Source organism: Episyrphus balteatus, chromosome 1, assembly GCF_945859705.1.
Source record: "Episyrphus balteatus chromosome 1, idEpiBalt1.1, whole genome shotgun sequence".
Lineage (NCBI taxonomy): Eukaryota > Metazoa > Arthropoda > Insecta > Diptera > Syrphidae > Episyrphus > Episyrphus balteatus.
This window is the reverse complement of record NC_079134.1, coordinates 19,148,078-19,724,793: the sequence shown is the minus strand read 5'-3', so window position 1 is coordinate 19,724,793 and position 576,716 is coordinate 19,148,078. Positions and strand designations below refer to the sequence as shown.

The following is a 576,716-nucleotide window of genomic DNA, read 5'->3' as shown; positions in this document are numbered from 1 at the left end:
ATATCTGTTTAAATTATTAAAAATAGTTTTATTGTTTTAAAAATAAATTTTTATCACAAAAATAATAATCGCTCTTGTTCACAAAGGAAAGATCTTCCCTAACTTTTGAAAGATATAAATGTTTATTTTTTTTTTTTTTTTCAGTGTAACTTTAACAAAATCTTATCCTTTAGAGCTAAATTAATAAAGTTGCCTATTCCTGTTTCTTGGAGAAAAAAAGAAATAGCAAAATTCAAAAATAAATTTCGTACGCCCCCGAATATGTGTGGTCTGTGACATTAAAAGATGACAAAATCTTTAAAACCTGTGTCCGACAATCACCATTAGTCGACAATATGTAAATCAACTTTACCTTTTGATGGGATAACATTTTCACAAAGTTTCCTTGCTCCATTTTTTTTTTTTTTTTTTTATTTTTGTTTGTTTATTTGCTCTATTTCTCAATTTACATAGGTAATATTTTGATGTTCTCATCGCGTTGTTCCTCCTTCTTAAAAAGAGCCTCTGGCAATAACGCAACTTACCATGGTCTTCTTAGTCGTCATCGTGTTAGCATTAGCACAACACAACGCTGACGGGGACGGTGGCAATAAATAAGAGCACAGTCGAAAAGATAAGATCATTTTCTTCATATTAATAACTAAAAACCAACATTTTTCAAAATGAAGACCAAAGAAACCGTGAACAGAAAAAAAAAAATAAACACACACAAAAGAGTTAAGGCCAGCCATGCAAAGCAGCTATCTTATGCTATTGGCTGACTTTTGGCGATGGCCCAAAGCCATAACATCAACGCAGCGCAGCAGTTTGGCGGCGGCTGGTATAGTAAGCCGCAGGAGCTGAGGGCAGCAAAGTGCAACGCAACTGCTTACGATGATACGATGAAGGCTCTCTTATCGCTGAACTTCAGCAAATGAATTCCATGATAAGTATATATGAAAATGGCGATTGCAACAGGGGTAACTAATAGGATTCTGTTCCGCTGGGCAAAACAGCTAACACGAAGAAGAAGACGACGACAACGACGACGACGATGACTACGACCCAGAAGGATTCATTAGTGTCGTGAGATGTAAATATTGCATGCCACCTTGGTGACTATCAGTAGGATGGCTTTTGCATTCGCACAATTATGGCACATTAAATTTTTAAAATGTTTTTAATTTAATGTGCTTCATAGTTTTGGCTACGAAATGAATAATGAGACATATTGAGTTGGAGAGGGATTAAATGAAAGTCATAATTAATTGACTTTTAAAAGTTTCAGAATTTATAACTGAACAAAGTAAGAAGCTTCTGATTCAACTGATTTATCAATACCAGTAGTTTACACTCTCATAAGGACTCAATCATAATAAAAAGTTTTTTTAGTAATTAATAACATTAGCCCAGAAATTGTCAATATTAATCAGTATAGTGTTGATTTCCTGTCTACAAGAATACTTCCATTCAATAGTAAATGCATTCTTATAACCGCCAACCATTTGCGTATCCGTTAATTGAATTACAGAAGCCGTATACAGAGAACCAAAGTTTATTAAACCCTGATATAAAAAAAAAGCTGAAAGCTATAACTAAAACCTGAAACCAGAAGGACCAGCCTTAATAGATTATGATTTGTTGATATATAAGATTGCAGAAGTTAAGTCAGAAAATAAGTACTGTCTGAAGAACTTATTCTGGATAAACCGGTGAGCTTAAGCCAGCCTTAGACCCAGGTACACATTGTCAATAATCCAAAACTGGAATTTTTGCATGTTTCTGTTCCTTAGCAATTTGGACCAGTGTAATTAAGTGAAACGAAAAGGAAACGACTGACTATGGATAAAACGGCATCAATTGCACTTCCATTTCTTTTAATACGAAAAATATGACTTTATTTTTGTTCAAAATGGTGATCAGAATATTAGTTAAACAAATTTTTTTTAACGGATGACTGTTTTCTCAACAAAAAAAAAATAGAAAAAAATGTATCCCAAGAGTTGATTAAATATTAGCTTTTTTGCATTCAGTGCATTTTTTATTCCAGAGTTCAACGTTTTCGTTTACCAAATTCACATGTGAATGAATTCTATAAAATATAGTTTTCTACAATGATCGAATCACTTCACTACATAGATAGTCAAAAATTTTCAAAGCTGTTGCACTTTGTCTTAAAAAAAAATTAAATGCAAAACGTAAAAAAAAATATTTTATTTTAAGTTTAAAGCTCTGGTAAAAAAAAAAACTAGAGTTGGCCAACTTTTATAAAAATATGCGTGTCTTTAAGGAATTTCAAAACAGCAATACCCCAAAAGGCTTTAACATCTACAGGTCCAATTTCCCTTTAAATAAAATGCACTGCTGCTTAAATGTTTGAAACCTTTTATATACAAAATTGATAAAAGTAGAAGAGAAAAAAAAGAAACATAAAATTCGTTCTACAAAGTTAAAAAACACCATCTTAAGTGATTTATAGCTCAAAACAAGTATGCAATTTGATTTCTCTCGTAACATTCGATCCTAAAAAAAATTATAATTTAAAAAAATAAAGTTATGGAATTTCATTTTGTAGGAATTAGAAATGAGCACTTTAAACCAAAATGTCAAATAAATTGAATGCTTTTTTTTAAATTGATTAAAAACAAAAAAAAACTATTTATTTTTAAATCCAAAAAATTATTTTTAAAAAATCTTGATTCTAAAGTTACATAAAAAATTTTTGCAATAAAATAGGCGGCTAGGGAAGAAGTTTAATTGAAGTTTAATGAACGGTTCTATAAGAGGTCGAGTTTAATGATTTTCGAAAAAAAATCGTTTCTTCAAATTCAAAAGCTAGCCCATTAAAAAAAATACCCTACGTTTTTCAAAAAAAATTCTTTGTGTCGTTTTTTTATAAAATTAAACCTTTTCAAAATGGGTACATGGGAGGATTACTTATATTTGGTTCGAAGAAATTTACATCAAAATCCCTCTTGAGAGCCATCAAAAAACGCTACATATCCTGGTAAACCTAGTAAATGTTGTGCCTGATTTCCCGAATACGAGATCTTGATTCTTGAATACTTTTTTGTACTGTCCCAGGAATCGCTATCAGTGTTCATTGCCTTATTATTTATCCTACAATTATTCTTAAATTTTAGAAAGTGGTTAGTAAAATGTTTTTAAAAACATCAGCATGCAACTATGTATATATGTATCTGTCTGTGGTGTTCAGTATAAATATGATATCTCCCGAATTATGAATTTTTGATTAATTAGTGAAAAAATATGCAAAATAAATCAATTAATGACTTTTGTTGGATGTAATTATAATGTTTCTACAAAACACAAGAGATTATCAGAATTCGGAAAATTTTCGAGGAGATTTTGACATTTTGATAATTTTGGTTTTCTGATGAAAACAATCACCAACCCATAGAGAAGTCAATTTTGAAGCTTCACGGGATTATCAATTTAAAGTAGTTAATTTCCAAAGTCATATGTTGAATAGAAAAGCCTGTATCAAGGTAATAAGGCCTAATTAAAGGTAAAATTGACATAGAGTTGAAACCGTTCATAGTTTAAATATATAACACATGACACCATCTACTGTAACAAACTCAAAGTGAAAATATTTTCGAAAATTTGTCAATAGGCCTTAATGTACTATTGTAGGGTAATAAGGCCTAGTATCTTGAATCTTAATATGAGTAGGTATGTAATAGACATTAGTGTTGTTGAAAATTTTTAAAATAACGTCAGTACGTTCGAAATATAAGTCGTTCGAAATAACAACAAAGAATTTTCGGAACACACTTTGCAAAAAAATATTGGTATATTCATTCAATTTTCTATTTACGAAAAGTACGCGCCATTCTCTCCCTAAGTCCGTACCCTTCTGTATAATATTCAACAAAGTCTATGAATTCTAGTTCTCGCAGCTTTAAGATTTACAACCCACACGTAATTTATTAAAAATAAATATATCTCTAAAAATGGAAAATTCCTCAGTGCTTTGTGCACGACACGAAATGCCGCCAAATGATCGCGCTCACAGCTTGGGCTTCTCCTATCACTGTTAAGTAGGCATAGGAGACCTCAAGACATCATGAAGAGGTACCTACAAAAAAAAAAAAAAAAGTTATAAAGAGCAAACAGTCTGCCGACTAGGATAACACTCCAATTAACACAATGATGAAGAATTATGCTCGCCCGCAGAATTAAAGCAACAGATTCATCTCATTTTCCTTGCAGGAGGCTGGCTGTTCTATACCCGGACATCATCCTCCCCCCGTTTACCGTAGCCGTTGTCCGTCGCGTCGTTTGCCTCCCACTTAGATGAACGGGCTAGATCATATTTACATGGGCCCAAAGGATGGCGCTGTTCTATCTCACAAGTGTGCGAGCGGGTTCCTCTGTGCTCCCATATATACACTTATACATTAGATTTTGAGGAGCAGCAGCAAAAGTTGGAGCAGCGGCAGCCTCATGCTACTCAGATCGATGACTATTTGGCCGCCAAGGCTCGCGTATAAGGCCACGTACCACATTTGTTGGGTGCTATCGCAGAATTCATAAATCAAGTGACTAATTAATGGCAGGTAAGTTTTCTAGGTTCCATCGGTGGCGGCCGGCGTTGTGTGGTGGCGGCGGTGGCGTTGGACAATTTCTTCATCACCAAGCCAAAACCACGAGACTTATATACAAAAGACAAGGAAGGAAACATCGTAGAATCACCAGCAGCATCCAGAATCAGGCTTCGATGGCGACCGGCGGCGGCTACAGCGGCTAGTGGCGGCAAGTATAAGTTGTGATGGTCAAATAGACATGGAAAATATTTTTTATTGCTCCAAATCTGTTGCCAATGGACAACGAAGACAACGCGATGAAGATGATGATGAAGACGACGACACGACGTTCGTCTATTTTGTTGTACGAAAACAAAAAACAGAAAAAAAAGAAGACAGACGATGGAGTGGAAAAGATATTAACGTGTGGCTTAATGGGGCCCGTGTTGGTGTGTGATCTTATGAATCAACAATTGGACAGTAATTAATTTCTAGAATAACTTGAGGCCATATTCCCCTATGAATTGTTGTAAGGATCCTTACCTCAAGATCTATGAAATTTATTCTAGGGGATTGTCTCGATGAAATATTGAATGCTTTTTAGCAAATTGTATATTGATAAGGAACTGCATCGTTCTCGTTCAGGAAATTAGAAAAAAAAATGCACTGATCAATTATGGCTTTCTATTACTGGGTGTGGTCTCTAGGTTAGTCTTGGATGCCATTTTACTATGGAAATAGAATTCGTGGGGGTGTACATTTCGCTCTCAATTCTCTTATAACTTATTATGGTATCCCAGTAATGTTTCGCTAAATAGTTGATACTTACATTCATAGGTTCTCAAACTTATTTAGTCTGTGAGTAATCGCTAGAGGGACATAAATCTGCCCCCCATCGTGTCCCCGTCTCCTAATGATGTAGCGGTTTCCACTGCATATGGAATGCAATCTTTTTCTTTTCGAAGGAAACATTACGTTTCGCATAAAATTAAGCTTTTTGTGCCAACCTTGCAGAGTTACGGATACAATATTTGAACGGTACAGTCGTAGCTTCATCTTAACAAAATTTAAACCAAATTGATACAACTGCCAAAGTGATTATAAAAGTAATTTTAACGTAGTTCTTATTTTCAGTACAACTGGTACCTACATATTTTCAAAAATGAGGGGTTTTTCTTAATGCATTTTATTGCAACCTTTAACAGATATAACATATATCAACAAAATTAGTAAAGTCGTGTTATTAATGTATTTATATATATATATATATATTTTTCTATTTTTCATGATTTTTTAAAGCTCGTGATTTTAACGTAATTTAATATTGAAAACTTTGACTTCTATTGTTATTTTGTTAAATGCAAGTTTTTTGTAAAAAAAAAAATGGGATTTTCCGGGTTTAATCATTGATCAGTCGGTAGTCGGGATTAAAAAAAAAAAAACGGTATTTTAGAAGACAGGATTAGAAACATTTTATTCGGAGTTTTCGAAAAACGGGATTCAGATACATATGCTCCCGATTTTAAGGGTGATATATTTTAGTTCTTGAAAAATCTCTACTTTTTCTACTTGCTTCTGAGAAATATTTATTTGAGACCATTACTGATTCCGAGGCTGATCATCTTTGCTTTTTTCAAAAAGAATTTTAGCCCCAAAATTTCTGCTTTTTGCTTAAGTTAATTTCAGAATTTTTGAACCAAAATAAATGTTACAATTTGGGTCAAGTGACTTGTTTTGAAAATATTTATAAAATGATCAAGCTGTTCTATTTTTTCGACATTCATCAAAAGACAGAAAAGATCCGAAAAGTACAAGTTTTTTTGTTTCATGACAAAAAAAAACTCGCCCCAACTTGTTCTAAAATCTGTCATTTTATGTTTCATGAATTGTTTCAGCACAGAAAAGTTCAAGTTTTTCATTTATTTTAGTAAAAAAAATCATTTCAAGAAACGATTTTGTATTAAAAATTTTGCAACTGATATAGACAAATGTCAATCTTGTTAAATACGAAGTTGAACTTTTCTGTTCTTTTTTGTTCTGACAGTATTTACAAACTTGTGCTGCTCTGATCTGTTCTGTCTTAGATTTTTTCATTAAACATACCTATTTACAATTTGTAAATATATGTATGAGTCAAAATGCCAAAACTGTTAGTTTTTAACAATAATTTTAAGTTTTAAACTGAGCCATTATCTAAAAACCTTTCAAAATTATTTTTAGGGCTCCACAATTTTTGCATTTTTATGGAAAATTTATTTAAATTTAAATAATATATTTTGATTAAATTACGCAGGTCGAAAAAAATAAAAAAAATTTTGTGCTTGGGTTTAATTTGCAAACAATAGATAATCACCCTTTCCCCTCCTAAGATTTGCTTTTGTAGTTTTATGAGCTATAGTGCAAGAACCGTGCAAAAAAACTGTTAAGGTATAAAATGTAGATAATTTAAAGCTCTACATTTTTGCTTAAGCACTTTATTCGACTTAAGTTATAAGAAAAAAATTATGATGAATACAAGGGTTCTTTGCTCCGAAAACCCCTGTTTTGTTGAGATCAAACTGTACTGTACTTTTTTGAAAACTGCAATGCCTGGACAAGTTTTAAAAATAATAAACCAGAGTCACGCAATACAAATTTGTTTCGTCTTGTTGTTCTGAAACAAAAGTAAGAAATTGAGTTCATACGAAACTTGGAACTGTTAATTAATTTGCAGAAAAATGGCTTATGAAATAAAAAATATTTTTATTAATTAATTGTCTCTTATTGTGTGGCAATGTTTTAGTCAAAGAATCGTAAAAAACAAAAATCAATTATGGACAGAGAAAGCAAAATACTGTTGCAAAGTAGTTATTTTTCGAAATTTCACAAGAACTGCATATTTAATCGAAAACCGTAAGGATTTGAGATGAACAAGTTACCAATTTCTGAGAGATCTAAAGTTGGCCTATCAGCACATTCCGTTTGATCCATTGCATATGCATCAGGGTGTCTAAAAATTAGACACCCTGATGCATATGCAACAAAATAATAAAAATACTATGCAAACAAATCAATTTAATTTTTCAATAAATAAAGAATTTCAATAAAAACTAGTTTGGCTACTGTTTGGATACAGTTATTTTTGTAAGCAGTCATTTTTGTATGATAAAAATACCCTCGGAATGAAGTACTTTTACCATAAATATTGAAAATAGAAAGTATCATATAATGCCTCAAGCTCCCATCGGACAAAAATTCGAACAAAACGAAAATTTAGATTTAATTTTTCTTTATTCTTCTTAAATTTCCTGTTTTTATAATTTTTTTTGAATATGAAAACAGTATTAAAATGAAGAAAACAAAACAAAAATCAGCCAAATCGGTTAAAACGTTCTCGAGTTTTTGCCAAAATTACGCACGATAATTTTTGTAAAAGACCGATTTACTTGAACACTGGAAATTGCTCTGCTGACTTCAAAAGCAAATTAAAAAAAAAAAAAAAAATGTTTTCCAGATAAGAATCCATATATCTATCATAATTTCATAGTCACAACCCAAGCACAAATTTCGTATTGACCTGTGTTATATATTAATTAATCGTATGAAAAATACAATACAATTGGACCCATTTCAGAACAATACAAATGAAGTTTTCAGTACAATCAAAAAATGTCATTTTCCATCCCTGATCTGGATGTTTTAAATTAGATATCTGAGTCCATTTTGAAATAGCACTTCGAAAGTCTTCTCCAAATCGATGAGTAGTAGGTGAAGAGCTGAACGACATTCAACGCACTGCTCAATTCAATCCTCAGGGTGTTGATGTTATCAAATCAATGATATCATTGGCGCTGCCTGTTATAATAACGTGGGAGTGCTGCCAAGTCAAAGCCTCTGAATCGATTTTCTAATTTATCACCCGTTACACCTTATCCTAAAAGATATTGACGTTAGAAGACAGATTAACAAAATGTAATTTTAAAACTTCTTGTTACCTAATTAAGTAAATAGTATATAAAACATAAAATTAAGCAACTGTGTCACACCCGTTACAATGGAAATACCCTTAAGCAAAGAGTGAATACTTGTGTTGTATTTTCATTTTGTTTTCTTTTATTTTTTTGTTTAAGTTTATTAAAAGGAATTTTAAAATATAGTTTGTAGTTATAACTGATAATACATCAATTGCATAACCGTTATTCCGGTAACGCTAGCACCATAACATAATCTGAAAAATATTTCATTTTATATTTTAAGACAAAAAATAAGAAACAGTTATGGTCCAAACACCCTTTCCGGTAATGCTTTAAGCAACATGCATTTTAAACAAAAGACCTGATCAGCAAACTTGATTATTTTTTTTATGCATTTCATTGAATTATTGTATTTTTATTAAATATTTTATTTAATATTAATATTACTATAATACTTTAAACATATTTCTACAATTAATAATTTCCTGTAATAAATTCCAAGTATTGGTTAACCTGTCAGATTCATAAAACAATCATTTCTGTCTATAAATTCTAACTAGAACACAGTGTTGAAGTTTAAGTTTCAACAAACTTCTGTCAATAACAGTCGCTAAAGCAAAATCAATTAAAAAACTTTCCCTTCCAATCATTTTACGCAGCAAGAGTGTTGCTCCTAAAACCCACCCATTACTCATACAGTTAGATGATGAAAAGCCAGACTCGATAACTTGTTGCTGCTTGACTTCCCACAAACGTGTGTGTTCTGAAAAAAATCCACATAACAAAGTAGTGCCCTAGGGCGACAAGACCGTCCTTGCCAGCGCTTTCCACATAAAAAAAAAACGTTCTACTTAAAATTTTATTTATTTTTTAACCAAAAAAAAAAAACACACCAACCACCTCTCACTCACCTTCAACCGTCTGATATAATATACAGTCAGTCTATCATCATCCCCTTGAAAATAAATTTTTAATTTCTTTTTCCAATTTGCTATTCGTGGGGGTGAATAAACAGACACGACCGCCAGGGACAGGGACACCCTCCAAAGACACATCCACTTTGGTTAGAGTCGTCCTATAAAGCCTCGCACAGATGACGACGACAACCGATGTTAACTGTGACGGGTGGTGGCGGTAGTGTCGCCTGCGGGTACTCAGGTGTTTTTGTTAAACCAAATTATAATTTCAAATAAATTTATCGTTTGTTTGTCGATTAAATGCGGGGGCGTTAACTTCTTGTTATATTTTATGCATTTGACAGTTGTTCGTTTCGAGGTAAATAACTTTTCAATATTTAATTTTTTTTTTTCATTCGCTGTTCAAAAAAAGAGAAAAGTTGAAGGCTGGATGTGCAAACTTTTATATAAATAATTTAATAAGAAAAAAATATCAAGCATTTTTGTCATCACCTTCTCACGAATTCAGAATATAAAAACTCATTTTGGAAACGCTTGCTACGACGGATGCGAGAAATATTCCTCAAAATATGCCTTTTCGAATTCTTAAGTATAGAAGGTATCCCCTTTGGAGCAAAAGGGTGACCGCTCTGCCTCTTGATCGTCGCACCACATCGACAACATCCTGTATGCGCATCTTCTTCACTCTCAATCGCGATCACATAAATAACATCGGCCGGCAAAAATATCATTGCGATCATAAATATTATTCTGCGTTATTCCGTTTATCGCACCTTTTGGTGGCATTTGGTCGAAGATCTCCTTCAGCGGCACCATATTCAATAAAAAAAAAAAATATACACACCGCACACCTTCGTGCGAAACAATAACACAAAACCAATAACAACAACAAAGACAAGAACATCAAATAGGTATGACCATCATAAAAGGTGTCTTCCACCAGAGACGCTCTGTCTGCGGATGCTGACAATTTTTTTTTTTGTTGAACTTTTGAAATCGAGGGCAAGTATTGGGTTCGATGAAAAATTTTGGGTTTTAGAGCCGTTTGCTGAATTTTAAGTTAAACATAAATCCTTATGTGACAGTTTATGCAGAGGAATAAGTAGAGAATAAGTGTTTATGTTCAACATAAATTATTTTAGTTTCGATTCAGCAAATGGCCCTTAATAAATTAGTTCAATTTAACTAAGGTTTTTGTTTCGATGATTGAAAACTTTAAAATAAAAACTGAAAATGAAAATCAGAACCAGTATTTTTTTAATACCCTTACTACTTACATCAGAAATGACAAAAAAAATATTATACAACATTTAGGTGAACTAAGTAAAAAAAACTTTTTTTGAATTAGCCGTCTTTTATTATTAATGAAGAAAGCAAGCGTATTTCTCGAGGTTAACCACCAAGCCCAGGATTTAAGTTTTCTTTTAATTTTCTTTTTATTTCAATGACTGAGCCTCCATGAACAGAAAAATTATTTAACTCGAGATGAGAATTATCTTCCGCCTTCCATCGGCTCTTAAGAATAAAGAATAATTGAAAGATTCTAAGAAATTTTCCCAGTTTGGACATCCAAGTAATTTAACAATTTGTGCGTCACTGTGGCGTATGCGTAACTTTTTTCAGTAAAGTTTGTGTTTTTATAAGTCGTGTTTTATTGGTTACTCAGTATAATTTTGCACTCGAAACAAAAACAAATTTTTGCTAAGGATTGTTTTCGAGACTTAGGTACCTATACATTTTTGACCCTTCAAAAATAAGGATTTTAGTAGAGTAACTAAAGCAAATTATTAGGGAACCCGGCTGAACAGCTCTTTAAAGTCTATAGATTAAAAATTGCCGGTGTTGCCGTATTGTTTTTTAAAATTAAAATTAAATTTTTTTTAACAAAACCATTTTTTTTTTTTGCTTAAATTTCATAAAACAAATGATAGCAAAAGATTCTCTAGGTAATTTAAGGAAAATATATAAAAGGCAGTAAGGGACAATCTTCCATCGTTTAAGCGATAAATGCAATTTTCTAACATTCTGACCTCAAACACAAAAAAAATTATTTTGAAAACAACGGCAACACCTACAATATTTTAAAATACATTTTTAAAAAGCCAGAAGCTCATTCTTATCTCTTAAATTTAAATCCACTACATTAAATCAAGACTTTTTGAAAAAATGGTCCTCAAACTCAGAATTAAAAAAAAAAATGTTATTAGAAAAATTTAAAATGACTTTTTTCCAAAATTTTTCTAATAAAATATGAATTTATTTAAAAAAAATTTTTGGCCATAAATGTTATCAGTTGAATTTCGAAGCAAAAAAGGTAAAATATATCACACTTTTGAAAAAAAAAAAAAATGAAAAATTACTTCAATTTCAATGGTTTTTTTTTTCATTAAAACTGAATTTTTGCATTGAAATAATTAATTTTCTCAAAGACTGTGGTAAATAGGAACTTTAAATTTTTGCTATTGAACTTTCAACAGTAAGGGTTATTAAATGAATAAAAAATAATTTTATGTTTAGATGTTGAACTTTAAAAAAAAATAAGTTACCTACATTTTTTTTCAAAACTTTTATTAAAAAAAGTTCTTCGAAAATGAAATACTTTTTAATTTTTTTCCTAAACCGTAATACACATTGACATTTCCTTTTATAATTTGAAATCATAATAAATGCGGCCAAAAAAAATTTGAAAATAAATGCATTTTATATTACGACCAAGTTTAAAAAACGACATGTTAAAATTTTTTCAATCATTTTTTTTTTTTTTCAAAAATCTGAGTTCAATTACCATTCTTTCAAAAGCCGTTCATTCAATTAACTTAATTTTAATTTTACATATAGGACTAAGCTTCTAGCTTTTAAAAAATGTTTATTTGAATATTGTAGGTGTTGCCGTTGTGTTCAAATATTTTTTTTTGTGTTTGAAGTCAATTAATAAGAAAATTGCATCTATCGCTTGAACTATGGAAGATTGTCCCTCACTCCCATATTTTTTCTTTTTCCTTGAATTTCCTAGACAATCTTTTGGCATCAGTTAATTTATGAAATTTAAGAAAAATTTTTGAAAAAAATAATAAAACACGGCTGCAATAATTCGTAAAAAATATCGATCTCGAGATAACAATTAGGTATGGCATTACGATGATAGAGAATAGAAAAAGTGGGTTCCGCTATTCTATCTGTATATATCTTAATACAGCCTAATTTAGAGGAGGTAGTTATGAGTTTTATAAGATTTAGTAGAGGCGAAATTTCAATTTTATTTTTGGACCAAAACTAACGGTACCTACCTACTTGCCATATGACGAAAATGAAAAGGCTTGTTTTTTCTAAAAACGGCTCTAACGATATTGATTTAAAAAGAATAGTGTATACTGTGGCATATAAGGTCCTACTTTTTATACAAAATAAATATTTTATGGACCGTTATTAACGGTACTTGTCATAGAACCGCCTTCTTCATATCTGACTTTCTCGTAATTCACTTATACGATTTCAACGAAAATTATTGTGCAAAAACGGTTAAGTAGCTAAAAAATTAAGGAAAATAGAAGCCATTTAGTTTACATGGTTTGCATTTTTTCTAATTTAATTAGTGAATTTACTTAAAATTAGAACAATAATTTCTTCATAATGGCATATATCTACCAATTTTTTTTTTTTTTTTTTCAAAAATGTTCCAAAATTTGTATATAAAATTATTTCTTTATAAAACAGCTCCAACAATTTTTAGAAATGTTTTGTTATATAAGAAATCAAATGTCATAATTTATTTGTAGATTAAAACAATTTAAAGAGTGTTTCCTTGTTTTAATTTAGTGATTAAATTTAATTAAAAAATTATTCTTCTATGAAGTTTATAAAAAGCTTTAACATTCGGGAGCGTATCGGAATCCCGCTTTTTTAAAATCCCGTTTTTCGAAAAACCCGAAAAAAAAGTTTAAAAATCCCGTTTACTAAAATACCGCTTTTTTAAATCCCGTTTTCTGAAATCCCGCATTTTAAAATCCCGCCAAATCCCGAAAATACCTATTTTTTTTACAAAATACATGCTTAATTCACAAATAAAAAAATCATGAGAAATAGACAAAAAATTAGTAAAATTGATTTTTTGCGTTGTAAAGCCCACACAATATGTGCCTTCAACACATTATGAAAACGGTATTTCTTTTATAAAAACATAAAATGATTAAAGCCTTAAATTGAGTTCACAAGTAAAAGAAATTTCATTTATTTAAATATCAAAATTGTTGAAATGCATCCAAATATAAGTTGAAATACCTATATTTAAATGAAATTTCTTTTGATTATGTAGTGTGTACCTAATTTAAGGTGTTGTAATCATTTTATGTTATTATTAATCTATGGGATTATCACGATTTGATTGTTCTTCTGAAACTTTAAAGTAAATATTAGTTTGTTAATTGATTTCTTTTTAGTATCACATTCCTTACTTTATCTTATTTTTTTATATATTATATCTTTTGTTAAAGGTTTTAATGAAATGCGTTTAGAACAATCTCTCATTTTTTAATTTGTTTTAGTATCCCGATTTTGCAAGCAAAACTAGTTGTTTTATTTTAAAAAATCGCGCGATTTTTTAAAATAAAACAACTAGTTTTGCTTGCAAAATCGGGATAGTAAAAAACGGGATTATAAAAATCGGGATTTTAAAAAGCGGGATAATAAAAAACGGGATTTTAAAAGCGGGATTTAAAAAAAACGGGAATATAAAAAGCGGGATATTGAACCCAACCCTTAACATTCTTACACTCGTGCATTTTATTTTACTTTTCTTGGTATAAAGACTATCAACATTTGAAGAGTTAAAGGACCGTTATTTTTTAACCAAAAAAATTGAGTCAGAAAACCAGAAACGAATTTCGATCAGATTGTCATTTTATGTGGTTTGGAAATAAAGTATTTCCATAATTCGTTTTATTTACAAAACAGTTATTTTTGGTATTACCTGATCCAAATTTTGTATAGGTAAGTCATTCCATTATAAGTAGCTCTTGCATATACCACTGACTCTGTTGCATACCTTCAAGATCTTACAAGAATTTAAGCTAAGAACCCTAAAAAAAAATGCGGGAGGCCTTTTGACATATTTAAAAAATGAAACACAATATTTAAAGGTAAAAGGAAATATAAGATTAGCACTAAAAAAAAAACTAAACTGAAGTCTTATGCAATCTATTGTGGGTTGCATCTTAAAAACAGTATACGTTCCACAAACTTGTAGCTAATCAAATTTCACATAAAATCTTTTTTTTTTTTTTATTTTTTTTTATCTATGCATTGCTGGGCACGATTTTTGACAAGTTTCACTGACATTTTGAGACGTTCATGTACATTAGTCAATTTCTTCAATTAATTTCTAAACTTACCTTCTACAATAAAAAAAGCATTTGCCACCTCTTCAAGAGAGTTGGAAAAGTGCCTAAAACTATGCCTAAACTAAAAATATTTTGTAATTAAAAAAAAAAATGTTTTTGAAAAATAAAAATGTCTGTATAGAAAATAAAATCAATGCAAAATTTTTTTTCTTACAATTTTAACTATTATATTATTTAAAATAGCTAATGTAGGTATGGTCAAATTTCCAAATTTGTTAGAAATTCGAGGAATATTAAAATAAATTGCACGACCGGGGTCGCACGTACTTGCTCTTATGCTTAAAGTAACTATAATGTTAAAGCGTTTTATTCAAGAAATTTAAAATTTGATATTTTGAAGAAATTTCATAAGTAGTATAAAAAAATTAAATCTGTTTTTATAATTAATAAAACTCCATTTTAAATTATCTTAAAAAAAAAAAACAAATATGCCATTTTATTTCTTGTATAAAAAGGTATTTTTAGAAAAAAAATTTCGAAAATTGTAGGAGCCGTTTTTTAAAAAAATAATTTTTTATGTATAAAAATTTTTTAACATTTTTCAAAAAAAAAGTTGGTATGCCATTTTGAAGAAATAATTAATTTACACATAAAAACTAAATTTCAAAATTTTTCATTGATCCGTTTTCAAAAAATTGATTTTTCAAAAAAAAATTTTGAAATATTTTTTAAAAATCCAAAAATGCGTTTTTTGAAAATTTTCTAAATCCTTAATATTATCTTTACTTACACACTTTTGTATAAAAATTTTCATTTAAATCGGGTAAATGTTGTACGAGATATTCAGAAACGAAAAAAACCGTTCTATGACAGGTACCGTTAATAACGGTACAAAAAATATTTTTTTTATTTAAAAAGTTGGCTCTTATGTGTAGTACTACACACAAAAATTTTAATCAAAATCGTTAGAGCCGTTTTTGAAAAAAATTAACTTTTCTATTTAAGTTACCGTTAGTTTTGGTCATAAAAAAAAATTTCAATTTCCCCTCTAGGGAATCACCAAAAACTGATAACTACCAAGTTTGAAGAAAATCACTTCACTCGTTAAGGCTGCAGCTCCAGATAGAGACAGACAGACAGACAGACAGACAGACAGACAGACAGACAGACAGACAGAATTGCCGGACCCACTTTTTTGGCATTCTCTATCATCGTAATGTCATGTAAAATTGTTATCTCGAGTTCGATTTTTTTTACGAATCCTAAACTTGCCCTATAGTACCTATATCGCAAGTAAAAATATTTAATGAACACATTTTGAATTAATTTTTTTTTTTTTTTTCAATACAGGAAATTTTTAGTAAGAAGAAGAAAACGTAAGCCAGAATTTGTTTTTGTTTTATGGACTTTATGAAATAAATTCAATTTGATGTTTTGTTTGACCTGTAGTCCAAAATAATGCGTTTCGCTGTAAAATATATAAGTGTTGGTAAGCATCAACTACAATATTACATTACAACTGTTGTGCCAGGGCGAAACGCATTATTTTGGACTACAGGAAATTTTTAGTTGCAATAAGAATTTTTTTTAATGCAAATTTTTTTTTTATTTGCAATAAATATTTTTTCACAAATTTGTAATGGGAAACAAATGCATTAAAAATAAAGTGATTTTTTACAACCCTGGTTTATTCAAAAAAAATTCAAAATTTCGGACCTTCGAAAAAAGCAATATCAATTTTCAGCAAATCTATGCGACACTTTGGTGTGGCTTAACACCTTTTTTCCTCACCTTCAACATAACACCTGAATCACACTTCTGAAACAAAAGGTCCCAACAGAGAATTTCTGAGATACATTTATGTAAGTAGGTAAGTATACCTACAATCGATGTGTGCCCTTCAAAAATTTATGAAACACCAAAAGGCCGCAATATTCTGGTAGCTGATGTTCTTGCTACCCGCCGTGATGCCCGTGTGCCGCTCACTGGCCTGCCCATAACGGAAAGATGATGATGATCATCATCAATGCGTCCAAAAATGGCCAAAACGTTCAAGAGTTAGTAAAAATTCCTATGCAAAGTGCGCAAAAGTAAGGATAATGCATCCGTCTACGTCCGAAAGGACTCAGAAGGAAACTTGAGAGTTAGCAAAAAACAAAAAAGATGAAAAATATTGAATAAATGAATAAATTTTGGAACTGTTTTTTTTTTTTCCTGGTAGCTGGATCGAGTTCCTAGAGATGCTGTTTGGGTTTTTTTAATGTTTGCCAAGGTGTAGAAATATGATTGCTGGTATGCTGCCAGTCGGTCGGTGGTGGAGATGCCACTCGTAGAAGCATCGTGTTCAACATGAGATAGTGTAACAAGCCACAAACGATAGATCCTATCGTGATGCGCGCAATTTTATATTCATTTATTCGTGTGATTGTTCTCGTTTTGTTCGCGTTTGTGTGTGTGAGAGTGTATGTTTATCTGAGATTTGACTTGACTTTTTCTTCTCGAGAGGTGACAGATTCTTAACTTGTCCCTTTGAGTTTCTTAGGTCTTAAAGTCATACCGTTTGGCACATTCAATTGTCATGCCAGTGATGAGTGTTCGCACTATGTTTCACATATCTATTGTATGGATCTAGTATCTGGAAGTGAAGTCATGTTGTCTTACAAAATATTCTGTGTTGAGAGTGGAAAATGAATAGTTTTTGTTGTAGGTAAATTGGTTGTTCATGGTTGTAACCAAGGTAAGTATATACTGATTTAGAGCAAATTTCTTGAAAACATTCAAAATAATTCAATTTAATTTCCGTAACATATAGACCTTCAGTTTCTATAGCTGATGCTACTGCAATATAGTTTTTTTTTAAATTTTGACGGTAAAAATAAAAGCTGTAATTTCGATTTTAGTTTCTATAATGCTTATAGGGGACGAAATATGATACTGAAGGTAAAATAGTTATTAAAAAAAAAACAATTGTTGCACTCGTGAAACTTGGCAAAAAGCTTTCTTTTGAAATAAGAACCAAAGATAAAAAGAGTACCTATACAAAATATGGGAAAGGAGGGAAGGGGAGGGGTGTTAAAGAAAATCAGTTCAAAAAGACCAAAAAATGTAGATTTTGAAAGTCCATATTATATCCAATTTTATCTGCATTCAATTTTTGTGGCCATCAAGTTCAAAGATAAGGTATCTTCTTTTATCCTTTGAATTTCTAATATCTATAATCGCTTCAAGCTTAAAAAAAAAAAACTATTTATTAAAAACCTCACTTTTTTTTCTTTATTTATTTTTTTTTTTTTTGAATTTTTGAAAAGATGCATATCGATAGGTATTTAAATTTTCTATACAAAAAATTATTCAACAAAAATTTTCAAATTCGGCTCAATTTTGCAAGTTATACAAAAAAACTCAAAAAGTACACACCATCTTTTAACCATTCAGATACGTACAAATACGATAGAAAGAAGTTACTAAGGGAAAACACACTAAACTCCAGTCTTGTCTTTATTTGGAGCAAAGGAGATGGCACATTTTTGGGCCCAGTGTGTTCACTAACGAAATTGGTGCCAAATGAAAGGTGACGATAAGCACATTACATGGGTAAAATATTTTCAAATTCGTTAGTGGGGTTTTGGAGATATTTGAGTTTGAAGTTTCGGATTTCACAATCAAGATTTCAGCTATTTTTTTGAACAATTAATCGTAGAATGCGTAATAACTAATGTACAAAATTAATATTCGTATCAAATGAAAGGTATTTCTCTTGTCTATAAATCTGTATCAAAAATCTTTTTCTATGTTAAAAAAAATAATACATATTAAGTATTTACTTCTCAAAAGGTGATTTTTTTAAGCGAGGCCTTTGACACATCGAAATATCAAAATATTGAGTGTTGACATGTACTTTTTTTTCAATTTTAACATAGCTTAATGTGTTACCTTTAATTCTATATATGAAACAGTTCTATAAATCATACAAAAACCTTATAATAAGCCAAATACACAAAAACGCGCTGAAATATGCCTATTAAATAATAAGAATAGAAGCTATAGTTCAGTCAATGGGGAAAAATCCGAAAAAAGTTATGACGTCAGCTAAGTTTGAATGCAGTATTGAAGAGGGGTTTATCCCAAGTACAAATCTCAGTTTGCGTATTGTTTGGTCTTGTTGGGCGTCCGCCATTTTGAAAAACGCATTGGTCTCAATATCTCGAGAACGACTGATCGGACAGAAAACTTGGAAGTACTTTTTAGATTGAAAATATATTAATCTTTCTTTTTCTAGTACATCATTTTTTTCTAGGAGTAATAATTTCAGAGTTACAGTACCGGAAATTGTACGTTTTTTGATATTTTAAATGTTTTAAACAACCCTTAGAGTTAAGTGCGAAATTACTGAAAATGAGATACTTTGCGGTTCTCTTACTCTGAAAGTATAACTCCCAGTTCTGCAATCAAATTGTATTCTTATCGTAAATAATATTTTTATTTCAAATCAAACGAATGAAAATTCAAATATATCTGAGTACCTACCTAAACATCAAATTTTCAGCTAATTATTTTAATTTTGGAAAAAATGCATGTTCACCGGCATTAAAGTTGAAAATAGCGTAATTGAAAATATGATTGCTTTGAGTACAGTAAAGGCGGCATAAATGGACCATGCGTCTAATATGGACCACCAGATTTTCTCCATACACACAAATGCAATTGAGGTGATAATCGTTTACATTTATGCTCTCAGCTAGAATCTGTGTAATTTTACGCGTCAATACGTAATGCGAAAAAAAGGAAAATCGAGTGTAGTATTATTTTTTGTAAGTGTTTTTATTGGATTGGGGTCAAAATGCTGCATAGGTTAAAATTCTTTTTTCAAAATTCTGCTTTTCATAATTCTGTTTTACAAAATTCTGCAAAAAATTTAAAAATGGTTTGGAAAATGTTTAAAATCGCGCGCTTTTAAACATTTTCCAAACCATTTTTAAATTTTTTGCAGAATTTTGTAAAATTATCTCTTTGCTGCATATTTGATTACTTACTCAATTTGTCAGGTCTTTTTTTTATGTTCATTGTTTGTTTGATAAATCAATAAATTCAAAAATATTAGAAATTTATTAATTTAACAAATAAAAGTGAATGTTCGAAAAATTGATTAAGAAAGGAATATTTTGCATCTTTCTTTTTAGTTTCCAATTGTTTTCAACGGTTTATAGATGTGAATTATAAGAAAGTCAGTCTATGCATTATAACAAATGTTTTAGACAGTTACATAAAAATATTAAGGAAAGTAGTAAAGTTGAATTACTATTAATGAGATGTAAGCGCATATATGCTTTAAAAAAAAAAAAAAAAAAAACAGAATTAACAGAATTTTTTTGTTCAAAAATTTCAGAATTTTGAAAAGCAGAATTTTAAAAAGCAGCATTTTGAAAGACAGAATAGAAAAAAAGCAGAATTTTGAAAAAAAAACAGAATTCTGAAGCCAGAATTTTGACCCGATCCCGTTTTTATTTTTTTCGGCAACATGCCATTATATCAATTAAGCAAATTCTTGTTTTAAATAATAAAAGTGAACATGTTATTTGAAGTAAAACAGTTCTTCTTAGCATTACCGCTTTTTTTTTAAGGGGTAATAACACCTTGTAAACCACGAATTCGAGCGTCATTTTCATCACCGTATTAAACAAAGAAGAAATATTATTTTCTTTTGGTGTTTGTTTAGTTTAATTAAGTATATTAATAGGTAACAGAATAGGCTAATGTTAAATTTTTTAATGATGTGAAATTTTTTAAATGGCGGTGTAGTTCAGGATGATAGTAAAATCCTGTGCTCCCATCAGGCGAACAACTTACTCCTACAGTTTTTAACCGATTGGGCTGAAATTTTGTGTGAAGCTTAAAAATACTATTTTCTAGTGAAGTACGTAGGATTTTTTTGAAATATTAATTTTTAAAGAAATGGCATTAGTTTGAAAAAATTATTTCATTCCAAAAACAAAATTCGTTGAAAAAAAGACCATAAAATTGTTAAATTTTAATATTTCAAAAAAATCCTACGTACTTCTAGAGAATAGTATTTTTAAGCTCCACACAAAATTTCAGCCCAATCGGTTAAAAACTGTAGGAGTTAGTTGGTCGCCCGATGGGAGCACAGGATTTTACTATCATCCTGAACTACACCGCCATTTAAAAAAATTTCACATCATTAAAAAAATTAACATTAGCCTATTCTGTTACCTATTAATATACTTAATTAAACTAAACAAACACCAAAAGAAAATAATAGCTATTTCTTCTTTGTTTTATACGCTGATGAATATGACGCTCGATTTCATGGTTTACAAGGTGTTATTACCCCTTAATTTTTGTTTTTTTATTTTATTTTATTACCATGGGCTTTTTGGATTATGTTATGGGATTTATGGATTATATTAGTTCAATTATTGTTCCTATCTTCGTGACCTTTTTAAGATTAAATAAATTTCTTCAAAGCACGCTATATCATCAAACTAAGACCTATATCCTGCTTAGGAGAAATTTATTTATATTAGTTCATATTACCACAGTTATATTAAAAAACCTATATTCTGTTTTACTTCACGAAATCAGTTTTAAAACAAAAGAAAATATCCGAAATGGAAGACTTAGGATCCGAAGACTATGAAAAGAGCAATTGAGATGGTTAGGTCCATATATTGTGGCTTTTTAAAAGCAAAAACCACGTTCATAAGATTATTCAAAATTGAAAACCCCACTACTGGAAGTTTAGTTTAGTTTAAGTTAGTTTTTCCAACTTCCTTTGAGGCAATACCTAGGTGGTCTAATTTTTTGTTTTTAACGTTTTTGAGTTTCTTCAATATTTTTTTTTTTTTCTATAAAGTTTTTTATAAATAGAATTTTTTTTTGCGTTGTTAATATTATTCATAAGAATGAACTATTCTTTTGTTTTGAATAAATATCTATGATAAAACCTCAAATTTACTGGTGGCAAAAATATGATTGGTGGTCCTTACTCTACTTTTAGAGTGTTATTATTTTTAAATTTTTTACTCAAAAACTCATAATTTGTTCTAATTTTTTTTGAAGTGGTGATGGTGGTGCAAAAATTTGTATATATTAGGGGATAGGTGCTAACAGTGAGACAGTGCGAACAGTGAGACAAATAATTTTTCCCTTTTCTGAAAGTAAGCACAGTAACGCTAGTTTGGGTCCTTATTTCCTTATTTCCCCTTGTGTTTGCTTTAATTTTGTTCCGAATAATTTTAAGCTGTCCATTTTCCTACACCAGAAAAATCAAACAAAATCCGATGGAAGTAGTTTTTGGATTGTTATGAAAAGAGTTAATCAGGAAAATGGACAGAACTTTTCTTACATACACCGAAAAAAAAAAATTGATAATAACAGCTATCAAATTAACATTTTTCAGTGACAAAAGTCGTCCAACAATTAAAATATCAATTTTGATATTTTATCATATCATTTTGACATTTCTTAATTTCAGGTGGGATAGTGAAAATTTCACTTTGACAATTAAAATATCAATGTTTACTAGATTTTACGTTTTAGTTTATTATAATGAAACCTATTTCTTTTCTTTTCATTTTTATTATTTTTATTATTTTAAGAATTTTCTTTCTTTTTTCAAAACATTACTGAAAGGAAATATTCTTTACAAAATAATGGTGATATTATTTTTTCTATTATAGGTGATATAATTGTTTTGTTATTTTATCCCAAACTATGTGAAGTAAAATCTTAGTGCCGATCAAATTTTCTCAGTAAATCATACATTTACTTTGAAAAAACACAAAGCGCCTTTAAATTAGTACACATCAAGAATTTTTTATTTAATATTTTTCAATAATTTGGAATGAGAAATTGATATGAAAAAATGATAATAAAATATCAAAAAAAATTTCCAAAATGTGACATTAAATATCATATTGTTTTAACATTTTAAATATCATAAAACACATTTTATAGAGCATTTTTGGCTGATATTTAAAAAATGTTAAATTGATATTGGTTTTTTTTTCGGTGCATAACATTTATGTGTTCTTTCATAAAAAAAAATAATATAGTTACTTAAAATTCTTTGTCGTTTTTTGTAATTTTATATTTTTTCCGAGAAATGACAAAAAGCAAATAGTGAGACATAGATGAAAAGAAATCTATGAATTGGAATTTGGAAATGATTTCAGTATGATTTTGTAGTGTTTTTTCTTTTGTTTATTTTTCCTATTTAATGTAACTTTTTCGAAGAAATGGGTTAAAGTAATATAGTTTAATAAATAAACTACTAGTTACTTGTTTATTTGACGTTTTCGTCTTCGCCTCAGCCTGTCTCAATGATCGCACCCCTTGCAAACAGTGATACGTTTTGACTTTTTCTACATTTTTATATAATGTGATGCTCTCACTCATCCTATAATTATATCTATTTTTGCAAAATTAAGATAAAATATATCTTAACATATCAATGTTTGGTTAAGATAGCTTGGAAACTTTCTGAAAAATAAAAATTTGAAAAAAGTGTCTCACTGTCCGCACCTTTCCCCTACATTATTTTTTTACATTTATTGAAAGTTAATACTTTGAATGCATTAGGTACATTACTATATGCAATACAAGATTTATTGAAATTTAACATTTTTGTAATAAAAAGCAAGGATGATCTGTTAATAATAACTTTAAATTAATTTATATGATATTTGTTTCTTAAATTATTAAAGGTTTTATTTTTACTTTAACAAAACAATACTTAAAATGTTTATTCTTCATACTTATAAAAAACGGTGATTTTATTGTCTCTATTTATATGTTTCGCACACTGTGCCAAATTTTGTAGACAATTCATACATTTTACTTCGAAAAAAAAACACAAAGATACAAGTTTAGATTTTTTATTTTAATTTTTTTTATCAAAAAAATGCATTCTTTTTAAACAAAAGATTTGTACTTTTTTCATCAAACGATGACCCTGAAGCCATACATTTTATTTCTATTTTGAAATGGCTTCAATTTTCGTTTCGTTTTTAATTCAAAAATATTTAAAACTAATATAAAATTCATTAAAAAACTGTGTTATAAAATCGAAGTATGTCAAGAATTTCAAGAATTATATTGGTATTTGTTTTCAATATTGTATAATAAATTTTCTAAAAGGTTCACTTATCTAGATATACTATTTTACGTAAAAAACTCTAGCGACATCGGAATCAACAACTTCGATCTCTCAGTTTATTGTAGATAAAGGTAACCTCAACTTCAATATATTTTCCCACCCTCTTACTTACATATTTAAATATTCTTCTCGACTCATACTAAGAAAAACTCTCAAGCAATTAATTGCTACCATAACATTTTAAAAAAACTCAAATCTCATGCGATTTATATCATGAAAAGAGGTGTGGCTTAATTCACCCAACTCAGCGAAAAAATTTCCCCTTCATTCTTCGAACTATTAAGTTGATTGTGTTATACCTATTCTCCCTCTCATTCAATTCTCTATCAGTCATTCTACCATATTTTGTGGAAATCAACTCAATTTCTTTCATGCAACAAATTCGTTGAGAGTTGAGTGTTTTTGGTTGGAGATGATATTATGAGAGAAAAAACTCGCAATCTGAGTGTTAAAATTTTATATCATAACGAAGGAGTGTAAACAAATGTGTAGTTCGAAAAAGGTTGATTGAGTTTCGGATATGAACTTTTTTGCTTGAAATAGGTATTTATATTTCAATCAAATTGTCTCCTAAAATAAACTAAATTCTGTATGGGAAATGAGAATGGGGCTTATCATATTGGCATTACGGATGCAAAGTTGTCAACTTATCATTTCAAATTTAAGTTTGTTTTTTTTTTCAGTTCTAGACTAGACCTCTCTATCACACTGCATTCATTTGTATATAAATATTTTGGCTGAAGACCTTTTAGAAGTAGGATGTTGAATTGAACCACTCTACCAGCTGGCAGCTTTACATGGTTGCAAGACTAACGAGGTAAATACATAAGCTTCAAAACACTTGATAAAGAATTTTTTCTTTCCCCTAAAACTTACCCCAAATTGACAAATTTCTATCACTTCGCCCTTGATATCCAAAAGGAAAAAGAAAATTTATTAATTTATTTACGTCGGTTTTGGTGGCAGTAATAAATTTTCTACCCAGGGCGTTGCAGTTGTCCGGCAGTGAGACGGCAGGATAATGGTGGCGTCTCTCATAAATGAAACAATATAAAACATCTATTCTTGTATCTTTGTATCTTTCTGCTGTTTATATAAATAAATGTCTGCTAATTAAGAAACTAGACGCACAATTTTCAATGCACATAAATGCGGCCAAACAACAAAATAAAAAAACCACCCTCGCTCCTTCCACGTCCACGCGTCCACCCACTACACCCACCACATCAGTTTTCCGGTCTCTACGATGTCGTCTATATCGTCGTATAACTGACAAAAACCACCATCATTCTATACTTTTTGGGCAAAACAAAATGAGCAAAAGGGTATCCTTGGCATCTATATAGACATAGAGCCATTAATTTAAGGGAATAGACGACATTTTATTTATAACTCGTCTCTCTTGTCTTGATGGTTTTTGTGTATTAAGGGGTGAATTTTTAATTATTATATTTTCTTTTCTTGTATACTTTTTTTTTTGTTTTTGTTGGTAGACTTACCTACATCTAGAAGAGGATCTTCATCAAAGTAAAATGTTTTGTTGTTATTTGAGGAAAAAAAAAGATATTTATATGCTTTTTGCTATTTGATATAACAATAAGCTATTCTACCCACGAACATTTAAGACAAGTTGGAAAAGATACACAAACTCAAGCAAATACAATGAAAGAATATACAGCATCTCTGTGTCTATTTTGTAGCAGATGAGTTTTTTTTTTTGTTCTTTTAAAAGTAGGAATTATTTGGAAAGTAGATAAATGTTTCATTTTAAAAGGGTCAGCAAGTGGGAGGGTGTAATTTTTTTTGGAGTCAAGAGTTGGATAAGTAATTAACTATAGACATCTACATTTTTTTTTTCTTTTAAGGAAATATTTTTTTTTTTATTTTGTAGTTTTAAAAGATCTGTAAATAGTAATACAAAAACGAACAAAAATCATATAGTCTAAAAGCATTGCATGAGTGCATTATTATAAACACTTTATGGAGAGGTCCAATTTTTCAATACATAAATGTTGTCTCGATTTTGAAATTTGTCTACCTTGAAAACATCCGATCAGCTCGTTGCAAAGTAAGACGAATGTGCGAACAAAATATTATTCACAACTTCTGGTGTTATTAAAATCACTACTATTTGCATGAAACCTTATTTCTACATTGTTCAATATGACTTAAACTTGAAAATAGATACGAAAGCAGGAACCACGTTTAAACAAAAGAGCTGAGCAACAAACTTTAATTTCTTAATTTCATTTCATTTTTTGTTTTATTTAAAAATTAATTGATTGTGTTACAAAAGTATAAATGAATTGTTTATTCCAGAAACAGCATAAGTGCATTTTTCCAAAAAAAAATTTTTTTTTTGAGATTTCTCATTTATGTATAGTTATACATCTTCTGGAAAAAAATTAAGTATGTCAGGCCCCCCAAAATACGAAAACTGAAAGAAAATGGTTCAAAATATATGGAAATATTTCACCCGGAGACAACATTTTTGACTGCTAAATACATGACTTTTTACCAGTTTTAAGTTATTTTGGCAGCAATCTTGACACGCACACCCTTTTGTTATACATCAATAAAAAGGCAAGGAATTACTCTATCTATATCTGTCAAATTTATTAAAATTGAACTCAGGGTTCAAAAGTTATAGCTAGATTTCTCGCGGTGGTAGCGTTTTTAACTGTTGAATATATGAAATTTTACCAGTTTTTAATTATTTTGGCAGCCATCATGACACGCAAGCTTAAAAATTATACATAAATGAAGAGGTAAAGATTTATCTCTATCTCTATCTACTGCTATTTTATTTATTAAAATCAGAAGCAGGGTTCAAAAGCTATAGATAGATGAAAACAAAAGTTTTACCAACAAAAATTCGTTTATTTTAGAAACGACATAAGTCCAGCGACTTTAAAGGCTTAAAAACCCGCTAAGACTTGAAGAAAGGTTTATATTTTTAAGGTTTTTAAATGCGTCTTCAGCTAGATTATAACCCGTCATACTCTAAATTTGAAGTGTTGTTGAGTTTTAACATAAAAAACAGTTTTTTGTTGCTCCTGAAAAGTTAGTGCTCATGGACTTATGCTGTTTCTGAAATAAACGATTCAAATGAGCTTTTTCTTATTAAAAAAAATACAACATAAAAATCTAATAGATAAATATAATATGTTAAGTAATTGAAAATTCAAATTCTACGAGTAATCGAAGAACCAAAGATTTTCCAAAATCAAATATTTAACGATTTCAGAGTCGGTTCAATTTATTGAATTATGTAATTCACTTTTGAATTTAAGTTAAAAAAAACTCATATACGTTAATCACTGAATGCAAAAAACCTTATTTGCTATTTTTGAACTAAGCAACTGTTGAGTTTTTATAGAACCGTTCAGTAATCTAAATTTTTTTTACTTCTAATCCAATTATGGTCAACTGAGTTGAACCTAAAAAACAAAAATCATAAATGGAGCAAATACTTATGCTCAAGATTAATATAAGTATTTTTAATTTATGATGAGGGTCTATTAAATTCTGTTTATTATTCTCGTAGAAAAGTTGATCTGGAAATTATAAAATGATAATTTTTATTTAGGCGCTCGAGCGAAAAAACTGTCCTCGAAAATAACTCTACCTTCCAATTTTTAAATTTTTGGAAATTTTGGAAAGTTATAATATAAAAAGTTATAAAACTTAAAAAATAAAAAAAAACACAAATTGCGTAAAATGTGAGGCCATTGATAAAAAAAATATAAAGTTTATAGGTACAATTTCCCTGCAGCTGATTTTTTTTCTGAACTTAAAAAGTTTATAAAAACGGGTTTGAACAAAAAAATTTTTTTTAACTAATTTCTTACACTTTTAAAAATGGCTGCGAAAACACTGCTTGGTAGTGTTCTGTGTCCATGACTTTATTTTTCTGTTCGCTATAAACAACTATTTTGAAAAATATTCATTATCTTATTTTTTATTCTATACAGGGTGTACAAAAGTCAATGTCGAAGCGAAAACGGGTGATAGGAAAGGTTTTGTCATTAAAAAGAATACAAACAACAAAAATCGTAGCTATGTTTTTTTTGAGTTTAGGCATTCAAAAAAAAAATTTAAAAAATTGCCACTCTGTGGCTGTGATCCCGTGATTACAAATCTTATTTTTTTGTATGGAACCTTGAATAATCTTGCATCAATTTTATCACTATAGGTTAAAAAAAAACACTTTTTGAAATATTGTTCAAAACAAACAATTGACTCGCCATTCTAAAGTAAATGTTAAACCTATGAACAAAATTAAAAAAAAAAAAAAAACAATCTACTGGTTTTATAAACTAGTTTTTAATAATTTCCAATGCAATTTTATTTTCAAATACATATTTCAAAATCTTACAATGATGTAGTTATTTTAAGACGTCTTAGGCCGCCAGAGCTTTTGCTTTTCTAAAATTAATAAATAGCTGACCCCATATTATTATTGATCCTAAAAATAAATTCCCGAATCCCAATTTTTTTAATTCTTTATCATCATAATGTTATGTTTGATTCTTATCTTAACTTAAAATGTTTGCATTTGCATTTTGAATGCATTACCTTTCATATTTTTGTCATTCCGTAAAAACAAAAAAAAAAAAAAATTTGTCTTTTCAATAAATAATGGGCATAATAGTTTAAAGTTTATAAAACCTTAATTTTATTTTGAAAAATTTTATTTTTTAAAATAATTTAATCATTTTTATGTTAACATGTTAAATAACTGTGAATAAATCAGAAAAACTTAATTACTTTTTTTTTCTTTTTGAAAAAAAAAAAATCCCAAGGCAATGCAAATTTTCAATTAATTTTTGTAAAAGACTGACCTTTTATGACCGGAAGAGGGTTATACATAATTGGATTCGCATCCGGTGTTGGAGTTTACGCTAAAATGCATTCAAAAAGCGTCAACAGAAAATTTTATATATGAAAAACTGTCAGTGCTTGTATCGCCAAAGGAATGGATTACCCTTTCCGCGCCATGTTCTGTACACATTCATATACGTACTCATACTCAGTGCGCCACAAAGGGTCCCTACAAAAAGGATATATATTTTTCTGATTAAATCCCATTTTGAATTTGTCCCTGTTCCCCCCCTGTGAATGGCAATGATGCAAATGTAATCTCATACTATCTTCACTTTTCCATCTGCTGTACCTCTCTACGGTGCGGTATTTTTTTTTTTATATTTCATTTTGGATAAACCTTTACGTTTGATTTACAAAAAAAATGTCAAGTGACCAATTTCACCTCAATTTCAATTCTGATTATACCATAAAGGATGTGTGGCAACGGCTTCAACTCATATATAAATGCCTTTCACTTTGTATACACCTTTATACCCACAGCTTTATTTACTGATGCAAAATTATTTATGAGGCTTGAACCGTTTTTTTTTTATTTTTGTATTCATACAAAAAATTTAAAAAAAAATTTAAAAAAAATGGTAGGTACTTAAAATTCTGACCATATAAATGCCAAATTAGATTCATTTGATATCTAGCTAACACATAATTTTAGTTGTTAGATATTGTGATGGTGGGAACTTTCAAATCGTGCGAATGGTGGCGTTGAATTGAAATTTTTTGTTAAATTATGGGTTTTTTTCGTTTATGTCGGATGATGTAGGAGGAGGTAATGGTGATCCACTTTGAAGTTTTCATTTTTTTGAAATTTAATCATTTTGGAAGAACGCAATGGGAATTTTAATTTTGCAAACCCCATTTAACTGGATAAGGAGTACTTTAAGCTTCTGTAAATATTTTTGAAAGGTCTACATAAATCTCAAATACAGATAAGAAAATAAGTTAGTGTGTGTTCATAATATATAATTATGGAGCATAATATGTATCGTGCTCTATTTAGTTGACATTGTTGATTAATAGCAAAACAGGTGCTTGCGAATAAAATTATAATAAGTTAACTGAAGTTGTCAAATAAAAATTTAACGATGAACTACAAAAGTTACAACTATAAAAACGTTATACACGTTTCCCACATTAAAGGTAAATTTTTATCATTTATGTTAAAGATTTCTAATCTACTTATTTTGGATGTAAATTGAAAATAACAACAAAATTATCAATCAAATCAAAGGCGCTCTTATTTTTTGTCCTAAATATTTTAAAGAATAAAGGCGCCCCCCAATTTTGGATTGATCTTCGATCATAGCTGGTAATATGGAGATGGAGTGTGTTTTTTTATTTTTTTCAGATATGGAATAGAATAGACCGACGAACCAAACTGTAATGAATAAAAAAACAAAACTGGACCGAAAAGAATAGATATCAATCAGCTCAGCTGTACTGTGATATTTATGTGTCAAAACAAAATTTTTGAATTCAAGAAGAGGATTTTTATTCTGAATAGCGTTCTGTCTATCATATTCGTGGGAATAAAAGACTTTCAGAAGGCTTCTGAATGATTCCGGACGCTTCCGCAGAGCCAATTGAAAACGACATTAAATAATTTAACGTCAAACTAATTCTCCTAGTGAAAAAAAACAAAAACATTTTTTTTTTTTTTTGATTTTTCACCAAACAGAATTGAGTGGAAGCGATTCAAACTTTTTTATTGGATTTCAGAATGAGTGAATCATTGAGTGATTCCATTCGAAAACGACATTTATGTAGTTGAAAAAGATTTTGAAAAATATTTTTCAAATAAACCCAGCTGTACAACAAAAAAGTCAGAGATAAAGGTAAACTGCATTAACAAGTATGTTTTTTTCGTGATTTTAAAAAGTTGTTTTAAAATGATTTTTTTTTAGAGGCGCCACTTGCAATCTTGCCCAGGGGCCCCGGTAGTGCTTAAACCGGCACTGGTGAGATCAAACCATCTGGGTCCCAATAGGTAGGTATACGAGTAGAAATCAATATTTTCAAAACATTAATTTAAATTGTATTCCAAAATGGACTTGGATACTATCATGTTTGTGAACATATCAGAAAACATGTGTTCATGTAGTTATGAAACAAAAACATGGAAGTGGGAAATTTTGAGGTTAGAATTTATTTACTAATCAACTTCGTTTTATGATCAAAATTTAGTGCTCAAAAAATTTGCTATAGCTTTTCTTACACAGGAGTGCGGATTTAAGTGGTGACAACCGTTTTCAAAACTTGGGTCAGGGTGTCGAGATATAAGTAAAAATAAATAATATTGAAAATTTCGAATATTTTTCGGAGTTTTTAGCAGTTTTGGACTGAGTCCATTGTGTTCTAACGAAAAAAGAACTCACTCGAAGAATCAACGGAAGCGTCGCTAGTTCCACATAGGACGAACTACTTGATGAAATACTTGTAGGAAGTAATTGAACCGACCGACCTTCTCGAAACGACATACCCGATTTCAAATAAAATTTTTGTACAAATTTTAGTAGCAAAAATCATTTTTGCATTTAAAAAGAAGTTAAAATTTCAATATTGTAGAGTATTGGAATATATCTTTGTTGACTCAACCGATTGATACTCATTGATTTTACTATGCGAAGTTATATGGATTTAAAATATTCAAAAATCTTCCAACTACTTTAAAAAGTCAGTCCTTTTAAATACATTTGTTCTAAATAAAAGTTTTATTCAATAACCTATGATTAAACACACAAAAAAACACAGTAACCCGTTGTTGTTTTTTTTACAAAGCTCTTCAAAGATTTTAGATTGAATTTTTCCATAAAACAATAAAAAACGGTACCAGATATATGAATTGAACATGTATAGTGAACCCTATAGTGTTTTTACATTTAATTGCTACCTGCAATACACTATATTAGTTTTGAAAACCATTCAAATGATGATTGAAAATAAAATAAAATAAATTAAAATAAAAAAAAAAAAAACATTAAAACTACTTTCAAACTTTATCACTTCCAAACTTTTTCAAAAGTCATTTCCGGTATTACCTTCACTCCCTCGCGCTTGCACATATGTGCTCTACTCTATGCTCCAATGCCGTAACAAAAACACTAAACAAATTTGCTGTCAATTGGTAACATTTACATTCATTCATATAGCTTAGGATGCAAAACCATTTTATTTGACAACTTTGTGTATCTGTGCCAAAAAATTGCATACAAAATATACAAATACACACCACTCATCCGAATAAAATAAATACCAGCAATATTGAAATTCCTTTTCTTTTTTCTTTTTTTTTGTTGTTACTGATTCATTCATTTCTATCACCTCACTCTAGCTTCCCCCCAACTTATCCCCTTGTATCTCTACAAATCGGCTGCCTAAGCATACAATAACAAATGCAAGCAGTTTCCTGAATTGCAATAAAAATTTGAATGCAAAAAAAAAAAGAAAACTGAAACTACAAAAATCCTTACAGAAAAATACAAAATTGAAAAAGGAAAATCCAAAAATATCAAAACCCTGTCTACACTGGGTTCGGGAAATTGGAATGGGAATGGCGGTAGTTCCGTACCTATTCCGTTTTTTTAACTGGAGAATCCAGTTCCGCATAGAGTTTTTTTTTGTATCCTTTTTTTTTTCTTTTTTATATATTTGAACATTTTTAGCAGATGCATTCATGGGGATTTCTGAGTGGCTGTGGAAACTACTAGCTGGATGCATGACTGCATATCACATGCGGAGCGGATTTTGAATTTTGCAATTTATTTGCAAACATCGTTCGTATCAAATTGAATATGTTCATTCGGGGAGTTGATTTTCATCTGTCAATTTGAGAATGACAGTTGTGTTTCGTTGTTTCATGTTTTTCTGTATGTTTGTACCTTACACATATATTTTTTCAGTTTTTTGTATTATTCGATGAATTTTTATGTTTTCTTTCTTTTACTGCAATCAATTCTTATTTTTGCATCATGAATTCGACAAAAATTACGTCTACTTGGATGCATGCATATTGAAACGGAAACGGAAAGGGCTGACGGAACAGATACCTATGCATGATTTAAACAAACAAACAACAAAAAAAATTGTATATATGCTCGTTAAGTTGACAAATGAAATGCACTTTAGGCCCGGAAACAGAGTTTATTGTTTTATGTCGTTATGTCGTTTCAAATGAAATGGAAAATAATTAATATGACTAAGGCACATTTCCGGGATTGATAGTGAAAAGTTCGGAAATTGCTTTCATTTGTTGGAGTATTTTTTTTTTTTTTTGTTAATAAAATTCAAATATGATGAAAATTTATCATTGCATGGAAAATGTCTTCTTAAAGTAAAGCTCTTTGTCGATGGAAACAGAGTTTTGGTATAGAAAATAAAAACCAATTTATCACTTAATCTGATTCAATATCAATAATAATTTTTTTCTTATTCACATTTTTTTTTTCATTCAAATTAAATAACGAACTATTTCAAGGAACTAAATAACGAGAGAAAAATAATTTAAAATTCCATCACGCACTTAGAAAATAATTCAAGTTTTCTGGTCAACTCTTTTGTTTTATACTGGTACAAAATAATAAAATATTTTTGAAGTGAAAACTTCTTTAGTATCGTAGTGATTTGAAACAAGATGAAACGAAAACACGACACGAACATTCAACTTGTTATAACTTTTTTGTTTTATTAGATAGATGAATGAAATTTGTACTGTAGAAAGGTAATTAAATAAACTATAAATGTACTATTAGATAGATGAATGAAATTTGTACTGTAGAAAGGTAATTAAATAAACTATAAATGTACAAAATTTCAATTAATTTCATATTCAAAATTCTGAGATAACGGTAAAAAGATATTCTTTTTCTAAAAACGTCATATCTTTTGATCTAGTGCACATACAAATTTGATTTAACTTTAATACGCATGCTGATAAAATAACCTTTTATTTGATATATCACACATATTGGTACGTGGTCTACAAGGTACGCAATCTTAAATTGAAAAAAAAACTGAAAAATACCTCAAAACACCAGTGGAGATCTGTTGCCGATGACCAGCCACCAGTGTAGGAAGTACCGTAATCTTAGTCTGGAAATTCGACATGGTTGACTCTAAAAAATTCTAACTTATCTTGTAGGCATCTTTGAAATGCGATTGATACGTTATATAAAAGGTGAAACAATAAGCTTTCACTTGGTATACAATTTTTTATAGGTTGTCAAACAAAAAATTAATAGCATGAGAACATAAAAAAAAAATATTTTTTTTTGCTTTTTTTGATGAAATTTCATCGAGTTTAAAAAATTCTAGCTCTTTTTGTAGATGTCTCATAGCCCTGATCGATATATATATTTTGAGCTAACACAATAAGCTTTCATATGGTATAAAATTTTTTATAGGTTGTTAGGGAAAAAATGCATAGCGTGAGAAGATAAAAATATGTGTTTTTTCGCTTTTTTTTATGAAAATGATTGTTTTCAATAACAATAAAAAGTATGTTTATACTTTTTGCGCATTGTAAAAATTTTTGTATGGCTTTATTCTTTAGGAAAATTGTGTAAGCTTTTTAATGGTTTAATTTTTTTTTTTTCTAAAAAAAAATGATTTTTTAAGGTTTCATTTCTACCACTTGTCCATTGCGCACATTATTTTTCTTTCTTTTAACTGAAACATAAATATTTTTTCTTTTAGAGACTGTATAAATTGTTTTCTCTTTCTGTAATTATTATTTGATAAAAAATTAAGTAGCATGCATAGTTTAGATATCCAAAAAAATAAACCATTCAAAAAGATATTTTTGTTTTTGTTTAATAAATTTATTTAATTTATGTTATTTAGGTATGTCATTTATTAAATATATTTAATTTATTTAATTTATTTAATTAATTTAATTTATTTAATTTAGTTAATTTATTTAACTTACTTAATTTATTTGTTTAACTTATTTGATAAATAAGAAAAAAAACAAAGAAATTCAGCCAAACTAAATCTTTAAAAAAAATGCTACCGCAATTAACTCCTCTTCGGGGTTCGGTGTTAATAACCAACGATATAGAAAAACCACATCCATTATTGTTTGGTACTTTTTTTTTTTTGCCTACACCAATTTTGCATGCTCACCGAACCTGAAAGCCAATTCAACAGTAAAATTTATCGATTCAAACCCAAAACAAAAAAAAAGTTAAAAATCAAGATAATAGCTCCTCTGTGCTTTTGGTTCAAAAACTCATAACAGTAAAATTTATCGATTCAAACCCAAAACAAAAAAAAAGTTAAAAATCAAGATAATAGCTCCTCTGTGCTTTTGGTTCAAAAACTCATAACAAACTCATAACAAGCCTTCCGCAAAAAGACTTTTAGTCAAATATTGAAAAGCCAAAAACAAGTCAAGCTGAAAGCCCAAAAAACCAAGTCATCTAAGATAGTCTCATGTTTTAAGTATTTCAGCACACAAACACCATACCACAAATACCAACAACAATAAAAACACCGAACAATTGTCGGATCAGGATAAAATATATAAAGGCATACAGTGGGGCAACAAAAATCCTTGAAGCAACTTAAATACCGGAAACAATTAATTCCACTTGAATTAACATATACACAGATAGTAGCAGGATAGGTACATTCAGCTCAGGAGCCCATAGTCAGGAGGCAATTAAATTTTCTGTCTAAAATTACTTATTATACACGCAAGACATGACTTTCATCGCCTGTGTTAGTATGTGTGTGTGTTTGTATATCTCGAATGGACTGAGAGATACTGACAGACAGACAGATCCGCACCCCACACAAATTTTCCAATTCTCTAAAAGTGTGGTGTGGTATAACCTAAAAGCCTCAAGTTCTTCACATTTACGTAAAGAAAATTATTGCCAGCTAAGGACGTGTTCTTAAAGTGTTTAGTGTAAACCCTTTTCATTATGAAAATTTTGATACCCCCCTCATTCTACTATCAAAAGCATAAAGTTAATTTATTTACGGGCAAGCAAATCAAACTCAAGCCTCATTCACCCACACTTACTTGAAAGAACATCATGTAAACAATTGACTTTCTCAGGTATCCAATAACAAAAACAACAACAACAACAAAAATAACTACTATCCAAGCCCATAACACGAAAGGACATAATCATCGATACAGTTTTGCATACTTAAACAACAAAGGTATATCGTATTGAGTTTAGAGACGGAGAGAGGGTGGATATCCTCGAAACCCATTTATCTACACGGACTTGAATGAAGCATACAAGAGGCGAATTAAGGGCAAAGATTAGACTACGCGTGCCGACTTTTAGGCGTAACAAATTGCCGCCGCCGACCTGGGTACCGCAGTAATTATCGGCACTACGATATGGAACCGCGTCGCGTTCCGCCACCATCATCATAGCATATTACCGCACTGGCCGACCACAAGGATAATATGAGTTCGAGTTGTATAAGTTAGTCTGCCTCTGCCACCAATATTATTATCCAAACCCTTTTATATTTTCAGCTTTAATTTGAAACTTAAGTAGGTTATGTGGAAACAGAAGTTATACCTTTGTTGGTTTTGAAGTATACTTTGGTTAATTTTTATAACTTTCATAATAATTGACACGGAAAGGTGAGATGGGGTATGAGTTCCGTGCAAATTGGTGCCAACACGGCTATATACCAAGAGGGTCTTATTACTCAAAAGTTGGTTTGGTTTTATTAAAATTCAAATTTCGATTAAGGGAACGCAATAACCTACGAGTATGAGCTATTCATTTTACTTTCATTCACACGAACATATTTTTTAGTACCCATTGTTAGAAATTATTTAAAAGTTTTGGAACACAAAAAAAAATCTATCACTCCTTTTTTAAAGGAACATAAACGAAAACATTAAAAAGAAGATTTATAAGGATTGGATTCAGGGTATGAGTAATTCTTGGCACTTCTTTTTCCTCTCTGTGACATGTGATTAACACTATTTATGAACTTTTTCAATATTTTTTTATGGATAACTCAAGGCATTTATTGAAATTCGGGAAAATAAATGATATTATTGACATTATGAAATAATTTTTTTGTGGTAAAAAAAATAACAAAATGGCGGCTCTGCAGTTCAAAGTTGACGCCTTGAGTTTGCGCCGTGCAATGCCCAGGTCCAGGAAATTATTTATAATCAAAAGAGAATTTGTTTTCCATTAAAATATATTAGTAAGCATTGTATGATCCTAAATTTATTAAAAACAAGTGAAAAATAAAAATTATAGACAAGAAAAAAAGAAAAAACACCATGTTGTTCAATAAACAAATTATTAAAAATAACGTTTTTTGTTTTTATTATATTAAACTTTTAGGTTCATGCAATGGCCAATAATTTAACGAGTAATATGCTTTTTATTTCAGGTCGATAGCTTTATTAGTTTTCGTGTTACGTTGCACGGCGCGACTATTGGCTCACTAGTGTGGGCTCCATAAATCAATTATGGACTTATACAACCCACCCAAGTGGGTCAAAAGTTTACACAAAATTCCTCTGGACTTTTGGCCCATCGATTAAAAATGTATAACCAATTAGGAAAGCAGATTGCGGCTCTCCAAAACATTTATAAAATAAAGTGATCAAATTTCTTTTAAATTCGAGTGAATTTTAGAAAATTACTTCAATAAGTATTCAAAACCTGAACAATCGTCAATTTTCGAAAGTTTCTTCATTAAATGTTCAATTGGTGTCATGAAATTAGGCCAAGTGAAATAAGACCAACTTTCAAAATTGGTTTTACTTCAATTTTCAACATTTATACAATTATTCAAAAGCTTTTTAAAACATTTAAATAAACATTGAATACATTAAATGAAAAAAATCCCGTTTTGGCAATTGTATGATAATACCGCACACCAAAGATGTTTATGTTATAACTCGGTAAACGCGAAGCGGAAAAAAATTTTTGTGTTTTTATAATGCAAAATTTGAATTATTATGGTAGCTATGTTTTTTTAAACATGTTATATCTTTTTTCATAGAGCAATTCCAATTTTATCCTAAACTTAATAATAATAATAGAAGATGCTCTCAGAGGAGTGTACGTTCAGGCAGGCGCGGATTTAGAAATTGGGTTTCAGGGGGGTCACAGGATTCACAAAACTTATAATGTCCAAATAAACAAAATGGTGAAATGCACAAAATATCTTTATTGAAATTTATTGAATTTATTGAAGCGCGAAATTGATATTTTTAATACTTTTGTTTTAATGTTTTAAACATGTAGAACGAGCTAAATTTTAACTAACATACAAAATTATATCCAAAATCTTTAATGAATTAATTTCGACATGGTCGGATTATGATTTTATATACAAAAAAGTAATCTAAAGAACACAAGCTGTTTTCGTATGAAAAATTATCATAAAATTATCGTCCATTAACCGACTTTACAGAAAATTTTCTAACAATTTTCCAAAAAAATTGTTGTTTTTTTTAAGAAAGTGTAAAACTGCTTTAAATACAAAGTTTCAAAAACAATGATTGGTTCGTTTTTAATAGGTAAATTGATTTAAAAAGAGGTTGTCTGTAAAGCCGGTTTACGGACGATGATTTTACGTGATAACGTCGTCAGAAAACATGTTCAAAATGAGTCAATTAAAGCGTTTACTTTTTTCAAACAATCATAATTTACAGGAAAAAGCTAAAAAAAAAATACCTTTTTTATTTTCTCATTATATTAATTTTTTTTATTTTAAAAGCTTACAAAAAAAATTATGAAATTTAAAAGCCAAGTATTTCTTCTTAAGAATAAAACCATTTTTAAATTCTTACAATGCTCAAAAAATATAAAAATAATTTATTGAAAACAATCATTTTCATCAAAAAAAGCAAAAAAACATGAATTTTTATCTTCTCATGTCAATAATTAAATTTTTTTCCGTAACAACATATAAAAAATGTTATACTATCTGAAAGCTTATTGTCTTAGCTCAAAATATATATATCGATCAGGTCTATGAGACATCTACAAAAAGAGCTAGAAGTTTTTGTACTCGATCAAATTTCATTAAAAAAAAGCAAAAAAAAAAACATTCTCAGGCTATGGAATCAATTTTTTTATTTGACAACCTATAAAAAGTTGTATACCATGTGAAAGCTTATTATTTCACCTTTCATACGACGTATCAATCTCATTTCAAAGATGCCTACAAGAGAAGTAAGAATTTTTTAAAGTCAACCATGTCTAATTTCCAGACTGAGATTACGGTACTTCCACACTGGTGGCTGTTCGGGGGGCAACAGATCTCCACTGGTGCTTTGAGGTTTTTCTCAAGTTTCTTGATTTAACATTGTGTAGCTTGCAGTTAGTCTATCGTTATGTGTGATATACCAAATGAAAGGTAATTGTATAATAAAAGTTTAATAAAATTTCTATATGCTTTTGGTCAAAAGTTATAACCTGTTGAATTCTAAAATTTTATTTTACCGTTATCTCAAAATTGTGTTTCCAAAAATGATTGAAACTTCGCACACATATAGTCGTAGTCATGGTCTATCATTACTCCATATACTTTATTCCTGTATCTATTAAAGAAAAAAAGATAAAAATAAAAAACGATGAAAATCGATTAAAAACGGTCAAAAAATGTGTTTTTTAGAAACTTGTTTCTTCCGTTATTCAGTCAAAACTCACTAAACGATTCTAAATTCTTGCACATGTATGCATAAAAGTTTGAGATTTTTTGAACGCTCAAAAAAAAAAGCTTAAAAATCAAAAACTAACCAAAAATACCCCTAAAAAACAAACTGTTTTTCAAAAATCTAATTTCAAAACGCAGAGTGTTAGAAAAAAATTCGTATCAGACGCCTACTTTTTTTTTCCTCGTCTTTCACCTGGCACCTTTAGAATTGTCAAAAAAAATTTCCTTTACCCAAAATCATCATTTTGTCATAGCCCTAACACGTGTACAACATTCAAACAAAACTTTATAGCTTAGTTTCAAAATTTTTTAGAATTATTTCTTAAATGCAGTTATTCTTAAATTAATCTCATCTATCTATAGGAAAAAATTAATTCTCTACGACTTCGTGTTTAGATTTTAGCCCAAATTTCATCTTTCCGTTTTACCCCTGTTTACCCTATTAAATGACGGAATTTTTAAAAATCCTTCATTCGAATTAAGCTTTAGGATATTAACATTCAAATAAGCTATAGAAGATTTTTGTACCTCTAATAGTTTATTTTTAATTTTGAATTGAAATTTTTTGCCGCACTGCGAAAGTGCGAGAGTGTAACGTTAGAAAATGGCGTCACTTTTGTGTGGTGGCTGCCATGGTTCATCGATTTATAAGACGTTATCACGTAAAAAAAAAAATTAAATATTTATTTAAAGAATCCAAAGATTATTAAAAAAAAAATTGTTTTTAGTTTTACCGTTAAGTTGGCTAAAAATAATATTTTTTTAGTTTTCATTGAAATCAGTTAAGTCGTTTACGCGAAAATCAGAAATCAATAAAACGTTTCTATTGTGATGTTTTTAGAGATTTTCTATAGACAGTTGCTGGATATTTTTCCTTATTTTGAATATTTTTAACATAGCAACAAAATCCAAAAACGAAACTTTTTGTCCAAAAATCTATTAATTAAAGAATTTTTAAAAGTTCGCTTTTTGCCATTACAAAGAAAATTGTATTCAAAACTTACAAATACTTGTTTTATAGACCAAATTACAATTGGTACATAAATAAAAAGAAACCGTTTCGCAAGCGAAGGACATTATTATTTTGTATTTATTATTATTATCCTTACCGATTATACGAAGTCGTTTCATGCATGTTTTTGGTGCCAGTGAATATTTTCATTTCTCATATAATGTTGTGGAGTGAAGGATACCTACATTCTGTTGTGAAACAATCAATTTGATCGACATGTCGTCAATCAGACAATTGATTAAAATTTTATTATTTTTTCCCTTTTTCAAAGGGATTCGACATCGAAACATTTGTTGCAGATGGAATGTGTATATTTATAGATACACATCGTTGCATATAAAAATACAAAACAAAAAAAAAAAAACGACTTAAAATTTGATTGGTTTTTAATTAACGGAAAATTCCAATAAAAGTTTTATATAAAATTGGGAAAAGACTGCATTAATGCATGTATATTTTATTTTTTTGTTTTTATATTTTTATTTGATTTTTTCAAGTCACAGAGATTTAATTAAAATTGAATTTTTATTTGTTCATTTTTATTTTTTTTTACTTTTATTTTTTTTATTGAATCAGAATGTAAAATAATATTGTTTAATCAAAATATATGCATTTTTGTGATGGATTTTTTTTGGTTTGGTTGGTTTTTTTATGAATTTTCAGTATGAATGAACTTGCAGCTTTCCTTATTGTAGAGATTTATTTTAATCAAATAATGAAAAAAGTAATATTAATTGAATTTCGATGAATTGCAAAAAAAAACAAACAAAAATCGGAAGGAAAACCATTTATCAAAATTTATGGCAATTTAATATCAAATGCACACAAGTTTCATTCTGCTAACATTTCTTATGTAGGACGACATAAAATCATCATTATGACAACTTAATAATGGGTTCGTTTATTTGAGGCATGTGGACAATTTTCCACATGATATATCAAATTATCGAAAGTGAAGGGATGAGACACAAATCATAATGCCATGTACCATCATATCAAGGGGTACATGAGTGTGTTAAAATCAGAATGCATGTCGTGTATGACATGTACTGGATTATAATCTGAGAATAGACATATGCTCAAAATGAAGGGATGATTTTTTTGTTTATTTTTTGTTCTTCGAAAGAAGAATTGAAAATACCAGCTAGAGCACTCTATCAAAACAATGTTTTCATTTCGTTAGTTTTTTTTTAATTTAACTTATGTAAAAAAATTTCAATGATGTTTTCATGTAAATTTTTCCAGTTCAGTGACAAAGAAAAAGGGACTCATTCTTTTTTATATTGTTCTCGCTATAGAGTCTTTCAGATTTTTTTTTAATTTTTATATTAAAAACATAATTTTCAGAAAATTCTAAAAAAGTACAAAAATAATTTTGTTTAATTTATTCGGTTTTGTTTATTACAAAAGGAGAATCGCCAAAAAAATTACCATAGATTAAAATAATACACACAGCCCGTAACACTTCGATAGCCTCATCCATAGTTCTCTTAAAGAGGTTTTTTTCCACAGATCTGGTCCTACAATTTTGTCTTTCTGTCAGGCTGTATCTATCTTGAACGGCAGCCTAAGCTACTGAAGAGATTTTTGACAATTTTGGTAGTTTTATGGCTTTCGTGAGATTACCTGGAACCCGAGTTTGACTAAAATTTTTGTGTGTAAAATAAATTAACGACTTACCTACATTTTAATAATAAAAAAAAATGTAATTCTTATTAACTGTATGTACCTACCAAGTACCGTTTTCTTGATTTCTGACTTTCTCGTAAACGAGTAAACTGATATCAAAGAAAATTATTGTAAAAAAAACTTTTTAGCGAAAAATACTTTAAAAAACACATGTTAGAAATTCAAGTTTTTGAAGTTATACTTCTTATGGGAGGGTGGGTATGAAAATTTACTTTTTGACAAGAATGTCAAAGGGATTATGACGCGATCACCCTGGGTAGCAGGGCTGTCGTTTCACCTTTAGAGTAGGCAGTACTTTAGTATTTAAAAATGCAGTACGCCGCAGTACGGCAAACATAAAACACACAACACGTTGCAAGTTACATGTTTCATGTGGCAAGTTGCATGTGGCAAGTCGTATGTGGCAAGTTGCATGTGGCAAGTTGTATGTGGCAAGTTGCGTGTGGCAAGTTGCATGTGGCAAGTTGCGTGTGGCAAGTTGCATGTGGTAATTTCCATGTGGCAAGTTGCCAGGGTTGCAAAAAGCTCACATTTCAGCTCAGCTCAAATTTGAGCTAGGTACCATAGCTTAGTTCATTTGAGCTGAGCTGAAAGTGAGCGCCCCAACTTCCAACGCCTATATCTCGGAATTTTGAAGAAAATGAAAAAAATTTTTTTGATGCCAAAAGGTAGCGAGGACTCTAACCTACATTTGGGTACAACTCCCATCCCTGTAGGTGCATTCGTTCTCAAACCAGGTGAACTTAAAGGTAAAAAAAAAGTTAAGCCCGATTCTGAAAAAATAGGTATGATGTGGCGGTTTAACATGGAAGGCGATTTTTTAAAAATCTGACAATGTGCAAAGCGTAGGCCCATGACACAAGCTATCATTTGGCATCACTCCCAAAAATTGCTCTCAAGCGGTTTAGCTCCCAGGAGCGTTCAAAGATTCGGGGATTTTTCGAAAAAATATTTTACCCCAACTTTCAAACGCGATTTTCTCGGAATTTTGAAAAAAAATCGAAAAACCGGATTATACCACTACCGGCTAGCTGAGAATATAAGCTTTCATATGGCACCACTCCCCTGTCTCTAGATCAAAGCGTTCCAACGCCTATATCGCGGAATTTTGAAGAAAATGAAAATAAAATTTTTTGATGCCAAAAGGTAGCGAGGACTCTAACCTACATTTGGGTACAACTCCCATCCCTGTAGGTGCATTCGTTCTCAAACCGGGTGAACTTAAAGGTAAAAAAAAAGTTAAGCCCGATTCTGAAAAAATAGGTATGATGTGGCGGTTTAACATGGAAGGCGATTTTTTAAAAATCTGACAATGTGCAAAGCGTAGGCCCATGACACAAGCTATCATTTGGCATCACTCCCAAAAATTGCTCTCAAGCGGTTTAGCTCCCAGGAGCGTTCAAAGATTCGGGGATTTTTCGAAAAAATATTTTACCCCAACTTTCAAACGCGATTTTCTCGGAATTTTGAAAAAAAATCGAAAAACCGGATTATACCACTATCGGGTAGCTGAGAATATAAGCTTTCATATGCCACCACTCCCCTGTCTCTAGATGAAAGAAAGCGTTCCAACGCCTATATCGCAGAATTTTGAAGAAAATGAAAATAAAATTTTTGATGCCAAAAGGTAGCGGGGACTCTAACCTACATTTGGGTACAACTCCCATCCCTGTACGAGTACGCGTTCTCAAACCGGGAGAACTTAAAAGTAAAAAAAAATAGGCACGATTCTGAAAAAAAAGGCATGATGTGGCGGTTTAACATGGAAGGCGATTTTTTAAAAATCTGACAATGTGCAAAGCGTAGGCCCATGACACAAGCTATCATTTGGCATCACTCCCAAAAATTGCTCTCAAGCGGTTTAGCTTCCAGGAGCGTTCAAAGATTTTCGGGGATTTTTCGAAAAAAAAAAATTTACCCAAACTTTCAAACGCGATTTTCTCGGAATTTTGAAAAAAGTCGAAAAACCGGATTGTACCTTTATTTTTTTTATGATAAAAAAAAGAAATATTTTACTAAAAAAATAAAAATATATTTACTATTAAAAAAACCAAGAGAAAAGATCACGAAAAATTATCTGTTTTATTTATAAAAATAGCTATCCATGTGTTAAAATAATCCCATTAATAACTAGCACCAAACATCTTAAGCTATGGTGTTTTATAAAAGTTTAAAATATCTTTATATTTCATTATACTTTCCAAATAAAAATCAATGTATCCTCTCACCCATCACAGCTCAGCTCAACCATCAGCTCAGCTCAAATGAGCTGAGCTATGGTACATAGCTCAAAAGTGAACTAGCTCAAAATTTGAGCTGAGCTGTGAGCTGAGCTCAGCTCACTTTTGAGCTTTGTTGCAACCCTGCAAGTTCCATATTGCTACTACTAGTGCTGAAGCACACACAATTCTCATAAAATTACCATATCGCACATTTTATGCGCAGTTCATTTACTTTCGTTAAGTATATACCGTGCGTTCTGAACCGCACAACATGAGTAAATTTCACAGAATAAATTGAAAACTACATGGACGCAAGGAGGATGAAAGAATTAATTTATTGTTCACTTGATAAAAATGTAGAAAAACGAAGTGTGGATTAATTAATTTAATAATAGATATTAAAAATATCAAATGAAATTCATTTAAATATACTGAATGAGAAGTATAACTTCAGTCGCGTGTACATGTGTGTACACACACTCTTTTTTTTTTTTGAAACAACAATTTATTTAAAAGGCACCAATCAATTTTTTTGAAACTTTGTTTTTATATCGCACCTCCGGTGGTACAACGACGTAAGTGCAAAAATGTTGATTCTTCAGAAAACTCGATTAAACATTTTGAAAACGTTTGAAAACAATGTAACGGTCCAAAGACATTTCTGCCCCCTGGATACAAATAGAACATTTTCAATTGGGTCTTTGTTTCATTGGAAGGAAATACCTTTTCTTGAAACTATGGCATACTTAACTCAGAAAATTCAAAATTTGCACTTACGTCGTTGTTCCACCGGGGCACAGTGTGGTAATTCGCCAATCTGACTGGACAAAATAGAAAAAAAAAAGTTTAGCCACATGATTTTAAATCATGAGCAGAGCTTCTCAATACAATGGGTAACTGTAATTCATGTTTGGTTTTTTTGTTTTCATCTCGGATTATCGTAAGCTAAGCTTGAAAGTTGGTTCTTGTCAACAGTTGGATGGAGATAATACAAAGTATTCTATTTTTCGCTTGAGTTTGGTTGACGACTAAAAACGCTGTGGTAGTTTTTTTGTTGTAATTGTTTTTTTTAATTGTTAATCTACATTTGGGGGTAAGGTATTATAATTTTTATTTATTAATTACCATTGCAACTATTTAAAAAAAAATAAATTCTGTATGAAGGCTAGGAAGTGCAAAAAAAAATGTCTTTGTTTTTCAAATAGAGGTAAAGTTAATTTTTCCGCATTTTTCCGGTCTGAAATTAATTAATTAGTGTTTGGTGGAGTGTTGTCATTAAGATTAGCTAGTTACATGTCTCGCGTTTTCTCGACCGCTATACAACTTTTTTCACTTTTCAAAATGAAGTCAAGATTTTCAAAAAAACAAATTTTCGAAAAATGTGTCAAAACTGCCAAATAAGATCGAAAAGACAGTTTTTTTGATCTTTTAATGAGCAGGTATCATTTTTGGAACATTTTTGACAATAAATAAAAATTAAAAACATATATAAAAGTTTTGTGCTTCAAGTTAAGCGAAAAAAGACAAAAAAGGTGGAAGACACTTTGGACCACTCTTTAAACATGAATTTCATTTTGCTTGACCAATATTATGTGATAACTACATAAACAAAAACAGTAGATAGTGAAACAAAAGTAGAAAAGAATTTTTAAAAACTAAAAAAACGGAAAAAAAATAACAAACGGAAGGTTAAAAGTCTCCTAAGTGCACCTATCCATTAGAAAATAGTTAAAATCATTAGAATCGCTCTCCGCAAAATTTAAAAAGCATATTCCAATAATACCGGAAAGGATTTATAGAAATGTTCTTTGAGTGAAGGATCAAAATGTATAAAAGATTAAGTTCTGATCCTCTGGAACCACTAGACCACTGGAATTTTCAATCTAATGAGGCATTATCATTGATGAATGATGCTTTTCTGTCGGAACATCTTAAACAAGTTCAATGCAAAAAGCAAGCAAGTGTAAAAGGCCAGAAATAGGGTCACGAAGAAATTTAGAGAATTATTAGCTTGAAAAACATCGAAGGTAATATAAACACAGCTGTTTTTAATAGGCCCTTATGTTTCAAGTTTGCATCGCACAAAAAGGAGTTACTTTTTTAAATTATCTGCAGATATTTTTAAAGGTGATGCCATTTTTTATGATTGTGAAGCATATTTAATTAAAATCATTGCTAACATTTTAATTTAAAGCATGATATTGAGAAAATAAATCATGTATGTCACCTGGCAAAAACGTGTGTATTTCTTAATAAAACCTAATTATTCTGCCTCTCTTTTTTCGTGAATAGCAATAGAGTTTTTATTTATTGAGATTTTTCAAGCGTTTTTTTAAATAATTAAGTATATCCAATCATAGAATATGTTTACGGAAACATAATCAAAAATGCATTTTCTTCATCACTATTTTGACCCACTTTTTGCAGAAATTATAGATTTCTTTTTAAAAAATCTTTCTTTTTTATAGAATTTTATCTATTCACATTCATTTGTTTAAAACTGTTTAGAAAAAAAGTCGATTAAACGCGAGTTATTAATTTTGTCCAGCTAGATTCGTGATTGGCCACACTGTGCGGGGGTGCGATATGTCGTATAATATTTTCTTTTTATTGGCAAATCGATGTTTTTTTAAATATTATTTTTTTTTTTTTGAAAAAAAACGGCCTAAATGATTTTCAATATTTTTTTCTTAAACATTTTTTGTTATACGGGAAATTTAATGGTATACTTAATTAAGAGGTCAAAACCCATTGAAAAACTGCTGTGTTTATTTTAAAATCAAATTTTCTAGTATTTTTTTTACGATTTTTTTTTATTGAATTTCTTATAAATTAAATTAAAAATATTCTTTCATGAATTATAATATAAATATTTTCAAAATTCTTAGTAATTCTTACATAAGAGCGAATACTCTTGCAACCCAGTCGTGAATTTTAGTTGTTTTCTTCCTTCAATTTTTTTTTAGCAAGTGTTAATTGGCAGAATCATAATATTTTTGCTTCCCTACGTTATAATGATATAAGCTATTTAGGTACTAGTTTTTAGTTTTGTACTTTAGCAAACAAATTTTGAAATAAGTTTTCAATGTTTGGGAGTTTAATAATTTCTGGCAAGCATTTCGCTTCACCTATGCTTTGTATTTTCATAATACTTGTATGAACTTTTTTGGCTTCAACCGATTTACGTCGTCACAGTTCGTTTTTAAATTAACTTACAAAATAAAGTTATTTATGTTTATGACTCTGGCAATACTTTCCTGCTGCATCGATGTATTTTCTAAAATTTATAATCTGGTTTGGTATAAACTTAAATGACAAGCCTTGGATTTATTACTCTGGCAACCCTATGCTTTGACCTGAACTTCTGCCAATTCTTTTTTCTTGTTTACAAATGAAATGATAGGTAATACTAACTTTTACATTTTTATTGTATCAGAATATTTTGGTATGCTTTTCCTGATTTCGATGACTAATGCAGCCCTTAATGTTTTAATAAATTAAATTAATTTGTATCTTAAATAAATTCCCAGGGTCGATAATTTTTGAAACCAAAAAAAATCATAGTAGAATGAAACCCATTGGAAAAGGAGGTGAATATGATAAAAATGAAAGGAAAAATAAATTACGGGCGAGCCGAGTTAGGGAAGTGGGTGGGTAGTTTTTAATAGTAAAAAATGGTATATCTGGATTTCCGGCAAAACTACAAGTCCTATGGAAAAAGTTGTATAGTATTGCAAAGTTGTAGGTAATAAAAAGATCTAAAACTTTTGTGTTAACAATTTTTTCACATAACCTCAAAATTTATATGATTTTTTGTTTTTTTTTTTTTATTTTAATCTTAAAAAAAAATTTTTTTTGTCTACGAAATTTATTGAAAACTTACCTTATTATGTTCCAAATACACTGTAATTTTTTTGATTTAAAATATTTATTTTTTTCACCTCATTTTGACTTTATATCAAAAAAACACCCTAGTTTCAAATCGAAAATTTACGTTTCAAAATATCAGCTTTTTTCAAACAAAAAGGATTTGTTCTTTGAAATCACAACTTTCTGATGGTTTACAGTAGTAAGCTATAGTACATGTGAAAAATGAAAAAAGCTTGAATTCGAAAATTTTTTATCATTATTTAAAATTTTGGCCTATTTAATAAAATTTACACTTATAATACACGTAACCGGTTGTAGGTTCGAAACTGGTCTATTATGAAAAATTAGTAAAACGGCTTTAAAAACTTTCATTTTTTATTTTTATTTTTATTTTTTAGCAGTCCAGACAATTGTAAAAAAGAACACGAAAGATCTCATATAATTAATATTTTGTATGTTATTCATTCTTAAAGTCTCGTAATTAATTTGCAACAACTTATACTGCAGTGAAAAGTGAAACTGTTTCCCACCTTCCACGGGTAATAACTTAACAAAAAAGTTAATTTCTTTTCTCACAAAAAATTGCAATTGGTTCTCACATTTGAGTGAAACTAACTTTAAGAGAAAAAGGTGAAATTATTTCCCACGTTAAGGTAGTTCTTGTGAAATTATTTCCCTGTTCCTAGTGGAGCATATTCAATGGCCATATTTCGGTGGGATTTCAATTCATAAAACCGATTTTTTAAATTTGTCATTATTTCATGTAGAAGAAATATTTCTGTAGAAATAAGTAGTCACACTTCACCCCAAACCACATTTTACAAATAAATTTGGTTATAGAAATAAATAGCTTTTAAGGTAATTGTTTTTTAACGAATTTTTATCATTACTTCCGTTTTTTTTTTTCACCTCTAAATGTCAAAACAAAAAATCAATCCTGTCACAAAAAGGTAAATCGAACATACCCCAAACAAAAAAAAAAAACACTTTAATTGAACATCAGCACAATTACTTATTTATTAGCTCCCTTCCTTCCTATACTCCCCTACTTAACATTTTCTATTTGTAGATTTTTGTATTATTTCTATCAAATTCATTGGCATTATTCTGTAAATCAATCCACGTTTCCGTCGAAAAATTAGCAGAAAAAAAATTACCTCAAAGGTTATATCTTTATCAGAATAACATAGAAGGTTGGGGCTCTGCTGGGCCCTCTCGCGCATAGAAATCACTAAGACATTCCCGCAGAAGGACAATAATAAGCTTTTTTTTGTTTATTCCGTCAATTCTTATTAAGAACTAAGCACAATTGATTGATTTATTTTTGCAATTATAATCGTTGATCCGGGAATCCCCTACCCGCTTACTCCTCACGGGAGTCAAGTCTAGCGTCCCGAATAAAAAATTAAACCCACGTTACAAGGAAAAGAAAAAAAAAGAAACTTTGCTCCCCAAAAAAAAGCAATAGACGATTTATACAAAATTCCATGATGATCCCCGTGCGAGAGCAGCGTGAGGCTTAATAAGGCGAATAATGTTTCACGTTGCTATATGCAAAATTAGGGATGAAACACCAACAAACAAAGCCATGAAACAATCCACCGACCGACCGACACCGACATAGACACAAATGTCCTTTATTGTGAGACGTGAGTCAAAGGGCAATTTCTGAGGGAAAATAAGAAAGATAGGGGAGGGGTGGGTAAAAAGTATCTTCTAGATAATTTATGTCCATTTCACTATTGATTTAATGCGTTTACAAAATACTTAGCAATGTTCTCTGGCTTCTTATTACATTTTCCTCATTTTTTTTTTCCTTAAATAAAACTCCAAGGGTCTCTAACTTGAATAGAAAGTAAGAAAACACCTTCTCTAACCCTCCAACACCCTTAACATAGAACAGCCACTTCAGGTTAATTTTGGATTCTATTTTTGCTTTTTTCCCAATTATTTTGTTTCTTTTATTTTTATTTTTACATAAAATATCCAAAAATCGTCAACTTGAGGGATTCAGGATGTCCTGTTCGATGGTAAAATAGCCAGTAGATCTCTCCAAGAGTCCGTCTATTGGTGGTGGTAAGGTACAAAGGGTGTTTTGAGAAGTGTAATTGTAATTTCATGGATTTGAAAAGGTCACAGATGTCGTTTTTCGTTTTTGGTTTTTACTCACTTTGTTCGTCGTTGATTTCCCCATCAGCAAATAATTGAACATCAAGTATAAATGTAATGGATGATTGGTCAAGTGCGATGAACGAGCTGGAAGTTAAATACTTGACTGAGACCAATGTACCACCCCACTGAATTATTAGTGAAAATGTATTTTTTTCGAAGAGTTTTGTTCAAATTTTAGTTGATTAGATTCTTTGTCATCAATGGAATAAGTTTTGGAAAAAAAGAAAATGTGAATAATTGCTGTTCTTGGAAGAATTTATTTCACACCCCAAAACGAAAGGAAATCTTGAATACACTGTGAGCTGTCAAGAAATAAGATAATGTATGGGTCAAATGGGAGCTATTAAATTTGGCCCAGAACAAATAGCTTTTTGACCGGTTCGAGTATACGTTCTTGTCAAAAATTTTTAGCTTTTAATAAAACTAAGCAAGAAGAAGCTATTGAAAAGGGGTTAGAGAATCGGCTCAATATCATAACTCTTATTTTTCGCACTCGTGAAATTCACCTTTCCGCCGCCATCTTGGATTTTAGTTTTTATCAAATATCTCGACTTCTATTCATCCTAGGTAAAAGTTCGAAACACAAAAACCGTAGACAAGTAATCTTTGAGTCTGTTATATTAAAAATAAAAGAAACGCTACAATCATTTTTTTTTTTTAACCCGACGCCAGGACTTTTCAAGAAGGTTTGTCCATTGAAGAGTTTTAAGAGAAATAATGTCGTTGGTCGAAAAAGACGTACGTTGAAAATATGAATTCTTTCTAGTTTGTGTACATTCTTTTTGAATAGTACTAACTTTTTAAAAACAGCAATTTTCCAACCTCCGTATTGAATACCTCCTCCTTTTTGGATGTCGGTAAAAAAAAAAAAAAGAGTGTGTGTACACATGTACACGCGACTGAAGTTATACTTCTCATTCAGTATATGTAAATGAATTTCATTTGATATTTTTAATTTCTATTATGAAGTAATTAATCCACACTTGGTTTTTTTACATTTTTATCAAGTGAACAATAAATTAATTCTTTCATCCTCCTTGCGTCCATGTAATTTTCAATTTATTCTGTGTAATTTACTCATGTTGTGGGGTTCAGACCGTACGGTATATGGTTAACGAAAGTAAATGAATTGCGCATAAAATGTGCAATATGGTAATTTTATGAGAATTGTGTGTGCTTCAGCACTAGTAGTAGCAATATGGAACTGGCAGGGTTGCTACAAAGCTCAAAAGTTAGCTGAGCTCAGTTCACAACCCAGCTCAAATTTTGAGCTAGCTCACTTTTGAGCTATGTACCATAGCTCAGCTCATTTGAGCTGAGCTGAAAGTGAGCTGAGCTGATGGTTGAGCTGAGCTGTTGGGTAAGCTGAGCTGTCGGTGAGCTGAGCTGTTGGGTGAGCTAAGGTAAAGTGCGCTGAGCTGAGCTGTGATGGGTGAGAGGATACATTGATTTTTATTTGGAAAATATAATGAAATATGAAGATATTTTAAACTTTTATAAAACACCATAGCTTGATGTTTGGTTCTAGTTATTAATGGAATTATTTTAACACAGGGATATTTTTATAAATAAAACAGATAATTTTTCGTGATCTTTTTTCTTGGTTTTTTAATAGTAAATGTATTTCTATTTTTTTAGTAAAATATTTCTTTTTTTATCATAAAAAAAAAATTCCGGTACAATCCGATTTTTCGACTTTTTTCAAAATTCCGTTTGAAAGTTGGGGTACATTTTTTTTTTTCGAAAAATCCCCGAATCTTTGAACGCTCCTGGAAGCTCAACCGCTTGAGAGCAATTTTTGGGAGTGATGCCAAATGATAGCTTGTGTCATGGGCCTACGCTTTGCACATTGTCAGATTTTTAAAAAATCGCCTTCCATGTTAAACCGCCACATCATGCCTATTTTTTCAGAATCGTGCCTATTTTTTTTTTACTTTTAAGTTCTCCCGGTTTGAGAACGCGTGGACCTACAGGGATAAGGGTTGTACCCAAATGTAGGTTAGAGTCCCCGCTACCTTTTGGCATCAAAAATTTTATTTTCATTTTCTTCAAAATTCCGCGATATAGGCGTTGGAAGTTGGGGGCGCGAAAAAACTTCTGGGAGCTGAACGCTTTGATCTAGAGACAGGGAAGTGGTGCCATATGAAAGCTTATATTCTCAGGTACCCAATAGTGATATAATCTGGTTTTTCGATTTTTTCAAAAACCCGAGAAAATCGCCTTTGAAAGTTGGGGTAAAATTTTTTTTCGAAAAATCCCCGAATCTTTGAACGCTCCTAGAAGCTAAACTGCTTGAGAGCAATTTTTGGGAGTGATGCCAAATGATAGCTTGTGTCATGGGCCTACAATTTGCACATTGTCAGATTTTTAAAAAATCGCCTTCCATGTTAAACCGCCACATCATGCCTATTTTTTCAGAATCGTGCCTATTTTTTTTTTTACTTTTAAGTTCTCCCGGTTTGAGAACGCGTGGACCTACAGGGATGGGAGTTGTACCCAAATGTAGGTTAGAGTCCCCGCTACCTTTTGGCATCAAAATTTTTTTTTTCATTTTTTTCAAAACTCCGCGATATAGGCGTTCGAACGCTTTGATCTAGAAACAGGGGAGTGGTGCCATATGAAAGCTTATATTCTCAGCTACCCGATAGTGGTATAATCCGGTTTTTCGATTTTTTTCAAAAACCCGAGAAAATCGCCTTTGAAAGTTGGGGTAAAATTTTTTTTCGAAAAATCCCCGAATCTTTGAACGCTCCTAGAAGCTAAACCGCTTGAGAGCAATTTTTGGGAGTGATGCCAAATGATAGCTTGTGTCATGGGCCTACGCTTTGCATATTGTCAGATTTTTAAAAAATCGCCTTCCATGTTAAACCGCCACATCATGCCTATTTTTTCAGAATCGTTTCTATTTTTTTTTTTACTTTTAAGTTCTCCCGGTTTGAGAACGCGTGCACCTACAGGGATGGGAGTTGTACCCAAATGTAGGTTAGAGTCCCCGCTACCTTTTGGCATCAAAAATTTTATTTTCATTTTCTTCAAAATTCCGCGATATAGGCGTTGGAAGTTGGGGGCGCGAAAAAACTTCTGGGAGCTGAACGCTTTGATCTAGAGACAGGGAAGTGGTGCCATATGAAAGCTTATATTCTCAGCTACCCAATAGTGATATAATCTGGTTTTTCGATTTTTTTCAAAAACCCGAGAAAATCGCCTTTGAAAGTTGGGGTAAAATTTTTTTTCGAAAAATCCCCGAATCTTTGAACGCTCCTAGAAGCTAAACTGCTTGAGAGCAATTTTTGGGAGTGATGCCAAATGATAGCTTGTGTCATGGGCCTACAATTTGCACATTGTCAGATTTTTAAAAAATCGCCTTCCATGTTAAACCGCCACATCATGCCTATTTTTTCAGAATCGTGCCTATTTTTTTTTTTACTTTTAAGTTCTCCCGGTTTGAGAACGCGTGGACCTACAGGGATGGGAGTTGTACCCAAAGGTAGGTTAGAGTCCCCGCTACCTTTTGGCATCAAAAATTTTTTTTTTCATTTTTTTCAAAACTCCGCGATATAGGCGTTCGAACGCTTTGATCTAGAAACAGGGGAGTGGTGCCATATGAAAGCTTATATTCTCAGCTACCCGATAGTGGTATAATCCGGTTTTTCGATTTTTTTCAAAAACCCGAGAAAATCGCCTTTGAAAGTTGGGGTAAAATTTTTTTTCGAAAAATCCCCGAATCTTTGAACGCTCCTAGAAGCTAAACCGCTTGAGAGCAATTTTTGGGAGTGATGCCAAATGATAGCTTGTGTCATGGGCCTACGCTTTGCACATTGTCAGATTTTTAAAAAATCGCCTTCCATGTTAAACCGCCACATCATGCCTATTTTTTCAGAATCGTGCCTATTTTTTTTTTTACTTTTAAGTTCTCCCGGTTTGAGAACGCGTGGACCTACAGGGATAAGGGTTGTACCCAAATGTAGGTTGGAGTCCCCGCTACCTTTTGGCATCAAAAATTTTTTTTTCATTTTCTTCAAAATTCCGAGATATAGGCGTTGGAAGTTGGGGGCGCTCACTTTCAGCTCAGCTCACTTTCAGCTCAGCTCAAATGAGCTGAGCTATGGTACCTAGCTCAAAAGTGAGCTAGCTCAAATTTGAGCTGAGCTGAAATGTGAGCTTTTTGCAACCCTGGCAACTTGCCACATGGAAATTACCACATGCAACTTGTCACATGCAACTTGCCACATACAACTTGCCACACGCAACTTGCCACATACAACTTGCCACATGCAACTTGCCACATGCAACTTGCCACATGCAACTTGCCACATGCAACTTGCCACATACAACTTGCCACATGCAACTTGCCACATGAAACATGTAACTTGCAACGTGTTGTGTGTTTTATGTTTGCCGTACTGCGGCGTACTGCATTTTTAAATACTAAAGTACTGACTACTCTAAAGGTGAAACGACAGCCCTGCTACCCAGGGTGATCGCGTCATAATCCCTTTGACATTCTTGTCAAAAAGTAAATTTTCATACTCACCCTCCCATAAGAAGTATAACTTCAAAAATCGCTTTGCATGTTAAACCGCCACATCATGCCTATTTTTTCAGAATCGGGCTTAACTTTTTTTTTACCTTTAAGTTCTCCTGGTTTGAGAACGCGTGTACCTACAGGGATGGAAGTTGTACCCAAATGTAGGTTAGAGTCCCCGCTACCTTTTGGCATCAAAAAAATTTTTTACTTTTTTTTTTAAATTCCGAGATATAGGCGTTGGAAGGCTTTGATCTAGAGACAGGGGAGTGGTGCCATATGAAAGCTTATATTCTCAGCTACCCGAAAGTGGTATAATCCGGTTTTTCGATTTTTTTCAAAATTCCGAGAAAATCGTGTTTGAAAGTTGGGGTAAATTTTTTTTTCGAAAAATCCCCGAATCTTTGAACGCTCCTGGAAGCTAAGCCGCTTGAGAGCAATTTTTGGGAGTGATGCCAAATGATAGCTTGTGTCATGGGCCTACGCTTTGCACATTGTCAGATTTTTAAAAAATCGCTTTGCATGTTAAACCGCCACATCATGCCTATTTTTTCAGAATCGGGCTTAACTTTTTTTTTACCTTTAAGTTCTCCTGGTTTGAGAACGCGTGTACCTACAGGGATGGAAGTTGTACCCAAATGTAGGTTAGAGTCCCCGCTACCTTTTGGCATCAAAAAAATTTTTTTCATTTTTTTTCAAAATTCCGAGATATAGGCGTTGGAAGTTGGGGCGCTCACTTTCAGCTCAGCTCACTTTCAGCTCAGCTCAAATGAGCTAAGCTATGGTACCAAGCTCAAATTTGAGCTGAGCTGTGAGCTGAGCTGAAATGTTAGCTTTTTGCAACCCTGGCAACTTGCCACATGTAACTTGCCACATGCAACTTGCCACACGCAACTTGCCACATGCAACTTGCCACACGCAACTTGCCACATGCAACTTGCCACATGCAACTTGCCACATGAAACATGTAACTTGCTACGTGTTGTGTGTTTTATGTTTGCCGTACTGTGGCGTACTGCATTTTTAAATACTAAAGTACTGCGTACTCTAAAGGTGAAACGACAGCCCTGCTACCCAGGGTGATCGCGTCATAATCCCTTTGACATTCTTGTCAAAAAGTAAATTTTCATACCCACCCTCCCATAAGAAGTATAACTTCAAAAATCTTGTTTATCCATCTATGAGCTAGATAATAAAATATTTCTAGATGACCCAAGTGGGGCATTTCCAAATGACCCATGTGGGGCATTTCCAAATGACCCATGTGGGGCATTTCCAAATGACCCATGTGGGGCATTTCCAAATGACCCACGTGGGGGCATTTCCAAATGCCCCATGTGGGGCATTTCAAATGACCCACGTGGGGCATTTCCAAATGACCCACGTGGGGCATTTCCAAATGACCCACGTGGGGCATTTCCAAATGACCCACGTGGGGCATTTCCAAATGACCCACGTGGGGCATATCCAAATGACCCACGTGGGGCATATCCAAATGCCAAATGTGGGGCATTTCTAGATGACCCACGTGGGGCATTTCTAGATGACCCACGTGGGGCATTTCCAAATGACCCACTTGGGGCATTTCAAATGACCCACATGGGGCATTTCCAAATGACCCACGTGGGGCATTTCCAAATGACCCACGTGGGGCATTTCAAATGACCCACTTGGGGCATTTCCAAATGACCCACGTGGGGCATTTCCAAATGCCCCATGTGGGGCATTTCTAGATGACCCACGTGGGGCATTTCCAAATGCCCCATGTGGGGCATTTCTAGATGACCCACGTGGGGCATTTCAAATGACCCACGTGGGGCATTTCCAAATGACCCACGTGGGGCATTTAGAAATGCCCCATGTGGGGCATTTCTAGATGACCCACGTGGGGCATTTCCAAATGCCCCATGTGGGGCATTTCAAATGACCCACTTGGGGCATTTCCAAATGACCCACGTGGGGCATTTCCAAATGACCCACGTGGGGCATTTAGAAATGCCCCATGTGGGGCATTTCTAGATGACCCACGTGGGGCATTTCCAAATGACCCACGTGGGGCATTTCAAATGACCCACTTGGGGCATTTCCAAATGACCCACGTGGGGCATTTCCAAATGCCCCATGTGGGGCATTTCTAGATGACCCACGTGGGGCATTTCCAAATGCCCCATGTGGGGCATTTCTAGATGACCCACGTGGGGCATTTCAAATGACCCACGTGGGGCATTTCAAATGACCCACGTGGGGCATTTCCAAATGACCCACTTGGGGCATTTCAAATGACCCACATGGGGCATTTCCAAATGACCCACGTGGGGCATTTCCAAATGACCCACGTGGGGCATTTCAAATGACCCACTTGGGGCATTTCCAAATGACCCACGTGGGGCATTTCCAAATGCCCCATGTGGGGCATTTCTAGATGACCCACGTGGGGCATTTCCAAATGCCCCATGTGGGGCATTTCTAGATGACCCACGTGGGGCATTTCAAATGACCCACGTGGGGCATTTCCAAATGACCCACGTGGGGCATTTAGAAATGCCCCACATGGGTCATTTGAAATGCCCCACGTGGGTCATTTGGAAATGCCCCACGTGGGTCATTTAAAATGCCACACGTGGGTCATTTGAAATGCCCCACGTGGGTCATTTGGAAATGCCCCACGTGGGTCATCTAGAAATGCCCCACATGGGGCATTTGAAAATGCCCCACGTGGTTTGGAAATGCCCCACGTGGGTCATTTGGAAATGCCCCACGTGGGTCATTTGGAAATGCCTCAAGTGGGTCATTTGAAATGCCATACGTGGGTCATTTGGAAATGCCCCACGTGGGTCATCTAGAAATGCCCCACGTGGGTCATTTGAAATGCCCCACATGGGGCATTTGGAAATGCCCCACGTGGGTCATTTGAAATGCCCCACGTGGGTCATCTAGAAATGCCCCACATGGGGCATTTGGATATGTCCCAGGTGGGTCATTTGGAAATGCCCCACGTGGGTCATTTGGAAATGCCCCACGTGGGTCATTTGAAATGCCCCACGTGGGTCATCTAGAAATGCCCCACATAGGGCATTTGGAAATGCCCCACGTGGGTCATTTGGAAATGCCCCACGTGGGTCATCTAGAAATTACCCACATGGGGCATTTGGAAATGCTCCCCGTGGGTCATTTGGAAATGCCCCACGTGGGTCATTTGAAATGCCCCACATGGGGCATTCCAACTGCCCCATGTGGGGCATTTCTAGATGACCCACGTGGGGCATTTCCAAATGACCCACGTGGGGCATTTCCAAATGCCCCATGTGCGGCATTTCTAGATGACCCACATGGTTCATTTCAAATGACCCACGTTTGGCATTTCCAAATGCTCCATGTGGGGCATTTCTAGATGACCCACGTGGGGCATTTCAAATGACCCACGTGGGGCATTTCCAAACGACCCACTTGGGGTATTTCCAAATGCCCCACGTGGGTCATTTTTTAAACAAAACCAATACCTTCTCTATAGATCAGGTTTCCCAAGGGGAAACGAAAAACCTAAAACAATAATAATCTTGGGAAATGAAACAATCCCCGAGCCGATTTTAAAAATCATTATTATTACTGAACAACCTAATATCTTCCACCATCAATTTTAACCACCCTTCTCTCTTGTTGTGTAAACATAAACAGTTATAAAGAATTTGATTGAAAATGTAACACGAAAGGTATAAAAAATGAAAACATAAATATAAACAGCAGCCCCGCCCCGGGGTGCTTGCAACCCCAAAGCGGTGTAAATTTTAAACCATAATTTGTTTAAAACACTTTCGCATTGGCACTAGCGTGCTTGTGCCTACTCACCCTTTTCTATTTTTCTCGAACTAAATCGAGAAAAATATAAGGGAAGGCATATTTTTTTTGTATTCCTGAGCAAGGGCAGGTTGACACAATCACCAGGGGAATAAAAACGGACGGCCGAAGCCAACGGGGGCTGTACATCAGACACAATTCTCGCGATAGCACAATTTTATCTCAATTTTGAACTTCAAAAATATTGTATTCTCTTGAAACCTGAAAAAGGTTTGAATATAAGCACCACAGAATGGACTCGGGGATTTATTTAAAAAATTGTCACCGCGCCAATGATCTTACACAGGGTGACAGTTTAAAAAATGTTTGTTTATTCAGCAGCCAGCCGTTTGGTTGAGATTTTTTTTTGTTTTTCTTCTGTCGACTTTTGTTGTAGGGTTTTTTTTTTTAATTTATTATGGAAATGAAATGGTAACATGACAATAATATGCGTTACAAAAATATACAATCTTCTTGAAATAACGAATTGAGATTTTGAAGAGTAAACAAAAAAAAAAAACACCCATCCGGATGAAGGTGCAGAAATCCCACTCATCATAGATTAAATACAAAAAAAAACTCCGTCGATGAGGAGGGTTGTAAAAACATAGAAATAAAAAGAAGACTTCATATAACTTTAGCAAATAAATAAAATAATAATGAAAAACAAGTGGCATCTGTCAAAAAGAGACAATAAAGTGTGAAATTGTTCTTTACAAAAGGACCTTCGAGAGTTTTGTCAGAAAAAAAAAAAGAGAAAACAAAAAAATATTTGCTTTTTCGGTAGGGTGTTCCCTTTTTAGCACTGATTTATGTGCGTCTACTTAGTTATCATACTTCACATATTCCCTAAGGAAAAACGTCCAAAATCTGAATTGACTGTTTAAAAAATGTTTGTTTGTTACAAGAGCGCACTTATGATTTTTGCAAACAATAAGCCATTATCTGTTTTGAGTACTTTTGAATTGAAGTGATTCACTTACCTAAATTTGAAGCCGATTGAATAAATCAGTCAACTGGATCATATACATAACAATTATACTCCATGAATGTATTATTTTTAGTTATTTTATGTTAAAAAAAAACCAAAAATAAAACAAAAGAGCTGAGAAGGAAACTTGAAATGGTATTTTTTTAAATTTTGATATAATAGAATGTTAGATACATATGTGTAACTTAAATCTAAAAAAATATCAAATATATACATAATATAATATAAAAATCATTAAGATAGTGATATACTCGTATAAGCTAGGCAGGTTAAAAAAATATACATTCATTTAACTTGAGGAAGCAATATAAAGTTCCATTTAAGAGGATCTGATATAAAAACCTTTCGATGTGTTATTCAACAGAAATAATTACCGTTAAGAAAAAATTTGCAAATTGTATAAAAAAAAGAATTCACAACAAAAATTAATACACAAGACGATGATATGTATTAAATGTAGCGAATGCTTAACACAACTAAAATAATTATTGTAATGTAGGTATGAACTTTTTCCACTCACACATTTTGAGAATATCAAAAATACTTTATTATTGAAGGGTTGAGAATGAGAAGGGGTTAAGTGACATTTTTGAAATTTTGCATTTCCAGCGGATAAAGGTGTCAAACGCTAACTTTAATTTTGGGGTTTTAAGTTTCACTGTCATTAGTTTCGAAGTTAGTTTAATTTTTTTTTTTTTTTTTTCTAGAAAGTAATAAGTACAAAATTTAAACAACTATTGTTTAAAACTCGAAATATGTCACTTAACCCCTTTTCATTCTCAAGGCTTCAGTTTTTAATTTTCTAGAAATACCATTTACTACTGAAATTATATAGCCGTTATTTAAAATTAAATTTAAAAGAAAATTAAAACAAAGCAAATCTTTATCTAATGAACATAGTTGCGAAGTGAAGCATTTATGTAGGGGAAGTGGGGGCAAGAATGCCCACTTAGTGTTTGACTGTCTTAAAAACTAATAAAAAACATCTTTTAAATAGAATAAAGTTTTTATTCATTAAATTTAATGTTTTTTGCAGAAACTCTCATTATTATAAAAAAAAATAAAAAATACTGAACAAAAGATAATACGTTTTGAAAAAACATCAAAAAAAAAACCTTCTTGCCCCCACATGGGGGTAAGACCGCCCTATCAAATGTTGTTGGTAGAAAGACCGTTTCTATTGTTTTAAATAAAGCCTACATATTTGTAATAATAACACAATTATGGTATATTTTCATTAGTTCTCACTCCAGCACAAGCTTTTTGGTGCCATTTGGTACACATTTTGCACTTAATCTAACAATACTTTAGATTGGATCAAGAAAACTGTTGTAGATAACAGGTACAAATACAATCTGCAAAGTCCTCTTCATCGGAATCATCAATTACAGTATTGTTTGGCGCCTGCTGCTTAGCTTTTTGGAAGATTTAACGGTGAACTTCTTTTTTCACTTTATTTAAGCTACCAGAGCTTCCAATTTCGCCCATGGGCGGTCTTGCCATAGTCATATCATATTTGATGTTCTGTATTATTATTTTTTTAATTTATCTTTTTGATTCCTTCTTTCGCAGAAAATAGTTTTTAATATTCACTTATATTATAAAAAAAAGGAAAAGTTAAAAATTTTAATTATTTGAACGATAACAATTTGATGAAAAATCACAAAATTTACCGTAACTCCTCGGGGTCTTAACGGAAATTGCTAAATCTTACAGACGTGATCGATCGTACCAAAGGGCACCTATTTTATATTGCAAGTGTTGCCAATTTTACTTTTTTTCATACAGCATAGTACGAAAACCGTCTTGCCCCCATGGGCGGTGTTGCCCCCACTTCCCCTATAGTTATACTTTTTACAGCGCTTCATGATTTTTTTTGACATCTTAAGTTAGGCTTTTATCTTATCTTTATATTTTAAAATAGGGTTTATGAATTTTTTTCTTTGAGCGTTCACAGTTCCTATATGAGAATAAATTACGATCTAAATACCAAATATTTTTTATCCCAAAACCAAAATTTTCAAAAATGTTTGGTTAATTTTTCATAAAAAATTTTTTTTTTGAATAATGATCATTGTTTTAAGAAAGGCTATTTATTAAGATTTCAATTTGTTTTTTGTTTACTTTTTTTTAGATATTTTTCAGTGTAATATCAGTCATCAAAAAAACCATACTTTTGAATCAATACTTCAACAACGGATCACTTAACAGAAACTTGAAGAATACATTTACATACATTTTCTAGAAAGAAGAAAAGAAAAAGAGACTAATCTCTCAAAAAACACCTTATATTTTGTTTTTCTAAAAATTTTTTGTTATACATACATATGTACATACTTTCTTTGGAGGTTAAAGCCATTTAAATATATATTTTGCAATAATTTTAAAACAAATTCTACCTACCTATATTATTTTTTTTAGTTTTTTTTTCAATTTCCTTAAAATAAATTAAAAATAAATTTAAAAATATCCTTCTAAAAACAAAACAGCTGAGTAGAAAACTTGATAAAGTACAGATCGTAAAATCTTCACTTAAATTTTGGTATGAATTTTTCATCGTGTTATGTTTGTTGAGAACTTTAAATTTAAATCAATATATTTTTTCAAATTTTGTTTCTAACGGATTTTAGTCCAATTCGGAATTCTTCAGATTATTTTTTTAGTATTTTGACGTCGTTACATCACCGTTAAATTTTGCAAAACTTCTTATGCAATCTTAAAACGCTTTATTTTATCGTCTTAAGTATATTTACTTTCTTTTCAAAAAAAATATTCTTCTCAATGATATTGGAAATAGAAATTTTTCATATCTCAAAATCTTAGCGGTCAACATAACTAATAGTTTCTTAAAGCAAATTCCTGTTTGCGGTTCTGATTGGATTAAAAAAGCAACATGTTGGGAAAAAATATATATTTCGGTTTAAACATCAAAAAGAATTTCATTGAAAATTAGTTTTTGAGACTTTAACGTTCTGCATTTCACTTTTTGCACATTCACTTGCCGAAAGAGAAATTAAGTGTTCTGCATTTTTTCACTGATTTAGATTTTCTGATCGAATTCAATTCACTTTGTTTCTGTTTCTTTTAAATTCTGCTTTTTTCCATTAAAATTGGAGACAGTAGTTTGAAACATGCTGTCGAGAGCAGTAAAATGCTACATTACCACTTTCTGTACCGCAGCACAGCGCTTCACTCTCGATCAAAGATAAAATAAAAAACAGAGACAAATTTTTCGTACATTTACCCTCTTAATAATTTCACTGTGCAAGTCGAAATTCTTGACAGGCGCGCGAATAACTGTTTCGCCATATTTCGGACCCTAGAAATCCACTGGCATCATTAGTTTTTCGATTTATCGGTACGACTTCGAACAAAATTTTTTTTTAAGTTTTTTCAATTATTTTGAGAGCTTCCCACTGTTTTTAGTCATTTTTCAACCAAAAACAATATTTATATTGCTAATAATTCTGCTCAAACGTTATTTGCTACCAGTAGAAAGACTTTATAAACAATTGAACAATTTATTTGAAATTTTAGTGATTTTTTTTTTAAATTGAAAAAAAAATTGAAATTTTTTACATTGTTTATCGTTTTTTTCGCTGTTTTTGTTCTCTTTGCACAAATACATTGAATGTTTTCCATTAAAAATTAATTTAACTGTTAATTTAGTGTTGGTTAAACTTCAACAGTCTATCGATAGCATCGATAACAACAAAAAAATCGAGTATATCGATACTTCACAAAACTATCGATAGTTTAATACTTCCAAATTATTTTACCACAAGGCTACCGATATTATCGATAGTTTTTTCTTAAAACTATCTATAATGGAAACTATCGATATCTATCAAACACTATGTTAATTCGTTGTTTACATCCAATGTCAAACGAAAACTCTTATAACTTTTAAATTGAAATATTTTTCATACGTACCAAAAAGTTTTAAAACCACTCGTACAATTTCTCATAAAAAAAATAGCTTTGAAATTAATTAAACACAATTTGAACAACAAGTTAAGTTTTCGTTTGACATTGGATGTAAACAACGAATTAACATAGTGTTTGTTAGATATCGATAGTTTCCATTATCGATAGTTTTAAGAAAAAACTAAAGATAATATCGGTAGCCTTGTGCTTTGTATATAAAATCTATAGTACTATCATGAAAAAAAACAGCGCCACCAAAAAAGTAAGCTAGCGAACGAACTAAAAAATATGTCAAATTTCAAACAGAAATGTATATCTCATCTCCTTACTCCCATTATTAATTCGATCTAAGCGCCCTCGCGACCAGTCAGGTAACGAACAAACTAAAAAATTGCACTTCATGATAGTACTATAGATTTTATATACAAAGGCCTTGTGGTAAAATAGTTTGAAAGTATTGAAACTATCGATAGTTTTGTGAAGTATTGATATACTCGATATTTTTTTTTGTTATCGATGCTATCGATAGACTGTCGAAGTTTAACCAACACTAAATTAACAGTTAAATTAATTTTTAATGGAAAACATGCAATGTATTTGTGCAAAAGAGAACAAAAACAGCGAAAAAAACGATAAACAATGTAAACAATTTCGATTTTTTTCAATTTTTTTCAAAAAAAATCACTAAGCTTTCAAATAAATTGTTCAAAATTGTTTATAATGTCTTTCTACTGGTAGCAAATAACGTTTGAGCAAAATTATTAGCAATATAAAAATTGTTTTTGGTTGAAAAATGACTAAAAACAGTGGAAAATTCTCAAAATAATTGAAAAAACTTTCAAAAAAAATTTTGTTCGAAGTCGTACCGACAAATCGAAAAACTAATGACGCCAATCGATTTCTCGGGTCCGAAATAGGGCGAAACAGTTAATCGCGCACCTGTCTCAGAAAATTTTTTCAAAAAACTTGCACAGTGTTTTTGTAAAATTTTCCAGCCCCCTCCATTTTTTTTTTTTTTTTTTTTTTTGATAAGCCACTGACTACAGTCGTATGAAGTCAAGAAATCCTGTTCAAAAGCTCCAACGAAGTCTTAAAGGTCCCAACTTTTAGCCTCTTAAACTTTTTCGCGCATAGCCAAACGAAAAAAATCATTTTATCTTTTCCTCAAAAGATAAGTAGACTAAAATAATGAATAATTTTATCAAATTCAATTTTCAATACCTGTTCAAAAAATATATGAACGCAACAAAAATGTTATCTCAATGAAATAAAAAAATAAAAAGTTAAAAAAGTTCTCCTTTCATCCTTGGTCAAGCAAGCAACCCATCGTAATTGGAAGCCATTCGATTGTTACAGATGTTGCCCGGCTTAACATACAATGTTACTCTCAAAGAGAAGGTATACATACGTAGGCCAAAAAATCTCCAATCCTCCAAAAGCCTCCAACAAGCATTAATGAAGCTTGGATGCTATAAGAAGAGTAGAATGTATATATGTATGTTCTGTTGCTCCTGCCTATCGCACAGTTGTTTATGTCCACACCACACGGTGCGGTCTCCATAGCTCGAAGTCCGAAGCATATACACTTACACACATTCCGCATGCGTTTCCCTTTCCATCGAGAGCAAAGCCCAGCAACAACGAGGATAGCCTCTGGTTCTGTTTTTGTGATGCTGTTTCTGGGTATGAAATCGCACGATGCAATTATGCCGGTGAGACAATTTATGACATACAATGGTCGGAGATCTTGTTTTATATATCACACATCTCTCGCTCTCGCTCTCCTTCACTCGTTCGATTATATATGCGCTTATGAAAATCATAAACTTCATGTGACATCCGAGCAACGAATATGCATTTCAATAACATACGATAAAAGCCTTATAAATCACCTAAAAGGTTCCCCCGATGGATGATGATGATGATGATGAGGATGGTGATGGTCACGCTTTGGAACCTCCTTGAAAGTGTTGCGATTGCGAAGCGTTGTGTGGTTGTACCCAGGGCAGAATCAAAAAAAAATATAAAAAGGATTCCCGACGGTATCGGTCCGTTGGTGGTGTGCTTCCAAACGATGGTTAGTGGCTATGGCTGTGGGCTGACTTTGTTGCCAAATGCTAATTTGTTTCAAGTAGGTAAACAAACAATCTTAAACAGACATTCAAAGGTTTGGCAGCTTCTGCATATTCCGACAAAAAAAAAGATCCTAAATGGAGGCTTGAAGTCAGAGTGTGTTAAGGAGGTTACTGTTAGAACTTTTTATGAGAATAAATCGAGTGTGATTTGATGACAAGCTGAAAATAGCATTAAAGATTCCTTATCAAGAATTTTTTGGACTTTATCTTAGGATCGGCAAACGTATTTTACTCTTTAAGACCTATTTCTTACTTTAAACTATCGAAGAACTAAAAACACGTTTTTCTTAATACAAAATATTCTTTCTGAGATTCTGAGACATCGTTTACCATCACGACACACTTTGATAATAATGATATGTCCTCAGGCTCAAAAAAAAAGAGAAAAAATGTATTGCTTTAGATTTGGACTACGACCAATCTCATGATCATCATCAAACCGCAAAAACCAAAGAAATTCGCCTGAAACCATCACACATTCAAAATTAATTGCAACTTATGTGTCAGAGAAGCTATACACAATTATTATTATGGGGCACAATGCACATCCAGAGAAGTAGGGATCTTCTCGAAGAAATGTCATAACTAATTGCCATGTTGGATTTTAAATTTTGAAATTTTCTGACACATGGAAGATGGCAGCAATTTGCATCCGGTGTTCTTTCTCTTATGATGATGATGATAATGATCAAAGTTTGATATGGGTATAGGGTGACTATAGTTGAGGCATAGGATGATGTGATGCGGTAAGAAGCTGTAATCATTTAATTTCATTCATCGAATCAAAAGAGTCTAGACAAAATCTGTCTAAAAACTAAAACTTGATTTTTGTTTTGTTGGTAGTTTTATAAATTTGCAGATATTCAACAAAAGTGTGCATTAATTTTTAATATTTTTATTGACAGATTAAGGACAGAATGGTTTTATTATTAAGATAATTGCAGATATTTACATCATTGGTCGTCGTCATTAAAATTATATATGTTTAATGTATATACCTAATTATCTGTGGTTGAAAAAGAGTTTTAAGGAATTTTGTGTGAATTCAAATTCAGTCAAGTTCATACAAACGCAATACTATTTGCTGAAGGCAATTTTTGTCTTTTTTTTACAATTATTCTTCAGCTCGCAGGGTTTGAAGAAAACAGTGCAGGGAAATAAGTTCCTGGGAACGAAGACCACTGAAGAACGTGGTTCTCAGTGACAATGTTCTCTATATTCAAGGGCGGATCCAGGGGGGGCACGGAGGGCACGCGGGGCACGGGGGGCACGTAAACACAAATTTTTTCCGATTAAAAAAAACTGAATTTTCTAAGTGTTTTTGAAGTTATACTTCTTATGGGAGGGTGAGTATGAAAATTTACTTTTTGACAAGAATGTCAAAGGGATTATGACGCGATCACCCTGGGTAGCAGGGCTGTCGTTTCACCTTTACAGTAGGCAGTACTTTAGTATTTAAAAATACAGTACGCCGCAGTACGGCAAACATAAAACACACAACACGTTGCAAGTTACATGTTTCATGTGGCAAGTTGTATGTGGCAAGTTGCATGTGGCAAGTTGCATGTGGCAAGTTGTATGTGGCAAGTTGCTTGTGGCAAGTTGCATGTGGCAAGCTGCATGTGGCAAGTTGCGTGTGGCAAGTTGTATGTGGCAAGTTGCGTGTGGTAAGTTGCATGTGGCAAGTTGCATGTGGGAAGTTGCATGTGACAAGTTGCATGTGGTAATTTCCATGTGGCAAGTTGCCAGGGTTGCAAAAAGCTCACATTTCAGCTCAGCTCACAGCTCAGCTCAAATTTGAGCTAGCTCACTTTTGAGCTAGGTACCATAGCTCAGCTCATTTGAGCTGAGCTGAAAGTGAGCTGAGCTGAAATTGAGCGCCCCAACTTCCAACGCCTATATCTCGGAATTTTGAAGAAAATGAAAAAAAAAATTGTTGATGCCAAAAGGTAGCGGGGACTCTAACCTACATTTGGGTACAACTCTCATCCCTGTAGGTCCACGCGTTCTCAAACCGGGAGAACTTAAAAGTAAAAAAAAAAGTAGGCACGATTCTGAAAAAATAGGCATGATGTGGCGGTTTAACATGGAAGGCGATTTTTTAAAAATCTGACAATGTGCAAATTGTAGGCCCATGACACAAGCTATCATTTGGCATCACTCCCAAAAATTGCTCTCAAGCGGTTAAGCTTCAAGGAGCGTTCAAAGATTCGGGGATTTTTCGAAAAAAAATTTTACCCCAACTTTCAAAGACGATTTTCTCGGAATTTTGAAAAAAGTCGAAAAACCGGATTGTATCGGAATTTTTTTGTATGATAAAAAAAGATATATTTTAGTAAAAAAGTAGAAATATATTTACTATTAAAAAAACCAAGAAAAAAGATCATGTGTTAAAATAATTCCATTAATAACTAGAACCAAACATCTTAAGCTATGGTGTTTATGAAAGTTTAAAATATCTTCATATTTCATTATACTTTCCAAATAAAAATCAATGTATCCTCTCACCCATCACAGCTCAGCTCAGCTCACTTTACCTTAGCTCACCCAATAGCTCAGCTCAACCATCAGCTTAGCTCACTTTCAGCTCAGCTCAAATGAGCTGAGCTATGGTACATACCTCAAAAGTGAGCTAGCTCATAATTTGAGCTGAGCTAGCTGTGAGCTGAGCTCAGCTAACTTTTGCGCTTTGTAGCAACCCTGCAAGTTCCATATTGCTACTACTAGTGCTGAAGCACACACAATTCTCAAAAAATTACCATAGGTATCGTACATTTTATGCGCAATTCATTTACTTTCGTTAAACCGTACGTTCTGAACCGCACAACATGAGTAAATTTCACAGAATAAATTGAAAACTACATAGACGCAAGGATGATGAAAGAATTAATTTATTGTTCACTTGATAAAAATGTAAAAAAACTAAGTGTGGATTAATTACTTCATAATAGAAATTAAAAATATCAAATGAAATTCATTTACATATACTGAATGAGAAGTATAACTTCAGTCGCGTGTACATGTGTACACACACTCTTTTTTTTTTTTCACTTCAAAGTGATTTTGGTGAAAAATTTTGATATGGACATCGACAATCAAGGTATGAATGGTATTCTTAAAAAAAATTTAATTGTATTATATGCAACTCTATTTTTTCGTTGTTTTTTTGTTACATTAGTGTTTTTAAAATAGCGGAACACGCCACAACATTGCATAACCTATATATTATTTAACTGCTGGATATGTAGATCTTGCATTTCAAGAGTTTGCCCAAGTTTGCACCCCCGAAAATAAAGACCCCTTGAAAAAAAGTATGTTTCAGTTTTTTTTTTTTTTTTATTCTTTGGAACTTTAAAATTTATTAGAATGTAGTATTTGACTAAAAACTACCAGGTCATTAAATAATGGTATAAATATGTACATAATATTGCAAAGTTTTATACAAAATCAATTAAAAAACGAAACATTTTTTTTCCTAAAATTCATCTTTAAAACTCAATTTCTCAAAAACTATTTAATGAAACAACTTGAGTCAAAAAATAAAATAAAGAATAAATTACTAACTTTAAGAAAAGTTATAACACAGGATTGTACGTGCATTTTATGATTTTTAATATTTTTTTTCTCCTGGCTAATCGGGAGGTAAGTGGGTAAGCACTTAAGTGACTGTACCAAGAAAATGAAAATTTTTCCTTCCGAATTACTTTTTTGTCATTTGGTACCTATTTGATGTAGATAAAATGTGACCAAATATTTTTGGCCAGGTTTTAGACCAAAATACCGCACTGTGCGTCGTTAAAATGCGCTGCTTGTCAGTCAGGTATGATACTTCACTTTATTTCTAACTGTTATTGCTAATTTTTTGGCAATCCGTCCCTTGTTTGGGAGTTGTTTATCAAAACTATCTATATCTCGACAACGAAGCGAGATATCGAAAAATTTTATTTAATCTTTTTGTCTTATATTATCATGAGGAGTCTAAGAAAGTAATTTAGGATTCACAAAAACCTGATTTACGATTTTTGAAAATATAGAAAATACGTTTTTGGCCTATAAATCTGAACAAAAAAAAAAAAAAATATTGTATGGGGGCCGCAGCTATTCACAAAAACCCTTAACTGATTCTGATAAATAGAATATTGAGCGAGGTCCTAAGCACCATTTCGCGAAAGATACATGCGGATACATTTTTAAAACGCTGGACGAAGTCAGAACAAATAATTGAAATAAAGGGCCTAAGGTCTTGAAACAAAATTAAATTTTCTTCCATTTTAAGACTTAACAACTCATTTTTTTTTTTGTGGTAACATCATAATAGAATACCAAAAAATAATAAAAAAAAAAATGTTTGTCCAGCTTGCTTTGATAAATAATAAAATACACAACTATTAGTTTCACTCAAAAAAATCAACTAACTTTAAATATATTTTTTGCTTATTTTAAACTTATGTTCATGACACTGCAGAACGCCGCATGCAGTTTTAATTTTTGTTTCTTTGTTAACATTTCATTGTATGGAATTTAACCTTTCATTATACATCAAAATATTTATATTCGGAAAACTTCGAATTTTAATAAAGTTCCACTAGATACTAGATATGTAAAATTGCACACTGTGCGCCGTGTGCGCATATTAAGTTCAGGTTTGCGAACTAAGCCTGGATGCGGATCGTGTTAAGATGCACATTGACATAGTTGAAACTGCCTTCGAAGACGAATTCACACCCAAATAAGTGCTTTTGACGTAAATGCCCGCAGTAAATGTCATAGTTGCTAAGTTTGCACTTTCTTAGGTGGCAATTATATCTGACTTGTAGCAGTTGAGGGACTCCGCTAATTATTACACTTGGTCTATTAAGTAACCTAACATTTCACGTACAGATCCAGAATTCGTTATCCTTTGCAGAGCTTGCAGAGTTCAGTAAATCCGTCCGTATCCCAGTCATTTCAAAACTTTATCGTACTTCTAGTCGGATGGTATGCTCGACCCTCGTTGGCAGTAGTCTGTCAACTAACTGTAGTTTAAGGCTTGTTGTTCAATTGTTGATGAAAATTAGTCCTCTCTTCATCATTTTCTTGGATTTTGTTCCCACCATCCATTGAAACGATGTCCCCTTGTCTTAGTCCCATAGTGGGACTTAGTTCCCGGGAACTTTTTTCATGTACCAATTTTGTATAGCTCCTACTAACTTTAAGACAGTATCTTGTTTTATTTGACAAATATTCTCTGTGGTTGAAACCAGATATTCATTAAGGTTTATCCATCAAGCTCCATCTTGCTTCAAGAAATTCTATTTAAAAGTATTAGTTTATTAGTTTTACTAAACGAAAAAAAGTTAAACCTAAATAGGATCAGGATATACTCTTCACCTTTGGTAGTTATTAGACCCTAAGTTACCGAGAGGGTTATCTTATGTTGGGTTCCTTATTATTCTTTTTATTAATGAATTCCTATGATTTGTAAATTTAGGTGACTCTTTATTTTACGCACATATACATTTTATGTTATTTGGTTATTGATTTTAATTTTGTCCGCTCCAAGATTTGCATTTACTTTAATTGGCCTTAAATTTTTTTGAACTCTAAAGTTTAAGTCTTTTGTTCACAAAAATCTTTTTTAAGATCTAATATTTCATCGTTTCAAATTTCAAAATATTTTGCATGATTTTTTGCAAACATCATTAAGCTTATCGTTTACTTAAAAAATAAAACTCTACACACATGCAGGATATCCGCTTACAAAATGCCTTAACCCCCGCATATACATACATAATACCTATAGGTACAACATATCCTGTGCAAAAAAGAACACCAACCAATATGCCTCTGAATGTCGCCTGTGTGAACACTTGCAATCTTCCCATTACTCGCTCTCGCTCACAAAATCACATTACACTTAATCCCTTAATAACTCTTTTCCATATAATAATTTCACCCTCGTTTTAATATTTTTCCCTTAATTTTTTTTTGTCATTGGCATGGCTTAGCTGCCTCCCAACATAAGAGGGTGGAATTTTTACCATAGCAATGTGTCTGTCAGGCGTTTGCCTTTTACACCTTCTTCATTCCAGGAAGAAAAAAAAATTAAAATATCCTGCTGCCAGGGTTAATAAGGCAAAAGCACTGCAAACGCAAAAGAGTGTCATATCGCACTAATCCTCTGCATAGGTTAAGGATCTCAGATTTTTCAACAACAACAACAAAATTTAAAAAGAGAGGGTGTTAAAGGACAAGGACTTTTTGTTCATTTTAATAATTTCAGCAATTTCATGGGTTTTATATGTTAATTTCATTAAAAAGACATTTTTGCATATTTTTGGGAGAGTTTAAGAGTTTATATGCTTTGCATTCTGCTTGCAGATGTTTTTTTTTTTTCAGTTGAAAGGCGTTTCTGTAGCAATATGGAATTTTTTGATGGGGGGGAATTAAAATTCATCACTTGATGGGGTAGAACAAATGCGACTACCCCTGCGGGAGAGAAGATCAAAAGATTTTATGGATTAGAAAAAAAAGTAATTGGCTTTTTATGTTTTATTTTAATTTTATTGCTTAAATGGTTTTTAGTGTCATGAAATTTCTATTTAATCAAATATTTCCCGATGAAAAGGAGAGATTTTTAATAAAACAAAATGCATCTATAAAATAGAACAAAATATCTATCACGCATTTATCAAAATTAAAAATTCCTACTTCACAATTTTAACTTATCTCACAATCTACTATTGTTTGTCTCGAGTATAATATCAGCTATAAAATGTTATGTTGAAAGATTTTCTTTATAAGTACCGCCACGCTGCTGCTGCAACTTGAATGACTTGACAAAGTGTATATAAAACTTCAGCACCCGATCCATCATAAGGATGCCATAAGATGACAACAATGATGATGACAAAATTTACATAATGAATTGAACGTTTAAGGGCACTTGAACGCTTGATGGAAGCTCTTCACAACTTTCCAAAAGTACCATCAACTTAAAAGGGGTTGAATTTAACAGAACCATGCTACTACCAGCAGCATGATGAATTATATTCAAATTTTATGCCATCTTGATATAAAGTATTGGTATATTTATCTAGTCAGATTTATGCAGTAAGAAAAAACGAGATTTGTATTAAATCAAAAAAGATGGATAGGAGAGAATGTGGAATCCAATAAGTTTTAGCTACTTCATATATTATAACTAAAAAAATTAAATGATTTCATCCTGAAAGAAGAAAATATAAGATGAAATAATAAGTTATAAAATACTTTACATTTTATTTTTACAAATGCTCATGTTTTTCAAAAATATGCCTATAGACTTTGGTAAAAAAAAACAGGTCTTACTTTTGAAATAAATAATATTTTTTTAATCATTAATAACGGTACCGTTCATAGAACCGTTTTCTTGGTTTCTTTTTGGAGTGAATAAATGCATCTAGAATTTTGTCTCAAATATTTCTTTGGCCGATAGTGGTTCTAAAAATTTGTGCAGCAAAGATCGTTCAAATGTTTTATTTTTGTTCATATTTTTTGTTTTATTTATGTAAATTTCTTCAAATGCATCTAATAATTTAGGTTTATTTACTTGTTTTAACAAACGAACAGCTAAAACACGATTGTTATTGATCATATGGTCGGCAGGAGTGGACTCGTTTTTTTTTTTATAAAAAATTGATTTGTAGTGTTCTGACCATCTTGTCTTGACTGATCTTCTTGTCTGACCAATGTATACCTTATCACAATTTTGACAAATAACCGAATATATCCCTGATTTTTCAATGGTTTCTGTTTTATCTTTAACTGTTCCTAAAAGATTTTTTACTTTATTCCTTGTTGTATTTGAAGATAATATAATAAAATACGGTAGCAAAACGAATTTAAAGCTGCAAATTTAGTTTGTTTAGGGTGATATGAATTTGATGTAATGCATCTATCAGAGCTTGTGGATTTGCGATAAATATCGAATTCAACATGATTTTCATTTCTTTTTACCATAATATCTAAAAATGGTAAACAAAAGTCAATTTCTTTTTCAAATGTAAATTTTATAATTCCCGGCATTACGTTATTTAAGAAATTAAGAAAAATTTGTAGTTTGTCTCTATGAACTATTATGTAAGTGTCATCTACATATCTTACCCATAATATTGGAAAGTCTGAAAAATTGTTTTTGACATTTGTTTCAAAATTGGCCATGAAACAATTAGCAGCAAAAGCAGCAAGAGGGTTTCCCATTGCTAAACCACTTATTTGTTCATAGACATTATTATTAAATTGTATATAATTCCACTCCTGCCGACCGTATGATCAATAACAACCATGTTTTAGCTGGGTTTCGTTTGTTAAAACAACTAAATAAACCTAAATTATTAGATGCATTTGAAGAAATTTACATAAATAAAACAAAAAATATTAACAAAAATAAAACATTTGAACGATCTTTGCTGCACAAATTTTTAGAACCACTTTCGGCCAAAGAAATATTTGAGACAAAATTCTAGATGCATTTATTCACTTTAACTTTATTATATATTTCGTTTATAACCGTTAAAAATTATTATTGAGAAAAAAATTTTTGAAAAAATTTATGTTTAGATTTTATTGACAAAATTATTTAAATAATTTTTTTTAATTTGTTATACAATCTGAAGATGAGAATTGCTATTCTCGAAAACGTTAATTGTTGAAAATAAAACTTTGTACGACTATAAGAAGTGTACCTTTCTGTCTTTAATATTTAAACTCATACAGTTCCTGAACGTATTTTATACGTGTAATTAATTTTTAATACGCATGCTGATAATATTACCTTTCATATAATATATCACACATAACGGTACGTGCTCTACAAGTTATATAATCTTTAATTGAAAAACTTGAAAAATACCTCAAAACACCTGTGAAGATTTGTTGCCGATGACCAGCCAGCAGTAGAGGAAGTACCGTAATCTCAGTTTGAAATTTCGACATGGTTGGCTTTAAAAAATTCTTACTTTTTTTGTAGGCATGGTAGAAATATGATTGAAGCGTCATATAAAAGGTGGAATAATAATGATATAAAATTTATTATAGGTTGTCTTTTAAAAAATGTATTTAATGGCTTTAGAAGAGAAAAGAGATTGATTGTTTTGATTTTTTTATGAAAACTAAATTGTTTTAAAAAATTCTAGCTCTTTTTGTAGATGTTGTATAGACATGGTCGATATAAATATTTTGAGCTGAAACAATAAGCTTTCAGATGGTATAAAATTTATTGTAGGTTGTCATTTATAAAAAAATATGATGCAATAAAAAATAAAATGCACGACTGGGGCCGCACGTACTTGCTCTTATGATAAAAGTAGCTTTTATGTCAAAGATTTAAAAAAAAAATATTTTGAATTAGTTAAAATTTGATTTTTTTAAGGAATTTCATAAGAAATGCAAAAATACGAAATTATTTTTTTTTTTAGTTTTTCTTACGCCATATTTTTGTTACTCGTGTTTTTTTGACAAAAACAAAAAACGCAATTAGCTACATATATTAAAATCACTTAAAGCATTATGTATGTCAAATTTAGTCTAGAAAATTGTAATAACTCATTAACGGTGTACGGGAAGAGCCGACATCAAAGATTAAAAAAAATGTAAAGTCATATTTCCATTATCCGTATTTTTTGAGAAAAACTAAAAATGCAGTTACGTTAGATTTACGTATAACATTACTTGTGTAAAATTAAATCGAAATCGTTAGAGTCATTTACGAGAAAATTGCAATAACTCCATTAAGATGTACGGGAAGAGCCGACATCCGCGATTTAAAAAAGAGTTAATATCATATTTTCACTATCCGCATTTTTTGAGAAAAACTAAAAACGCAGTTATGTTAGAACTGCAAACAGCATTACGTATGTTAAATTTAATCAAAATCGTTAAAGCCGTTTTCGAGAAAGTTGCAATAACTCCAAAACTTTGTATGGGAGGTATACGTTTAAAGCGAGATATTAAAAAACAAAAACAAACCAACCTTGGAAATTACAAAAAAATCATCTGTACCAAATTTCAAGAAAATCCCTCAACCCGTTTAGGCTGCAGCTTCATGTACAGCTTTTTTTGACGACGCACCGACGCACAGACCGAAGGACGTCATGACGAAAAACACTTTTTCGGACTTCTCCATCATCGTAATGTTAGTTTTGATTAAAACCTCGAATTTTTTTTTACACGAAACCAATACTTGCCCTATTGAGCAAGTAAAAATCATATTTTTTCGATTTTTTTAAAATGATTTTTAAGGTTTCACTTCAACCACGTGTGAATTGCACACATGATTTTTACTTGCGATATAGGTACTATAGGGCAAGTTTAGGATTCGTAAAAAAAATCGAACTCGAGATAACAATTTTACATGACATTACGATGATGGAGAATGCCAAAAAAGTGGGTCCGGCAATTCTGTCTGTCTGTCTGCACCCTAAACGAGTGAAGTGATTTTCTTCAAACTTGGTAGTTAGCAGTTTTTGGTGATTCCCTAGAGGGGAAATTGAAATTTTTTTTTTATGACCAAAACTAACGGTACCTGCCATATAACGGAAATAGAAAAGTTAATTTTTTTCAAAAACGGCTCTAACGATTTTGATTAAAATTTTTGTGTTTAGTACTACACATAAGAGCCAACTTTTTAAATAAAAAAAATATTTCTTGTACCGTTATTAACGGTACCTATCATAGAACGGTTTTTTTCGTTTCTGAATATCTCGTACAACATTAACCTGATTTAAATGAAAATTTTTATACAAAAGTGTGTAAGTAAAGATAATATTAAAATTTTAGAAAATTTTAAAAAAACACATTTTTGGATTTTTAAAAAATATTTCAAATTTTTTTTTTGAAAAATCAATTTTTTGAAAACGGATCAATGAAAAATTTTGAAATTTAGTTTTTATGTGTAAATTAACTATTTCTTCAAAATGGCATACCAACTTTTTTTTTTGAAAAATGCTAAAAATTTTTATATATAAAAATTTATTTTTTTTAAAAACGGCTCCTACAATTTTCGAAAATTTTTTTCTAAAAATACCTTTTTATACAAGAAATAAAATGGAATATTTGTTTTTTTTTTAAGATAATTTAAAACGGAGTTTAATTAATTATAAAAACAGATTTAATTTTTTTATACTACTTATGAAATTTCTTCAAAATATCAAATTTTAAATTTCTTGAATAAATAGCTTTAACATTATAGTTACTTTAAGCATAAGAGCAAGTACGTGCGACCCCAGTCGTGCAATTTATTTTTTTTTTCGTTCAAGTTACCCTAATTTAAAAATTAAGAACAAAATTCAAAAACATCAATTTTGAATTTCTTTTATAAATCGAAATTTTTGTTAATTTTGATAAATAATAATTTTTTTTAACTGATTTATAAATTTGAGTGAAATTTTGTTGTGGATTAAAAATGTTATTTTTTTTAATTTTTCAAAAATCAAAAAATTCTTTGTAATTCAAGCAATAAAATGACATGCTCAGTTTGAAGATTAAAACCATTGTAAAAGTTGTTTTCGGTATTTTAAAAACAAATTTTAATACTCTTTTACATTTCTTATAAAATAAATGATAAAATTAAATTAAAATTTTCGTCAAACAAATACATAAATATTAAGAAATAATATTTCTTAATATGTCGGGAGCAGCGGCCATATTGATATCGTTTTTATCTAATGACTCCAGTTTTACTAATTTTATTAACTTTAACAAAAATGACAAAGAACAGGGGGGTCATTCCGTAATTTTGAAAACGATAATCGAATCGATGATAATCGTTTAAAGTTTGAGAATCTTTAAAGCTATTTTAAGTCAATTCTGATTCAATATTTCCTAAATAGTTTATATAAATAAAAGTTTTCTTATCCTCAGAAGTCGTATTAGTCTAGGTGATTTAGTAGTTGCCTCTTACTCGGGTGTATGAGGTTCGATTCCAGATAGTGAAATTGTTTTTTTTTTTTTATTTTCTCAATAATCGTCAATAAATAAACGATAGCTAAATAGGTCTCGTTTTTTGGAGAATTTATTCGTTTTTGGATGCAATATTTGATTTTTTAAAAGTGGTTATTAATTTATTCCAATCACCGATTGATTTGCAAACTCCATAAACAAAAAAAAAATTAATGATTAATTTCTACAAATAACCATGATGTTAGAGTAAATTATTTTAATATGTGTAACATATGTATGTAAGTTTTGACTTTTGGGTCATTAAAAAAATTCATATTGATCCAAAATTAGTGCGTTTAACGTCGAAAAATTTTGCTATAGCTGGATCAATATGAATTTTTTTAATGACCCAAAAGTCAAAACTTACATACATATGTTACACATATTAAAATAATTTACTCTAACATCATGGTTATTTGTAGAAATTAATCATTAATTTTTTTTTTTGTTTATGGAGTTTGCAAATCAATCGGTGATTGGAATAAATTAATAACCACTTTTAAAAAATCAAATATTGCATCCAAAAACGAATAAATTCTCCAAAAAACGAGACCTATTTAGCTATCGTTTATTTATTGACGATTATTGAGAAAATAAAAAAAAAAAAACAATTTCACTATCTGGAATCGAACCTCATACACCCGAGTAAGAGGCAACTACTAAATCACCTAGACTAATACGACTTCTGAGGATAAGAAAACTTTTATTTATATAAACTATTTAGGAAATATTGAATCAGAATTGACTTAAAATAGCTTTAAAGATTCTCAAACTGTAAAACGATTATCATCGATTCGATTATCGTTTTCAAAATTACGGAATGACCCCCCTGTTCTTTGTCATTTTTGTTAAAGTTAATAAAATTAGTAAAACTGGAGTCATTAGATAAAAACGATATCAATATGGCCGCTGCTCCCGACATATTAAGAAATATTACGGAATGACCCCCCAGGCTTATTTACAATAAAATTATCTAAAAAAATGTATGCAAATGAATTTCGTGAGTTGACTAAATTCAATTTTATAGTTAGTCAAAGTCTGAGTTTGTTTGGGTAGTTCTTGAAGACTGAATTTTCTAATGTATCTATAAAATGAGTCCTCAATCGTTATTGTAACCATCATATTATAGAAACAATCTAAGGTCAAAGTTGAAAGCGAAATTTAAGTAGTCATTTTTATTCAAAAGTAAAGCAACTTAAATTTTCAGCTGTAAACTTTTATAATCAAAATTTAATGAGTAGCCATGTCAAAGATTCCAAAAATTAAACAAATTAGTTTAATTTCACAATCACATTTTCAACCGTCGACAACATTAACCGCTCTCAATTCCATAGAATTCTATATGTAATAAAATGATTGTTAAGTTAAATTAGTATTTCAATTTAATGAATTTATTGAAAAACAATAAAATAGAACCCTGTTGCGAATTTTTATAATGAAGATTGATACAGAGCTATTGTACACTCTCGTGTCTCCTGTGTATTACAATATTACAACACAACTGCTGATTTACATAAGTCATCAGTTGGAATTGAAGGTTGATTGGAATTTTTAAAATATGCAGTCATTGTCTTTTCTTTTAGCCTTATTACTCTACCAATCTATCTTTATAATTGGTAATGAAAACTAAATATGTATTCCCTTAAATTAACAATGTTAATTTGAAGATTAAATAAAAAAAAAAAAGATTAATTCTCCTGTCACAAAGAGTCACGTTTAAATGGGATTATTAAATTCGGGTTACCTTTGAATAATCGAATTAATTTTATCCCCCAAAATACAAAGAAGCAATGTTCGCCTTTGTCTAAGTTAGATTAGAGACATGTCTGGAAGAAATAAATCACCTTCAATTTTCAAAAAAAGTCAAAGTCTATTTTTTTGGTTTTTTTTTCAAACTCCACCACTACCTACCACTTTTATAGTTTTTTTCTGGTTTTTCAGGTCCACCGGTAATAATTTATTTTTTCTTCCTCTTTTTTTCTGTTTTTTGATAAAAAAAAAGGATGCATCCAAATTGTCATCATTTTTAATAGCAAAGAGCACGTGTTCTTTGTCAACAAATATACATCTGCGAGGGTGTGAATTGGAAGAGATGCTAATCGCTATGAGATATGAAAATGATAAACGCATGACGCATGCACTCTGTGTAAACATTGGAACACCCAATATAGCGCACACGCGTCTTGTTGTCTCCTTGTCATCGTTGTAGGGTTAAATTGGGTTAAATATGAAATTAAAGACGTGTGGCGGGGTGGGCATATTAGATACCAAAAACAGAAACAAGGGAATATGGATGAATTATCATGTTCTAGGATTTAACACGGGAAAGATCAGATCACGACAAGGAGTCAAACGTCAGTTGAAAGATGAAGGTCGATAGTTGTAAACAAAAATGATAATTTGAGATTTAGATATGATAGGGTTATACCTTGGAAAACATTTTGTTCTTTATATTTATAAATCATAAGAAGAGGATTACAATATGATATAATCAGAAAAAAAAGTGGGAAGCCTTAGGCTGCATGTCTACTACTGGGAGGTGTAAATGCAAAGAAGTGAAATAAGAAGGGATAATTTTTCTTTAAAACAATTATAAACAAAAAATTTTAAGATAAGTCCACTATAATTGACGCAATATTTTTTTGTTAAAAAAAAAAACTTTTTTTCAACTAAATTAAAGACTAAATTAAAGATGTTTTTGACGTGATAACGTCTTATAAATCGATGAACCATGGCAGCCACCACAAAAAAGTGACGCCACACTCTCGCACTTTCGCAGTGCGGCAAAAAATTTAAATTCAAAATTAAAAATAAACTATTAGAGATATAAAAATCTCCTAAAGCTTATTTGAAAAAAAAAATTCCGTCATTTAATAGGGTAAACAGGGGTAAAACGGAAAGATGAAATTTGGGCTAAAATCTAAACGCGTAGTCGTAGAGAGTTGATTCTTTTTGTTATAGATAGAAGAGACTAATTGAAGGATAACTGCATTTAAAAAAAAAATTCTAAAAAAATTCTGGAACTCCGCTATAACGTTTTGTTTGAACGTTGATCAGGTGTTGTGGGTATGACAAAATGTTGATTATGGGTAGGGGAAATTTTTTTTGACAATTCTAAAGGTGCCAGGTGAAAGATGAAGGAAAAAAAAAATAGGCGTCTCATACGGATTTTTTTCCAACACTCTGCGTTTCGAAATACGATTTTTTGAAAAATACCTACTTTTTTAGAGGTATTTTTGGGTAGTTTTTGATTATTAGCTTTTTTTTTTTTGGAGCGTTCAAAAAATCTCAAGTTATATGGGACATGTACAACGACGTAAGTTCTAAGATGTTCTTCCTCAAACAATGACGGTAGGTATAGGCATATTAAAACGGAAGTGGCTAAATAAGTATTTGTCTTGTAGTTCTTTGTTTTATTGAAATGAAATATTTCACGATTCGATTTTCTAAGCAATGAGTGCGTTTAATAGGTATGTTAAATACTCTGAAAGTCCTCAAAAAAGAGTCAGCTGTGGAACCAATCAATTAATTCCGTTTTCCATGTATTCTTAAGTTCCTATAAAATGCAAGTTTTCCTAGGGTTTTTCTTAAATGTTACATAATTTCATAATAGAAAGGTCCTGATCTTTAAAATTTAATTATTTAATTTTTATTAATATTTATTTTTGGCTGCTCGTTCAATTACAAAACTGTTTTATACATAGGTACCTTCTAAAAAATAAACTTTTTTTAGGAAAAGATTAATGTATAAAGTATCCAACAAATTTTACATTCTAATTTTGAACCGCATCGGTCCATACCTACGTTTGGACTCTATAAATAAGCCATTATAAACAGAAAGAACTGCCAGACCCACTTCTTTTTTACTTGCTCTATAGGGCAAGTAGGTATTGGTTTCGTGTCGAAAAAAAAATTTGAGGTTTTAATCAAAACCAACATTACGATGATGGAGAATTCCAAAAAAGTGGGTCTTGCAATTCCGTCCGTGCGTCTGTGCGTCTATGCGTCCATCTGTACACATTTCTACAACCTAAACGGGTGGACGGATTTTCTTCAAATTTGGTACAGATGATTTTTATGGAATTCTGAAAGTTGTTTTTTTTTGTTTTTGAAGTGAAAACTTCTTTAGTATCGTATTGATTTGAAAAAAGATGAAACGAAAAGACACGACTTCAACTTGTTATAACTTTTTTGTTTTAATAGATAGATGAATGAAATTTGTACTGTAGATAGGTAATTAAATAAATTATAATTGTACAAAATTTCAATTAATTTCATTATTAAAATTCGGAGATAACGGTAAAAAGATGTTCTTTTCCACCACACGTTATATCTTTTGATCTAGAGCACATACAAATTTGATTTAACTTTAATCCGCATGCTGATAACATAACCTTTTATTTGATATATCACACCAAACGTTACGTGCTCTATAAGTTACACAATCTTAAATTGAAAAAGATTTAAAAATACCTCAAAACACTTGTGGAGATCTGTTGGCGATGACCAGCTACCAGTGTAGGAAGTACCGTAATCTCAGTGTGGATATTCGACATGGTTGACTTTTCGATATATATATTTTGAGCTAAGACAACAAGCTTTCAGATGATATAAAATTTATATAGGTTGTCATATAAAAAACATGGATTTGAAGGTGATAGAATAAAAATAGGTAGGTAGATTTTTCCTATTTTATTTTTTTTTTTTTTTGCAAGAAAAATGATTTTTTAAGGTTTTACTTCTACCACGTGTTAATTGCACACATGATTTTTTTTTTTTAATCTCTCTTAGAAACCCGACTAACAATTTTGCTTCTGTAAAGCTTTATACATGCTCCTTTTGCTTCTATAAAGCTTTATAGAAGCGAAATTGTTAGTTGGGAAGTGTACCTCCCATACACATTTTTCAATTCAAACCAAATAACTCGAAAACGGCTCTAACGATTTTGATTAAACTTTGCAGAAGTAATATTCAAAGAAATTGCAATAAAACTGCATTTTTATTTTTTTTTTTTAAGTCAATTAAAAAAATGCTTTTTTTCATTTTTTAACAAAATGTTTGCATAAATAAATCTTAAAATCTACAAGTAAACTAACATACAAGTGCTTTGAACTGCAAGAGCAAGTACGTGCAACCCCAGTCGTGCATTTTGTTTGCATTCTCTATCATCGTTATGTCATGTTTTTTAGTCTGATTTTTTTTTTAACATATGAGTTAATTTTGATTGTAATTGTAATACCTATCATTCGAAATTAAAACGGATTTTGAAAAAAGAATGCTAAAAATGCAAAAAAGTATTACGACTTTAATTCCTTAGGGGCCCTATCCACGTAACAGGTCTGAGGACTTATGTAAGTAAACTTGTATTACAAAAATTAACTAGTGTTTTTGGTTTTTGGCCCATAATTATACCAATATCAGATAGAGGTCAAAAATATTGAACACATTCGGAAACAACGTTCAAAATTTTACTACAAAAAAGGGAGTTGATTCAATTTCTCTTTAATACCGCCTTTTATGATTTTTTTTTTTTTTTTTTTGAAAATTCAACTTAGAGCCATAGGGAATGAATTGGGAACAAACACAACTTTTAAGTAATACAATTTAAAGAAAAAAAACTCACTTAACATCATGTGGAAAGTGGGCAATCTCTCATATTAATTCATGCATTTTGGAATCACTTTGGAATTAAAAAAAAAAAAAACAAATGTTTTAAAAATCACACTTACCTAAGAATAACCTACAAATTTTAAATCAACATAAACCAACAACTTTATCCAATGCATTCATTGATCAATCCTCATGCAAGCAAACAAATAAACAAACAACATATAATTGCATGTTCTAATACAGATTAAAATCAACAACGCCTCTTTGCTTTATTGTAATGAAATCATATTTCAACCATATCATTATTTTCACTTATCCCTGGTAATTACATACATGAAGAAGGTATTTAAACTAATGATGATAACCAGTGAAAGTCTTTCAAAATGGTTTATAGTCACTTTCTTCATTTTGATAATAATAATAAAATTTAGTATATGATTAAATTTCAACTTATTACAAAATATAATAAATAATAATAATAATAAATTCTCAACAATAATATTGTCAGTCGATTTTACTGATTTTAATAAAAAATATTTTACATCATTAAAATATAAATAAATAAATAAATATTTTTTTAATAAATTAATTAAATTAATACTTTTTTTTTTAATCTTTGGTCTTTTTAGCCGTCTTTTTTTGTTTGTTTGATAATATTTTCATGTTGTATATAGGTACTTATAAATTAACTTAGTCTATAAAGTCTTTGATTAGTGATACTCGTAATAATATCTGTATGGGTCAACTCCCGCAGGAGCAGTCGCAGTATTAGTAGGTTTCGCCATTGGTCGAACTACATATCCGTTTCGCCTTAAGATGGAAAGAAAGAAATACAGGCATTTTAAAGGTTTTAACTTTGAAAGGTTTTAAGAACTTACCGATTATGTTCTCCGGCATGAACTTGGAAGCTAGTCTCTTCCTGATGATCGTGCGAGAAGAGTTTCTTCAGAGCAATTATACTAGCAATTGTCAAGGCAACCTTACTTATGACCAAGGCTTTGATGGCGATCGCAGCAAGAGCCTTTAGTCCAATAGGCCCAGCAATTCCCATTGCAGTTAACAGGGCAGCAATAACGTACTTAACATGCCCACCACCCTTTTTGGAATGATTTTTCTCTTTATGACCTCGACCTTGACTCATATCCATCTTCATAACGTGTGTTCTCAGAAACTGATCAGTCTTCTCCAAAAGTGATCTATCGAGTTCTGATAAACTATTTAGCGTTCTTGCATCGGCCAGTCCCATTATACTCTCCTTATCAGTAGAATTTGTTTTTTCCAGCACCAATCCTTCGACAATCTGTATTGAATTCTGTTCCAAAGCTCTTGTAAGCGCAACAAGTGCCTTCTCCTTCAGACATGCCACAAAATCGTTCTTATCCTGACAATCTCCATAAACCTTCCGAACCACCATAAACTCCGGTCCCAACCAACTGTCACCTCGAAAAGTCTCTGTAGCAGCTTCACTTAAAGCAGCTACGACTACTGCCACTACCAGAAGCTCAAAAATCAATCGCAGTTGCATTGCGGCTGATTTGCGGCGATTTATAGCTAGTGTCAATATTCCAAAATCCAAATATCTAAATCCGAACGTGTCCGCTGGTGATCGTCTACTAGTGATCTTAAACCGATATGATAGCACTTTTATAAATACGAAAATTCAATGCTCTGCTTAATCTGATGCCATGCTCTGGCACTTCAACGGAGAAGAGGAGAAGATCGCACTAACTGACTGAATCATTGGTTTGGAAAGAAGTAGCGTGCCATAGGCGGATCCATATGAGAATAGATCTGAAGCAGTAGCATTTTATTCAAAAACTCTCCAAAGAAATAATGCTTTCTTCACAGACAATCTTCTGACATATTTATAATTACTTTTTGCTATAGCATAAAAATTTACATTTTTTCAACTTTTGTTTTTCAAAACTGTAGCAGTTAGTAACCTCGGTTTAGAAGTTGTATTTTGATAGTTTTGCAAAAAGATCCGGGTGTGCAAGTGTGCATTGAATCTTGGTGTTGTTGTGGTGGAGAAATCATATCTCTGATCTTGATGCTAGATCAGTAGACTTAAGAATCTAAACTAGAACTTGAATAAAATTATAGCAAACCATTTGCTTTTTGGGTGCAATTTATTTTGTGAGCTAGAATCTGTGCGAACTTGACCGTGACCATAAATAGCCTACTCTTTTTAGTTCTAAGCTTATTATGAGATTGCTTCTAGAATACCTTTGGACTGGAGGTATTCTTGTTGGGTATTTTTTATTTGAAAAAGAGATGCGTGATGTTAAATGGTTTTACTGCACCATAAGTGTTATAGCTTTGCACATTTAGTGCAGTGGGTGAAATTGAATTGATTGTTGGTTTATTAATTGCTCTTATAATTGATATTGTTTTTTTAGACTTTCATTTCTTTTTTGCGAGGAATAATTGAAAAGTTGCGTTGTTGGTAGGTAAGGTAGTTTAGTATTTTTTTGTCGTCTGATGATGTCTGGGAGAGAAAATATATGAGCATGCAAAAATGATACAGTGATGGTTAATTAATGTGACAGAAACATGCATATTTTCGAAAGTGAGTTTGCTATTGACAGTTGGTTGGTAGAGACACGACTGAGGCTGAGATGCTTAGTCGGTGACGCTTTTTAATTGCAGTAATGAAATCTACGGAATATTCGTCAGACAATTAGAGAGTTCTTTTATATGATTTTCTTGCATTTAGTTTTATCTTCATTGAGTAGGTAGACAATGTTGTCTGATCTTAGTAGGTATAGGTACCTACAGCCAGTCAAGGCCAAATTGTGAATTCGTAAATATTTTGACAAATTTGAATAACAAAGTTCTATACCTTACAATTCTTTGCACAAACCTACATCATGACCATGGATATAGAAAGCTTCTACGAGCTCCTTATAAAACCTTTAAGCCACACTTTCAGAGTGAGTTCAGATACTGTTGGCTTGAAAATCATCCCAATCCACTGACAGGAAGTATAATCAGCAGCCCAAGACATCCCGACCTTCGCTAACATCGGATTCTATGTTGCTCTGAATCAGCATAGTACCGTTGCTACAAGCCTCGTAACTAGGGGTGTGCCAGAGAGCGATTTTTAAAGCGCAGTGATAGCAGTGAGCCAGCATATAAAAAAACAGGGATTAATAGCTGCTATTTAAACACTCTTTAAAAAGTCAGTTAAAGCCGCAAATTCTTCTTTAAATTTCTGCCTGATTTGAAATATGATTAAAAATAGGTATGGAATAAAAAAAAAACAAAAAGTAAGTAACTATTTTCGAATTTTTTAATAAGAAACAACTCCTTGAATCCCTGCACTGAAACATAGGTAATTCAAATCGAACTTCTCTTGTGTTTCATAATCATAGTAAACTTATATCCACATCTTTGGTTTTTTCATCAAAGGTATCAAATTTTAAAGAGCCTAGAATATTTTTTGAAAAAGAGCGTGAAATTACAAAGAACAGAGAGCAGTGAGATCTTTAAGAAAAACAAACATTTTTACTGATCTCCGTGTTCACTTGATCGCTTCATTGTAAAGTAAAAAAGAACACAGCAAATTAGATTGGCTTGATTTTTTTAGGCGCAAATAAAAAAAAAGACTGGACTAGATAACCTAGAACAAGGATGGTGAACCAATGGCACGCGTGCCATTGGTGGAACGCCATAAAATATTTCCGGCACGCCATCAATTAAGTAATTCAATTGCCATTTGAGCGACATTCAATGATTTTTCCAGTAAAATTTTTCTTGAGATTTTGTAAAACTGTTAAAATCTCTTCTTCTCAGAAGAAGATACTCACGTTCTGAAGAACGGATTAAAGGCGACTGGGCACTTTTGTATGGGACGTGGCCCATTGGTGTAACACATTGAGACATACATCAAATGAAAGGTCTCGATGGGTGTACTATTTTTTGGTATGGGCACAAGTCTGTATCTCGTGCAGGGAAAGTGCAGTGATGCATTTTATGTCTAAAAATGTATGTAATAAAATTCAGAAAAGTATACATTTTGACTAGACACTCGATTAAATTGTTTCAAAAACATTACATAACTGTGTTGGAAGTTCAATTGGGCTATTCCATCACCAGTTTTCACCCATGACTTAATGCATTTTTCGGTTTTTTTTAACACTTTTGTATGGGACGTGGCTCATTGGTGTAACACATTGAGACACACATTAGATGAAAGATCTCAATGAGCGTGTTATTTTTTTGTATGGACAAAAGACTATCTCGTGCAGGGAAAGTGCAGTGGTGCATTTTATGATCAAAAATAAATGTAACACATTGCGACTTACATCAAAAAAAAGGTACTGATGAGCGCATTATGCCTTTGAATGGATACAAAACTTTCTCGTGGAAGGTGGAGTGTTGCATTTTATGTTCAAAAATGTATTAGGTACAGCTTATTTTACATTTTTGTGTTTTTAGAACAAAAAAAGGTATGGTTTGGAGTTTAAATTCACTCCAACATTTTATTAGTAATATAGCTTAAAGTTTGATTTGCATTTTTGAAAAATTAGTCACAACCATCGTATATTTAAATTACTTTCAAACCAACAAGGTAGTTTCGCACACGACTTCAAAGTACAGAAAATCATATACTAACTCAAACATTTTTTGGTATTGCATTTCATAAATCCATAAAAACCGATAAATGCATTTTTTTTTTTTGAAAATTAGAGCAGTTGATGGATTAGTCCAACAAAACAAAGTTATTATAATGTTTTTGAATCAAGTCAATCGAGCATCTAGTCAAAATGAGCCACGTCCCATACAAAAGTGTTTTAAAAACCGAAAAATGCATTGCGTCATGGGTGAAAACTGGTGATGGAATAGCCCAATTGATCTCCCAACACAGTTATGTAATTTTTTTGAACCAAGTTAATCGAGTGTCTAGTCAAATTGTATACTTTTCTGAATTTTATTACATACATTTTTAGACATAAAATGCATCACTGCACTTTCCCTGCACGAGACACAGACTTTTGGCCATATAAAAAAATAATCCTGAACTTTGCAGACAATTTGTCTGCTGAGGTTTGGACAGCCACCAAAGTCGCAAAACTCGTCTGATTTTGAAAAATTAAACGCCATTCGCTTCGTTAAATAAAAATCTAGGGGTGATATTTTTTAGTTTTTTTTATCTGTCTTAACAACAAAGTTATGGCCAAAAACACACAAAAAACACAACAAAATTAATTTAAAAATTTTTGGACTCTCGTCACCACTGTAATAATGGACCCATTTTCATAAAATAAACGCCATTCGCTTCGAATGGCCATAACTTTTTTGTTAAGACACATATAAAAAAACTAAAAAATATCACCCCTAGATTTTTATTTAACGAAGCGAATGCCGTTTAATTTTTCAAAATCAGGCGAGTTTTGCGACTTTGGTGGCTGTCCAAACATCAGCAGACAAATTGTCTGCAAAGTTCAGGATCATAAATTGAAATTGATTTTTTCAGGCTGAGGACTGAGCAATGAGCAGCAATATTGAAGAACAATCGCAATTGCTTAAAAAAGGGGCTCTTATAATTTAAAAACCAATTTTTATGTATTTTTTTCGATTTCTCATTAAATTAATACCTACTGAAATTAAATAACAATTTTTTTGATGAATATTTACATAAAAAACATTAACCTTTAAAACAACTTTTATAATAACAGCAAGTTCTTGCAACCCAGTCGTTCATTTTATTTTAATCAAAATCCTAGGAGCCGTCTTTAAGAAAATCAAACTTTTCCAATATTGGTAAATTACCCCTTTATTCCAAATAAATTATTTCAAAAAAACCGCTTTTTATGTTCTAAGAAACAGCTAGTACCATGTTTGCAGTGGATCAACCCATATTTTAGGTTATAGCTACTTCTGAGGATTATACTTTTATTAGTTGTTCCTAGTTTTTTTGTTATTTGGGTTGCTTAAATCGACTTACCTTAGGCATTTTTCCTCAGGATTACAAGTGTTTTTTTTTTTTGCATTTCACAACAGGTAAATTTTTATTTTAACTCTTAAAATTACCTCCACACATTCTCTATGTTCGCTTCCATTTAATTGATTTAAACTACAAAATTCTTCCACCCTGTCAAATCCAGTAAATAAATTTGACCACTAAATAAACTCATAACTAAATTATTTGCCAACATTTAATATCTTATTACCGCATTGTTATAGGTTTTCAAAAAACACAATAATTTTTCAAAAAATCTTCATAAACTGTATTTTAATTTTGTTTACCTCCAATAAATTATCTAAAATTCTTATTAAAACCGTAAAAATACTGCAAATTACTACCACAAAATGTTTCATTCTTATTAATTCGTGTGGTTTCAAAGCAAACCAACAAAATTTTTTAATAAAAACACACAATTTTTCCTCCTCATACTACACCCGTGACTAGATGGAGTAGAATAATTTTTCCTCCATACGTTTTAATATACAAAACAAATCATAAAATTTTCTTAAACTATACACGAGTATATTTACAGAAAGAAATAATAAAAAACCAATCTGTTTATTGCTCGTTTCGAATTATTATGAGGCATTTTTGATAATCATATTTTCTAGAATGTGTTTTCTTAGAGTAAACAAAAAATGTAAACTTTTACGAGTTCATTGGTGTGTTATTTGTTTGTACAACAGCTGTAGATGGTGTTTTTTCTAGTATTGAATGGGTTGTTACCTAATTATTGTACTAGACTGTCTGCAAATGGATAAACAGAATAATTTAAGATTTTATTTTTTGAAAATTATGGTAAGAAAATTCAATGAAAAATATTTTTTTTTTAATATTTTATGTGAAAACGCATAAATTCATCAACGCATAAAATCATAGTTTGTTGATGGAAAAGTATTGAGGTGTTTGTATAAATATTTTTTTAAAGATTTTTGTACTAGATTTTTTTTGTAGAGTACTCTTTTTTTTTAAATAGAACCAAATTTACTTTCAGTACAAAACAAAATCAATTTTTGTTTCATTATATTTTTGCCAAAAATTGTCTCCCCAATGCAATTTACGTTTGTCTATCTGTCAAACAAATCGACAGCTCTGCAAAAAGATTCGTAATCTGATTGTCAAGGTTCGATAGTCCTGGATATGTGTTCAAGAAGGTACATTTATCTATCTGCGATGTAGCTACAATGTCATGTCTTTTAGATATTAAATTTGATAAGAACCATCAGAGCATCAACCTCGCCATCGCATCAGTATTATTGATGAGATTGATGTGTGTTCAATGATGATGATGATTTGGTGTGGTGTAGTGTTCCCTCTCCTGCAAAAAAGAAAGAAAAATCAAATCTTAAACACACACATAGCAAACACAATGTTATCCTTGTTGAACAATTCAACTAAATGGAATGATGGTTGTATGCTCAAGAGGGCGGATATAATTGTACATTATTTGCACTCATAGAGATAAAAGAAGAATGAGTATCTTCTTCCTGGTCCTGGTTTCTATATATTCCTTGATGTCATTCATCTGTCATACCATGCATAGAACGTAAACGTATATTTGTTATTTTCGCTAGAATAGATAACAAATAGTGGAGAGAGGCGAAGTTATCATGTGAATGATCATCTTATGTTCAGATTTTGGTCACTTTATTGGAAAATTGTTAATTCATTTCAGTCTTTTGAACATATGATGAAGCCAAAGTGTTTTTTTGTTTTATTGTAATGAAAAAAGGGGACTTGCTGTACGGCATTAATAAAATCATTGATTAAGATATTGATAAACTGATATTTCAATCTAATTATATTTTTTTTTAACTTTGAAATCGATTATGTATTTCAAAAACTATTTATTATAATATATTGATTTAAAAATTAAAATTAAATGTCCAATTTTGCCTTTCAGAAATGGTATCTTTTATTACTGTAAGTGTTGCCGTTGTTTTTTAATATTTTCTTTTTATTTTGATAATTTTTTTTAGAAAATTGCTCCGCCCACCTAAACGGGGGGAGATAGACCCCCTCCCAAAGAAAAAAATGTTTGCATTTAGCTCCTTTACAAAAACCCGTTATGAAATCCTGGCGCCCAAGTTATCCTACTGCGTGCCGAAACAAAATTTTTGTTCTATACCTAAAAGTTCGAATTTCTGTATCTGGGTTGAAATCGAAAATTTTTTTTTTTTCTAAGCCAATTTTAAACTGATTTTCATTAAAAATACCACGTTTGATTTGGAAATAAATATTATTTTAGAATAAATTTTTAAAACAGCATGCTGTTGTGAAAATATTTACTTTAATTTGATGTCGAAGTTGGATAAATGACGAAAAAATGGACTTTTTGAACTTTGACAGCTTATAAATTCTAGGTGGTTTAACCGAGTTACATGTTTTATACATTGTTGAAAACGTATATTTATCTCCTATTAGAAACTGTAAAAAAATCGAAAATGGGTAAAAATTTTACGAAGCTAGATTTTTTTAAATGGGTGAAGGTAAAAAAAAAACCGTTTTTTGCCCCTAACTCCAGATTTTGGGGGTGTTAGGAACTTTTTAAATACCGTTTCGTAATCAGTGCGACTAGCTCTACAAAACGTGATAGGTCTCCGCCCGCGTATATTTTAAAACCTCATTTTTGTAACACCGTCTCAAGTAGCACAAAAGTCTAAAATACACCAAAATATTTGGAGTATTTTTTGCACTTTCGTGATATACATTTTGAATATAAAAAATATACCATTTTCTTGTATATAATAAGCTCCGCTGGTTAAAAAATTAAACCGATTTTCGGTATATAAAAAGAGCTAGTCGTATAAAAAATAAACTGGTTTTTGGTGAAAAATTATTCCTTTGAAATTGAAAAATACACAATAAATTTATGGATAAAATACACCATTTAAATTATTCTGATTTATAGTTTGAACCAAAGTTTATTTTTTTATCTTGCCATAAGAAACTAATGATTAAATATGAATTTGAGTGCCTAATTTAAGAACGAAACACATTCTGTCTACTGATTTTAAATACTGCCCCGTCTAAAAATCGAGCGCCTCAAAAATTTCAATGAATTAATAATTTTTTTTTTTCGATTTTAAAAATCAGTTTTTCAAAAATAATAATTTTTTTGTTGTTTTTACATTTTCTTAGAAGCGTTCTCTTATCTTATATATAAAAATGAGTTCGTTAAGTGTGTGTGGCCGATAAACTCGAGTTTGGCTGGTCCGATTTTGGTAATTTTTTTTTTTGTTTGAAAGGTATTAATATGTAGATGGTTTGTATCAAAAAAAATAATACCTTTTCTTCCATCTTTACATTGCTGTTAATTTGTACGAGTGAAGAAACACTCTCGATTTCTTAAAATTCTAACTTAGCTTAATTTGTTAATAAATTAATTAAGACAGGCTTCAAAATAATTATTAATTATTATCGTTTAAATCCTGACTTTAGCATTATTGTTAAGATAACATTACTCAGGATCAGCAAAAGCGTCGTCATTTAATCCACATTTGCAATACACACATTCTGATCCTCGGTCTTATTTTTACAAAAAATATTGGAACAATGTTCGTGTTTAAATAAAAAAGTATAGTGGAAATGGGGTTCAAGACCGCCTATGGGGTCTGCCAGACGTCCCGATTAACAAAATGTCCCGATATTGTCCCGACATTCTGTTTTTTAATCTGTCTTTGTTTGAAATCGTTCGGCAAGAAAAAAATGTGACTGCGTAATGAATCACTATTGATGTGCAGCAATTTCAATTGATTTCGAACAATCATATTCATCAAACATTTTGATCTTTTTTTTAAACCGCTAAAACAGAAATACAATGTTGAAATGTCAATGAAAAGTAAGTTTTTGAAACCTCAGATATAACACATTCATAATGGCTTTACCCTTGAAATTGATTAAAATGATTTTTGTTCTCTCTCGAAAACATTTAGCTGAGGTGACATTTTCTTCCTAAAAACATTTGCTACGTGTTGTTTCCCTTTTGGTGAAAATATATTACCACTTTTATTATTACACGTGTATAAATGAATAGTAAAACTACCGGCCCAAATTTACAAACATGTTTTTGAGATATTTTGTGGCGTCTTGATGTTTGTAAGCACTATAACTTTCGTTAGAGTTCAGACAATTGAAATCTGGTAAATGCCAAAAGCTTAGCATTTCCAAAATGAAAAACTTCCAGCTTTAGATAAAAAGCTGTTAGCCTTAATTTATTCACACTCCATTATATTTTAAGTCCGCATTAAAAATTAGAAAACTGTCAAAACAGGGAATTTTTACCATCCGAAAAAATGTATTAAATAAGTTTGTTTGGTGTCCCGATTTGTCCCGACTTTTAAAACCTGTTGTCCCGACATTAATATTATTTTATCTGGCGGCCCTAGGGCAAGACCATTTTTGTACTACGTTGTATGAAAAAAAGTAAAATTGGCAACACTTGCAATGTAAAATACGTAGTATAATCGAACACGTCTGTAAGTTTAACCAAGCTCAGTTGAGGCGCCGAAGAATTATGGTAAATTTTGTGATTTTTCATCAAATTGTTCATGTGTCATGTCAGTTGTATTTTTAACAGTGAAAAAATAAAATTTTTAACTTTTTCTTAAATAGTAAAAACGTTAACGAATGATCGTAATCGTATGCTGTAATTCGACCCCAGTACATCAGATATGATATGACTGGGGCAAGACTGCCCATGAGCGCAATTGTTAACATATTTTCACACAGGTTAAATTTTTTTTATAAATGAATCATTATTTTCAAAACATAATAAGTCCATGATTTAAAATTTTGCAGGAGAAGAAAAAAACGTTCTATTTTCTTTTGATGTGTGTAGCAAAATTTATAAAAAATATATTTTGTAGAACTTTTGCCTAGGTACAAAATACCGTTTCGTTTTTAATTTTTGGAGCGATAGTTCAAAAGATAAAAAAAAAAACGCTTTTGGACTTATCATACTTTGAAAATATACGGATGTGAAATTACTTTTAAAATGGGTACACAATTTTGCTTTCATCTCCAGTCTATCACAAAATAGTATTTGAGATTAAAAAATAATGTATAATGTTCGGAGTGCTTCTTTAACTTTAAAGAAGCTTTAAACTTAAGATTTTCAGCCAGTAGCTTAATATAGCATTTACACATAAAAAGCTGTTGTTTATTTTCAAAAGATGATAAGTCCGGGACTTATCCTGTTTTTGATACTAAAAAAATATTTCGCTTACCTGTAAGATCGGATATAGATGGAGTAGATACTACATTATTTTGAAGATAGACGTGGTTATCCCTAGAGTAACAATTTAGTCAAAAAAAAAACGAATTTTGAAAATAAATGATTCAAATGCACTCAGCGAAGCGGGTGGGGTTAGCTAGTTATTATATAAACGAATCCAGAAAAACTAAGAATGCGGGATAATAAGGTCGATATAGTACTATATATAGTAAAATAATTAATCACTGTCTTCATTATTTAAATGGCGGCCATGGAAAAATATGGCATCTCCCACTTTTGCAGTCTGGTGAATTTTATGTCCACAGGGTGTACTTTCTACACCAAAGAGAGCGTACAAAATATACCGTTTCGGTTGATTTGAGAATCGAATAATTTTAAGCATCATTAATGGTGTATTATAAAAACAATTGAATATCGGCGTATTTTTTGCACGGAATCTCAAAAGAAATGTTGAAATTTTGCACAGAAAAGATGATGGTATAATTTTTATACCATCGTTTTTGATAAATACACCATTTTATTCAAATTTCTCAATTTTACACCAAAATTAATGAATTTACACCAATTTATACACCAGTGTGCTACTTGAGGTGTTATTAAAAATCTTAGAAAGTACAAAATTTTGTATACAAATAATAGTTGTAAGTAATTTTTTTTTTTTTTAATTAGCGGAAAACCAAATCCTACTTTGCTTCAATAAGTAATTTTTAGCAATTAGTCAAAATCATCATCAGAAACATATGAAAATATCACGGCATTTAAATAGGTCATTTTCTTTGATGTACACTTTACAGCGGTGTCAAAAAAAATTATCTTAGAAACTGTAACTAATAAAACTGTAAACAATACATGCCTTGAAACGTTATATGAGAGCTTTGCGTTAAAATTAATAAAAAGCAAGACTGATGGGTCACACAAACTTGACCTTATTTTAAAAGTTGCTTAAAATACTAAAGCTTTATAAAAAAAATTATTAATAAATATTTTTAATTTGATTTTTTTTTAGAAATTTATTTAAAATTTGAAACTAATGTTAAATTTGTTTTTAAAATAACAAAAACATCTTTTTAAGTAATTTTGACTTCCAAACGAAGTATGCCATAAAATTTCTTGTATAAGATAGAATTTTTAGAATACCTAGTTTTTTTTTTTTTTTTCAATCGTTAGAGCGTTTTTTTTAAGAAATAATATTAAAATAATTTTTCAAAATACACAAGGAATTAGTAGGTATGCCAATAAAAATATTAAATGACATAATTATAAAAACAAAGCCTCAAATAAAAGTCAACAATCGGTTTTCAAAAAATGATTGTTTAAAAACAAATGAACTATTTGGCAATAGTGGCCAAAAAGGACAACATTTAAAAATACTACAAATACAGCGATATACATTTATGTATCAGAAATAAGTATTTTTATAATGAACAATAAAATAATCTATTTTAACTTTTTTTTAGCAAACACAAGTTTTAAAATTTTAAAGATTTTCAAAACATTCACTAAAAACCAAATTTTGGTGTCAAAGAAAGGTATTTTTGAATGAAAATTTTTTTTTTTCTTAGCTCTCAAGATGGCGTCCAAAAAAGTCCATTTTCAAAAACACAAAAAACCAAATATTGGTCTCATATGAGACGCATTTTTTCATACATAAATGTTTTTCTGATAAATTGGCATAGTAATACAAATTGAATAATAAAACAAAATACTTTAAAATTAATATTGAACATGTATTATAACGCAGATGATGTCTAATGAACGATTTTTAAGTAAAAATATAATACATATATAAAAAAAAAACTTTTAACACATTTATTTTTTTTAATTTTTTCTTCATTTGAAATATATTCAATAGAAAAATAATTAAAAAAAAAAGTACGTATACGCCCCAGTGAATGTATATTATTATTATTATTATTATTTTGGATTTGTTTGTTTCGTAAACCACACTACTAGCCTTTAACAAGGAAAAAAAGTCGACACCAGTTTTGGTAAAGTTATGTTGTCAAACATTGAAGTCTACATTTTCGACAATTTTCTGTTCATAAGTTTTGCCAAGAAAATCGCTCGAACCTATTTGCTCAATGTTTTGAAAGTGACTACATGAAATCCACCTTTATAAAGATAGTTAATATAAAAGAATTTCTATCAGTTTTGTTGGTGTTACATACTTTGCTTTTGAAACTATTGCTTGTTTTTTAAAGAGTAAAATAATGAAATCGTAAACTTAAATTGCATTATTTATTTGTCATGTCAAACTGGTCCTCTTATAAAAATAAAAACCACCACCACCCCTATATCATAACCCTATTATACAATTACACGCCTCAAATCATTTCAATTCTTTTCTTTACTTTGTGCTTCAAAAACTACAAGTCTCCTCCCATACCTTCAAAAAACCTTCTTTACATCTACCTTTACGCCAAAACCTTGTGTTTAAAATCAAATAGATATAATATCTAACCACATCTGAGTTTTTCTTTTTGTGCTTCTTTATATAACATCTCTTCGTTGGTCCCCTATATGTTTTTTTTTTTTTTTAGTATAAGTTTCCTTCATCATCAAAGTTAAAAGACCCCAAAAGAAGATTAAAAATGCTGGGCCTTCTGGCAGTGTTTCATAGCTTTTCTTTACAGGGATATATATGAAATTTACCGTCGTCGTTTCGTATAGTTATAGAAAGGTACCAAACCCACTCTTAACAATTTCTTCGTTAAGGAAATTGAAAATCCAAAAATTTTTAGAGAGCATTCTCAAAACTTCTTCCATTGCTTCCATATACACAAAATGCTCTATACACACCTGTCTATTGCTGCCATTTTTGCTGTTGGAAAAGAAGTTTTTCATCAAATTGCTATATGTACCTCTACCATCATCCCACAAAGCATATCAAGCTCTATTCTGTAATGCCCCATCATGATGATGCATCCAACTTAAATTTCTCCATGTCTCCCAACAGTCGAGAGCCCATCCATAATCACATAAATACCACACACAGCTAGAAGATATTTTTCCTTATCCAGCACTTATACCCTCTTACAGCTCCTCTTAACAGCGGCGAGGGCAAGTCGAGCCGAGCGTTGTGAAAGAAGATATGCTAGAGAGCGTCATCGACAATAAAACTAGATAAGAGGGCAAAAATTTCCTAGAACCTGGAAGCCGAACACAAACTTTAAAATCCGTTTGTTGATTCCTTTGACCACGTTCCTTTGGTTTTGCTCTTTAGAGTTGAGTTCAACTGTGAGGTTTGGGGATGCCCTCTTTTGGTATACGTCTATGACCATTTCAGGCATCTTTGGTATAGTTTCCCCAATTTATAGTTCCATCCATACCCAGTTCGGTCTTCTTCACCCCCATTGCTGCTTTTTTTTTTTTTTGTGTTGTGCCTTTTCTTTCGAATACCCATGGTTTGATGGAGGCCATCCTCATCCATATGAGTTTTCAGGTATACTTCTGGGCATTAGCCTCAACCTCAATGGGGATATGAAGGTAACATTTTTCGTGCACAATGAGGGTGCATTGGAATCTTTTAAGTCTAAAAAGAACTTAGCTTCAAGAGTTTTCCCATTCTAGTTCACTTTTTTTGTAGGTATATCCTTTTGTGTGTGTGTATTTTCACATATTTAACCTAAAAACTATATATTTATATTTATAGGTAGAGGTCGTTAGGGTAGGGTTAGATTGGAACATTATAAACCCTCCCATTCTATACATAACTTTGGTCTATACACATATTGGCAATGGGTGCCTGGCTTTGAGAGCGGAGCAGAAGAAGGACGAGGGGACCACGTCGACGACGACGAGCAACGTACAGAAAAATCATCTCCAAAAGATGGCGGAGATAGAAAATTCTTATCAGGATTTTCATTTTGAATTATCCACAAAATGCTTTTCAGAACTTTTTACCCATTCCTGAGAGCAGCCGACCATCCCACTTTTTCCACCCACGCTATCTTTTCAGCTTTCAGAATAGTCTGATGTGGAAGAGCCAAGCTAAGCCAAACCATGTGTATGCAAGAGTTCACGTTTTCATGATGCCAGGGTCTTATAGTTATACTCATAACACAAAAGAAGAAAATTTATCAAAAAGAAAGAAGAAGAAAGGAATCCCTTGGAAGCAGAAGAGCATATCTCGACAAAAAAAAAGGATAAGGGTGAGGCGATGATGCGCTCCAACCATCCCAAATGATTGTGATAGGTGGATGGGTGGAATTCTTCATGGCCGCAACTTCTAATTTCGAAAAATATAGACATGTGGTTTTGACTGAGGATCTCTAGTGCACTCGTCTGGTTTAATTTATATTGAATTGGAAATTTCGCCTCAAGGTATAGGTAAGTTATAGTCATGCGATATAGGTAAAAGGTTGCTTTGGCACAAGGCTATATCATACCCCTGTATGGGAAAGAACTTTGATTTTCTTTGTTTTTTTTTTTTTTTTAATCTCAAAACCATTTAATGAATGTAATTTGATTTATATTTTTTTGAAGAAAAGAGAAAAGTTTCCAGATGAAATATTTCTTAGATTTTTTTTTCATTAAAAAGAAAAATTCACCACCCAATATCGCCATTTTATTATTTTCAAGATAGATAATAGAAAAACTCCATCTTTTCTCTTTTTCATTCACGTGAATGCGCAGAAAGTTATGAAACATAAAAGTTATGAAATATTATTCAATTGGGGGATGAAGAAAAAGGCACCCTTAAGATTGTATCAAAATGAAAATGATATTCTATGGTTAGGTTAACATAAGTCCCACCCACTTTTGAATTATTAAATTATTAATTAAAGATTTTTGTGAACTTAATAATTTTGTTTAAAAAATTTTGCTTAATTTTTATAAATTAATTGATACCAACAGATTTTCTAGAAAATTAATTAAAATAAAATGCACGACTGGGTCGCTCGAACTTTCTCTTAGAGTTAAAGTTGCTTAAATTTTTAAGACTTTTTATATAGAAATTTGGAAAAAAAATAAAATTCGTTTTAAAAAAAAAAAATAAAATAAAATCTGAAATTAAATTGCCCTCCAAAACAAGTATGCAGTTTTGATTGATAAATTAAGAGGCATTTTTAGAAAAAAAATTTTCAAAATCGTTTGAGCCGTTTTTTAAAAAAAATAATTTTTTATAAATAATTTTTTGGAAAAAAAGTTTTAAAATAAAATTGGTATGCCATTCTGTAGAAATCACTAATCAACATCTAAAAACAAAATTTCAAAAAAATTCAATGTCCCGTTTTCGAAAATTTGATTTTTCAAAAAAAAATTTTCAATTTTTTTTTAAAAATCCAAAAATTATTTTTTTCAAAATTTTATTTTTGGCTTGTATTAAAATTTTATAAATGCCTCTTCACAAAAAGTTTTGTTAAAATCGAATAAGCAGTTTCGGAGATAATCGGATTTAAAAAAAAAACCGTTCTATGGCATATACCGTTAATAATGATTTAAAAAAAAAAAAGTTTTTCATTGAAAGATAGACCTTAGCTTAAAATTAATATTTGAATTTTTTAAACAAAATCGTTAGAGCCGTTTTCGAGATATTTCAATTTTACTAAAATCGGTATATGACAAGTACCGTTATTTTTGGTCCAAAAAAATTAATTCCAAAAACCCCTCTGGAGAGTCGCCAAATAACGCTACATACCAAGTTGTCTACCATCGTAATGTCATGGAAAAATGTTATCTCAACTTTTTTTTTGTACGAATGCATAACTTGATATATAGTACCTATATCGCAAGTAAAAAATATGTAGGAGTGAGAGATTGTCTTCAATCGTTTAAGCGATAGATGCAATTTTCTCAAAAACTGACTTATACCTATTTTTAAAATAAAAAATTATATAAATGAATTAAAGTAAATTGAATGAAAAGTTTTTAAAAAACTGGTTCCCAAACTCAGAACTAAAAAAAAAATTATTGAAAAAATTTTAGCATGTCGTTTTGTTAAACATTTTCGTAATAAAGTATTCATTTATTTCTCAAATTTTGTTACGAAAATTTTTTTAATAAAATTTTTTTTTCAAAATTCATTTTTTCAAAAGCTCTTGAATAAATTAAGTGGATTAAAATTTAACAGACAGAAATGAGCTTCAAGCTTTTAAAAAATGTGTTTTTAAATATTTAAGTAGTTTCTGTTGTGTTCAAAATATTTTTTTTTGTGCAGATGATATTAAAATAGAGAATTTTTTGGTATAATTTAATTTATGAAATTTAAGCAAAAAAAAATGGTTTTGTTAAAAAATATTGCAAATACCGTTAATAAAGGTCTTATTTGTAATCTGTGTAACCAAAGTATGTTACACCAATCAGTATGTAAAATTTTACTCAGTTTGAAAATGTAAATTCTTGTAATTTTCTGTTATAATTCAAATTCAAATTGTTTTTCATTTAGTTTTTCTAAAGTGCTGTGATGTATGTTTTTATTTTTTATTTTAACTTTTATTTATTAAATGTCAATAATTTATATTTTTATTTTAGAAAATTCAAAAGTTTTTAATTATTAATTATCTGTCAACTTATAAATGTAACAAAATAATATTTTCATGTAAGTTTAAACAATTTTTGTAATAGTGTAAAAAGTTTTAAATGTAATATATAACAGATTTAATAAAAAAAACCCCTGAAGAAGTCGAGAAATTACGACGAAACGTAGGGAGAAAGTATGAAATAAAGATTTTTATTTGCATATAAAAGGAAGTGACCAAAAAAGCCCGATTCAACATAAACAGTAAATTCTTAAGGTTATAAACAAAAATGTTTGAACGAAGAGTCGACAAAGCTCATAGTTTTTATTTAAAAAAAGAAAAACCCATCGTTTAATAAAATCATTGTTTTTAATCCATTTTATTGAAACTTCTTACTTATTTTTTTTTCGAGAAAATTGTAATATCTCGAATGCATTAAATGGGAGGTACATGTTCTGAAGGAGATATTAATTTTTGAGGAAAATGTTATTTTTTAAAACCTATTTACTTTATTTAATTTAAGATATGATAACTTTCTGGAACTTGAACGAGCATATTTGATACATTTATTTGTATGGAATAAATAATAAAGAACTTGCCATAACAACTTTACTTTGTGACTCATAAATTCCAATAAAGATTTAAATATCCCTTTTTGTATATTCAAATGTTTTCTTAAGGAATAACCATTATGTAGGTATGGTTTTTATCACAAATAATCCTTTTAAGAATCTTTATTTAACATAACAAATTCATCTTACATACACTCAGGTACGAAAAGTCTTCTTTTTCATATCGGTTCCTAGTAGACCGAGACTTATAATACATAGATATAATTGAACAAACTCTTTGAGAGAATAATTTTACTTGGTTTGCATTTTAAAGTCTTGCTTATACACTTCTAGATATTCTTTGTTCAGAAATGTTTTTTTATATCATACACATGTATGTACTACCTACATCCCTTAACTATTTAAAAGTAATATTTAAAGAGGACAACAGTTTGTCTGGACTCTCATTTATTATTCTTTGTAATCTAGTAGATGATAGCTGTGAATGTTTTCTTTCAACTAAAATGTGTCTGTGGGTTAAATGTCAGCATCGGATGGGTATTAGTTTAGTAAGATAAAAAAAAAGAACTTTTAAGGATAACGAGTAAACTCACATTTGTAGAATATTTAAAATTATAAAATTTTATAAATTTACGGCCGTATTCTGCTATTCGATTCAAGTTTTAAATAAAAAGCGTTCAAATGGGGGTTAAAATTAAACTTAAATATTTTTTTTTTCTTTAAAATTTCTAAAACAGACGGAAACAACGTTTGGCTTTCGAAATTAACCGTTTTTTCAAAACCATGTTAACGTGGTAAAGGAAGAAAATCTTTCGATTCACGTGAATCGAATAGCAGAATACGGGTGTTAGTAAAAGTCTAATAAAATTAGTGTTTTTATGCTACGAAAACAAAAACTTTTAAAAAGTATTTAATTTAACATTGCATTCATTTAAAAAAAAAAAGAAGAAAATCAGGATTTTCCATCCGGAAAATCTATATCCAAATTTAAATATTTTTTTTTTTAGACCTAAAGAAGATTAACCAGACAATAAAATTTTGTTGGCTTCATTTTCCTGTCGAACATATAATTTCGGTAGAAAAAAAATTATTGCAAATTTCGGTAAAGGTATAAAGACTATATTTTTATTCTTTTGCTTAACCAGGAAATCCCTTTTTTCCGTATATTTATTCGCTTTGCTAGACGACAATAGCATTTTTCGACTGAAATATAACAATTAGGGGTGCAGCATTCAATGTTTTCGATATAAAGTCTGAAGTGGCAGAGTGTAAATTGAGACCATTGTCTGTTGCAGATTGATTTTTTTCTTTTATTTATCTTGTGCGGATGATGGAGAGGGATGAGACTACCCCACTCCAATAGAAAACTGAAAATATTTCCGCATCTGAAAGATGAAAAGTATACATTAGCTGGCAACTCAAAAAAATATATCAAAAGATAAAGAAGCAAAAGGGTGTCGGATAGCACATCATCATCATTTGATGGTGAATATATCCTTTCTAATTTTTCCGGACCCCTCCTGTGCAAACAACAAGTGAATATCTGGCAATTTGTCGCTCGAAATAAAAAGCAAGAAAGGTGGCATATGGGTAGCAAACAATACCAGCAATTTTTCGATTGCCTTGAAATAGATACCTATACCGAGAGATATACTCCTTGGTAAATGAATGCTGAATTCAGTAGGTGGAAGTTGGGTGAAAAGAATGAAAAATAATACCGAAGAAGGACAAAGGACAACTAAATCATTTTTTCGGATGACTTGCCGCCAAGCTCATCCTCATCTTTTATATGTACTAACCAATACAAAAGATAAAGGAAATCTTCTTCCCTTTTTCTGTCACTGGCAATGCCATCCATATTCACGCTTAACTTTGTTTCACTTCTTTATTGTTTATGGGGTTAAAGTCGCTTTTGTGTATCGTTGTAACATTTTAATGCCATTATGGTTAAATTTTGGCATAAAATCTGTGGGTGTGTCTCGGCTGTCGGATGTTGTTGCGCTGGCTGGTGCGTTAATTATCCTTTATTGAGTAGCGCGATAGTATGAGTAGGTTATTATGACAAATTGATTCTCTGGTCATGTAGCTCTCTGTGTATGGTGTCTGTTGTGAATGAAGATTTGCAGTTGATCATTAATTTAATTAACTTAAAAGGGGAAAGCATTTTCGGATTATAGTTTGGTATCAATTTGTCAAAATTTCTTTGGACGACATCTGTTTTTATTAAGGTTGTTGGCTGGTCAAGATAAAAGTTGAAAGTACCAATCGTACCAAAAGTTGAAGTAACCAAAGTTAAACCCATCCATGGTGTGTGTTTAGAGAAATCAAAGTGTCAACATTAATAGAACAATTATAATAATATTTTTATGCCGAAACAATATTCCAAACGAAAATGGCTCAAGTACGTTCGAACCATCTTTATTCCTAGCACATTGTTCTATATATTTAGTTCATTATAAAATCAATAAGATGTTTCGCAGAGAAAACTATTTCACGGAATTTTGATTCTTCTTTTTGACATCAGTTGCTTTCGCATGGAGAAGAAGCATGCAGGAAAATGTACATAGCTTTTAAGCTCAAAGATTGTTATATTTTCGGCAAAAACTTCCATTGAAGGTTTGTTCAATTCCACTTCGATAAAGAAAATACGGTGCCAGAAAATAACGCTGAATTCATTAATTCGGCTTTATTTCGCTATACGAAAGTGAAATAACCCCGAATTTTGACGTTCGGCTTAATGTTTTTGTTTTTGAAACACTTCAGATGTCTATGAATACACCGAAAAAAAACCAATATCAATTTAACATTTTTTAAACATCAAATTAATATTTTTTAAATATCAGCCAAAAATGCTCTATAAAATGTGCTTTATGATATTTAAAATGTTAAAACAACATTTTTATTAACAGGATGATATTTAAATGTCACATTTTGGAATTTTTTTTATTTTATATATATATATGATATTTTATTATCATTTTTTCATATCAATTTCTCATTCCAAATTATTGAAAATTATTAAATAAAAAATTCTTAATGTGTACTAATTTAAAGGCGCTTTGTACTTTTTCGAAGTAAAATGTATGATTTACTGAGAAAATTTGATCGGCACTAAGATTTTACTCACATAGTTTGGGAGAAAATAACAAAACAATTTTATCACCTGTAATAGAAAAAATAATATCACCATTATTTTGTAAAAAAAATTCCCTTTCAGTAATGTTTTGAAAAAAGAAAGAAAATTCATAAAATAATAAAAATAATAAAAATGAAAAGGAAAGAAATAGGTTTCATTATAATAAACTAAAACGTAAAATCTAGTCAACATTGATATTTTAATTGTCAAAGTAAAATTTTCACTATGTCAAAATGATATTTTAATTGTCAAAGTGAAATTTTCACTATCCCACCTGAAATTAAAAATTGTCAAAATGATATGATAAAATATCAAAATTGAAATTTTAATTGTTGGACGAATTTTGTCACTGAAAAATGTTAATTTGATAGCTGTTATTATCAATTTTTGTTTTCGGTGTATTCGCATTCCAATGGAAACTAATAATTTCACCAAAAGTGAATTACATGGGGGTGCAAGGGGAATCATGACGTACTATACTCGCTTCACCGTTAATAGGCATAAGGACATTACACCAAAAAATCGTTTTTGAAATTTATATGTCCCATTTGATACATAAGAACCAAATCGAATCTTGAAACTTATGAACCAAAAGGCAAACCGACGAATTTATGAATAACAGAGTTATGAATAACAGAGTTATGCGTAACACAGTTATGCGCGTCAAATTTATGAAAAACTGAAGTTATGAAAAACCAGAGCTATGAACACCAAAGCTATGAAACGTAGTTTTTGGGTTGCAACCATTGCAACCGTGGATTTTTTATAATTTTTTTCCAAACTAAGTAATTTTTTTAGAAAATTGCCCCTCTCGTATAAACAGCGGGAGGGAATAGAAACCCGGTCCTATATAATTTTTTTCTTGTCTTGACTCAACCTACACGCTCTAGCTTTTTGGTACATTCCTCCCGTCTATCATTCGTCTCAAACGTTGCCAACCCAAAAATCCACGTTTTATAGCTTTTGTGTTCATAGCTCTGTTTTTTTAAAAATTTCGGTTTTTCATAATTTCGGTTTTTCATAAATTCGGTCTTTCATAACTTCGGTCTACCAAAATTTCGTTTTTTTATAACTTCGTTTTTTTCATAACTTTGGCGGGCATAACTCTGGTGGTGCATAACTCTGGTATTCATAACTCCGTTACTATTTTCTGATTGACTTTATTTTATAGGAAAATAATTATGGATTTCGGAAAAGGAATCAAAAACTTGTTATTTAAGTACATATAAGAAATATTTCCTCAGCACCACTCAGTAGGTGAAAATTGAACTACTTTGTCTGTAACTTATGTATGTAACTTTAGATTTTCGTAAATTTGAAAACAGAAACCTTTAGAATTCAAGTTTAAGAGAGTGTGATTAAATAAAACCTAAAAATCGCGAGATCTTTGGATGGGAAATCCGCTCAGTTTTGTAGGTATGTATAAAAATGACTTTTCCATTTTAATTGGGAAATTTCATAATTTGACTTTGTATTTCTTATTTTTAAATGGCGACTTTAAATTTGATGGAATGTGAATAAAATGGGCCTACTAAAGTAAATGAATATTGGGAGGAACATAAGATCTCACATTTTTATTTGGAACTAATGCCTCAGTGGAAGGGACATTAATGTTCCTTAGTGAATCTGGCCCTTATGTATATACCTTTAAAATTAAAACAAAATGATACCTTTCAAATTAAAACAAAATGGTATTATTTCCCTGAGTGTTACTTCTTACATTTGGATTTATTTCTCAATTGCGACCCGAAGTTATTTCATTTTAATAAAGAGCAATAAGGCTTAATGTGGAAATTCTGATGAAAAAAAGAAATTTTTACTCTTGAAAAAAAAAAGAGAAACAGTTTACCCATTTTTCCTTAAATCAGAAAAAAAAATATACAATAATCAAACGCAAAAAGTGGGAAGTGATAATTAAACCCGCCACATAAAAGTTTTTAGAACTCAAATTCATATTGAAAGGTTCTTCTTCGTTGGCCCTATTTCTGTTTCATATCCGCCTCGTCATACATCCCTGGACTGGACTTCCTTCTCCATCATCAGGTTAAATCATCATTATCCATATATAAAATCTCCTCATTCACATAAAACGTTCAGTGTTTTCCAAACAACAATCTAATAAATGACCAACACAAAATCTATATAACTAAAACGAACACTCCTTTCATCAATTCACCTTTTCCATTCCAACAAATATGTACAATTGTACATATATCGAACATCATCCTCTCAAGCAAACAGGTGGCGTAACAGTTATATGGAAGGATATACTTGTACATATGTATGTGTGTCCAATGTTCATTTAAAAGGATCACAGGGTGACTATAATAATGGTGGGGTTTGGTGGCTATACCTAATATGGAATATAAAAATACATAGTTGTACAAAACACTGTTAAACGAGATAAATAAGAAAATGAAGGAAAATTAACAACAAAAAGCTCGTAAATTTATTTTCTAGAAAAGTTTATTGCCATCGCCGTAAAATATATTTACACTCGAGCGCATTTGAAGAAATAAATACAGGAAAGAAAATTCAGAGCTGGAATGAATATCTTTAGTGCCTGAATGGGTATCCATTTGGGAGAGTACTTGGGCCAATTTTGTTTCAGTGAAAAATTTTTCTTCAGAATTTCCGGAAAGTTTAGTAACGAACAATTTGCTTTTAAGCCAATATCTGCCTATTAATGCTTCAAATGGTAAGTTGATTGAATCAAGAAAATGTCAAAGCGAAAAAAAATTAACATCAAAGTGTTTCGACTGCGTAAATCCACTAAAAGAAATGATTTGAAGTCGTTAATTTGGTTTTTTTGAACACAAAATTTCATCTGTACTGTACCCTCATAACATCTAAGCTATTTATCCTAATTTGAAAAAAAGAAGCATCTTACTTGTGCGCTGGTTATAGCTTATCCTTTTAGGTGGTGCCTCCTACTGGCAAAAGCCATGAACTAAATAAAGTAATGTGGCTCCGGAGTCCGGAGTCCTTGAATCCCATGAAATTTAGTCGCCCTTTTTGAAGGGCTCCTGTTTCTCTTCTTCCGTGCTTTATCCAACTCTGGCTATCATATAATGTTGCTATCCTTGCTATTTTTTTTTTTTTTTTTGCTTTTTTTTTTTGGTTGTGCTGACCAAACGAGGTAGATGGATATGAGCTTATATATGAAAAATCATTTATTTGCTAGACATTTTGTTCTCATTCGATATACATAGTAAAAGCAAAATTGTTGCTGCCATCATCAGAAAAAGCAGAAAATAAAAAAAAAAAAATATAAAAATAATCGAGGAAAGAAGTTTTTTTGGAATGAGATTAGGAGGTAGGGGTAAATGAGTTTTCCAGAATAAGAACGGAAACAAAACCTGGGTGTTTCTTTTTGCAACCCACAGCCACTACAGTTATATAGGAAAATCGTTTAGTAAATGAAATGGTTAAAAATCGCCTTCATATAAACATATACGAGTATAGTAACTGGCTATAAAATTAAGGGTTGGGTGTGACTTGTATCGTGATAAATTGTACTTTACTGCATTTGAAGTTTAGATTTGTTTTTCACAACTTTTATATTTTTAGATATACCTTTAGACTCTTACATAGTCCATAGTCATAGTCATGGTTTATTTCTATAGTTATTATGATGATGATGATGTAAGATTGTAAAAGGATAATAAATATTCGTTTACATCAGTTTTGGTAGTATAACCTACTCGTAAATCATTAAAAATCGATTGGATTTAGAAAATTTAATCCTATATGTTCTACTTTTACAACAGAATGTTGATTATTCTTGTATTAATGTAAATTTCAAAATTACTTACATGATGGCATTTAATTGCCAGGTCACACGTTCCTTATTAAAATTGTAAAGAGGATTTAGGAGCATTTATAGTGTACATAAGTAGAAGATTACGTGTCATGTTTCCAAGGAAGATCAGACAAGTTGAAATAAAAACTGTGAAACGTGTCTGGGATTTATATATTCTAAATCAGGGATGAAACATGATATTATAGCAACAATGAAAATGTGCTATTGACAATTGTGTTTTAAATTGGCAGGATGCATATAAATCGTTAAAATAGCAATTATAAATTAGAAGGAGGAAATGGAATCAAATTAAATCAATGTTCGATTTATTTAACGAAATCGAAATAAAGTCCGGTTTTGTCGGAGATAAATACTCGATACTTGATCTTATCTTGATCCAGGCCGATTTTCAAGAGACAAATTCACACATAACCTGGTCTATTATTTAAAGTAAAAGAGCATCGGAAATTAGGCAGTTAAGAAATTTAAGGAAACTACATTTTCCGTTGCACATAGGAGTATTTTCATCAAAAACCTGGCCATAATTATTTTTCGTGGTTTTTATTATTATTTCTGTTTAAAACGAGTATTCCTACAAGAAAATACAATATAAACCAAGTTTTTGTTATTTTAATTTTTCTTCAAAAATTTGACATTATTTTTCTCAAATTTTTTTCATCATCCCTAATACGCAATTCTCAGTTTCTTTTCTCTCTTCCCTAACCTTAGTTAAGATCACCCAAATTAAAATACACTAATAACACGGTGCGACACTGAAAATACACCCGAGAAATAACATAGTGCAGGCTGTTCGTATGGTCGAATAATGCATAAAAATATTTTTGTTATATTTTTGGAACCCTCCATTTTTTTTTTATTTACAAAAAACCATTTTTACAGACCTTGCGATGTAATCTATCAATATTTCAGTCATTTTTCTAACAACTCTCAATATGTTATATGTTTTTGGAAAGAAGATTTCCAGACCTTTTGAATGATGTATATAAGTCTATTGTTTAAACAAATTAAGTGTAGGTTTTTATCCCACAAATCTTGAAAAAGTGATTTTTTTCCCAATTTTTTCAACTTTACCCAATTTTTTTGGCAAAATAAAACAAACAAAAAAATAAAGTAAGGTTATATTCTGAAAGAATATACATTTAGGCACAAACTGGCGTGTTTTTTTATTGAATTTGACCAAAACTGCGGAATCTATGCTATTTTTTCGTAAATGGAAAATGTGGCTTTTCATGATGTGAATTGCAAGGTGCACAATAGGGTGTTCGTTATTTTAAAATAATAAGAATTTCTATGCTCCTAGGATCTTATATGGTTGAAAATAAACTAAAAAAAATATTCCCCAAGTTTCAAGTCTCTAACTTAATTCTAACCCGTGCCGCCAAGCGGTTGAAGTTTCTTATGGGAATAACATGGGGTTTCTTGGACCTTGTTCGATCAATTTTAAATTCCAGCCAAACCATTTGTTTAAAAAATTTAAAACTTTACAGACTCAAGTTTAATAAGTGTAGCTATCATGTGAAAATTTTTCAGATTTTTAATTGTTATAATTTTAGAGATTTAGCTTGGTAAAAAAAGTCATTTTTTCAGACTTTTTCAAAAATCGCTTTTTACACGTTTAATGCCAAAAATTTAAAAAACATTAATTTTTATTCACAAATAAGCATAGCATGTATATTTAAAATGCAAATTCAATTCATAGTTATATAAAAAATTATTTGTGTATTCATTCTCAAGTCACATCGATATTCAAAAAACGTGTTCCCGATTTAAGAAAAAGTACTGTAGTAAATAAATAAAAAACTAGTTAATTATATAACTTTGAATTAAATATAAGTTTTAAATATACATACTACGTTTATTTGTGAATAAAAATGTATGTTTTTTAATTTTTTGACATTAAACGTGTAAAAAGCGATTTTTGAAAAAGTCTGAAAAAATGACTTTTTTTACCAAGCTAAATCTCTAAAATTATAACAATTAAAAATCTGAAAAATTTTCACATGATAGCTTCACTTATTAAACTTGAGTCTGTAAAGTTTTAAATTTTTTGAACAAATGGTTTGGCTGGAATTTAAAATTGATCGAACAAGGTCCAAGAAACCCCATGTTATTCCCATAAGAAACTTCAACCGCTTGGCGGCACGGGTTAGAATTAAGTTAGAGACTTGAAACTTGGGGAATATTTTTTTTAGTTTATTTTTAACCATATAAGATCCTAGGAGCATAGAAATTCTTATTATTTTAAAATAACGAACACCCTATTGTGCACCTTGCAATTCACATCATGAAAAGCCACATTTTCCATTTACGAAAAAATAGCATAGATTCCGCAGTTTTGGTCAAATTCAATAAAAAAATACGCCAGTTTGTGCCTAAATGTATATTCTTTCAGAATTTAACCTTACTTTATTTTTTTGTTTGTTTTATTTTGCCAAAAAAATTGGGTAAAGTTGAAAAAATTGGGAAAAAAATCACTTTTTCAAGATTAGTGGGATAAAAACCTACACTTAATTTGTTTAAACAATAGACTTATATACATCATTCAAAAGGTCTGGAAATCTTCTTTCCAAAAACATATAACATATTGAGAGTTGTTAGAAAAATGACTGAAATATTGATAGATTACATCGCAAGGTCTGTAAAAATGGTTTTTTGTAAATAAAAAAAAAATGGAGGGTTCCAAAAATATAACAAAAATATTTTTATGCATTATTCGACCATACGAACAGCCTACACTATGTTATTTCTCGGGTGTATTTTTTTTTTTTTATTTTGTAGCACAGTGTAACATAAGTAAATTTAATTTAAAAATAAAAAAACGTTGCATAGAGTAAGGAGTATTTTCTATCGGAAAGTGAAAAACTAATTGACCCTCGATTCTCTAAAGAGCACCTAAGAGCACCAAATGTTTGTTGCATTGTGTTAAAGAATATAAAAACTAACTCATAAGTTTCAATTCATCGCAGAATAACGGGGTATACTAAAACAAAATCATTAAAGTTCAAATAATAACTTATCAAAAATATCAAGTTTTTAGATACTAGTTCTAAGCCCGCAATAAAATAGAAAAAACCATCTAACATTTTCAAAACTTTATTAATATCGTTAATAAATAACTAAAGAAGGATTCTCCATTTAAATTTTTTTAGATTTCTATCACAAAGAAAAGAATAGAATAACACTTACCAAAATACTTCGCATTCAAATAAAAATGAGGTAGATTTAACAGTTAACTTTGAACTCATTTTTTAACAAGACACGATCGAAAAACAAAAAAATGAGTGCAGCATATTGACACATGTTTATTTTACACCCACTTTGCCAAACTTTTTGGTATCAATTTTGATTTTCAGAAAATCGAATTATGACCAGGTTTTTACTGCAAATACTCCTATGTGCGTTGGTTCTTAAGTTTCTAGGCTTAACTGCAATAGATTTTTTAGGCAGTGATTGATAACAGAAAATTAACAAAAACAAAGTAAACAATTTGAATGATTTAAAACAATTCATTCAACTAAAAAGCAATTCTATTTTCAAATTCTAGACACTCATAAGAACTATTTTGATAAGATACCGCATGGGGCAAGTACGTGCGACACCGTCATCGTGTGTTTCATTATTTTTTTAAATACTCTAATATACATATAAGTAGTTTTGAGATATTGAACCCCTTTGGATTTAACCCAAAAGGGAATTTGTAGGAGTTATTTGCAAAAAAAATAGAAGTTACATGAACTTTATTTTAATCGGATTCACTGGTTAACTCTTTCCCACAATTTTTTGTTTCTAACATATACCGAGTTATTTGATTAAGGGCACCTACTTCTGTCAAAACCAAAAAACAAATAATACAAAACTTGTTAGTTTCGGTAAAGCTTCTATCAATTCATTAACCGAAGCTTATCCGAAATTCAAGCTTTCTTCGGTTAAGTTTCTTTAAAAGTATTTAAACAACTTATTAGAAGTTGTAAAACAAATATTTCTATAAGCAATTAAATTCTGAAGTAAGCTTTATACAACTTCTATAAAAGCTATTACCTGTAAGATCTCATTTTACCGAAGCTGTTGTGTTAGTTTGGTAGTGTTGCATATTATTGAGCCTACTTTAAAGTAACAAACTAAACATTGATAACTATAAATACAAAACTGCATTTAAAATGGCAGTAACAAAACTGTGCAAATTTATACCTTCATTCCAATCGTTTACTTAGATTCTTTAGCCTCCTTTTTGCAATTTTAAATTTTCAACAAAGAATATGCTAACACCCCTATATATGTATGTATGTATAATGTAGGTATAGTGAAAAGTTAAATCTTTTTTTGAATTTTTAATAAATTGTATCATAACATGCAAACATTCATCCTCTATCCACAATACCAATCTGGAAACCATTGTCAAATAAAAAATTTCAAAAAAACACTTGAACACATAAAGGACATGCTAACCAAAAAAAAAATCAAATCGAAAGAAAAAGCCTTTATCTTTTCTTTATACAAACTCATGACAGGCAAGATATAGGTAAAAAGGATAAAAACCAAAAAAAAAAAAAAACAAACAAAACAACAAAAAAAATTGACAGAAAATTCCCTTTCAAAAGCAATAACAATAAAAATAAGAAACAAATAAATATAAACGAAACAATTTTCCACCATATTGAATTCGATAAATCCTCGCCCACCTCCAAGGATATACAATATAACAACTATCTATCTATTTATATCTACAATAGCTGACATAGCTTGCGAGTCAAATGGGAACTCCCCATCACATACAATATCGCATGCAGCCTCGATAGAAACAGAAAAAAAAAACATAAATATGTTTCATATCAACATTTTGTATTAAACCGTCATCCCTCTGGATGCCATTATCCATTTTGTCAGTGAAACGGCAAAACGGGGGGACGAAGACACCCACCCAGTCATAGCAAAGAATCTATCGTAGTTGAAAATCGTAATTTTTCGATAGCAACCAGGATAACACCACAATATTCAACACATACAAAAACAATCAACTAACACAAAAGGAGGGTATCTGAAATCATCCACAACAATATTGCCACCATACCGCCCGGAGCTGCCACGCTATCGAAGACGCAGGCGTTAATATCACATCAAAATCTAGGAAAATATAAGAGGCCACCCATAAGCACACTGCTGCTGCTCTGCTCATCCCCATCATGTTGTTTGTTTGTTCGTTTGTTTGTTTGCTTTGTATTTCTTCATAGTTTTATTATAGAAGATAGCGGAAAAAATTGCACCATAATCCGAGCAGAAAGGAACACAGGAAAACTACTAAAAATCCTGCAAAGGAAACAAAACAAAAAAAACCTACATAAGCTCCTTTTACCCCCATCATCATCATCAGAACTCCGTCTTCCATATTTCCTAGGTGTATTTTCGCTTCATCTCACAATCATCCCTTCTCCAAGTTTTTTTTTTATTACAAATAAAAAAAATACAAAAAAAATATAACAAATAAAATAAAAACATATTCTCGCACACATACTCAAGCACCCTGTTACGAGTGAGAGTACCCCAAAGCACAAACAATATCAATTTAGATAACGAAAACAAAATATGTATGAAAAACAAAAAAAAAAATATAAAAATAAACGAAAGAAAAGCACCCCACTGGGGTGGTTGTGGAGTGAAGGAAGGGGGATGGATATGTTGGATAACAGAATGGACGAAAAAAAAAAATCGTTTTCGCCAGACCATACGCCAAGCCACCCAATAGCGTGCGGATCAAATCCATAAAGCTTAAATAGGGGTTGACAGGGATGCAATAAAATAAAATTTGATATCAAAATTTACGACAAGCAATATCACCCGCACGCCATTCGCATACGAAAGAATTATTTACCCCCCCAACACAGCACAGCACCCAGCATATTATACTCCTATAGCATCCCTATAATACTGACACCCAGCTTTGGAGTTGTTGTTCGCTCACGTTTTGTTTGCTTGTCGATATTTGTAATGAAGGAATAAAATGAATGATCGCCAGATAAATGCAGAAAAATGTTCACAAGAATATTGGACCATGGTGCTTTTGGTTCGGAGTATTGTTAGAGGGTGTTTATTTTATTATATATTTTTATTGGTTTTTTTTTTTTTGATGAAATGCTTTTAACTGACACACCATTTTTATTTAATTAAAAATAGAAAAGAAAGTATGGTTTTGACCAAACGTGATAATGAAGAGAAGTTCAATTTAGAACAATTTAAAAAAAATTAGAATTGCTTACCTAATACTCTGTGGTGCTTTTTTGTTCAGGCTGAAGTAGATACGTTTCTTCATATTTCAGGATTTTCTCGAAGGAAACGCATTAAAATTCTGGTTGTGTAAAAGAACTGTCAATTTTATTATATAAAAAAATCATGACATACTAACATTTAGTACCTAATAAGCCCACTTTCCCAAAAGAACAGATTAAAATAGGGCAATTAAAAATAGAACCACGTATCGTGAAAGAACAAAAAAAAATCAGCTCATAGGAATACCATAATAAATTAATGATCAAAAAACAAAGTATGCAATCTGATTTCTTGTATAAAAATAAATTTTTAGAAAAAAAAATGTTCAAAATCGTTTGAGCCGTTTTTTTAAAAAATAAAAATAAATTTCTTAACATTTTTCAAAAAAAAGTTGGTATTTCATTTTGGAAAAAATAATTAAGTCCCATTTGCTCATACTAGTCATAAATTCTAATCTTAATTAGGTCGAACATAGCTCTAATGTTTTACTTAGTTTATTCTATGTCTCTAAAAAATATTTATGTTCAACCTAGCAACGATTTACTTTCATGCGAGATTTTTGAGCAATTTACCGGGAATAATTCAACAAATTTATTATTTTGGCAATTTTTATTGCAGAAAAAAACGTGTTAAATATTGAAATTGGCAATAAAAGTGTGTTTAATTTAGTTAAACAAATTTTCATTTGACAGAATTTGTTTTCCAAATATTTTTGTTTGTCAAAAAATAATGTGACAAATATAAAAACAAAAAGTGATCAGTGTTTCAAAAATGTATGTTGTAAATTTTACCATCTGTAGATGGTTAATGCTAATGAATGTGAGTAAATTTATATTAAATTGATAATTTATTTCCTTTTTTACCACGTACGTCAATTTTTGAAGTCGCGTTCTTTCTTTTTTGGTCAATAAAATACTTTAAGAATAACATAAAATCCTTAAGTTCTACTATTTCTTCCCCCTAAGTTATGTTAAATTTAGAGGAATTTATGACACCATTTGAAACCGCAAACCGCTATGTATAACTTAAGGGTTTATGTTTCACATAAATATTTAAGACTTGTTTTAGCAAATGGGCCTAAATAATACTTAAAAACAAAATTTCAAAATATTTCACTAACCCGTTTTCAAAAAATTGATTTTTCAAAAAAAATAAATAGAAATATTTTATAAAAATCCAAAAATGTGTTTTTTGAAAGTTTTCTAAAATTTTAATATTACATTTACTTAGAGCCGTTTTTGAAAAAAAAAATACTTTTTTATTTCCGTTATATGGCAAATACCGTTAGTTTTGGTCCTACAAAAGATTTCAATCTCTCTTCTAGTTTTGATTGTAGCTCGGGGTAAATACAGAACAGACAGACACACAGACAGACCAACCTTTTTGGCATTCTCCATCATCGTAATGACATGTCTGATTGTTATCTCGAGTTCCATTTTTTTTTTGCGAATCCTATACTATACTACTATATACCTATAGGTACTACTATATCGCAAATAAAATATTGGTTGTCACACCTTAAAATCAGACCAAACTAAAATGCTCTAAGTTTTGTACGTCTTGTACCAATAATACCAATGATGCTCTAACCCCCAGCCGAGAAAAGGTACTTATTTTTTTAAATTTTGACCGACCACTACATAATATTAGTTACAAGTATAAAAAATAGTCCATAAAAGTCAAAATTTTTTTTATTTGTAAAAGTATTTGAAAAAAAAGTTACGCATACGCCACAGTGACTTATAGTAATATTTGAAAATTGGTACGGCTGTATCAAAACATGAAACCAAAAGGTATGTATATTATAAACTTGAAAAGCTTTCTTATCATTGCAGAAATTGCTTTTGTTGTATAAACGTTACCATTGTAAATTTTTGCGGTGTTTAAAAATAGGTGCATAGATTAAAGTTACTCCCATTCAATGTTTTTGATTAAATAATATTATTTTTTTTTACTTTTTTTACATATATTCACTATTAATTTAATATTTAATATATTTATTTAAATTATTTTGCAATTGGTAGAACAAGTAAAAATGAATGCATTTAAAAAAATATTCGAGACAAGATATGTAGACAATGTCTACTAGACATTGATATTCCTTATAAGAAAACCTACAGATGTCGGATTTATTGAAATAATGATAAATGCGTTTCAAATAATCAAGAGAGCTCATAGAAACTTCTGAAATAGTTATTTAATGGAACTATTTCTTATTACAGCCAATAACATTTACTAGCGATGTTTTATTTCATTCAAATGCTATGTTTAACACTTTTCTAAGTAAAATTGGTAAAAGCATAAGAATCTTCATCGAAATGTTATGAGATATTCAGATGAAATAAAAAAAAAACAGCAGAAAATATTTGCTCATTAATGTCATATAAAACCTAGTATAACCGAGCAAGACCCGAAAATACTTTCTTTACTGGGTCCTCAGATGCTCCGTTTTACTCTTTCTAGAAAAAAATAAAAAGGAGGAGGATAGCATCGCATCGTAGATAGACTTATACGCTATATGGAATACTCAAAGCATTAGCCTTATCCTTTTGCTTTTCATATAATAAGCACAAAAATGCCGATGATAGCAGCGAATATAAAAATTCATGCGCTGAAATCCTTGTAACCATTTATTTGCAAGATATCCTTGTGCTGAGAGATAATCCTCCCACATACAATATACGAAATAACGAATATAACGAATGCCATCAGTTTCGCAGAAAAACCGAAATCCCTATAAGAAAGAAAGTGTTTTTATTATTACTTTTTTTCTTTCTTGTTTTTTTTTTTTTTTTTTCTTACATATGCGTGCAATATAAAATCATATCTTTGTCTGAGCTGTATGAGCCAAAGCAGGACGAGGCAGAAGTTGAAGGGAAAAAAATGGCAGCTTAAGAGGACAACAAATGTGGAAAATGTTGTGCTATAGGCTCTCTTTTTTTTGTAACACTCGTTCGTATATTTTGGCTTGTAATAAAAATGAAATTGGATCAACATTCATGCATTTAAGCTCATATCAGCATATTGAGCAGATTGTATGGTCGGGTTTTGGGTCGTCGTTGGCTGTTGGGTGGTGTTTGTACTGTGCTAGGCCGTTTTCAGGGCCGAAAAGAACACAGACATTTTTTTTTTGCAGAAGAAAAACCTCTCCCATACTTCTTGAAGTCATCGTGAATACAGGATTGCCTTTTATTTTATGGAGGCGTTTGAGTGCCAACGAAGAACATAGCGCGTTTTCAACTCCCTCACATCCAGGATCGTTGGATACTCATTACTTTCAAGAAGAGCCAGGGTGCTTCTTTTGTGTTGCGAAGATAGAGGAAGAGAAGGTATAAAAACCAAGCCCCAATCAGCATCAGGATTTATGGAACAAAGAATTTGGGTGTGACACACAGCATCCGGACGATAAAAAAGGATAACTGGATTTTTTTCCTTTATAAAAGAAGGATGTGTCTGGATGATGGAAGTTATGATCACAAGAAATTTTTATTTCACATGAATTGTGTTGAGAATATGCGTACGCTGATATTAATTACATTTTGCTAACTGAGAATAAATTGAATGAATGTGAATATTTTTTTTACTCAAATCCATTTTAAACACAGCTTTTGAATTTTTTGGACAAATATTTTTATTGAAAATGATCAATGCTTTAAGTTAATGTATTAAACAAAAGAGCTGATGCACGAACCTGGCATTTTCTTAAGCGAAAAAGTCGATCTATTTGTTAAAAATTATTAATAACAAGTCTTTTATAAGTTTTTAATACGTAGTTTTGATTTTATGAGGTTTGGAATTTTGCAAAGTTGGACCCAAAAAGACGCATATTTAACGAATTATGGTCATTCTTCCGAACTATAGCATAATTTTTTGAAGGTGAATTTTTTTTAATGGTCCCAATTGTATCCAGTGCGAAAAGAGGATTGAATAGCGGAGTCAGTGGTGTTGCTGGCACTATTGAGACTTGTATAATTTTATCTTGGCGCCCTTTTTTCAAGAACTGAACATTGTTATCTTTTTTAATAAACTTACGATACTTTGTCTAATAAGAAAGTATAACCTACTAGCTAAATCTATAAGAATCATGGGTTTTAGCTGTAAGGGCCTGAATGTGATAAAATCGCAATTTTACCACTTTTAACCCGTTTTTAATGTACATACATTATGTAATAATGTCGTATTTTTCTTGCAACATGCAACATGCAACATGCAACATGCAACATGTAACATTTAACATGCAACATGCAACATGAAACATGCAACACGCAACATGTAACATGCAACATGCAACATGCAACATGCAACATGCAACATGCAACATGCAACATGCAACATGCAACATGTAACATTTAACATGCAACATGCAACATGAAACATGCAACACGCAACATGTAACATGCAACATGCAACATGCAACATGCAACATGCAACATGCAACATGCAACATGCAACATGCAACATGCAACATGCAACATGCAACATGTAACATGTAACATGCAACATGCAACATGCAACATACAACATGCAACATGCAATATGCAACATGCAACATGCAACCTGCAACATGCAACATGCAACATGCAACATGCAACATGTAACATGCAAAATGCATTATGCAACATACAACATGCAACATGCAACATGCAATATGCAACATGCAACATGCAACATGCAACATGCAACCTGCAACATGCAACATGCAACATGCAACCTGCAACATGCAACATGCAACATGCAACATGCAACATGCAACATGCAACATGCAACATGCAACAACGACACAAAGCGACACAAAGCGACACAAAGCGACACAACGCGACACAAAGCGACACAAAGCGACACAAAGCGACACAACGCGACACAAAGCGACACGAAGCGACACAAAGCGACACAAAGCGACACAACGCGACACAAAGCGTCACAAAGCGACACAAAGCGACACAACGCGACACAAAGCGACACAACGCGACACAAAGCGACACAAAGCGACACAAAGCGACACAACGCGACACAAAGCGACACAACGCGACACAACGCGACAGAAAGCGTCACAAAGCGACACAAAGCGTCACAAAGCGACACAACGCGACACAACGCGACACAACGCGACACAACGCGACACAAAGCGACACAAAGCGACACAAAGCGACACAAAGCGACACAAAGCGACACAAAGCGACACAAAGCGACACAACGCGACACAAAGCGACACAAAGCGACACAAAGCGACACAAAGCGACACAACGCGACACAAAGCGACACAACGCGACACAAAGCGACACAAAGCGACACAAAGCGACACAACGCGACACAACGCGACACAAAGCGACACAACGCGACACAAAGCGACACAAAGCGACACAACGCGACACAACGCGACACAAAGCGTCACAAAGCGTCACAAAGCGACACGCGACACAACGCGACACAAAGCGACACAAAGCGACACAAAGCGACACAAAGCGACACAAAGCGACACAACGCGACACAAAGCGTCACAAAGCGACACAAAGCGACACAAAGCGACACAACGCGACACAAAGCGACACAAAGCGACACGAAGCATGTAACATGTTACATGTTGCATACATGTTACATGTTACATCTATTTATCGCGTTGTGTCGCTTTGTGATGCTTTGTGTCGCGTTGTGTCGCGTTGTGTCGCTTTTTGTCGCTTTGTGTCGCTTTGTGTCGCTTTGTGTCGCGTTGTGTCGCTTTGTGTCGCTTTGTGTCGCGTTGTGTCGCGTTGTGTCGCTTTGTGTCGCTTTGTGTCGCGTTGTGTCGCTTTGTGTCGCGTTGTGTCGCGTTGTGTCGCTTTGTGTCGCTTTGTGTCGCTTTGTGTCGCTTTGTGTCGCTTTGTGTCGCTTTGTGTCGCTTTGTGTCGCGTTGTGTCGCTTTGTGTCGCTTTGTGTCGCTTTGTGTCGCTTTGTGTCGCTTTGTGTCGCTTTGTGTCGCTTTGTGTCGCTTTGTGTCGCGTTGTGTCGCTTTGTGTCGCGTTGTGTCGCTTTGTGTCGCTTTGTGTCGCGTTGTGTCGCTTTGTGTCGCTTTGTGTCGCTTTGTGTCGCTTTGCGTCGCTTTGTGTCGCTTTGTGTCGCTTTGTGTCGCTTTGTGTCGCTTTGTGTCGCGTTGTGTCGCTTTGTGTCGCTTTGTGTCGCTTTGTGTCGCTTTGTGTCGCGTTGTGTCGCTTTGTGTCGCTTTGTGTCGCTTTGTGTCGCTTTGTGTCGCTTTGTGTCGCTTTGTGTCGCGTTGTGTCGCGTTGTGTCGCTTTGTGTCGCTTTGTGTCGCTTTGTGTCGCTTTGTGTCGCTTTGTGTCGCGTTGTGTCGCTTTGTGTCGCTTTGTGTCGCGTTGTGTCGCGTTGTGTCGCTTTGTGTCGCTTTGTGTCGCGTTGTGTCGCTTTGTGTCGCGTTGTGTCGCGTTGTGTCGCTTTGTGTCGCTTTGTGTCGCTTTGTGTCGCTTTGTGTCGCTTTGTGTCGCTTTGTGTCGCGTTGTGTCGCTTTGTGTCGCTTTGTGTCGCTTTGTGTCGCGTTGTGTCGCTTTGTGTCGCTTTGTGTCGCGTTGTGTCGCTTTGTGTCGCGTTGTGTCGCGTTGTGTCGCTTTGTGTCGCTTTGTGTCGCTTTGTGTCGCGTTGTGTCGCGTTGTGTCGCTTTGTGTCGCTTTGTGTCGCTTTGTGTCGCTTTGTGTCGCTTTGTGTCGCTTTGTGTCGCTTTGTGTCGCGTTGTGTCGCTTTGTGTCGCGTTGTGTCGCGTTGTGTCGCTTTGTGTCGCTTTGTGTCGCTTTGTGTCGCTTTGTGTCGCTTTGTGTCGCTTTGTGTCGCGTTGTGTCGCTTTGTGATGCTTTGTGTCGCGTTGTGTCGCGTTGTGTCACTTTTTGTCGCTTTGTGTCGCTTTGTGTCGCTTTGTGTCGCGTTGTGTCGCTTTGTGTCGCTTTGTGTCGCGTTGTGTCGCGTTGTGTCGCTTTGTGTCGCTTTGTGTCGCGTTGTGTCGCTTTGTGTCGCGTTGTGTCGCGTTGTGTCGCTTTGTGTCGCTTTGTGTCGCTTTGTGTCGCTTTGTGTCGCTTTGTGTCGCTTTGTGTCGCGTTGTGTCGCTTTGTGTCGCTTTGTGTCGCTTTGTGTCGCTTTGTGTCGCTTTGTGTCGCTTTGTGTCGCTTTGTGTCGCGTTGTGTCGCTTTGTGTCGCGTTGTGTCGCTTTGTGTCGCTTTGTGTCGCGTTGTGTCACTTTGTGTCGCTTTGTGTCGCTTTGTGTCGCGTTGTGTCGCTTTGTGTCGCTTTGTGTCGCTTTGTGTCGCTTTGTGTCGCTTTGTGTCGCTTTGTGTCGCTTTGTGTCGCGTTGTGTCGCTTTGTGTCGCTTTGTGTCGCTTTGTGTCGCTTTGTGTCGCGTTGTGTCGCTTTGTGTCGCTTTGTGTCGCTTTGTGTCGCTTTGTGTCGCTTTGTGTCGCGTTGTGTCGCGTTGTGTCGCTTTGTGTCGCTTTGTGTCGCTTTGTGTCGCGTTGTGTCGCTTTGTGTCGCTTTGTGTCGCTTTGTGTCGCTTTGTGTCGCTTTGTGTCGCTTTGTGTCGCGTTGTGTCGCTTTGTGTCGCTTTGTGTCGCTTTGTGTCGCTTTGTGTCGCGTTGTGTCGCGTTGTGTCGCTTTGTGTCGCTTTGTGTCGCTTTGTGTCGCGTTGTGTCGCTTTGTGTCGCTTTGTGTCGCTTTGTGTCGCTTTGTGTCGCTTTGTGTCGCTTTGTGTCGCTTTGTGTCGCGTTGTGTCGCTTTGTGTCGCTTTGTGTCGCTTTGTGTCGCTTTGTGTCGCTTTGTGTCGCGTTGTGTCGCGTTGTGTCGCTTTGTGTCGCTTTGTGTCGCTTTGTGTCGCGTTGTGTCGCTTTGTGTCGCTTTGTGTCGCGTTGTGTCGCGTTGTGTCGCTTTGTGTCGCTTTGTGTCGCTTTGTGTCGCGTTGTGTCGCTTTGTGTCGCTTTGTGTCGCTTTGTGTCGCGTTGTGTCGCTTTGTGTCGCTTTGTGTCGCTTTGTGTCGCTTTGTGTCGCTTTGTGTCGCGTTGTGTCGCTTTGTGTCGCTTTGTGTCGCTTTGTGTCGCTTTGTGTCGCTTTGTGTCGCTTTGTGTCGCGTTGTGTCGCGTTGTGTCGCTTTGTGTCGCTTTGTGTCGCGTTGTGTCGCTTTGTGTCGCGTTGTGTCGCGTTGTGTCGCTTTGTGTCGCTTTGTGTCGCTTTGTGTCGCGTTGTGTCGCTTTGTGTCGCTTTGTGTCGCTTTGTGTCGCGTTGTGTCGCGTTGTGTCGCTTTGTGTCGCTTTGTGTCGCTTTGTGTCGCTTTGTGTCGCGTTGTGTCGCGTTGTGTCGCGTTGTGTCGCTTTGTGTCGCTTTGTGTCGCTTTGTGTCGCTTTGTGTCGCATCGTGTCGCGTCGTGTCGCGTTGTGTCGCTTTGTGTCGCTTTGTGTCGCGTTGTGTCGCTTTGTGTCGCTTTGTGTCGCTTTGTGTCGCTTTGTGTCGCTTTGTGTCGCGTTGTGTCGCTTTGTGTCGCTTTGTGTCGCTTTGTGTCGCTTTGTGTCGCTTTGTGTCGCGTTGTGTCGCGTTGTGTCGCTTTGTGTCGCTTTGTGTCGCGTTGTGTCGCTTTGTGTCGCGTTGTGTCGCGTTGTGTCGCTTTGTGTCGCTTTGTGTCGCTTTGTGTCGCGTTGTGTCGCTTTGTGTCGCTTTGTGTCGCTTTGTGTCGCGTTGTGTCGCGTTGTGTCGCTTTGTGTCGCTTTGTGTCGCTTTGTGTCGCTTTGTGTCGCTTTGTGTCGCGTTGTGTCGCGTTGTGTCGCGTTGTGTCGCTTTGTGTCGCTTTGTGTCGCTTTGTGTCGCTTTGTGTCGCATCGTGTCGCGTCGTGTCGCGTTGTGTCGCGTTGTGTCGCGACATGCAACATGCAACATGCAACATGCAACCTGCAACCTGCAACATGCAACATGCAACATGCAACATGCAACATGCAACATGCAACATGCAACATGCAACATGCAACATGCAACATGCAACATGCAACCTGCAACATGCAACATGCAACATGCAACATGCAACATGCAACATGCAACATGCAACATGCAACATGCAACATGCAACATGCAACATGCAACATGCAATATGCAACATGTAACATTTAACATGCCAAATGCAACATTTAACATGCAACATACAACATGCAACATGTTACGCGTCGTGTCAATACGATCAATTACCGATTGCAGGAGCTGGTTGCCGATGTTAACTCGTCGACGACCTCTGACGAACTGAATAATATGGGTGTGATGTGGCCCTATTTATAGCAAAATCCTTTCATAAAAATAATAAGATATTAAATTATATTTTGTTTGTGTTTATATTTTTTTTGTTTTTTTGTAATACTCCGCTTCTGGGTGTGGTTTTTTAGTTATTTCTTCGCGTCGTATTGAACCGTCTCGCGTCGTATCTCGGCTGACCGCGCAACTGCCCGTTTGTTAATGATATTTCATGTTTAAGCGTATTTTTTAAATTTTAAAGAGAAAATTTGACATTATGTGCATTAAAAATGGGTTAAAAGTGGTAAGATTGCGATTGTATCGCCTTCAGGCCTTTATATCTATAACCCATCATCGGCGTCGGGTGCTCCAGACATAGTAAGAAAAATTTGCAAGTCAGTTTTCAGGCGTTATCAAAGAAAAAGGGATTAATTCAGAGTTAATTACTTCATGATATCCTCAAACGCTCAAACAACTCTGAATGTTTAAAAAATAATAAACTAAACTAAACCGAGGGGAAAGGCCCCCTCTCCCGTATGATTTTTGATTGTCTCATCTAGTAGCTCTAGCTTTTTGGCACATTCCTCCTGAACCATCCATGTTTATTTATTTTAAAAGTAAAAAAAAAATTAAATGATTGCCATTTTATAAAAAGAAAACCATTACGGATCTGTTGTTTTAAAAACATACAACATCAAAGTGGTGTTTTGGAATTAATTTATTATTTTTTTTTTTTTTATTTTATAAATTTTCTTTACATTTTATATTTATTTAGATTAAAATTTTATATTTATCAATAATATTCAACCAAAACAAAGAATAAGAAAAAAAAATAAAAGTAAAAATAAGACAGTTTACAATTATATAGAATATCTGCAAATAATATTTAATTATTATTACGCTAAAAACACAACAAAGAAAATAAAGAAGAATATCAGAACGCCAAATATTTTAATCATCAACCAACGATTCTTCGACACAGATTGGAAATATTTGAGAATTTCTCCATGAGCTGCTTCAATATTGAGCTCAGCATCTTGGACATTTGTATCGATTCGTTCAACGATTTCTTCTTGTTCTTTCACCATGTGTGCCAGCTGTTGGAATATACCACCCAACTCAACAATTGTACTTTCAATATTTTGCATAGTTTCAGCTCGTTGTTGGACGTAATTATCAGATTCATCGTACAGCATCATTTGCTGTTGTGCTTGTATTTGATTCGAATGCCCAGATGGACCGGCTAGTAGTGGACGATTCTCATCGGCAGACATATCAATGCTGATTTGATTCTCTTCGCTAAGGAGTAGGCTTCCTTGTTTGGCTGCGGCAGCTGACATTCGGCTTGTCATTGGTCCTTGACTGAATTGGTCGCGTCGGGTCTTTTGTTGTTTTAGATTCTCAGTTCGCACTTCGAGAATCTGCTTGAAATCGGTACTCATGCTGGCCAACTTGGATTGTAATGCGAGTACCATATTTGAGGAATGTGATACCAAATGCTTGCCATTGGTGGTACGACGTTGGTCTTTTGAAATGTCCTGCAGGCGTGCTATTTGCTGGTTAAGTGCATTTAGATCACCTTTAATGATGTATGTTAGTTCTTGGATTTCCTGGGGTCTGTCATCGAAGAGACTTTTCTTCTTTGCCACTGAAAATAAAAACAAAAATGAATCAGTTAGTTAGAATGAGATAAACATCAAGTTAATTAAAATAGTATTTTTGGGGTTACATTAAGTATCAAAAATTGTTAAGGAATGAAAAATATGGTTCCAAGGTATTTATGTACTCTACTCGATCCAATTCAATTTCAATTTTTAAAATATTCTTTTAAATCTTTTTTATAAAAAAAGTAACAAATACACCATAGTGACATTTTAAATATTAAAACTATTATACTTTTAAAATTATTTATATATTCATTCGGAATTTTACATGCTAACATTTTTCACCAATTTTTATTATCATAGTAGTTTTTTACAGCTTGATGTAGTTTTATTTTTAAATTGAACAATATGTTTAACTCTGGGAGCTGTTAGGGTCAATTTAATTTTTATTTTGTTAAATTTTGCTAGTAAGTTAATAATCAATATTACAAGTCTGGAAGTTTTCAAATACATCATAACCGCATCATTGAAATTGAAATTTCTTATCACACTACACAAGTAAGGAAATAGATGCACTAAATGGTAAAACATAATTGAAGAAAAGGACGAATTTTCTGCGAAACCCTCATAAGCAGGGATAGGATGTTGTGGAATTTGCCTTTTTTTCTTGCTTTATCGTACGACATTATAGATTAAAAACAAACACGTTTCACGTCCTCCTCGTGCCAAATATATGTATTTTATTTTGCCTTTTTTTTTGGCTTTTCTTTCGTTATTGCCTTTTTTTGCCTTTTCTCTTGTTATTGCCTTTTTTGCCTTTTCCTATGTTTTTTATCTGTTTAGCGTCTTTAAAGTAATGCCTACACACAAAACACTCAAATATACAAACAAATAGCAAACTTACTCAATATATTACAAACTCAATGTATCTATATTAAGGATTCACTAATTACCCCACACTAACGAATTCGAGTGAAAAGATCTACCTACAGTCTAGTCATTATATGGAAATGCAAATGAACCGAGAAAGCTCGACCATTTAAAATTTTTTTTTTTTAATCAAGAAAATACGATTGGAGAAGTTCTCCAGATTTTGGACAAAATCGAGAGAGATTTGGAAGCCGGGAAAGGGTAGTCGCAAAAGATGTTGTTGAGAAGTAGGTACAAATTAGTTTTTTTTTGGCAAATAAGGGACTCGAGAGAGTTGAACAAATAAATTGAGAAATGAATGGGGACACAAATCTAGAGCTCCCGGCGAATATTGCAGTGCAAAAAGGTTTCAGGAGACCGCTACTACGCACAATATCGAATCGCTGGGATTTTTTTTTATTTGGTTGAAACTGTGGTAAACTCTATTTTACCCTAGAACCTAGATACTCAAACGGAGAATAGAAGAATCGAATATGGAATTTCTCTTATTCAGAAATTCTCAATAAGAATGAAATTTATCTAGTTGGAACTTGTGTGTGTTGCAATTTCCTCATTGGCGACAGTTAGTTGATTTTTTTTTTAATCTTTACTGTCTCAAAATTTTGGACTGGAAGAAAACTCTTTTCAATACTATGAAGTTCCACAAAAATAAGGAAAACCCACGCATAACCAGGCCTATTGCTTCAGAGAAGCAGAGGAAATGTGCCAGTATAAGAAATTGAAAGAAATTAAATTTTTCGTTGGCTTCTAGGTGTTCAGACTTAACGGCGTCTGATTTTTTTGCGTTAATTGAGAATAGGAGCTTATGAGCATTGTTTAAATAACAATTTTCTAATATAGCAACATTCATTAGCCACCCTGTAAAAAAGTACAAAATATTTTTCTTGAACTTGACTTTTATCACTTTTCTCGTAAAATTAAAGTCAATAAAGAATGTTTAATTTTAAGAATTGTTAAACTACAAAAGCAAACACTTGCAGACGTATTTCTTGTTTATTTGTTTTCAATCCCACAGTAGTAACTTAAAAACAACAACATAAAGCTTCAATGCATAGACTTGATGATCCCTCAAATAATTCTGTTAGAACTTATTATTAAAAACAGCTTTATTAATGAAATACTTAGAAATACACGAACTGTACAAATATTGAGCTATGAAACTATTGATGTTTATCAAAAATATTAAAAACAACAAAAATAAGAATAATCTTTTTAGTGAACTCGTGGTTCTATACTGTTTACAAGAAATTTTTAATAGAAATAAGTATCTAGTCTATGAAAAATAGGTTAAATTCTAACGAAACAACTGTTAGATGAATATTATTCATATAATATTTTTATTTACTGTTTATTACTTTTAAAACATTTGGAAACAATCTAGGACACATTTGCTAATAAGAAAATTTTTGGCTAGTAAACAAACAATTAATTTCTTTCATAAAAAAAACTTTCATAAGGAACTTGGCAGCCAGGAAATTCATTTCGCAAACGATAGCTGATCGTTATTGCTCAATTTTTTCCATGATTCATTAAATTGGTAAAATATCAATCAAAGAATTAATATGATGGCACAATGGTGAAATGTAGAAGAGTTCAATATTACCTAACTGTTAATTTTCATTAAATGACCGCTGAGCCCAATGAACTTCAAAATTCAAATTTTAAGGAAGGACCAAGCACTTTTTGCTTTATGGCAAGGAGCTCACCATGAGCTTCAATCCCCGATTCCAAATACATGAAATCAATACGTTCTCAATCTTTTTTTGTGATGGACCTGCCTCAGGTTTTTTTCACAGCCCAAAGACGAGCTAATCCTTTTATTGATTTATGCCAAATCCAATTAGAAAAAATCTCTTAATTCATCACCTGAATTGCGTCCCGAAATTTATAAAAGCCAAACCAATATACTCTTATTTGAAAAATATTCACGGATGTAAAACTAAAAAATGTATTTCAGGAATTCTATTTATACCTACCTATTTTTCATTTCTAAATTGAATTTCTTATATTTTTTTCAAGCATTGAAATAAATTTTTGAATTATGTTAAACCTTAATTCCAAATTTTCGAAAGCTAGCGAAAATCAGGTAGTTTTGAGAAACTGCAAATGTACATATTTACTTTTATTTTAAAATCTTTTTTTTTTCAAGTTGGAAGAATATCAACGAAAATAAATTATTGAAAATTCACTACTATTTTCAACTTCAATCAGGGTTTAGTACCTTGAACAAATAAATTCTGTAATTAATAGCGACATTAACTCAATACTTTCCGAAAAAATTGAGGTAAATAACTTTGACAGTTTTAAATTAGGGTCTACTCGTTTCTGCTCAAGAAGAGATGTCTTTCAGCTCATTTAAGAAAACTTTAAAAGCTGTTGGTAGTTCAATACTTTCATAATTAAATATCAAGCTCTTTTTTTCTTTTGACTTCATAAGTGCCTTTTTTGCCTTTTATTTGATTATTATTTGCCTTTTTTAATATTTTAGGTTACAACAATTCTTTCCCTGGTTATTTTATATTTTTTTCTTAACTCGTCCGTTGTCTTGAAATCTGAATTTCAAGGTTTAGTTCTCATCGAAGTACATGATTTATACACTTCAACGACAATAATAATCATCGTCCTGGACTATTTTTGCCACAAAAAGTATTTTCTAAGCTTTTTTCCTATCTACATATAAATAATAATTTATATGATGGTTTCTTTAATAACTATAAACAGAGCTATACCTTAAAAGTTAAAAGTAAAACTAATTAACACTTGCTTCAAAAATATTCCTGGAAGTGAAATCAGAAAATATATGTCGCTATAAAATGAAGCATAAACTAAAGACAAATTTATTGAAAATTTTACCAAATTTCAACACAAGTTTTATTTCAAAATATGTTTTGTGACTGCTTAAATTTGGAACACCTCGACCCATTGGTAATAATTGAACCGAAATTTAATTTATGATTTTGTCTTCTAGATGTCAAATCTTTTAATTATAGTGCCAAATGTGGAAAAATTTGTAACTTCAAACATTAACTAAACATGTTAAGAATAAGAATTTAACTAAACATGTTTTGAGACAAAACTTGTTTTGAAATTCGTCAAGTGAATAATGTTTGAAAATCAATTCAGATTATTAAAAAGGCAAAAAGTTAACTATAACCGAAGTCGTTAATGAAAGAAAATCCCTTACTGAATATTGTAAAGCATGGAATACACGGTACAATTATCGTACCGATTATCGTACAAAATTTGAATCGCATTCGATAATTGTATCGTATGTGTGCACCAAAGTATCCGCTGTACCCATATCGCACGGTCGAATGCTGATGATGGAAAACAAGAGGTAGTATGCGATTGATTAGATGAGGGTTGTACCGTGTGTGCGCTTTTAATTCACCTATGATTCAGTTTTTGAGATTACATAAAATTTGTTTAACTAACATCCAAATAATGGATAAAAATGAGAAAATTTATTTGAGACAGTGAAATCGTAAGTAAATCGCATGGTTTTTGGGGTTTTTTTTCGATATTGTTAACGATATCGGTACTTCTCAAGTCGAGTACGATAATTGTATCGTGTATCCCATGCTTAAGACACAAGGTTGTGCTATTTGTACCTTTCCTAAAAACCGAAAACCATGACACCAAAGAATAGTTCTCTATAATATTCAACCTTTGAGCATAGAAGTTCATATTTTCATTATTTGAAATCTAGCGTTAAATGGAAAAGAAATACAAATCAAATACAAATTCAATATTTAAATGTTCTTTTATACTTACAAAGTGTCAATTTCTCCAACTTGGCATAAGTACTGGCAATATTCTTGCCAACCAACTTAGCCACCATCATAAACTCTGAATGACTTTGAATTTGTCGGGCTTTGCGTGGATCCTTCACACTAACTGCCCGCGATATATTACGACTTTGCAGCGAGCGTATCGCATTGGCAAATTCGTTCGTTCGATCTCGTGCTGCCATAACTATAATTTTATCTTTATCAAATGGTTCGTCCAACGAATCTCCTGACTCGCCTTCAAATTGATTCAATTGTTGTCCCTGATTTGGTTGTGCTGTTGTGGAACCAAAATAATACAAACTATTGCTCTGATCAGAAACAATTGCCGAAGTTAATGGAGTTTGTATTAATGCCCTAAGGGCATTTCCCGATGTAATTTGAATGCGATTGGAAAAGTTACGAAAATTCCAACCTTTTGAATATTTTTTATTATCATCCGATTCTTGGAGTTGCAAATCTAATTGGGTGTCAACAACGACAGACGATGGAATAGTTTGGGTTACTGTGCCGCTTAAACTTTCGTCTGCTGCGTCAGTGTAATGTCCTGAATGTAAGCGACGTCTAGTTTGCATTTCATAATCCACCAAAGGGAAATTAAAATATTAATTTTCGATTAAATTAATTGTTTTAATATGCATCAATTAAATTATTTTGGTTTTCAATAGTTTTTTTTTATGCAAAAAAGTGTTCTTTTTCTTTTTTCAATTGTTTTTTTTTTTTTCACAAGTGACTCAGCTATGGTCGTCGTCGTTTGTCTACGTCCTTGAAAATTTTTTTTTTCCTCTTTGCTTTTTTATTTTTGTTTTTCATTCACAAGAAAAAGGAAGTTATATATTGTTTTTATTTATGTTTTGTTTTCTGATGATGTTAAATTATATTTGAAAATTGTTTAACACTTTCAAATCAAATTTATTAGTTGATTTTCTGAGAAATTTTTAAATTAAAAATAAAAAATAAAAAGAAAAACACCCTTAGCACAAAGTGAAATTGCATGACAGATGATACGTGGTGTTTGTCAAAAGTGACATTAGCAAATTTTAGTTGAAGCATGAAGATGTAGGTGGCGAAGATGTGAGTAGAGAGAAAACAGCTGGAAAAATGTAATAGAATATGCTAATGGTTTCCACGATGCAGCTTTGTCTGCTTCTACACGAAGACGTAAAGTTCAAGATGCACATAAGAGCAAGAGAGAAAGAAAGTTCGAAAAAAAGGGATATAAGATTTTCTACCCTGTGAGGTTCTGGTCGAAAATTTTTAGACTCATTTTGACGTTTCTCTTTGATCTTGTTCTTTTTTTTTTGCTGTTTTGCTTTATTTGATTTCGTCGGTCGCAGAGTTCGCTTCGTCCGATGTATGTATATAATTCCTTTCACCAGTAGATGTCCTCACAAATTTTGAATTTAAGATTTTGGTTTGTACATGAACTTGAATAGCTCAAATAGCTCACTCCAGACACCCACCTTTCAATAAATATGTACAGAAATAAAAAAAAAAGGTTCGTGTTTTGAATTTATTATATTATTTTTTTATGAATTTATTTCCTACTGAGCACTTAAATTGTTTTTAATTGTTTTGAGCTCAACTCCACAGTTGAATGTGTTGGTGCCATTTAAAATGCACAGGAAAACTACCACATATAAGCACTGTGGAGTTTTTCCTCTCATTGCAGCTTGTAGGGTGGAAGAGAAAAACCAACCGAAGTCGCGTCTCTAGGTATTCCTTCCTCTATGATAGATAAGAAGAGGGGCGTTCACGATCTATTGTAAAAAAAATGACTTAGGCCGTGGCTACACAGTCTTCTTCTTCTCCATTATCGACGATAGTCATGATCTCGGATGGGGTCACAACTCTCCCACTCTACTGCTTCACACTACGGCTCCACATGTGGGGTTCGCCGGGTTGACCTCAGGAAACGTCGGCAGGCTTCTCGATTTTGAATTGTTCCATGTCTAAGGCCAACTGAATGCAGTTGTCGTTGCATTTGTCTTCTCCATGAGTTCTTAGGCCTGCCTCTTCTTCGCGATTGCGTTGGAACGTCTTATGCGATCGCCTTTTGAACTGGGTTCTCAGGGTTTCTTCTTTGTACATGACAGTACCAGCTTAAACGGTCATGCTGTATTTTATCCAAGACGGTATTTTTGACGTGAAGACTTCCTCGGATTTTCTTGCTTCTTATTCGATCAAGCTTTGTTACTCCTGCTGTCATACGAAGCATCTTCATCTCTGCTGCTGTCAGTTTACTCTCATACGTTTTGTACATTGTCCAACATTGTGAACCGTATGTAAGTGCTGGGCGAACAACTGCAGTATAGAGCTTTCCTTTTAGTTTAGGGGGCATTTTTCGGTCACAGAAGATGGCAGAGTTTTCGCGCCACTTCATCCACCCTACACTTATTCGGTGGTTGATGTCGTCATCACAAGAAGCTTGGTTGTTGATCATAGATCCAAGGTATTTGAACTTTTCGCACTTGGGAAGTATTGTGCCATTCAGGTAAATGTCCGGAATAGGGCCGTCTGGGTCAGAAAATGGACAGCAGAGATATTCTGTCTTTTTCGCGCTTATCCGGTACCCACTTCCCTCCAGAACATCCACCCATACATCAAGTGCTCGTTGCAGGGATGTTGGATCTTCACTTATGATGGCGCCATCATCAGCAAAGAATAACTGACTCACTTTCGGATCCGTCACTTTTTCTTCAAGCAGAAAGTCAAGGACGGTAATAAAGAGCAAAGGACTCAGGACGCTTCCCTGGTGCACACCGACTTTAATTGGGAACTCTTCGGTGACTCCTGCGGGGCATTTTACCTTCGTTTTTACTTCCTCGTACATGTCCTTGATCATCCGCACGTAGATTTCCGGAACCCCTCGCTGTCTCAGGGACACCCATATCAGATCTCGTGGTTGTCTATCGAATGCCTTTTCGAAATCAACCAGCACAATATGCAAATCCTTCGAGGAATCACGGTGTTTTTCCATTCGGATTCTTAAACTCTGTATGGCATCTGTGGTTGATTTACCCGAGACAAACCCGCACTGGTCATCAGACAGCCGTATTATTTTTCGTAGTCGGCCGTCCAAAATCCGCTCAACGATCTTCATGGTGTGTGACATCAGCTTAATCGATCGGTAGTTATCACAGTTTCGTGTGTCCCCCTTTCCTTTGTAGATTGGGAGAAGGAAACTTTCTCTCCACTGATTTGGCATTTGGTCACCGCTAATGAGTTTGGAGATGAGAATCGTGAGCCATTTACACCCAATGTCTCCCATCTTCTTCCAGAACTCAGAGGGTATTTCGTCTGGACCAATCGCCTTTCCTTTCTTGGAGTTTTTCACCGCCACGCTAACTTCTTCGACTGTAAGGTCGGGTACTTCTTCTAAATTAGGTTCGGCTGTTGGAAAGTAAATCCTGGGAAATTGCTCATTTAGGAGTTCGTCACAATACTGTCGCCACCTGTGGAGAATTTTGTCGTCATTCACAAGTAGTAGGCCTTGAGCATCGTTAATGAACTTTGGTGAACGTATTTCCTGAGCATTCTTTCTCCTTTGAGCGGCAATTTTGAAGATAGCTGCACCCTTGTTCATCTTGGCATGTCGCAGTTCCTGGAGAGCCTGGTTTGCATCAGCAGCTGGATCAGATATTTCCCCAAGCTCGCGATACATGCTTTCCGTACTCTCTGCCTTATGCTGGGCGCATTTCTTCTTTGCTTCCTTCTTGTAGCGCTTGTAGTCCACTTCGAGTCGTGCTTTTTCATCTCTATTATGAGAGGGGCATTTGGACCAAGCTTGGAAAGCGGTCTTTTTCCTTGATATCACTGCTTTGACTTCATCGCTCCACCACCATGTTTCTTTTTCCCGTTGGTAGTTTCCTTTAGATGTTCCTAGCAGTGACCTCGCCTTCACCAAGCAAGTTCTTTGCAGAGAGTCCCACATATTTTGTACTCTGCACTCTTCGTTTTGTAATCTGCTGGTGGTTTCGCACAGATAATTTCTCATAACAGAGATGAATGCATCGCCTTTTTCCTTCTCCAGGTTGTACCACTTGATACCTCCGGTAGCCTCTCTTTGTTTGTTTGCCGCCTTCGTCTCCATAAAAAATTCTGTCAGTAGGAGACGGTGTTGCTGGGCGATCGCTTCTCCTAATATCACTTTGCAGTCTTTCACTAGCGGCTTCATGAAACTAGATACCAGATGGTAGTCGATCTGTGTTTCATTTCCACCGCTGCTATAAGTGATAAGGTGTCGGCTTTGTTTAATGAACATGGTATTCAACACTATAAGACCATGTGACCTGCACATGCTTAGAATTTCTTCGCCAGGAGGGTTTCTAGCTCCGAATCCAAGGCCACCATGGCAGTCCTCATAGTCTTCGTTGCCGTTCCCTACATGTCCATTTAAATCTCCACCCACAAACAAAAGCTCTTCCTTTGGGATGTCTTTAATGAGGTTGTGGAAGTCTAGCCAGAATGCATCTTTTTCCACCTGCTCACATCCAATTTGGGGAGCATATGCACTGACTATATTCCACACCTTTCCTTCCATCACCAGTTTAAGAGACATCAATCGGTCACTGGACTTCGAAATGGCCAAAACGCTTCCAAGAAGCTTTTCCGCAAGGATGACACCGATTCCGTTTCTACCTTGTTCTGTTCCGTAGTAGAACATCTTGTATTGTTTTGTCTTGACGTCTAAGAAACAGGCTCTGTTTCCAGTGTTTCGCCACTTGGTTTCTTGGACGCACAAGATGTCCACTCGCCTCCTCTTCATCATCTCTTCTAATTCACAGCTTCGGCCGTTCATACTACCCACGTTCCAACTCGCGACTCTCAATTTTCTTCTAACCTCGTGCATTACTTTGCCGTGGCTACACAGTGTTGTGTCCAATTACGTTCCAATTAACATTTTCTAGGAACAAACGTCAACAAAAGGAAAATCCTGACCCCTCTTGCCTACAACTTGGTGAGTAGAATGAAAAATCACCGTGTAGCCCGGCACTTAAGTAATTACGTATGTGTGAGGGATATTCAATGGACGTAGTATCCACAATGGATTGTAGATCAGTAGCCTCATTCCTTTGAAGATGGTAGTAAATCAAGCACTTTCCTAGCAATTTTCTAAGCAATAAACTCAATAGTCCACATGTAAATTCAAATTTTCCATCAATAAAAAAAATCTACTACAAGTACCTCACGAGTTCATTTTGAATGCCGCTACTGTTAAAAAACTAAACTGTCACTTTTTATTACTGACACAAGTGACGTTTCACATTCACCCATCACCTGAAAAAAAAAAATTTCTCACAAAAATTTATTACTGCCGCCTGAATTGAAGTAAAAAATTTTCACTTCGACTTCGCGATTTAGTTATTAATTAAATTAAGTTTATAATCAATAAAACTTAAGTTAAAAAATGACTTTATATCATTTTGGTAATTGTATAGCATTAGTTTATGTGCCATATTATATGACTTATAAATATTCTGGATTGTAAGTGAAGAGAATCATTTTTTTTTTCAACTTTAACCCTCATGTTTTCCTTCCCAAGAATTTAATTAAAATAAAAATATAATTTAGGTCAGAATATGGAGCCTTTTGGAAATGCATTCAAGCTGGTGGAATATACATTTTCACACAACTTTGTAAAATGTTGGTTTTAGCAACATTCTTTGATTCGGAAACTCTCACTTCCACTGGAGACTTCGTTTTTCTTTCTGTAAGATCATTATTAAGTCTTTTTAGGAGTGTTATAGACATCTTTTTTTCCAAATCCTAGGAACTCCTTCGTTGTAGTGTAGATATCGCTGATTTGCTTGGTTTTGCAGTGATTCTCTCGAGAATCCCTGGAAAAGGTCATAGCAAACTTATAACTGCCGGTTTGGGATGGGCTGCAGCCGAAGTCATCCTTTCACGTGGTCTTATGTTGTGGGTTGGAGCTCGAGGAGCTGAATTCAGTTGGCAATACATTCAAAAATGTTTAGAATCAAACGTTCTATTGGTAAGATTTTCATAACCCCATCAAAATCTTATCTACTTTATCTTGCTATTAATCTTTTAGATTCAACACATTTCTACAGCCACTTTAATCTGGCTATTCACTCGTCATGATTTGAACAAAAAACTTAAGCCTTTGGTAACATTTTTGTTGGTTGCAACTGTCTTCAAGGGTGTCTGGCTGGAAGGACTATTAAGTGTTCTTGCTTTGGGCATTTGGACAACGATAGCATTTAAGGCATTGACCGCAGCTGGAATCGGTTTCATTACCTTGCACATTTATACAGGTCTTGCCCAACAGATAGGCATTTAAAAAAAGAAATGAAATTCTTTATTTAATTAATTTTTTTAGAATTTAATTAACAAAATAAATTAACAGAAAAAAACACTTTTTGTAATTTTAAAATTCACTCACTCACAACAGGATTGATTTATTTTTTTGATTGTTTCTGGACCCATTTTGATTGATTCAATTGAATTTGTTTCATCTTTTACTATTTCGATGTAGTTTTGACCAGCAAGATCTGTGGAGGAGGAAATATTTTTTTTTAATTGGATGCAATCTTATTTAGAAAACTTCTTACCTAATAAAGTATGAAATGCTAAAGCTGCATTTATACGACTTGCACCGGTGATAATTGATTTCATATTAACAATGTTATCTTCTGATAACCAAGCAAATAGAAGTTTGGTCATAATTCCTTCTTTTCCCCATTCAGATCTAGAACAAGTTTTCAATTTAATTGGTAGTTTAAAAAAATCTTATAAGTCACAGTATACATTTTTTTTTTTTCAGGAGTTATTAAAAATTGCTTCATTCACAAAAATTTGAATTTTAAATAATTTTGTGAGCTAAATAAAGTAGGTATGTAAGTGGTTATGGATGAAACATTTTTTTTAGACTCCTGCAAAAATGATTCTGTGATATATGAGGTTTTTGAGATGACTGATTCAATCGTTTTTAGATTTTATTTGTTCAACTTTATAGTTTGAATTTTTGTTTAGTTTACCTTTGAGTTTCAGCTTCCAATGGGAAATTGAAGGAAATATCAAATGGATTGATCTGGGAAATAAAACAATACAATAATTACACAAAACACTTAGCTTAGGCTTTAAGATGTTTAAGATCCAAACTAACCATTTATTTATAGAAGTTAAAAATCGTCATATGTTATGCAATCGTAAAAAATAAAATCTTTTAAGTCTGTTAAGTACAAAGTGCTAATAAAAAAGCCAAAAATAAAAATTTAGAAGCCATGTTAGTAATTCAAAAGTTCAATACAGTTTTTTTTTTCTAATAAGGTTCATAACTATTATTTCGACTCTTTATTTTATAGAAATGTCATAAACAAATACAATTCCAGTAATTGTAATTTGACGGTAACGACTTATCTATCTATTTTTTAAAGTTTAAACAAAAGTGGACAATGTGGCGTATGTAGAACATTTCTTTTACACCTTTTGTCGGCTTAGCAAAATGTATCTTTCAAAATTAATTACCTTGCGTCACAATAGACAGTTTTGACTTTTTTGGTTGCAAAAATCATAACACTTAAAAGAATATCGTTACAATTTGCTCCCTAAATGGAGTTTCAAAATGTGCAGATGATAAAAAACTATTTATTTAAAATGATAGATATAATTTGTGTTTCGCTTTGCATATGTTAAAGTTTGGCTTTCAGATTAACGACAGATTGTTTTAAATATTATTTGAATAAAATTGTAGCTCCAAGCTTTAGTTAATTCAACGAATTTATGAGTTATGAAAACAAATGATGTCACCACTTTTGCATAAACGAGCCACTGTGTATCAGAAATTTTGTCTACAAATCAAACTTTTACCCTCAAAATTATTTTTGAGGACTATCCCTCTTTCAGGAAGTATTAAAAGTATCATTGTAAAAAAGATTTGCATTTCATCTGAGCCTTTTTAAAAAAACAATAAAAAAAAATCTAAAATATTTTAGAAAAAACACACTTAAATACAAACTTGCTTAAATATGTATTATTTAGAATACAAAAACATAAATAGAAGTTGTAAAATATATAATACATAAAAACATACCTCATCTAATGAACAGTTTAATGTTAAACCAATTTTCTGAGACTCATAATGGTTATCAGCATTTAATTCAACTTGAAAACTATTTGGTGGAAGTTCTTCTTCAACCAGAATATTATTGTTAGCATCATTAATAACGGTACTATTATTATTATTATTATCATCAATAATGATCTTGTTGTTTTCATCTGATCGCAATGACTGCTTCAATTTTTCAACATTAGTTTCATTTTCACGCTTTTGTCTTCTTCTTGATTCACCATACGTTTCTTTTATTTTAAACAAATTTTTGAACTCATCATAAGCATCATCTAGAATTTCTTCAACAATAAGCCTTCGATTATAATCATGATTTTGCTGCAATCGAAGTTTCACATTTTTATTGAAACGTGTGAGCAATTTATCACTTTGAAATCTTTAAACAAAAATTATTATTATTAGTTTTGAAGGTCTGTAGTATACTAGAAAGGAACTTGCCTTGGGCTTATGATTCGTTTATTTAATACTATTGGAATCCTTGGTTTTTTAGTTGAAGCTATATGTTCTCCCTTATCCTTAAATTTAAAACAAGCTTTACTAGATTGTTACATAAGAAAATATTTACATTCAAAACATACAATGTCAAAACAATATTTTAAAATATCATCCAAATCTGGCTTTGGAATTTGGGTAAAGGTGTCAATAACAATTTCTGACCGCTTTCGTTTTTTCCCTGAGAAAACGGTATTTCTAGTATTCTCATTCGAAATAGAAAAACTAGAAATGGGCGAGTCAATTCTACTGATATTGTCCACAACATTGTCTTCATCAGTTCTGCTGATATATTCTTGTAACATATCAGGTAAGGGAGTATCATTTGAATCCTTAAATTAAAATGAGTAAAAATTTAAAACAATTGGAGGTTATTTGAATTTAAGTTACCTCAAATCCATAAAAATCGGTTTGATTGTTTGATGTTTCGTAGTTTGATGGTTGATTTTTTGAGGAGGCATCTACGCGTGTTGATTCAAAATCAATTTGTGTAATGTCACTAAATTAACAAAAAAAAAAATGAATTTATTTTATAAAATTTTAATCCAAGTATTACTTGTCATTGAAATCAATAGTGTTCTTCTCAGATTCTTGATTTGTTTGGTTTATGGATTCGCTGAAAATAAATAGATATTGAAATTAAGAAAATGCAATCATTTAATTTCACTTCTGTGTTTAAAACCTACAGATCAACTTCAGACATCGTATCATTTTGACTTGACGGAACATAGCGAACATCATCTATTGATTCATTTGTAACTAATCAAAGTAGCAGAAGAGTTTATATTATTAATTTTTATTCTTTTCTTACTAAAAAAAACTTACACCGTGATCTTTTGAGCGATGAACACTCAGGTGTATAAGACATCTAAATGAAAATATTTGTTTAAGTAAATTTATTATATGTATGTACTATTTTTGTAGGTTTACCTTCCGTTTCTGACTGCAAGATCTTCTTAGACTATCTGTAAACATAAATCAAAGAAACAGATAAAATGGTGTTTAACTCCATGAATTTTACTAAATACGCTTTAAAAACGTTGCAAAGTCATTTCTTAAAGTTTTTTTGAAATGGACCCAAAATTTAAGCCTGTATAGTAGATTGTCCCGTAATTTTTATGAAAGAGGTATCATAAGTTGTGTATTTACGAGCTGACTGTTTACTATTATAGTACAACTTAATTGATTTCAATGAAATTTTTTGTACAAAAATCATTTAATAATAATTTTTAAATTAAGAAAAAATTTTTTAAAAAATTTGTTTTGAAGTTTCATAATTTTTTTATGAAAAATCAATTTTTCCCCAACGAAGGACACATTTTTTTAAAACTTTGTTTTTGTCATAAAATATTGTTTCAAAATAAACGGAGTCCGAAAAAAGTGGGACATTTTTTAAAGGAGGCATAGAGTTATCTGTTGTAGACAAGAAATATGTAACAATTAGGTAATACGCGAAAGACCTACAAGATACTATAGATAGACCCAAATACTATTGGGAAACTTAAAAGTGCGTAAAACCAAATACCCCATTATATCAAGTTAATTCTATTAGTCCTTATCCAAAAAAAATCATTTGACGAAGAGTGTTTTTAACGGTTTTTGTTAGAAGAAATATTATTTTTCAACGTAATTTTAGGAATCCAATTAAAATAAAATAAATTTACCATCTAATCCCGATAAAAGAAAACTTCTTTCATCTTGTGATGCATCTCCAAATGTGTCTTCATCTTCTGGCATTGGCTCATCCCAACTAACATGTTTTATTGTTATTTGTTTAATTTGAATACATGTTGATGTATTTTGTTTCCTATTGATATTGTGACCCTGCATTAAAAGAAAAATATAAAACTATTAACAATTTCTATTGTTTTAAATTTTCTTAAAAATATTTCTAACCACTTGATTGGGAAATTGAAATTTATCTTCAGTGTAATTGTTAAATATTTCCGATTCTATTAAAAGACTTGAAATATCCAAATCATCACATGATGTTAAACGAATTCTCTTGCTGTTTGAATTGTCAGGATTAGGAACTGCCGAGCTATATACAAGATTCAAATACATTATTAAATGTTTACAAGTTCGTATTTCCATCACTAGTGGAGTAACTAAATCAAATTATTAGCGAACCCGGCCGAACATCTCTGATTTTGGTGATTTTTTTTTTTCAAACGTTGGTAATTAAAAGTAATTTTACCTCTATAGGTTAAAAATTGCTTATGTCGCTGTAATGTTTTTTTAAAATTAAAATCTTTTTTACAAAACCAGTTTTTTTTTTTGCTTAAATTACATAAATTAAATGATACCAAAAGATTCTCTAGGTTATCTAAGGAATAAAAATACATAGGATTAAGGGACCTTCCATCGTTTAAGCGATAAATGCAATTTTCTCACAAACTAACTTTAAACACAAAACAAAATATTTTGAACACAACGGCAAAACCATTAATATTTAAAAATATTATAAAATTTAGCAAGCTAGAAGCTTATTCATATCTGTTAAATTCAAATCCACTAAATTTAATTAAGAGTTTTTGTAAAATGGTCCTCAGACTCATAATTTTGAAAAAAATGTTATTAAAAAAATTTTTAATGACTTTTTTACAAACTTTTCTTTTTTTTTATTTTTGGCCATAAATATTTATTAGTTGAATTCTGAAGAGGAAAAGGTGATATTATATTACAGTTTAAAAAAAAAAACTACTATATTTTTTTAACAAAAACTGAATTTTTGTGTTGAAATAATTGATTTTCTCTAAGACTTTGACAAATAAGACCTTCAAACTTTCACTATTTAACCTTTTACAATATGGACTGTTGAATGAAGCAAAAATAACTTTATATTGAAATGTTAACTTCGGAAAAAAAAAGCAACTTTTTTTCAAAAACTTCTATTAAAAAAAGTTCTTCGAAAATTAAATACTTTTTAATTTTTTTCATAAACTGAAATACATAGTACATATTGACATTTCATTTAATGAATTCAAATAACAATTAATATGGCCAACAAAAAAGTTATAAAAACAACATGTTAACATTCTTTCGATATATTTTTTTTTTTTTTTTCAAAATTCTGAGTTTGAGGACCAGTTTTTCAAAAACGCTACATTTAATTAACTTAGTTTTTTATTTTACAAATAGGAATAAATTCCTAACTTTTTAAAAAAGTATATTTAAATATTGTAAGTGTTGCCGTTAATTTGTGAGAAAATTGCATCTATCGCTTAATCGATGGAAGATTGTCCCCATATATTTTGTTGTCTTAATTCCTAGACAATCTTTTGGTATCAATTAATTTATGAAATTTGAGCAACATTTTTGAAGACAAAATTTTTTGTTCCTAAAAATCTTCAATTAAATTTAAAAAACACTGTTCAACAAAGTTTTTGCCACAAGAACCAAAATATACTTTTCTAAAGGTTTTTGATTTGCTGAACTCGAATCCGCAATCAGAAAAATTCTATTGGCCTCTATTCTTGAAATATTACCGTTATAAAATGCAAAAAACAGGTTTTTTTTTATAACGGTTATATTTCAAGAACGGAAGCTAATAGAATTTTTCTGATTGCGGATTCGAGTTTAGCGACCCAAAAACCTCTAGAAACGTATATTTTGGTTCTTGTGGCAAAAATTTATGACCAGGAACTTAAACTTTAGATTAAATTTAGTTTCTCTTTGGCATACTAAAGAGATATCGGGAAAATTTAAACAGTTTTTCAAAGAAGAATATCTTAGCATTTTATAACGGTAATATCTCAAAAAGGGAGGCCAATCAAATTTTCCTGACTTTAGATTCGAGTTCAGCACATCAAAAACCTTTAGAAAAGTATATCTTGGCTCTTGTGGCAAAAAAAAGTTCAATTTTGTTGGCCAGTGAAATCAATCAATCAATCAAAAATAAACAGCGGCAATTTTTAACCTATTGAGGTTAAAGTATTTTTAATTACTGATGTTTGAAAAAAAAGATCATCAAAATCGGAGCTGTTCAGCCGGGTTCCCTAATATTGTTATTTTTTGAGCTTAAGTTAAAGCACAACCCTTCGGGTCACAAAAAAAAAAATTAGGAGAGTTTTTCTCACTTACCTATGCCTTTTGCGGGAGTATTGCTTCAATACAAATGTATTGAAACAGACAAAGTTCAAAGTGACATCTAGAAAAAAAAAAAGATTCAAATAGATTAAGTAAAAAGATGGTAATGTAATTTATTTACCATACAAATGTTGTACTTGTTCAGCATAAATATGAATTGTTCCAAAGCATAATCTATACAAAATTCGAAATGAAATTTTATCTTCTTTCGTTTTGACCGATTTTATCATTTCTTCACTACAAACAAAATTTTAACAGAGCCGATTGTTTATTATAAAACACTTAACCTTACCATACTTTTGTAACATCTACTGAATATATATTATGACGCTGGAAATTTGAACGAAGAGCTTTGGGATTTGTTCCTGCAAGCCAACTCATTGCAAATCTGCCACCGTCTTTCAGTGAAATCAAATTCATGTCAATGGCCATTTTAATAGTTTCTGGGTAGTTTGATTTTGTTCGGTATGGAAAGTCTCTTTATATTAAATTGAGAATAAAATTTATTGATTATGATATTTCATACCTTAAAATTTGATAAAAGTTGAAATTTTTGTCAAATAAAAAAAATAATAAAATTCTTATTAGGATGTAAGTAAAATGTGTAACTGTTTCAGAAAGAACTAAACATAAATGTATGGATGTATTCAGTTTTGCTTACCATATCCGGAAAGAATGTAAAACATTGTTTGTGATGAAGATGGCGCTTGAAACTGTTAGAGGGAACCGGAAACAGATATAAGTGTCAGTTAAATTTAAAAATAACTTTGTGACTGTTGATGCTACTAAATGCAAATGTTGATGTTTAAATTGCATCTTAGTTTCAGAATTTTGAAATATAAAGGTGATAAAAATAGTTTCTTATTCTCAAAAAGAAATGCACCAGAAGTTTTTTTTTCGCACCGATGTTATTGGTAACAATAGTTAACTTTTATCGTTCCTAAATAAAAAAAAGTTACAAAGTTGGGTTTTCGTAATGCAGTTCGTCGTCGGCCTGTGCCTATGTTAAGAGTTCTTTTTTGTTGTTTTTCTAACAACTTAGTTTGGGTAAGAAATATTCTCGGAAACGGCACTTACGATTTCGGTTTAATTTCTTTCACGCAATATTGACAAAAATTATATAATTCGTAAAGAACTCAACCAATTTTTTTAAATATTTTTGAACGTATAGTTTTTATCTTCTTTTTTAGAACAAAATTTAATGTTTAAAAGAACACATGGGGAGCTTTTCAAAAGTGAACAACTTTTCTATCGGAACTCACAATAGGGGAAAAGTGTAATTTAATTTTTCCGGTAGAAACTTGTTCAAATTACATTGGTCGGCAACGAAAATAGAGCTTGAACTATACCATACTTTTCTATAGGATTTTTATGTGCTGATTCTAAATCCGAAGTCAAAAAATTACTGGCAAGTCACAATTTTGAAATATTTGAGTATTAACAGGTCAAAAACGCGTATTTTAGGACTTTTGGCGTCGAATTACATCACCGTTTAATTTTTTATTGCCAAACTACTTATGCAATTTCAAAATCCCAGTTTTCCACTACTGATTTGGATTAAAAAAAACGTAAAATAATACGGAATATATAATTTAGACCAAACATGAAAAGCATTTAATTTAAAACTAGTTTTTGAGGAGTACCGTTAGTTTTGGTCCTAAAAAAAATATCTTTGAAATTATTTTTTGGAGTTTAATTTTTTTAACAACATTTATTTGTTCGTTTCTTTTCTTTTTTTCATTGTAGATGAAACCAAATGACTTATCTTTTTAAGCTTGAACCCTTTGGTTTATATATATTTAAATAATTGTTTTGAAATAATTTAAAGCTGAAAATTAACGCAAACATGCTAAACAAAAATCATAATTTTTTTGTTTTGATATTCTATAACTTACCTCAAAAATCACATAAAATCACTCTCCCGCCAATCACATTTTTCAGGATCAAACCGGCATGCAAGGCAAGATACCTCCAATATAAAATTAGTGACATACATATGCAATATGATTTTAATAATCTTTATTAATATAAAGCAAAGTTTGTTTGTCTCTAATTTACTTCCTTTTTTTTTTTAATACAGAAACATACATAAGACTCGTACTTCAAAACACTCAACTAAAACCAAAATTTACAATTCCGAACAACACAAATTCAAAACAAATGAATTTATTTTTTACAGCTACTTTAACAGAGCAATTTGATAAAAATTTGCTCTCTCGTTTAGCACATAAAAGGGTAAATATTTATGCAATCATCTTCTACAGTCAAGGTCAAGTATTATAAAATACCTAACACAATTTTCTGTTTACTTTCTTCTTATACATTTGTTCTAACACTGCTATCAGAATCAGAATACCAACTGAAGTGTTATGTATTGACAACATGGAAAGAAATTCCCGAAGAACAGTTAAGTCCCTATATATTTTTTTACTTTTTGATCACATTAAGTTTGAATTTTGCTTGTAATTGTTAGTAGATTTCTAAATTTAAATAACCAAGTGATAAAACTTGCGACATATTCCATCCTGCACAATGAGGTTAAAACATTCATCTTTCACTTCGTAATTGAATTTGTGAATTACATGGCACAGAACATCCACCTTCCCCCGATATCGATGCATTTAAATCAATTAAATAATTCATCATAAAATCAGAATTAAAATTGACAATGAACATGAACAATGAACTGATTAGACCTTTCTGAGTTGCATTCGAAATTTTTATTCCGCTTGCAATTTTAAAATTTTTTTTGTTATGTCGTCCCCAGGAAAGTTTTTCCACAGATATTAATTTTGTTCGCCAGGAATGGAACTAAAATTAAAGTGAAAAGTGAGGAATTTTCGAAAGTGAACATCTTTTCGTCCGGAGCTCATATTAGGGAAATGCATTTAAATTTAATTTTTCGAATTAGTTTTTTCTCAGCTTCACAAGATTTATAAGCTCTCAAATTCTTCACGTTACATCGGTAAAATAAAAAGCTATACATTTAAATTGGAATTTTTTTTCATGTGGAAACAAAAAAAACTATAATTTTTTTACATTTTGTCTGAAAAATAGTTGAGAATAAAAATTCATCAACAACTTTTCGCCCGAAGTTCACAAACAGTGAAATATCCCTTCAATTTCAATAAAATAAACCTATGAACCTGGCATGAAATAAAACGAGAGAACTAAATGAAAACATATCTATATAGATTCTTATTTATAATCTATATTCATACGTTGTTCATTTTATTATTTTAATTTTTTTTTATTAATTTAATTTTGCATTGTAGTTCTTTTAAAACCTTGGGTCATACAATCATCATTATTGAATTTTTTTATTACGTTTTTTTAATGTTTTTTGTTTTGTTTTTATTTCATAATAATAATAACTGTAATAATAGTTCCTTAAAGCCTAAAATGTTATTACTTAAAAATCTCATGTTTCATTTGATTTTTAATAATTCTAAATTTTTTTTTTTTTGTTTCTTTTATTTTGTTGTTGTTGTTCTACTTCACATTATGTTGTCTGTTTGTTTGTTTTTTTAATTTTACTTTATTATTTTGTAAAAATGGGAAATTTTAAATTTATTTATGTATTACATGTATCATGCATTTTATTTTTTTGAATATCATTGTATTCCATGTTCGTTTCTATAATCTTGTTTTGTTTCCTATTTTCTTTTTGTTTTTTGTTTTTTTTTATTTATTTATTATTTCTGGTTTTATTTGCAATTAATATAAATCCTAATATATATTCATATACATGTTTTATTTTGAATAATTTTAAATTATAAGTCTAATTTCCATGAAGATAAAATCTACAAATACAATAAAACTAGAATAACTTTTCTTTCTTTTTCTTTCTTCTTCTTCAAACTGTAGGTATTTAAATGTTTAAACTTTTTAAATATAGGTATGTATGTATATAATATATAAATTAAAAGATCATTGCGACGTTCTTTGCACAGATTTCTGCTCGTTTTCTTGCCAAGCAGACAAAATGGATCACATAAATGAAAAAAAAAAATCATTAGTGTTTATGACGAAAAGATATATGTAAAACAATGGTATAAAATAAAAAACGATTTATTGAAATTTATTGTTTATATTGTTCTCTTTCATTATTATAATATAATGTCGTCTATGTAATGGTTAAACATTTTATAATTTAATTCTCTTATAGTCATTTTTTATTGAATTTTTTCTTTAAATTAAAAAAAGCTCGTTTGATATGATTGTAATCGAGCAACAAAAGAAAATTAATTTAAAAGCAAAAAAATGTTAAAAAACGGAAAGTTTTGAAATTTTAAACATTGTTTGTAGCACCGGTTATTACTTCATATATTTATCACGACTTTTAATTGTATTATAGTTCTTTGATAAGTTCACTCTGTTTTTTAGTTAGCTTTACCGTTCGCGTACACTAAAACCGAATTATCGGCCGACATCGGGTCGGAACTACTCGGACGACTTTCTCGGACGATAGTCTGCATACACTGCTTCCGATCTAGGACAGCGCTGCCGGTCTGTAGTCTGACTTTGTGAAACTTGAAGTGCATATAATAATTGTTTTTAATGGAATATTTTGAAGAAATTTATATTTTTCAAAGTTTATACCGCCAATTTTTGCAAAGAAAAGGCTTTTAGCAATATCTCTGTATAAATCAATCCGACAACGGACGAAAAATCCAAACAAGTTCGGATTATGCCGGTTGATCGGTTATTATCGGGCGTCATCGTACGTCAACGTACGATGTCGCTTTCAGTGGTGTACGCACTCTCTTTTCTTTCTATGTGCTTGGTTCTATCGGCCGAGTTCGGCCGACAATGCCCGAACATACTTCGGCCGATGACGGATTTGGTGTACGCGAGCCGTTAGACTCTAGCATAGTTGTTAGGATCAAATTCAATTTATACACATGGCCCAACTTTTCCAAAATATGTATTGTATAATTTACATTTCCTTCCATACACATTTAAACATGGTCAACTTGGTTTGCATTTTTTGGGTTAAATACGTGGTAGATAGTAGGGCTTCGTTGAAAACAATTTAAGTTGTGGTTCTTGCAGAGCTCCTAACTCTAGGCAACACATTTTAAACTGAATAAATACTCGGTTTCATCACGAATTCCATTCGTCTAGTAGATTTCGAATACAAATTCCGATAAAAACAATCACAGAATTCGGTCATAATGGGAAATTTCATACAAATTGTCTTTAAGGACTTCATAGAAAACCTACCGTACAAAGAAACATTTGTGATATTAAAAGAAATTTAACTAAATTCAAAATGTCTAAACGAATGTTTCGCAAGGATAAACTCCCAAAAGTTTACAGTTGAATTTCCAGTCCCAGTTCATTTTAATCTTTTTTACTTCGGATGGAGCAAACACTTCTTCTAGATGTTTAAATAAAGATAATAGCTCTTTAAATAACTTGTTTGTTTTCTAAGGAATTTAATATCATTGATTTCTATTCAAATAACCTTATGAAATACAACTATTCTATAAAATGAAGCAATTTGTGGAATTACATTTACATTGGCTCCGCCATATCACACGAATAGACAAAAAGCTCCAGCCAAGTATTTCTGAACTCCAGCCATAGCTTCAAAGAGCAAGGTTCCAGAAATCGAGTGACATTGTTTAATGATTAATTTATCATTTTTTTTTTTTTATTTAAACTTCGAAAATAAATGGATGCAATATCGATAAAATAAAATTGTTTCCATTTCGAGTTTAAATGGAAATGAAAAAACTAACTGACGACTTCTGCTTTAAAAACCAAAAACCAAACCATACCGAATGTAAGAGCACTTAAGACCCGAGGCATGAGCTCGCATGAGCTACACACAGTGTATATTTTTATTTTCCATCATTCGTGTAAAAATCCACGTTGAATTACACAAAAATAGTTTTAAAATACATAGTTTTTCTTTAATCGTCACTTTGTTTATCGATCTAACTATTAAGTGAACATTAAAATAAGTCTCCCACCCCGTTTTACACACGGCTTACGGTTCAAAGCGTATGGCATATGCTTAACGAAAGTTGAACGAACCACGCGTAGCCTATAACCCTGTATGGCACATGCCATTTTGACATAAGCCAATGCGAGCTTATACCTATTATAGTTTAGCCTCTAGTCTGGACTTCTATCCTCAGGATAATCACAGGTCTCCTCACGGGCCACTGTAAGCATTTTGGGCCTACTAAATAGTGCAACATGTAAATTCTGCAATGAACAGGAAGAAACACCAGACATTCTAGGCAGTCGCAATGCACTAATACACCATAGATTCAAACACCTGGGTAACTAGGCCGAACAGGTATGAAAATACCCCAAATACTCATGTCTTCCATAACCAATATGGAACAAAAATTGCGCTTAACCTCAAAACCTATTTTACCTACTTAGTTTAGATAGATGCTACAGCGAGTTCGTCAGCTCTTAAGTTTTCCAAAATTTACCAATCAATAATGTAATGATTATTTTGCATTCTAATATGTTGGACCATAACAATGTTTTTGCGTCTACTACTATGTGGTGTGCACAGTTGATAATCTTGAGTACTTTTTCAAAAGTCGATAATTTTAAATGTTTTGTGATAAATTCATACAAGTCCTTGCAAACATTTTTATTTTAACTAACGGATACCGAACGATGCAACAAACAAACTAAAATATAGACAGCTTGACATCGAAATGGGACTTGGACTAACACTACATTGCAACATGGAAGAGGTAAGTGTTTTTTTTTATGTTGATGTTGTTATGGTTTTTGTTTTTTCTTTGTTAAATTAATTAAATACACCCTTTTAATTACATTGAACGTTTTTTTATTTGTTTATGAATTTCTAAATATTGCTTTATTCAAGGCTTGATTTGAAAACTATGCACTTAAAAAATTATTACGCATAGTTGTTGTTGTTAATTAATACAGTCATTAACTTACTTCCATATATTTAAAAATGTTTTCTTTTTTGTCAAAATTTTGGAGTCTGTCCTCTTGTCTAAAAAAAATTGTATTTCAAAAAAATTAACCAGTTCTCAGTCAATAAAAATATAAAAAACAATTTTGTTTTGAGATTCTCTTGGGAAAAAATATTCAAAAATTATATTGTTTTCATATTTTAATAAAAAAAATTTTGCTTGCTTATGAAAAATAGTAAAACAAAAATTTTTTTAAAAAAAGCAAAAAACTTGTTCAAGCCCAGCAAAAAAGATATTTATGTATATTTTTTCTATGATTTTGTTTTATATTTAAAAGCAAAAAGAATTGTTTCGATTACATGCATATCAAAAAATTCGCGCCTTTCTTCTTTATCTCTCTTTTATTACTTCTTCCACTAGTATTACTACTTTTAAATGATCTCGCATGTGATTCCAAATGCTGTGCAACTACTTCTTTTTGTTTACCATCTATATAATTAATTAAATTTTCCATCATAATTTTTTTATTTTATTTAATTTTTTTTTATTGATTTTTTTTTGTTGTTGTTTTTTTTTTTTGTTTTTTACATATTATTACTTTTTAATTTGTATATAATTTAATATGATTTTAATTGTTTTTTTTTTTATCATTATTTTAATATATAGATGCTTTTGTTATATCTAAAAAATAACTAATTAATTTGCTTTTCCTTTTCTTTTCATCTGATGGGGATTTTTTTTTTTTTTTTCATAACATAGTTTATAGTATAATTAATATTTATATATATAATATGTATAATTGTAAAAATGAAAATGCTTCCTAGACGAATACCTTTGCTAGGCCATCCGCTCCTGCGCTCGCTATATACGGTTTTGTGGCATGGAAGGCCACGTCAAATATACTTTCGTCGAATTTCTTGCGGTGCGCTGTGATCTCTTGCACACATGTCTTGTTGTCCAAATTCCACAGGCGTATCGAACAGTCATGTGATCCGGATAATAGATACAATCCGTGTGAATCAATGGCCAAACTTGTGACCGGCTCCAAATGAGCAACCATCGAATGCACCAAAGTGCCGGTAGTGTTGTCCCAGAAACGAATGTGACGATCTTCGTGTGCGGTTATTGTGATCGGAAGCGTCGGATGGCTAACAACTTTGTTAATAAATTTACCCGTATTGCCAGACATTTCGGTGGCAGCCTCTAGTTTTATAATTTGCTTGCCCGTCTCTGTGTCATAGATGATACAATGAGCACTTTGATAGGCTACCACAATGTGACCAGCCTCATTGCGAACGAAGTCCACAGAGCTAGGGATACCTTCGGCTTCGGATGCGTATGTCTTTAGTAGTGGCTCTTTGGCCTTTGGTGACCAAAGTTTCACCGTACTATCCGCTGAGCACGATACAATATTACCTTGGTGGGTGGTTAGACCCCATACAGCATCTGTGTGGCCATCAAGAGTTGCCGCATGCACTTGTGGATCATAGCAATCATATGGATCGATACTCGAACTTGGCAGTTTCCAGCATTCAATTTTGCCATCTAGACCACCTGAATAGCATGTGTCACCGTTAGCCGACATTGCCAGGCACAAGACGGGGCCGGTGTGAGCGCGAAAAGTGTACAGCGGTTCGACGTCGAGACTAGCAGACTTTTTGGCTTGTACAGTTTTCTGCAGGTTCCACAGCTTTAGAGTATGATCTTCAGAGGCGGTAATCAAAACTGGTTCTTCGGGATGGAAAATCAACGCACGTACTCCATCGAAATGTGATCGAAGGGTGTATTTGGCATTCCAGGTTTTCCGATAAGCACTGTCTTTCGCATTTGCCACGTCATAATTACTCTCAGCCTCGTTATTAACTGTGAGTTGTGCCAATTCACCAAGGCCCAGCGAAGCGTCCACTTCTTCATCTCCGGAGATAAGATTGCGTCGTGTAGAGTCAGTATTGGAGTATCCTTTAAACAAAACAAAAAATAATACACACACACAGAGAGGATAATGAAAATGGTAAAATAAAATTATGAATTTTTTTTTGTTTCTAAAGGGGATTTGATTATACGTAATTTAAAAATATTTTAAATGAAAAAACATTCTATATAGGAGGGATTGTCATTCAATTATGCATGCACTAAAATTTTTAATTTTTTTTTTTTGTAAAGATAGGTAAAGTAAAAAGAGTTTCTAATAATTTTTTTTTTCTGGGGGGGTTTTAAACTTATTTATCTACTAAATACTTATTGCATGTTTTGTTCTAGGTTTTTTTTTTTTAACTTTTATATTTTTTTAAGCACCTTCAGTTAATAGATTTATATCATTCAGAATCTGCTCCCCAACCTCGGCATCAATATCTTTAAAAATGAAAAAAATTAGAGAAAAACTAAATTAAATAAAAATTAAAAATAGAACCGAAAAAATTAAACCAAAGCAAAATATAAAATGCGATATATTACATTTCTTTTAAACTAACAAAATTATAAAACAAAAAAGTTAAATAAAAGCCGAAAGATTAAACCAATTCGATGATATTTTAGCATCTATATTATTTTTTTTATATTTTTTAGTTAGATGCATATTTTTTCCGTTTCAAGCGATGCACTAAAGAAACTTCAGCAAACTAAAATTAAAAAAATATTATAATTGTATTTCATTGTTATTTCATGTAAAAACAACACGTAAAATTAATACAACAATTTGGAATTACTACATGTCCAAAAGTTTGGAACTTGTGACTTAGAAAATCTGTAAACCAATCAAAGTTAATTGTCTTATTTGTCACAATTTTATTTAAATCAGAGGTTTGTTAATTAAATTAAAAACGCTAAGTCTCCAATTGTGCAAAACAAGAGGATAATATAGCGAACCGGAAGACAGCGTTTTTTCCTTGGGAGTAAGAAAATTTTAAATTAATTATGTGAGCGTTAAGTGATTAAAACTGCAACAAAAGGTCTAACGTTAGATAAATATTCAAGAGACAGAAACTGACAAAATTTTATCTTGTATTGTCTGTCTGTCTGCGTTTTTTCTGCATTTTTTTTTTTTTCTAAGAATTGAAATGTTGTTTCTTAAAATATTTCTGGAGCAAAAATAGTAACTTTTGAGCTAATGTACAGCGCGATTAAAAAATAAATTTTCAAACGAATGTTAGTCAATATCACATAAATAAGGTAATCCATCCATCTAACAAATATGCCAGACTGAACTCTCATCCGACACTGTAAATGTTCAATTTTTATCTCACATGTGTAAATTTTTATCTACACACCTTTATACTAACAAAAAATTTACCCATTGTTGTGTATGTTCTTCCAAAATAAGGATAATATTAATAACCATTATTAGCACCCCCAAAATCTGGGCTAAGGCCCAAGAAACGGATTTTTGGATTTCCATCCATTGCTAGAAAATTAAGCTTCGTCCAACAATTTCAAAATTTTCAATATCAATTTAAAGCATATGTTCTAAAAACAACATGCTGTTATAAAAATACATTATAAATTTAGAAATGCAAAACGATTTTAGATAGGTAGTACAATAAGCCAAAAAATTCATTTAAACGAAGTAAAAAAAATACGCGTATTATACTCCAGCAAAAAAAAAATCTCAGAGTATAAGAGTAATTAAAAACTCAACGTGGCAGTTTTCTAGATTTATTTTTTGTTTCTATCGTATTTTCTTCAGCACCTTAATAGGGGTGCCTATATCTACTCATTTTTTGACTTTGCAATTTGTTTCTGTTTTCCGTAAAAAAGCTAGTCAGTTGTAGAAACAACACAGTTTATATTGCAAGCAATCACTATTTCAAAGAACTTGAAATAAAAATCGAAGTTCAGAATTTGGTTTTTTTTTTAATCAACGGTTTACGGAATAATTTTGAAATTATTGATACATTTTTTTAAACAAAATTCTTCAAAGGGATTTAATCTGTGAGCACACAATCGTATGTACCTGGATGGAAAAAAAATTAAACTTTTCGTAATGTCATTTCAACCATTCTGCTTATATATAAATAATTTATAAAATAGAGAAAAAAAATCATAATAATCAAGATTTTTTCATGATTCAAAATATGAAAGGTCATTTTAAACACTTAAAAATAGTGCAATAATAATAAGCAAAAATAAAAAAAAGTGCACGTATAAAAGCTGCTATAAGTGTTAAGGCCTTTCGCATAAAAAGATTTTTTTTATTATGGGAAATGGCTGAAAAAAAGCTAGCATTTCTAATAAGCAACATCTCTAATAGCTCAGTAACCATTTGTTTAAAAGAAAAGGTTTTTCAAGAATTGTTTTTCTTAATCGATTTATTTTTATTATTAAAGGCTTAAAGTTAAAATTAAAAAAAAATCTTACTGAAGTCAATTTAATCATTCAAGAGAAAGTCAAAACAAAACTGTGCTAGGCCAAAAATTTAACTAACGAGAAGTCGTTTTCAAAACAAAATTAGTTTTCAAATGTTTAGTATCTAATTTAAGTACCGTTATTTTTGGTATTTATATTCATAAAAACCCTTGTTGAGTCTATAGAAGCAGTAGATACCAGGTTTGAAAGGAAACTAGTTAATCCTTTTGCGATGTAGGTAGACATAATTGTTTGAATTTTTGTATAGCTTGATTTAAAAATCATTTTCTTTGACGCAATTCATTGCGAAACACTGAAATCAAGCAAACCCAAAATAATTGTGTGGGAAACTTATTTGAATGGGAAAAAATATTCTAAGATTAAAGCGTATTTAAAATCAAGTCTTTAAATGAGGCTTCCACTTTTTGAAAAAAATATTCTTCATTGCCAACAAAGTTCATCAACAATAATCAAATAAAATAAAAAATATCCATTTACTTTAAAAATTGTTAAATCTTAATCTTTGGGACAAAACTGTCACAGAATCTATTCTTAATCTTATTTTCTATTCGATTTTTCTATAAATTTGTGTACAATCTCCAACGGGGAAACTTTATTTGATTCTATCACCGATTTCAGTTTCCTATTTAAATAATGCAAAATCTAACAAAATATAATTCTTATGATGGTAACAGCGATATCTTAGGAATCTGTACGAAGTTTAAGTAAAGGAGCAAAACCTTATGCAAATCAATAAGATTTTAAATTGCTATACACAAAAAAAAAAACTGTTCATGATAAGTAAACCAAACCTTACCCAATCCCATTCGCAATAAATAACCATTATTTAATTAGAGTGCCTTAAATACTCGTGATCGAATATAAAATCTAATAGATTGATCATGCCTCTTCTTGAGTGCCTCAATATAAAGTGGTCCCCCAATAAAAGGAGAAGTTATTTTCTTTGTTGTTTGTCGGACAACAGTCAATTGAATTGTTGGTTATAAAAGAATACAATTGAACTGCATTTCGAAATAATGCTCTAACAACAGCAGTTGATTTTTTAAGGCACTTAAATTTATTTAAAGAAGATAAAATTAAATACAAAAAAGAGAGAGACACATACAAGAAAAAAGAAATAAAACTAAAATAAGAAAGAAAAAAGCGCAAGGAAGTGATGGAAAGAATAATAAAACATGATACAGTTTAAAAGAGTGTAGTGTAATCGAGTGGAAGAAGCACAAAAGCAAAGCATTTTACTGTTTTCTTGTTTTTTTTTTATTTTTATTTTCTTACTTTAGATGTCGTGAGTTTATTTTCACTTAATTTGCAACATTATATTTGTCTGTTTTGTTTATTTGTTTATTTTTATTATTTATAAGAGGAAAAATAAAAATGCTGAGTGTTTGTTGGTCGTGTGTTAGTTAATTAATTAATACTTGATTATTAATTTGATATTTCTTTAGTACATTGCTACAGCAGAATAGAATTTGTTTGATACAATTATTTCTTAATTTTTTTTTTTTTTTTGGTAAATAAAATAAATAATTTATACATTTAGCAATTTTTTTGTTTTATTTTAATTTTGCCAAAAAATAAATCTTTAAATAGTTTAAAAGATAAGCATTGTATAATATGTATATTTTTGAAAATATAAGAAGAAGAAGATTCAATTTTGAATGCAAGCTTTACCTTCAGTCTTTATCATGTCCTTGCCCTTGTTTCGTTTTGTGGTCTTTACATCGGATTCATCATTATCGACGGCCATCATCTCGAGGTCATCATTTATTTCATCATCATCGGACATTTCTGTTTGGGCCAAGAACTCAAAGTTAGCCATGACGGCGGCTTCGGTCTCTAGCATCATGGCATCGTTCATTTGTTGTGCTTTTTTGGCGGGTGTACGTCGACCTGAAATATTAAAAATATCTATCGAATTTTGAATAAACCGTTATAATACAACTGTTTTTGATTTGTTTTATATGATATGTGTGGATATTACCTTCAGACTCAGAGGCGCGTTTGTTATTTTCATTCCCATTTATATTGGGGCTAACATTTTCCTCTTGTTCGGAATTATTATTTAGGCCTAATAGTGAACGGACACGATTCGAACGGACATCGATAATGTTGTCTGTGTAGCCGATCTCTTGCAAATATTGTCGCAACATTTGACGGCCCTGTCGCCATGTTGTATTTGAGACCGAACTGTATGGTACCTCAGAGTCGGGTGCGACTTCGTTGCCAATGCCCGTCTCATCGGTTGGCGGTTTCAGTTCGTTCATTAACTGGGGCGGATCAGTGCCATATTTAAGACGATGAAATTTAACACGTTCTTGCCTTAGAGCGTATTCCAGCATTTTAATTCGACGTATTAAATCGGATTTAAGACTCTCGAGGCCTTTCCGCTCACCAAGTAGCATTGATATACGAGCCTGGAAAATAAAGAAAGATAAGATTTAAAAAAAAAAACTATTTTAAGGCAAACATTTTTTTACATTTCAGAATAAAGTCTAAATATTTTGAAACCCACAAACAAATACAGCGCCCTGTGCTAAGTTAAATTTTTCAAGAGATTAATAATAGGAACTTGTCAAATTTATAAAGCAACCACTGATCTTAAACTTAGAAAAAAGAAGGTTTTCTGTTAAAATAAAACTATTTAGATCTACAAGAAGAACTATTATGATGCCATCAAGCGGGCCTAGTCCGGGATAGAATCGGCTAACTTGATAGGCTAGTATTGATAGTAAAAAGAAGACGATTTTGCTAAATAATTTGTTTTTTGACTATCAACTATCGACCATCGCGTTAGCCGATTTCACTCCTGATTCCGTGAATAAGTGAATTAAAAATATTTTGATTTCTTAACTCACTAAAGTGCTTCTTGTTCTATGAAAAATAAACCAAATACCCCAAGTGCAAGTGGTCTCACAACGGAAAAACTATTATTTTAAGGGTACCATTTTAAGGACCATTTCTTTTTGGATACCTTGTATAAGTGTAAAAATCGAAATAATTAACAGATTATCTTAAGAACCAAATTGGTTTAGTTATGCCGGTTCTAACAGTATACAAAATAGTTAATACTTTCTAATAACCGAAACTAATTTCAAAGAAGTTCCCAATATCATATCACTGGAATTGAATTTGGCGTGAAAAAACTCTAAAAACAAAAACCAGATAACTGATTCGTCCTTTCTCACCTACTGACTTTACTGAAAATCCCTACCAATAATACTCTAATAAAATTGGCAAGCTGTTTAAGAGACATCCACTATTGTCAGCTTTCAAAAATATTTTCCACCCATACAACTGCTATATCTTGCATTTTTTAAAGCAGAATTGATTTTTCCCAACTCTAACTCTTGAGGCATTCCAATTTATACAACAAATATTTACATTGCAACCGTTAAATTTTTTATCATCTTGTTAGTGTTTTAATGAAAAAATCAAATCTGCCTTTCTAAACAAAACTTAATAAAACAAAAAATTTTAACCTTTTTTCGAAACTCAATGAATTTCATTGCTCAATAAACACCGCGCCAGTCATTAATTAAATATGTTTGTCTTCCGTGCCTCCTTTCTATCCTCCCAAGCAATAAAACAATATTACAGTTTGAACAAAACAAAACAAATAAAATAAATAACCTCGAATTGAGTGAGAGCAAAGAGGGTATTTGGTTCAGATTTATTGCGCCCTAAATTTTAGTTTTCTCTCGCACAATTCTACTAAATTAACAAGTTTTCTATTTTTATTGCTAACTTTGCAAATAATTCAATTTTTTCTAAGTCAACTTTTTCAACTCCAAACGAAAAAAAAAAACAATTGAGGAAGAAAAAAAAAAAAACTATACGTAAAACTCATGATATTATCTGTTAAGAGAGAAAACAAAAGTTTATGAAGCATCATTGAAAAAAGATTCTCCTCGAAGAAGAAGAATATCCAATTTCCCAATACCTATTCTTTTTGTTTCTTTATTTTTTTCTTCTTCTTTGTATTATTTGATTTTTCGATCGATATTCCTCCCAAAACCTCAACCCAACTCTTAGCATCACACACCACTAACCTTTTAGTTCAGTGAACTCACAACCAAAAAAAAAAATAAATAATAATTAAATCGAATACAATGGTTTCAGTTACAAAACAAAAGAAACAAATAAAACAAAACTTTCTATTCAAGTTTAGTAGTGCAAGACCGTGTGCTAACTACTAACTGCGAACTGCTAAGTTAAAGTTGGTTTTTATTGCGTGAAATCTATTCCGAGTTCCTTTCCAAAGCACTATACACATCGAAAACGATGGTAATGATGATGGTGGTGATGATTATTATATACGCATTATGCGAATTGCATAGCCAACAATTTTATTGTTCGAAATTCTCTTACACTTTGTGATTCTTGCGGAAACCAATAAAATCAATAAGTTGGAGTGTTTCTATTCATTCACACACTCCAATTGATGATGGGCGAAAGCATAGTTAAGTTAGGGTAAAATTGTCACAATGTGCGAATTCAAAAAGAAAATTATCCTAGGTCAAATCAATATTATTTGCAACAATGATCAAGGTAATGGTTGATGTTTAACGGAAATGGAAGTTTTCAAGACTTTCCCATTCACTTAATGTACCCACAATTTATATTTTAAAGTACTTTAAAATTATACACTTGAGAGAAAGATTGAGTACAATCTTATAATGTAATGGATAGAAGGTGGATACAATTTTATTTATGTGTCTTAACGATACTATGTCGGAAATAAAAAAGGACTAACGCTTCGATAATATTTAATACTTTTGTGAAACTTTTTTTTATTATTTTAAAAGTTTCTTTTTTGCAACGTGACTTGAACTTTATAATAAATGTTGAATGAGAAGATTGGTATAGACGTAGGTACACTTTCTTTTTCCTGGAAGATTGAATTTTGTAATTAAAAATCTAATCAGTTTTATATTTAGTAGTGCAGAGGCATTTCTAGTCATTCCGAATTAATCGAGTTACTCTAACTTAGATATTGTTTTGAAATAGGTTTTTTTTTCTTGGTATAAAACTAACAAAATTAACACCTCCTGTGGTTGGGCGAAGTTATTAAACAAATTTAAATCAAGAGACATACTATTCAAGCTTTTTAGGTTTTTTTTTGTGAGACATTTTGGGTTTAAGGCTGAAGTTTAGTTATTAAACAATTTTTTTTTTTATTTATCTTCTGAAATCTAAAATAATATTGAATACTATGCGGTGTTGTTTTACGCATACTTTTTTGTCATATTTTGAAAAATCTTTAATTTTAAACCATTGTATAAAAAAACATAGAATTAAATAACTTTTCAAATTTCAATTCCAAACGAAGTATGCCTTCGCCGACAAAATTTAAGCAAGGTGAAAATTTTAACCTGAATTTAAACGCAATTGACACATGTCCCTAAGATGAATTTAAAACGAACTATATCGGTAATTTAAAAAAAAAAAAATAAAAAAGAAGCATTTGTTTACCATTTTTTTTTTTTTATAAACCCGCAGTTTAACTGGCAAATGCACAACTTAGGCACACGTGTGCGAAAATGACTGAAGCCTGCGTTTCAGAACTCAGTGTAAAGCAACTGCAGAGCGACTGAATTCTACAAGTGCTCGATCCCTACTCAAAATACATTCACGGCTGTTCTAATATTCGTTCGAATTTGAAAACGGAAACGAAAATTGAATCCGTACGGATTGAAAACGGTAGTTCTGATTTCTATTCCACTTTTTTTTATGGAGAATATTGTTTTCCGGTAACATATTGCTACCATATTGAAAACAGCAAAGATTTGCCGGATTGTAGATCCGTTTATTTTTCAAAACACCTATGAATCCGCCAAATGTGTTCGAATACGGAATTCGGAACAGCTAAAATGCGAAACAGTTAGAAAATAGAATTCGAATGGAAATCAGAACAGCCGTGATTGACATAATTCGCGTACACAATATATGGCTCCATCATATATTTTTTGATAAGGTTAAAAAGTTTTATATACACACCACAAATTTAATAAAAAAAAAAAAACAAAGCCGAATTTATATTTTCAGTTCTTAAAACCAACAAAATGAGAGTTTACACGTTAGTTGTTTGATTCAATAAAATACAAAATAATATTTTAGGACCAATTGTACGTCGCAAAGGTACTAACAAAAAGTTCTTTAATTGCTTTTTATTTTTCAGCTATATGAAACAAGTATTTAGGCGCCAAAATCACGTCATTTTATTATAAAAAAGTCTGAAAATTTAGATTATAATATGAGATTATAATGTTGTGTATCATGCGAAAAGTTATTTATTAGAGCTGGACTACGAAATTTACAAAAGACTTTATTATACTGAAAGTAGACCATTTGTCACTTCCGAAATTGCCATTCCAAACCCATTTAAAGTATATGTATGTATATGCATACATTTATACATACGAGCATTCTTAATTAATTTCTTCAAAAGTAACGAAGATAATAAATTACATACATTCCTTGTGGACATTCAACTCGTCCACGAGTTACAATTTTAACAGCCTCTCTATGGCATATTAATTAATTCCCAAGTAAGATGATATGAGAAACAGAAAGACCAGTCAGTTTAAGTGCACTCAATCAAAATGATCTCCCAAACTGGCCACCCACTGCCCTAATTAAGCAACGAAAAACGTTTTATTTTCTTAATCAGAAGTGCTTCCCGTTTGCATGCCTCTTTTAGCAACAAAACTGAATCGTTTATTATATTTACTGCGATTGCGCAACACCTTTCATTATTTTATTATTATAAAATTCTTCAAACTTATAGAAAGAGGATGCAAGAGGGTGCAAGAGTTTGTAAGGCATGTGTGCAAGCAAATACGTGTCTTTATGCCTTGTTCCCCCTAATGTCTGCCTTTTGCCATGGAATATAATTGTTGATTCGTCTTCCGTCATATCGCTTTGATTTTTTTTTATTATTATTATAATTGCCATGCACTCCCACTTTTTTTCAATCAGACTGAGGCATGCTATTGTGTTTTTTTTTTTTTTGTTTTGTTTGTTATTGTTGTTGTAGTTTAATTTTTACTCTTTGTCTTTATGCAAAAATATTTATTCTCGATTTTAACTTTATTATTTGGATTTTTGTTCCCTTGACCAATAAATAATAAATAATTTTCAGATACATTTATTTTTTCTTTCTTCTGTTTTAATTGAGTGCAAATGAAATGTTGGTCTAACCAAATGAAGACCAACACGAACAATAATTCGTTATGGAAAATTTGAAGAAGAAAAATTATTGAAAAATATTTTCAGTTAAGAAATTTATTTGTTTACATTGAAACTTATGGAATTAATGTTATGTTTATAAGTATGAAATAATTTATATTTATTTTTCCATGTACTTTTGTTATGTTTTATTAAAAAAATTAGATAGCAAAACTTTGCATTTTGTATGATAATTAATTTATGTGTCAGTTTACACCCTGTATTCCTCTTGTTTTTGCAAATTTGTAGGAAACGATATCTCTATAAATTTGAAAATACGGAAAAAATAGGTCATTATCAATTTATTATGGCATTTATTAGTTTCTTTTAAAAGGGTTAAGTCCAGATAATATCAAAAAAGAAAATTAATAATTAAGCGAAATCTTTGCATCTTTTTATTTCCATGGATGTAACGTGGGACCACAAATTTACAAACAACAGTCAGATCAATAGAATGGAAAAAGGAGATCAACATAGATATCAAACGGTCACATTTTATGAAAATAGATTTTGTTTTCAACACGCACCTATTTACATATTAGGTAGAAATGATAAATGATTTTTCTGTAATATTTGAATAAAATCGGTTCAACCTATACGCAAATAATCAAAGTATAACTTAATTTCCGAAAAATCGCCAACGCTATTCGTATTTTTGTAGGAAAACTAAAAATGAAGTTTTGTTGGAATCACTTAAAACATTAAGTACTCCAAAATCATCAAAATCGTTAGAGCCGTTTTCGAGAAAATTGCAATAACTAGAAAATTCTACATGGGAAGTACACGATCTAAGCGAGATATTAAAAAACAAAACCGAACGTTGGAAATTACAAAATTGTATTTGTACCAAACTTAAACCAAATTCGTAAACGGGTTTATGCTTTACAATTTAGATCAATGTACAGTGGACGCACAGATGAACAGACCGACCGGCGAACGGTATGACGAAAACTTGCTTTGAATTTTTTTTTTTTTCATACTAACCCTAATGAAAGACTGATATAGTGACAACTCAGTAGTAAGTAAGAATAATTGCTCTTTGGTAGTTTTTTCAGTCCTTAAGCGGCACAGGTAAAACTTTATAGGATTATCAGGAATCGGTTAGCTTTGGGAGACCAAGTTGTACCGACAGTAAAGGCTCTCTAATAGAAATCGTTAAAAATTGTTGGCTCAATAAAATATTCAGAACAGGAATCGATTTTTAGACCAAATGAGCGGTAAACGTGAAACCAATATGAAAACATTTTATCCGTTTAACAGAAAAACTCTAGTCAATTGGTTGGAGTTTTAAATTATCTACCTTTTTGATTTCTTGAGGCTACTCCCTGCTGGAGTCTTGATCTTCATCGTTTTTTAGCACCTTTATGGAATGTTATCAACAGATGTTTATCATTACTTCTGTATTCTCTATCTCTGAAGGCTTCAGAGCAGGTAAGAAATCCTATATACCTTATACTACAGACTAAATTATCAAGACTAGAATAAATGAGATGATACAGATTTGAATTTGAATTTTAGGACTAGTATGGGTACAAGCGTAAGACCATGTGAAGAAATCGGATGTGCATGTGTAGTTTAATTTTAAGTTTATACTTGCATCTATGAGCATTTGATACTTTAACTACATCGTAGAAAAGTTGCTTTGAAGTTCATTATTATATTATGCATCATTTAATGCAATTATACAATAACCACAACAACTTCGGGAAAACTCGTCAACTATTTCAAAGATAGGTAAGTATACATACTTTGCTAATACAGACTTTATAAACTTATTAAGTATGTACTTTGTTGTATTAATTATAAAAGCTATCAATAAACTGTCTTTAGGTAAATAAAAAAGAAACAAATAATTGAAATTCAATTAAACTCTCTACCACACATATTTAGAAATTCTTGCAATACCGTCACGTCACTATTATTATGTGTATAATGTATATACTCATCATCATCATTATTAAAGCATATTTTCTTGCCGTCATCGAACAAATTAATATATTGCCATAGTTTATGTTTGATACGTCTTCGTCGCCGTCGGCGTCGTTGGTCGTCATAGTCGGTCGTCATCGTATAGCTTCCACCCCCAAAGCCTTCTCTCATAGTCGTATGCCTAGTCATAGTTTAAAATTCAAAGAAAATTCTTTAGAATTTCTTCGTGTTTAACTTATATATTTTTTTTTTATTATTATTATTTTATTTATAAAACCTCTTCGGATGACGCATCCTTTTAACGAGCCCATTGTGTTAGGTTTATCGATCTTTTTTTTTTTTTTTGAAGAAATTATGTAAATTTTCCGGTGCGGTTTGAAAATGGCAAAACACAAGTTAAATCTAAGGGGAAAGAGGAGAAAGGAAAAAAAACGAGATAGAAAGATATGAGATGTTTTGCAGTCCCCTGTGACAAAGCACACAGAGGTAAACAACTTTTTGACAGAAAAAAAAAAGAAATTATTAGGCAGAAACGCGTGGGTTGTTTGGCACCAAGGCTATATACACAAATGGTTGCTCATTTGCTTTGAATTTGCTTTGAATGAGGATGTGAGGAAGTACGTATACGTGTATGTTTGTTTTCCTTTTTTTTCCGGTAGATGATTGTATGGTTTTTGGTTTTTGCTTTAGTATATTAACAGGTGTATATAAAAATTACAAAAAAGAAATATACTTTAAAAAGGTGTGAATTTGTATTTTTTGTTAAAATAACAATGGAAGACGACTACAGCGGTTACATAAGACAAAAGGTGAAAATTGTGAAAAATTCGTTATTGAGTCAATTAGGTATATTTTGACACCACAATTTGAATGATGGTAAAGTGATTTACAGCAATTCTGAGCTCAACAGTTTAAAATGACGCATCCTTAGGTACAGTCTGTTTTTGTTTGCAAAGCCATTTGCAGTAGGAGTTCTAAAAACTCCCTCTACTTTCAGTTTGGTTTTTATACATATATTTAATTTTTTAATCTACTCCTAGTTTAAGAACAGCTGGGAACATTTTATTTTCTCTTTATGATTCTATGTATTAGTTTAGGCAATAAGTAATTACATATTTTTTATTAAAATTTGTTAAAAGTTGTTTTCATTTATTCCTATTTTAAACTCTTCTGTAATAGGAAACTAAATTTTATGTTCGGAACCAACTTCTATAAATTTCGTTTATATAATTTGATTTTAAGTATATGTTAAATCAAAATAAATAAATATTCATATTTCATAAAAAATGCACTCCACTGCCCCAAATACAACCCACATCATGCAGCCGCCAGATGTTGGAGCTTTTAACCCTTTCGAGCCGAGCGTTACTCTCATGTAACATATATTTAAAAATTCATAAAAAAAATATTCCATCAAATAATTTTTTAGGATTCGACTTTTTTTGGTGGTCATAGACAGTGTATGTAACTTACATGTAACATGAGAGTAACACATTAGTTTTGCTATTTATTATTTTGGAAAATATTTCTTAGTTGGAATGTGTTAGACACGATAATACTGAAAAAAAGTTTTAATATTGATATTCATAGTTTGGGTTCGGATGGGTTAAGGGGCTCAAGAGTGACTACCGAGCTTTGAGGGAATATACCAGTTTAAAAGGCAACGAACTTTGAAAAATAGGTGACAAAAACAAACTTCTGCGGGTACTACTTTTTCATAGGCATCCATGTCCACATGAATTATATCCGACTCGGAATGTATATTTTGTTTGCCAAAAAACCAGGCATGATACAGAACTGCCAAAAAAATGTTCCTTGTTTCTTGTGAAAAAACTTTTGCCGAATATATGCCTGATAACGTCGCCTTGGAAACACAAGAACGTATATCTACATTTTGCTATTCCGGGGCAAGTTTTTTTTGAAGATTTTTTTTATATTTTATAAACTTCTTTAGTTTGATAAAAATATTGCAATGGATAGGCCAAATATTTCCCAAAAATCATACCATTAAAATTTGTGGGTGCAGTTATTACATTTTTTCTAAAACTAAATACCCATGATTTTACAAAATGTAGTTACGTTCTTCTGGTGACAATAAATGACTGCTATCAGACGGTGAGAAAAATTTTTTTCTTGCAATCTAAAAATTTTGTATTAGAAGTTTCAGAAAGGAAATCATTTTTAAAAATGAGAAAGAGAGTTGTTTCACCAGGTTTGAAACATTTCTTATGCAGCGAAGAAGAGACTCATCTAATCCAATAGCACATTTTCGAAATAAGAGCTTGATACCGAAATGCAACAATCTTATTTTCTCCAAAACGATGAAACGATTTGTTCCACTGTTCAATAAGATTAACTATATCAGATCACCAGTGGACCTATTGCTACGAAATCCGTACTACCGATCATTAAGAAGCTTGCGTTTCTCGAGATATTGATAACATCGGCGCACAAAAAAAAGTGACATGTACAACGAACTAGACCCACCTAGGGTTATGTATTTCGATGCGCAAAATGAAACCGAGGTCCGTCGTGTCGCTTCAGGTCCTGGTTTTGAGTAAAGTGCAAAATACCACAAAAAAAACTAAACTGGAAATTTTTTGGTGATATTTATTTAAACAAATGAACCTTCCAAGTCGTCAACAAAACCAGACAAAAATAGCCTAATCTAGAAGTAAAAACTATGCTAGCCAACGAAACAGCTTATACATATCGTCAATGCTATGCCAATGTGCTTTGAGTATATTTTTACCGATTTTTATAGCGTGTCACTGTACAATATGCCAAAGGCAAGCTTTTTTTTCCAATATCATTCAACATTTCTTTAAATAACTGATCTATATGCAATCAGTTATTAAGACAGGTTTAGAGGAAATAACTCTGGTTGAAAAAGGAGCTACAAAAAACGTTTGACAGCGGATTCGGAGCGATCCAGAGTGCCCTAGAGCTCACAACGAACAAACCTAATGTCGTATTCTTTCGGTTGAAAACACTTTGTTTCAAAATTTATTAAATCAGTTTTCTTTATTCCGTACTTGTTTGCAATGCAAAAAAAAGTGTGATATACCCTTGTTTTCAAGAAATTTCACTAAACATGGTTCCCCATGGTGTTCAAACTGAATTACCAATTAAATTCATGTACCTACAACACACAATCAATTGAGGACAAAGTCATTAATCTTAATCATACACATTTATATATGTATCAAAAACGTGTTTTCCTTGCTCATCTATTTACATTTCCCATCCAATGCCAAACTCTCTAACTAAACCAGCAAATCATCTTGAAAGTATTGACCAAAAGTAAACTCTATTGCGCGCGCGAGAGAGCAAACACAAATTTGCTAGTGGGACGTAAACTTGTTCCTGTTTCCATCTACAGAACCAAATTGCCATTGGTGTGTCTGTGATTTTTAAACAAGTTCTGCAAGAAATCACCACACTACTAAATTCAACTACCAACCAACAAAAATCCTACTACAATGATAAATCTTTCTATAATGTTGAGTTGCAAATATTAACACTTAATAGATAAAAAATATATTAAAAAAATAAAATAAAAAACTCACCTGTAACTCAGCTCTATCGACATCCCATTGCGATCTCTCCAACTCGAAACGCGCCCACTCATGCTCTATGAAATGCAGTATTCCCGGTATCGTATACTGCGGGGTGGTTTGTTGGTTATTTTGGCCGCCGCCACCGTTGCCGTCGTCACCTGTTCCACCGCCAACAACAACTCCACCACCGGCGCCTGTACCCGGTTTATTATTAATACCAGTTGTTGCTCCTGAATTAGTTCCCATTTGCAAGGTTGCCCGATAAGATCGGTGATCGATTATTGATGCCACAAGTTTCGACTGCGATTGAAACGATTTTGATGCTGCTGGTAAACTTCAGTTGCTTTAATTATAGCTTTGCTGTTGCTGATGATGACGATGAAGATAATATGAAGATCGTGATGAAGATGAAAAGTTGGTTAATTTTGTTGAAGTTTTTTTTGTTTTTGTTTTTATTTGAATTTTATTTTCTCAAAAATGTAAGTGAAATATTTAGCACTTATAGAAAAAGACGATTTCGGAACACATAGAACATAGAATACAATCAATTTTATTCACCACTTATGCGATGTACATAAATCTATTGTAGTAATTTATATGTTGCTGTTAGTTTTGCTATGAAAACTGTATTTACTGCAAGAGTATTATAATGCCTGGAATTATTAATTATGTTTTTAAATATATTTATAAAGTTTAAAATATATAAAATAAATAAAATTGTATTATTTTTGTGTGGTTTTTATCTTTTTTAATGAAAAAAAACGGCAGATATAAAAGGGTTTTGGAGTAATTTTATCAAAATAAAATTGCAATACCTAGTTATTGCTCCAAACGGTTATTTAATAAGTTATTATAGTTATTGTTATACTACATACTACTATATTATACCCGAACCTATAATTTTATTAATCTTAATAAGCATTGCGTGCACTGAAAACAGAATATCGGCCGATTTTGAATCAAAGTCTTTCAAAAGTTAGTCTCGTACTTTCTTCGTATGCATACACTTTTTGCGTTCTCGAACCATTCCAATGAACGCAATTTATTAATTTTTCATCAAATACATTTGAAGTAACAACCAAACGGATGTGAGATCCAATAGCATTTGGAATTGTCGTTTGATCGGTAATTATCTGACGTCATAACGAAGGAGTTTTTAATGACTAGTTTATTATTTCTGACAGAAACGTGTTAAAGCTTAGTTTTTAAACAGCCTCACGTTAGATTAACTTGTACATTGCCAGCCATCTACTTGGCCCTCAACGGTTATTTAACACATTTAATTTTGATTCACGATGCCGTCAATTCTATTTGACCAACCAATTTTAGTCGCTGGTCAAAGAATTATTGCGTTTTTTTGGGTAAATTCAAATTTTTTGGTAGTGATTAGCCATCACTGCTTTTTTGCGATGCTGATCGTTGCTCAGCTGATTACGATGCGATGCTGATTGACAAAAAGTTTTAAGTTTAAAAATAATTTTTGCTTAATGATGTACGTGATACTAATAAAAACTATTTGTTGTAATTAAAATCTGGACCCACACATTTTATCTTCTCCAGTCCTTTCCTCCACAATATTGACTTCGATTTTCTTCCTGCAATCAATCCACCTTCATATTTTAATATGGTTTCTATTAGTAGTTTAATTAGTGCGCTGGTAAAATATTCCCTGAATTTCATCAAATTATCAAGAAAATTCTTGATGCTTTTTTGTTTGATATTTGCGCATCAGTTTATCCAACTTTGCAAATAATGAACGACTGATGTTTTAAGTGATGCTAATTATTTGCGTTTATGAACCTGCTACAGGAATGATCGCAAATCGCAGTGATGCGTTTGTGAATTTACACTTTTTTTTTAATCAAAGCATCTCAACTAAAAGTGGTTTGAATAATAATAATCACCCACTCAAACCACTGTTTTTGCACGGTAACTCAAAAATCATGATTTTTTTTTTGAAAACAAAGTAGAAAAATCATTACATCTTGTTTGATAGTTTTCAACAAAAAAAAAATCATGACATGTCCGTAGATGATGTGAAAATACCGAAAACTTCGGATCTTTCGCACACCAAAACATGTTGTTGTAATTTTAGTTTAGTTTTGTGCCATGTAAAAAAAAAAACTACAATGCAATAAAATTAAATCCGCAGATTGGTTCCGCTCACTGAAGTATTTAAAGATATTCGATACCTTTGGTTGTAATTTTCTAATGTACACCAGCTGACATAAAACCATCTGTCCTTCATCAATCCAGTTATTGAGATAGGTACTCGATTATCCTATGATATACGGAAAAACAGCTGACCGATATTCTCAAAGGGGTTTGACAGCAATTTCAACTTATCTGAATTTGATCGTCTACAAACAAATTATATACAGCACAAACTCAATTTACGCAAATATGTAATTAATAGAAATTCGGGCAGTTGCAATAACCGAGGTTGTTGCACTCACTGAGTTATATTGTTTTTAATACAAATTATAGTTGAAATTGTTTTTTTTTTTATAGATAACGACAATTTTATGAAAAAACTTTAGTAAAACCAAAAGAAACAATTATCTTTGAACATATTTTTTTTATTAAATACGAAAACAAAATGTTCGAAATTTATAAAAAACACACCATGAATAAACACAAGAAATTGCACAAAAATAGTTCTTTTAGAAAACATTAAAAAATATGTTGAAATAAGATACCTCAAATCATAGCATAACCACAAAAAACAGTCAAAACACGTTTTTTCGCAAATTCTATTTTTATTCTGATAGAACATTTTTGACTCCGGATTCGAGTTCAGCACATTGGTAATGAGTTCCATAGTGACGTAGTGAAAGTAAGACGATTGTGCAACTATTTAGGTTCACGAGAATACAACATAATAATATGATTTAAAGATTATCAAAACTCAAGCTCATTAAGCTCATCCATATAACAGAATGGGTAGTAGAAGCAACAATCAACATCTTCGCACTCAACGAGGTTGTTCTGAAATATTCCAAACAGAAAAGAACAGCTTTTTGCTGTTCATTGAAAGTTTCGAAAAGAATTTTCTGTTGTTGCTTTTGAGCCATAACAAGTTAGAACAGATTTGTGAGAACTGTCCAAAATGAGTTTGTTGTTGTTTTAAGTCAATAATAATGTATACCTAATATGTAAATATGAATTACTCTGTACATATTTATAAAAAAAATCTCGATAAAGTTACTACTATTACTGTTTTAAGTTTTGACGTTTTTTTGGAAACTGTTCTGTCCTGTCCTGTCCTGTTCGGATCTAACTTTTTCCTTGTTGCACAAAATTAATAGGTATTTCAATAACCATTTAAAGGCATTAAAGAAAAACATGCATTATGTCTGTACCTAACATCACCGAAAATGATTTACATATCGTCGGCGTAAAGCAAAATTGTTCATAGTAGTACATAGGATTTCTTATGGACTTAGAACAATTTTGTTTAAATCATCTTCAGTTTTAGCACAAAGTACTGTCGAAACATATTTATTTCATTTTGTACGCATCATAGATATGACCTACCTTATATACCTGCCTATTCAAAGATTTGGATCTGAATAAGTCATTTTCTGATAATTAAAAATGGCAAACAAATGGCATTTTTAAAACTGTAATCATAATAAAATACCTACCTCATCTCAAGTCATTGTTAAAGCAACAATCACCACATCATAAATGTATAAATTGTTAAACATGTGGATAGCATTTGACATTTTGTTTCAATCAATGTCGATATACGTACTCCTATAACTGATGTAACTAGATGACAATTTAGACAAGCAACTGATAACAATACGAGTAAGTACCTCTTCATACATTATTTATGCAAGTTTTCTAAAATACTGACAAGTACATTTATGTATGTATCATGTTGCTACATCTGGTCAGCACATGAACAAGCATGAACTTGTTTAAAAAAAAATTCTAGACTGACCTTGACTAACAACACTAGTAAGCTTAATGCCTATCCAATTAGTATTAGTTTAAGCTGGATTAAAGATTTTACATATATTATCATTCACACACAACGCCCCATTACCTTATTTAAAGAAAGAAAAAAAAAATAAACCCACTTAACTTTAATGGGTTCATTTTCTTCTTACAACTAAGTACCTACTATCTACTCAAAAATAGTATCATTATCAAAATGATAGTTAAGTAAAATTAAAAAAAAAATCATTGTTTGTCATCGTTTTAAAACAAAATACCTAATTAGTGTCTGTGGGAGATAGATCACTTTAAATTAACAAATAAAAACATATTTTACTTTTGTTAATTAAACATAAAATAGTTTGTTCAGTTTTCTTTTGAGAACACACACACCGTAAACTCAATCCATGGTGACATTTCCTCTAAATACACATCACAAATCGATAAAACTGATTTCATCTTTCTACCACATACGGTTTTGCGAATAAAAAAATATTCAAATGTATTCTCAATTCAACTCATATGAAATCTTCAATTTATATACGCAATTTATTTAATTTACAAATTGAAATTTATGTGTAATTATAATTCAAATGAAATAGTTTTTTTTTTTTTTCAATCTCCCAAATTCAATAAGAATACGCGTGAAATGAAGAAGAAAAAAACACATCTCTTGTCATTAATTTGAAAAAATGCAGGCACCAATCCCATTGTGAGAGCAAAAGAGACAAGAATTTTATAAAAAAAAAATAATTGAAAAAAAAAAAACAAAACAAATGCTCTCTTTGATAATATATCTCTCTCACTCTATCATATACAAAATCAAACCATGGTTTCAAACTCTCCAAAATGGTGACAACAAAAAAAAAAAAGAACAGAGAAACACCAAATTCTTAACGAAACACTATCGCCATCACACAAATTCGCTTTTACACCGCACCAATACAACTGTGCAAGGACCAAAAATTTCGTTCCTTTCAGAAAAAATCAATCAATTTCCTTCGTCGTGCAACTTTTTCGTTTTTTTTTTCTTTTCTTTCTTTTTTTTCAATTTTTTGTATTCTTCTTGAATTTGATTAAAAGAATGAAAATTTAGGAAAATGTTGCCACTTTTTTTAGAACACTAAATAAAAAAGACAAGGAAAACCACACAAAAAATTACACAATTTTTTTATTTCTACAAAAAATAAAGTTTTAATTTTCATGTTTTTTTTTCATTTGGAAGACGCCTTTATACAGACTTTCGAAAAAGTATTGTTTTTTTTTCGAAATGGATTTTTTGGGTTAATATAAATCACGCATACTTATGTTAAAAAAAAAACAGAGGTTCCGGTCAATATTTTGAAGATCTCTTCTTTTTTTCTTTCTTTTCTATTCATTCAATTACGGCGACGGATTTTTTTAATACATGAGAAGAAAAATATGGGGTGGATTCTATTCTTTTCTTGGATTATTTTGCACTCACATTCAATTTGAATTTAATACCAAATTTTATTTAGTTACACAATCTTTTTTAATTTTAATTAAAGTGATGGACAAACAAATATATTGTGTATTTTATTTTAATGGGACATTACTTCTTTTTGACTGAAAATGAAAACTTTCTATCCGTTCGAATGTTAAAAACTCGCCTTTGTCACACGAAGAGAAAAATTTAACGAAGGTATTCTTTTTTTTTCGAATTTGCTGGATTCAACTACACGACGACGATGGATGGATGATGATGGTGGACTGTGTGTGTGTGAAGAGTGTAGACATATGATATGGCTTTGTGTGCGTGTGCGTAAAATGGCGAAAATTTAACGAAAGACAGGGATGGCTTTAAGTGGAGAATTTTGTTTTAAAAATGTGATTTTTATTAGCACTTTTTATAAGTTTTATATTTTTATCAGCAGCAAAAATGCAGTTCTGAAAACAAGACTGCAAGACTGTTTTAATTTGAAATTGGTAAACTACACATGAGTAGTAGATGCTAACTAACTAAGCCTCGTAAGATCGAGATAAATTTTAGCTCCCATACAAATTATTCGGCTAAAATTTTTCGATAATTTTTATGGGAGCTAAAATTTAGCATGATCTGCGTACCAGGCTTTATCAATGAAAAAAGTTGATCAATTCAGGGTTAAACAAAAACTATGTCACTTTGTTGTATCCTCATTTAAGTCTGAATGATTAAAAAAAATAGAGGAATGGTTAATGTCTCATACATTCACTTATCAAAAAGTCCAGCCACGTAAAAACAAAAAATAAAGAGGTTTCTTAGAAAAAAGTAGTGTTGGTTTTTTGTTAATTTTTTTAATAAATGACAAGGTATTTTTGGTTTCTGTTTTTGTTTAAAAACAAATAGGAGCATCGAAGTTTAAAAACTTAATTAGTACCTAATTTCATAAAATTTGGAAAAAAATCGGTTTGAAATTTTTTTTTCAAAATTTTGATTTTGAAAATTATTTTTTCAAAAACTATGCCATAAAATGTCTTTATTTAAAATTTTTATAAAAGATGAGCTTCTTTAATTTACAAGTAGCGTTATTTTAGGTGTAACCGTTGATTTTTAATAATTTTTTTTCCCAATTAAGTTAGACGAGGGGAAATAGACCTCCCATACGATTGTGTTCTTGTCTTGACTTACTCCTGAATCACCTTGTATAAGGAGCAGCTAAACTGCGCTCTCATCCTTGGAGTCATAAATTGGCATGGATCTCCTAGCGAAGTAATTCACAAACGGATATAATGCATTTTTGCAAATTAAAACTTTATATAGATTTTTTTTGATACTCTGCCATGTTCCATGAGTCTGAAAACTTACATATGTAGGTTTACAAGCTGAAACGGACCAAGTCAAAAAAATAAAAATATATTGCAAAAATCTGCTAAGTTTGACTCTACTAACGTATTTCATTTGTTTGATCCAAAAGTGTTTCGATTCAAATTTTCATTTGCTCGAAAAAAATATTTCCCATAAGATTCAATGGAAAAGTATTTACTCTAACTCGTTATATCTCCGAATTCACTTTTTAAGACTTGAATATCAAACCACTAGAAAAGTTATAAGCATTTCAAACCTATTTTGAGAGTTTTTTTTTTTTGTTAGTTTGAATCATTTGAAAATTCTCGAACAAAATCTTGAATTGGGTTAACGAAATCTAATATTATGAGTTTAATTGTTCAAATTTTCAAGATTATTGTCTTCAGTCTCAGATAAAATGACATCATCATATATTTAAAATATTATTATATAAAAATAATATATATGTAATACAATTTGAATGATGCAATAACAGTACCAATATTGCAATATCTTAATTTCTTTATGCAATATAGCGAAACTTCCATATTTAAAGTTTTTTCTGATGAATATCTAGTTCTTTCAAAATGCCCATTCTTCTTTGGTTGGTTTGTAAATTTATTTAATACCTTCACCATGTTTAAAGTTTAATTCCGAGCCAGCGGTGACATTCTGTATCGCATAAGCGAACAAACGTTTTCGCGTGTGCGAAGGATTTGCTTCAGGCCATGAAACGCGAAAACGTTCGCTTATGTGATACAGGATGTGACCCCAGATATTTCAACAAAAAACCTCGAAACGAAAAAATATATTCCTTATCCTTTAACTGATGGGGTGAAATTTACTGACGTATCTAAAGTTGTGGGTCCCAGGTGTTTTTAAATGATAAAACAAATTACAAAATTGAATTTTTTTATCAATTTTGTTATAAAACTTTCAAATACATATTAGGCGTGTTTTTTCTACAACTCAGTAGCTACTCATTTTTTTATTTTATTCGAAAAACAATAAAAACAAATACTTACTTGTGTAATTTTTATTATTGTTTTGCGAATAAAATCAAAAATGAGTAGCAACTGAGTAATAGAAAAAACACGCCTATTATAACATTTTCCAAGCCAGTTTGAAAAAAAAAAAATATGGAAAAATTAGTTTTCAAAATAAAATCTTGTAAATAGTGTTACTCTCTTTAAACTGGCAATTTGCTTGAAATTTTTAGTTTCAACGAATTCCATCGTAGTTTTATCCTAAGACACAAATGGAATTTGCAATTATAAGACCAATAAACTAATCGGCTTTATCAAGAATTCCAATCGTATCGGAAAGCTACGATTTCCGAAAAAAACAATCACAAAATCCGATCGTAACTTAGGAAATCACACACCAAGCAAATTCCTGAATACAATCACGGAATCTGTTCGTAATGGAAAATTTGCTAAGTGTGTGATTTCCAGGGCTGCCAGAAATCATGATTAAGCATGATTTTCATGTTTTTTGAACTAAAATCATGTTTTAATGTTTTCGTGCCCAAAATCATGTTTTTTTTAATCCAAGAGAAAAATCTTTATAATCTTTTTGAAAACCAACAATCTTTTTCACTAGATAAACTGTTATTTGTAATGGGGGTTATCATGAATAAAATTTCCCTCGAAATGTTTCCCATGTTTTAAATATGGGAGCGAAAATGATCATAAAAAGTTTCCCTCGGAATTTATTGGTATCGGCAATCAATTTTCCAGGGGAATTTAGACATCATTTCTTACGATTTTTTGCTCCCTGGAAATAAATTCCGAGGGAGATTCAGGATCGCACAAAAAATTCCGAGGGAAAAAAATATTCCGAGGGAAACAAAATTCCCCTCGAGATTCACGATAGGGCCCAATAAGTCATTCAATACCTACATGAAGTATGTATATATGAAATTAACCTTAAATGAGTACAAATTTTTTTTATATTTTTTTAAATTTCGAAATGGCAGCACTGGTGATTTCTTAAGCAGACAAAAAAAAATTATTCTATAACCAAAAAGCATCATTGTCTACCTAGCGTCAGTGTTGCCATTAAAATATTTTTAAAAATCTGCAGACACAATAAAAAAAAAACTGCAATGCAGATTTCTTAAAATTTGGGAGACACGATTTGAAAAAAATTCCGAACAAGTGTCAGCTAAAATTAGTCGAGACTAATTTTTCTCGCTGAAATTGTTAAATTTGTATCAAAAGCTTCTTCCCTGGAACAATGGAAGTGTTTATAAATAATTATATCGTTAGGCTTTTTCCTCTATAAAATCAAAATCATACTGAGTTTTGTTACAATTTGAATTTTAGAAAATGAAATCAAGAAGTCAAGAAGGAAAAATATAGAACGTTATGAACAAATTCCAGCTGATTTGAAAACTAAAGTTAAATAATTATACCATTTTACTGGATTTTTTGAAATGAAATCTATTTTTGTTATTGAAACGTTAAGTTTCAGTTGCAGATAAAATCTGCACTGCAGATTTATGGTTCTGAAAAGTCTGGGAATGTGTTGAAAATCTGCAAAATGCACTATTGGCAACACTGCCTAGCGTACCATTTATTGTTAAATTCAACCTAGGTAAATAGAATGTAAAGCGACATTATTTTAGTTAAGAAATTAAAAATGATTAATGTAATTAACACAAATGCTAATAACTTTTTTTCGTCAACATTTTTATTAATTGTAAAAAATAATTATTTTATACATTTAATTAAATTTTATAAATAAACTTTAGTTATTTTTTGTTCGATTAGTTTACATATTAAGAGCTTCTTTCAGCAACTAGGCACGTTAACATTTTTTTTTTTTTTTTTTTGTTTTTACTGAGACAATTATTTATTAATTATTTTTGTTTGCTTTTCTTTTTAACTAAATATTAACGTTTTGAAAGTGTATACAGAAATTATTATTATATTTATAGAGAAGTTTAACACTAAAGATATGGAAAAGTAAAGAACATTAAAAATTATTCACAAGAACTCCTCGCACCAGTCATTCAGACAATGGTAGCAATCTGACGCTTGCTTCGAACTCGCATTACAAACATCCTTCATCCATTCCTTGAAGAGTTCTTCATCTTTCTTGAGAATCAAATATTGCCCTAGAACAGTGTATGCCTGAAATAAAAAATGAACATTTCAGTATGATTGGCAACACTAGAAAATGTTTCGTGCGGGAGAGACTCCAACACGATGTCAATTTTTGTGTTCTGGAATTCGAATGTTGGTCACGCTTTGCATATTTACAAATACATCACACAATTGAATTGAAGGTTTTTTTTTCTAATTGAGATATAGCTTTAAATAGAATAGAATTTCATTTAAATACCTTATCGAAACCAGCTTCAGTGAGTCGTCCTCCTAATGTTTCTCCAACGCCGGCCAATTCCATCACAGATTTGTCACCCATTGGTTCAGCAACGAAATTTCTATATTTTTGCGATGTTCGTGACATTTTTTGTGAATGTTTTTTTTATTTTTTATTTAATTGGAATGTTTAATTTGTTAGAAAATATTTATACAGTCCGGAAGAAACAATAATTAAGTTTTTTTTAGAAACAGATATGGACAATGACGCACTCGTACGGCAACAATGGACGTTTTATTTGAAATGTTTTATTTTAGTGGAGAGTTTCGTTAAATATATAAAAAAAAATTGTCTTGGAGAAAATAAAATATTGTGCTGTAGTTTCAAGTGTCCGATGCGAGGTGGCGCAAAGAAAAGGGTGACCATGTTTTTTTTAATATTAAAAAAAAAAAAATTTGTTCAGATATTTTTTAAATTTCAACAAAAACAAAACATGAAATAAATTTAAAATATGAGAAGTCAAGAACATGAGCAGATGAAAAAAGAAAAACATTATTATTTATCAATATCCCGATATAAAGCAGGGGTCGAACTACGGAATACGTTCGTTAACGTTTTGACTATTGCTCTCTCTATTTTATCAGAGCAAAATGATAGAGACATAAAGCGTCAATACGTTAACGAACGTATGCGGTACCCTACTAACAATTTTGCTTCTATAATGCTTTACAGAAGCAACTATTGCATCTGTAAAGCTTTATAGAACCAAAATTGTTTGTCGGGTAGTCAGGGTTCCCAGGTTTTCAAAACAAAAATCCCCTTTTTTTAACACCAAAACGTTTTTGTTTCCCCTTTTTCGTAAAAAAAATCCCCTTTTTTTGTGAAGAAAAAAATGCAAGTATTTAAAAACTTTTTTAAAAAATATTAATTTTGTACCTATTTAATTTAATCTTAAAAAAATACTTTATAATTTAGGTACATATAAATCTTATTTTGAGGAAAAATCCTACCGTAAATCCGAGATTTAGCTAAGTAGATTTAAAATAAATCTCGAGATTTGTTCTAAATCTACTTAGCTAAATCTCGGATTTACGGTAGGTGGAAACATACAGTATAAGGCAGGCTTCTTCAACCACGATATGTGTCGTAACAGTTTATTAGTCTTTTTTGGGGCTGCCGTCGCACAGTGTGCAATTTTGCCAATCTAGCGGTACTTAATTCTAATTCCAAGTAAACTTAATTTTTTTGATGCAAACCAGCTTAATTTGGTTAAGTATTGTATTTCTACAAGGGTTTTATTGATTTTCAAAATTATATATCTAACTATATGTCCAATATGTGGTATACGAGTACAAAATGTACCACAATGGGTGGGGAAGAGCCGACATCGAGCAAACGATTTTGGGAGTTGGTTCTTAAACTGTCTCTATTTCGAAAACGAAGCAAAATATCGAAAAATTTTATTTAATCTTTTTGTCTTATTTTGCCAACAAGAATCTAAAAAAGTCATTTTCAATTTGTAAAAATGTGATTTACGATTTTTCAAAAGATCAAAAAATTGGTTTTTGGCCTATGTACCTGAACAAAAAAAAAAAAATTAATGGTTTCGCACACCAGACGCAAGAAAAGTAAATGAATTCTAATACAGAATACATCAACGGAGATTTTAAGCCCAAAAACAGGACGGATACACGAGGATACATTTTTAAAACGCTTTACAAAGTTAAACAACACAAAAAAAAGACACTCTTTAGGTCTTCACACAAATGATTTTTTATTTTTTTTATTTTTTAGTGCACAAAAAAATTTACTTACCTTAAATATTTCTTAAATGTTACTTAAAATAAAAAAAATAAATTTAATTTAAACAACTATTATTTTACTTAACCACGCTGTTATCAAAGTGACACAAGAAAAGCAATGAGCTTTAAGTTTTTTTTCTCTTGAACCAAGCTAATGTTTGTGATTCTGTGGAACGGTAAATTTGATTATTTTCTTGCTGTTTTTTTTTTTGCCATTCTATTGCCTGAGGTTTTACCTTTCATATGATACCAATTTTGTTGTATATGGGAGACATATATTTTTCATTAAAGTACAGCTAGATTGCGAAAATTGCACACTGTGCGTCGCGCAGCAGGCTCAAATCTGTTTGATATACTCAAAAAAAATTAAATGTAATTAATGTAATATGTATTAAGTATTTTGAGGAGTGAATACAAAATTAAAGCACCCTATTCTTTAATAGAGCTGAGGAATTCAAAATCCACTTAGCGTGGAATACGATAGGTTATTTCGAAATTGAGTTTTATTTAAATAGATTCCATTGTTCAAAGATTGTGTTTAATGTTTTTGTAAGCTAAGATTTTTCCCCTTTTAGATATTTTTTCCCCTTTTTTGTCCCCGTCCCCTATTTTATCCCTTTCGTTTAAAAAAATCGGCAAAAATGGTGATTTTCCCCTCAACCTGGTAGTTCGACCGCAGGATTTCCAATTTATGATTTCGCTTCTATAAAGCGCTACTGTAAAGCCTTAAGGCTATATTCTATAATTATAGAATCAACATTTGTAGTTGGGTTACGGGTTGTTTTTTAATTATGGGCTAATCTAGATGCAAATCCAGATGAATAATAAAACAGGAGTCGATCTACGGCATACGTTCGTTAACGTAATTCTCCCTCTATTTAATCAGAAGAAAATGATAGAGACATAAAGCGTCAATACGTAAACGTACGTTTGCCATAGTTCAACCCCAGGTATATTATTTTTTTAAGCCTATCACGCAGCTGAAGCGAAACGAAATTTTCCATACAAACAGTTCAATAACAAAATCTTGAACGAAATTGAATTTGTTTTTTTTTTTTGTGCTGTAAAACTTATTTTTTGATGTTTTTTCTTGAATTTTTTGATTTTTTATTTTTATTTTTATTTTTTTTACTTTGCTATAATACCCGATGGTATATTTTCAATAACATGTTGGCTGTTGACTTTGGAGACTTCAAAATTTTCCGTTTCGCTTTAGCTGCGTACTAGGCTTTATTCAAAATGTAATCCCTACTAACAATTTTGCTTCTGAATTTTGTACTCAAAGTGCTATTCGCACCAATAAAACTGCAGTTATACTACCCGTAGTAAAATTAACAGCAAACGCTGATATAATTCTTCTAAGAATCTTCTCTGGAGTTTCTAATAGTGCCCTTATAGGTGCGATGAAAAATTCTCTGTTGACATTGTGTAACCTTTTCTGGAGTTCTTAATAGTGTCACGCACTATAATGATCTTGACAAGTGCTTATAGTGTCACACAATAATAATGTTAGTTGGGAAGTGTTTGCTTTTTATTCACTGAAAATTCTCAAGTGCGTTATTTTAAATTTTTATTTTGTGTTAAATATAAAAGAATATAATAAAAACAGTTGAAATTTGTGTAAATTTTAAAGTACATATTTCTCTTTTGCCAGCCTAGCTCCTCGGCTCGAATAAACTTGGTTTATAAAAATAAGTTAACATTAAAAAAATTCAATATAAATTCAACACAATTTCATTTATTTTTATTTTCTTCTATTTCTCCTCCCTCGTTTATCGTATTGAAAAGCACCATAAGTACATATTCTGATGAAGCCTCATGGAAGCGAACACCACTTTCGGCTATTGACGAGAATATTTACAGGATTTTTACATTGTACTTCTTTGGGGTTTAATAGGAGTGAAATAAGGTCGCCTTTTTTTATTTTTATGAGTTTTCTCTACGAGTTTTACAGATGTGAAATTAATCATGACGAGATAGAAGAAAAATTGTTAGTTGAGATAGAGTCCAAAAATTTATTTATATTTTAAAACGAGTAGAATATTACAGTAGGTATAATGGCCACATGATTATGACCGATGAAAATTTTCAAAAATTTGTCACTAGTTCTTTAACTAGAACGCTACAAACTAATTTAATTTAGTTTTTCTGTACAGTACAGTATTATTACGGTTGTATAAAACATTATGCCACTACTAATTTTTTTTTTAAAGAGGCAAAGTCAAAAAAATTGATGACGATAGATTAGACCACCAATTTTCAATATTTCGTGTGTTTTCCTTTTGTTGCTAAAATGCCTTTATTCTTTCGGGAACTCTGTTTTTTTTTCTAAATGAGTTGTTGTTCCGTGTTTGTATTGATTCAGCCACTCAATTTGTGAAAATTTTCATCGGTCATAATCATGTGGCCACCTACTGTATATAATGAATAGTATGCGAATAGAACTCCCATACAGATTACCCTCCAAAATTCAGCCGTGCGAGTAAAGTGTACTCTTTTTTCGGACCGGTACTTATTCCTCTTTTTGCCAATCGTGCAACTCTAAATTGTTCAAAGAGACTCTTGTCGAATTTCTCGTAGCACTCGCTTAACTCAAAAACTTGTGGTTCAAACTTATGATCATTATCGTTATCAAAATAAGCAGGAATTGCTTTAATAAAATACAATATGAAAAGATACCAAGTAATTTTGAGAAAAAAAAACTACACAAGTTTTAAATATTGCACTTAAATTGTCTACATTTTATATGTTTATATATTTTTACTATAAATTAAATTTAAATATCCCAAATATCCCCCAATGCAAAATCTCGCATTGCATTAGTTTTAAGATAATAAATTCCACGAGCTTCACGAGGGACTCTATCTCCCATAAGTATACTATCTCCCGTACAATTGTTATTTTTAATAGCATCAATTGTTGAACAGGGTTTAGCGAAAAATCCTTTTTCGGTGTTAATGGACTCTGCAAAGTACTCATAAGATCGACCATGACTGCATCCAGCTGTATGAATTATTATTTATTTTAAGATCTCTTGATCACTCAAAGCGAAAGAATTAGCACACTTACTTATAACTTGAAACAGTTGACCACAACCCGGTTGAGGAGGATCACCACCATTAGGATAGAAATCAACAAAACCAATTGGTTCTTTATAACCAAGAACTCCGGCACAACTATGAATAACATCAACGAATTCTGCATCTGTACGATCCAAATGATGTTCCGGGCCAATGCAGTTCTCAAAAGCAGGACGTGCAGGATCAAGTCCTTGAAGCAGATTTAAAGAAAATATTGTATAAAGAATGAAAAACTTAACCAACCTGTGATTCTGCCAACTCTGTGACGAGAATATGATCCAGCATAGCCCATTATATGAGCTCCGAGACTATGGCCAAGTAAATGAATCCTACTTGGATCCGCATCTTTTTCTTCCACTAATAAATTTATTAGCTTTGCTATAGCTCTTCCAACTTGTACAGTGTATCTTGCTGGTTCCAAATAATAAATACTATCAGCTTGATCCCTCCAGTTAATAGCTGATGATTGAGAAAACAATTCAAAAGAAGAATCTTGAGCTGTTTCAAAGCTTTTAACCTACCAAAGATATTGTAGCTCCCTTTTCGCCTGTATCCGTTCTTTATAGATTGAATAGAATTACTTTGTGAGCTTGATTTCCATCCGTGTACCAGAATCTTAGTTTCTAGCTCAGGATTGAATTTCTTAGCCATTTCCGTCCAGCTATCTCGTTTTCGTCGAATAAAGGTTTCAGTGGCTACCCAAAATTGTCCAATTATCGGTTTATCTTCTTCACTTTAAGTGTAAGACGAGAATCTTATGAAATAAGTTGAAGAAAAACCTTTTCTTAAGTACCTTGGATAAAGTTCAAATGTAACGGTTTTGCTTGAATCAGTATTTCGACTTGGCATGGGAGGCTCGACTAAATATGCGATTTCTGGAACTCCATCTCCATTTGGCATATAAATCCAGTCTGTGCCATAATTTTCTTCGGTAAGCTCGATGTCTTGAGAAAATACAGATCCTAAAAAAAAGCAAGACGTAATCTTCTTGACGAAATATCGATTCAAACTTTCTAGGAATTAACATACCACCGATTAGAAAGATTAACCAATAAAAATCGATACAGAACACCATTTTAAAATAACACCCGAGCTGTGTCTTTTCTAAACTGAGTCTAAGAAAGGAATTTAAATTTCTAACCAATTTATATATTTCTACTTTCAGTTTCAAGAACTTTTCCTTATCAAACCCCAAAACTACCCCTCAAAGCTTTTGAGCTATTTGAACCTTCTTAGACTGTTATTCTCTCTATAATGATACAACTTTTAGTACTGGAAAGGCCTTGTACATTTTCGACATGTCAACCTCATTTTAATTGCCCTTAACTAAAGTTTGTGATTTTGTCAGACTTTATCGTAGTTTCTTTTCAAGCAGACAATTAAATCGGTTGTATGGTGAGTGATATTGGCGTAGGTACATTAGAATTCTTAATTTATTTTCGCCCATGCACGCGCTTATCAGAGCTAAGCAATTAATTAAGGAGGGCTATGTGCAAACGGTTGCAGATAGAAGTTTGAATTATTTAAGCTTGAGACTATACAAATCGTTTTATTGCTGCACCATTGAATTCTATATCTGAAAGGGTGTATGTTGGAATAGTAAGTTTAAATAAGATACTGAACCATATTTATGTATAGTATAGTCAAATTTTGAACCCAGATCTTAAACTGGAGACTAAAATTATTACCAGCTTTAGACAAACAGAATTGTTTAAGAATTGCGAATGGGTTAAAATGTCTATAAATAAGATATCTAGGTCCCGGCTTTTCATAGGAACGACAAAGTTCTTTGTATATACATGTGGAGTACCTAACTATAAGCTTAGAAAAGAAAATCATTGCATAAAAACTCTTACACTTTATGTATTTTTTTGATTAAATCAAGTAGGTAATAAGGAAGAAATATTTAAATCTACATTAAAATGTAACAAATTGGGATCAGAGATCATTGCGATGGTCACCACAATTGCATACTATCTCGAATACTCTGTAAACGTTGGCAAAAGATTTTTTTCATTTCCCAATTAAAATATTTTCTTTAACGATTGCATTTTTATGGGATGCAAACGATTTTTCCATTAGCAAAAATATTTAATTAGAATTATAATGGCTTGTTTTTAATACAACGTTAAATTTTGTATGTTTCATAATTCATAATTTTTTTTTGCCTACAATAAGTTAGGTATATTTAATTCTTTGGAGTCATCGACTTAGTACGTGTCAATATTTCAGCTTTTAAAATTAGAGAAACAAAGGGGAATGGTTGCTTTGGACGTATGGTTGTCATAAATGAAATTTATATCAAATGAAATAAATATATCTCAGGACAAACTTTTACTATGAATTTTTTGATGTATTGCATTAAGAATGTATGATATTATTGTAATATTATTTGTTTTATTGAATCTTCCAATCCGTGAAAGAAAAATTGCAATATTCATTTATATATAAAATATAATACATTGTCTTTTTCCTTGAGTCTGAAGAACTCAATCTTGGAAATCAACTCATAAAATTAGCTTTAAAACAACTATTTCTAATCAACAACTGAAAAAAAGTAATAAAAAAGACTCAATATATGTATCGAGTCTAATTAACCTCTTGACTAAGTTTAAAATGCGTTAAATAACTAAGTAACATTTTCATGTTAAAGGACATTGTAATTGTATAAAGTCCGTATATTCAGAAAAAAAAAACACAATAATAAAAATAATTTATATGTATTTATTTGTATTACCTTAAATAAAAATATCGCCAATTACAATTCAATTTCGTCTACATCACCCACAGCTGTTCGTTCGTTGAAGACGCATATTTTCTCCCCATTCTGCTGCCTTGTTTTGTATTGCTTTTATTTTTTCTAAATGCAACTATAATACTTACAGTGTTTTCTCTTCAAAAATTTTTTTTTTTAAATCAAGATTACGTACTTTTTTTTCCAAAAACCTAAACTTTGAACTGTAATCAGCAGCCTCTTCCGCCTTAGATATACCGACATAAAACTTCACAGCTTTATAATAATATAGATAAGTGGAACAAATTCAGCGGGTGGCCCGACCGAATATGGAGAAAATTGTTTTTTTGGTTCACCCTAATCTATTTGTAGTATTAAAAGTTGGTCACTGTGGTGTATGCGTAACATTTTTTTTTTTTAAATTTCAATATAAGGGTTTTTTATACCTACTGAATTTGAAGGGTAAATTATGTACTTAGTAAAAAAGCTTTAAATTTCACTACAAACTGCAGGAAATCAATACAGTTGCCTTATTACAGAGCGAGTAGAAAAGAAAAACAAAAGCCTTTCCAGGCAAAATTTTACCTTTTACCTACAATTTTTTGTTCTCTCTGCAGAGTACTAATTCTTGGGGAAGTTATTGTAAAAAAAAAAACGAGTCTTTAAACATTTAATTTTTTATATTTCTAAACAAAAATCAATAAAATTGTTAATCTTACAAAATTGGCAAGCATTTTAAGTAACAAATTCTATAACTAACTTTGATAATACTTAAAATTAGTTTCTCCTTTTATCAGCTGGGATAATATACAATAGTTAAAAAAAAAATAATTTATATAAAAAAACGCTTATCAATATATTAATTCATTGTCAATTTAAAGCACAAAAAAAAAACTTAAAATTGTTCATGGAATCACATCTGTTCTTCGAACTATTTCTTCCGTTCTCGCTCCATTACCATTCATTAATATATCTTCTGGTCTAGGTTCAATTTCAAAATGCAAATAACCATCCACATCGTCTAGCTCTTTCGAATTAAATTTAGCTATTAAGGTTCCTCTTCCAGAATATGGTGGAGTAAATTTGAATGTCGACGCTGCTGTTCCTCCAACTGGTATTTCAGCAATCTAAAAACAAATTTCAAACCATATAGTTTTGAACAACTATAAAGGAATTTTTTTTTATTTACCTTGAATCTTAAAGATTTATCAATTCCTGGTCCCTCAATATAGAACATTCCCTTCTTCAATGGAATAGGCAGAGGATTGGTCAATCGAACAATAACATCCACTGCTTCTTTGGCTATAACTTTACCCTGGAATGTGAACTTAATATCTGGCTTACGTACACGAAAATCGTCCTGAGCAAAGTATTCCCATTCGGTTCCCTTAACTAATCCTGAGCAGGAAATATTGAAAGCAGCCTGTAAACAACAAAAAGTTTTAAAAATCTGAATTTAAGGAAAAACCAATAAAAATTACTTCTGGAAGAAGTTTTCCATAATATTCATCAAAGTTAACTTCCATTCTGACAAACTCCGACGTGTCAGGCTTAAGTTCCACCTCAAAACCAATAGATTTTACTTCGGCATTATTGATTCCTGTATAAAGTACTGTATCAGCATTAAGGTGACCCGCAGCAACGTGTTCCTTTTCCTTCGATTTATTCGTAATCTTTACAACAACTGTGAAGTTTTCTCCTATTTTTATGTCATCCTTAAGCTGCATGTCGAATTCTACATCATTGAAACTATCATTCAAATAGTACCGACTAAATGCATGACGAGATTGTTTCAAGGCCTTCACCATAGTATTGCGTTCCTCCTCGGTTTTTTCTTCAAACTTATACGTACTGGTGATGTCTTCCCGAGTCCATTTTCCCACAGCCTTCGTACTGATTAACTGACCAATTGAAAGAGTGTCTTTTCGGATCAATTTAATGGGTTGGAAAGGTCCATTGTAACGCCAATAGACCTTATCAGCGTTAACTTCTGAAAACAAAAATCCACAATCATAGGGTCTTAAAATTTCTCCCTGTTTAACAGCTGCCACTGAAGCTGGTCCACATCTATACATGTCATCAGAGGATTCCTGGGGAGTGGCATCAACAGCTTGCCAGCCTCCATACGAACCAGCACCTAAATCAGGACGTTCCATCCAAACTTCGTTCCACACGTGATAATTCCAAATAGAGTCCGATGTTTCTTCTTCCATTTTTCTATTGTTTTGATCAATGAAAATATCTACCGTCAAAGAGCCTTGAGTATCATGAGCAGATGAGTAGTTCGTAACAATACGCGATGGAATACCCAATGAACGGGCTATTGTTGTTAGAACTCCTGAGAAATTCCAACATTGTGCAAATTTGACTGGTTTTTGAGTTTTATAGAATTGTTGAAGTATTTCCACTGATCCAATCCATTTGGTTGGAGCAGTACCGCCTGAGAAATCTTCCGTCCAATTGCCCAGCATGACTCCATCATCATCGACCGAATTTACAGCAGCTGATAGAGCTCTTGCTACCCGAACGGGATCTCCTCGATGTGCAGCTGGAACTTTTCCAACTGTTCCAATCAGTTTTATCGAACATTCCAAAATGTACCGTTCGAATTGACCGATCTTCCAGACTGATGGTCGCATTCGATTGTAAGAACCTCTCCAAATAAGAGTTGTATCATTCAAAAGGTACTCTTTCCGTTCATCTCGGTTATCCAAGAAGACTTGATCATCTCGACAATAAGGATTGAATAGGATATAAATTGGAGTCTGAATAGCATGTGATCGGGATGATCCTCCAATGAGTTTAGTATCGATGTCTAATTTCCATTGTGTTACTGGGCATGTAACAGCGGGCTTGATGAGAACTGACATGTTATTTCCATTGACATAATCAATTACAACACCCCATTCAAACATATCTCCCAGAGTCTTATTATCTTTCGAAGGTGCAATGCCAATTAGCGTTCCATGTCCAGGACTAGGTTTTTTATCATCGAAAACCGTAAACATAAAACTAATGGCATCTTTATTTTCATCATAAGGACGATTAAGTGATATATTTAGTCGAAATGGTTCTCCTCGACGAACAATCAAATATTCATGGGATGAGACATACCGATTTGTATGATGGTCATTTGAATTTTGATCGAAACACATGTCGACATTAAGTACACCCAAGACATCTTCACCGGGCGTATCTATAAATAAAATTATCGATAAATGATTAATAATAGTATTTTTTATTAAATGAGTCAATATCAATCACAAAAGCGCTGTAATTTTTATCAATCAACAGGCTGCTTGCATTTGCATAAACAGCAAAAATTGTAACAAACGTTTTGTTTTAATATGCAAATTGAAACGGACAAAAGTGATATATTGTTATTAAAACATCATTGAGGGAATTTTAAAGTAGGCAGAGGTACAAGTACACTATTGGCAATGATTGGCTGGGGGTGATCTCATAGTGTTACAATTGAAATTGATTGTTAATTTTCGAACTCAAATATTTCGAAGATTTTTTTTCTCTATTCAATAAAGATTCCTATATGGTAGTGGTTATTTGTTATTTTCCAAATCAATATGTACCTACAAATGTTTTCTCTTGTACACAAGATGAATGCATATTTTTGGTTTTAACGTAAACAAATAAATTTATGAAAAAAAATCAAGAGGTGTGGAATCCACAATTTTAAAATATTTTGTTTACTTAAATATTGAAATTTTGCGATGAGTATGCTATATCTATATATTCATTCCTAATTTTCATTATAAATGACCCTTTGATTACAAAGCTTGTACGTAAACATCCAATTATACATTGAAAGGAAATTACTAGATGTTATAGGTCAACAAAAGGGGTTAATGTTCCTATCAATAATAAATATAATGAAAAGTTATAAGTCTCAAGAACCACCATTGTAGGTGTGATGTTATTCCTTATTTCTTGAGGATGTGAACTTGATGGGAACCAAAGACTCCGAGGCGACCAAACTCTTGTACATTAAGGTGGAGCGTCAATGTATGAAGAATTTTAAAATTTATTTATTCGTAATGGGATAGCAACGAAAGAGTAACTTGTAACTGAAATGTGCAAATTACTTTGAATCGCCCGCCGCACCGGCAAAAATTTTCTTTAGACCAAGGAGTTTTAAGACATTTTTTTATGAAATATTTGCTCATTTTTTCTTTCGATGTAGGTAGGTATTTCGCAAAATCGAACTAGAGATAAAAATTGGACATGAAGATAATGGAAAATGCGAAAAAAGTATGAAGTGGTTTGCTTCAAAATTGGTATTTAAGCGTGATTTCTTAGGAAATTGAATTTTTTGTGGGACCAAAATTATTGCCATGTACAATGTACCTACATAAACAAAATGAAAAAGTTTTTTTTTTCAATTTTTTATAGTAGGTACTAGGTGTTTTCTTTTTTAAATAACTTTTAAATCATTTTTAACTTTACATTTCTTATAAAGTTAAAGATGAAATTAAATCCAAATTATTCTATTATGAATGCTATAAGAAGCTTCAAAAAGCTCTGAGAAACTTTTACCATGCTATTTGTACCAAAAAAAAAATGAAAAATAACGATAGTTACCAATTATATTTTATCAATTTAAAAAAAACAAAAACATTAATTTTTCTTTATTTCACTGCGATTTTTATATATAAAATCATATGCAATTTTTGAATTGAAATCTATCTTCTGATGATTTTGATTGTGAGAAAATCTTAACCAATTTATGTTAGTAAAAAATTTTAAAAGTTGTTTTAAAACGTATCTATTAATTGATTTATTTCTGTTTAGAAAAAGAGCATTTAACATGTCTTAAAATAAAAGAAAACATAATTAGTGAATGATATAAATTTAAATTTTGGGCTAAATGATCTTTCACAAGTTAATGCAATTAATAAAACACTAGTTCATTATATGCCCAATGTTTCTAACGAATTAGTGTATAATGACTGAATTGGTTAATTTTTTTTTTTTTTCTAAAAAGGAAGTATTTCTTTTTCAAAACTTTTTTGTTAGATCTTTGCTATATAATTACTTTTAAATATCATACCAATTTTATATTCCTGGTCTCAATTATTAAAAATTCATATAAAGAGTAAATAATATTACTTGAAAATTTATTAGATATGAACTTTTTCTTTCAACATTTTGTGGATTTCAAAAATAAAAAAAATTTGTTGGCTTTTTGCTCGTAGCTTATGCACAATAAACGAACAATAAGTTAATAAACAATTTATGCGTTTTTTTAAATTTTCGAGAATTTCTCATCGTTGGCGGGAAAACTTTAGCTGTATAACTTCTGCTTAACACGAATCTGAAGTTTAAACCAGAGACCAGAAATAACAGTCAACCTTTATTTTCAATTGGTTTCTCTCTGAGAGTAACCACATTACTTTAAATAGTTTCGGTTAAAATTTGAGATTTATTTTTAAAAATCAAAAATAAAGGTTATGAATTGAGATTAATTTTTTATTTTATTAAATATCTCTCAATGATTGAGATTTTTACAAAAAAAATAAATGGAAAAGGTCAACCTTTAACCGTTTTCGCTGAAAATAAATCAAAAATGGTGAATTAAAAGGAAAATTTAGAATATTATGTCCAAAATGTCTTTATTTTGCAAAAATAAATATGAAAAGGATGTTTTTTTTTTAGTTTACGTATTAAGTTCAACTAATAAAATACTCTCAAAGTTCTTTGACCCAAGGTTGTATCTCTTTTCGCTTTAAATAAAATGTCAAGATGAAAATGTCGTTTCCACGGTTATTTGAGTCGCTGGGACGACAAGCACAACCAATGCAATTTCGAGTATTTCAGGAGACCGATATTCTAATTGATACATTTGCAGATGAGATTTATTTTTTTCTCCCACCGATAAATCCCACTGGTTGACCCAAACATAAAAAAATACAAAATAAAGGTTTCTCTCAGACCTTGACCAAAATTTTTCTTTTTTAAAATAAAGGCTATATTATGACCTTTATTGAAAATAGCAACAAATAAGATTTATTAAAGAACTTTTCAAAAGGTTGAGATTTATTTCTGATCTTTGGTTTAAACACATCAACATTTCCCCTTAAAAACAACTTTCGTTACAATAATTTTTTTACTTGACAAAAATGTATACCAATTCCTTTTAATGAAAAACCGTTGACTGACATTTTTTTGCCAACATAAACAAATAGTGATGTCATTTTTAACAGAACAAACAAAAACATTGGAGAAATATTAATTAGATACGTATTTTTTAAAATTTATCATCTCATCACAAAAAAATATCGAATACAAAATTAATTGCACATTTCCTTTACTTAGTTCTTTTTGGCATTTTTCCCATTTGGATTATTAAGTTTTTTTCTTGACACTAAGGTCTTCAATTGGAATATAATCATCAAAAGAATGATAGCATAATTTTGAGATATACTCCCACAATGAATTTTCAAATATTGTTTTCTTATGTTAGAAACGCGCAACTAGAAATACAAAGTTTAAAAACAATAGATCTGTCATATAAATGTTCATTTAGCTCAAGAAAAATACGATCATGTTTATGTATGTACTTCTAAGTTTGATCAGAATGAATGTGCCAATTTCAACTTCGTGAGTAGTAAATTCTTAAGGGGATTTTTATTATTTTAGGGATTATAAAAGATTTATTTTTCTATATTGATGGTAAAAAAATACACAATCTGAAAAAATATAACAAATCAAGTTTAACAGGTGCAACTGTTGGTCTTGCAAAATGTGGAAACATTTTTAAAAATAACTACTAATAGAATAAATGTTAAAACAATATAAAGCAGTAAAAAAGTAATTTAAATATCTAACAGTATAAAATGCAAATTAAAAGAAAGAAATCATATTTTCGGGGTTTTAATTTTTTTCAAATGTTAATTTATTTGTATTAACAATATTTTTTAAATAACTATACCAGTCTTTGAAGACTTTTACTTTTTTCAAGCCATACAGTTCGTCATTGAATTAATTAAATTTTTGGTGGGTTTATTGAAATGGCTTAAGTTCTTACTTAATATTAGTTAGTAATCGTGAATCCTTAGGTTTTTCAAATTTCCATAGCTCTGACTAACGCGACTTTAAGAATTTATGAAGAAAACAATTACTATAATTTTTTAATTGGAAAATTTAAAGAAATTCCGCTATTCCCAAAAATTATTGTTCATAACATTTTTCGCAGAATTGTTCTTAACCCTGATTTTTCAATCATCAGTAAGACTATCAAACGCATAATATCAATAAAGATGGAAGGTGGAATGTACTCAATAAAGAACTGAAAATTTGGTAAGGCCAATCATTTGAGATATCTGGAAATATTAGTTATTTGTTATAAATTTAATCAAAATTTAATCTTCCAACAATTCTAGATCCATAACCTTGAACAAACCTCGCTTTGAATAATCGATTTGATTCAGTTCTTAATATTTTAAGGGTGCTGGGTAAAATTCTTTCGTGATTCTTTCGTCATGATTTGCCTGATTCTTGAGCTGACCACAGAATCAACTGTTTTTTGTCGAATTGCTACAAAAAATTGTCTTTTAAAGCTGGAGTCACCGGTGGGTAATAAATTTTATTTGTTTGTTTATCGTTCGTAAACTTCTCCATTGCGAAACGGTCTTTAATGAAAATTTTTACATTTACAGATTTGTCACCAACTAAAGGGTGTGTTCAAAGTTTTCAGGTCCCAGAAGGTAAACTTTTTACAAAAGTTTAACACTGTGAAGTCCAATAAACAACTCGGGGGGAGGCTTATCAAATTTTGAAGGTTTGACATATCGGCATTAAAAAATGCAATAAATTCCTGAAAATCTGAATTTAGGGACACAAAAAGTTTTCTGGGACAAAAAAATTTTGTTGGAACTTTAGCTTTTGCATACATTCTAGCTCCATCGATTTTAAAGATTTTTTTAAAGAACACATTTAGACCTTTTTAACAATTGACAAAATATAAAGTTTGGATAAGAAACGGCTAACGTGAGTTAGATGCAATCAATTAAATCTGTAGCTCTACAAAGTGATAGAATTGCTAAAATAGCATTTCTAGTTGAAATGCTATACAAAAGCGTTGATCATTGTAAATAACATTAAGATCATCTTTGCTAATATTGAATTACAATTTAAACACCAGATCAATGAGTCTTACAGTTGTGCACTTGCAAATAAAACGATCCCACACTGTGGCATAACCAAATGACACTTTTACCAACAAAATGTTATTTTTTGCGATAACCTTGAAATTCTATCTGACCCTAATCTCTATGCATGAAATTGGGAATTATAAAAAAAAAGTAAAATTATCAAACAAATTACTGTCGTTAGATCTAAAAATAATAATTTATTCAACTGTGAATATTTATTAAATTATTCCAAAAACCAGGTATAGAATCTTTCCAAATGAAACAATAGACAAAACTTGCTCAGACATTAAATATACCTGCTTTGAAATATTCGTGAAATAACAATCCTTTTCAAGCCCAACCCTTCATCCCAAATCAAAATAATAGATCATAGAGAACATACTCTTCAACATAACAAAAAATCATCGCCATAAAAATCACTTTATGGTGAGTAAGATTCACTTTCGGTTTCAAGGTAAAATTATGTTGCGCATACGCCCTACGTCACATCCAAAACAAAAATCAAAAATCCGACAAAAAAAAGTATAAACAATAATAATGAAAACTGGTTCGCAGTGGATGGATGATGTGTATTTATTGCCAAAAATGTGACAAGCACCTTGATAAAGAGGATTAATTTATTTGTTAAAACTTGTAGTTTCCTCAATTTTATTATTATGTCATTTACGGAAATATCGCCCACTTTGCCGGGTTGTCGTTCAGTGGACCATGTTTAGAGTGGTTATTTAAATATGTGATTAAATGCAAGCAAGTTAAGGCAGTCAATCAATATGTTCAGAAAAAAAAAATAACAAGTAATAAATTGATAATTACAATTAGGAGCATGCCATCGGTGTATGAAAGGTCTTGGCGCTGGGCGCCATCTATTTGCCCAGGCGGGTATATAATCGGCAAACCAGTAAGATCCCATATTCTATAAATTCTTTCAGATAGTTTCCGAAAGATGATATCACAAATTTAAAAAAAAATAGCACAAAATCACAGAATCTACGGCAAAATTATTCAAAATTATTTCTTTTAATAGTTTTTTTTTTTTTGCTAAAAAAACTTATATCTTTTAAAACAAATATTTGTTTTTGTTCTTCTCACAACTTAAAGATTCAAATTAAAAAATAAAATACAAAATATCGAAGAGCACTGCTGGCTCTTTGGGGCACTAGCACTATACCGCGGACAAACAAAGACTGACTAAAATTATTGTATATCTGATCGAACTGAGATGAAATTATATTTTTTTCAGTAAAATATTATTCTTTTTTTCTCCAGTTGAGATTCGAGGAACGCGCAGATAGTTTAACATTTAAATGATCGATTAGATGCTTTTACTCATATGCACTGAAATCAGCGTAATGAATGAAAATAGTTAAAAGTAATAAATAATTTAAAAATGATCTTCCCGCACTATTAGATACTTTCGTTCACTAATCGTCAGCAGCACAACGGCAACAACCCTTTTTGAATAGTTTAAACGTGCATTTGATCGAGAAAGTGTCATTTGCCAATTTCAAGGGTAACCTATTGCATTGTGAATTAGTGGGGGTACATAAACAATCTACATACACGGATTCATTCATTGCGGCGCGCGTGGTTGGTTTTGTAAAGCATGAGATCATTACTGATTGTGGGTCTGCATAGAGCAGGCGTCTATTGATTTCCGGATTAGAGCGCCAGACAGTGCCGAATTTAATGATTAAAATTACCTAGCTGGTGGTTAGTGAATCATAATGCATTGGGGATGTTCAAATTAGGTCTTGTGAATAAGAAAAGGTAGTAACTAACAATAGTTAGTCATGTCTAGTAAAAAGGTAGACAGTTTAGTATGGACTTTGTTCATGCAATGCAGGAAGCACGTCATAGAAACAGAAAAGTCGTGAGTATTTTTTTTTTTTAATCAGGAGAATAAATAAATAAATACTAGAAATTACTAATTTTGAATATATAAAACCACAATTTTTACAAGCGATGTGTTTTCCAAATTTGTGGAGGCGAAAAATTTAATTTCTAAGCCCATTCTGAATTCAAACAATATCAAGTTAGACTTTTCTTTTATTTTAATGTTCCTATCTCTAGTCACTCCTGGACCGCATACTACATAAAAATAACACATAATTATCTCAAAAATATTCTTTTTGTCATAATGAGATAGAAAAAAGAAAGACACTGTAATGTCTGTAATTGATATAATTTTTTTCGACACCATTCTGATTATGTTAAGTCTTTTTAGATCAAATATTGTCTTAAAAAATCAATACAACATATTCCACATTTATCCTACATTAATTGTTTATTATGAGCCATTCAAGTTTAAAATTAGAAAACAAAAAAGTACACATACGCCACAGTGACCGAATGCGATAATATAGTTAGTCTAGTCACCTAAGACAAAAAAAAATCAGATAAGGATGTTATAAGGCTTGATACCAAAGAATAAAACCTGTCGCAGCTTCGCAAGACCTGTGCTACCCACATGGTGCGTATAAAAAACAGCGAATTGTTCGAAGTTATATAAACCAATTAATTTTTGAAAAGTGGATTTTTTTGAAGAAATCACTAGGCATCAAAAACAGCAATAATTCATATTGTGAATGTATTTTTCATTGATTTTTATAAAAATTATGACATATTGCCGTTCGAAGCTCATATTGTGAAGGTATTTTTCATTAGCATCGTAAAATGTACTTCAACTTATATGGTAAAAAATTAACAAATCATGATTAAGTCGTGTCAGTTGATTTTAATAAAAATACTACTTTCTTTCATCAAGTTATTTGAAGAGTATATCTTGAGTTAAATATCTTAAGTTCTATTAATTGCATCGCTAAATTGAAGTCCTCCGTCTTAGGAAAAATGGAAGAGTTCTTATTCGAATGTGAAATAGTGTTAATTTAGCCTAGCTGTTTAACCTCCCAAAAACCATATACATAAGTATTGTCAAAATTTTGAATTCGATATCACTATACATTTACATTGTTGTAAAACTGCGTCCATAACTTACATTTTGTTTATAACTCCTCTTATAAAATTTGCTGTACATTTTTGATCTAAAAATGTAACAATCCGAAAAAAATTGCTTTTGAAAATTTTGTAATTCATTTATATTCCTCAGAACTTAGACAAAAGAAAATTTTTTGAAACAGGACCAGTCGCTTGAATTAAAAGCAAAAGAAAAATATGGGAAATAAATGTATACACAATTGAAATAATCATGCCTATTATCCCCAAAATCCAAATTATTAATCACTGATCTCTCATATTTTTTAGGTCGTTGCCATATCTGAATTTCTAGTAAACGACCGATTTCAACAAAAATTGTTGAACAAAAATTATTTAGTACCCTTAATAGCTGTGTTTTTTTTTTTTGGCATTACTATCCGTATCCACAGTTGGCTTTTACATGCATTACAAAAACAACACGCCGCTGCCTATAGTAATAGAAGCTAAGTCAAGCTGCGGATAGAATTTTGATGAAGTGTATAAGTTTTAATTTTCCTCTGTCTTGGTGAGTGCATATGAATTTTTGTTCTGTGTTGGGAAATCCTACTGCGAAAAGCTTTGCCAAAAAAACACGCCTAATGTTAAAGTTAAGAAAAATTTTCAAAACAATTATTTTTAGATTTAAGAAAAATTGAATTAAAAAAAAAAAATCGAAAACGGACTAGTTAATTTTTTTAAACCTGTTTTTTTATTTCAAATAACATATTCTGGGTGATTCAAGAGGAATGAGTTAATTTTTTCATAAAACAGCTTTGTTTAAAAACAAGATAAATGAAGAAGTTTTTAGCTTCACAAACAAGTATAGCACGTTATTGTAGGTATAACCGATAGTTTTTTTTCCAAATTAAGTCAATTTTTTTAAAAGAAAATTTCTCATTCTGGCTAAACAGGGGATAATAAGCCCCCCCCTCTTCCGATTTTTTCTTTTCTCCAATTCAGAGATGTTTATGGACTTGATCTTTCACTATTAAATAAAATCTGTTTGCTCAAAATTTGTTGCATTATTTTAAGCTCCATTAAGTTTTTTTTTCTGAAAATAAAATGGCGCCCAACAGATAAACTTAATTTTTTTAAACAAAAACCCAATTTTGATTTTAAGTGCTATGACACCCATAATCCGGCACTGAAATCAGCAACTATTTTTGCACTTCAATCGACCCGGCTGCTGTCGGTCAATCACTTAATCAGTGATCTGCTGCAACATTTCAATTGACATTAACATCCCTCATTGAGTCATGAGTAATGAATGTGTAGTAAGAAAAACGGAAGAAGATGAGACCTCTCTGTTTTATGATTCAAACCTATTTCGGAAAGTACACACTACACAGTTTTAAACTGAAGAGTCTTTATTCATCAATTATGATGTCATAAGTAAATCACTGGCGCTTAAGTAGGGTGTTGTAATTTTTTTTTTTTTTCAAGAAAATGCGTACAAGGAGAATACGGAGTGATGTGATATGAATGATTAATAAAAAAGGGAACCTAAAATAGATTTATGTATGTTCATGAAGTGTTTTTTTTTAATTTGAATTTATCTAACACGGTAAAGTAGATTAATGGGTGAAATGGTATCTTATTGCGTTGTTGGTGGTTGTAAAGTATTTTATAGCTAAATGCTAGATAAAATCCAAAGTGTTTTTTTTTTACCAAGAATTCAAATTGGCAAAGAATTTTCATTTAGATGAAAACAACAAACTATTTCACATTTTTTAATCTTTTAATAACTAATGTCGTATTACGATATACAAACAAATGTTTGTGTTTTAATCAACGATCGCATCAAATCTCTTCCCACCATAAACTTAAGGCATTTCCAGAAATGGAACATAGATTTTGCTTTCAAAACAACAAATACACATCAATATTTATGTGGGTGTTGCAGTGGGAAGAATGCATCTATTTTATTTAGTTAAAAATATATCATGGAGTGTTTTGAATTTTTTATGGAATAGAACTTTTGTTTACTTTGTCTATAAGCTTTACCTATTTCATCTTTTTATTTATCTTATTTATTATCTGTTAATAATTACAAATCAATCCAATGGATGTCAATAAATCTGACAGAATTGTTCAAGTGTTTGATATTTTTCGATATTTGAACACTCGCTTAAATGTTATGCAAAAAATTATTCCACAATTTTATGACAGACATAACCAGGATGGCCTGTCTGTCATACAAAAAAATGTGCAATAAAAATCATGAGAAATTGTTAAAATTTCCTTTTAAAAATTATTTGTAACACATCGATTGCGTTTAAACGCATTCCAGAAAATTTGTATTCCATATTACTCAAAACCGATCACTCCAAGTTATGTATAGGAACATAGTAATTGAATTGACATTGAAGTTTAAACTCAAAGCTTATGATTACACTGGTCAACAAAATTAAACTTTTTTTTTGTTACAGAAACCAAGGTATACTTTTCTATAGGATTTTGGTGTGCTGATCTCAAATCCGAAGTCAAAAAAATTCTATCACATCACGTTTTTGAGAAAATCCCGTTAAAAAATCGAAAACGCCGCTTTTTACCAGTTTTCGAGATTATTTCTTAGCTTTTGGTTATTTGTTTTAAATAAATTTGTAACGGTTTCTAATAGAACTAAATCTTGTCTTTCTAAATCCGTTTAAATCTTTTAAAAATCTCTTATCTTCTTTGAGAAATCTGAAATTGAAATCAACGTGTTTGGTATATCTCATATTTATTTGCTTTTAATAGTAAATCTCGAAATGTTCTTTGGCAATCGCCTTCAAATTTTGACACAACGTTTTATTTACATTCCAGTAAGTTCTTATTTTGTTTTTAACAAGAAAAAAAATTATATTTTTCTCACTAGTAATTATTTAGTATAAGTATCTGACACGGTCACGCTTTGATGTATCTCACTGCGATTCACCACCTTTGAAAATATAAAAACTTGCAAGATTCTAAATGGAACGTTGTGTCAAAATTTGAAGGCAATTGGCAAAGAACATTTCGAGATTTACTATTAAAAGCAAATAAATATGAGATATACCAAACACGTTGATTTCAATTTCAGATTTCTCAAAGAAGATAAAAGATTTTTAAAAGATTTAAACGGATTTAGAAAGACAAGATTTAGTTCTATTAGAAACCGTTACAAATTTATTTAAAACAAATAACCAAAAGCTAAGAAATAATCTCGAAAACTGGTAAAAAAGCGGCATTTTCGATTTTCTAACGGGATTATCTCAAAAACGTGATGTGGTAGAATTGTTCTGACTTCGGATTCGAGCTCAGCACCCAAAAAACCTATAGAAAAGTATATCTTGGTGTCTGTAACAAAAACCTTGTTGACCAGTGTTATTGAAACTCTCAACAATCATTGTGCAAATTGGAATATCTACATACAGACGTTCGTTACGGCAAAACGATCATAATGCAATTTATTAAGTCATTATGAGGTGTGTAGTGTGTTTTTGTTGTGAGGTGTAACGAGCTTGTCAATATAAGATAATATGACGTTTGCAGAATTTTTAATTATGATAGAGTTGTTATTGTTAATTTATAATGATCTTACATGTAGTTTTAGAGATCTTCAAGGATCAATTTTTCTTATAATTTAGTCTAGCCATTTATATAGAATCTATAGTACTCTCATAGCAATCAAAAAGCGCCCGCAAAACAGTAAGCTAACGAACGAACAAAAAATCGGTAAAATTTAAAACAGAAACATTTGAATTGTATAGAAAATTTTATCAAACGTCATAGTTAAGGTTTAAACTGTTATGGAAAGACGTTTACATTTTATTACGCCATGAGAAAGCTATTTAAAGTTTTTAAGAAATTAAGCTAAAACTTAAAAAATAAAATGAAATTTGTTTTTAAGATTACAAAAACATCTCTCTAGGAACGGATCATTGATCCGTTATCAAGTTTTAAAGTTATTAAAAAAGAAAAAATAAACAATTCGTTGAAATGGGTTTCATTGTTTATGAGAAAGTCAGCCATGAAAAGAACGGTTCTATCGAAGATACCGTTAATAACGGTCCCAATTTTCATCAAAAGTAGGAACATGGAACATACTCGTACAGGTATTTTTTTTATTCAAAATCGCTTAAGTTGTTTTTGAAAAAAGTCTTCCATTTTGTCATATCGTCGCGCTTCTGCGTGAACCACGTATTTACACAGAAAATTTTGTTCTTAAAAGAAATATAAATTTTTCTTGAAATTAAAAATATGAATTGAACAAAAGGAAATCAAGCTATGTTTAAGACATATTGATTGAGTTTTTTCTAAGCTTAAACCCTTTTATCTATTCTTTCTGTAAGTTTTAGAGCAATGTTTAAGAGAAAAAACAAATCTTTCAAGCAGAAACGGGACGATATGGTACTTTTAATTTTGCTCCTAAACAAAATTTAAATTCTTTTTTCAAATTGAAGTAAATCACTTGAGTGGTTTAATCTGAAGCTCAAGATAGAGATAGACAGAATTTACAGAACTCTAAACTTGCGCTTTAGTAGGTTCCTATATCGCAAGTAAAACCAAAAACGTTGTATATTATAGAATTACTTTGAGCATTTATTGACGAAATATGTACTAAACAGGCAATACTGTAAGATCTGAAAACCGCATTTAGCTCATTGCTGTTTTTAGTTTATTATTTATCAAATTATGTTTTCTTAGCAGGTGTGATAAACTATTAATTTATTCACCAACTATTGCAGTTTAAAATTTTTTACACAAATAATATAGGTATGCCCAAACGACAATGTACTACTTTTGTCCATATAAAGCTATTAAGTAATTTTATTTAGGTGAATTGTGTAGATATGCGATGGGTGACGCTATGAATACCTAAACGTTTTCACTTTTTAATCAGAAATTCGCGCAATTACTAGTAGAGAGTTTGTCATGCATACTTCTATAAAACCTTTTTGTTCAAATATGGTTATTCGCCGGTCTTAATTTTAAACTACACAATCTTAAATTTAAGATCGTCTTTCATTTTTTTTTATTTATTCGCATAATAAACATTCAGGATGCATCTCTCTACTAAGCTAGTTTTTATTTATTACTAATCTTCAAAAACGTGACATGGGTGGAGCTGTATCTAATTTAATGTGTCGTGGTGACATTAAAAAACAAAAATAAAATGATCATAGTTTTTTTTTCGTTAATTAATTTTAAATAAATTAAAAAAAATGCAAATTCAAAGCTGATAATGTTTTTTCCTAATTTAACAATCTACATTTTGTTGAAACAGAATATAAATACCTAAATAAAAAAAATTAAATTAATTTTCTATAGAACGTGCTTTTGGGCAGCAAAATCTATTTATCATACTTGAGCTGAATACATTTCGAATTTAATATTCAAATTTGGCGTTTGAACGAACTGCATCGTTAAAATGTATATGTATTAAAAAAAAAATGCATGACTGAGGCGTATTAGGCGAATGTATGGACTAGTATAACAAAACAAATACATAGTGTAGGACGCACTTTTTTTTAAGATTCACACAAGGACTTAATAAGGGTATTAGGGTGTATTAAGTTGCACTAAATGAACATATATATTATGAACTAAGTAAAATTCCAAAATTTCAATAAAGAAGTTTTCCCATATAAAAACGACCAACCTTAAGGGTATTCATGGAACATGCGTATACATTACCACATCGCAAAATGGAAAAGTTTACATGGTTTACGCTCATTAATTCAACTTGCTTAAATGTGGTAAATTCTTTTTATTTTGAGAAAAACCGGTGTGGTAAATCTCATTCAAAATATCTGGCCAAAATTATAAAATCAAGAGACATAATTTTATCAAAGCAGACCACCTGACTAATGTTCTGAATTTTTAGGTGCTCTTATTTTTGTTCAGAACTCAATATCTAACGTTTATGACATATGACCAATCAAAATCTTTTAAAATTCAGAACTTAAGTTCAGGTCGTCTAAACGTTAAAAATCTTCTTAACTACGGCATTTAGATGGTAAATTTAACCACACAATTCTGTGCAGTTTTTCCATAAAAAATTTTGACAGCTCATTTAACACATTAACCATTTCACCCCGTTTACCACATTTAAGAGGGTTCAAGAAAGCTCCTAATAATTTTTTTGAGAAACAGAAAGTGGATACCCAGGTGAGAAATCCAAACTAGGGAATGTTATTCCAACTACATATTAACCTTCCCCCATTCATAACGATTTGTTTCGAAATATCAAGGAAATGATTAAATTCTCTTTAACATACATAAAGCTAAAATATAAAAGTACATAACTGGCCTGGTATTTTTCTGGATGTCAAATGCACAGCGAACACCTTTTATGAGCTTTATTTTCTCAGTTGCAGAGAACCTCAAAAATTATTTATTATTTATTATTATCATTTTAATTCAATTAGAAAGTTACTATATAAATTATAGAGAGCCCATTAGCTTTAATTTTTTGTTGCAGTAAAAAAAAAATGTATCAGTTTTCAAAGCTTTAACTTAAAGGGTCACTGTGACGTATGTGGAACATTTTTTTTGACAAATTTCAGCTGGTTATAGAAATTTGTACAAATGATGAAACTAGTAGATCTTTTTGGCGCATTCTTTAAAAATTTCAATATACACTTGAATATACGAAAGGGTGGTGAGTGGGAATTCTATTTACATACATAATCGATAACCGCTTTAGGCGTAACACTCTAAAGAGTAGCGAAATAGAAAAAATTTGTTCTCTCCAGTTGATTCTAACTAAGTAAAAAAAATAATTTTGTACCAATATCAGCACATAATCATAAAGTACCACCATTGTTCTTAATTACACAGATTATACGAGCAGAAATAGTTGATCGTAATTGATTAGCCATTGAGTAGGTATATTGATTTGAGTAAAAACTGCACTATCATATTAATAGCAAAAACACACATCTTTATGAGTGAAGCTAATTATTTAATTATATCTTAAAATAGAGAGATAATGAATTTTTAACCATTAGAAAATAATAATTAATTCTTACCAACAAAATTGCGTTCAAGATTCTGTGAGGTCACACTCACACGTTCTAATGGAACTTCGGGTTGATGCTTAAGTGACCATGATTTCCTCTGACAGCAGATCGAAGGAAGCTTCTCTGGAGCACACGATAACTTATTTCCCATTATCTAAATTTATCCTTTAAATTATGTAGCTTTTCGCAAGACTCACAAAATTGTTTACATTCTTACAAATAAAGTAACATCTATTTGTATTCTCACCACTTATAACCTAATCAAAAATTAAAACCGCGCACAAATATGTTTATATTTATCTATGGAGAACTGGTTATTATGTACCTACAACACTTTGAAGAGCCAGCTGTTTACCAACAAAAACTTTTCATACAACGATATGTAAACAACAATTTATTTATTTTAAAACATTGCGTCATATTAACATGACCATTGAATATTTAAATTTATCGGCAACTTTTTACTTTGAAATCTCATTATTTGTATACAACCTAAGCGTCAAAGATTGTAACATTACATTGGGTCAACAGGTCTTTATCAACTTGTTTAAGATACTAAAAAGATAAACCCTTAAATTAAGGGTGCAAACAAGTCTCGGGTTAGAACAACTTTAAAATCAGTCAACCATTCGAATTAACGGTACGTAACTGACTAAATAATATATCGAGTATCGGTTGTCATCAACTCTGTTTAATGTAAAAAGATAAGTGAGGAGACAAGTAGCAGCCAATAATGGTGAACCAAGATTTCATTAAGAATGTGGTTTGAATAATTTGAACAAGTTCATTCTATGATATGCCCTTTAGAACTCAATTTAAAAAAATCATGTAAAATGGTTAAAAACCGATCAATTGAGATATGGCATATTAAATGTATTTTGGACCAGATATGTATACGAATCTACGCATATTTGAATTCTGAATTATGGACATTTATTTGTTGGCCTATCAATTAACTCGAGGTGAGAAGTTGGTGATATATGTATGTATGTATGTATCTTTAATTTGTTTTAATCGAAAGCGTTTTAAAAGTGAAATTATTCATTGTCATTTGTGTCAGGGAACTGGAAATATTGAAAGGATTTACTCCTAAATTAATATATAGATAGGTAATAGGTTTGAAAAAAGCATTTCAAATTAAAATAAAAGCTCGACAATATGCTTAAGTTTTCCAAACTTGTAAAGGTAACAGTAACAGATTCATGAAACAAATCATAATTTGTTTCATGTTTTTAATTATTTTTCACAATCACAAACCGCGCACAATATAAGAAGCATTGATAATGAGAAGGAATTAGGTAACATTTTAGATAAATTTCATGTTTTCCAGCGGGTAAAGGGATACGACTTTAGTTTTGACGTTACATGCCTTTCATTTAGTGTGATTAGTTTAGAAGTTATCTTTATGCCTTTTTTCTCAATCTATCTCATTTTCATACAAAAAGTTATAACCGAAAACTTTAAACGAAAATTACTCAAAACTTAAAATTTGTCACTTAACCTTTTCTCATTCTCGACGCTTCAAATTTGAAACCGTCAACAATCTATCACACGGCGAACTTGCTGGAATAAGAAGTAATCTTTAGAGTTTTTGAATAATTTCTGTTGATATCTCATCATTATCTTATTTAATTTTTTATAAAGTAAATCATATTTTTGTATTGACAATTGAAAGATAAAAGCATCTAGTGGATTTGATAGAGCTGTTGTTTTCGTGAGTTTTATGGTGCCAATATTTATTTTGAAGATATCAGATAAGACAATCAGCTGATGAGAAGCATGAGAACCCAACAACGACATCCCGAACCCAGATACCTTAGTGCTTTGGATATTCTGGATGAACACATAATCCCAACCGACAACGAGGAAGTAGTTTACTTTTACGCCGATACGCAATCGGCCTACTACCGCGGCTAAATGCCATACCACCCAACCCACCATTATCAATACCACAACTGGACAACCGGGACGGAACACCCCGAGGATAACCTAGTCAGCAGACTTGTAAAATTAAGCCTATTCATGTACTATATTTATATATATTTTATCTTTTATCCATTGTATAAGGTTAGGCCCCATATGTGCCAACAAATTTTATATCAATCAATGTATCTTATTAGAAATAAGTTAAGCTTAAGTCAATTGTATATAGTATGTTCAATAAAACAAAATTGAAATTGAAAATTGAATTGAATATCAGATAAGATATACCTATTTTAAATATATTTAAATATCAAAGCGAAACGAAAATTAAAATTTTTTCGTTTCGGTTAAGGTAATCAGTAATCACCTCAATTATATTTAGACCTCAAAATCATTAAACAGAGAGCTGAGAGAAAATATTGATGATAAATTAGAGGAAGACGGTTCGCAGAGTTAACCATTATACATTTGTCAATGGGTGCTCTTATACTTAAAAATTTACCAGCAACCAGAGAGTGCATAGTGCATACATCAAAAGCTAGGCAATATTCCAATTTCTATACTTCAAAGAGATGCGATTGAGATATATAATTATATTTTTGCAATACTCTATTCAGTATTGAACAAATTGTATGAAGTAATTTACTATTTTTGTTCATTATCATATTGGGAATCAATTGAAATAAATTGTTCCTTGCCAACTAGAACAAAATATATCTGTGCCCATATGCATATATTGTTTAGTTTTACAACAGAGAACAGATAGACTCAATATAATTTTCTGTGTTAAATTATAAATAATGCATGCTTCATTGTACGTATTAATTTTGTAAGAAGCAAAAGAAATGTAATTTATTGTGAATTATGACAATTCCTTGCAGAAAAAGTACCAACTGAATCAGAGCAATGATTAATAATTTTTACACATGAAAATTATGTTGACATTATCACTTTTACTAAGAAACTTATTCGGAATCAAGTTTTGACCTAAAAAAAAATAAAGAAAAGAGTGGATGTTACAATCAGTGTAAACATTAAAAATTGCAATTGTCTTAGGGTTCTTTCTTTTTTGCTTATCTGTCTCTTTTGTAAAATTACCCAAAACTCGAGTTATTTTACCATGAACCTCAAGCCGTTGGAGATAATATTAACATTACTTGACATTGTTCTTTAGTACGACTGGTTCACACTTACTTCGCCTTCGATGTCTTTTGCGCGATTTTAAAAACGCTTATCTCACATTAAATCGAACCACTGAACTGAAAAATATTTAAAACAATTTTTTTTGTATATAAATTTTAACTTTTTATTTATATCCTATAAGATATGAGTATAATGTTTTACAATGATTTTTAGTTTCTAGTAAAATGTTTATGTTTCAGTTACAAATTGACGGATATTTTTATCTTTTTTTGCGTGCGTGTACAAAACATAACATTTACAAAAAAAAAAAAAATTAAAAAAAATATTTTTAAACTGGTCCATACTAATTGTTGCAACATTGCAATAAATTTGTAACAGAATTGAGTATATTAGAAAAAATAACATTGAAATAATATTCGAGTTTCATTAATTTGTTCTCAGTCAAATGCATTTAAAAGCAAAACTTAAAGTAGATGAAAATACCCCCAAAATATATATCCATAGCATGTATATATAATAATAAAAACAGTGTTTATGTAAATAATGACCTACATATAAATACTATGTTCCCGTAAGCATTCAATAGACAAAGTGCACACATGTCAGATAGAAAAAATAAATACATAACTTTAAACTAAACACCAAAAATATATAGAAAAAAGAATAGTTTATATAGTTTCAGTTTGTGGATCTAACAAGTGAATGGCCTTCATCAGTGGCGGACTATTGTTTATATTTATCCCCTTTTTGGACATGTCTGTAAGGCGATCGGTTATTAGTTTTTGATCACGCCCTCGTTGCCACCTGAAAATATAAAAAAAAAAAAACAGAAATCAAATTACTAGTGTTACTTACTAGTCATCTGCACTTTAAGTGCTTTAAATAAAATAAAATTTATTTTTTTTTTTTGGAGCTGAAAAAAAATTACGCATACGTCCTAGTGACCGCTTAAATTTAAAATTGAAAAAAAAAACTATCGATGATTGAAGAATGAAGCCACATGTTTGCAATATCTATTTTATTGCAGATTTTTTCAAAAACTGAGTTGAGAACCCATGTTTTAAATATTTTTAAATGAGATTTTTTTTCGTGGCAAGAGATCAATGGAAAAGTAAAATTTTAAACTTAATTCCTGTGTGTCCTGTGTGTCCAATGTGTCCTTTTAATAAAAGATATAAAAACCACACATGAAAGAAGCATATATGAAATGTAAGTAAACTTAAGCGAGCTGGAAAGAATATCGCAATGGCTACTCATGCAAGTTAGGCTGCCATGTACCAGCATGAACTAGGGTGCCTCTATCTTTAATATTGATGCTCAAAGTTTGACAGTGTTCAAGGCCAACTTCTTGTGGATGACGACAAAATTCTTTTCAAGTGGTGCCAGTATTTTGAGACACTTTAAGTTTCCAAAAATAAACATTCAAACAGCGAAAACTTAATTAAAAAAAGTTACTGACATCATAGTCAAAGGAGTTATTTAGGGTGGTGGTAAACAACTCTAAACAAATTAAAGCCACTAGTCCACACGAGATACTCCTTGAGCTCAGGAAAAATATGGCTTTCAGCTATAGGTATCTTACTTTTCTTTCTTTAACTAATTTGGAATTTCTCTTAGGCCCTAGAACCTAGATGGAATTCCTTTAAGAGTCATTACATATTAAGAAAATGAATCTTTGTTACTAACTATAACAGGCAAACCCACGCTCTTTCCGAGAAAATGTCCCATCAAGTGTTTTGATTGTGATTTGTGTTGATTTGGATTTGTGTTATATTTTATTTCTTTCTTAAAAATAATCTGTCTCAATAACAGCATTCTAAAGGAAACATTCGCTTTTCCAATTTTACTATTCATTCTTCCTGGAAAAAGTCTGGTCAGAACCCGTTAGGAGAACCTATGTTCACAAATTCCCTTCAAGAGAAACTCTATGGAGTAGTTTGTGGTATTCCTAATATGGGAAATACCTTATGTTCCCAGCAAGTAATCTGGAGAGAATTCTAGTCGGAACCCACAAGAAGAACCTATGTCCAAAGTGCTTCTAGAAGAATAAATCAATGGAGTAGTTTGTGTGATCCTAATGAAAACCTTATGTCCACAATATACAACCTCGAGACGGTAGCTTGGTTCTTAAGTCTCTGATCTTAACTAGCTACTTATATTTTACTAAGAACCAAAAATTCACGATAAAGGCTCGAAGAAGAGCTATCTTATTCCGGGTCTCTCTTGCCTCTATACTCAAGATTGGTACCCACACTTGACATTATAAGACTGACCCTTTTGTCACAATTTTTCTTTCACGTATGATGCCCAAAGTAAGACTTACTGTAAACTGAATAAATTTAAAAGTAAAAATTGTATGTTAATAAAATGTTTTTTTTTTTTTGTCATTGAAGTCGGTGATGTCTGTTGTTGATATAGTTACCAAAAACTAAACGTACATCATAAAACACACTTTATAATATAATTATATGCTCTTTCTTTTCTTCTATTTATTTTTTATAAAAAACTAAATTGTGACGCTTCCTCGCATGTTTAAGCTTATTAATGTTCTGATATTCAACCACTCAGTTTTAATTCTTTTTATCAGTTAATTTTTGGTTATTCAAGAATTTTTTGGCTTAAGAAGCTCCGAAATGTGTTCTCTATTCACGATAGTCCAAGAACATAGTTTTTATTGAGGAAAAACGTGGACAACTTTTCGCCTAAAATCCACGGTGAAGTATTTATTATTCGGGTGGAATCGCAAAACTCAAATGAACTCTCGCCGATGAAAAGCACATTAATTCGTAATTGTTATTGAACGCTCGGACTTAAAGATCCAGTATGAAGACTTGTCTTCGAAGTGTTCTTTAATCGCTTATAAACATTTTTTGCTATCTTTTTTTGCTAATTTTTTTTAAATGGAAAACAACGTTTCACATACGCCACAGTGACCGTTTAAGTTAAAAATTTACTAAATAATGAAACAAACTGACCTTTGGCCTCTGATTTTTGAAATGATAAATCTGAAATTTTAACTCATGGGGCGCCAAGTATAATCATGCCTCAAAATTGTTTTTAGAAGTTTACATGATTGTAATATTTTGCCACCGCTGGCATAGTAACATTTGATATCATGGAATCACAGATTACCAAACAATAAGAGAAGTGTCGAAGTTTAAATACATTGTCACAACATCATTTGCTTATCTTATCGTTCAAAAATAGAAAAAAAAAACACACACAAATAAATGATAAGTCAATTCTTTCTAATCACAAACTTTCATACAAACACATTCCAAGACGCAAATTAATAGACGCAAACTAACCAAAAAACTATTCATAGGTAGTAAATCTAATTAAAAAAAGAAAGTAAATAAATTCCATGTAACAAGACAAATCAAGTGGAGGTGTGTGCTGCATGTATTGTTTTAATAAATAAAAATAAATAAAGAAAAAAACCTACCTAAGCAAAAAATTGGAAAAATTAAGTTTAGTTAGCATTCCAAAGTGGCTAGCTAAACAAATGTTCTTATTTTTGCTGGTCAATAAAACAGAAACAAAAAAATACCTAAAACAAATAATTACATGCGTCATTGAAATGTTAAAAATTTAAAAATACAAAATCGACATATGAACAAGAATATGACCTTGTTTTTTGCGATTGAATGTTTTCCACCAGGCTATTCTAGTGTCTAGTCATTATAGATATATTGTTTTCTATTCAAAAAGATGATTCTAGAAAACTTCACGCTGGGTGGCTCCCAAAGCTTTTTATAACCAAAAACAATTTAATATATTAATTTCTTGTGCATTAAATAGATCATGATTCATTGAACAAAATATAAATTAAAATAAAATGAATAAAACAAGAATTTACACTCACCATAAATGGGAACAAGTTTGTAAAAGTGGTATATAAAGAGGCAGCAAATCTGTATCACATAGCGTTTCATAGCGTCTCAATGCCAACTCAGCCCAACGATCTGCCGATGGATGTGGTACAGGCGATGTAGTACAAGCCGCAACCAGCCGACAAAGTATCAACAACACAGGCTTAGAACGATCCATAAATATCTTGTTCAACAAGCGAAAACAATTCTCTAGCAATGGAATAGCCGATTCATTTCGACGTTCATCTAACAATTGACAAGCTTTTCTCAATTCAATATCTTGTAGGAAATGCAAAAAATGTGGAGACTCCCGAAGGACAGCCTTCGAGACAATATGATCTAGAAATACTTCAAAGGCTGCACTTCGTTCGGCAATTAAGTCGGGCGAAAAGTTGCCCATCAATACTTTCTTGGGAAAGTATATAGAATTGAAAGCAGTTGGATGTGCTTTCTTCAAATTCGTGTATAGCTTTAGAAAGTCTGTATAACGTCTTTCAATTGTAGCTGGATTCGGATCAATTACCGATGAATCCTGACGCACTGACAAATCATAAACAACAAATCGTTTAATGTTTGGATTCTCAGTTTTTGGTGGCATAATACGGGCATAGGGAATTTCGAAACGAAGTATGGTTGAACCATCATTTGGAAGCATTCGTTGGGTTGTTGGCCTTTGCCATAGTTCTGGAATAACAACCACACAAGTTATGTAATAAAATAAAATACTACAATTCAAAAAAAGTTAACCTTTTTCTTTGATACGTTCTGATTCTTTTATGGCCAAAGAACCAGTTTCAATACCATCTGTAGATGGTGTGTCCAAGTCATCTAAATCATCTGTGGTACCTGTGATACCACTACCAATAACATCTCCACCAGTAGCTGAAGATCTTCTTGCCATTGCAGCACGCACTTTGAAAAAAAAGTTAACAAAAACGTTTTTAGAAGAAAGAAAAGGAAATCTTGGAAAACACCTTGCGAATCAAAAACTACATTAACAAAGCAAATTACTATTACTTTCAAGTTTCAAATTATAATTATTTATTGTTCTCTGTTCTTCTAATTTTTGATTGAACAAAAAAAACTTTGAAGAAAGAAGGGGAACAAAGATTATTTTTGTTGTTGATGCAATTTAACGAAATAAAATACCCACATAAAACCAAAAAAAAAATATATATGAAGAGGAAGTGGAAACACCAACACTAATTAAAATTGACAGATGGATTAATCCTATCCTATAATTATAGGAAATATATGTCATAATTTTTTTTATATTTTCTTTTGTGCTAATGTTCTCTTTTGGAATGAACGTATTCAGGGGAAAAGAAAGTTTTTATTTATTTTTATTATTTTTTTTTATATCAATTAAAAAAAATGCATTTGAAATTTAAATAAATAAATATTTATTATATAAATACGGTTTTTTTCATTTGCAATAACTTTTTTTAATGCAAAAAATTTTTAGTTGCAATAAAAATTTTTTTCTATGCAAATATTTTTCAGTTGCAATAAATATTTTTTTCAAGAGAATTTTTTTTTAATTTGCAATAATTTTTTTTTTTTTATTTGTAAAGGCTTAACTACACTGGCTCAAAAAGTGAAAAAGTACAAAATTGAAAATTTTTAAACGCATTTTTGTAAAGTTTTTCGGCCTGGAAAATTAAAACAAATGATGCAGAAAGCTTATTTTATGGTCTAAAAAACAATTTGCATACTCTTGTGCACAAAACAATTGCGGTAGCCAGAAAAAAAATATTTTCACTTATGTACTTTTTCAAAAAGTGGTGTACGTAGTCAAGCCTTAATGGAAAGCAAATGCATAAATAAAAAAATGATTTTTTACAACCCTGAGCCCAATTGAGATACAAGTTAGCCCGACAAACAATTTTGGTTCTATAAAGCCTTACAGATGCAATTGTTGCTTCTGTAAAGCATTATAGAAGCAAAATTGTTAGTAGGGAGGTTTGTTCAAAATTTCAAATTAATTTTTTCTGTAATTTGACTTTAGAAGTGAGATATTTGGCGAAATAACTCATTTACCCTCCAGTGTGGCCAAGCCTTTACTCAAACCATTTTTTTATATAACTTCAAAAATATTGAGAAAAATTCAAAAATACGGTTTTCTGGTTTTTATTTTTAACTTTTACAAAAATGGGTGGATATTAACAAAACCTGGGGTCACGGAGGCACACAATTACGATCCTACGTTAACGTTTTGATTATTTCTGTCTTTATTTAATCAGTAGAAAAGGATAGGGACACAGCAATTCGTAATTCGACCCCAGTGCGAGAGTCTTCATGTAAATCCACACATTATGAAAATTGAATTCATCATTTTTCATGTGTATTCAAACAGAGCTAAAATTCTTTCACCCACGCTTTGTTATGACATTCGTTTATCAGTTATTGTTCCTCTTCCTCTTGCGCTAGCTGCATCATCATAAAAAAGAAAACTTGTCGTTCCGCGAAACCGACGAATTATTTTTGTGAAGTGAAAATAACTTTGAAAATTTTCCGTAAAAAATGATGCAACGAATTACATTGTTGCCCAAAAGGCTTAACAATTTTGAAACTATAAAAAATATAAATCGATTGGGAATGGTAAATGTAAATGGCATTCGCTATGCATCAAATGCACCAAAAGGTAACATATTATAATGTGAGGTTATTATGATGAAAATACACTTAACTAATATGCAACACACAAAAAATTTTAAAAATAAATTTTAGAATTAAAGAAAGAAAAAGAAGATAAACCATTTATTCAACCGGAAAGAAGACCCTTGTATTTGGATGCACAAGCTACAACTCCAATGGTTTGTTAAATGATATAAATATCATAAAAGATTGTTTTTAAGAGCAAATGAATGAATATTTAGGATCCCCGTGTTTTGGATGCAATGCTACCCTACCTGACCCATCAATATGGCAATCCACATTCTCGTAATCATTATTATGGTTGGGAATCTGAGAAAGCTGTAGAAATTGCACGCGAACAGATTGCCAATCTAATTGGAGCCGATCCCAGAGAAATTATATTCACTTCAGGTGCAACTGAGTCGAATAACATCGCTATTAAGGGTGTTGCAAGGTTGGTACAGTTTTCCGGTGACTAATACAATGCATAACATTTATAAAATTACATTTTTACAGATTTTATGGTGAAAAGAAAAATCATGTAATCACAACACAAACAGAACACAAGTGTGTATTGGATTCATGTCGTGCTTTGGAAGCCGAAGGATTCAACGTAACCTATTTGCCGGTCAAAACAAATGGAATCATCGACCTGAAAGACCTTGAAGAGGCAATTACCCCACAGACAGCTTTGGTATCTATTATGACTGTACACAATGAAATTGGTAAGACAAATCTTATTGAACTTTTACAATATTTCCTTTATCAATTGTTTTCAAGGCTAGTTACTCAAAAATATTTTAATATTAAAACTACGCATTAAAAAAAAAAAATTGTTTCACTCATAAAACATGGCAAAAAGTTTGCTTTTGGGATAAGAGCCAAGGATCAAAAAAGTCTATAAGAAAAAATTGGATGGAAGGATGTTTTTTCGCAGAGACAGTAAAATCTGTAATTGGTTCCGAAAACCCAATGATTCCCAATCCAATGTAAAACGTCTAAGAACTTGGGCATAAACGTTCAATTTGTCATCAAAATCAAAAATAAAATGAATCATTGACTTTTTGGGACCAATTACAGATTTTAATGTCTCTTCGAAAAAAAAACACCCTTTCACCTATGTTTTTTGTCAGAAAACTTTTTATTCTTGCTTTCGATCCCAAACTCAACGTTTTTACCAAATTTCATTAGGGTGGCCCATCATTTTTGTTTTCTCTCAGCACTATTTTAACCATGATATTCTTATAGACACTTTAGATTCTTGTTTCTAATCTCAAAAGTAACATAATTGCTAAATTTCAATACGGCACCACTTTTATTACTTGCTTTTTCCAATATACCCACATTTTCTCTACAACTACAAAAAAAATTGTATAGACTTATTTTATTTGTAATTCCTATAGAAAATACAACATTTTTAATAAATTTTATACCATCGATCTTATCGGATTTATGGCAGATTTTCCTTATTTCCCAAAAAACACCTTTTCACCTAAAATATTTTTATAGACTACTTAGATTCTTGGTTTCTGTTATAAATGAAACATTTGTACCAATTTTCATTCGTGTAACAATTTTGTCCCAGTTTTTGTGTTACTAATTCCGAATCTCATTTCTTAAAAAAAAAACACCCTTTCACTCAAGATAATTTTATAGACTCTGTTGATTCTTAGTTCTTATAACAAAAATAAAGTTTTCACCAAGTTTAAAAAATTAACAAAATGTATGTCAGCTGTTATGACACCTTTCTCACCCACAGCCCAACCCATCAAAAAAACACCCTTTCACCAAAAAATATTTTTAAGAACTTTATGAATCCTTTGTCCCTGCTTTATATAAAACCTTCATCCCGAATTTCATCAGTGTAGCATGTTTTGCACATGGGATTCGGTTATATTTTACCTGTTGAAGTCAAGAAACAAGCACCCTTATTTTTAATCGGCTATAACTTTTCTTAGAGAAATCGTTTTGTCATTAAAAAGATTCAGTATCAAAAAATACCTTTAAAACATATGCCACATGATGATATTCCACAAACAATTTTGTTCACTTTATTTTTGACCTTCATCCCCTCCCTCATGTCCGCAAAAAAAAACACCCTTCCTTGGTTCTTATCCCAAAAGCAAACTTTTTGCCAAGTTTCATGAGTGTAACAATAGCCCCCTCAATCAATTGATTATAATATTCAATAAATTTAATTTTTGTATAGAGCCGGTAAATGATTAGGTATCTAAAATGTATTACATGAGCGAAACGCTTTGGAGTTGAGGTCACTTGAACTTTAAAATTGAACTAAATTCAAAACTATGTTTTTCAATAGCTTAGAACAATTAACGTAGTTTTTAAGTATTATGTTAAAGTATTATTCACATTAGGCTTTACCGAATTGAAATAAATAAATAAATTAATTAATTATATTTCCACAGGTGTTCGACAACCCCTCACAGATATCAGTTCAATTTGCAAGGCCAACAAAATTCTATTCCACACAGATGCCGCTCAAGCTGTTGGCAAAATTCCCATTGATGTCCACAAAGAAAACATAAACTTAATGTCGATTTCGGGCCATAAAATTTATGGTCCCAAAGGAATCGGTGCATTGTATGTGGGTAGAAAGCCACGTGTACGTCTTGTACCAATTCAAAGTGGTGGCGGACAAGAGCGTGGCTTGAGAAGTGGAACTGTACCAGCACCCTTAGCTGTTGGCATGGGAGCTGCATGTGAAATTGCAAGGCAAGAAATGCAACATGACACGAAATGGGTTGAATTTTTATCCAAGAGATTATTTGATAAAATAATGCAAGGTTTGCCACATGTCATTCGAAATGGTGATCCTGAACACACATATCCAGGATGTTTGAATTTATCATTTGCCTATGTTGAGGGTGAATCTTTGTTGATGGCTCTGAAAGATGTTGCATTGTCAAGTGGATCAGCGTGTACATCGGCTTCATTGGAACCGTCATATGTACTGAGAGCAATTGGAACAGATGATGATTTGGCGCATAGTTCAATAAGGTGAGAATCTTTTAAACGAGACAAGATATTTTTGACCGAAATAATTGAAGAGTTCAAGGGAAAAATAGATCATTCTTTTATTTTTTGGAAAGAATAAAATTGATTTTCAAAAAGTAGGTACATCATTAGACATCATAACAAGACCTTATCATTACATTAATTTGAATAAGAAGTGCACTTAAGCACCTTACGTTTTACGTTTCATTTACGTAGTAGGTATTTTTTTTTATTTTTTTTTTTTAAGTAAATAAATGAAAGCTCGTTCACATAGGTTATGATCCACATTCCTAAATAATTAAAAATGTACGTTATTTTTAGTTTCGTGGTTTGAGTCCTGAAGAAGAATTTGGATTTTCACTTTTTAGAAAATTAATAATGAAAAATATGTATTTGAAGCCACTTGCACTTTTTATTCATGGTCATGGTTGATTTCGCGAAATTGTGTAATTATAAAACTACTTGTTGACGTGAGTTTGGCGCTAGTCCAACTTTTGACAGGTACGTAATAGAATTCCTAACATTACAATTATTTTTCTTGGCATGAAAATTTTTATTCCGAAAAAGGTGAAGACTATAAAATCTAAATAGAAGTCATGGCTTTTAATAGTCCAATCAGTCGCGACTCCAAGTTGGGTCGCCAGGCCATTTGAAATGGATATTATATTCTCTTATATATTGGCTTAGCGCGTCCTCACGAGGTGATGACGATGCTTTATACTTTTATTAGCATTTAATATATTTTTTCAAATATATTGGGTCTCAGTATCAGTTTGGATCGCCAGTTAAAAAAGGTTAGGAATTACTGATTTATCTATCTATGGTAGAAATTTTAGTGATGTAGTTTTTCGATTTTCGAAATTCTTGAATGAAATTCTTGTATTCTAAGTATTACAAATCACATTTCAGAAATGTTTTGTCTTTTTTAAACCATATGTTCAATCCTTTCGTCTAAATAATATAAACCAATTGCACTAACATCTTTATGTTCCAAGTTCATTCAATTAATTTAAGTATATTTTTTTGGTGGATGAGAAATTTCAGACCACAGGGCACAACGATATAGTTCTTATGCACTGTGTTTTTTTCTTTCTTTTTCTTTTCGAGGAAGTTGCCCTTAATCCTTCGGATTCAAATCAAATCGTTAAGATTATTGGGGAACAGATCTATCAATGAGTCCAAGTATGATTGTTCGTACGCCATAGCCACCCACTGGTTTTCTTTATTTGGTTCTTGTGGTTCGTCCTCATAGAGAAAGAAAACGTGGTTAGAAAAAGTTCAGGCGATTAAAGATTGTTTACGTCAAATTTTACTGCAATATCTGATCTTTGTTCTGGTCTGATGCCATAGATATTCGTATTCGAAGAAACAAAGGAAAAACCAATGAAAATTATTATTTTAATTGAATTCGTATTCGAAGTATAATTAAATTAAAGAAGTTAGCTTCTGGGATCCTTCGGGCATCTAGGATATTGGAAAAATTAATAAATTGTGGAAATCGAGTGCTTGTTATGATAATATTTCGCCTTCCTGCGATGTCAATGAGACTGAGACCTTTACCCGAGGTGTTTCGGTTAGCCATCGAAACAGTCTTTCTTTTCTTGGATACTTCTTGGGTAAATATAATTTTGATGTCGCTGTTCGGGCACCCATAATGCGCCTTCTCGAGAAAGCTCTAGAATGCTCCACCATTTGAACCATTTTTTTTCTCTTCAGTAATTGTAATTTGGTAATACCATACGATTACAGATACAATTTTCTCTCTTTCTTTCAAATCAGGGTTTTTACGCTTTCTAATAGCCTTATATAAGTATTCCTCTTCGTGCTCTATGAAAAAGCGAACGATCAGAAACCTTTAACCGTTTTTCTGACAATTTTATTTTAAGATAGATGGCTTATAACTTCCTGAGCGGCAAATGAAGAGCCAGATTCTATTAAAAGGTTAAAGCGCTCTTTATATATGTACCTGGGCCTTGAATATGTAAGGGAAGTCCATATAATTTGTTCATGAAGTTGTATGATTTATGATTCTAGCGAAATTGATATCACAACAGCGTCGAGTTAAAGGAGGAAGAAGTGAAGCTACTGTTGCTTTCTTGAATGAATTCTTCAATTAAAATCACTTTTTCTGACTGCAATTACATAGTAGCGACTTCCTACTTCCACTTCGACCTTTTGAAAATAGGTGGCCCTTCTGATATAAGATTCGTCGAAAGTTACTCATAATTTTTTTTCTTAAATCCAACATAAAAATCTCTTATTTTCAGATTTTAGCAATTTCTTAACGATTTTCCTTCTAATTGTTTTTTTTTTCTTCTGTTTCCAGATTCGGTATTGGAAGGTTTACAACACTTGAGGAAATAGACTACACGGCCGAAAAATGCATAAATCAAGTGAAGAAATTACGTGAAATGTCACCACTCTGGGAAATGGTACAAGAAGGCATTGACTTGAAGTCAATTGTATGGGCTCAGCACTAAATTTGTTACACTCTTTAGTTCCTTTCCATTTTTATTACGAATCATACACACTAAATGCTCCACCACAAAAAAAAAAAAAGAAGATTAAAAGACAATAGTCAACAGAAAAAAAAACAAAAAGAATGAATGAATGAACCATTTAATTGACAAAACGATATAACGAATGGCTTCGAATAACAGAATGTTTTGATTACTGTGTATTTTCTTTTTTTTATTATTTTTATTTGCCTTATAATTCTTTGTTTTTATTTTTTTTATTATTATTATTATAATCTACCGCTAGACACAGAATATATATATATATAAAATATACCCATGTAGCATATTAGTTTATTTGTTAAGTTATCTTCTCAAGAATAAAAAAAGAAAATCAATACAAAAAAATTAATAATTTATTTTTCTGCTTTTTATTTTATGTTTAAGTGTAAGTCATGGTGAGAAACAAAAACAAAGGAATCCCGCTCAATATAGGGACGGATAGATATAAAAAAAATATTATAAATAAATAAACCGTCCTCAAATCGATGAAAAAAAGAAATAAAGAAAAATTCAAAAAAGTCGATTAGGGTTGAAAAATTAAGTGTGACATGGACATAATAAACTAGCAAATGCAATTGCCATCATCTTCCGGTGGCTCATCGGGATGGTCAATTTTGAATCCATGCTGTTCCAGAGCTTGAAGTTCCATTTTTGAGCGATTCGCATCAACAAGGATATTCGATATGTCACGAAACATTTCCTCAACACCTTCGCCCGTCTTGCAGGACGTCTTGTATGTGGCACTAATAAGACTGTGACATTGTTCACAGAATGCCTCCATTTCGGCATCACTCACTTGCGGCTCTCGACCCTCCAGGTCGGACTTATTGCCGCAAATGAAAATTTTGGCATTCTCGGCATATGTGACAATGTCTAACAGGTGTTGCGACAATGAATGGAATGAGGATGCATTATCTAAAGCAAATACTAGGATAGCACCTTCAGCAAATTTATAGTAACTGGATGTGACAGAGGCGACACGTTCCATTCCTCCGGTATCCCAGAGTTGAAGCTGCGCCATTTGGAGAATGGACAACATTGTTGATGTTAAATAATTGACTTCTTTAGAAAAACAAAAAGAAAATAGTTTTATACTCACTCTAATGGTTTTGTCATCGACAGTATATTCTTTGTCCATGTGATCCAGGCCGAGAGTAGATTTACGATCTGTTTCGGTGACAAAACTATTGTTGGTAAATCGACGAAACAAGGAACTTTTGCCGACACCATATTCACCACAAAGAATAACTTTTTGTTCGGGTATGCGAACTTTGGCCATATTTAATTGTAGCGGTAGATTAATGGTGTCACCTTGTTTTTTTTTTTTTGCTTTGTAAGTTAATTAATTAAGTACAATTATTGTTTTGCTAATTTGTTCGTTTTTATTGTAGAGGAGTACAAACGACCGTACATAGGCCAGGCCATAAACAAAAAATACCAAGACTGGAAAATTTCGTACGTCTTTCCCCCCAAAACCCTTTTGTGGACAGTGCTGTCTGTGAATATATGTGAAAGCCACCACGTTGATAAATGACGTTAACACGCACACATTTATAGATTCACGACATTCACCACACATTTGACACGAACACAACGATAGGTTCACGACATTCACCACACCGCGCAGCTTGTAGGCAAACGTCAGTTGACCGCCGAGTTTCCAGTCTTGGTATTTTTTGTTTATGGGCCAGGCTAGTAGGAAGGAATAGAAAATATAACAAGCGATTTAAGAAATTATATTTGAACAAAAGCAAGACAACAAAATGCAGAAAGTAAAAAATAAAAGAAAACGTCAAAAAAAGTATCAGCTGTTTGCCTGTAAATCGATTAGGTTTGTTTGATTCGAAAATAAAAAAATTAAGGTTTCAACAAAAAAATTAAAAAAATTGCTTCTTTGCAGTTTTCGTTCGCTTCATCAAAATTGTAATGTTTAAGTTTCGTATGTTTCCATACTTGCTGTTTGGCTGCTATTTTATAACGTCAATTTCATTTTAATCTTTGAACAACAACAACATCTTGAAGGTGCTACCACCAAGTGTTTATGGCTAGAGTTACAGTACTGTTTCAATGCCAATCCGATCATCAGACTCCTTAATTCCATTTGTGTGTGGTGCTTAGTATAGTAATTTTAATTTGAAACACTTTTTCCGTCACACTACTTGTAATAAGTTTGTGAAAAAGAGTATAACAAAATGTTTTTTTCATTTTTGTAAGTTTCGCTTCAGCAGCGCTGGTGAAACCAAAAGAAATTTCCATACAAAATTTCGCTAACGAAATCCTGAACGGAAAATTTCGTTTTTCAGTACGCAGCTCTAGCGAAAATTTTGGAGAGTTTTCCTGTGTCCTGTGCATTTTACTTGACTCCAAAGCAGTATTGAAGGTTTTTTCACTTTTAATTTATTTATTTCTTGCTTTAAAAATGATTTTCTGTTGATTTTTCTTGATTTTAAACTAATTTTGACTAGGCTTTACTACGGATTTCACAAGATAAAAGTTGCTGATCCACGGATTAAATATTTGTACAACTGGCCCTAACAGCCCTATTCTGGCAAACCTCACAAGTCACTAAAACCTCACAAGGTGATAATAACTCGATTTTATGAGGATTTTTCTCACAAACTTCTTTCTAGCAAAAGTCCAACTTGTAAGTTGTGATCTCCTTCAGAGCAGATCATAAATTCGAAAGTTTTTATGATGCGAAAGCCTCACAAAATCAAATTCAGTTCACCTTGTGAGTTTCATGTGACTTGTGAGGTTATCAGAATAGAGCTATAAGTGTAGGTATTTAAATAAAAACTTAGCAAATTTATTTGAAAAAAAAACTAAACATTCGTTTTCCAAAACAAGTACCTATGCAACTTCTTTTCTTTTATTAAGAAGCATTTTTAGAAAAAAAAAAAAATAAAATAAAATCGTTAGAGCCCTTTTTTTTGAAAAAAAAAAAAAAAATTGCTATGCCGTTTTGTAGAAATTAATAAATAACACCTAAAACCAAAATTTCAAAAAAATTTGATTTTTCAAAAATAATTTAAATTTTTTTTTACATCCAAAAATTAGTCTTTTCAAAATTTTATTTTTGGCTTACATTAAAATTATATAAATGATTTTTTACAGAAAAAAAAATCGTTTAAATCGAATTAGTAGTTTCGGAGAAAATTGGTTTAAAAAACGGTTCTATGGCAATGGCAGGTACCGTTAATAATGATTTTCTAAAAAATATTTTTTCATTTAAAGATAGACCTTGTCTTATAAATAGCTCGGTTATTTATTATTATTAAATATTTAATGGAAATTTTAAATTACATTTAAGAAAATATATTCTTGAATATATTTTTAAATTTAATTTAAAGTTTTTTAAATATTTATGTTTATAAATGTTTAATAGGAAAATAAAAAGTTATTATTAATCAGCCCTATTCTGCTATTCGATTCCCGTGAATCGAAATATTTCATGGCTTTGTTACGTCAAACTGGCTTTGAAAAGCATCTAACTTTTGATATCAAAGCGTTGTGTCCGTCAGTCTTAGCAATTCTAAAGAAAAAAAAGTTGCTTAAATTTAATTTTATCCCCCATTTAAAGGCTTCTTATTTTAGACTTTCACGTGAATCGAATAGCAGAATTGGCCCGAATTTGAAGACTCATCTTTATCCCCAAAGATATAAAACTTTTCAAAGAAAAGCCTGAAAACCTCATGCAAAAAACTTAATTGAAATTAACAAATAATAGTGTTTTGAGTGGTTTAAATTGCTTTTTGCTTATAATTTGAATTAAATAAACAATTTCATAATTTATATTTGAATACACCTGACTGAGAAATGTCAACGCTAACTTTGAAGCCAAAACTTTTGCACTACGTGTCGCAGGGGAAATTTTAACTAGTTTTAGATTTTAAATTCAGACATTTTTGCTTTCAAAAAACTTGTATGCATTTAGCCTTCAGTTATGAGTTGACACCAATCTCATGGCTGCACGCCTTTGACCCAAGATATATTTGTCTCACTAATCTACTTTGTGGGAAAAATATCCAATTTTTGGAGTGATTTATTTCAAGAAGTTTTGGGACCTTCAAATTGTATTTAAATTAAAATTGTACCTTATTCGTTCCGTAATACGTAATAGAACCTTAGTTCTTCTGTATTGCGATTGTCTCCCCTAAAATATCTTCTGCTCTTTAAAACTGTGATTTTTGAAACCGAACAAAATTGTAAAAGATTGCACATCATTTCGAATTAGAATATGGGAAATTGAACAAGTCCTTTTTGTAACTTAAAAATTTTTAATATGTACTTAATTAAAAATTGGCTAAATAAATATCAACATCTTAAATTAAATGCCTAGCTAAAAAATAAATAAAAAAAAAAGTATTTATAATGCATTTTTGTACACCTTACTGTTTTTTTTTTTTTTGTTATATTAGTAAAAGTAAAAGTAATAGTAATGAATGAGCAAATATAGTTAGTTGTTAATACGGAATGATCAACGCTCTCTATGTGACATAAGCAAATTCTTTTTTTTTTTTTCAACAAAATAATTAACTAGAAAAAGAAAAATAAATACTAACTACAACAGCAACCACAAAAAATCCGCCAACTCCATAGAGAATAGCCTTCTCCCTCAACACTCGCATCATCATCGAATTTAAAATACGCGAAGATCTACCCAAATCGGCATTAGTCTCCCTTAATCTAGATCTAGCATTTTGTAGTGTTTCCCGTTGATGATGTAAATCCTGCAACACTTGTGTGCTGAGCTCTTCAGTTTCCACAGCAATGCGATAACCTTCAACTAAACGATTGCCAGTTCTTTCGATACGTTCCGAGTTTTCAAGTAAACGTTGCTTCTGATCATCGCGAATTGATATATCATCAAAATCATCGGTAATCTCTAGAGAGGAATGATTTCGGGATTGCTCTTTGATATTTTTGTATTCATTTTGAAGACGCTTCAGTTCGACTTGGTAGCAATTGAGTTTGCTATTAAAACCAGGTCGAACAGATGGATTCAAGTCTCTTATTTCTAAACCAATTTGTTCTAACTAAAAAAAGGCAAGTAGATCTTTATAATTGTATTTTTATATATAAATTAAATTAAAACGCATTACCAATTCAGAAGCTTCGGTTAGACTTCCATCGATTTTTGCGCAAAGTTCACGTCTTTCAGCTAAAAAAATGAAAAGTATGTTTCCAATTTGTTTCTAGTTTGTAGATAGAATTTGTAGTTTTATACTTACCTCCACTAAATACATTTAATCGGCCAATTAATGCAGTTATTTCTGCAATTAATGCAGCATATTGTTGTTCGTAGTGATCGATTAAAGTCATTTTTGGAATTTTTTTTTCTTACAAGATATCAATAAAAATTATTTATTTAAAGTAAATTTGTCCAGCTGTGTTGTTTTCTTTTCGTTTTTTGCTTTGATTTGACGTTTTATGTTTTTAAGTTTTGCTTTAAAATTTAATTCGTCGGTAGAGTAGGTTGCATTTCCGTTTAATGGTGGGGTTACATCTTAAACAAAGTTGATAGAAAAAAAAAGTTTTTAAGGCCGAGTCTAAACTTACAAAAAATTATTTTTTGAAGTTATAGCCTGAGGTCGAATTATGGCATACGATTACGATCATAAGCCTGGTACGCTGCTTGCGCTAAATTTTAGCTCCCATACAAATTATCGAAAAATTTTAGCCGAGCTAAAATGAGTTCCATACAAATTATCGATAACTTGTATGGGAATTTTATCTTGGCTAAAATTTAGCGCGAGCAGCGTACCAGGCTATAATAGGTGTGTTTTTTTGTTTATCTATATAGATTTTGTGCAAAAAAACGACATCGAGATTTTTGAAATCAAAACAATTTACGTGTTAAAAACAACAAAAACTTTATCTGTATAGATTTTTGAAAAATCCAGATAATTATCCAGATTTTACTTTCTCTCGATAAAAACAGTAGTGCCAAGGTACTTTATTTGTTGTGTTCATACAAAAATATCTGAAAATATTAACAAAAAAAAAAGCGGAGAAAAAGAGGTTTGAAAAAAACTCTCATAGAAAAAAATAATTAAAAACTTGTTTGACATGGTTGCATTGAAATGTTAATATCTCGAGATATACGCAATGCACTTTTCAGATAAAAGTCTTAAATGGATCCTTATAAGATTGTTGAACAGATATGTATAAAAAGTTACCAAAGTTTTTTCGAAAAATTAGAAATAAAAATAAAAAAGTTTTCACATTTGATTTTTAAAAAATCGAAAAAAAATTCAATATGGCTACCTTCAAACGCTTATAACACAAGAACGACGCAACTAATGTTAATGGTCATGGTCTTAAAATGTAGCTAAGAATATACAGATAATTTTTGGTTTTTTGTGAAAAAACAATTTTTTTGAATCCAACATGGATGCCATGGCCATATGAAAATTTTTGTTTGCATCCAACATGGATGTAATGGCCTTCCCACTTCGGAGTTAGAATAAAAAAAAAAACAAAAGCAACATTTTTGACAGACAGCTGCCAAAGTATATGTACAGTGGTGCCAAATGTTTACAGGGATTTCAAAAATCCCGATGTCGTTTTTTTGCACAAAATCTATATAGATAAACAAAAAAACACACCTAATGTTAACGTTTTGACTATTGCTGCCTCTATTCAATCAAAAGAAAATGATAGAGACATAAGTATTCGATCACTGTTTTCACTAGAGTCATTTGGGCTATAGTGAAAACAGGCTATCATTATTTCTTTGGGGAAGACTAGTACGCAGATCGCGCTAAAATTTATCTTTCATACAAATTTCTTCCAAACATACATTTTAGTGAGGATTTTAAGCCAGAAAGTACGCAGTTCATGCGCTAAATTCGAATTATAATCTACTACTTTTGCAAAAAGTCTCCACTCGCTCTTGAAATAATGCTTGGCACATTCTTTTACAGATAAATTTTGACATTTGTGGTCATTGTTGTTGCTGCAAAAAAAAATATGAAGCAACAAAAAACCTTTGAACATTTAGAAGAAGAGGAACAAAATAAAATAAGGTAGTAAAAAAAGCACGTATTCTGTCGGAAACTTACTAGAGCCCAATGTGATAATTTCGCAAATGAGATGATTTTACACAAAAAAACTGCATCGGGATATTTGAAATCCATGCAAATTTTTGCCACCACTTTACATGCACTTCAGCAGCTTTTGTTTTACTCCGTAGTGGTTGAACATTACATCCATGATGGATGAAAAAAAATTTTTCACAAAAACCATTTGTATGACCATGGCATCAATGTTGGATTCATTTATTTTTTTTTATAAAAAACCAAAAATCATTTGTATATTCTTAGCTACATTTCAAAACCATAACCATAAAGATTAGTTGCAGTGTTCTTATGTTATAAGCGTTTGAAGGTAGCCATATTGATTTTTTTTTAAATTTTTTTAAATCACGTAGGTAACTTCTTTATTTTTGGTAACTTTGGTAATTTTATATTATTTATATTCGTTCAACAATCTTATCAGAATTCATTTGATACTTTTGTCTGAAAAGTGCATTTTTGCTGGGTTATGACTACCTTAAAGGTTCTCCCAAACCAACGACGGTGGACGGCAAACATGCTGTTCAATATAAGGCCAACGTGTCGATTTTTGCACTGCGGTGAAGCTTTTTAGCATAAGTCGACCAGTGTGAACTTAAGTTGCAGGTAACTATAGTGACAATTCCCATAAAATAATATATATATTTTTCGGCTAAAATCAACTCGTGAAAAGTTGGCATAAGTTACAAAAAACTGATGCTTAACCAATGATGACCGACGATTAAAAACTTCCAACACCGTTTTTGTAGAAAAAAATATTTTATGCAAAAATCAACAATTGTTTGATAATTTTTTAAGAAATTGCAAACTGATAAAAGAAAAGAATAAAAATAAAAATCAGTGTGCATACTGCCTAATTAATCTAAATGTACACTCTACATAAATACACAAAACAAAATGTCAATTTTTGACATTCTTCTTTTTTCGAGCGGCCATCTTTACCCTGCCGCACTGCCTTATCAACTTCCTTTCCAGTTTATTTCTTGAAGGTATGTGTACCTAAAATTTGTTTTCCCCCAAAAAAATCTAAATCCATCCATTAAATATGATTAAAATTATATGCAAATTACAATTGAAAATAAAACTTAATATATTATGTGATATATTTGTGTGAAACTTATAAAAATTCTTTGTGTTTTTCTCTTCAAAAATATAGTTGCCGATAAAATGGTTCAGCGATTGACTTTGAGAAGACGTCTGTCTTACAACACAAAATCCAACAGGAGGCGAATGTAAGTTGAAATTGAATTTATAATAAATTGGTTATTGCCAATTTGAATATATATTAAAACAAAAAACAAGTGGAGTTGTGAGTGTTCAGTGGTTATTGAAAAAAATGCATAGAATTCTCAAGAATCTTGGCGCAACATCAAAAGTGTTTTGACAGTTGGCTGAGTCGCATTTGTTTAATATTCTTCAATGAAAATATTCAAAAGCCAACTCTTCTCCGTTTGTTTAAAATAAACTACGTGTGAGCAAGATTCTTAAACAAAAACTCGTTTCTTTCCAATTTCAGTGTTCGTACTCCAGGCGGTCGCTTGGTCTACCAATATGTCAAGAAGAACAAGACTGTGCCAAAGTGCGGTCAATGCAAGGAGAAACTAAAGGGTATCCGACCAACCCGCCCATGTGAACGTTCCCGCTTGTCAAAGCGTCAAAAGACCGTCCGTCGTACATACGGTGGTGTCCTTTGTCATGGATGTTTACGCGAGCGTATCGTCCGTGCCTTCCTTATTGAGGAACAAAAGATTGTCAAGGCCCTCAAGAGCCAGAAGGATTCTGTTAAGCCTGTGAAGGTTGTCAGAGCTGCACCAGTTGCAGCAGCTCCACAAAAGAAGCCAGCACAGAAGTCAGCTTCAAAGTCTAAGAAATAAGAAGTGTATACCCTTTTAAAAAAAAATCAACAATAAATTTTTATTAGAAAAGATACATTTTTAAATTTTTATCAATTTTTTATTTAACGCACAAATGATATACAAGATTGATTCTCGGTGTCATGTGAGCATATCAACTGAAACTTGAAGAATTTAATGAAAGCTGCAGAAATTGGAAATGTAAGCAGACGACAGGTAAGTTGGAAATCAACCAAATTATATAAAAAGCTTTGGACTCTTGATTCTGTTTCAAAAATGGTTGAGTTTACAAGATAAAGGCTTTAATTTTTTAGCAGCCGAAAAAAAAATAGCTTTAATATTGTCGACATTTAAATTTTGTTTATGATTACGATTTCATATTCATATATTCATACCAAATCTTCTGATAAGGTTGAATACTGGATTCTGTAACATTTGAATGTTGACTCGATTATAACTTACGAAAGCAATCAAAACAAAAATGTAATAGACTTAAAACTTATCAAATTCCTTAAAATGAATAGAAGTTGGAGATTTTCAGCAACACTCATCATAAAAGAAATCTTGCTTTTTCACCATCAAATTGCCTAGCGTGAATTTTAAAGGTTATTTCACTTTTGTTAAAATTAACCACTATAACTGCGTAAACTTATGCTTGCGATACACCGCAATGCAAGAACTAGGTAACTGACCTTGACTTCATAAAAGTATATTTACAGCAGCACTACAAAATAGAACTGATAATATTGGCTTGATTAAGTGTTATTTCTGGCTCATTTAGTACTTTTTTTTTAAACGAACACCAATAGTTCCAGATACTAGTTGGATGAATTTTCTAAATTATATTTTGCAGCACTGTTTAAATTTACATTTATGACCTCGAGGGATTTTTTTGTAGCAATGTTTTTTTTTTTTAAACTTTGTCCGTACACGTTTATATTTCAATATAAAACAATTTTTGAAACAGCAAGATATGTAGTATATACCTTGCTGTTTCAAAAAAGGAATAGCATGTTACCTAGTTTTGTTTTGCGGTCACAGAAATCGATGATGTTGAGCAAAAGGGGCTGAGAGCACGATTGTGAGAGTCAGTAAAAGAATGTGTCCTTTGTTTAGATTGTTGCTGCTCTATAAGAGATCATAGCTTTGAGAATTTTTGTGACTCACAAGTTGTGACTATGGGGGACACGCGGGTTGTAAATCTAATACTATCGATGAATTGTCAGATTGACCCATTTTGCGCAACAACAATGAGTATTATGGCGACCTTGACCTGTCGGACATACAATTTGATTGATGAAAAATATTTAAATGTGAAAAACGACATTTTGATGAAAATGGCACCTGAAGAATCAGACACTTTTCATAGTTAAAAAATAATTTTACCTCGTCCGCTGTATGATTTGAATATTTTTTTTACCTAGTTCTCTAACGACTTATCTTAAGGTTTTTATAAGGAAGAATTCTTAGTTAAAAAAGACAGTAAAAGTTTTTTCGTGATAAAAGTTACAAGGTGTAAAAAAATTAATTCTAGGAATTTTTCGAATGGGAGCCATTCTCCCGAACACATTTAATATTTTTTCCAACATTCTTAAAACTTTATTTAATTAACTTGATTTTTAATTAAAATGAAAAAACACAGTAAAAATATTTTTTTTCCTGCTTCTAGTAAAATTTTGAAAAAAAATATTGGCTCCTACCAGAGAAAAACGGGCCACTAATCCTACAATTTGTTCAGTGTTTTTTTTTTGTAATTTTAGCCTTAAAAGGCTAGTGTACAATAATTATGATGGGGATTACAAAGATAAACTTAATAGTCCAGACACAAATATGTTTAACCGAATAACGCTGAAATAAATACAATGAAAGTACAGATGTTTGGCCTTATTACGAATTCCATACGTATCGGAAATTTTCTACGATTCGTGAAAAGACATCACAAAATCCGATCATAGTGACGATTTGTATGAAATTTTCCGTTACGAACGGCTGCCGTGATTGTTTTTTTCGGGAATCGTAGCAAATTTCCGATACGAATAGAAATCGTGATGAGGCCGGTTATTTCTTCTTTTTCTTGTTCAATTTGGTTTTATCCAGTCATTTGTAAATGTCGCTAAAAATACAAGATTATTTATGACTGGATCCGAATTTTGCTACAATATTATGTAAGTAAGAAATAAGAACCAATTCAAGAAAAGACCTATAGCCCACAAACCCTAGTATAATTAATTATGTAAGTAAGTGTATTACTACCTTAAAGTCGACTTTCTGGGTAACGAGGTATTTTATCTATAGTGGCGACATAATAAACAAATAGTACTCAAGAATTTTTATTTGACATTAGTTTGATCTATGTCGTAAATGAGCCCATTGAGCAAAATAAAAAAACTCATTCGCTTACTGGAAGGAAGCATTTATGAGGCAGCTGAACTTTTTCTAAAATTACGATAAAATAATGAAGAACAGTTCTTGATATCCCTATTTTAATTAATTGATCCGTCTGTAAATTCACTGGGTTAGCCTCAGAAAGCGGAGGCAAGGCTCCCTGGCTTGCATCACTCCATATCCGCGGGCAATACAAAAAAAAACATACAATTATTTAATTATTTATCATTTGAAGGCAGTTGGGATAACTTTGCCGAAGATATTGTTATAGGACTAGGTGACGATGGACCAGAAATGTCCAGTTTATATGATAGCAATTCATAACTTTCATTCTTTTCACATCTTTTCATTTGTATAATTGGGTAGTAAATATCTTATTTTTATTTTTAAATTATTTTGGAGTCGTCACCATAGAAATCATATTAATAAACAAATTCAGATTTGTATATATATATACATTATGTATATGTTAAGAAAAAAAATTTCTCTGTAAACCAACAAATAAAAAACTTTTGTCTATCCTTAGCAATCATTTGTTGTTGCTAACCGTGTAAAATTTTACCAAGCTAAGTACTGAGTTACCAATAAAACACGGCTTATAAGTGCTACTTCTCATACAACCATTTTTGCCGATTTTTTGAGTTTTTTTCTAATACACTTGAAACTCACAATAAAATAAAATAAAATGCACAATTGAGCCGCACGAACTTGCTCAAGTTGCTAAGTTTTTAAGTCTGAATACAATTGTCTCTGCAGCATTACTCATAATCTTTGGGGTGCTCGCGACCTTAGGATAAGAAGGTTCTATCTGCACTCGTATCACTTTAGAGAAAACGAAGATGTAATATTTAATCGTGTATAACTTTTCAACCAAAACTTGATTCTAAACATGTTCTTCAATTTTTACATTATATTGTTTCATGGATTTTGTTGCATTAATTCAATAAAAACTATAAAGAATAGTTAATTAATAATTTATAATTAAAAAAATCGATAGAACTTTGTTGCTCAACGATAAGGTACATAAACGTAGGACAAGAAGGTTCTAATTACCAGATAGAACTTTGTGTCACGGTAAGGAATTTAGTTTTTCAGATAGAACTTTGTTTGTTTAGGGAATTAACCAAATAATACTTTTCCAAAGGTTTTTGGTGTGCTGAACTCGAATCAGAATTCAGAAACATTCTATCAGCTCCCGGTTTTAAATATTACCGTTAGAAAATGCAAAAACACATGTTTCTGAATTTATGCTGCAATGTGAGAGAATTTTTTTCAATAGTTTTTGTGAGGGTTTGGATAAGAATTGCTTTTCTGCTTTAAAAATCTGTTTAAATCTTCGCGATGTCTTTTTTATAATCCGAGATATTTTAATTTGAAGTTACTGCAGTTTGAAATAACGTTATTGATAAAATAAGCCAAAACTCACGTACTTAAACTTAAGATATCTTGGAAAATAAAATTGATATCGGAAAGATTTAAACCGATTTTAAAATTAAAAAAAAAACAGTTCTTATAAGTAGAAACCGTTAAAAATTATGTTGACAAAAGGTACCTCACCTCATAGCATAACCTCAAAAACAGCCAAAACACGTTTTTTTTTGCAAATTCTAACGGCAATATTTCAAGAACTAAGACCGAGAGAATATTTCTGACTTTATATTCGAGTTAGGCACACCAAAAACTATTGGAAAAGTATAAGTTTGGTTTATTCAGAATAAAAATAGTCAAACTTTGTTGACCAGAGCTATCAGCCAAAAAACGTGTTTTTGCATTTCCTAATGGCAATATTTCAAAAACTAGAGCTGATAGAATATTTCTGACCCCGTATTCGAGTTCAACACACCAAAAATCCTTGGAAAAGTATTGTATAGTTTATTCATCCAAAACCTTGTGTGCAGTGTTATAAAAGAAAAAAACAGAAAGTATGAAGTTTCATGTACATAAGTAAAAATTAAATAAGTTCACAGCATTTTTTAACAATTGATATTGAATTCACAGCACTTATTTCATATATTTAGGAATGTAGGTATTGCACTGGTATTGTAATACCAGTAATTCCAAGGAGTACTAGGTTCTAATGATGATATGTTTAAATATTCATTCACAGCAATAAGGTTCTATCTACGACGTAAAATTCAACAAGGTTCTATCTACGAAATATTTTTTGTTTTTTAGGGCAAAAGGTTCTATCTGGCAATTAGAACTTTGTGAACTTAAATTCATATTCAGTGTTTGTAGATAGAACCTTGTTAGCTTCAATTTCATGAGTTATTTCATAAACGGAAAGAGATAGCCAAATTTGGATAGCGGCAATCGAAAGAGCGTAGCCTTTTTAGTGTAATGCAATATATAACTCAATTTTGGAAAAAATGTCAGTTAGAACCTTGTTGTCCTAAGGTCGCGTGCTCTTTTTGTATCTGGAAAAACCATTTCCGCTTCATTGTGAACAGATTTTGTTGTTCGAGTTTTTCATACCTAATAAAAGTAATAAGAAGCTGAACAAAAGAAACCAATCAAATAAATGAACATGCTACAAATTATATTTAAATTTATCAAAAAGTTATAATAATGCTCTTATTTTATATACAAACTAGAAAATATTTTGTACAAAATCACACTAGATTTTTCATTAAATTAGTCTACAATTTCAAATGACGTTCGAGCAAATCTGCCCATTCCGTATCTCCAATACAACCAATTCCGTGTGTTGAATTAGGTGCCATTTGCATGGCCACTTCCACATCACATTCGTTTTTTGTAAATGTTTCCGAATATTCTTTGCATTGTTTATAGAAGTTCTTGAGCATTATTTCATGAACCATGTGATCATAGAGTTTCAAAAGGAACGCTGCCTTTTTAGAAAGTACATCCAAATGAGTTTTTGGCAGAGGTCTATCGTAGATTTTTACTTGTAACTCATCGTCTCCTTGAAAATAATTGATGGGAATGTTTAGATAATTGGCAACACACTCATCAAATTCAGTCAAAGCTTTTTGCTTTGAAATAAGGCAATGAGCTACAAATATATCAAATATTCCCTCCAATTGTACATTGTGTTTGTATTGGAGGTTGTCAGCTATTTTATTTGAATTGTAAACGGCTTTTTTAGGCGATCTCGCTTGGAGGATATTTTTCAAATCTTTGAAAATCCCGCCAAGCGAAATAAGGTCAAAAATGTAAATATTTTGACACGTTGTCAATGCCAACAGGGAGGTACGATTATGGCGCCCAAAATTCGATGGCTCAATATGCAAGCCAATTGTACTTTGTTGTTTGAGATTTGTAATTGCTTTGTGATATCTCTGATCAACTTGAAAAATGTAAATCGACGAAGAGACAATCGATTGTATACGATCAAGTTCATCACAGGTAATTGGAACTAGATAATCCGATTTTGGTCGATCATTTTCTTGATCTGAACTTGAAGTCAAAGACTCAGCGGCATCAGCGTCTTCGTCTTTGCAGCATTTAATTGACTTGATTAATGGCCTTGGGATGCATTGGGCTGATGTAAAAACATAGCCACTATTAAACTCTCTTACATTTGATAGTTCAATTAAACGTTTATCTTTTGAGATAAGTGTTAAATCACCGACTAGAATTTCATCTTCAAGTTCTACAATTAGTTTTTGGCCAATTTCACAGTTATCTAGGTCCATTCTTCTCAAAAAAAGTTTCTGTTTTTTTTTGTGAGGACAAAAAATGGAAATCACCACAAAAAGCAAAGCAAAAACATTTTTGACACATGTGTAAAAGTTCTGTTTGGTTTTGTTTATTGAAAAGTTGAAGGTAAAAATGTTATCGAAAGCATTCAATTCGATTCAATTAATTTGCTTATAGACTTGTTCGTTTCGAGTTTGGTCTTTTGCAAAATTAGAAATCATTGACTTAATATATATGGACTGCTAGAAGCATATTCAGGTTGGTTCCACTTGTTTCTTCGCGATACTAGCGCCCTAAAAAAAAGCGGAGAATAAGTGCAACATTTTTGACGAAGTGCGAAAGGAACAAATATATAAAAACAGAGAAAGCACTACCTTTTAACGACAGATGTCATTCACTAAAAGTTTCCTCTTTTCGCCGTCTAAGGTTATACCGCTAGTAGAGCTAGAAAGATGTGGAATCATTTTTTTTCAATTTTTGTATGGAAAAGTCAAACGACTAGCAGTCCATATATAGTAGGTCAATGTTAGAAATTTTAAACTTTGCAATTTTTTTATCGGTTTGTCAGCTATTACATGAAGCCTCAAGAGGCTTGACTCTTTTTTCTAATTTTCTTTTGATAATCATTCTGTGAGGCGCGTACTATTACACGATGCCTCTTGAGTCCAGGACTCAAATTTGACATTTCTCTTTTGATTTAAAATTTGTTGTTGTATTGCACCAAGAAGAAAAAAGAAATGAAGGAGAATGTTGAAAAAAGGAAAAGTGGAAAAAGAAACGTCAAAAAAGAGTCTCAGAATTCCGACCCACGACTCTCTGGTCGGATAATTTTTTGTTTCATCTTTTTTCTCTTTTGCACCCATTACGTTTGAAAAGAGGCGCGCCTCTTGAGGCTTCATGTAATAGCTGACTTTACATACTACAATTTCAGATTGCCATTTTTGTGTTAAAACAAAAAAAGTAGCATGTTCTATCTCTTTTCTTACTATTATTTTATGTTGACATTACGAATGGGTAAATCCCAACAAACATTTCAGCTTTGGTCAAGGTATTACAGAATCTACATTTCTGCTTCTTTTTAACTTTAGTAAGGTTCTTGGGCATGGGAGAAGGAGAACATTACACAAGTTTGACCCTTTATAAGAATGTACCTAGAAGGTCTATAAGAAACTTAAACGAAGCTTTACCGAAGCTATACCGAAGCTTTGAGATTTGACAGATAGCTTCGGAAGAGCTTGTATAATTCTTTAATACATATCGAAATTTAAAAAACAACTACAAAACAAAAAAAAATTCTTTTTTAATTGGTTTGGATTTGATTTTAACGGCCATATTAAGGCTTGGCCACACCGGAGGGTATGCGGTAGCGGTACGGGTAGAGGTAACGGTACTTGAATGAAAAAAATTCCAAACTGACATATCAACGTTCAGATGTTGAATTTTTTCATACAAATATCATTACCGCTTCACTATCACACAGAGAACAAAATAAACATGTTTAATTATTTTGAACTATTTTCATAGTTAAAATCGGGATAACTATTTTGGATTTGTATTTATTTTAGACATTTGACAATTTTACGTCCAGATGTATTTTTTAAACTAGTGAATAATATGGCTGTAAGAAAAAGGACAGGTCTTATGCAAATCATTTTGGCACACATTATTGAAATTCATTAAGACCTTCTTTCACATGGAATCAACAGCTTAAGCCTGGTACGCAGCTCGCGCTAAATTTTAGCTCCCATAAAAATTATCGAAAAATTTTATGTGAGCTAAAATGCATCCCATACAAATTATCGATAACTTGTATGGGAATTTTATCTCGGCAAAAATTTAGCGCGAACAGCGTACCAGGCTTTAAAACAAACTTATGGAGGTCTTTTTACAAATTGACGAATTATTTTAGCCAGGCTATAGCTTCGCTAAGGAAACTATCTCTTGCGCTGGATGTTATAGTAAGGCCTTATACAGGTTGTTATAAGATTTTGAATTTATGAATAAAAAAGAAGATATTATGAATTTTTTTTATTTATTTATTTTTTCTCCTTTTTCACCCATTCCTCACAAAAATAAAAAATAATAAAATTATTTCCAAGTGTGTTTGCTGCCTTAAAAGTACATTCAACCAATTTCATTCAGACGCTTGCCGGTTGAACACAGAAGCCATACAAATTGAGCAACTCTCCATTCATCCAAGTTTCAAACCATATTACTATCTCTACAAATCATCTCTTCTCTCGTCACAAATTGAATTAAAAATGGCCGATGTATTGTTGTTTCGTGACCGGGGTACCCAGTGTTTTCTGTTTATTTTGTTATTTATGATGTTTATATCATCTTCAATTAGTGGTAAGTTATTAATTAACAATCTATTCTTTACAATCAAATAAAAATTCAAGTGAAATTATAATTGATAAAGTGTAAAAATGCAATTAAAATCTCCAGTGGTTCAGTTATTCCGTTGTGTCAAATGCTGGTGTCTTTTTCTTATTTGACTGTATATATCAGTTGTCTCTTTTCTTCGGATGTACTCTCAAATGCAGTGTTGTTTTGTTTTTTTTTTTTCATCCAATTATTATTTTTTTTTGTTTTTTATTTTTGTTTTGCAAATCGATTAATTGATTTGGGAGGGAAGCGTAATTATATTTGTGGAATATTAATTGGATTGCAGTTAGGAAGTGCACAAATCCAAATATGAATGTTAATTATTAGTTTTTGTTATAGAAATCTAGTTTTCTTTTTTTAATTGGTTCAAAATGTGCATTTATGTGAGATTGGGGGGAAGTGACCGAATGTGTCCGAAAATGTTTTTTTTTTTCTAATTTCAGTATCGTCTCGTTGTTGCATTCGATGTGTTTTGTTTTATTTTAGCTGAAAAATATTTTATTGATAAAGAATCATTTGAAAAAATTTCTATTAAATTGTGAATTTCGTTCTGTAATTTTCATTCAGGTGGAAATTTTTTGTTTTCCATTTCAAGTCTACTATAAAGTTTCACTATTTCCCGACAGGTGGCATCCTATTCTGTTTTTTTTTTTTTTACATTTTTTGTTTTCAAGTTACAAGCAGGGACGTTATAAGTTGTAAATAAAAATCAAACTTGGAAATACAATTTATATTTTTTGCGTCGAGTAGAATTAAAATAAATAGAAAATAGTAATTAAATTATTATAAGAACTTAAAAATCGTTATTAAATAAATCATATATAATGGATACAAATCAATGTAAGTACTTTTTGTTCATTGGGATGATTTTCTTGATTTTGGAAGCATCTTTTACTTTTTTGCTTTCAAAATAACAGCTTATAGTGGAGTAACTAAAGCTCAAAAATTGGCAATATTAGGGAACCCGGCCGAACAGCTTAGATTTTGATGATCTTTTTTTTCAAACGTCGGTAATAAAAATACTTTAAAGTCTATAGATTAAAAATTGTCGGTGTTGCCGTTTTGATTTTTTTAAATTTAATTGAAGATTTTTGTGAACAAAAAATTTTTCTTAAATTTCATAAATTAATTGATGCCAAAGGATTGTCTAGGAAATTCAAAGAAAAAAATATATAGGAGTGAGGGACAATCTTCCATCGTTCAAGCGATAGATGCAATTTTCTTATTAATTGACTTCAAACACAAAAAAAAAATATTTGAACACAACGGCAACACCTACAATATTTAAATATAGGGTCAATGTGGGTAAATGTAAACAATTTCATGTCTTTTTTTTTTTGACTTTAGATTTTAATATGTTTTCACGGAACAACTTGAATGGTATTTTCAAATGCAAATATGAAATGATGGCAATTCTTCTTTATAAATATAAACAAATATTTCCCCAATTGTTTAAATTACTGTCAAATATGATATGTTTACAAATACCCCACCGTGTTTGTGCTTTTTTTACAAATTCGGGGTAAATGTAAACGGTGGTTTAAAATTTAGGATTTTCTCTTTTTCATATGGATAACGACTTGAAAAACGTTCAGAAGGTATTTGACAAAAACTTTTTCAAAGTCCAATAAAATTTTTTGTTTTCTTCCTTTGATTCTTTATATAGGCACCCAATATGCATCTTGAGCAGCTCTGAACGTCATATTTTTTTCTTTTTACGTCAAAGACCGATTTCACAACATCATCCACTGAAAATGATGGTGTTGGCTACTTTAAAATGTGACTCCGCGCCACTTTAGCAATAGTAATTGACTATAAATACTTTATTTTTATTAAAACCAATAATTTCAGCAAAAATATATGTTTATATTTACCCCCAGAATACGTTGTTTACATTTACCCATTATGAAAAATATTCTGGGGTAAATGTAAACACATGCAAATCGACATAAATGTCCTGTATTTTAAAATTTGTTTGTTTCACATAGAATCTACATCAAAATTAAAAACTAAAAAGTACTTGCAAATTATACTGACTTAATTGAATCTGCAAAAATATTTAATTTTTCTGAAAGACTAACGACTTGTTTGGCACTTTAAAAAATTACCTTTCACGGAAAATACGCTCGTCGAATGAATTCTCTCTTGACAGCAATGAGCTTGACGTATAAGTTAAAGGATACATGCGTCCGCAATTTGTACTTATGTATGCATCAAAGAGCCATGTTTTCATTTACCCCTGTTAACATTTACCCACATTGACCCTAGGTGCATTTTTAAAAAAACTAGAAGCTTAGTCATGTTTGTAAAATTAAAATTAAGTTAATTGAATGAAGGACTTTTGAAAGAATGGTTATTAAACTTAGATTTTTGAAAAAAAAAAAATTATTGAAAAAATTTTAACATGTCGTTTTTAAAACTTTTTCGTAATATAAAATGCATTTATTTTCAAATTTTTCTGGCCACATTTATTATAATTTGAAGTTGTCAATATGTATTACGGTTTATGAAAAAAATTAAAAAGAATTTCATTTTCGAAGAACTTTTTTTAATAAAAGTTTTGAAAAAAAATTTTACTTATTTTTTTTAAAGTTCAACATCTAAATATAAAATTATTTTTTATTCATTTAATCACCCTTACTGTTGAAAGTTAAATAGCGAAAATTTAAAGTTCTTATTTACCAAAGTCTTTCAGAAAATGAATTATTTCAATGCAAAAATTTAGTTTTTATCAAAAAAACCCATTGAAATTGAAGTGTTTTTTAATTTTTTTTTTTTCAAAAGCCTGATATATATTAACTTTTCTGCTTCGGAATTCAACTGATAATATTTATGGCCAAAATTTTTTAAAAAATAAATTCATATTTTATTAGAAAAAGTTTGGAAAAAAATCATTTAAAATTTTCTTAATATCATTTTTTTTTTTAATTCTGAGGTTGAGGACCATTTTTTCAAAAACTCTTAATTTTTCTTATTATTTGAAAGTGTGTATTCGAATACATCAAAAAAAATAGGACAAAAATAAAGAAAATAAATAAATTTTTTTATCTGGAACATTTATTTTTATATTTTTCTTCTGTTAATTTAACAAAAAGTTTTATCTAAATGATAAGCCAATGACAAGTCGTGAAACTGAGTATTTTATTTGGGTATGATTTGGACATTCTATATGCACTGATTCGGATGTGATCATTTTATATACTGTCTTCGACTTTTAAGCTCTTAATATAACGCAATCAACTTTAATGATATTTTGTCAGATAAAATGTTAACTAGAGCCTGTCTATATTACCTGTGTTCTGATAGGAGACGGGCCCATTTTCAAACTGTGTTTGAAAATGGCTGCAGGTTTGATGCCTCACAGCGCTTAATCTTGTCATGATGCTAGTCCGCACGCTTTAAAGTTTTTGTTTTTCCTCTCGTTATATTCTAATTCTTGAACAATTTAAATGACTTCTCTTATATATATATTTAAAATTGTTTTAATTACATATATTCTAATTAGCCTGATTTATGTTATCCAAAACATGTTTCCTGAATTCTTTCTTTTTAAGATACAGTCATTTTAACAAAATGACGTACAAAATTTAATTTGTTTATAACTTTTAGAGCCGATTTTTCAATCTTCTAATAAACAGTCAGTTAACTGTTCGATGAATAAATTTATTAGGCTCATAAACAATCGAATAACAACATTAAATTTTTCAATCAAGAATAATTTATTCTACAGAATAACAACAAAAAAATTGTCAAATTCAGAAATATTCCAAACTAAACGTCGTTTTTATTTATAATTGTTTTTGTTTTCTTGTGTTCCTCTGTATTTTTGTCAAAATTATTTCAAAGCAGCTTTGACAATTGACACAGTATTTTTATTGAAATTATTCCTTAGAATAATTTTTATTCGGCTCTGAAAGAAGCAGATAGTTTTATTCATAGGAATAAGCTATATCTGCCTGTTGAAAAAATGATTTTTTCTCTATCAGGGGAATAAGTACTAACTGACTGTTTAACTGACTATTGAAAAATTGGCCCTTATAAAAATTAAAATTTTTTAAAAAATGTTTTGGGATATAGTTTTTAACACATAAATCTTTATAAATATGCAAAAAAATATAAATCAAGAAGTCGATTTTAGAGGGTAAACTCTTTTGGTAGATGTTTAGTTTATAATATGTCCTGGCATCACAGATCAACAATGGTAGAAATGCGACTGAGTTTCATTGTAAATTTTCCACTCAATTTCGTATCATTTTGTACGGTCGGTACCACATAGCAAGTTTATCATAATTCAATATCATATTACAATTTGTCCATCTGTCCATGTCTGTCAAACTTGGAAAAATAGATTGAAACAAAAAACTCCGTTTCTTTTAAACATTTTTTCGTCAACTAGGTAGGTATCTACACTTTGATGTGAAAAAAAAAACAAGACAATGCGATGATGGTTCACCGCACGTTCGTATCAACATTACAAAACTACCGCAAACTTGATTGTTATCGAATGAAATACTTAATTCACGGTAGCTGTTCGCTCTATCATTCTTGTCTACGCATTTAGCTCCTGTTTATTTTTTGTTTGCGTTTTGTGTTTGTTATTTCTGCCTATCTATCACTCTGGGGTAGAGCGAAATAAAGTGGTTATTCCCTTGGATCAAGAAGAAGTTTTTTTTTGTTTTTCAATTTGTTATTCAATAACATCCTTTGCCAAACAACCTTGCAATGGTAGTTACTTTAGCTGTCATTGTACCACAGAGAGAATCACCACCACAGCACGCATTGCTTTGAAATGAAATATTAAAGTCAGTTAAAAGCCATTTCTTGATAGATGTGTCGCATATAAATTAAATAAAATTACTCCTTCTCTTCTCATTTTAGGCACAATTGCATAGTTTTAAAAAGAGAAATTAAAAAAAGAATAACATGGAGTTATAGGGAATAAAAGGTTGGAATATTAATTGTAATATGCATCTCATATTAGGTTTGTTATGTGCGTATCAAAATAAAAATTTAAAAAAACGCATAAGATATTACGTCGTTTGTTATATGCGTGAGATATACAAATTTTTTTTTTTTTTATTTGTTAAAAATATGTAACATGTACTTGTATTTGTATGTAAATTTTATTTTTTGCATTTAAAAAAATAACAGCCATGTTTTATTGGTAACTCAGTACTTAGCTCAGTAATATTTTAACAACAATAAAGGATTATAAAAAATAAATAAAAGTAATCTTTTTTTGTTGTTTACAGCATAAAAAGTTTACTCAGTAAAATACTGAGTACCAATAAAACACGGCTAACATATGTATATCATGACTCTTGCATGATCTAATATTATTATAATAAAAGTTGACTCAAACTAAAAACGAACTAAAAACAAACTTTACTAAAGCTGTCCTCTACACCAACTGTTCTCAACCTTTGAGAGTGCACGGAACACTTGCAACGAATTTATCAATTGGCAGACCTCTGAAGAATAAAATTTAATTTATTATTAAGTTTACACCGTTACACCCACAAAGTTGAAAACATGTTGTTTTTATAAAAAATATCTTATTTCAACAAGAGTTGAAAAAGCTTTTTCATTAAAATATGATGCAAAAAAGGGAATTAATACTTTAATATAGCTATCTCTTTGGATTATTAAACGATATTACTTTCTAGAAGTTAACCAGAATTCAAAAAGACTGATTTAAAAAAAAAAAGTTGTATATGATTTTCTTCTAAAGCTGTTATCCTGTTATCAGAGATTGTAAAGTATGCTCGAAAACTTTTTTTCAAGTCCATGAAAAGTTGGAGAAAACTTTGAAACAATGAGTCTGGTAAAAGTTTAACTCATTTAAATAGCCAAAAACGTCACATAGTAGATATGCGTACTACGTAAAGTTATTTAAATGGCGAAAAGTGGAGCTGGAAAAACAGTTTAAGAATTTAATCGGGATACCCAAAGAATTTCAGTATGGTGTAATAGCTGACTGTGGATCATGTCTATATCATTACATAGAAAAGCACTTGGGTGCACTCTTTAAAACTAGATTCATGTATTTTTTATCGAGAGAGGTGGAAAATAGGATGAAACAAATTAGTAAAAACGATAATGTTTGTTAAGGAACACAGTTTTTTGAGTGTCACATAATGTCAATAATGTTAAAGACGTGTGTAAACCAGTCAAGCTACATGTTCACAGCATTTTTTGTTGACAATCACGTCACATCGTTGGCAAAGATTTTGACGTCATTTGTTTACGATATAAGTTCGCTAAAGATATCGTAAATATAGAGACGAGATGTTTAAGAGTCATGTCGTGTCTCGAAGAAAAATCACTTTTACCAATCCATGTTTCTTTGGACTTAGAAGGGATTTAAGAAGTTAAGCCCTCTTTCAAAGAACCACGAAAGTCCTGTACAAGACCTTAATCATCCCAGTTCTGCTTTATGGGGCATGGGCATTGACAAGCGGATGTCCAGTGCAGTGTGCATTAGCGGACAGTAGAGAACAAGATACAACCACGAGCTATACAACTATACGAGTACAGCATCATCGACCACAAAAATTTAGAAAGATAGAAAAAAATAGCCGCTAAAATGGCTGGGTCATGCGGAGCGTATGAACAACGACGCACCAGGGCCGTCGATTTCTCGTGTCCAACCAAGATAAGTAACGTGGAAAAAGAATACCTTTTCTTAGCAGGCGAATTCAATTGGAAAAAAATCGCAACCAATTTCATGTGCACAACTTGAGACAGCTAACTAGGGACCGAGCTGGCTGGAGAGCCTTGTTGTTTGAGACTTAGATCCACCCTGAGCGCCACCATGTATAAGAAGTTTTAAGCTACAAAAAGATCTACTAAAATTCGGCTTGAAAATAATTTTTAGTATGAAAAAGTTTTATTCATACTGAAGCTTATGAATATAGAAAGATATAATTAGTTCTAAGCAAAAATAATAATTTCCAATGCTCTTCTTATGCTTGAATTTCACAGCTCAAATCTCATTTTCTAAAGAGTTATACCCAACAAACATTACAAGTTGGCACATTTGTATTTTCCTTCTGTAAAATAAGATACATAACCTTGACCATCATCTTCTCTTTGTCAAAAAACTACTCCTTTCTATCAAACCAGCACTCAACCTAAATTCAAAATAAGTGTGCTTAACTAATTGAATAACTAAGTCCATGTCTAACTCATTTAAATAAATGTTCTCACAGCATCTTCTCTTCTCCGGAAAGCAATCACACTAATCCCATTCAAACACATCCGGCTTAAGCCATCACATCAATCATATTGCTTCCAATTTCCATCTGTCAACGTATTATCTCTCATTAGCGTCCGGAAGGAAGAACCATATTTTAAGATTTTCTTTTGTGAACAGCTATTGCTTCTGCTCTCGTCTCGTATTCGCTCGTTCGTACACACTATACACAGTCAAAATATTTTGCCAAGTCAATAAATTTAAATTCCATAATTGCATGAGAAGATTTACTGATGAAAGCTTTGCAAAGTGTGTGTTTGAGTGGAGTGGAGTGAGGAGTAAGCCCATCAGCCAACTTAACTTTATTATAAATTCTCTTCACGAATGATATAACGATGATTATCTGAGAATTGAATGTGTTTAGTGGACAAGAGAAGAGGAGGAGGAAAGAAAAAACGAAGCAATATAAACTTAATATGTGAAAAAAGAAATCAATAAGCACCATAAAATAACTATAAATCATAATTAAGTGTAATTTACTCTGCGCGAACAAAACTATAACAAATGAATCTAACAATCTAACGATTTTTTACAGCCTTTAATGGCAACGTTATGCGAACGTGAGACTTTTCCACTTATAACAGAGTCTCTCGTCTTAAGTGTACAAAAGTAGGGAAAAATTGGCAAACCATTTTCTATAATCTCCTGCTGCTTCTTCTTTTCTGCGATGCAGACCTTTCCTTTTTCTTACCCCTCTCTCTCTCTCTCTTGGCAAATTGTTGCACATATTTTCCTGGGGTGCGTAACTACGAGCAAGTATCTTTTTATATAAAAGGAAAAATATGAGCTTACTCGTACTCGTTTGGACAACAACAGTCTCTTGATAATTGGCCAGAGTCCAATTTTCTTCCAAAGCCAATCCTGGGAATATATACTTGTCATACGCACCGACCGCGACCGCAAACGAAGACGAAGAACTCAACCTGACATACATCACCAGGCAGGTTGTGTGCGAACACTCTGTCCATTGTGATTTATAGTACAAATCTAAGCCCATCGCCATCATGATGTGATGATGATAAATTCAAAGAAGGATCCCATATAGGGCATTCTGGCAAACTACATACAATCCCAAACTAGCCGCTCCGAGACGAACCTATAATGGTCGATGATGAGGAATGAATTGGAATACACTTATGGTTTGGTATGTTGTTGTTGTTGTTGTTATTGTATACCTACTCGTTTGTTATTTTTGTGCTTCTGATGATGGATTTCAGATTGATGACCGATCCAACGATGGTCATAGATACCCGATACGACCAGATCGATACCTGTTCACTGGACTGTGGACTGTCGCTAATCATAATCACTCAAGAAGCTTGAAATACTCTCCCATGAACTGATGCTGTTGATTATTATTAAATCGCACACAACATCCTTTAATGGAGAAATCTATTTTCCCATAGAATCAACTAGCCAACTATCGGCACACAGTAGCAAATGGATTGAACTATAAGAAAAAACTTAAAAAATTACCGAGTTGGATAGCATTAATAGCTGGGAATTGATTAAAAACTCGTTCTCGCTCCTGGATTGGATTTGTTATTGTTGTTGTTGGATGTGTGTGTTGTTATTCCGAAACAAATAAAATGTGTACAAACATTTTTCCAAAGGTTTTTCTTGCAATTCCAATTCCAACAACGGCCGGCGACGAGAAGAATATTAAAACAGCAGCCATACTGAGCTAGGGTGGTGGTGTTGGACAAAAAAAAAATTAAATTGAAGTCGGCATTGCTTATAGACAACAACAGTAGAATACACATCTAAACAAAATTGCATGAGACCAGCAGAGAGTAAGTATCAATATGACCATATTCCATAACGAAAGAGAAAAGATTTTTGCGGTGTGGTACTCGCCGCCATCTCGTAGCCAGGAAGGGAAACCCATTTCTGTCTTAAAAGACACGGAGAGTTAGTTAGCTGCTAGAGAGTCCTGTTTTGTGCGTAGAGCAGCACTATTTTGTATCTACGCAACGCAACGGTGCAATTGTAATTATAAAGTTCAAGTATAACTCGCACGGTTACATGGTTAAATGAAAACAAACACGCACCGCTGTTGTTGTTGTTGTTGCAGTTGCTTTTGCTGCAACTAGAGTGCTGCTGGATGATGAAAATGAACGGACAGTCAAGCAGAGTGGTGGTGGTGGGACACAAAAGGAGGAGGAGAACAAAATCTAGGCGTCTATGATGGGACTGGATCTTATTGAAATGCAAGCAACGACATTGGCCGTTTCCAGAATTACTAATTGAATCGACGCGTTCTTGTGTCGTCGACAATTATTTACATGTTGGGGTAATGTGTGTTTGTTTTTTTTTTTTACTTGTTTTTCTTTTTATTTTTTTCTTTCTATATTTTCTTTTTGTTTTGTTTTGTTTTGATTTTATTATTATTATTATTTTTCATCTCTTCTTGGGTTGTGTAGGTATATTGTGTGTGTTTTTGCTTTTTTTTTTATTATTTACAGAAAACCTACGTTTTTACTATGAAATACCTTATGTGTGATGTTTTTCCAAAGAATTGCTGTTGACAAATTCTATTAGAGGGGTTAAGAGAGAATATATACTTTTTTACGTGTGATGTGTAAATGTATATTGTTTTAGGATTGGAATTTTTAAACATTTTTGTATTTGATTAAAAGATAAATTAACAAAAAAAAGGAATACCTAAGTTATTTATAGAAAATGTGTGAAATTCCAAAAAGCTATTCAAGATGAACCTGTAACTCTTTGGTTTTAACCAAACAAACATGGTATGCTTAGTATTTTTTTTATAAAAAACATGGTTTGTTAAATCGACTTCCCAAGAAGTTCTTTAAACATATAAAATATTTAAAAAAAAACGGTATTCACATCGCAGTCATTACAATAGGGGCTCTTATAAACCAAGTAACAATATTGAACATTTAAGAGCGCTTATATTAGTTGTTCCAGTGCTTATGAATTGTTCCAACCACTCTTAAATTATGAGTGGAACCTTTGAAAACTTTGAAAGTAATCTGTATTCTTATTTTTGTAATAACACACAGAGATTCAACTTTTTTTCAGAATGATATTGCGTTGAAGACAATAATTTACAAATCAAAGTAAAAACATCTTGTAAGACCAGGTTTTCGTCCCTGATGTTTGTGGGTTTGACTACACAATACTGTAAACTATCAGCTTTTAAATTTGCTCAGTGAGATATCAAACAAGACTGATTTGTTTTAAATCAAGCTCTGCCTTTTATATGATTTTTTGAAATATTTTAAATCAATGAAATCTATGATTTCAAATATAAAGTAATTTAAAGTGATTGAACATGAAGTATTAATTTTGAGTAAACAGTGATTTGAATGATTAATATTTACAATATCGAGCACAGAAATAAAAATAATATAAATTAACTGTAAATGGATGTCTTATAATCTTTAATTTAAAGTGGTTTATGCTTATAAAACATCGTTAAATCAAAGTTGTTTCAACTTTGAAAAAAAGCATCAATTTATATAAAACAAAGAAAAAAATAGCAGCCACTGAAGATCGATCCTAAAACTTCTAGATCACAAGCGAATGCTTTACCACGTGCTGTTGGAAACTAGCGTGATAAAATACAAAAAAGCTTAAGTCCGACAAAAATTTAAAATTTTCTTACATTGTTGGAATTTTATTTTAAAAATGTTTTATAACGAAGAAAAAAAAAAAACAAAAATAATAAAAAATTATTAAAATTATTTTTATTTTAACTCGTACCTGGGCGAAACGCTTTATAAATTTTTGGAGTTGAGGTCACTTGAACTTATATTGAAAAAATGTTAGTTTTTTGCAATATTAAATCAACGTCGACCATATTACACTTTACGTTGCTTTTTTGCCTCAGTATTTAAATTGTGCATTGTTGTGTGGAAATTGGAATTGTTTTGGATATTTAACAACCCTATTTTGTAGTTGTTGGATTGATGAGGACTTTTAACAATTAATTTTTTGATCAAAGATCTGTTCCAATTTTCAGGTTTATGTGAATTTTTGTCTATGTTTGACTATTTTGTCGGGAGGTTCAAACACCTTTACCCCTCAATTAAGATGGATTTTTCAGTACATTTTAGATTTTTGAATTGCAACATGCTTTTCAAATTTCAATAAACTGGACTAAAAAATATGATAAAATTTTCATCTCAAAACGCACTACATAAGAATATTTCAATTAAATGTGCCGTCGTCGGTTAAAAAAGTCACAGCCGTTACATTTGAATGTGTCACATTCGTAATAATGGAAATACTTAGTTATGTTATTCAAATGCAATGCTAAGAATTTTATCACTTTTCTGCAAAATATTCATGATATCTTCTCCTTAGTTACTATCATCCTTTAAATTATTTTCAATAACTGTTAAAAGTCTATGGTAAAGTTAAAGATACGGAGAATATTTCTTCTTAATCATAAAACTTTCCAATTAACCTTCCACCATCTAAAACTTAATAAAATAAAATCCCACCATTTGGACTGTTGAAAAGCCTTCTCTGTTTGAAGGCGTCAAAATCATATTAAACCCAACACCTTCCAAGTGGCTCCTTGTTGGTGGCATTCCCCTTGGGGTACCTCTGTAACACACAAACACACAACAAACCAGCATTTCATACTGACGTTGAGCAGTGTTGTTGCTGATGCATCCAAGGAAAATAATTCCCTTGTGCCCTGACGTCTCTGCGTGTTTATATTCGACGACGACGACGACGTTCCTTGAGTGCTTCCCGATGTTACTCGTCGTATAAAATAGCCTAAAGAGTCTCAAAGCCAAATCCAATAGCGACTGAGAAACTTAAAAGAAAATTCTTCGCTTAGTTGTTTGTGTGTCTTTTTGCTCTGTGGTGGCTCTGGACTATGCGAAGTAAACGATTCCGTGTTTAAAATATGCCAAGAACCTGAATGCCTTCGTCTCTTTTGCCGAATCACCAAACGGACCGACCGACCGAGCGACGGACGACCGGGCATTCCATGGCCAATGCGGGATTCTCTTTTTCTCGCAAAAACACAAAATACCTTTTATGCGAGTTGAAACGCGGCTGCAAGCAATGATCTCGTAGTAGTATACCCATCGTATGGTCGACGTAGTCGTCGTCCATTTGAAAGTTACGACCAACATCATTCCATAGGTCTTCTGCTTCTTCTTATTCTTGGACTATATGTGGTAATGTGCGATGGTAACGACATCCCAGAGATTCCACATTCCCATTTCGAAAGCCAACGTTTTGCGTTGCCATCACAATCGTCGTCGACTTCTTCGTCGTTGTGAAGAGGAGCTCTTGGAGTTGAGCCAGCCTGCAACGAACGAAAACACGGGAAGACCCATTGCTGGAACAAATCCCATGAAGTAGAATCTCTTGTTTGGGTTAATTTGACAATGCCTCCTGCTCTCACACTCGCTCTCTCTCTCTCCCATATTCTTGACCAAGAGAATATACAATCGTTAAAGTAATGCATTTTTGGTACAACAAGAGAATTTTAAGTTACTCAGGCCAAGACAGTACTGCAGAGTAAAGAGATGGCCTAGCCATGGAGAGTGAACATACAAATGATTTTAAAATGCGTAAGTCTTTTGGTTTGTCGTCATCGTCATCCTTTTCTTAAGTGCGTGGATATTCATGTGATGATTGCACCAAAAGAATTTTTAATTAAACAAAATAAAAGAGGCTTTGGAATTGAAAATTTGTTGGTCTTCCTTCGTCTTCCGTTCTTCGTCTTGGTCTTCTTCAGAAGGTCGGCCGGCCAAAATGAAAATGGAGCCTGCGGCCGAAGAAACGAAAAACACTGAAATTTAATTTCGTATTCACAGCCGAGGTGTTTTGAGACACCTTTTTGGTGTGTTCCCGGCAGCCAGCAAAAGGTTGGAGATTCTTTAATTTTTTTTGTTTTTGTTTTGCCTCTTGAATACAATTTCGAAGATCTTCAAATGTAGGCGGTCTATTGCCTTTTAAAGAAAAAGAATAAGGACACAAGAAACACATACAAAATCCGGTGACAAGATGATTGTTGTCATTTTGGAAATTGAATGCAACTATACACAATCCCGGTTGATGGATTAAAGGCATTTCGGGAATTCCACTATTCAGGGAATACTAATTGGGACGGGACCCATTTAGGTTTTTTTTTTTTTCAAGAAGAAGACAAACTTTGGTATGTGACAGAGAGTGAATATCGTTGTATAGACAAAAAAAGTTAAATACAACGCACTTTTATGGGATCTTTGATCTTATGAAAATAAATTCACAAAATAAGATCTGTTTTTGGTTTGAAAAGGAGAGAATGACAATATGTCGGGTTGTTCTGAAACAAGTGTTTTATTTTGAATTTGTATTCAAACTTGTCACTGTTTCATTGATTTATACAACATTGGATTGGGGGTTTCAATAACACCTGCAGCATTATACGTTGTTGATGGTATTGGCAGGTAATAGTGTAAGGAATTTTGAAAGCAAGGAATGGCCGCTTTGATTTTTTTTTATAAAAGTTGAATAGAATACAAGGGATAATATGAACAAAAAAAAATAAATTTGAATCGGTCTTCTGGGTTGGCATTTTCCAGCCTCAAGTATATATGTAAATTTATTTCATGAAAAATATTTAAAATTTTTTTTTATCATCGGTATTAGTTCAATGAAATAAGTTAAAATCGCGTTCTAGTTCTCCTGAAATTGGGAATACAGCTTCTTGATTTTGTTTTCAAAAATAATTTTTGTACTACTTTCCGCAAATAAACTTCGTTGGTCTGTCTTATGCTTTCAAATAGCTGCGTTGAAATAGTTAATTACGATGAAAAGGTCAAAATTGTAAGAAATTCGACGAATATTAAAAAAAATAAAAGTTTTATAATACAATTTATTTGCACGGCCATTTCTTGACGAAATGTCATGAAATTAAGTACACTGAAGGATATTAGTATGGAGAATATGAAAAGGCTGCTCCAAAATGGAGGCCAGAATAAGCATTTAAATTCTCAATAAAATTGAGAATTAATTTTTTCGGTAAACCTAAAAATACTTTTCGAATAGATTTTAATATTATAAATTCAAATCTGAAGTCGTTTTTGAGATATAAGAAGTTCAAAATTAATTTTTATGTGCGAAATGTGACGTCATAGATTTTTTTCGATTTCGGATTTAAATTTAGAATATTAAAATCTATTAGAAAAGTATATCTAAGGTGTCTGGCGGTGAGGATCTCGATCCGAATTATCGAAAATAAAAAAAAAATTTAATTTTAAGAATATATGAATAAGAGTAATGATCCAAGGATCCAAGTCAAAATTTGTATTTTTGACGAAATGGCGCTTCCGGTAGGAAAAAAATTTTTTTTTTTTTTGTCAAACAAACAAACTTCACTTTAAAATGGCTTAAAATATTAAAATAATCGTCAGAAACCTCATTCCGATTATTAGCCATTTCGGAGAAATTTTTCTCACTGAAAAGACCGTTTCGAGAAAATAGCATTTTAAGTTTTGGAACATTAAAAATATGCAAAAAAAAAATCGATTTGTTCTAAAACTGCTTACTGGCATATCTGCACAATGTACATGTTCAATATACGATTTCAACTTTAAAAACTAGAAAAATAAAACGTGTGGTTTTAAAAAGTGATTGACAATTTGTCTTATCAAAAATTTTTTTTATCAATAATCGGATTTTGAGTGTTTATTAAAAATTATATACACATTATTTAACCATTTGAATGATACCTACTGAGTTTTTTTTAATGACAATCTCCAAACATATAATTTAGTTTTAAATTAATGTCATCAATTCGACACTAAAACGAAAACAATATAATCATCTTATAACTCTAAAAAACATCAAGCAGCCATATTATCAATTTCTTATAAAATATTCCATCTTCAAAAAAAAAAATAAGGTGAATATTTGATTGGACGAAATAAAATTATAACCAAACTGACACGTAAATTGGTATTTACAACAATTTGTTGGCCCCTTTACTACTGTGTTTCGCCCCATAAAAAAAAAAATACAACCAAAACAAAAAGATAACGCATAAGAAAATCTCGTCTCTTTCATGAGGTGATATCAATCATTTGTGATGATTATTCTCCTCACACGCGCCCTCTAGCGTTTTTTGTTTCGTTATAACTTCTTATCTTTCTTCGTTAAAAAAAATTGTATTTTTATGATGATCCAAAGGGACTAAAATAAAAAAGGAACAATGCACTTTTATGCAACACAGAAAAGGGAATTGTATACAACATACACATGTGTAGTGTATACGCAATAATAACGAACGAACGATAACCAACGATAAATCAGTTAAATTATGCCCGTTTGGCCCCCAGACCCTTACTCTTGTGGCAATGGCCATCTTTGTGTTACCTTCAGTTTAAAAATTTTTCGTTTTTCTTTGGTTGAGTAAAAGAACAACAACTAAATACAATGCAACCTACCATTCAACCAACCAACCAACCAACATCTGAAGGGCTTGCTCCTCATCATTTATTTTAAAATGTTCATTGGATTTTTGACAGATTTGCGCAGACTTTTGGCGCCTTCAGAGTAATAATTCTTCTTTCTTGGTGTAAACCAAAAAAGAAAAAACAAAACAAAAACATATATTACCATCTTCTTCTTTATCTTCGTCTTCTCAGACATCAGTCAATCAGTTTGCTACTTCTTTCACGTAATTTTCTTTTAGAAGGGAAGTGGAAGTGTACACCACTGATGCACAAACTACATAACATTAGCACATGTTCCAGGTTTCAACAAAATTAAATGCACCACTAGAGGTCGTAAACATTTGCTGCTGGAGCAAACAAAATGAAATATGTATTAAAGAGCGAAGACCTTCTTTGAGACTTTTGAAATTTTTGTGTTTTATTTATTTTATTATTTCATTTTATTATTATATTTACTATATCATCAATTAATTTTTTTGTTTCTTTTTTTTTCTTTGCAGGTGAGTCTTGGATATTTTTATACCGAATTTTTGTAATTTCATGTAAGAAATTCAAACAAACTTTTAATTAACTATAAATTAAATAAATAATTAACTATTAAAATAAATAAAAAATGGAAACATATTTCCATTCAACCACAAGACTGTCGTTCTTTTTTAAAGAAAAAGTTAAACGATAAAAGTCTTATAAATAAAGAAGTGGGTGCGAAAAATTACGAAAAAGTACGAAAATTGTTATAATGTTGTCGAAAACTTAAAACTTGCAAGAAGTTGTTGTGTGTTTCATAAAGAAAACCTTGTCCCATTTTAATTTTTGTTTGTAATTTGTAAATAACAACTTTATATAAACTAAATTATTGTTCCTATTCCTAAGGTTTTACTATTATAATTGTCGTAACTTGTATTTTTTTTTAGTTTTCTTAAACCTTTTAGGCATAAAATCGAGTTTCATCAGCGCAAATAACAAAAGAGAAACATTGTTGTTTTATGTTTTTTAAGTATAATATTTAATTTGGAAATTAACGGGTAACAGAATAGGATTACATATATGATTTTTTTAATGATAAAAAAAACGGCCTAACATTTTCAATTTTAAAATTCGCCCAATAAAAAAAAAATGGATAAAAATATTCCAAAAATTAATTAAATTCCTGGACCGTGTCAAAACTTTTTTGTACCTTATTTTTGAATAGTTTTGGGAGAGATTTAGCCAATGAAAAAAATGTTTCCTTTTTCATTAATGGATGTTTTTTAAGAAGAATAGACATTTAACTCTTTTTATTGACTTCAATTTTGTCATCTACCATCTAAAAAAAAAAACACACACTAATGGCGTTTTCGATTGGCAGTCCGGAAGCGTCCGGAATCATTCTGAAAGCGTTTTATTCGTACAAAACTGACAGTTTTGTGTGAATAAAATTTTTTCAGAATGATTCCGGACGCTTCCGGACTGCCAATCGAAAACGCCATAAATTTAAGGTATACCGAAAAAAAATTTGATAATAACAGCTATCAAATTAACATTTTTCAGTGACAAAAGTCGTCCAACAATTAAAATATCAATTTTGATATTTTGTCATATCATTTTGACATTTTTTAACTTCAGGTCGGACAGTGAAAATTTCACTTTGACAATTAAAATATCATTTTGACATTTTTTTAAGTTAAAGTGGATAGTGAAAATTTCACTTTGACAATTAAAATATCAATGTTGACTAGATTTTACGTTTTAGTTTATTATAATGAAAAATGAAACCTATTTCTTTCCTTTTCATTTTTATTATTTTTATTATTTTAAGAATTTTCTTTCTTTTTTCAAAACATTAATGAAAGGGAATATTCTTTACAAAATAATGGTGATATTATTTTTTCTATTATAGGTGATATAATTGTTTTGTTATTTTCTCCCAAACTATGTGAAGTAAAATCTTAGTGCCGATCAAATTTTCTCAGTAAATCATACATTTTACTTCGAAAAAACACAAAGCGCCTTTAAATTAGTACACATTAAGAATTTTTTATTTAATATTTTTCAATAATTTGGAATGAGAAGTTGGTATGAAAAAATGATTATAAAATATCAAAAAAAAATTCCAAAATGTGACATTTAAATATCATCCTGATAATAAAAATGTTGTTTTAACATTTTAAATATCATAAAACACATTTTATAGAGCATTTTTGGCTGATATTTAAAAAATGTTAATTTGATATTTAAAAAATGTTAAATTGATATTGGTTTTTTTTTTCGGTGATACATAATTACTAACTATCCGCGTTCTGTGTCTTCAACATTATTGACGAAGTGAATTCCTAAACTGAATTCATACGAATCTGTAACTCGGAATTACCTTATGAACAAAATGCCTATTTAGAATTCATCAAATGAAAAAAAAACCTTAAATTTTCACCATATTTTATTTCATTTCCCAACGGATAGTGGATCAAAACTACCCAAAAAGTACATAATTTTGACAATTAGTGAATGATCACCAAAAGTACGCATGGTTCAGTGAATATATAAAAGGGATTTTAAAGGGTCACTATGGTGTATGCGTAACTTTTTTTAATGCAATCTAATTGCAAATTGTTCCTTTATTGAGGAATTAATCAGAGTTGTTCTGAGTTGTGTGACCTCTTAAATGGTTTAATTAATCATGAAAAGATTGAAAATCATTATTGACGGTACCTGCCATAGAACCGTTTTTTTTTTTTTTTCAAATCCGCACCGAAAAAAAAAAATTGATAATAACAGCTATCAAATTAACATTTTTCAGTGACAAAAGTCGTCCAACAATTAAAATATCAATTTTGATATTTTATCATATCATTTTGACATTTTTTTATTTCAGGTGGGATAGTGAAAATTTCACTTTGACAATTAAAATACCTATCAATGTTGACTAGATTTTACGTTTTAGTTTATTATAATGAAACCTATTTCTTACCTTTTCTTTTTTATTGTTTTAAGAATTTTCTTTCTTTTTTCAAAACATTACTGAAAGGGAATATTCTTTACAAAATAGTGATGATATAATTTTTTCTATTATCTATGTGAAGTAAAATATTAGTGCCGATCAAATTTTCTCAGTAAATCATACATTTTACTTCGAAAAAACATAAAGCGTCTTTAAATTAGTACACATTAAGAGTTTTTTATTTAATATTTTTTAATAATTTGGAATGAGAAATTGATATGAAAAAATGATAATAAAATATCAAAAAAAAAAAAATTCCAAAATGTGACATTTAAATATCATCCTGGTAATAAAAATGTTGTTTTAACATTTTAAATATCATAAAACACATTTTATAGAGCATTTTTTGCTGATATTTAAAAAATATTAATTTAATATTTAAAAAATGTTAAATTGATATTCGTTTTTTTTTTGGTGCGATTATCTCCGAAACTGCTTATTCGATTTCAACGAAACTTTTTTTAAAGAAGCATCTATATAATTTTAATATAAGCCAAAAATAAAATTTAAAAAAAAATAATTTTTGGATTTAAAAAAAATTTGAATTTTTTTGAAATTTTGGTTTTAGATGTTGATTAGTGATTTCTACAAAATGGCATACCAATTTTATTTTAAAACTTTTTTTCCAAAAAATTATTTATAAAAAATAAAAACGGCTCTAACGATTTTGAAATTTTTTTTTCTAAAAATGCAGACCAACCCCTTATATTTGAAAAAAGGAGGTCTAATAAAAAGGAGATCCTTAATAAAATATCGAGCTCTTCAAATGTCTCTGTTAAAAAATATTTCTAATATTTTTTATTTATATTAAGAACATACATACATTTTGAAAAGAAAGAAAAATTTTTCCAAAACTGTAGAAGGTACCTACATTTTCCAAATTTCTATATAAAAAGTCTTAAAAAATTTAAGAAACTTTAACTCTAAGAGCAAGCTCGTGCGACCTAGTCGTGCATTTTATTTCTTGAAGATTCCGTTTTTTACAAATCCAAAACTTGCCCTTCAAATATCTATCTTCACATTTAAAAAAGGAAAAAAAGTCAGGTGTGAAACGACAAAAAAAAAAAAAAAAAAACAACAAAAAACAAGAAAAAGAATAAAATAATATGTATAAAAAGGACGGAACGGGACGCACGGTATTGCTGGATGTGCGGATTTAAATGGAAAATAATAATTATAATTTTAAATAATTCATATTCCTTTGCACAGGAAATGATTATATTATTATGACGCACACTTTAGAGTATTGTACAGCGAAACTAACCAAAGTACCATATTTATAGAGAAGTCCTATTAGCATAAATGGCTAATGGTTGTTGCCATTTAAGTGTCAGGTGTTGATTGGTAAAATGGTATAATAAAAATAGTAATTATGTTGTGTTTTCAATAAATGTTTTATTATAAGCTTCTTTCTACTTTTTTTTTTTTTTTTTGAAATTTTATGATCAGACAACAACCATGACAGAATATTGATGATCTTCTTATTTTGGATTTTAAGTTCTCATTTTGATGATTTGGTTTTTTTTTTTTCATTTTATTGTGATGGTTTTAATTTTAAGTCCATTAAAACATTTTAAGCTTTCAAAATAATTTTATGAGTTTTTTCCCATCTTAATGATTAAACGGTCACTGATGGTATCTTTTTTTGATTTAAATGAGTAGAAGCTTTTGCCTTATTTTTTAAAGTGAAAACTCTAAAAGTTGGAAATATCATTAAAGTTTGATGGACTTAACGGTCAATTGAATAGTTTGTAGGCGTTTTGTCTCCAAATCTTCTAGATTGGGTAGCTATAACCTCAAAACCTTACAAGATTACAAGTATTTTCTTTTTTTACAATTTTTTTTTTTTAGAATTCATTTAAAGTATTTTCAAATCACCTGAACTTATCAAAAATCATTAATAAAACACGATAATTTGCTGTCAACATTCATCAGGTTTCAGGTGTACTCTCGTATAAAATACTCGTTACTCTAACATATTTGTATTTCTTCATTCTGTCATTAATTTGTGTTGCTAACAGTTGTCCTCAACACCAAATTGTGTGTCTTGCTGTTGAGCTCAGTCAGAAGTGTTAACACAAATCGCCTAACTCACTGCCGGCCGTACCGCGGCCGGATAAGAAGAAAAAACAAAACTTGTGCATAGCTATAGGCTAATGGGTTCAAAGTAATTAGCGTAAAAAATCAAAGAGAGGCTATATGTTATGCTTTGGCCAAATGAATATATTTTCTTGTAGTTTTATATTGAAATTACATTTGCACGATGCTCATAATTACTAAGTCACGTTATTATTAATAACTAATAATAATTGTATCTATGCGCGCAAAATATTCCAATGTACTTTGTAGAGGTATTTTCTTAAGGTGTCTTTTGTGGTTAATGAGTCGAGTAATACGACTATATGTATTACCATGTGGGTTTATCTTTTTAAAAATTAAAAACGAAATATGAATAATTAGTAGCTAACATAAAAATATTTTAAATTTTAAAATTAGATATAATAGTACAAAAATTACCAAATCGGAATAAATGGAGATATAAAATAAATCCAGCAAAATTATAGAATCTCTTGTTGTATATTATTTTGAAACATACTCGCAAGTTTACAATTTTGCTCAAATTTATGTTAAAAAATATTCATAAATAGTGAATTAGGTAATTTAAGCAAATTATTTCGCAATTGGTCCAAAAAGCTCCAATTTTTATGATTTTTACTTTATCTATAGGTCATGTGTTGGTTTTTCGTAAAAAAAATGCGAGTTTTTAACATTACCTACAATGATGAAGAAATCCATGACGTCCGTTGGTCTGTACAACTACTGCTTAACTGTCCAAAGGAAATTTGGTACGGCTGATTTTTATGGAATTCTGAAGGTTGTTTTTTCGTTTTGTTTTTTTGTGTCTAGTTAAGAACGGATACAATTTTTTCAAGTTCCAATAAAATTGCATTTATGCATTAATGTTTTTTTTTAAAACAAAAAAATGGTATTTTTCTTTTTTTTTTGAAAAAGAAAATCCGAATTTTCCGCTCTTCACGTATTTGTTTAAAATTAATATAAAAAGAGTCCTTTATGATCTAAACATAAACATAAAACATAAAAGTACTTTGAACTACCAGAGCAAGAAACTGCGATGCAGTCCATTTTTCTTCGTTTAATTAGTGAGAGCAGTTTTCAAATACAGTATGATCGGTAGATATTTTTACTAATCCTTTAATTCTTGGACCCTCAAAACCTAATTTGATTTCTTTTTCCTGTCAAAAAAAAATTTAAGTAAAACCTGCTTATCGGGACACTTCATAATCGGACCACCTCATATTCGGACATTGAACCGCACATAATGCTTTTCCTGCTATTTTTCATACAAATTTCTTTCTATAATCGGGACAACTGCTAATCGGACCATAGACCACCATTATAACATTCTTTTCTCATTGTTTTACCTGTTTAATTGGATCAACATGCGGGGATTCCTCAAAATGTCTAATTTTAATTTTCGTTTCTTGGCAAAGGAAACATAATTTGAGAGTGCAATAGAGTTTTTAAAGTTGATTTTTTTTTGTTTTTTCGATACTTGTTTTAAAAAAGGAAAAGAATGAGCAAAATATTATAGTGAAATTGATTTGAAAAAGAAAGTTAAAGTTATAAAGCCCTTTGAAATTTGTTGGTACCTACCTATACTGCCCATAATCTCGTAAAGGCCATAACTACAAAATGTTCAGTTTGGATTTTTTTTGTTGCATATTTGGAGTTGGGGCATTGTCTCTGATTTAGTTTCATTTATTTTTTTAACCTAATAGTAGGAGATCCCGCCATAGGACGACCTACCCTCATCGTTATACCAGTTGAGAGTTATATTTTCTGAAAGGTAGTGTCTAAGGAAATAAATTGCACATGGGTTGCCAAGCGATATCCTGTCAAGGCATAGGGTTGCCAGGCCTTTAAGTTTATTTTTCCCTATTTTTGAATACGCCACCCTGCTTATATGGCAACCCAAAGAGTTATAAAAAAAATATAATGTCATAGGAAATTTAATTTGAAAATTTTAATTTTCAGGATTTTTTAAAATTTGAAGTTTGAGTAGGGTAAAATAGGTAAATTTAGAAAATGGGCAAAAATCTATTTTCTAAACAAAACGTAATAGAAATAAAATTGAAATTGGATTCGATAAATATTATAAAAATATAAAAGCCACACATACAAAAAAAAATTGAATTATAAAAATCTGTAATTCTTCTAAAATACACAGGAGCCAAAAAATAAGTCAAATAAAAAATTTGGCAGATACGTGTCAAGTTATTTTATTTTTGCTCTCTAATAACATAAACATTATTTCAAATACCTTTCGTGCTGATTTTTGGTGAATTATTTCTCAAACACCGAATTTCACGGTCAGAAAATTTTATATGCAAATTGCGGTATTTGATTTTGTGTTTTCAATTAAACAGGTTTTACTGATTAAATATAATAAATAAAGTTATTTTAAATATAACATTTAAACTCGTAACCACCAATTTTGCTTATTTAAGAAATTAAAATGTAATTTTTTTTTGAAAAAATTTAACATTAGTTAGCTCTCTACTGTTTAATACAGTTTTTGTTAAAAAATTTACTTAAGAAATACTTTAAATTGTATTTGTTTGCTTATTCTTTGGCCGTTCTCATGTCCACAGGGCTTTAAAAAGAAATTTTTTTTATTAATAGATTTTTGACTCTTCAACAAAAAACCATTGTTCATAAGTATTTTACTCAGTAAAATACTGACTTTTCACAAAACAAAGTCCCAAAGTCGAAACAGCCATCATAAATAAATAAATCTGAAATAAAATAAGAATTCAAGAGACCTAGTATATTGGAGTTTCTGTTTACAGGTTGCATTAAAATTACTTAAATTTTGTTTTCTTGAATAACCATTTCATTTGGTTTGCTGCTTAGAACCCAATTATGTTAATATAATAACTATAATTCATATGTTTTTGCTTAGAAGATTTGAGCACATTTAGAAATACATCCTTGTGTACACACGATGCTCAATCAACCTCTGTTGTTTATTTTCACAAACTGCCATAAGCTGATGCTTAAAATTTAAATAAATGACGAATCGGCTTCGTCAAAAAGAACGGCAAACCATTCGAAGTGATTTTTACACGTTGCCTTTTGTCTCTTTTATTTTGTGCACGTTGGTAATGCATTCGCCTAGTGACCTAAGAGTTGTAGGATTGATCCCTAGTGGCTGCCAATTTTTTTTTTTATGCTTTATTTTTCAAAGTTGAAAGTACAAAGTTTGAAAGTCCAAACCAACGTCTTCAACGCAAAATCATTCTGAAAAATAGTTGAATCAACGTGGTTTTCGGTGATTTTAAGTTGTTTTTTCCCTCAGTGTATTGACATTTTTTTTAAATGACTAAAAAAAATCCAAAAGCATGATAAACGTATTGGCCTTAAAGCAGAGCTTCCTCATCAAAATAGAAAATTTCATGTCACAGCCTTTTCTGACTTACTCTACCCTACTGCAACCAGGATTGCAAATAAAAACAAAGAGATAAAAAAACTATATCGCAACGAAAACGATGTACAAGCATCGTCAACGACACAATAATCGTGCTACTAACTTCAACTTGGAACAAATTAATCAACATTTATTGCTGGCTTTTACATCAGAGACACAACTTGAGGCTGCTGTTGGCCTGTTGCTGCTTCCTTCAGCGCATGGATACGATACGAAAAACATACGAAAACACCCCACAAAACCGTGCCAGTTGTCTATACACACACAGCTGTTACAGCAATAAGGCAATTCTCATATCAAAGTGATGATCTACAGATTATTCACGCGCCCAAGACACGCCTCGGACAAATTTATTTGCCAGTAGAGTAGTCTCAAGTTTTTTTTTTTTTGTTTACTTATTCTGTCATTGAAGGAGAGAAAAAATTAAGACAAGCTAAAGTGCACTAATCAAAGCCGGCATAAGCAGTAAGCACGCACGGATCATGGCTAATTTGCTGGCAGTAAAATGCTCTGGCCAAGTGCAATAAATTTGCATTTCTGCTCAATGATTTATCGCTGAATTCGAAAGCAATTGGTATTTACCTGGAATTGTGATATCTATCAAATCGATCAACTTCCAGCACCAAACCAAACCAACTCTACCTCAGATAGCTAACATAGCAGAGGACCTGAGTGGCTTGGTGTTTGGCGATCGAACTAGTGTTGGTCGTTTTTTACGATTTTTTATTTCATTTTCGATGACGACATCACCCAAGTTGAGATTCAAAGCAGGATCAGTGTGAAAAATAAAACAAAAAAACCACAAAATATGGAAGCGTTCAACTAGAGAACGATCATGTGAAAGAATTCAACATGAAATTGTGTGTTCATGGTTTTTATAATTAATTGCGCTTTTTTCCTTAAATTCAAAAAGTATAAATTAGAAAAAATGTAAAAATGTAACACTGAGATAAATTGGTGTTTTTTTTTCTGCTGGACAACCTAACGATTAATTAGTCAAGTTAGACCAAAGTCTTGTTTTTAAGTTTAGCATTTATTTTGGCTTCGGGGAGTGAAAGTCAGTCTCTTATATAGCCATAGCACCAGCTTTAAAAGTAATAAATGATTTTTAGTTTTTGTGGATACAGATCTACATGTTAAACAAAACATCAACAATATGAATTAGATTTAACAGGTGTTGTTGTTTTATTGCTTGTCGTTTATCACAAAATTTAGATTTCACGTACCTTTCCTAAGATACTTTAAAAAGAGTAATTTATTAGAATTTAAGTCAATGAAGTATTAGTTGTTGTTTTCTTGGTTCTTTTTTCTTTGGAAGGAGATTGTGGTGGCGGGCGGAGTAACTTTGATCTCATAGTACTCAAATTGAAACTAAGAGAATGGGTATAGAAGCTGGCAAACAAGAGCACACAAATTAAAAAATATTTTAAAATAAAAAATACATTGAAACTACTTTTATTTTCAAAATAGTTTGACCCTTTTTATAGAAAATTATTTTTTTTAAATACCTTTTAAAAAAAAAATTGGTATGCCATTTTGTAGCAATTAATCACCACTTAAAACCAAAATTTCAAAAATATTAAGTCTCACTTTTTCGAAAGTTGGATTAAAAAAAATTTTTTTTTAATTCAAACATTTTTTTTTTAAATCATGTTTTGAAATAATATTAAAGTAATATAAAAGCTTTTGCATATAAAAATTTGTTAAAAATCAAATAATTGTTTGATGAGAAAATCAGATTAAAAAAAATTCGTTATAGACCTTGTTTAAAAACTAATATATGAATTTCCTTTTTTGTCATAGCATTTTTTTTTGTATATTGAAAAATTGTATATTAAAAAAAAAAAAACTATTTAAACAAAATAAAAACTGTTATTACGATTTCCAGAAAAAAATCCTAAAAACTCTTTGAAGTTTGATGGTCTTAACCAATTAAAGAGATTTGTATGTAGAAATTTTATTTGCATGGTTAAGGTGGGACATACATTTATTCAAAAAAAAAAAAAAAATGCATTAAAAAATATTTATTGCAACTGAAAAAAATTTGCATTAAAAAAGAGGTTGTCTGTAAAGCCGGTTTACGGACGATGATTTTACGTAATAACGTCGTCAGATAACAAGTTGTGTGCTTTTGTTTAAAATGAGTCAATTGAAGCGTTTACTTATTTCAAACAATCATAATTTACAAGAAAAAGCTAAAAAAAAAATACCTTTTTTGTTTTCTCATTATATTATTTTTTTTATTTTAAAAGCTTACAAAAAAATTATGAAATTTAAAAAGTATTTTTTCTTAAGAATAAAACCATTTTTAAATTTTTACAATGCGCAAAAAGTATAAAAATAATTTATTGAAAACAATCATTTTCATCAAAAAAGCAAAAAAAAACATGAATTTTTACCTTCTCACGTTTCCATTCCATTTTTTCCCTAACAACCTATACAAAATTTTATACCATCTGAAAGCTTATTGTCTTAGCTCAAAATATATATATTGATCAGGTCTATGAGACATCTACAAAAAGAGCTAGAATTTTTCGAACTCGATCAAATTTCATTAAAAAAAGCAAAAAAAAACATTTCTTTTTATGTTCTCAGGCTATGGAATCAACTTTTTTGTTTGACAACTTATAAAAAATTTTATACCATGTAAAAGCTTATTATTTCACCTTTCATATGACGTATCAATCTCATTTCAAAGATGCCTACAAGAGAAGTTAGAATTTTTTAAAGTCAACCATGTCGAATTTCCAGACTGAGACTACGGTACTTCCCACACTAGTGGCTGTTCGGGGGGCAACAGATCTCTGTTCTCTCGGATCGGTTAAAAACGGTCAAAAAACTTATTTCTTAAAAACTTGTTTCTTCCGTTATTCAGTCAAAACTCACTAAACGATTCGAGTTTTTGCACATGTATGCATAAGGCCAAAACCTACATGTCCTATAAGTTTGAGATTTTTTGAACGCTCCAAAAATAGCTAAAAATCAAAAATTACCCAAAAATACCCCTAAAAAAAATTCAAAAAAATTCATATTTCGAAACGCAGAGTGTTGGAAAAAAAATCCGTATCAGGCGCCTAATTTTTTTCCCTCATCTTTCACCTGGCATCTTTAGAATTGTCAAAAAAAATTTCCTTTACCCAAAATCATCATTTTGTCATAGCCCCAACACGTGTACAACGTTCAAACAAAACGTTATAGCTAAGTTTCAAAAATTTTTAGAATTTTTTCTTACATGCAGTTATCCTTAAATCAGTCTCCTCTATCTATGGCAAAAAGAATCAATTCTCTACGACTTCGCGTTTAGATTTTAGCCCAAACTTCATCTTTCCGTTTTACCCCTGTTTACCCTATTAAATGACGGAAGTTTTAAAAATCCTTCATTTGGATTAATCTTTAGGATATTCTCTTCAAATAAGCTATAGAAGATTTTTGTATCTCTAATAGTTTATTTTTAATTTTTAATTGAAATTTTTTGCCGCACTGCGAAAGTGCGAGAGTGTAACGTTTTAAAATGGCGTCACTTTTTTATGGTGGCTGACATGGTTCATCGATTTATAAGACGTTACCACGTCAAAAAATATTTATTGCAACAAACACATTTTGCATTAAAAAAATGTTATTGCAACTTAAAATAATTTGCATTGAAAATAAAATTTTGACTGCAGATAAAAATATTTTCCATAAAATATTCACCGAATTTCTTACAATTTTGATTGTTTGGCCTTACTTAAGTTATGTAAACAATAAAATTGAACCTAATGTAAGGCTAAATAGTCCAAATTGTAAGAAATTCGACGAATATTAAAAACTAAATATTTAATGCACACATTTTGCTTTTTTTATTTGCAATAAATATTTTATTTGCAATGCAAATAATGTTGAGTTGTAATAACATTTTTTAATGCAAATATTTTTCAGTTGCAATACAAAATTTTTTTTATTAGACAATATTTTTCAGTGGCAATACTTTTTTTTATTAAATAATTGTTTTTTAATAAGTAATGGAAAATGCATTGAAAAAAAAAAAAAATATTTCTTAAAACCTTGGTCCACAATATGATTTCTACGCTTAATTCTTTAAAAACATACAATTATTTTGTTAGCAGTCATATGACAAAAGCCTTTTAGATTAACCAAAAAAACTACTACTTATCTGAACTGCACGTTAAACATTTTTTTTTCATTAATACAATCAACTGCAAATTATTGTATTACTCATTCATTTCGATCGTGCACTTGCCACCCTCGCTCTCCTCGACTTTGAAGTTAAGAAATAAATAATTTATGCATGCGCTGGCAATTGGCACACGCTATAGCCGCCATATGACCAATCAATTATCGATTATTCGTTAAAGAGTCGAATTCGAATCAACCAACGAAAGAACGTACTTTGAACTCCTGTGACCATATCTTCAACATCTTAATACAAAACAGAAAAAAAAGAACATGCCAATATGGTATGGTTTATTGGCATCTTTCTTGAGAGTTCTCATTTTTTTTTCTATTTGTTTTATATAACTCACAGTTTGTACAGACCGTTGCGGCCTGAGCCATCATTTTCAATTAAAAATCATTGATTGCACTTAACGACGATAACTTACATGTTCGCAAGCCTACCCCGATGTCTAAAGAAATTATTTCTCCATAAATTTCCAAAAAGAAAACAAAAAAAAAACTCGACTTTATATTTTCTATGAGGCGGTTTATTAAGAGTATCTATACGAGTAAGTATGAGCTTCAACATGCCACAATGCATTTATAATGTTAGGGAAAGACTTTGTTGTGCTACACGTAACATAAGGACTGCATTGCACAAAAAGCATTTTACTTTCCATTAAAGGCAACTAGCCGCTGCTGTCTTAGCTCAACGCAGTAAGTAACAACTGTATTTCGGAATTTGTGTGCGCTCTCACAAAAGGAAGAGAATCCAATCAGCCATATAGTCATCATCATCATCAGCAGCAGCAGAAATAGCCTCATAGAGTTAGGTATCTAGCTCGGTCCAGGGCTATTATAAAGCTGAAGATTACGACCGACGACGACGACTATGCGAATACTACGACGACGACGTCATCACCTTAGATGGTGCGGTGGCGGTATGTGCGCATAAATGGTCGTAGACGTGTGTGCATCCGAATGCGAAGCGAAAACCGCGAAACACTAAGAAGCGCTTTCGGCCAAAAAAGTGCATCTCTTCTTTGTGGTGTGCTTGCTCTTAATATGGTTGTCTAATCTATCTGCCATATATGTGTATATAAACGTTAAGCGTTGAACCCTTGTGTGGCTTTGGAATCAGCGTGCAGCAGCGGCAAGCCAGCACAGCGTAAGATGGACATGAACATTATAGACCGCAAGTAATCGAATATGGAGTTTTAACATTTTTTATTAAACTTTTTTTTTGCTGCTTCTCTTTAACTATTAACTGTCACCCACACACTCTTACACTCCGAAGCAGTAGCGGCGGTAAATAAGCACTTAAACAGTATTATAGTCATATTACGATATGTTTTGTATATAAAAAAGTCGAAAGTTTTCCCTAATGACCGAAACTAACAAAGCAGTAAGTTGTCTAATAAAGAACTAGTGAGTCTTCGACATATCGCAAAACTTTCCAAATTTGTTATGTTTTCATTTTCGATTGAAAAGGTTGGTAATAGGCTTCCAAAAAGTAAAACAATTTGCTAAGAAACTGTTTTTCTTGAAAGCTTAAAGAGGAATCAGACTGACAAAGAAAGTAAGGGAGTGTTGCATTGCGAATGCAAAATCTTACAATTGAAAAATAAAGTTAAAAAAAAAGTTAATTAAATACAAATTATGTAATTTGTTAACATAATAAACATATCGGAGACAATGTTGGTTTTAAGGAGTAGTTTTTTTTTAATTTATACTTGATTCACATTCTTGCACTTTAGCAAGATTTGTTTTACTTCGAAAATTACTGAAACAAATTTCCTCAATCATCATAACAATTCTTTTAACATGAAAATCAGGAAATAATATGATATTTCTTATATATTAAACTGATCTTTTATGGGACTCTTCGACTCTATATTGGGTTAAGTTACATATGTATATATCTTGAAATTTGCCTAGACAGGTCATCCAAATGACCAATCGATCGATTTGAGGTTCACTCTGGTGTATGTGTAAACTTTTTTACAACAGAAAAACAGTTTTAAAAAATTCTTTCTCCAATTTCCAGATCTCTCTCTCCCTCTCTCTGTCTCTTTCTGAAATGATGTTCATAATTGGTTGTTCAAATTGTGATGTATATATGCATAAGGCTACCAAATCGCAGAGCATAAATTGAATGCTTAGTAGGTAGTACGAAGTTTGGCATTTATACTAGTAAGCTTTTTTGTTATCATACATTTTTCAATTTTTACAGGGGAAGACGCTACACTTAAGGATTGCCCATTTATTAGAATTTTGTTTGAACAAATAAAAAATTTCAAATTTCTTTTCCGCCACGGGTATGCACTTTCTCAGTATCTATAAGTAAGGCTACGATTTTTTGAAAATACCCAAATGTAAATATAGTCTCAACACATTTTGCTTTTAAATATTTTTAAACTAGTCTTTTTTCTGTAACAGAAAGAAGAATTTATCCTTCGAAAAAAATTTACTTGCCAAATTTTTTTGTAATAACAGCTTTTTGTTGGTTATATGTTGGCATGTGATACAAATTTTAGATTTTTAAATGTTTATACATGAAGCATTGGAACCGATTCCGGGCAAGATGAAATAGTGTTCGACCACCCAAGTTGACATGTGCTATCCTATAGTGAGTATGGTGCACCGAATAAAGCTTTGAAGGCTTTCTCAAGCCAACAATATATTTTTTCAGCGGCACTAACGCTAGCGCTAGTGTTTTTATCCGAAAAACGTTGCACTTTTATGTCAAGTTAGCATGAGTACTCTATACACCTGCTGTTTAATCAAAATTTAACAGCCAGCCACACGTCTCTGTAGCAAGAAGCATAAGAATCTTTTAAATTGAGTCAACGTTAAAAAAATATTCAAAATTTATCTTCGAACAGAAATAAATAAACTTGGGCGAGTAGTAAATCTTATTTGATCCCAAGAAATATGCTATTTTTCACATTATTTTTTTCTTAAATTTAAAGTTTCTTCAAAATGAAGAGCAACGTAAGCACGGGTCTGCTTATATGTATAAAATGAAAGTTTCTTTATATATATCGAGTTCCTCTTACCTAAACTGGATTAAACTATCCATTTGGAATTTTTCCTAGGCAAATCATTTAAATGAAAAATCAAACAAATTTGGGGTCACTATGACGTATACGTAACATTTTTTTTTCAATATCGGAAAAGGGAACAAAAAACTCTATCTTCTGGCAAAATAATTAAACCAATTGAATTTGTATGGTAATTTGCTCGTCTTTTAAAAATATCATTTTTAAATACAGTAGGTGGCCACATGATTATGACCGATGAAATTTTTCACAAATTTTTTACGCTAAAAACTAATTTTATTTTAATTTTTCTGTACAGTAATTATTATTACGGCTTTCTACTATAAAGCTAGAGTGTCACGTACTTCCTAAGTAAGAAAAATTAAAGAATAAACAGGCTTGGTAATTTTCCAGGGATGAATTCCACAAATAACGCTTTTGGGGTTTTTTAGCGAAATGCTGCAGAAAACCTCATACGAACTGGTGGAAATGCTTAGAGGTGAGCGGTTGAATCATTACAAGCACGGAACATAAGCTCATTCAGGTTAAAATAGAGTTTCCAAAAGAATACAGGCAGTTTTGCAACAAAAATAAAACACACGAAATATTGAAAAAATGGTGGTCTCCTCTATCGTCATCAATTTTTTTGACTTTGTTTCTTTAAACAAAAAATTAGTATTGGCATAATGTTTTATACAACTGTACATTATGCCAATACTAATTCATCGGTCATAATCGGTCATAATCATGTGGCCACCTACTGTATGTATATGTCCTTCAAAATTTAAAATGTAAGGTGTACATTAGGGTGTGTCACTTTTGTATGGCCGAAAAAAAGTACCCTAATTTTGCAATGTAATAGTGGGGAAATGTTTTATTAGGGTCTAAGGTTTAATAATATGTACACCGAAAAAAAAACCAATATCAATTTAACATTTTTTAAATATCAAATTAACATTTTTTAAATATCAGCCAAAAATGCTCTATAAAATGTGTTTTATGATATTTAAAATGTTAAAACAACATTTTTATTATCAGGATGATATTTAAATGTCACATTTTGGAAATTTTTTTTGATATTTTATTATCATTTTTTCATATCAATTTCTCATTCCAAATTATTGAAAAATATTAAATAAAAAATTCTTAATGTGTACTAATTTATAGGCGCTTTGTGTTTTTTCGAAGTAAAATGTATGATTTACTGAGAAAATTTGATCGGCACTAAGATTTAACTTCACATAGTTTGGGAGAAAATAACAAAACAATTATATCACCTATAATAGAAAAAATAATATCACCATTATTTTGTAAAGAATATTTCCTTTAAGTAATGTTTTGAAAAAAGAAAGAAAATTATTAAAATAATAAAAATAATAAAAATGAAAAGGAAAGAAATAGGTTCCATTATAATAAACTAAAACGTAAAATCTAGTTAACATTGATATTTTAATTGTCAAAGTGAAATTTTCACTATCCACTTAAACTTAAAAAAATGTCAAAATGATATTTTAATTGTCAAAGTGAAATTTTCACTATGAATGAATGAATGAATGAATGTGTTGTGGGGGAAAGTTGCACTGCGACCTTAAAGGTCTATTGTGCCCCCAAATTTGGCTGCAATTAATTACTTACAGTACAGTCTCCAGTTTGATACTTTTTAGGTATTTGATTAACTGGAGTATTTCTATCGACGGTAGATCTTTACTTGTTACCTGGTGCTGGCCCAGGTGTCTGTGTCGATTGTGCATTAGCGCTTCACAGTTGCCCAGTATGTGTTCTGGCGTCTCTTCATTATTGTTGCAGAATCTACAGGTGGCACTGTCTGCCAGGCCAATGTTGTTGAGGTGTTTTCTCAGCTTGCAGTGGCCTGTAAGGATCCCTGTTATTATTCTCAGGTTGTTTCTACTCAGGTTAATGCAGGTTTTAAATCTTTTTTGGTTGTAATTCCCAAGTAGTGATTTCGCCTGTCTGAGTTTAGGAGTCTCTTTCCAAATTTTAGTTCGTTTGGCCTCCTCATCGGTTTTTATCATTTGTTTGATCGTGCTGTCTCCAATTCCGCAATATGGTTCTGGGCCCATAAGAGGTGCGGTTGCACCTGCTTTTGCTAAGGAGTCTGCTACTTCGTTCCCTTGTACTCCAACATGTCCGGGAACCCAGTACAGTGTTATTTTATTTGCCTTGCCAAGCTCGTTCAGCTTCTTCACACATTCCCATACGAGTTTGGAGTTGATGGCGTATGAGTTTATAGCTTTAAGTGCGGCCTGGCTATCAGACATGATGGCAATGTTTTGGTTTTTGTATTTTCTTTCGAGATTACGTTCTGCGCATTTATCTATAGCGTTGATTTCCGCTTGAAAAATGCTAGGAAACTGTCCCATTGGAATGGAAATTTTGGTTCTAGGCCCAAATATTCCTGCTCCAGTTCCATCAGCTGTTCTCGATCCATCAGTGTACCACTTGATGGCGTTTGCATTGAAAGTGTAGTTTGTGGATTCACTTACCCACTTTGCCTTGCTACTAAACTGTGTTTGAAAGTTTTTCTCAAAGTTGTATTTCTTGATCATGCAATCTCTTGGGATGTCAAGGAGGTTTTTAACTGTGGTGTTCGATATTGAGTCCCTTTCTTTGAGACCAATACTCTTGCCCGTACCAGTTCCCTCTTTTGCAAATCTCAAGATTGTTCCGTTAGCAGTACTACTTATTACTTCATGGAGTGGTGTTAAGTGGAGGATGACTTCCATTGCTGCTGTAGGGCAAGTTCTCATTGAGCCAGTAATGCATAAGCAGGCCAATCTTTGAACTTTGTTTAATGTCTTTTTAGTTGTAACTAGTTCGGTTCTTTTGTGCCAAACAACCGCACCGTAGGTGATAATGGGTCTCACCATCATGGTATACATCCACCTTAGGATATTTGGTTTGCACCCCCATGATTTATTGGCCAGTCTTCGGCATATCATAAGGGCTTTTGTGGCTTTCCCGACTGTTATTTCTAAGTGTTTATTCCAGAGGAGTTTACTGTCTAGTGTGATACCTAGATATTTTACCTCTCTCTTTAGTTCAATGACCTTACCAGCTAGCTGGATAGGTCTGATATGAGGCAAAAGCCGTTTCCTTGTGAATGGTACAATTGTAGTTTTCGCTGGGTTGATATTTAGCCCCACCGTTAAACACCATTTACTTGTAGCTGAAAGTCCTCTTTGGATGATATCGCAAAGGGTCTCCTCGAACTTCCCGTAGGCGGTTATTACAATATCGTCAGCAAAACCAAGACATCGAATACCCAGGGATGTAAGATGTTCCAGTAATTCATCCACTACAAGGCTCCACAGCAAGGGTGATAAAACCCCTCCCTGTGGACATCCTCTTGTTGTGATGATTTTCTGTGTTGTTACACCTGTAGTTGCCTCTGCCGTTCTTGTGCTCAACATTTTCTCTATCCATTTTGTAATGGTGGCCGGAACACACTTTCTTACAAGAGCCTTAGATACTGATTCATGAGAGGTGTTATCGAAGGCCCCCTCTATATCTAGGAAGGCGCATAGTGCAGTTTCTTTAACATTTAATGCTTTTTGTACGGTGTTCGTTAGTTCGTATAGAGCAGTTTCTGTTGACTTACCTGCCCTGTAGGCATGTTGGCGATTATTCAGAGGCATTTTTATGAGTACTTCTGATCTTATGAAGTTGTCAATTAATTTTTCCAATGTCTTCAGTAGGAAAGATGTTAAGCTTATTGGCCTGAATGACTTTGGATGGGTTGTATCCTTCTTTCCTATTTTGGGAATGAAAATTACTTTAGCTCTTCTCCACAGACTTGGTATATACCCAAGTGCTACGCTGCTTCGCAGAATGCTAATTAGCTGTGGCATTAATTCTTCTTTCCCTTTTTGTAGAAGTGCGGGAAAGATGCCATCCACTCCGGGTGACTTGAAGGGTTGAAAGGTATTTATTGCCCATTCAATCCTATTTCCTGAACAGATAGTTGAAGCTATCTTCCAGTCTTCACGATTAGGCATAGGAGGTATTCTCTCTATTTGGAGGCCTATCAGTGGAGAGCTTCCCGGAAAATGAGTGTTTAGTAACAGTGTTGACTTTTGCTCTTCGTTTTCAGTAAAACTGCCGTCCGGTTTACGCAGAGCTAGCGATTTTATAGTTTTTTCTTTTGCTAGTGCTTTATGCAGTCTTGCTGCAGCAGGAGTAGAGGAGATACTCTCACAGAAGGTCCTAAAACTGTTTCTTTTGACTCTTCTTATTTCTTTGCTGTAGTTAGTCAGTTCTGTCCTGTACTGATTCCACTCTCCGGTTCTTTTCGCCTCATTAAAGAGTTTTCTTACACTGGATCTTAGTTTTGACAGATTTTTGTTCCACCAAGGTGCATCTTTCTGTCTTTTCATGGGCTTTATAGGGCAACTGAGTTCGAACGCCTCATTTATTGCCCCACTGACCTCATTAACTATTTGCTCCAACTCATAGTGACTTGTTGTCGTTCTAGCTGGACCAATTTGTTCAAGGTTGCTCTTTAGAGCAGTTTTGTAGATATTCCAGTTCGTTTTTCTTGAATTTCTTCCAGAGGTATTCTCTGTTTGAAGGCCTTCAAGGTTAAACGTTATTATTCTATGATCAGACAGTGAGGGTTCGTTGGAAACTTTCCAATCCCTTATTAAGCTGCTTACATTCGGGGTTCCGAATGTCAAGTCTAACACTTCGTTTCTAGTTCTAGTTACAAAAGTTGGGGTATTCCCTACATTGAATGTATCTAGATTTTTTTCGATAATAAAATTTAAAAGGTACTCACCCCTTTGATTAATATCGGAACTACCCCACGTAGTATGGTGAGCGTTGGCGTCGCATCCAACCAACAACGGTAGTTTTTTATTGTTGCAGTAGTCAACCAGCTTCTGTACTTCAGCAGGCGGTATGTCGTCATCATCACCCGCAAAGTATGCTGCAGCTACAACCATCGTGCAGGGATTGTCCTCGATGTATATCTGGGCTTGTATTGGAACAAGGTCCCGCGTCATAAATTCTGAAAGACATATAAAATTTATATTATTTCTGATCATTATGCATGTTCTGGGCGAGGTGCTTCTCGTGTCCCATATTAAATTGGAGTCCTTACTTGTTAGGCCCCTTACTTGACCCCCGTTAATCCAGGGTTCTTGGATCAGCACTAACCCCAGGTTATCCGCCGTGAATTTCCTTGCTATGACAGCCGAAGCCGCTTTAGCATGGTGGACGTTAACTTGGGCTAGCCTGGCACTGATCCCGCGTCCGGTCATTTTGCTTACAGAATCGGGGCGAATGCCCCTTCATCTGCAAGCAGATGTTCTTCCTCCTCTTCAGTTGGAAGCGCTTCATCCGGGCTCACTCGTAACGGAGAGAGGTCCATGCCCTCATCTCCACCGTTCACTGAGCCTTTCTCCATTTCGGCAACTTGGTTTACCTGTACTACGGGAATACTTGGAGGGGGTGGTGGTGGTGGTGGTGGTAAGGGAATAGGATTTATTGGATGGGGGGTTTTTGGGGTTTGGTTGGTGGTTGGAGGTTGGTCTGTGGAGTCAGAGGTAGTTGGGTCATTACCTTGATGGTGTGTGTTTGCCTCTACATTATTTTTCCTGAGGCCAGTTATGGGGATTTTCCCGAACTTAAAATGCAGTTCATGACCTGCATTTGTAATGGTTTTGGCAGAATTGGTGTCGATCTTTGCCACCAGTAGTTTGCCTTTGCCTTCCGCCTTGCTCTTGATGATTTTCCATGCTTTAACACAAAGTCCATCATTTTGAGCTTCAATCAGGGCTAAAGATTTCTGGTCCTCCTGATCCTTACTTCTTGGAAGGAACATAGTTATGGTATGCAACTTGGGAATGTTTTCTCCCAAGCATGCAACCAGAGCAGTGCCCTTCCAAGTGCTAAGTCTTGCGGCTTTCTCTTTAAGCCAGTCCGCTGTTTGTTGACCAGCACAGTCTACAACGAGCAGGCCTGTTTTAAAGTGAATCCCGTTAAACTGTAGCTTATGTTTCCAGCCTAAAGACACTTCCTCAATGATCGCCTCCTCGAGTGCTGTCAGTTCATCGGTACCAAGAGTTGCGTCAGGATATTCTTTTGGTAGAATAGCTATCCTTACGCTTTTGGTGGTATTGGCGTACGACAGTGGTCTCTTGCTAGTATTCAGCGCGGTGTTTGATCCCGCTTCTGCTGAGTTGCCCAATCTTGGTTTTTTCACCTCTTGCCTTTGGGGAGGGGTAATATGGTGATTTTTCCTCTTACCTTGGCCCTGGCTTTTGAGGGACTCAGCTAAAAGCTCAGCTCTCCTTTCCTCCACCCTCCTTTTGGCTTCTTCAGGGGTTTTCCCTTCCGCCAAAAGATCGAGGTACCGCCTTGTAGCCGCTCCACTTAGACCCTTCCTGAAGGGATCATCCAGGCCACCTGGTTCGCCCCGTTTCGGAAGAACTCTATCTTTTGCCTTCTGGCTTCTGCTTGGCTTCTTTTGGCATTTTTCGGAAGCTGATTTTGAGGATGGGGTGTTCCTATCCCTGGTGCCATCTTTGGCTTTGGCTACATCTCTAGATCGCCTGGGAGGTGTTCTCTCTTGGCGAGTAGAGGATGTAGTTCGAGTAGCATTTTCTCTTCGTCTAGGAGGTGTTCTCCTTCGACTTGAAGTAGATGCTTCTCTTCTATCTGCCCGGTTTCGTTCGTCCCTAGGAGGTTTTCTCCTGTGGTCCTTACTACTTCTCGGTCTCGAATCGTCTCCATGAAGATTTCTCTCCATCCGATCCGCAATTTCATCCGCGGTGGCATCCCGCTCAATGAGGAATTTTTTATAGTTTTTATTGTTGTTATATTTTTTAGACATATAAATCCCACGAGTAGCTAGAGAAAGGTAGGTCCGCCATATTAGAGCTCCGCATAATATGGTAAGGTCTTGGTTACACTTTGATTCGACCCGGTTTCAAAGAGGCACCGTTAGAATACAGCCGGATACCCCTGGCTGCAAACCATCCAATAGGCACGGTTACGTAACACCCTGGATTAGGGGTGGCAGTTCTTAGTCGTAACTCCTCAAAATCACTGTCAATTTAGATTGCTCCAAATCAACAGGTCAGATGAATCTTTGAAACTCCAGCCTATGCACCACGCCAAGGTGACTGCCGCGCAAAGGAAATTTTCACTATCCCACCTGAAATTAAAAAATATCAAAATGATTATGATAAAATATCAAAATTGATATTTTAATTGTTGGACGACTTTTGTCACTGAAAAATGTTAATTTGATAGCTGTTATTATCAATTTTTTTTTTTCGGTGTAATACAAAATTATAATACCGTTCGTCTTTAGCTCGCTCAATCGGTTGAAGTTGTAAGAAAAAAAAAAACGATTTTATATGAAAAAATTATTTTTTTTCTTCGCATATTATTTCGCAGCTTCCTTACTAAGTGTTCAATTCCAACAAATATAAGCTTAAAAGGTTTTTCTTATTAAGATTATATTTGTTTTTGTATTCAAACGGCGTAATTAAAAAAAAAACATATGTACATATATTTCAAAAATCTCTAAAAATTGAAATTTCTTCGATTTCTTCCTATATTTTGAGCGAGCCAAAATGAAAATTGTAAACGCAGGATTTATAAATTTTTGATAAGTAATGCAACTTTTAAAAGCTATTACATTTGAAAATTCCATACTTTAGCATTTTGACACACCCTAGTGTAGTGCTAGAGAGTTCATTGCGTAAATTGATTGGTAGATAAAGTATTTCGAACTCTAATTATGTAAGTTGAATTCACTTGTAAGTCACTTAAATGGGTGCTTTTCAAGTCCATATTTTGAATTATGTATGTTTGTCGGTTCTACCTAAGATACATTTTATATCTTTTAAGGGCCAATTTTTCAATAGTCAGTTAAACAGTCAGTTAGTACTTATTCCTAAGGATAGAGAAAAAATCAATTTTTCAACAGGCAGATATAGCTTATTCCTAAGAATAAAACTATCTGCTTCTTTCAGAGACGAATAAAAATTATTCTAAGGAATAATCTCAACAAAAATATTGTGTCAGTTGTCAAAGCTGTTTTGAAAGAATTTTGAAAAAAATAGAGTGGAACACAAGAAAACAAAAACAATCATGAATAAAAATGACGTTTAATTTTAAATATTTTTGAATTTGACAATTTTTTTTTGTTATTTTGTAGAATAAATTATTCTTGATTGAAAAATTCAATATTTTTATCTGATTGTTTAAGAGCCTAATAACTTTATTCGTCGAACAGTTAACTGACTGTTTATTAGAAGATTGAAAAATTGGCTCTAAATGTCATGTCCCGAAAGCTAATTATACAGATTAAAACAAACAATAGAAATATTTTTAAACATTATTTCTACATTTTTTCTTGTATCTTTGAACCGTAAAGTTATTTTTCCCGCCCAAGGCCACGACGAAAATGAAACCTCACTTTGTTAAAATTCAAATGTGTGCACTATCGAATTTGGGAGCAATGAAAATATTAAACTCTCAAATAGAGTTCATAACTCACCATTTTTTTAAAAGCTTTTTTTTTTTTTTACCTGAACGTATAGTAGTAACCTCAATGACCATTTTTCTTATGAAATCGTGCATACCACATATAAATACAAAAAATACCTCCATGATTTCCTCCACAATCCACATGCTCGAAGACCAACTATGTGATGACTGACGTTAGACCAAAAAAGGAGAGGCAGTTAGCAGTCGTTACACTACAGCTTGCTTTATGGTAGCTGATGGGAATAAAAGCTCTAAGAACGTCAAAAAAAAAAAAACATTTTTGCATAAGCCAAAGAAAATTGCCCTCGCTCTCCTACACACACATCATATACACATCAAAAACAATTGTTGCACATTTTTATAATGTATATTTTGCTATACAGCTGCGGTGGCGGTGTGGCTGTTGCTGATCATGGTGGCGGCAAGCGCTCGTTGGTGGCGTTGATTGCGGTTTAAACACCAATCAAGCGTTTCTTTTTGCCGTAAATTCGCCGCTCTAAATTTTTTGGTTTATTTGTTGCCTTGCAGCCTCCAAATTGGTCTATCAACTTGGTTAATTTTATATTTGCACGATGCAGTTAGTGATGGTAAAAAAAAAATATATTAACAAAAATAGTTAATGATCTCGCATTTGCTGGATGAAGTATATACAAAATAGAAATGCCATGTTGGTCGGTTTATTGACAGTTAAGTTACAGGTTTTTTTAATTCATTCTACGATGACAGATGAGACTTTTTTCTATGCATGATTCAGGTGATTAGAAAATACTTAATCAATCTTTTTTTTTTTGCGTCCAGTCGTGGTCTGTCAACAGGTCATGGTTATTTATTTTATTCTAACAATTTCAAAAAAAACTACCGTCATGTGTGGCATGCGGCTTCAGATATTTCAACTGTCTTCAGATTTCCTTAAGTTTTTAATGAAATCTTTATACCAATGGGAATTATTGATAGATCAAACAAACCTTTTAATGATTTCACCACATGAAACGACCATAATAATTACTCTTTTAATTTAATAGTTTGACAATGCAATGGGGAGCATTTAAGAAAGAGAAATAATATGACATTTGGCTACAAACAAAAAATGTACCTAATATGGTAGGATCTGTTCGCTTACCTATTATTAGGAACCTACTCTGTACCAGGGATGTAAAAAATCATTTTATTTTTAATGCATTAGATTTTCAATACAAATTAAAAAAAGAAAAATTATTGCAAGTAAAAAAATTGCGTTAAAAAAATATTGGTTGCAGTTGAAAAAAAATTTGCATTAAAAAAAAATATTTATTCCAACTAAAAATATTTTACATTAAAAAAAAATTATTTCAACTAAAAAATATTTGCATTGAAATTAAAATTATTAATGCAAATAAAAATATTTTGCATTAAGAAAAAAAAAAAAATGTATTGCAAATAAAAAAATTCAATGCAAAATGGGTGCATTAAATATTTTTACTTGCGATATAGGTACTATATATCAAGTTATGCATTCGTACAAAAAAAAAAGTTGAGATAACATTTTTCCATGACATTACGATGGTAGACAATGCCAAAAAAGTGGGTCCCGGAAGTCCGTCTGTCAGTCTGTCAGTCTGTCAGTCTGTCAGTCTGTCAGTCTGTCAGTCTGTCAGTCTGTCAGTCTGTCAGTCTGTCAGTCTGTCAGTCTGTCAGTCTGTCAGTCTGTCAGTCTGTCAGTCTGTCAGTCTGTCAGTCTGTCAGTCTGTCAGTCTGTCAGTCTGTCAGTCTGTCAGTCTGTCAGTCTGTCAGTCTGTCAGTCTGTCAGTCTGTCAGTCTGTCAGTCTGTCAGTCTGTCAGTCTGTCAGTCTGTCAGTCTGTCAGTCTGTCAGTCTGTCAGTCTGTCAGTCTGTCAGTCTGTCAGTCTGTCAGTCTGTCAGTCTGTCAGTCTGTCAGTCTGTCAGTCTGTCAGTCTGTCAGTCTGTCAGTCTGTCAGTCTGTCAGTCTGTCAGTCTGTCAGTCTGTCAGTCTGTCAGTCTGTCAGTCTGTCAGTCTGTCAGTCTGTCAGTCTGTCAGTCTGTCAGTCTGTCAGTCTGTCAGTCTGTCAGTCTGTCAGTCTGTCAGTCTGTCAGTCTGTCAGTCTGTCAGTATGTCAGTCTGTCTGTCAGTCTGTCTGTATAAAGAGCTACAGCCTAAACGGATGGGCCGATTAATGTCAAACTTGGTATGTAGCGTTATTTGGCGACTCTCCAGAGGGGTTTTTGGAATTAATTTTTTTGGACCAAAAATAACGGTACTTGTCATATACCGATTTTAGTAAAATTGAATTATCTCGAAAACGGCTCTAACGATTTTGTTTAAAAAATTCAAATGTTAGTTTTAAGCTAAAGTCTATCTTTCAATAGAAAAAATTTAAGAAACTTTAAATCTAAGAGCAAGTTCGTGCGACCCAGTCGTGCATTTTATTTTAATATTCTTTGAATTTCTTACATTGTTGACTATTGTAGGTATATTGTATAGGGGGAAGTGGTCACCCTTCGTACAGTTTTTACTTATTTTTTTTTAGTTATTTATTTACTCACTCCAGCTTCGAGAAAATGGACTTTATTTGTAATATGTATATTATTACACTTTACAAACAAATTTGACACTTTTAAGTCAAAGGCTTAAATAGTTATAGCCATTTTACTGGGATTAGATTTTTGTACGAATCCTCCCCACCCGTGGGGTACCTTCGTACAGCACATGGGGTACATTCGTACAGGATATTTAAAACGTTAATTTGACTAACTTTTGATTTGTAAAATGCCAAATTTGAGTTTTAAAACATTTAATTACTTATTAATTTATTAATTAATTGAACTTGACTCAGAAAAAAACAAAAACAAATAAAAAACTTAATTTTTCGCGATTCGACGATTCTGAAACAAATTATTATTTACATATATAAAAATACCAACCTTAATTTACTATAGAATGCGAAAAACTTATTATAGAGGTTTAAATTTCATTTCAATAAAACTGTAACTCCGTGTTTTGATTGTTATCTGCTCAAGAAAATTTACTGGCGGGCATACGTATGCGTACGAATGTGCCCCATGTTTGACTGTACGAATGCTCCCCAAGCTGTACATAATGCAGAAAAATTGATTTTTGAAAAAATGTACTGAGATTTTGCAATACAGTCAAACTTCTTTATAACGAACTTCTTTATAACGTAATTTTCTCTATAGCGAATTTCATTTCGTTCCCCTCCCCTTAAAAAACATTCCATACGAATTAGTTTCTTTATAACGAAGTTCCCTATAACGAAATTCTCTTTATAAAGAACTAATTCTTTTTGACCCAAGAGCAAATTCGTTTCTTTATAACGAAATGTCAATTTTCAAATTTGAAAAAAAGCTCACTAGATTTGTATACCGAGTTTTAAAAGGAACTCCCCGTTTTGGCAAGAATTTTCTTAAAGTTATTGTATGTATGTATGTTTGGATGCATGAAAAAGGGTACATGTGTTTTAGAAATTGTACGCATATAGACAGGTGAATCGTTCGTTTGAGTTTACATTTTAAGTTAGCCAATCACAAGGCTATTTCGCTATGAGAGAATATTGATAAAATTAAAAGTGGAGAAAAGAAAAGTATGTGGCTGAAAAATTTGATGTGTCGTTTAGTACACTATCAACAATGTTAAAGAATTAACTAAAAATTTTAAAGTTATGATTCATGTGCATGTTCAATTTCAAAGTTGATATGTTTTAACTAAAAAATATAAATGAATAAATTTCCTTAAGATGAGTTCTTTTTTGTACCATATTATTTTAAAAGAACACATGCAGTATTAAAAAATAAATTTTCTATATAACGAATTTTTTATAAAACTTCTTTATAACGAAGCAATTTTTTGTTCCCTTGAAGGTTCGTTATAAAGAAGTTTGACTGTATTTATAATTAAAACACAAATTTAACACTTTAATCAACAATTCTTCATTACTGTTTAGCCAAAAAAATACTTAACTTAAACACAACATGACATCAAATGTACATAAAAAAATTACTCAGAGCACTAAAAAACACTAAAAGTCTTGTGGCGACCGAATTCGTTGCACTTAGGATTCAAAATTTATCTAGCAGCTCGGCGCCTACTATGTCTATGGACACTAGTAAGCACGTGTTTGAATACCGTTTAGTTTTTGTTTTAAGCTCACTGTACGAAGGGTGACCGTGTACGAAGGGTGACCACTTCCCCCTAATGTATGGTCAAATAGCCAAATTTGTAAGAAATTCGACGAATATTAAAAAAAATGTTAATATGTAAATCTACTTCGGTGACTTTAAGAAGCCAAATTGTAAATTTTTGAATGAAAAGTCGTGAATTTCGTATTTAATATGAATGAAGATTTGTTTTTAAAAAACTGTTTTCTAAAAAAGCCCTTCACTAAGAATCCTCCCAATAATAATATCTCCCCCGTAAAAAATCTAACTGTGTATTAAAAGGATCTGACTTTAAGATTTGTTATTTAATTTTTGTGAAGGAATCTTGAATAATTCCTAGCAAAATATATTTTTAATATTGGAATATAATCACATCATAAATCAGTGTTAATCGGGAAATAGTACTTGGATTTAGTTAAAATGAAATATTCTTAAAAAATAAAAATTACAGTATTTTATTTTCACCTTAGGTTCATTGTAAATCTCGACAACCCGAAAATTCTGAAATTCAAAATGTCGAAAATCAAAAATCCCAGAAATTAAAAATCCCGAAATCGAAAATTCCGAAAACCCGAAACCCAAGAAAACCAAAATCTCTAAAACAAAACTTAAAAATTGTCTACTCTCTTAAACTTTATTGAAAAAGAAAAAATAAACGTTAACTACATTGGTCACTGACGAACAGTTTAAGTACAGAATATTTTAAAAACAAAAAACTAAGCTTTCTGCATCATTTATGTAAGTTTTCAAGCCTGAAAAACTAATATTAACGTGTTACTTGTTCTGTCAAATACAAAAATCTGAATTTTCTAGTCAAAATTTTAAATAAATAAATACTAGTTTTTTTTTTAATATACAGCATTGTACCAAATCATGGCAATCACCTAAACCTAAACTAACCTAACCTCTACCTACTTATAAAATGACCTTTAAAAACCTGACTCATTGATCTTTAATTACAGTTTCTCGAAACACTAGGGTTCTCAAACTCCAATAAAATCCCATATAAATTGATCTATAAAATTAAGCAAATCCTCTTAAAAAAATTATAAAATAAAAACAAAAACCTAAACGTTCACACATTCCCAATTTACCAGCCATAAAATTTTGTCTGTCAGCCATAAATAAACCTCTTTCTGTCTCTCAAGCTTTGTGCGATTCTATGAATCGTCTTCTAAATATTCCCATTCTCAAACCATTTTTTTTTCGTTTTCGAAGGCGGCAAAAAATGTTTTGCATAATTCTTAATGAAATGGCAAAATCTTCTCTTCAATAAAAAAAAAAGACCACACAGTCATCTTTTCTTAGTTGTGTTTGTATTCTTTTTTTAAACCGTCATTAATTAATCGATATCGTGTGAAATGTTTTTTTTAAATTCTCATGATATTCCACATTTACAAGAGGTTTCAAAATAAAACAAAACAAAAATCAGGTAAAAAACATAGTAGGTTATTTAAAATAATCACCACAATTTAAAGCTTTAAAATAGGTTTTTTATTTAAATTTGCTTATTTAAAAAAAAAACTCAAAACAATAACTGCTAAACTTAACTGACACTTCTCGTGGAGAGAAAATTTATCACCCAGACGATACCAAAGTAACTTGACAGCACTGTCAGATAAACAAATTCAAAGAAGCTGTATACCGTTGTCACAATCATTGCATTTGAATCTTTATTTTGACAGTTTTGTCAATTTATTGCTTAAAAATGAGTATTTTTTTTCTCTCTCCAAAAAACTGTTAAAAATTATGCAAGAATTCGTGATTAAATAAACAAAATTAACAAAAAAAAAATGAAAAACGATAAAACTTTTCCAGGAATCATCATCATCTTTACTAATATTCAAAATACAACACCTCTTTCTTTTTTCTTCTTTTTTGACAAGTTGTCTTCTTGTGAACGTTGAACGTGTGTCGTCGTTTCTCCTACGACAAAACTGTCAACCCACAACACGTCTCTCTGACAGTTGTTCACACTTCAAATTTATTTCCATTCAATGATCTTCTTAAATTCGTTTCGTTCCGTTCGTGTATTTTTTATTCAATCCGCTCTGGTCTCTTTTTTTCCACTTCACTCTCCGCTCTCCGTTTGGCCATCACCTTCCTTCATCATATGTCGCACTCAATTAGTGCAGGCGGGAAAAGTCGGCTTCTTTTGAACGTGTCGTCGCCTTTCATCTTACAAACGTTCGAAGATCTCCCCAACACCTGCATTGAAATAAAAATATGAATTTGTATAGGTGCTTTTGTTTGTGTGTGTTTGTTATAAGTTAGTTAATGCGAGCGAGGAGAAGAAAAGAGAATTATTATTCTCTGGGTTAGTATATTCTTTTGAAATTCGATGCCTCAACTTTTTGAAAAAAAAAAAAAAAAAAAATAAATAAATCCAATCCCCTATAGTCTTAGCAGTCAAGTCTCCACTCATTCGAAATGGTCAGAACTGATGATTTTTTACGACAGCTTTAACCCTTTTCACTTCCTCTTCTCTCTTTAAACCAAAAGCTGCAGCTTCACCATCATAACACCATCTCGTCGTATATGTATCGTGCAGTGGTGCTCCTGAGGTGTGACCGCGAATCTACCTGTGAGGATAGTTTGCAATTCTATCCTCACTTTTTTTGTTTTTAACTTATTTTTTTTTTTTTTTTCCTTCACTCGTTTGTTCACAGTGGCGTAGTTTATTAAATCGCTTGCCTTCATTAAGATAAGCCACGGTTGGGAGTAACATATAAAATATCCCCGTTTAAAGTTTTTTTTATAGAGTTTGTTGTGGCTTAAAGTCTGGGAAGTTTAGTTTTTTTTTTGGGAATTTTATTTATTTGTATCAATAAACTAGACTTTTCATCTTTGTTTCCAGAAAGCTTAGGCATAAAAATAATTTATTGAAAACAATCATTATTCATAAAAAAAGTGAAAAAACCTTTTTTTTTTCTAAAACTATTAATTCTATTTTTTTTTAGGTATATCAAAACCATATCAAATTTTATACCATCTGAAAGCCTGTTGTTTCAGCTCAAAATATTCATATCAACTATGTCTGCACGACATCTACAAAAAGAGCTAGACATTTTTTGAACCCAATTAATTTTCATCAAAAAAGCAAAAAATCAATTTTTTTTTATCTTCTAACACCATTAAATCCATTTTTTTATATGACAACCTATAATAAATTTTATATCATGTGAAAGCTCATTATTTCACCTATTCTATGACGCTTCAATCATATTTCTACGATGTCTACAAAAAAGAATTTTTTAAAGTCAACCATGTCGAACAAAAAAACTAAAAATTATTTTAGAATACCAATTTTGTTTTGCATATGCATGCGCATGTCCTATTAATTTGAGATTTTTTGAAAGCTCCAAAAAATTGCTAGAAATAAAAAACCACCCAAAAATACCCCTAAAAGTAGGTGTTTTTCAAAAATTCATATTTCGAAACGCAGACACTTAAAAAAATCGATATTCGACCCCTAATTTTGTATTATCTTTTGAATGGCATTTTGCAAATTGTCAAAAAAAAAATTTCCCCCACTTATAATCACTACTTTGTCAAAGGTCTAGCACAAAATTAAGTTTTAAAAAGCCATTTATAAATTAGTTTTAAAATTTTTTAGAATTTTTTGTTAGCCTCACAATAAATTTATCTATCGATTGAAAAAAATTCAACTTTTTACAACGTTGCGTTTAGAAAGTATCCACTTTTTTGCAACTTTGTTTTACCCCTATTTACCCTATTTAATGATTGAAAATCCTTCATTAGTATTCACCTTTTGATTATTATCTTTCAAATAAGAAATACCTAGAAGATTTTTGTGTCTCCCATAGTTTATTTTTAATTGAAATTTATGCCCCACTGCTAAAAATTTTATGTGGAACGGGAGAAAATGGCGTCACTTTTTCGTGAATGCTTCCAAGGTTTATCGATTTATAAGACGTAACCACGTCAATAAAAACAAAATTGGGTAACATTTTTACAACAATACCCATCGAACTATTATACTTGCATTTATCGATGGTGGTTTATATAGTTTTAGATTTCATTTTCAAGTTAATGAGAACTTTATTGTTTAACTTTTTTTTACCATTTTTGTCTTATTGCGCTTTGATGCTTTGAAGTTGAATTAAAACGAGAACATTTTAATTTGAGGCCAAGATCAAGCTACTTGTTATTTTTTGTATTAAGAGAATTTTCTTCGTCATCGTGTTTCTAAGTATTACTTTTTTTTTTTTAATGATCATTTTATGAGCAACTTTGTTACGTTAATAAGGCCCATTTGCTGAAACGAGTCTTAAATATTTATGTTAAACATAAACCCTTAAGTTCTTCATAGCGGTTTGCAAGAACTTCAAATTGTGTCATAAATTCCTCTAAGTTTAACATAACTTAGGGGGAAGAAATAGTAGAACTTAAGGATTTTATGTTACTTTTAAGCATTATTAATTAAGAAAAAAAGAAGTAATATTCCTTAAAAAATGATCTTGGTTGCAAAATAAAGAGCAATTTATTAGACTAATAATAATTAACTTATTTTCATACCCCCTTATCATCAGAAAATGGTTTAATTTCCCGCACAACTACTGTTCATCATTTTTTTTTCATATTTTCAAAACATATTTTGACACACAAACACATATACAGATCAAATACATTCACATGAACACATTTTTTAGAATCAGATTTATCACATATTTTTGGTCACTTTCTCTATTTTAGGCTTTTTTCTTGCAATAAAATTCCACAAATGTTAAAATATAAAAAAAAATGTATTCTAACTGCTAAATTGCTCAAAAACTGATTTAATTAATTGACATTTATTTCGATGTGACAATTAAATTTGAAGTTCTCAGCTATTTATATCATGAAAGTATATCATTGCTAGGAACAACCTAAATATTTTTTTAGAAACGTAGAATAAACTAAGTAGAACTAAAGAACTATGTTCGACCTAGCTAAGATTAGAATTTATGACTAGTATGAGCAAATGGGCCTAAGTAAGTTGGAGATTTAATGATGGGCCTTTAGTCGTAATTAGCAACAAAGTTTAAACTTAAACTTTGACAACAACTTGAAATTTAATTAGCCTACAAAACTGGCAAAACGTTTTTATAATTTTTTTATTGGAAAACTAAATATAATTTTTGATTGGAATCGATTACTGCGTAATAAAAAACGTTTCATTTGTTGATGATGAAAATTTAAACCTTCTCGTACATATCGGAAAAAAAAAATAGAAAATTTTTAGTATTTAATCTGCTGTAGTCACATTTGACATTGTTGTAGCAAACCAAAAAAAGGATCCCTTAAAAACTGTACGAACTATGTTAATTTCTTTTGCCTAAATCCTATAAATGGTGGTATAAGTATGTTACTGATAGTTAATTTTTAAATTTTTCTTGAAAAAATGTTAACAAATATAGGTAAGAAATTAAAAAAGCATACATTTTTTCTTCTTAAAAAAGTTTCAAAATAAATATTAGATAGTTTGTTGTTTGACTTTTCGCATTTTCATACAAGAAATTACTTATTTACACTCACTTTTGGAATAAATAAGTAAATAATATAAATATAACTTTTTGAAACGAAAGTGTCTTGAAATTAAATTTTCATAGAGGCATAAAAAGAAAAGAAACAGAGTGCTCTTCGTTTGATCTCGAATTGTAATGGCTTTTCACACAACTTGACTTCACAAGTGTTTTAAAATTGCATAAAATTGCATAAAATGATAATCCAGTATCGAACGAAAAAATTTCTTTTAACATAAGACAATTTTTTTTAAAGTATTACACTGGTCAACAATGTTCTTGCCACAAGAACAAAAATATACTTTTCTATAGGTTTTTGATGTGATGAACTTAAATCTGAAGTCAGAAAATTTGTATTGGCCTTCGTTTTTGAAATATTACCGTTAGAAAATGTCAAAAAACGTAATTTTGGCTGTTTTCGAGGTTTTGTTTTTATGTAGGGTAATTCATTATAAACAAATTTGTAACGGTTATTATAAGAACAGATATTCTTCTTTCAAAAACTTTTTAAATTTTCCCGATATCTCTTTTATTGCTCGAGATATCTTAAGTTTCATTTAATAAGTCAAAGAGAAACTAAACTTAATCTAAAGTTTAAGTCACTGGTCACAGAATTTTTGCCACAAGAACCAAAATATACTTTTCTGAAGGTTTTCGAGTTGCTGAACTCTAATCCGCAATCGGAAAAATTCTATTAGCCTCCGTTCTTGAAATATAACCATTATAAAAAAAAACCGTTTTTTGCATTTTATAACGGTAATATTTTAAGAACGAAGGCTAATAGAATTTTTCTGATTGTGGATTCGAGTTCAGCAACCCAAAAACCTTCAGAAAAGTATATTTTGATTCTTGTGGCAAAAAAAGTGTAATTTGGTTGGCCAGTGTTGTTTCTGATTCAAAGACCGCTACTTAAATTTTAAAAATCTCGGGAAATAAAAAAGATATCGTAAAGATTTAAACATTTTTTGAAAGAATAAAACTAGCTCTTATAGGCACCGTTACAAATTTATTCACAATTAATTACTCCACATAAAAACATAACCTCGAAAACAGCCAAAATTACGTTTTTTGTAATTTTCTAACGGTAATATTTTAAAAACGAAGGCCAATCAAATTTTTCTGACTTCAGATTCGGATTCAGCACCCTAAAAACTACTAGAAAAGTATATTTTGGTTCTTGTGGAAAAAACCTTGTTGACCAGTGTTATTAACTCGCAAGTTAAATATAGAAGAATTTCTAGACGGAACATTGCCACTTTGTATAAAAAATTCTCTCAAGACTTTGAAAACATATAGATGTCTAAGTGGCAGGATGCGAAGATCACAAAAAAGAGGCCAGCTGTGTGTAAGTCGATTTTTACCGCAAATTATTCGTATGATATGTTTCTGAGCAATCAAGAGGGACCAAAAGTGTTCATGTAAACGCCCCCCAACTAACTATACCGAATTGTAGTTTTGAATTAACAAGTCCGTAATAAATCATAGACAAAACACTACGTGAACAGTAAGGTTTTATAAGATACATCTTACGAGTTACGAGTGTGAGGTAGGTTTTTACAGTTTCAATATGACACTTCCAGTTCAGTTTTTTGTCGATGTGTACACCTAAATATTTAAAAGAATCAACAGAATCGATTTTGAAACATTTTTTTGAACAAAGATGTGAACCTTCAAAATTGACTTTTCCACATAAATGTAGGGGTAAACTAAATTTCTTACAATCATATGAATGATAGGAAACGTCGTAATCTTTAAAGGTGCATCCTGATATCTCAAAATGAATCATTTTAGTTTTTTCACTCATTATTAACTTGTGAACTGCAACTTTAACCGCAAAGGATAACACAGGTCTACGAGATTTTTGGTGCCGAGACTATGATATACTTTTCTTTAGGTTTTCGGTGTGCTGAATTCGAATCTGAAGTCAGAAATATCCTATCAGCTCCCGTTTTTGAAATATTACCGTTAGAAGATGTAAAGAAACTACTTTTGAGGTTATGCTTTTATGTGAAGACATTTGTTTTTTTAATATAAATTATAACGGTTTCTATAAGAACTATATTCCTTCTTTCAAGATCTTTTTAAATCTTTTCGATATCTTTTTTATTGTTCGATATCTTTAGTTTTTCGGCTTATTGTAATGTATCAAACAGATATCACGTTTTCATCTCCTTCTTGATAAAAACACACTTACTTCATTTTAAAATATCTCCGGCAGTAGAAAAGATATTGCAAAGATTTAAACAGGTCTTGAAAGAAGGAAAATAGTTCTTATAAAAACCGTTATGATTTATATTTAAAAAAAATAAAATTTTGTAGTCCAGTGTAATTCGCTTGAGATGGGACAAAAAGCTAGAGAATGAAGGTTGAGTCGAACCAAACAAAATCATATACCTAGGAAGGGGGGACCTTTTTCCTTTATTTTATAGTGCAGATTTTCTAACAAAAAATGACTTAAATTTAAAAACATATGTTTTTCATTTTGTTCATATATTTTAATTTTCTTGCTTAATGACGGGCGTAAAATTAAATTTGTAATACATAAAAACGAAAAATATATGCAAATTTGTTATCTCTGCTCATGCTGATATCTCTGCTGGACTTTTTTTTTTGATAATATGCGTTTATTTTAAAGGAGCCTTAAATTGCCAAGTTTAAAATTTAAAGAGTCAAATATTGATAGATCGGAAATCACAATTTTTAAGAACGCATGAAATATTCAAGGAGCTTGTTTGACGATAAATAGCCGGCCCTGGCAAAAGTGCGTATAAAAACTTTGTTTTTCCTAAAAACTCTTGTATTTCTTTATTTATTTAAAGTTATACTTGACTCTCGGACAAGCTGTCCGAAGATATTTAGATAGAGAGATATTTTCGCGACATTATCGCAGTTGCGTTGTTATATAGTTCAGAAATGGGGTAAACCGACGAAGTTACGAACACCAGAGTTACGGGCGACAGAGTTACGAGCGTCAAAGTTACGCGAAACCGAAGTTACGAAAAACTAGAGTTACGAATTCTAAAGTTATGTTAAGCTATGACATGTGATTGGGTGATTGGGTTGGCAACAATTGCGAGGAACGATATGGAATTATGAAAATACAAACAAGAGATTAACATTTTTCTCATTGGTCAGAACTAAATGAGTAAAGCGAAAATGGGTGTTATTTAATCTTGTACACCCAGAGAAAAAACGCATAGTAATTTTTAATCCGTTCTACATTGAATCAATGGTGAAAAATATATTCATTAATTTTCTAAAAATCGTCCTATGCTTAACTTACAGTTTGTCACATCAATTTTTATAAGTGAGATGGCACAGTGGTAAGGCACAAGCTTGTCAACCCAGGTATAGCAGGTTCGATCCCCAGCGGATGCCAGTTTTACTTTTATTTATTTTTTTTAATGTGTGAACAACTTAGATTTAAAGTGTGCTACTTTGATTCAATCATTTTCCACTTTAGGCTAAAAATGTAGTGATTTTCCATTGATTCAAAGTGGTTTCGATTGATTTTACGTTGTTTTTTGGCTCAGTGTAAAATTTTGATTGGATAGGTATAGATATACATTACATATATGGTTTTGTTTTTTTGAGAAGATCGCAAAAACGTTGAAATAGAAAAAAAAACATAAAATTCTGATAGTTGGGCAGGTACATAAATATGACACAAAAGACCTGCCCATATGGCAAATATTTATTTATTTATTTATTTATTAACATCAATTAGAGATAATTAAATCTACAATTAGACTACAAAAATAAAGAGATAAATAGGTATAACATTTAACATCTAACAAAGTTACATTTAGTATTAAATACAATAATATTGTGTAAACATAATTTGTTTAATCAATTTGAAAAGAACAAAATTAAATTATTTTTCAAAATGTATCTGCTTTTATGAAAGTTAAAATCAATATAATTTGAAATGAGATTAGTTTCTCTGACACAGCGAGTTATTGGTTCATTACGAGCATAGTTTACTCTGTGTTCCTTTTCTCGGAAAAGACAACGTTCTCTTATTTGACGCGACGGAGCATACAAATCAATCAATGATAAAAGCATAGGGCATTTGATATGATGTGACAAAATATCACTAATGAACATTACAGACATCATTTTTCTTCTATTTTCGAGAGATTGAGCTCCAAGAAGCTTACATCTAGTTGAGTATGACGGGATTTCGATGTTCCAACCTAATTTCTGGATTGTATACCTTGTAAATTTTCTTTGGATCATTTCTATTCTGTTTGAATAAATATTGTAGTAAGGATTCCAAATCACACAGCAGTATTCTAAGTTAGACCTAACATAGGCATTATAAAGAGATTTAAGGGCAAAAGGGTCCTTGAAGTCTTTGGTATTACGTTTAATAAACCCTAGCATTGAATAAGATTTAGCTACAATAAATTCTATGTGCTTAGTAAAACTTAGTTTTGGATCAAATATTACGCCAAGATCTTTTTTCTCCAAAACTCTTTCAAGAACAGTCGTGTCAACTGTGTAATCAAATGTAATTTTTGAAAAATTGCGACAAAAAGAAAAAATTTGGCATTTCTTAACGTTCAAGAGTAATTGGTTAGTTGAACACCATTCTGTCAACTTATGGAGATCGTCTTGTAAAAGAATACAATCAGTTAAAGATTTAACGCATCTGAAAAACTTCAAATCATCAGCAAATAGAAGCCTACTGGAGTTCAAAAAGATATCAGCCATGTCATTAATAAAGATTAGGAAAAGAAGGGGGCCAAGATGGCTACCTTGGGGCACACCCGAGGTTACTACAATTGGATTTGATAGCACCTGATCTATAGAAACAAACTGTATACGACCCTTTAGATAGGATTTTAGCCATTGCAGCATGTTTGAATGAAAACCAAATAGTTTCAATTTTTCAATCAATATACTATGACTGACTCGATCAAAAGCCTTCGCAAAATCAGTATAAATAACATCAATTTGGTACCCTTCTTCGAGTTTATTTAAGATGAAATTGGAGAAAATTGATAGATTAGTGGTTGTAGATCTACCTGCAACAAAACCATGTTGAAATGGTGAAATATGCTCCTTAAGAAGAAATGTCAATTTTCCACATATAATTTTCTCGAAAAGTTTCGGTATACTCGATAGTTTACAAATAGGACGATAGTTGGTTACTTCCTGCTTTGGACCAGTTTTATGAATTGGAGATAAAAATGATTTTTTCCAAACTGACAGGAATTCACCACTCACAAGGGAGGTGTTGAAAATGTAAAAAAGGGGCACAGATATAGCAGGTGCACATTTTTTTAAAATAATTGGTGGAATTTCATCAGGACCTGGCTTACAATCACTATTTAAGCTTAATAGACCTTCTTCGATTTCGGATATATTAATCTCTAACTGACCAATGTCAACCTTATAATTATGATTATTTAAATCAGCTCCATTTAAATGATCTAAATTAGATTTCGTATAGTTTGATTCAAAATAATGTGCAAATGAATTACAAATATTGGGAAGATCCGAATATGTTGACCCAAGGTACTTCATACTACTAGGAATACCATTGGACATTTTTTTACTTTTAATAAATGACCAAAAACTTTTTCCATTTGTTTTTATGGTCGATTCAATTGACAAAATGTAATTTTTATAAAGAAATTTGTTAAGAACATCGAATTCACGCGCTAACCGAACGTAAACATCTTTTAAGACAGTATTATTTTCGCAAGTGCGTATCCGTTTGTAAGCTTTGTTTTTTCTATTACTTAAGTTAGAAAGCCTTTTATTAAACCAAGGAGGCTTTGAATTTTTATTAATTTTTACCTTTGGTACATTCATATCAATTGCCGCTTTAAGATTATCAATGAAAAAATTATAAAATTGAATTAAATTCATAGAACTATATTTTAAGTGCCACGGTATACCCGACAAATAACTCGCAATGTCTGAGTAATTAGCTCTTGTGTAATTAAACTTAAATTTACAACAATTTGTACTTTTGAAATAATCATAGAATGAAAAATTAACGTTAAGAGCCAAATGGTGAACAGAATTAGGAAAAATAGGATTAAGTGATTCATCAACTGATATAATTAATTCTCTATCGACAAAAACAAGATCCAGAATACGATTTAATTTATTTTTGTAACAATTAATTTGAACCAAATCATAACTTGCTAAAGAATCAATTAATTCACATTCAAAATCTGTATTAACATTAAATGAAAACAGTTGTAGCTCTTCGGGATCAAAAACCCATTCAACATTTGTAAGATTAAAATCTCCAAGAATAATTATATGTTCATTATTTTTTAGTTTTGATAAATAGAAATTGCAATTGTTTACATGAATTTTATACAAGTCAAGTGAGCTTCTGGGTGGAATATAACTTACAACAACAAATAATACGTATTTATTTTCAAAGATGATTTTAACTATAATTTGGTCAATGTCGTACGGACAAGAAGAAGCAGAAGAAGGCAAACTCATTTCAATGCATACATGTGTAGAGCAAACAGCAAGCAGTACTCCTCCCCCTCTTTCCAAACCAGTTGTCTGAGAACAACGATCTTTACGAAAAAGAGCATAATTATTGTTGTTGCAGATTTCAGCATTAAGATGGTCAATGGATAACCAAGTTTCGGTTAGTGCAACGAAATCATACTGAATAGATGACAGAGACAAGAACATTTGTTGAATTTTTGTGCGCATTCCTCCAACGTTTTGGTAGTAGCCAAACAGCTGATTGTAATTACCGGAACGCTGATAAGAGTGCGAAGGAGAGAAATTTAGTTTAGAAGATGTTTTTGATTTTGATTGTCAATTGACATTGAGTGGCGACTGTTGTAGAGGCTGTTGAGTTGATGGAGGGGGCGGTGGTGGTGGTGGTGGTGGTGGTGATGGTGGAGGTGATGATGACGATGGTGGCGACGACGACGGCACTGTTGACTGTGATAATGATGACGAAGAAGTTCCCGTAGGCTGAGATGAGGCTTTAGTTATTTCATTATTGTTTTCTCGCGAGATAAATTTTTTTATTTGGACAAAGCATGGCCAGATAGAGGAATCCATGATAATCGAATATTTGGATGAAGGAACACTCAATTTAAATGTTAAGAATTTAAGTTTTGATAAATCAGTTTCTTTTTTAATTAACGGATAGCATTTAAATTGATTTGATGGAATATCAGTTTTTTTTGATATGTGGCTAATGATATCTTCAGATTTTGTGTCTTTGTTGAATTTAGATAAGTGAAGCCATTTATAATTGGGTAAAGCACAGAGAGAGGTTGAAGTGTCAGTGCCAATTATTTTTTTTGTATAAATTGGCTTTGTTGACTTTTTATTCGAATGCACTGTTTTCCATTCACAGTTGTTATTATTTAGAACAGGGAATCGAGGGTCTGAATTAGTTGGATTTTGCGGTTCAGAATTAAATTGAGATGAATCAGATGACACTTTTAGTGGGTTTTGCACATTTTCCACTACCATAGGCAGGCTGTGGGCGGATGATGGCAGATCAGCATTTTGGGAATGGTGATGGTGACTCACGTTAGGGGAAGGGGATTCAGTTTCTTTCTCAGTGATTTGAGAATTTTTTTTTGCAGTTTTTCGTTTAGGAGAGTTAATGGTAAGTACCGATTTGAGAGCACTTAGATCATTTTTTATCTCACTCACACTTTGGGAGAGCTCATGAAAATTGAGGAAGAAGGTGGAAAGGTTAATGTTCACACAAGAGTTACATTTCCAGAATATATTTGGATTAATTAACGATTTAGAGTTATCGTCCGATAATTGAACACAATTTTTGTGAAAATGACGACCGCAGTAAAAACCACACTCGACGGATTCAGAACTTTGAGAACGTTTAATGGGTAGATTGCAATTTGCACAAATCTTAGACATTTTAGGAAATAATATATAGGTATATTAGAATTCTTTTTATTAGGTGGGCTTTTTGTTTGATTTTTAACTTATCCTGCGTCAAATAAATAAACAAGGAATGGGGTTGTTTTTTGCATAAAAAGATTAAACCACACCCATTTTCGTTAAAATCTATTAAAATAACCAATGAGAATCGATATTCTCTTATTTATGTTTCCATAATTCCATATCGTTCCTCGCAATTGTTGCCAACCCAATCACCCAATCACCCAATCACATGTCATAGCTTAACATAACTTTAGAATTCGTAACTCTAGTTTTTCGTAACTTCGGTTTCGCGTAACTTTGACGGACGTAACTCTGTCGCGCGTAACTCTGTTATTCGTAACTCCGTTACCATTTCCAGAAATGGTTATTATTATGTTTATATATGTAAACTGCCTGATGTAAAAAACTAGCACCACAAAATTTTGTTTACTAAGAGAGATTTGAACTTATATCAATTGTCAGTCCAAACATAGTTCAATATTTATAACAACCTTCTTTCTACCATAAATCATAAATTTATCAGCTCTTCAGTTATAACAGTATTTTTGGCTTCTCTCTCATATCTCTTGACTTTTAGTCTTCTAGACTTAATGTAAGGGTTAGTCTTTTATTTATCCTCTTTGTTACAAAATTTTTTATGAATTTATTTTGATAGTTGTTATTTACCTACCAGCAACAAAAATAGTACTTGTATTCATATTAAATGAAACAAAATTGGTATTTTTATTCGACACCGGTTTTTATGCACGATTTTAAAAATTTTTTTTAAGTTGCTTAAAAAAGTGAGTAGTAACCAAGGTTCTATATGATATCTGATGGCAGTATGAAAATAAAATTGACCCATTCAACAATATTTTCTGCACGCACTGGTTTTGTGATCATTTTGATATCACGTTTTACCCTATGACCACTACGTTGGGCCATTAACTATTATATTATCCTTAAATTATTCAGAAATTGTCACATACAAGCCCAAATTGTTGTACAGTAAATTCAAAACATATGAGTCGTACATACGATTTTTTTTTTTCTCCAGAAAAATAGTAAAACTGATAAGAAAAGATTTCTTGAGAATTTTCTTTGCAACAACAAACCTCTTCTATATACATATCAGATGTTAAAAAAAAAATTCTTCAAAACATCGTTGTTTTTGTTTTTTCTAGTTGAACCTTAAAAACATAAAAAAAAACCAGGAACTTAAAAGCATAAATTGTTCAACACGTCTTTCTCATTCTCCACTCACACACAACCATTAGATCTTAAAGATATAAAATCCTTACATCTTTTCCGCCACCAATAACCAAGCCACAGAAACTCGTATTTCCTGCGCACAAGCTGCTTTTCTATTCTGAATGTCACATCCGATGATGACCCAAGCGATTATACCTTACCACATAATACTCCTATACCCTTTAGCTATAGCTCAGCTAGAGCCTCCATACGAAACCTTTTGTTTTGGTTCTTTGTTAAACTTTTTTCACGCCTTCAATTTTATAAAAGTATTTCCTAAATCAGAGTGATATATTAAACCCTTTTGAATGCGTACATCTTGCGCTCAGAACAATATTGCAAAAAAAGGTAGGGAAAGAAGGAGAAGAATGAGTGAGACTTTCAATAGAATCGATCCTTTGCCATCACCATCATCATCATTAACTTCATTGTCAGAATCGAAGTTAAGAAAACGGTTCTTGTTTTTTTTTCTTTTGCTGTTCATGTGGTGGAAAAACCATAAATCCTTTAGCCCAGCGGCGGACGGACACTCAAGACGCTCTTCTGTGGTGTGTAAAATTTGTGGCGGTCTCGGAAGGGCTTCACAATGAATGTGCCAAAGCCACGTCTGCTGCCATCTTTGTTGTCGTTGTAGTAATAGCCACAGCAAAAGAAAACCGCCTTATTCTTCATCGACTTTGAAATGTGCAAAACTAAGCTTGTTGTTGTTTGTGGGTCGAAAAAACCAAAAGCAGTCGCCACAAAATGCTGCGACGTTTGAGTATTTATGGGGCATGTGGCCAAAAGCTGCTGCTGCTGTTTTGAATCACAAGAACCGATCGGTTGCCAAATGCGAGAAACCAAAAAAACAAAACCCCAAGAGAGGTGATCTCACATTAAAGTAACGTAAAGCCAAAAGGGCCACTACTACTTTATACTTCCCACCTTTCCCTTTATCGTCGTAAATTCGTGCTTGGTTCGTGGCTGGCTGTTTTTTTTGTTTTAACCTTTTTTTTTTGTTTTTGTTTTTTGTTGATCCTTTTCGTTTTCCATTGTTTTTGGTGTTAACCTGGGGGAATTCGGGGTAAAAGGAGCTGTGTGTGTTGCTGTTGGCGGTTTGGCTGGCTGCCTGCCACCGAGCACGGTGTTGCTACACTTCGCTTGCTGTTCGCTACTCGTGTATACCTGTGAAATCCGAGATCTAGAGCCCGCATCAGGAGAGGAGTTTGAATACACGTGTAGATGTCATCTCCAATTTTTTTGTTCACGAAAAATACAAAATGTGTATATAAAGGTAGGGCAGTGCAAAATCAAAAATGAAAAAAAAAAAAAAAAAAACAGGACTAACGAGGAAGGAAAAAGGAACTTTTGCAAAAACAAAAAAAAAAAAAAAAGTTTTAAAGAAATAAAAACAAAAAGATTGAAACGGAAAGAACGAATTGAATTTAGATTACGCGTCATATTGTCGCCTCTGTTCGGTTTTATACTTGATTGGGCAGACAGCAGCGTTAGCGTTGGCGACAGGAACTTCACTTCTCAATTTATTCAATGTCAAGTTCTAATTGGAATTGAAATCGTTTGATATTTTAAAAATAAATTAAAGAAAATCATACGTATTTGTACTGAGGTCATGGTCATCTGATATCTGCGTTACCAATTTTGGTTTTCCGTCTAATTGATATTGATTTAGAGCATTTGTTTTCCTAACTTTTAATATCGGTTCCTCATATTTTGAAAGATGTTCATTGGGGAACTATCTTTTAAGAACACAACAAGATCAAACATGAACTAATTCCGTCTATTTCTTCAAATTTTCAGCTCTAAAATCTGCAGGCCAAACTTTTGATTTGGAGTTCAAATCAGAAATACACATGATAACGACCCCAAAAACATCACCCGGTTAGTAAAAAGCTTTTTGGAAATGGCCAATCTCGATGTTCTGAAATGTAAACCGCAATCTCCCGACCTCAATACTAGAGAAAATTTGTAGAATCATGTAGATCGGGAGATTAGAAAGCGAAAGCATTCATAATGCACAGATCTGATAGAGCAAATTCGTTCAGAATGGGAACAAATACCATCAAATTTATGATAGTCTTTAATAGACTCAATACCAAAAAAGATTACGCGGCGTTGTTCCTAATACCTAAAGGGTTCCCAAGAAAATATTAGTATATATGAACCTAAAAAACCAAAACTATAATAAAAAAATATGAATAAATCATTGTACTGTACACATTTTTAGGTAAACTTTTGACCAAATAATTGTCTTGGAGTATGATATTCCACAAATCGACTCCATTTAGTGAAAATAAAACATTTTAAATATTGGATGCCAAATTTGGTTGTATTACGATGTAAAATAACTTAGTTTTCATGTAAAACTCTTTTAACCTTTTTCGTTTGCATTTTTTTTTTGCTGGGTATATCAATGCGATTTTTTCGAATTATAAATCTGATACTGATACTTCGAATCTTTATCATTCATTATACCTATTTTTTAAAATTTTATTTGCATACAAATTGGATAACCTAACTTATTCTGAACTTCGCAAAGGTAATCTTATGTCAATAAATCTCATATTGGCATTCTTGGTAATCTCTCGTCCTTTATCCTATTGTATGGACGAACGAACTTTGAAGCATCTAATTTTTCTTTTCAAAAGCGTTAGTTTTTAAATGTTATGAAATTTGTAAATATTTTTAGTTTAACCTAAAACCACGTTAATATGCATATCGAAAATACAAAAATCCAGAGATTCAATAATGATTAACAATAATCTAATTCAAAAATTCTTTCCTTTGTGGGATATAATTTACATTAAAAAACCTAAGGTTTTGCATGCATTTAATAAAAAATTACACGGTGCGACACTGAAAATACACCCGAGAAATAACATAGTGTAGGCTGTTCGTATGGTCGAATAATGCATAAAAATATTTTTGTTGTATTTTTGGAACCCTCCATTTTTTTTTTATTTACAAAAAACCATTTTTACAGACCTTGCGATGTAATCTATCAATATTTCAGTCATTTTTCTAACAATTCTCAATATGTTATATGTTTTTGGAAAGAGGATTTCCAGACCTTTTGAATGATGTATATAAGTCTATTGTTTAAACAAATTAAGTCTAGGTTTTTATCCCACAAATCTTGAAAAAGTGATTTTTTTCCCAATTTTTTCAACTTTACCCAATTTTTTTTGCAAAATAAAACAAGCAAAAAAATAAAGTAAGGTTATATTCTGAAAGAATATACATTTAGGCACAAATTAACCTATTTTTTTATTGAATTTGACCAAAACTGCGGAATCTATGCTATTTTTTCGTAAATAGAAAATGTGGCTTTTCATGATGTGAATTGCAAGGTGCACAATAGGGTGTTCGTTATTTTAAAATAATAAGAATTTCTATGCTCCTAGGATCTTATATGATTGGAAATAAACTAAAAAAAATATTCCCCAAGTTTCAAGTCTCTAACTTAATTCTAACCCGTGCCGCCAAGCGGTTGAAGTTTCTTATGTGAACAACATGGGGTTTCTTGGACCTTGTTCGATCAATTTTAAATTCCAGCCAAACCATTCGTTCAAAAAATTTAAAACTTTACAGACTCAAATTTAGTAAGTGTAGCTATCATGTGAAAATTTTTCAGATTTTTAATTGTTATAATTTTAGAGATTTAGCTTGGTAAAAAAAGTAATTTTTTTAGACTTTCAAAAATCGCTTTTTACACGTTTAATGCCAAAAATTTAAAAAACATTCATTTTTATTTACAAATAAGCATAGCATGTATTTTTAAAATGCAAATTCAATTCATAGTTATATAAAAATTAGTTGTGTATTCATTCTTCAAGTCACATCGATATTCAAAAAACGTGTTCCCGATTTAAGAAAAAGTACTGTAGTAAATAAATAAAAAACTAGTTAATTATATAACTTTGAACTAAATATAAATTTTAAATATACATGCTATGCTTATTTGTGAATAAAAATGAATGTTTTTTAAATTTTTGGCATTAAACGTGTAAAAATCGATTTTTGAAAAAGTCTAAAAAAATGACTTTTTTTACCAAGCTAAATCTCTAAAATTATAACAATTAAAAATCTGAAAAATTTTTACATGATAGCTACACTTATTAAATCTGAGTCTGTAAAGTTTTAAATTTTTTGAACGAATGGTTTGGCTGGAATTTAAAATTGATCGAACAAGGTCCAAGAAACCCCATGTTATTCACATAAGAAACTTCAACCGCTTGGCGGCACGGGTTAGAATTAAGTTAGAGACTTGAAACTTGGGGAATATTTTTTTTAGTTTATTTCCAACCATATAAGATCCTAGGAGCATAGAAATTCTTATTATTTTAAAATAACGAACACCCTATTGTGCACCTTGCAATTCACATCATGAAAAGCCACATTTTCTATTTACGAAAAAATAGCATAGATTCCGCAGTTTTGGTCAAATTCAATAAAAAAATACGTTAATTTGTGCCTAAATGTATATTCTTTCAGAATATAACCTTACTTTATTTTTTTGCTTGTTTTATTTTGCAAAAAAAATTGGGTAAAGTTGAAAAAATTGGGAAAAAAATCACTTTTTCAAGATTTGTGGGATAAAAACCTAGACTTAATTTGTTTAAACAATAGACTTATATACATCATTCAAAAGGTCTGGAAATCCTCTTTCCAAAAACATATAACATATTGAGAATTGTTAGAAAAATGACTGAAATATTGATAGATTACATCGCAAGGTCTGTAAAAATGGTTTTTTGTAAATAAAAAAAAAATGGAGGGTTCCGAAAATATAACAAAAATATTTTTATGCATTATTCGACCATACGAACAGCCTACACTATGTTATTTCTCGGGTGTATTTTTTTTTTTTTATTTTGTAGCACAGTGTTATTAATATTAAAAAATAAATCGTTTCGCCAGCTAATGGTGATATTTTAAAGTAAACAATGATTTAAACGAAAGTTTTGCCACTGCAACAAATTTTCTATAAAATATTTCAAAAACAAACTTTTTCTACTTTAACTTGAAAATAGGTAAAACGAATTGCATTTTCGGTCATTGGCAGTCCAAGCCGAGCTCCAAAATTTAGTGTTATTTTAATTAAACTTGTTTAACTATTGACTAAAAAATTTACCCACAAAACTTTTTTTTCGCGTTTTTGAAAAGCCATTTCATTGCAATGGATCTTTTTTAAGAAAGAATTTGTTACCCACAAAACTTTTTTTTCGCGTTTTTAAAAGCCATTTCATTGCAATGGATCTTTTTCATGGTTGAAACCCTAGAAACTAAAAAATGTAATCATAATCATCCTTCCCAGATATTTTTTTTCATTCCGTCTACTCTTCCGGATATAGTCCAAAGTGTTACAATATCTTCAAAATTCTTCAGCACTTTCTTACTTTGATCTGAAAGAATACAATTTTTTGCTGCAATGAAAATTTTGTATAATCAAGTCCAAGACTATTTTGTACTAAATTTAATTTGAATCAAGCCTGATTCGTAGTTTTGGACTTAAGTTCATGCCAAGGGATTTATTTTTGTCTTAGGTTACTGCTCTATTAAGGGAAAATGAAGTGAAATAGGCACATATCCAACATTAATTTCGGTTATAGTTAAAAATTTTAATCTTCATAAAAGACTAATTGATGTTATAACATTGTAACAGATAGAATCCACCGTCACGTGCAGACAAACTACATAAATTTTATTTTAATTTTTATAACGATTTTCTTTGTTATTAACTTTCCACTAAAACTTATATTCTATAGGAAATATCGCAAACTTTGCAATTGAATTCACAAATTGGTAACCCTAGAAACATACTTAAGAAAAATAAAGATAAGGTCTGCGTTCCTTAATGTAATAGAAATTACTTTGTTGCAGAGATTGTATGTATGGTTTGAGCGAATGAGCTGATGCATTTAAAAGTAAAGTTGCATCATTAATCTATAGTGATCATTTTTGATGTTTGGAATACTTTTGTAAAAATGAAAATGGCGGATCTCATAATTTTTCTCACACAATGTTTAAACGGTGTAACAAAACAAACAATCAATTAAAACTAATGTTTTTTTTAAATGCACAGGTTATTCTTTGAATGCTTAAGTATGCTTAACAGCCTTTATTGCCTACACTTAAAAGCGACGAGTTCACACTTAATCATTGACCATTTGAAACAGATACCCTCAAATAACCTTGTTCTTTAAATGACCACCAATAAGTTAAGTAAACAAAGTAACAAGCTTTCAAAAAATTCGGATTAGCCTTCGACCAAAACAAAACACCATCAATTACATTGTTAGTTCGCATAAACTAACCCCAGCCTTTTGAGAAAAGAAAAAATTCAATAAACTCGACTCTATCTATGAAAAAGTCAACAACAAAAAACCTAAAGCCTATTCATAAATCACCTTAAACATCTCATTAAAAAAAAATGAAAGAAAAAAATAAAAACAATTTATGTCAAATTCAAACATAATTTTCGAAGTAAACATGTAACGCCTTGAGATATTAGAGATCTCCTATCACATATCAATCCATTTTTCATTTTCCGCTTTGAAATTATAAATTTTGTTTTTATGATTGCTTTTCTGACTTCGGATATGGAGCAAAAACTACTTGAAGTCACACTCTCGGACTCTTGCTGTGCACACACCACATGATAAGGATCAACCTCACAAATCCAGTTTTCGGTCATCTGGGCTTGAAATCGTTTATATTTATGCATCCAAAAAAAAAAAAAAAAAAAAGATTCCAAGAAATAAACTGGACACAATACAACGAGTCGAGTTGAATGAGGGAAATAAAACGCTAAGATAGCGTTAAAGACCTTCGCGGTATCACCCTAGCAGTCAGCATGACAGCTTGACCCTAAACCTGTCAAAGTAGAACTCCACATCATGTAAATTTATCGAATCTTAGGGAGAGGCAAGGGGAATCATTTATGCCTCTGGCTTTCTTCTTTTCCAAACCAAAAAGCAACAACAAACAATCAACTTTATCCTATATAATTTTGTGTTGTTTTCTTTTCATTTATTTTTTTTTTTATATGTGACATTTTATCACGGCAATAATCGATGAAATGAATATTCTCGTTCGTAATAAAATCACTTTTTATGACCGACAATAAAACTGAGTATTTATGGTGATTTTATTTGAAATTGATCTTAGTTTTGAAGTTGAAGAAAGACATTTTAAAAATATTATTCCTACTTTTTTTTTTTTTCTTGGTAATAGTTAAGGAACGATGTGTTTTTGTGTGATTCCTATATCCAGGGATTGGGGATGATGATCCAGTTTCTTGTATATTTATTTTAAGTGCATATGTTGGGAATAAAAACACATACTTAACGGATTTCCGTTTGGGTTAAAGTTTTCAAAAGAAGGAAACCATTATCATAATAGTAAACTATAACAGTATTATTGGAAGACAAATAAATATCTTGAGGTTTTAAGATGATTGAAAAATATTGTTTTGTTCTTTATAATGCGGGTTTTTTTTTACGAGTTCTGCGAAATGTTTAGTTTAATAATGATTTTTATGCTTATTTGTTGACACTTTTGTAAAGTGTTTTTTTTTTTTTGTTATGAGACACAATACAAAATAATTTTGAGCTCAGGTCAGATCAAAGTCATACATTTTAATTCTTTCTGTTTACTATGACTTCACCGATTCTTTTCCACAATATGATTAATTCAAAACAGCTCAAGTTGACAACTTTGATATCAAACTTCATAAAAAATTGACCATTTTTGTTAAAAGCAAAAATGGAAAAAAGTGCAATTATAACAAATTACAACAAAATTGAGTAGGTATTTATTTCGGTGAGCCAAAATATACTTTCTAATAGATTTTTATATTCCAAATTCGAATCCATAGTCAATAAAAATTCAATTTGAAGTTTTTGTATCTCAAAAACGTAATCGTTTGGCCATTTTTGAGTAAATTAATTCTTTTTAAATTTTGGTTATATGATGGCAAGTATCTTTAATTTTGATCCTAAGAAATTAAATATAATTTATATTCGACTCTACTGAATCTGTTATAGAACTGTTTTGTTCATTTCTGACTTACTCGTCGACGATACAACCGATTTCAAATAAGTAAAACTTTCTGCATAACATTTTTTAATTTTATAGAAAAATTACAATTTTTAATTTTTTTTTCTATACAAATTTTTTCTTGTACAATCTTGTACAACATCAGTTAAATCAACGGCTTCCTTGGCAAAAAAAAATATACTTGTAGACAATTTGAATTCCAGTTATAGCCTTATTTGCATCTAAATAAATCGGAGACCACCAAATACATCTATTTTAATACTTTTCACTGTTAAATCTACATTGACTTAGTTCAAATATGCCAGGTGTGATTGTAAAATCTTAGTATTTTTCTTTCTCCTTCTTTTCTATGTGTTTTGTGTCCTCAGAAATATTTGTTTTGTTTTTTTTTTTTTGCCTCAAAACTCAAAATTCTAGGAGATTTTTCGCAATAATTTTTCATTTTCCATTCGTTAAAAAATAAATTGTTTCTTAAACGTTGTTTTTTTCCTCCAAATGAAAATAACCTTTCACCCAAAAATATTTTAAGGCCTTAGATCCTTCATTTTTATTGGAAATTTTTAGACAAGTTCATGCGAAAAACACGGACTTGGTTTTTCAGTCCAAAGCACTTTTTCTATTAATTAATTTGTTATCTAGAAGAACTGTCTCTACCTATATAAATTTTAAAGAAATTTGGTTAACCCTTTCTAATCCAAGCTATGAAAATCAATATTAAAAAATGTTTTTTTTCAGTATTATCGTGTCAAAAACATCACAACTAAGAAATACGAATACCAAAACTAATGTGTTACTCTCAAGTTACATGTACTGCCTATGACCACTAAAAAAAGTCTGACAACAGTGAAAAAATAACTTTTTTAGAACAATAGTGTATGCTACTTCTTCTAAGCCAAAACACAAAACACTTTCTGCATTAACATTTTTTATATCTTTTTTTCAAAATTATGACCATTTTCAAAAAAAAAATGTGGATTTTAGTCCATTTTTCGATAAAAAAATTAAAAGCATGATATTTGGCTAACATTTTGTACTAATTAAGTAACTAGGCATTATTATCTTTCAATTAAGCCATCGAAACCTAAAAAATGATTTAATGGAATATTTCTTAAGAATTTTAAAAATATGTTGCATGAGAGTAACGCTGGTACCGAAAGGGTTAAGGAATATTCGTGATTTAAATTTATTTGACATTTAATATAAAGACTAAAAAATAATCCTATACAAATTGTTTTTAAAATTAAAAAAACATCGTTTTAAATTAAAGGTTTTTGAATCGACAACAACAACCTGTGTGTGTTACCATCAAGTTTATAGTTTTGACACCCAAACGAAGTATGCCATTCAGTTTTAGAACAAAAATGTTAATATTTCCTACAGTTGTTTTCTTTAATGCATAATTTTCTATATCTTCAAATTTTCAAACATTTTTCGAAAAAAAATTTTAGGTATACTTTTTAAATGAAAATATAACTCAAAACATATAAAAATAAAGTTGGCAAAAATACTTTCATCCGTTTTCGCAATTTTGAGTAAAAACTGACTTGTTATTAAATTCGAATCACTTTGTAACTTGTTAGAAACTACTTTGAAACTTCCTTGCCACCAATTTGAAGCTAATTGATTCTGAACTTACTTTCCAAATTTTAATTCAAATAGTTATTGTTTCATTTCACATTGTACTTAATTACATGTGACACATGAAACCATGAACATTTTATTACTTGAAATTCCATACTTTTGAATGCAAGTACTTTGCGTCATATAGTTTAAAAAGGTTGGTTTTGAACAAATGCTCCTAACAGAACAAGTATGTTCTCCAAAAAGTTTTCAGAAAACTTAAGAAATTCTAAACACTATCCAAAAATTCTATTTACCCATTTATTGTTGCAAAATGTTTTTAAGAAAACTTTTCTATTGACATTTAAATTGTCTTTTTTCATAAAATTCAAAACTTTCTGAGAAACTCTTATTAAAGTAGGGCTATCAAATTTATGTCTCTAAATTTTGAACGGATATTATACCTTCCGCACAATATAACAAGGATCTGGTATAGAACGTAGAACTTGGTATATTTTTTCGCTTGCCTTCTGCACTCCCTTCTAAATTTAAGAATCAATTCCTTCATCGTTTTTGTTTTCGTAACCAATTTCGCTTTGATTCTTGAATCCAATCACCGATATAACAAAAAAAAAAAAAAACTAATAAAAAAGACTCCCTAACACATCCCTAATGAAGCAGAGGAAGAAAAAAACGAAATTCTACCTTTTTTTCTTCTTTCCTGTGTGTTTCCAATATATTTCTTACCCAGTTCATCGATTGGAGGACGCATTTTAATTAAACACACTTTTAACACGAGGTTTTTAATTAAGTAGACACACGTCGTCATCATCTTCTTCGTATCCAGAGTCCCAGCAGAGTATGGGTATCCCAGCAGCGCTATCCAATCTAATTTCAGGGAATTTGCTACTGAATAAGTTGTGTGGATGGGAAGATGACTTAAAGAAAAAAAAATATTCAGATAGATAGGTGACTAGGTTTTGAATGAGATAAGAAAATGTGTCATTTGGAAATTTATTTGCCATTACAACTCTGGGGACTCTTTTTTCTCGAAATGGGAAATGTATACTTTTTCTGTTGGTAAAAGTCTAGGAGGACAACTCTAACATCTGTATAAAAATTTCTTTGGTTTGAATTTTTTTCTCTTTTTTATGGTAATTTAAGTGCAACCTTTTGTTTTTTCATTCTTCCAAGTTCATTTTGTTGTAATTTTCGAAAACGAGTTTTTAAATTTCTCATGCTTCGTTTTTTATTTTATTTTGATTCGGCATTTTATTTTAATTAAGAATTCGATAAGGTATTGGTTGTGTTGTTTTGTGTTCTCCAGAGATACCCACATATTTTCTTGTGTCTTCCTTTTGGTGTTGTTGTGGATTCCTTAAGGTTTCATCGTTGTTTTTTTTTTTCTTCCATACAATGTATTCAAGTTTTCGACCTCTGAAAATAAGACCGTAAGACTGACCGACCAACTAACCAACCGAAGACAGGTGAAACAAGAGAAGAAGTATTATAGTGGAAGAGAACATTTTTGTGGTTTCCATCGAACATGACCGCTCTAATGCACTATTCGAATCTTTACATCTTTTTGTAATTAAAAAATCCATGTTCAAGTCCAAGGGTTGAATTTTGTGTTAATTTTATTGAACCTTTCTCTCTTTGGAGTCTATGTTACAACAAGGTTGACTTGGAGTGTATATAGATTTATGAATGTGCATTGAGAAAACGTGGTGGGTGGGTACAGTCTTTTTGGTATTTATGTGATTTGAGTAGCATGTTTATAAGGATTCAAAAATGTTTATTTAATTAAATTAGTTTAAGAAATATTTATTTATTCAATTCAAAGATTTACTATGTTTATTTAAATTATTTTTTGTTTTCTTTCTCTTTTCAGGTGAGTTGGATTTGTTTTAACCAAAAAAATATTAAGACTGGAGTAAGAAAAAAGCTTCATAACAGATAATTATGTAAACTTTATTTTATTAATATTTTTTTTAATGATGTACTCAAATTAAAAATCATTCATCAATCCTGTATTGCATTATGAATTTTCGACTACGAAGAAGATGATGCAAAAGAATTTCAAATACAATAAGGGTTGAATAGGTTTGAAGACAAATAGCATGCAAGACGACAAACAATGTTGTCAACTAGAGCTGTAGCAAATCGTATGTATTCGTTACTAAAATGCGGGTATTTGCTTCAGTAACGAGTAACGAAACGTTACTTTCTAAACAGTATCGTTACTCGCATGTTTCGTTACTGGATACTGAAGTAACGAAACATACGAGATACGAAACATACGAGTAACGACCCTATTCCAATTTCAATACTAAATCATCCGATATATGAGATACGAAACGAAGTGATACACTCAATTTGGCGCATTTAGCATCTCGTATCGATATCGTTACCGTAGTCGGAATGCTAACTCCAGATAATTATCTGGAGTTTACTTTTGTCTCGATAAAAACAGTAGTTCCAAGGTATAGTTGAGTTATCGATAATAATTTATACAGAAATATCAAAAGACCCGTTTTAGTATTTTCTCTATGTGGCCAAAATACATATACCCATGTCGCAACCAATGTGTTTATGACCTTTTTGTTAATGGTCTTGAAATGTAGCTTAAGAATGTACAAAAGTGTTTTGGTTTTTGAAAAAATTTGTTAATTTTCAGTGCAAAATTTTCAACTGAAAAAAAAAAAGCCGAGAAAACGAGGTTTGAAAATCACTGTCGATAGAAAAAAAATTAAAAATTGTTCGACATGGTTGTATTGAAGTGTTATTATTCCGGGACCTGCGCGGTGTTCTTTTGAAATTAAAGTCTCTAAAGAATTGTGATAAGATTACTGAACGGATATAAACAAAAAATTACTTAAGTTTTGTCGAAAAAATCGAAAAAAATAAAAAAAATTTTCCACGTTTGATTAAAAAAAAAATCGAAAAAAAAATCAGTATAGCTACCTTCAAACTCTTATAACATGAGAACGCCGCAACTTAAATTAATGCTTATGGCTTTAAAATGTAGCTTAGATTATACAAATTGTTTTTGTTTTTTTTTTTTCAAAACAAAATTTTTTCACTCTTATACCAACGTACGAAAGATACTTAAAATACCAAACATACGAAACGTATCAAATACATGAAATATACGAAAAGTACGAAGCATGCGAAAGTAACGAAAGTAACGGAACATACGAAACATGCGAGACATACGAAACATACGAAATATACGAAAAATACGAAGCATACGAAAGTAACGAGTAACGATATTATTGATGCGGGTACTAGTATCAAAAGTAACGTATACATGCGGGTACTCATTTTGTCGTTACTTTTACAACCCTATTGTCAACATAAGAATTTGATCAACCTTTCCTTTACATTGCTGCTGGAGTTTGACATTATTAACATACGAAAGAGATAAGTGAGCAAAACAGAAGCCTGCGGTACATCATCCATTACTTGGTGAATTTCAGACTCAAATCGGTACAATACTTTTTGAATTTAAGTATTATTTGATAGGTAATGCGCAATAAAATGAATCAATAAAACGATAGTCGAACTTATTGCAAAATTTCAAATGAAGGAAAATGAAGTAGGGTAAAGTGGGGCACATGCGGTCTCAACCGCAATCAAAAGGTTTTTTGCTGAAGTTTTACTTCAATGATAACGAAGTGATCTAAGTTCTTTGTTTTACCCAGGAGCAAAAAATATGATTTATAGTTTATAGAAAGAGTGAAAAAACGCAACGTTAATAAATTATTGTAATATAGACAATGGTTGAAAAAACTTTCAATCCATCTTTCAATTGAATTTGAAAAAAATTAAACAAAATTCAAACTTCAAACTTCAGTTTTATTTGTATTTTATCAAAGTAATATAGAAAAGCACTCGCCTTAAGACAAAAGTGTTGTAGGATCTTAAAATTAAAGTTGTTCTACTTTGATTTAGAAATTTTCGGCAAAAAATTGATGTTATGGGATGGCCAGCACAATCTATCGACTTTAATCCTATTGAAAACTTATGAGGTGATGGGAAAAGAAAGTGCGAAAATATAAGTCGTCCAAAAATCACGAATTAAAAAGTGACAGAATCCGGAAAACACAAAATTCGGTTAAAATCCCGAAAATAAAATAGTCAAAGTAAATATTCTCTTCTAAATTATCTATACACTGAAACTTTTTATTGAACAATATTCTTTTAGTTCTTATCTTTAAACCCCGGTTTTTTTTCGAAATCGATATCCAGAGAAATTAGGTATTTAAATTAAAAATTATTGAAAATTTTTACTTTGATTTAATTTTTCAAGATTTTCGATTTTCGGAGTCCCGATTTTCAGGATTGTAACCAGAACCTATCAAACAAATCTACGTTTTGTATCAAAAAACCCTTTTTTTTTGTAATTTTTAAAACTTTATATGATAAGAGATCTTATTTTTATAAGAGATATTAAGTTAATTGCAAGAATAAACTGATAAAGTCGATCCCAACAAATATTTTCTTAGGTATTTTCCTCAATAACAACATAGTTTTCCTACACCATCTAAAATCTAACAAACAAAAAGTGCTGTATTGAAATTTCAAAACTAGGAAAAATGTTCAACAACTTTTTTCGTAAATAAAATCTCCAAATCCAAAAATTAATATTTATCTTCAAACAAAATTAAAGCTTATTTAAAACATACGAGTTATTACTTAAATATTCTTAAAATCAAACTATTTTTGTTAAAGGCTAAAAATAAAACGAAAATTGTTTTTGTCATTTTTCTCAATATTTTTCTTACGAAAAAAAATATAAAAAAATATTTTGTAGATCTTTAAATTATCTACAACGTTTACTTATTATTCTTTTCAATAACAGGTCTATTTTTGCAAGATATTGTTTTACAAAAACTGTATTAATTTTGTACAACCGTTTTCTTATTGATACAAATAAAAGAAAAAAAGTGGTCCATTTTGCCTCCCTTGTAGGACTTCTAGTGATACAAGGGCTATGAAAGTAAACTAGTATTCTAGGAAAACACAAGAATTAAATAGAATACAATTCCTCAAATTAATATTACCAATCTTTTTTTATTCAAGTTTAGGTTTCAAAAACAAATACCATAGCATTTATATTCTTCTAATTGCTTCAGTCGATTTATAAGCTGATTCGCTCATTTTCTCAGTCATATTATAATTTTTCAAAGCTTACAGAAAATAAAATTATAATTCCACATATTTTATGAACTCACTTTAAAAGCTTTTGCCTCTATGAATTTTTATTTAAACATAATTTTCAAACCAAATTCAAATAAAAGAAATGTAGTTTTTTTTCTTGTTTTCTCATATTAGCCTATTTAAAAATGACTTTACAACTTTTTTCAAATAAATGTGAACCAATTTATAACATCACCGATTTGATCTTTAAATGGTGCTGTTTTACGATCGCTCTTTAATGCCCTCATCAGACAGAAATTTGAATAGCCTAATCTGTTTTTTTGACTCACGACACATGTACCAGGTCTGATTTGAAGAATGAATACAAAATCCAATCAAAATTTTCGTCACAATCACACAGCCATCATCTCCAGCCATCACAGCAGGCACAAACCTAACCAAACACAAAAAAATCATAACAAAGAAGTGATCACAATAACACCACAACTTTCAAGCCATCAACGAAAAATAAGCGACCAAACCCAAAAACCCATCATGTCCAACACAATCTGATCCCATGACTACATCCGCCGAGAGAGAAGCCTTTTGAATTTGCATTTGCACAGAGCAGAGCCACAAGCCACCGCAAGCCACAACACGGACATTCACCACAAACTTTATTACACCCCATAACTTTATTGTGCCGAGCTGTATCTGAGCCTGAGCCTGAGCATGCCAAAGGTATTCTACGACGCGCGATATGATTAATTGCCTGTGATGCTGAGATTTTCGATAAATAACACAAAAGCTGCCACCACAGCCAACCAACACCACCAGTTTCCCCAAACAAAAGCAACAAGAATGAAAACGCTCATGGGGGAACTTATTATCCTCCAAGAACGAACCACCAACCGAAAAAAAACGTCCGGATCGTTTATTTTTGTGGTTTAGGGCTGTGAATGCGACTCCTTGGATACGATGCGAAGACATGGTAAATATGCAAAAACGCGTAAATGCAATCGCGCATATATGCGCAGCGCAGCGCACTATGCCTCCGCTGCCATCATTCATGGAAATCTCATTTTACAGATCTTTCTCTACGTTTTTCATCTGTGTTCCCGGTTGCCTTCTGGCCATCATACATATTCGTATTATGCGCATACAAACTCTATTCTCGGTGCAATTGCGCGGTTGCGTATGCAGTTTTTTTTTATCCTGAGCATGCATCATGATAGATGCTGTATTTGCCCCCATCCTGCCTGCACCTCGTTTAATAATTTTTGCAATTTATTTCATCGCGATGGCATTGATGTTGTTTTTTTTTTTTCTCTTTTTTAGGATTCATATTATCTACGTGGTGTCAGTATGTGTTTGTCAAGCTCCCGGATATAATCCTTACAAGCACATAGTGCACCAGCAAATGGCAAGAACCTCCAGTAGAAATAAAGTGAATTTCACCAGTAAAGTAGATTTATATAATAGAAAGTTAGTGGCAAAATTATTGCATTACAAATCCCATGAATTCGAAAAGCTCTCAAAGTTCTCAGTCGGCCTTCAATTTACCACTGAGTCGGAATGACTTAGCAGAAATGCATTTTTTTATGACAATGATACTATTGGAGGCTTTGTCAATTATGCTGGGATACGAACCCAGAACTCTAAAGTCATAGCCAATGGCAAAAACCATTGTGCTACGGGGTACGACTGAAAGAATATCTTTCTGAAAAATCGAGGAAGTAATTTTTAAAGATGAAGTTAGTACCTATAGGTACACACACTGTCGAATGCTTTCTCAATACACAGAAGCATCCAATGGAGAAGAAGTGACTGTGAGCCGTATTAAATGTTTGGAATGATCACGTTTTCGCAAGAGAATATCATAAATATCACTTCTTTCTTTTTTTCAAAACCAATGCCTGCAAATCTTTCTTCGAAATAGCATCGATTTTTCCAGAAGGTACAATTTGGTGATGCAACTGTCCGGGTGCCACTCTTGACTTGCAATCTCCTATGTTTTCTGATATCACTCTTTCGGATTACAGAATCGTAAATGGATAAAATATGAATTGCTGTCATATATTTTCATTTCTTCTATGTTCGGCAGCAGAGTTCGTCTTAAAATATCGGTTCAGAAGGTTTGAGCAAATGAATAGGCCTCGAATATAATATTGCAGCTAATAGTTCCTGGGATTTGCAGTTTCTTTTCAGTGAGTTCGGAAATCTTTGAAGGCATCAAGTTCAAATTAAAGCCAATTTTCTTAAAACAACAATTTCAAATAACTTGAATTTGATCAATACCGAAGTATTTCCTGATAACGTGGGTCAAATATTTGGTAAAACCTCTCCAAATAAAAAATACAACAATGATCCCATCCAATCGTTATAGAACAATCTACAAACCGTGAGGGTTGCCAAGTTTCTTAAGTTCAACCCGGCAAAGGCTACAAGTGAAAAATCGAATGATTTGAGTTGAATATAACCCAATGTTAAGCCCCAATTAAGGGCCTGGAACTGGAATTTAGTTTGACAAATATATTCCAAAAACAGCCAAGCATTTTGATCTGCAGATCATGTAAACAATACAAAATCCAACGTTGGGCACCAGTTAAGGATTTTAAATTAAACAACTCCTATCTGCCTTAAAAAAGCATGCAATATATCTTTTAAACCATCGGAAATAGCCTTAAAAGCTTATTGAGTGTTAACCTAAAAAGTAATTCAATGCATTTAAGCTCAAAGTTTAGTTTTAATAATCCAACGTTGGGCGCCATTTAATATTTCACGTTGGACGCGACATACAAATAAGTTACTCCACGAATGGCTTGTATTATGTTTCAAAACAGCGGGCAAGGTTGAAAAAACTGCACTTCAATAGAATTGAGTCGTATTCCACAACACAAGTTACTTGTTGTGGAATTGCGATTAAATTATAAGCGAAAGACTTGAGTTTTGCTTCAAAACAGTATCGGAAAAAGTTTAATAAAATGCTCCCCTAGAAGAACTGTATAACTTGGCTTTAGACAGATTTCTAAAAAAAAAAATTGGAATAGTGAAACATTGGGCGCCATTTAAAGTTTTTTTTTGCAAGTCTAATAAAATTAAAAGTAGGTATATGCAGTTTTGCAGGGAGTACAAGCACGATAACCATTAATAACTATTTGCATAAAATCTTTTGCGTTAATACAAGTCTCAACATTGGGATATTAAGTCTGAACTCTTGAAAGCCAAACATTGGAATATTGTTCTCGAAAAGGGTAGTTAAATTTTGTCAGCATAAACTTTGAAAAAAATTTTAAAACAGACCAAAAACCGTAACATGTGAACTTCACCCATCCAAAATCGATCATCAATGATATGAGGATGGCAGAATACAAAAGAGAGATCGTGAAAAATTTAACACTGGCTGCTGGAGACCAAAAGATGAAGCTTAAAGGTATATTATACCTTTTTCTTCCCAATTCTTAACCTATACCAAAAACTCCTCACAAAAGATTCGTTCCAAGTCAAACTGACAGGCGTCTTATAGTCGCGTCTGGGTTGCTTCGTTTTGTTGTTATTCGATTTATGAGATTCATTGAGGATGATATTTGGTTTTTATTATTTTGTTCTTTTGGTTTTAAATCTTTTCGTGCTCCTTTCCACAATTTTTAATATTTTATTCAAAACGAATTTTGTATTTTTTGTTATTGTTTGTTTCCTTCGTCCATTTGATTGACGGGTTGACCCTTTTTTTCTTTATTATGTGTAGAAGAAACCCCCTGTTATACCTTAACGTTTTCAAATCGAAGAACCTCTATTTTTTAATTACTCTTTTATAAATACAAAAAACTTATCGAAAAATGCATTCGTTATCGTTGGAGTTATCGATAATGTGTTTTATCAGTTCTTTATTTTTTTTTCTCTTATAATATTGTTTGTTGTTGACTTTTTTTTCTTCTTATCGATTGATTGTATCTTTTCTTATGACAACTTGCTAAACAATCTTATATTTCTTCAAATGTGACAAGAGACAGGAGAGTTTTGTTGAGTTCTTGGGGGGAAAATAATTTTATTTACACAAAAAACAAGCCTATAAAGTGGTTACACATAAAAACGTACAAATATACGATTGTACAATATCGTTTATTGACATTTTTATTTTTATGATGTTTGATTGAAAGCTTGTTCAAGATACAAAAGTCTCTTCATTTTCACTCCAACAACAACAAAAACAATGATTTGAACGATCTTGTGGGGGTGATAAAACTCTCCTTACCTTTATGTGTAGTTCAAATCTGTCAATTTTAGTTTGAAGTCTTAAATCATGTCAATGACACTTCAGATTCGATTAAAATTGTGAGAAATATTAAGTGTGTCATTTCTGGGGCTGGTCTTATATGTAACTTTGCTGAAAAGCCTTATGCTCATGTTAGTTTTATTTACAGTGCAATGACTATATTATGACGACGTAGACAACGACAACGAACGACGGATCAGAGATTGAATTGAAATTGGAAAAACAAGTCATGTACATATATAAATCTTATCCGAACGAATCAGTTTGGGGTGCAGAAAACATGTTGTTTGTTTAATTGTTTTACAATTGTAAATTTATGTCACGTTTCCACCCACTATAGTATTTGTTTTGCCATTTAATAAATTAGCTAAATTGTTGAACAAAAAAAAAAAAAATTAAAAACAAATAAAATCTCACGTATAGGGAAAAAAATAATATCGGAAGTCAAGATACATGGTAAAACTAGCAACCACACTTGACATCATCATTAGACACATTCTTCGAAATAAAATTAATTAAATTGATTGAAAACAAGATAAAAACAGTAAAAAATAAAATACATAGTCTATGATGCAAATTATTTTTCAATTTTAGAATATTACTGGTGGAAAGGAAAAGTAGAATTGTGGAATGAGGAAGTCACATTCGTGCTGTGCGGTTACAAAGCAAGACTCTGTTGGTACAATTTATTAAGTCTGAGGAATAAACCTTAGCTGCTCCAATGGATCTTTAACGAAAGAATAACGATAAAATTGGTTTTATGCGATGTAAATGTTTCTGTTGTTTCTTTCTGCTTTCATTTCAAAACCTCTTTTATGATATCTATTCGAAAGATTCAAGTGCGTTGAGTTCTTTTTACAATTTGTTTTGCAAAGTAAAAAAGCCTTAACATTTTCCAACAATTTTAACTGAAATCAAGCCTGTGATCACTTCATAGAAGATTGTTTAAATACTAGTGAGTTTCTACTTGCTTACTAAATTAAGGGGCTCCCAATCCATGATGGGTCCCTGTTCACGATTCCTAGCGTGATTTATACAGTCGTCTTCATCGATTGATCTTCTATCGCTTGATCTTGTGCTATTTTGCCGCCAGCACTCCTGATGATAATCTGACAATTCCCCCAGTTTTTCTTTAGTTTTATTTCGTGAGTGATGGAATTTCTCGTAAGTTCCATATAAAGTCAACCCTATCAGGGTAGGTACACTGAGCCAAAAAACAACGTAAAATCAATCTAAACCACTTTGAATCAATGGAAAATCACTACATTTTTAGCCTTAAGTGGAAAATGATTGAATCAAAGTAGCACACTTTAAATCAAAGTTGTTCACACATTAAATCAAAGTTGTTCACACATTAAATCAAAGTTGTTCACACATTAAAAAAATAAAAAAAGTAAAATTGGCATCCGCTGGGGATCGAACCTGCTATACCTGGGTTGACAAGCTTGTGCTTTACCACTGTGCCATCTCACTTATAAAAATTGATGTGACAAACTGTTACTTAAGCATAGGACTACTTTTTAGAAAATTAATGAATATATTTTTCACCATTGATTCAATGTAGAACGGATTAAAAATTACTATGCGTTTTTTCTCTGGGTGTATATGTGCTGAACAAGTTCCGAAAAGAAAATGGCGATTAGAACTCGTTTTTCGTTTGAAGTATCCGTTGCAAAACCAAAGTAATGAGGCACTTTCTTCTCAATTTTTTTTTTGGCGCTGATATGTTCTCGCTATAAGTGCGACCATTCCACGACCGTGTTGTGGCTGCTGTCAAAAACATAATTTCTTGATTCGATGCGCCTAACGTTGCATAAAAAATAGTGTTTCAATGTAAGTTCTAAGTGAAAATATCGGTTGTCATCAATTTAGCCAAAGGAAAATATCCAAGATCAAGATCCTATTAGGAACTGTTCTTCTATTTCAAATATGTGTAATAATATAAGGGTATCGTTGTGAACAAACTTCAGAATTGTTCGGTCTTTTAAAAAATAACACTACACAATACATACATTAATTCGATTTTTATCAAAATAGCATAAACTATTATAAAAAAAAAAACTAGTTAACAAATTTCCATATCAGTGTTTAATTCTATTTTCTTAATCAAGACATTCATGAGCAATCAAACTCAGGTTTCCAATCGTGTTACCATTTTGTTACCAATTTGAAAACCCTTTAACCACGATTGACTGATCGCTATAAACAACAATTTACCAGTTCAACATTTTCATTCAAGAGATTTATTGCTTTTTGATATACCTATGTTTTAGCAAGAGAACAAAGAAAATTAAAATATTCTTTGAATAAAAATTCAATTTAAATGTAATTCAACTACTACTGACTGATCTGTGATAACAAACTTATAGAAAAGGTGTTGCAATCATAAATTGTACAAAGTGTGATTTTTTGTTGTGACAGCAATAAAATATTTCATTTAATCGCTCGTTAATACTGATAAAGTAATTTAATTGAAGATTTATTGAACATGATTTCCTGGCAAACAGGATGTGTTGAATGATTAGAGATTATTAAAATAAAAATATTTGATAAAAAAGTGATTTTGTTTCTATTTTATAGTATTTCAGAAACTAAACCTTACTTTAACCTGTGTTTAACTGAAATATTAGGACCTTTGACTATGAGTCTTCAAAGAGAATTTCCTAAAGTATAAATGCATATAAGTTTATAGCCCAAAAGCAATTTATTTTATTGAAAAAATCGACTATGGACTTATGTCCCTTGGAAACAAAATCAGTATCACTCATAAATAATAATTGTTGATCTTCATTTATTATTCAGCCCTTCGTTCACTGAACTAATTTAAGATTTAAATACAAAAACAAGATATCAACAAAATGACAACAAAACTTGTGGAATCATTTCCTTAAATTAACAATTTCTCACATTCTTAATAAGCTTCATAAATTGTATGTTTTTTTTGTCTTCGTTTCCTAAGGGGCTTTTGTTTTTGGTGCTGACAACTTACCTATAAATTTTAAGATTAAAAATATATTACAGTCTACGTTCGAGATATTTTTCGTTTTTAATCTTGTAGCTTTACAAATTTTGTGCAGAAGCTTTTGGGTTCAGCAATCTTCGCATTAGATATGAATGAACTTAACATTAAACAATATTAATTTATACAATTTTTTTAATCGCTAAAATTCAATAAATCTCCCAGAGGGAACTTGTTTTCAATTTACAAAAAAAAAAGAGGAGTATTCAAAAAGGCAATAACACTATTAAAACGATCAAGTAAATCAATTCGTGATTATAACAATGAAAGTAAAAAGAAAAACGTGAAGTGGAAAAATTAAATTATTAATTTTTTGAAGATTTTTTCATCTTCTGTTCTGACAGTTTCTTTTGACCTTCTGTGCATTTTTGGTTTGAAAATTTAAATTATATATCCCAGTCTTTTCGGGTTTGACGCTTATTTAAACGGACAGCGTCAGTTTGAAAGTCAACCTGTGGAACAGACACGACTGACAGCGTGAGGATGGCCACTGGTGTGAAATGAGATGTTGTGCCGCAAAGAAGACTACTACGGCGACGACGACGATGAAGACGACGACGAAGAAGATGGTAATAATATTGATCATGATGGGGAGATAAGCACCTGGTAGCTCTCAAAAAGAATTATAACTTACACCCGGTTAAGATGTGAAGATGAAGCAAGGTTCTGATCTTGTAAGAAAAAAAAGCGGGTTATTAAAAAAGAAAGACAAAAAATATGTGTGTACTGATGTACAGTATTATGAAATTATATATGTACCTTCTTCTGTTTCGAATTTAAATCACCTGTCAAAAAATTGACATTTCCATAAAACTCTTTCAGGTTCGATCAGAATATAATTGTCAGAGTTGTTCTAGCACTTAATCTCATAACTGGTATAAATCAACGAATGTCGAAAAGTACTTATAATTTTATTATTTTCAGGTTTCTATAACAAATACTAGGCAATGTACATCTCAATATGTTTTTGTTAATTATCGTTAAGCTGGTAACTGGTATAAATGTATAAAATTAGACTTGACTAACTAAATGTTGCAAACTGGTCTAAACAAACAACATTCAATTGATAAACTGCCCATTATTACTGATTGGTAAACAATTGGTCTAATTCACCTTTCATTTATGTTGCAAAAAAAAAATTCAATGGCAAATAAAATGTAATAAAAAAAAAGGAAATAAATTATTTTCTATAAATAATTTATTTTTCACCTTCGAAATTTATTGATTTTAAATATCATATCTACTAGCTGCTGATTGGTATAAAACTGTAGAGTTGTTCTTGATCATCTAGATATTTTTAAATGTTATTATTTCAATAAATTGTTTTAATTTATTCGTCGGAAAATTCCTAATTGGAATAAAATGGTTTATTCACAACTTCCAAGATCACAAGTTGCGTCTTTGTTTGTTTATAGAATCGTAGAAAAGTAACTGTGATCTTGGTTTATAGTGTCCTTTCATCTTCTTCTTTCGAGTCGAGTCTTTGTGTGGAAAAAAGTAGCCAAACAAAGGCTTACAACAGTTCTTAAGAGATCATAACACCGAGTTTAAATATGATTCGTGTAAAACATCTAAGAACTAATGTATAAACGTGGTCATCAAAACCAAAAATAAAATGAATCTTGACTTTTTGGGACCAATTACAGATTTTACTGTCTCTTCGAAAAAAAAAACACCCTTTCACCTCACCTAAATTTTTTTTACGAAAACTCTTTATTCTTGCTTTCTATCTTGCGTTTCTGTTTACACTAAAAAAACACACGATACACGATATTCTTATAGACACTTAAGACTCTTGTTTCTAATCTCAAAAGTAACATAATTGCTGAATTTCTTATCGCGTATTTTCCCTATTTCCCAAAAATCACCCTTTAACCTAAAATATTTGTATAGACTGCTTAGATTCTTGGTTCCTGTTATAAATGAAACATTTTTACCAATTTTCATTGGTGTAACAATTTTTCCCAGTTTTTGTGGTCATATTTCCGAATTTCATAATTTCTTAAAAAAAACACCCTTTCACTCAAAATAATTTTGTACACTTTATAGATTCTTAATTCTTATTACACACAAAACTTTTTCGACAAGTTTTAAAATTTAATACAATTTAAGTCAGCTGTTATGATACCTTTCTCACACATAACTCAACCCATCAAAAAAAAAAAAAAAAAACACCCTTTCACCAAAAATATTTTTAAGAACTTTATGAATCCTTTAGCCCTGCTTTATCTAAAACCTTCATCCCGAATTTCATCAGTGTAACATTTTTTTCAAATGGCTTTCGGTTATATTTTACCTGTTGAGGCCAAAAAACAAGCACTCTTGTTTTTAATCGGCAATAACTTTGCTTAGAGCAATCGTATTGATTCAGCATATTCCACAAACAATTTTGTTCACTATATTTTTGACCTTATCCCCCTCCCTCTTGTCTGCGAAAAAACAGCCTTCCACCCAACTTTTTCTAATAGACTTTTTTATCCTTCTTTCTTATCACAAAAACAAAGTTTTTGCTAAATTAAAAAGTGTAACATTTTTTTTTATTTGTTGATTTAATGTACTATTTTACCTGTACCATTACATAACATAATCTTTGGGAACAGTCTGAAAATACGAACAATATTGGAGCACATTTTGGTGGATTATTATTTGTTTAAGCTGTTTTCCTAGTCTAGGCTCGGTTGGGGGTTTTTACACCCTCTGCTTAAATTGCATGTTCTAACTCTAATCCAGTTCTTTTTTAGAACTCTTTTGGGTCCAACCAAGAGGTCTAAAAAAAAAAATGAAATTTGTAAAAGTTGGTGAACTATTTGTTATTTGTGATTCTGAGGAAATTTTGGTGAATTTTTTCAATCAGTTGGATTATCAAGGGGGAATACTAAACAAAACCGCGTATATGGTGATTGATCTTTTTAATCTGCAGAGTTTAGACAAATATGCTGAAAAGGATTCTTAGACGCAGAATGAAAAGCTGTGTTAGATACTTTTTTCAAGTCTTAAAAACGTCATCCTAACTTTTTCCAAATACTGCATAGATTGATAGCGGAAACTTTATTTTATTACATATTACTTCTTGGTGTCTTTTTACTACGGAAAATTCGAAACAGATATGAATTATCTAACGAATACAAAAAATATTAAAATGAAATACTTTTGAGAGAAGAAAGATTTATGTCTTATTTTACTGGGATTTGAAGCATTTCTTTCTAAATACATATTTTGCTTATTGTGCAATACTAAAGGAATAAGCATTTCCCTTGTGGACTAATATTTTTTCAGTGAAATTATTTGATTTATTAGTTTTGTTAGATATTTTTGAAAATTCAAACTTTAATAAATTGTCAAAGAAAATTAAGCTACACGCCCGCCGCATAAAATGACAATCCATATGCGAAACGTTTATACACCTGTGACAACAAATATAGACCCATTCCCACCATCATGTATATCGCTTCAAAATAAATAGCTCTACCATGCTTACATAGTTTTGCTTTGAAACCAACAAAAAAACAACAACAATAACCAGCAACTAGATGAAAAACGCCCGTAAAAACATGCCGTGTGTAAACGGACAAGTTAAAATAATAAATTACAAATCGTATTTATGTTTCTTGTGGCGTAAAACTTATTTTGATATAATCGCGGATATGTTCTTTCAAAAGCGGCCACAACTTCAAAGGGACTTCATGGGGATCGCAAGCTATGCACATCACAGCAGAGAATTCTGCTTTCTGCTATAATACTCGTCGACTGACGTCGTCTTGTATCAAAGGGAAAATTTATGTGCATCCCAGAAAAGTGTGTCTGTGTCTGAATTTGTGTTTTGTGAGCCAACCAATATAAATATATTGCCCCGCGACTGGGTACTGGGGGTACCCTCATAGTTTTTCCAAAAGCATACATCTGTGCAAAAGAAAAACAAATGAAAACTTTTGTATCAGATTAGAAAGAACGATGTGTTCTATGTGGAAGAGATGATGATGGTCCTTCCTCTCATCTTCCATCCCCCTTCTTCTAAAAAAAGTTTTGCTAATTTTTCATTCGTTCGATATAAAATTTATTCGTCTAGATCGCGCGCAACATATCTCACTGTGCTCGCTTGAATATATGCGGACAGAGTCGCCAAAATGGTGATGTTGGTGCATGTGGAAGGGTCCGTTTACGGTTTCAATAATCATCGTCTGTCATCTCTTCTCGCCGGCCGACCGGGCCGCAGTCTTTCCAAGACTCAAAACCAAAACAGAGAAAATAACCAATCTACAAACGCAATAATAAATGCGCTGGCTGGAGAGTTCAGCGGATGCGATGAACTCTCTTTCCGGATGATTGGGCTCAGAGAGCTGGGCCAAGGTCTGTTGCTCTGCTCTGTGCTTGAATATTGTTTTCGACTTGGAGTTAGAGTTGGGCTTGTGCTGGAAGGCAAGCGCTCTCTATGAATTGGAATTGTTTTCTTCATTTGCACGCGAGCAAGCGTACTGCATATGCGACTTATAAGACCAAGTTTCATATTTCTTGGATACATACGTTATTTTTGTTTCGTTCTGCTTTAAGCTATCGACTTTGACGATCATTTTTGCCTTTACCATGCAATATGACCAGTTATATGTGTGGCTTTTTGGTTGTGCTGGATGGAGCATAAGGCTCATATTAGGCCAACACGGGTACGACGATTGTTATGGTGTCGCCAATAGTCTGGAGGTGGAAGAAGTTTTGCAGTCGATTGCACAGCACAGCATTTAGCAATCGATTTTCTACGTTTGACTCTTTGGGCATATGGTATGGTATTTCAGAACCAGAGTCAGTATGTGTTCATTTAAAAAGATATGTGGAGAACGATTGTGGGAGATTGTTAAAAATTGTTGCCCTTTTCAACATATTATACACTCAGAAAGATATTTTGGCAATTTTTATAAAAACTATTGACTACTTCAAATGGATTTAAGATCTGATTAAATTTTGAACCTTGAAGATTTGGGCAAAATGAAGCCTAACTTGTTTCTATTTTAAATTCCTATTTTTAAAGAAAACAAGGAAAATAGACCGATGTTAAAATTTCAATATGATCGATGTTCTATTTGAATTTATGTTTATTAACCAACTCTGTTTCAACAAAGAATATGTCAGAAAACGAGCAAAAATTCGAAATGGTGATATGTTTTTTTTTTTAAGGTATGAGGATTTTTTATTATTTCGGTTAATTTCCTATAAATAGCCTGCATTTAACATACAAAATTGTTCCCATAAAAACTCATAATATGACTAGAAAAAAAATTTTCAAGTGATTAAAGAATAAAAAAATCTAAAAGTAAGAAGTATTTAGGGGTTCACTGTGTCGTATGCGTAACTTTTTTTTTGTAGAATCTTAATGCAAATTGTTCTCTTTATGTTAAATAAATGAGAAGAAAGAAGTTGGTATCCGTTATCTTATTTAATCGGTTATTATACAGGGTGTCCCGGAATGAGATAAGGACATTTTAGGGGATGATTCTTGGGTATATTTTAAGAAAAAAATTGTTCTACAGTAACGCTCTATCTGCAAAATTGATACCCTTTAGCGATGATTTAAGAAAACGCTTACTTTGGTATGCCTTTACTCATGTTAATTTGTCCGTTAATACTTATGATAGTGGCTTGATTTTTGAAATAAATGCCATATTTTGTAACTGAATTTAAAAAATGTTAATATCTTTTTTAATTACTCAGATATTAATTTTTAAAAGTATTCATTTTTGCTTACCCATGATAACAGTGGTCAACAAAATTGAACTATGTTTTTGCCACAAGAACTAAAATATACTTTTCTAGTATTTTTTGGGGTGTTGAAACCGAATTTGAAGTCTGAAAAAATTTATTGGCCTCCATTTTTGAAATATTACCGTTATAAAATGCAAAAAACGTCATTTTGACTGTTTTCGAGGTTTATTATAAAAAAAATTATTGTAACGGTGTCTATAAGGGATTTTCTAATGGGCTTTTTCTTTTTAACCCTGTTTAAACTTTTCCGATATCTCTTTTATTGCCCAAGATATCTTAAGCTTAAGTAAGCTCTTGTCTCAAAAACAGCACTGGTCAACCAAATTACATTTTTTCTTAAATTATTTTTTGTCACAACAACCAACATATATTTTTCTAAAGGTTTTTGAGTTGCTGAATCCGAATCTAAAGTCAGAAAAATTCTATCGGCCTTTGTCCCTGACATATAACCGTTGTATAAAAATTTTTGTTTTGCATGTTATAACGGTAATATTTCAAGAAGGAAGTCTAATAGAATTTTTTGGAAGAATAAAACAAGTTCTCTTAGGCACCGTTACAAACTTATTCATAATGAATTACCCCACATAAAAACATAACCTCGAAAACAGCCAAAATGACGTTTTTTGGCATTTTCTAACGGTAATATTTAAAAAACGGAAGCCAATAAAAATTTTCTGTGTTAGAATTAAATCATTCAAAATATGAATTTTTTTTAACTGCCCCCTAAAAGTTTAATTGACACAAACTTAAATATTTTCCCATTTTAGAAAAGTTGGCAAGACTTACAAGTAAAAAAAAAAATTATTTTTGAATTTTCTATCGTGGTAAGTGTTTAAATTGATGAATCGGTCATGTTTCCGAAAAAAAATTAAAGAATGCGTCGAAGATCTTAAATTCAAAAAAAAATTTCCCCAAACAATTTTCTCTGTTCGATTCTCACAGAAGATTAAAATTTATGCATTCATTATTTTTAGCCTTTGAATTTCGACAAAGAAATTTTTTTTTAAATTACGAACGATTTGTTTCTCAAAAGAATGCCCATGAATTATTATCAAAAGTATTGAGCAAAAACTAGGAAACACGCTTTTTACTATACTTAAAAAACTAGCGAAAATCCAATATTTTTGAAAATACAAAGCACCTCTTGGTTATAATTTATAAATAATCAAAAAATAACTCCTGCGATCAAATTTGTCTGTTGTTTTCTTTTCTATTTTGAACATTTATATTTTTCAGTTGTTTTTTTCAAACAGCTGATAACTTGCGTATTATTTTCAAATTCTTTTCAAAACAATTTTCCTCGTTCTTCGTCGTCGTTTAAAACTTTTTAAACTTACGATAAATTTCGCTAACAAAAGAGATACCCTCTATTCTGGCCTATCCACCTATTTGTGTGCCTGGCCGTTTATAATTTAAGCCAAATCGGCGATTATAGTTCTCCGATCTATTCGAACATAAGTCACGAACTTGCTCCAAAACAAAACTGCATTTTCTATAAGCTATGTGCAGCATTGCATGCAAGTTTGTATGCCAAAGGATATACCAAAACAAAACTCTATGGATCTGGTTCTGTGGCGTCTCTGTATAGCCTGCTGCTGCTTCTCTTCGAAATGCATTCAACCTTTTTTATGTGTTTGCGCACACTTGGGGTTTTTTGTTCCTTCAGAGATGGATGCATGGTGATTGGGAACCCGAACCGATGAACGTTTTTTTTTTTTTTTGGTTTGCCCGAGCCCATAATCAGTTGGAATGCATCGCTTGGTGCGGATATTATACGAGTGCTATAGAAGCAGCCGTTTATGCAATTCTATATAGGTATTGGCGTTTCTGCAGGATCCATTTTCGTTAAGCGTTATTATGATCGGTTCATGCAGATTGTTTGGAACGGAACGGTTCGTCGTTATGGCCGCATAATGTTGCAACACCACACCAAAGAACTCTGGTACGCTTTACCATCCAGTGGAGTTCGGTGCAAATGGAAAATGAGAAAAATCATAATTTGCATCTTTTGTGGGCTTGTGCAGCAGCATACGGCGCATACAGCCCATACGGTAAACCTTTTATTTTCCTTTTATAAATTTGTTTTAAGAGGCAAGCTTCGTGTTTCTGTTAGCACATAATTATATCTTTGTTTGCGGTTCTTTGGATATTATTTTTTTTTTTTTAAGTTTTCTTTATAATTAGAGGTCGAAGTGAACCAGTATCAGATTCTTATCGATTTATTTAACGGAAAAACTCAATTTTCAAATAAAAACATAGAATTTGATATAACAATTGATAGTTACGATGTAAATTATGAGGGGCTTTTGACAGGCTTTATTTGCATGCATTGTGCAACATTGTGCTGCAATTTTTTTTATAATTGCCACCCTCTTTCACGCTAATCGTGATTTAATAGTTTTTTAATTCATCCATCACGCTCACGACATGGTAATGAATTCTCAAGTTCAGTATAAATTGTAGGAGTAGGTATGAGAATAATTAGACATTGACAAAATGCTATTGACAAATTAACTTCTCTTTGTTTACAAGTTTAATAAGAATCAAGATTGTTGAAAAAATAACAAATAAACCCACGTTTTGTAAAGAATTCTTAATTAAAGTCATTTTTCTTGAATGAGTTATTGGTTTTCATTCGAAAGTAATTCAAAATTCAATTTCCAATATATGCATAAGACCAGTTTTATACCAATCGACAAGTTTACATATATTTTTTTGTATCCTTTATTTCTATACCTTCAGATAGTAGGTTGGGTGAATTGTAACACAATCTATTCCAAAAGAAGAAAAAAAAAGAAGACTGATATGATTCTTAGACCAGTTTATACCAATAGGCAATTTGACGTACAAAAACAGTTTTTTTTAGGTGTCTTCTATCCTCAACGTCACACATTTTAGCGTGAACATAAATTAAAAATCAAGAGTCGATAAATAAGACAAGTTCTATACCAAACAGCAGAAAAACTTAACAAGCGTAGTCTAGTTGACTCGTAAAAATAATCTAGGTAATAGTCAAAAGACCATTTATTGTGTTTTCATTGATTTTCATACAAAATTCCTTAAAATTCTATGTATTTAGTAAATTAATACATATAAACGCTGCCATCAAGTTTATAATAGACATGAAAATCATTGCCCGATGCACGCTATGTTCATGGATGAAACAATGGTATTGCAAGGAAAGGACGTAATTTACTTAGATCAGTTTATACCATTTAAATTAAAAAAAAAAACAAGTTAGAAAAATTAATTCCTTTTTTCATGCTATTTATCATTTATGAAAATAGTGGCAGTTTTATACCAATCAATCAGGTTTTGTATACCAATCAAAAAGACCCACGATTTTTACTAACAAGGAGGCAAATGTTGATGTGGCGAATTAGTGGTGGCGTTGAAGATGCGCTCACAGTAACTATCAGTCTAAAAAACTTTGGCTGCTCAGGAAACAAAAAAAGTTGGAAAAGATTGCGAAAAACAGATTTAAGACCCAATAAAGACGAAAGTGGCAACGTCTATTTATCAGAAACTTGTTGCATTCTACAATTTGAAAGCCTGTTCCCCACAGAACGCACAAGCATTTCTGTGTCTGGAGGCTATTCTAGACCCACTTTGTAGTGTTTAGGAAGGAGATCATGTCCATGATCTTCGATTTTGAGAGGTTATCTAATTCACTGAAGGATCCCATTTTAAGTGTTTTTATGCTAAAATGTATGGTCTTGGCTTACCTTGATTCGAACTGATAACCAGTTTATATATTTATTTTATTTTTAGTTTTGGCTCCTGAAATTGAGGGCATGCTTTTTCCTGCTTCAACTGAGAATTTTGACACGGTTTTTTCTGCTTCTCTGATTTTTTCTGGTTCTAACTCTTTTTTCCTTGGTATTTTTGAGACTTTAAACCTATTTTATTACATAGCTGTATTTAAAAGTGCTCAAAGCCTTAATATACATATTTGAAAAGGTAAAAACCTCAAAAATACAAAATTATAACTTTCAGGCTTGGAATATTTTGTAAGATCATAAATCATACAATTTGTTTCATTCGGGCTAATCTTGATGTAATTTTGTATGTGCAATGCCTCAAAATTTTTATCTCCTATTCCTATTTCTGTATTGTTCGTTGTAGCTTTTTTCTATCGCCAGAGATTATTATAATAAGCCCAAAGAGAGAAATAGTGTTCACGCAACGTTAACTAGAATAATTCACATGTTTTTCAAAAAGTGTTAACCATCGTGTTAACCCCGAAGATTGTTGTAATACAATTTTATGAATCCATTTTCCTGCGGATGTGTTTTTTCTGTTGTTGTGATCTTACGGCCTTTATCCTTCACGATTTCAAAGTTTTACCAATGAAGGAACCTAATGCTTTTATACTGAAGTCAGACTGACTCTGTTAATGGAATATAGCCTCTGGAGTTCTTTCACTTCTATTACTGGTACTCAACCTATCTCTGAGTCAGTGAACCCCCGCGCAACACGTGTAAGACAGGCGTTATGTTGCAAGATCATCAGTTAGTTTGATCATAGATACATCTCTTTGGTGGGTGAAGTCTGTGAAGTGTGTGGGATCTTTGCAATTATCTTGGATTGTTTTTTTTTTTTTTCTTTTGGTTTTGTTGTTTCCTTTGTAGATGCTGCTGACACGACGTTAAACTCAACCTCCGCGCCAAGTTTATGGTTTGTCTTTTTTTTTTGTTGTTTTCTTCACCCACTGAGTGTTCATCTTGGTAAGTGGTTTTCCACGTCTTCCAAGTTTCTTATATTTTTTTTTCTTATTTAATTTTTTGACGCGATGCCATAATCTATGGTTAGATCGGTTTGGTTAAAAGATAGTGAGTTGGGGAATAGGAACTATCATTAATTTTGCGGGCACTTCAGTCTAGATGCTCCGGAATTTGAAATGGATCTTGACCGTTTTGAGTTTAGGTAAAGCTCAGAGTCGGTTTTTGTTGTTTTTTCCTTCAATCACTTTTAACAATTAATCAAAAAATATATGCAAACCAGAGGCGGAGGCAATAACCTACTTCTTTTATAGTTTTTTTTTTGTCTAAGTAAAACCTAGCTCAATATCACTTCTTTTTTTCTTCAAAACCCATAACGATTTCCAAAGAATATTTGTCACGCGCCAGAGATTTATCAATTCTATTGTTTGAAAGCCCCTGAATTTGTATCTTGTTGTGTCCCTTCCTGATTATGCCTGCAGATAAATAAAAATGTTGATTGGCTTTGTTATGATTTTGTACAAAAGTTGGACCCAACAACAAAGTTAAATAGCTAAACCTATACTTTCCGGATTCAGGAAAATTGATTGAGGCTTTCAAATTGCCTTGGAAATGAAAAATTTCGGTTGTTTACTTTAAAAGTGGCATTTAATTTGGAACTACTGGCGGCGCGGTGTGGAGTGAATTATGACAAAAAGAAACAGAAGCAAATTTAATAAGTGATATAATTTTTTGTTTGTCAGGCTTTATTTCGTAATGGAAACTGCTGGAATCTGAGTTGTTAAGTATTTAAATTTATATTCGTATCAGAGTAGGTAAGTAATTTTTAACTGTCTCAAAACTTTTCAAAATCAAAGAAAAACAAAAAAATAAGAAAGGTTTTAAAACTGAAAAGATGCACAGTGTTGTAATGAGGTTGGTTAAATGTGTAGATTGTTAAGATAAGTTAAAAAAAAGTTGCTTAAAGAAATCTTATTAAACTATGTGTTAAGTTACTCCCCTTTTCTTTTGCTATTATTTATGCAAAATTATTACAGGTTGCTCCCCTTTTTCCAATATTTTTTTTTTCGAAAATAATAAAAAAACGTTTTTGACGTAGTTTAAAGGTTTCAAAGTTTTTCCTTAAAATTTTCTAAATTTTTGTACCTTTAAATATAATATTTCAAAACTTAGGGCCCAAAAACAAAAAAAATGCGCTTTCAATTTATAAAGTTCTTTTTTTTTTTAGATTTCCATAGGTTTCCTTTTTTTTGAAAAACAAATATCCAAAAGTTGTTCCAAATAAGACATTCAAATCTGTACAACCAAGCCAACAAAACTCTAAGAAAAAAACAAAGAACTAGAGATTCAATCTAAAAAAGAGACGATGTTTAAATAACCATTCAATGTTTCTATTATATTCAGAGGGAAGCTGAAAACATAATAAATTATATGAGGCATTCTATCGTCACGGGTTGGACACTTGTACAATGAATTTAAAGATACCAAGAGCAGGAAAAAATTTGCTAATTTATTCATTTTTAAAAATAAACAAAGTCTTTTTTCTGTCAAGGTTAGGACAAAAAGAGAAATGAATTCGTACAGTTTGTACAGGTACAGTTTGTCTGCAAATTATATTCAAGTTCTTTTTTAAATTCTCGCAAGAAACATTCAAAAATGTTCCAAATTCAAAATCACCCAAGTACAAAATTTCCAAAGAATCATTGTTTAGGGACACGTATACGAAAATTCATACATATCGTTCTTATCTTAATGTGTTAATAATTTTGTACAATACATATATTTTAATTGGTTAACAGATTCCGGTGAAATATGTATACGTGCAGATTGTACACTTATGTACTTAGTACACAGTTTATGTACTTAAAACAATCTTGAACGTACTGAAAAAAAACTTATGTTCTTAATTAAGAAAAGTTAATGTTCACTTATTTACTATAAACTTTTAAGTTGTTATAACCTAGTTGTACTTAATAAGGATTTGTACATATTATGTACTCAATATAGACTTGTATACACTAAACTAATTGTATTGGGTACATAGTTTTATGTAGTCATAGTCATTCATATGCATTCAGTACACTTTTAATGTAATCAGTACTGTATAAGTATTAACTCAACACATAAAAGTCTTTAAAGAGTACTTTCAAATATAAAATGAGTACTTAAATTTATACTGAGTACATAAATGATTCACAGCATAATGTACTATGTACATAATAGTTTGTAATTAGTCCATACAAGTCTTATCGTATGTCTGCATTGAGTACATTTAGTTTTAAATCAGTACGTTAGTTTGTAATGAGCACAGAAAAGCCCCTACTTAATACTTACATATTACCATCTATACTTTATTATAATACTATAGTGGAGTAACTAAAGCTCAAAAATTGGCAATATTAGGGAACCTGGCCGAACAGCTTAGATTTTGATGATCTTTTTTTTTCAAACGTCGATAATTAAAAATACTTTAAAGTCTATAGATTAAAAATTGCCGGTGTTGCCGTTTTGATTTTTTAAATTTAATTGAAGATTTTTGTGAACAAAAACAATTTTTTTTCAAAAATTTTTCTTAAATTTCATAAATTAATTGATGCCAAAAGATTGTCTAGGAAATTCAAGGAAAAAAAATATATGGGAGTGAGGGACAATCTTCCATAGTTCAAGCGATACTCAGATTTTTGAAAAAAAAAAAATTATTGAAAAAATTTTAACATGTCGTTTTTTAAACTTGGTCGTAATATAAAATACATAAAATTATTTTTTATTCATTTCATAACCCTTACTGTTGAAAGTTAAATAGCAAAAATTTAAAGTTCCTATTTACCACAGTCTTTGAGAAAATTAATTATTTCAATGCAAAAATTCAGTTTTAATAAAAAAAAACCATTGAAATTGAAGTAATTTTTCATTTTTTTTTCAAAAGTGTGATATATTTTACCTTTTTTGCTTCGAAATTCAACTGATAATATTTATGGCCAAAAATTTTTTTTAAATAAATTCATATTTTATTAGAAAAAGTTTGGAAAAAAGTCATTTTAAATTTTTCTAATAACATTTTTTTTTTTAATTCTGAGTTTGAGGACCATTTTTCAAAAAGTCTTGATTAAATGTAGTGGATTTAAATTTAAGAGATAAGAATGAGCTTCTGGCTTTTTAAAAAGGTATTTTAAAATATTGTAGGTGTTGCCGTTGTTTTCAAAATATTTTTTTTGTGTTTGAGGTCAGAATGTTAGAAAATTGCATTTATCGCTTAAACGATGGAAGATTGTCCCTTACTGCGTTTTATATATTTTCCTTAAATTACCTAGAGAATCTTTTGCTATCATTTGTTTTATGAAATTTAAGCAAAAAAAAAATGGTTTTGTTAAAAAAAATTCAATTTTAATTTTAAAAAACAATACGGCAACACCGGCAATTTTTAATCTATAGACTTTAAAGTATTTTTAATTACCTACGTTTGAAAAAAAAATCGTCAAATCAGAGCTGTTCGGCCGGGTTCCCTAATAATTTGCTTTAGTTACTCTACTACTATATTATTGAGTACATCAAATTGTTTTAGTACATTTTAAATTTCATTTGTTCTTTCAAGCTTCCCAGAATGTAATTTGTCTTGAAAAATATGCCTTCAAACTGATAAGAAATCATTTCTTCTTCTTCTTCAGATTGAATGGAAGAAATATGAGGAATTTTGTTTAACTATACTGAACATTTATTTAAACTTTATCAAAGCTACAATAAAATTTGAAGTTATAAGTAAACCTTTTGCACCTGAAATATGGGCATATATTTTTAACCTGCCATAATTCATTATAATCATCTTCACCAAATCAAAATCTTTCCTAACCTAAACATTTATTTCTTTTTTGTCTGGTGACAGTAAATTTATTATTGCTCATGAGACAAACAAACAATTCGAATTTTTCATACAAAATCAAGCAAAAAAAAAAAAAAGATTCTTCGTTTGCTATTTTAGGAAGAGAAAAGAAACTTCTTCTTCCCATAGATGGTCAAAAGATAATCCTCGTGTCAATTATTTTCTCTCCTTTTGCCAAGGTTTTTCTATTCACCAGCAGAAGCAAGCAACATTCAAACGATATTATAAGTTCTTCGTTTCTTTGATAGTAACAACAATGTCACTGCATGTGAAAAATACATATCCGAATAAGCAACAACGCATTTTATTGCGTCCTTTTTTGGGATTCCTTTCGAATCAAAAAAAAAAAAAAAAAAAAAAATAAGGGAAATCTTCTTGTTTCTTAGGAGATAAAAGTTATACCTACGACGCGTTCGCGAGGCAACAACTCGCTGAATGTGTGTACAACAAGTCGACAAACAAGCTAAAATGACACATCTGATTAAGGAATATCACCTCAGCACGCTCGCTGCCTTGATCCTCCCAAATGTAGGTAGGTAAGAAAGGTACCTATGGGTATCGCTTTAAGACGATCGTCTCCAAGCATCCCAACCAGCCAACCATCCGGTAACAAAACAAAACAACAACAGAACAATCGAGATTTGCAAAGCGAAAGAAGCTTCGCGTTTGCCTTCATTTGTAATTTCAATGCAAGTCAACACAAATTGCAGTGTAGAACACAATGTTCATTATTTCTCTCTCTTTTGCACTCTCTCAGAAGGTCCCCAAAAGATGCACAACAACAAAGGCACATACAAAGTTATCAGAGATACACCAGTCGGATAAGCTTATACCGACTCCAGCGCAACCAACCAAAAGGGTACTGAACCTTTTCTTCCGATTTGTTATGGCTCCAAAGGGGAGAAGTCGGGACAAGAGGAACTTTTCAAAACCAAATCGAATTGTTGAAATTCGAGTATCGCCGAGAACGGACATCGAAGGAATCGTAATAATAATGGTCGAAGACGGCTGCGTTCGTTCTTTTCATCGATCGCATGTGGATGCATTTTTATGGACCGAATTCGATATATTCCATACTCGATGATGGTCATCCACACAAGGGCATCCACAAGACCGAAATAATAATAAAAAAAAAAATTAAAAAAAAGAAGAAGGAAAAAAAAAAACATTTAGGCCCTTTTTAACACTTTACGTGAGAATATGGCACTAACGTGCCTGCCAGCATAAATTGCAACCAGTACCCTTAACCGGCAAACAAAACAACAACGCCATAACGAGAAACTTACCACCGAATCAAATCGCACTTAAAACGAAACGAAACGTCCGTCGTCGTTCTTCGTCGTCGTTGTTGTTGGTTGCCTGTCGAAGACAAAAACAAAAGATCATCTCGGCAGAACTGGCCGAGGATCACAAAAAGAATGATGACGAAGAAAAAGCAAAAAAAAAAAACCCCTTCCACAGACAGAAGAAGAAAGAAAAAAATCAAAAGAAATAATAACTGCCTGGCCAAACTCTTATCGTTCCCAAGGAATCATTACTTCACACTTCGAGGCATTTCCGAGACCCCAACCAGAGCCAGCATCTCAAACTCGGAATCATTGCCGCCGCATCATCTCCATGCAAGGCTTAAATTGGTTTCTCGTTAGAGGAGAGTCTCGCGCGCACATCGCCATCTCGCATACATATTTTAGCAGCATTTGAGCAGCATCTCCCAGAATGGCCAAGTATTTATGAGTGTGCATTCGTAAAGAAGATTATATCAATTCCATACCAAGCAGCTCAAGCAGCGAGCTCCTTTTCTAGAATTGCAAGGATTCTTTTTATGATCAGGCCTCTCTTTTGTTCGGTTTGAATTTCTGTAAACGGCCAGAGAGTATATAGCTAGACATAGTCCGGCTCGTTTTGTCCAAATATAGATGCGCGCACATTATATTCCCGCTTGACCAGGCAGGCTGATTTTCTTCTGAAAGTACCTACGATCAAGGCATTTTGAAAAAAAAACAGCAACAACACCGATCGCAATAAATTACCGATTAGGCTACCCTATACCTTAACCAACAACCTACCACCGACCAAATGGATACGCGGTTTTTTTTTCCGACTTCCAACCCAACACCACAGCTCTTTCCCTCTGACCCCGTTCAAGACGGAGGGAAAGAAGCTTGGTGGAATCACAATAAATTCGAATTTACAGCGAAGTCGATAAGTATTTCCGCGGAAATATCACCCGGTCTCTCTGTTGGTGATGGTGGATTCTAGCTTCTAGGATGCAGATGGCCGATTTCAACGACTTGGCTTGGAAAATAAATTACCAAGAAAATAAGCAAAATCCGCAGCATAGTGCCAGTGTAAACCATCGAAAGAGAGTGAGGATTAAAAATTTGTTACTTTATGGCTAAAAGGAACAAAAATTAACAGCCAACAACTGTTTGCTGCTGGTGCGGAAAGACAGTGGCTTGAACGCGACAAAGTGCGGCAATGTACGTGGATCATTATGTGAAAAATTTCGTGTAAAACATGGACACCGGCTGGTTTTTCGGTTTTGGCGAAGACGAAAAACACGCAAGCACACACGTGATATCAACACAACACCTTGCAAAGTGTAATTGTTTAGTTCGGACATAAAATTGAGTATATTCTCGCGCTACTGTGTGTTGGGACTGACAGAGAGGTGGAGAGGTTGGTGGTGGCGGGGAGCTACTAAAGTTGGTCTTTTATTTGAAAATTCGCGAAAGTCTCGAGTTTTAAGATGGAGGACACACTTAGAGTGTCATTAGTTATGATTAGAGCAAAAATATAAGACCCTCTGGTGGCAAGTTTTTGAATTACTTAAGTAAAAGATTTTGACAGATGATTTTGACACTTCTTCTGACACATGTCATTGAGAAAATAAAGAAAATTAGGAATATTCACGGTAGTTTTGAAAACGCGGCAGGTTTTATAAAAATGGACCCCAAAAGTAATGATGCAGATTTGTTCGAAATGATCTCAGGATTCCAAATTTGTAAATTTCAAAAACGTACCTGATCCCTTTTTTGAGTTACAGGCATTATACATATATACATTTGACTTAGAATGGGAAAAAAAATTCAACAAAAAACAAAAGCACATTATAATGTCCTATACCTTTTTGGAAAGCTTAAATATACTCCTTGAATTTGATGTTTATTTGAAGTTGATTGAGTAAATAGTTTTTGAGAAATTTAATTTTAAAGTTATTACGTCAGAAAAAAATTTTGTTTTTCTTTTAATTTATTTTATTCAATTGTTTTTAATAAAGGGTAAACTTTTTTACACAAATCAATGCTCTCATTGATTTTAAGTCAAAAACAAAAAACCACATGCTTAAAAGTATCTTACTTTTTGAGATTTAAGGAAAAATGTATCTTTTCTCCAAATTTTTTTGTAGCTTTTTTTAAATTTTTTTTTCAAATAAAAAAAATTAGCCTCAAATCAAATGGAAAAAAGGTCACTGTAACACGCGAAAAGTCAACATGGATTCATGAAAAATGGCTCTCACGATGAAAATCGAGAAAAAATTTTGTGGTCCCTGAGGACCTTACCTGTCCTGAAATCTATGTAATGTGGGATATTTTTCTGTTATACGTAACTTTATAACTCTTACATTTCGAAAATAGTCCTGAAATATTCAGAATGTAATAAAATAACTTAAAAAAATATAAAAATTAAAAGAAAAATACAAAAAATTGTAAAAAAAAAACACAAAAAATGAACAAAAAAACCTCAAAAAAGGAGCCAAAATACCACTTCGTTCTTGGAGTTGATTCTGAGTCACACTAAGTGTGATTAGAACTTACAAATCTGTTGATTAAATAACCATTATACAAATTTTTCCTTAGACACAAATACAACAAATATAAAAGTGCCTATCTTTTTTTTCATTTTTGGAAAACTAGAATAGTTTTTTGCATCTATTTTTAAGGATTTGACTAAGAAACTAAATAGAACATTCAATTTTGAAAAAAACTTATACCCTGTAATTTTAATTTAAAAAAAATTAACTTAAATACAAAAAATTATTTTTTTTCTTTTAAATTTTGGCTTTGAAATTAAATTTCTCAAAAAGTATTTACTCAATCAACTTCAAATAAACATCAAATTCAAGGAGTATATTTAAGCTTTCCAAAAAGGTATAGGACATTATAATGTGCTTTTGTTTTTTTGTTGAATTTTTTTTCCCACTCTAAGTCAAATGTATATTATGTACAATGCCTGTAACTTAAAAAAGGGATCAGGTACGATTTTGAAATTTACAAATTTGGAATCCTAAGATCATTTCGAACAAATTTGCACTCTTACTTTTGGGGTCCATTTTTATAAAACCTGCCGCGTTTTCAAGACCACCGTGTATTATTACTTATTATATCGTCTTAGATCGACTAGAAAAAAACTCTATTTATCTTTTCGAGTAAATCTTACAAAAAAAAAAAAAAACTGTTGACAGTAATTTTATGAGTTCAGTTTTTTTTATTTATCTAATTTCCTTTCAACTTTTTTTTTTCAAACAAACAGAATGAACAAAATAAATGTGTCAATTTATTCATCTAACAACGACCGGTTAACGATCCATTCCAATATACATTTAAGATAAATTTGATGTCTAGATTAAAATCGATTTACAATCAGATGTTAATGAAGTCTTAATACCTTTTACTAGTTTTTAATAAAGAAGAAGAAAAAAAAAAACAACTTGAATTGATTGGAGAAATTTTTTTTTTTAAGTTCAGGTTTATTTCCGTATCGAAAATCGATATGGTAATCTATAGTGAACCCGATTTTTTTTTAGAATTTTTTAAAAGAGAATCAAACAAATCAATGTTTCTAATAAATAAATAGATTTTGATTTTAGATAAAAAATAAAACAAGTTTTTCTGAAAAAATGAAAAAAAAAAGACATTTAAAAGATGTAAACCCTTTCACTGTTTTTGGTTAAAAACAGAATACAAATGAGTAAATGAGTAGGAAGTGTTGTAATCGAAAAGTAATACTATTAATTATTTTGACAATATATCGCTTCCATCTATAAATATGCCAAGTTAGTTGTTATGCAACAAGAGAAGTTGATGATTTTAGGCTAATTTATAGAGAGTTGATATTTTATTTTATTACTATTCTGCTGATATATTTATGTTTATTGTCTTATTTATAAACATCGGCTAGGTAAAAACCAAATTAGTAAGTGCTTAGTCTTATAAAACTTAATTTTAATTATGACTTCTCTCCAACAAATAACACCTTTTGATCTTTTTAACATTTCTTTAATATTTTTGTATTTTCTTTTTTTTTCAGGTAAGTGACCTTGCAATAGATAACTTCATTTAATTTCGGTAACGTATGCAACGAAAATTATGTATTTATATGTAATGCATTCAAAAAAGTGAATTTGGAAATTTAAATATATAGACCAGTGCCGATGCCTTCAAAAACATTAAAAAGTACAAAAAAATCATAGTAGAATGAAACCCATTGGAAAAGGAGGTGAATATGATGAAAATTAAAGGAAAAATAAATTACGGGCGAGCCGAGTTCGGGAAGTGGTTGGGTTGAGTTTTTAATGGTAAAAAATGGTATATCTCGATTTCCGGCAAAACTACAAATCCTATAGAAAAAAGTTGTTTGGCAAAGTTGTTTAGCAAAGTTGTAGGTAATAAAAAGATCTACAATTTTTGTATCAACAATTTTTTCACATAACTTCAAAATTTATGTGAAAAATTCAAAAAACCGAGTTTTTGGTTTTTTATTTTTATCTTTTTCAAAAACAAAAAATTTTTCTACGAAATTTGGTGAAAACTTACCTTATTATATCCCAAATACACTGTAATTTATTTGATTTAAAATATTTATTTGTTTACCTTATTTTGACTTAATACCAAAAAAACACCTTAATTTTGAATCGAAAATTCACGTGTCAAAATATCAGCTTTTTTCAAATAGTCGCTCTGCATTTCGTTCGTTAAAATGTCTATTTTCTAATGATGTAAAAAAAATTTACATTAGTATACTATAGAACATGTTCTAGTAAAATAAAAAAAATGAAAAAAGCTTGAATTCTAAAAAAAATTTGTATCATTGTTTACAATTTTGGCCTATTTATTCAAATTTACACTTTAATTACTCAAAAAACATAAGATTAATCAATGTTACATGAAATCTTACGTTTTTTGAGTGATTAAAGTGTAAATTTGAATAAATAGGCCAAAATTGTAAACAATGATACAAAATTTTTTTCGAATTCAAGCATTTTTCATACAAATTACAACCCGAGTTATGGGTATATATGAGAAATAATTCACAAAAAATCAGCATTAAAGATATTTCCATTAATTTGTATGCAATAAGATAAAGTAAAATAATTTGACAAGTAATCTGCCAAATTTTGTATTTAACTTCCTTTTTTTTTTTGGCTTAATTCGTTTTTAGAAAACATACATATTTTGATATGTCAATTACTGTTCAAAGAAAAATAAAAATTTTAAAATTATTTTCTCGGGACCTAGTGCGTTTTGTAGGGCTAGTTGAACAACTGCATACTTTGTTTCTTCAATTTTCCCCAATAATCTGGATTAAGGCACAAAAACGGTCTTTGCAAAAATTCTAGCTTTGTAAATTTTATAGCTTTGTGTATATGTAAATTTCATTTACATAGCTGTTTAAATGTAAAAAGCAGTCTCAGCCACGGTGTGTACTGAGCTATGACCAATTCTTGAGAATTCTTGAAACTGCCGTGGAATCGATCGTTTTGGTTCCACCAGCAGATTTTATTTCTCGAACTCATTTTTCCAACTACGTTTTTTTTATTAAAATATAATAAAATATTTGCAGAGCCCCTCTACAATTTAAAATTAGAAAATGAGTTTTTCTACAAAACATTACAAACCTTTTCTACGGTAAACAGAAGTCGAGAAAATCACAAAAACGCATTTTGCCAAATGGCGGCCTAACTACACATTTTTTTGTAAAGTTTTGTTTTGTTTTATAATTATCTTAATGTGGGTCATTATATGAAATATCAAAAAATCACCCAATCTACATAGAGCTTTTAGACAAAACTCAGGACAATTTTGTAATCAGTGATGCCAAATTATTAAAAAGCAGTTAAGAAGCTTCATAAAACAAAAAAAAAAAGAGTGCAATTTTGTTTACCAGTGTTATGTATTAATATTGGTATCGATAAGATTTGTGCCAAATTTTCGTTGAATTAATGCCAACTCTAAACAATTTTGCCCCGGCAGTAAATAATAAAGTACGATGTGTTAATCCAGTATTAATTTTTGAACTTACATATATATTTTACTTAACTTATTTTAGTGTTATATTTCGTGATTGAGTATTTCCAGTATTGCGGTGTTTTAAAATTGTAGTACTTGACTGTTTCCTCTCACAGTGCGCTATAATATTATAGCCAACAACCAGTAGACCAGGGCCCTATTGCACCAACCACTTTGCATTTTGCAACTATGCAAAATAATACTTTTCTGCAAAGTAAAAGTGCAAAGTGTTGCACCAAACATTAAAAGTTCCCCACTTTGCACTTTGCAATTTTTGATGTTTTTTTGTAAAGCAAAAAGTGCGGGCGTTGCACCAACTAAAAATGGAACTTTGCGTAGTTTGAAAATTTGCAAAGTAAAGCAGTAAATAGTTTCAACCTCTTTTCGTTGTTTAAAAAGGTTGAAATCTTCTTTTTTTATATTTAAACAACGATATCTTTTGAAACTTCATTGTACTTTACTTTATCATTTGTTATTTTTTTTTTTGGTTAAAGCTACTTAGACTGTTGATTTGCTGCAATTTGTTTCTTCAAAAAGTCATTCAAAGCGATTTATTTAAATTATAATTTATTATACCCGAACTTTACACGAGAAATGGCCATCCGCAAATCAAATTTTGTCTTTGCATTTTATTGCAAAACTTTGCAGAATTTTAAATGGAAAGTGCAAAGTTTTTTTTGTTTGGTGCAACGAAATCAAAGATTTCTTTTCAAATTGGCAAAACTTTGCACTTTTCAGAAAAGTACTTTGTGCTTTGCAAATTTGTGGTTGGTGCAACAATATTTGCAAAGAAGGAATTTTTGTTTTACTTTTCAAACAAAATAATTTCCTCTTTGCAAATTGGAGTTTGGTACAACAGAATTTGCAAAGTCGAAGTGCAAAGTTGCAAAATGCAAAGTGCAAAGTGGTTGGTGCAATAGGGCCCACGAAGAGGCTTCCAATATTTCATCATTTGTCCAATTACAATGAGTAGTGATTTTAATTTTTTAATATTTCGCAAATTCGGCCGTTACTTACTAAAAAGTTAACCATTTTCATTGTGACAAATTCATTTTTTATCATATTCTGTGATTTATGGGAGATAAACCATTGCAATTTGTAAGATAAATCTTGAGAATTCTATAGAAGATTAAAGATAATCTCATATTTATGGACTTTTGAAGATTAGCTAAATGCTGAATCATATTAGTGCTGTTAATTCAAAGGCCATTTTTGTCATGTAAATAAATATATCAAGCAAGAAAAATCGAAGCTCACAAATAATGTTCTTCAACATAAAAAAAAAAATTAATGTGATCACTAAAAATAGATTTCTACTCGATTCTTAATAGAAAGTTTAGATTTAATATGTTTAATGGGAAGATGTCGACTTATCCAGAATAAATAGAGATTATATTTTTGGTTTAATTGAGTTCGGCTGACCAACAGGTGTTTTAACACAAGTTGCTTGTTTCCAAAAACACTACCTTTTTAACAATTCTTAATAGCGTTTAAGCTTAGCTGGACTAAGCTTATACAACTCAACTTAATCCACCTTTACAAAAGGTGCAATAAATCAAGCCTTAACTATCAATTTTAAGTATTTGTCGAGATTATCTCCGAATTTTTCAAACCATAACAATCAATTAAAAGAAACACAACAACTTCTAAGTCCCACAAAAAACATAATCTCATACTTGGTTTGCACCAAATTGAACAACGCTCACACTTTATAACAATAAACTTCCATTAACTAACTGGCTGCAGTTTGGTACACAATGTCTTGACACCTTTTTCTTGGTATCTCTCTCTCTCCATTATTTGTTATTATTGCAACAAAAAAAAGTAGCCTTAATCAACGGACAATTTAAGTGCCACAATAACACAAATCAACACTCTAATTAGGTTGTTAATTTATCGACTATACGATACCCCTACCTTTTATTTAATAAATTTTGGGTGTGCGGTTAGGTTTTAGAGATCTCTTTTGTATGCAAATTTTCAACTTGGAGCGGAAATTGTTTGTACTAAAAAAAAACTCAAGTCAAATTAAAAAATTGGAAAATTTGAATCAAGTTTTATATTTTATAGCTTTCACTAAGCCCAAAGACCCAAACAGGCGTGATGTTTTGCGAGGCTGAATTCTTCATCATTGTTAAGCAATAAAATAAAGCGCTTTGACAAAGTCTTATTAAGTCTCTAAGAAAAAAATATAAAATATATAAATGTTTCTGTCGAAGTCGACCCATAATAGGTTTTCTTTTATAGACTTTTAGAATAAAATTAACAACATTAACATGCAGTAAAAAATGTTTAAAAAAAAAAACATTTTGAATGATTTCATTATCATAACCATAAAATAGTAATTTGAATATTTGAAGGAAACGTGGTTAAAGTAGCTTATTTTTTTTTTTATTAAAGAAAAACCCACACAATACTAGTTTCAACCCACCACGTGTGCTGAAGATTTTTTTTTATGAATGAAGACGACCTTGGAGTAAGGAAGTTTAGATATCATTTGGAGCAGTTGAGAGAAAATTTCCATATTCAGATCAATTTTTATATAATTTTCATAAAATTTTTGCATAAGTGAGTTGAAGAACCCGATTTACTTGTTGAACATGAAGCACTTTACTTATGTATCAAATATGTATGACACTTACTCATACGCGAGAGCTCTCGCATTATATTAAATTCCAAAATCTATGACGCAACTTCAATAGAAAAATAGTTAAGTTTTCAAGGTGATTTTTGATTCTTTTCAGGTTTAAGGCCAGTCTCACCTTGAAAAAATGTTGGCCGAAGTTCCAATTGATCTCAGAAAAAGCCGGCAAGCCTCCCGGTTTTAATGGTTTCTGCTTGCGAAGAGATTTAGGGATTACCTTTCTTCCTAGTTCGTGATCGTATGAAGTATTAACGCTATTGATCATGGTTCTACTCATAATTTTCTCATATAGCATAAATGTAGTGCAAACAAGCTGATAAGAGTTACGATGCAAACAATTTTTTTTTTGCAAATTTGGGCAAATGAAGAAAAAAAATAAAATTTGAGACAAAATATAAAATTATTGAAATTCGTTATTTTTCTAGCTTCGATCTTCTTTAAAAAAAATTTTAAAATCTCTATATTCGTGATAAATTCCAATTCAAAGATTGAAAAAAAAAAAAAAAAAAAAAAAATTAAATAAATAAAAATAAAGTAAAAACATGGTAACCCTGTTTCTTGAGCAAATTTTTAAAGATGATACTCGGCCTTTTTTTTAATGTACAAGAGCCAAGGCTAAAATTTAATGTATATTTTGGACTTTTACTTTATCAAAAATACATTGCTTTACTAAAGATTTTTTCTGATGTTTTTCGGTTGAACAGGGTTACCATATATGAAAATATATGCACATTTGGGTGGGTCAAAAAAAATGGAAATTCGTTTTTTTGATTTGGTACTTCGAAAACTCGATTGCTACACCTCTAGAATATACTTACCAAATATGAGCTCTTTATCTTAATGGGAAAGTCCCCCGTTTTTTAATTTTCCATTTTTACATCAAGCTTTTACTAAAAAAAAATATTTTTTTATTAATTGAATTTTTAGCCAATTTTTTTTACATATTCTTGTAGACAATTGAACGCTCTACAAAAAAGGTTAAACACATTTTTTTTTAATTATCTAACCGTTTAGTAGATATTTGAGGTCCAAAAATCGAGAAAATCTTTAAAAATTCGTTTTTTGTTCTTAATTTTGTAACAAATTGAAAAATTATAATAATCAAACGCGCATGACATATTCTTGTAGGAAACAGATTGCTCCACAAAAAAGTTCTTGTTAACTTTTTTTTTATTAATCTAACCATTTGAAAGATATTCGAGGTCAAAGTTTAACAAAAATATAAAAACTTTTTTTACTTTTCAAAATTTTCTAATTCACTGAAATGTCATTATTATTAAATTGGTAAGATGGATTATTGTAGGGGCTTAAATGTTCTACAAAAAAGTCCTTGGCATCAAATTGGTTGCTTTAACCGTCTAGAGTTTTCGAGGTACCAAATAAAAAAAAACTAATTTCGATTTTTTTGACCCACCCTAATGCACATACTTTAAAGAATTTGTTTGTTATTGTTTTCAATATTTGAGCTTGTGTTTCCATAAAGAAAATAATTCTTTATTTGATCAAACTTCGAATTTAGTGATGTGATAGGGTTGCCCCATACAAGTCAGACAGTCCTTCTTTAATTTGAGGCAATCTTGTTAATTCATATTCAGTTTCAACTTATACTTCATAAAATCTTAACTTTCATGACTGTAACTACAATCATTAAAATTTTTAAATAAAATAACAATGATCCGATTAAGAATTCTTCGAACGCCAGTTCTTCAAATGACAACAATTCATCGTAAAACTGTTATCGAATTCCCATTTAAAGAATGGGCAATTGAATTGAATGGCGGTGAGTGTGGGACACCCTTATACATATTAGGGTTACTCATGTTTTGACATTTTTGAATTTAAACACGCATATAGAAATTAGGTGCTCAAAAGCTAAGAACAAAAATATTTTCCAAATTCTGAGTGGGTTTTCAAGCTTGAAATCCCTTGTGACTGTCCCTTTTGCTGTCGCTCTTGATTCTGTACAAAATCTTGAAAACTTCTCCAACCGTTAATTTTTTTTTAAATTTCTTTTTTCTTAACCTGATACTCGCCGGTTTGCGGCCGCGCTATACTCTAACGGTTTTCTATGTTTGAACCCAAGGATTCCCGAAACCCTCCGAACCAGGGATTTGAGTCCATATAAGAAACCTTATTCAGTGCAATTTTTCAGTTGCAACGAAAATGTTGATTTTGAGATTCAAAAAAATGAATCAGAAAAAAAAAAAATGTTTGGGAAATTCTCTGGTTGATTCGAATAAAAACTCATAAATGAAACGAAGAGTTCAATACCCTTGTGAAGGAAGAAAGAATAGAAAAAATTTCTTTCATTTAAAACACAAATCGCTTAAATGACACTAAAAACAAGTAAAATGAACCCCATCATTAAAGAAATGACATTAAAAGAAAAAATCAAACATCAAAATAGTCTTATATTCTGTTCTCAATATAAAGAAAAATAAACCAATAAATCCTATATAAAGGTGCTGTGTATGCTTCGTCTCAATTTTATATCCCTTCCCATTTCTATAATATTATCCTGAACAAACAAAGGGTCAACGAAGCTTCAGTTTTTATGTCTTTTATCTAATCAAAAACATTGAACAACTTTATTTAAATATTTATTCGATTTTCTTTTGAACTGAATAATAAAACTAAATGAAAACCTGTATTCAGTTCAGGCCAGCACACATCTGTGTGTAGGATTTGAAAAATTAAGTTTGTCTCAAAACGTCTTTTTTTTTTTCTAAAGAATGAACATTGAACACCTTCCTTCTTCTTACGTTGTTTGTCCACACGAACAAAAATGGGATCCCATAAAATAAAAATAAAAATAACGAAATAAGAAACGAAACTTAAGCCTTTCTACATATTTTTCAAAAAAAAAAAAAAAAAAAAAAAAAAAAAACAAAAAAGGGTCCCAATGCCAACCAAGACCCTGACATGTCACACAAAGTCTGTGAAAAATGGATGACACTTAACTTCTTCTTCGTTTTCAAAAAGACTTGAGGTAGAGGTTATTTTCATTTTTCTTGATTTTTATTCAACAAGTGTCAGAGAAGGGAATATATTTTTTTTTGTTTTTTTTTTTTTAGGACTTGGGATTCATTTTTCGTTTCTTTTATGGAAGACCCAATATGAATGGGGAAGAGAAGAAAAGGTTTTTTATTTTTTTTTTTTTTAATCCTGAAAGGCAGCTCGAATCGATGGGGAATCGATCTCTCTTCAGTTACAATAGATTATCGTTTTTTTTTCGTAATACATATCTGCGGCTGCAAGAGTAAAAAAAAAAGTGGACAAGAAGGATTGATGGGTAGTGAGGTAGTAAAAGATACAAAAGAAAAATCTCAAACGCAGGGAGAATGAAATAAGAAAGATAGAATTGAAAAAAAAAAAAAAAATAATAAAAAAGGTAGGAGAAAAGGAGTGTAATAATAATATATGAAGCACGTTATTATCTTGATTGGAAGATATGTGATACGATCGATTAAAAACACCTCAGCGTCTTCCTTGGTTGGATGGTGTGATATTCATATTATTAAAGCCGCCCGAAAAAAAAGAAACACACGATTGTTTTTTTTTTTTGCTGTGGGATTTTTCGAAGAATTTTTTTCAATCACTTCAACAACAAGTTTGATACGTGTTCGACTGTTGATACTTGGTAACAAAATTGCAATGTCATTTGATATTGAAACGAATTAAAAAAAAAATTATAATACGAATGACAAGAATATTTCTTGAGAAAAAGGAGGAACGCCAATTGAATAGACTTAAATTGAGAATACCTAATCATTATTAAGGGGATACTTTTTAACGAACTTGTTTTTATTAAGCATCAGATGAGGCTTTTGTTAATAAAAATGCCTGACTGAGTCCTCGAAATTACTCATTCTTTCGAGAACCGAAAAACTAATTAATATATTGACAGTAAATTAAATTTATTCTTCAAAAGGATGCTAACATTTCATCGATTTGTGAACTGCAAATGAAAATTTTCTCTTTGGAATCCTTGGGTAAAGTTTTAGTTAACATAGATGTCGAAGGGGTAACCTTAACAAACTAGAAACTGCATTCAACTTATACTGAAAATCAAAAATTGTACAAGAAATTAAATAACGTTAAGAAGCCTTGTTTTGGCTGTCATACAATTTGAAGGCGATATATGTAAGTAAATTAAAAAAAAAACACAGTTTATTCATATCTCTGTACCTTTGGTATGTTAGAGTTTCCTTTTTGAAAATAGCTTATTTTACGCGAGTAAACCAATTGTAAAATCAACATGTTCATACAACGGGACAAAAAAGGTTGAGTAAATGTCATAAAAATATAGTCTGAACAAAATTTGTATCTATATTAAAATTAGTCTCCATCCCATTACTGCAGCTATTTTAACTATTAAAAGTTTTACTGTGCAATATTCTATGTTTTGACAGTAACTTATCTGCAAGTGGTTAGAGAGTCATTCAGTCACTTGCGGTTTTTGGTGATCTTTGAAACAATTAATTTCAGAAATTATTCAGAATTCTTTCAGGCAGCAAGTGATAAGTTGGATCAATATGACGGCTTTAAAAATAGAATTTTAAAATTCAGAATTTTGGAGGAATAACCTTTATTATTGTTACAAGATGTCTCTTATGAAAATAAGTTTTTTTGGAACTTCTTGTAACTTTTATGTAAAAGATTCGTCATTTAAGAAAAAGAGAAAAAATACAGTCCTTCAATATTTTAATAATTAGTAAATATAATGATATGCTGAAAAACAGCTGTGAGAAATAAAATATACGCCTGGATCTGACAAACTCGGTCTTTGAATTCGAGCTGCTTAAATTTTAAGAACAAATATTGCTAGAAAAAATTAAATAAACAAAAATAAGATTAAAAATTCGTTCTTCAAAGAAAAGAAAAACAATTTCTATAAAATTTAAGGACGAAAAAAGTACGCAAACTGATTCATTTTATAACGATGCATTGAAAAAAATTTAATCGCTAGGGGCATTTAAAAAAAAAAAATTGTTGTAAAAAGAATTTAAGTTAAACAAAATATGTACTGTTTCGTTTACAAAAAATTAATTTTGCCAAAAAAAAAATTATTTTTCGAATATCTTGGTTTTGTTTTTCAATAAAGCTATATTAAAATTTGTATAGATAAAATATACCTATGTACTTGCTGAAATTCAAAACATTGGGAGAGATTAAAACAAAGTTTTGTATGAATCTGGAATCGGATATAGACCTCTGGTGTCATAGTTCATCGCACTAATTTAGCGCCACGAGGAACATCTTACATTTTGTATAGTCTGAGCAAAAATGTGATAATTTACCCTAAAAATTTCAAACGTGAAATTAGATAATTTTGTCTTCATTTCTGGAAAATGAGTTATAAATGCAATAGTCCAAAAAATTAAAGGATACAAAAATTCTCGATTTTTTTTAGTGATTTTCGATAGGCTGTATCTTAGTAAAATATGAACGTTTGAACGTATCATGACAAAACAAAAAGGTTGTGAAAGATCCATTCTTCTGATTTTAGTATTAAATATTTTATTTCGAATGGTAAAATAGCTAAACCAATGTAACTGTTCAAAACCTAAAATTTTCATTTTTTCCCTTCAGAAATCAAAAATCAAATTCTTTTGAGTTTATTTTAACATGGTATTAATAAATATCGTTTAAGTTTTAGATAACCTAAGACAAATCAAAATTTTTCAAAAAAAAAAAAAGGAAAAGTATTTTTTTGTAAGAAATAAAATCTCATTTAATTTAAGTTAGTTTTTACAAATATGTACTTATTACTCAAATAAAAAAAAGCATCTTTTAGGCACACTATTTTATGATAGTAGTTTCTGCCTAACTCTTTACTAACTCTTTTGTAACTGATTTCTTCTTGCATAATATATATTTTCAAGTTTTCTTTGTTAACCTTATAAACAAAAATTTCAGTAAAACAACCGAAAATTGAATCCCGACATCAATAAATCCCGTCACTTTCAGCTTTTATTGTGGTTCGTTTTTTTTCAAAGAAAAAATATATTCCCATGAAAATTTTATTTGCCATGACTAAAAGGTGTATCTAATACCTACTTCAATTTATTATTATAAAATCCCAAGTACTTCAGTTGTTTTTTCAACTCATCAATCTCAATGAATTCCAACTAATTTACTTGTTATCTGATCGCTAAAGTTGAATTGTTGATTTATTCATTTTATTCAATGAAAAGAGATTTCATTTAAAGTAACCATACAAACAATCCCCATCATAACTTTTGTGAATACGCTTCACCCTTATCAACCCTTCATTCTTCAATCAGTTTTGATTATTTTCTATACATACACCGCATTCAAATATTAAATTGATGTGTTCCTTTTGTATTCCTTAAAGAAAAGAAGACATTAAAAAATGAGAATTGAAATATAAATTCATTTAATCAAGAAACATCAAGAGAGTCATTGTAATCACAAGTTTTTTTTTACAAATAACAATCACAGATCGTTAACCCCCCATGTCATATCCACTTTAGAAAAAATAAAGAATGACACCCACCATAATTTGTATAGACTTAAAAAAAAAAAAACAAAATTAAAGGAGAGAATATAGAGTTAGGTGCCCTTCCCCTCCTTCAAACCTCCCTTTTTAGCTTGACTCAACTTAACTCGACAAAACAAATTGAACTCAATTCCGTGTGACAATCTAAACAATGTCACGTCAATCTGTGCGCACACAGATTCACATAAATTCAGTTTGATAGTCCCACACAAATTATTATTATTTATCATTGCAGCAATCCAAAACAGCGACGCGGCGCATCGTATAAAATCAGCATCATCGCATCAACGAGTCCGACCGACCGACATCACCCAGGGTGCGCGTTGTCACAAATCAAGAAGGATGCACAAATCACATCAAATTAAATTTGATTTATTTCGAGTTGAGTTTACTCTTACTCGCTCTCTCTCTGTGCGCGCCTTTTGAGACTTGAGAGTACTTACTTGATTTTGAATTTAAGTGAATGCACCTTCTTCTTGCTGCTGCTGCTTCACCCGTTGCCAGTTGATGGTTGTTCCTCCCTCGTGTCTAATAATTTAACTCCCACTTCTCTTTTAAATCAATTTAATTTATCAACAACAACAAAAAAAAAAAAGGAGAAGAGAAAAAAAAGTAATAAATGAACAATTGTGGACAAATGACACTAAAAAGGGGAGACGTTAACAAATTTTAATATCACTCTTGGTTTTTTGGTCCTCGTTTTCCTCTCCTCTGGGATATTGTTCATCTTTCTCATCTCCTATTTTTTTTAAATTTTAATCTTAGGTCTGTACAGTAAAGTCTCTCTTAGGTAGAAGTCGAAGAGTCTGAGAGGATTAAGTCTTGATTCCGTAACTTGAAGTAAATTACTTATTAAACTACCACGCCTACTTTTTGTTCCACCCACTTCTTGAGTTTTCTTCGTCAGTCTTCCAAAGTCTTCTAGCTCAGAAGCTATTCATAGATCTTTCCCTTTTGGGTCTTAAATTTTGACCACAAGAGATTTTACTGTATTTTCCTCTTTAGGTTCATCCTCTTCCCAATTCATATCTTTGGGATCAGTTCTAAGCATCAAAACCGGTAACCAGTTGGTGTTGTGTGTTGAGTATATAATATCTGTATCTATATCTCTGCATTATATCGTTTGTATAGATATACGGATACACCGGTGTGTGCTAGGGCTTGGGATGATGGCGGTATATCTCTTATATGGCATCATTAAAAAAAAAAATTAAAAGTGTTAAGAATGACACGTCTAAAGAAATCGCTAAGGAGGATACGAGAGAAGAAGGATCGTCTTTTCAAATTGATCTTGAAAAGGAATAATAACACTCCACCGCTACAGCCGCAGTCGCCGTAGATCTTTTGAATTTCTTTTTTGTTTGGTTGAATATTTCTTATTCTTCTACGTTTTCTTTTATACTTTTTTTAAGCCAAGCTTTTGTATTCTTTTTAAGACAACATTTGAAGGCCGCGTTTGAGAAATGGTTTTTTTTTTCAAACTAAAGAAACCAACGAAAATGAAAAAAAAAATATTATTATTTTCGCCCTTTTGTTATTTTTTTTAAGAAGAGCCTAACGAGCAATGGTTACCACTTTGGTTTATTTATAAAAATTTTAATCTACTTTTGCAGCTGCAGCTTTGTAGCGGTCAGTTTGTTTAACTCAATTTTTAAAAGAAATTAATGGAAACAAATTGATGTGCACTGATCTTTTGTGATTTTCTTAGACAAAAAACCAACAGCTTAAAACTAAGTTGGTAGCCATTGAAAAACATTTTTTCTTTTTTAAAAATTGTAGATTTAAGACTAGTATGCAGCTGAAGCGAAACGAACAATTTTTAAGTCTCCAAAGTCAATAGCGAACATGTTAACGAAAAAATAACCATTTTGTATTATATCGAAGTTAAAATTATTAAAAACAAAAACGTCAGAAAATAAGTTTTATACCTAACAAAAACCAAACAAAATTTAATTTCGTTCTAGATTTCGCTGTGCTATTTTTGTATGTAAAATTTCGTTTCGCTTTACGTGCGTATTGGGCTTTACGACTTAAGTTTCGATATTTTTGCGAATAATTTTCGATTTTGAAAGCATTGTATTTTTAGAGCTGTTTAAATTTTTTGAAAAATAAAATAAAACCCAAAAGAAAGCATGCATGTGCTGACTGAAGCTCAGGTCGTAAGACGATGGTTTATACTTTTTTGAAAACGGTGTTTAATGCAGACAAGAACCTTATCAAAGTTTTTTTTTCCTTTAAAGGTGTATCTTAAAAATGACCTCATAAGTCAACATGTACCTATCTTGCGTCAAAATAAAAATCTGCAAAATTAGGGGATTTTTTTTAAATTATTTTGAAATAGTTTTTCCACTTAGAAACTTCATTTTCGTGAAACCCTTAAATATCGAACGCCCTAATGTATAAGCAATTTCATTAAATAGGTCAGCTCTGTTCATTTCAAAAATTAGGATGGAATCGAAAGTTGCAACCTTTAGCAAAATTCCTAAGTTGCCTCACGTTATTTTTGACGAACATTGTTAATCCATCTGGAAGTTTCACAATCAGATAAGCATGTTGCTTAAGAAGTGCCATGGTCTTTATGAATGGTCCTCCTTAAGTTTGGTTTTGTAGATGTTGATCCGAGTTGAATCATTCCTCGAAATAAAATATTTTGGTTCTCGATACTTTAATTGTATTTTCTGTATACAGATACGTTTGGATAATATTTTGAAAAATTTTTGAAAAACCATTTTCTTTTAAGATTGTTTAAAAAAATGTATTAATAAAAAACTATTTAAAAAAAAGGGTCTTAAAATTCTTTGTTTTATAAGAATTGATGTGTCGTATTTTGTTTGGATATTAAAACCAATTGAAGTTTATTTTTTTACATACATTTTTAGCATTGTATTTTGTCTTATTTTTGTTTCTATTTTTTTTTTATATTGTTTTTCGAATGTCAATACAATAACAAGCTTCATTAAACAAAAAAAAAAAACTTAAAAAAAATATGAAGAATATTAAAAACAGTATCAAATCAAATCAAATTTTTCAAAATTATAATTACAACAAAAGAAGTTTTTATTTAATGAAAAGGCGCCCAACGTGAAAAAAACTCCCATTTTTAAGGGGTTCGTTTGACTGATTCATAAAAATGAGTTAGATCTTGCATCTTGCTTTAAAAAATATGTGCACATAAATAAAAACTACAAAACAATTAGCTATTTAAAAAATAAAATTAAAACTGTTTGTAAAAGTTTATTGTTAAGATAGAAAACTTGACAAATAATCCCCAAATTTAAGACTTAAAAATCACATGAACAATAATCCCAAAAAACCATATTTCATATTATAGAAAGATCTTTGGAGATTTCGAATAGGTAGTATAAAAGCAAGCATAGCTTGATAAAAATCAATCAATATTTAAAAAATCTAACTAAAAATGTGGAAGCAATAGGTTAAGTTTAAATATTTAGATTGGTTCATTGGTTTGCAAAAGTTATAAAACAAATAGCTATAGTCATAATTTTGCTAACTAACTTTTACTAGTTTCAATAAGCAATTATTGCAATAAATTTTATATATTTCTTTTACACAGATTTACCGAAAGAGATTTACTAAAAAGAATTAATAATCGAAATCGAACAAGAAGAGAAGTGTTTGGAAACTATTTCTGGTTTTTTTTTTTTTTCAAAACTAGATTTTTTTCTAAATTTTTGTTTGAAATTTCACTTTGAGTTTCTTACGCAATTGATTACCAAATTACACTGGTCGGCAAAAAAAACAAAAAAAGTCGGGAGCAAGAACTCTGTAAGAAGATTTTAATAAAATTGAGTGTGCTGAATTCAAAACAGTTTACAGATTTTTTCCATCACGTCTAGAGCTCTGCTCATCACAATTTTAGCTATAAGGTTCCAAAAACTAATTTTAAATGAAATGTTTTTTGACATTAGATCTAAAAATATTATTTTTCTGTAATATTTTGCTATTTTTTCAACCGAATCAGGAGTCGAAAACTGAAATTTACTTCAAATCTGCTTCAAAAACCATAAGTTACCTTGACCACCAAGATTTTGAGATATCATGCCTTTCTGTACCAAATATCTATAAGAAAAAAATAATTTTGAAAATAAAAATAAACGTATTTAAGACGATAAAATATGGCTTTTGAATATTGCATATGCAGTTTTGAAAACAAAAATTTTACGCTGATGACATTCAACGCCAAAAGTACCAACAAAATGCGTTTTCGACCTGTTAATATTTAAATATTTCGAAAACTTGACGTGCCAGTGAAATTTTGACTTCAGATTCGGAATCAGCACACAAAAGTCCTATAGAAAAGTATGGTTTGGTTCAAAGCTCCATTTTCGTTGCCGACCAGTGTTATTATACTAAATTCGAAAGTTTATTTAATTGTTTTGAGCATTTTCTGATGATTTCGGATTTCATTTAGTTATTATTTTGTTTCTTCAATTTTTAAACCTAACCTTTTTTCTCCAAGTGGCAACCATATTTTGAGCCAAAGTTTTTATTTCGACTCGATCTCTGCATCTCCTTGGAATCTTTTCGTTTGGTTTCGTTTCATTTGAGCACAATAGGGACTAATAATAAATTTCCTCTTCGTTGGAGCACAGACGCACTCTTAAGTCATTCAATTGATTGTTGCTTTGGATAATGCAATCAGACGACTACGACGACCAAGACCGACCGACGAATGATTATGAAGAGGACAACGAATAAAAGAACCGGGTCCAATTGGTTTCTGGTTGAATTCAAGAGTTTTGGAAGTTTAGATCGTAAAGATCTACGTTCTACGTGCGTAAAATAAGATTTGGTTGTTTTTCTTTTTTTATTTTTATTCTTTCACCCTGAACAATTCTTCTTTTGAAAATAAAATTCTCATTTCACAGCTGAATTGGGTTTTATTATGATTTTTCGTTTTCTCTCTTCATCCAACAAAAAGAAAAAAACGAGTTTTTTTTAATTCTTTTTTTTTTTATAACAATATTTTTAAGACATCGTGTTAATTACAATTCTTCATGGTGTCATGGCGATAAGTTAAGAAAAAAAAATTAAACGATTTTTTGATATACCTTCATGTCAGATCAAAAGACCAAACAAAAAAAAATAACCAAAATAGAATTCAAGTTAAAAAGATTTAAAAGAAATCCGAGGACATCAGCAGCAGCAGCAGCAAACACAGCTATAGCTCACAGCAACAAAGTCGTAGGATTAAGCTGTTTGTTCATATGCCAAAGACTGACTTTTGATTGCGCGTGGTTGGTAGATTTAAATGTAATAACCGGAGACTGTTGACAAATGCCTTAGATTGATAAAATATAAAAAACCAGAGCTTTATAAGATATAAATGCAATTAATTTTTTTTTTTGTATATCGACAAAAAAAAAACTGTTACAATCTTGCAGACATGTTGAGAGCAATTAAAAAAACAAAAAATCGTGCGTCAAAAGAAAAAACGTGTGATAAATGCAAATTTAATTTCCATGTAATCTTTTTTAAAAACTCTTGAGTGGATTTTCAATCCAGCTTTGACTAATTAGTCGAAAAAAGTGTACGTCACTTAAAAAAAAAAATTTAAAATATAAAAACAAGCTGTAAACAGGTACTTACAAATGTTTAAGCACGGAAGTCACGCTCTACTATGCCATTTTTGTTTGAGTCGTAAAGTTTTTTAGTGTTTATATTGTCACATTTGGTTAAACGCTTGAGCCAACTTATTGTAAGAAAGCTTTAAAAAAGTAATAAAAATTGTTTATCAATTCTTTTTATAACTTATCAATTACAAATTTGTATTTTTAATTTAATTGCAATACTCGAATCTAGTACCTACGTATATTTTATAATTATACATAAATTGGTCGTTTTTAATAAGACATTGTTCAATGTTTGATTTTTGAATGTCTTTCATGACTACTATCTAAATTCTTGTTTTCTTTTCTTTCCAGGTAAGTTAAAATGTTTAAGATTTTGCATATATTTAACAACATAAAATGTAAGTAGAAATCTAAGGTATTGATCTAATTAATTATACATAATGAGAACTAAAATGATATTATAACAAAGCAAGATGCGGTTGAGTTAATCATGCAAATAAGTTTAAACCCAATAAAGTCATCAAGCAATATTTTTGAAAAAAAAAAAAAAAAAATCATGTGTGCAATTCACACGTGGTAGAAGTGAAACCTTAAAAAATCATTTTTCTTGCAAAAAAAAAAAAAAATAGAAAAAATCTACCTATTTTTATTCTATCACTTTCAAATCCATGTTTTTTGTATGACAACCTATATAAATTTTATATCAACTGAAAGCTTATTGTCTAAGCTCAAAATATATATATCGATAAGGTGAGACATGAGACATCTACAAACAGAGCTAGAATTTTTTGAACTCAATCAATTTCCATCAAAAAAAACCAAAAAACACGTATTTTTATCTTCTCACGCTATTAAATCCATTTTCTTCCCTAACAACCTATAAGAAATATTATACCATCTGAAAGCTTAATGTAAGAGTTCAAAATATATATATCGATCAAGTCTTCGAGACATCTACAAAAAGAGCTAGAATTTTTTAAACTCGATGAAATTTCATCAAAAAAGCAAAAAAACATTTATTTTTATGTTCTCATGCTATTAATTCAATTTTTTTGTTTGACAACCTATAAAAAATTTTATACCATGTGAAAGCTTATTGTTTCACCTTTTATAATGATGTATAAATCTTTTTTCAAAGATGTCTACAAGAGAAGTTAGAATTTTTTAAAGTCAACCATGTCGAATTTCCAGACTGAGATTACGGTACTTCCTACACTGGTAGCTGGTCATCTCCAACAGATCTCCACAGGTGTTTTGAGGTATTTTTCAATTTTTTTCAATTTAAGATTGTGTAACTTGTAGAGCACGTACCGTTATGTGTGATATATCAAATAAAAGGTTATGTTATCGGCATGTGTATTAAAGTTAAATCAAATTTGTATGTGCACTAGATCAAAAGATATAACGTGTGTTGGAAAAGAACATCTTTTTACCGTTATCTTTTTAATATGAAATTAATTGAAATTTTGTAAAATTATAATTTATTTAATTATCTATCCACAGTACAAATTGCATTCATCTATCTATTAAAATAAAAAAGTTATAACAAGTTGAAGTCGTGTCGCGTTTTCGTTTCATCTTGTTTCAAATCACTACGATACTAAAGAAGTTTTCACTTCAAAAAACTTAAATAAAGTTGAAGTTTGGATAAGACAACTTGAGTGTAATTTTAATTTAGCTCTGTTAGAACGAAGCCAAAAAAGTTTTTTAAATATCTTGTTTTTTGCGTTTCCTGAACAATTTTGGAAATGTCGCATACATTCTTACGGGAAGGTATCGATATTTTCAAAATAATAAGAACTGATCCAACACCAAAACTGCAAAGAAACAATAACATCGACAAATGGCAAAAGAATACAATGTACATTTCATCGTCAACAGAACCGAGGCTATATGACTTGTCCAAAAATCATATTAACCATTGAGACCTTTTCCCTCTTCGACAAGTGTTCCAAATTATCAAAACACATAGGCCAAATCTTGAAAAACATATACCCCTATTGCAATTGTCAATTATGAATTGATAGTTGATAAAAGTTAATTAAATTCTTATAAACTCAATTTTTGATCATTCAGAATGATGTTATCTGTTATAAATTGTAATAATATTGATAAAAATTACTCTAACATTGGCCCATTAGGTACATATTAAAATAAGATTGAATGTACAAAATTTCAAGATTTATCAATTTATCAAATTGATAACACAGCAACAAAAAAAAGTTCTGACCTGTGAGAGCGACTATGTAAATCATATGTTTTTTGGGTTGCTGAAACCGAATCAGAAGTCCATTTTGCTCCATCATGTCAGGTTTTCGAGATAACCTCAAAAAATATCACAGCCAGATAAAATTTGATTGTTTGATCTGTGAGTGCGACTATATTAATTATATGTTTTTCGGGTCGCTGAAACTGAAACCAGATTCGAAGTCTTTTTTTACCCTATCACGTCAGATTTTCGAGGTAAGCACAAAAAAGATGTTTGAGGAAGGTTGTCTTTGAACTATTTTTGAGTTTATTTAGAAAACCTGACGTGATCGAGTGAAATGTGATTAAAAACACATAGGATAAACCTAGTCAATAATCCAACTTAATTCAATTTTAGAGCACTGTTCTAAAAAAATGGTTATCAGGATTTTTTGGACGCTGTTTCACTCCTCACAAAAATAATAATGAAGAAATAAAAGAAATGCAATCAAAAACTTTACAAAGTTGGCAAAACTCAGTTCTTAAAGATATTAGAATTTTATTTGAAAAGGAACAAATTTTTCAATTTCAATAATAAATCATTCAACCAAACTTTTGGCATGCCAATGGAAATGGTAGTTCAATACAGTGGATTCGTACCCATATATGACGGAAAATAAGGGCTGACCATCTCCTGATATTGTACCTATTGAATTCAATCTGGTGGCAATAAATGCCAATAGCATCTTATTCAGGTAACCAATAGCGCCTTAAATTTTGTACTACATGGTTACTTCGGTTTAATTCTACTAAAATTTGACGAATTAACAAAGGCATAAAATCTTTTATATAGTCAGCAGATAAGGGTTTTAAGACGTTTAACGATTTTACTTTTGTATCAGAGGTCAAGACGTTATAACGTACAATTATCGACTATACAGACAAAAAGTTTTTTGGCTTCTTTCTCAGATCGTTTTTCGAGTAGGTTTACATTCTAATCATTTTTTAAAATGCATTTTTTTATATATTATTATAAAACTGTGTGATTGCAACTCCTACCATCAAAGGTTTTTAACTAATCTGTATTTTTTTCTGGCAAAAATCTGTATTTAAAACTAAAATGTTGAGTTTTAAAAATTAAAAGCTCATATCAAGAATTGCTAATGTGGATAATAACCAGGTCAACGATACTTATGTAAACACATGTGTTTCCGCATAAATAGAACCATTCAAATAAGGCAGTTTTTCGAATTACACAATTTCCTTCAAAATGGCATTTGTTTTTAAGTGCATATATTTTTTTGCATTATTTGCTTTAAAGCAAATTATAATCAATAATAACACGGTGTAACACTCAAAAAATACGCGGACGGAGACCTATCACGTTTTGTAGAGCTAGTCGCAGGGATTACGAAACGGTATTTAAAAAGTCCCTAACACCCCCAAAATCGTCAAAAAAAAAGGTTTTTTTGACCGTCACCCATTGAAAAAAATCTAGCTTCGTCAAATTTTTACCCATTTTCGATTTTTTTACAGTTTCTAATAGGAGATAAATACACCTTTTCAACAATGTATAAAACATGTAACTCGGTTAAACCACCTAAAATTTATAAGCTGTCAAAGTTCAAAAATTCCATTTTTATCGTCATTTATCCAACTTCCACATCAAATTAAAGTATATATTTTCACAACAGCATGCTGTTTTAAAAATATATTCGAAAATAATATTTATTTCCAAATCAAACGGGGTATTTTTTATGAAAATCAGTTTAAAATTGGCTTAGAAAAAAAAATTTTCGATTTCAACCCAGATACAGAAATTCGAACTTTTAGGTATAGAACGAAAATGTTGTTTTGGCACGTAGTAGGATAACTTGGACGCCAGGATTTGATAACAGGTTTTTGTAGAGGAGCTCAATACAAACATTTTTTTCTTTGGGAGGGGGGTCTATCACCTCCCGTTTAGGTGGGAGGGGCAGTTTTCTAAAAAAAAATTATCAAAATAAAAAAAAATTATTAAAAAACAACGGCAACACTAATAGTAATAAATGATACCATTTCCAAAAGGCGAAATTGTACATTTAATTCTAATTTTTAAATCAATATATTATAACCAATAGTTTTTGAAATAATCGATTTCAAAGTTAAAAATAGGGGAAATTTTTTTTTTAAACTAACCCTAACTCCAGATTTTGAGGGTGTTAGGGACTTTTTAAATACCGTTTCGATACCGTTTCGTAATCAGTGCGACTAGCTCTACAAAACTTGATAGGTCTCCGCCCGCGTATATTTTAAAACCTCATTTTTGTAACACCGTGTTACCAATACTTGTTTAGCTTAATTTTTAATTTGATTCAAAGACGTCAAATTTTTAAACAGTTTAAGAGTTACAGCCATCTACTGCACATACTCTTGTGTTATAAATTATAAAACTGGAGTAGAAAATTAGTTAAGGATCAATTATTGTGATCAATGGCCACTCTCAAAGTCAATCCAGATCATACATCGGTGGACTTTTCGGCTATAGTTCATTTTTTAGAGTATTCACTACCTTAAGTTCACCGTAAATTTTGTATGACCACATTGTTTGAGCATTTTCAATAAGTATAATCCTAAACTGAGCAGTTTGTAATTAAATGAATCCAATTGGTCAAAATTGGCTATTCATCATATCGGAGACAATCTCCTTTCAAAAATACCAAATCGTTTTAGGTTATTAATGTCATAAATCAAAAGTATCACTTACCTAAATGAAAGTTCACATCTAACTTTATTTAATTAAGATCTCACTTAAAATAACAATCTAAAAAAAATTAGCGTTACCCTTCTAAATTTCAAATCCAAAAATTAAACATTTAACCCCAGACTAGCCAGCAGCACCCAAACACGTGTATATATTTGTATCAACAAAAAAAAACAACCACAATACTCAACTCATACATCATCAATTAATATGGTTTCTCGTATTTCCTTTCAAACTAATTAGCATACATGTCTAAACTGTGCGCGCCTGGAAAAAAACATAAATCACACGCTGCGTAAATTGCCACCCACATGCAATTTAACGAGAATCAATTCACCTTGCACCTTATCCATTTCCATCATCATTCTCGAATGTTGGTAGAAGTTGGGTTATCCAAAACTCTAACGTTGTTTGTTGATTTTTAGCACAAGAGTTGTGCCATTCCGTCTCCTCACTTAAAGCCGGTCATGCATCAAAACACCACCAAAGCCAAGGCAATCGATCACACATTTCTCATTCTCTCATTCGTTTGCTTGCGGTAAATATTTGACATTTTTCTACATGAATTATCGATAATTCGACGAAATAATTCAATTGTTTGCCTTTTCGTCAAACCTCATCGACGACGGCGACGTCTTCGTCTCCGTTGTCATCGTTTATATTTGCAAAAATATCATCGCACTCTGATGCTTTGGCATTGACTTAAAAGTCACGTCAATAATTCCTCTTGACGCGCAAAAGAAAACGAACAAAAAAAAAGTACTCAGGATGCGAAATGCAAATATTTGGACATAAATATGAATGCGAGGTTCTCGGAGGTGATGCGATGCGCAATGGTGACAGATCTTGAACATCACATCACATCTTTCTCTCTCCGGACGTTAGCTTCTAAGTTTTTAGTGAAGCTAGGTAGATAGCTGCTGAATGCGATGCTTAAATATTTAACAAACTTATTCAATCCTCATGAATTGGCATAGTCAAGATTGGGAAGGTTTCAATTTGAAAAGTTGGTTTAGCTCAAAGCTTAGTGGAAATAAGTCGGTATCATTTTCGTCTCCCAGACTATTTCAGCCTCTTAAAGGAACGAAAAAAAAAGTGACGATGATGGTTTTGCGCAATAATATTTGACGACTTTTGAACAGAATGGAGAATGTTGATTTTTCACCTCCAAGAAAGGTGGGAAGTCGCTGTGCTGCGCTGTGCAGTCGTTATGAAATGGATACGTCTCCTCTGAGACTCAAAACAACTACTTAGCAAGGCTAATAGAAGTTTGCAAACAAAAAAACATAAAAAAAAAATTAAAGAAAACACATACCTCGTCTGCAACATACCGCATCTATACATTGAATCAATTTTCAATTAGGTAGCAGATCTCTATACCCTCCAGCCAGCAGCAAGTCTGAGCTGAGAGGAAGCCTACGCGCTTACATACAACATCCAATGCATTTGAAAGGCTTTTGCAAAAAAAAAATAAAAATTACGGCCAATAAATTACATCTCAATCTAAAGTCAATTAATATTGGAATTACATATATAGTCGATTGAGGCTTAGTAGAGACCCCCTAATTAAACCTATAAGCAATCTCCCGCCCGCCATCCACCGTTACCACCGAATTCTGATGAATAAATTATTAGTTGATATCTCTGATGTTTGCTCGTTACATGTTCGTTGTACATATTTTAGAGCTAGAGTCCCGCGATTAACCCACTGATAAGGGTTAAAATCAATTTTCATTTTCTGTGAGTGAGTTTCAAAAATACGATCTGGAAAAATGGAAATTTTTCCTAAAGGTCATTCGTTCGAGATATTTATGTTTGTTGTGGTCATGAAATATGAGGCTTATATAGTCTTGGAACAGCCAGTAGCCAGGTCTCGCCGTAATCAGTTATTTGGTAGGTTTTCAATGTTAAAGTCACTTCCAGCTTGGATTTGATTTAAATTTTTTTTGTCAAAGAAAAACAAGAACTTTGATTTATTAGTTTATTAAGATTAGGCTTTTACCAAAAACTCGTGAACGGGATTTTTTCTTTCAAAAGATATATGTATACCACACGAGGTTGAATGAAATTCCTCAATCTAGTCTTTAGATTGATTTAATTTGAATAGTTATTAATATTTAAATAGTTGGGTCTTTGATTTTTGTTGAACGAGCTGCTTATGGGTTTTAAATTAAACTTAAATAACTTGTTCTTCTTCCCCCATCAAAAGAGAGAAGATGTAAAATATTCAAATAGTTTATAATAGTAAACAGAATATAAGTCTTCTTTTTGTTTTGCATTTCAATAATAGGAAGCTCAAAATATAAAATGTTTTCCATGTTTTTTTCAAATTGAATAAGATTTTTATCAATATTTGTGTTTTTTCTTTAAATCATTAAATCATGACTCACTTAATTTTTGTACTGAATTTATTCATATAAACAAAAAAATGTTTTATGATTACGTTTTACACACGACACTAAATTATGAATAATTTTATGAATAATAGTTATAGTTATGAATTGATCTTCTAAAATGTTTATTAGATTCGTCATATTGTTTTGTTATTTTTGTCGCAGGATTAGAATTTTGAAGATTAAAAATTATTAGCAAAAAAGCTAATTTAAAAAAATTTAAAAAAAAATCTTAAAACATAATTTCCTTAGTTTTATATCAATTTTTTTGACCTGATAAGGTCTTATAAATCGATGAACCATGGCATCCACCACAAAAAAGTGACGCCATTTTCTTCCGTTCTACTCTCGCGGCAAAAATTTCTATTAAAAATTAAAAATAAACTATTAGAGATACAAAAATCTTCTATACCTAGCTTATTTGAAAGATAATTACCTAAAGCTTAATCCAAATGAAGGATTTTTAAAAATTCCGTCATTTAATAGGGTAAACAGGGGTAAAACGGAAAGATGAAATTTGAGCTAAAATCTAAACGCGAAGTTGTAGAGAGTCTAAAAAATTTTGAAACTAAGCTATAACGTTTTGTTTGAACGTTGTACACGTGTTGGGGCTATGACAAAATGATGATTTTGGGTAGGGAACATTTTTTTTGACAATTCTTAAGGTGCCAAGTGAAAGATGAGGAAAACAAAAGTAGGCGTCTAATATGAATTTTTTTCCAACACTCTGCGTTTTGAAATATGAATTTTTGAAAAACACCTTGTTTTTTAGGGGTATTTTTGTTTAGTTTTTTGACCGTTTTTAACCGATTTTCATCGTTTTTTATTTTTATCTTTTTTTCTTTAATAGATATAGGAATAAAGTATATTCAGTAATGATAGACCATGACCACGACTAAATGTGTGCGAAGTTTCAATCATTTTCGTAAACACAATTTTGAGATAACGGTAAAATAATTTTAGAATTCAGCAGGTTATAACTTTTGACCAAGAGCAGATAGAAATTTTATTAAACTTTTATGAGCATCCTGATACAATTACCTTTCATTTAATATATCACACATAATGGTAGACTAACTACAGCTACACAAAGTTAAATCAAGAAACTTGCGAAAAACCTCAAAACACCAGTGGAGATCTGTTGCCCCCCGAACAGCCACCAGTGTGGGAAGTACCGTAATCTCAGTCTGGAAATTCCACATGGTTGACTTTAAAAAATTCTAACTTCTCTTGTAGGTATCTTTGAAATGAGGTTGATACGTCATATTAAAGGTGAAATAATAAGCTTTCACATGGTATACAATTTTTTATAGGTTGTCAAACAAAAAAATTGATTTCATAGCGTGAGAACATAAAAAAAATGTTTTTTTTTTGCTTTTTTTGGTGAAAATGATTGTTTTCAATAAATTATTTTTATACTTTTTGCGCATTGTAAAAATTTAAAAATGGTTTTATTTTAAAATAAAAAAATTAATATAATGAGAAAATAAAAAAGGTATTTTTTTTTAGCTTTTTCTTGTAAATTATGATTGTTTGGAATAAGTAAACACTTCAAATGACTCATTTTAAACAAAAGCATATAACCTGTTTTCTGACGACGTTATCACGTAAAATCATCGTCCGTAAACCGGCTTTACAGACAACCTCTTTTTTTTGATATTATTACTTAATAGACTGCACCGACCTTTTTTGTTTTTTTTGGTATGCTGTATCTAGTCTACGCGAAAAAAAAACAAAATTTTCGTACATTTTTCATCAAAGAAAGATGATCAAATTTGATGTAATTTAGAATATTAAAACTAATAGTGTATTTATGCTGTGAGTTTTATAAGTGTCGGCAAACATAAACCAAAATTAGGCGTCTTAGTTAGGGTACAACAGACCTAACTGATGTGCCCACTGTCGTAAGCGACACGCTTTGGAGTTCCACAGGTCACTTGAACTTTAAAATTGGTTCTAAGAAACTTTGGTTACACTCAAATTGTACCAAATTTTATTATCTTTAATTAATTCCTAAAATTAATAAAAAAAAAAATGCACCCTAAATAATTTTTAAGCCAGTGGCTATAGAATTGACCAAAAATAAAAAAAAACATGTACTTAAAGAAAAATGTTCGTAACACAACTAAAAATGGACTGAATTATATTGTTAAAAGAAAAAACGCAATTTACGCAATGAATTTGATTGGTAAACGGAAAAAATCTGTTGATTCTCAATTTGAACTTAAAGGTGTAAGGTTAAATTGAAGTGTAAGATAAAGATGAAAATTATCTACATAGACATGCAACGTTAAATTTTTGGGCAGCTAATACTGGTTACACCGAAAAACAAATTTGATAATAACAGCTATCAAATTAACATTTTTGAGTGAAAAAAGTCGTCCAACAATTAAAATATATATTTTGATATTTTATCATATCATTTTGACATTTTTTAATTTTAGTTGGATAGTGAAAATTTCACTTTGACAATTAAAATTTCATTTTCACATTTTTTTAAGTTTAAGTGGAAAGTGAAAATTTCACTTTGACAGTTAAAATATCAATGTTGACTAGATTTTACGTTTTAGTTTATTATAATGAAACCTATTTCTTTCTCTTTCTTTTTTATTATTTTTATTATTTAAAGTATTTTCTTTCTTTTTTCAAAACATTACTGAAAGTGAATATTCTTTACAAAAAAAGTGTTAATAATATTTTTTCTATTATAGGTGATATAGCTAATTGTTTTGTTATTTTCTCCCAAACTATGTAAAGTAAAATCCTATTGCCGATCAAATTTTCTCAGTAAATCATACATTGTACTTCGAAAAAACACAAAGCGCCTTTAAATAAATAAACATTAAGAATTTTTTATTTAATATTTTTCAATAATTTGGAATGAGAAATTGATATGAAAAAATGATAATAAAATTTCAAAAAAAAATTTCCAAAATGTGACATTTAAATATCATCCTGATAATAAAAATATTGTTTTAACATTTTAAATATCATAAAACACATTTTATAGAGCACTTTTGGCTGATATTTAACCCTCTGTCGGCACACGGGTGCGAATTTGGCAATACAAAAATAAAAAAACTACGATTTTTCAAAAAAGTGTTCACAAAAATGTCTCTTTATAAGTGTGAAAATATTTTTTTTCGAAATTGTGAATACAATATTCGAATTCCTCGGAATATTCTACAAAAATTTCATGCATGATTCTCTATTAAATTTTGAGACCTAAAAGAGTTGTAGCGACATGAAAAATTATGAACCAAATTCGCACCCGTGTGCCTATCACGTCTTAAAAAAGAGGTGTGCCTACAAAGGGTTAAAAAATGTTAATTTGATATTTAAAAAATGTTAAATTGATATTTGTTTTTTTTTTTTTTTTTTTTGTATTAATAAGTATAAAGAGAATAAAATTGGACCTTAAACTGAACCCTGTGGAACTCCACCATATAAGTAAATTGAATAAGAGGAAGTGCTATAAGCTTCAATAACAAGTTCCTGTAACGGCACCATGATTTATGCTATCTAAAGTCTTTGTAAAATCCAGCAAACAAATGAGTTTGCAGATACCTTGATCAAACTGGATTTTTTTTTTGCTCAAGGACCATCGTAATAAGACACTTATGCTCTGACCTTAAATCTAACTGAACCGGAGACAATAATTTATGAACTCTTAAGTTATTAGTGTTTTGGTAAGAAAACACTAATGTGGGCAAACCTTACTTTTCTTTATTAGAAAGCCCTAACCTTCCAAGAATAATTGTGTCAGAAATTAATTTTTTAACATTTCGATCCATAGTGAAAACGGTTTCCAATCAAAAAAACAGAATTTAAATTTTCTGAAATAGAACTGAACTCAAGGACATATTTTTTCATATTTGCTCTATTTTGTATTTTGCTTTCAATTATTTTCACACAATATTTTTCCAAAACTGGCGCCCAACGCATGACATAATATCTGTCTGATTTTCAACCATGTTGCATATCAGTAAATTTTAACGAAAACTTTTAATGCTTATAATACTTTCCCAATTATTTCAAGCAGGTGTCAGATAGCAAATATATTTGTTAAAAAGTGGCGCCCAACGCATATTGTAAAATAAAAAAAACTGAGAAAACAATGCTGAGGTTTCATTTCGTTAACGTTATTTCAGCCAACTGATAGAACAGCAACTCTAAACTTATTTAACACCTTACAACAAATCTTACTTCAGATACTTCACTTTTTTCTTTTTCTAGTTAAAAATAAGCTCGTTTTAAAAACCTTAGAACTATTAAAACATCCCTTCAAAAAGTGCTTTAAAGCTTTTGTAACCGGTACTAGATGGAATAGAAACTAAGTCTATGTAGTACCGGAGTATTGCTTTCAATTTTGCCACCATTTAATTTCAAAAAATGGCGCCCAATAGAAATCATGAAATCTTATTTTTACTGACACTTACCCACAGGCAATTCCATTTCCACAAAATGACCAATAGGAATTCTAGAAACTTTCTCAATGTACAATTACAAAATAATTTGAAGAAAAATTTCAAAAAATATAAAGTTTATTGAAAAGAAAAAAATGTAATATTCATCAACAATAAATTATAGATACATGCGTTTGGTCAATTTAGAATTGTAATTTAAATGAATTTTAAAAAAAATGGCGCCCAACGGATGTCATAAAGTTTTGAATTTAACAACTTCGGTAAACAGTAAGACAAAATATTCCGAATATTAAAAACGCAAAGAAAGCTAGTTATTTGTGAATGTTTTTTTTTTTTATTTCAAAACTTATAAATGCAGAAGGTTTTTCTGCACAATATAAACCCACCAATCAGAGATAGTCAACATTATTTTTTTTTATTGATCAAGCTCATAAAAATTTTAACTAAATTGTTTTTTATTTAAATAATATTGAAGTTCTACTGCATTCCATCATAAACTTACGAAGCATAAGGAAGAAGCTCATAAAACTATTTCTTATCTAGGTATTGTTTGTCTCAAAATTAAATATAAATTCCAGTCAACATGTTAATTGGGACAAAATCATTCGGGTGCGGCTATAAAAATCACCATGATCAATGTAAATAAATTGCAAAATACTCAAGATCTAATCAAGTGAGAGTGTGAGAGAAAATTTATGCATTCAATTTCTATTGATCTACCGAAACTAATCGATATAAATATTTTTTTTTTATTTTGAAAAAAAAAAAAAAAATAATATAATCGGTCAAAATCGTTAAATTAAAAATTATAGTTTTGTTGGTTAGTTTTTTTTTTATTCAACAAATTATGTTAATTATGTTCAGGAGTATAATAGTGTGACTTCACCTTAAAGAAATTTAATGAAAAGATCAATAGATATGATAAAGCTTAATAGCTGACCAAACGCCAGGGCGCTTAGTTTATAAATTTGAAAATAATAAAGATACAATAAGATAAAATTAATAAAAATAGTTTCGGTTTTGAATAGAAGCTATGGACATAATAACGATAGACTAATATGGATATTTTGTGTCTCTTTGGAATGTTGAAAATATTGAAGAGACAAAAAAATGTCACTTTTAATTGCGTACAGCATAATTAATGCAAAACTATTTATTATTTGCCTTAAGGTTTCCGATTACACATACACACCAGCAAGCAAGCAACATGTTGTAATTTGTGCTGCCAATACTAAGCAAGTCTGCATTTACTAGGCTTTTACCTAAGTCGATACGACCGCACAACCTTTTGGTGGCAAGTTATGGCCGCCGCCACTGAGCAAACTCCTATAAAATTTATGTTTTACTTTAACTTGATCAATAAACTAATAAAGTCACTGTCAATTTGTAACTTGATAACATAGTGAAGTGCTGTTGGTTGGTTATGTTTTACTATTGGCCATTGCTAGTGGCCGTTGCCGCCACCGCAATCGGGTAAAGAAAAAAAAAAAATGTTGTACCAAAGGGGGTTGCCATTCGGTTGGAAGCTTACAAGCAATGTGCTTGGCTAGTGTAAGCCTCTATCATCCCGACACACTGTCAATAGACAACAAAACAAATCTGTAACCACAACTATTTGGTTTTTGCGGTACAGGTCAATAATTTAAGACTGGGTTGAAGAAAAAAAATAAATAATAAAAAAAGTAAATAAATAAAATATAAAATAGTTCATGACTTTTGCCTCTAGAGGGCGCCATATAGAATTTTATATATCGTCGTTAACTTATTTGTCAAATTACTATGAGTAGTTTAGGAGCTTTGATGAAACATATGAACATATGCAAAGGTATAGATAAAAATTAAAAAAAGGTGATTTTCTGTAATAAATCTTATAGTAGAGTACTAAAGCTTAAGATTAAGAAATTACATATTTATATCTGTATGTTTTGTAGAAAAACGAAACTACTTTTTGGATCCTATCATAAATTAACAAGAAAAAGCTAAAAAATTACCTTTTATATAAATTTTTTTTATGAAAAGCTTACAAAAAAATTATACATACCATTAAAAAGCTTAATATTTTTTCTAGAATAAAACCATACTTAAATTTTTACAATGCGCAAAAGATTTAAAAAGAAATTTATTAAAAAAAAAAACATTTTTTATGAAAAAAGTAAAAAAATCACTTCCATCACCTAAAAATCCATTTTTTTATATGACAACCTATTATACATTTTATACCGTCTGAAAGCCTATTGTTTCAGCTAAAAATATTCATATATGTATGTCTATACGGCATCTAAAAAAAGAGCTAGAATTTTTTGAACCCAATAAATTTTCATCAAAAAAAGCAAGAAAATCAATTTTGTTTTCTTCCAATACCTTAAAGCTGATTTTTTTATATGACAACCTATAATAAAATTTTATATCATCTAAAAGCTTATTATTTCAGCTTTAATATAATGCTTCAATCGTATCTGTAGGATGCCTACAAAAAAAGTTAGAATTTTCAAAGTCAACCATGTCGAAATTTCAAATTGAGATTGCGGTACACGGGTGTTAAAGAAAAAAAAAAATATTAAAATAAAAACTGTTAAAAACGGCCAAAATTCAATCAAAAATCATATTAAAATTTTTTGTACATGCATGTACAATAGGGTGCGTCAAAAAAAATCGAAATTCTTTTTTTTTTTGATTTAGAGAAATCGATTGCTAGACACCTCTAGAATATACACACCAAATATGAGCTCTTTATATTAAAATGGGAAGGTCCTCCGCTTCGCAATTTTCTATTTTTACATCAAGCTTCTAGGTACTAAAAAAAATAATTTTTTTATTATTTGACTTTTTTGCATATTTCTTTACTTATTCTTGTAGGAAATTGAACGCTCTACAAAAAAGGCCTTGGACACTTTTTTCGTTTATCTAACCGTTTCATAGATATTTGAGGTCCGAAAATCGAAAAAATCTTTAAAAATTCGTTTTTTTGTTCTTAATTTTGTAACAAATTGAAAAATTATAATAATCAAACGCGCATGAAATATTTTTGTAGGAAATAGATTGTTCCACAAAAAATGACTTAATAACTTTTTTCATTAATCTAACCATTCTTAAGATACTCGAGGTCAAATTAAAAAAAAAAAAAATATGAACAATTTTTTACTTTTCAAAATTTTCTAATTCACTGAAAATTTATTATTTTCAAATAATTTATAAAAATCCTTTATTAGTATTCACCTTTAGGTAATTATCTCTCAAATAAGGTATAGAACATTTTTGTATCTTCAATAGATTATTTTGAATTTAAATTTTTGTCGCACTGCTAAAACTTTCCGATTTAACAGGAGAAAATGGCTTTACTTTTTTGTGGATGCTGCCATGGTTCATCAATTTATAAGACGTTATAACGCCAAAATAATTAAAGATTAAAATTCACATGAACCAATGTGAAAAAAGGAGTCGAATTATTTGGTCAAATAGTAAAATAGATCAGAAAAAGTGAAAATTGATATCATCTTCTTACCAACTTTTTACACTTGAATGCCTTCAAAGATTCCTTATTAATGAATTGAAACTTGATGCAAAAAGAAGTGAAACAAAATAAAAACCATCTTAAGCTCATGTTGTTTGGTTATGCAAAATTAACCAGCAAACAATATAATTTACATATCAACTTGGCACTTTGTCTGACATCTGTAAGCTAAAACTGCATTTGTTTTTTTTTTTTCTTTGACATCCACATATTGCAATTCTTGTTCTTTTTATCTTTTTTTTTTTTGTATTATAATTTATCATTTTTTTATTACGTTTTAATACAATATTCCCTTTAGCAATATCAATTTTTATAATTCCCATTAGACCGCATAAGTCATGTCAAAACATTCCGCAAATCATATGTCGATTCTTTGTTTACGCTTGTCAACTCCTTGTAATATTATGGTCTCTGTGTAAACGAGTTAGTATTTATATGTAGTTTCTCAAGAAGTAAAGTATTAAAGCCCGCACCACTCCATCTTTAGCCACAATTAGGTGTTAACTACTTTTACACTAGCACAGCACTCTAAGCCTTAGTCTAGGGGTACCTATACTACATCTGCATTTGGTTTGCATATTTTATTTCTGCAAAAGGCATTAAAGTGGCAGTGTAGTATAAAAAGTACTACGTAACGCAATGTAGAGGAAAAAAAACTTGATTGATGAATTAATTTTTCTTTTTTGTTGTTTGTTGGTCTTTTTTTTTGTACATAAATTTAAATTATTACATTCGAGCAATTTCTCACTCAAAAACACTCGACATGACTTTATTTCAGTTTTGATTATAGGCTTGAGTCAACACTTTAATAGCGCATAATAATGCAACAGGTACAAAAAAATACAGATACAGAATTTCAGATGGGGCTGTCGTTTTGGAATAATTTTTTAATTGTGTTTGTATTTTTTTTTTAAATTTCCGAAGTCACCTATCAAACTGAAACAAAAATGGACCTAGAAAATCTGTTTACATGTTCTAAGGAAAAGAAAAATAAAACTAATCCGTTAAAAGAAAGTTTATCAAACATTTTCTTCATCAAAATTTGTTGCGTTGGGCGCCATTTTCTTCTGATTTGACTGACCTTGTTTTCAGAAAACCCACAATTCTATAACAAGTGATTTTAATTAAATTCAAAACTCTCATTCTAAAATGATCTCATTAAGTTTACATCTCGTGATAAAATGTCAAACATCCAAAAATTTAATTTCTTAACTTAACTTTATGTATTTTTAGAAAAAAAAAAAAAAAATAAATGAACTTGCTAATGATTCGGTTTCTTTTGAAAACTCAAGTCTCTCTTGTTCATCCTACTCCCACACAATTAACATATGTTATCTAAATTTCGCATACATTATTATTTATTATTATTATTATGAAGGCTAAGTCGTAAAAATTTACTTAAACCATAAAGAAGAAGAAGAATAAACAAATACCACGCACCACAAACGGAAATCTCTATTAACTTCTTTTTTTCTTTTTTTCTTCTTTTATTTGTTTATACTCCAACAAACGCGACCACATCATTTAAGCCCTCGCACATTTACCATGTCTTCACACAAAAAAAGCAGCATTTTTAAAAATATTATTGATTGTGAATAAACACAAAATCCATCCAATTCAATCTAAGCATCACTTTAAGTCTTGAATTGCATCTCTCTTATTTCTCTGATGGAAGTTATCCATCTCGTTTGCATTTTAACGAATCGACCCACTCGGAAAATTTAAAGATGTTGATTGATGCTGTATTAACAACACAAACCAATAACAGAAATATTATAGTTAAGGATGGAGTGTTGTAAAGCAGATAGTGGAATGAGAATGGAACTCAAAGTAATCTACCGAAACCGGCAAAAAAGTTTATTTTGAAAAATGTCATAATTTGAAACAAATTTTTAAAAAATCATTTAAAAAGTTTTAAAACCTTTATCTTTGATTGTTGATTTTTAAATTTTAGTTGTAAAACTAATTTTTTAAATGAAACAGTACTTCTCAAACTATAAAAAGCGACTTATATGAAAAACGACAAAAAACTTCCCTTCTATTTTTGCCGCAAATGATTCAATTTTGATTTTTTTTTTTTTGAAAGTGTAAATATTATTGAAGTGTGTCACGGCGAAGAGTCCTAAGATTAAAAAATATTTTTTTTTATCCATTAACCAGTGTCCTGTTACAAAAAGGGATGTTTTTTTTTTTGTTGGAATCATGACAATATTTGCCAATGGAGTTTATAGGATTTAATATAATCAAATAATATTGACAAACATGCTCCCAGAATAATATAAATATATTGAATATTGATTTTGTGGTACTGCAAAAATAAGAAAAAAAACTATAGATTAGAGGCAATAAGGATGAAAATTGGAAGGAAAAATGATTAAGGGTTTAAAACAGAGATCAAATTACAGTCAACCTTTATTTTCAATTGGTTTCTCTCTGAGAGTTACCACATGACTTTAGATATGTTTCGGTTAAGGTTTGAGATTTATTTTTAAAAAGCAAAAAATAAGGTTATCGTTTGAGATTTATTTTTTATTTTTTAAAATATCTCGCAATGATTGAGATTTTTACAAAAAAAAAAAAAAATTGAAAAGGTCAACCTTTAACCGTTTTCGCTGAAAATAAATCAAAAATGGTTAATTCAAAGGAAAATGTCGAATATATAAAAAATGTCTTTATTTTGCAAAAATAAATGTGAAAAGGATGTTTTTTCTTAGTTTATGTATTAAGTTCAACTAATATTAGACGTTCTTTGACCAAAGATTATAGTTCTTTTCGCTAAAAAAAAATGTAAATATGAAAATGTTCTTTCCACTGTGATTTGAGTCGCTGGGACTATAAGCACAACAATTTTGAATATTTCAGGAGATCGATGCTCTAATTGATAAATTTGCAGATAAGATTTATTTTTTACTCTCAGCGATAAATCCCACTGGTTGACCGAAACATTAAAAAAATACAAAATAAAGGTTTCTCTCAGATCTTGACCGTTTTTTTTTTTTTTAAATAATGGTTATTTTATGACCTTTATTGACAATAGCAACAATTAAAATTCGGATATCTCTGGTTAGAAATTCATTTTCAATTAATTTTATACCCAAAAAGCGTTCCCGGAAAACTTTCACAACTTAAAACTAAAAATTTTGAATTTAAAAATGCATTTAAATCAATTATTTCTTTTCCGATAATCATTTTTGAGCGACAATAATTTTCAAGGATTTTAATATGTCTTGCAAAAAATGTTAAATATGATTTATATTTATGTTTTAATTAAAGTTGCCCGAAAAAATATGTGCCTTCAATTGTCAAAACTTTAACCGCCTTTTGGCGCAAGGTAAATGAATTCAATTAGGTAGTGTATATACAAATGGGGTTTCAGTTTCAATTTTTTAGGAAGGCACATCAATTACCGCCATTTCGGGAACGCTAATTTTGGGATGAATTCACTTTGATAAAAATTATTTATTTTTTTTGCGATAAAAACAAAACGGCATCCAACAACCAAATAATCAAAAAATATTTATTTTGAATTATGAGATAAAAAAACAATGATGGCAAAAACGTCATTTTCGAAACGCTATAAGACTCTGAGTTTAGTACTAAATACATAATTCTCTATTTTACTGGCCTTTTTTAATCATGGCTCGTGTCGTATCCAGGTTTGTACTCAGCAACAAAAAAACTTGTGGAAGGTTTAGTTTGCGAAAAACTTTAATTTTAAAACTTATGACTCTTTTTAATGATTTACAATTTGTCAAAATTCATCTTCAAACCACTTTTATTTTAAACGTTTAATTTAGTTTTAAAATAAAAAAAAATTTAACACAATTATAACTACATTACCCAGTTGCTCAATCTTAAGGTGGAAAACACTAAAAAATTAAATGCTAAAAAGCCACTCATGCAATTAGGTTAGCATTGTTAAACCACACTTTACAATTTATAAGTCTGCATTCTTCATATTTTTATATTTTTTTTTGTAGGTACCTAAAACCAATCTCAACTGCTTTTAGGTATGATAAGTAGCCTTAAACGTTGTCCCACACACTACATACATTTTATACCTATTCAAATCAGTTTAGTTCCCTTAATATTTGATTGTATCATTCATGAAATATTTATTTCCTCTGAAAACCAAATACAATTTCAAGGTTGTCATTTATGGGTTTATTGTTTAATATTTTGATTGTGAAAAACTTTATTCCCACAAAAAATAATAATTTACTGACACAAACACCTATAAATTCAGTTTTAGTATTAACAAAAAAAAAATACTATTAAAATAATTAATTATTATAATGGTGACAATCAAAGTTTATTACTTTTTTTCTCTTTTTCTATAAAAAAAATTAAATTATTTTTCTAAAAAAATCTTTCATTTTTTAAATGGCAACCTCCTTTCAGCTCACACAAAAATTGTGATAAATGTTTCTTTTGACACCTCCAAGATCCATAATATAAACATATACACTAGGGTGGGTCAAAAAAATCGAAAATTTTTTTTTGATTTGGTACTCCGAAAAATCGATTGCTAGACCCCTCTAGAATATACACACCAAATATGAGCTCTTTATATTAATGGGAAGGTCCTCCGCTTTGCAATTTTCCATTCGTATCCAAATCGCAATGCATACGGGTCATAAGAAAACTATTGAAATCAGTGAGCATTGGTTTGGATACGAATATCTTCTAAACGGTTAAAGCAATCAATTTCATTCCAAGGAATTTTTTGAAGAACGTTTAAGCCCCAACAAGAATATATCTTGCTAATTTGAAAATAATGAAGTTTCAGTGAATTAGAAATTTTTTAAAAATATAAAATGTTTTTATATTTTTTTTTAACTTTGACCTCGAATATCTTTAGAATGGTTAGATTAATGAAAAAAGTTCATAAGACCTTTTTTGTGGAGCAATCAATTTTCAACAAGAATATGTATTGTGCGTTTGATCATTATAATTTTTCAATTTGTTACAAAATTAAGATTTTCGGACCTCAAATATCTATTCAACGGTTAGATAAACGAAAAAAGTGTATAAGGCCTTTTTTTGTAGAGCGTTCAATTTCCTACAAGAATATGAAAAGAAATTTGCTAAAAAGTCAATTAATAAAAAAATTATTTTTTTTTTGTAGAAGCTTGATGTAAAAATGGAAAATTGCAAAGCGGAGGACCTTCCCATTAATATAAAGAGCTCATATTTGGTGTGTATATTCTAGAGGGGTCTAGCAATCGATTTTTCGGAGTACCAATTCAAAAAAAAGAATTTCGATTTTTTTGACCCACCCTAATATACACACAAATATCGGTTTATGTATGCCACACTTTAAGTCATTCCGCTTTATTGTCGGTTTCAAAATAAATACAACTATCAACGACCCCCACGTTTAAATAAAAAATAAAAATAAATTATAATGATCTTGTTATGAGACCAATTCTCGAAATTTTTCATTTCTTTTTCACCTTAATTTTATTTGCTACAGGTAGTTTGTTATTTTTTTTTTAATCTCTGAAATCTCCTCTTGTCGTCGATTGTTTGTGGTTTTCAATATTTTATGCTTGCGGATATTATATTAAGGCAAAATAATAACTCTGAAAAAAAAAAATACCAAGAGTTAAAAAAATAAAAAGTCTAACTTTACATTCTGTCTTTCTTAGAAATCCTTTTTGTAAATTGCAAAATTTCTAAAATTCTGTTTTTATTGAATGAGTTGGAATGGACTTGTGCTGTTTTTCCCATGGTTCCTTCAAATGCATACAAGCAAAACACATATTATTTAATAAGAAGATCTTATTCTGGATGAATCTAAAAAAGATCTCTAACTTTATTTAAAACCCGGAATCGAGAAAGCGAGGAAAATAACGATTGATTCTTTAAGGTAGCTCCACAAGAGAAATAAAATGCAGAATTATGATTTCATAAAATATAAATTGGCCTTTATCCAAACTGGTTACATTTGTTTAGCAAAAATAATTTTGTCCCTATTAACAAAAAAATTTAAAAAAAAGTTACACATACGCCATAGTGACCGTTTTAGTTAATACTTTGGAAATTGATAAAATGGAAGTTTACAAACTCTAGCATCTAAATTTTATGGTAGGTATCTTTCAGGAGTTGTTGTTACATTCAAGAACAATTAATAGAGGAGAGGGGGGCCAAATTTAACACTGTTTACTAAAACCGATAGTACTCCTACAAATTTGAAAATAAGTCAACTTAACCTTTTTTTAAATAAAAGAACCACATTTTAGCTGCAAGATCCATTACCAAATTTTTTCAAAACCTAACGGTAATGTTCAAAAATAAAGCTTCCAAAAAAAAAATCGTGTTGTTTCAACTTACCCCATATACGGGGCAAAGTGTAACACATACCGGGGTAGGTTGTACCAAGAACTAAAAATAAGAAAAAAATAACTTTATTTGTTTATATTTATTTATTTTAATTAGTAATAATAAAAACAAACCTCAGTCATGAAATGTTGGTGCAAATTTGAAAAAAAGGGAGCAAATCCAAGATTTCGGAGAAAATTTGAAAGTAGTCTTAAATTAAAGTTATTTGAATTCATAAATTGTTTTATAAGCTTTATAAATTCAAGTGGTGGTTCAAAATGTGTTTGCATTTCCAAAATAAATACAAATTCATTTACAAGCATTCATATCTAGGGTTGTTGGTTATGGTTATATTAGGTAAACAATTTTGATGTAGGTAGAAAAAAAATTTGGATAAGTCCAAAAAAATCGTTACGTTGAACGTCTTCCCTAAAAGTTGAATAAACATGTTCCGAACCGAGCAAGGTTTGAACTCTGGTACTTATTCAAAAAATTAGTTTACATTAGTTGAAAACAAACATAGCATTTGTTGAAATGCCAAATAAAAGTCTAGAAGCTACAAAAAACAAGGCAAATTCGTGCGACCAAGTCGTCTTCTTTATTCCATTGGACGACACAAAATAAAATAAAAATCTCATCACAATAATAAATTCTTGGAAGTAATACAATAATTTTTAAATATTTATATATGGGATGCGAGAAATTCCAAGTTTGGATTTGGGTTAATAAAATAAAATTCAAACACAAAATAAAATCCAAATACAAAATAAAATTCCGCAAATGCATATAAATTAGAATATCCATATTTTATTCTGTCTTGATTTTTTATTGTTAATCAAAATAAAAAAGCAGTCAAATGAAAAAAAAAAAAAATAAAAAAAACCAAGATGGAATATCCAATTATTAATTGCACACCCGCTGGCGAGAAATTAGAACGGAAGTTGGAACTCCCTAAACATCTTTGGTGTGCGATGCACAGATATACTTATTTTGCGCGCATCTTTCATCCCAAAACCTTAAATTATCTTTCCTTCTGTTCAACAGCAGAGTGCCTGCTTGTTTTTTTTTTTTTTTTGTAACAGGAGAAGATTCAGCAGAAGAGTCGTGTGCCATCATAATTCAGAGAAGGTATTAATTTGTAGTTCCTTGTTTTTTTTTGTTGTTGTTTTTGTGTAACGAAGTGGTATTCCACTTCCTTCGCTTCAGGACAAGCGCAAGATGAGAGAGGTATTAGGTGGGTGAGATGGAATGGAAAGAAATCTTGCTCAACAACTTTGTTGTGTTTATACTTCGGTGGAAAGATCCCCCAAACAACATCATGTATCCCCATCAAGCAACCTCCATCCCAGCCGAGTCGAAACGAACCGAGAATATCTTAAAGTTGGCAATCGCTCTTCGCGATGAGTTATAATTAAAACGGCTGTCATAGATAAAAGTATCGCAATGCAATAACATCGTTTGTCAATGGCTTTGCTTTTGCTCTACTCTGGGAGTCTTAAAAAAAAAAATTAGTAAAAAAAAAAATCAGAGAGAGGAGGGTGGTAGTGATTAGGGACGACCGACGAGCGACGACTGAGAAAATGGTGATGGAAATTGAGGTTTCTATAATTAATGAGGAAAATTTAACGCACAAATTCATTATGACAGGAAGACTCGAGAGCATATATCTTCATGGGGCAAAATATTATCTACAAGGTAAAAATACATACATCCACATTTTAGTACCGAACAGAAAATAGGTATCTTTAGCTTGAGAGATGGATTTATTTGCTATTCGCATGCGGGGCATCCGAATCTTGTAGGAAGGAAAGGTATAGTGGCCTGTTGATGGAGGGGTTTATGTATCTTTTTTAGTTTTTTTTTTTTTAAAGAGTAGATAAATTAGAAAGTCTGCGTGATTTCATAAGTTAATTTATCTGAATTTTTGATAAATTTATTAGTTCACTTTAAAATATAAATCATATTAAAATTTTATTTGCTGGATATAATAAATTGAACGCACACGTTTGACGATATTGTTTTGAAATATTTATTTTTAGAGATACACAGTGATTTAGTGGGAAATTAATTGAACATTTTTTTTTTTGTATAGATCAAAGGTTTTGGAATGGGATAAGATTGAAAGAAAAACTTTTAGATTTTGAAAGAATTGACCAATACTTGAGATGTTTTTCAGTTGCATTGATCTGGGCGTTATAAAATTATAGGTAAATTGAAAACATTATCAATTTGTTTGAATATATATGAAAAAAGCAAACTCGACGACGATTTGTATAAAGAAAAAGTGAATAGGACATACTTATTTAAGACTTGCAATCTATCACACCACTTAAAAATTCTTATGTTAAAAAAGCTCTCATGTTAAAGGTTCTTATGAAAAAAAAGTAAGGGAAAATAATAATTTGATTCCTTAAGAAATTTCATAGGAAATGTGAAAAAAAAAAATATAAAACACTCAAACACTTTTTTAAAAGGTTTTAATCACATACTTAGGTAGTACGCCATTTAATTTTTTGAATAGTTTTTAGGAAAAATATTTTGAGAAACATAAGAGCCGTATTAAAAAAAATTATATTTACCTACAAAAATGTTCTTATATTTTTCAAAATAAGTTGCTTTGAAATTTCGAAAAAATAAAGGGAGCGGGTCATAATTCTGCTTGTCAAAATTCTGTACGACAAAATTCTGTGCGCGCGCACTTTTTTAACTTATCAAAACAGCATTTTTACAGAATTTTGATTTACAGAATTTTGATGTACAGAATTTTGAAATACAGTATTTTGACCAACCAGAATTTTGCTATACAGAATTTTGACTTTCAGAATTTTGTTCCTACAGCATTTTGCACATGCAGAATTTTGACATACGGTATTTTGGCATACAGTATTTTGAATACAGAATTTTGCAACATACAGAATTTCGACCCCAACCCAAAAATAAATCAATAATAATAGTCCAGTAATTTTAGGTTTTATCTGCGGAAAAATTCCTATTGGGCTGAATTTTGGTGTACACCTTCGTAACGGCGTTGTAATGAAGATTTGAAAAATCGACATTGATATCGTGCTGGCGCACATAGGAGTATTGTCATCAAAAACCTGGCCATACAAGAAAATACAATGTAAACCTAGTTTTTGTTATTTTTATTTTTTTACCAAAAACTAAAAAAAATTGATTAATGGCCTGTACTCCGCCTGTCGACATTATTTTTCTCAATTTTTTTTCCTCATCCCTAATACGCAATTCTCAGTTTCTTTTCTCTCTTCACCACCCTTAATTAAGATCACCCAAAATAAAATACACTAATAACATCAGTAAATTTAATTTAAAAATAAAAAAAACGTTGCATAAAGTAAGGAGTATTTTCTATCAGAAAGTGAAAAACTAATTGACCATCGATTCTCTAAAGAGCACCTAAGAGCACCCAATTTTTGTTGCATTGTGTTAAAGAATATATAAACTAACTCAAAAGTTTCAATTCATCGCAAAATAACGGGGTATACTAAAACAAAATAATTAAAGTTTAAATAATAACTTACCAAAAATATCAACTTTTTAGATACTAGTTCTAAGCCCGAATTAAAATAGAAAAAACCATCTAACATTTTCAAAACTTTATTAATATCGTTAATAAATAACTGAAGAAGAATTCTCCATTTAAATTTTTTTTAGATTTCTATCGATATCGCATATAGAATAACACTTACCAAAATACTTCGCATTTTAATAAAAATGAGGTGGATGTAACAGTTAACTTTGAACTCATTTTTTAACAAGACACTATCGAAAAACAAAAAAATGAGTGTAGCATATTGACACATGTTTATTTTGCACCCACTTTGCCAAACTTTTTGGTGTCAATTTTGATTTTCAGAAAATCGGCTTATGACCAGGTTTTTACTGCAAATACTCCTATGTGTAGCGTAAGAAGTTATAGAGGTCAAATAGTCACGAAAATCAGTTTTTTGCATATATGTATCTCGCGACCTGTTGCTTGACGGTCAATAGGGGTCTATATGGAAAAATTGTTCGTCATAAAATTATCTACAGATATTGCCTGCATTTTTCTCTAACATCAATCGTTTTCGAAGTAGAGCCCTGAGAAAGGGAGTGTATTATAACGTCTTCATTCAAACTACATAAATTTGTTTTTTGTTTGTTTCGATATGACTCTTAGAAGTAGTCTAAGATTGATTTGGGGTGTTTTGACCCTCAAATGCCCCTACCCTGAGACCAAACCAACAAAATATTATGTTGTCATCCGAATTGCATAAATATTTATAAAGATTCAGTTCGACACGATGATGGTTGGAAGAGGGTCAGATTTTATTACTTAGTAAGTTAGTTTGAATGTCAATTACAAGTGAAACTTATAAAAACGTATTAATAAAAAGCAAAAGAGCTTTCAGTATTCAAATACAAAATTATTCACTCTTTAAATAATACAAACCTATATTACATATCATGCGTTATGCACACGCTTGAAATCGCTCTATTCCGAAAACGGTTGATTTATTTAAAATCGTTTAAATCGTTTCTATTTGCCTACATGGCAGGTACCATTAGTTTTTGTCATAAAAAACTTAATTTCCACCTAAAAATGACGTATGAAAACAATTGCTCCAGGAGTATAGGCTTAAGCTCGAGGTTTAAACAACGAACAGACAAACAAACAGAATTGCGAGACCCATTTTTTGCCATATTCCTTAACCCTCTACTGCATGAATTAATATTAGCTGACGAAAAAATTAAAAAATGCTTTACATTGGTTCTTTGGGTTGTTTCAAAACGGTTTTCATTAAAAAAGTTTGTTTAAATTAATTTGTTTATAAGTCAAATTTGGCTTCGTGTGCATTAAGGGGTAAGAAATTTTACAAATTTTATTTGTTCAGATTATGTAAAGAAGACAATTAAAATTATCAAAAGGTAAATATTTATCATTTAAAACCAAAATAAAGTAAAATAAATACATTGCATTACAAAAGGTCAAGAATTAATTCAAATTTGGCTCATTTTAAGCCATGGAACCGAGAAAAGCTATTTGTTTTTTCCGTTATATATATTTTTTCTGGTTCACATTCTTTCCACTGTCAAAGTAAGTCTTCCTCCAACATTTTTACCCACTACCAGATCTTACAAAAACTAAAAAGTAATAAAATGATTGAAAAATATTATAGGTGAGCCCCCCTTTCCCTAAAATGTTTGTGGTTACGCCGCTGGAAATGGGGTTAACATGAGCAAAATGTCTCTAAAAGCGAAGGGGCTCCATTTCTGAAGTAAAACATAGTTTCCAAGTAAAATAATAATGTAAAGGAACAAAATTTTCCAAGAAAAAAATTTAACAAATTGTGTAGACATACGATGCCAAATATAACTTCCGTACTTTTTGCCCTCCCAAGACCAGGCCAATAATTTTTTTTCAATCAAAATTGGTTGATAGCATACACAATTAGACAGTCGATCAAAAATAAATTATTAATTCCACATTACTTACCAAACAAACGCAGTAATTAACACTCAAAGTATGAATTTATTCTACACTTTCGATTTTAATGCACACGACTGATCGACTCACCTGTGATCATAAAATACACCTTTATTTTGTGCCGGACACACGAAAAAACTATGTCTATGGGTGCTCAGAAACACAAAGAAGGAGATTGTATTGAATCTTTAACATTTTTTTGTGACAGAGAAGAGAAAAGTGCATACAAACAGACAAAACCATATTTGGCTTCGTATGCAGTAGAGGGTTAATAATTTTGAGGTTATGTCAAATGTTTGAACCTTTTTGGGCAATGAAATTACATTTACCTACATGGAGAAAAAAAAGACACCTTAAAATAAAATGATTCTTAAAACAATAGGATTTCGGCTTAAAATAAGTGGAATCCGCTTAAATTCTGCTAAATTTAAAGTGAACTTCATTTCATTTAAATAGGAATTTTCATCTTGAAAAAACCAACTAAAAATGAAAAGATTCCGTCTTAATCCTATGAAATCATTTAAAATTAATGCGGAAATCGTCTGAAACAACTTAAACACATTTTTATGTGACTTCAGTATTAGTTGCAGCTTCATACCAATTTTCAACTTTTTGATATGCCTGATTCACAATATTGCGAGACGACGAGAGGAAATTGTATGAAACAATACACAATATAGCGATTCTCGTTGCTTGAATTTTCGAAAATGTTGATAAAAGAAGCACGAGACGACGATTTTTCGAAAAGGAAATATATAGGTACCTACATTGTTATTATTACAATATCCTAAGCAGGTTATTAGACCAGTGCCAATAATTTTTGAAAATAAAAAAATTATTAGCAGCATATGGGTGGTGGGAAAATTTAGGATAAATGATATATGAAAGGGGAAAAATAAATTGCCCACAAAAAAATTGGGGGAAAGGGGGTGGGTGGGCGAAAAAGTTGGGTGGGTGTCAAAAATCATGGTTTTTTACGATTTCTGTCAAAGCTAGACGTCCTATCGAAAAAATTCAAATGCAAAAGTTGTAGGTAGTATAAATGTCTACAACTTTTACTCAAACAATTTTTTTCTATAACCTCAAAAATATTGGAAAAAATGCAAAAATACGATTTTTTGATTTTTTATTTTTATCTTTTACAAAAATGTTTGGATTTTAACAAAACTTGGTTAAAAACTACTTTGTTATGTTTTCTATCTATTAAAAATGTTTTTTGAGCAAAAAGTGAATTTTTGGATTTTTGACGAATTTAATTTGAAAAAATAGCCTATTTTTCAATCAAAAAAGTTACCGAAAAAATTTTTGATTTTTGAAATGTTTGAAATGAAATTATTTAGATTAAAACCTATAATTTAAGATTGTGTGGAAAAACTATACTTTTGATTTAGAAAATATTGAGAAAAATTGAAAAAACAAAAAAAACGATTTTCAAGATCGATTTTTCCGTAAATGACAGTAATATTGGCGAGAAATAATTTTCCATAGAAACAAAATTATACTTTTCGAATGGCCTTTGACCTTTTTTATTTGAATCTAGCATTAGAATAGCTCTAACGTGAAAAGTTTTTAGATATTGAATTTTGAACGTCCAAAACACTATTTTTGTGATGTTTTGCATGGTAATATCTCAAAAACGTGATGTGATAGAATTTTTCTGACTTCGGATTCGAGCTCAGCGCACAAAAAACCATTAGAAAAATATACTTTGACTTCTATAAAAAAAACTTTTTGACTAGTGAATTCGAACAGGGAAGAAAAAATCGAATGCCTTGTTCGAATTCACTAGTCAAAAAGTTTTTTTTATAGAAGTCAAAGTATATTTTTCTAATGGTTTTTTGTGCGTTGAGCTCGAATCCGAAGTCAGAAAAATTCTATCACATCACGTTTTTGAGATATTACCATGCAAAACATCACAAAAATAGTGTTTTGGACGTTCAAAATTCAATATCTCAAAAACTTTTCACGTTAGAGCTATTCTAATGCTAGATTCAAATTAAGAAGGTCAAAGGCCATTCGAAAAGTATAATTTAGTTTCTATGGAAAATTATTTCTCGCCAATATTACTGTCATTTACGGAAAAATCGATCTTGAAAATCATTTTTTTGTTTTTTTCAATTTTTCTCAATATTTTCTAAAACAAAAGTATAGTTTTTCCACACAATCTTAAATTATAGGTTTTAATCTAAATAATTTCATTTCAAACATTTCAAAAATCAAAAATTTTTTCGGTAACTTTTTTGATTGAAAAATAGGCTATTTTTTCAAATTAAATTCGTCAAAAATCCAAAAATTCACTTTTTGCTCAAAAAACATTTTTAATAGATAGAAAACATAACAAAGTAGTTTTTAACCAAGTTTTGTTAAAATCCAAACATTTTTGTAAAAGATAAAAATAAAAAATCAAAAAATCGTATTTTTGCATTTTTCCAATATTTTAGAGGTTATAGAAAAAAATTGTTTGAGTAAAAGTTGTAGACATTTATACTACCTACAACTTTTGCATTTGACTTTTTTCGATAGGACGTCTAGCTTTTACAGAAATCGTAAAAAACCATGATTTTTGACACCCACCCCACTTTTTCGCCCACGCACCCCCTTTCCCCCAATTTTTTTGTGGGCAATTTATTTTTCCCCTTTTATATACCATTTATCCTAAATTTTCCCACCACCCTTATGCTGCTAATAATTTGTTCAACTTTTGCCCTCTGAAAACCGGATTGGCACTGGTCTATATATGACAAAAAGTTTTTGAAATTTAAATTGTGTCGTTAGCCTAGGTGACAAGGTTATTACCTTACAATCTCACTGGCCTATGCTCGTTTCTAAACAAAAATGTGTAATATTTGTTTACTTTATAGAATACAAAAAAAATCGGATTATTGTGAATTGGCAAACGATTTTTTTTTAAATAGAAAACGTTCGGAAAAAACGCTCTCGTCTCGCCGCCCGTATTGCATTGTAAATCGGGCAATAGCCTGAAGACAAACCACTCGTTTAGTGACCCAAAAGTTGTCAAATCGATCCTCGGTGGCTGCCAGTTTTTCTTTTTATTTAATTATAATGTCTCCACATAAAAATAAGAGGATTTTTATCTTAATTAAAGTGGATTTCTTTTAAAATTAGCACATTCAAGAAGTTAAGATTCATTCGCTTAATTTAAAATGGATTTCATCTTGGCTAAAAACCATTTACAAATCCACTTAATTTGATACAGAATCCATTTGTTTTTACGTGGGATTTTTTTCCCTGTAGGAGCTGCTGAATTAGATACACCGCCTATCAAGGATTCAAGGCCTAAACAATAATAATATTGTATTCTTTCAGAGAATACATTTTGAATCTAAATTTAAAATATAAATTCTGAATTATGTCCATAAAAACAAATGCCATTTTCAATTGAAGGACTTCAATATCTGAAATAAATACTACCTCCGAAAAAAACCTTCTAAATTGTCCAAATTCAGTAAAATATTAATTTTAATTTCAAAAAATTACCACAATCAATGATGTCAATTATTACATTGAAAAATTCCAAATAGGTAATAAAAAACATCAACTATGCCAATGGATTTCAATAGATCACAAATATAATTATCATGTGACTTGAAATAATTTCGTATTCAGTCAATCAGACAAATATTACTCCACCAACCATAAGTAATGATATGATGAGTCGGAGAGGGGGGGGGGGGAGTCTGGCCCTCATTATAGCAAAGTCATAAATCAAAACGGAAATCATTGACACTTTTGAGTGAGAACATCAGGTGCCTGATAGAATGTCAATACTCAATATTGTCTGTTATATAGACGCCTTTCAATTAACCTAATCAAATAAATAATAAAAGCGCAGTGTTTTTCTCTCCCCCCTCTCACTCTTCATTGCACTTCAAAAATTATATTTCTGTAATTTGCAGTTGCAATTACTGCACCAACTCTCAGTTAATTATGTTTATTTATATAAAAAAAATTGCTACTGGAATGAGCCACATGTCACACTACTGTGCCACACAGTCACACAGCAAGTATTTCTATGATATGGCTGCACCAAAAGCTTCCTTATTCAATAAATATGTTAACTAGATGATAAGTGCATCACAATTACACACACACACACACACACACAAGTCTTGTATCTATGTGCATATTTTTTGTTTGTTTGAAAAAACAAGAGAGAAAAAATTGTGATAGGCGCCAATTACTGTTACTGACTTAGCCCCAACACATTTGTATAGCAATTGTGGCGCCTCCAGCTTGAGCACACTTGATGAATGACTGACATATCATCGTCATCATCGTAAGCAGTTTCATCATCATCAATCTAATCGTCCTCTCGAAATCAGTACATCAGTCAGTACATCACTTGATGCTTTGCTCTGCTCTTGTTGTTGTTGTTTTCAGAGCAAACCAATTTGAAAAGATTGAAGCTTTCAAGCATAGTTTTTTTTTTAAAGTTTTTTATTAAATTGATGATGATCCCCCTTTCCACCGAGCACACTTTTCTGTCAATCGAATATGTGCTCTAATTACAAACACACACACACAATCAGTCAATCACAAAAAATATACGCAATTTGCTCGCTATTAATAAAATCGTAATCAAAACAAAGCAAAAATTAAATAAAAATTAGTAAATAAAGTAATTAAATTGCATTTGAACAAATTTGTGAAGCGTGTGGAACTGGAGCTGGCTGCTGGCCGCGTGCTATACCCCCACAATTAGCAACAAACTAAATATCGCGATCTTGTGGCTTTCAAAACTGATAATGAAAAAAAAAAAAAAAAATTATAAAATTTTTTTTATTTTTTTTGAAGGGGAACTATAATTTTTTGCTTTTTAGAGCACACGTTCGATGAGAACGGACGTGTGTGGGGTTTTATAGTAGTTGATTTCAATAGTTTTTTTTATTTTATTTTAATTTTGCAATAAATTTTGAATAATTATAAATATTTTAAAAATAGTGGGGAGAGAGTTTTTTTTTTTTGACAACAGCTGACAGTCGGTGGTTTTATTTGAGCTGAATCTTCAGAACTTGTAAATCAATCAATCAATAAGAGAATCATCAGATGACAATTTGTTTTTATTTTTTTTTTGTTTGTTTGGTTTGTTATCACTGAAAAATGGGTGGGCTATTTGAGCTATTGATTTATTGAGTTATTCTAAGAAATTAATTTAATTTTTTGGATTATTTTTAATTTTGTTCGATTTTTATTTTCACTTATCAATTTAATTGAAAATGGTAATGGTAATGGATTTTTTTTTTTTGTTGACCTTGTCTATAGATAGAATGCTGATGAGGTGAATTCCCTTATGAAGCTTTTTTATTTGTTTTGTTATTGCGTTTTAATATTTATTTAATGATTTGAAGATGCATAGTATGTTTACTCGATGTAGCTTTTCAGTCCTATCCATAGCTACCTATCGCGCCAGTTATGCATACAAAGTTGGTTGAAGTTGCTATTAATTTTGTTTTAGAGGATTTGTTTAAGTTTTCCTCCACAACATTTTTCATATTCCCCAAAACATTTTTGCCACTGAATTTTCAGATTCGTGTCGCTATGTTTTAAAGAAATATTACAAAATTAAAATTGTTGGCAACGATGCAAAATTACCGTATTAAACATAACTGAGCTTATATTAGTTGTTTGTTGAACCAAATTATACTTTTCTTGAAAAAAAAAAAAAATTATGACGTCACCTTTTAAGATATAATAACTTAAAAATGCGCTTTTTTTCTCAAAACCGTGACGTCATAGATTTCAGTGATTCAGAAAAGTTTATTTTCTGATTCAAATTACTTTTTTTTTAGCAAGTCTAGGAGCCTTCTCGAATACTTGAGGTTTACTTTCAAATAGCAAGAATTGTAGAATTATTTCTTTTTCGAAAATTTTAGGTCAAATTTCCGTGATTAAAAATTACACGGTGTTACAAAAATGAGGTTTTAAAATATACGCGGAGGAGTGAAAACTATATATGATTCTAGTTCTTCTAGTTTTTGAGAAAATTGAAAAATTATTTTATCAGATTTTTCTTTTTTTCAAAATATTTTTTGTTTTTATTTGTTTTTATTTTTCAATTTTCTCAAAAACTAGAAGACATAGAATCATATAGTTTTCACTGTTCGATAAGGAATCAATTGAGGCAGTTTTCTGTGTGAGTAATTTTTTTTTATTAAAATTCACAGTCTGGACAAAAATAGTATAAAATGAGTTTAAAAAAAAAAAAAAAATTTTAAATTTGAAATCGATTATTTCAAAAACTATTGGTTATAATATATTGATTTAAAAATTAAAATTAAATGAACAATTTTGCCTTTCTAAAAATGTATCATTTATTACTGTTCGTGTTGCCGTTGTTTGTTAATAATTTTTTTTTGTTTTGATTATTTTTTTTTAGAAAACTGCCCCTCCTACCTAAACGGGGGGAGATAGACTCCCCTCCTAAAGAAAAAAAAATTTTGTATTAAACTCCTCTACAAAAACCCGTTATCAAATCCTGGCGCCCAAGTTATCCTACTACGTGCCAAAACAACATTTTGGTTCCATACCTAAAAGTTCGAATTTCTGTATCTGGGTTGAAAACGTAAATTTTTTTTTTCTAAGCCAATTTTAAACTGATTTTCATAAAAAATACCTAGTTTGATTTGGAAATAAATATTATTTAAGAATATATTTTTAAAACAGCATGTTCTTGTGAAAATATATACCTACTTTAATTTGATGTCGAAAGTTGGGTAAATGACGAAAAAAATGGAATTTTTGAACTTTGACAGCTTATAAATTCTAGGTGGTTTAACCGAGTTACCTATTTTATACATTGTTGAAAAGGTATATTTATCTCCTATCAGAAACTGTAAAAAAATAGAAAATGGGTAAAAATTTGATGAAGGTAGATTTTTTTCAATGGGTGAATGTCAAAAAAACCGTTTTTTGCCCCTAACTCCAGATTTTGGGGGTGTTAGGGACTTTTTAAATACCGTTTTTTAATCAGTGCCACTAGCTCTACAAAACGTGATAGGTGTCCGCCCGCGTATATTTTGAGTGTTACACCGTGTTATATTCCAAGTTTAATTATAAGTATCCAATCAAAATAAAGATGTTTTCAAGACGAAAAATAGCAAAAAAAAAAAAATAACTACGTCTTTTGAATATCTTCGCGGATACAAAAATTATAATTAAATGTTAACCCTTGGATACTATTAAAAATAGTTCACTATTTAATTTCACTTTCAAAAAAACATACATCTTTCATAAATCCTCCTTGATTACCTATTAACTCAATCTCCCCTTGGTATTAATTTTCAATCCAGCCCTTAAATATGCTTTTGAGAGCACGTTCTTAACATACCCGCCCTATAATCCCATCCTACTTCTACTACCCATTACCCAATATAAATTCATTAATTAACGTTGCATTAATCAAAACACGTACTGATATATGCATAGTAATTAGACAAGATCGATGATGTAAGATCTTCAAATGCATTCAAAGAGAAAAAACACTTTAGAATATTTACGATTATAAACGTATGTAAAATACATCACTAGACTGTTGCATAGCATTATTATATGCACTATGCAATGTGAGTGCAGTGCAGTGCATCCGTGTTTCTTATTTTAAAACATTCCGCGCGGCATAGACTTTTTGAACTCATCTACAGGTCAACTACCTTTTTAACGAAATATAAATGGAGAAAGTCTGCTATTGTAAAGGGTGTTTTCTATTGGAATGAGTAATTGTGTTACAATATGATGTGAGTTAACAAATTAATTTATAAAGCTAAAAAACAGTATTTTGCTTTTTTTTGGATGAGTCGTGTTAGTTTCCATTTAAATTTGGCATCAGTGACAAATTTCCTTGGACCCAAATAAGTACTAAGGCCCACATTTTGTTCAAGAACTCTATTCTTGAAAGTTTATTAGAAATGCCAGTTAATCAGGCATTGGGCCGCATCATTACTTAACAAGATTTATTTCTTGGGAAGCTGTTAGTACAAATATTTTGAAAACAAGGTTTCGGACTTGATTACGTGATATTATACTATCGTTACTGAGGAGCTGCCTTTTAAAGACGAAAATGTTCTTTTTCACAAAACTATTCCAAAGCTAACCTTCATGTAATTGATAGCACCATATTTGAACAGAAAACGTGTCACAAAATCAGCTAAAAGTTAAGTAACTAAAAAAAAAATGGTTTTAAAAGAGCTTTAAAAAAAAAAACAATACGGCAACAACGGCAATTTTTAACCCAGACCGGGTTCCCAAGTAATTTACTATAAGTTTCGACAACAAATAATGATAATAGAACAACTTTCAACCAAATGTTTCACTCTACGGTCTGCAAATGTTTTGTAATTAATTCCTTTGGTACCAGGAACTGCGTTTAGTAAAAATTGAGTGCGCCCGAAACCATCATTTTGGAAAAATATAACGCACATTTGAATTTCGTTTAAGAAGTAGATTCCTAGAGTTAGAAATGGAACATGTTCATTGCTGAAATAATAAAGTGTCGCACAAAATAAAAACATAGACTTGTTTTTGAGAACAGATTGGGACAAGGCTTGAAACCACTCCAGGAGCAGAGAAGGTATCAAATAAAAAAAAGGTGATGATTGTAGCATGCGACGTGATTTACGTACTGATATTATCGCATTTAATTTTAAAGTAGAAAAGACTGGAATTGCTGCTACATGAAAACATCTTTGGATCATAATGAAGTTCATGGGAAAAGATGAAGTATAAAAAATGCAAGGTATTTTGTGGACATTACCCTTTACAAACAAAACAGCTCTTTAACGTCACACCCGTAACACAACTAAATTCATTAATAATACTGTCGTTAAACAAATTGAATTCGTTTAATATTGAATAAGTGTTGAACAAGTCATTAAATAAATGTATGAGTAAAAGTGTCACACCCGTAACGATGTAAACGCTCAGTTATAATTGAAGCGTTTGAAAATTAAAAGTGCTAGGTGAAATTTTTAAATTTTTTTTGACAAATGATAATCGTAGATCTATACCAACTTAATTTTCTACCCTATCAGAGCTTTGTAGAATATATACCAAGTTTATGTAGAAACATAGTTATCATGTACAAACTGCGAGGTTAGAATTATGAAAATTCTTTCTAAAGCAATACTTTGCACACTTGGAGTAGTTTTCGTATAGTTTTGAATTGAAAAGGCTTTTATTTCTATAACATTTTTTTTTTAAATTTTTTTTCCTAGGGTCTTTTCTTTCGATTTTAATGGTAATTCCTTCCAGGAATAGAAAGAAGAAGAACACCCTATGTAAAAAATAAATATCCAGACTAAAAACAATTATCCCAGACGGTTCTAATTAATTAGACGAAAGAGTTCAGAGACTTTGATTTAATATTTCCAACTGTGCGCAAGTATTTCGTAAACACAAAAACAAATACAACAAAAATTCTGTCTAACTTAAGGAATTTTTTCGTTTGTTTTTTTTTTCTGTTTTTTGCTTTTACTTGTGCCATCCAAGCCTATCGAATTGGATTGCAAAAATATGTCTCAACTAGAGCAGAGTTTTTACAGTGAGATGGTGCCATAGGCCAACACCAGCAACAACAACAACAACAACAAAAATAAAGCAAAAACAATCCGTTCCCACCTTAGCTTATTGTAGAGTATAAATATCAAGGCCTGTATAATAGGTGCGTCCCGCTGCTGCCATATGTCGCGCCTTTCGATTCGATTCGATTCGTAACAGAAGCAGCAAAACGCGCACAAATAAATCCACAACTCTCTCGAGTTGTACACTAAACGATTTATACTACTTTAAGTTGCATGGACTTACGAGAAGCCTACTTCAGGAGAAGGAACTTTATAAATGCGTCGTCATCGGTCGTAGAGTGTTGTTTTGTGTTTCAAAGTTGTCATCGTCTTAACGTGGTATTGGCCATCTATTCATAGAATTGCTGTGAGAATTTTCCATTTTCAATTTTTCGTGCAACATCGTTTTGAACAAAGTTCAGAATAGAATTAACGAGTAAAAGGCGAGTATATGATAGTTCTGTCCTTAGGATTCATATCTAGTTTTTTTCTTTCTTTAAATATTCTCAAGTCGTTTGCTGAGTTCTGGGGAAAAACATCAGAAAGTATCTATTCTAGACGTATCTTTGTTTTTTATTCCACTTTTTGTTTTTGTAACAAAAATTATTGAATACTGTATTTTTTTTTATCTACGTGTCATTTTGAGAACATCAAGGAAATATAAAGGGGATTGGAGAGTCACATAAATATAGAGCTGTTTTTGACATAGTGCAACTATGGGTACTTCTGCATTTATATCGAACTACAACCAGCAACCATAAATGAGTATCTATCTACGATGTTTGCTCAATTTTCCAATTTATCTTATCTTTGAAGTAAAGAATTTATGAGCACCGGCTGATTGGATTTCTCTAACAGTTTTATTGTTTTTTTTTTTCACTTTTTTTTTTTGTCTTGTGTTACCCTAACATGGAATTGATTATTATTTGAAGATTTTAAACATGAATTATGTGATATTGTAGGCGATGTTAAGAAGGTTAATACGATTCCAGAGGAAATGTTTTATGGCTTTCGTTTATGATTTCTTAGGTTCATGTGTTTTATTAACTTTTAGAGATTTTTCTTCTTCTTGTTTTTCTTATTTAAGTTTATAAATTCAAAAATATGTTAAAGATGAAAGGTATTATTATGCCCACGTGCCAATTGCGGGGGCATCATGCTGTGAATTGGCTTTTTTTGTTTTTTGTTTTATAACGGAAAAGAATCACCATAACTTTTACACCTATACCTTAGGTTAGAGAAGATTATGGTGATCTTTTGAACTGGGACTAATTGGGTTCATTAAAGACGACAGAAGTTTTGAAAAATTACTTGATTAATATAGGGTAACTTCGGGCATTATGGCGCACCGGGCATTATAGCGCACCTCTCAGTTACCATACTTCCAATACTCGCATTTAAATAAAACCAATGCAGGAACTTTGGTCTTCGTCGGGAAAATCGCAGGTCAGTGCTATTATTTGTATGCCAAACAAAAAAGAAAACAAACAAAATATGTATACCGGTTCTGGGTTCCAATATAATATCGCTTTGTTTTTGTTTGTGTGTATCTCTGTAACTATATAGTGCACGCGTTTGTTGTGAAGAGTGGAATGCAGAGTACAGTTTTGGTTTGATTATATAACTTGTAATATTTTAAATGAAGTAGGAATTGTGTTTGGTTTTTGGTGTTTTGTGAATATGTGTATTTTTTGCAATATGGCGCAGATGCAATAAGGGCATTATGACGCTACATTATACCCGACTGCGCCACAATGCCCTTATGTAAAACTATGTTTCAAAAGTAATTTACATAATGTCTCTGCATTTTTTTAATTTGAAATTAACCTCAATTTAACGTTAATTTTATGAAACTTATTTACAATTATATTTCAGAAATGCCGAATATACGTTAAAAAAAGTAAAGGGCTTTCGAAGTAAATGGGGTTCGCCATATTGCCCGTACATAGGGCAATATGGTTTTTTTTTTTGGACTATTTTTAATTTAATTTATTTTTTGTTAGAACTTGAATTTTTTATTCTTAAATAATTTATTTATGTTACGTTTTTATGAAATTTAATAAAAAAAAATGATTGAAATTAAAATTGATGTCCATAGTAAAGCTATTTGAGTTTGTGCTTAGGTTTGCCATAATGCCCTAATTTACCCTAATATTTTTTTTTTTTTGAAAAACTTTTTATTTTGAAAAAGTTTTTTTTTTTTACGCAATGGGATTACAAAATTAATCTTTTGGCATGTTTTTGCCTGAATGCATCGTTTAAAGAGAAATCAATAGTCTTTATGGTATCTATGCCTTCCCCTTAAAATGGCGTTGACATATTTATATTAAAAAAACGGCAATTTTAATGACATACATAATACGTTTTTTTTTAAGTACAGTTTTTTTTTTGAATTTCTATTGCTCTTAGTTAAAAACCATAAGTCGTTCATATTAATTTATAAACTTTTTTAAAAAAAGTCACTTTCCAAGTAATTACAGAAGAAAAAAATTAATTCATTGACTTTTTCTGTAGTTTCTCAAGTTTTTCTTGTTTTGTGTTCTGCCTAACGAACTGTTTGAGAAAAAAAAAACTTAAAAGTGTTCAAATTTCATTCACATTTTTATTATATTCTTATTTCATTTATTGATTTTTGTTACTCCCTGAGAATACTTTTTGTCGTTGTTTTTCCATGCATACCTATTTTATATTCGGGATACAACTTGAAGAATAATAAGCCAATTTGAGTGCAGAATAAATACACAAAAAAGAAAAACAAGAATAACTTTTCTGGATCACTTCCGAAGCTAAGTCCCATTCAAAACATTTTTTGGTTTTTTTTTTTTAAGAAATTTCAAAATCTTTCGAATCCTAATCTGATTGCTGGCAAAGGAAATAAATTATTTTTCTTAAAAATCTTTGGATAAATTATAAAAATATGAGAATATTTATAAAGATTAACAATTTCGACTCTTTTTGTTACTTTTCAAGTACCTATAACTTAAAAAGCCAGACGAATTCAAAAAAATTACACGAACAACTTTTTAAAGAAAATCTAATTTCTTACTGATATGGATCCTTTTAAAAAACTTTAAAAATAAAATGTAAAAAAATAAGAAAAACTATTCAAAAACAAAGAAAAAAATATGGATTTTGTAGCATGTAGTAATTTTTCTTTAAAACGATCTTCTTTATTTATTTTATGCTTGTCCAAACGATCCATACGAATTCAAACAAAATTCAAAAATTTTGAATTTAATTTTTTTTATTTTTATTTTTGTTACTGAACCAAAACACATTACATTAAATTTAAAAATGTCCAGTAAAACTATAAAAACGCATGGGATGAAATTACCCCCAAAATGCCAAAATAAAAATATCTCAAAATAGAGCTCCTTTAATGAAATTAATATGATTTTTGGATTTAATGAACACAAATCCATTTTTCATGGGCAGTGTTATCCATCGAAGTATGACAGTTATTTTTTATTATGTATAAGAAGCTTTTAATAGCTCTTATACATTTTTCAAAAAAAAAAAAAATCTTTAGGCATTTTTTAGAAAATCTTTATAAACACTTAAAATCAAATTGAAAAAATTCAAAAAATTGATGAAAAAAGGAGTTTAAAAAAAAAATATATGTTTTTTTATCTCAAAATATGTTTTTTCTAAAATTGAATTTTATATTTTAAATTTTCGGTTACTCAAACCCTTTTGTTTAAAAATTTGTAATAAGTAAGAATATTATAAAAAAAAGAAAACCAACTGTTAAAAAAAAATATATTTTTATAAAATTTTCAAACATAAAAAAAAAATTCCATTTTAAAGAAATAAAGAGAAACTCATAAATAACCGGAAGGATTTTAGACAATTTTTATTTTTTATTTACCTTACATATTGTAGGAAGTTACTTACCTTAAACTTACATATATTCTAATTGATTTATCTTTTTTATATTTTAAAAGATTCATTATTAAAACTTTATTTATTTCTTTTCTTTTCAGGTAAGTTCCATCTTAACAATTCCTAACACTTGAACATAAATACTCCTCGTAAGTAAAAATAGAACTCTATTTGAGTAATTTCTAAGAAGTGTTAACAAAAATCTATCAATCGTCACAATATTCCGTTTGTTTATATTTCTTTAAAACTGTAATATAGGGGAGTATTAAAACCTGTACAAAAAAGTGCATTTACAAATTACAAAAAACATCAATACAATTCTTTTTGAATAAGAACTTGAAGTAAAAAAAAAAAAACACCCACACAAATCATTAATTTCTCTCAAAGAGAAAGGTGTGAAAAAAATAGGCAGTTTTTCGTCTAATAATTTGCCTCCATTGTCAATATAATCCCAAAATGAATCCTATATCCAATCCATTTTCAATATTATTCAACCAATTTTTTTTAGACATTTTGTTGTTTATTTTTTTTTAAAGAAAAAACATAATAATGTCACCCACCCATAGAGATCTATACAAGAACACTCCAACTCAAAAGTGAAATATGAGAATACAAATTTGTTCATTTCGTTTCGTTCCCCTCTCAGTCTTCTGTCTTTTCGGATTTATTTTGATTTTTTTTTTTTTTTTTGAAAAATTTGAAAAGACGCATTAATTCCAGGTCATGTGGGACGCTTAACATTCTCAAGAATATATATTTTTTTTCAACATTATAGATGACCAACAAATCCATTCAAATGTTATACAAAGTAATTCCCCACACATGAGTAGTTTTTTTTTTCCTGTGTTTTTTGTGCAAACGAGGAAAAGGTCTTTGGAAAGAGGTATACATTGTGTCCGTTTGCATCTGTCCATATGTCCAAGTAATTTATTACCATCACTATCTTCTAGCTACGAGTCTTTTACACAAGGAAGTCTATGTGTCTTTTCAGCTTCAGGTCAGATTGTAAAAGCCGAAAATGAGAAAGAAAATCTACTTGAAAATGTGTTTAGAGTTTTTTTTTTTTTGATGCATATAGAAAAATCCTACACAAAAAAGTAGGTAACTGCTCCAGGCTATATTCTCGGTCCGAGTCCCGATATGGTGTGAGTTGATCGCCAAAGGAACTGCCTTAATGTCTGGCGTGTTGGAACCAATTTTATATTATTGTCTCATTTTTTTTTTTTTTTCTTTTTTTGGGAAAACATGAAAATCAAGTCTTTGAAAACAAGAATAAAGAAAAAAATCTAAAATGCGTTCTTAATTTTTTTGTGTTTGTCGACTTTAACCAAACATATAGACCAGATGACGAACATGCAAGAGAGTGGGAGACTATAAAAAAATCCTTTTTTTTTCTCCTTAGAAAATTAGAAAGACTTCGAAGAGTGTGTGCTTCATCGCAGAGGGAATACCTGCTCAGCGGGATGCAAATCTTCTGGTTAACACGTGTGCCCATCTTTCCTCACTTCTGAGACTCACAAATCCCGCATAGTCTTTCGATCACACCACTCGCAGTCCCGTAAAGTTCTAGGGAATTGAATTTTCTGCTCGTGTTGAGAATGTTTCTTTATCTAAATCGGTTTTCTTGGCATTTTCCTGTCTAAACTGAGAAGAAAGATTCAAGATATGTTCGTTCAAATGCAGGCGAAAGACATGCAAATTAAATTGGTGTATATTAGGGTGGGTCAAAAAAATCGAAAATTTTTTTTTTGATTTGGTACTCCGAAAAATCGATTGCTAGACCCCTCTAGAATATACACACCAAATATGAGTTCTTTATATTAATGGGAAGGTCCTCCGCTTTGCAATTTTCCATTTTTACATCAAGCTTCTACTAAAAAAAAATATTTTTTTTATTAATTGACTTTTTAGCAAATTTCTTTTCAGATTCTTGTAGGAAATTGAACGCTCTACAAAAAAGGCCTTATACACTTTTTTCGTTTATCTAACCGTTGAATAGATATTTGAGGTAAAAAAATCGAGAAAATCTTTAAAAAATCGTTTTTTGGTCTTAATTTTGTAACAAACTGAAAAATTATAATCATCAAACGCGCAAGACATATTCTTGTTGGGAATTGACTGCTCCACAAAAAAGGTCTTAATAACTTTTTTCAATTATCTAACCATTCTAAAGATATTAGAGGTCAAAGTTAAAAAAAATATAAAAACTTTTTATATTTAAAAAAAAATTCCAATTCACTGAAACTTCATAATTTTCAAATCAACAAGATATATTCTTGTAGGGGCTTAAACGTTCTACAAAAAATTCCTTGGAATGAAATTGATTGCTTTAACCGTTTAGAAGATATTCGTATCCAAACCAATGCTCACTGATTTCAATAGTTTTCTTATGACCCGTATGCATTTCGATTTGGATACGAATATCTTCTAAACGGTTAAAGCAATCAATTTGATGCCAAGGAATTTTTTGTAGAACGTTTAAGCTCCTACAAGATTACGTCTTGCTAAATTGAAAATATTAAATTTTCAGTGAACTGGAAAATTTTTTAAAATATAAAATGTTTTCATAATTTTTTTTAACTTTGACCTCGAATATCTTTAGAATGGTTAGATTAATGAAAAAAGTTAACAAGACCTTTTTTGTGGAGCGATCAATTTCCAACAAGAATATGTCTTGCGCGTTTGATGATTATAATTTTTCAGTTTGTTACAAAATTAAGACCAAAAAACGAATTTTTAAAGATTTTCTCGATTTTTTTACCTCAAATATCTATTCAACGGTTAGATAAACGAAAAAAGTGTATAAGGCCTTTTTTGTAGAGCGTTCAATTTCCTACAAGAATCTGAAAAGAAATTTGCTAAAAAGTCAATTAATAAAAAAAATATTTTTTTTTAGTAGAAGCTTGATGTAAAAATGGAAAATTGCAAAGCGGAGGACCTTCCCATTAATATAAAGAGCTCATATTTGGTGTGTATATTCTAGAGGGGTCTAGCAATCGAGTTTTCGGAGTACCAATTCAAAAAAAAGAATTTCGATTTTTTTGACCCACCCTAGTGTATATGCGTGTGTGGTTAAGCACACTTTCCTGTAGGAATTTTCTTGTTCGCTGGATGGTGTTGTAGGATGAATGTGTGGGATAAATGTTTGAAGGAAGTGCAATTTCCTCTTACAAAACTCTTTTTTTGAATTTTTTTTTTTTTTGATTTTTTCTTGAAAAACTCTGATCTTTATGGATGACTTGACGTGTGTTGCTCCTGCTGCTGCTGCTGTAGTTTTGTAGAGGATATGACGTGTTGATGGTTAAGTGAGTAGAGAAGAGACCAAGTTTTTCTTGTGTCGAAGATTTGTGGAGATGTTGTTTTGATAACCGCAATTAAGACGATTCAATTTTGAAAAAAAACTTATTTTTAGTCCTCCTTCTCAAAAAAAAAAAAAAAACACATACTTTGAATATATATATTTAGACTTTGGAGGATCATTGGACTGACTAAATAGAATAACACATGAAAGTGTGATTTAACGAGGTTGGAATTTCTAGAGTCTTTATATCTGCATTGGAAATTGTGTATTGACCGGAAAATAAACACACAACGAATCGTTTGCAAGTTGAAAGGTATCCTCATTAAGGAAAGATCTTAAGAGCTCTTAAATCATTTTGATAGTTTTGTGTTGATTGCAAACAAGTTCTGTTTGTAGTTCTTTACTTTTTTTTGCACCACATATGGTACAGAAAAAAAAAAAAAACTGCATTGGAAAGGAATGTTGAGTTGGTGTTTTGTGAGATTTTTTTTCTTCGAAACAACTTCCGGCGTGGATTTTTAGATTGATCTCTTCTATGCACAATTTAGATCATCGTGGTGGGGATTTGACTTACTTCGTCAGGAACTCATTAGCAAATGAAGTGCATGTTGATCACATCTGTTAGGTTCAAATCAAACGCCGACGCGACACGATGACGACGATTACGACGTGTTGGAGTAATTAGAAGTTCTTGTTGTAGGTTTATAAAGAATATGCAAAAAGTAAAATGTCGACTCCAGAGTTAGGTTTTGTACTCACTTCCTGCACAACGATCCGAATGAAGTTGTTTTAAAATATGATGTTTACACTGAACCAAATCCTTACGTAAATACAACGAAAAAATTCGTTGAGCCAACGAAAATTTAATTAATTTTCAGCCGGTGAAAAATTTAATTGGCTCAACAAAATGGCTATCATACGTTAATGAAGAATTTCATCAATTAACGAAAACTTTCGTATTTTAATGAAATTCTTTCATAAACATTTTTCATGAAATATTAATGAATTTTTACATCACTTTACGAAACTTTTTCATCAATTAACGTAAAATTTAATTAAACACGGTGATATTTTTCGTTGGTCAATGTATTTTTTCATTAATTTATGCAAGGAACTTTCGTAAGCTAACGAATTTTTTCGTAAATTTTATGAATATTTTAATTAAATTACGAAAAAATATTCGTTAGCTAACGAAACTTTTCGTTGTATTATTTATTCTTTTAGTAGATTATACTTACTTAATTTTCGTAAGCCTACGAATTTGTTCGTAAGCCAACGAAATTTTTCGTTCATTTTTCTTCCCTTAAATTTGGAATAAAAACCTGAAATTCAAAAAAAAAAAAAAAAAAAAAATGGAGCGGAGCGAAAATTTTTCTAATTAAAAACAAAAACATTTGGTATTTTGAACTTGAATTTTTGGAGAATCATGAAATAAAAAAATTAAATTATGTAAATACACAGAAAAATTTCAATAATACATTATATGTATCTTCTTCTTCACAGAATTCCTTTTTTGTTCTTTGGGTCGGGATTAAGTACCCATCCATAAGGTAAATTAGGATGACATCTTTGGAATCTGAAAGGAAACAGAAATAGAAAAACAAAACAAAAAATTTAGAATATTTACAATAACAAAAATATTTTTTTTTATAATTATATGGGAATCAATTAAATCGAATTTTACTTACTTTCCAAAAACTAATTGGTCATCCACTCTTCCAAGACTTAAATTTGGATATTTTGGTAATGGTGACGATATATTGCTCGTGGTGGGACTTTGAACAGATCTTGAAGAATGTCTGTTTTTGAAGTTCAATAACTGGCCTTTTTCTATATAAATTCCGATTCTCTCCATTTTTTCAGCATACATTCGATGTTATCTCCGTTGGGGATAGTGTTGAAGTATCTACGGGTGAAAATGTACCTTTTCCATAATTTTGTAAACGTTGACACACCTTTTGTTCCCTTTGAAAAGATGAATCATAATCAAAATTATAGCGAGCTAGTTTATAGTTAGGTATAATTATTGTAAATAACACTGTGATAGTTCGATTTTGCAACAGAAGCGAGACACATCGATTCTAGTTAATTCGAGTATGCTGAATTCAGTAGTGGCAACCGTTTTGAAAGTTTGGCTCAAGTTTTCGAGATATTTCGAAAATAAAATCTTAGGTCGGGACTATTAAAATACTGATAATTTCGAATAATTATGTTTTTTTAAGCAGTTTTTAGTTTAGAGAAAAGCTATTCCTGTATATAGCTATATGTTTAACACTATTCCAACCTAGATTGTTATGTTTAGGTCGCTTACAAACATTTTATAAACAAAAACTTCACTTTTTAATGTTTTTTTTTATTTTGTTGACTTTCAAAGCCTTTAATATGGAGGCAATTTGAGTTTAACATTGATTCGGGATATTTTATATTATTTAAATAGCATATCATTCCAAAAATGAATAAAATACTGCAAATCTGAAAAAGTTCACTAGTGAAAATCAGCCTACTAAGCTACGGAAATGTATCAAAACCTGAACTTAAGATTAAATTAAGATAGTTTTTGGATTTTCAGCTTAAGCTTAAGATATATCAGAAAATAAATTAATGAATTAAACAGTTTTTGTAAAAACAAAAAACGTTCTTATATACTTACATCATGTCGGGATAAAAGCAGTCAAAATAACGTTTTTTCCCTTTTATAACTGTAATATTTAAAAAAAAAAAGGAAGCCAAATAAATATGTATGGCTTTGGATTCGAGTTCAGCACCCCTTTCACCTTCAGAAAAGTATATTTTGGCTCTTGTGGCAAAAAAAAGTTTATTTTTGCTTACCAGTGTTATTTAATACATTTCCGTAGCTTAATAGACTAATTTTCACTAGTGAACTTTTTCAGGTTTGCAGTATTTTATTAATTTTTGGAATGATATGCTATTTAAATAATATAAAATATCCCGAATCAATGTTAAACTCAAATTGCCTCCATATTAAAGGCTTTGAAAGTCAACAAAATAAAAAATACATGAAAAAGTGAAGTTTTTGTTTATAAAATGTTTGTAAGCAACCTAAACATAACAATCTAGGTTGGAATAGTGTTAAACATATAGCTATATACAGGAATAGCTTTTCTCTAAACTAAAAACTGTTTAAAAAAACTTAATTATTCGAAATTATCAGTATTTTAATAGTCCCGTCCTAAGATTTTATTTTCGAAATTTCTCGAAAACTTGAGCCAAACTTTCAAAACGGTTGCCACTACTAAATTCAGCATACTCGAATTAACTAGAATCGATGTGTCTCCGCTCTGTTGCAAAAAAAAAGTTCTAAAAACTATCACAGTGTAATTTATCAATCTTACCTTTACTACTTTATTTTGAACTTTTTCACTTCACTGCGCACTTGCGGGGTTGAATATGAATGCACACAAGCAACGAAAATAAAGCTCTGTATGCATTTTTTCGTTAGTCTGCCTTTTTTTAGTAAAACAACGATTTTTTTTGTTAACTGATGTATTTTTTCATAAGCCGATGTAAAATTTCATTAGTCTATGAAGAATTTCATAAGCCAATAATTTATTTTCATAGATCGATGAAGATTTTCGTTAGTTAATGTTGAATTTCATAAGTTGATGAAATTTTTCGTTACTAAATTAAAATTTTGATAAAGTAAGGAAAAAATTCTTATTTTTATTCTTTAAAATGAGTATGAAATTTTTCGTTAAGTGATGAATCTTTTCATTAAATTGGATTTTTTGGCACTAAAAAGGGAGAAAAAGTGTATGAAACGTTTTCATTAATTGATGAAGATTTTCATATTACGAAAAATTACATATTTTCGTTGAGCCAACGAAAATGTAGTGTATGAAACGATTTTCGTAATTTTACGAAACTTATTATTTTCAGTGTAGTTCTAAATTTACCTGCGAGCTAGTCAAAACAGATGATGAGATATTAATTCAATTAAGTCTTCTTAATCTTGCAATAATTACAAGCTGTAACATTTTTTTCGCGTTGCTTTTAAACAAAAATAAATGTGTGCAGCTGGCCTCTCTTCCAATTTTCGTAGTGGACTATTCATCTAGCGATCTAAATGTATTCACTGAAATACTTCTTAACCAATTAATAAGCCATTTTACTCCAGAAACCTGATAATAATTTATAAATTTAAGGGGTCAAAGTACCCTAACACGATAAAAATAATATATATTCATGTTCTTATTCGCACTTGTCATACGTTCTTTTTAGGCATTTTCAAGAGTACATATTGGCATGAATTTAAATTTAAATTTTGTGTTTTTTAAGGTCAAATGAAGAAAACTATGTTTTCTTTTTTAGAGCTTTCACTTGAACTTCATTTATCACAAGACCATTAGAAAAGAATTTATCATTTAGGTACTCGATGGTTGCTATCGTCATCACAAGATGCACACTAATATAACGTGCAAATTCTTTAAAGAACACTCTGTGTTTCAAGTCCAATTGTCATTCTTTTAATTTACCCGAAATCAATCCGCTTTGGTCTTTATATGGTTATATTATTATTGCAGCTTCGTTTGTCCTCAAATGCCTATGCAATTCGTCACTCCTGATAAGATCGTTTTTGCTTTCTTGAAGTTTTACACAATCATACTTAATTCTTCAGCTCCGTGAAGCCAGAACTGCGACCTCAAAATGTTCGACTTTAAAAATTTTCCAACAAAAGTTACGCATGCACCACAGTGTACAATGTACATATGTACTGAAAACTTCAAAATCCACAAAAATTACTTTTTTTCAAAAATTTAAACGACAATCGTTTGTCCACCTCGAGAATATAAACCAAAAATCGCCATTTGTCCAGCCTACGTGTAGAAAATATTCTTTTTTTATTTGACAGGAGGAAATCTTGGCAGTATTCGACACCAAGTAGTGTGGGACTCTTAACCACTAAAACCACCTCTTAATCAGGACCAATCTTGAAAGATTGACATCAGATTTTTCTTTCTTAACTTTGAAAATAATTTAAAATCACTTTGGGGGAAGTTTAAACTTTTAATACTTTCCCATGTTTTTTTAGACAAAAACAAATTTTGAACTAAAAAAGTAGATATTCAAAAAACAAATTTAAAAACATTGCAGTTTTTGGGGATTTTAGGAGCTTTGAATTTTTCAGTACAAAATTTGGTTTTTAATACCTATCTCCTAAACGGAAGTATTCAAGATACGTCTATCTCAAAATTTGAGCGTTTTAGACGATTTTTCAGACACTTTCTACAAGAAAAAGACTGCTCTAAAATTTTTTTGAAGTGTGGACAAACACAAATTTTTCGTGGACAAATATGTACAAAAGGTGGACAAACGAATTAGACAAGTTTGGTTCAAAAATTTTGAGGTCACAGTTCTGGCTTCACTTCGTGTACTTGTTCCAGATTAATTACCCACAAAATTGTCATCGGGAAATTAGCTTTGAGAAAATTTCCTGACTGGCTTGCTCAAGCCCTTTCCGAAGTAAATATAGGAAGTTGTCATTTTTGGCTTCTTTGTTTGGAATAAAATACACCTTAACATATGTAGGGGAAAGGTGCGAACAGTGAGACAATCCATTTTTCTCTTATCTGAAAATAAGCACAGTAACGCTAGTTTGGGTCAAAACGTTTATTTCCTCGTCTGCGTCTTTTAATTTTGTCCCGATTAAATTAAAGCTGTCCATTTTCCTACACCGTAAAATATCACACAAAATCAGGTGAAAGTAGTTTTTGGAGTGTTATAAAAAGAGTGTATAACACAAAAAAATCTGGTTAGTAGACAGAACTTTTTTAAAATATGTATTAGGTATTATTTATATGTTCTTTCATAAAAAAATATCTTGTAATTAGAATTCCTTCTCGTTTTTTGTAATTTTATATTTTTCCGAAAAATTACAAAAAGTAAACAGTGAGACATTATTAAAAAGCAAACAGTGAGACATAGATTTTTAAAAAGCAAACAGTAAGACATAGATTTTTAAAAAATCTATTATTTTACATGACTTCAATATGATTCGTAGTGTTTTTTCTTTCGTTTTTTGGCTTTTTGTTATTTTTTTTTTGAAAAAATGGGTTAAAGTAAAATAAATTAATTAATTATATACTTGTCAATTACCTAATTATTTGACGTTTTCGTTAATTTTTTTTTCACCTAAGAATGTCTCACTGATCGCACCCCTTGCAAACAGTGAGACGTTTTGACTTTTTCTACATTTTAGTCTAATGTGATGCTCTCATTCATTCTTTAACTAAAAGTTTTTGAAACATTAAGATAAAATATGTCTTAAACTGCCTTCAAAGTTTCGTTAAGCTATCTTGAAAACATTCTAAGATATACCAATTTAAAAAAAGGGTGTCTCACTGTCCGCACCTCTCCCCTACTTTAATTAGGTTCACTGCTTAAACAAATTAAAAAACAAATGGTAAAAGAAAGAAACTGGCTGAGAAGACAGTGGCAAAAATTTCGTATTCAATCTGTTTATAATGAAATGAATGTTTTAAATAGACTGATTTCTGATCAAATTAAAGTTTTTCGCAATAAAGAGTGGAATGAAAATCTAAGACGCCTCGATAAATGTTCTAAACCTTTTTGGAACATCACAAAAATTCTAAAAAAGAAAAACAAACAAATTCCATACCTAGAAAGTGGAGGTACAGTCTTTTTTACACCTGACAGTAAATGTGAGCTTTTGGCTGATACATTTTTGATCAACCACAACTCTTCAGTTGCACTCACTTCACCATTAGATTCAATAGTTAATGCTTCGCTAACTGAATTCAATCTAACTGAATACAGCACTCCAATAGACAATTTAATTTTATATGAGGATGTAGAGTATTTTACAGCCAGTCTTATAAACAATAAATCGCCAGGAATCGATAAAATAAACAATCAGATTCTGAAACAACTACCAAAAAATGGTTTTAAGTGTCTTACATACATTTTTAATGCCTGTTTAAAGACACAGTACTTCCCGGATGATTGGAAAGTTGCTAAGGTTTTACCCATTCTTAAAATAGGTAAAAGTTCAAATAATGCCCAAAGTTACAGGCCAATCAGCCTTCTCAATAATTGTAGTAAAATTCTTGAAAAAATAATAAAAATAAAATTACAAGATTTCATATCCACCCAAAATATTATGCCATTAGAACAATTTGGTTTCCGGAAAGATCATTCCACCTCACATCAAGTTGTAAGGATTTGTAACCATATTAAAACTAGTTTATCTTCTAAAGAGTCCACTGGGTTAGTGCTACTTGATATTGAGAAAGCCTTTGACTCAGTATGGCACGACGGGCTCCTTTATAAGCTTATAAAATTTAGATTTCCTCCTTACCTTATTAAACTCATTCAAAGCTTCTTAACGAATAGAAACTTTATGGTCTATTTAAACAATGATTTTTCAACTAGAAGATCAGTTCCAGCTGGTGTTCCCCAAGGATCGGTTCTTGCTCCTTTGTTATACAATTTGTTTACAGCCGATTTTCCTGATTTACCAGACTGTGAACTAGCCATGTATGCGGATGATACTGCAATTTTTTCATCACATGAACTTGGTGGTGTCATAGAAATTAAACTCCAAAGAGCTCTGAATATAATTTTTGAATATTACAAGCATTGGAAAATTAAAATTAACGCTGGCAAAACCCAATCTATCTTTTTCACGAGAAAAAGAAAGAATTGCTTTTTGCCCAGCAAAAATTTAGAGCTCGATAACACTGAAATAAAATGGGTCGATACAGTTAAGTATCTTGGAGTAACATTGGACAAGACACTGACTTTTAGAAATCATACTTCTAATATAATCACGAAAATTAACATTGCTACTAAAATGCTCTACCCGCTTATAAATCGAAAGTCATTACTTAGTAACGAAAATAAAATAATCTTATTTAAAGTTATATTTCAGTCCATGTTATTGTATGCGTCACCTGTATGGGGTACCTGTGCTCAGATGCATATTAAAAAACTACAAATATCGCAAAACAAAGTGTTAAAAATGATTTTAAATCTGCCATGGTTTTATTCGACCATTGAACTGCATAAAAAAGCTGATGTACTTCCCATATCAAAGAAAGTTGAAATTCTTAATGAAAAATTCTTTGAAAAATGTAACCATTCTGAAAATCCTTTAATCAGGTCTCTTAGAGTATAAATTGCCTTAATGTACAAACTAATTGTTATTTTTGTTATTTATACTATTTCACTTATTTATTTTGTTTGCGACTAAAAATACATGTAACCACTAATGTTGTTCTATATTTTTTTTTTTTTTGTATTTAGTTATATATTTACTTATTTATTTATTTATTTATTTATTTATTTATTTATTTATTTATTTATTTATTTATTTATTTATTTATTTATTTATTTATTTATTTATATATTAATTAATTTATTTATTTTTTGTTTTGAATTTGTTTATTAACTATCATTTTTTTCTTAATGTCATTATTTATTATTAACTAAAATAATTGTACTCAGTTATATTCTTATGTTTTTTTTTCACATCCATATTTGTTTTTTGTTATACATCCTTTCTAAATTAACTTATATATTTTTCTACTTATTTATTTTCTATTTATTCTTTTTGTAATGGTATATTGGTTTGTTTACTTATTTATTTATTTATTTGTCGATTTATACATCATTACAATATATGTTTGTTACTTTTGCTAACATACCTATAAATATTTATGTAACGAATTAATTCGACCTTAAATCCTGTGATATTAGTATATAAGCTTCTCATTCATCTAACTATGTTACTATTTTTTCTATTTTTTTTTTTTTTCTCTAATTCTTACATGAAGGTTTTTGCCTATAGTTTTCCTTCAATTTAATTAAATTTTTAAACTTAATATTGCCAATTCACTTTCAATAAAATTTTCCAGTAGTAAGATATAAAAATTATCATATCTCTGTACAAGCTGTGCTAAAACCACAATATGTAAACAAAAATTGTATTATCTATCAAATAAAATATCTATCTATCTAAGTTTTTCGGGACCTAGTTTTGTAGGGCTTAATTAACATTGTAAAACTGCATAATTTGTTTTTTGTTTGTTTTCAATATACCTACGCCAAAAGTCTGGATTTTGGGACAAAATAGTTTTTTTTTTAGACCTTGTTACATGTCAAGTTATCTTTTCTACATTTGTTAAAAAATTGCTTTTGGACCTTTTTCACCCTTATTTACTGTGCTCGAAATTCAAATTTTTAAAAATCTTGAAGTTTAATTTTCAATATTTTGTTAACAGCTCTAAGACTTTCCTTAAGTAGGATCGGAGCATCGAAAAAAACTAAAAAAAAAAAAAAAAAAATACTTAAGAACGTGGCAACCCTATGACTTATGACTATGAAAATATCATCGTTTAAATGTGCACTGCAATAATTTCTCAAGGAGCGGTGGTGTCACATATCGTAAGATTCTGGACAAAAATCAGTTATCTGAAGATCATTTATTTAACACTGAAATTTTATTTTTAATTCAAATATTTCTCATTCATTGATTTTTGAATACAAATATTTTGTATCAAATATTTAGTATTTTTATTGCATTGATATTTTCTTGAAGAGCAAAGTCTTATTTTCGAAAAAAAAAAAATTGAAAGAAATCGACTTTTACAAAAGTTATTAACTAGTACCTACGTAACATTGATAGATATTGAGAGCAATTGATGACATTACTTTGGAGTGTATGTACATTTGTTTAACAAAAATCACACAGAACACAACTATCTGTTTGTTTTTAATGCATATTTGTATAAGTTTGTCTTCGATTGCATTTTATGTCAATATAAAACAACACCAATATTCTTTGTCGGCAACAAAAGTCTTACATATCATATGTTTGTAGGCACCTGGTACCTCCTTACAATCTTGCAAAAAAAATATATAATCAAACATGAAAAACTGTTGCAATTCTCAAGAACTCAAGAGTGTGGAAAAAAACATGCTAACTCAACACTTGTAAAAATGGTTTGTCAAGATAAAAATTAATCATAGATAAAACCATATTAGTGTCATAATTTCTACTTTAAAACTGGGTTAATTGATCTTCAGATCGATAAGTACCTACCTATAGCTAATAAACAAATCTCTTATTGAATTAAATCACTTGTAAATTGTACTCCCAGGAAACCAATTAATTATGAACAACCACTAAACTTAAAAGAGTAAAAAAAAAACAAACTACCTCAATTAAGCTCAACAAAGCTTTATTGTCGCAAGAATTATAAATGATGTTATTCACGCTCTACTTGTACTCCTCAATGGGTTGTTGGTTTGATAAAAAAAAAATAATAAAATAAATAACTGCATGTGTGACGTTTTATAGTACAAAAAAAATAAAAAAACTTACACGATTGACATTTTGCGATACGAAAAATTCATTCACATCGACGACAACAGCAAAAAAAAAACTACGCAATTTTGTTCAGAAGCTAAACAAAAACAACGCGTTCTAATTTTGCTTCTAATAACGATTACGATATTAGAAGTTAAAGGTTAGGGTCATGTTATGCATTCATAAAAGGTTTGAAAAGTTCTAAAATGCATTACTTTGTATGCTTTTTACATAAGTTTGATTTCAAGTTCCACAAAAAGTACAAAATCTTGAAACCTTAAAAAAAATATTCCTTAAAAGCCTTTTATTTCAAACTTAAGACCTTATCACATAAAAGCATAAATGTACAACCCGTCCATATACTTTATTTGTTCATAAACAATTGACTGAGTAAAAAATTGTTAAGGCAAATGGTGGTGACAGAAGCAATTGCAAGTCCCAAAGGTCAGCAGTCACCTTTTGAATGAGTGATTGTTGTTGCTTCAATTTGCTGACAAAAATTCCCATATTTGTCGTTTAAAGATGATGTGTGCATTTTGTTTTATTATTTTTTCCATTATTTGTAATAGGGTACGTATAGCCTTTCATCGTTCGTCGTGCACTTAAATGGGAAGTTTGTGTTACCTAGTTTCAAAGTATGGCCTTGAGAAGTAAGAATGAATCAGCTAAAATGTGACTTTAAACGTATGTTTGATTATACTTCTTGAGAACTTTCATATTACGCTCAGTTTAAACTGCAAAATGATTTTTTTATTTGAAAAATTAACAAAGTAAACCAGCATCCTGCTGTTTTATTTTGTTGTAACTTCTTCTTTCATCTTGGTAGCATGTGTTTTTTCTTTACACGCATCAACAAATGTTAAAGTGTTCTTTTCATTAACAGCTGTGAAAAAATTCACACACAGCATTATTTCTCCAAAGACTGCGCATCACTCAAAAGGATATTCTTGGGTGTAGGTAAGAAAAAGAATGCATTGTGAAAATTTTAAGTAGTGAATTGCTTCACATAATAATTGTAACGAAATAAAAGGATACAATGTGTTTCAAAAACCATTACCTTTTTTACTTTCAATAGAAAACTCTTAAGCGTGAAAATGTTTTTTTTACTTTGAGAAGAATAGTTTTTTAGTGAAATGTTCATAAAAACAGAGAGATATAAGATGAGAAAGAAAAACACGGCAAATGAAACACAATAAAAAAAAGAACTGTCAATTGTGCACTTTTTGATACAAGTTATTTTAAAATGTGCACGATTGTTTCCAGGTACTTGTTGTAATGGTATAAATTGCTTTAAATTCTAAAGTTTTTTAAATAATAATAAACAATTTTTTAATTTTACATTACAAGAAATGTATTTAAATCTTTAAAAAATAAATAATATAAACAAATATTATGTTTTTTTTTTGTTTTTTAAAGATCGTTTTTAAAATTACAAAAACAGATCATTAAGTAATTTTGACCTCCAAACGAAGTATGCCAACATACTTTACTTATAGCAAAGAATTTTTAGAAATTTTGTTTTGAATATAAAAATTTTCAAAAAAAATTGATATTGGTACAAATTGTTTTTTTATATTAACCTTAGTCTCAATGAGGGTTGTAAAAAATCATATTCTTTTTAATAAACTTGCTTTGCAATATAAACTTAAAAAAATATTTATTGCAAATAAAAAATGTTTACATTAAAAATAAATTTATTGGATTCAAAAATATTTTACATAAAAAATAAAATATGCAAAGAAAAAAAGTTTTAATTGAAAATAAATTTTTTATGCAAGTCAAAATTGTTTGCATTAAAAAATTTTGCAAATAAAAAATTCTCTTATTGAAAAAAATTCAAAGCAAAATGTGTAGGTACATTCAATTTTTTGTTTAATATTCTTTACAATTTGACTGTTTGGTTCATGTTAGTCAAATAGTCAGAAAATGTAATATATTCGACGAATGTAAAATAAAAAAAATAAAATAAGAGTACACATTGTACTTCTAATTGTTTTTATTTCAATGAATACATTTTTTACATGCAATTACATTGTATATTGAATGCAAAATATTTTTGGTTAAAATTACTTGCTTTTTTTTAAGCAAATATTTTTTATTTTTTGTAATAAATAATAAATAAATAATAAAAAGAAAATAATTTCTTACAACCTTGAATGTGACTTACCAAAATAATTTTATTTTTCCTTAGAAAATGCTAAGAACAAAAAATAAAATTGCTCTTAGAAAATCTTGGTTTCGTTAGTTTGGTCTAGAGCTGGGCAAATCGTTCATTTCAAAAGATCGAATCGTTCAAAGATTGATTTCACCAAAGATTCGGTCTTTTCTATCAATCGTTCTTTCGTTCATTTAATCGAAACGATTTCTTTTTCACTCATTTTGTTCTGACAAATGAGAGAAGAAACAAGAAATTGCTAATAACCTGAAATATTAACATTTCAATGCAACCATATAAAACAATATTTCGTTTATATTTTCTATGAGAGCTTTTTTAAAATCTAATTTTCTCCGCTTTTTTTTTGAAAATATATTTTTGGAAAATTTTAATGTTAAATTTGATTATTAGTAAGGCCCTTTGTCTTCGCCAAGTTCAAAACATCGAAATAGATACATCAAAAATAAAAATAAGTCAAGGTCAGATGTTCGATAGAAATTCCCAATCGAATCCGATTCAATTCAAACTCTGAACCTGCTTATATAAATTTGTATCAGTTGTATGCATTAAATTGAAATAATGATTGAGAATGAATGGAATGAAAAAAATCCGAGTTCTGAGAGATTTTTCAGATGATTTTTGATTGTGAACGATTTGGATGAACGAAATAGTCCAGTGCATTTATAATTTGACCCAGCAGTTTGTACCACCCCCAAATTTGTTTTGCTCATTCGATAGAGAATTGGCTGAATATCATTACGCTGATTTTTCGCACTCGAGAAATTCACCTTTCGGCCGCCATCTTGGATTTTAGTTTTTGTTGAATATCTTGATTTCTATTCATCCTACATAAAAGTTGTGTATACAAGAAACGTAGAAAATTAAATTTCGCGTCTTTTATGTTATGAACACTTTTTCGATATTCTGAATATTTAAAAAGTTACAAGCGAACAAAGTAAAAAAAAAAAACAGAAAAAAGTGACAATTTTAAAGTTTTGAGCACTTTTTATCAAAATTATGAAAAAACCTTCCGAGATAAGATTATTCACCTTAAAATTTTTTACAACTCTGCTATACAACTTTTCTCGTCTTTTATGTTATGAACACTTTTTCGATATTCTGAATATTTAAAAAGTTACAAGCGAACAAAGTAAAAAAAAAAACAGAAAAAAGTGACAATTTTAAAGTTTTGAGCACTTTTTATCAAAATTATGAAAAAACCTTCCGATAATTTTCTACAACTCTGCTATACAAATTTTTTTTCTATCGCTATAAATACAAAAGTTATTAATACTTTTTTGTTAAAAATGCTCTTTTTTGTTTGTGTTTTTTATCTTTACTTTTTTCTTAATTAATTAATATTAATAACTTTATTAATTATAGCGATACAAAAAAAAGTTATATAGCAGAGTTGTAGAGAATTTTAAGGCAAATAATCTTTTCTCGATACGTTTTTTCATAATTTTGATTAAAAGTGATCAAATCTTAAAAATTGTCATTTTTTTCGTTTTTTTTACTTTTTTGGCTTGTAACTTTTTTAATATTCAGAATATCGAAAAAGTTTTCTTAACATAAAAGACGCGAAATTTAATTACCTACGTTTCTTGTATACACAACTTTTATGTAGGATAAATAGAAATCGAGATATTCAACAAAAACGAAAATCCAAGATGGCGGCCGAAAGGTGAATTTCTCGAGTGCGAAAAATCAGGGTAATGATATTCAGCGAATGCTCTATCGAATGAGCAAAAAAAATTTGGGGGTGGTACAAACTGCTGGGTCGCCCATACAGGGTGTCCCAAAAGTAATGGATCAAACGAAGTATGCTGATAGGGGATCTTAAAGGCTCTCAGAATTTGGTAACTTGTTCATCCCAAATCCTTACGGTTTTTGATTTAATGCAATTCTTGTGAAATTTCGAAAAATCCCTACTTTGCAACAGTATTTTGCTTCCTGCGCCCATAATTGATTTTTGTTTTTTAAAATTCTTTTACAAAAACTTTGCCAAATAATTAGGAACAATTAATTAATCAAAATAGTTGGTATTCCATACGCCATTTCCCTGCAAATTAACTAACAGTTTCAAGTTTTATAAAAAATCAATTTCTAACTTTTATTTGAGAGCAACACCGCAAACAAAATTTGTACGGTGTGAGAATGGTTTATTATTTTAAAAAGTTGCCCTGTTATTCTAGTTTTCAAAAATGTATAAAAGTTCCCAAAGTTGCAGTTATATCGCAAAATATTACAATTTGAATTCAACAAAACACGGTTTTTTAGAAAACAAAAAACAACCAAAAATAAACACATTTCCTCGAACTGTTATTTGTTTATTTTTCTTAAAACAAAAGCCTCTATTTTTGTTTGTATTTTTGCTCTGAAAAACCCTGTTTTGTTGAATTCAAATTGTAATATTTTGCGATCTAACTGCAACTTTGGGAACTCTTATACATCTTTGAAAACTAGAATAACAGGGCAACTTTTTAAAATAATAAACCATTCTCACACCGTACAAATTTTGTTTGCGGTGTTGCTCTCAAATAAAAGTTAGAAAATGATTTTTTATAAAACTTGAAACTGTTAGTTAATTTGCAGGGAAATGGCGTATGGAATACCAACTATTTTGATTAATTAATTGTTCCTAATTATGTGGCAATGTTTTTGTAAAATAATTTTAAAAAACAAAAATCAATTATGGGCGCAGGAAGCAAAATACTGTTGCAAAGAAGGTATTTTTCGAAATTTCACAAGAATCGCATTAAATCAAAAACCGTAAAGATTTGGGATGAACAAGTTACCAAATTCTGAGAGCCCTTAAGATCCCCTATCAGCATACTTTGTTTGATCCATTACTTTTGGGACACCCTGTATATGAAGATCATAAATGCACTGGACTAAAACGTTCTTTTCCACTTCGTGGTTTTTGATTGTAAACGATTTGGATGAACGAAAGGTACTTTTCCACTTCGTACTTTCTTATTTTATGAACGAGATTGATATAAGGATTGATTGATTTGGTTTATAGTGATTACAATCACTCAGAATTTTCGGTGAACGGGTCAAAAAGACCGAATCAATCACGATTGTACAGCTCTAGTTTGGTCTATGTATAGCTCCATGCTTTATTTTAAGCGCAAAAATATTACAAAATTTCGTGTCCAAAAGTCACGATTTTTAAGCCTAAGCGAGATGATCATGTTCATTATTTTACTTTGGTGTCTGGATTTGGTTCTGGATTTGAATCGCATACATAATTAAAAAAAAAACTACAATTAAAAAAAATATAAACCTATTTAAAAATTTCTTCGAAAATAATAAATTAAAAAATATTTTTTTGAAAAGTTTTACTTTTATAATTTTTTGAAATTTTTAATGACATTTATTTTTATACAAATTTTTTCATCCGATTTTTTTAGAATGATTCCGGACGCTTCCGGACTGCCAATCGAAAACGCCATAAATGTATTAAAACATTTTGATATACGATTGAATACACAAAATATTTGTGTCTATTCATGTTTTTTAAATTTTTTTTTTATTTTAAGCCTTCCAGTGGCATGATGAATTGCATTTGTTGAACAATTAAACGAAAAATTACAAAACTGTGTAAATAAATTTTTGAAAAAAATCTTCACAAACACAAAAAGGTGTGAAATATGAAACCCTTTTACATCCAAACAAACACAATGTAGTCAAGTCTCCACACCTTTTTTAAATGTTTAATTTTTTTTTAACTTCTTTTTTTTGTGTTATTTGTTAATTTTCAAGTATTTCTCGACTTGAAAAACTACAAAACATGTTATAATTTTCTGAAGGTGTTAATTGATAGCTACAGTCGCACCGAGAGATGATTTATTGCTTTGGAGGATCTCTTGCACCTTTAAAGTGTTCCTATACATGCTTAAGCTGTGCCTTGAAGTTTCTCTATCTCTGGATGATGCTTATGTTCATCTTGGTGGTCGTCTTTGAGCATAAGCTGGAAATGGACTTTGAAATTCCTTCGGATACAATAATAATGATGATTATTAAATGTTGAATGTTGTACCTTTTTTTTATCACTGATGCGCGATTTTATTACTACTTGTTTTGTTGGTCGTCGTCGTCGGTCGGTGTGCCTATGTTGCATTGCGTTTATAGCAATCTCAAAACCGATGAGGTTTTATTTCGTTATGCTCTGAAAGAGCTCATACTTCTTTATACCAGATATACAAGATAGATAGGATTATAGGTATACAAACTGCACAAGCCATTCAAAGATATACTTGGATCAGATTGAACCATGATAAATTGGTTTTAATTCAAAAAAGTACTTTTTTTTTTCTTCTTTTTATTTTGTTGTTACTGAGTCGTATAATAGTTTATAATGGTTCGAGGGGTTATTAATAACAAAATGAAAATTTATAATAAATGGTCGACGAGTATTAATAGTAAATAAATGATTGAGAAGATTTATGGAAAATATTGTGAGTCTCGACATTAATAGCAAATGTATGAAAAAAGGCGAAATTTTATTTATAGATGGAAGGTTTTTACTTGAAGGTTGATGAATGAAAGCTAAAAGGATTGATTTCTTCTATTATTATTCTTCCAAGTTCGTGCAAATATAAAAAATTAAAATATAGGTACAATAATTCATAACTACATCCAACAATAAAGAAAAATCATATCAAGGGGAGCGGTATTGCCCAGCCAAATTTTCTAGCAACTTTGCAACACTAGGTACACCTTTATTTACCGGAAACAACTCAGGTCATTTTTGACCTAACTTCTAACTTCTATACTAACTAAATTTCAGCTACTTAGGATGAGTAGTTTTTGAGATATAGAGCTTCAAAAATCGAAAAAACCGTAACTGACTGACTCACTCACTCACTGACAGATCATCAAAATTATGGAGAACTTCCCGTTATCGTACAAAACGTGTAATTTGTGGTGGGTCTTATGGTGCAAACAAAAGAAAAAATCGATATTTTGAGATTTTTAATTCAAGGGGCGTGGTAACCGCCCATTTTCGCTGAATTTTCATCAAATATTTTAGAGCACTTCTGATAGAATCTTATATAGCTTGGTAGAATCTTATGAAAAAAAAATACATTAAAAACATTGCTCTGAAAAATGTATCTTTTTTTCTCTTTTAAATAATTTTATGAAAGATTTGACTTTCCTGAATCTAAATCTGGTTTCAGAAATATCCTAGCACGTACCATTTTTTTAAAATGATTTTTGAAAAATATTAGTAGGTATGTATTTTGTAGAAAATAACCCTTTAAGATTCTGTTGACCTTGTACAAAAATAAAACTATTATTCGTATTCAGCTCAAATTTGGAGCGTTTATTTATCTATCATATGGAACCAAATTATGTATTTATTAATTAAAATTTGTACACATTTTAAGATACTTATTGACAAAAACAGCAAAAATATTGAAATCCTGCATGTTATATTTAAAAAGTCAAATATGTAAAGAAAAGTATAATACATTAAAACAAATTTATACGTGTTTTGTAAATTTATACATACATATATACTATTTTTCTATTTAGAAATATCTTATTTGTGATAAACCTTTCGATAAACTCCCTTGTAAAGCTTCAGATTTGTTTCTCCTATTAATAAGGTATACTCTTTTTATGGTTTTTGCTGTGTTGAGTTCGAATCCGAAGTCAAAAAAATTCTATCACGTTAGGATTTTGAGATATACGCATTAAAGAATCACAAAATCAAGTTTTTTTTTTAGAAAATCTCAAAAAAAACTACTATATCTCAAAAACGAGAGCTGGGGGTCAATTCCCGATCTGTGAAACTGTGAAGTGATAAGTTTAACACGTTTTCATAATAAATTCGATTCTGGATTTATAAAAAATCAAAACAAACTTCAAAAATTAAATAAAAAAATTTAAAAAATTAAAGCAAACTTCAAAAATTTTTCATATGAAAACTGAAATGATAAATTTTTTATCATTTCACAGTTTCACAGATCGGGAATTGAACCCCTGACCGAAATTTTTTGAATTCGGATTCAAAATCAGCACATTAATATTCATTAGAAAAGAATACTTTTGTTCTTGGGAGAAAGAAATATGAATTTTTAAAGTTCGGTTTCTTTATGGTAAGATAAGCCAAACCTCGTAAACCTACTTAAATTTAGATATCTAGAAAAGAAAACAGATATTGAGAAGATTGAAACTGAATTTGAAAGAAAACAGTAAAAAACTGGGGTTTTGAGATTTTCTAACGAGAATATCTATAAAACGTGACGTGCTAGACCAAAAAAGGAGGATTTCCTTGCAGACCAGTAAAATAGACATTCTCTAATCCCTCTAAACATAAATGTCTTTAAAGAATTAGGAAATGTGGAAAACTTAAGATTTTTTTTAGGAAAGGTGCTAGAATATCCAAATAATATAGATTTTAAATTTTACAGCAACACCTTGCAAAAAGGATTAAAATCACAACAAAAACATAATTATTAAAAAAGAAGACCCAAGTTTTCACATGTAAAATTATGCTAGCACAAAAAGTACTAGATGCCAAGCTCTAAAGTTTGGTTTTCAATTTGTATCCGTTAAATTTTGATTGTTTACTTGGCAGTTTTTCAAATAAACCTAAAATCCGATAATTAAAAGAAAAATTGCCATGTAAAAAATCAAAATTTAACTGATACAAATTTGAAACCAAACAACTTTAAAGCTTGGTACACTACTACTTTTTGTGCCAGCATAATCTTAACATATGAGAACTTGGCTCTTTTTTTTAAAGTTAGGTATGTTTTTGTTGTGAGCTCCATCTTTTATTGATTGTTCCTTAATTCCATTTAATTTTGGTAGCTATAGTAAAAGCTCTACAATATTTTAACACTAATTGTATATTTTTGGAGCATAAAAATGCGTTTTTATTTCATTAAAAAAAATAAGTATAATAATTTAAACTCGTAATGTTATCATTACACTTTCCATAACTGCAAGTACGTGTCAGCCAGACTGCTTTTTTTTTTATTTTCAGTCATATTCTGACACTTTGTAAGCCTTAACTAAATTTTTCATAAACAAGTCACGTTCCTGCGATTTTTTTATTTTATTTTTTTAATAATTCATTGCTTCTTCTTCAAAAAAGAAAATAATAATAAAAAATCCAACTCTGCTATTATTCACTTAAAAAAAAAAAAAGTTATACTCCAACTTCCTTTCACTGATGGACCCTTTTTTTTTGTTGGTCTTCTCTTCCTCTTTTGCTTTTTTGAGAAGCAACACAAAAAAATGTTTCTCACTTCGTCCTCATTTGTAACTTGACTTCCAACAACACCAGCATCATCATTATTATCGACAAGGAGAAAACATCACCATCGCATCGCGCCTTTTGCCATTTGCGGATGTTGTACCAATCAACAACAAACGGTAGCAGAGCACCAAGAAGAGGAGTATAGCTTCTGCTGTATCATCTCCACAGTGTCACATGATCAACGCAACCGTCAATCAATTTTAAACGTCCCCCGTTCGTCAGTAAATCTATTTTTACGGCATCTTTCAATTAGTGGATGCAGGTTTTTTTGTTGTTGTATTTTTTTTTATGAATTTTTAAGGCTCTTCTCCTCCTCCTACGTCCTCTTAACAATTTTTCATTTAAAATGCCCGCGCTAAGGGCATTACTTACCGCGGAATTCAATCAACGAAAGCAAAGAGAAGACAAAAAAAAAAGTAAAATAAATAAACAAAAATCAAAAATAAATAAATTTAACAAAAAAAAAAAAAAAAAATCACTTAAAATTGTTGAAAAGTGTGAGATGTGACTGCGAGGTTAAAGAAAATAAATACAAAAAAACCATTCAACCCACTCAAAATTGACGAAAAAAAAAAAAAAACAAAAAATGTCAATAACATTTTTTTATTTTTTAAATCCACAGAATCAATGGAGTGAGAATCATAAAAAGATTTTATTGCAGTTTAAAGTTTTTCCCTTTACTATGCCATCATCGATTTGGGGTCGAAACTTAAAAATAAAATAAAAATAAATCCCTTTGCCATTGCCAACTGGATCTTTAATCCCATAAACATAAATAAAATTATAAATGTTTGCAAAAAAAAAAACGCGATGCTTGCTATGGATTGGGAATTGCTTCTCAAAGATACAGATGCTGGATATCTTGTCTAGAAATCATATAAGGGTGACCGTAGGCGAGAGACACTCACATAAACCTTTAAAAGGGAACTCCCACTTGCCCTTTAACTGAGGCCTACTATGGAACTTGGATGCCCTTCGAAATGGAAATAACAAAAAATATTTAAAAAAAAACATGGTTGCCAGTTGCTATGAATCAAAAATATGAAAAAAAAAAAATTAATTTTAGTGGGACATCGATATTGGTTTGGGTCTTAACTCTTACAGCATTTTCTCTGATAATTTGGTTTAAAGTTTAAGCCGAGGTACCTAATTCAATAAATTTGTTGTGAGTTGTCCGGATCAATTGAAATTATATGAATTTTGACAGATGGCTGTCAAAATTACCACTGAAGTCAGAATCATTATATTCGTAAGTTAAATTTCCATAATTTACCTTACGTCAATTTCGAAAATATTTTTAAGTTTTAAATTTGTGTTTTAAAAAAAGTTTAACAAAGTGGCAACCATAAAAACAAGAATAAATCCTCATATTGTGTTTTGTGTAGGCCGGATAATATTATGCTGGATAATGCTATGTCCTATTATAGTTGTTGTATTTTTTTTTTTGCGATAACGTACATCCTTCTCTTCTATGCGATGATGGGGGGTTGTTGATGGAGGAAGTTTATTGTATTGGAAAACTTAATACAATTTTTTGAAATGTCACTGACTACGATTATTACTGAAATTATTTTGAGAGGCTTGTCTATGTATTTATGTATAACTTTGGAATCATCATAACAAAAAAAAAAAAAGTTTTATGATTAATTTATCCGGTACATTTAAATATTTCAAAGATCTTATATTTTCTATGAAGTTATATTATTATGGTAAAGTGGATATAGACATTTAAGGGATATATTGTGTCTCGTAAATCAAATCAATTTGACATCTATGGGTGTTGTTGAGAATATGCAGAGAGAAAATTTAAGGGAGCAATTCTATTAAGAACATTCAAAACAAAATGGTGTTCTTTAAATCGATATTGTAATATTTTAGATTTCTTTTCTTATGCATCACTTTTTGTATGCATCACTTTGTGCAATTTGTACGGCAATTTTTTTTTGAAGATCTGTCATGTTATAGTGAATAGGTGAGTTAGTTATAATAGGATGAGCAGTTAACATTGAAATGATAATAGCATCAGTTGGTACCTATTGCCAAGGGTTTTAACTGTCAAAGTTACTAAAGAACTTGACTAGAAACTAAGTTGTATATTTTTACAAATAAACTAAAAAATTAATCAGCGAGTCTGAAACTAATTTAACTTGTTCGCAGTTTCAAGCTATATCATGATAGCTTGAATCTTCCATCGTTTAAGCGATAAATGCAATTTTCTAACATTCTGACCTCAAACACAAAAAAAATATTTTGAAAACAACGGCAACACCTACAATATTTTAAAATATATTTTTACGAAGCCAGAAACTCATTCTTATCTCTTAAATTTAAATCCACTAAATTTAATCAAGACTTTTTGAAAAAATGGTTCTCAAACTCAGAATTTAAAAAAAAAATGTTATTAGAAAAATTTAAAATGACTTTTTTCCAAACTTTTTCTAATAAAATATGAATTTATTTAAAAAAAATTTTTGGCCATAAATATTATCAGTTGAATTTCGAAGCAAAAAATTTAAAATATATCACACTTTTGAAAAAAAAAAAAAATGAAAAATTACTTCCATTTCAATGGTTTTTTTTTATTAAAACTGAATTTTTGCATTGAAATAATTAATTTTCTCAAAGACTGTTATAAATAGGAACTTTAAATTTTTGCTATTTAACTTTTAACAGTAAGGGTTATTAAATGAATAAAAAATAATTTTATATTTAGATGTTGAACTTTAAAAAAAAATAAGTTACATTTTTTTTCAAAACTTTTATTAAAAAAGTTCTTCGAAAATAAAATACTTTTTAATTTTTTTCATAAACCGTAATACATATTGACATTTCCTTTTATAATTTGAAATCATAATAAATGCGGCCAAAAAAATTTGAAAATAAAAGCATTTTATATTACGACCAAGTTTAAAAAACAACAACAAAAATCTGAGTTCAATTACCATTCTTTATTCAAAAGCCGTTCATTCAATTAACTTAATTTTAATTTTACATATATGACTAAGCTTCTAGCTTTTAAAAAATGTATATTTGAATATTGTAGGTGTTGCCGTTGTGTTCAAATATTTTGTTTTGTGTTTGAAGTCAATTAATAAGAAAATTGCATCTATCGCTTGAATTATGGTAGATTGTCCCTCACTCCCATATATTTTTTGTCCTTGAATTTCCTAGACAATCTTTTGGCATCAATTAATTTATGAAATTTAAGAAAAATTTTTGAAAAAAATTTGTTTTTGTTCACAAAAATCTTCAATTAAATTTAAAAAATCAAAACGGCAACACCGGCAATTTTTAATCTATAGACTTTAAAGTATTTTTAATTACCGACGCACATAGGGGTATTTACCAATTTTACGCGGACAAAATTATTTTTCCGGTTTATCTTCATCAACAAGGTAAAAGCTTGTATTGAGTTCTGGAATAAAGTGTTTAAAGTGTTGATTTCGATGAAAACATTTTTCTTCCTAAACCACTTTTTGATCAAACAAAAAAGTGTCAAGAATGGATCCCTATGGTTTGTTAAAACGCTTATAAATGCAGTTCTATTAATGGTATCGCCAAGATAAAGGTCTTAAAATTTAGGAAAAATCATAAGGATTCAGGTTCTGTAATTCAAGAAGTTGAATCTTTAAAAAAAACTTAAAATATGGATGCTGAATGCAAGGTAACCATTTTTCAAAACCTAAAACCTTTAAGAAGGGCAAATGGGTCGAAGTTGCACTTAGTTGCACTTATTTTTTCAAGATTCAATTAGATAAGAGTTAAACCTTTAGAAAACATTAAATTTTATCACACAATAATGTGAAATTGTATAACTTATCTCCTTACCAACACAGAAATTTACTTTTTTTACGATTAATTTATATTAAGATTCAACATATCACTTTTTTATTTATTAAGTAATAAAACATTTAGATACAACATCTAGTAGACAGTTTCGTATCTCCTTATCAATATTCCATAAAAACTTCTTTCTAAATCCACTTAAAAAAAAACTACTTACTTAAGCACAGTCGCTAAATTACAAAAAAAAATTAATTTTATCTTTGGGCTGAAAACTTTGAACTTTAGACCGCTGCTGTTAGTCACCTGAATCAATAATCAATTTTTAACTATAAGAAAACGCTAAGCAAGTTATCTACTTTTAGTAGGATGTTGATTTTGTACGTTTGGATCAGTTTAAAATTTCGTGTTTTGTCCGCCTAAATTGACTAAATACCCCTATGTGCGACGTTTGAAAAAAAAGATCATCAAAATCTAAGCTGTTCGGCCGGGTTCCCTAATATTGCCAATTTTTAAGCTTTAGTTACTCCACTATTAAACGAATACGCAATAATAAGTGTACCCTGTACACCACTTCACTTTATATTACTTCCGTTTATTTTTTTTGCTATTCAAACAGCTAGTAACGACTTCCTGTGAAAATAAAAAAATATCTTACAAAAAAAAATCCAAATGAATGGTTTGCAACTTGGGAAAATCCCCACACATCTATGAGTTCCTAGTGAGTAAAATAAACAACATCGTATTTGTCTTTGTCTTTTACAAACTTCTATACAAACTTTTTCTCTGTAATCCTTTAAACCAATGCTTTGTTCGAAGGATTAAAGTAATCGTTTGCATACCTGAAAACTTTTATATCCTTAGCGCCGTCCATATAAATTAATTTTTCGCATTTCCAATGAATTTTAAAAACTACCTAATGACAACAGTAGCGTAAGGTTACACATTTTATGAAGGTATTTTTCGATGCAGCTGCACCAGGTACAAAGATCTTAATTAAATTTTTATTCCAAGTGAAGGTGAAGATTATGACGACTACATCACGACACGACAGCGTCACAAAATTAGTGTCTAATCGATGGAATAAAACAGCAAGAATCGTGTGTAAATCACCCATGAGATTTTTTTTTTTCAATATTAGAGAAAAAAAGTTAATTAAATTTAAATTCCTCACGATTTTGATTAAACATTTAATTAAACTTCTGTGTAATTTGTAGAATAACAAAACTGTTTTCATTAAAAAGCCTCAAATTATCGTAAAAATCTTCAAGCAAATAAACACTAAAACAATTTGTTACAGAAAATACTAAACGATTTAAGATTTGATTGCTATGGATGTTGTTTTTAATAGTCCAGGAAATGAAGTTGTTTATAAAAACAATCCAGTTTTTATCTTTAAAAAAAATGTATTATTTTCGAATCACCCTGCATTTATACAGAATAATAAAAGTATTTAATCGCTAGCGTCAGGCAATAAACATAACCCATATGTCTCGTGTCGTCAGTTTAACAACTTTAAGGTAATTAGATGAATTCTTTGTCTGGGAACCTTATGTTTCTGGCGCTAAACTCATTAGATGCTTCTGTTTTCAAATGAAAGGTATTGATAAGACGCGTCAAATTTTTATTTGCGTTGTCTGATAATTTTTTTTTTTTTTGGTTTTTCATTTAAATTTAAAGACCAACATTTTTGAACTTTGATTTTCTTTGTTTAAATTATATCGATTTGTTTGATTTGAAGAATTAATTTATCAATCAAAGACTTTACTTGAAAAAGGTGTTTCTTGTGGTGAATTCTTATATTTCTTCGAATTGATAGGTATTGCATTTTTTTTCTTTATAATTATAAAAATACAAATTATAATATAGTATTGAATAAAACACATCTGTACTTTCCATAGAATCAACAATCAAGTTTCAAGATATCTAACATGAATGCAATTTTTATTAAATTCGAAATGAATAATGAATTCTTCGAAATATTTTATTTATTTTTTTTTTAATTCACAATCGTGAAGATTTGTTGTTGATATAATTAAGAGTAATTAATGACAATTATTCAGTTAGTGAGTGATTGAAGATCTACTGTCTAATTGTAAACAAAGTAACTAATGGATCTTAATAGAAGATGCTTTGATTAATGTTTTTCTTACAGAAACACATACTTCAAGATATTACAAAATCTAGGGTTACTCGTGCTTGCTTTTAAAGTTAATTTTTTGAAAAAAAAAAAAAAAAATAATTTAAAAAAGTTAGTCTGATGAGAATGCTCGAAACTTGTGTCTTATTAATATACACCTATTCAAAGCTGAAATTGCAAAAAAATTGAAAAACTACATCAATATGGATTGTTAAGCTATTTGAGATAAATACACTACTTGAAAAAAAAAATCTCAATAAAATATTGCTGTATCTTTGCTAAAAATGGTGGTAATGCAAAAAGCAGTTTGTACCTTTAAGTTTCTACTTTTTGGATCTTAAACAAAAATTAAATTTGAGAGTTCAAAATTTAATTGAACCCAAATTAACCCTCTGTCATCACACAGGTGCGAATTTGGCAGAACAAAAATTAAAAGTGATCACAAAAAAGTGTCTTTATAGGGGTGAAAATACTTTTTTTTTTGAATTGTGAATACAATATTCGAATTCCTCGGAATATTCTACATCAGTTTCATATATGATTCTCTATAAAATAGTGACAGCGAAAAAAGTTCTAGCGACATGAAAAAGTATAAACCAAATTCGCAAAAATGAGGTGTGCCTACAGAGGGTTAAAGCTAAAATAGTTTTTTTTTTCATAAGTTTCAAAATTTGTTGCAAGATAAATCTTTACAAAAGTAATGAGCCTTCAAATGAAAAAAGTGATATCCTTCAATTGCTTTCTTAAATTCAATCGAATGTTTGTGAATTTACAGAGACAACTTTGCATTAGTGATTTTCTATATATACTTTTATTTAGCGTTTGATAAAAAAAAAATTTTTCTTTTTTAAATTTAATTAAAGTTTTGGACTTTTTTTTTTGAAAAATAATTCTTTTAAATTCAAATTTGATTTATATACTGAGCGAAAAACTAAGGAATCCAAGTGAACAACACAAATTGTAGCTCAGTTATCATATCACATCGGTTCCAAAGTTGAAATTTTAAAACGCAGTACGCAGTTTTGTATTTTTTTAGTAGAAATTCGTAAGTAGTTTTTCGAAGACTAAAATCATTTATATTATGTTCCGTAATTTTTTTGTGTTTCTGAGTGAAAAATTCAACTCAGAAGAATATAGTAAATAGGTACTTTTAACTACTTAATACACTCAATGTAAGTGTGTTCGGTTCTTATTACTTAATCAAATGTACATTTTCTTCATTATTTGCGCTTTTCTTACCTTTTCTTAATAACTATTTTGTTTTTAAGGTATACCTTCCCACGGACAAAAAAAAAAAATTAGACAAAAAAAATATATTCGAAAAATAAATGAAGCAAATAGGTAACGGTTTTTTTAATGGGATTTGATTGATATCTTAAAAGGCATATTTATTTTTGCATAGAAATTTTTAACATACAAAATATTCTTTTAAATTGCTAACAGTTTTTTTTTTTACAAATTTTAGGCCCAAAATTAAATTTGTTTTTTGTTATTTTAAGCTGGTGTAAAGACTTCAATCCTTTGAAGATTAACTAAATTGTACCTACTCAAAATATGAACGTTTAAGGTTACGAAAAGTGATCTTTTATGTAATTTTTTTTGTAAAATAAAATTTTATTAGAATTATAAAAAAAATTTTTTTCTATAAAAAAAAACTCAAGTTTGCCATCAGTCAAAAAAAATTTCATTAATTATGCCAAACACTTGCAAAATCCATATACCTTAGCTCATATGACTTAAAAACCTCACACGGTTATTTTATAAATTTTAAAAATCTAATTTTTTTAATAAAATAGCAATTAATTTAACTGATTATTTTATGTAATATCCATGACATATTACATCCCCAACTGCATTTAAAAATTACATAAACTCCCCAAAAATTGTAATTGCATTTGCCCTCATAATCAATTTCTTATGCCCTTCTATCAAAATTCTCCCTATCCCCCATATCCCCCATTATACTACAAAGTATACAGATTTTTTTTTATGTTCAAAGCTAGTATCCCAACAATTCGTTTCGATGCCTCCTTTTCGTGCCTGCATACTCCATTCCACCAGAGTAACAAAACATCCACATTCGACACACCATAATCCACACTGGCAATCGTAAAAAAATTTAAAATAAAAAAAAAAATAACGAAGAAATATAAGAAATATAAGAACAGATCGAACCGGAACAAATTGAATTAATGTTTTCGTATCTTTTTATTTTTTTTCCTTATACACTATTCTATAGTCTATACATGCATATATGGATTCTCCTTTTGGTAATAAAAAAAAAACATTCAACCATTACTGCAGATTGCACACGGGTTTCAAAAAAAAAAAAATCATAAAAAAATACAGCATCCACGATGTATCTATGAGATAAATCTATAAAATACAGCATAGGAGGATGCTAGCTAGCTGATGCTGAAGTTACTGCTGCATCAAAATATATCTTTCTCTTATGCGCGAGCGCTCTACTAGATTCTCATCTCTCGCAATTTTTTTTTTTTTCAAAATCTCAAAAAAAAAACTATCTTTTAAAAGAGAGAACGAGATTCCCTTTTGGGGATATGGGGATACCAAAGGTCTAAAACTCTAAGATACCTCTCGAGAAGCTATCAAACTTAGTATATTTTCTAATCCAAAAGAGAATGAAAAACCTGAATATATGCATAAAAACAAAAACAGAGAGAGTGGACTCTCTCGAGAGAGTAAAAATTCTCTCTCACACACTTGTTGTTGTTGTTGTTGTTTTGATTTTTGTTGAGATTGAGTATAGTAAATTTGTGTTCTTTAAAGAATCGCCTTCTCTTTTAATGGTACTACACTGGCTTTTCAACTTCAGTACCTGATGTATCGTTGTCGGCTAGTGACGTTAACACCTTTGCAGCTCTAAAGCTGCTTTTCAAATAAAACTAATATCGTATACGTTCTCGGGATACAATTATTCATCATCACTTGGAATAAAATAATCACAACAAAAAATTGTTAACAGATACAAAATAAAAAAAAAACAATTTGTGAGATACTTTTTTCGATCAATGAATTTTCCAACTTTTATTTTTGTTGTTATCACACATTTTTTTTTTTGACGTATAATTAGTTCACTTTTTGTTATTATTATTCTTCGATTGTCATTCATTTGTTTTGTCTTCGTTGTTGTTGGTTGATTTGAATTTTCTATTTTACACACAACCAAAGTCGCGATCATCGTAGTCGTTCGACTAATTAAAAGCAAACCAATCTATAATTAAAAATAATATAAAATAAAAAATCGTCTATTTTCATCGTCATAGTCGATTTTTTGTTGTTGTTGTGTCTGTCTTTTTATACGTTCTCGTTTTGTCGTCAATTTTATGGTGTATTTGTGATGTTTTTATATGCTTTAGCTATTTTTACTAAATAAAAAATCGAACGGGGCAAATGTAAAAAAAAATCTCTAATAGATACATTATCTAAGTTTTAAAAGATACATCATCTCAGAAGTGAGGAGTAAAAAGATTACCTACGACGACGCGCGCAATAAAAGATTCATAGAATTTTTTATCTTTAAAATTCCTCCTGTCTCGTCTCTTCTGACAGACAACCGTTCAGACTTGTGGCCAAAACAAATAAAAATTTAGCACAAAAGATACATTTTTAGTTTGGCAGAAAAAAAGTGAAGTAAGAAAAAACCCAATAAAAGTTGAATAAATCACAGATAAATATCACAACTTTTTTTTGAAGTGAAAGAAAGTGTAAATTTATGTTCTTCGTGTTCGTGTATCCATCAGATGCAAAAAGTATCTTCTATACCATGCAAAAGTGGTAGTGGAAAAAAAGACACTGTCGCAACATTAAAAAGGATTTTTTGAGAAGTGAAGTTTTAAATTTCATTTCACCTGAGGAGAGGATATATTTTTTGTTGTTGTATTATTATCGCATCGCATCTTTCTCGCACCTATCAGTAATCTCATCGAAATAAAAAGAAAAATACAAAAAAAAAAAAAATAATAACAAGGAACGTGGAGCCAAGGAAGGATACAAAAGGAAAAAAAAAAACCGCAAAAAAACTAATAAATAAAGTAGCTCCTTCGGTCCAGCTTTTATAGCTCTTCTTCACAGCATAAAGGTTTCGTCCAATTTGGTTTTATACTCTTTTTCTTTGGATTCGTTTCGTTCGATCCTTGTGTGTTTACGAGTCCAGACATGGCGCCGAGAACCAGAAAGAAGAAGGCACATGGTAAATAACAATAATAAATTTATTTTATTCTTTTATAAGTTTTTTTTTTTTTTTGTTGACGTTGTTTTTCTCTTCTTTTTCTTGATCATCATGAAGATTGTTAAGTCTCCATGAGATGATATTATTTTTTTTACCTTTTGCTTCGTTCGCCTATAAAAATGTTAAAAATATAAGAAAAACCTGGAGACGATTTTAATTCTTCGTTTGTAGGTTATCTGTGTTCCCCCGAAAAAAAATCCCTCTCTCGTTCTTTGATTGTATAAAAATATTCATAAATGTTGTTCAGATATTTCTGTTGTTGTTTTTTGTCTTCTTATAAAAAAAATAATACATTTTTGGAGTATTTCTCAGTTTTCATAATTTTTCTCTCTTTTTGTGATTTTTCTCTATGCCAGCATATTCATTGCCTACAGATCTTCTTTCAATTTTTTTCTGTTTTTTTTTTTGAAGAAGAGATTGGATTGTGTATTGCAATCGAACGAAATGCACACAAAAGATAGGTACCTCTTGAACAAGACCTTTGTAAGGTCGGATGATGATCATCTGGGTATTTGAGATAAAGTCCTGGAAGTTAGAAAGAGATGCAAAGAAAAATACATTATGATCTTGAAATTTTATTTTTTTTTCTGATTTTTGTATTTTTGTGCGGGTAGGTACATGTTTTTGTGTTAAAGGTTTTCCATAGATCAATCTTTTGAGACTGTCATTTTTGTAGGCGAGAAAAATCTTTAATTTATTAGATTTTGGGTACTATTTATGATGGTAGATGGAATTTTTATGTGGGAATTTTTTTTTTCTGGACTTGGTGTGAGTCTGAAATTGAAAACAAATCACTACAAAAAAAAATAGTTTTAAAGTTGGAAATATAAAAGACTACGTTAAGGATCGACGCTTAATACTTTTCAAACAATTTGTCCTAATTTTCTTGAATTCTTTTTGACTTAAAAAATCTGAAAATGAATCCAGAGCTCAAAAGCTTAAGTTTGTTATTTACCGCCTTAGTTAAATCGAAGTAGCTTGTAAAAGGTTCAAATAAGTTCCCTGATTAATCATAGTTTTAAATAATACCATCAAGAAAAACCTACTATTTTTAAGCCTTTTTATGACTTTTAGGTCTAGACTTATGGCTTCTTTTAATTGCCAAAATCTCTCATAGGAATTCCGAACTTATTACGATATTTGTTTTAATTGACTGTTGTTATTCTTTAAAAAAGTCCTCCTATTTTGCCATTGGCTTGAATTAAATAAAATTTGTATTTTAACAATTTATTCAACAACTTGATTTGAAATCTGGCTTAATATAGCTTAAAGAAATATTTATACAACGCAAAAATATAATGTATATTTGAATTTAGTTTTGCAAGTAGGTATAAATGATACAAGATTTATTTATTGCTTCTGGATTTACACGATTCATCTAGTTGATAAATTGCTATCAACCGGTTGTGGTTTGTAAATGTATAAGGCCTTACGGCTCTTATGATTTATCTATCAATTTCTCTTGATGAAAATTAATAAAATTGTAGATATTGGAGTCTGTGAACATAACTTATTTTTATTTGTTTGGAAAACAAACTTTTTCAGTATTCAGTGAAATTGTTATGAAAAACAATAAATGGCGCCCAATTTCGAAACATTTTCCATGTTTCAAATTATTTTATACACTTCAAATCGTATTTGAATTACTCACGTTGGGTGCCATTTACTAATTTTTTTGTCTACAGCGCAATTTCACAAAAACACATTTTTTTGTCTTCTAAGTAGGATATCTTATCTAAGATGAAATGTTTTTTAAAACACATGTTTTTAACTCAATAAATTGGCTTGCCAAAATTTTGTGAAAAAACATATTGTACAATCTTTTGATATAACTCTTATTAAATCTTTGAAAGATGCTTAGAAAATGATTACTCTATTGAATACAATGTAAATAAATTAATATGGAAATTTGAACCTTTCCTGGTAGGTATAGATAGAGCGCCATTCGCTGTAAATTGATAAATTGTTCTAAAGCTTTAAAACAGTTTTTAAGTCACTTACGTTGGGCGAATTTCTTTCTGAAAGAGACATATTTTGTTTTAGTAACAAAAAGTGTACTCACGTTGGGCGCCATTTTCAAGTATAATATTCTTTGTGTCTTAATTTTTCAATTCTTTATTAATCTTTTTCATAATAACTCACGTTGGGCGCCACTTATTGATTTTCCTAGTATAATAACAAAACCCACTTTAAATCCAAAACAGTCTGAGATGTTTCAAAATTCAAAAATGTTTAATTTTAACTCATGTATTTTTTATACGGTTATGGTCTTTTGAGGTGTAACAATTTTTTTGGAGGATTCTTAACCATTATTTATTTTATGCTTTCTCACAAAAGAATATCATTTTAAAGAGTTGCATATTTTTGTTCTTCCGCCTGGACCCAATAGAAATTCTGTATTAAAAATGCACTAGCTTCCATAAATGTAGTTTTCTCAAACAAGTTATCAAAGAATCCATTTTTGTTTGAACATTAAAAAAATTGTTGGTGAAATAAACCCATGGTATTACATTTTATTCCCGAAATCTAAACAGTTTTTTCCTATTCAACGTAAATTTGTTCCTTACATAAACATTATTTAAAGGCATGTGTTTCACGTTGGAACTTGGAAGCCATATTTTTAATAAAATCTCATTTAATCTAATAGAAACACAGTAGGGACAAAAAAAAAAATTGATGGCAAGTCTATAAAAATTCTTGTCACGTTGGGCGCCACTTTTGTGCAACAGATAATCAACAATCATACTTCAAATCATGAATTTCCAATAGAAATTCAAACCAACGAATCTTTTTTTCATGTTGGGCGCCACTTTTAAATTTAATCTTAATTCATAACAAATGTTCTTGAAAGAAAATATGGATAATACTTACCTTTCCTTACTCGACTTTAGATCACACACAAATTTGTTGGTTGCTGGTAACAGAAATATCATTTGGAAGCATTACTATAAGAGCTACGTTGGGCGCCATTTTTGTTCAATAGTGAATCTGCTTATATAACCAATTTCTCAACAAAAAAGAAGGTGTAAATGTTACAAATATAAACATTTTGCAAGTCTTAATTGGCAATGATTTAATCAGTCTTGTGAGAAGATGAAAAAGTTGATGAATTATCTTATTAATTTTGTTTGAAACTAAAGTAATTTATCAAAAAATTTAAAGACAAAATCAACACAAAAGAATGAAAAAAAATACATCTTTCTTCAAATTAAATCCATCATTTATACCTAATTTATTTATCTGTTTATATTTTTTTATAAATAGATATCTGCCATGAGTTGCTGATTTTTCTATTCAACATCTGAAAAATTCAATCAATACTCTTTCACTGTTTCAACCAAAAATAAAAAAAAAAAAAACAAATCGAAAAAAGATAAATATCAAGCTTCTGTATAGAATTTGGCAAATAAAAGAACCATCAAATACATAATACAAAAAAAAGAAATACAAAATAACAAATACACCTGCTTTGGAACATACCTATATCTTAAACCTACAACATACCATTGAATTTATATATTTTTTTGACAGTTGAGTAGGTATAAGAAACAGCAAAACCAAATTTTTGTACCTTTTACTTACCTTTTTTTTTTTTGTTCAAAAACAAAAATACAATACAGAAAAATGAAAGAAGAATCTGCAAGAGGCGTTCTTCTCAATGTCATCCCACGGGTGTAATAAATATCTTAAGCACCTTTTTGTTTTGTATGATGAAGAAAAAGAAGATGAAAAATATGAACCTTGAATCCTTGTCTGTGGGTTTTCAAACAAAAACAATTTTTTTTTCAATTATAAAATTAATAATTTATTTGTAATCAAAAGAATTATTGATATTTGTATAAATTCCTTTGATGTTATATTTCTGCCTGTGTCCCTCTATAATTCCAATTCAATATAGTTTCATCGAATCTTATCACAATGTAAACAAAGACTGGTGTTGTATATTAAAGCCTATAGGGGGTTTGTATTACACTTACATGAATGACAACATAGCGAGACAGAAGTCTTCATTGCATTTTATATTGTCTATCGATAATATTTACAAATAATACAATTACTAGGTATTGAAATAAGTCGTACGTAATTGCTTTTAATGATTCCAGAAATAAGACCTTTTTTTCCATAATGTTGTACACAAGTTCTTCGAAATGTAAAAAATTTAACTCTTTTTTCCTATAAAAAAAAGGAATTTAAATTTTTGTTTTAGTATTCAAAACCCTTTTGCAAAAAAAAAATTGTACAGCGGTTTTTTTCTCTAAACGTTAAAAACCGCTGTACAACTTTATTTTTTTTATTTTAAAACATTTCTTAAGTAAATAAAGAAGAAACGAAAATTGTACAGCGGTTCGTCTTCTTTCTAAAAATTAAAAAAAAAACCGCTGTACATTTTTTTATTTTGGTTCAATAACCCCAGAATAACAAAAGACAGATATATGTTCATACTTTTTTTTCTTCTTCTACAAATCCATGACTTGACCTTAACATCTTTAACTATTTAACAAATAGGTATACAATTTTTCTAAATAAAAGTAAACGATAATTCCAGTAAATTGACTTCAATTGACGTGTCTACGTGCGTCGTCTTTGTTGTTGTCGTCATCGTTCGTCGTCGTCTTCGCACATGTTCGACAAGAATTCTTCAATAAACTTGTTGTTTTTTTTTTTTTTTAATTTTTTCTTCAATACAAGGGGTGGTGTTGTTTAATATTAGCCCAGTTGGTGTTCTTCCTCGATATAAAAGACGAACATATTTTTAGAAGTTTTCACCTCTATAACTGGCTTTTATAACTTTTACTTCTTCGGTAAATGATGTGAGCCTATCACCTCCTAGAGCATGATCTTTTCTCAAACATTAAAAAAAACCTGACTTTAAAAGACATTAAGAAAAAAAAAAAAACTATAGGAAGACGACAACTTTGTGATATTTACATGTTGTTAAAGATGCAGTGTTAAAGACCATAGACATAGAGCATTTATAGTTCCCTTAGGGGAGTGTTTTTCTTTTTTTCTTCTATTTTTATTAGATTTCTGTAGACACACTTTCAACCAACGCACACGCATTTGTGCAAACATTTATTTTTTTTTCTTATTTTCATCAGGAAATTATAGATTTAAAAAAAAAGCTAAGCAAACAAGGAGGCAACCACAGATCACGTTTTGAAAGTTTATAATTACGATGAGTACGAGTTGATCGAGAGTGAATCTTGAAGTAATCGATCATTTGCATGTGAGAGTCTTTGAATAGGTTACAAGCACGGGCTTTAATTATTGGTAATATTTAAAAATTGCTTTATTTCACTCTCAAGGCTGTAATAAAGACTTAATCTAAAATTTATTAATATCCTACTTTTACTGTCAGTTCTGTTACCATACAATTTCGTTCATTCACTTAAAATATTCTTTGCTCAGTTGCATGCATCAGAATATCGTGTCAGTTTTTCAAATTTAGAATACCTAAGACGGTCTTATCTCACGTTGGGCGCCAATTTTTAAAAACTTCAATCCGTATCTTGTAAAATCAAAATGATCATGTAAAAACTAGGAAGACAAGATGGAAATATTTGCCACTGGAAAATAAAGAAATGAGAAAAATTATACAAACTAATTTGCATTTCGTATGAAAAGTGGCGCCCAACGAGGAACACAAAACAAATATGCTTGTCTTTTTTTGACCAAGAATGACGTTTTTTTGTATCTTACAATCTTAATATGTGAGGAAATGATATGAATAAACACATTTCCACTCACAAATTAACCTTATCAATTTCCCGCGTTGGGCGCCACTTTTAATTTCAATGATTTAATTCGAATTTCATTAAAAAAAACGTCTGTTTCCTCTAGATGAATAAACCTTGCTTCTTTATCATATTTGTTTAACTGAATTCAAAACATAAACTTACATTTGAAAGACGAACTTGGAAAACTGCTTCAAGTAAGAGACATTTTAGGCTTAAAGTAAATTATTTTACAAAAAAAAAAAAGCGAAAAATTTATAAAAACTTGAGATATGTAACTGATACATTTGCCTGAATTCTATAAATTTCCTCGCGTTGGGCGCCAGTTTTCATGTAGTCTAATATCGACCTTTTTGTAAAAATTAAAAAGTTTTATACTTCGTTATGCAAAAACCTGACCGGATATAAATTCTTCTACATACTCGTATTGCCTTCAAAAACCTGATTTGTATTTGAATCTAGATTTCTTGATAAAAAAAAAACCTGGAAAATAACATTTGATGAACTTCCATCAGACACCTTGAAATGTCATTTCAAATATCCATCAAAAACATCCTCTTATTATTGTAAGAAAAATCATAACTCATAATTCTTAAACCAGAAGAATAAAGACCTCAACAATGGAACTTAATTATAAACCATTTTTCTCTCATTAAAGTCCATCAATTCACAACACACAATTCCAACAAAAAGCAGCCATATTTAACACTTGGATCCTTTCATCGTTAAATTTCTTAAGAAGAAGCATTTTTTTGCTCTCTTCCAAAAAAAATATTCTTTTAAAAATTGCAGTCTCAAAATAAAACAGAAATAAATTAAAAAAAAAAAAAACAAATTCAAAAAACCATATGCACTTCATTGCGAAAAGAAATGCAGTTATTTTTTTTTTGTCCAGTAAAATCTGAACAAAAGATGCATTCATCTCTTCAAAACTAAACAAAACAATTCCGCAAAAGGAAATCCTTCGCACTTTCATTTTGTGTCGAAGAAAAAAAAAAATAAATAAATAAAAATTCAAAGAACTTTGTTCGAAATAATCAAAAAAAAATTCAAGAAAAAAAAATCCTAAAAAGAACTATATCCAATACCAGGAACAATAACAATGTTATGTGATGCAGCTGCAAATGAATCTATACTATACACACGTGTCTGTATGTGTATTTGTGTATTCTTGACCTCAAAGATACTTTTTTTCAGCAAAAAAAATCTTCTCTTTTTTTTCTGAAAAACAAAAAGGAAGAAAAATACAAAATAAAAGATGATCAAAACAAAAACTCAAAAACTCGAATACAAAAAAAAGAGAAGAAGAAAAAGAAGATAAATGGTCGAACAGACGATGACGATGGCAGAAGCAACCAACGACGATGAGGACGACTATTCTAAGTATTGTTTTTTTGTGTTTTTTTTTTTTTATTTTTTCACACACGAAACCACAATTTATTTTAAATCGTCCTCCTGTCTTCTTTTTTCTTTTTTTTTTCTTACATTTTCCACCAAAAGACTCCAAAAGAAGAAGTCTCCTTCTTTTTTTTCTTTCTTTTGGATGAAAGATGCACGAATCTTGAAGATAAATTTCGTTGGATTTCTTCTTTTCTTTTTTTTTTTTTCTTCTTAACTTGGTCGTCGCGTTATCTTTAATCGCGATGAGGTGCCACATGGCGGTTCACCGTCACCGATTATGTTTTTTTGTGTTGATCATATTTTTTGTTATTTGAACTTTAGAGGACAAGTATTGGTTTGGTGTGGAAATGTTAGAAACAATTATGGTTCTAGAAATGTTTTATTTTCCAATATTATTGACATAAGAGTTGCAAAAAGCAGTCAATTTATTAACTCAACTGAATTGACTGCAAACAACAACTAGCTCCTTTCTTTTAGATCATTGTTGTGAAGTGAGAGCAGTACAAAAATCAGGCATTCACATAGCAGTTTTTTACTCATTAAAAAAATAATTGCAACCGATTTGAAACTAGTTTGCAACCAATTTGAAACTGGTTTGCAACCGATTTGAAACTTTTTTTTATACTCTTTGACACATTGTTAAACGCTAACTTACGTTAAATCAATTCGCAATTTATCCATGTCTTTTCGAATGAAATCGCTCCATTTTTAATATGAAATTGAATTTATACATAAATCGGAAATAGACTTAAAAAATCCATCAACCAACACACAAATTTTTAAAGTCAACAAAATTCTTTCAGCACTTACTGATTCTGCTGATGGTCAGCAAACTGAGATGGTTGCTAAAAACATATTAATTTTTTTTCCTTGGCATACAAAATTGAAATTACAAAAAAAAAAATACATACAAATCTTGAAGACAGAGAAAAATCATCAATAAATCTTTCTCGTATCCGCTATAAAAAAAAGATTTAAGAAGAAAAAAACATAAAAAATAAAATATCTTTTTACCAACAAATCAATCTCGTTGCTTGTCTAAAAAGGGGTTTTAGTTGAAGAAAAAAAAAAAAAAAAAAAACAAAAATAAAATCTATCAATCCATCATTTATTACAAACAAATTTTTCAAATCTTAACGAAAAGGCGAAATACGAGAGAAAAAAATAAAATTCAATCTGATGGATTGGAAATAAAAGAAATGAAAATAAAAAAAAAATCAAAGAAAAAAATATCGATTGCAAACAAATGTTTCATTGTTTCTTGAATTCAATACCTCTCTCTCTCTCGTCTCACTAAATCTATAAATCCGTGCCTGAATGCACTTCAGAATAATATATGAGGATTATTTTACCCACAAAAAAAAAAAAGAAAAGAAAAACTTCATATTGTTGTGTAAAGATACAAATCTATCTAAACTATCTATTCAATGTGTTTTGTTTTTTTTTTTTTTTTTTTCTTTGATTGTGTAGGTGTAGATTATAAAAATGGTTTTCCAACTCACTTAACTCACAAATCCAGCCACCATAAGGATAAAAGGAATAAAAGAAAAACTTGAAAAACAATTTCAACTAATGTCCTTTTACGTTTGAGATGGTTCTCTAACTGACTGTGGAATTTGATACGAAACAACCGACACGATGGTAGTTTTTTGGATTTTTATCTTTACACAAGTATCTATGGATCTTTGTTTTGTATATTTTTTTTTTTCAGTTGTTGTTGTTGTTCTTTCTATATATTGCTTCCTTTTGAATTGTGCATGGAATAATTTAATATGAAACGAGAGAAAAATACTAAAATAAAATTCCAGTTTTTTTTTTGTAGAGAAGAGGAGTTTTAGTTGTTACTATAAGTTTGTCGTCGTCCTTATTCGAACTTCTTCCTTGATTCCCCCATCTTTCTACCACAACTTTTGCTTGTTTGTGACTTCTTTTCATTGAAGATTATGAATTTTGATAAAAGTTCTTCTTCAATTCAATACCCGACAAAACCAAACCATGCACATTGAAGATTGAAGACATTATGCTGAGTAAGATTCATAAGAAAATGCCATAAAAAAAGATACATTTTGAAGAAATAAAAATACGGATGTAGGTTTTGGTTTCTTCTTCAATGCAAGCGTTGCCACTGGCCATCCATCGGTCACCGCACTGCTGCTAAAATGTGCAACCATTTTTTTTTTTTTTTTTTTTGTATTTCTGATTGAAATCGATTGATTTCGGACGACGACGAATTGTTATTCTTCACTTGTGATGTGATTGTAATTTTTATGCAAAAAAAAAAAAAAAAAAAAAACAATAAGAGAAGAAAAGAAAAATCCTTGAAATACGAGAAGTAGAGTGCTTTAGATTTTATCAGAAATGAGTTATTGACGAAAGCTGTGTGTGCGATGCTTATACATATTGTTACGCAGCGGGCGTTTGTGCCATTTTGAGACCTTTACTTGTCATGAAATAATAAACTATGTATGTTTAGATTTTCTATATCCTCGTTTATAAGGGAATACCCATTTAAGTGGTCACATAAAATACATAACAAAGATACAGATAAAAAATACATTTAAATTGCAACTAGGTCGCAGTTACTTGCTCCAAGAATTTTCAAAAATTTGTTTTTTTGTTTTATTCGTAGTAATGAGTATCTCAACTGCAATCTCTAGACACGTTCCACAATTAGTTAAGAACCTGAATTGAGACTTTAAGTTCAAGTGTAAGAAAAATCCTCATAACAACTTGGTTTGAATTTTTTATCTACGTAGAGTCGTAGATGATGTGGAACGTGTTCACTCCTCATTTAAAAAAAAAAGAAATAAAGTTCCCGACCAGACTGTACTGACAGAAAAGTGATTTTACTTATCTCTATAAATAAAAGTACTGTGGAATCTATTCATTTTAAATCACAAAAACAAGTTCCACACACCAAGATCATCTCTAATATGTTTCTGAAATATTAAGTTATTGGATTCTTAGAAACTCTAACTAAACGTAAAAACGGTTCTAAAAAATCTCCTACTTACGATTATCTTATCAGTACATTCCACAGCTTCTATTATGAAAAAATGTTAAATAATTGCCGAAAGTTAAATTTTACATAATACCTCAATTTTTCTATCTGGTGACTCTTTCTTTTGAAACTTAAAAAAAAAAAAAAAAAAACAAAAGTTGTGGAACATTTTGGATATTGATGTGTAATTTGTAGGTATTCTTGTATTCCACAAGCAAAGTTGACAATTTCGCAGCAAATAATTCAAATAGTGAAATGCCAAACTAGCATTTAGAAGCTTAAAGTTTGGAAAATAAACAACTATAACTTGAAGAAGAAGCTGTGGAATGTAACTTCAGTTTTAGTTCCACACAAACGAGATCATAGAAATACTTCATTTTCGCACTCAAATTAAATTTTCTATCTGGTGACTCTTTCTTTAGAAACTTAAAAAAAAAAAAAAAAACAAAAGTTGTGGAACATTTTGGATATTGATGTGTAATTTGTAGGTATTCTTGTATTCCACAAGCAAAGTTGACAATTTCGCAGCACATAATTAAAATAGTGAAATGCCAAACTAGCATTTAAAAGCTTAAAGTTTGGAAAATAAGCAACTTTAACTTGAAGAAGAAGCTGTGGAATGTAACTTCAGTTTTAGTTCCACACAAACGAGATCATAGAAATACTATTTCCACACTCAAATTCAATTTCTAGAATTTAAATAAGAATACTTTTAAATAATTCTTCTTCTTCTTACGTCTTAACTGAATGTCCTTTTGACCTTTTCAATATGGAATTTTTTGTACGCACAACAAACTATTTCATGTACTGCCTTCAAAGAATTTCATTTCCGCATACATATCCTCAATTTCCTTTCTATCTTCTATTTTATTTTATGTGATTATTATTTCCTAAAGTCCAATGCGACATTTTCGTACAACGTCTCTCAGTATTTGTGTGTATTTGCCATGTGGTTGGTAACAAATCATCTATCTATCCATGAGTTCCTTGTCATAAAGTTTGAGTGGGTGGTTTAAACGGGGCATAAACGTGTAGGAGTCATCAAATGAACTGGACGCGGACGGACGCGGGCATTCTAAAAGAAACAGAGAGTGTAACAAATGCAAATGAAGCCGCCTTCTCTTCCGTCTATAGGTTTTTTTGCTAAGTCCAAACTTGGCCAACAGAGAGAGGTCTATACTTATCCAGCTGCAAAAAAATCTAACAACAACAAGACTAACCAGTAATGGTTCTTTTTTTCTATCTATATATACATTTTGCATATTCTATTTGAATTTTTTTTTTTTTTATTTTTTATTTATGGTCTATTGCAACCAACATGGTATCTCATACGACAGACAGCTTGGCTAGCGTGTATAAAGTATCTGTATCTTTATTCACGTCCGCAAAATCAAAAACAACAACAACACACTCTCAGTCCTCAAAGAGTCATAGAGCGGCATGATTTCGACGTTTTGTAGTTTTTTTTTTTTTCTTCTTCTATTTCTGACCATTTATTGACTACTGATTTATTTTCAGATTCAAAACGTTTGGCAGGAAAATTCATTTATATAGAATCTTGTGTGTGCCTGCATTTGGGCACAGAGACACAACCAAAAGCAAAGCAAATAGCAAATATCTACAAAGCAGACGCATCGCATCAGATGAAATGAGATGACTTCTCTGTGTAGCACTTACTCCTTCTAAATACCGCCGCTACACGTCGCGCGTTTTATTTATGGGTTGTATCCAAAAATAGCCCAAATGTGCTCAGATCAGAGAGAAATTCTTAGACACGTTCGTGGTGTTTGGTTGTATGTATAGAACTCAATTAATTTGAAAATTATCTAAGTATCCTTCGTTTTTGAACGACACGACGAACAATTACTTTCCTTACTTTGTTAGCTTGAGAATGTTTTTTGAGATGTTTTCGAAAAGACATACCTAATCTCCCTTCGTTAAGATTCCTGTCGCTATGCAATACCTGAGTGTGATGTGTGAGATTTAATTGCACTTAATTGCATTTGGCAGATTCTATTCTCAAAAACTCTTACATTTCTTAGAATGATAATGAGATAGAGAATGGGTAAGAGTGAGAAGGAAAATGATTCTTAAAAGTCAAACTGTCTGGCTTCTTTGGTGTGACAGATATACTAGCAGAAAATGTGTGTAAAAATGTTTTTGATGCTTTTGCATGTCGCAAAGAGCCCCCCAAAAGTACATTGACATTTTGCTGAAAAATTTATTTTTGGCTAAAATAAGACGCAACGATCTCGAAATCGCAGACTTTTGTATATGTGTGAAAATGCGGCATGAATTTCTGTTTTACATATACAAATGATTAAGTAGATCGTCGAACAAAATATACTCGCAGGCAGGCAGAATATTTTTTGAAAATTTGCGATGGCGGCAATGCTATACAGGATGTATTTCATCAATTATAGTGTGTGACGGTAGAAGAAAAAAAAAAAGCATTTTCAATTCAATTATAATATCGCAATGGCACTTAAGTTATTTTTGGAAAATGTTAAAATGTTGCAAAAAGTATTTTTGTTTTTTTTTTTTTTTTTGAAAACATTGTTGGAAAAAGTATTTGACATTTTACTGAACAAATTTTTAAAATAAGATGCAATTTTGACCTTTTACTCATGCGTCTTGACACAGATTCTATTATTATTGTCAAATATTCGGGTCGAAGGACCATTTTTTCTTTATTTTTTTTAAGTATTTGACATTTTTCTAAACAAATTTTTAATTAAAAGTGCTACAATGTCGTCTTATTGGTACGTCTTCATATAAATTCTATTCTTTAAAATTTTTACTTGCGATATAGGTACTATATATCAAGTTATGCATTCGTACAAAAAAAAAAAAGTTGAGATAACATTTTTCCATGACATTACGATGGTAGACAATGCCAAAAAAGTGGGTCCCGGAAGTCCGTCTGTCTGTCTGTCTGTCTGTCTGTCTGTCTGTCTGTCTGTCAGTCTGTCTGTCTGTCTGTATAAGGAGCTACAGCCTAAACGGATTTACCGATTAATGTCAAACTTGGTATGGAGCGTTATTTGGCGACTCTCCAGAGGGGTTTTTGGAATTAATTTTTTTGGACCAAAAATAACGGTACTTGTCATATACCGATTTTGGTAAAATTGAAATATCTCAAAAACGGCTCCAACGATTTTCTTTAAAAAATTAAAATGTTAGTTTAAAGCTAAGGTCTATATTTCAATGAAAAAAAATTTTTTGAAAATCATTATTAACGGTACCTGCCATAGAACCGTTTTTTTTCAAATTCGAATATCTCCGAAACTTCTTATTCGATTTCAACGAAACTTTTTGTGAAGAAGCATTTATATAATTTAAATATAAACCAAAAATAAAATTTTCAAAAAAATAATTTTTGGATTTTTGAAAAAATTTTGAAAATTTTTTTTTGAAAAATCAAATTTTCGAAAACGGGACATTGAATTTTTTTGAAATTTTGTTTTTAGATGTTGATTAGTGATTTCTAAAGAATGGCATACCAATTTTATTTTAAAACTTTTTTTTCCAAAAAATTATTAATAAAAAATTGTTTTTTTAAAAAACGGCTCTAACGATTTTGAAAATTTTTTTTCTAAAAATGCACGTTAATATATCAATCAAAACTGCATACTTGTTTTGGAGGGCAATTTAATTTAAGATTTTATTTTATTTTTTTTTTAAACGAATTTTAATTTTTTTTTTCAAATTTCTATATAAAAAGTCTTAAAAATTTAAGCAACTTTAACTCCAAGAGCAAGTTCGTGCGACCCAGTCGTGCATTTTATTTAACATAAAGTAGTACGAAATTGGTTTTGGTACGTCTTGACACAGATTCTATGCTTTTTTGTAAAATATTCGATTCAAAGGACCATGTTTTCTTTATTTATTTAAGTAAAAACACATGAAAATGAGTTATTGTTGTATGACAATTTACTTATGAAAATGGAAAAAATTGTGCCACCCTCAAATTTTTTATCTGAACCGTCAATCTACCTGATTGAATTTTAAAGTATTCAAGAAATTTTGTGTAACATTGCAGTCTTATCTTGATCTCCTTTGTCAAAATCTTTCCTCATTATCAAGTCGCAATAAAATAGTTTTTGAGGTATGCAAATTTTCTGAACCTCCTCCAACAAAATAACTTTTGTTTTTTTTTTTATAAATATTTATAAACAAATTATCAAAAAACAACAAAAGAAAAAAAAATATAAACATTCTTGTCTACATCTATCGTGTTCCATAATCATTTTAATCTATTTTATATTAGCAGTAAATTATTAGATTATCAGGTTTTCATCTTTATTACTTTTTTGTTTCATTTATTATAGAGCTTAACGCTTTTTAAAGATTAACCATCGCAGTATAATAGAGTAGTAGATAGAAATACAAATTTTAAATCTTTAATCAACTAGAAAGACAAAAAAAAAAAAGAAGATAAAAGTTGTCAGAAGATGCTTAGTATTGTTTTTATTATTTTGGACTGTGAAATTTTGTATATAAATGTTCCATAACTAAATTAATTTTAATTAGCAAAATTATGTATATACACTTTTTTTTTTTTTTAATTTTAGTTAATGATTCCTAATTAGTTTGAATGTCACATAATAATTAAACCGAAAAATAACAAACAAAAAAAAATTAAGACTTTTTATTGTTCAAGACTAAATTTAATCAATTAGAACTAGACGAGGAAAAGATTAGATTAGAGAACCAGGAAAGCTAATTTTCTGAGAATTTATCAAAAATTTAAATTTCGATAATTTATCGATAGTAAAAGTTCTAACTATTCCACAAACAATGCATTTAAATTAAAAACCATACGAATTAACTTCAAAAAATTCCAACGCCAAAGAAAGTGTTGACAACTTCTTGATTTCCCTCCGTCTTTTCTCCAAAATTGTTAAGACTGAATACTCTAAATTAATTTTTGTTTTTTTTGTTTCATTTAATAAAGTGTTTACACCAACGTAGCCATTATAATTAGAGATAAATTCAATGGTTTTATTGTAGGTATATTTCCCTTCAAGTAAGTATATCTTAAAGGGTATTAAAGGCGAGACTAGGTTTTAGCACTGCCACATAAAGTTTGATATTTTATATTAGTTTTTATTTTTTTTTTTTATTTGTATTTTTGTGGGAGTTTTTGAATTTTTAGTTTAAGGTGTTTTGTTTTTTTGTTTTCATTTGTCTGTTTCTCATTGGCTTGGGAATACTAATTGTTATGACTTGTAGTCGCGTCGTGGTGTCGCATATCAATTTTTATTTTTTGAGATTGAGGGTAAAGCCGTCGCCACTTGAGATTATAATGTTATATGATCTGTTGAAGAACATTGATTTTTTTTTTTTTATATTAATTTTCAAGATTTTGTTTTTAAGTGCAATTTGATGTTAAAGGAAATGATTTATTTTAAGTGGAAATCAATTATGAAGCAGATGCTTATGAGAAAGGACAAAATATTAGTGAAAGATTATGAGTAAGTTAGAGGATCAAATAAATTATTTTTTGACATCGAAAATTGGACGAAATTTAGATGTGGGAAAAAATTAGAATTATTTTGATTTTTTCAAATTGTTTCTATTTGTTTTTGTATTTTTCGGTTATAACTAAAAAAATCTTAGGAGAATTATTTAAATTTAGGTACTTAGATGAGTGGTCGATCCAACTCAATGTTGTCATTTAAAAATTTTTATTATTTGTAAATTTGGTTTTGCCTTATACACCGAAAAAAAAACCAATATCAATTTAACATTTTTTAAATATCAAATTAACAATTTTTAAATATCAGCCAAAAATGCTCTATAAAATGTGTTTTATGATATCGACGGTTAAACTGCAAAACCTCGTAAGTCGTTTTTGTCTCTTTGTTTAGAAATCGAAAAAAACCTCTTAAAAAATTTAAAAAAAAATTAAAGAACTAAAAAAATAGTTGATTTGAGTCATTAAATAAACAAATTTTTTATTTTCTTAATTTTTTTAATTGTTTTAAGAGGTTTTTTTTTCGATTTTTAAACAAAGATTTAAAAACGACTTACGAGGTTTTGCAGTTTAACCGAAAGAAAATTTTTAAAATAATAAAAATAATAAAAATGAAAGGAAAGAAATAGGTTTCATTATAATAAACTAAAACGTAAAATCTAGTCAACATTGATATTTTAATTGTCAAAGTGAAAATTGCACTTTAACAACTTTAGCTTAAAAAAATGTCAAAATGATATTTTAATTGTCAAAGTGAAATTTTCACTGTCCCACCTGAAATTAAAAAATGTCAAAATGGTATGATAAAATATCAAAATTGATATTTTAATTGTAGGACGACTTTTGTCACTGAAAAATGTTAATTTGATAGCTGTTATTATCAAATTTTTTTTTCGGTGTAGGTATCACTTGAATTCTACGAAAATAGTTTCCCTTTTTAAAATAAAGAAATATTTTTCAAATAAACATATTTTTTCCATGATTATTATCTTCTTAAAAACAAATGTAATTTTATTTAAAACTTTTAAAAATCAACAATTAATTAATATTTTGTTTTCTTTTTCTTTCAGGTGAGTTGATAAAAAGGGCAAAAACAAAAACCTTAAATGGTTGCTATTATATCGTAAGTTAAGTAAAAAAAAAATCCATATAGAAGGCATATCTTTTCTTTTCAACAAACAACAGTGAACAATTATAATAATCTTCAAATGTTTTTAATCAAGTTATTAACTAAATCGAATTTCGACTTAATTTTCAGGTTATGTAAAACAAAAATAACCAAAAATCCTAAAAAAATTACAAACTCTTTTAAATCCTTAAACTTGCTCATTTTTCTTCAAGATCTTAATACATTGTATTGCATAATATTTCAAAGGTCAAATCAAAAATCAAAACGACTATATCACGTGCTCATATTTAAAACCAATCAAAACAAAAATCTAAAATACTTTTAAGCAATCATTTCAACTATACCTAATATTCTTAATTTTTATATAAATTTCCTTAATTGATTCTATAAATAAATTGCACAATCAAAACAAAAAAACCTCTTGAAAGAAAAAAAAAAACTACAAAAACCATTGCCAGCAGCAGCTGCATCTACAAAAAAAGCAAAAAAAAAAAAAAAAATGGCAATAATTTATTTAAAATTTTCAATTAAAAGCTCACAATATTATTCGCTTCCCATAAAAACCAACGAAGACGTAACATTTTTTTGCAAAAAAATAAAAAAAAAATTAAGAAAAAAAAAACTGACCAATCCACAACATTAAAAACCCATCAATATGTCCAATTTAAATCGCCCCCAATCGATAAATAAAAGAAAACAAATTTATTTTCATTATTGATCCATCTCACAGGGTGGTCTTTATATAGTCTTTCCATAGTTCAGTTTGTCTGTGTCTTTTTCTTTATTGATTTTAGCATATTTTCATACTCAATTGATCAATATCACATCATGATAAAATCATTCAACATGCAATAAAAAAAATGTAGTATCTTTAAAACACAAACACACCCAAACCACCACCTACCTCGTCACACACTTAATCCGACTTTAATTGATCAAAATTGATTTTCAAACGATCCAAAGTCGATAGTAAAAACTATCCATCTATAAGATACAATAATAATAATAAAAATGCATCCATCAGACATGTAAATTGCAAAAATAAAAATTAATAAATATATATCTCTCCCCTCATAAGAATATAAAGATAGATATTTTATTAAGAAGAATTTGTATTATACAATGTATCTGACAATCTTTTTTCCTTGCATACAGAAACAGATACTCATCAATACACACAGATACAAAAAAAAAATATTCTCTCTGTTACTCGATTTCATTCATTAAGAAAAAGTTTGATTTGAATTTTTAATTGACTTAATGGACAAAACTCATACATTCACACACATTTTGCACATACAAAAACCCATTCAACCAGCTTCCATACCACAGCTGCTTGCTTTTGGTTGCATTCACTCGACTTGCACACTAAATATCCAATACCACATTTTAAAAATTGTAAAATTGTTAAATTTACCATATAAGTAGCAAACATTGTCAACATAAAAGTGCAATGCTGCTCATAAAAAAAAAAAAACGGGTGGGGTGAGATGTTTTGAATGACGAAGTGTATAAGAAATGAATAAGGAAAAAATAGAAGAAAAAAAAAATACGTATCTTGTTCACCTTCTAATGTTGCATGTCTACACCGCTTTAATCTACAACAAATTAGATTTTTGTTCTTTCTCAGGTAACATAGAAAATATTTTGTTGCAAGTTAACGTGGGTTGTATAGACTTGTTGGTTTTAAATATCTATTTTGCCCAAAGGGGCGAAAAATTTGGAAATTCATTAAACTTTTTAGAGGCTTTTAAAATTGCACCCACGATCCCAATAAAGTTACCATGCAATAAAATTTTAATAGATTCTTGATTGGATTAAATCATATTAACTAGGACGTTAAGTTCTACATCTTTAAGAAGAGTATATCTAATCAAATTCAAGTTTTATCTGAGGTTCCACAAGGAAACCTTATTGGACCACTTTTATTTAGTTTTTTTTTTTCTTTTAATGATATCATAATGAAAGAAATCTCAAATTCATTAACGATTCCTCATAGAACCACAACTAGTTAAAAATTTGTTTATTTCCTTGTCAAAGAAAGCTTTAAGTTATAAAAAATACCAGCTGACACTTTTCAATTTTTTGGATGAAAGTCTAAAAACATGACGAATTTTTGAATTTCCCAATTTTGTTAATTAAATCTCAAAAAATATAAAAATATAATATAAAAATATAAATATATAAAAAAATAAAAATATAAAAATATAAAAATATAAAAATGTAAAAATGTAAAAATATAAAAATATAAAAATATAAAAATATAAAAATATAAAAATATAAAAATATAAAAATATAAAAATATAAAAATATAAAAATATAAAAATATAAAAATATAAAAATATAAAAATATAAAAATATAAAAATATAAAAATATAAAAATATAAAAATATAAAAATATAAAAATATAAAAATATAAAAATATAAAAATATAAAAATATAAAAATATAAAAATATAAAAATATAAAAATATAAAATTATAAAAATATAAAAATATAAAAATATAAAAATATAAAAATATAAAAATATAAAAATATAAAAATATAAAAATATAAAAATATAAAAATATAAAAATATAAAAATATAAAAATATAAAAATATAAAATTATAAAAATATTAAAATATTAAAATATTAAAATATTAAAATATTAAAATATTAAAATATTAAAATATTAAAATATTAAAATATTAAAATATTAAAATATTAAAATATTAAAATATTAAAATATTAAAATATTAAAATATTAAAATATTAAAATATTAAAATATTAAAATATTAAAATATTAAAATATTAAAATATTAAAATATTAAAATATTAAAATATTAAAATATTAAAATATTAAAATATTAAAATATTAAAATATTAAAATATTAAAATATTAAAATATTAAAATATTAAAATATTAAAATATTAAAATATTAAAATATTAAAATATTAAAATATTAAAATATTAAAATATTAAAATATTAAAATATTAAAATATTAAAATATTAAAATATTAAAATATTAAAATATTAAAATATTAAAATATTAAAATATTAAAATATTAAAATATTAAAATATTAAAATATTAAAATATTAAAATATTAAAATATTAAAATATTAAAATATTAAAATATTAAAATATTAAAATATTAAAATATTAAAATATTAAAATATTAAAATATTAAAATATTAAAATATTAAAATATTAAAATATTAAAATATTAAAATATTAAAATATTAAAATATTAAAATATTAAAATATTAAAATATTAAAATATTAAAATATTAAAATATTAAAATATTAAAATATTAAAATATTAAAATATTAAAATATTAAAATATTTAAATATTAAAATATTAAAATATTAAAATATTAAAATATTAAAATATTAAAATATTAAAATATTAAAATATTAAAATATTAAAATATTAAAATATTAAAATATTAAAATATTAAAATATTAAAATATTAAAATATTAAAATATTAAAATATTAAAATATTAAAATATTAAAATATTAAAATATTAAAATATTAAAATATTAAAATATTAAAAAATTTAAAAATATAAGTAGATTTTTTTTCTAAAACAATAACTAACCTTAATAATTCTTTAGTTCACCATATCAACAAAATCAAGGCAAAGAAAAAAAAAATCAAAAAAATTAATCCTCAAGATTAAAACTTTTGAGTGGTGCTGACTGATATCTATACACTTAAATGCATTTATGCACTTCATAGAGATACAATTTTTTTCACCAAAAAAGTTTACAACAACAAATACCAAAAAAACCAAAAATAGAGATAATTCAGTAATTAATTTAAACACCAAAAGCAAGACGTAAAGTTTTGTAATTGTTGTCGTGTCATGTAAGCCATTTACTATAAAAAGCAAAAAAAAAAAAATGGACAAAAACAAAAAAAAAAGTAACAAGAAACCTCAGAAATGTAAGTTGAGTGATTTAGTTTTGTTGCGCTTTAGGTCGTTTGGTGGTCGGTATGCTGGTCAGCTGAGTTGGCGGTGCGTCAGAAGTTGGTTTATTTTTCTTCTATGTGAAACATTTGTATCTATCATAAAGTTATCTCTTTGCTCTAGTTTTTATTTTTATTTTTTGTAGGTAGGCGTATTGTTTTCGAACATGTGTCTTTTTGATTCTTTGTCAATAAATATAGTGTCGGGGTGATTCTGAAAAAAAAAATCAGTGAACCGCGTGCCACAGCGCGCTCGTTCCCTAAAACCACAAATTGCTTTATTTTATTTGGCATTTGTCCATTTGATTACTATTTTTCAAAAAATAGATACAAAAATGTATCTCTATCTATCTTATTGAAAGCTTTTTGTTACAAAGTTGTTTTGTTTTGTATGGTTTTTTTTTTATTTCTTGATTTATTCTAATGGAAAACGAGAGCATAGGCATAGAAAAAGTATATATGCGCACGTCTAAAGTCCATTTACAAAAAAAGATACATATGACTAATTTAAACGGATTGGGAAGTGAAATAGTTTTTTCTCTCTCCTCTCATTTGGATGAGGATATATTTTTGTATACCATATCTCGAACGAGGCCGGGTGTTTCGATATATTTATATTTTTAAGTTAAATGGATTTCGTCATATTTTTGATGTTTTTATTTTTAAACATCAAACCATTAGAGGTAGACATCACGTACCTATCCAATGTGAATGCGTATTTCTATATTTAAAAATTGTACACATTTTGATGGTTTACATTTGTCAACGAATATAAAAACTCATAAGATTGGAATGCTGCTGCTTCTGATGTGATGGGGGAAAATTTATTGCAGAAAAATATTTTCGTAAAATGTTTTCGTTTATAAAATTTTACTTTAATTTGTGGAAGGATTTATTTCTATAGTGTCATTAAATATTTTAATTTAAATTTTTTTTTTGTTTTTCTTTTATATTTTAAGAGAGTGAGTGGGCCCAAAATGTCTCATCACTTCGAAAAGCATTTACCTATTTATTTTTTTTATTTTTCACTTGGATTTTTTTTTATCGTAAATAAATTTACAGTTAAATAATTTTTCTGTAGATTTAAATCTCAGTTTTTGATTATATTTGATTTTTTAAAAAATCCAAAATCTCAAGTGGCGCCTAACGTAGAGTCAAATCAACTTATGATGCGTTCATCGAACTCTAAATAACTCTAATAAATTATATTTGTATAGATTTTATGAGTTGAAAGGACTTCAAGAACTTAAAAGATAGAGTAATGTAAAAAAAAAACTGAACCTTAAAATATCGAACAATTTAATATTTTACGTGTTAAGACACAAAATGCATCCCCAAAACCACAAAACTACTACACTTTACCTTCAATTAACATCAAATACTGTCTAGACTTCAATATATCGTAATTCAGTAGAAAGTGAACGTTGTTCCAATTTTTACACTACATTTTAAGAAAAATAAAAAAAAATAAAGTTCAAAAAATTAAAAAAAAAAAACTAAAAACAAAACTAAAAGCCTCTACATCCCACTGACATGCCCAGCTTGACGTCCTCAGTAGCATGTTGCTAAATCATGCTGTGAAATGACAAACTTACACGCACGTTGCACGCAATCATACAACATTTTTCCTCCTTTTTTTTTTTTGTAACCCAAAAGATACAATTTTGTTTTATTTTTTTTTGTTTTGAAAAATGCACCACAGCAATGCATTTCCTCTTGAATTTTCTCTGAAAATTTTTCTAAAAATAGAAATGAAATGATTGTGAGTCAAAAAAAAATCAAGAAGAAGAAGAAAAAAAAAACCTATAAAACGTTTATATTCTGGAGAAAAAATACAACTCACACATCTGTTTGTATCTAATAGAGAACGAAATGGAAGAAAAAATAAAACTCGCTTAAACAAATAGATCACGTTTTTTTATCAATAAATATAATTATTATTGGATTTTTACTCTTGGGGGCATGCAAGGCACACTTCGCATTCTCTATATCTGTCTGGAATACTGGAATAGCTACAAATTGTGGGCCAAAACACTTTACAATCAGAGAATGAATCTTATTGGGTGTTGCCGTGACCAGTTTTTTCTATGAGTAGGTTGAAATCTAAAAATAACTCAAGCATTAAATTTTTTTGTTTTACAAATATTTTAATACAAAACAAAAAAAAAAAACAAAAATTATCTAAATGCATCTTAAAGATAAAAAAATTAATGACACATTTTTTGTGTTTGTGCAGTGAAATTCCAAACAAAAACACACAAATCCCCTCAAGTATTTTCATCAGATACAAGATACAATACAATGTACTTATCACAAATAAGTTGACAGTCTCTGACGAAACATCAACAAAACGATGAGATTTGACAGATAATCAAGTGTCAAATTATGTGTACAAAGTACTTATCTCTTCTTTTTTTAATATAAATAAATTTGTATTTGGTTTTTGGTTATCTTCCTTTGAGGGTGGAATGAAGATACTTTTCCATCAGAGTTGTTTTTTTGACCGACTTTTTATAATATGTTTGTTATTTACTTTAAAGTTCTTAACCTCAAAATATCTCAGTATCTTATCGGAGAAGGTAATAATTAAATTTTTGGACTTTTTTATTATATCTCTCACCTCAGCCGTTTCCGATCGTGTTGATAGATATTTTGTTTTTATTTTTAAATGTTTTTTTTTTTGAAAATGAAACAATTTTGTTTTCTCTCTCTCTCTCGTCATATTGACTTGTTTTATATTAAATTTTGTTTCCATCCCCCTTTTTGAAAAGAATTACAATATTTATGTACATTATGAATGCATCCGTTTCCTGATTGGAATTTAAAATGAATCTGACACAGCGGCATGTCACTCAATCGCCGTTCGTTGTATTGCGGGTTGCAAACGGATGTATGATGAAAGAAAGATATTTTTGAAAGTTATAACAAAAATAAAAACACAAGAATAATCAAAAAAAAAAAAAAACATTTTGTATAGAAATTTTGTGTTATAAAAGAAAGGTATGCAGTAAATACAAAATATTCTGTCCATAAATAATAATTTATTTTTGGTTTGGAAGAAAACAGGAATATCGAAAAAAAAAAACAGAAACAAATGTGTGGGTGGTTTGTTGTTTGTTGAATAGAATATTTGTTGTGTTTTATTTTGCTGACTAAATGGATTTAAATTCGTGCCAAATTGAAAATAATGTCATGATTTAGAGAATATTTGATTGAACACAAAGAAGAAAAAAAAAAGACTAACAGGCTAATGAAAGGTATTAAATACAAGATCAAGCTAAAGATTTTATAGATCTCAAAATTTTATTAAATAGAAAAATACATTCCTGATGTTGGGCCTGAAGATGTTTTTTTTTGCTATTTATTTAGCCTAAAAAAATGTACAATATACTTTGTAATATTTGTTAATTACCCTAAGCAAAACAATTTTAAAGATCCATCGTTGGGCGCCATTTAATAGTTTTTTTTTTTAATTTTTTATAATTTCAATGTTACCAAGAACAGACATTTTGAACTTAAAAAAATCAAATATGTATAAGAAAAAATCCTATGAAAAAAATTAAGAATCTCACGTTGGGCGCCACTTAAATGCATTAATATTAAATTGGTGTAGATTAGGTTTGAAAACTGTAATGATAACAGTACTTCTCTCTAATAGCAACTGTAAAACAATATAACATTTTGTATTTGATGAATTCCATTTAAGGAGTAGAAAATCAGAAAAATTGTCAAAATTACCAATATTGGTGGATTTTCAAAGACAAATAAAACTAAATGTTACTAATAATTAAAAAAAAAAAACAATTATGAGGGAGTGCTCCACCTATAAAAAAAAAATGGGAAAATCACTTATTACGATATGACATAATCACCTCATTGAATTCTAATATAAGAATCTTACCTGCTGCCGCCTATCACAAAAAAAAAAAAAACATTATATGAGTGTCATAATTATGATAACATTCTCAATCGCCAGACCAATTCCCACTAAAAACAAAAATTCTCAGAATTAAAACTTATAAAAAAAAGTCACCTTGTTTGTAAACATTATTTTTATTGAAAAAAAAAAAACAACAAAAAAAATATGATATAGGTATCTTATCGATCAATACACCTTTTGATTAAACACAAAGCAGCAAAAAAAAAAAATGTTTTTATTTAGATACCAGAAAAACTTGCAGATATCCCACACACACAAACATTTAAAATGAAAGAATGAAATATAACAAAAAAAAAAAAGTTACCCAACATCTCGTTTGTTTCCCTGATTTTTTGTGTGAGTTGTTAACAAATCTCAAGACCTCTTAAAAAAATAAAACAACATTGACACTTTAAATGAAAAAAAAAAAAAAATAATAATTTTTTTTTATTTATGTACAACGTTACAAGTATTAATTAATGACAGTTGTAGTGACAGTTTGAATGACACTTTGCAAAATACCCACACACTGTGTGTTATTTTTACGGTTTTCGTTCGTTTTTTTTTGACAGACGTATAACTGTGACCACATTCGGTCTTGACATGGAGGTTTGTCGAATATTACTTGTTCCCATGTAACAATTTTAAAACTTTCTATAAAAAAAAAAAAAAAAAACAAGAAAAGAAGAAGTCATTTAATTTAACAATTCTAAATGTCAGTCAGTGACATCGTTGTCGTACGTCATCTCAATCGCCATCTTGTCATTACCATCATTAAACATTATTCCCAATGACAGATGATTTCAATATTTTTTTTTTCTTTTTTACTTTACAAGCAAATTACTTGCTTGGTAAGGCAGATCATCAGTTGTAAAGCAAGCAAAAGCTGAATGTAATCCTTGTGGTTTGTTGTGTTTGTGTGTCTCTTTAAATGGATTTGAATATAAATTAATTATTCCGCTATAAGTCAATTTAATGATTAAAGTCTCGCAGAAAGAAGCTAATTATTATTAATCTTTTTATTCGTTTAATTGTGTATAGTCTAATTTGTAGATTATATTAATGAGTCTCTTTGTTCGTATAGAAATAGAAGAGGCGGGCTATTTTTTAATGCAAAATATATATCTACTTAAGTGATTTCCCATTTTTTTATAGAAAAGAAGAAGATTTTTTTTATATCTCTCAGATACATTTATATGAAAATTTTTATTTTATATTAAATTGTCTTTCTGTGACTGGTTTAGACCACTCGAGAGACACACTAAATTCAAACAACTAAACCAGTAACGCCCACTTAATGGGCAGTAACTATAAGAAAGCTGTTTTTTTTTTTTTGTTAAATTTTTTAATTTCATAGTTAAAGATGCAAATTTAACCGTATCTTCCACCTCTGCTTTATTATAATTTTATTATTTTTTTTTTCTGTCTAAAAAACTTACTTTAAACTGAATAAATTTTTTTTTATTATTATTTCTTTGAAAAAAAGTTAATGAATGAATCTAACACCTGAATGGAGTGGAGATTCTATGAGATGTGTGTTTTTTGCTTTATAATATGACTCAATAGTGGAGAAACCACAAACATATATTATTCTTTTAATCATAACAAATTGATATTAGATGCAAAGAACCGGATATTTAAATCATTATTAAAAAGATATTTTGCCTTTTGTCTTTTGGAATAAATTGTTGATGATGATTATATTGGGTTTTAAGGTTCAGCATGCATAGAATAGGTTTTTTTTTCTTTTCAAATATTTATGAGATCAAAATATGTAGAAAAAAAAAATATTCATTGATTTTTGTTAAAACTTGAAATATCATAATGCTAAATTATGTATTTTTTTTTTTGAAATTTATTTTAGTTAAAAAAGGTTCACCCACATCAAAAATCAACGAGTCATTGAAGGGAGCTTAAGAAGGTTTCAATGTCGAAACTTTAACAACAATAATTAACCTTTTTGGCTTTAAATTCATTAAACTAAATGAAAACTATTAAATTATTTGTCCTTTTGATAATAAATTAGACTTAAAGTTGATTTAAATTATTGTTTTCGTGTTCAGTTTCTGAAAAGAGTCCATTTGATAATCTGACTTTTTGAACTGACTTAATAAGATTTCATAGTTAAACCCTATTTACTACATATTCCCCTATAATTTATTTTTGCCGCTTTGTGGCTAGACAAATGTTCATACAATTTTTTTTTACACTGAATCATCGAAATAAAGCGGTTTTGAACTCCTTTTTTACAGGCTACAGTTTTATAGCCGCTTTTCCCAAAAGAAATATAAAAATTCCACATCTTTAAATGGCGCCCAACGTGGGATCCGAGTTTCGAATTAATGACTTCTTGTCAATCATAAGGTCTGCCTTTATTCATAACTTGCCGTTTTAGAGAAGATCAGAATTAAAAAAAAAAAATCAAAATTCTTAAGTGGCGCCCAACTTTGGCACATGAACTTTTCTGCATCAAAGTTTAAAAAAGTTTAAATGATGTTAAAACTAGTGAATAAAAATGCAATCAGTTATCTAAGCTATTCCTATTAGTTTATTGAATCTTAAATCAAATATTTTTTGTGTATTAAAGTGGCGCCCAACGCAAGATCTGAATAATGAATAATTATCTTCTCTGCTCGCATTTTTTTTTTTTTTTAGTTCATAATATCTTTTATTCTTAACTTGCCGTTTTCAAGAAGAACCCAATTTCAAAAAGAAAACAAGCCCAATAAGAAATCCTAACCTACAAAACGTAAAGAAATTTACCCAACAGCACTTCCGACTTAAAAAAAATATCTAAAAATGCATCCGTTGCATCACAAAAAAAGTATAAGGTCATAAGAAAGTGCAGTTCCTCCATATAAAGTCATCGACGCGACTTCCCATAACGGACGTGACGTACGTAAACTTACAAACCCGAATGCAAATTATTTTTTTTTTTTTAGATTTTCACTTAAATGCCCTAATCTACATTTTTCCCCATTCATTGATAAATACAAAATACTACGCCTCTCTCTTTGGTGATTTGAATTTTCACCTTTATATTTACGTGTTGGTATCTATATCTCCTTCATCTGCCACAAAACTTTATTCATATTGTTGTTTGTTTATAACACCCAAATACCATAAGTAGAGATATAGCCCCACGCATATATTTATAACCTCTTTCTCTCTTTGCTTTTCTATATTTCACCGCCCACTTACAGCATTATGAATGAAAACGCACACACATTTTTCGCCACGCAATACACAATATAAATGGGCGAAAAAAACGTAATCAAAACTCTTGAGCAATTTTTTTTTTGTGCGCGAGGCCGCAATATAAAACTTATTGTAACGTCATAGATGACGCTAAATGTCTGGAGAAGATTATATTGCGAGGAAATCAGAAAAAACTACAACAAAAACAAATTCAAACCCCCGCGAATGGGTTGAGATTTGTTTTGTTTTTCATTTCATTTTGTTTTTTTTTTTTTTTTTGTTGCAAACAATTCACACTTCCGTTGTTCAGGTAGACATTTTGACTGCTGAGGTTATACGAGGTATTTACTGTACGTTGAAAATAAACTTTATTTGCTCTAGTGTAGTGATTTTTTTTTTTTACTTTATTTTATAATCTGACAGATACTTTTGTATATAAAAGTGTTGTATGTGGGTTGTGTTTTTGGTTTGACGTTGAGAAGGATTTCTACTAAACAGCTGATATTGATAGTATTTGTTGTTGAACTACTGGGTGTTACTTATTTTTTATTGAGTAATAATTTAATTTCAAATTAAAAACTCGTGCATGGGCTTACAATTCACACTCTGTTTTTTTTTTAATATGAATTTAAAAATATGAAAAAAAAAACTTAAACATGAAAGTTTATAGTTCAAGCGTGTGGCTATGGAAAAATTAAAAACACAAAAAAAAAAAAAACAACAACAACTTATCTATTGATACAATTTAGCTTGTATTCTAATTTGCATCTACTACTAAGTGTTTTGACAGGCGTATGCTAATTTGTGTATAATTTTTCTTTTTTCTTTATTCAACTTTTTATTAGAAAAGTTAAAGTCATTCAGTCATAGCCTGGGAAGTTGAGTTGGAATAATATATTCTTATTTCACCGAGTTTTAATGGATTTTTTCTTATTAGTTTTTTTTTATGGATTTCAAGTGCATCTTACGAATTTTCATTCCCAAATAAATATTTAAAATTATACTCAAAAATAGTCTCTTAATATTGGTTTTCAATTAGTCCGATAACCCACATAGTTTATTTGAGGACATTTCTTAAAGTTGGCGTCCAACCAATTGGTTAAATTGTTAATCAGTTAAAAGCTGTTTCCGATTTGAAAAAAGTTATTCCAGCATGTATATTCCGTTTTGTAAATGGCGCCCAACGTCAGATCTGAATGAAGAATTACTATCTTCTTCCCATATATGCAGTTAACAATGTCAAGAAAAATGCAGTACTTCGGACCTTATTCTTTTATTAAGGAAAATTGTTTGAGCATATTTGGTAATGTTTTATCACAACAAAAACATTACTGTTAAAAAAAGAGCCAAGTTCTCCTATGTTGAAATTATGCTGGCACAAAAAGTACTGAGATGTAAAAGTGTACCAAGTTCTAAAGTTTGGGTTCAAATTCGTATCAATAAATTTTTGATTGTTCTCTTGACAATTTTTCTTTTAATTACCGATTTTTAAAGTCATTTCAAAAATTGCCAAGTAAACAATCAAAATTTTATTGATACGAATTTGAACCCAAACTTTAGAACTTGGTACACTTTTACATCTCAGTACTTTTTGTGCCAGCATAATTTCAACATAGGAGAACTTGGCTCTTTTTTTAACAGTAATGTTTTTGTTGTGATTTCACTACTTTTTGCAAGGTATGGATGTAGAATTAAAAATCTCTATATTTGATAAAAATTCAGTGAAAATGGGCGGTTGCCACGCCCCCTGGCTAAAATTCTCAGATTTAAAATTTTTTTTCTTTGTATAAACTACCGCAACTACCATTCTACCAAATTTCAAGATTCTCCGATAATCAGAAGTGCTCTAAAATATTTTATGAAAATTCAGCGGAAATGGGCGGTTGTCACGCCCCCTGGCTAAAATTCTCAAATTTTTAATTTTTTTCTTTGTATAAACTACCAGCTCTAAGATTCTACCGAATTTCAAGATTCTACGACAATCAGAAGTGCTCTATGATATTTGATGAAAATTCAGCGGAAATGGGCGGTTGCCACGCCCCCTGACTGAAATTTTCAAATTTTAAATTTTTTCCTTTGTATAAACTACCAGCTCTACCATTCTACCAAATTTCAAGATTCTACGACAATCAGAAGTGCTCTATAATATTTGATGAAAATTAGCGGAAATGGGCGGATGCCACGCCCCCTGAATTGAAAATCTCAAATTTTCGATTTTTTCCTTTGTATACACCACAAGTCCTATCACCGTGTAAAATTTCAAGTTTCTACGATATCGGGAAGTTCTCCATAATTTTGATGATCTGTCAGTGAGTCAGTGAGTCAGTGAGTCAGTGAATCAGTGAGTCAGTGAGTCAGTTACGGTTTTTGCGATTTTTGAAGCCCTATATCTCAGAAACTACTCATCGTAGGAGGCTGAAATTTTGTGAGGTGTTTGGTTTTGACCAGCTCAACAAATGTAGCGAGTTTGAAATTTCTAGCATCTTTGGTGTGGAAGTTAGAGTGGGGTCGAAAATGGCCTGAGTTGTTTCCTGTAAATAAGGGTGTAGTGCCAAAGTTGCTAGAGAACTTGGCTGGGCACTACCGTGCCCCTTGATATAAGAACTATTTTCCACCCTTTTAAATCTGTTTAAATCTTTCCGATATCTTTCTTACTTTCTTCTTCTTTTATAACGTCATTATCTTCTTTATGATATATGAAGCCAAACCCACTTACTTCACTTTAAGATATCTCGAGCAATATAAAAGATATTGAAAAGATTTAAACAGGTATCAAAAGATGGAAAACAGTTCTTATAGAAACCGTTACTAAATATGCTCAAACAATTTTCTTTATACAAAAGAATAAGGTCCGAAGAACTCAAAAAAACGTTTTTTTTGCATTTTCTAACGGTAATATCTCAAAAACGGGAGCTGATTAGTTGTTTCTGAGTTCAGCACACCTAAAACCTTCAGAAAAGTATATTTTTGTTTCGGCAACAAAACCCTTGTAAACCAGTGTTATTATTAAAGGCCGTTTTCAAGCGGATTGGAATTGAAAAAAAAAGGAATTATTTATTGGCGCCCAATGTGGGATATAAAACTTTTTAAACTAAGTGTTCTCTAAATTTCTAATACAGCGCCACGTTTTGTTGCAGTTCTTAATGTCATGATTTTTCAGTCAAAATAACTCCAATTATATCGCAATTTCTTAGTATAAATATTTGGACCCAAGCAAGTGTGAATTATAATTTAGCAAAACAAAATTAAAATATACATTTTTGTTTCAGGAGTAGTGTCTTGCTTTTGGCATTGGATAAATGTTATTACTTATGAAATTTTGGCAAAGAAGGAGATTTGTTTTCACGTTTTTTTTCAATCTCTATGCCAATTTTTGTATATTCAGCAGAACCTAAAAAAAAAAGTGGCCTATGTTCAACAGCAGACTTTAATAAATTTCTTCACCAGATAAGTATTGTGGACAGCATGTCTCCACAAACAGTCAAAAAAATGTTCAAATTTAAAATAAATAGAGATTTGGATGAATTGTTTTGAAAACTTTATATATTGTACATGTGTCGGAGCAGAATCTTAAATTTCTTTCACACTCCAAATTTTTCAAAATCATTTGCATGTTGAAATATAGTGGCAACACTAAACAGTCATACACGAAATTTTAATCCAAAATGGTGGTTATATTCATCAAGTGTAATTCCCAAACTGATGCATCTATTGAAATTTATCATTTTCCCTCCTTGGACTATAAAAGCCACCAAGTCAACCCACACGCAAACGAACAATAATAAAACAACACCAAAGAAGTGTGGTGGCGTTGGAAATTGAGGAGGTGTATCTTTTTGAATATTAAAAAAAAAGAAAAACAATAAAACTTGGGGAACTTGGGCTTGTTTTTTTCGACTATGATTGGATTTCTTTTGAATATTTCGTGATCGCTTATGATTATGATGGGGCGATGCTAATAGCTCTGATTTTTATTTCTTTTTTTTTGTTTTTTAATTCCTCAAAAAATGCATGTTGCAGGTGTTTTTTTTTTTTTTTTGTTTTTCTTGTTATTTTTCCCCCAAGATAAATAGAGAGTGGGTCTTGAGACAAAATTCCGTTATAAATCAATATATCAAACAAACCTACATTTTAAATATAAAATTCATGAATTGCATTTGTATTTTTTTTTTTTTTGTTTCGTGATCTGTCTGTCAAAGTTAGATACGTTCGCATATCCACCTCCTTTTAGATGCTGCTGTAACTTTACCTACACACTCTTTGTCTATCTCTATTTTGCTTTGCAGAAAAATGTGTACCACAGAGAGTAGATTTTTTGTATTGTGCCAATATAGAGTTTTTTATGCATAATACAAAAAAAAAATCACATCTGACAAATGACTATCTCGTCAAGGTCGATTGTCAAGACGTCGCACTTCTGATCACGATTTTCCTGATTGATGAGTTGATTCGCAATAATGGACAGATCGTAGATAAAGAAAATGAGAAAAAATATATAAAAAAAAAACAAAACTTCACGTGACATTCAGCATCTACCTTATATGAGAGAGATCTTTTTGCATGTAGATGAAGGTTTGTTGTGGATGTCGATGATGATAATGATGATCAGGTGCATATTGATTGTAATTGTATGTGTTTGTGTAAGTTTGCTATATCTAATGAATTGAATTGTCTTTCTTGTGTCGTGTATAAATGAGTTGAGTGCGAGTTAATGAGTGATGAAGGATTGTGTCCTTCTGATTTTTGATAAATATCTTGATTTTGATTTGACTGAAACTGTCAAGGGAATATAATACAATCGGTTTGAAAATGAACATATACTGACACGCCTTTGAGTATTCTTGGTGCCTAGTTAAGACATTATTTGAGTTGAAATTGTCATTGAAGAAGGTTTTTTTTAGTGATGCAACAACTTTTGTGTAATTTTGAATTCTTAATACGATTTTAACGTTCGTCTTTTAAAGTTCACACTCACTTTTTCTTCTAGTATTAAAATGGCGCCCAAAGTGGAAGCCGATTCCATCGTTACAAAAATCAATAATTTCATAATATTTAAAAAAAAAGAATTTAATGTTAAGAAGCTTTATACAAACTATGTTTTAAAAAATAAAAGGTTCGATGTTTAAAAAAATAAATTTAATGGCGCCCAATGTGAAACCTTAACGATATCTTTCAAAAACTTATATTTTTATAGTAGTTATTCCGAAATAAATACTGAAACAGCCAGATTATTATAAGTACGATTTTAGGGAATGCCAAGCTTTCTTAAAGAAAATTCTTTAAATGGCACCCAATGATAAACCTAATGCAATTTCTTAAGAATGAATACCAAAGCATCCAGACCAGGGTTCGGACTTCAGTTTCAAAATTTCGAAGCAAATTTGAAAAAAAAGTGAAGTAGACCCAAAATTTCGGAAGTAGATTTCAAAATTAAACTTTCAGAACATTTATTTACAAAAATTTATTATAAAAAAATTATTTTTCAACAAAATTATTTTTCTTTACTTTTTTGATTATGATCTTTTCCAAAAAACCTTTCTCATCTAGTGGTTGTAACGGTGCTATGAAGTAAAACGGTTAATTCAGCATAATCTAACAAATTTTTGATCAGGAATTTTTTAAAATCAGTCAAAATTACTTTGATAAACTTTATTTATATCTTGAATTCGAAGAATAATTGACCTCCATTCATCTTTTGAGATTTCAGTTGAGCTTTATTTCTCAATGCCTCGACCAGATTTAAAGTTGAAGTTAAATCCCTTTCTCTAAATTTATTATTTGAAAAATATTTTTCAATCAAGAAATAGAAGTAGATCCTGAAAAAAAGAAGTAGGGAAGTAGATTTTATTTTTTTCCCAAAATCGAAGTAAATCTACTTCGATCGAAGTAAAGTCCGAACCCTGATCCAGACGCTTTTTGAATACATACTAAAATTGTAAAAATATGCGATTAGAAATATCCTAAACAGGCTTGAAAGCTAAATTTCTGATTTAAAGATAAAAATGATTAAATGGCGCCCAATGTGAACCCTAACAACATCTTTCAAAAACCCATGTTATTGATATACAAACAGAATTAACTTTTCCAAAATAAAATTTCTGATGTAACATTCGTTACTTTAACTGGCGCCCAATGCGAATCCACCAATCTTTCACTTCCATAATACAGTGGAACATTCTATAAGTCGAGCTCTTAAAATGGGAGAAGACAAATTCGAGTTAGAGAAACTTCGACTTAAAGAAATGAAAACAAAAACTGGAAACCTACTGTTTTATCATCAAAGCTCTCAAAAAAACACTTTGCCTAATAGAGACTTCGACTTAAGGAAGTATGAGGTATGGAAGTTAATTTCAATACGGTTGACAGCAAAATATCTGATTTTAAAGAAATCACTTAAGTCGTTCTCAAAAAAGATTCTTTAAATGGCGCCCCATGTGAAACCCAGCGTCATCTATCAAAAATAAATAGTTTTTTTTAATATTCAAAAGATTATCGCTCAACCAAACTTATTTTCAATTTTTTTTTTGTAATTTTAATGAATATCAACCGCTTGTTAAGAAAAAAATATAAATGGCGCCCAATGTGAAAATCCAATCTATCTCTCAAAAATCAATATTTTAATCAATTTCAAATTAAAATAAGTGAATTTTGCCCTAAGTTAATTAATATTTGAATAAAATATCAAACAAAATTCCGATATTTCGTCATAAATAGTAATTTTCCACACAAATCAAATATCTAAAACAAATTATTGTCCAAACCAACAAAAAAAAATAAAACTAATTAAGTTTGTTTGAAATATTTTGCTTGTGGGTTTTTCGATAAGGAGGCTTAAAATAGCTCCAAAACAAAAGTAGAAATCCCACTTGTCAACACACAATTATGGTGTAAGGCCCTATAAATGAGGAGATGGATGATTGACTAGTTATGTACAAATGTCCGGTGGCGGTATTTCTTTGTCTTGTATTTTGTATTTATTAATTTTTTCTGTTACACTGAGTAATATAAAACTAATGAAACCACTTTTCAAAAAAAGATCGATTAAATGACTTTTGTGTAGATAATAATTTTTTTAATGACACTTTCTCGCATCACCCTGTAATTATGTGATGAGGCGTAATATATCGTCGCAGTTGCATTCATGCGAAACTTCTTCATTACTTCTCCTTTATTTTTCCATCTCTCTTATGTGACTACTGTATAAAGTAACTTTGCACACTTCAGTGAGAAAAGTGCTATAACCAAGTAATTTGAAGATATATACACAAACAAACATACACATAATAATGTGTGCAAGGGAACTCTTAATCTTTGAACCCTGCACAGAACGTAGGATTTTTTGTGTTGTCATATAAAATTAAATAAACAATAATTCATATACAACACCCCCGCTTGACTATATCATCTTTATAGATTGTAAGACGACGACAAAAACAACAACAACAACAACAATGATGAAGACCGAAGACTCTATCACTCGTTTCCTGTGAGGTTTTTGCCAAGAGTAATATTCACCCAACCGTGCTGCATTTTAGTTGAAGAGCATTCATATATACCGAGAGAATGTCTCACAATCCACAAAGAACTGTAGCCGCCCATTCATTATTTTGCGCGCGCAAAATTACTAAAATACAACAACAACCAACAAACTAGCAACAACAAAGATAGCGAAATTCTCCTCTGGTATAGCTAATATGAAAATATTTTTTTTGAAAGAGCTCCTTCAAATTGTGCATGGCCTTCCATCTATCCGCGATTCAACCGACCGACCGTCAGTTTCGGTGAAGGAAATTTATTGAGAAAAATGCACCAACAAACAAAACCCCCCTCCCAAACGTCACATCCTCTTTACAGGAGCGGACTTATTTCGAACAAAAAGGTGCAAACCTCAGAGGCCAAATCAACTTGGCAACTTTAGCTTCTGAAAAGGGGGAGATTTTGTGTTGAGTTCTGTTTTTTTTTTCGAACTCGAAAATTCGATGATTGAAACTTTTTTAGTTCGAAAAATTAATTCGTTTTAAAACGCCAAATTTGTCACTTTGTACATCTTTTCATGTAAAATATCGAAAAAATTGATTTGTTTTCGAAAGTCTATACTTCGAAGTTCAAATGGTAGGAAACTAAGTTTCTATTAATTCTTATGGTGTAGTAATAATCTTAACCTAGTTGTTCAGAATCGAAGTGAGTTCGACCAAAAATCCAAAAATTCCAATTCGAAAAATTGATAAATATTCGAAAAGCTGTAGGTATACGTAGAAATTTTTAGTCCAAGACACAATTTGTATCATATTTAGTGACCGTTTACTTCAGATGCCATAGTTTGGAAAAGTGTGGATTTTCCGAACTCGACAAAATTTAGAAACGTTTGAAAAGGTGCATTTTTAAAACTTTTCAGTGTCAATTATGAGCTGAAATTGTAGAAAACTTAGTTACCTTGTACTTTATATGACGTAGTTAGAGTCTTAAACTATCGAACTTTCAATTTCGAAAAATTCGAAAGTTTTCGAAAGGTTGTATTTTGGAAACTAATGAGTCTACCCAGACATTTCTGAGCTCAAATTTGTAACAATTTTGTGTCAATTTGTGTCTGATAGAGCGTAGTAAAACATAAATAAAAAATATCAACTGTCGACTTCGAACTTGATAAATTTTCGAATAGATTCATTTAAGGAGCTATGGAATCTGCAGAAAAAGTTCTGAGCTCTAATTGGTAACTAATCTTATTACCTTATACTTTGTATAGAACAATTACATATAATACAAAATTTGAGTTCGAAAAAATTCTTGAATTTTCGAAAATTGTTATTTGAAAATTATTGAGTAAGCAGACACACCTTACCTAAGACCGGACATGTCGCTTTCATCCTTCTTTTAAACTTGGCACATGTACTGCACTCCACCTCACGCTCACTATCATCGTCATCCTCATCATCATCATCGTCGCCTACTCCAAGGTGGGTCGCTATTTTTTTTGCATTCATTCATTCATAAGAAGAGACCCGTACAACGACTTGTATTTCTGTTTATACTTTCAATCTAACAACAACAACAAACAAACACCATTCCACAACCAAGATACCCCCGAGTACTCATTTTATATGATGAAAAGGACAGCAGCAGCAAGCAAGCAAGCAAGCAGCAAGTTAAGCAAAATTTTAAGTATGCATCACCATGATGTTGCATACTGCATATGTCATTAATTAATGGTTTTGCTGCTCTGTTTGTGAACATTTCCTTCCTACTCGCAAAACAACTTAAGAAAAAAAAAAAATATTTGAAAATTAAAACCCTGACAAATTTATCTGTTTATCCCCAATTTCAGTTCAATTGTATCTTACGGATGCCAGTATAGAATTTATAGTATCCACCTCTAAATACAAACATTCCGTAGGTAGATAGAGGAGGTAAGTTAGCTTTCAAATAGGTATAAAAACAGAACTTCATGCAATACTGAATCTTAGATAATTGCATTGACAGATGTTGGGTGTGAATTTTTTTTTATAGGATCTACGTGTCATGTTAGCGATATTTTTTTATATATATTTTTTTTGTTTTGTCTTTTGAATTTATTTTTGTTTCAACTGCTTTTTGTTAATTTTTTTTATTCGTTTCAGTGATTAGTTAGTTTGCATCAGGGGTTATGTTATGACTGTGTTTATTTTTTTTTTATTTGCTATTTTTTGTTGTGAAAAAATAAAATATAAAACTGTTGATAGGTGTTAGATGATGCATATCCGGTTGGGTTTAACGTTTCCATAGAATTATATTATGAATGAGACGCGCGATAAAAACAAAAAGATAGTAGGTTTAAGGTTTCTTCTCTTGTTTCTTTGTTTTAGAAAAAAAAATATCGAAGATTTTGTTGTAAGTTTACAAAGTAATTACTGAGAATCGAATTTATTATTCTTGTCAAGTACTCGTTAAATGAAAAAGAAATGCGTTCCACTTATGTACCAGAGTTTCCATGGAATGGCAACGTTTGCTTTTTTTATTCAGTAGCATGTACTGATTATGTACTGATTCAATAAATTATAACATTAAATATACTGTGGATTTTTACTGAATACAGACTTGTATGAACACAGCAAAATCTTTATGGGTAATTTACAAGCTTTAAAAGTGCTTAATATAAGCTTTTTAAGCTGAGTACAAGCTTAGTGTACACTTAATAATGAGTACAGATTTTCGTACGCACTCACAATTTTATGTACTGCTACTGATTACAGAATATATGCAGTGTGATGGTTAAGGTGTAGCATTTTTATTTAATGTTCAAAAAGAAATAACTATGTACTGAGTACACTTAAGTTTGTACTCATTTTGTACTGAGCAATTTGTACATTGAAGTCAGAAGAACACGTAAAATCAGAATTAGTCCATATTTGGTAACATTTGTATAAAGTGAGTGCAATATATAAATAATTTTTATATGTAGGTACTCCAAAAAATTTAGTACAGTTATCAGTTTGCTGGTAAAAAATTTGAAAATAGAGTCGGGATGAAATTGACTTCTTTTTCTCTAATAAATCGAAGATGATTGTCACATTTTAATATTCAGTTCGTGAATTGATTTTTACATTGCTTAATAATAAAAGATTGATTTTTTCTTTCAAAATAATACAAGAAGTTCCCCTCTATTTTATTACTTTAATTTAACTTACTTTGTTTGATCTCTGACATCCTCTGAAAAAGGTGAAAAACTTGTTTAGTAATTAAAGTTGTTTAAACTCTCATAAAACTTCAAGGTTTCATACCCCCAAAGACCCCAAGGTCATAAATAGCCTCCAACTCTATTCTCCAGAGTAGTTGAAATGCACTGATGTATACAAAAGTCATAGTGTCAGTCCTTCTTTGGTTTTCACAAAAGGTTTATAAAACAAAATGCTTGTCACTTATCACTGTCATTAACACACTAATAGGCGTTGCACATGCAATTAGTAAGAACATATACATGTGTAGTAGCCTCAAGGGAAATTCAAGAACAATTTCCCTCTTACTATCACTTCAGCTACATTACACATGTGTAATTAAATTATAATGATTTAACCCAACTCCCTCTCTCTTCCTTTCCTTTAAGTAATTATAATTATTTATTTTAAACTTACTTTTTATTATGTGCAGTGTCTCACGTATGTATATTGAAAAAGTTATAAAAACAATGTTGCGCCTGTCACACCACACAAAAGCCATAGATAAGATACAACAATTTTTAATTCTTATTCTTAGGAAAATTGCCTTTTGTTATGTGAGTTTGTTTTTTTTTTCTTTTCCTTTTGTTTATTAATTAAATAATTCAGACAGCAAACACTCCATATGAATGGAAAGGGGTGGATTTTATTAAAATGAATTTCATAAGACACACATTCACATTCGTTAAACTCTTCTTTAAAAGAAAAGTTCCGGTTAAAATCTTTAAAATTTGAGTTGAATTTCACCAAAGCAATTCAGTTTGTTTCGAAACTTCTCTTATGGATCATAGGTTTCTTACCATTTTCTTTTTTTACTTAAACTGATGAAACTTTTCTTTTCTTTTAAATCACAACCTGGCGAGATAAAATTTCATACTTAAGTTCCACAAATTGTTTTGAATTTAGAAATAAAAAAATATCCGTGTGAAAATGTTCGAGTGAAAAAATTAACATGGAAAATCGTTTGACTTACATTCCTTAGATCCAATTTCATTTAAGGATCGTTCCATTGACAAGTGTTCACATTTGCCATATTATCCAAACATTTTCCCTTCAGTTCACGTTTTCAAGAACTCGTTTTATAACCTTTGACACATTGTGGAACGTATTTATTTTTCGTTTCACAAAAATCCAATGTAAATTATATCAGCTTGAAACTTTTTAGTGCTTTTTTCACGTACGTTAATACTTATAAAAAAGTTTTGGAACGTATTCGCCTCCTTTTTTTAAATAACTAAAACATTAAAAACTAAATATATCCTAATACTCCTAATTTAATATAACTCCCTCCCTGCATTCAAGTCGTGAGACTCCACTTTAAAATTATATCACAACAACTACAGTTTGCTTTTGTTACACCAAAGTGCTATAAAATTCTAATAATATATTATTTTTTTTTTTTTTATCTTTCGACGCAAAACTTTAACAATTTAAAAATAAAAAAATATCAAAATGGGTGCATAGCTTCGTAAATAAATTTTAATGGTTTCAAAGCAGCACGCCCCCTTTTAGTGTAGTATCTTAAATGCACAATTCTTTCATTGAATACTATTTGCAGCTGGTTTTTTGTTTATTGAAACATATGGTTAATTGTGTTATTTTTTTTTTATTATCTGGACATTATGATAAAAATAACATAAAATTTTTAATTGAAAAATAACATTGGGGATTTGTTTGCCATTTATTTTTGTTTTATCACTAAAATAAAAGAAAAATCTGTATTAGTAGGAAGTGAAATAGTTGCGCGTGGAATGTGAATTGATTGAGTTGGATTGGATGTGGATAACATTCCTTATTCTACAAACAATTTCCAGTCTTGGCAATTGTATGCACTTTTGTCAAATTAGTTTTGGCTGAGGTTTACCACTTCTTGTTAAAATTTATTTAAGGAGAACTGATTCAGCTGAAATGTTTCGATATCTACTTCAATCAAGCACTTCTAGCTAACATTTCAACTGATATTTACTGATTCTGGCGAATCAGCAACCACTTCTTGCGGAAATTTACTAGTTTAGATTGATATTACCAATTTTGCAGAAATTTAAAAGTTTCAGCAATTCTGGCAAAAATGTTCTTGCTTCAGCTGAAAATAACCGATTTCTATTTCGATCAACCATTTCTAGCGGAAATTTACCATTTTCTCCTAAGATTAAATGATTCTGGTGGAACTAACCAGTTTTAGCGTAGACGAACCGACTTCTACTGCCATTAGCCAATTCTAGCGGAAATTTAGCAGATTCTGCTGGTATTTACCGATTCTGGCTGAAATTAAGCAGAGATCAACCGATTTCTAAAGCAATTAAGCACTTTTGGCGGAAATTTGTCACTTTTGGCTGATATTTACCATTTTCAAGGGGAATCTCCGATCTGCTGAAAACTTACCAGTTTTTAGCAGAAATTTACCAATTTTTGGCGGAAATTTAGAGATTTTTCAGATTCAGCTGAGATTTTACCTTTTTCTTCAGCAATTCCATAAGTAGGTACACCACAATGTTGCCAACTTACATTCCACAGCTGTTAAATGTCAAATCATCACTTAATTCACTGAAGAATTATCCGTCACTTAAATCGTGATACCATTCATGTTTTAAAATATTTCAAGAATTTCCTCACTTAAACTCAAAATAAATGAAAGTGACAAAATATTCATTTTTAATGCATTTTTTTTCCAACAGTTATGGTATTTCTTTTAACGTCAATAGTTTAGAAAGACTCATAAAACAACATTTGACAAGCAACAATTAATTCTTGAATCATAAAATGATTAATTACATTTACTGGTGGTGTAGAGTTGTTATTCTATACCTTTCATTTTATTCTTTTGAATTGTTGCATTTTTTTGATTTAAAAGATAAATTTCTAAACAAATACATACATCAACAAACAAAAGCAGAAAATAATAATAATTATAATAAGCAATTTTATACACGAATGAATTCCACAAAACGGCCTTGCCCGGGGGTTGAAGTAAGACACCATATACTTATGGAAGCAAAAAAAAAATAAACCTTGTCATACTTCTTAAACTTTGTAACCAGTAAACTGTGTTATGTGTTGTATTCACATATTGAACTTATTTGCAATTTTAGCAGCAACGAAACAAAAATCTCGTCTCTTAACAACTGTAAAACTCTAGTGGCTAGTAACACACCGTACAAAAGGGGGAAGCAGCAAGTGATTGTTGTAGGTTATAAATCATTGACTTGTGTATTGGTATTCAACCTTTTTTTTTTTTCTTTCTTCTATAATTAAAGGAATTACACATTAGATGTAGATGTGTGAGCGTGTGTGAATTTATTTTGATTGAGTTTGATTGATTGGAACAAAAGGCGTAGTATCTATAGAAGACGCAACAAACTTGAAACTAGATCCGGTATATGTCATATGAGAGTTTAATCACTGGAACATTACCTTTTGATGTAGTTTTATTGTTGTAATGAGTATTATCTAAAATTGTGTTAAATAATCTTTGAAAATTTCCGCTTTTATTACAAAGGTGTATATAATTAGTCGTTTGTTAAGGTTTGTCAAGAAAGCCATATTAAAGTTTTTGATTCTATGAAACAGAACGAAGTATTTCAAAATAGTTTTTAATTGTATAGAAGTTGTAATTTGTAATGCTGTAGAATAATTTTTTTCTGATCAAAATATAATCAAATTTGGGCAAAGTGGATCGTATTAACTTACGATCCACAAGTGGTTTTTCGTATGAAAGCCATTACTTTTTGCTATTTTATATTCTTAAAAGATAGTTGTCAACTAAAGTGATAAACGTGATATGGAAACTTAAATTTCACAGCTTCTTATTATTTATAATTGTTTGAGAGATGTGAATGCAATCCACAAAATGTTGAAAAGATTTTCAGACCATGTGAACAGCAGATAAGATATAATTTAGGAACAAAATTTTGTGGAATATATATATATTTGAATCAATTAACATTTTTGTTTTGTCCAGTGATATTTGGTGAAATGAAAAAAAAAAAAATAATAATAATACGTTCCACAGTTCAATTTTCTGAGTATGAAATCGAAGGGAAAACTAGTATTTGATTTTTAAAAACATGAGGTTCCATCCTTTAAGTGGAACCCAATATCGTGTAGAACGTATTAAATTTTCATTTCACTGAAAAAGGATACGATATTTTAACATTAAATGCGTTTTAAATAGGTTCCACAATCTATCTATCTATTATTTCTGACAAAGGAACCAACAAATTTTGCATTTTTCATTTCTATGGATTTTAAACTTAACTAGCAGGCATTTTAAAATATTTATATCTCCTTGACTTTCAATTGGTTCTAAATTTTTTCTCTTTTTTTCAGCCCGTACACTTACCTGTTACTGCGATGGCAGTTGCCCAGACAATGTTGTTAATGGAACCTGTGAAACAAGACCCGGTGGCTCATGCTTTAGCTCAGTTGAAGAAGTTTACGATGAAACGACTGCTACTTATGAAGAAGAAAGAACATACGGATGCATGCCTCCCGAAGAATATGGTGGCCTTTTAATGGTAATTTTCTATAAATACCCTCCACTCACACAATCCACTAATTATACTTTTCTTCTCTTTTCTTAGTGCAAAGTTGCATCAGTGCCTCATTTACATGGAAAAAACATAGCCTGCTGTGATAATGGTGATTACTGCAATCGTAATCTCCATCCTGCATTCACACCCAAAACTACCACCCCGCCACCAGAACTACCCATCACAGTTGTACCTCCAGAACGTTACGTCCTAATAGGTCTAATGATACTCTGCGTAACAATATTCACAATTGTTATGACAGGCTTATGTTTGATTTATCGTCGCCGCCAGAAGCTCCACAAACAACCCAGACTGATAAATTCAATGTGTGGTGCACAAATGTCACCGCTCACCCAACTTGTTGAACAAAGTTCAGGCTCAGGGTCAGGATTGCCATTGCTTGTCCAGCGTACAATTGCTAAACAAATTCAAATGGTACGTCAAGTTGGCAAAGGACGATATGGTGAGGTATGGCTTGCCATGTGGCGTGAGGAGAAAGTCGCTGTAAAGACCTTCTTCACCACCGAAGAGGCTTCATGGTTCCGTGAAACGGAAATCTATCAAACAGTTCTGATGCGTCACGAGAATATACTAGGTTTCATTGCAGCCGATATCAAAGGTAACGGCTCATGGACTCAAATGCTACTAATCACTGACTATCACGAACAAGGTAGTCTGCATGATTATCTCCAGAGGAGTGTTTTGACACCACAAAAGCTACAAATTCTCGCTTACTCACTGTCATCTGGGTTGGCACATTTGCATGCCGAGATTTTCGGAACACCTGGCAAACCGGCCATTGCCCATCGGGACATCAAAAGCAAAAATATACTCGTCAAACGTAATGGTCAATGCGCTATCGCCGACTTTGGACTTGCCGTCAAATACATTTCTGAATTGGATGAAATCCACATTGCCCAGAATACTCGTGTGGGTACACGTCGTTATATGGCACCCGAAGTACTCGAGGATACATTGAATTCCAAACAATTTGAAGAATTCAAACGTGCCGACATGTACTCGGTTGGATTGGTATTGTGGGAAGCCTGTCGTCGTTGTTATACAACAGTTCATGGTTCAAAGACGACAATTTGTGAGGATTATGCCTTGCCGTATCATGATGTTGTACCATCGGATCCGTCATTTGAAGATATGCATGCTGTTGTGTGTGTCAAAGGTTTTAGACCACCAATTCCAGCTAGATGGCAGGACGATGATGTCCTGGCGACGCTTGCTAAAATTATGCAAGAATGCTGGCATCCGAATCCATCGGTGCGACTGACGGCGTTGAGAGTTAAGAAGACACTTAGCAGACTCGAAATAGACTGCAATGACTGCCCTATTAAAATAGTGTAAAGATTTTCTATTTTTCTGTCAAATCTGTATAGAGTAATGATGATGTAGGAAGAGATTGAGAAGATGTAAGCAACAGCTGTGTACAAAGTCATGTTTATTTTTTTTTTTTCTAATTAGTTTTTTAAGTTATGTATCCCTAAGAGAAGAAATAAGTCATCTTGTTTTTTTTTTTTAATATTAATTTTATTTAAAAACTTTAAATAAGCTTTTGACAAATGTTAATTTATGCACGAAAATGAACTGAAGATAAGATTGATTAAGAACAAGGAAGGAAATTTAATTTAAACAAAAAAAATGAAGAAGAAAAATGTTTTTGGTTAACAATGGCTTTAAATATTAAAATTAAAATTATTAACATGTGTTTACATTTTGTGGACATGAATTTTAAAAAGAGGTTGATGGCTAAAATGAGAGATTTTAGTTTGTAGAAGTTAACTTAGGGTTTTTGTTATGAATTTATTCAGAAAAATTAAATTAAACAATTTCATTAAAATAAAGTGAAATCCATTTAATATTACGATCCACATAATTTTTTTTTAAATATTCGTGAAGTAATAGTTGAATTTTAGAATAATTTTTCACTTAACTCAATGACTGTGTGGAACTTGTTTTGCAAAATTTGTTCCACAATTATTTTTTGATAACTGAACCAAAAATAGAATGAAATTAATAAAGTTCTTGACTAGTGTTTCACATACTTTAATAACAATTAATTCAAACGAATTTTCGAATGCACCCAATTTCTTCACAGAAGTTAAAAACCATTCCAAGATTCTTTCTAGATAGTTTTAAAAAGAACGTGAACCTGTTCCATAAATGACCATTTGAACTAAGGGACACTTCACTCGATATTAATTTTTCTATTCATTGTTTGCTGAAGTTTGTGATCGGAAGAAAAATAACATTTTACTGTTAAAATCCTTGGGATTTTGTGGAACGTGTTTATTTTTCATTCAATCATTGACTAATTGTACGTGAAATGTCATGTTAATAGGTTCCACAGTCTTTTTATCTAAAATTATTATGTTCCTCAATATTTTCAGTTTCAGACGAAACCCGAAATTTCTTAATACCTGTTAGAAACAAGCTAAATCCCGTTTTAGGAATTCAATAAGTCCAAAACTGGTCTAAGTGAAGTGAAGTGAAGATGGAACTCATTTTTCTGTGGACTAGTTTAATAACCAAATTTTTGGTGGAACAAAACCAAAAGCTGGTTCCACGATTAAGGTGTTTTGATTTTCGAAGATATTCCGATATTCAGTGTGCCAAGTACTAGCTAGTACCAATTTGGTAGGTTAAGTACTGCAGTGGAAAAATCACTTAGAACGGAATTCAGTTGACAGAACTAAAGCTTAAAACTTTTTTGTTAGAAATAAACTAGTAGATATTGTGGGTATGGTACTCTGTGAAGAAATTACGATTACCATATTTTCTTGGTATCATACAAAACTCCAAGTTAAACTTCTCCAAACCTAAACTCAGAATAATCATCGGTCCTCTTATTTTAGACAAACTTTGTTTCTTTTTTTTATAAATAGAAATTAAAGAAAGTTCAGTGAGTATATAGTACACTTTTTTTTTGTTATTAGCTTTAATAACTTTTCCATGAATGTAATCAAAACTATAAAGCCTATTTAAGGCTTTTTTTAAATCTTGGAAAATTAAAGTAAATAAAATAATAAAATGTTAAAAAAAAAGAATACTAAAACTTATGTATTTAAATATTTAAATGAAAAGTTAATGTATACAAAAAAAATAAAAATTAAAATAATTCTATATTTACTATATTCAAAATGTGCCAGAATGAATTTTAGTCTTAAAGATTAATTAAAAAAAATTAAAAAATAATTAATTTAAAAAAAATTAATGAAAACCTTTAAAGTTATAATGAAAATAAAGTTTCTATCTAATATTCAGAAAAAAAATAATGCCTTATTTTTGCAAACTCAAAACTAAAAAAAAAAACAACTTAAGTTGCCTTATTGTCAAAAAGAAGATATGCCTACGTTTTGTTTTACAAGACAAACAACAAATTAATTAATTAACAAACTATTTTTGCATAAATTTTGACTGCCGAAATTATCTACAAATTTTTTTAAAAAAGAAAAAGACAACAAGATAAGCGATAAAAGGTATCATGACCGTTAATTTTTTTTTGAAAATTAAATTCATAAAAAAATAAGCCTGCCTTATTGTGTGAATATAAATTATAAAATGTTTATGTATGTAAATATTTATGTCTATTAATTAATGAAAAAAAATATATAACAAACAAACGAAAATATGTGCAAATTTAAGATAAGAGAAAAAAAAACACATAATAAAAATAAACAAAAAAAAAAAAAAAATAAGCTATAAAATTATTTCACTAAATTAAGTTATATTTACTTTAAAATTATAAAAACATAAAAAAAAACAACAAAAAAAAATAAATTAAAATTATTTTAGATATTTAAGCACTTAAATTAATTTAAAAATTAAACTGTAAATATTATTCGATAAAATATTAATTAATTTTTTTCTTCTTAACACATAAAATATATTATTATTATTATAATTATTAAAATATTATAAATATTGGTTGACTGTAATTAAATAAACAAAAAAATTGTAGTGATCACGGAGTTTTAATAAATTAAGAACCATACAAAAAATGAATAAATTAACAAAAATATATATTTCTGGAATAGAAAATATTCTACAACAACAAAAAAATTAATAAAACAAAATTTGAAAGAATGAAATAATAAAAGTGCAACAAATATTCATAAACAAATTGGACCTATTGTGTTTTTATTTAATGCTTTATTATAAGATATTTAAAAGATGAAATGTTTTTTTCTTATTTTTTTTTAGTTACACTTATGTAAGTCTGCATCTGCATTAGGGATTATCTTGATATTTGCAATTTATTTCCCAGCCATGAAAATGGAATCGTATAAGCTGATAATTTAACGTCAAAACGATATGGGCGCTATTTTGAAAAACGATTATGTATGTACAAATTTGAAACGACAGATTTTGGAATTCCAATCAATAAATTTGAAATACTATTAAAAAACAACCTATGGAGATATAGATGTCATTACAATTTAAAAATTTTATAATCGTTTTCTTTCATGTTCACGTAACTATGGCCGAATTTCGACGAGAAAAAAAATCCAATAAGATCTTAATACTTAATAAATCTTTCTTAAGATACCTTATATGCGTCTTAACGGGACATAACCTACTAGGATACAACAAAAAGAAAATGGGGCTTAGTACGGATGATCTATGTAGAGGCTGCGGCAATGAGGACGAACAGGAAAACACTGTTCACTTCCTCTGTCACTGTTCAGCACTCTACCGCACTAGGAAAAAATTCTTAGGAAACTAGGTACTTCTTTAATGAATTAGAAGAACTATCAGAACTCTCAGGCAACAGCCTACTGAACTTTGTCAAGTCCTCCAAATGGCTCGACCAACCATAGCATTCATAGGTTAACACTTTTTTATGAAGTTACAATACTTCAGGGTATCACATTGATATAAGTGTGACGGTAACAAAATCAACTGTCAGCCCCTATAACCTAACCTAACCTTCATGTTTACGTTTTGGAGTACAGTTCGAAATGGATACTAGCTTTCAATAAGATCAGCGGCGTTCTTTGGATTTTTACAAATGGAGAGCTAAGAGCTGAAGGGAACAAAATCACAAAAAGTGAATTCCGATATATAACAAGTTAAAGTAAATACATTTCCATTGAATCTTATGGTGAATATTTTTTTCGAACAAATGACAAGTTGATTCGAAACACTATTGGATCAAACTAATGAAATGGTCCGTTTCAGCTGTGAAACCTCCAAATAATTTTGCGTTATGAAAGCCCTTATTTTACTTCATTTATCTAAGAGTACGAAGCAAAATGTTTTCTTTAGTTAAGAAGATAACATCATCATAAATTCGTGTCGAAATTAACAAAAAATAAAAAAAAAAAAACAATTACAGAATCCGTTCGTAATGGAAATGATTTTATAAATTGTTGTCATTACAAAGGGATTATTTGATTATTTTTTTTCTTGGGATTTGTAGAAAATTTCCGATACGAATGGAATTCGTGATAAGGCAGACTAAGTGAATGTTAAGTTTATACATCAACGAAAATATAAAGACAAAACTACTTAATAATGAAATACTGTGAATACTTGTTAATTATATTATCTTAGCAGTGTTTTATTATAAACAATTTGCTTTAAATTTTACAATCGATTATACTTCCCTACATCTGAATGAAAATTGGGAAGATTTCATTGTAATTGTGCTAACTTTCTTGATTTTGAAGTTTGGAATTGATCGAAAGATTTTACGTTAACAGTTTAAACTCTCTATCGCTAGAACTTATTATTTGAATTACATTTTAAAATTTTCAACAGTCAAATCATCTAAAATTCACTTGCATACTTATAGGAGCTTGAAGACGATATTTTTTGCTATAGCCTTATAAATTTAATATTTACTGCCAAATCTTAGGCACACTGTGGTTTCTGCATGAAAATAGTTTTAAAACTTTCACCGTTGACCGAATAAATATAACATTTTATTTTACGAAGATTTAGTAATAATTTCTTATATTTAACTTCACTGAAGGTGGTGTTAACCTTTATCTTGAGTAGCATTAAAGCTTGAATTTCAACAAATCGTTGAAGATGAACCCAAGATACTTCACATTCTCAACAAAATTAGTGCTCAATTTTTAGTTTAATGACTCCCTGTCTATTAATCAGAGTTTCTTGTTTTAATTATTTAAAAAATGAGCTTTATTTTGAAAAAATTATTTTCCTATCATGAAAAATCTTCTCTGGTGGTTAAAATCCTGTAAATTGTAAATTTAAACCGACCAAGTCCATATTTAATCTTTTAGTGCATTTTACAGTTCTTTCAATTCACAAGTAGTATTTTAATTTTTACATTTACTTCTTTGTAGGGTAGAGTTGCCTATTTGCGGCCGTCTCCAGTTTCCGGCCACCTTTCGGAAAATCGTTATAACTAGTGATTTCGTAGGCTTTATTCCAAAATTTTGCTCTTATACTGTTCATTTATATGTAAGAACAGCATAAGAGCGTAATTTTGGAATAAAGCCTACCTACGAAATCACTTGTTATAACGATTTTCCGTAAGGTGGCCGGAAAGTGGAGGCCAACTGGATGCTGCTGCTTTGTGCAATAAAAAAAAATACACTTGAAAAAATGTTCACTGTGGCGTATACGTGCTTTTTTGTTTAATATTTTATTAATTGCAAACATCAACCAAGCCTTTTTTCAAACAATAGATAAGGGTAGGTATATCGAGTCGTTAACGAGTCTTGACCTTTATCATATTCATTCAAAATATTGTACAAAATTATTTTAACCAACTGCTCGATCTTTTTTCATGAAAACAAAAACTCCTTGAAGTATGTGTTGTTAAATGGTAAATTTTATGCACTGACTTGATTAATCCCCTGAAGTATATGATATGAAATACTTAATTCCATCAAATGTATGATTTCAATTTTTCAAATTCATAATAATTCCAATTAAAAGCATAAGGACTAAGGAGTCTCACCCAAGGAATAATTCCTTTTTTTTTAACTCACAAAATTAAAATTAAAATCCCACGGTGAGTAAAGACTTCTGCACCATCCTGACGAACATAAGCTAATAAATAAAGAAAAAGTTCAAAAGGTTAATATTTAAAGCGCACCTCCTAATTAAATAATTCCAAATAGAGCTATACTCTCCCACCATCCGATTAATGCTCTTCAACATCAACACCAGAATTCGCACCCACTTAAAACCCCAACCATCACCCTCATCACCCCGAGAGAATAATAATTTAGCCTTCAACAAAACTCAAAATTATACTCTTTTGGGAGCAAAACAGGTCATGTGTGAAAAATGTCCTTGTGTTTTGTGAGAAAAAAAGAAATGAATTTGAATTCTCCCCCAAAACACACCCTGCTTCCAAACAGCCCCCCAGATTAGCTTGATTGACTTTCCTTTCAAGACAGAGCATCCATAATCAGCGTGAATACAATTCTCATTGCCAAAATACCAAATCTACCAAAAAGCCAAAGAAATCATAATACCTGCCTTCAAAAAAGTTTTCTTTGAAATGCGTTAAATGATTTATGACGACCAGAATCATCAACATCATTAGAATGCCTTTTAACGCGACTATATAGAGATGGTAAGTGAATGAATGAGAACCGAAAACAGAAGCATCCACCCATCACCTGAGAGCTGATGGAGGTTTTTCCTCTTCCTGGTCCTGATGTTCGGTATCATCAAATAAAATTTTCGTACAAAAGTTGGAACACTGCCATTTTGGCATTCGACCACATCCCGAAAACCGAGTGAAAAAGATGTCGACTGGTTCGCGGATTGCTAAAATGCTGACAAGCATCAGCATTTTCGGCAACGGAAAGACACACAGACTCCGCTACTAAAAACATTTCAACTTTCAACAGAAAGATCGTATTATGATGTTCTATGGTGAAAAATGCCTCCGGTGTGGGTAGTGGTGGTCCTGGTCACATAAAAGGCTTCTTCCATTGGAAAATGGTGTAGGTGGTATAGTTTCATAGTCTAGACGACAAGGTATAGATATAGTACATTTGCGTGTGCATCAGCACCATCATCATATAGTTTAAATAGATAAAAAAAAAACGACAATGACAACTACGATATGATATTGTGTTTTGGAAGAGTGGAAGTGGCATCAGTGTGTGGAGCTATTTAAATTGATTTCGACTCGAAGGTATTTTCATTTCGATTCTAGGTCATGTTTACGTTGTTCTTTAGGATACTCGTGTATCGTACATTTGCCGTATAGTACTCGTACTTGTACCTGGTATCTCTCGTAATAATAACAAAATATAATCTAGGTCGTTTTCTAGGATGCATTTTATGTGTGTGTGGTTTTTATACCTTCCTCTCTCTGGATGTGAATGTTAAACAAATTGCGTTCGCGATAACCAAACCAAATCATATATAAGCCAGGAAGTATGTTTGTCAAATCATTCAGGTCTTTTTGCTATAAGTGGCACTGGAAATCGAAATTAAGATTTTATCATGCTAGAAGAATGATATGGTTTTTGCAAACGGATGCAGATACATTGCGGGTTTTACAATTTTTCGAAATTAATTGTGTATTGTCGGATGATAGGTATAATGAATTATGGAATTCATTTTTTTGTAATCTCATGCTTTAATCTGAGTAGACAAATAGACTGAAAATAATAATTGAAAATTAGCTAGTTACATAATGAATATTTAGTTTAATTTTTGTTTCATATTATTTTTTTCCTCTTCACTTTTCAACTAAAATTCTGTTTGGATTTGTGTCATCTAAAATATCCCTCAGGTTCTCCTTAAAAGTTGTAAAAAAATCACAAGAAAACAAACACTTTTAGAACTGTGGGCAGTAAGACGGGGCTGTCGAAAAATTAAATCCTATAACGAATGCGCCCATCTAACTCCCCAGTTAAATGATTTCTAATGAAAATCTTAGGTTTATATTTAGAATACGACGAGTTATCGGCCATTCCATTTGAACTTTTTTTTAATACATTTTCACACTTATTATCCACTTTATCTCGTTGAAGATGCAATATTTTTTCTTGAAACTGGGTGGGTCTCAAGGACTCATGAAAAAGTTGATGTTCTAGAAGACTTGTAAGCGTCTTCTCCGTAACCGCTTTATCTGTGAATAATTTGGCTACGTTTAATTAGTTTTTCGTGAAACTTCTAAAACATCAACTTTATCATGAGCCCTTAACACCTACCAAGTTTCGAGAAAAAAAAATTGCTTCTTCAACGAGGTAGACCGAAAACAAGGTCAATATGTCTTCTCCGTTACTTTGGAATGGCCGTTATGTAGTGTTTTCTGCCAGATAATAAGAGGTGTACATTTTTGAGCTGCTGTCGTCCAAAGAAAGGTGTTTTAAAGCTCTATTCTTAACTGCAAAACCAAAAGTTTCTTTGATTTGGTTCAATAAATTTGTATCAATAAATTTTAATTGTTCTCTAGACAATTTTTCTTTTAATTGCCGATTTTTAAAGTTATTTCAAAAATTGCCAAGTAAATTTTATTGATACAAATTTGAAACCAAACTTTAGAACTTGGTACACTTTTATATCTCAGTACCTACTTTTTCTGCCAGCATAATTTCAACATAGGAGAACTTGGCTCTTTTTTTAACAGTAATGTTTTTGTTGTGATTTCACTACTTTTTGCAAGGTATTGCGGTATAATCTAAAATCTCTATTTTTGATGAAAATTTAACGAAAATGGGCGGTTACTACGCCCCCCCCCCCTGTCTGAAATTCTCAGATTTTAATTTCTTTCCTTTGTATAAACTACCAGTTCTATCATTCTACCAAGTTTCAAGATTCTACGATAATCAGAAGTGCTCTATAATAATTGAAGAAAAATCGGCGAAAACGGGCGGTTACCAAGCCCCCTGAATTGAAATTCTCAAATTTTCGATTTTTTCCTTTTCAAGTTTCTGATATAGCGGGAAGTTCTCCATAATTTTGATGATCTGTCAGTGAGTGAGTGAGTCAGTAAGTTACGGTTCGAAGCTCTATATCTCAAAGACTACTCATCCTAAGTAGCTGAAATTTTGAAATGAGGAGTTTGTTTTTGACTAGTTCAACATGTGAAGCCAGTTTGAAATTTCTGGCATATTTGGTAAAGAAGTTATAGGGGGGTCGAAAATGGCCTGAGTTCTTTCCTGTAAGTAAGGGTGTAGTGCCAAAGTTGCTAGAGAACTTGGCTGGGCACTACCGTGCCCCTTGATAAATCTAATTTTTTAAGATTTTCAAAAAAAAAAAATCGAAGGCGTATCAATATCATGCAAAAAAGCAGTATCAAGCATTAAATCAAAAAATAAAAATTGTCCAGAAAATCACATACTTCATTTGTGATCCAAAGAGTACAAAGTACCTTAAAAAAATCTACAGTTGCGATACCAAAATATTCTACTTAAAGTTTTGTACATTAAGCTACATATGCTATGGGGAAATTGGTGCATCTTTTCTTTGTTTTAAATACTTTAATGAATACGTAAATGTTAAGTGCTACTCTGTGCCCAGTAGTGTGGTCCACGTTATAAGGCAAAAAAATAAACCATATAATTCATTACTTCCCCACCCATTATTTTGCTACAGACATCTATACCAACATAATGCTGACAGTTTTAGCTCTTAAAAGTAAAAGGAAGAGGGCGCTCATCAGCTTTGAAATATTAGACTTTGTTACCCTTTATGATTATATCGTAATAGGACTTGGCTTAGAGTTGGAATCAGGCTTAAATATGATAAGCACGCATGCCTCCGGCAACCAAGTTAATGATTTTCATGTTTCTTTGGTTTTGAGTCATTCATATTTCATTGATTAATTCAGTTTTATTTTAACTTTAAGCAAAAAATACTTACAGACGAATTTAAAAGAACAAAAAAAAAATCTGTGAAAACATCACTTAACTAGTGTTTTTGATGAAAGAAAAAAACATTTCATGAAAAACTTGACCACGCCACAACTTAATTCACTGGATAAATTAAAAAAAAAGTAATTTACTAGGCATGAGCACCTAGCTAAAACAGCATCTGAGCAAAAACTTTGAGCCTGTTGAGCGCCCACTTACACTTCACCTAAAAAGCTGAAATTTCACGTGAGTAATACAAAACACATACGCAACCAATTTTTGAGTGGGGAACAACGGAAATGTAAAAACCAAAAAATTGGACCACCCTAGTGCCCAGTCATCCCCTACATATAAAACCTTTGAAATATTTTTCAAATAGAAATTGGTACGCCATTACAAAAAAATTATTAAGCGACACATTAGGTAAACCAAAATTAAATAAAAAATCAGAAACCGTTTTGAAAAAAAAAAAAATCATTTTTTTTTTTATTTTTTTTTTTTTGAAAATACCGAAATATGTATTATGATATTATGGCTATTGGAGACCTTCTGTATAAAAATTTCACTGACCCGTTAACGACAAAAAAATAGTCTTTGAGACTAACCAAAAGCTTAATTAGGTTCTATACAAATTCAATTTCCCCCAGTGAAATCAACTAAAGTTTGTTCAAACCAAGTTTGAAGCAAACTGTTCACTTGTTTTTTTTTGAAAAAATGGCAAGTAGCCTATTAAGCCTGAACTACATAAAAGCACAAAGTGAAAAAAATAGAAAAAAGTTTCTAATTTTTCAAATAATTTAAATTTTTAAAAATGCCACATCAATAAATTTGTTTTTGTTATTTTGTACCTTTGTTTACTTTGAATACTTTTTTTGCTTTTTTGTTTCGATGTTGTTCTAGCTCTAAAAAAAAATATGTACATAATATATTAATTCACACAATAAAACAAAATTTCAAGAAAATTCATTGATCAGTTTTTAGCCAGTTGAAGTCAGTTAAAAAAAAACCTTATCTTTCCATTTTGGTATGATTAGTTTTGATACTTAAAAAGTATTAAAATTTTCATTTAAAGAATAATTATCAAAACTTTAAACTTACAAATTAGTTGTACAAAAATTATAAAAATTGTTAAAGTGATATCTATAAACAGAAAAAATATGATACGCTATTTTTAACAATTAACAGTTATTTAAGTCAAGGAATTCTAAAAAAATAAAAATCAGTTATGGACAGGTGAAGCAAAATACTAGTTCAAAGTCAATGTTTTTTGAAGTCTGCATGATCTCCATTTATTAAAAAACCATAAGCATTTGTATGATTATATTACAAAATTCTTAGAACCTTTAAGTTGATCTTTCAACATATTTTGGTTTTAACCATTTCATTTGGCATACTCAATAAAATTATAATAAATCTATGAGTCCTTTTAAATCAGCTTCACCAAAATTATCTTTACCCTGTTCTTAAAAAGAATAAAAAAAAAAAAAAAACACTGAAATAAAAATTTGAAATAAATATTTTACTATAGTTATTCTATGAGGCACAGAATCTTTTTATCTAAAGTATTTTTGCATGTAGCTTTAACTATTTAATCTCCTGTCATCATTTCCATAAATTCTATAAAGACAGAAAAAATAATTCATTTTAATTTTGTATAGCAAATTTCATTTCTGTTTCTATCTCACCATCAAAATCAACCGTTCCCGAGCCATCTGTATCAATTTCAGCAATAATTCCATCCAAATCAGAAGATGACAGCTTATCATCTAAGGCAGCTAAAATTTCTTTCAATGTTGAAGTTGTAATATAACCATTCCCCTCACGATCGTACAAACGAAAAGCTTCTTTCAATTCTTTTTGAATAGCTTCCGCATCTTCTTCTTCAATAAAGTGTGCAGCAATAGTACAAAATCCATCGAAGTTAACTTTGCCAGTATCATCAGGATCATTTTCTTCAATTAAATCATGAAGTTCCTTGTCATCGAACATCTGTCCCATAGTATTAAGGATTGTTGTGATTTTGAGAGTTTCGATGAAACCGGATTTGCTGGTATCGAACATTTGGAATGCCTTACGCATGATGTCCATTTTTTCGTCATCTTCCTTTGAATTAAAAAAAAGTAAACATTTTCGGTAAAAAAAACGTTGAAAAAATCAAAAATGATCCTTATCATCCTAAAGTTTGTATATTGGTACTTTACACCATCACACGTAAATGAATTTGCATATTATTTAAAATATTTGTGCTATTATAGCTATCTATTAAATACATTTCTTTTGTCTAATATTAAAAATTAAAAGCAAATATATTTTTTTTCAAAAATTTCGTTATACTTCTTGTTTATTTGTGATTTATTACCCATTTATTAAATCTGACTACAAAACATTTTTCAAAGCCACAACAAGATTTGTAGCCTTCATCTTGAAATTTAAATTGGTCAACTTGTTGTGAACATTTCCATATGGAAAATTCTAGTGGCATGTGCCACGTTTTACGTCTAAACAACTCATTTTAATGCTCATCCATTAGGCAAAAGCAATAATTCATTTTGGAAATTGGATTTTATTCACAAGTAAATAATTTATATGAATAACTTATAATATTATTTGAACAAGGAATTGTTGTCTATATTTTATTTTTAACAGAAAAACATAAAATTAAATTATTTTTTCATGAAAAGTGTCTTCAACAGCGTAACTAAAATAATGGCAGGGTTTTTAATATAAGATGGTTGCATTTTTTTTTTTAATTTCTCTAAAAATTTTCAAATTCTGTTCAGCCTATGAAAGTTTTTTTTAATTTTTAGAAATTTTTGAATTTAATTAGTATGCAAAGGAGAATGGGCGATTTTGTATGGAACTCGGACGTTCCGCGGCCAAGAACGATTTTGTTATTTTTTGATGTAGTTAAGTCTTCCATACATTATGCAGAAGTTTTATCCTTCTAACGTTCTTCACAAGCGGATAAAATGCATTTTTGCAATTAAAAGTTAATGCAAATTGTCTCAATGTTTTAAACTAAAAGTGTATTTTAAGTGCAAGATATGATAATCTATCATTTTCCCTGAGCCTGAAGACCTTTATCTTGGATATCCAACCAATAGAACCCAAAATATTGGCTTTTGAAAACATCAATTTCGAGTCTATTTTAAGACTTTTTTTCATTTTTTTGTTTGTTTTTTCCTTTTTGAAAACTCAAAAACAAAATCTTGAAGTAAAGCTTATATTTTGAGTTCCATTGGTCGGATATTCAAGATTGAGGTTTTAAATCATAGAAAAAATGACATAAAATCATATTTCATAATTTAATTAAAATAGTAATTCAATTTGCCCTTCGCATATTGCTCGATGCATTAACAACACTAATATTGCAATATCTTCTATTCCAAATGCAATACAACGAAACGGCGATAGAAAAAATATTTCCTACGTTATAGTTCTTTCATTTGATACCAATTTCATTACTGGCCGCCAAACGTCCAATATGCCCATTCTCCTTTGTTGATATTGTCATATTTTAATTCGCAATTTATGCCCTTGTTTTTCAGTTACCTTTTGGAATAATAAGAGAGCGTATTTAGATTTTGACAAAATTAGAACTAGAGACGACAGTCATGGTTGACATAAAAATGATAGAGAATGTGAAAAAAAGTGGTTCCTGCTAATCTGCAACATTCTTTGCAACAGTCTTTTTCGAAGTTGAAATATTGAATTTTTGAAGTTTCAATATTGGGTTTATTTAACCCTACAAAATTAAGGATATATTCACAAGCATAATCATTAAGTAGTAGCCAAACCATTTTTTGTTTGTGATATTTGAGAGGTAAAGCTGAAAAGTGTTCGTATTAAGAATTTAAGAATAAAATTTGAGAGATCCAATATACCTACTAGAATTCAGATCTTTTATTAAAATATTAAATTAAATAAAAAAAAAAAAACAAGAGTAGGTACGATAACCAAGGTGACAAATAATTAAAACGTATTCTTGAAGAGGAATCGCATGCAAGCAGTTTAATTTTATTTTTTCATTTCATTCATAACTAAGAAATTTTTGATAATAAGAAAATGACTTTTTCAGAAGTTTAATCGTATAAAAGAAACGGATAGTAGAGTCAACTCCATACTTCGCAACAATTTTGTGATTACGTAAAGGATAACAGAAGCTTTAAGAAAGTTCTTTTATATTTTTGAGGTCTTTTAAAATAATAACAGCTCAATATGAAGCGTTTTATTCACTTTTGTTCAAAAATTTAACTTTGTTTTAGTTTCATTTGATTAGATTAGTTTTTTTTTTTTGTTAAAAAAATTGCCTACATATTTTTATTTTGTTAAAAAAAGTAACGTACATAATTTTAAAAGAATAAATTGATTATTATAAAAGTTGCTTAAAATATTAAATCCTTTAAAAATTCACAAAAAAAATTTAATTTTATTCTATAAGCAATTTATTAAAAACTTAAAAGCTGTTGTAATTACAAAATTATAATTTTTATCAAAAAAACAAAACCGACTTCCATGATTCTAAACGGGGTTTTATGGTTTTTTTATTAGTTCCTATGGCTTTAACTGAACGAAATTGAAATGGGACCACACTGCAGCCACTAGCTTTCCAATACAAAAGAATTATCAAAATTGATTGACTCTGTGGAAAGTTATGCGGTAACAAACATAAAAAAAAAATCCTTTTGGAAGTCGGTAAAAACATTTTTTTAGGTGGTTCTGATCTCCAAACAAAGTATGCTATTAAACTTCTTTTATGACAAAGAATAAAAAAAAATTTTTATACATATACATATAAAAACGTTCAAAAATGTATGAAATAATAACGTATTATAAATTGTCATATAAAAACAAAGTTAAAAAAAAGGTCCGTTTTCGACAGTTTATTTTGTTTTTGGTCTTAATGTGTTATTATGTTATTATGTTTTTGAAAATGAATTCTTAATTTTTACACTTTTTTTAATTGAAATCATACGATTAACTCAGAAAACGGTTATATTACGGGTACAGCGTACAGGTATGACAGGTTAGTAACGGGCAAAAAAAATTTTTTTATTTTAAAATTTCGACCTTATTTTAAGCATATTTTTTTTTATCAAAATCCTTAAAGCTGTTTTTGAGATAAAAAAAAACCTTTGGTACCGTTAATTTTGGCCCCAAAAAAATTTTTATTTTCTCTGTAGGGAATCACAAAAAAATCCTAAACTACGAAATTTTAAGTAAATCGCTTCAGAGGTTTAGGCTGCAGCTCGAGCCTGGAGATAAAGACATAAAGATGGACAGACAGAACTGAGAAATCCATAATTTTTTCACATTCTCTATCATCGTACGAATCCTTAATTTAACTATGTTATTAATAAGTTAAAAATTGCATAGGGTTTTAAAAAAAGAAACTGATAGTCCTTAGTTTCTAAACGAAATTTTTTTTATATACCTTATCTCCTTGCTTCTAAGGTTATAATTATTGTTTTCTTTAATTGTGTATTTAAGAATTATAACCAATAACATAAAGAAATGAATAAAACTCAAATGCACATTTTGAATTTTTAGTTTTTAAAACAGCATTTAAGGCCTTTAGTAAAGAAACTGATATCTGTTAGACATTTCACTTAAGAACACATATTACACAGTGAAAATTAATACCAGTTGAAAATCAATAAGGAGCATTTTTATTATTTTGAAGAAAAAAGTGCAACCTTACGTTCAAACAAATTAAAAATAAAGATTTAAAAAATTTAATAATTATTACCATTATAATTGATTAAATATTTCACTAGCGTACAAATAGTTAAAAACGAGAATTTCAAAAAGTTTCAATTCAAATAAAAACTTTCGATATTGAGGCAAAATACTGGTACACCAAACCGATCGCGACCGAATGGATATTCTTCCACCGACTAAATCATTTTATGTTCAAAAATCAATATTTATAATAAATGCTGAACTTGCTGAACACTCTGAATACTTCCACACACGGCTAATCATCAAGTAAGTAATTCTCACTATGAGGTATCTAAACATTACCAAACTTTTGATGTGTATGATGTCTCCATGTCCATGTGAGATGTGTGACCATGTTCAATGAAAATTTAAAATATTTTTAGTTTATATTAAACTTAAACAGCCATTACTTGGGTAATATACACACCAACACACACAAAATGAGTGCATCATTAACATTTATGATCCATCATTTCCCTTGTATTTCAAAAACCATTCAAAGCGAGAAAATGTTTAACTTAGGATTTTTTGAAAATGCAATTATTCAGTTTAAATTTGCATTTAGATAAGGAAATTGGGAAAACCCCTACAAGGTAAAGTAAGCAAGTAACCAAGAAATATTATAAAAATAATAAAAAAAAAAAAAAAAATTGTTCTCAAAAAATTACTAATGGAATTTTTCAAATTAAAATGTTGAGACATTTAGCTAAAAATAATGGAAAAAATATCAACTTTTGAGTTGACTATGACGAACTGGTGACATTAGTTTGTTATTTTTTTCTCTCTTCCGTGTTGTTTTGGCTTTGCATTCCATTGATGACAGATCAGAAGATGAAATAGAGAATTTTTTGTATATTGATGAAACATTTAAGGAATGTTCAAATCATATTTTTAGACAATTCAAACAGTATTTGAAAGAGACAAATCTTTTTCAAGGACTTTTTAATAGATATGTAAAGTTCAACTTTAGGAACACTGTTTTAAGGGGGGAAAACCCTCTGGACGACAGCTTTTTCAATAATTTTTAATGAAAAACTCAAAGCACTTATTAAAATTTTTAAAAGAACAAGATCTTACTGACATTATTAAGTATTGATACAATTTTTTTCAAATCAAAAAATAACAAAATGGCATCTGTAGAGCCCTTCAGAGTTGGCACCTCTAGTTTGCGCCGTGCAACGCTCAGGTCCAGGAAACCATCTTATATCAAAAGGGAAATTTTTTTCTGTTAGATGATATTAATACGAATTGCATGAACCTAAAATTATTTTTAAAAAATGAAAAATACAAATTAGAAATAAAAAAAAACGAAAAAAAGGTGTATTTTTTTACAAAGAAGTAGTTAAAAAAAATATTTACTGTACAAATTAAATTCAACTTTTAGGTTCATGCAATGGCCAATGATTTAAGGAGTAATTTGCTTCGATAGCTTCATTAGTTTTTGAGTTATGTTGCACGGCGCGGAAAAAAATGTGTTTCGAGAAAAATGCGTTTATAGTTTTCGTTTTTGTACAGTGGTAGGCTCGGAACGCATGGGTTTCGGGACTATCTGGGGTCTTTTGAGGCTCCATTCAAGGCTAAGACCAATAAAATTGTTTCTTCGATTGATAAATGAAATTTTTAGAGAAAAAAATAATAATGCAAAAATTAAAAAATTCCAGAGGGTTTTTCCCCCTTAAATATAAGCTCACATGCTTTCTGCTGTTTGAATTGATAGAAAAAAAAAACTCTTAACCCTCTACTGCATGAATTAATATTAGCGGACGAAAAAATTAAAAAATGCTTTACATGGGTTCTTTGGGTTGTTTCAAAACGGTTTACATTTAAAAAATTTGTTCAAATTAATTTGTTTAAAAAATTTGTTTATAAGCCAAATTTGGCTTCGTATGCATTAAGGGGTAAGAAATTTTACTAATTTTATTTATTCAGATTATGTAAAGAATAAAGTTAAAAATTCAAAAGATAAATATTCATCATTTAAAAACAAAATAAAGTAAAATAAATACATTGCATTACAAAAGGTTAAGAATTAATTCAAATTTGGCTCATTTTAAGCCATGGAACCGAGAAAAGCAATTTGTTTTTTCCGTTATATATATTTTTTTCTGGTTCACATTCTTTCCACTGTCAAAGTAGGTCTTGCTCCAACATTTTCACCCACTCCCAGATCTTAAAAAAACTAAAAAGTAATAAAATAATTGAAAAATATTATAGGTAAGCCTCCCTCCCCCTAAATTTTTTGTGGTTACGCCCCTGGAAATGGGGTTAAAGTAAAAAAAATGTCTCTAAAAGTGAAGGGGCTTCATTTCTGAAGCTTCCAAGCAAAAAAAAATGTAAAGGAACAACATTTTCCAACAAAAAAATTTAACAAATTGTGTAGATTTAAAACCCCTTAATGCATACGAAGCCAAATATGGCTTCCGTACTTTTTGCCCTCCCAAGACCAGGCCAATAATTTTTTTTCAATAAAAATTGGTTCATAGCGTACATAATAAGACAATCGATCAAAAATAAATTTTTAATTCCACTTTTCTTTCCAAACAAACGCAGTAATTAACACTTAAAGTATGAATATATTCTACACTTTCGATTTCAATGCACACGACTGATCGACTCACCTGTGATTATAAAATACACCTTTATTTTGTGTCGGACACACGAAAAAACTATCCTTATGGGTTCTCAGAAACACAAAGAAGAGGATTGTATTGAATCTTTATAATTTTTTTGTGACAGAGAAGAGAAAAGTGCATACAAATAGACGAAACCATATTTGGCTTCGTATGCAGTAGAGGGTTAACTGAATGTATAAAAATGCAAGATATTTACATTTTTAAGCAATTTTATATTTTTCAAAAATACACATTTCAATTTATTATTTAAAATTTGTAACATTTAAATAAATGTTTTGGCCGAAAAATATAATTTTTTTTTTTAAAGAAAAACTTTGGAGAATATTAAAGTCAAAAAAACCATTGAACCGCATTTTAAATTAAAAAAAAAAATATTGGTGGCAATCAAAAGGAGGATTGATATATTCTGGTTAATTTAACTAACTAACTCGCCATCGATCCTTTGCAAACTAAATCCCAGTGTGCTTTAATTGGAATAACTCCAAAGGCAGGAACAGTTATTTCAAGTTCCATAGCACCACCATTTCTCCAGTTTGTCATAGTACATTCCTTATTATGTTTTTTATCAGCAGCAATTGCCATGTCCTAAAATTTTAATTGTAAAATAAATTTTTTATAATAATTTGTATAAGTTGTAGAATAGGTATTAAAATCTTACCACAGACAGGAACATAGCAACAATAAGGAAAGCGGCGAAAGTTTGCTTATTCATATTTGTAAAATAATATGTTGTCTTTTGAAACACTTGAAAGTTATTTTGAATATTTCAGCAAAAAATACCTGTTTATATATTGGAAATTTTTTCTCTAGAAAAATAACCTTAACCCTTAAATATTATTATTAGAACTCTAATTAAATTAAGGTTATAATTATTGGTTAACTTAATTTTAAATCTCAATAAGGAAAATGTTGTTATTATTTAATATTATGATAATGACCTCCAAAAACTGCTGTCTCAAGTTCGAATTTAAATAATAATAACTACATTTAATAACTTCGTACGAATTTAAGACGAAAATTACTTTGAAACCGAATGTGATTATTTTTTTTAGTCCAAATATTTTATATAAAAATTTTAATTTTATGGGTGAAAATAACTTTAATAATAAAATAAAATTTTATAAGATAAGTATCAGTTTTTTTTTTTTTTTGCTAGTTGTTAATTAAAATAACCACAATAGTTTTATAACTCATAATTATAATATAATTCATGTAATGATAGTCATGCAAGCTAGTCAAAAGTGGTAAGGCAAAATTACTAAAACTCAAAGTGCAAAATGTTCCTTAATCATTGTATCATGTTAAAATCGACTTTTTCGTGCTTTAAAAAAATGAATTTTTGATAGAAAAAAGGCCTTAAATTACATTATTTGAATTCTAGACATGACATAAGTTCTAAATTTTAAAATAACTATATTGCTGGATCATGTTGACATTTCGTTACTCAAATATTGTGATAACTTCAATTTCTTTGGATTTTTTCTGTAAGCTGCTATTATCGGCACGTGCATTCTGCTCCAAGAGCTTGTGGGAGGAAGATGTCAGATTGTCTTATATTTAAAAAAACAAAAGTCGTTTTCATAATTTGGTTTTGTACATGGATATTTTGAGTTTAATAAGTTATGAATGGTATACAAAATTAAAAATAACAGTGAAATCACTACGTCGGCTGAATATTAGAAATAGTTAGAAGGCCGTTTCGTATGAAACCAAGATGGAAAAAAAATCCTGAATTAAATTAATTTGAATCTAAGTGATCGAAGTTCCGGTACCGGGGCACACAATTTGGTCTCTGCTAAAAATATAATCAAAATTGCTTCAAGGCTTCACAATAAAACTACATGTATTCTAAATGCCAAAACAGCTGTTAGAAAATTAACTTTCTGATATTTCTCTCCTGTCCACACAATTTTTTCTCGAAAGCGTACGAAAACGTTCTCCAATTCACATTCATCTCAGTATTATGTCTGCTTGTTCTTATAAATTCAATAAAATTACTTTGTATCTTCTTACATTTTATGTCTCAATTCTTAAAATCGAAAAATAAATTATAAAAAAAAATAAAATAAAATAAAATTTAATGTAGTCCATTATTCAAATGGGTCATCTTGGCGTATACGTAACATTTGTTTCAATGAAAAGTCTTCAAAAAATTTTTGCAGCGCTATTTACATATAATTTTGATATTTTGTTATATAAAATGATAAAAGTGAGTTTATAATATTCGGGTCACCAGATTTATTGTCTGTCAGTGCCGGAAAGTTTTGACGTCATTTTTACGTCAGAGTCCATGTATTGTCCGATTTTGTTGACTTTATAATATTATGTTATGTTATGAATGTGCTATAGGTATATGTGTTATATTTATAAAACATGTGTACATTCTATCACATTTTGCTAAAAAAAATAGCTTTTTAACAATTTTCTAAGCGTGGCTTGTAAAGGCTTACATGATATCGGAAGTCAACCCATGTGCAATTTTTTTCTTAGAAAAATACGTTTGAAAATTTGTACTTCAAAAAAATGTTGATAATGCTACTTTGAACATTAAACTTGACCTTCAGAGTTAAATTTAATACAATTTACTTTCTCTATTTTTAACTTCATTTATCTTAAACCTTTTATATCTTTATCTTTTTTCATTCGATATCTCAATCTTTAAATTTGAGAGAGAATTGTATGTTTAATATGTTGTATTTTTTTAAAATGGGTCACCTTGGCGTATGCATAACATTTTTGTTTGATATTCAAGATTTTTGTTTATAGTTATTTTATATAATTGTAATTTTATAAATTGTGTTTTGCGTACACAAAATGGTATTTTGAAATGCTAAAAGTCCGGCTTTAAGGTTGTACAATAAGTATAGGTTTTTTTGATAGGTGAAGTTTTTAAAGTTTTTGAGCTATCAAACAACTTCTGATGTTAAAATATATCTCAAAACTTGTTGAAGGTCAATGCTTTTTACTTGCGATATAGGTTTAGGATTCGTAAAAAAAATCGAACTCGAGATAACAATTTTACATGACACTACGATGATGGAGAATGCCAAAAAAGTGGGTCCGGCAATTCTGTTTGTCTGTCTGTAAGAACCTCGAGCTACAGCCTAAACTACTGAAGCGATTTTCTTCATTAGCAGTTTTGGGTGATTCCCTAGAGGAGAAATTGAAGTTTTTTTTTAGGACCAAAACTAACGGTACCTGTCATATAACGGAAACAGAAAAGTTGATTTATTTCAAAAACGCATCTAACGATTTTGATTAAATTTTTTCTGCTTACTGTTACAGATAAGAGCCTCCTTTGATAAATAAAAAAAAATATTTTTTGTACCGTTATTATCGGTACCTGCCATAGAACGGTTTTTTGGATTTATGAATTTCTCAAAAATGACAAAACAGATTTCGACCAAATTTTTATTTTTCAAAAAACACATTTTTTGATTTTTAAAAAATATTTCAAAATTTTGTTTGAAAAATAAAGTTTTTGGAAACGAGTTGGTGAAAAATTTTGAAATTTTGTTTTTATGTGTAAATTAATTATTATTTATTCAAAATTGCATATCAACTTTTTTTTTGAAAAATGTTAGAAAATTTTTATATATAAAAAATTATTTTTTTAAAAAACGGTTCTAACGATTTTCGAAATTTTTTTTTCTAAAAATTCCTTTTTATACTTAGTTTTTTGTAAAAGATCATTTAAAACGGCATTTAATTATTTATAAAAACAGATTTTATTTTTTTTGCACCACTAACGAAATTCCGTGAAAATATCAAATTTTAAATTTTCCCTTATTTTGTTCAATGAAAAACTTTAACATTAGAGTAACTTTTACCATAAGAGCAAGTACGTGCGACCCCAGTCGTGCAATTTATTTTTTAATATACCTAGTTTATTTTATTTAATTTTGAAAACTTAAGCTTACTGTGTTTATATTTTTTTTTATAGAAAAGCAGTTCAGCAACTTTGAACTAAAAAAATCTTATTTGTGATGCCATTTTTCATTTGATACAAGTTCCTGTACATTTAAAAAAAAACTTCATCTACATCTGAAAATGGTAGTCAGACATTAAAGATATAAATCTTTTTAAAAATACATTAAGATTACATGAATAAATTTAAATTTTACTCTGAAATTAATCTACCAAAATAGCACTTTAAAATCGTTAAAACTTAATGATACAAATTCCAACTAAATTAATGTCATAATAAAGTTTAAAAAGTTCATACTGAAATAAATCATAAAGATTTCCCTAAAGCCTTTCATCACTTTTAGAAAAAAAGATTCTTTAAGATTTCTTTTCTTTTAAAATTAATTAATCAGTTTTTATTTTTTTCATTCGCTGACCTGAAGTGAAATTCCCTTAAGAAAAAAAAATCCACACAGGAGATATCTCTATACATTTATACATTTATACCTTTAAACAACTGCAACTATCCTGCAGCACATTAATTATGTTTTCCGCCTTTCCTTTGAAGTAAGCCCATTTACAAAAAAAGGACTTTTTTTTTTGTATAATTATCGATCAACTAAGTGAGACTCTATGGATGCATTCAAAGAAAAACCAAAATTAAGGGAGCGGAAATTTCATACACAAAAAAATAAAGAAATGAAATAAAATAAAACACACAAAAAAAAAATAAAACAACTTTACCTCAGTTTTTGTGTGTGGTCCTATAGGATTTTTTATTTGTATTTCAATCAGAGGGAAACTCAATTTAACGCTCAAGTTAATGTGTGTTGGTATCTTTTGCAAACTAAAATAAAATAAATTTTTAATTTATAGAGATGAGAGAAGGAAGAAGAGAAATGCACCGGCAGCCAATTAAATAAAAATTCCGGCTGATGTTGTATTGCCTCTCGTCATGCGGTTGGAGGCGGCGGCGGCGGACTTTTTATTGTTTGACTTTTATATATTTTTTTTCCCTGATGGCTATAATTTGAATGATATATTATTTTTGTGCAAAGCTTTTTTTCTCTAGGGAATTCTAGTGAAACATTAATTTTATTGAGAATTTATGTTGAGTGGAAGTTTTAAAAATACCAATATAAAACCAAGTGGTTTTTATTTGATTTTCGAAAAAAAAAATCTTAGTTAACCCTGTTATCTAACCTTGAAAATATCCTTTTCGAAACGTAATTTTAAAAATATAAAAATATTTCCCAAAAAAAAAAATTAAAACAAATTTATTAATTTATGAGAATATGTTCCTTTGAAGCTGGTATTTGTCAACAAAGTTAGAAAATTGTCAAATTAAATTCAATCCCAATTGGTCTACCTTTATTTTGTCATCACTTCAGGGCTATTTTTTATTTTTTTTTCAGTATGACTCTATTTTAATTCTCCTTTCCCTATCTCACTCACATCAATTCTAATCAAAGAACACATAGCTGAAGGGTATTTTAGGAGAGCAACAGGGACATACTGCTAGAATTTATCCTTAACCTTCTTCCTTCTTTTTGGTACCTATTACTCTCTCTGACTTTCATTTATTTTTTATTTTTATTTATTTTTGTCTTCAGAGTCTCGCTACGCCATCGCCATGCCACTACTGCTACAATGCCACCTCTTTGGGTTTTACTATTTTAAATTGAAAATTTAAGTGTAAGTCATTCTTGTGTGTGGCCTTAGGCTGCAACCAACGATTTTGTTTTTCCTTGCTGTGATGCCTTGAAAAAAAGGAATATGCCTCTAGAGAGCAACTACATGAAAAAATACTATAAGAGCACAGTGTTCATTATGGTTTTTTCTTTTTCTTATATTTCTTTATTTTTTTCAACTATAAACTTTAAAAAATAAATCGGAAAAAAATAAAAAATAAAAAGCATTTTACAAAAAAGTTGACTTTAAGTTGAAGACAAAAAAATTATATGAACATAGTTGGCTTTTGGGAAGGAAGGAAGAAAGTATCTTTATGAGGCCACGGAGCATGGCATAATAATATGGTATGAAGAAGATTTATTTAACTTTTGTTTGTGTATAAAATAATTATTATTTGTGAGAAATTGCCTTGAAAACTGCTTTGGAACTAATTTAGCTTTAAGGAAATAGAGACCTCTTCCTACAGCTAGAGCAAACATAATATAATCTTTTAGTCAAAGTGTGTACGTGTTTTTTTTTAAGCTTTTTTTGTGAATTAGATTTGCATTAAATTTGTTTACTATGATTTTAAGATATGAAATTTTGTTAATGGGACTGTTTTCGTTTTTTTTTTTTTAAATGAGTTTTGAAATTGCGGTTTTTTATTTGCATTCTACACAAAAGCATGAAATCACCCTTTATCTTAATGTTATAACAAAAATTGCTCTCGATCCAGTTTAAAAGCATTAAAGTGTGCTATCGTTAAAAATTTTCATTCATAAGCTGTAAATCGATTTTAAGACTTCAAAATGGTTAAATGTATTTAGCCACCGTTTCGACATTTTCTAAACTTGCTTGATAAAAATAATTGTTGGTCTATAAGAATTTTGTGTTATCACCTTAAATTTTTTCAATTACAAAAAAAATGGTACGCATACACCGTAGTGACCCAGTTCGAAAATTTATTTTTTTTATGAAGAGTAAATTTAACATTTTCCTTTTGAAAGCAGTTTAATAAAAATTATTCAAACAAAATATTAAAAACTTTTTTGAAATTGTGTGCTCTATGATGCGATTTGTATGTATAAGATGCGACAGAGAAACTATAATGTAGAAAGGGAGAAAATAAGAACAATATGTTATAACTTAAAAATAGGCAACTTTTTAAAGATTAGTTGCAAAAGAACAAAATTGAAGTTTTTGTATTAGATTAGATTTAATAATGGATATTGTGGTATCACAATGGATCCATAAGGGTCTAAGTGTGTCGGGAAACTTGCCTGACAACCACTGCTACCTAACCTAACCTAACCTAATAATGGATATAGCCGCACGGACATTTAATCACCGCCGCAACAAAGCCGCAACGTTGTAAAAATGTGTTTGAAATCTTACGTTTAGCAACACCACAAGTACCCTGTCCAAAGTTAAATTAAGTCGTGGTACATTGTAAAAGGACTCTGTCTCAAGAAGCATTGGTTCAACCTCGATGGTGGTAGATTTGGTAGCAAAACAGATTTTTTTTTTTTTAACCCAGGGCCGCCGCACAGTGTGCAATTTTCGCAATCTAGCTGTACTTTAATATATGTCTTCCATATCCAACAAAATTGGTATCATATGAAAGGTAAAACCTCAGGCAATAGAATGGCAAAAAAAAACAACAAGAAAATAATCAAATTTACCGTTCCACAGAATCACAAACATTAGCTTGGTTCAAGAGAAAAAAAATTTAAAGCTCATTGCTTTTCTTGTGTCACTTTGATAACAGCGTGGTTAAGTAAAATAATAGTTGTTTAAATTAAATTTATTTTTTTTATTATAAGTAACATTTAAGAAATATTTAAGGCAAGTACATTTTTTGTGCACTAAAAAATAAAAAACATAAAAAATCTTTTGTGTGAAGACCTAAAGAGTGTCTTTTTTTTTGTGTTGTTTAACTTTGTAAAGCGTTTTAAAAATGTATCCTCGTGTATCCGTCCTGTTTTTTTGCTTAAAATCTCCGTTGATGTATTCTGTATTAGAATTCGTTTACTTTTCTTGCGTCTGGTGTGCGAAACCATTTATTTTTTTTTTTTTTGTTCAGGTACATAGGCCAAAAACCAATTTTTTGATCTTTTGAAAAATCGTAAATCACATTTTTACAAATTGAAAATGACTTTTTTAGATTCTTGTTGGCAAAATAAGACAAAAAGATTAAATAAAATTTTTCGATATTTTGCTTCGTTTTCGAAACAGAGACAGTTTAAGAACCAACTCCCAAAATCGTTTGCTCGATGTCGGCTCTTCCCCACCCTTTGTGGTACATTTTGTACTCGTATACCACATATTGGATATATAGTTAAATATATAATTTTGAAAATCAATAAAACCCTTGTAGAAATACAATACTTAACAAAATTAAGCTGGTTTGCATCAAAAAAATTAAGTTTACTTGGAATTAGAATTAAGTACCGCTAGATTGGCAAAATTGCACACTGTGCGCCGGTAAGGAAGTATCTTCTTCTTCTTCTTCCTTTTTCTCGGCGCTGTTATGATCTCGATGTCGAGGGGATCATAACCTTCCCACGTTACTGGTCCACACTAGTGATCCGACTGTGGGGTTCGCTAAGGAAGTATAGCATTAAAAATAAAAAGATGACAACCGTCAGTTTTGTGAAAAAAGTTTTAAATCGGCAAAAATATTTTAAATCGATTGTTTATAAAAATTTATAGTTTTAATTGTCTGTAACTAATTTTTTATTTTTGTTTTTTTCTTATTGTTAATTGTATAGTGTTTTTTCATTCAAAATTGTAATGCTTTTTTATTCAAAACTATTTTCAGAGAAATGCGATTGTTTTGGTTTCAACGCCATGAGATCCAGCTTTCAGAAATACCCGAAGATCATGTGTAATAAGATTGCATTGTTTTCTTTTTAAACTTTGTTTGCTTGTTTTTAGGCAAAGTGCACATGAAGGACCAATAACCCATTGCAATTAAGTTGATCTGGGTGGAGAATATTCGAAGCTGGATCTCATGAAATCAAACAAAAAACAAAACCCTGAAAATAGTTTTGCATGAAAAAACACTTTAAAATTCGTAATTAGGAAAAACATTATAAGAAAAAAAAAAAAAACAATCAGTCACTCACTGAAAATTAAAACTAAATTTTATTTCACAAACGGTTTTAAATATTTTTGCCGAATTCAGCAAACCGATGCCACATTTTTTTTTTCACAAAATCGACGTTTGTAATGGACGTCAGCACTGATCAGCTAGTTTTTTTGCGAACAGAGCTTTTTATGAAGCTGTACTTCACACTAGAACATAAAAGTGAGTTTCTAGCCAAGGAATAAGTAGGGTTAACATTGACTAACTTAAGTCTCAGTTAGCTATCAGTAATATGCACTAAATAAAATGTTTTTCTAGAAGAAAAACTTAAAAATATAATGCAGAAAACATAGCTTTTAACCTAAAAAAAAAAACTTTTTGAATTTATTTTTCTTTTTCGGCGTTGGAGTATGAAAATTTTATGAAATGTCAAAGTACGAAGCACCACCTAGTGCTCATAATTGTAAAATAGCTTTCTTATGATATGAACCTACTAAGTGAGTTTCTGTGAGTGAGGAGTATAACTTCAATCGCGTGTACATGTGTATTGTGTACACGCAATCTTTTTTTTTTCATAAATTTCACAATTGTGGTCGCCTTTATCTTTATTCTTGCGAATGTTCCTCCCCAACAAAACCTTCTTCAAATTTGTACCCTGTTATTTTTAATACTTACATAATTGGTTTTCATATTTTGTTTTGAAAATAAAAAAATAAAAAAAAAAAAAAATAAATAAAAATAAATTTTCGTGTCCCACCCGTGACAAAAAAAAGACAAATCAACGCATAAAGTTGTATTTTTTTCATTCATGCAACTATTTCTATGAATTATATGAAATAGAATAAGAAAGCTAAAATAGATTAATCTTAGCAAAATTTTAGTCATTTAAATCACTCCCAATCCCAACTGAGAATTTTTAAAAAGCAATGAATTAAAACTCAAATAGAATTTCCACTTAAATATTTAACAACTATTTAATTTGTAGGGAACATTTTGTAGATTAAAAAAAAAAAAAAACATGGAGTCAAGTCCTATAACAATTAAAAAATTCTCTCAGTCAGCCAGTCATGAATTTTCGTACTGTATGCTTTGTTGTTTTTGTGGACAGTGCCGGTTTAAGCACTACCAGCGCCCCTGGGCAAGATTGCAAGTGGCGCCTCTAAAAAAAAATTCATCTAAAAACAATTTTTTAAAATCACGAAAAAAAGCAATAGCAGATTATGTCTTACCTCTCATATACTTGTTAATGCATTTATTAAAAATGTGCAGTGTATTAACTTAAAAAGGTTTACTTAAAAAAAAAACTTAATTATTCATGTCATTTAGGCTCAATTGACAAGATTACCTTTATCTCTGACTTTTTTGTTTAAACACATTTAAAGATTAGGTACAGTTGGTCTTATTTGAACAATATTTTTTCAAAAACTTTTTCAACTAGGTACATTAATGTCGTTTTCGATTGGAATCACTCAATGATTCACTCATTCTGAAATCCAATAAAAAACTTTGAATCGCTTCCACCCAATTCTAAAATTTAATATCTGTATTGGTGAAAAATCAAATATTGTGTTTTGTTTTTTCACTAGGAGAATAAAAAACTTGCAGCACGCTTCTTAATGATTCCAGGCGCTTCCGGACGGCCAATCGAAAACAACATACCTTTATAAGTATAAGGTTTGTTCGTTGTGAGCTCTAGGGCACTCTGGGTCGCTCCGAATTCGTTGTCAAGCGTTTTTTGTAGCTCCTTTTTCAACCAGAGTTATTTCCTCTGTGTTCGATGTTCGCTGATGAAACTAAAGCTCTGAGGTGTTCGATGTAAAATGAAAACCCGAGAAACTCTGATTTTTTCACAGTTAATTGAAATGACTTAGAGTGCCCTGGAGGGGGGAACAACGAACAGACCTATTTTTGTATTCTCACACACAAACGTAGTTTTTATGAGAAATGGAGAAGCTGTGAATTTTGGCATTTCTGGATTTTGGGTTTTCGGGATTTCGGGATTTTGGGATTGTGGGTTTTCGGGATTTTGTGTTTTTGGGTTTTCGGAATTTAGGGTTTTCTGGATTTTGGGCTTTCTGGATTTTTAATTTCGGGATTCTGTCCGTCTCCCTTCTCTTTCCTTATTCATTATTATAGGGGCACCTTTGCAAAAATTAAATTGGTAGGAGGAATATTAGGATTGCTTTAGTCTTTCAAAAGAAATTGGGGCGCCTTGTTCTTCAAAGATGAACGAAGATTTTGGACACCATTGTCCTTCCGGAAGCCAAATAAATTAACCCAAAATTGGGGGGCGCCTTCATTCTTCAAAAAGTTTAGGACAAACAATACGAGCGCCGTTGAAAATGTAAAATAGAAAAAAATTGGGGCGCCTTTGTGAATGTAAAAAAAAATAAAACATCGATTGGAAAGACTTCGTTATTTATATAACTTTTGTAAAAGTTCGGGGCGCCTGCGGCGCCCCTCAATTCTTGCGCCCCTGGGCAACGGCCCAGGCTGCCCCCCCCTAAAACCGGCTCTGTTTGTGGAAGTGTTATTTGTTGCTGAATTTTTGAAAGGAGATAATAATTTCAACACAAAATTAATTGATTTCATCAAAAACATCAAAAAGTTTGAAAGATTTGAAAGCGTTTTTCTTCTCAAACCATCTGAGGAACCTAAAAATTATGATGACAAATTTATACAGAAATTCACAACCTCACTTGGTAATCCAGTTATTATTTCAAATGATGATTTTTCCTTTAACTTTAAAAAAAAAAAATTAAATGCAAATTTACTTATGTTCAATTCGATTCAAATGATTTTCGTCTTCAACAACGACTTTTGCAATATCTGCAAAGCCTTCGATCTTGTAAGACAATTTCTGTTCTCAACAATTCTGACCGAAATGACACCGAACTGAAGAGTGTTTTCAGTTTTTGTTGGAAGAATAGAATGGTTAATGTTATAGCAATTTATATGGATTTCATGATTACTTATTACTCCTACAGCAATTTCGGAGATTTTAAAATTGAAGCTAACATCTGGGAAAAGGGTTCTTGCTGCAAGAAGAATCTTGTATTTTTACGGATCGAATGTGGAACCTTCAAGGATTTGCACTATCATTCTTTTTGGGAGGGCCAATCCCTGCAATGATTGTCTCAGAAAATGCTTACGGCAATTCGAAAATTGGTGGTTATATTGGCCACATAGGTCAATCCTTCGCTAAGAAACATAATGCAAGACTGAATACGAGTGTTAATCCTTCATTAACGTCTTACAACTTATATAAGCTTGTTTTAAATGGTACAGTTGAAATGTCAGGTGCTAAAAATAGTTTTAAAAGATTCAATTGATTGGTTTTCATATCCTTATCCTACATTTAATTGGGGTTCAATTTTGCCTGTTCAATCGAATGTACCAATTTATAAGGTTTTTGCACATATTTTTTACTTGGATGCATTTGTTGTAACAAACATCCTTCTGGTATCATTTTCAATTTTCCTAGCAGTAGCTTTTTATTTATCAGAACCACAGCAAGTTTTATTCAGGAGTGATTTCTTCTTCAACATTGATTGTTTTCGTGGAATGTTACGAGCGTCATTTTCCCAACAACCAAATGCATCTTTAACCACAAAACTTGTTTATTCGCTGATATTTTTGCTTGGAATCATGATAGTCACTTCCTACAATGCATTTCTTCAGTAGTTCATGACTCAACCTCCGATGGGTGAAAAAATAAAATCATTTGATGACCTTCAATCATCGGTTTTAAAAATTAAAACCCTTCAATCTGATATGGATGAATTATTGTATAAATTCAGACCCGATCTCATGCACAAGTATTTAAATTTATTTCGTCCTGAAACCAATGTTGTGAAATTAAGACAACATCATGATACTTTTGACATCAAATACGCCTTCACTCTTAGTGATCAGAAATGGAAGATGATTGAACAACAACAGATATTTTTTGGCTAAATTTTCAAGAAGGTTTTTACCTTAACGAAAATTCGATTAATAGAAATATTTTGAACCCTCATATCTTGGAAGCACAATCGAGTGGATTATTGTATTAAAATTATGCTGATCAAAGAGAATTTAATAAAAATGCATATTTGGAATTTTTTGCCTGAACTATGTTAATATGTATGTTATTTAATATACTTTAAAGTCTCTAGATTAAAAATTGCCGGTGTTGCCGTTTAGATTTTTTTTAACTTAATTGAAGATTTTTGTGAACAAAACAAAATTTTTTCAAAAATTTTGCTTAATTTTCATAAATTAATTGAGGCCAAAAGATTGTCTAGAAAATTAACGGAAAAAAATATATGGGAGTGAGGGACAGTCTTCCATCGTTTAAGCGATAGATGCAATTTTCGTATTAAATAACTTTAAACACAAAAAAACAATATTTGAGCACAACGACAACACCTACAATTTTTAAATATTTAAAAAGCTAGAGGCTTATTCATATTTGTAAAATTAAAATTAAGTTAATTGAATAAGGGGCTTTTAAAAGAATGGTAATTGAACTCAGATTTTTGAAAATAAAAAATTATTGAAAAAATTTCAACATTGCATTTATTTTTCAAATTTTTTTGGCCTCATTTTTTATGATTTGAAATTAGAAAAGGAAATGTCAATATGTATTACGGTTTATGAAGAAAAAATTCAAAAGTATTTCATTTTCGAAGAACTTTTTTTAAAAGAAGTTTTGAAAAAAATTTAACCTAATTTTTTTTTAAGTTCAAAATTTAGCCCTTATTGTTGAAAGTTAAATAGCAAAAGTTTAAAGTTCTTATTTGCCAAAGTCTTTGAGTAAATAAATTATATATATTTCAATGCAAAAATTCAGTTTTTATCAAGAAAATCTGATGAAATTGAAGTAATTTTTATATTTTTTTTTTTTTTTTTTTGAAGTCAGTTTGTGAGAAAATTGCATTTATGGCTTAAAAGATGAAAGATTGTCCCTTACTCCCTTATATTTTTTTTCCTTAAATTACTTAGAGAATCTTTTGCTATTATTTGTTTTATAAAATTTTAAAAAAAAAATGGATTTGTTCAAAAAAAATTTAATTTTAATTTTGAAAAACAATACAGCAGCATCGGCAATTTTTACTCTTTAGACTTTAAAGTATTTTGAATTACCTACGTTTGAAAAAAAATCGGGTTCCCTAATAAATTTGCTTTAGTTACTCCACTATAACTAATGTTCTTAATTTTGTTCATTTTTTTCTTGGAGATTAATTTTTAATTTCATAATTTCAATCATAATCTTTTTTATAAGCCTATTAAATATATAGGTCGCCTTCCACAATAAAACACTTTAAGTATAAAGAACTTGAGACCAAACAGATACGAATTGAATCATTAATTGTTAATATTTTTGATTCTGATGATGATGAGGCAAAAAGGCCCTCGAAATATATAGATTATATAAAAATAAAACAATGCGTTTTTAATGGACTTGAAGAAGTAAAACAAAAAGGTAAAATTAAAAAAAAAATATTTCTTCATAATCATTAACACGCAATTTGAATTCATGTTCATACCAAATTAAGTGGCCACAAATACAGTAATTTCACCGCATAATTTAAAATTTTGTTTTCATCATAAAATTACTGAAAAACAAAAAAAGGATTTTCACTATAAAATGCAGCTTATTGAACCACCACTATCTGGTAAAAGCTACACATTTTCATTTAAAATTAAAATTACCTACAAAAATAGGGCAAACAAATACAAATGCAAATACAAATTGCCTTCATTTTTATTAATGACTTTTTCATACGAATCCCAAAGTTGCATTATTTATTTTCCCAACAATTTAGCGAAGAGCTTTAAAATTATATTCATACATCCAATTATTTGTTTGAATAAATTTCGAAAAATCTTCCAACCTTATCCTCTGGCACACACAAATCCCAACTTCATATGCAACACCATAGTTTTTCAACAAGAGAAGAAAGAAAAAAAAAACCTTGAAAATACCGCCAAAGACGATTTTTTTCCTGAGTTGACTGAAATTGAAAAAAAAAAAACTTGATACCATACCCATCTGTTAGCTGCATTTTTTTTTTATATTTTTGTTCGGAAAAGCCAACGCGAGAAACGACCACATTGCCGTTCTCTGGTTCTCCTGTCAGCATCATCAACATTCTCGATGACATCGTATGGAATGGCATAAATTTGTCCTAAAACCAAAATATATTTCACAGAACAGCACACGACTTGGCTTGGACGTAGAGAAACGAGAGAATGAAAATGGGAAAAAAAGCTTTTCATCACGCTTTTCAAATGCATGTTGCATACTAAAGCTGTACAACTCAGCTGCGGTTACGGGGACTTAAGTGCTTCAGCTGCAGCTGTTACTGGTTTGTTCCACATTTTCCTGGAGCACGTTGTCGACCTATATATTTTTAATGTTTTTTTTTTTTTTTTCTTTATTTTTGAAAGTTGTTACATCGTATTTTCCTTATATTCTCTCTCGCTCTCCTTTATTTTTAATTTATTCATCTCTCAAACTCTCTATAATGTTGTTTTTCATTCACTCTCAAAAACCTTGTTTTTTTTTTTTGTGTGTGTTTTTGTTGTTTGTATCGTTGCGTTGTTTATATTACTTAAAATTTATCGAGGGTTAAAAGAGGGACAATTTAGGGAATTGAGAAAGAGAGAAAGACTATGCGCGCGTTTTGGATCATTCCTCCTGGGGATTCATTTGATAGCTTTTGATACGTCACATATTACGTATAAAGGCTTACACAATTTAACTTTTAATAGTAAGTTAGACACCAAATCAATTGGCAATACTAAAAATTTAGATTTTTTACTTTTCAGGATCACTGTGGTGTATGAGTGATTTTTTTTATTTTTTATTATTTATCATAATTTTCTAACTCAAAGAAGAAAATTAATGGTCTAATTGGGGAATTTAATAGATATGTTAGTAAGGGTTGAATTGCAACTAAGCCTTGTTATTATTTCATGCAAAGGTATAAAAAACCCTGAAATAATGTTACCGAAGGAAAGTTATTAAAATAATCTTAGTTTAAAAATGATAGTTACTTAACTTTCTTACAAGAGTTATTAAAAATATTAAAAAGATGAAGAAAACAAAACCATAGTAAATAAAATGCACGACTGGGTCGCACGTACTTGCTCTTGTAGTTCACAGTATCTTTATCTTAAATATCTATTGGAAATTTAAGATTTTGTAGAAAAAAAATCAAAAAAAAAAAAAAGTTTAAAAATTAAATTAAAAAATTTTTTTTTTCAAAAATGTTTTTAAAAATATTTTTTTTTAACATTTAATACTTAATGATCTCTGTAAATTTTAAATAAAATAACTAATGCTTTGATGAAATATATGAACTTAAAAAATATGTCAATTTTTGAAAAACGGCAACGCCATATTTCCGTTCTCCGCAATTTTTGAGAAAAAATAAAAACGCAGTTTTGCTAGAATCAATAGGTGTATTCCGCACACCAAATTTGATCGAAATCGTTAGAGCCGTTTGGAGAAATTTGCAATACCTCGAAAACGTTATATGGGAGGTATGCGTTAAAATGGAGATATTAAAAAATAAAAAAAAATCTGTCTAGGGAATTACGTAAAAATCATCTGTACCAAGTTTCAAGCAAATCCATCCATCCGTTTAGGCCCTAGCTCGATGTACAGATGGACGTACAGACGCACAGACGCACAGGCCGACGGACGGCATGACGAAAACCACTTTTTTGATCTTCTCCATCATCGTAATGTTGGTTTTGATTAAAACCTCTATTTTTTTTTTCTACACGAAACCAATACTTGCCCTATAGAGCAAGTAAAAATAATTTTATCTCTTATAATTTTATGTTTTTCAAAAAAAAAAATCAAATAACATAAAAGAGCGTTACCGTTTCTTGACGCAAGTGCCATTTTTTGTTGGTTTTGGTATAGGTACATTATGGTGTTCGTTATTTAAGGTTTCTTTTTTTCGAGAATCAAGTTCCTGAGTGGAAAAAAACTATTTTAAAATAATACAAAAAAATCCACTAATTTTTTTTTGATTTTTATTTTGACGCTAGATGGCGTGCCAAAAAAGTTTAAGTTTTTTCTCATTTGAAATAGGTATGTGTATATGCTGACATTTGAGTTGATTTTTTTTTTAGATATAACCTTAAAGTAAAAATGTTTGATGAGGTTCTTGTCTACGTTTTCAAAAAGGTATAAACCATTTTTCTAGAACCAGAGGTTTAGTCAGGACATGCATGTAAAATATTAGTTGGCTGAACTAAGGTCAATTTATAATAGGGTAAAAGCGGGTGAGATGGCATACCTTTTTTGTTTTTGGGATATTTTTCAAAGTAAACCACATTTCATATTTCTAACAATGCAAAAATGTTCTATATTCAATATCCAACGTATTGTTTGTTTTACAGATTTTTATATATTAAATTTATAATTTTAAATTAATATAGAAAAAAAGTTTAAAAAAAACCATCTCCCCCTATAGGGTGGGTGAGATGGCGCATGAGTTTGTTTTAGGTTTCTATTGCCAAATTCATTGCACAAATGGTTGAACGATGTGAAGGAGTCAAGCACCAATGCATGGCATAATAGATTGCAACTAGTAGTCTTTTTTATAGAATTTGAACTTGGTTGAATTACTTAAAAAAAATAGTTTGAGGGTGATATGGCACATGCTAACACTATACTCGAGTAAAAAATTCTAGTACGGAATGCGCCATTTCACCCGCAAAAAACTGCGCCATCTCACCTTTTTGCGCATAATTCATATTCGTAAGCACCCATAAAAAGCAGATAGAACTAGAGCTCAGATTTCACACGCAATGCATAACTTATACTCTCTTGTATGTATTGGTGTATCAAGGGCATCTAAGATCCCAACAACTCACAAAATATCGGAACAAAAAAAAAGAGCGAAAAAAAAATTCGAAAAAAATCATCACATTATTTGCTTCGAAATTTTTTTTAATTTTTTGTATCACAGATAAAGAAACGATTACTGGCTACTTCGATTTAAAATATTTAAAGAAAGCTAAAAATATTTTTCATACATTTTTAGAGCAATAAATGCTCAAGATATTTAAGGTGCGCCATCTTCCCCGCTACGCCATATCACCCGCTTTTACCCTATAGAAAAAAGATTTTTATTGGAATCGATAGATATTTCAAGCATTATTAATTAATTAAAATACAATTTAACGAAATTCAAGCCGCTTCACGTCAAACTATTATAAAAATAAAATAATTTAATAATTTTTTGGTTTCTTTGTTTTTTAAAAAAATAAAATAAAAATACTTTTCTCGGGACATTTTGTTGGACATTTTGAACAAAGTAGAACTGTATACTTTATGTATTCAATATAACCCCAAAACCTGGATTTATAGTCGAGAAAAGGTAGTTTTAGAACTTCATTCACTGGAAAAATTCTAGCTCTGTCGGTTACCAACCGATTCTTTTTTGTTACCGTTCTAAAAAGCGGAAATTAAAACTTTTGAAACGATATTTATATAAAATATTTTGCTTTGAATAAAAAACTTGACTTCATTAACTCAAGAATTTTAAAACCGACTTCATTCTCATAGATGTCATAGTTAAAAAATGGGATTTTACTGAAAGTGCCTGAATTTGAAAAAAGAAAAAAAAAATCATCAAAACGGTTCACTCAGTCAAAAGTCTTGAAATGAAAACATAAAAAAATACAGTCGATTTGAGGACCTCCTTATTTTAGAATTCGGTTTAAAAGCGTGTCAAATGTGCTTTCGTAAATTTTAAAATCTTTTTATAATTCTGAATTTCTTGGTTTCAATATGGGCTTCAAAAAATTGATTTATTTTAAAAGCTTTCGTATTTTTTTTTTAAACGACAAATCTAGGTACGAATATATTTCGAAGTGAATTCACGAAATATTTTTTTGAGTGTATTGTATATGTGGTGAATAAACATGATAACGGGAACAGTGTTTTTTTTTTCATTAAAGTCTCTGAAATATGTATTTAAATATTGTAAAACAGTTTTTGAAAGTATTGAAATATATTTATAATTACAGTCACCTCTGAAAGTACGTTTAGTTTTTGTCGAAAAAAAAAATAGAGGCTAAAGTATCAAAGAAGTAGTCTTTTAAGGAATTTTTTTTAATGAAGTTATCCTCACACATCGATGCTTTAAATGCATAAAATGTGTATAAATTAAGAAAATTCACGTACCTATATAAATCTGTACACTGTGACGTATACGTACTATTTTTAAATTTTTTGCCTGTATTTTTTTTATGCATTTTTAACATAAAAATTGTTTGAAATTGAAAACGTCTATATTGGCTCTTCTCAATGCTTCAAAATTAGCAAAATAATCTGGTAAAGTTAACATTTGCTAAGAAAAAAAATTTTAAAAACCATATGCTTTTAAATTAGTCCTTATACAAAATAAACTCCCCCTACCACGTACAGTTCCAAAGTCAATCTTAAATTATGCATAATCATAAGAAAGCAACAAAAAAACATACACACAAACAAGTACCTACACATATCCTAATTTGATCCTTTCGAACAATGCCTCCTCTTTATAGAGATTCCATTTAGCGCATGTCAATTCAATTTTACATTCCACTCTCTCTTTATCTATATTTTGGATGAAAATTGCTTATCAAAAATTTTTTATATATGGAGAAAATGTATATCTACAAAAACAAAATATTCCATTAGCTATAGCTACTGTATACCAGCTATATTCTCTTCTCACTGAAAAGAGTGTAGAGATATTCTTGTGGATATAGTTCCTGGAGAAATTTTCTATCAAAATCATCTGCTTGCTACTCTCTCTTCTCTCCAAAATCCATCTAAATGAATGGAAAGACTATTTTTGTTGTTGTTGTTTGTATTTTGTTTTGATAGAAAAACAAAAAATCAACAACAACAAGAACAACTCTTCTGAGTATAAAATCCAAAACACATATTAATGCCAAGCGCGTGAAAATCTCCACTCCACAAACAACATTTTTCGAGGAGAGAGATCTAGAGAGAAAAAAGGACTTTTTGTAAAATATCTATCTATCGTATATGTAGAAACTTTTCATATTTTTTTCTTCAATTTTTTTCGGAGAAAAAATAAGACTTTTTCCGTTTGTGCTTGTTCTGGTTTTGACTCCATTTGGTTACGCCGCCGAATAGCCTGGCTCTCATTATAGTTGGAGCTACAATTCGATTCGCATCTCTGGAAAATTAAATTTGTTTCTTCTTCTTCCATTTCGCATAAAAAATATATTTTCTTCTGGTTCGAATTGAAAATATCTATTATAAAGAAAAAATAGAAGAAAATCAAGTGTTAGTGTGAGTGAAGAAAAAAATATCTACAACGTGTTTTTTTTTTTTAATTTTTAACCTTTTCACTGTTTTCTAGTTCGTATCTTTTTTTAATATTCTTGGTTAAAATATTGAAATCGGCATCAAAGTTAATCCACATAACATGCATTCTTTATCAGCTACTACCTTATATTAGCCACCCTCTCTACCACTCTTTTTACCTTATACAAATACATTCAACCCTTCTACTTTAGCAAATTTGACTCGAGAACCTTGTTGCGTTTGTTGCACTTTTTTTTTGTATCTTTTTTTCTTTGATTTGTATCTTTTTTTTTTTTGTTTAAACAAAATCAATAAATCTATGCTTCCAGAATATAAAACAACAACAAAAGTATCTTTAATCTGTTTTGTTCTATTTTAAGAATTTTTATTTTATTTATCTTTTAGATTTTTTTTTACATTTTCTCAATTTTTTTGTGTAGATGTGAGAAAATTCAGTGAATTAATTGAATTTTCTTCCATTTCTCTGTGTATCTCTGCTTTTTTTTGAAAAAGAAAAAAAAAATAAGTTCAAAAAAGAAAAAAAAAATCTATCTCTCTACTCGGCAGGAGGTGGGAAAAAGTGTGTGTGTATATTATCGTGCGAATATAGTGATGCATTTTAAGGAAATAAAAAAAGATGCGTAAATGTGCGTAGATTGAAAAAAAAAATTAAATTTTAACAAAAAAAAAAAAGATAAAATATCTCAAAAGTGTATCAAAAACTTAAAAGAAAAGCAAAACCAACAACAACAACAACAACAACAAAAAAATACAATTTTTTAGGATCAATTTCGAATCGAATCTAAAACTCATCTGAAGGCAACTTTTTCATTCATGGATTTTAATGCTGGGTAAGTCTTGAAAAATGTATCTTTTCCATTCCAAAAGTATCTATTCTATCTTAAATGGTGATGGGGATGCTCTTGAATTGAGCTAAAAATAGAAACCAAAAAATCGCATTTTTAAAACAGACAAAGCTTGTGAGCTGCAGCTGCAGTCAGTTGAAGAGGAAGACGATGGCGATGGTGCACTATAAAGTTGGTTCGTGGTCTATTTTCATTCCCTGGTGGGAGACTGATATCGCCGCGGCTTTTGAGAGAGAGAGGCTATATTTAAATTTTTTGTATCTTTCCAGCAGAACTGATTTAGTAGATCTTTTGTTTTAAAATACATGACCCTTCTCCTCTCGGTTATCTTGTCGACTATTAATCTTTTTGGCTTTTTGTATCTTGAAAAAAAAAGTTATACAACTCTTTTATAGGGAAGCTTTTAAACTAAAATATGTGCAATTGTTAGAAAAGAAGACAAGACAAAAAAAAAGGACAGAAGTGAAAGACATTGTAGGTTAAATAATCAGTTGAAATGCTTTTAGCTGAGTATACAGTTTTAAAAATGAAGAAATTTCATAAGGATGATGGAAAAAGAGACAAAAAAAGTGTGAGAAAAAAAGAGAAATGCATGCATACGGTCATTGAAAAGAATGTTGAACTGTGTCATATACTCGTAGATATTCGCATGTATAAGAACCACTCAGTCGATTTTGATGGCTTTTTTTTTTACTAGTTTTGTTGTTTTTCTTTTTCTTTTTATTATAAAAGAAATTGTAGATGTAGATAAAGAAGGGTTTTGCTCCTTTATTCTCATCATCATTGATCTAAATTCTAGAAGAAGAAATTTAATGTAGAATGACAGACACACATAGACAGAGACAGAGAGAAAAAGTGCAATGTCTTTTGGAATATCGTTATTGAGTTTTATTTTTTTTTTATTTTATTATTTTTAGTTTAACCTTTTGTCAGTTTGTAGTTTAATGGAAACAACTGTGGGGGGTGTAATATAATTTGATTACTACAAAAAGGATAATATTTTATTTTAGAGCAAAAGAATGTAGATGGAAATGAAATATTTCAACAAAACGTATTTATGGGGTAATGAACTGGAATTGAATAATGATGATTGCTTTTAGGAAAATTACTTTGAATTAAATTATGTTTTCATTTATTTATTTTTTTAATTTTTAATATTTGAAAAAAACATACATAATTGGTTTTAAAATGGATTATTTTTTTCAATAATATATTAGTAAATATTACTAAGTGCTACCCATATTTTTGTTTTGCGAAAGTTATTGGCTTGTTTTAATTGTAATATAACTCAATTGTAATATAGCTTCAATATTAATTTTTACCTCTGGAACATTTTTTTAGAAAATTTAATTGGTAAAGGTTAATTTTTTGGTTTAAGTTTTATTTATGTCATCTTGGAAAAATTCACAAATTTAACTATACCTAAATTTTGCCTTGATCATCCTCTTGATAGAAAATATTTTATTTTTTTTTTATTATTTGCTTAACTCAACATTTCTATCAGCGGACTCAGCGCTAACTACTAAAAAGCCACCCCAAGTGCTTCTAAATCTATAAAATCTGTTTTAATAAATAATAAAATACAGTTTTAAATGATCTTTTACAAAAAACTAAGTATGCCATTTTATTTCTTGTATAAAAAAGAATTTTTAGAAAAAAATTTTCGAAAATCGTTAGAGCCGTTTTTTTTTTTAAATAATTTTTTATTATAAAAATTTTCTAACATTTTTAGAAATAAAAGTTGGTATGCCATTTTAAAGAAATAATTAATTTACACATAAAAACGGAATTTCAAAATTTTTTACCAACCCGTTTCCAAAAAATTGATTTAAAAAAAAAAAATTTGAAATATTTTTTAAAAATCCAAAAATGTGTTTTTTGAAAAATTTAAATTTTTTTTTAAAATCATGAATATTTAAACTTTTCTGTATAAAAATTTTGGTCAAAATCTGTTTTGTCGTTTACCAGAAGTTCATAAGTAAAAAAACCGTTCTATGGCAGGTACCGTTAATAACGGTACAAAAAATATTTTTTTTATTTCCAAAGGAAGCTTTTATGTGCTTCACTACACACAAAAATTTACATCAAAATCGTTAGAGCCGTTTTGGAAAAAAAATAACTTTTCTATTTCCGTTTATGACAGGTCCCATTTGTTTTGGTCCTAAAAAAAAAATTTCAATTTGTCCTCTAGGGAATTACCCAAAACTATTAACTACCAATTTTGAAGGAAATCTCTCCATTAGTTTAGGCTGTAGCTCGAGGTACATCCAGATGAACAGACAGACAGACAGAATTGCCGGACCCACTTTTTTGGCATTCTCCATCATCGTAATGTCATGTAAAATTGTTATCTCGAGTTCGATTTTTTTTACGAATCCTAAACTTGCCCTATAGACTATAGTACCTATATCGCAAGTAAAAAATATGAAACAAATCGAGAAACTATCCGAAACTTTCATTAAGAAATTGTATATGTTTTATGCTTTATAAAAATCTTCCTATTCATCATAGCTATTCATAGAGAATAAAAATGGGCCAACCCGAAACGATTTATACTCAAGTTTTTCAAATGTCTATTTATAGTGTTGGGAATAGGTTTGATTAACCTTATAACCTTTACCATTGTAAAATTATTAGTTTAAAATTTTGTAAAATACAACGATCAATAATATTCTTTAAAACCTGAATTCTCTTAAAGGATATATCTAAATGTATATCTGGGACAAAATCATGGAGGTGTTAAATTTCGGGGAACGAATTCTTAAAAAAACCAACTTTGTTTTATGCTCAAATGTTCGCTTTAGCCATAATTTGTCTCTTCATGAGCACAAAAATGTACATAATATGTTTCAACTAACCGGTAAACCCCAAAATTAGTACTAGCTAAACTTTCCTCGAAATGGTGGTGATTACTTCTAAACGACTTCAGGGGTCTAGAAATAGTATCAATGTGAATGATGTATCATTGTATTAGGTCTTAAATAAATCAAGTATAGCTTTATTTCTTGGTTCAGAGACCAATTTCTACAAAAAAATGCTGTCCGAAATACTTAGGCCATAAGTGTTTTTTTTGGTAACAGTGTATATATTACAGCCATACTAAGATAAGATATTGATTGAAAATGAAATGGTAACGGAGTAACGAATAACGGAGTTACGCGCGACAGAGTTACGGCCGTCAAAGTTACGCGAAACCGAAGTTACGAAAAACTAGAGTTACGAATTCTTAAGTTATGTTAAGCTATGACATGTGATTTTTGGGTTGGCAACAATTGCAACAACAGTTCACCACACCAAAATAACGTCTGTAAAAAAAAGGGGTGGTTTGGTTATTATTTTAATATAAATAATAACAAAGTGGGTATTACAAAATACGCGATGAATAATTATATTAATTAATAGAAAAAAAAAATAAGTATTTGCAATATTAGTTGGACAAATAAGAAGTTAAATTCAATTATGTCCCCCAAACTTACATAAGTATACTCATATTTTTTTTACTATTTCAACGTTTTTGCGATCTTCTCACAAAAACAAAACCATATAAGTATATCTATACCTATCCAATCAAAATTTTACAAGATTAAATAACACCCATTTTCGCTTTACTCATTTAGTTCTGACCAATGAGAAAAATGTTAATCTCTTGTTTGTATTTCCATAATTCCATGTCGTTCCTCGCAATTGTTGCCAACCCAAAAATCACATGTCATAGCTTAACATAACTTAAGAATTCGTAACTCTAGTTTTTCGTAACTTCGGTTTCGCGTAACTTTGACGCTCGTAACTCTGTCGCCCGTAACTCTGGTATTCGTAACTTCGTCGGTTTCCCATTCAAAATACCCAAAAAAAGCAGATTTGGTAGTGTAAGACCAAATTATTTATTCAGATTCTAAGAGCGTTCCCGGAAATGAGGTTTCGGAAACGACGTTTTGACGTTTATTTATATTTTGGTTTTTATGTAACAAAGTAAAACGAAATATTTTTGAGATTATATTGCAGTGGCCTCAATTTTTGATCATAATATCACCAACAGAATAAAATTTTAATCTAAATATACCCCAAAATAAGCGTTCCCGCTTCTTATAAATGGAACTAAAACCAAATTTTAACATACATTTAATATATTTATCCATAAAAATAGTTGTGGAATGATAAATCTTTATAATATCAACTTAAAAAATCGCTTCCAGCACGATTTGTACGGTAGTTGATTGAAATATTGGCACTTTAAAAAATATTTTTACGATGCATCATTTTTCTTGGGACATCTTTTATTAATACCTATATAAACTATAAATAATAATAAAATTTAATTTGTTTGTAATAGATGTACAAATTTGTAAAGAGCATTGTTTAAAAATGGGTTTAAAAAAAGAAATACTTAAAAATACGCTATTTTAATTTTACTTTTTTAGTTATGGACATGTCTTTTTTGGATATAAGATGATAAAAAGAAATGAAAACCTTTCTAACGGAAACATATATATAAATAGATGTGTGGCTATTATTTGAATTGGTAAATTGAAAAAAATCTTTAATTAAATGTTGTTTTGATTTACAAAAAATGCCTGGACCTCAAATTTTAAACCTCCATGACATGACCCATGAATGGAAACATATTATAATACATATGTTAATCAATCTTTGTGCAAGCCACCATCGTTATTGTTATTTCACTTTGGTTTCCAAAAAATGCTTCACTAGCTACTCCAAAACTTGTACATCAGATACAGTTGAAAGACCATTCCGATAATACCAACAATTTATTGCTACTATTCTTCACACCCATAACTTGCCTAGGCAAATCTTCTCAAAACAGTTCCTACAAGAAACATCTTATGGAGTGATTTTCAATTCTTTTTTCGATTTGTTTTGTACGTCGACTTAAAATCGGTTCTCAATGATTTTTTTTTAAATTCCAACAAGGTCTATATAACTCTTAATCGACAGCTTCTGAGAATTTATTATCGATTGACGATTAAGTCCAATTTTATTAAAGCGACACAAACAAAAAATAAAAAAAACGGGCTAGTGAATAATTTTTAAGTCGCATGTGCAGATTTGGATAAAAATTGCTTTAAAAAATAAACCAAGATTTAATTCTTCAAAAAACTGTTTAGATGTATAAAAAGCCTAAGCCCACAGCAAATTTTGGGCGTGATGTTCGAATTCGTTATTAGGGCATTTCTCAGCTTATGAGCAATTTTCTCAGTTTATGAAACGAAAAAAGATAGATCTTCTTTTTTTTAAATATCGAGTAGTTTGGCTTATGAAGTTTTGTAGAATCATAAGACCGCAATATACCTACATGCATAAAGTCAAAAAAAGCAATATTTTAACTATAAAAGTGACTGCCATAACACTTAGAAATTTACTAAAATACATCTTAGCCACCATAATCTCACATCATTTTAAAAAGCTTTAATTTCGTCTATCGTTACGATATTTCTTTGAATAATTGCTATGCTTTGAATTGTTCACAATATATTACATTCCATTATATTAAAACTCCAACATATTTTTCCTTAAGGTACTTCATTCTGATTTTAGATATGTACACCTTCGTATTTTATACTACAAAACATTTACAAATATCCCATTCAGTATATTATTCCTACCAAACACTCACAATAGAACCTTATCTCAATATTTTATTTCACCCACACAACTTTACCAAAAAGATTAAATAATGAGCTTTCCTCGCCTAAATAACAACCCAATTTGTTTGGTTTTGTGTTGAAGAAAAATAAACAATATTAGCAAGTCTGAAAATGTTTATGTTTATAAATTTGGACTATTTATTTGTAAAATTGATATATTAAGAATTAAAATAAAAAAAAAAAACTTACTGATTTGACCACAAATTTCCGGCCAAAATTATACAATATTGATAAAATACACTCCTTACCCTTTTACTATACAAAATGTGAAAGGTTTAAAAAAGACTTTAAGCTCCTTTTACGCCCAAACATCTACCATAACTTAGATCGATAATGAAAAAAAAAGAAAACAAAACACCAAACAAAAAAAAGAACACAAGTAGACTTACGGAAACCTTTTAAAGATATCCCATTTCTGTGACTGTGACGCCTTTAAAAGGTTGTATGTCTTGTGTGTTGTGCTCTGATCCCGAAAAAGATTACGTCCCCTTTTTCCAAGCTTTTTTTGTGAAATTTAAAACGTAGGTTATTTACTGGCCTTGTTGTTGGCAATAGAAAATGAACCCGTTAAAATGAATAATGTAAATGCGATGAATGTTTATTATTTGTGGGTGGAAATTTAAAAAATATACATTTCATTTTCATCAAATCCTTTTTTTTTTTGTCCTAATGTGGGGGTATAAGTGAACTTTTTTTGAGAATTAAAAATTTACCCTTTAAATGTCAAAAATTAACATAAAAATTGAATTATTTATTTTTTATATTTTGTTTTATTTAAAATATCACGACTACTTTAATTTCTAAGACAAACATCCTGTTTTTGCTGTTAAAGAAGAAGTGTTTAGCGACAGAATTGTTTGATGTGTTGTTCTATATTTCAAAGGATAACAAAGATACAGAGTAGAGACTGAGAATAATGAGGAAAGATACACACAGAAAACTAAAAGCAAAAGCATGAGTATGAGTATGATGTTTTCTCCTGCTGTGTTAGAAAATCAACAATTATTGTGTGGAAGAACTCCTGCTCGCAGAAATACACATTGCATAGTTGCAGAAATGAACAATAGAAGTGTAGACTCTCTAAGATATACACGAAGAGTTTATGTTTTGTATGCACCTTCCTAATTATATTAGCACACGAGGACTAAAGTGGATGTGTGCAAAAGATTATGTCGACTGGATGCAGTTCCTTTTTTTCATAATCCGAGTTATTTTTTTTCTTCTCTTTGCTTTGCTTTTTATGTTGCTATTCGTATGGAATGATTTATTATTTAAAGTGCATAACGGAAGGTAAATGCGCGTGTCCTCGACCTGAGAACAAGAGGATACAATTGGTCACAGGTGTAGGGTAGCTCCATAATTTTTCATGTATATTGTTTTTTTGTATGAAAAAAAGGTTACTCATACGCCATACACTTTTTTTTTAAGAATTTCGTTACACATGTAAATTTAAATTTTTAAAGGTAGGCTAAAGCTTTTTGGGTTTAAGTTTAAACTTAAGTTTTCATCTAAATACTGGAAGTATTATTCTAAACAAAATTAAAGCAGCTAAATACACCTAAAAGCCCTAGATTAACTTTCAAAATTCTCCCAAAAAACACACACAAAAAAGACAAACCATATTTAATAGAAGTAAATCTTGAAATCACGCGTTTTAATCTTATTCATACGGATATAAAGTATACCTAAGTACGGTGTATTCAAATGAATTCTTAAAGTACAGGATTATTGTAGTCACGTCTACCAGATTCAATGCTTAATAATTTCTAAACTTTATATTACACTCTCTTTTTTTGGTTGTTGCTTTATCTGTGTTTATCTTTCCGTGTATGAACATTTAATTATAATTTGTGAGAGTTATATTTTAACTTAGTATGTCGCATACATGATATTATACTTCGTGTGTAGAAAGCCTTGCAGAAATAAATTTTTGTATGAAAAGATTTATATACACTCCGTGTTGTTTGATAAGGGAAGGATTTATATTTATAATATCTCTATAAATCTTCGTTTTCTTTTTACAAAAACCATCCATTTTTTACTCCAAGCAGACACATTTTTCTGTGTCTGAAGTTCCTATACATTGTGAAGACTTTATAATGAGGACTTTTTACTCCGTGAAGGCACTTTTTACTTCCTCTGAAGACCTCATACAATATGCAGACTTTTTAATGAGGACTTTTTACTCCATGGCACTTTTTACACTCTCTGAAGTTCTCATACAATATGCAGACTTTTTAATGAGGACTTATTACTCCATGAAGGCACTTTTAACACTCTCTGAATTCCTCATACAATACGTAGATTTTTGAATGAGGACTTTTTACTCCATGGAGGCACTTTTTACCCTCTTTTGACTCCATGAAGGCACTTTTTACACTCTCTGAAGTCCTCATACAATATGTAGATTTTTGAATGAGGACTTTTTACTCCATGGAGGCACTTTTTACCCTCTTTTGACTCCATGAAGGCACTTTTTACTTCCTCTGAAGTCCTCATACAATATGCAGACTTTTTAATGAGGACTTTTTACTCCATGGCACTTTTTACACTCTCTGAAGTTCTCATACAATATGCAGACTTTTTAATGAGGACTTATTACTCCATGAAGGCACTTTTAACACTCTCTGAATTCCTCATACAATACGTAGACTTTTGAATGAGGACATTTTACTACATGGAGGCACTTTTTACCCTCTTTTGACTCCATGAAGGCACTTTTTACTTCCTCTGAAGTCCTCATACAATATGCAGACTTTTTAATGAGGACTTATTACTCCATGAAGGCACTTTTTACACTCTCTGAAGTCCTCATACAATATGTAGATTTTTGAATGAGACCTTTTTACTCCATGGAGGCACTTTTTACCCTCTTTTGACTCCATGAAGGCACTGAAGTCCTCATACAATATGCAGACTTTTTAATGAGGACTTTTTACTCCATGAAGGCACTTTTTACACTCTCTGAAGTCCTCATACAATATGTAAATTTTTGAATGAGACCTTTTTACTCCATGGAGGCACTTTTTACCCTCTTTTGACTCCATGAAGGCACTTTTTACTTCCTCTGAAGTCCTCATACAATATGCAGACTTTTTACTTCCTCTGAAGTCCTCATACAATATGCAGACTTTTTAATGAGGACTTATTACTCCATGAAGGCACTTTTTACACTCTCTGAAGTCCTCATACAATATGTAGATATTTGAATGAGACCTTTTTACTCCATGGAGGCACTTTTTACCCTCTTTTGACTCCATGAAGGCACTGAAGTCCTCATACAATATGCAGACTTTTTAATGAGGACTTTTAACTCCATGAAGGCACTTTTTACACTCTCTGAAGTCCTCGTACAATATGCAGACTTTTTAATGAGGACTTTTTACTTCATGGAGGCACTTTTTACCCTCTTTTGACTCCATGAAGGCACTTTTTACTTCCTCTGAAGTCCTCATACAATATGCAGACTTTTTAATGAGGCCTTATTACTCCATGAAGGCACTTTTAACACTCTCTGAATTCCTCATACAATACGTAGACTTTTGAATGAGGACATTTTACTACATGGAGGCACTTTTTACCCTTTTTTGACTCCATGAAGGCACATTTTACTTCCTCTGAAGTCCTCGTACAATATGCAGACTTTTTAATGAGGGGTTTTTACTCCATGAAGGCACTTTTTACACTCTCTGAATTTCTCATATATTATGAAAACTTTTTAATGAGAGCTTTTTACGCCATGAATCCACTTTTTACACTCTCTTAAAGTCTTCATACAATATGCAGACTTTTTAATGAGGACTTTTTACTCCATGAAGGCACTTTTTACACTCTCTGAAGTCCTCATACAATATGTAGATTTTTGAATGAGACCTTTTTACTCCATGGAGGCACTTTTTACCCTCTTTTGACTCCATGAAGGCACTGAAGTCCTCATACAATATGCAGACTTTTTAATGAGGACTTTTTACTCCATGAAGGCACTTTTTACACTCTCTGAAGTCCTCGTACAATATGCAGGGTTTTTACTCCATGAAGGCACTTTTTACACTCTCTGAATTTCTCATATATTATGAAAACTTTTTAATGAGAGCTTTTTACGCCATGAATCCACTTTTTACACTCTCTTAAAGTCTTCATACAATATGCAGACTTTTTAATGAGGACTTTTTACTCCATGAAGGCACTTTTTACACTCTCTGAAGTCCTCGTACAATATGCAGACTTTTTAATGAGGACTTTTTACTTCATGGAGGCACTTTTTACCCTCTTTTGACTCCATGAAGGCACTTTTTACTTCCTCTGAAGTCCTCATACAATATGCAGACTTTTTAATGAGGACTTTTTACTCCATGAAGGCACTTTTTACACTCTCTGAAGTCCTCGTACAATATGCAGACTTTTTAATGAGGACTTTTTACTTCATGGAGGCACTTTTTACCCTCTTTTGACTCCATGAAGGCACTTTTTACTTCCTCTAAAGTCCTCATACAATATGCAGACTTTTTCATAAGGACTTTTTACTCCATGAAGGCACTTTTTACACTCTCTGAAGTCCTTTGCGATAAGATTGTAAAATAACCACCATTTTTGCCGTTCGATAGTAACGTACATATTTTTGTATCTGATTCTCCTTCTTGCATCTGGGCTCAAAATATACCAGAATAAAACCCCCCAATTGAAATAAAATAAACTGAATTTACTCTGCATAAAATATTACTTAAGCCTCTTTAGGGACAAATATAAGTTAAAAACTGCACTTTTATATCCATTTCCTGAGCTCCTCCTCAATCAAGTGACGCGGAGTGTCCATTACTGCCCAAAACCCCATTACACACAGAAAAATAGAAAGAGAGAGCAGCATTTAGTTGAAGTGGATCAAGTGACAAGAGTTCCATGTCGAGTAAATGCTGTACAGTGTACAGCCCAACACATAACAGTCCTTGTAGCTATAAGAGTTCTGCACTCTACTACCATCCCATCTTGGTAAGGATATTGCAACCAAAACTTCCCTCCTGATGGCTGGCTTGCAAATCCCATGTTCGTGGAATGGTGGATGATGGGAATTTAATTTGTTGAGGCTGCTCGGCTCGAATGTCCTTTATCATAATTTTCATTTCACTTTGCGATTTCAATTCGTTTTTTTTTTTTCTTTTTTTGGTTTTGGTTTTATCTCTGGCTGGCTCCTCCATGGAGCTAAAATAATTTACATCGCGAACTAAAAGAGAGCACAACCGACACTAGAGGAACACGAACGATAATATCGTTCCATGCTGCGTTGAGCTGGATTTTTAAATGATTTAACTCGTAGCTTTGAGTTTTGTTGGATTTTATTTTGCTTCAAACGCATGTTGTTGTTGTTGTTGGATTATAAATACAAAAAGACACTAAAGAAAAAAGGCTTTTTTTTCATAGTGCTATATGCAAAAAAAGAAAGAAGAGATAAAATAAAATAATTTATTCTTCAAAAATACGAGCCTTTTGAAATATTTTTTTTTTTTCTCTTTGAAACAAAAAACTGCATCTTTTTTTTAACTTCCTTCCTTCTCATTTTCGGACTTTGAAAAATACCTGAAAATGAAAGGAAACCAAAAAATAAAAAAGAAGAATCACAAGAATTTAGCAAGCAAATTAACTTTTTTTCAAAGCAAAAAAGAGGAAGAGAGGCTGAAAGTTACACGAAAGAATCCCATAGAAAGGGTGAATAGCGGAAATAAATTAAATTAAGGCACAGTTTATTCCGGGAAATAATTTCATGAAATTTCAAGCTTATTTAGCAGTTGGTTAGGTAGAAGGTTGTTGTTTTTTATGGAGAGTAGCATAATTAGATAGTAGTATCAATGGAGGAAGTTAACTTAATTTTTAGTTAATTTTAACCTCTTGAGATGTAAGTTATGGATTATTTTTTGGCAAATCTCAGGAGATAATAGAGATCCGAGGGTTCAAAGATTTTGAAAATATATTTTTTTTTTTTGAAAATGACTTTCTGAATTAGAACTTTCATTTTTACATAAACATAGCCTAATGGGAAAGTGTAGTTTAGATTGGTCGATTTTCTTAAGGACTATGACTACGTTCTGTAAGCCTCACATCAATGAAAGTGAAACATTGTGAATAAAGTGTGAATTATATATATTTTTAAGGAACTCTGTTCCGATTTAAGACGATTTTCGACGAATTTTCACGATTTGATACCTGCAGAACGTGAGTTGGTCAGGTTTAAACGGTGATCACCAAGAGTTTAGGAATTTCTAAACTAAGAATAATTTCAAAAATACCCGTTTTCGATAAATCCTTTAAATATTTGTTTTCTTATATAAATCTTAAAGAATAGCACGAAAAACTTCAGGTGACTTTAAGGAGGATTGAATAACATTGAATATCAAATGTACTTGAATCAATTCATTAAAAGTTCCTTCTATTTGAGTAAATTGATTGAAAACCAAAGCGAAAAGAAAACTAATCTCTGAAAAATCAAAACTAAACTAGCCTGATTAACCCAACAAAAAAGCCGACAGCCTTGTAAAATAAAATTCCATGAAGTACCAACTTTCTTGACTTTTTTAAAAATAAGAACAATTATTTTAGTACACAAAGAAAAAGTACACGTAGCGAAAAGAGCACCGAAATATATATTTTGTTAAAAAATATGGGTGTTGCAAAACGTTCCAGCCAATTATGTTAAATTTGGAATTTGATCAAAAAATCGCAGCATAATACCACTTTTGCTATACGAATATCTTCTAAAAAGTAAAAGCAATCAATTTGATGCAAATGACTTCTTTGTAGATCGTTTAAGCCCCTTTAAGAATACATCTTGCTAACTTTGTAATAATGAATTTTTAGTAAATTAGAAAACTTTGAAAAGTAAAAAATGTTTTTATATTTCTTTTTAAATTTGACCTCGAATATCTATCAAATGGTTAGATTAATAAAAAAAAGTTAACAAGATCTTTTTTGTGGAGCAATCTGTTTCCTACAAGAGTATGTCTTGTTTAATTATTATAATTTTTCAAATAAGATAAAAAACGAATTTTTAAAGATCTAAAGGAAAATTGCGAAGCGGATGACCTTCCCATATTAAGAGCTCATATTTGGTGTGTATATTCTAGAAGTGTCTAGCAATCGATTTTTCGGAGTACAAATGAAAAAAAAAATCTATTTTTTTGACCCACCCTAAGGTATATGTTGAGTTGACTTATGAGGCCATTTTTTTTAGATATACCCTTAAATTAAAAATCTACATTTATCTACATTTTTACATCTACACCGTTTTCACAGAGGTATAAAGCATTTTACTAGGACCAGGGGTTTAGTCAGGACATGCATGTGTATTTTATTTGTCATGCTCATGATATTTCATAATGATTGTCATTATTTCACTGTCAAATTTCTCCTTAATATGATACTTAGAGCCGTTTTCTCAAACTAAGTTTAAGGATTTAAGTTCTACACAACACCAACCAACACTTTAAGTGACAGTTTGAACTTCTTTTCAGCAAACTGCCCTTTAGCAAAATTCCTATTCAAAAGATGAAACGCTTTACCCAAATGGAGGGTATATTGCTTAAATTCAGGGACGTACCCCCCCCCCCCCACGATTTTTCGAGTCGGCAAATTAGTCGGCAAAAAAATTATAGCCAAAATCATTTTTTGTACGTACATAAGTGTATGTATTTACATAAAATCTAGCTAGCTCGTGTCGCGTATGAGGAACGATTTGCCGAGTCAGCAAACTAGTCTATAGGTAGCTCGTGTCGCGTACGAGGTACGATTTGCCGAATCGGCATATATTAGTCGGCAAGTTGATCGCCAAAATTTTTTTTTTACGTACATACATAGGTGTATGTATTAAAAATCTGGCCATACGAACCCTGTCGATTGAAAAGCATTGGTTTAATTTACGAATTTAAAACGTATGAATTAAGTATCTCGAACAAAAAATAAAAGTTTTTCGCTGAATAACTGTCAGTTTTGATTGATGGGAGAAGAATGACATTTCATTTTCCAGTGGAAATATTTTGTTTGACATTTTATATTTAACGAAGCTTTTACATGTGTCATCATTTGTTGCATTCTTGAACTAAATCTACTACTATTTTTGGTTGAGTTGAATAATGCCTTGTTTCTCGAAATACTCTAAGGCCGTGTGCGAATTGGGTTAAAATGTTGGTTAAATTTTTTACCACGATTAAATCTGTGGCCACAACCAATAACCGCTTAAGTCGAAAAAGAAAACAAAATTAAGTTTTACTATAATGCTCCGCATTTTTTAATTTACCTCAAAAACAACTCAATCTTTTATTAACTCGATGTAGATGGTTTTAATCTATCGTTTTTAATAGTTAAAACAGTAAAAATATGTAGACTTTGAATTGGAAAGCATCATAAGACCACTGAAAATTTTTTGTCTTAACTCACTTAAGCGGTTATTGGTTGTGGCCACAGAAATTTTGGCGTTTGGTTAAAAAAAGGATCAAATTTATTTTTTTTCTGTGCGAATTGGGTTAAAATGATTTAAATGGGACATTTTTTTGGCACTACTTTGATTGGAATTCCCTCAAGATAAAACAAAACTACCCTCAAAAATGATTTTTCTTATATTCAATTAATTATTTTTTTTTTTACAAAACCCAGCTAAAGTTAAATATTTTAGTAAGAATATGTAAGAAATTCTCAATTTCACATCCTATTTTTTATTTTTATCGATAAATTTCGACTTCATTACCATCAAAAATACCATTCTGACAATTTTTATTGCAGTCTTCGAACACTAAATCATTGTTCACCAGCTGTCAACCAAATAGTAATATAAAAAATAAAAAACAAACAACCAATTCTCACATTTTTAATCTTGCAAGATGAATAATAACACAGCCACACAGAAAAAAGGTCTGACCTGGGGTTGCAACTATGATTTTTATTAAGTTTTTGGGTCGTTGAATCCGAATCCCAAGTCCGTTTTGCCCCATCACGTCAGGGTTTCGAGATAACCTCAAAAAATGTTTTCTCTGATCTGGTTGTGCGAATATGTTAATCATATAGTTTTTGGGTCGCTGAATCCAGATTCAAAGTCAATTTTGCAGTCAGGTTTCCGAAAAAACCGCAAAAAAAAAAATGTCAAAACTAAAGAAACAAAAGTTCTTATCTGGGGGTGTGAACATGTTAGTCGTATGTTTTTTGGGTCGCTTAAACCGAATCCAAAGTCAATTTTGCCGCATCACGTCAGGTTTTTGAAATATCCTCAAAAAGTGTCAGATAAGAATTTTTTTTTCTTCTAGTGCCAATGCCACAATAGAATTAGTCGAATCTATTGTGGAATTGGATCCTATATTTTTTAAAGAAGATGTAGCATTCTACTTATCTGAATTGCAAATAATTCTCCTTTTCTCTTGCATCGATTGCTCAAATTTCGACGACATTACCAAAGAGATATTTAAACTAAGAAGCGTAATTCCGTTAGCCTTCAAGTTAGTTTGCTACATTTTAACCGCTCCTGTGACGTCAGCTTCTTGTGAGCGGTCATTTAGTAAACTTTAAATAGTTATCAATTATACGTACGACCATGGGTGATGAAAGGTTAAATTCGTTGATGCTGCTATATTCCTCAAAAGATATAGTTGATAAAATTCAACTAAGCGAAGTTGTCGAAAAATGGGCATTGTTAAAACATGGCAGGGCTAAACTTTAAATCAATAAACTTAAAATCAATTTTATGTAAATGTTTTATGTTAACTGTTTTGAAATTAATAACTTTAATTTTACAGACTCAACAAATCAAAGACAAGAAATATTAAAGACTACAAATGTGCCTAATTTATTTTCTTTTACCAAAAATATTTTTTTTTTTTTATTTTTAAAGAATGTATAAAGTTTATTTTTTTTTGTTTTGTTATTAAAGATTATTTATTATTTTAATAATAAAATGCTTAATCGTGAAAATTATAGTTTTACTTCTTTTTTCTCTAAAACTATGATTCCTAATATTATAAAAAAAAAATCGGATGCAGTCGGCAAATTCATAAAATGAGTCGGCATTTCACTGAATCTCACCCCCCCCCCCCCCCCCCCCATGGCTTGGACCCTCGCTACGCCCCTGCTTAAATTGTCTCGGTTAAAGCCTGATTAAAGCGAAAGTTAATGTGCAAGGAACATCGAACTATCCGATATCCAAAATCCTTCTTTACTGCGCTGCGCTTTCAAATATAGTCATATTTAGAAACTTTACTGTTTTTAGTGCTAATTTTTTGTAATTGTCTTCAAATATCTCCACACAAACTGAAATCTTCCTTCAAAAATGTGTCGTTATGTTTAAGAAAAAAAAAGTCATATTTTATGATTCAGTCACACATTAATAAAAGATGATCAAATTTTTCTTCCATTTTTTTTATTCAGCTGGGTAAGTCAACTAAATCTCTCTTTTGGAAAGAAAAGATATTTTATTATTATTAGTTTGTCAGCAGATGACGCATCCTTTTTCTTCACTCCTTATTATTTTTTTTTTTTTTTCATCAACACATTTGCTAAAGGAACCTCTTTTGGGAAATGAAGTCATAAATAGCTGAGAATATTTTTAGTGGTTTACTTTTTTTTTTGTCACTCTAAAGGATTGCACTGGGGACATAATCATTTTAATAGCTTCACGCCTTAAAAAAAAACAGTCACCGTATGGGAATCGTTATAGTGAGGAATTGAAAAACTTCTAAAAAGGATTTAACTTACTGCTTTCTGCGGATTCAACCATTAGATGTTAATGTGAAAGTAATTTGTGTGAATAATGTTCACTCACAGCCATTTGGCTATAAAAATAAAATTTTATTGGTTGATTTGGTTCAGAAATCAAAATCAAATCGATTTAAATTGGATTTTTATTTTTTTTTTCTATTATTTGTGTGTTTAAAAAGTGTGAAGCCTTCTTGCAAGGACTTTAACAAATTTCAACTCTTGTCCTAGAATCAAAAGTTGGGATAAAATTTGGGTTAAGCGTAACAATACAACATGCTTAATTCAGCTTAAAAAATGAGATAAATTTATTAACCAGAAGAACCATTTTTTTAATGGTTGCTTGAAGTTGTGTTTATTTAAATCTCGTCCACTGGCAATACGGTCCTTTAAGTTTATAATGAGGAAAAATCCTCAGAATTTTTACGAGGATTTTCCTCCTTTGTTAGCTTAATTAGGAGTTTTTACATTTTTTCTTCCTTTTTCCCTCAAATAGTTTCAACTTCAGATTGTATAAAATGACTTTTTAGGAAAAAAATAATGTAAATCCTAGTTTTCAAAAGAACTTGAGCTCATTGTAATCTAACGATAATGTTCAAAAAACAAAGGAAAAATGAAAAAAAAAAAAAATTTCAGAGTCCTTTTCTTTTATATAGAGGATTATCATTTGTTTCCTACAAGTATCAGAGGACTAAAGGATACATAATTTTAATTTTATGTTGCATTATTTTGTATACCTTAGGTACCTACTCCTTTAGCTCGTTGCTTTTGTTGAAGAGTATTTTTTTTATAGAGAGTACCCATCAATTCAAAAGAAAAAAAATAACATTAAAAATAAAAATATCCTTCTTCATCTCAACTAAAGGTAAATAAAATATTTCCTTGATGAGATGATACTCTTCTTTGAAATTGAAATGAATTTTTTTTTTATTCTTCCATCGGATTATTTATTGAAGGAAAAAGTGATTTATTTTTTGCAATAAAAATAAGAAAACACAACACAAAAAATTTACTAAATAAATTTTCTCTCTCTAAAAGAAGAAAAGAATAATAAATCTTAAGGTGAAATAATTTTCCTTTTGTAATAAATTTATAAATCGATACTTCTTAATGTGGGAGTATCTACAGCTACACTTTATTTAGTTGTTGTTTTTGGTTATACATGAAGAAAATGGGAATAAAATTTCTCAGTTATTGATGTTGCAATATTAATATCCCCATTTTGCATGTGATTAGTTCTAAATGGACAAACATTTTATTTATTCGAATATATTAAATTATCATCTTGGGATTATTTACTAGTTCGTTTACGATATAATTGCTCTCAGTTGGTTAATTTGAATATGGACTTTCTTGGATGGATTATTGAGGAAGGTATCTCAAAGAATTTCGGATGATGATGAAATTAACATAAATGTAGTAATACATATTAATCAAATTTAATGCATGTTTTATGTTCTTTTATGGTTTTTGTGTTCTATTCTGGGATTCTTAAGTTATTTTTGTACTTATTTGCAATATTTATCTCACAGATGAGTTGTGTTTGAAGCACAATTTGAAAAAAAAAAAAAATAAAAAAAAAAATTGAATGACTAAAAATAATTCAAGAAATTCCATGAGCATCCAATTTTATATTTTGTCAAATTCAAAAAAAGAAAAATTATTTTGAAACAACGACGAAGTGGTTCATGTTCGTATAGTCCAAAAAACAAGAATTTAAATCATAGCTCGTATGTGTACATATATTTTAAATTGGGACGGTAACAATGTCGAAATTCTATCAAAAGAATTTTTTTAGAAAATCTATAATATTTATCCAAAATAAGAAGGTTGAAAACAAGAAATTAATGTTCTAATGGAAAACACCACGAATAAAATAAACCCAAGAATGCACGATTGCGTTGCATAAATTTGCTCTTAGAGTTCGAGTTAGTTAATTTTGAAAAAGCTTTTTATATAAACAAATTTTTTTTTTTTTCAAAAATGTTTTTAAAAAAATATTTTTTTTTTTACATTTTATACTTATGATGATCTCTGTAATTTTTAAATAAAATTGACTTATGCTTTGATGAAATATATGACTTTAAAAAATATGTAAATTTTTGAAAAACGGCAACGCCATATTTCCGTTCTCCGAAATTTTTGAGAAAAACTATAAACGCAGTTTTGTTAGAATCAATTAATCTATTACATACCTATACCCAGGGCCGGATTAGCCTCAAGGCAAACTAGGCAGCTGCCTAGGGGCCCCACTTCAGCTAGGGGCCCCCCGCCCTGACAACGAACAAACAAAATTTCTTGGAGTAGGACCTTCAATAAAAAACAGCATTACATTTGTATTTGTAAAAATAAGAAAAAAGAACAACAAAAAAAGAAAAATAAAAAAACGTTGGCAAATCATTAAAACATTAGCCCCGTTCCATTGGAGGTAGTTAGTCATGAGTAGATCTAGTACTAGGTATAAATAACACAATCTTCTACTCGAGGAAACTATCACCTTCAATATAACAGGGCTATTGTATACATGTATGTGTTTATAATGAATTGTGACTCCCATCCCATCCTGAAGGGCCCAACCCAGCGATGACAGATTGAGGGATTTTTTCCCGTTTTTTTTCTGGATTTTTGACTAGGAAAAAGGGAAATTCAACCCAGAAAATGGGAAAACAGTCAGCTCAAACTATATCACGTTTTAATACCAAAAGTTCTTTTTACAAAATCAAAATTCATCATATTTATATAACAAATTAAAAAAAGTACTTCGTCCCATGTGCTTTAACCTTAATATTTAAACTGTATATCTCTTCTTAAAAAAAAATATTACTATTACTAGTCTATTACTAGTCTATTATTCCAACGACATCGAACCACAGTTTAGTAACGAGATGGTGCCATTCAAGATCTTCATGTTACAATCAAAGAATACGTCAGAAAAATCTGAGATTGTGCACGCAGAAAAGTTACTCAAATTGATATTAGATTTAATCAACTCAAGGAATTGGTTTGTATATCATTTTTTAGATGACTTTATTGTTAATAAATCTTACCTTTGTCATTTTTTGTTTATTTGAACAACAATGGAGCTATTCAATTAAAACGATACCAAAATTTCTTTTCCAAGATGGCGGCTGCTCCCGACCTCCTATCATCCAAACAAGTTAACTTTTATGATAAGGACAACCTGTGTTTCGCATGAAAAAAACATTGTAACGTGAAAAAATGTGATTTCATGCAAAATTAAAACTTTTTCGTATGATTTCTCTCTCCAGTTTTATAATGAAACCGTAATGCCGACTTATTACGAGTCGATTTTCGCCGTGAGGCGAAGCTTTTCGGCGTCAGTCGAGTCGTGTGAACGTAAGCCGCACGCGACTAAAGGTACAATCCCCATACTAGAGTCCTTGTCGACTTTAGCCGTGAGACATATCATGTGGCTAAAATCGACTCGTGAAAAGTCGGCATATTAATATTCTCTAATAACTTCTCGATAATCGAAATTATCTATGAAAAATCAAGTTGCTATAATTTTTTTGTTGAAATATCACTGCAATATTTATTATAGTTATTTCAAAACTTTTAGATTACATTTATAAAATGACATGATTTATAAAATGTGAGATTATAGCCGATTAGTCTTTAGTAAGTTACCTACACAAATTTCTAACTTAACTTAAAAAGAGCTTATGATATTGAAAAACCATCGGAAAAGGGCCAAAGAATTACTGTGCCTAGGGGCCCATGACATGGTTAATCCGGCACTGCCTATACCAAATTTAATCAAAATCGTTAAAGCCGTTTTCGATAAAATTGCAATACCTTGAAAACGTTTTATGGGAGATATGCGTTAAAAAGGAGATAATAAAAAAATTAAAAAAAATCGATGTCGGCATGACAAAAACAACTTTTTTGATCATCGTAATGTTGGTTTTGATTAAAACCTCAAACTTTTTTTTTACACGAAACCAATACTTGCCCTATAGATAGAGCAAGTAAAAAATTAAAAAACCTTCATATGCTAAACGAATTTGAGGATAGGAAACAAGATTTCAAATTCAATTGGAGCGGTGCTTAAAAAAAACAACTATTTTTTATAACAAATTTTAAGAAATCGGTTTCTTAAATAAAGTTATTAATGAAAATCTTAAACCCAAATAAAAAAAAATCGAAAGTTAAAATTTTCTAATTAAAAAAATGAAATAAATTTTTTTTTTAAATCTAATGACTTACTTTTAAAAATTTGGTCTTGATTTTTTCTACATCAAAATAAATGCTTGTGAATTAAGAAAACTGTTAATATTGAACCAATCTTTTTTAGGTAATCAAACATTAAAAAAAATTCTGTGAGAGGCACCGTTAATAGTGATTTTTTTAAAAACAGAAAAAAGATAGACTTCGTATAGAAACTAACACCTAAATTTTGTAGTCAAAATCGCAGGAGCAGTTTTTTTAGAAAATCAAAGTTTACCGAAATTGGTATATGAACCAAAATACTAATTAGTGCCTCAAAAGTTGTCCCTTTCTACAGTCAATTTGAAAAAAAAAAATATGGACATTTTTATCAATATATTTTCATATATTTTAGTTGACATAAAATGGTTATACTTTAATCTATTATAAAATAACTTTTGCACCGATATGTTTGGAATAATATTTTTATATTTATGACAGTTTAAACACAAAGTGATCAAAACCAAACAACTGCGTTACTTTACTGCAAATTTCAGTTTTATTTATAAACTCATATAAATAAGCTCTCTGATATTCCTATTTGAAGCTATAGGAACAACGTAAGTCTTCTATGAAGTTAATTTACAGACAAATTAATTTCAATTAAATATTCTTAATTGTTTATTACCAAAAATCAGTTTTAAAACTTTAATTACCACTGCGTTACCAAGATAAACCACAATGTTACCGTTATTTGTAAACAATTCGATCCAAATTTGGGTTTCAAACTTGTAAAAGTAAATAATGTTAATTTTATAACTTAATATAGTTTTTCTACTTATTCGTACTTTTTCTTTAAGAAAAATGAAATTCAAAAGAAGGGACATTTTTTTAGGCACAAAATAGTATTTTGGCCTATCACAGGTACTGGATCCAAAAAAAATCATTTCCAAAATTCTCTCTTTGAGTCTCTAAAAATGCCAAAAATCGGAACAAGTCGGCCTTTCTATTTTACCTGTAGGTTCGTATACAGACACACAGAATTATTTATCGCATTCTCTATCATCCTTATGTAAATTTTTGATTGTTATCTCAACTAATTTTAGACCCCCTTTTCATAGTAAGAAATGATTATATTGAACCCCTAAACAAGAATCCGGAAGAGCATCTGGAGAAATTAACTTGCACTCAACAAGTGCGACTTAAAAGTTCCCAAATTCTCAACAAATTCACCACCCCTTCATGTTCAATACAATCAGTTGCATTTCCTAGATTCGGGATTCTGGCCCATTTCATTGGCCTATATTTTGTGGTTTCATTTATTAAATGCTTGATGAATGCTTAAAAAAAAACAAAATCTGTTACATTTATTTGTCCTTGCTTGCGGGAATTATTATCCTTGAAATATTACTGCCAATTTATATCCACACAGAGGCGTGTATAAGTAATGTTGAATCTGCTACTATTAGACATATAAAAAATATGAGTATATTTTTATTGTTCTACATTTTAATAATATTCCAACATCAATATTGTATTCATACTCATATCCACTTTTTTTTTATATTTGTTTGCTTCAAAAAAAGCCTGGAATGATGAAAATGATACATTTCAATTCGAAAATTGGAAAATTAATTTTGACACAAAATTGTTCCTAACAATTTTCATTCAGTTTGTATAACAATGGAAAAAGACATTTTTTTATAAATGTGTGTGGTGCATTGTGCATAAATGAATACACACATCGTTTCCTCTAGGTTTTTTTTTTTTTTTCATTTTGTAAAATTGTGACATTTAAAAATATTGATTGATTGTACGGTAGCAAGGATATGATGAGTATGAGAATAGCTATGTGTATTCTTAGCTAATTAGTTTCTGGCATACAACAGAGAAACAATTTGCACAAAACTTTACATCGCTGCTTATTATTTTGTGCGCTGAATTTTGTGTAAATATTTGATGTAAGTTGTCATTGCATTTGCAAATTGAAAATAATTTGATGAATTGAAAATGTTAATAAAAACAAACAAAAAAAAAGAAAGAAATTCAGGAATTGGGGTGATTAGTCTGCTGTCTTGTGTGTCATTTCACTGTCAATCATTTAGGTTTAAAAATTTGTCCGTGTTTTGTGATATTTATTTGCGATCTAATACAATTTTAAATAAACAATAATTGGATACAAAAATATATAGGTACAAATTGTTTTTTAGAACTTCAATTTGGAATATGATTTTTGGAGAAGTGTCAAAGGTAGTTTATGAGAAATCATTTCGGGAACGCACGCATAACAGATAAACTGACTTTTCAGTAAATTTTGTGACAGGAAATTCCGTAAAACAACTTTAATAACATTTTTGCGTATCGGAAATCCAAAAGTCTATGTTCAAACATGGTTATTAGTTTTGTTATTTTTTTCTGAGAATCACTGACAGGTTTATAAACTGATTTAGCATCAAAAAATGCTATCAGAATAAACAAAAAAATAACAAATTTGACGGATTTAAATTTATTCCTATCACGTAAGAATTGAAGCTTTACCATTATGTATGTATTTGTATGTAAGAAATGACTTTGTAAAAAAGGCCCATGAGGGCGGGTTCGATAATATTCTTATTTGCTTTCCTTCAAAATTACAATACACTCCACTAACAATCTCTTCACATAAATTACATTCTTCTTCCTGTTTTGTGGGATGTAAACACTTTTCGAATTTTTTTTTTTATTTTCTTTTCTTACAAGTACATATATACAAAGTATTGGTAGATATATACATATTTTGAAGCTTTAACTCGATCGATATGTCTATATTATATAAGCTTGTATAGTATACATACTTATTTATATATTTTGTTAGACATGTGATGAGAATATTTGAATTAGGACAAAGCAATAAAAATGATTTTTTCCTTCCTGTTCAATATACTCGTATACACAAAGTACTTTCTTAAATATCCTTTTTGGAAAACTCAAGTACGCTCAGCCGTGAATGAAGTTGAAGAAGTCACAATATAATGTTCATGATTGTTGCTGAATTTTCAAATATACCACGAAGATGGAGGTTGGAAGGTATACATATATCATTGATGTGTTATCAAAACCTTCTGTCATTTTGATTTTGATGAATGATTGATTTAACACGTGGTATAAATAAATTTTTAGGTTTATGTTTAGAATTGTTTCTATATAAAAATTGAACTTTCCATTAAAGAAAAATGAAGTCAAATTTAAAAGATTTTGATAGGTTTAGTTACACGTAAACGAGAATGAGTTTAAAATTAAAGAATACAACAAAAATTCGAGCTCAATAAGGAATTTTTCGGAGTTCTTGCTATTTCGAATTCTAGATGTTGTTGATACTGGATTTATTTGAATATCATTTAGAATGAATTGATAAGCCTATCATTTTTCAATTTTTACAATTTTTTTTTTTCCAAACTTGAGACTGTTGCTTGTGTTTTGATTATCACGCAAAAATGGTTACTTTTCATAGTAACTTAGGTTAACAAAATAATTGGATTCTAAGGAACCACATTCTGCATGGATAGTTGAGTAATTTCAAGATTTTCTAAATTTTGAACCTCACTCAGGAATTTGATTTTTTTTTCCTAGCACATTACAAATCCCAGTTTGTCAGAAAATAAAAATATTGCAGAAAATAAGTGATTCGGAAATTATTTAAATAGATGTTAATAAGGAGAACGTTATTTTGATTGCAGAAGATGCTTGAGTGGGGAGATTAAAAAAGAGAGAAGGGCTGAAAAAACGTGGGTTTTAACGATTTCTGACAAAAGAATCCCTAATATCGAAAAAGTTATGTACTAAAGTTGTAAATTTTTAAATGATCTAGAACTTTTATTTGCATCTTTTTTAAAATTGGATTTTTTATAAAAAATGTTTAAAAATGTACGTTTTTATGTTTAACGTAGATTTCGTAAATTTTGTTTATATAAAAACTAGCTCACCCGGCGGACTTCGTTCCGCCATTTTTTGTATTTATTTTTAATTTTCGACTCTATAATTAGTTAACATTTTCAATGAAAAGGGGAATCAAAACTTGAAAAGTTCGTAAAATGAGTTTAAAAATATTCACTTTAAACTTTTAGCAAAAGTGGCCTATGTAAAATATGGCTTATGTTAAAAACGGCCAAAAAACTTGGGACAAAAAAACTTGTTTTTCCCGTTATTCGGTCAAAAATCATTTTAAAATTTAAAAATTTGTAAATGCTTGCGCATGACTAAAGCTTATATTTCCTATAAGCTTGAGATTTTGAAATTTTGGAGGCTTATAAAAATTACAAAAAAATTAAAAACTACTCAAAAATGTCCCTTAAAATTAGTTGTTTTTCAAAAATTCAAATTTCAAAATCCAGGGAATATGAAAAAACCCGTATAAGACGCCTAAATTTTTTTCTTAGTATCTTTCCAATCGTGTAACTCATGTTTCCGTAAAAAATTTTCAATACCTTTAATAAGCCTTTTGTCGAAGTTCTACCAGATGTTTTCACAGCACAAAAACCTTCACAACTTAGTTTTGAAATTTTTTAGAATTTTTGCAATACCTTTTTCAACCTTACAATAAATTTATCTATCATTTAAAAAAAAATTCAACTCTCTACAACTTACCGTTTAGAAAATAGCCTCTATTTTCAATGTCGTGTTACAACTATTAAACCTATAAAATCATTAATTTTTTAGTCTAAAACCTTCTACTCTTATTCCCCTTTGATTTAAAAAAAGAGTGTGTGTACACATGTACACGCGACTTAAGTTATACTTCTCATTCAGTATATGTAAATGAATTTCATTTGATATTTTTAATTTCTATTATAATTAATTAATTTAATTAATCCACACTTCGTTTTTTACATTTTTATCAAGTGAACAATAAATTAATTCTTTCATCCTCCTTGCGTCCATGTAGTTTTCAATTTATTCTGTGAAATTTACACATGTTGTGCGGTTCAGAACGTACGGTATATGGTTAACGAAACTAAATGAATTGAGCATAAAATGTGCGATATGGTTATTTTATGAGAATTGTGTGTGCTTCAGCACTAGTAGTAGCAATATGGAACTTGCAGGGTTTCTACAAAGCTCAAAAGTTAGCTGAGCTCAGCTCAAATTTTGAGCTAGCTCACTTTTGAGCTATGTTCCATAGCTCAGCTCAGTTGAGCTGAGCTTAATGTGAGCTGAGCTGATGGTTGAGCTGAGCTGTTGGGTGAGCTAAAGTAAAGTGAGCTGAGCTGAGCTGTGATGGGTGAGGGGATACATTGATTTTTATTTGGAAAGTATAATGAAATATGAAGATATTTTAAACTTTTATAAAACACTATAGCTTAAGATGTTTGGTTCTAGTTATTAATGGAATTATTTTAACACATGGATATTTTTATAAATAAAATAGATAATTTTTCGTGATCTTTTTTCTTGGTTTTTTTTAATAGTAAATATATTTCTATTTTTTTAGTAAAATATTTCTTTTTTATCATAAAAAAAAATTCCGGTACAATCCGGTTTTTCGACTTTTTCAAAATTTCGAGAAAATCGCGTTTGAAAGTTGGGGTAAATTTTTTTTTCGAAAAATCCCCGAATCTTTGAACGCTCCTGGAAGCTAAACCGCTTGAGAGCAATTTTTGGGAGTGATGCCAAATGATAGCTTGTGTCATGGGCCTACGCTTTGCACATTATCAGATTTTTAAAAAATCGCCTTCCATGTTAAACCGCCACATCATGCCTTTTTTTCAGAATCGTGCCTATTTTTTTTTTTACTTTTAAGTTCTCCCGGTTTGAGAACGCGTGGACCTACAAAGATGGGAGTTGTACCCAAATGTAGGTTAGAGTCCCCGCTACCTTTTGTCATCAAAATTTTATTTTAATTTTCTTCAAAATTCCGCAATATAGGCGTTGGAAGTTGGGGGCGCTAAAAAACTTCTGGAAGCTGAAAGCTTTCATCTAGCGACAGGGGAGTGGTACCATATGAAAGCTTATATTCTCAGCTACCCGATAGTGGTATAATCCGGTTTTTCGATTTTTTTCAAAATTCCGAGAAAATCGCCTTTGAAAGTTGGGGTACAATTTTTTTTCGAAAAATCCACGAATCTTTGAACGCTCCTAGAAGCTAAACCGCTTGAGAGCAATTTTTGGGAGTGATGCCAAATGATAGCTTGTGTCATGGGCCTACGCTTTGCACATTATCAGATTTTTAAAAAATCGCCTTCCATGTTAAACCGCCACATCATGCCTATTTTATCAGAATCGTGCCTAATTTTTTTTTACTTTTAAGTTCTCCCGGTTTGAGAACGCGTGGACCTACAGGGATGGGAGTTGTACCAAAATGTAGGTTAGAGCCCCCCTACCTTTTGGCATCAAAAAATTTTTTTTCATTTTCTTCAAAATTCCGCGATATAGGCGTTCGAACGCTTTGATCTAGAGACAGGCGAGTGGTGGCATATGAATGCTCATATTCTCAGCTACCCGATAGTGGTATAATCCGGTTTTTCGATTTTTTTCAAAATTCCGAGAAAATCGCCTTTGAAAGTTGGGGTTAAATTTTTTTTCGAAAAATCCCCGAACCTTTGAACGCTCCTAGAGGCTAAACCGCTTGAGAGCAATTTTTGAAAATGATGCCAAATGATAGCTTGTGTCATGGGCCTACGCTTTGCACATTATCAGATTTTTAAAAAATCGAATTCCATGTTAAACCGCCACATCATGCCTATTTTTTCAGAATCGTGCCTATTTTTTTTTACTTTTAAGTTCTCCCGGTTTGAGAACGCGTGGACCTACAGGGATGAGAGTTGTACCCAAATGTAGGTTAGAGTCCCCGCTACCTTTTGGCATCAAACATTTTTTTTCATTTTCTTAAAAATTCTGAGATATAGGCGTTGGAAGTTGGGGGCGCTCACTTTCAGCTCAGCTCAGCTCACTTTCAGCTCAGCTCAAATGAGCTGAGCTATGGTACCTAGCTCAAAAGTGAGCTAGCTCAAATTTGAGCTGAGCTGTGAGCTGAGCTGAAATGTGAGCTTTTTGAAACCCTGGCAACTTGCCACATGGAAATTACCACGTGCAACTTGTCACATGCAACTTCCCACATGCAACTTGCCACACGCAACTTGCCACATGCAACTTACCACACGCAACTTGCCACATGCAGCTTGCCACATACATTTTGCCACATGCAACTTGCCACATGCAACTTGCCACATACAAATTGCCACATGCAACTTGCCACATGAAACATGTAACTTGCAACGTGTTGTGTGTTTTATGTTTGCCGTACTGCGGCGTACTGCATTTTTAAATACTAAAGTACTGCCTACTCTAAAGGTGAAACGACAGCCCTGCTACCCAGGGTGAACGCGTCATAATCCCTTTGACATTCTTGTCAAAAAGTAAATTTTCATACTCACCCTCCCATAAGAAGTATAACTTCAAAAAAAAATAAGCAAAATAAGTTAGCCGGTGTGGCCGGTTAGCGAACGTACAAAAAACCAAACTTTAATATATATAAAAAGCAAAAAACACATGTAATTTTATTTTCTCACGCTTAAAATGTGTTATCAAATGAAAGGTAATATTATCAGGATGCTCAATAAAGATAAATCAAATTTTTATAAGCTCCAGATCAAAAGATGTAATATGTTGAAAAATAGAGTTTTATTTTACCGTTATTTCAAATTTGTCACTACAAAATTAATTGAAACTTTGTACAAATATAGTCTTGCCCATTATCTATCTACACTGTAAATTTTATTCATTTATCTATTGAAGAAAAAAAGATAAAAATAAAAAACTGTTAAAAACGGACAAAAAACTTGGGACAAAAAAAATTGTTTTTCCCGTTATTCGATCAATAATCCAGTCAAATAAGGGTTAAACCTCGGAATGAATGTTAGTAGAAATTTTTTTGCTCAATATCGTCCTTTTGCCATTCTATAACATATCTCAAAAGTCTAGAAAAATCTCATGTCCGCTTGTCGCGATTTCAAGGTCAAATCGCGAAATGGAGATTTTCAAAACTAGCAAAAATAGGCTATGGTATTTTATACACATATGATACATGATTTCAAGGTATTTTTTAATGCTTATCTATCTTATCTAAATCTAAAATCAAGACAATCTGACGTCTCTGGAAAAAGTTATACCTGTTTTTCATCTGTCAACTCATATTATTATAACAGTTGCAAACTTACTGCCGAAAAACCCTTAAAAGTTATGGTAGATGAACCAAATTTAGCATGAAGATTTAAGAATCCATCATTATTAAAAATCAAAACAATCCATTACAAAAAATATATATACCTACGAAATAATGGTATTTTTTGATGGAGCGGCAAATTTTGGGATATGCACTAAAGAAGATTCTTGTTCATCTTAGGAAAAAGTGCTAATAGGATAATTTTTTCATTTTAATCTTTGTTTGGATATTCTTTAACTACCCTCAAAAATCTAAAAAAATCTCATGTCCGCAAGTCCTAATTTTCTTGGTTTGAAGATAAGGTGCATTTTAAAAAATTAATAAGAAAAGTTTAAATTTTTATATGTATACCAACATAAGCGACATGATTTAAAGGTATTTTTTTAACACTAATTCCAACAAAACTCACAAACAAGTCAACCTGACCATCCCTGAAAAGTAATGCACCTTATTCATGTTGATCTGACACAAATATCTGAAGTGTAGTTTTCCAATTTTTTAAAATGCACCTTATCTTCAAACCAAGAAAATTAGGACTTGCGGACATGAGATTTTTTTAGATTTTTGAGGGTAGTTAAAGAATATCCAAACAAAGATTAAAATGACAAAATTAGCCTATTAGCACTTATTCCTAAGATGAACAAGAATCTTCTTTAGTGCATATCCTAAAATTTGCCCCTCCATCAAAAAATACCATTATTTCGTAGGTTTATATATTTTTTGTAATGGATTGTTTTGATTTTTAATAATGATGGATTCTTAAATCTTCATGCGAAATTTGGTTCATCTACCATAACTTTTAAGGGTTTTTCGGCAGTAAGTTTCCAACTGTTATAATAATGTGAGTTGACAGATGAAAAACAGGTATAACTTTTTAAAGAGACGTCAGATTGTCTTGATTTTAGATTTTTTGGAATCAGCATTAAAAAATACCTTGAAATCATGTATCATATGTGTATAAAATACCATAGCCTATTTTTGCTAGTTTTGAAAATCTCCATTTCGCGATTTGACCTTGAAATCGCTACAAGCGGACATGAGATTTTTCTAGACTTTTGAGATATGTTATAGAATGGCAAAAGGAAGATATTGAGCAAAAAAAATTTCTACTAAAATTCATTCCGAGATTTACCCCTTTTTTCTCCTTATTTTACTGTATTACAAAAATAATTTTAAAACTTCAAAATTTTCTACATGCATGCGCATGATTGAAACCTATATTTCCTATAAGTTTGAGATTTGTTGCAGACTTTAAAAAATTCCAAAAATAGCCTCTTTTTTCAATGTCGTGTTACCCCTATTTACCCTATAAAATCTTAAATTTTTTTTTGCCTTAAACCTTCTCCTCTTATACCTCTTTGATTTTCATTATTTGTTGCTAAAACGTATTTAGAAGATCCGAGGAAGCCAACCTGTAAATAATACCATCTCTCAAAAAAATAGAACAAGAACGACTCAGATTCAGTTGGAATTGGAATGTTCAAGGAACCTAGCCCTGAAAATGCAGTAAAAAAAACAATATCGTACATTGCTCCAATACCACCGCAAAGTAAACACAAAGGTAGGCCTAAAAACTGCTTGTATTCAGTTGGCTTCAGAAATTGAACAATACTCAATTGGGAGGTTTGCCGCAGATTTCTGAGTATCATAAGTGTGAAGCAGATACGCGAAAGAGTTTACGAAACGATCCCCTTGACATCCTGACAGCACCGAATAGAAGGAAAAAGAATTTTAAACTTTTTTTAAAAATAATTTGAGTGTATTTTCTGTACAAATGTACTGTTGTGTGTTTTTGTAAAGGGGCCTGTTTCAGAGCTTACTACATCAGCGATCCCAAAAAACAAGAGTTGAGTCCGATTGAAGGTATGGAAATACTTGTTAATAGTCTAAAGATTGCAAATGCTCAAAAAAGTTCTGCGGGAAGCCCAAAAGGCATAACCAATTAATGTTCAAAATCGTTGACTTTGCTGTTGTAACTGATGTACTAAAATGTGAAATAGGCCCCAGATTGCATTTTTTTCGAAAAAAAATGCAAATTTTTTTAACGATCTTTCAAACGGTACCGCTGCTAAGGATCCATGAATGATACAATAAAGTAGTTAGAATAACGCCTGCTTACATTTATGTTTATAGTATTTTTGAATCAACATATTCAACCAAGGTTATACCACACCGGTGCATTTAAAAAAAATTATTGTATTTCGTCACAATATGATTATAAATCCAACAATAACAAAATGGGAGTTTAACCATTCCTGTTCTCAATGCTTCATTATACAAGTCTGAAATATGTACCTACATATTTTAAAATTAATTAAATTATTTCCCAGAAAAACAAACATTGTATAATCTTCTTAATTGATTGCTTTATTATTTATATTTATTATTAAAAATTTAAAGCCCACGGAAGCTTTCATAACAAATTCGTGTTACTCAAAGGCCTTTTATATTATTTTGGTCAATATTCAATTTCCAAGAAGAAAACAAAAAGGGTGGATAGGATATATTTATTCATGTTCAGTTAATATGTATAAAATTGAAAATTGTATATAAATACATAGCGTACTTTTAAGAAATTAAAATAAAATTTAAGAATGATGATGATTTTCATTTTACAACACTAAAATGTATCGATTTGAAATTCAATACAAGAATACCGCCGCACCCCCAATTAAATTGCACTTCTAGGTATATTGCATGTAAACTAACAATTTATTTTTATTCCCTTAAAACATTTTCCCTTAAATGCTATCTTGTGCCTTTTATAAAAATCGATGTTTTGCTCGTTAAAGAAAATGTGCAACTGTGCATTCTGAGTTCTGAGTTGGTTAGTGTTGAATTTTTTATTTACCTAACTTTTTTTTTCTTCTTTCCTGGTTCCAATGAAGAAAAACCCTCTAATCCTTCGTTTTGGAACCTTGTCTATAATATTAAGCTCTTTGTAACTTAATCCATGCTATGTGTAGTGTATATCTTATGGGGCGTTGTTTAGTTTAATGACTATGAACCACGAAACAGCTAATAGACAAAAACTACCCTCCCACTGTGCATTTGCTTCACTTACTTATCGTAACAACAAAAAAAAAGAAGAAAATTAATGAAAAGAACAAAAATATTATACTTTAACTCAGTTTTTTGTATAAGAAAAGTGTATAAACAACAACAACACATTTATCCAACATGTCTTATTACACATATTTAAGGCGGGTATTGTATTGTTTTTGTTTTTTTTTTTGTTCTTCGTTTCTACGTGATTAGCCAAATTAAGCACGTGTAAGTAGGTCTATCAATTAACTCATATCCTGGCCTGCCATATGCTTTCAAGGAAACCTTAACAACATTTTTTTTTTTTATAGAAAACAATGTGTTACATACTCGAGAAATAAATTGACATTTGACCTTAACCTGAATTTAAGTTTATGTTGAAGTAGGTACTTATTATGGGTTGGGTATGGAAGAAATATTGTTAGAAATAAAATAAGATCAATTTATTGCTATTTTTAAAAAAATTTGTAATTTATGGTAAAATTTTCGAAAAGTTATTGTTTTTTTTTAATTCTTTAGAGGAACCATTTCTAATTATTTAGTGAAAAATAAAATGTTAAAACATTATTGTTCATTTTGATTTCGCAGAAAGAAAGGATATTTGCAATCTTGATCCTTTTTAGAAATGTTATTATATTGTAAAGGATAGCTTGTCTTAAAACATCATTTTGTAAAAGGTGTGGTTAAGAGAGATTTTTAAAATTTACGAAAGAAAAGTGTATACCATCAAGTTGAAAGATAAATAATATTCTTTTCTTTTTACTTGCTCTATAGGGCAAGTATTGGTTGAGGTTTTAATCAAAACCAACATTACGATGATGGAGAATTCCGAAAAAGTGGGTATCGCAATTCCGTCCTATAGGGCAAGTATTGGTTGAGGTTTTAATCAAAACCAACATTACGATGATGGAGAATTCCGAAAAAGTGGGTATCGCAATTCCGTCCGTGCATCCGTGCGTCTGTGCGGTAGCCTAAACGGGTGGACGGATTTTCTTCAAATTTGGTACAGATGATTTTTATGGAATTCTGAAAGATGGTTATTTTTTGTTTTTTTTTTTTTTTATATCTCGTTTAGAACGTATACCACCCATACAAAAAAAATACGATATTGCGAATTTCTCGAAAACGGCTCTGACGATTTTGATTAAACTTTGTATACGTAATATTTAAAGCAGTGGCAATAAAACTGCATTTTTATTTTTTCTCAAAAAAGTCAAATAACAAAAAAAAAAATTTTCATTTAACAAAATTTTGCCCTAAATGTCGGCTCTTCCCCAAATATCAATTTTGTTTTATTTTAGTGCCAGCTTTTAAAATCTACAAGTAGACTAACATAAAATTGCTTTGAACTGCAAGAGCAAGTACGTGCGACCCCAGTCGTGCATTTTATTTAATATAGAGAAATTCAAAACATAAAAAAAAAAACTTTTTAGTAAAAAAGTCAAAAATAAACTTTTTTCTTTTTGAAGTGAAAACTTCTTTAGTATCGTAGTGATTTGAAACAAGATGAAACGAAAACGCGACACGACTTTAACTTGTTATAACTTTTTTGTTTTAATAGATAGATGAATGATATTTGTACTGTAAATAGGTAATTAAATTAATTATAATTTTACAAAATTTCAATTAATTTCATATTCAAAATTCGGAGATAACGGTAAAAAGATGTTCTTTTCAAACACACATTATATCTTTTGATCTAGTGCACATACAAATTTGATTTAACTTTAATACGCATGCTGATAACATAACCTTTTATTTGATATATCACACATAACGTTACGTGCTCTACAAGTCACACAATCTTAAATTGAAAAATACCTCAAAACACCTGTGGAGATCTGTTGGCGATGACCAGCTACCAGTCAGTGTAGGAAGTACCGTAATCTCAGTCTGGAAATTCGACATGGTTGACTTTAAAAAATTCTAACTTCTCTTGTAGACATCTTTGAAATAAGATTTATCCATTATACAAGGTGAAACAATAAGCTTTCACATGGTGTAAAATTTTTAATAGGTTGTGAAACAAAAAAATTGATTTAATAGCATGAGAACATAAAAATAAATGTTTTTTTTGCTTTTTGGATGAAATTTCATCGAGAATATATTCATACTTTAAGTGTTAATTACTGCGTTTGTTTGGAAAGTAAAGTGGAATTAAAAAATTATTTTTGATCGATTGTCTAATTGTGTATGCTATGAACCAATTTTTGTTGAAAAAAAAATTATTGGCCTGGTCTTGGGAGGGCAAAAAGTACGGAAGCCATATTTGGCTTCGTATGCATTAAGGGGTTGTAAATCTACACAATTTGTTAAATTTTTCTGTTGGAAAATTTTGTTTCTTTACATTGTTATTTTGCTTGGAGACATTTTTCTCATGTTAACCGCATTTCCAGCGTCGTAAACACAAAAATTTAAGGGGGAGGGGGGCTCACCTATGATATTTTTCAATCATTTTATTACTTTTTAGTTTTTGTTAGATCTGGGAGTGGGTGAAAATGTTGGAGCAAGACTAACTTTGACAGTGGAAAGAATGTGAACCAGAAGAAATATTTAAAACGGACAAAAACAAATTGCTTTTCTCGGTTCCATGTTTTAAAATGAGCCAAATTTGAATTAATTTTTAACCTTTTGTAATGCAATGTATTTATTTTACTTAATTTTGTTTTTAAATGATAAATATTTATCTTTTGATATTTTTAATTGTATTCTTTACATAATCTGAATAAATAAAATAAGAAAAATTTCTTACCCATTAATGCATACGAAGCCAAATTTGGCTCATAAACAATTTTTTTAAACAAATTAATTTAAACAAATTTTTTTAATGAAAACCGTTTTGAAACAACCCAAAGAACCCATGTAAAGCATTTTTAAATTTTTTCGTCCGCTAATATTAATTCATGCAGTAGAGGGTTAAAAAATTCTAGCTCTTTTTGTAGATGTCTCATAGACCTGATCGATATATATATTTTGAGCAAAGACAATAAGCTTTCAGATGATATAAAATTTATATAGGTTGTCATATGAAAAACATTAATTTGAAGGTGATAGAATAAAAATAGTTAGATTTTTTTGCAAGAAAAATGATTTTTTAAGCTTTCACTTCTACCACGTGTATTTGCACACATGATTTTTTTTTTTGTTTTGTTTTTAGAATTCCTAAAAGGATCCATATTAATAATATTATAAATTATAAATGGATTTTTAAGAAAATTATCTTGTTTTTTTTTTTTGCCATAAAAAAAATAAAATATAAGATCTCGAAGATTCAAAAGACTTCAAGTTTTTCTGTGAATACAAATTTGTTTTCGTAAAACAATTCCTTTAAAAAACTATTTTAAAAAAAAGTTTTGATTGATTGATTGAATTTAAACTTCTGAACTAATTTTTTAGTTTGGTAGATTGAACAGTTTTTACTCATACATAACAAAGGTAAAATACAAAATATGGAAGTATACTTGAAAAAAAAAAAAAATGGAAAAAACAATTTGAAAAATCATATTTCGAAAACTTATCCATTTTAGTTATTTTTAAATGTGATAAATTGGTTTTTGTCTAAACTTGTGTGATTTATACGAAATTTGTTCATTTTAAAAGTATTATATACAATTTTCCATTTGGGACAGTAGAATACATTTTATTCTTTCATCAAAAAATTCACGATACATTTATGCCATTTAACTGATGTAAAATATTGAATATTGAATGAATATTGATATTAAAAAATTGAACACGACCGACTCAGTTGGTATTGCCATGTTCAAAGGAGAGATCCTGAGAACCCCGTCAAAAAAGCAATATCATACAACGTTCCAACACGAAATAGAAAGAAAGGTAGGCCTAAAAACTCCTGGTACAAGCAAATGCAAAACCACCAGCATTCAGTTGGCCTTAGAAATGGAACAATACAAAACCGGGAGGCTTGCCGCCGATTTCTGAGGTCAACCCGGCGAACCCCACAGGCGGATCACTAGTGTGAAGCAGTAACGTGGGATAGTTATGATCCCCTCGACATCGAGATCATAACAGCGCCGAGAAAAAGGAAGAAGAAGAACTGATGTAAAATATAAATTTTTATGAAAATTTAATGAAAAATAAAGATAAATCTCTTAAAGATTCACAAAAAAAAAGGACCTTCGAAAATATGGGATGCAATCGATCTACAGTTTGAAAGGACGATTGACCTTTTATTTTAATAAGCTGAACAAAAACAGTTTAACGAAAGATAGATAGAAAAGTTTACGCAATCGCAATGGTTTCGCAAATGTTGAAAGGCTTGACCCATTGAGTTTGTTTATGTAGAGATCTTATACTAATTTTTCAACGCAGCAAATACGAAAGAAAGTCTCTACTTCAGCTTGAAGAATCTTTTCTCTGTTTGGGATAAACTTCTTCATACCTAATAGAACAATATCAGCTACTGCATATGTAGGTATCTGTTTTTTTTTTTTTTTTTGTTTAATATCACCCATTAAAATAACATAATTCAAAATAAAACGAAATAAAAATATTCACCTAACAACTTGAAAAACATTATTTATAGGTACTTACAAAATTTTCTGACTAATATCACCACACCTTAATAGAAAAGTTTCACCCAAATAATATTGATGTAATAAAAATCTCAAATTTAATTCTCACCAAATCACCCGTAAAAAGCCCTAACCGAACAAAAAAAAAAAAAACAAAACGAAAAATAAAAAAAATCCCTTTTTATCCTTGTTGAAAAGTTGTTGATACCCAACTTGAGTTTACCTCCCTTTTTATTGTCTTATTGGAAGGTATTCAATTTAGAGATTATTTTTGCTTACTAGATTGACGTCATAGATTTAACTAATTTATTTGATTATAATTTTTGTTCAATGTGACACAATATGGCCTAGACACATGCTTGGGTAACACCTTAAAAGCCCACTTGGCACTTTCAACTTCTCCTTTTTAAATAAAAAAAAAACACACACACAAAAACCCTTAAAGGACGTCCTCTGACCTTGGGACTTGGAAGATATTAATATTCATCAATCGAAAATGCGTGTGTATTTCAACGCACCTGTCTCTTATAAACGATACGATGACGCCAAAGTATATTGGTAACCATATTCTATGTCCTTTGTAAATATTTATAAACTGCCTCTCATACAAACGCGTGTATACACAATGTCCAAACACTTTCTGAATCTGACAGCAACACTGTCTATTCTATTATCCTGTTTTATTTTTTTTTTTTTTTCAATTTTTTTTCCATTTAAACTCTTTTGTGAAATGTCTGGATCGCATGTTACTCATATAGAATGGCCTTTAAATATCACACAAGTCCTTCATGCTATATTATGCCTTCTTCAAACCACAAACCATTGTTATTTTGCGAACGTAATATGAAATTTAAGGATCATCCATGCCACAGACACCATCACTCTCTAGCATTTAACACACAATCAATTTTAGGTTGAAGTGCCGTTACAAGTTTTTATTATACCCACCCAGTATCTACCTACCCCCCGAGTTAGAAGTGTCAGTAAGAAGTGTAGACTAAGTAAGGACACATTATGAGTACACAAGTAGCATGCAGTAAGCTTAAAGTATGGGTATGGAAAATGGAAGTAAATTCATTGAAGCGAGGTTAAAATTCAGTTTTTTTTTTTTTTTTTGTTTCGTGTTTTGTAATTTTTTTTGTGGTAGGTATTCTTAACCTCACTTCTGTTTTTATACAATCGAATGGGAATCAATAATATTGATTGCAGTACATTGGGGATAGTGGAAATACTTCATTGCTTTATGTAAAATAGAGTGACCAGACTATGGTTGCTTGATTTTTTTTTTAAAGAAATCCCAAATTGTTTTCTAATGAATGAAGAATTAAAATTATGTTATGGTGTAGAACAAAATGTTATATGTGTTATGTTTTTCTTTCAAAATTTTGATTTACGTTAAAATGTTAGATTTGTCAAATGATTGGATCGATTGGATTGAAAGTTTTTTTTGTAAAAATTAATGAAAAATATATGTAAATTAATTTTATAAAATTTAATTGGTCGTCTATAACGTCTTAGAGCTTATATAAGTATAAGGATTCAATTTTCCTTCGAAAAAAAAATAAAATGAATCATTGGCTTTTTAGGACCAATTACAGATTTTACTGCCTCTTTGAAAAACACCATTTCCCCTATATTTTTAAAAGAAAACTCTTTATTCTTGCTTCTATCTCAAATGCAACGTTTTTAGCAAATTGTATTTGGGTGGCCTACCAATTTTGTTTTCACTAAAAAAAACACAATCGCAACACATAATTATTGCTAAATTTCAATAGGGTACCACTATAATTAAGTAGGTACCTACTTAGTTTTTCCAATATACCCATATTTTCTCTACACCTAAAAAGACACCCTTTCACATGAAAAAAAAAAAACTTATACAGGGTGTCCGGTAGAAAATGGTGAGCCTGAAATGGCTGATAGGTGCACTTTTGACTGTTCTGAAACCGAATAGAAAAAATTTCTATCGCAACCAGTTTAGAAAATATTAGCTTTTTTTCGTTCAGTGTACTTTAAATTTCATCGTCTTACGTTTTCTTTAACCACAACAACGAATGAATGAATTTTATAAATTTCTTATTTTTATAATTTTCTACAATAATTGGCTCACTACATAAGAAGTTAAAAGTTTTTTTAACTGTTGCATCTTTTCTTTAAACAAATTTTGAAATTTGTTTTCGATGCAAAATGTGAAAAAAATTTGTATGAAAACACCTGTGGCATAAAAAATAAATTGCACGACTGGGGTCGCACGTACTTGCTCTTATGCTTAAAGTAACTATAATGTTAAAGCTTTTTATTCAAGAAATTTAAAATTTGATATTTTGAAGAACTTTCATAAGTAGTATAAAAAAATTAAATCTGTTTTTATAATTAATTAAACTCCGTTTTAAATTATCTTAAAATAAAAATCAAATATGCCATTTTATTTCTCGTATAAAAAGGTATTTTTAGAAAAAAATTTTCGAAAATTGTAGGAGCCGTTTTTTAAAAAAATAATTTTTTGTATATAAAAATTTTTTAACTTTTTTCAAAAAAAAAGTTGGTATGCCATTGTGAAGAAATAATTAATTTACACATAAAAATTAAATTTCAAAATTTTTCATTGATCCGTTTTCAAAAAATTGATTTTTCAAAAAAAAATTTTGAAATATTTTTTAAAAAACCAAAAATGCGTTTTTTGAAAATTTTCTAAAATTTTAATATTATCTTTACTTACACACTTTTGTATAAAAATTTTCATTTAAATCGGGTTAATGTTGTACGAGATATTCAGAAACGAAAAAAACCGTTCTATGACAGGTACCGTTAATAACGGTACAAAAAATATTTTTTTTATTTAAAAAGTTGGCCCTTATGTGTAGTACTACACACAAAAATTTTAATCAAAATCGTTAGAGCCGTTTTTGAAAAAAATTAACTTTTCTATTTCCGTTATATGGCAGGTACCGTTAGTTTTGGTCATAAAAAAAAAATTTCAATTTCCCCTCTAGGGAATCACCAAAAACTGCTAACTACCAAGTTTGAAGAAAATCACTTCACTCGTTTAGGCTGCAGCTCCAGATAGAGACAGACACACAGACAGACAGACAGAATTGCCGGACCCACTTTTTTGGCATTCTCCATCATCGTAATGTCATGTAAAATTGTTATCTCGAGTTCGATTTTTTTTACGAATCCTAAACTTGATCTATAGTACCCATATCGCAAGTAAAAATCCATAGGAACGTAGGTGGCCAACTTTTTTAAAAATATGAACGTACTTTGCATTAAAAAAATTTAATTTATTTTTTTTTTATAGCCATTGTTCTACGGTTATAACGCTTTTTTAATAGTAATGTGTAAGAAGAATTATTGTAAAATATGACTGATTAAAAAAACTGATGGAATCCATGCATTTGTGGCAGCAATGTGAAAAACTTAAGATTTTACAGTTAAAATAATTTATTAAATTAATAGGCTTTTTTTGCACTTTGGTACCAATAACTTGCTAATAACTCTAAATTTTATAAAAACTTTTACCATTCTGCAATCCCCTTTGGGCGCGCATATTTTAAAAAAAGTTTACCTACGTTCCTATGGATTTTTTTTATACCACAGGTGTTTGAAAATTTTCATAAAATATTTTCTTTTACATTTTGCATCGAAAAACAAATTTCAAAATTTTTTTAAAGAAAGATGCAACAGTTATAAAAACTTTTAACTTCTTATGTAGTGAGCCAATTATTGTAGCAAATTATAAAAATAAGAAATTTATAAAATTCATTCATTCGTGGTTGTGGTTAAAGAAAACGTAAGACGATGAAATTTAAAGTACACTGAACGAAAAAAAGCTAATATTTTCTAAACTGGTTGCGATAGAAATTTTTTCTATTCGGTTTCAGAACAGTCAAAAGTGCACCTATCAGCCATTTCCGGCTTATCCATTTTCTACCGGACACCCTGTATACTTATTATATTCGTAATTCCCATGAGAAAGCTAACATTTTTAATAAATTTCGGAAGGGTAACTTTTGAACTATTTATTGATTTTATCGGACTTTTTTCCCAAAAAAAAAAACACTCTTTTAACTAAAATATTTTTATAGACTGCTTAGATTCTTGGTTTTTGTTATAAATGAAATATTTGTACCAGTTTTCATTGGGGTAACATTATTTCCCAGTTTGTGTGGTACTAATTCCGAATCTCATCATATCTTAAAAAAAAAACACCCTTTAATTCAAAATAATTTTGTAGACTCTGTAGATTAATAGTTCTTTAACATAAAAAAAAAACATTTTCGACAAATTTTAAAAAAATTAACAAAATTTATGTCAGCTGTTATGATATCTAACTTTCTCACACATAACTCAATCCATTAAAAAAAAATCCTTTCACCAAAAATATTTTTAAGAAATTTATAGAATACAAAATCTATAAAATCATACTCGTTAAGGTTCATACCAAGGATTTTGTCAAAGAAGCAAGCTTGTACCTTCATTTAGCCTTTAGTGGAAATATGAAGACAAGACATGAAAAACTTTCCAAGTTCAAAATTTTGTGAAAAAATCGCGATTTGAAGTTCGATCAACATTTGAATTGCTGAATAAAATTATTTTTTCTCGTTTTTTTTTTTTTGTTGCTTAGTCTGCACTGAAAAAGTTATCTTCACTTTAATATTGAAATAGTCGATTTTTTAAATATCGAGAGAGAAGAATATACTTCACGCAACACGTGGAAAGTTGCATGTGGCAAGTTGCGTGTGGCAAGTTGCACGTCGCAAGTTACATGTGGCAAGTTGCATGTGGCAAGTTGCATGTGGAAAGTTGCATGTGGCAAGTTGCGTGTGGCAAGTTGCACGTCGCAAGTTACATGTGGCAAGTTGCATGTGGCAAGTTGCATGTGGAAAGTTGCATGTGGCATGTGGCAAGTTTCATGTGGCAAGTTGCATGTGGCAAAATGCATGTGGCAAGTTGCATGTGGCAAGTTATATTTCTTTCCGGTGTTTTTATTAAAATGAATTGCTGTGAGTGAGAAGTATAACCTCAATCGCGTGTACATAGTACACACAAGCTTTTTTTTGTATTGAAGTGCAGAAATTGGAGACTTTATTCTTTAAAACCTCTTACTTTCCAGATCTATCTTTCAGGGTCATGAAAATAACATTTTACTAAGAAATTTGAAGATTGTTACATATTTTTATTTATTTATCTGGAGCCCTCGATGGCACTGAAACCGTTTTACTCACCATAATATTATCCACCGCAGAAAATGGAAAGTTCATTGCATACGACAGTTGTTATTCAAAGGACGGGAGATCAGTTAAATCAGCTTTATAGAGTTAATCTATAATTTTCGGAATAACGCCTACAGTGATCTATATTAAGAAGTTTTTTCTGACTGAAAACTTAAAGGTATCGTAAATTTGCATTTTAGCCGCTCCCAGCCGGGTCATTGCTATTTTTGCAACTCGTCGATTTCAATGTGATTATCTAAGTCAAAGAAAAACTTCCCCAATCCTTGGAAAGGTCACACTATTTTCTGTGGCTAGTCGCCACTGATGTTATTGGGTGTTGTTTTGTGGACCAAAAACATTTTCGCTTACTCGTTCACTACCACCACATTGTTAACCGCTTTTTCGTACATCACCATCCATATGACCAATACAATAGTGTAAGCATACCTCCGAAAAAAAAACCCAAACAAGTCGCACATCGAAAAAAGTACCCACCTTAAAAAAAAAATGAAACCAAAAATAAGGAGGGAATGTGAATAAAGAACAAACGAATGAACGAAAAAAAAAAATGACAAATCACCTGTCATTAGCCCGACAGTGATTATTGTTCACCATGGCTTATACCATGTCTATGCCCATTGCCTCGAATTGCTCGAGGCGTTGAAGCTGTTGAAGGACTTCGCAGAAAAGTCAAATGACAACAAGGCAAGAATTTATCTACGTTATGAGGGAAGAGAGAGTGAAAAAAAAATTCTGGCGCTTGTGTGTATTGTCAGTTTGAAAGAAAACAAAAAAAAAAAAAAATCACAAAATTTTTTTGTAGACGAAGCAAATCATTTCCCCCATTACGTGTGTTACACTTGAATTGCATTCTAAAAGGCCAATCACTCAGCCAACTACACTACTCACCCATACCCACCCAGTAAATTCTTGTACTAAATAATTCAAAAGGATGTTTTTTGCATGTAAATTAGTACAATTAGAGAGATTACTCGTCTCGTGAGAGAATGTGTGGTAAATGTGGGTGCTTATAGGGTGGTAGGATAGTAAGGGAAGAAAGTAAATAGCAGAAAGAGGGTATGGGTAAATCTCAGATGATGGAGATGGTGGTTAAATTTATAAACTGCTCTACAAATAGGTACTTGGGATTTAAATCTATTTACTGATTGGTTTGTGGGAAATTTTCTTACTTTTTCTTTTTTAATAAAATATGAGATTGAGATGGAAGGTTGTTTGCCTTTTTATTTATACAGTTGTATGAAGAAAAAACGATTTTTTTTTTCAGGTTTGAAATAAACTGTAACTGTTTATGGCTTCACTAACAAAGCTTTTAATTAAATTCATTAAATGCTCATGCTCATGCTAAGATTAGTCAAATCAAGTTCAAGAGTCAATTTATTTGTAGATGCGACTTAACGACTTACGTATTATACAAGAACAATTTTTCATCAACAATGTATAATGTTGATTTGACCAAAGGCTTAAAATTATTCTGTTTATACTTACAGAATTTACAATAAGCTTATAAAACCTTCCGTATGCAAGAAGTGGTCGATTACTTAATACTTTAATCATGTAGGTTCATTTTTTGACTTATTCAGTACTATGAGAAGAAAGTTGAAAAAAGGAAACATTTCTTAAGACTCTGGTTGGTATTAAGAGCAATCTTTTGAAATAGACAGTCAATTTTACCAGTCAACAATGACCATAAATTTAATATATAAAAATCTCGTGTCGCAGTGTTTGTTATCAAACTCCTCCGAAACGGCTGGACCGATTTATATGAAATTTTGTACACATATCGGGTAGATCTGAGAATCGGCCAACATCTATTTTTCATACACATAAATGGTAAGGTTGATCCACCATAAATTTTTTTTATTTCTGAGAAAACATTTTTTTTTATTTAATTTTTTATAATCACTATTGAAAAATACATATAATTCTAAATTTTAAACATTCTAAGACCAACCAATGTTTTTAAATCGCAATTTTTTGTTGAAAATCAAAGTGTTTTTTTATTGTAAAACATTTTTATATGTTTTTTTTTTGTTTTTTCTGTCGAAAAATATGAATGTTTGATCATTGTGATGTCAAATAAATCACATTTAGTGGAAAACGGAGAAGGGTATAGCCGGACTAAGGCAGACTCAATACTCAAGTAGGCGCGTATTTTTTCGGGTTTAATTTTTCATGAATTATGACAAATTTTGTTATTGGTTGGTGGTTGATTTGGTCAGTTTTGTTAATTGGAATCGAATGTCGCATCGACAAGATTAAATTATTATTCAGGCTTTGGGGAGATGACAAAAATTGGAAATAAATACTAGAAAAGGTGGAACGAAGTCCGCAGGGTCAGCTAGTAATATTATAATATTTTTGATGAGCGTATAAAGTTTATAAATTGAAAAGATGAAGACGACCTTCACAGAAAAGATCGGAAGCAGGTCAAAATTCTGGATTCAAAATTCTGTTTTTCAAAAATCTGCATTTTTTACGAAAATTCCGTTTTTTTTTCTTTGCTGTCTTTCAAAATTCTGCTTTTCAAAATTCTGGCACCACATTTTAGAAGAAAAAAACTCTGCTAATTCAGTTTTTTTTTTAATAGCATATGCTCTTACATATCATTAGTCCATTAATGTAATAGAACTTTACGACTTTCCTAAAGTACCTATATTGTGTAAGTGTCACAAACATTTTTTATAATGCATAGACTGACTTTCTTATAATTCGCATCTATAAACCGTAAACTGTCAAAAAAAAAATCCTTCCAATTTAAGTAATTTTATTGGAAAGCTGACTAGAAAGTTGGGCGAAATTTCTAAATTTGACAATAATGACATAGGTATTCAAACTTATTTAGTCAATTTACTCAAAATTCCATTCAGAAAATGACATTGCCTAAATATCTATTCTCTAATGTCGTTTTCGATTGGTTTCACTCAAGGATTCATTCATTCTGAAATCCAATAAAACAGTCTGAATCGCTTCCACTCAATTCTGAAATTTTATATTTGTATTGGTGAATAATCAAATAAAAAATTTTTGCTTTTCTACTAGGAAATTTGGTTTGACGTTTATTTATTTAAATATTACTGATTTTGAGTTAATTCTGTTTTGAAATCAAGAAGAGAATTTTAATTGGGCACGTTCAGGAAATATAAGGGACTAGATATTTAGGCAACGTCATTTTCTAATTTTCATTGACTAAATTAGTTTAGATATGATGCTATTGTCACATTTCGAAATGTATTTATCGGTCGCATGGGTAAGACACCAAATTTTACTTAACTATAATGAATAAATAAAATTAATTATAACCGATAATGCACTTTTTAGTTGTTTTTCACACAAATAAATTTAATTTTGCTAAATTAATTCTTTAAATAAAAAACAATCTACTGTCATGTTGACAAAAAAACTTTCCTAAATTTTAAGGGAAAATTATCTTGCCTAACTTTATAGTCAGCTTTCCAATAAAATTACCTAAATTGGAAGGATTTTTTTTTTTTTGACAGTTGACCAATCAGAGACCGAGAAATTACCTAAATATTTAGTCCCTAACGTTTCTGAACCTGCCCATTCTGAGAAGTGTTCTGTCTGTCAATTTAGTGCGAATTAAACACTTTCAGAAGGCTCCTGAATGATTCCGGACGCTTCTGGAGAGCCAATCGAAAACGACATAATATTTTATGAACGTGCCCATTAAAAAAATTGACAAAGTGAGTAAGTAATCAAATAAGCAGCGAGAAGATGATTTTGCAAAATTCTGCAAAAAATTCAAAAAAAAAACGCGCGCTTTTAAACATTTTCCAAACCATTTTCCGTTGAAATTTTACTATCCGTTTGGGTGAAACTCAGAAATTGAATAATCACTTTTATCAAAAAGTAATTAAAGGCAATGTATTAACCTTAAATTTTTTTTCATGAAATTTACTTTTAGTGACTTGATCTGGTAAAGTTCTGAGTCATCTATATCAGTCACAATCAGGAGGAGAAGTAGTTAAAAAAAAATGTCTTTGTTTTTGATTCTCTAAGATTCAAACTCATTTACAATTATGAACACCAAAAATATTTTCAATATATCATATTCAAATTATGAACCATTTTTCTCTTATCATCAGTCATCATCACTTCCTTAAAGGAAATAACTTAAAGAAATAAAAAAGTCGTAAACAAAAAATAACAATGATATTCTTTGCGGTTACTAATTCATAACAAATATCAGTTGGAATTTTCATCCATTTAATCACGCCATCATCGTTTAACTATATAAAAACAACTTAATCCGCCTGTTTTTGGCACCTTGGAACCCAGTATAGCTTCTTATATTAAAAACCACTCTAACACTAAATACTACAAAAAAGAATTTTGAGCTTATTCCCATAGAGCCGCCAACGAAAAAAAAAACAAACTTTCCCCTTTAACTAATTAGAGCCTTCCGGTTGGCCTTATCTGGAATTTCCGTATCGCATGTCGACAAAAAAAAGGAATAAAAAAAAACATCAAACAAGGAAGTTGGCATTTATATTCTGATTCCTTTTAATACTGCTACGATTAGATCTAAGATTTGTTGATTTAAATAAAAAAAAGAAAAAAAACGAAACATATAAGAAAGTCAAAATAGCAGTTTATGGAGGAACTCTTTTAACGGAAGTAGGAAAGAACAAGAAATGGGCTGATTGGTTTCATGCTGTTATGTAGCGTAAAAAAAACAACCAAAATGATAAAAGGCCGAACGTCAACTCTCTGAACTTTGGTTTTTTTTTTTTTTTAGGGAATGATTGATGAAATATCTAGTTACTCGTGGAATTGAATATTTAATAGAGGTTCAAATTAGGTGGCTTGTGACCCCCAACATTAAACAAGTTGATTTATTTATATAAACGAAAATGTTAATTTGAGTGAAGGAATCCTTTGAGTGGAGGTATATATTGATGAAAGTTATCCTAGGAAGGAACATTGGATATGCCAACTTGAGTAATAGTATTAAGTCAAACGGATATGTATTGATGTAATTCAGTGATATGGTATAGTTTGTTGGTTTAACTTTGGCATTTAAGTCATATATATTATTTATTTTAGTGAACTAGATAGAGCATGGGCTTGCGAAGAGTTTCGATTTCATCATTTTTAACCTTAGAGTAGCAGAGGCATTCTATTATAATAGTAAATAATTATTTACTTCAGCTATGTATGCATTTGTTCATAAATAAGTTTGGTTTTCGAGTAATATGGAGCAGGGTTGTAAAAGAATGCAATCTTTTGTGAATGCAGTCTTTAAAATTCATTGACTTATACTTGAGACTTAGGCTAAATTTTGCAATCACCAATCATTTTTCGTAACATGATTTCGTAACATGATTTTTTAAAACAAAAGAATGCAAAAGAATGCAAAAAAAATGCAAAAAGAATGCAAATGAATACAAAAGAATGCAAATGAATGCAAAATAAATGCAAATAAATGCAAAAGAATGCAAAAAAAATGAAAAAATGATGCAAAGACTGATTGGTGGGTAAAAAAAATTGAAATCATTTTACGGAAAATAATTGGTGATTGCAAAATTTGAAGTCTAAGTTTTAAATGTAAGTCAATGAATGCAATATTTTAGTCATTAAAGATTGCATTAAAAAAGATTGCAATCTTTTACAATCGCGACCTATTCAATAACTCATTATTGTACAAAAGTGCACAAATGTTATTGTAATTAAACGTAGGTTCTCTAAAGGGGTTAAGGAAGAAGGGCTCATAAGCTGTTGAATTTGTGCAGCCAGGGTTTTATAGTCATAGTCATACTTTCAAAATGTGTTGCTGCATTAAGTTACTGTTTTAATTTCTCATAATTACTTTTTTAGTAGGTACTTCTGCAGAGTTTAAATTTTGTACATAAATTACCAAATTGATCTCTAAAATACCAAAAAACTATCCTTTGTTTTGCGCTGCTAAGAGGTTCGGGCAAATGATTTAACATAATTATTGGTTCGATTAATTGCTCATAGAAAGAAATTTTATATTATCTAACTTTTGAAATTTTTGTTCAGAAAAAAAAGTTACGCATACACCACAGTGACCCTACTTTTCATAGAATTGTTTCATATATGGTTTTTATAGAAATGAAAATATCTTATCAGAAATTAATGAGAGCCAGTTTAAGGACTTGTTAACTCAATAGCCATTAGCGAATTTAGCGAAAACTCGATTTTAATAAAAAGTCAGTAGTAATAAAACATAGGTACATCTGACTTCTAAAATTGACTTAGTTATAATTAAAAGGTTAAAGGTGAAATTTAATATAAATTTTAAATCGAAGAAAACAACTTCGCAAATGAATTGAAGCCCAAAAACAAGTTTGAAAAACATTAAACATCAAAAGAAGCGTCTTTTTACCGAAAACGAGGTTATTTTGCAAATGCATGGGTAATTTTGCCCCACAGATCAAAAGCGTTTGACGATTTATAAAAAAACTTTGCCTCGCTTTTCAACAAAATGAAAAAACAACATTGTATGTAAGTCGTGAAAAAAATACTTATCACATCACGAATGTATACTCTTGCACTTTGTTAATAAGAGGTTAAGAAAAAAAAAATATAAAATTAAGATTTTAATCCAAAAAAAGAGCCGTACCTTAAAAAATTAAAAAGAAAAATGAAGTTAAAAATAAACTTCGCATATAATTTTGTAGAAATTATATCTAAACTCTTAATCAAAATTTTTCAAATTCGATACCCCATTTTCGAAAAATTCATTCAATAAAAAAAGATCGTTTAAAAAAAATCAAATATAAGAACCTTTATGTTTGAAAACATGAATTTTGAATTAAAAATTTTGTATATTTAAGTTGCTGCAAATAGTATTCAAAATAAAACTTTTTTCATTAAAAGATCGATACTATCCTAAAAAATAGCATTTGAATTTTATTTATTAAATTTTTTTTTTTTTGAGAAATCACAATGCCTCAAAAATGTTATATGGGGATATCGATTAAAGCAAGATATTTAATAACATAAAAAACTACTTTTAGAATTCTAACATTGAAGGAAATAGTTACATTTTTTTTTAAATGAATTGCCTCATTGAAAATTGCAATGTTTTTATTTTGCAACAGAAATTCGGGAACAAAGTCGTTGGTGACGACATTGGACTTAATGGAAATGTACTTCTACTCAATACTCATTTTAAAACAAAATATTAATGCCATCAGCATATTTTTGGTTTCATGTCACGATAAAATCTGGGTCAAAAGGAAAATACTTTTACATCTCATGACCAAAGGATTTTTACTCAAAACCATCAATATTTTCATACAGAAATCCTTGATTTATTCAATTCTGAAGAATGACAAACAATACTACTTGCTATCAAAAGCAAAAAAAAGTTTTTAAAGAAAAACTTTTAAAGAATTCTGCTGACGTTTTCAAATCAAAAAGAAACAAAAAAAATATTAAGATAAAGAAAACATAAAAACCTTACACAGCAGTTTTTTTTCAAAATGTATGACCTCTAAAAAACCATAAACCAATACAAAAGATTTGGTCCATCAACCAATCCACTTTAAAAAAAAGTTTCCATTTTGGCTTTTAAACTATTACTCAGATAAAGAGTAAGGAAAAAAAAATAACAAAATAAAATAAAAATAAAAAAAAAAAAACAAACACATGTTCATTTTTTTTATTTACAATGTAAGCCATTTGCGCGTTTCCATTAAAACCGTGTGCAACGTTTACTTTGACTTTTCCACCCCAAAACGATTTTCCCGCAGTCTTTCTCCTCTTTTACCTAGAAAAAAAACCCTCAGAAAGCAGCAGCTCATAGCATCCAGCACATAAAGTTAAATGTTCCATAAAAGTGTGGATGTTGTTTTTGTGTGTGATTTCTGTTGTTTTGTTTCCATTTATGCTTTTATTTTCTCACTTTGCTTGAATTTATTTATGGAAGTAGAATTTGACAAGAAAAAAAAAAAAAAACTCAAAAACACATACAAACAACATGCTTTACAGCTTCTCCATCTTAATGTCCTTGATACTTTTCGTCCTCCTCGTCGTCGTGTCGGTTGGTTGGTTTGTTTTGCGTAAATTTCTCCCCTAAAGGCTTTTGAGAACAATATGTAGGCAGTTATACACACATGCAAAAGAAACTAACATTCATTGAACCATATTTTGCAAGAACTCATCAGCAATATAGCTGCTTTGCTATGCTTCCTTGTGTCTGGTCCTGGCTCAGGATCTGAGATGTGCTGAGCTATTATGGTTTATTTGTGTGATAAATATTACGGTAAAGACACTCTGCCAACTTTGGGATATATAAAATTTTTCCATTAAAATTTAAATAACTCAAATTTATTCATAACAAGAGGGCGCTACCAGCAAAACAACAGACCTGGCCAGGTTGATCCTTTTGTAACACTTTTTGAATAAGATTTATCCCAGTCTTTGTCAAATTGAATAATTTTCACATTTATGTTTTTTTTAGTCAAATTAAATTAGTTTTATCCATTTTGAGGGTATAATACCCTTATGAATGTGTGTGTGTGTGTGTTTTTCCTTAAAGTTTGCCTTCATCCAATTTCCATTTGACTTGGTGTTAATCACCACACGAAAATATCATTACGCTTGCTTTTTTATAACAAAGTCTTTCGATGATGACGGACAAAGACATAGCCAATTAAGTGGTGGTAATTGAATTTGGTTCTATTCTTGGAAAAGAAACACAGAAAACTTCGATGTCAAACTATATTTTGTTCATTAAAGTACGACAAAGTCCGAGTGGGTATTTATAGTAAATTGTTTAGAAAGCATTGAAGTAAGGAGAGGATATAAGTTTGTTAGGGAATTTGTTTTTTTTGTGTGGGTGAAAAAACAGTAACTAAGGAGCTTTTAGTGGCTATGGGAATTGTGGTTGTAATTATATACATATATGACAATCAACATCAACACCTGTCATATTTTTTGGGAAATTGGATATTAGATGAGTGTCTAAGTTAAATCTGGCCCACGTTAAGTTAAGGGAAAATACTTTGCTTTTATCCATAAAATAGAAGTTATTGTTTCTTAATAAAAGATTTTAACAATGACAATGTGATATTACATTTTTCTTGGAGAGACCAACAAATCATTATTTCTTTTGGGGTTTCTTGTTGGAGACTAATTAAGTGCACTAAGTGGAAACAAATGTTTGGCCCTTTTGTTTTCGAAGTATTGGAGTCAAAATATATTTCAATAATTTTTCCGAGAAGAATTACGAACAAATACAAACTTTAGATAATTGTGCGTCAACTGATTGGAGAATTGGTAAAAGACAAAGGTTACATTTTTTTCTTTTTAATGATATCTGGATACGATCTATATCGGGATATGCCGTTTGGTAGCAAATGGTAGAAATTAAAAAAAAAAAAAACATAGGAAAATTCAAAACTTCAAGTCTGTACTATTTATTTTGAATCCATATATGAAAAATTTTTAACGTAAGTCTTTAAGAGTTGACTTTTTTACTTGCGATATAGGTACTATAGGGCAAGTTTAGGATTCGTAAAAAAATCGAACTCGAGATAACAATTTTACATGACATTACGATGATGGAGAATGCCAAAAAAGTGGGTCCGGCAATTCTGTCTGTCTGTCTGTCTGTCTGTGTGTCTGTCTCTATCTGGAGCTGCAGCCTAAACAAGTGAAGTGATTTTCTTCAAACTTTGTAGTTAGCAGTTTTTGGTGATTCCCTAGAGGGGAAATTGAAATTTTTTTTTTATGACCAAAACTAACGGTACCTGCCATATAACGGAAATACAAAAGTTAATTTTTTTCAAAAACGGCTCTAACGATTTTGAATAAAATTTTTGTTTGTAGTATTACACATAAGAACCAACTTTTAAAATAAAAAAAATATTTTTTGTAGCGTTATTAACGGTACCTGCCATAGAACCGTTTTTTTCGTTTCTGAATATCTCGTACAATATTAACCCGATTTTAATGAAAATTTTTATACAAAAGTGTTTAAGTAAAGGCAATATTAAAATTTTAGAAATTTTCAAAAAACGCATTTTTGGATTTTTAAAATATATTTCAAAATTTTTTTTTTGAAAATCTATTTTTTGAAAACGGATCAACGAAAAATTTTGAAATTTAGTTTATATGTGTAAATCAATTATTTCTTCAAAATGGCATACCAACTTTTTTTTGAAAAAAGTTAAAAAATTTTTATATATAAAAAATTATTTTTTTTAAAAACCGCTCCTACAATTTTCGAAATTTTTTTTCTAAAAATACCTTTTTATACAAGAAATAAAATGGCATATTTGTTTTTTTTTTTTAAGATCATTTAAAACGGAATTTAATTAATTATAAAAAACAGATTTAATTTTTTTTATACTACTTATGAAATTTCTTCAAAATATCAAATTTTAAATTTCTTGAATAAAAAGCTTTAACATTATAGTTACTTTAAGCATAAGAGCAAGTACGTGCGACCCCAGTCGTGCAATTTATTTTTAAATGAATAGTATTGAAAAAATTCAAAAAAATTTTCAAAACCAAGTTGTGAAGGTTTTTTTGCAGTCATAGACCTTCGACAAAAGACTAATTAGAGGTACGCAAAATTTTGCACAGAAATTTGAGTTACACCATTAGAAAGATATTAAAAAAAAATTAGGGGTCTAAAACGGATTTTTTTCATAGGGCCTGTATTTTGAAATACAAATTTAGTCTTTTATTTTTTTGGAATTTTTAAAAGTCTGCAAAAAATCTTAAACTTATAGGAAATATAGGTTTTAATCATGCGCATGGAGTATTTTGCATAAGCCACTTTTGCTAAAAGTCTAAAAGTGAATATTTTTAAACTCATTTTATGAACTTTTCAAGTTTTGATCCTGTTTTTCATTTGAAAATTAACTAATTACAGAGTCGAAAATTATAAATAAATACAAGAAATGGCGGAATGAAGTCCGCCGGGTCAGCTAGTAGTTTTATAGATTAAAGTAAAATATCAACTATGTAAGTTCGTACATTTTTAATATTTAGAGAAAGTATCAGGTGAGTAACTATACACAAATCAACATACAACAGTCGGAATAACTATTTTCACAAAATTAACATTTTTTTCAATAAAGATACAAGAAGCTCCGAATCTTTAAAAAGTGCGCAAAGCGACAGATGGTCCAAACATTACCACAAAGGGACAAAAAATAAAAAAAAAATGCACGAAAAGAAAACAGTCACATTTTGAAAATTTCATTTAGATTGACACCTAAAAGCTTAGAGTTAGAAATGCAATTCTTCGCCAAAAACTTCATTAGGATCTTAACCGAGAGATAACACCGTATTTACCTCATAAAAAAAAATTGAAAACAATTAAATTATCAAAGGACCATGTTGGTGTGATGCTTCTTTGGCTTCTAGAACAATGTTTAACAAATTTTAAATGTGCGATAAAAGTTATTTTGCATATTGGGGTTCACCAAGCAAAAAAATTCGTTAAATTGCGTTCCATTAAACTGTGTTTCAGAAGGAAAGAAGCACATCAACAAGTCACTTTGAGAATTTAATTTTTTTTTCAATTAGTTATATACGACAGCATTGTTACTTGAAAAAATTATTGATGGAAATATACATATTCTATTAGAATTGCAGCATCTATTAGAATTGCAGCATTATTTCATTTTCAACTTTGGCTATGTCAAGCAAACTAAGCTGATTAGTATTTTTAATCTATTCAGACTCAAACTTACATCATATTTTTTAGTGACAATAAAAGTAATTTATGGGTCACTGTGGTGTATACGTGATATTTTATAACTATAGAAAAGCATAAACAATAAATATATTGTTTATATATATATAATAAATAATAAAATCTAAGACATTAATATAATATTATAATATTTTCAAATATTTTTAACGATGTTCATCACCAAGGTGATAACATAACAAATAAAAGAAATTGTGTGATACAGAAATGGTAAATTAGCTCATGGAAACTCAAAAACTAGGCCCTTAGAAATTAGAATTTATATTCCTTAGAAAATGTAGGTATTCTGTTAAAAAAACACTGTTCATGTTTTTGATTTTCAAGAGTAAAGGACACTCACAACTTTCTGTTGAATTCAATATCTGGCAAAATTTTAACATGATAAGAAAAAAATATTGCTGAAAAATCTACCAACTGCAAAGATTGCATAAAGATCGTACTTATTATGTGATAGTACAACGCATCAGAAATTAAACGAGGGCATAAATTCTTATAAAAACCTTTAATTTAATTTTATTCTTCGAAGGATTTCAAAAACATATGGATTTCAGAATTCACTCTGTTGTTGTGGAAAGTAATTATTTAATTTTACATTCATTGAAAATATAATTCCTAGAAAATAACCAATTTCATGTATAATACTCAAAAAACCTTCATTAAAAAAAAAAACAAATTCTTAATTCGAATATTTTACAGACCTTAAAAACAGACAACTAAACTAGCATTTTCCTATATTTTAAAATTCTATGTTACCAACCTATACCTATCTTTCTATTTATTCAACCAAAGACTCTCTTCGCTTGGTTTATGCTTCACCTAATTTTCAACAAAATATTAGCTTCGATATATGCCAGGTAAAGTGAACTTGTTTTATAGTAATAGTCTTTTCTGCCGGAAGGTTTCTCAAAACGAAAAAAAAAATGAAGAAAAATACACCCTAATGAAACCTAACAACCCATTTTAACTCTACAACCAATTTCAGTCAGTATAAAGGTTCTATATATCTATCTACTTCGACTTCCTCTTACAACTTATTGCTTTTTATCATATAAAAAGGATTCACTTGAAAAACCTTACACCAATACATAAATACATTTCATGTAAATGCTTTTGCTGTCTTGTATGAAATTGCTTTTCGCCCTAAAAAAATTTATTTTTCCTTCCGAAAAAAAAAAAAATATATAGAGAAAAGCAAGTAAAATATAGAGAAAGAGAGATACCTCAAGCTGAAGAGTACAAAGAAAATATAAACTCAAAAAGGTTGCCTTGATTATATGATAATGAATTATTCTGCTTTAGTCTATTAAAATACAACACCGATTGCATGTTTGACGTTAAATTAAATTGTAAGCTTTTTCAAGCGTTGCACAACACAAAATGGGGCACATGTTGCCTACACCCATTTTGTGCCATTTTTCGCCTTGCCTACCTTGCCTACTTACCTACATTTATCATCCATTCTATCCAACAACTACTAACGAACAATAAAGAGGCGGAAAGTCAACTCAACTACTGTCCTGAAGAAAGACCCATCAGCAGAGGGTTAGGTAGGGTTGTTTGGACTTTGGACTGACGGAAATACCTACATGAATATGGGTTTGTGTATGTTTCATGTAATTTAACGTTAAAAATGTGTGACCTAAGCTTTGACATCGTATCGTGTCATATTGTCAATGTACAGTTTTGATGGTGTACAACACAAAACCTATGCATGCCGGCCGGACATTGTAATGCCACAGTTTGAGGGCTTTGGCTTTGATTGTTGCTTACCTAACTGAGATTTTGCCTAATGGATTTTGAACAAGCTTAAAATAAGCCTGATGATAAGTATTGACCAAGTTGACATATCCCCCCTTTGGTAGAAAACAAATACAACAAAACAAACAACGCAATATTTTGAAGATATTATATATGTGTTTTCATAGGTTTAAAAAAGCTTCTTCTTTTGCAAGTTTTTCTTTTCTTCCCTCGTTAACATACTTTTCGAAATTATGTAGATGAGGCCAGGATGAGCTGGTATACAGTTTTTGTATAAGGTTTCATGCTAAAAGCTTATGTGAATGAAGAACGAAGGTAGTTTAGGGTTTTTTTTTTATGTCTTTAGGATATATTTTGATTTTTCACATATAAGAAAGGACTATACACATATAAAAGTCAAAAACATAGTTTTCCTGTCACGTTTTACGACTTCCCATTTGTATCTTTTTGTGTCTTATTATAGTGAAGATTTAGAATGGTGATCAATCAAATTGGAAACAAGAAAGTCGAACAAAAAAAAAATAAAAAGAAGAAAAAAAAAACATATACAAATCACGTACGTAGGAGGTTGTATATGGACAAATATTGGTATTTATGGTTTTTGTGTGTTGTCTGCAAAAAAGAATTTGGGCCTTTTTTTTTTCTTCGTATTAAGTGCAAATTTGGTCATCACGTAGGTACTTGGTTGTACGACAGATGGCTACTTATGAAGGAGAGAGACTTAATCTTACAAATAATTTGAAATGTTAAAGTCTTCTATATAGTCTGTGTTCAAGTATGTAGATATAATTACATACTATGTATGTATGTAATTATGTATGTCATCTCAAACTAAGATTGAAGAGATTGAAGCATCAGTAAGCGATTTTAAAAGACTGATAAGCGATTGATTAAAGAAGAATTAACACCACATACATGCTAAAAGACCGACCATCTACTTAAAACCCGTAGGTTTTTGAGAAAAAAATGTTCTACAAACTTGTAGCTGAATTAATAATATTACACAAATTTGTCCTTTAAAAAATTTTATGGCTCACTCACCTTTTACAAATAAGGATAGGCAATGTGGCTGGAAGTGGGGTCCGGTAAAAAACAGATCTCTTTTCTACCTTTTCCGTTTCTATCATAGGGTAAAAGCGGTAAAAGCGGGGTGGCGCACTTTAAATATCTTTTACATTTATTGCTCTAAAAATGTATGAAAAATATTTTTAGCTTTCTTTAAATATTTTAAATCGAAGTAGCCAGTATTCGTTTCTTTGTCTTTGATACAAAAAATAAAAAAAATTTCAAAGCAAAGCATGTGATGATTTTTTTCGAATTTTTTTTTTTCGCTCTTTTTTTTTTGTTCCGATATTTTGTGAGTCGTTGAGATCTTAGATGCCCTTGATACACCAATACAAACAAGAGAGTATAAGTTATAGATTGCGCGTGAAATCCGAGCTCTAGTTTTATCTGCTTTTAATGGGTGCTTACGAATAGGAATTATGCGAAAAAAGGTGAGATGGCGCAGTTTTTTGCGGGTGAAATGGCGCATTCCGTACAAGAATTTTTCAATTGAGTATAGTGTTAGCATGTGCCATATCACCCTCAAAATATTTTTTTAAGTAATTCAGCCAAGCTCAAATTTTATAAAAAAGACGACTAGTTGCAATCTATTATATGGCATGCATTGGTGCTTGACTCCTTCAAATCGTTCAACCATTTGTGCAATGAATTTGGCGGGATCGGGTCAAAATTCTGGCTTCAAAATTCTGCTTTTCAAAATTCTGCTTTTTTAACGAAAATTCTGTTTTTCAAAATTCTGCTTTTTTTCTATTCTGCTTTTCAAAATTCTGCTTTTTAAAATTCTGCTTTTCAAAATTCTGCCAGCATTATACTTGAACAAAAAAATTCTGCCAATTCTGTTTTTTTTTTTTTATAGCATATGCGCTGACTAAAGAAAAATACACCTCAACAATGTAATTCAATATTGATACTCTCCTAAATTTTTTTGTTTAAGTGTCGCAAATAATTTTTTAAAATGCATAGACTGACTTTCTTTCAAATAAAATCTTTAACTTATTGGAACTGATGTTGTTTGACACAAGATATTCCTTTTCTTATTAAAATCTTTGAATATTCATCTTTATTTGATACATTTAAAAATTTTAAATTATTTTCGGAAATGTTTAGTATTAAAAACGTTTTCTTAATATTTTCAAATCTATTCATTTATAAAACAAAAATTAATATGCATTCAAAGAATGACGAATTATTTAAGTACCTAAGTAATCAAAGAAGCAGATAATTTTTCAAGAAGATGATTTTACTGAATTTTGCAAAAATTTAAAAAAGGGTTTGGAAAATGTTAAAAAGCGCGCGCTTTTTAACATTTTCCAAACCCTTTTTTAATTTTTTGCAGAATTTTGAAAAACAGAATTATGAAAAGCAGAATTTTGAAAAACAGAATTTTGTAAAACAGAATTTTGAAAAGCAGAATTTTGAAAGCAGAATTTTGTAAAGCTGAATTTTAAAAGCAGAATTTTGACAAAAGAATTTTGACCCCGGCAGAATTTTGACCCCAACCCGAATTTGACAATAGAAACCTAAAACAAAATCATGCGCCATCTCACCCACCCTATAGGGGGAGATGGTTTTTTTTAAACTTTTTTTCTATATTAATTTAAAAATATAAATTTAAAATATAAAATTCTGTAAACCAAATAATACGTTGGATATTGAATATAGAACACTTTTGCATTGTTAGAGTTAGAAATATGAAATGTGGTTTACTTTGTAAAATATTACAAAAACAAAAAAGGTATGCCATCTCACCCGCTTTTACCCTATTTAATAAAATCTTAAAAATATTGAAAAAAAGTACCAAAAATATTCATAAAAAATAAATAAATTTGTTGAAACCAAATAAAAATTCTTTGATTTTAAAACGATTTTTTTTTTTTAAACTTATTGTTTTTTCATATTAAATGATGGTGAATTTTTTTTGTTTTATGAAAAATTTTGGAAGCCACTTTTTTCTGTTGAACGATATGAGTAAAATATATTGTTAAAAAAAGTCTTCAAATTTTGAAACATTTGAGATGACATATTGAAGCAACTTTTACCTGACATATAAAAACAAAATTTCAAAAAATTATCTACCAATTTTCAAAAAATTGATTTAAAAAAAAAATTAACATATTAAAAAATGAAAACCTCTGCAAAAAAAATTTGTTGAAATCACTTTAGTTATTTATTTTAATTATTTGTCGTTAGTTAATCAAAATCGTTGGATTCGTTTGTGAGATATTAAGTTTTCCAAAATTGCCATATACTATACGTATACATATTACAGATAGTTTTGGCCCTAAAAACCAAATTTTATGTTTTCCTCTACGAATTCTCTCAAAACTCAAAGCTGTCAACTTCAGTGGTTTGGTCTGAAGATCGAGATAGAAACAGACACAAAGACAGACAAAATTACGACATTTACATTCTTTATCTATTAGAACAGTACCATAATACACCAGACCAAGAGTTAAATCTCACAGTTCTGATTTTCGGCAGATTTGTTTATGGTATTGATATGGTAACAAAAGTATCAAAAATGTCAAAAAAAAAAATACCCAAATTGTTTAGTCTTAAGAACGATTAGTTGACTATATTAATACATCCCGGCGTTTAAGCCAGTTAAATTACCTTTAATTTGAATCTAAAATAGTCTCTGTAAACTTAATACAAAATATATTTATTTCTTGTAATTTCGACAATTTTGTCTAATATAAATTGATTATTTTTTTCTTCAATCCTGTTTTAAACACAATTAGACAAATCATTGGATAATTTTGCCTTTCAAAAGGTGAAATCAAAATCTGATATCATACAATAACAATTTTGTATGTGGGTAGTGGATACCTATGTATATCTTATTTAATATTTAAGGATAAGTCACTGTGGTGTATGAGTAACCTTTTTTTTTCTTTTGGAAAACTTAAACTTAAAACTATTTTTTTATCTTTTACATAAGTTTTGAAAACAAACAGGATTAACAGAATTCAAATCGTATTAAGAATTAAGTTATTCCTCTAATGTATTAAGGGCTATTATTCTTCCTTGAATTCTTTCAATAAATGATTGAATTAGAGTTTTGGCCTATCTTTTCACTTACTGACTTCCTTAACTTTTCTATGTTATAGGGTTTTCAGCTACTGATTCGCTTAAGAATTAAGAGAAATTCCTTTTTAAATCTATACCCGGACAGTCCTAGCTTTTGAACAGGACTTTGCAAGAATTATTTTATACCAATTCCCTAAAAGTCAAATTTTCATATACTAATAGCATCTATCATAAGACTCCTTTTAATTGGTGCTAAAGACAGTTTATGTTCAATTAGCTTTGAAAATTGCCCGTGTAGCGCTTGAACAAGCAACATAGCAATAATTACAGTATTCAGTATGCTTCACTAAGATTTTATTTCTTCATGAAGCACACAGAATTTTCAAATAATACAGCATTTTCCCATTTTAATATATAATTTCTTATAATATTTCCAACAAACCAGACATATTTTCTATAGCAATTGAAGACAAACAAAAAAAAATGTTTTATAACAATGCAATATGTGTAACCTCTCATTTCCTGACAAAAACAACAATACAAAAAGGAACATATTTAAACACACTTGAACTACTTAAAAATGAAATGAAACTCAGAAAATAATATACAATCCTTCGGCATCACACCTCATTTCTACACCATCGCGCATTGTAAACTAAAAAATAAAAAGAGCCTTCAGCATCTATTACTCAACTTTACTAGGTAGGTAGTGTTGTAAGAGTGCTTCTATATAGTAAATGCTGATGGGGCAATGAGTTCCTCGGCGTAGGAACATAAATGCAGGTGTGCAATTTTATTCCTGCCACCTGCCATTCATATTCAGTACACCACACCGGCCAAGAGTGAGAAAGAGAGACAGAGAGTGAAAGAGGAAATAAAATTTCTCATAAAGAAATACTCAAGAAGCAATTACACATTACAACGACGAAGCAGCAGCACGAATATAAACAGCAAGCTAGCGTGTGATCATGAAAATGTCATAAATATCATGTTATGAAATTTAAGGATGCTGTTAACACACACACAAACTTATTTGACAAAAAAGTAATTTTTCGTCCTTTTCAAAGTGCAATCAGCATTATACACAGCTAGGAAATAATTATAAATATATATGAATGTGTGTGTGTGTGAATTTATGCAGAATGTTAATCATAAAAATGCAGTGATGCAGAATTTATTTGCTGCATTCGCATTTTGTCAGAAACACGTACTGACGACGAAGCAAATCCTTTCGTATTGTTTTTTTTTTTTTCTAAACAAATTTTAATGTTACTCTCCCAAAGGATATGAGCTTTACGTTTCCATGTCTAAGTTAATTTCGAGGACGAGTTACGCAGAGTATTAGATGGAAGAAGTGTCTTAACAGATTATAACTCCCTTTTGAGTGTTTTCGGAACTTTTAATATGATTTTGTTAAAATGTTAAACAGCCAAGGTCGCTGCAGGATATAATCAGTTACCAGGGGAATTATCCTGTTAACTTCAACTGGCAAGCAAAACTATTAAAATTAGATAAATTCAAATGCGCCGAGCTAATGTAAATAGTAATTCACTTTTGATAGTAAAAGCTACAAAATTACATAAAAGGATCTTATAATCTACTATATAAAATTGTTTTATTCCAAATAAAATCATTTAAGTGCACAATCCACAAGTTTTTGGAGATAGTCTATCTTTGTATATGTGCAACTATTTTAAAGGGAATTCCCTACATACAGCGATCGAAAATGAAATTTCTAAATAAATTTATTGGTTTGGTTTGGAGGAGAGTGGGTGTTATCCTTCTAGTACAATTTAGCAATATATAGCGAAAGAGAGAGACTCAAATTGTGTGCCCTTGTGTAGTTTGAGGGCGGATATATTCAATACATATAAATAACCTTGTGTGTGCAATATGATGGTGCTACATTGTGAACTCTGCTCCTTTGTTTCACAAATTTCATATATGTATTTGTATACATTTTAATGCCATTAGCAAAAGTGCTGGTTGGAAATTAAATGCAATGGCAGATAAATAATTACTATTTTGCAGACATTGACTATTGATTTGCATTGGAGCGGCAAGATTTATTGATTTTGCTAAAGCAATTTTCAAGGAATTTCTATATATAGAAGAGAGAGAGAGAGAGAGATAGAAAGAGAAGGAAGTTTAATTTTACGATGATACTATAGCAGCTAAGTTTAAAATTATAGTGATGGGAAGAGAGGGCGTGAAAGGTATTAGATGTCATTTAAAACTAGATATACTTTGAGGTTATTGATTTGAATTAAATTAAATTTATAAATTATAATCTAGATACCTGTCTAATCATTTATACAAAAGTGTAATAACATAAATAACGCATATTTTTTTCAGTTTAAACTCAACTCAGTAAGATGGAAATGAGCTAAATTTTATTGTTCAACGAAGCTTTATCTCTGTGTTGCGTTGGCTCTAAAAAGTAATATTTTATAAAAAAAAACTACACTAGAACAAAAAATTAAAGGAACACAAAAAATTCGTGATTTTTTTAGTGATTTTCAATAGGCTGTAATTTTTAAATTTTAAAGAAATTTTTTTTTTGATATTTATCCTTTTTTTAAATTTTTTATTTGGTTTACATATATAAAATTTAAACTGTATTTATTAATAAAATGTTCAAATAAACTCAAAAGAATTTGATTTTGCTCATAAAAAAGTGATTAGAAGTAAGTCATTTACAGCTGCAAAAATTTTGTGTTTTATTTCATCTCAAAAGTTCATCTCAAAAGTTCAAATAAATCTGTGACTTTGCTGATTAATTACAGGTATATTAAGCTTCAATAAATTTTCCTCAGTTTGATTTTTTCTCTAAAAAAAAACGTATAAAAATGCCTATTTTGATAGCTTTTCTAAATTGATCTCAAATGTAATAAAACATTTTTTTAACAAAGTAAACTTTATTTCTTTGTAGAGAAATAAATGAAGTTTTTAAATGTTCTGTAAAGTGATTCGTTGTTAAAATATTGATAGTCAAAGTCAAGAGTATGTTTTTTAGTTTGATGACTGATTTTAAGGTCTAAAAAATATCGTAAAAGTTTAAAGCCAAAAAATCATAAAAGTCAATAAATAATCTTTTTAAAAATAATAATCATTTTATCATAAAAAATTTTTCCACTTATTTACGACAAAAATAAAAACAAAAAAAAAATTAAAATTAAGGTTTTTGAACAGTTCCAATGATTTAGCTATTTTACTGTTCTAAATTCTAAAACTAAAAGAATTTAACTTTCACATGCTTTTTCTTTTGTCATGATACGATCATTATTTATTGAGATACAGTCTTTCGAAAAACTCTAAAAAAAAATCACGAATATTTTGTGTTCCTTTAATTTTTTGGGCTAGTGTAAATCTTCACGCAGATGTACAATGGTTTGCTGATTCTGCCGTGAAATTTGTTATTCTTGATAATGTTGATGCTTTTAGATCCTTTTTGTTTTGTCTTGAAATGTAAAAGTGCATTGTGCTTATTTTGACATCTTTAACATGATCAGGGAGTACAATTTTTTATTATAATGCCTTGGTCTAAAAAGATTTGTAAATGTTTTGTCCTTTGCAACAGGTTAAAGCTCTGTTTTTTGCTTAGTACATCTTAGAATTGAAATCGCAAAAATCCTAAGAGTTCCTTCATAGAAGGCAGATATTTCAGTTGCTTCAAATATTGTTCCTATAGCTAGTAGTCCATATATATTGAAAAATGCTGAATTAGACTTTCAGCTTTACTTGTTAGACTCGTCTTCAGGTACTACCTAATGCTTGGTTTTGTGGTGCGTCCGCCATTTTAAAAATACGTAGCCTTTAGTATCTCGAAAACAACTTGTTGCATAGAAATCTTACAAGTACATTTCTGATTGAAAATTTCATTTCCGCTAAGTGTCTCTATCAGTTTTTCCTACATAACTCTCGAAACTGCCTAGCAGTAATGAAAATAAAAAAAATCCTATAAGAAATTGAAGTATTGTTTCTTCTTTTGCCAAAGAACTCTTTTAGTATAATTAAAAACCAATATATACCTTGCTTTTAGCAAGTTATTGGCATTCTTAATATTATTGATTGATTCACTAAAGTATAAAATCCTTATAAATCAATTCTTTCCTTTTCCTTCAAAGATAAAATAGAATCTTAAAAGGATTACATAAAAATCAATTTGGTTTTCCATAGTAATTGATTTATTATTTGCTAACTTTTTTTTTTTTTCTTCAATTGATTAATTTTCTCATAAAGAACAAAAAAAAAAATAAAAAGAGATTAAATTTTCCGAGTAAAAGAATCCAGAAAACCATAAGAAAAACATTTTTAATCCATTTAGATTTATTTTACCTTTTTTCTACCTTTCAGCGAGGATATACATTTTTTTTGTCTGAATTTAATAAATGAATATTATTTATCTCAAAGGAGAAAAAAACTCTTAGGTCAAAAAAAAAAAAGTTTTTCGTTCCTTATTAATCATTTCTGAAAGATAAAACTTAAAATGTCAAAAGTTTTTCTATTCACTTATGTCGTTTTCGATTGGCTCTCCGGAAGCGTCCGGAATCATTCAGAAGCCTTCTGAAAGCGTTTTATTTGCACGAATATGACAGGCAGAATGCTTCTCAGAAGAGAAATTCTCTTCTCGATTTAAAATCGGAATGCACTCGAGAAGCACTAATACACGAATATTTAAAAGTCAAATTAATCACTCAATCAATATTTTTTTTATTTTTTGAAATAAATTAATTTTTTTCCGAAATAAATTTTTAAAATAATTTTCAAACCTACTTAAAATATTTTGGAAACCAACTTCACTATTAATTTCTTCAACATTACCAATTTTTAAAAAATTAAAACATTTTGTTTGAAAGAAAAATTAATTATTATAAATATTTGACATTTGAAATTTAAAAGAAAAACACACTAACACAAAAAAAAAGCAGAATTGAGTGGAAGCGATTTGACCTGTTCCATTCGATTTCAGAATGAGTGAATCCTTGAGTGAAACCAATCGAAAACGACATTAGAGCAAGAAAATTAATAAATTTTTTTTTTACTTTAAACCAATTGACAGATACATTTTAGCGTAAAAGAAAATATTAATCCTTGTTAAAGGAGTTTTTGTTGCGTAAAAATCTTGTCAATCATTTTCGACCACAACTATGTAAATGTATGTGTGGGGTAAAGTGCTCCTCCATCATGAATATTAAGATGATTATCTGTGTTCAAAATGTCGACGAACGACGGTTGAGTTGGTTCTAATATACACAAAACTGTCCCTTGCAGGTTGAATACTTGGAATTTTCCTTTTTTTGTGTAGTTTTTTTTTGTGAAATATAAACCCTGACCTTACAATCTATTCGTCTATTCGTATTTATTCGATCGTTATTGAATCTTTTTTTTTATTGTACTATATACCACCCTTTATTTTTTTTTATTTTTGTGAAGAGGGTCTAATAAGGAAGTACATTACACGAAGAGAAGTCCTTTTTGAACAAACAAAAATAAAAATCAAGTATGGTACGAGTATTCCTATCTGATTAATACGGGTTGGATATCAACCAGAACTGAATTAAAGTATTGATTTAACATTTATTTTGGTTTTGAAAAATTTAAGAAGATTAAAAGAGTATTATGGTATGAAGGAGTTTGTAGATATGTATTCACATTACTTTTTTAACTATCAATCAATTTTATGTACGTACGTACATATGTCGTGTCTCGTGTGCTTCTTGATATCCCTACTTTTAATTTAACGTTGACTATGATAAAAAAAAATGTTTTGGAAACTTTCTCATTGTGTAATTTATTACTATGATATATAATTTATATAAATTATCTTTAATTTGTATTTTGTTTTTTTTTTTCAGAATAAATCTGTGACGATAGTTACAGTGAGATGCAAGTGGACTATAGGAATTCCGGAACACATTACTGGATTGTAAGTATTTTTACATTAATTTATGAAATGATTTCATTTTTAAGTTTATGACGGTTAGAAAAACCATTTAAATTTAATTAAAAGTTACTGGCTTTTCAGTGATTCTCACAAAGAAAGGTATTCGTCAAAAAAATGATGATAATATTAAAACAGAGACATATTCTTTAAATATAAATCAATTCGATTAATTCAAATTTTTTTTTGTTTAAAAGAAAAAAATGTTACACATACGCCACAGTGATCCACTTTTAGTAGATTATACTTAAGATCAACAAGAACTATTTTCGGAATCCGTTTGCGTCGAGGACTAAAATTTTAAAATCAAAATGGAGCAATGTTAATTTTAAGTTGTTTCTTTTAAAGAAAGCTCAAAATAATGGGACAGCTATTTGAGATCATTTTTGCTATATTAAGGTTACTGAACCATCAGGTCAGCTCATTGATAAAAATTACTATGATAAACCGAAGACTTTAGCAGAAGAAATCTTAAAATAATTTTAGTGCTTTTCGAAAATTCTTGCTCAACGATGATGTTTTTATTTTTTTAAATCATAAACCATTTTCATTTACCTAACTATGGTCTTTTTTTCCTTCAGTTTATGTTTTGGCTCAAAATAATAATACCTATTACTGTAATTTACACACCTATGAGACCAGTTTGACTTTAGATATCGTTTATTCGTTAAAATAGTATACAGTGAAGTTGAGTTAAACTAATTAAAAAAATATTTACGTATTTTTAAATGAGAAATCTTCACACGCGGAGAGCACTTCATATTAATATTAAGAGAGGGGAACATCAAACGAAGTTATGTACCTTATTCATTTTTAAAAGGCGATGTTATATTCCATTAAAAATTTTACAACCTTTTTTCTTCTCTAAAGGGCAAGTATTGAGGTCCGTCAAGATAGCACCCACACCCCCAAATTTCACACCCTTTCCATCAATTTTAAGGGGGAAGGAGTGGAGCAACAAATTCGAGATTAGAGCAACTAATTAGCAACAAATTAGCAACAAATTACTGCATACTCAGATTTTGGAAATTTGGGGGTGTGGGTGCTATCTTGACGGACCTCAAGTATTGGCTTTGTGTAAAAAAAAAAAATTGAGGTTTTAATCAAAACCAACATTACGATACTGGAGAAGTCTGTACACAGCCATAATGGGTGAATAGATTTTTTTCAAATTTGGTAGGTACAGATAATTTCTTGTAATTTCCAAGATTGCTTTTTTTTATTTTTTTTTTTTTTTATACCTAACTCGCTTAGAAAGTGTACCTCCCATTCAAATTTTTCAAGTTGTAGCAAATTACTCGAAAACGACTCTAACGATTTTGATTAAACTTTGCAGACGTAATATTTAAAGCAATAGCAATAATTTTTTCTTAAAAAAGTCAAATAACAAAAAAAAAATGTTTATGTTACAAAATTATGCATATAAAACATAAAAAAATTTGTTTAAAATGTATGTAGTTAGAGGCTACAAAATCTTAAAAATCTACAAATAAACTAGCATAAAAGTGCTTTTAACTGCAAGACCAAGTACGTGTGACCCAGTCGTGCATTTTAGTTTATCATACACTAGAGAGCTCGCTCGCCCGCTCCGCAGAGAGTTTTTTTTTTTTAAATAAAAATGTATTTTTGATTTTCTTACCGAACCCTAGAGCTTGAAACCTAAAATTGTAGTTATTAGCTGCGTTCCTTTGGAAATATTTATCTACTACTTAGTACTTAAAACTGCTTTGAACTACTTTTTCAATATAGCAAAAGTAGTTCAAAGTAGTTTTAAGTACCTACCGACTAAGCAGTAGATAAATGTTTCCAAAGGAACGCAGCTATTATTGTTTGTCATTAGGCTTGCCATTATATAATTTTCTAAGATGTCGTTTATCCCTCAAAGTCGGTCGCCTCTTTCACGTTACATAAACCAAGATTCACTTCTGGGATATTTTTAATACTACCCCATAAGGTTAAATAAATTCCAATTTCCTTTTGGTAAATCATCATTTCCCTCCTTTTCACTCTCTTTGAAAGCCAGCTACCTTTACAAAGGCCAATTAGGGGTTTTAGGATAGCCTTTGATACGCTATAGAGTTGGAATTTTGCTTATATCTTGACAATACGGAAAAGTATACTTCAACTTCTTTAAATTACTGCCAGGAAATAAATCGATCTGTGCCAAAACACCACTACTACTTCTATAACTTTCCAATATGCTTTAAATGCCTTTAAGGTACGATGGGCATTTCAAAGTCGACT

At 30.4% G+C, this 576,716-nt stretch overlaps 16 protein-coding genes and 1 long non-coding RNA gene across 35 annotated transcripts; 4 read left to right on the top strand and 13 right to left on the bottom strand.

The window, feature by feature from the left end:
- Positions 1-84,111: 84,111 nt before the first annotated feature.
- Positions 84,112-84,926, bottom strand: LOC129907416 (uncharacterized). Its single transcript, XM_055983616.1, has 2 exons — positions 84,280-84,926; positions 84,112-84,211 (listed from the first exon to the last, which is right to left on the bottom strand). The coding sequence occupies exons 1-2, from the start codon at positions 84,924-84,926 to the stop codon at positions 84,112-84,114; spliced, it is 747 nt and encodes a 248-aa protein (XP_055839591.1).
- Positions 84,927-124,769: 39,843 nt separating this feature from the next.
- Positions 124,770-131,422, bottom strand: LOC129905716 (syntaxin-5). Its single transcript, XM_055981259.1, has 2 exons — positions 130,407-131,422; positions 124,770-125,746 (listed from the first exon to the last, which is right to left on the bottom strand). Exons 1-2 carry the CDS (start codon positions 130,993-130,995, stop codon positions 124,995-124,997), a joined length of 1,341 nt encoding a protein of 446 aa, XP_055837234.1. The 5' UTR covers positions 130,996-131,422; the 3' UTR covers positions 124,770-124,994.
- A 4,296-nt stretch (positions 131,423-135,718) lies between these two features.
- On the top strand, positions 135,719-136,937 carry LOC129913136 (BOS complex subunit TMEM147). The gene is made up of 4 exons (XM_055991668.1): positions 135,719-135,907; positions 135,995-136,133; positions 136,194-136,415; positions 136,476-136,937. The coding sequence occupies exons 1-4, from the start codon at positions 135,831-135,833 to the stop codon at positions 136,722-136,724; spliced, it is 687 nt and encodes a 228-aa protein (XP_055847643.1). The 5' UTR covers positions 135,719-135,830; the 3' UTR covers positions 136,725-136,937.
- LOC129913124 (myb-like protein D) lies at positions 136,774-145,146 on the bottom strand. 3 transcript variants are annotated; one of them, XM_055991649.1, is made up of 18 exons: positions 144,989-145,146; positions 143,755-143,806; positions 143,386-143,571; positions 143,215-143,330; positions 143,088-143,154; positions 140,901-141,045; positions 140,669-140,828; positions 139,935-139,969; positions 139,830-139,872; positions 139,691-139,763; positions 139,561-139,620; positions 139,395-139,503; positions 139,091-139,336; positions 138,951-139,027; positions 138,477-138,888; positions 137,422-137,474; positions 136,996-137,132; positions 136,774-136,935 (listed from the first exon to the last, which is right to left on the bottom strand). In XM_055991649.1, the coding sequence occupies exons 3-18, from the start codon at positions 143,523-143,525 to the stop codon at positions 136,823-136,825; spliced, it is 1,986 nt and encodes a 661-aa protein (XP_055847624.1). In that variant the 5' UTR covers positions 143,526-143,571; positions 143,755-143,806; positions 144,989-145,146; the 3' UTR covers positions 136,774-136,822. The 3 variants fall into 3 exon arrangements, with proteins under 3 accessions (XP_055847624.1, XP_055847614.1, XP_055847632.1); XM_055991639.1 differs by lacking the exon at positions 143,755-143,806; XM_055991657.1 differs by lacking the exons at positions 143,755-143,806; positions 144,989-145,146 and adding an exon at positions 143,620-143,683.
- Positions 145,147-147,959: 2,813 nt separating this feature from the next.
- LOC129913081 (striatin-3) lies at positions 147,960-172,748 on the bottom strand. 12 transcript variants are annotated; one of them, XM_055991592.1, is made up of 6 exons: positions 172,611-172,748; positions 167,098-167,448; positions 156,354-156,786; positions 156,044-156,280; positions 152,306-152,362; positions 147,960-151,969 (listed from the first exon to the last, which is right to left on the bottom strand). In XM_055991592.1, the coding sequence occupies exons 2-6, from the start codon at positions 167,332-167,334 to the stop codon at positions 150,831-150,833; spliced, it is 2,103 nt and encodes a 700-aa protein (XP_055847567.1). In that variant the 5' UTR covers positions 167,335-167,448; positions 172,611-172,748; the 3' UTR covers positions 147,960-150,830. The 12 variants fall into 12 exon arrangements, with proteins under 12 accessions (XP_055847567.1, XP_055847510.1, XP_055847559.1 ...); XM_055991535.1 differs by having other exon boundaries at positions 167,098-167,741; positions 172,611-172,740; XM_055991584.1 differs by having other exon boundaries at positions 167,098-167,454; positions 172,611-172,737.
- A 3,972-nt stretch (positions 172,749-176,720) lies between these two features.
- LOC129905145 (barrier-to-autointegration factor) lies at positions 176,721-177,452 on the bottom strand. Its single transcript, XM_055980549.1, has 2 exons — positions 177,167-177,452; positions 176,721-176,955 (listed from the first exon to the last, which is right to left on the bottom strand). The coding sequence occupies exons 1-2, from the start codon at positions 177,290-177,292 to the stop codon at positions 176,809-176,811; spliced, it is 273 nt and encodes a 90-aa protein (XP_055836524.1). The 5' UTR covers positions 177,293-177,452; the 3' UTR covers positions 176,721-176,808.
- Positions 177,453-181,723: 4,271 nt separating this feature from the next.
- LOC129907414 (pancreatic triacylglycerol lipase) lies at positions 181,724-183,102 on the bottom strand. The gene is made up of 6 exons (XM_055983615.1): positions 183,057-183,102; positions 182,821-182,989; positions 182,549-182,760; positions 182,271-182,486; positions 182,017-182,217; positions 181,724-181,950 (listed from the first exon to the last, which is right to left on the bottom strand). Exons 1-6 carry the CDS (start codon positions 183,100-183,102, stop codon positions 181,724-181,726), a joined length of 1,071 nt encoding a protein of 356 aa, XP_055839590.1.
- A 2,320-nt stretch (positions 183,103-185,422) lies between these two features.
- LOC129905118 (annulin) lies at positions 185,423-204,442 on the bottom strand. 2 transcript variants are annotated; one of them, XM_055980506.1, is made up of 5 exons: positions 204,390-204,442; positions 202,898-203,145; positions 186,243-187,957; positions 185,951-186,184; positions 185,423-185,888 (listed from the first exon to the last, which is right to left on the bottom strand). In XM_055980506.1, the coding sequence occupies exons 2-5, from the start codon at positions 203,037-203,039 to the stop codon at positions 185,667-185,669; spliced, it is 2,313 nt and encodes a 770-aa protein (XP_055836481.1). In that variant the 5' UTR covers positions 203,040-203,145; positions 204,390-204,442; the 3' UTR covers positions 185,423-185,666. The 2 variants fall into 2 exon arrangements, with proteins under 2 accessions (XP_055836481.1, XP_055836482.1); XM_055980507.1 differs by lacking the exons at positions 202,898-203,145; positions 204,390-204,442 and adding an exon at positions 193,743-194,376.
- A 1,816-nt stretch (positions 204,443-206,258) lies between these two features.
- LOC129920316 (sorting nexin-20) lies at positions 206,259-211,021 on the bottom strand. 4 transcript variants are annotated; one of them, XM_056001668.1, is made up of 4 exons: positions 210,980-211,021; positions 210,574-210,738; positions 209,820-210,510; positions 206,259-206,758 (listed from the first exon to the last, which is right to left on the bottom strand). In XM_056001668.1, exons 2-4 carry the CDS (start codon positions 210,725-210,727, stop codon positions 206,623-206,625), a joined length of 981 nt encoding a protein of 326 aa, XP_055857643.1. In that variant the 5' UTR covers positions 210,728-210,738; positions 210,980-211,021; the 3' UTR covers positions 206,259-206,622. The 4 variants fall into 4 exon arrangements, with proteins under 4 accessions (XP_055857643.1, XP_055857633.1, XP_055857642.1 ...); XM_056001658.1 differs by lacking the exon at positions 210,980-211,021 and adding an exon at positions 210,844-210,973; XM_056001667.1 differs by lacking the exon at positions 210,980-211,021 and adding an exon at positions 210,801-210,969.
- Positions 211,022-212,239: 1,218 nt separating this feature from the next.
- On the top strand, positions 212,240-218,172 carry LOC129920305 (cysteine desulfurase, mitochondrial-like). Its single transcript, XM_056001650.1, has 6 exons — positions 212,240-212,470; positions 212,557-212,642; positions 212,706-212,917; positions 212,980-213,188; positions 214,890-215,481; positions 217,805-218,172. The coding sequence occupies exons 1-6, from the start codon at positions 212,350-212,352 to the stop codon at positions 217,956-217,958; spliced, it is 1,374 nt and encodes a 457-aa protein (XP_055857625.1). The 5' UTR covers positions 212,240-212,349; the 3' UTR covers positions 217,959-218,172.
- Positions 218,173-218,332: 160 nt separating this feature from the next.
- On the bottom strand, positions 218,333-219,413 carry LOC129920354 (ras-related protein Rab-6B). The gene is made up of 2 exons (XM_056001669.1): positions 219,097-219,413; positions 218,333-219,009 (listed from the first exon to the last, which is right to left on the bottom strand). The coding sequence occupies exons 1-2, from the start codon at positions 219,274-219,276 to the stop codon at positions 218,560-218,562; spliced, it is 630 nt and encodes a 209-aa protein (XP_055857644.1). The 5' UTR covers positions 219,277-219,413; the 3' UTR covers positions 218,333-218,559.
- Positions 219,414-222,487: 3,074 nt separating this feature from the next.
- Positions 222,488-223,416, bottom strand: LOC129905085 (vesicle transport through interaction with t-SNAREs homolog 1A). The gene is made up of 3 exons (XM_055980459.1): positions 223,229-223,416; positions 223,100-223,158; positions 222,488-223,033 (listed from the first exon to the last, which is right to left on the bottom strand). The coding sequence occupies exons 1-3, from the start codon at positions 223,317-223,319 to the stop codon at positions 222,530-222,532; spliced, it is 654 nt and encodes a 217-aa protein (XP_055836434.1). The 5' UTR covers positions 223,320-223,416; the 3' UTR covers positions 222,488-222,529.
- Positions 223,417-225,995: 2,579 nt separating this feature from the next.
- On the top strand, positions 225,996-227,002 carry LOC129906946 (60S ribosomal protein L34-like). The gene is made up of 3 exons (XM_055982942.1): positions 225,996-226,062; positions 226,230-226,305; positions 226,590-227,002. The coding sequence occupies exons 2-3, from the start codon at positions 226,241-226,243 to the stop codon at positions 226,945-226,947; spliced, it is 423 nt and encodes a 140-aa protein (XP_055838917.1). The 5' UTR covers positions 225,996-226,062; positions 226,230-226,240; the 3' UTR covers positions 226,948-227,002.
- A 4,827-nt stretch (positions 227,003-231,829) lies between these two features.
- On the bottom strand, positions 231,830-233,067 carry LOC129906860 (protein Exd1 homolog). Its single transcript, XM_055982813.1, has one exon. It carries the CDS (start codon positions 232,968-232,970, stop codon positions 231,951-231,953), a length of 1,020 nt encoding a protein of 339 aa, XP_055838788.1. The 5' UTR covers positions 232,971-233,067; the 3' UTR covers positions 231,830-231,950.
- Positions 233,068-235,204: 2,137 nt separating this feature from the next.
- LOC129906309 (bone morphogenetic protein receptor type-1B) lies at positions 235,205-472,891 on the top strand. 2 transcript variants are annotated; one of them, XM_055982011.1, is made up of 3 exons: positions 235,205-235,326; positions 469,166-469,353; positions 469,420-472,891. In XM_055982011.1, exons 1-3 carry the CDS (start codon positions 235,236-235,238, stop codon positions 470,722-470,724), a joined length of 1,584 nt encoding a protein of 527 aa, XP_055837986.1. In that variant the 5' UTR covers positions 235,205-235,235; the 3' UTR covers positions 470,725-472,891. The 2 variants fall into 2 exon arrangements, with proteins under 2 accessions (XP_055837986.1, XP_055837987.1); XM_055982012.1 differs by lacking the exon at positions 235,205-235,326 and adding an exon at positions 424,868-426,292.
- LOC129906310 (uncharacterized) lies at positions 397,768-398,331 on the bottom strand. Its single transcript, XR_008770769.1, has 2 exons — positions 398,063-398,331; positions 397,768-397,950 (listed from the first exon to the last, which is right to left on the bottom strand). It is a non-coding gene; the product is annotated as an uncharacterized LOC129906310 (long non-coding RNA).
- An 8,783-nt stretch (positions 472,892-481,674) lies between the features above and the next one.
- LOC129905172 (troponin C) lies at positions 481,675-482,282 on the bottom strand. Its single transcript, XM_055980580.1, has 2 exons — positions 481,862-482,282; positions 481,675-481,793 (listed from the first exon to the last, which is right to left on the bottom strand). Exons 1-2 carry the CDS (start codon positions 482,262-482,264, stop codon positions 481,765-481,767), a joined length of 432 nt encoding a protein of 143 aa, XP_055836555.1. The 5' UTR covers positions 482,265-482,282; the 3' UTR covers positions 481,675-481,764.
- Between the last annotated feature and the right edge of the window lie 94,434 nt (positions 482,283-576,716).

Bases quoted from the DNA above. Each gene is read 5' to 3' on its own strand.
- LOC129907416 (XM_055983616.1), bottom strand. From the start codon at position 84,926: ATGCAACTGCGATTGATTTTTGAGCTTCTGGTAGTGGCAGTAGTCGTA. The intron at 84,212-84,279 runs GTAAGTTCTTAA...TTCCATCTTAAG, and splicing joins CATGCCGGAGAACATAATCG to GCGAAACGGATATGTAGTTC.
- LOC129905716 (XM_055981259.1), bottom strand. From the start codon at position 130,995: ATGCAAACTAGACGTCGCTTACATTCAGGACATTACACTGACGCAGCA. The intron at 125,747-130,406 runs GTAAGTATAAAA...TTTTATTTTCAG, and splicing joins GTTGGAGAAATTGACACTTT to TGGCAAAGAAGAAAAGTCTC.
- LOC129913136 (XM_055991668.1), top strand. From the start codon at position 135,831: ATGACTTTATATCATTTTGGTAATTGTATAGCATTAGTTTATGTGCCA. The intron at 135,908-135,994 runs GTAAGTGAAGAG...AATATAATTTAG, and splicing joins ACTTATAAATATTCTGGATT to GTCAGAATATGGAGCCTTTT. The intron at 136,134-136,193 runs GTAAGATCATTA...TCCAAATCCTAG, and splicing joins GAGACTTCGTTTTTCTTTCT to GAACTCCTTCGTTGTAGTGT.
- LOC129913124 (XM_055991649.1), bottom strand. From the start codon at position 143,525: ATGGCCATTGACATGAATTTGATTTCACTGAAAGACGGTGGCAGATTT. The intron at 143,331-143,385 runs GTAAGGTTAAGT...TTTTGTTTGTAG, and splicing joins GTAGATGTTACAAAAGTATG to TGAAGAAATGATAAAATCGG. The intron at 137,475-138,476 runs GTATGTTTTTAT...TTTATTTCCCAG, and splicing joins TAAACTGTTCATTAGATGAG to ATCAATCCATTTGATATTTC.
- LOC129913081 (XM_055991592.1), bottom strand. From the start codon at position 167,334: ATGGGAACTAATTCAGGAGCAACAACTGGTATTAATAATAAACCGGGT. The intron at 156,281-156,353 runs GTAATATCCACA...AAAATTCGATAG, and splicing joins ACGCGCCTCTGAGTCTGAAG to ATATTTTTAATATTTCAGGT. The intron at 152,363-156,043 runs GTAAAGCTTGCA...TCATTTTTAAAG, and splicing joins GGACATGATAAAGACTGAAG to ATATTGATGCCGAGGTTGGG.
- LOC129905145 (XM_055980549.1), bottom strand. From the start codon at position 177,292: ATGTCACGAACATCGCAAAAATATAGAAATTTCGTTGCTGAACCAATG. The intron at 176,956-177,166 runs GTATTTAAATGA...TTTTTATTTCAG, and splicing joins CTGAAGCTGGTTTCGATAAG to GCATACACTGTTCTAGGGCA.
- LOC129907414 (XM_055983615.1), bottom strand. From the start codon at position 183,102: ATGGTGTTCTGTATCGATTTTTATTGGTTAATCTTTCTAATCGGTG. The intron at 182,218-182,270 runs GTTGGTTAAGTT...ATCTGCTTCAAG, and splicing joins CAGAGTTGGCAGAATCACAG to GACTTGATCCTGCACGTCCT. The intron at 181,951-182,016 runs GTAAGTGTGCTA...TAATTCATACAG, and splicing joins TCAACTGTTTCAAGTTATAA to CTGGATGCAGTCATGGTCGA.
- LOC129905118 (XM_055980506.1), bottom strand. From the start codon at position 203,039: ATGGGAAATAAGTTATCGTGTGCTCCAGAGAAGCTTCCTTCGATCTGC. The intron at 186,185-186,242 runs GTAATTTTTATT...TGTTGTTTACAG, and splicing joins ATGGAAAACTTCTTCCAGAA to GCTGCTTTCAATATTTCCTG. The intron at 185,889-185,950 runs GTAAATAAAAAA...ATTTGTTTTTAG, and splicing joins ATAAATCTTTAAGATTCAAG to ATTGCTGAAATACCAGTTGG.
- LOC129920316 (XM_056001658.1), bottom strand. The intron at 210,511-210,573 runs GTTAACTTTTTT...TTGTTATTCCAG, and splicing joins AGAACGTATCAAAGAAAAAG to AACTATGGCAAAGGCCAACA. The intron at 206,759-209,819 runs GTGAGTGTAAAT...TTATATTTTCAG, and splicing joins CAAACTTGTTCCCATTTATG to GTGGCAACGAGGGCGTGATC.
- LOC129920305 (XM_056001650.1), top strand. From the start codon at position 212,350: ATGATGCAACGAATTACATTGTTGCCCAAAAGGCTTAACAATTTTGAA. The intron at 212,643-212,705 runs GTTTGTTAAATG...ATGAATATTTAG, and splicing joins CACAAGCTACAACTCCAATG to GATCCCCGTGTTTTGGATGC. The intron at 213,189-214,889 runs GTAAGACAAATC...ATATTTCCACAG, and splicing joins GACTGTACACAATGAAATTG to GTGTTCGACAACCCCTCACA.
- LOC129920354 (XM_056001669.1), bottom strand. From the start codon at position 219,276: ATGGCCAAAGTTCGCATACCCGAACAAAAAGTTATTCTTTGTGGTGAA. The intron at 219,010-219,096 runs GTGAGTATAAAA...CAAATGGCGCAG, and splicing joins TCGATGACAAAACCATTAGA to CTTCAACTCTGGGATACCGG.
- LOC129905085 (XM_055980459.1), bottom strand. From the start codon at position 223,319: ATGACTTTAATCGATCACTACGAACAACAATATGCTGCATTAATTGCA. The intron at 223,159-223,228 runs GTAAGTATAAAA...TCATTTTTTTAG, and splicing joins ATTAAATGTATTTAGTGGAG to CTGAAAGACGTGAACTTTGC. The intron at 223,034-223,099 runs GTAATGCGTTTT...GCCTTTTTTTAG, and splicing joins TAACCGAAGCTTCTGAATTG to TTAGAACAAATTGGTTTAGA.
- LOC129906946 (XM_055982942.1), top strand. From the start codon at position 226,241: ATGGTTCAGCGATTGACTTTGAGAAGACGTCTGTCTTACAACACAAAA. The intron at 226,306-226,589 runs GTAAGTTGAAAT...TTCCAATTTCAG, and splicing joins AAATCCAACAGGAGGCGAAT to TGTTCGTACTCCAGGCGGTC.
- LOC129906860 (XM_055982813.1), bottom strand. From the start codon at position 232,970: ATGGACCTAGATAACTGTGAAATTGGCCAAAAACTAATTGTAGAACTT.
- LOC129906309 (XM_055982011.1), top strand. From the start codon at position 235,236: ATGGCCGATGTATTGTTGTTTCGTGACCGGGGTACCCAGTGTTTTCTG. The intron at 235,327-469,165 runs GTAAGTTATTAA...TCTTTTTTTCAG, and splicing joins TATATCATCTTCAATTAGTG to CCCGTACACTTACCTGTTAC. The intron at 469,354-469,419 runs GTAATTTTCTAT...CTCTTTTCTTAG, and splicing joins AATATGGTGGCCTTTTAATG to TGCAAAGTTGCATCAGTGCC.
- LOC129905172 (XM_055980580.1), bottom strand. From the start codon at position 482,264: ATGGACATCATGCGTAAGGCATTCCAAATGTTCGATACCAGCAAATCC. The intron at 481,794-481,861 runs GTGAGATAGAAA...CTGTCTTTATAG, and splicing joins GGGAACGGTTGATTTTGATG to AATTTATGGAAATGATGACA.